General features: G+C 45.5%; 4 protein-coding genes and 2 pseudogenes across 6 annotated transcripts in view; 2 read left to right on the top strand and 4 right to left on the bottom strand.

Moving 5' to 3' along the window:
• The window catches only part of Ankh (ANKH inorganic pyrophosphate transport regulator), a 139,323-nt gene extending 92,736 nt beyond the window's left edge, over positions 1-46,587 (top strand). Inside the window, 10 exon segments of the mRNA XM_059276191.1 lie at positions 3,282-3,400; positions 6,739-6,822; positions 14,107-14,277; positions 16,313-16,447; positions 18,724-18,816; positions 22,396-22,491; positions 38,906-39,035; positions 42,075-42,198; positions 42,741-42,840; positions 44,645-46,587. Of these exon segments, the coding sequence (XP_059132174.1) occupies positions 3,282-3,400; positions 6,739-6,822; positions 14,107-14,277; positions 16,313-16,447; positions 18,724-18,816; positions 22,396-22,491; positions 38,906-39,035; positions 42,075-42,198; positions 42,741-42,840; positions 44,645-44,758 (1,166 nt within the window). The 3' untranslated portion in view covers positions 44,759-46,587.
• A 12,710-nt stretch (positions 46,588-59,297) lies between these two features.
• Positions 59,298-85,976, bottom strand: Otulin (OTU deubiquitinase with linear linkage specificity). 2 transcript variants are annotated; one of them, XM_059276196.1, is made up of 7 exons: positions 85,765-85,976; positions 77,764-77,840; positions 74,009-74,103; positions 70,540-70,683; positions 66,126-66,251; positions 63,509-63,778; positions 59,298-61,159 (listed from the first exon to the last, which is right to left on the bottom strand). In XM_059276196.1, the coding sequence occupies exons 1-7, from the start codon at positions 85,914-85,916 to the stop codon at positions 60,965-60,967; spliced, it is 1,059 nt and encodes a 352-aa protein (XP_059132179.1). In that variant the 5' UTR covers positions 85,917-85,976; the 3' UTR covers positions 59,298-60,964. The 2 variants fall into 2 exon arrangements, with proteins under 2 accessions (XP_059132179.1, XP_059132181.1); XM_059276198.1 differs by lacking the exon at positions 77,764-77,840 and having other exon boundaries at positions 85,765-85,869.
• Positions 85,977-116,582: 30,606 nt separating this feature from the next.
• On the bottom strand, positions 116,583-136,586 carry Otulinl (OTU deubiquitinase with linear linkage specificity like). The gene is made up of 11 exons (XM_059276733.1): positions 136,534-136,586; positions 134,947-135,086; positions 128,882-129,000; positions 125,730-125,850; positions 124,961-125,120; positions 124,837-124,868; positions 124,639-124,730; positions 122,860-123,009; positions 120,351-120,479; positions 118,787-119,056; positions 116,583-117,864 (listed from the first exon to the last, which is right to left on the bottom strand). The coding sequence occupies exons 1-11, from the start codon at positions 136,584-136,586 to the stop codon at positions 117,691-117,693; spliced, it is 1,440 nt and encodes a 479-aa protein (XP_059132716.1). The 3' UTR covers positions 116,583-117,690.
• Positions 136,587-189,592: 53,006 nt separating this feature from the next.
• Positions 189,593-189,663, top strand: LOC131922082 (U6 spliceosomal RNA; annotated as a pseudogene).
• Positions 189,664-194,438: 4,775 nt separating this feature from the next.
• Trio (trio Rho guanine nucleotide exchange factor) lies at positions 194,439-504,876 on the bottom strand. 2 transcript variants are annotated; one of them, XM_059276653.1, is made up of 57 exons: positions 504,720-504,876; positions 396,028-396,102; positions 391,738-391,852; positions 381,766-381,958; positions 379,208-379,720; positions 377,879-378,001; positions 373,569-373,760; positions 364,339-364,470; positions 356,648-356,878; positions 350,467-350,589; positions 340,577-340,768; positions 326,219-326,388; positions 325,164-325,338; positions 321,423-321,618; positions 320,528-320,694; positions 318,063-318,182; positions 316,347-316,538; positions 315,794-315,943; positions 313,713-313,827; positions 309,704-309,819; positions 305,712-305,834; positions 299,710-299,904; positions 299,499-299,614; positions 298,772-298,838; positions 298,121-298,230; positions 297,462-297,531; positions 296,846-296,935; positions 294,913-295,005; positions 292,440-292,551; positions 290,845-291,035; positions 288,792-288,893; positions 285,942-286,084; positions 285,137-285,236; positions 272,550-272,793; positions 238,493-238,785; positions 237,611-237,781; positions 235,043-235,138; positions 233,292-233,440; positions 230,957-231,023; positions 229,159-229,262; positions 223,325-223,394; positions 221,211-221,300; positions 219,914-220,006; positions 219,008-219,058; positions 218,762-218,839; positions 217,715-217,906; positions 214,986-215,163; positions 213,180-213,988; positions 209,099-209,346; positions 207,730-207,868; positions 207,242-207,269; positions 206,894-207,056; positions 206,550-206,671; positions 201,250-201,328; positions 199,095-199,295; positions 197,243-197,381; positions 194,439-196,773 (listed from the first exon to the last, which is right to left on the bottom strand). In XM_059276653.1, exons 1-57 carry the CDS (start codon positions 504,874-504,876, stop codon positions 196,225-196,227), a joined length of 9,312 nt encoding a protein of 3,103 aa, XP_059132636.1. In that variant the 3' UTR covers positions 194,439-196,224. The 2 variants fall into 2 exon arrangements, with proteins under 2 accessions (XP_059132636.1, XP_059132637.1); XM_059276654.1 differs by lacking the exons at positions 194,439-196,773; positions 197,243-197,381; positions 199,095-199,295; ... (3 more) ...; positions 207,242-207,269; positions 207,730-207,868 and having other exon boundaries at positions 209,251-209,346; positions 213,719-213,988; positions 504,720-504,794.
• LOC131921899 (large ribosomal subunit protein eL30-like) lies at positions 497,327-497,674 on the bottom strand (annotated as a pseudogene).
• Positions 504,877-576,716: the final 71,840 nt, after the last annotated feature.

Below are 576,716 nucleotides of genomic sequence, written 5' to 3'. Positions count from 1 at the left end.
TGCAAAGCGTTTTATACAAATCATCCCGGCCACCCTCTTTGGCCATCTGGAAACAGCTCAAAGGCTGGCTGGCACAGGAGGGTGGAGTTGGGGGACAGAAAAGATGAGGTGGAAATAGTTCCTGGCATTTTATGCACTCAATGTCCAGGGTGGAAACAGCCACTTAGTTACAATCAGATTCTTCTCCCACAGAAAGAGTAAGTAAGAAAATAGTAAGAGAGAAAAACTGTCTTTGGCTTCCAGGTTTCCCCTCCAGTAGCTGAAAGAGGAAGGGTCTAAAGTAGAAAAAAGCAAAAGTAGCCCTGATGCCCATGAGTCCAGATGCTCTAAAGCTGGGTACATGGAGCCGGGCAGGCGCTGGGAGCAGGAAGAACAAGGGCGGTACTTACGTCCAGAGACAGATCTGGGAGAAAGGCTCGAGAACCACACTGTGCTTAAGCCGCCATTAACCTTTTTGTTTGTCCTCTTACAAAAAGTTCCCATCTTGATGCCATAGTTAAAATCTATCACTGCAAGAGTAATTGGTTTCCCCTCTCCCGGGCAACAGGTGCAGATCATGTGCCCTGCTGTCAACTGCACACATTCCCGGCCCCATCTCTCCTCCTGCCACACCCTCCTCGGAACCTACGGGGGAGTCATTGGTAGGGCTGCTGTATCAAAATCCTACAGGCTGTGTAGCTTAAACGACAGAAATTTACAGTTCTGTGGGCAACAAGTCTGAGGCCTGATTCCTTCTGAGCACTTTGAGGGACAGCCACCCTTTGCCTGTCCCTTGGTTTTGAGACTTTCCTGGCAGCCTTTGGCATGAAACTGAATCACCCAGTCTCTACCCTCACAAGGGTTTTTTCCTGTCTTTGCATCTAATCTCTCCCTTTTCACAAGTTAACTAGTCATATTGGGCTGGACACCCACTCCAGTATGAACTCATCTTATTATATCTGCAATCGTCCAGTAGCTACATAAGGGCAGAGGTCCAGGGTTTCAGACTTTGATGTTTGAACTTTAGGGAGACATGGTTTGCCCATGTCACTACCATTTTGGCCCTCAGCCCTTCCCTATCCCACGGTCCCTGGGGTCAACCTTGTAGTCAGGTCTTGTCAGCTGGCATGCTCCATGGACGGTAACCTTTACCGGGGGATTTTCACTCACCCGCTATTCATAGCAGCCCCATGCTCTTGCAGGTGGTGCCACTGACCTTTCCATCCCAGTGGTTTCTGCCAGAGTAGGGGCGCTTGTGTGGGTGGGTCAAGACTGTCTCCTTGCAAGACCCTGCACAAGCGAACGTTTGTCGATCTCATAAAAACACACACATAAGTAAATAGTGGCAAAGATAAAGAGAAAATGTCCATGGCTCTGCCCCCAAAGTAGGCTGTGTGTGAGATGCAGCACTCTTCCATTCGGGCTTTGTGTTTCCATCCGCTGAATGCCCGGCTGAGTGTATCTCACTGCAGACTCAGACAAAAGCGCTCACCCTGCCTTCCAGGGTCAGCTCGGGCCACCTGTCTGCTTCTGATCTCAGTCAGAGCTTCTGATCCAAATGGCAGATCCAAGCACAGCTGTCTCCTCCCCCCCCCCCGCCCCTCTATAACAAGTCTCATCTTCCCAGAGCTGCTCTTTTCTTCAGGATGTCCTCTCCTGGGGCTTCTCTTCTTGCTCCTCAGTGGCCTTGACAGGCCTGCCACTCTGCTCACCCAACACCGTGGCTCCCTCTGCAGCCATCATCTCAACCCCACCTTGTTCTCTGGATCTTGGAACTATCTTAGCTCCTTCAGCTACTTGCCCACTCTGACCTCTGCAATTCCCAATGATCCATTTTAGGTTCCTAAAAGTCATGTTCAAGGTCAAATTACTACAAAATCCCTGTGACTCAAGACCAGTGCTGACAAAGGAGCATTAGTATCTCCGTTGACTGGCTTGTGTGGTGATAAGTCCCTGCCCTCTGAACTCTGACATGGGGGTCCTGTTTTTCACCTTAGCTCCATTATGATGTCAGAGTTGTGTCTAGGTGTCACGTGTACACGTCCATAGTTATGAGAGAGGGACATATGTGGTGGAGCGCTTGTAAAGCCTTGAAGAGCATCAATTCATTTTTGTCTTAATCTGCATCCATGAGGTCAAACTAGCAGACTGTCCTTTTGTCTTTGTTAATAGCATCCCTCAGGATCCTCAAGGCCTACATCTTTCCTCTTACCTGTTGGGCTTGGATATACCCTGAGTATATATTGGATTCCCTCTGTGCATCAGTCCCACACCATGACAAGTCTTGACACAGGAGTGCTGTGGGATGTTCTGTATGGCAAATGTGTTGCTAATTAGTCAATAAATAAAATGCTGATTGGCCATTGGCTAGGCAGGAAGTGTAGTCAGGACAAGGAGGAGAATAAAGCTGGGAAGTGGAAGGCTGAGTCAGAGAGACACTGCCAGCCACCACGATGAGAAACAGCTTATGAAGATGCCGGTAAGCCACGAGCCATGTGGCAAGGTATAGATTAAAGGAAATGGATTAATTTAAGCTGTAAGAACAGTTAGCAAGAAGCCTGCCACGGCCATACAGTTTGTAACCAATATAAGTCTCTGTGTTTACTTGATTGGGTCTGAGGCTGTGGGACTGGCAGGTGAGAGAGATTTGCCCTGACCGTGGGCCAGGCAAGAAAACTCCAGCTACACAGGAGCACTCCCAAAACACCCTCTGGATATCACTTTCTGCTTCATAGGACAATTTCCAGTAGTGACCACCCTCCTCCCAAGAAGTGGCATTGGCACTGGCAAGTGTCAAAAGCTTGGTTTAAACCTTGTGCTGAAAACTCATGCTAAACTCTGGAAATTTTCTCTTAGGAAATACCTAATAATATTTAAATATTTAGCTTCAACTGTCTCCACCAAGCATTCTGTTATAATGTCAGATAATACCACGAATGTACACTAGGAAATTAGGCAAATCAATACTTAGCAAATACAGAGGAAAATCAACCCATTGGGAGTCATCCGGTGAGTGAGAAGAGATCATTCAGAGATAGTTGTGGCTTAGAAAGGAGGATATGGTCTGGCCTCCTTAGGTAAGCATGTTGGAACTCATATGCATACCTAACACACCAATAAAAGTACTTGGTAACTGGAAGCCCCACCTACCCCACCAGTAAAAGAATGTGATTATACATGAGTCTCCTGCAGTTTTGTTTTTTTTTTACTTTTCTACAATAAGCAGATATTACAATTAAAATTTTTTTAAATGTCTTAGACAAAAATCATGTAAACACCATGTCTGTTTCGGTCCCTTATAGCCTACAGTGATTTAGGGTACTACATCATCAACAAGCTACATCATGTGGATGAGTCTGTGGGGAGCAAAACTCGAAGGGCCTTCCTATATCTCGCTGCCTTCCCTTTTATGGATGCTATGGTAAGTAGAGGAAACCGTGGGCAAAATATATTTATCATAGAATTCACTATTTTAAGCATTTTTATGTGTCTGGTTCAATGTAGGAGAGCATTCATGTTTCTGTGCCATCAGTTTAGAGTGCCTTTTATGTTGCAAATTAAAACTGTTGCCATTAAACAGCAATGCCACCTCACCATGCCCTATTCCAGAAACCATTCTCTACTTTCTGTGTCTAGGAATGTGACTCTATGAAGATACCACACAAGGGGATTCAAACTGTGTGTATTCTCTTGTGACTGGCTGATTTTATTATAGATTGCATCAATGTTCTCTCTGTGCTATAGAATGTGCCAGAATTTCATCCCTTTATAAAGAGAATAATATTTCCTTGTATAGATAAAATATATTTTTACCTATCTACTTATTTATATTACTTCTCCATTTGGGCTACTGCAAATAAAGTTACGAACTTGAGTGTACACATATCCTTTTGAGTCCCTGCTTTCAGTTCTTTGGGGTACACATCCAGAAATGGGATTGCTAGATTGTCTGGTACTTATCTATATATTTTTTTAATTTTTCAAGGAACCGTCAAGCTCATTTCCACAGCAGCTCACCTACAGTGTAGGGAGTTCCAGCTGACCCTTGAACTTGAGCCGTGTCCATCAATTTGTGATGGTTTTTACATATGTCTTTGCCACAAGTTCTAACAGACAGCAAGAAAGCGCAATCGGACACTTTGATTCATTTATTTTGTCTGATAGGTTCAGTAACAGAAGATGAGGCTAGCTCTCTCATACACTGGCTGCTTGTGTGATGCAGACACGCAGATTCCACAATATTGCTTCTCCTGAACAGTCGGAGGGGCTGTGGCATCACTTAGTTACCAGGCTTATGATATAAAGAAAGAGCTGTCGTGAATCCTGTGTCAATAGTCCGTGAAGGGAAGGCTTTATTCTTTTCATTTAGGTATAGCTAGAAAGAGACAATACAAAACTAATATTTAACACCTAGTAATAAAATCTTCCATTGACCTCTTTGTAAATTACCGTAGGCGGGAGAGCTGGGTCACCTGTGGCCACCTGTGCCTGGATTTCCCTTTCATTGCTTTGGCCAGTTGTGTTGCCTCTGGCAGCTGATGCAGGTGAAGCCAAGGACAGTTCAAAGGGGCTGTGCAGTCCCCGTACCCCACACTTTTACACAAGGAACCTGGTGCATATAGGCAGCTTCATCAGAGACCAGAGTCAAGCCTTGGTGCTGAAAGAGTTAAGGTTGAACTAGATAGACTGAACCTATGATGTCACTCTGTCCACCCTGTAAACTGGAAGTGGGGATCTAAACAGAGAGCTGTAATTAGACAGTGAATTCTGGGAACTCATGACTTCTCATGGAAGGGAATTGCAGACTCCTAGATGCTCTGCCTTCTATCCCTGCCAGCTGTTTTCTTTGCCACAACAGCATTTTTAAAGCTCAGTACACACTGAGTATCCCTCATCCCAAATCCCAGACCCTAACTTCTCAAAGACCTAAAGCGTCCTGAATGGTACCACATCTGGGAAACCATACAGTCGATTTCATGTGTGAGATTCTAATTCACACTCAGAAATCCCTTAAATACTATGTAAACTTACCTTCAGACTCTTTGTATAAGAATACAAATTTTGTGTTTAGACCTTGGTCCCAACCTCTGGTTATCTATCTGTCTGTCTGTCTGTCTCTATCAATCTATAACATAGATGCATAGATAGATAGATAGATAAATAGATAGATAGATCGATAGATAGATAGATAGATAGATAGATAGATAGATAGATAGATAGATAGATAGATAGGGATTATTTTGCTTAATGCAGTTGTGGTGGTTTGAAAGAAAATGATGCCCAGATTTTGTTACAGATTTTGAATTCTTCCAGGCTTTGTTATCTAATAATTCTAGTCCCAAGTATTTTTGGATAGTTACCCAGCACAACACTAGAGTGTGTGTGTTGAGGGCCCTTTCCTTCATGTTTTATTCATAAATTCTTCTGAAGACCCCAATTTTAGAACAGTAAGACGCTGCTAATAAAAGCCAAAATAATAAACATTTATAAAAAGCAATCATCTTCCCTATGCATATGCAGGCATGCACATGTACATACCTGCAGCACCATCCTTATAACTTGGTTGAGGAGATAATTTTTAGAAGTCATGAAGCTTTTCATCCATGGCATTAAGACAAGGCCACCCACAAGGTGCTATTCGCAAATGTTATCTACATTTTTTTTTAGACATTTGACACCTTGGGACTCCAGAGCCAGGGAAGGAAGTAGATGCAGCCACTGTTACGCAAACTCTTGACCCAAACCCAATGATTTGCTCATTGTGTTCAACTCAGATGTCATGTTAGTCCTCTGTGTTCTAGATTGCTTTCGATTGCTGTGATAAAGACCATTGAAGCTTGGGGAGGAAAGGAGTCATTTCTTCTTACAACTCCCATGTGCAGTCCACCGCTGAGGAAGCCAGGCAGGAACTGGAGGCAGAGACCATGCGGGAACACTGCTCACTGAGCCACTTCCTATGGCTTGTTCAGCCCGCTTTCTTGTACAACCTAGGCCTACTGGCTTAGGAGTGACTCTGTCCATAGTGGCTAAGCCTTTTCCATATCAACTGTCAATCAAAAAATTGCCCCCAGATTTGCCTACAGACCATTCTGTTAAAGGCATTTTCTCAGGTGAGGTTTCCTCTTCCATGATGACCCTAGCTTGTGTCAAGTTGACAACAACTAACCAGTACAGTCTTTTGGTCTAAATCAACCATTAAGGTAAGATGTGAAGTTTACGCATCCTGTTGTGAACATCAACCTCCACACCCGCTACCTGCTGAGCTTTGCCTTGCCCGCTCCTATTTTAGGATTTTCTCCAGCCTCCCTTCAACCCACAAAGCCAAGCTCAGATCCTGGAGACAGCATCATCACAGAGTCCTGATCTGTTCATGAGCTGATGACTTCAGTCCCAACCACCTTAGAACTCTTGCTCTAATGTCCTTTTGGGGATCAAGACTGCTCCAGGAGAGACCTTGTGTCTCCACTCTTGGGGGTCATTCAGCTTCCAGCCATGGAGACCAACCCAATCAGCTGGCTTATCTCCTTATCGGTGATACTGAATAAATTCGTGCACTCACTCCTCATTCCACTGAAAATCCAGTGTGGCGCTAGCCAGCCACCGGATGAAGTTACTTTTACCAGTGAAAGACTTCTCAGACCCGCTGCTCTGACTTTTGGAGGCACAGAGTGTATTTTAGGAATACCTACTAAGTCGTAATGTAAGGAGCCCCATAATCCCAGCTACGTCTCTCATTGAAAATTCTATTCTTTCTGGCAGGCATGGACCCATGCTGGCATTCTCTTAAAACACAAATACAGTTTCCTGGTGGGATGTGCCTCAATCTCAGATGTCATAGCTCAGGTAACTATGGTCTATGTATCTGTCACAGCTCCTCAGAGTGGCTGTCTGATGAATGATTGATGGAACCGAGATGTTGAAATTGTATTTACAGTTGTGTGGGGGTGGTACTCCCCAGTATTTGGCTCACAGCAGATATGGATTGTGATGGTTGTTTGATGAGTGAGGCAAGGCAATATCCTGTAATTGGAGTAGTGTCTTACACAATCTTGCTAGGATGAGGTTGTACAGGTTTAAATGAAGTGCCTAGGATTTGAACCATTGTTTTTAAAGCGTGTGAATGTGAAGTGGTTAGTAAGGATACGGGCAACGTGGCACAGTGGATAAAGTGCCTGCTTTGCAAGCTTGAGGACGAGAGGACAGAACCCCAGCACCGGGGGAAATGTGTAAGAGTGTCTGTCTGTAACCCCAGCACCGGGGAGGCGGAGACAGGAGAATCCGGGGGTGTGCGGCCAGCCAGTCTATGAAGCAGCCAGCTCCAGGTTCAGTGAGAGACCTTGTCTCAAAACAGAAGATGGAGGGTGAGGGAAGACATACACAGAAACCTCTGACCTCCACATGTGCATACACAAGTGAGGGTGCTCATGCACATGTGTACACAGGCACACACACATACATACACACGCTCACTCACATACTCATGCACACACACACACACACGCACACACACACACACACACACACACACTCTCACACACACAATGATAACAGAGTATTACCAGATACATTTGGGTCCAGTCATATGTGGTCCCTTGGCTCTTGCCCTTGTCCACATAGTCCCTACAGGGCCTGACAGAACAATCTATCACTTGGTTTCTGAATGAGCTCTTGGGACTCATGGAATTATTCTTTTTTCCCTCTTTTTTAAAGCTTTATGTCTTGTTATGGGTGGGGCACACAAACTGTGCACACATGCAGGGCATTACAGGACAGCTCTGTCCAATCAGTCCTCTCCTTCCTCCTTTGCCTGGATCTGGGAATTGAACTCAGGTCCCCAGGCTTGAGCAGCAAGCTCTTTATCTCCTGAGCCATCTGACCGACCTGGGTTTTCTGTTATTGTTGTTTCGGCTTTGGTTTGGGTTTCAGTTTATTTATTTGTTACAAGATCTCTCTGTCTCTCTCTTTATAGCCTAGGCTGACTTTGGACACTCCAATCCTCCTGCCTCAAACTCCAGAGCACTGGGATTATTTTCAAACATGGTTTCTGGTGTGGATGCCGTGAAGTTCTGTCACTCACACATCATTAACCACTGTCTTCCTTAGGGTGACTGTTGCTGTGATGAAACACCTTGACCAAAGCGAACTGGGGAGGGAACGGTTTGTTTGACTTCAACTTTCACATCTTAGTCCATCATTAAAGGAAGTCAAGACAGGATCTCAAACAGGGCAGGAACCTAGAGGCAGGAGCTGATGCAGAGGCCATGGAGGAGTGCTGCTCACTGTCTTGCTCAGCCTGCTCTCTTATAGAACCCAGGGCCACCAACCCAGAGTGGTACCACCCACCATGGGCTGGGCCCTCATCCATCAATCACTGATTAAGAAAATGCCTTACAGGCTTGCATATAGCCCTGATCTTAAGGAGATGTTTTCATAACAGAGGTTCCTTCCTCTCAGTTGACTTTAGCTTATGTCAAGTTGACATAAAACTAGCCAGCACACCCACATTTCAAAACAAACAGGAAGTCGGTTCCACTGCCTGACCACATTGTCTGAGAAGAGGGCTTTCGTTCCCCTTCAATCTCAGGGCTGGCTCTAGCCCTGGCCCGCCTTTCATCTTTTTTTTTTTTCTTCCCTCTAAGGATAAGACAGGAAAAGTTTCTGGGAAAGAAGATGCATGCAGTCCCTATCAGTCTGAGCAGGACTTAGCCATGCAGGGGTGGGGTGGGGCTTGAGCATAACATTTTTCTGAAGAAGGGTTGGACCATCATTTCAGCTCACACGTCCCAATTCTCAGTTCCGCCTACAGTCAGCTCCTGCATTTGTCTTAACTGTACAACTTCATCTATAAACCACAGCTTGGAAATAATCTACAGTTAAACTGTTAGGTTTAACCTCCCTAAAGACCAAGAATTAAATCTCCAAATTAATTGCATTTATTCCGTGGGAAAGTAATTGAAAATAATTCTTGCGAACATGTATGCGTGTGCCTGAATACCAGCTCGCATCATCCTTTGATCTATCTTGTTAATTTTCCTGTACCGCTATTAGAGTTTTGTCCCAGAGTTACGTTCAGCATCCTCTGAGAGCTGGATTAAGCTGCCTTGTTCACTTGCCATTTAATTTGAAGTGAAAGAAACATCTCGCCTTCCAAACAGAAGCAGCAATTCAGTGGGAATTTGCAGATGTGTGTTATTACAAAGGCGGAAAGACAAAAGGAAGCAGAAAGGAAGAAGAAGGAGTTTAGCTCTGCCTAAGATAAATGGAGTCAGCATCTAGGGACAGGAAAAAAAAAAAAAACATGCTTATGGAAAATACTTTGTCATACGCCCACAGCCATTTTCCTCCCTGCTTTCCAACCTGATCCTGACCCCTGCTTATTGGAATCAACAGATCTGGTTGGGGGAAGCAAGCGAGGCTGAGTGCAGATGCCTTCTGGCTGTTCCTGGTAGAGCAGTTATTTTAAACCTTGTTTTCTGAGTTCCTGTCACAGTGTGGTTGGGGGAATAAATATCATTTTCCTTTGTAAGTCTTCTCTCCTGTCCCCCCCCCCAATCTTCCACCCCACTTCATTCTACTCATTACCTGAAAGCCGTCGGGGGGGACCGTTTGTAAATAGGTCCTATGCAAAGCACTTTAAACTATCTACCTTGTCAATGCAAAAACATAACCATCAGCTCCAAAGGGATAAGAGTTTATTCTGAAGCTAAATATGGGCAACCATGGTCCTAAGAGTACAGATTTAGGTTACCCCAAATTCCATGTCTGGGGTGGTAATAGTTTGAAGACATTTTTATTTTAACAGTACAAAGAAAATCATTAGTCAAGACACTTAAAATACATCAGCGGCAACAGTATGTAGGCAGGTCACAGCCCAGCAAAGTGGAGAAGACTCATCTTCAAGCTGTAGACGCCTCAGCTGGTGGAAATTGGGGTTCTCGTTAATACATTCCAGAAGGTTTTATCTGTTAGTCTTGGGATGTCAGTTCAGACCAAGGCAGACAAGGAATGGCTGTTTATAAGGCTCAAGATAGCCCGGAATAAATTGTAAACAGGGCTGTGGACCTGCAACATTCCAACCTCTCCAGGGCCACTACGGCTCTAGTCATCCAGTCAGCCTTGCAGAAGGTTCCATGGAGGGTGCGGCTTTTTTCAGGAACTTCCATGGTGTGAAGATAAATCGGTGAGAAAAGTGGTTAGTAATACTCAGAGTTCTAGCAGTAACTCCCACTTTAAAAAACTGCCCCAAAGTGTATTGGTTTCACACAACAGTACAAGGTGAGGCACGTGACCTGCTCTCCACCTCCGTATTGAATTGTAGTCCCAGGTGTCCCCGTCGGTGACATCGCCGTGGACTTTGTCTTGTTTTAGTCTGTGTTCATCCAGACTTTTTTTGCTTGTTCGGCATCAGAGTGAGAATTCTCCTGATGCTGTTTGTCCTTCCTGGTGCCTCCCAGACTCTGCCCTCTGCTGAACCCCCGCTCCACCCCTGCCTTCAGAGGTCAACTGGGAACCCTCTCTGCTCATGGTCTTTTCACCTCAGCCTTTGACAAGACCCTGCCCTGGACTGACCCTTGTGCCTGCCTCACCTGTCTCCAGCAGCAAATGCTTCTGCAGGAACTCTAAGTCACCTCAACTGACCCTGGGGAGCTGCTGCAGAAGGTCACTCCCCCGTCACACTTCCCAGGAGGTGACCTCGGTTCCCACGTCTCAGAGAAAACTGAAGCAAGCACATTCTTACCTTGTGGCCCTTGTCCTGCAAGCTTAACTTGCAGCCTTCACACTCCCACATTTGAAGAGGTGCTCTCTCTCTCTTTCAGGGCCACCTCCTCTACCTGTCCCTTGGGTCCTGATCTGGCCTGCTTTCTGGGGAGCCTTATTAATTAGTTTTCAGTGACCCTCCTGTGTCCATGGATGAGTGTCTGGGCATGCACGCATGCTCACATAGATAGAAAACCCAAGGGCAGTGAGCAGCTTGCTCTTGATCCCCACGTATCTTGTTAGCTAACTACAGTCCTGTCCTTCTCTGTATTACTTCACAGCCACAGTTCTTAGAAGGACGGTTTCTACTCACTGCCTCCTTTTTTTTCCCCACTTCCTTTTCAGTGTGTTCCCTACAGAGGTCTGGTTTTACTTCTGTCATTTCTTCCAGAAGGTTCTTACTAAGAACCTTGTGCCCTTCGACCCAGGAGGCGGTTTCCATTGTCTCATAAACAGCTCAATGGCTCTTCACTCTAGACTCCTCTTTCCCTAGGAAACACTGGCCTCATGCTATCCATGAGGGCTCTTAACTCCTGCCCATGTTGGTGTGGGTGCCGTTTGCCCACCCTCCCATCCCCCAGTTTCACATCCATCCAGCAGGGTTGATCTCTTTAAGAGGTGGAGCCTTAGATCATTGAGCGCTGCCCCCTGGAAGGGTTGTAGGATTCCAGCCCCTCTGGTGTCATGTGTTCAAGTGATCTTTTCCTGTCACACACACTCTCACTGTTGCCATCAGCCATGAAGCAATGCAGCCAAGGTAGGTAGAGGGGTCCCCCCAGGGCCTGTCCCATGCTGTCTAGGATGCCCAGCCTCTAAATCTGCATTAAATAGGCCCTCTTATAATAACAAGAAAACCAAATCGTGTTGTCTCCTAGGATTATAGCATCTACAACATGACTGTGATTCCTCCGTTAAATATCCATAGGCTCCCCCTCTTAGAGATCCAGACAGAGCTGCTAACGGGCCCCTGATTTGAAGATCTTCTGTAACAAGAATCTGGCTGAGTAAATTGGCAAGTGCGATCATCGGGTTAGAAACTCCAGAGCCACCCTGGGAGCACTTCCCTTATCGTGGAGGGTTATGTTCTAGTCCCTAGCATCACTTCCTTTGCTGTGGCCCCCCCCCCTGCTACTGTCACTCATTCTAATCAAAAGTCACCCCTTCCCACCCACAGTGCTGAGCAGCCTCCTCACGCACCCCCACCCTGCAGCCCTGGCTTCTACTGTTCCTAGTGCGGCCACAGTTATCTTATCCATCGAAATCCTGGCCACCTCGGGGATCCTTGAAACTCTCAATCCTCATGCTGACCCAGGAGGGGCTGAAGCCCACAAACCCTACTTACTGCCTGTCCAGCCCCAGCATGGTCCTCGTACCACCTTGTTCTCTGGTCCACCGTCCACCTACCACAGCTCCAACCTGGAAGAAATACTCTGCCTCAGTTTCCCTCTCCTCCTTTCTGCTCCTCCCACCTCTGCTCAGTCTAAGGGTCTCAGCTCAGGCAGAGCCCCGCAGAGATGCTCCCCCCCACCCCCGACCCCACCCTCCACAGCGACTCTGTCATAACAGGCAGTGGGTGCTCACTGGCCCATTGTTGGATTAGTGTGTCTGTCCTCTCTGCTGGATTGTCGCCCCAAGAGGTCAGTCCAGGACTGTCTCTACCACTGAGTACCAGGGTCTGGCCTGGGGCCCGTACATGCTTTCACGGGGAAACATCCTCACCACTGACGCAGCAGGTCCCTTTCTTATATAATCTGACATGCTTTTGGTGGCCCTGACAGATTCACAACTGTGATTCCAGACTAGCAGGCAAAGTGCGCAGGTATAATGTTGAGTTGGGAAGTGATGTGGTCTGCCATAAAGACGTAAGGGCAGTGGCCTGTGACAACTGCTGGGCCACATGCTTCAAGTCAGTTAGAATTTCAGGGGGAGGCTGACAGCATCTCCACCTTGGCCTTGGGGCTCCGCTGCCAAGCCCATCCCCCACCCCCCTTCTGCTGCGTGGGCTTACCTCTCTTTGGTATGTATCCCTCTCCTTGTTCAGGTCCTCCTCCACGGTCCTGCTCCTCGGACTTCTGTCCTGCAGAACTGTCTTGACAGCTTAGGATTTAGAGGATACACTGAGCTTTACGTTTTCCCCTTTCATACAGCCAGGCTTCAGACTCTGCATATCACCACTGTGGTTTCCAGTGCACTTTATGAAGATGGTAATAACGTGAAGCTTGCTATGGATATGCCACTCGAAGCTCTATAAGGGAGCTCTGACTAGTTAGCTGAGTATGGGCGTTGTGTCCACAGCCCCAAATGCCCAAGCTTCGGGCTCAATCCGTGTGTCCTGGCAAGGCTTCTTCCTGCTGGTCTCCACATCTTTTAGTTCACTGCCTTTGGTCCCAGTTAGAAGCAGCATGGGCACAGTCATGGGCATGCTTGCTTCTGTCACTCCCCAGCATGTCCTCCTGGCGTGGGCCAGTATGTGTGAGACTGAGTGAGCGACAGTAAGAGTGGACACCTCCCCAGCTTGTGCCTGCTCAGGTCGCCCGTGTTCTCGGCTGCCTGCTCATAGCCACACATCCATGTAGCACCTCTGTCCCCATGCTCTGAGGACCCAGTGGTGAGGTTGGCCACCTGCAGGCAGCTGCAGGATGAGGAGGTTAATACATCACAAACTCGGCTTTTGAGACCGACACATCCAAGAGAGATTAACACTTCATCACGACTTGAGTCTCTGCCGACTGTGGTCACTTCTACCATCCACACAACCCGTTTGCAGCCTCTAAGTATCACCGCTGTGGTTCGGAGCATTAAGTTTTGTCGATGGTGAATATGCAACCCGCTCCTTCCAAGTACAAGACGTCTAGGTCTCTCACTCCGTAAAGAAATGGGCATTGTAGTCACATAATAGTTAATATTTTAATACCTTTCCAAGCTGAGAATTTTATATTTCTCTAAGTTGGGTTGTTCCATCATCATTGTCAGTGGTGTTTGGAACAGCATTTCTGGTGAGTTCTGTCCTGTAAATGTTCCAGCCGTATGTCCCTGTACATCACTGACGGCCACAGCTTTTTCCTCTGCTGTGGAAAAAGCCTCCAGTAGCCACGAGTGAGGCAGCTAAGAAGCCCAAGTTTCTAGGTAGTTCTTAGTTGTTACTAGAGATACAAATTGCCTTAAAAGAGTCCCTGTGGTGGGGCTCACAAAGTCATGGTTGTGCTCCTCCAGTGAACCCCAGGCATCTGCATCTGGGTCACAGGAGGTCAGGATAGAGTCAGAGCCCCTGGTGAGCTCTCCCTGTCAGCTGCTGGGTTCAGGAGGGTGGCCTAGCCTCTTGGACCAGCTCCCTCTTTCTGCTGACCTGCCCTGTCTTCCGTCCCACAGGTTGTTTTCGTAGCCATCTTGCTTCACAGTCACCTGGAATGCCGAGAGCCACTGCTCATCCCCATCCTGTCTTTGTACATGGGTGCGCTTGTGCGTTGTACCACACTGTGCCTGGGCTACTACAAGAACATCCACGACATCATCCCTGACAGGAGCGGCCCAGAGCTGGGGGTGCGTGCCCCTTTTGACGTTTTAAAGTATTGGCACATACTAGTTGTACAAAAAGTAACAGGACGCACTGTGCAATTTTCATACTTGCATGTGTCACGTGTTGGTCATACTCAATCCACCTTGATTCTCCTCTCTCTCCAGTCCCCTATCCCTCTCTCCCTAACCCCCAGGGCAGTCGTTACCTGCTCAACCACAATTTGCCCAAGACCCAAAGAATGTGAAGTAAGAACTCAGTGTAATAAGGTTCAAGTGCTAGGGAAGGCAGTCAGAGAACCATGAACTCTACAGATAAAAATGATCTTAGAAGTGACCATCCAGCCTCCTTCTCACCAAATGAGGAGACAGGGTGTCATGTCAAGTCATGGGTAACACAGCACTCATACCTCCTTGTACTCCTTGGTAACCTCCTTTATGGTCCAGAAAGTTTTAGGATCCATGGAACCTTTGTATTCATGTTATATTGTTTTTAACATCATAGCACAGGCCCAGGCTCTGTTTATGTTCTCCGCACCAGCCAGTGTGGCACCTCCTAGGGACTCGGCAGAGCTCTAGGTACCATAGTGTGATGGGAAATCTTGAGATATGGCCTCTAGTTTCAACAAGTTTTATAACTCACTAGGCAGGGAAGACCAACACAGAAGCAACAATTAGAAAACAAACAAAAACTAGATGAGTCCAAAACAGCATCTGCACTGCAAAGAGCTCAAAGGCCTCCAGTTTGGGTCATGTGGTCTAGGAAGCCTCCATGGAGAAGTTCGGGTGTGTCCCGGGCCTTTAAAGTCAATTAAGAATCAAATCAGCGCAGGCGGTGGTGGCGCACGCCTTTAATCCCAGCACTCAGGAGGCAGAGCCAGGCTGATCTCTGTGAGCTCGAGGAGGCCAGCCTGGTCTACAGAGTGAGATCCAGGACAGGCACCAAAACTACACAGAGAAACCCTGTCTTGAAAAACCACAAAAAAAAAAAAAAAAAAAAAAAAAAAAAGAATCAAGTCTAGAGTAGAACAGCCAACCTTTCACAAGAGGCCAAGCATGAACATTATTGGGTTTATGTGCATGCTGGCTTCTACTCACGTACGTTAGGCATCACTTCTCTCCATCTAGCTATAAGGCAAGCAGGAATGATCATGTCTAACCCTGACCACCCTCCACCCCCAGTCCCCAGCTTAACCATACAATGCTTTCATCATGTCACAACAGTAATTGTGTTGATCACGTACCTCATCCTAGGTCAAGCTATCCTTGACATCCTACCTAGTTATTTCCACCACTTGGCTGCCACAATTATCTTTGATAGGACCAATCTCTCTCCCCTCTCTCTCTCAATGTTCAGCCTCCTGCAGAGGGGAAGAAATCAAAATGCCTGAGATGGTTCCATGATGTAACACTTACCCTCTTAAGAAACAAAACCAGAATTGCATAACAGAAGCCACGCCTGAAAGATAGCACACACCTTGGCCATAGATGTCTTAAGATACGGCTGGTCCTTTACTGTGCTTTTGTTTCACTTATGGCTCTGCACAGTGTGTGTGACTCCTATGAAGGCTTTGAAGGCGGGAGTCTCTGCAGCTGAGCTAAATAGTCCTGCATTCATTAGACACATTTATATATATTGACTGATTCCAAAGTAGATTATAATAGCTTTCTATTTCTCAGAGTTACCTCCTACTGACATGGCTTCTTGCCAGTCACTGTGATGACATAAACAGAGACTCATTTCAAACCTGCTCCTCAGGTCCTGGAGCTGGGCTCCACCTTGTATGGTTCCGCATATGGAAAACAGTGGTTGGGATGCATCAAGCTCCAGTGTGTGCTTTGATTTCTCAGTAGCTTGCCAGCTGTCTGAATTAATTTCTAATAAGACTGTACACTTCATTTTAATTCAACTTGGCATGTCTACAGAGGCTTTTCTGTAGGTTATTGTTAAGCATAATGAAGTAGCTGTTGATTGGCGTAAGAAGGCCAAGCTTTGATTTGAAGCTCTTCTCTGTTCTGCTTCTGGAACCGAATGAGCTTTGACCTCCGTTTCTCCACACAGGGCGATGCCACCATAAGAAAGATGCTGAGCTTCTGGTGGCCTCTGGCTCTGATCCTGGCCACACAGCGAATCAGTCGGCCCATCGTCAATCTCTTCGTGTCCCGGGACCTGGGCGGCAGCTCTGCTGCCACAGAGGTAGGGCACTTGGTGGGCACGTGGGCACACGTTGAGGGATAGAAATGGTTCAGATCTATTTCCACTTCACCTCCAGAGCTCAAGCAATTCTAAAATATTAAATCATGTGACACAGTGACAAAGGAAGCCATGATTGGGTGACCTGTGAAATTTTACGTTTCTATGACTATGGACGAAAACATCGACTTCATCCTTCTCGCTTACCACTTGAGGAGCTGAGGCATCGGAGAGAAAGACACGGACAGAACCTGCTGGAAGCTGGGATAGTGAGACCGTTCTAGCTTTCTGATCTCCTTCCCACGGCCCTTCCGTTTCTCTGTGGTGTCATCGTGCGGCTTCTTCACTGTTGTTGCAAAGGATGATGGGACATGCCTTGTAGGAGCTCTAGCAGTGCCCGGAGGCCTGTGGTGACCCAGCCTGGCCTCACCTACTCTGTCCCAGTGTCACACACAGGACACCTATGGGCGCTTTGGTAATCAGCCCTCCTCCCGATGGGGTCTCCTGTGTGTGTTCACTCAAAGCTCCAGAAGTGGATCTGGAAACTGGATGCCATGCCACAGCAGGGGTTGACTCATCCGTTCCTTCTTTCGAGCTGGGGATGAACAAACAGAGTGACTTCATTTGTTTCCTCCTCCATTGCCTTCTGGAGAATTAATTCTGTTGCTGGCACCGCTGGTCCTTTAGGAAGGCTGGTGACTTCTCATTAAGGCCTCCTGTTTATACCTGGCCTTGACTGCGCCGTCAGCAGCTCCCCAGCCCAGAGCACCCTGCCAGTTTCCATGGCCTGGGAAGAGCTCCTGTTGGCCCGGAGAAGATGCCTATAAATCAAAAGCAGAGTGCTTTCTCTGGCCCCCACTTGTTCCTGGATTTTGGTATCTGAGGCCCAGATGTCATCTTGGGTGGCTGTTGTAGCACTGTATCCTTCTCAGTCAAATACTGATTTTCCAAGTGCAGTGTATGAAACCCCCCTCGCTTAGGTGCTAGAATTCCACCTTCCCATAAATAAAACCAAAGAGGACAGATTTTGTATTAGGCATTTCCAAATTGCCAGCTCCAGCACAGAGGCTCAACCCAAGGGAAACAGAGCCAATGGTTATTACATATTGTGTGCTCGTGTCTCGAACATTCGTGTGCACTTCAGTCATTCCCCACCAGGCCTGCGTGATTAATATTACCAGTGCCATTCCTGTGGAGAAACAGAAATGGGAGTCCAACAGAGAGAGGGTTCCCACCTCACACAGGAGTGTGACAGGGAGGTTTGGATCTGGGTGTGCCTAATCACGATGTACTTTTAGGTTATGCCACGCCACAGCACACCACACCAAGTTTCCTCCCATAGCTGTGGACTGCATCATGTCTTTGTGTGCTGGGCACAGTTGCTCGGTCTGTTAAAGCCAATGAAGTCTGACTTCCTCTCTCACCGGTGAGTTAAGACACTGACCGCCAGAGTGTGGCCATAGATGCCAAATTTTCGTTTTTCTCCTTTTCATTCATGCAAGAAACGAAAAGTCTTTTCATGGAAACCTGTCCGTAGCCTTTCCTGGATGGAATATTTATTGATTGTACTGAATTAAAATTCTGAGTTGGGCCACAAGGACGGAGCAGCCTGACACGTGTTGAGTTTGAAAGACAGTGGCTTGAAGTCGCTGACAAACACTCGGAAGGACAGCATGGAGGAGGAGAAGGGGAGCCAACCCAAGACTCTGCTCCTGGTGTAGGGAATAGTGTGGACCAGAGTCCAGATCACCAGCATCTGCCTGTGATCCAGAGCACGGGAAGCAGAGGTGTGGGATCCTCTGAGCAAGTTGGCAAGCCAGATGAATGAGCTTTAGGTTCAAGTGAGAAACCCTCCCTCAATATGTAAGGTGGAGAGCAGCTGAAGAAGACACCCAGTGTCAACCTGGCCTACACGCGCACACGCCACACATATACCACACATGTGTGAACACACACTTGCATACGATGCACACATGCAAAACACCACATGAGATTGTGATTGGCTCAGGAGCTTGGTTAGGCCCCAGTGGAAAGAGCCAAGAATCTGGAGTCTGAGGAAACTGGATTGAAATGTTGGCGTTTTAAGCAGGGGATCTGGCCTGATCTTCATTCAGTTCATGTGAAACACTTCCCTGGTATCATCTCTACTCTGTTTCAAACCATCTTGTGGCTAGTGAGTACCTGGGCAGATGTGCCACTTGCCTCGTCACCTGGCCTGGCAAACCCTGGAGGACTTCCTGCTGATGCCCACACTAACACTGTCCATTCCTCTCTTGCAGGCAGTGGCAATTCTGACAGCTACCTACCCGGTGGGTCACATGCCATATGGCTGGTTGACAGAAATCCGTGCTGTCTATCCTGCTTTTGACAAGGTGAGACCTCAATGGCCTGGTGTCAGACACACACTTCATAACATTGCCACTTGATGGACAGGGGTCTCCGAGGACAAACGCTGGACGTTTTCCTCTGAGAACAGCAGAGGAAAGTGAGGCTTATCTTGCTGCAGATTCTGTAATGTTTTTCCAGTTGGTATTCCTGTGGTCACATTATTCCTCTTGAGTATTTTCAAGGAGGAAGTAAATAATCCCCACCCCAATCAAGTTCTTCGGGCTTTGTTCCTGTGGCTTATTGTTGATTAGTCCATGTCATACCTTGTGGATCCTGTACTAGATGTCCAAGCTGTGGGCGTATGAGGCTGGGGCTTGAGCTCCTAGGCTCATGGCTGTCTTTCTGTGGCAGGGGGATAGGCACAGACAGTGTCCATGTAGCAAGACTTGTTTCCTGATTGTTTGGGGTTTTCTCTTAAGGTATATTTATTTGTGTATATGTATGTGCCGTATGAGTTTATGTGCACCAGATGCAGGCAGGTGACCTCAGAGGCTAGAGGACATCGGATCCCCTGGAGTTGGGAGTTACAGGTGATTGTGAGCCACCCAGTGTGGGTGCTGGAAGCCATCTTTCCAGCTCCATACCTCACCTTTCTAACTAAACCAAAAACCTCAGTGGCTAGCAGCTCTACCCTCCGCAATTGCTGGCCCCTCCAAGGGAGGCATCTAACCCTTTTGACCTCATCTTTGACTTGGTAGGAACTGTCCTGCTTGTCATTTAGTAAATGTCTTTCTCACTATACTTCTCTTGTTTAAACTTACAGCCTTTTGCTCTGAAGCAAATAGCTAGCAAGGCGTACTATTTATATATAATGGTGTGTAACGTTCTAAGAGAAAAAATGGAAGAGGAACAAATAGCCTGCCACTTGTTATGTGTTTTGCCTTGATGTTTCCTAGCAGTAGCTGAGAGTCATTGCTACCTCTATTTTCTGTTATCCAAGTAAGAGCCCAGTGAGTACAGGGAGAAAAATCCAGGGCCAATGTCTTCAGCAGGTCAAAATGGTCCACTGAGCTCTGGTTCTTAACTATACTTCACCTGCTTCCTCATCTTCCCCTAGCCCTCACTCCAACTTCCTGTGGGCACAAAAGGCCCATGAAGTCATGCAAACAAGGCCAGGCAGAGGTTTTGAAACTTTTCCATTTTACTCACAATACCAGCTCTGAAAGGTCTCCTTTGATTGTCTTGTAGGAAGGCCAGACTTGTAGAATATAGGTTCTAAGAAAGGTACCCAACTCCTTCCACCCCACATCACACTCTAAGCCCAGGGCATTCCCCAAGTCTAGACAAAGACCACCATCAGTCTACCACCCTACACACACACACACACACACACACACACACGCACACACACTGTTCTCACCTCCCATGACAGCATTCTCCCATACTGCCCAGCCTCCTACTGTTCCTCCATTTCTGTTCCCCTTCTTTTCTTGGGTACACACACTCATCATAAAGCCTGACTCTCCTCTCAACTGCAGGGGTCCTTCCGGGGATCCTCGCATGAGACAGGCTAGTGGTCTTATGCAGGCCGGTGATGCTGTAGCCCTCCCTTAGTAATCTGTTGGTTCCCGCCCACCACCCGGTACAAACATCTGGATGCAGCAGCAGCATGAAGAGTTTCTCCTAGGTAGTATTTTTAGTTGATTCCTATAGACACCTGAGCCTGTGCAAGGTCTGGGTCGCTTTAAGAGAGGGACCTTCTGTTTAGTGAGTTAATGCAACCTATAGATAGAATCACTGCTTTCATTTCAAGGAACGTGTGTAGTAAGTCCTAGAAAACAAACACAGATGTCAGTCTTTGCTAAATTCCAATTCTCCCTTTGGTTAATGAGATTATATAATGCAACTTAAAGACAAGGGCAGGCACTGAGACGGGTGAGCTCTTGCCTGGGACTGTCCCGTCTGAAACCGGTGTCGGCTGCCTTATAATAATAAAACTTCAACAATACCCCACTCTCTGTCTTCAGCAGGAGCACCCAAGGAAAACATTGTTTTACTCTTAATCACAGAGGTTAGAAGCTTTGAAAACTTTCCTTTAATGAGCCTCCCTCTGGCCAGAATCTGGAGTTATTGGGATCCTTTTCAAACCTCACCCATTGTTTCCACACATTCCAGTGAGTAATCCCAAGCCGTGTTTGGGAATGCCGTCTGGCCACCAGTATCTAGACCCCTCTATCTGAGTGGGCTCCCAGGGTCCCCGGTCTGGTTGTTGTAGTCTTCGACCTCTCTGTGGGTTCTAGAAGAGCTTGAAAACGGTAGTGCTTCTAACTAATAGAAACCACGGGTGCCAATTCTCTGGTTTTTTGGTTGGTGTCTATCAAAGAGTTCACCAGGCAAGTAAAATGGAACTGTTTCTCTAATGCGGGTGTGCCAGCTCATTTCAACCACATCTGCAGAGATAAGTATGTGCTTTCTTACAACGCCCTGCCGGAGTCCTCACACCGGCCATCAGCATGGGCTAAGTGTGTTTGGGTGAGGTTGCCTGGTTCCTACCGTGTACCTCCCTCCCCAGCCCCCTTAAGACGATGTGGAGCCAGGTGTCATGGATAGCTTTTGTCCGTCAGCTCTGGAGCTAAGGTGATCTAGAATGGAGCAGGGTTCTTCCCTGATTTCCTTGGAGGGAGGCCAGATCCTCACGTTCGTTGAGAGCATGCTTGGCAGTGGGCTGGGACACCCTCAGCAGGCCTCCTCCCTCTGTACTTCCTGGTGACCTGTGAGAGGATTCATGAACTACCTGCTTACAGGATTTGCTTACAATTCAGGGTAGCCAATGCTCTTTGAGATCCTGTTCTGTTTAAGGAAGAGTACAAACTGCTTCTGGGCCAGAGAGTGGGCAAGATATGCAGTATTTAATCTCAGAGGTGCACAGGGGTCTGAAAATGTGCAGACACATTGTCTACCCAAACAGCTCCATTGTCGTCAGGAGTGAGGCCAAGAAATTGTCTCTAAGTCAAAGGTTACAGAGGCTTCCCCCAGCAGATGGTCTGGGAAGGGGATGGGCCTTCAGGAGAGGGGTATTTTGAAAACCAGGAGATCCAGCAAAGGGAGGAAAGATAGATGTGTGGATGTAGGAGGAGAGCGAGGAGCCCTGTTTGGAATGCAGGGGGAGAAATAACGGTGGGAAGGTGCGCCTGGGGTCCTGGGCAGGCCTTTAAGTGCTCAGTGAAAGTTTTATCCCTTTGGTAGGGAGGAGGGGACCCCAGAGGTCAGGGAGCTATGGCATTTAAGGAGACACCAACCCAGGTGGCCAGGCACAAGATCTGCTGAAGCCAAAAGGGGACGCATGAGTCAGGAAGCAGGCTTCAGAGCCAAGGCCCTTCGGGGTGAGCTGGCAGCCCGGTGCCAAGGGCAGAGGACTGAATGAGCCCAGAGTTGCCTCTGGTTAATGTTTCTGGGCAGGAACCTGACAGCTGTTTCAGAGACCCGATGTGACAGCCATCTTCCAAGCTGTCACTTGAAATCCGTCCTGGAGGCCCGTCAAATAGAAGAAGGTGCTCTCTGTGACCTGGGGGCCCAGGCAAGGATAAGCCCGCCTTGTCCTCACTGCCGTTCTCTCTTCCCAGAATAACCCCAGCAATAAACTGGCGAACACAAGCAACACGGTCACCTCGGCCCACATCAAAAAGTTCACCTTTGTCTGCATGGCGCTGTCGCTGACGGTAAGGGGAGAGTGGGGATGTGGGGACAGTGCATGCTCTCCCTCTTTCTCAGTGTGAGCGGCTCTGTTCACAGGGGGGGGAACTGCCATCTTCGAAGAAAGAATCGTGTATCCCATGCTGTGATACTTGGCCATCTTAGTCAATGACGGATTGTTGCTCAAGACCATGGGCTCTAGGAATAAAAGTATTTCCATTGCTTCCCAGGCCCACAGACATGATCAAGAAAGGCAGCTTTAAGTTGAATAATAATACTCTTGTCTATTTTTTGTGTGTATATGTGTATATGAATATCCTCTTCCTGGACCTCTTTCTATCTTACTTACTTATTTCTCATTTAGCCTCAACATGATGATTCAACTAGTGTGGCTAACCAGCTTGCCCCAAGGGATCCTCTGCATCCATCTCCCAAGTGCCGGGATTACAGACAGCTGTCATAGCCATCCATTTAGTTTGCAGGCATTGCCTGTTTCTAGGAATTGAATGTAGGGCACTGCGTATGCTAGGTGAGCTCCCTGTCTTGGAGCTATACCCCTAGCCCAGTATTCTTCTCTTGCTACATAATTTCCAATTCATCTTTTAAACTTCCAGTCAACTTTGTAAACACCACTGCCCTTTCCCAAACTTAACTAGTAGTATTTTATTTTCCCTAGTAGAAATTCCTTTCCTAATTACGTTGTACCAATATAGCTGACTAACTTGGCCATATTCTGGGGGCCTCTCCTGAGTTCCAAAACCTCTGCATGAATTCAGAAGACAGGGCTGTGAATAAGAGAGAACACCAGTGAGCCATTGGTGTCTGGGTACACTTTCTTTTTTTAAGTGGAGTCTCACTCTGTAACCGTGACTGGCCTGGAACTCACTATGTAGACCAGGCTGGCCTAGAATTCACTGTGATTTGCCTGCCTCTGCTTCCCAGGAGCTGGGTGCAGGTTCTTAAGCAAACAACACATCCCAGCTTTAACAAGTTGCCATGTGGAAAATAATATTCAGAAAATATGAGGGAAAGGGCTCAGGCTGTAAAAGCCAAAAGACATACTATACAATTTAAGATTGATAGTTTAAACATTTACTAAAGGCAGGGAAAAGCAAACCAATTTACATGGTAGCTGTGCCATGTGATTGCTAAGGGATTAAAGAATATGGCTCCTTTGAACTTAGTTCGGTTTTCCTTTATTGCTGGGGCTATGCTACTCCTAAAATCCTACAGAACTTCATTTCGATCTGTACATACTATATAATGACTGCGCAGTCATCATTAACCACCAGTACAGAGGGCAAAGGGCTGGAGTATCTTCCTGAGACGGGGAAGACAATAACGGCCACCTTCACCATAGGCCTAAGAACCATTTAGCTTGATGAGGAGTGTTGATCACCCTTGAAAAGCAAGCCCTGAATGTGTTTCAAGCCCTGAATGTGTTTCAAGCCTCCAGCGGCCACTCAAAACCTACAGCTCTCTATCTGGTCCAGCACCTGGATAGTGTGTGACAGCGACAAGCCAAGGCATATGCTCACAAAGCCTCTGGGATCACTGAGTCATACTGTCATGTCCTCAGCACCCAGCACCACGAACCCTCCCCCTCCAGCCACCTGTCCCCGTGAGATGGGTGACACACACTGACCCCAAGGCTCCTAGCTAGGAGGGAATTTCTGATCACATCTGTGCTTGGAGTTGACCAGTGACCCCAGGCGACCTGTTCCCCTGTTGGCATTTTTTTTTTCTTTCTTCCTATGGTGTGCCAGTTTTTCCATAGTTCCCTAAAATGTTAGCAAAACACTGAACAACTTTGAAACTGCTCAAAGGGGTATTTTAGGAAAAAAACCAGAGAAGTTTCTGTTCCAGGAACAGGCCTCAGCTTTTGGAGACTGTTAAATGACTTGGAGTCCAAAGCTGACTTGAAGCCAGGTCCTGGGACAGCCTCATCTGCTTGGAGAGCTGACGGTTGGGTTCGGGGCTGTCGTTGGGGGTGGCGGGGGAGGGCTGTCATTGGCTCAGCTGCCAGAGTTCCCAGCCTGTCTTCTCTCACGTGGACATACCTTCTTGCAGCTGGAGTTGAGTGAAGGAGAACATGGCCACCCTGGGTGTGAGGACGGCCTTTCCCACTGTGATTTGTAGCCAATAATTTGAACCTCTGCAAATTTGATCTTCAGCAAGTTTAAAATAATGACAGGATTTGGAAAAATATTTATTCTCCCAGGCAAATGTTGGTTTCTTATTTTAATGCCAGATCAAGAAAATGTGCAGGAAGAACTGGCTTAGTACGAGTCTACCTTAGAAATGGCCATGGAAGCCCTTGTTAGAAGATTTGGAGATGAACAGTTAAAACCTTTAATTTTCAGAAAAAGAAACAACTTAGGATAGTGATCCGTCCACATGCCCAGCAATAGGACCTGCCAGAGCTCAGCCACCTGGAACTCTGTCCCATTAACCTCCCCAAGTCTCCAGATGAAATTGTTTCTTCAACCTGAAAAGCTACAGTATTTGAATTTGTAGCTCAGCTGTCCGTATAATAGTTCAGCCTGTTGATCCAACATCTTGGCCAGCTAAAAAGACATAGAAAATGTAAAATTGGGTTTTTCTATACTGAATCTTTAGCTCTGTGTGTGTGTGTGTGTGTGTGTGTGTGTGTGTGTGTGTGTGTACCTTTTGATATCACATGACACATTAATTCTTGCACATCTACTGGTACCCTTAAGTCTCTGACATACACAAGGCAGGTCTGTGATGTGGTTGTTCCCTAGGCCACATAACCCATCCATGATAACCCGTGAGTCAACCAAGCAGTTGTCACACCTTATCTCTGGCTCCTGCTCTCTATGAAGATGTTATTCAGGGGGAATGTAAATCAGAAAAGCAACATTTGCTGTGGCAGCTCATTAGCGTCTTGCTGCTCACCCTTCGGATCACAGTTTCCAGAACGGTCTGGTCTGGAAACCGCCAGATCCAGTGAGACAAGGGAAAGGTTCGGGATCTTTAGTGGAGCTAAAGGATCCCGTTCCAATGAGTAGGGTGTCGGATAAGTAAGTCCTTAAGAGCAAGAGGGGAGCAGACTGGGGCTAGCTATCTACAATCTAAGGGAAAGAGGACAAAAATATACTTGAACAGCGTCAAAGGATGGCTTGCCTTCTGGGAATGCTGTATTGTAGCCACACAGGAGAGGCTGTGATCCGGACGAGAAGCCAGCCTCAAAAACAGGTGACCGTCCACGTGGTGGCCACTCTGCCACCAGAGCCTTTCTATAGAGCCACGGCTGCTTTTACTTTTGTGTCTATTAGGTCCTGTGACAGCTAGCATGTCCTAGGAGTCTGTTTGTCTGGATAGATGATGTTATGAGGATGAGGAGAGGAAGGTGCGGAGTAGGCGATAAGGAGACTTCCCTTGCTGAGGGAGGAAATGGCCACCTGAGCTGGAAATCCCTGCCACGTGCACGACCACAAAGTGCATCGTAGTTCCTGCTGGACTCTAGATTTGGGGCTGCAGTAAAAACTGACCAGAGTGGCACATGTCTCCCCAATAGTAGTGTTGGTAGGGAATAAGTATCCCCAGAAGGTGACAGACCACAGGTATCTAGGACCCAGGTCAGCTCCATGAAAGCCAAGAAATCAGGCTGCGAAATTTACTGCATTTACTCGTGAACCCAAAACTTGTTTGGAGGATCCCTTTTCCTGTGAACTCTTCCTGACACTTGTAACAGTTTGTGGTAAACAGGGGAGCCCTAACAGCTTCGGCGGCTCACAGTTGACTGGCTTCCGGCTGACTTCACAAATGGCCTTTGAAGAGCACTGGTATTTCTTCTCTCGGATTCCCCAGTGCTTTAGCTCTGGGGAGCAGGTGCCAAGAACGGGGCCCCTCTGTCCCAGGAGAAGTGGAAAGGAATCCATGCAAAACACTGGCTTGGCTGCCTTGGAGGCCTTCCCAAGCCCCTTTGTACACAGTAGGAGCAGGCACTGGTCCAGATGGACCTTGGCAAGTGGAGCCAGGGGGGCACTTTTGTGCACTGAACAACTTACCCGGCCATCCCAACACCCCCTGAATGCTAGATCCCACGAAAGTCAGAGAAGCAAAAAGCAAGGCTCATAGAGAGGAAATAAACCATCAGACAGATGGAGAGGGTGTGGCAGGCAGAGGGGGAGGAGTCAGCTAGTCAGAAAAAAGACAGGAGGTTGCCACAGAGAGATGGGCAGAATGGAGCCAGGCGGTGGTGGCGCACGCCTTTAATCCCAACACTTGGGAGGCAGAGCCAGGCGGATGTCTGTGAGTTCGAGGCCAGCCTGGGCTACAGAGTGAGTTCCAGGAAAGGCACAAAGCTACACAGAGAAACCCTGTCTCAAAAAAACAAAAAAAAAAAACAAAAAAAAATGCAATTAAAGATTTCATTCTTTTCATGGCTGAGTAACACCCCCTCTTCTCTCTCTCTCTCTCTCTCTCTCTCTCTCTCTCTCTCTCTCTCTCTCTCTCTCTCTCTCTCTTCAAGCCAGCCTGTTCTACATAGAAACTTACCTCAAAATACAGGGCTAGAGGTGTGGCTACTTGATAAGATGCTTGCCTAGCCACACAAAGCTCTGGCTTTGACCTCCAGCACTGGGCACAGTGACATATGCCTATAATCCAGCACTCCACAGGTGGAAACAGAGAGGGTCAGAAGTTCAGGTCATCATCCTTGGTTATATAATGAGTTCAAGGCCAGCCCGGATTACATGAGACTTCAAAAACATTAAAAAAAAAAAATTATCTCAAAAATCTACCAAATAAGCTTAGGATAAAACCAGCCCAATAAAGACCCAGAGTGCCTGGTTTAAATGCTAAGTTGCTGCTGGAAACCTTTGCTGAAGTGAGAGATGATTTGGTTCAGGAACAATCTGGAAGAATCAGCCCCCTCTTGGGTCAGCAGAGGGGTGCTGGCTTGCTCTGCCAGGGCCTCAGCATGACCGAGTGCGGCCACTCTTGGAATCCAGGCTGGAGAGGGGCGCTCCCCCGGGCTTTGTTCCATGCATTCTGTTCTAAGGGCTCTGGATCAGATGGGCCACTAGTCCAGACCCAATAAAGAGCTCTGAATAGTGCCATGAAATTGTTCTTGGGGATCTTGTCATCCCTTCTGAGCCCCCAAAGAACCACCGCACTAAAAAATAGCATATGTGATAAGTGACAAGGAAATCTGCTTGCCAGTCACTGAAAGCTGCCAGAGCCCCTCTCTGTGTAGAAGGGGATCTTAACTGATAGCTCTGAAGAATGCATGGACCCTCAGCAAGACATTGAAGCATGTAGGATCCACCAGTATGATCTCATTTCAAAATCCTTCATTTAATCACACCTGTTACCAGAGAAAGTATATTTAGTAGTTGTGGGGATTAGGGGCTATATATTACCTCTGGGTGGTCCGTATACCTCCAACTACAGGTACTAATGGGTACTTTAGAGAAAAATAAAATACAGTCATCTCTCCTTACCCACAGATTTTCCTTCTGCGGTTTCAGCTACCTGTGGTCAACCACAGCCCCAAAATATGATATGGAAAGTTCCAGAGAGTTTATAACTACGATTCTGAGTAGCATAACGAAATCCCATGCCGTCTTGTTCATTCCTGCCTAGGACGTGAATCTACCCTTTGTCCGGTGTTACCACTCTGCATGCGTTACAGGCATGTTAGTCACTGCCAAGGTTAACCATGTCAGCTTCAGTAGCTTGAGAGACACCTGGGTGATTATTACAACACACCTCTGGGTGTGTCTGAGAGCGTTTCTCCAGAGGGGAAGGGAGGGAGGAAGACCTGTCCTGGGTCTAGGCAGCACCGTGACATGGGCTGGGACCCCAGGTGGAATGAAAGGGGGAAATCTCCAGTGCATATGGGTCTTCTCTCGGCTTCCTGGCCCCTGTGATGGGAGTTGCTCTTCCTGCCACACCTCCCCAGCTGTGATAGACTGAAACCTCTGGAGCGGCGTCCAAAATAAGCCTTTCCTCCCTTTGAGTGTGATCTCTCTAGCATTTGATTGTAGCAATGCGTGGCCATGCTAGACGATCGCTTAGTAGTGGTCTTGTCACGTGTGAGGTTGAATGCTCTTGGCAGATCACATCACAGTGATTTCGTACATGCCATATTCTTGAATTATTGTAGTTCTGTGTCACAGGCCTGTGTCGTTCCCCTCCACTGATCTTACCACACTGGTACTATCCCACAGCATCACAGGAGGGGTGAGCACAGTACAGTGAGGTATTTTGAGAGAGGCCACCCTGACCTAAGTATCGTCAGGACACCATGACACAACAGTTAGTGTTATTGCAATAGGCCAGACTATCCTGTTTATTAGTTGTTAATCGCCTGCTTTTTTATTTATAAGTTGAACTCTACGTGAGGTATATAGGCACAGGAAAAATCGGTGTATGTAGGGTTTGGTACTAAGTATGGTTTTACACATCCCCCAAGGTTCCTGGGGTGTGTCCCTGGAGGATAAAAAGGAGCTCATATGAAAGGAAAGAAGGTAACAGACGTGGTATTGTTGTAAATAAGCTCAGGGTCGCAAAGAAAGAGATGACCACTCCAATTGCAGAGTCTGGACGAGGCAAACTCGATCTTGATCAAGACAGTGAGCTGGGGAAGAGCAAACACACACCAGGGCAGGAAGTGCGCCTGGTTTCTGTTCTAACTCAGGTGCTGGCTGAGCCTTTTCCTCCATTGGCTGGGGGGGGGGGGGGGGGGTAGAGTGGGGGGAGGAACTCACACAATCGTATTCACTTGGCTGGTTTGGAAAGAATTGGTGCACAGGAAGTGAAGGAGGAACAGGAAATAGGTCACTGCTCCAAGTCATCAGCTTCCTAGAGTGAAGCAGGGGGATTACTGGGTGAGGAGGGTCAGACATTTGCGTAAAAGTCTTACAGCATGGGGTTTAAAAGTAACTGAATTCGCCGGGCGTTGGTGGCGTACGCCTTTAATCCCAGCACTCAGGAGGCAGAGCCAGGTGAATCTCTGTGAGTTCGAGGCCAGCCTGGGCTACCAAGTGAGTTCCAGGAAAGGTGCAAAGCTACACAGAGAAACCCTGTCTTGAAAAACAAAAACAAAACAAAACAAAAAAACAACAACAAAAAAAAAAAAAGATGTAGGAGCTCTGCCTCTGCACCCCCAATTGGCCTCCACCTTTGAAAGGTAGCAAGGTCATCTCCATGTTGATATCCACAGTATCTGATTCCCTAGGAGAACTAGGCAGCCACCTGCTCCTGAGGTCTGCCTGTGCGCCTGAGTCACACACCACGGGTAGATAGAGAGGCACTAGGACCAAAATGCCCAGGTTAGGAGTCAGAAGCTGGGATCAGGGTCTGCACAGCATCTCATGTCTTCAGCGTCCCCGTCTCAGAGCAATTGACCATAATTCAATGACTCCCCATTTTGTCTTCTGTCTTTGGCTCAGTAGGTAGCGTCCTCTATATGCTGGTCACATCAGGACCACCTCCTGTCTGGTAGCATCCCATTGTTCCCGACTAGACAATGGCAACACCCAGGCTGTGAAAGATTCGAAACCATTCCCTTCCCGTGGTTGTGTTTTTGGTGGAGCTCCTAGGCATGACCCGGTCTTACCCCTTGGTTGCTAAACTGCCCCACTGTGCAGCTGTCACTCAGCTGTCCCCGGGCGATGCTGGGGCCTGTCCCAGCCTTGGTACCATGCTGACCCTTTGTCTAGAACAAAGGCTGCCTGTGTCAGCCTTTGTTTCTGCTGTCCGCCCCTCCCCCGCACCGTGAGGCGGAGACCGCTGCCTCATTGTTCCCATTATCCCCGCTGAAGAAAATGACTCCCTTGTGCACAGGGGCAGGAATGATGGGGCAGAAGGTAAAGGAACAGAGGTTGCAGCTCTCTCATACCAAGGCACCGGACGGGGTTCTTTCCAGTGCCTTAGGGCATCCTGGAAAGGGGCGGGATGGGGGGCTGATTCCCCCGTCACAGGGTGTGATAGCGGCGCCGGTCCAGCATTGGATGGGGACTATGTGAGATCACATGGAAAGCTCTCGGCCTGAGGTAACTGAGCAGAGTTTGTTCCCACAGAACTGTTTCCCTCCCCTCCACGCTTTTTAATTCCGCACCCCTTGCAGGTTTGGGAGATTGATTTGTGGGAGAGATTCAGAAAATGTTAAATAATTAAAATGCGTCCCCAAGCCCTCTTCATAATAGACGGTGAATATCCACATGTGCTATATGAAAAAACAGACGTCAAGATTGCTATGCTGTTACGAAACAGTTTCAATTTTTTGAACTTTTTTTTTCCTTTCTCTCTAAATTTGATGGCATTTACGTATATGTACTCTGTGTGTGTGTATGTGTGGGGGCACAGGTATATGCAGATACATGTGTGTGTGTGTGTTCACGTGGAGTTGATGTCAAATGTCTTGCTCGATTGCTCTCCACTTTATAGTTTTTAGATAATTTTTATTTTAATATTATCCTCTGAAAGGGGAGCTGGTGCGTTAACCATTGAGCCAACTCTCCAACTCCAAAGGTTTTGTGTTTCTTTCTTTCTTTGTTGTTTTTGAGATTAGGTTTCATTATGTAGCCCTGGTTGTCCTGGAACTTACTTTGTAGTGCAGGCTGGCCTCAAACTCACAAAGATCCACCCACGGCCTCTGCCTCCTGAGTGCTAGGATTAGTCATGTGCCACCACCACGGGCTACTTTATTTTTTGAGGCAGTATCTCCTGCTGGGCTGGAGCTGGCCATTTCCAGCCAGTCTAGTCAGGCAGCTTTTACCAGAGATCCCCTGTCTTTGCCTCCCAAGTGTTGAGATTCCAGGTAGCCAACAGGCATCCCCATCTATAGGTGGGTGCCGTTATCTAACTCTGGTCCCCAGGCTCACACAGCAGGAGCTCTACCCACTGATCCATTTCCCTAGCCCCTAAGAAAACATCTTAAGTGTAGTAAACGACACATAATCTAAAGTTACCATCTTGTCCACTGTGCTGCTACAGAGAGGTACATTCCCAAGGTTGCACCACACCCCCAATGATAGAACTCTTGTTTGGCTGAACTGAGTCTGTGTGCACTCTGCCCCTCCCCCAAGCCTCAAATTCTGAGTTGATTCTTAAGTCAGCAAGAAAAAGCTACACTGAAGCTAAGGTGTGGAACTTTCTGGACATCCTTCAGCTCTGGTAAGAACTGGAATCAAACGTGCTGTAGATAACAGCCCGTGGAGCAGGCAGGTGTGTGGCACCCAGTACCCTCTCTGTGCTTGGTGCATGGCGCCCCCTGCTGTTAGACATGTTAGACATTAGTCTTTCCTCCATGTAGTACTGTGTGACGACCCAAGGATGTCTCCAAGAACGTGCTTTTGACTGTCTCATCAAACCTCAGTCAGAGGAATGGTTTTCGTCTTCTTACTCTATAGAAAAACAGGGATTATAAAACTCCATCCGAAGATGCTTATTTTTATTTTATTATTATTATTATTTTTTTTACCATGAATACGCTTGAAAAGGAAATGGTAGCATCCACGTCTTCACCAGTTATTCACGACAGATGTGGAATACCTGTGATGGCCAGCAGGCCGGACGGAGACTATCAGGTGCAACGTCAGCATCTTATCCTATGCTTTTTCCAGCTCTCCAGCACAGAAACCCAAGGTGTTTCCGGGATGCGTATGACCGGCTGCTGTATTCAGCGGGCCGACACTTGGCCAGCCTGACCTTACAGGGTTCCCCACCTGTGTCCTTCTCCTTCCCCGTGGAGTGCCTGTCCCAAAGCCGCCACCTCCCTCTGTCCTTTTCAGGTGCTGTCTCTTGTGGTTTTTCATGAAGTCGCCCTTCAGCAGGTGCTTAGCAGTTCCCTGGGATGTGGTAGTCACTCCAGCCTTGCCCCGTCCTTCCATGGTGCTCATCCCCATGAGGCAGTCCTACCCATTACTACATGCTACTGTTACTAGACATTTCCACGCTGGCAAGACATCATGACTTTCTCCTTCAGAACTGAGATGTGCACACGAGACATTGGCTGCTGAAGCTGAGCCCTCGGCTTCCTTTGGACGTCTCCTCCCTCCCAAACATGACTTCTCGTGTCCCTGACAAAATATGCACGAAGACCCATTTTTCTGCAAAGATATAAACAGGGATCTGTTTTATTTAAAACTGTTTCTGGTTGGCGGGGAAGTGGGGGATGATACCAGGGTGTCTTTGAACTAGAGGGAGCATCTCTTAGCTTCTGTTGTGTATAGTTTGAGGGGTGAGGATCCCGGAAGCTCAGTGGCCACCAGAGCCACCCTGGCTTCTTGTCTTGTGAATCTGAGCAATGAAATTTTGCAGGCCACAGGGGGTAATTTCAGGAAGAATTACTTTACTTGAGGGGGCTTAAGAGAGGAAGAAGACAGCTGTACCGGAGGGTCCGAGGGAGGGGCGGGCCCTTAGCCACACAGCTGTGGAGTCATAATGCTTCACTGATGGAGGGGAAGGGAAGGGAAGCGTTGTCAGTCCAGTTCCTTGCAGCCGCGGCTGTGGCCTGAGTGTGTCTTCCTGGCAAGAGTGCTCCTTCAGGGAAAAAGCTAAGGAAACAGCCGACCCCTTACTGGCTTCTCAAAGCCTCAAGGCCACGACAGAACCAAGGACGGTTTTTGGCTTTGACCTTCCTTTTCTGGCATCTCTGGGCTCCAGCTAGGAGGCTAAGAAAGAAAGTGGCCACTTTTCTTTGGGGGTCTTTTTACTCTTAACTGCCTAGCCAAATTCTACCACCCTTTCTCATCAATATTCTTTGGGGAAACTGTGGGCAAATACAAGCAGGGAAATGAAGTCAATCCTGACCCCAACATATCTAAATGAGTAGGATCCACTAGTGATGTTTGTTGGAGTCCCAGGAAGCCACTTGGATCAGTAGAAGCAGACAGGGATGACCTAAGGGTATCCAGCCACACGGAAGCACTGCGTCCACAGCCGGACTTTCTCACTGAAGGAAGCCAGCGTTGACTGCCTTTCTGGGTTAAACCTTTATGTCAGTATGAACCAATCCCAACTCAGCACACAGGCCCTCTAAGGAGGGTGGTGTTCACAGCAGTCCTGTAAAGGCGGGTACCATCCCATCTAGAAAATGAAGGAGCTGAGGCATTTTCACCTGGAAGCAAAATACTAAGAAAGAGTGGTTGGAATTCACCCCGGGCGGCTGGGACTCGGTACTAGTTACTGCTAACACCTCATTACCGAGCTGAACTCCTGATCCGTGTCTTTAAGCACTGGCCTCCCAGTGGGGGAGTTCAACCCAGTTGCACATCTGTTCTTTCTAGTAAATGCTCTAAATAACAATGATGCCCTGGACCAGGCATTTTAATTCAGGACAGCTGTATGCATTTTACTTCTTTCTAACTTCAGGAAATCAGAATTTCTCCTTGACTGCTAATTCTAGTTATTAGGCCATGGAGAAAACTTTGTGAATTTCTCAAATGCAGAACCATCAGTTTAAGGAAATTCAAAAGCCAGATCACTGTGCAACACTGTCTGTGGAGCAGAGGGCTCAGGACACCCAACAATGGATGCACCTCTCTCTTACCCACAGAAGCTTTGTGTGTTCCGAATTGAAATGCCAATGGAAAACAGCTGGCTTCTCAAATCCTGTTAATGAAACTTCACCATTGTTGACCTTGACTTTGATCACGTGACCCAGTAATGCTGTGTGGCGGTTCTCTCCCTTTCTGTGTGCTTTGACAGGATTTGTTCTTGGTCAGCCGGAAAGTGTGCTCTCTCCCCTATTTGTCTGTTTCTCTCAGCATGGGCTTTGGGATGCTCAGTGTATGCTTGGGGTTGTATCAAGGCTGTTTGATTGTGTTGCTCATATTCCCTGTCTTGGCTGTGGGGAAATCCAGTGGCTCTAATGTCCACTTGACATGTCCACTTGACATGTCCCACTATTGTTTTGCTTTCTGGGCACTTCCTTACTTCCTAGCACTATAGACCTTCCTGGATGGTGATAGTCTTGCATATTCCTAGCTCTGGTTCTCGACTGGGTTATTTCCCTAAGGAGCTCTGGGTCCTTTGGTTGGACAATAAATAGAAAACTCAAGATCTGGGCACCAGTTGGGCTGCTCTATTTTGAAGGCTCCTTCCTAATGAGATGATATGGACAGCAAATTCTGCAGCAGAAAATCCACCCCGCAGCTGCTCCAGGGCACAAATCATGCCCATTGTCAGTAGTTTGTTAGGTTTTCATTCTGGTTTGGAAAAGTCAATGTCACTGGCCTCTGCAAATATTTGAAGAACACAGCATGTCGTGGTCAACCAGGAGGACATGTTCTGAGTTAAGACTACACTAGGTGAACTCAGTAGTATTCCTAAAATACCCCCTGCAGAGGCAGCTCCCAAGTCTTGTTTTCTCAAACACTGGCTCTAATTATCATGCTAGGACATGGCCTCCATGTAGGCATCGTAGCTTTTAGCAAATGTCCTTCTGCTCCTACGTGGTTTGCATGTCCTTTTCTGGAGACTGCAGCAAATGTTCTCTTGTGGAAGACTGAAAGGCAACATACCGTTTTTCTTTACTAGAAGCCTAAAGTTTCTGCCTTCAGAGACTTCATGGAAAGGGAGAAAGAGGCCTCCCAAATGTAGGGCTCCTGCCCTTTGATGGCTTCTGCTGGGTGGAGCAGTAGCTTTTGATTTCAATCTTCCTAAAAGACAAAGAGCTAGACCCTGCATGTGTGTGTGTGTGTGGTTGACAACACCAGGGGCATGCTCCCTATCTGCCCCCTTCTTAACTGCCCTCCCCCTAGAGAGCAGATCGCTTCCTACAAGACAGGAAAGACTTCAAGGGAGCATCATCCACGTGGGAAGGCCAGAGGGAGGAATTAGCCACTTGGGGCATAAGCGTGCTCCCACCACACTTCTGACATGCAATAACACCCTCCTTTGCTTTGCTGTGTTGTGACTTAGAAGCTACTTTACAATGATTTTGCAAAACCCACAGAGATTGCAACTTGTGTCTGAGGCACTATCTCCTGTTCAGATCATCTCTCGCTACAGAACAAAGCGCACTAATGATTCTCTGGGAAGCCTGAGTTTTGAGCAGAATATGGCCTGTGTGTCACATTCTACCCGCTAAGGAAACAGAATGGCTCATTTAGGAAAAATCCAATGCACAGATCCATGGCAGACTGGAGGGGTGGTTTATAGCTTTACTGCTGTGGAAAATATTTAGGGCCCACCATAAAACAGCCCTGAAAGAGGGATCTTTCATCTGTTTGTGGGATGTGATATAGATCGGGAGATAAATTGTCTCCAGCACCATACTCCGTGCTGTTCGCACGTTGTTACTTGAAATTGCTGCTGTGCCTGGGCTGTAGGCATGAGTGATGTCACACTATTTGAGCCAGCACTGGGGAAAGGTGGCAGGCCACTTTCCATGGTACTCAGGTAATAAAGTCCCCAAGCTCCAAGTTGCTCTATCTGAGGGAGTGGGAATGGGTGTGAATCCTTCCCTCTGATTAAGGGTAGCACACCTGCTGCTGTAAACCAATTGAATATGCTCCCAGATGCTGATGAACGGAGTTGGGGGGGGGGGACCCATCACATGTAAGGAAAACATTTACAGATAATTTACACTTAATGTGTCACTGTGGCCAGCCTAATTCCATGAGACTTAAGTTACCCAAGTGTAAATGATGATGTCCTGTTCTGAGATTTCCATGTTCTGTTTTCACATGACTGCAACTCATTTTCTAATGTATTCAGTTTTATTTTAGACAAGACTTGCTTGTATTTTAGGGAAAGGAAATAAATATTTGATGGAAATGGCATGGTTTGAACATTATCCTCCCAAGTTCTATCATTACATTTCTAAATTAAATCAGCATAAAATGTAAAGTTGATTCTATTAGGCTTAGCCCGCTGCCTATTCATTCTCTTTCCATCCCTGTCCCCTCCCCTGCTCCTAAAGGCATGCCCCCCAAACCAACCCCACGTATCCTTCGGGTGGATTGCAACTGTATTGACCTATACTACGGGAAATTCTTTTGATGAATTATAATAGCCAACTCCTAAATCTTAAACAGTTAATAATTGTCTTATCATTTTTATTAGCTGTGTTCTTAACCTTTGTTTAGTTCCACATTCTCTCTCTGTATATATATCTCTTATAGTGCATTCTGACTCCGCAGGTTTCTTAGGTCTCACTGGTAGTATAACTGGATGACCTGTCCACCTGGCAGTTTCCCCGATCTTCTCTGTTTTTCCTCTTTCTTTCCCTGACTCCCCTGATTTAACAGACAATTCCCTAAGAACATGCTGGGGATGTGTGTCTGAAAGGTGTGATGGTTAACACTGTCAACCTAGCAGAATCTAGAATCATCCCTGAAGACAAACCTCCGCACCTGCCTGTGAGGGATTTTCCACATCATTAGTTGAGGCGACAAGACCCACCCTAAATGTGTGTGGTGCCATCCCATGGGCTGAGGGGTCCCTGGATGAACTGCAAAGGAGAAAGCAAGCTGAGCATGAACATTCATCTCTCTCTACTTCCTGCCATGCGATCAGCTGCCTCCCACTTCTACCCTCATGCCTCCCCCACAGTAATGGTCTACCTCTCCAACAGAACTAAGATAAGGCTGCCCTGAAGGTGCTCTTAAGGTGTTTGGCCGGAGCTAAGACAAGTAGCTAATACAGAAGGTGACTGTTGTGAGGTCTTGAGTAGGGAAGTGGTCTTTCTTTCAAGGCTCACTCAGTCACAGTTTGGTTGGGAGTTCTAGGAGAGAAATCACCTTCCCTTGAAACCTGTCCCCGCAGGTCTTATGGCTCCCGGCGCTGTGAGCTTTGTCTGCTCTGTGCCCAGCACTGATGCTGATGTGCCCAGCACTGATACTGAAGTGCCCAGCGCTGATGCTGATGTGCCCAGCGCTGATGCTGATGTGCCCAGCACTGATGCTGAAGTGCCCAGCACTGATGCTGATGTGCCCAGCGCTGATGCTGATGTGCCCAGCACTGATGCTGATGTGCCCTGCTGGCTCTCTGCCTCCCAAAGGTAGTTTCTCTCCATCCTGAAATCCCTCTCCCAGCTCTGAAAGGTTCGCTCTGCCCTCTCTCTGGAGCTTCTGGTATCAGAATACTAGACTTGTTTTAACACACACACACACACACAATCTAGTCTCACTCTCCCTTTATTCTTCAGCTCTGTCTTTGTGGCTAACTTCTGACTCCGTGTTCAGCTAATACCCTTTTCATTTCTATGCTTATCCTCCTAATCCTTGGCTCTTTCTTGTTGCATGATTGTCTTCTAGATCATTTCCATTCTGTTCTTGATCCATGGGTACCATCTCTTCCCCCAGCTCTCTGAGAATGTCAGTGAGATAGAAAGGGTTTTTGTTGTTTTATTTTTTTTCTTCTTCCTACATTGTCTTAATTTTCTTTTTGTTTTGACTTTGAGGCCATTACCAAAGTCTAGGGACCCCTGGTTGTGTGTTCATGTGTCTAAGTAGGGTACTGACAGCTGCCTGGAAGCTGTGACTGTGAACACAGGGCTAAGATGTCACCTGTGTGAGTCTCATTGCTGAGACTGCTTCTTAGGGAGTCTGAAACCTTCAGAACGCCAGGTCTTTCTTAGGCCAATGAGAAGCTGCTCTGGTTTCCTATCTGTGGGTCTCAACTGCTTTCTGTGAGCTGAAGAAAAGGCAGGTCCCCTGCCTGGAGTCCCCAGAACTGTGCCCTCAGCCACATGAGGCACCATTTCTTCTTACCCAGAGACTAATCTGCTCTGATAACTTAAGGGAAACAATCCCAAGCCATCCAGAAGGACAGTGTATGAACTGCTCACAGCTGATTTCAGCCAGCCTCCCATGGCCATGCTTCCCCACTTCCTAATCTGAGGGGAAGGGAAGTGGAAAGTGAGTTCTGCATTTCTGTTAGATTGGGTTCCATTTTCTGGAGTTAGCTAAATTTTCATACCTGCCCATTTGCTTTCCCAGCATTCCAGAGTCTGTGGTTGCTGTTCCTTCCTTTACCCTTGTAACATGAAAAATTAGCAGGTTTCAGATGACTCTGCATGTCTGTGTGGCAGATACCATCCGAACACTTTCAGATCACAGTCTAGTATTTTGCTAAGGCTGTAAATGTTGTTTTAATGGACATGTCCTCCCAGAACTGACTGAGTGAGCCATGGAAGACCCTGGCTAAGCCTCAGTGAAAGCAAGGTGGTCTCCTTTCCTAGTCCAGTTACCCATTCAGATGTCACCTACAGTGGATGTGCCACACAGGCTATCCCTATGGGGTACATGCAGCAAATGGACCAGTGCCCCCCACTGGCAGGTGACAGCAAGGCAGGAATGTGTAGCTGCAAGCCTGGAATACCAGCTAGATGCCCAATGAGCATGTTCACCATCTTGTGGAACACTTAGGGACCGTGTCAGACCTGACCTTTTCACTTCACTTGTGTATGCCTTCTCCTCACAACTGTGTTCAATGCTGTCCTGCTCCACCCTCCAGCTCTGCTTTGTAATGTTCTGGACCCCCAACGTCTCTGAGAAGATTTTGATAGACATCATTGGAGTAGACTTCGCCTTCGCAGAACTCTGCGTCATTCCTCTGCGCATCTTCTCCTTCTTTCCAGTACCAGGTAAGGAGCAGGGGATGAACGTTTCCACTTTATCCTCCTGCCCAGTGGAATCACGTCACTAGCGAAAGTATAATTACTTCGCTCTGCGCTAGGAGGGATGCAAAGACACCAGCCAGCAGGCTAACCACCCTACAAATGACCCAAACAGCACAGCTTACTTTTTCTAAGCTCCAAACACAATTAAAGGAAGTAGAACCATAAGGGCAGTGGGTGGAATTTGTGAGGAACAGTTGACCTGTCCTCTGTCTTGATTATTGGGGTTCCTCAAATCTGTGCGTGAATTACAGCCCATAGAGCATACACCAGAGAACCAGTTTTACAGTAGGATAATCTTCAGAGTTAAAAGAAAAGTAAAATGAATGAGCTTACTGCTAAAAACCTGAAGATGAGCTGAGAAAGAAAAAGACACTCAGAAAAGAAGACAAGGTCCAAATGGCTCTTGGCCAACAGTGACGTCAAACTTAGAGCAGAGGAAAGCTGACTCAGTGTTGTGAGGGTGCCTGAGCTGATGCGCGGGAAAAGCAGGCTGTGGGCCGAGTGATCAGGAAGCAGCTATTGCTATCGCAATTGTTTATCTGCGCTCCATAAGTATATTCTGTCTCTAAAGGTCATCTGCTGACCCAGCAACCTGTGAGAAGCAAGGACAAAGCCTCAGCAATCAGTTACTGAGAGGGAGACCTTTGTACATTTGCTTCTGCTCTTTGAAACGCTATACTGAATGCATGGCAACTAGTCAAAAAATATACAAAGCTGGGAGTGGAGCCGCATGCTAGGTTTAATCCACAGCAAAAGGCAGGCACACGGGACAGGAGGGAGGGAGGAGATAAAGGACTCCTCTGAACTGTTAAGGTGGAAGCCAGAGTAAAAAGTCCACACTTAAGAAAAACCAGGCGGTGGTGGCGCACGCCTTTAATCCCAGCACTTGGGAGGCAGAGCCAGGCGAATCTCTGTGAGTTCGAGGCCAGCCTGGGCTACCAAGTGAGTCCCAGGAAAGGCGCAAAGCTACACAGAGAAACCCTGTCTCGAAAAACCAAAACCAAAAAAAAAAAAAAAAGAAAAACTGTCATCTTTTTTTTTCCCTTTTTTTTCTTTTCTTGTGTGTGTGTGTGTGTGTGTGTGTGTGTGTGTGTGTGTGTGTGTGTGTTTTAGTCTGTTTTGTCCTATTCTAGTTTGCTCGTTTTCATTTTCTTATTTCATTTATTATTATTATTTTTTAGAGAAAGAAAGGTTTTGGGAGGGTGGAGAAGATCCAGGAGGAGTTTGGAGAGTAGAAACCACAATCAGAAGTATGGGGGGGGGGGGGGGCGGAAATCCATTTAAAAACAAAAAAAGATATGAGCAGGGCCAAGGGCATGCCATCTAGCCCCATGTTGGGCAACAAGCAGCCCGTGCCGAGGCCCCGGAACCTCTGGAGGCCAGTTCTTCAGGCTGCCGCCTTCTGAGCTGGGACAGGAGTGAAGGGATTGACACAAGACAGCTTGGGGCTGCGTTGTATGGACTGGCTGAGCAAGCTTTAGGAAGCTGATGGCAGCTGGAGAAGGCTACAGTGGGGGATCCAGACACGTGCAGTCCACTTTCCCTCATGGTGACCCAAACAAGCACAGCGGGGACCAGGCGGTCTCCTGGGTCGGGGTGAGCCCTTCTTGGTGGCCTTCGGTCTCAACTCTGCTGCCTTCTTGTAAGATGAAAAGCTCAACAGCTATCAGGCCCCAATGGTTCTTAGCAGTGTGAGGTTGGGCACCAGATCCGCACCCATTATGACCCTTGCCCTCTCCCTTGGCCAAACTGAAGCGGAGCTATCTTTCCCTTAAGAGAAGAAAATGAGCCTCATCCATTTTTCGTTGTTTACCCTGTGGAAGGCAGAATGCACTGTTAGACCAGGAAGACCGAAAAGTTGTGAATGATGCTCAGTGGTAGAGTACTTTCCTAGCATGTTGAGACCCTGGGTTCAACCCTCAGCGCTACAAGAAGGAGAAAAGAAAAAAACGGCAGGTTCTTCATCACACAGACCAGTCCTGGAGTTAGAGTTACCCGAGAGTAAGCGTATCTTCTCCAGGAGACTTTGCTGGCGTTGCCTAGAGGGGGTCAGGGCTCTTCTTCCCAACCAGCGCCAAGGTCTGTGTTCTACACAGCTGCGCCTTTCAGCTGTGCACGCACTGTCCACCTGGGCCTTCCTTCACAGTCAGTCTGGATGCCCAAGAGTGGGTGTGGGAAATAATACGTGCGGTGCCATTGTGCAGTGCCATTGTGCGGTGCCATTGTGCGGTGCCAGCCATTGTGCGGTGCCAGCCATTGTGCGGTGCCATTGTGCAGTGCCATTGTGCGGTGCCATTGTGCAGTGCCATTGTGCGGTGCCATTGTGCGGTGCCATTGTGCGGTGCCATTGTGCAGTGCCATTGTGCGGTGCCATTGTGCGGTGCCATTGTGCAGTGCCATTGTGCGGTGCCATTGTGCGGTAGCAACAGAATGAGTGAGCAGTGGCACTATGACAGGAGGCAGAAAGGAAAACGGCCAAGGGTGGGGTAGTCCGGCCCAAGAAGGCATAGTGGGAGATGGGGACAAGGTCATTCTCCTCTCTCCACTGTTCCTGTCCCCTCTGTCCTCTCGGACAATAGTGACAGCTTCTGCTCCCAGCTTTTCTGCTCACCCAGCATCAGCGTTGCCTCTTTTCTAGAATCTATCCCCCTACAGGGGGTGGTCAGAACTAGACTGGGGGAAGAGGAGCAGGACTGGGCTAGGCCATCCTGGGAATAGCCAGGCCTGCCAGAACAACAGTGATGCCGGCGGAGCAAGGCAGCTGCCTACAGCTGGTCACCTAGACGCGGGACCGAGGAGGCAGGAAGCTGGGTAGGAAAGGGGCCTGACCCCAGCTAGGCTCCAAAGTAGGAAGACGAGTGACCAGGCCTGAGTCACAGCAGCGTGGCTGGGAGTTCCTGCCAGCCATCAGCTTTTAGAGTTGCTCTCCTGGGCCCGCAGCAGAGGGTGGGATGAAGCGGGGTGGTAGCAAGCCCCACAGCTGACAAGTCCTCTCCTCGGCAGTGACTGTGAGGGCCCATCTCACTGGATGGTTGATGACACTGAAGAAAACCTTCGTCCTGGCACCCAGCTCAGTACTGCGGATCATCGTCCTCATCACCAGCCTCGTGGTCCTGCCTTACCTGGGGTATGTGTTTGCGGCGTTTGGCATAGCTATGTGACTGCGGGTCCTCTGCCACTGAAGTCTTCTGTCTAGAGGATTAAAGCCTGCATAACCAACTGAAATCCCCAATCATATTAGAGCGAGTAGTTCAGGGTGCTCTGTCTGCCTGCACCAGAGTGCCTTGAGATCTACACTAGCCTGGACACAGGTGATGCTCAAGGCTCACTTCCTGTGGTGAGGAATGTGCAAACCCATGGGAGGGAGGGAGGCCCCGCCCTCAGAACTCTTTTTCTCTAGTGATGGGGACACAGACTGGTCTCTAGGCCTGAGATGATACCAATGGACTAGGAGCTGACAGCTCCGCCCTGAGTCACAGGGGTCCACCACGAAGGTGGGTGACTGTTAGGTACTGTCCTGAACCCAGTGGATGGAGGATACCATTGCTCTGCCCCTCACTGCTCTGTGAGAGTCCTGGTTTTAAGCAGTAGCAGTTGAGTTTGTCATCAACTTGATCATGTCATGACTTGGTTTTAACAGACAAAATGTCTCTGTGTTCTCATTTCCAGGGTACATGGAGCCACACTAGGTGTGGGCTCCCTTCTAGCGGGGTTTGTAGGAGAATCTACCATGGTTGCCATCGCTGCGTGCTATGTCTATAGGAAACAGGTGAGAACCTATGGTCACAGCTTTGGGGACAATGAGGACCTCTCTGCCTTCACAGATAATTTCCCTTATCAGCTCTCTCTCAGGAAATCCATTCTAATCCTGCTGGGCTACCTCACCCCTTCTATACCACACCCACTCTGTTATAGAGATGCTCAACCTGAAAACACAGAGCTAGTCCATCCTATAGGCAGGTTATTCAAACTGTATGGGGTATATTTATCTGAGGAAAGAAATAGATGTACCCCATGAAGTTTGAATACCCTGCCTTCAGCTTTCCTCAGATCTCTTATGAAGTTCTCTGGGATCTGAAGCCCCATGTTATTCACCTAGATGAGATTAACCAGGGAGTGGATATAGACAGAGATGGAAGGAGCCCAGGGCAGATCTTGGCATGTCGATGCTTTCAGGCTGGGGGTTACAAAGGATCAAAGCTGGTAAGAAGAGCCCAGGGAAGCAATCAGGAGAGCCCAGGGATGGATGATGGAATTCATTGTGAAGGGTAGACTTCAGGGGATAAGGGGTCATGTGCTTCATGGCCGTGGGGGTCAGAAGGAAAGTGTTGAAGACTGTTAAGTATAGACAACTCTTTTGAGTTGTTTTGCTCTGAAGAGGAGAGGGCTATAAATGTGATTTCAGAAAGCCAGTTAAGATGGAGTGAAGTTCAGTGAAGTGTTTGCTTTGGGGACGTACCCAATGAATGGGATACTAGAGGACAGCCAAGCCAGTTGGCCAAGTGCATACCAAGGGGGTTGGGCAGCTGATAGGAATCCCCATTCAATTTGGGAGACAGTCATGGGAACTCTTCTGGCTGCTTTTGCTTGGGTCAGTTAAGTAAAAAGCCAAGTTGCCCCTGACAAAGGGCCATGATGAAGGCCAGAAGACAGAGAAGGGCGTGTGAAAGCCTGAGCTAGCCTGAGCTAGCCAAGAGAGTAAAGAGTGAAGGGCTGGGAGAGCAGGCTGGGAAGGCCCTGCCACAGAGGACAGCCCCCTGAAGTGGGCATTGCAGCACAGGACTTCTTGTGGGCCCCCAGCCACATTGGCATTTCCTGCTGAGATTGGAGATTTGAGCCTGAGGTCAGAGTTCTGTCTGGCGAATAGGACTCAAGAAAAGCAAGGAAGAATGCAGTTGTAATTGCTGAGCATTCCATTTAAATCACAAGGGGGGGGTGAGAGGATACAGACGGCTGAAGGCCAGGACTAGCATGGGCAGAGCAGTGATGGGATCCAGGTTCTGAGGAGAAAGTCCTGGGAGAGGCGGAAGTAGAAGTCCTCTCACTTGGATCTGTTGCTCAGAGCTTTGCGAACACAAGGTCTGCATGGGCCCAGGAATGACTGAGTGACGACTGACTGCCAAGAAGGCCCTTTCTGCAAGGACAAAGCAGCATGGCAGTGAGGCCACCAGGAATTAGGACGTGCAGTGAGCAGGACAGAGTGAAGCCAGAGCTGTCACAGGGGACACCAGCCAATGACAGATGGAAGGACTAGTCTAGAACGTAAGAGTCAAGGTTGGGGCTTTAGCAGGACACGGGAGAAGCAAAGCCTCCATTTGAAAGGGCTGTAGGGAGCTGGCATCCAAGGCTACATTCCAAAGAGTGACAGCAAGGATATGAAGGACAGGGTCCCCCAAAGTACCTAGCACTGTGTGCCAGATACACAGCAGGTCCATAAATAACCACAGTGAAAGGAATACATTGAACTAGATTCATCCTGGGTCAGGAGGCCTCACCCCCTAGATCCCCGCTCACGGTACTGCTATGGTGTGTCCTGTCCACACACCCACTCTGACGTGTCTTCTTTTATCTAGAAAAAGAAGATGGAGAATGAGTCAGCCACCGAGGGGGAAGACTCAGCCATGACCGACATGCCTCCAGCAGAGGAGGTGACGGACATCGTGGAGATGAGGGAGGAAAATGAGTAAGCACAGGCCGCCAGGGGCCGTGCAGGGACGCTCAAGACAACAGCTCCATCTCTTTCCTCCTCCTCTTCCTCCTCCTCCCCGCAAGTTGTCTTCTGAGTTTTAATTTTTATTTTTGGTTATGAAAGAGGCCTTGATTTAAAGGTTTCGTATAAATTCTCTAGCATACTGGGTATGCTCACAGATGTGGGGACCTAAAGAAAGGTCTTTACTGTCACTTTGTAAACACAGAACCGCTGACTTCATGCCCCTGCTTCATAAAAACCCAAAAGATAGAGCCACCTCTCGGTCGACGTTTCTACTCCCTTGGACAATCTCCACTTTGGAACCAAAGGACTTGGGCTGTGCCGTTGCCTCTCGGGTCAGACTCTTTCCTGTCCGTGTTTGCCTCGTAAGAATCAACAGGTTGAATGAAACTCAGCCTCTTCTGACTTGCTCCCCAAGACTGTGGCTGTAACAGTGATGTGACCTGGTGCCCATCACACCCTTCCCACTTTGGAGTCATGAACTATCTACCACACACACCAGTGAGCCACAGGCTGCAGCCCAGAGTCTCCCTGCTCCCAGACGAAGAGCTGGGGGTCACACTGGGCCGGCGGAAAGGAAATTTAATCTCCTGTAGAAATCGGATCAGAGTCGCAGATGGACTTGATCATCAGCATCTCGCGTTGTTTTCCTGGTTTCCCTGAGTTGCCGCCCCCCCACTCCCCACAGTGTATATACATGAGCTGACTTTCCAGGGGTGTCACGGAAGTGCCCCTCCAAATGTCAGCGTCCTTCCGCATGACTTTCCCCGAAGGCTTGCTTTTCACTCGCCTTCCCTGAAGATGGCACTAGATCGAGAGAAGTGGAGCGTTCTAACTGTCCATTTCGTTCTTTACAGTGAGCAGAGCTTTAAGTCGTAATCTAGCAGTCTAATGCCAGGTTCCTGTCTCGTAACTTCTGATGTAGATGTGTTGCTTGTTCCTGCCGTTTGTCGTCACGGCCCTGCAGGACAGGCAACTGAGTGTGCTATGGTACGCCCCTCCACACCATAAAGCAAGACATTTTATAAACAAGTATCAAAGTCACTATGTGATACCCCTGAAATAGTGCATTGGAAATCCATTTAGTGCAGTATATTTTTCTAAGTTTTGGAAAGCGGGTTTTTTCCTTTAAAAAAAAAATTATGGATACAGTTCACTAAATTCCTGATTTAGTCAAAATAACTAGACTGAAAGAACCTAAACAAAACAAATATTTTAAAGATATAAATATATGCTGTATATGTTATGTAATTTATTTTAGGCTATAATACATTTCCTATTTTCGCATTTTCAATAAAATGTCTCTAATACAATTCAGTGATTGCCTACGTGCTCCACATACCTACAGCTCACTCTGTATGTTGTACCAGTGACCGTTGTATGTCACAACCATCTTACAAAGCCCTTTGTCTATGAATGGATGGGCCTGTAGATGCCAAGGGAACCCTTTTTCATGATGGGCAACCTACGGAGAAAATAAGCCCCTTGTGCAGACAAGTAAAGGTTGGAAGGGCAAAGGAAAATGGAAAGAGAAGGCAGATCTCTTGTGTTTATTTTTTCAGTGTTGTGTAATCCTCATGTTAGGACTGGCAGGGCAAAGGTTGACTGTCAGCTACACAGGCTTGCATTCCCATCTCTGGATACCCCATGTCCTTCATCCGTGCCCACCATGGAAACAAGTCCTTTGTGCTTCCGTAGTGCTTGTCGGTGATTTCAGGGGCAGATCTGAAAAGGTAACTTCAAAGTCTTAATTGTATTGGCTTTTTAAAGTACATGACTAGAAAATTAAACAGCAGTATTTTTTAACACGTGTGCCTATGTTTATGCTTCTGGGGTTGGAGTTTAAGTATCAGATTGCAAAAGCAAAATCCTTTCCCTCTAAATTTGAGAAAGAACAGCTAGTGACTCTCCATTGTGCAGTTCAAACACGTGGCTTTAAGTCCAAAGCCACCTCACTTGATCAAGATGAAAAAAGTCCCTGAAAACCCAGGATGTAGTGCCAGGCCCAGGCCTCGGCAATGGAGCTGCAATTCTGCAGGATTTGTTCAGACTTTCATCTTCTGGTGAGGGCAGGCTTCTCCACACATTACCTTCTCTGGGCCTGTGTGGTCTCCTGACATCCTAAGGCAGCATTCCAAGATGCCATGCTGTTGTGGTCAAATCAAGAATTCCATCATCTGGACTTGGGGTCTGGACTTGGGAAGGGGTCACTTTCTCTGCTTTCCCAAGGCATTAGGGCAGCCTACTTCACCGGCCTGGTGTTGTTTTCAAACACTTTGCTCAGCTGAGAGACAGAAAAGGACCATGCCTGTGAAATCCCCTTGTCGAGGACTGCGGGAAGACCAGGTACGACTTTCTCAAGGTTAAGCAACTGCAGACAATTACAACCTAAAGTTGCAAGGGCCGGAGGCAGGTTTCCATCTGAACACCGAGAAGTCAGCCTTGCTAGAGCAAGGGTTCTCTCGGAAGAAGTAGGGAGGACTGTCTTCCTGAGGGGTGACAAGGGGTCATTCTAAGTGCACACCTGCCATTTGCTTTGCCCTTGTTTACTGGGTCCTGGCACACAGGGCATCCTAAGGCACCCGGGAACTGAGTAAACAGGATTGCTGTGACTCACGGCAGGACAGGCCTGCCACTGCGGGGCCTGGCAGTGTTGAGGCTTGCGGCTGGCAGGAAACTCACCACCGAGGACTCTTTCATTGGAAAGGCCGCTTGTTTGCATGTGGGGGTAACAGCTGGTCAGTCACCCCTTGCTGCCCTGGTGGGCTTCTCTCACACCACAGGTACTCCTCTCCCATTTGAGGCCTTCTGGTTTTTGGCGTTCGCTGATGGCTTTCCTTGGCCATGTCCGTGGAGGGAGGGCCTCAGAAATGAAAACACTTACTGCTGGTTTAAGCTGCGTTAGGAGGCGGAGTGAACTTGGCCTGCAGTGGTTTCAGCACGTCAACTTCCACCGACTCCGGGCACATCCCTGCAATGCAGCCCCTTTCTGCCCCGGCAGGACTGAGTCAATTACACACCTGATCATGGGAAAGGTTACTCCATCTTATCTTTAAAGAAGGAATTAAACCGCTCCCTTAGTGCAGGCCTGAGTGTGGGTGTGTGTATGCCTGCTCTGGAGATAAGTCTCAGGGTTAGTCAGACACGCCCTCCACTGAGCTACACTCCTAGCTCCCAGCTCTCCCACCCTCCTACCTATTCTGTTTGGGGATATTTTCTTCTGAAATGGGCAGAGGGAAAGGAACTCTCTTGTAGCTTCACCACGTTCTCCCCAAACTGAAATGAGAGTGAGATATGTGTTACAAAATAGGAAAGACCAATATTCTTGTAATTATTTATTTTTAGGTTTGGGGGGGGTTGTTTTGTTTTTGTTTTTGTTTTGAGACAGGGTTTCTCTGTGTAGCCCTGGCTGTCCTGGAACTCACTACGTAGACCAGGATGACCTGGAACTCACAGAGATACTCCTCTCTCTGCTTCTTGAATGCTAGGACATTCACATCTGGCCTCTTGTAATTAAATTGTTACCTTGAGAAATGTTTTTTTGATACTGATTTTTTTTTTCCCTGCTTCAGTAAAACTTTCAATAGAGTGTGACCAGAACATTACGTGCTGGTTTGTGATGACCAGCCAGGTGTCAGACCTAGAGTATTGCAAGAGAGCTAACTGCCGAACTTAGAAGGGAACCTCTGGGCACCATCAGGACAGGGGTCTTCTGTGTTCTCAATGCCGCCCCACACTTTCAGAACCAGAAGTACAATGCTGTCTCTGGTAGGACCTGGGAAGGTGAGGCAGGTGACTTCAGGGTTACCTGTGCAAACCCGGTGGTTTCTGTCGGCCTTGCCACACAGCCCCTATACAAGGCTCTTTTTTATAGAAAGCATCTGAAGCATCAAAAAGCATGGTTTTGAGCAATGTATTTGGAAACCATGAGAGAGACTTCTCTGTGTGGTTCTTCTGAGCCTCTATTTTTGTCATTCCAAGTAGCAAAACATCAGGTGACTCATCAGCTGATCTAACCACACATGAAACAGGATGTAGTGGAAATCTGAAGAAAACCGTAAGAAAGCAAGCCTGGGTCGCCTGCTCATTCAAAGGCTAGCCACTAAAATTAACACCCCAAAGCCAAGCAGGAAAGAAAGGGGCCTGTAACCCAAACAACCCCAACTCCACTTAGAGGTCAGGAAACACAACTAACTGCATAGTTTACTGACTGATCTCAAAAGGGAAAATAACGCGAAGACAAAGAGACTTGAAAGTTCATTTTTTTTTCCCCTCGCAAGATGGAAGGTCTGTTGTTAGCTCTGCTAACTGATATGGCCCCCTGCTGAGAAAAGCACCTCCATCAAAGAAAACAAATTCTCGGCCAAGTACAAGTGGTTCCAGAATTGTAACTAGTGCCTTCAAAAATTTTAGTAATAAATTTTTAAGGTTTTTATTTAGTACCTGTCTTTGAGTGTGTATACTTTAGTGTGAGCATTCACACAACTGTGCACACAATACGGAGCCCAGATTCATTGTCTTGCTTCCCTGCAAACAAACGGGGTCACTTTATGAACCTGGGGCTCAAATTCTGTTGCCCAAGTTGGAAACCATCAAGACCCATCAATCTTGTCTCTGACCCCCATCGCTCGTTAAGTGGATGCTGGGGATCTGAACTCTTGTCCTCGTGATTTCAGGGTAAGCCCTCTGAACCGCTAAGCTCTCTCTCCAGTCCACTGATAATTTTTTCTCCTTCATTTGCAATCAATCAACCAGAATCTCTCAAAACCTATTGAGGAGAGATGCACTTTTATAGCTGCCAGATACACATGGATGGATTTAGTGAATGTTTTCAGATAGTACCTCCTTTCAGTAAGGTCATGTAGCTCCAAGTGCACTTTACCAGCAAGAATGGTCATCCACTTCTGCAGAAACAAACGTCAACCAAATACATACAGTGAAACAACATGCAAGAACTGGGAGTCTTTTTACACCCAAAGTAAGAGTTCCTTGATGTACAAGGAGATGAGGACAGACCAGCTAAAACTGGTTCTGACACAGCAGCAGTAAAGTCCCACTGTTTCTTCTGGTCAAGAGGATAAAATCTCTGGCCTGGGCAGAAGCCTAACATCTAAGTTACCCAACACGTTAGAGTGAACACAGTCCAGCAGGTCTACCACCTGGGAGCACACCAGGAAGGTGGGAGCACCCACAAGGCAGACTCACCTTAAGCCAAGCTTAAGAGATAAGGAAAATAAATACCTTCCATGAGATACTTTTACTTCCCAGAATCCCAGCCCCCAGCACAGTCCCTCTAAGCTGCCTTGGGGTTTAGCTGCGTTCTTACTCCAAAAGGTACAACTTCCCCATTGTTCTGTCTCCTTTAAAAGACTGGCAAGAAGCGAAGTATGCTTTCTCCAGTACTTCAGGATTCCATGCTTTTTCTCTAAAGCTCTCTCCCCACCACGTGGCTGCCTGCTGCAGTGTGGCATGGCTTTCTTCCTTCTCTTCTCCTTTCCCCTGGAGGCAACCACTGAGATTTACAGCTTGCCTGCTCTGGGAGTTTTCTTTTTTAAACTTATAAAATTGTCCTCGAGCTTCCATTTGATCCATTTTTAATAAAACTCTCATTAAGGAGACAAAGAACCCCAAGAGGGTACTCCAGGTCCTTTCACTTTGAGTAAACCTTGATTTTGACTTTCAAACTCTCCTGCCTTCTAATTCTTTAATCAGAGGAAAAAATGAACCCATTCCTACACCCTAGACAGTATCTGCTGCTATACAGTATATAACTTCATGGAAATTCAGTGTCATGCACAGTGGTGGTTGCTATAAATGTCAGAAACACGTTTCCAACCATGGGTCCAGGAAAGGCAGCCTTTGGAGCTGCAGAACATTAGGCCAGGGGGACTCTGGTTCCTGTGGTGTAAGGCTGTGAAATTCCAAGACCCCTATTTCATGAACCAACTTCTGAAAGTGAAGGTCATACCACCTTCATGTCGTAGAGCAGATTCAGGGTATACACCACAGGAGCTAGCACTCCACAGTGTCTGTCATGTCACCACGAAGCAGGCTCATTACCCCGGGGGGGGGGGGGGTGCCACATCTATATGGTCTTGGAGGCAAGTACCTTGTTCCAAGTACTCAATGACAGAGTTTGCTTTGCTTTGTGGTCTCTTACTGAAGTGACCATCTAAAGCTGGTATGGTAAGGTGTCAGAGCTCCAGAAACCTGACGGACTCACACATGAGGTTCTGTCCCACATCAGCACACCCTCCCTCGCTCCCTGAAGGGCAGCTTCCAACCTAGAGGCCTGGAGCCCAGAGCAGAGCCTTCCACCCTTCTCTGGCCTCTGATCATCTGCCCACTCACAGTCTAGGCTCCTTCCTGCCTCAACACTTCATGTATGATCCAGTTTTAGAACACAGTATGCAATTTGACAATGGGAAAGCGGCCTCATTCCTAAGGTCGGAACACGACCAGCAATGCACATTTCCCGCTCTAATGAAATCCAGACTGGGAACCACTCCTCACACATGCTGCTTTGCCCGCTTACAGCCTTTCAGCTTCACAGCACACTGCAGACTGAGTGCCAGTGTAGAACTAGGTTCTTCGTAGTTTCTGGATTTTGTTATTCTAATCATTGGTTTGTTCACTCACCGGTCACTTGATTTCATAATCTTAACTACGGTTTCCCCACTTTTCAAATTTACATATTAAGTTTGGCCCTTTGCCTCAGTAGCTAAAATCTCCAAGGAAGAGATTTTTCCCCCCTGAACTTCCTGTCATAGTTAAACATGATCTACTTTACTTCAGATATTTTTTCTGCATTATGCTTTTTATTTCCCACCACTTTAGGCATACTGACAGTCCTTCTCTGAACTCTCCTCCAATTTTTCTCTGCCCTACTCATGATATGGAAGTCCCAAAGTTGCTCAGATCTGAGAAGAAAACCTGCCAACTCCTGCCATCTGAAGTCTGGTCCACAGTCTTTGAGGGGAAAGCCCTTTGACATCATAACCCAAAAGATGACTTTCTCATATTCCTCATGCTGTATTGTTTTACTATTACATATCCATAATCCCTATGGTTATAAACATCCTACTAATTTGCTGCAAGGTTTCTTCTTTATTGTTTATCTTTTAATTATATCTTCTATTCTGCTTATACTGTGAGTTTTCTTTGCTTTATTGTTTTGTTTTGAGATAGTCTCATTAACTTACCTAGGATGGCCTAGAACTCATAACCCTCCTGCTTCAGCTTTCCAAATGCTGATTATAGACAGGTCATCATGCCCATTGCAATTTTGAAGTACTAAGAAGTCATGTTCTTTGCTTCCACCAAGGAAGTGGGACATAATGTGTCTTCCTATCTGGCTAGAGTCAAGGGGAGCTCAGTATCTGGCCACCCTGAAGACAGTTTGGAGATGCACTGGCCCAGGTGGCAGGAGTTTCCCTCCTCGAAGAATGGCACCATAGGGAAAGTCTACACGACTCTCCTATTTCTGTAACATCCCTGTCTAGACGAGTCTCATGCATCACCTACACACACATACACACACACACACACACACACACACACACACACACACACACACACAAAATCAAGGTCCCACTAACCCTGTCCTACCTCCTAATGCCTCTCACTTCATCCCTTCCTGTGTCTTAGCTCAGGACTCCTGGGGAACCAGGTACCCTCTTCTGACTTCTCCTTTCTGACAGTACCAAGGGCAGCACTGGATGGAGGGAGGCAAGCAACTGTGTAGCTAATTCCACTCCTGTTACCCGGCGATTCTTATGTTTTATTTTAAAATGTATTCAGTTTCAGTGGGGGTGTTACCAAAGGACAACTTGCAGGGGTCAGTCCTCTCCCTACACCACATGGGTCATCAGGCTAGGTGCGGGCTAGATGTGGGCCTCTAGAACAGTCTTTTATCCAGGCCCAGGTGTCCTCAGGACCAGGATGTCACCAACTGGTATTTTGTATCCTCCACCCCGCATACCCATTATTGGCATACTCACATACACTGCTTTACCTCATGTACTACAGAGAAAGTTCTGGAATCTGCTAGGATGAGTATGTTGCTTTTCTGGGCTGGCCCTTCTACTCTAGGTGTTGAGTGTCTACAAAGCTTGAACTGACACTTCATGTCCATAAGGGCTCAAAAGCAAAAGAGAATTCACGAGATCGTCCCTTCATGTCGGTGCACTGTCCAGCCTGGCAGACGCCAAGCAGGACAGGGCTAAGCGGCAAACGTCTTCATTTGGCTCAGAGCTGGCCATGTCAGTAACAAGGCTGGCTGGAGACAAAGGGTCATCTTCAGGCTGCTCCGTCATCAGACTGCTGGGTGTCACTGGATTCTGAGGAGCTTACAAGGAGGAAGCATTAGCATACCAAGGCAGCTGTCAATGAAAGGCCCTGGACTGGGGAAAGGGTGAAGGATAGAAGGGTCCCTGACTGGACCCCAATAGGAGAGAATGTGAGCTAAGCCTTGGCCAGGCCCGGGGGTGGGGCTGGCTTGGGGCAGTACTTGTCGTAAGTTAAGATCTTGGCTCTGTCTCTTGCCTCCTTCCTCAGATTCCAACTGTAGAGAGCCAAGTAATGAGTTGGAGTACTCTCTCATTCAAGATACAAAGGGGGTTTTGTTGTTCGTTTGTTTTGTTTCCTGTCAGTAACATGGCACTGCTCTCTAAGAGATGCCTTCTGAGGACTACAGCACCTATTGGTCCCTTGCTTGACTAATTGAGATCTCTGTTCCCTGGTTTCCAGTGCCTTTTTTCTGTGACAGTGCCACACAAGTTCATGCTATCCCACTTCCAGATGCATTCCCAGCAACTAGGACGGTCAGCACAGACCAAAGATATTCTGTGCACAGCAGTCTTTCCTCAGCAACACGTGACAAGGACTATTATTGGAGGCCTGTTTTGCAGGCTGAGGGCATCTTTCTCCACATCTGTGGCATGCCAGCAGCTTGAAGACCTCACTACTACCTGAGACTGAAGAAAAAGAGAGAGAGAGAGAGAGACAGAGACAGACAGAGACAGAGACAGAGAGAGAGGAAGGAAGGAAGGAAGGAAGGAAGGAAGGAAGGAAGGAAGGAAGGAAGGAAGGAAGAAAGGAAGGAAGGAAGGAAGAAAGAAAGAAAAGGTTTCTGGGCTACAGGCTGCTGGATGGAGGCATCGATCCACTGCCTCCCAGAGTCAGAGAGCATGGCTCCCAGCGCTGGTGGTGAATTACCTCCGCCATGTTGGGAGGCTGAGATGGGCGGAGTCAGCAGCCAAAGCTGCTGTTTCAGTCCTAGCCACGCTACAGTTTAAAGCAAGAGATTCACAATAAGACTATTTATAGTATGTGTAAAAATGTACATAGGCTTGGAAGAGAAAGAAAAAGGAATATATACATTTATATAAATAAATTGTTTTAAAAAATAAAGTTTTTAAAGAGACAGTAAAAATAATATAAAAAATAAGCCACGTAAAGATGGATATTACACAGAAAATCTGGATTATGTTGTCTTTGGGATTTTTAACCACAGAAAGACATTTGATTGAAAAGGCTGCTAAGTTAAACCAATATATATATATTAAAGGTATCTTGACTTCAAAATTTATGTCTAAGGATACATTGCTTTGGATAAGAGATTCTGCTTTTGTTTCCACAGAAGATGAGAACCTATGGATTGCTTCCAGGCTAATATGGTTTGATCAAGGAAGACCCCGAGAGGTCTCCAGATGATTCAACATCCAAAACAGGTTCAAGGCAACTGGCTCGGAGAATACAGCATCACAGACTACTCCAGTCAGGACTTGACCATAATTCTTAATTTTCTCAGGATCCCCATAAGATTGCTAGCACCCTCAACTAGCAGGAAGTAGTATGAGAAGCTATGCCCAAATTCCCAAAATATTGTTTATAAATGTTTATTTTTATTTAAAGGGGGTTGACTATAATTGCAATCTCTTTCTAAAAGAAGAAATGAGGATATGACATAGAAATGTAGGATATAGATATTATAGGAAAAAAGGGTAGATTATTGAATCTACTTTTAAAGAGCAACAACTTGTTTAAAATATTTTACATTGCTATGGATTTTAGTTTATTGCAACAAATTTAAAGTTAATTTTGTTATACTGTATGTATATTTCTACTCTTGTTTAAGGTATTATGTTTGTGCAGCTCATTTGAAACTGCGATATATAATTAAGAAATGCAGATAATTAGCTATGACAATCAAATTTATAGTCATGTTAGTTAAGTTCTTAGGTAAAGATATATTTCAATTAGGGAGGTAATCTTCAAACACTTCAAAGGTCTACAGAATATGGCATTTAAAATGTTTTAAAAATTTAGACTTTCCTGGACAATGAGACACATCTGCTCCTGGAAGCACCGATTTACTTCAAAGAGGATGATGGACACTGAAGACACTCCATATGGAGTTTATCTTCTTCTTGGCAGAACTGGCCATTTAGGTAAGAAACTGTTCTTGCCTGGACTGACAAAATGTTGTATAGACTGGACATGCAGTACCCATTGAAAAATGACCACTACATTTTGCCAAACCAAGACAAGATGGTTCTTCGGGTTCCTGCTTCGCAGAGGAGACTGCCAAATATTCTACAGGATACAGGGAGAAGTGGCTAAAAAAATTCTATGTCTATAGGCTGAAGATGGATGCCCCAATGTTGCAGAGGAACTTTAGGTGACTGTCCAGGCAGCCAGCTGTCTCTTTCATTCTAGATTTTTGGACGTTGCTTACAATGCTCTCCCTGTTTACTTATATCCTTCTGGGGTCTTTGATGTAGTTGAAGACTAGATAGTTATAATTGTCCTTGGTCATGATAAAAGATAAATTAGATATGAAACTTTAGACTCACAAATATAGGATAGATAGAACATTTTCTTTAATTTTGCTAAATACAAATAGACTAGATATTGTAACTATAATTCTTGCTTGATAACTGTTTTGTTATATGTAATTTTACTATGTTAAAGTTAAAACCTTCCTTCTGATTAGACAGAAAAGGGGAAGTGCTGTGGGATGTCTTTCTGTATGCTGTTACTATGTATTGTTGTGATTGGTTAATAAAGAAGCTGCTCTGGCCTATGGCAAGTCAGGTTATAGCAGGAAATCCAAGAAAGAGACAGGAAGGAGAAAGGCAGAGGAGAGATGAGAGCCAGCCACCCAAGGAGCAACACATAATGGGATGCAGGCAAATCCACAGAACATGTGGCAATAGATAGATTAATAGTTTGGGTTAATTTAAGATATAAGAGCTAGCTAGCAAGAGGCTTGCCATAGACCATGCAATTAGTAATTAATACAAGCCTCTGAGTAATTATTTTGTAAGCGGCTGTGGAAACACAGGACCTGGGCAGGACTGGAAAAACTTCTGACTACATGAGACAGACTACATATGGTCAAGACAAAGAAAGATTTAGGGAGGATCAGTTATTTACCTAAGCCAAACTCATCTTGCTTAGAGTAGGCAGTGAAACTGTTTTTTCAACCCAGATCCATGGCTAAAACTCTGGACCTCTAGGCACTATGCTGATCACATCATGTCTTCTAACTTCAGCACTGTCCAGTAACACTACATCAAATCTTAACCCCTCTGACCCAAAAGCAGTGACATGTCTGAGTTGACTTCAGCACGAGCTAGGCCTTCAACAGGATGTTAGGAAGTTCAAGCGCAGGTCCCAGGCTGCCACAATCCTTAAAAGCAGATGCTTAACCACAGCAACAAAGCAGGCTTTGGAGTTTTCTAACTTTATTTTTAGTTGTTTTCACCATCCTTGGCATCTGTGTGTATTAAAGGGATCAAAAGCAAAGATCCAGAGTAGGCTTAGCCTCGAACAGTGAAGACAAGGGGCAAATGACAGGAAACTTTCACCCCCATGTGCCCGGCATCTGAGATAAGTTCACAAGTAGGAAATAAGAGAGCAAGAGCCCAAACTGCCCACAGCTTAGGGGGGGCATGGTTTTCAGGGCAGTGAACATCTAACCAACATTGCCATGACAGTGTGCAAAGAGCAGACTTGGCTATCAAGTAGACAAGAGCACAGCAAAGTTCATAAGAGCAATCTCCTGTCATGATGATCCCCATGGAAGAAAAACACCCTCCCCACAGGTAGAATCTAAGACTAGGCTACCAACTTCCTCGAGCTGCTAAAATGCAGGTAACCAAGCCAGTGTCCTTTCATAGACAAATGGAAATGAAAGGGAGTTCCTTACATAAGTTCATCTTGGCTACTCTGAAGTCACAGCAATACAGTGGCTGCTGTGTTCTCATAAGGACTACCATATTTTTAGCACCATTGATTTTTGTTGCAGATAAGGCAATTCCCAGTAGCTAAATGAAAGCTAATCACAAAATTTATTTTGAGGTTCCAAATTAAGGCTCAAACACCCATGGTTACTAGGAAAATAATGACCAAGACTAGATATTTTGAGCTCAAAATCCTTTTCTTGTACTGACTTACGTGTTACTGACTTGTGAAAACCAGCAGAGGGCATAGAACTAAATCCTAAACCATTGACTCTGAAGATTTCACGGCTCATGAATGTCTTCACTCACATCCATTCAACTGCTGCTTGGCTAAGTGCCAGATCCCCCTATCTCTCTGAGAGATAAAATAAAAGGTTTCCTAAAATAGTTAAGTGTTAAATATTATACTTACTTTAAAAGAAAAGGCTTAAATTTTGGGGGCAGGAGTTGATAGAATATATCGTTATTATTCATTAACTCTTCTATTCTCTTATAATTTAATCACCGGTCTGTTGGGCATCTGCTGCTTTTGTTTTTATATAGTGTGGCAGCTAGGGTTAACTGACAACTTAACAGAATCTAGACGCCCATGGGACATGAACCTCTTGGGCTTGCCTACAGATGGCCTTGATTGCTTTCGCTGAGGTAAGAGAATCCATTCACCATGGTGGCACCTTGTCCTGGCTAGGAACCTGGACTGTATAAATGGAGAAAGGAGTAGGCAGCAGCATGCTTTGCGTTTCTGCCTGTAGATGTCAAGGTCCTGCCACCTGACTTCTCTGCCATGATGGATCCTTGAACAGTGAGCTAAAATAAAACCTTTTCCTCCTAAGTTGCTTGTCACAGTTTTTTATTACAGCAACAAGAAAAGAAACTAAGACATACATCATTTTAAAGTGCATTCTAAAGCCAGTTCATCCTTCAGCTCACCTCTCACAGTTCCCTAGACTTTCTTAAAACTGTAAATTGACATTGTGCTCCGCCTCTACCAAACTGGGGATCTGGTGTTTCTTTCAGATGAAAAGTACACAGTGGAGGCTTTCTATTTCTACTGCGGTTATTGCTTTTTTAAGAAACAACAGATCTTACAGCAAAGCTATCTATTTTATGTACACCTACAAGCAAGATTCCTCAGTGGTTTATGCTCCTAAAAATATCCTCCAGCCTTCAACAGGGAATACCTGCAAAGTAATGCTTAAGAAAAAAAGATAGGAAACTGATAAAACTAAACTTTTACATCAAAAGAAGACACAGCAGGAAGTGTATGTCAGTCCTGCACATGTATTCACCATTAGAGGTTCATCATTGGTGCTACATCACCTCAAAAACACCTAGAAGACCTTCACAAAAACAAGACGGCTGGTTCTCAGGTAGAGAGCACATGTGGGTGAGTGGAAGGGACAGGAAGAACAGCACAGAGCCACTTCGGAAATCAAAAGGAAAAAGCTTCAACACATAAAAACTCACAAATGCACCTAGCATGGTGGCAATACCTAGAATCACAGCTCTCAAGAGGTGAAAGCTGGGGGATGACTATGTCTCAAAAAGTCAAAATCAATCAACTAAATTAACAACAAAACAAAATGAAAAACAAAGATGTTCTTCCAACAGAAGTTTTATCAATCTATATGGTATGAGATTTTACTTAGTAAGTCCTAAAACTGGAAGGAAAAAAATACACAAAACGACATGCAATGTCGTTTTCTTTCAAGAAAAAGCTCATCAGACATTCCTGAATATTCTGTAGTATAATCAAAGTGTCAGCGGCTAGACAGGAAAACAGGATGGCTTTTTCTCTGTGCAGGTAGAGAATTTCCTTACACGTTCAGGAGGAAATGCAACTATCTCAGATCAAACTCTAAGTTAGAGGCACTAATGCTGCCATCATGACACATACATGTGTCAACCAACAGGTGTTACACACCCACAACCAGTGCAGGTGAGTGAGAAAATGTGAAAATATTCTGAAAAGGCAACATTAACTTTATGGGACATAATACAGGGAAACTGTATCTAACAATGTCACACACAAGAACAAGAAAGTACTATTACATATAAAGATGTTCCTAGAAGTCCAGTTCAAGTTCACTAAGATTAGAATTGTCTTTAAAATGTAGATAAGCATGAGTATTACCAAGAACATTACTAAAATTCTATAGTGATGTCAGCTCAATGGACAGCTTAAAGGTACCCAAAGGGCACAGATCACTCACACTGGGAATTATCTAAACATTTCAAGTTCTGCTTTCAAAATTGTTCAAACATGAATGCCAGGCATTTCCTACTATTTAATTACAAACAATAAAATAAAGTGTCAAAGTCAACAGTAAGCCATTATTATTTTAACTTGGCTGCTAGGTGCCTCTTCACCCAAGGGTACCATAGCATTTCACAGTGAAAACACAGAGTCTTCCTAACATAGTCACATACATTCAGAATGGTATTTGATGCTAGCATTCTAATCAATAAACAGTTAACAAAATGTGGTGATTTTACTCATGAGGCAATGGAAGAAATACTACATCAAGGGTCTGATTGGTTTGTATATCCTGAGTTTTCTTACCTAAGACAGTATTTTTTTAAGACTTGATTTTTAATGAAATGACAATTTATATTTTAAAGGGTTGTCCTGCCTCCCAAAACAAGTTGCTTATTATCTATATGAAACTGGATCAAATTAAGGGTCTTAACTATCATAAAATAAGTTCAACACACCCTGATAACACCACCAACAAATGCTGAGCCAATTTGGGTGCTACAGATGGAATCCTAAAGAGGGATGTGCCTAGTCCCCATGAACAAAGACCAAGGGCTATGGCCCTCGAGGGAAACAAAGGCCCCAAGGAAACCCATGCTGAGCACCTCTCCCAATCACCCGTGCCCAAGTCAGGACCACGACTTGTGGCACGCACACAGATCTATCGTAGCCAGCACAGCTGCCTCCTCCTGGCTGCCCAAGCAGCTCCAATGTACTTTTGCATTGCTTACCACATGCTTCTGCTTTGACTTGCCTATCTGATATCCCAAAGAGTTGGCTCTCTCTCATCTTGTCACAGGATGAGTTACATGGGTTTGGCAGTTCGTGAGATCTTCATGAAAGGGGCAAAGTAGGACCAGCAGCCAGCTCAGCCCCACATCAACTTAAGTGACAGTTTTGATATCCACCTCTATAAACAGGTGGACATAAATGCAGTTCTGACTGTAGAATCATAATCATTGGAACTTATAATAATCCACACCTCAACACTACAGCACATGTACCAACAGGATATCTCAATGCCAGGGCACCAAGCCTCAGAAACCAATGTCTAGACTTCTCCCCATTCTTTCCTGTATTTCTTCCAGGCTTCAAAAAATCCACTCTGGGACCCAATTCTTAATCTTCTAAGAGACTATCTACTTAAAAAAGTATTAACTGGCATATAAACTCACTGCCCATCCCTCCAAAAGCAGGCAAAGCTGTCAAAAGATACTGTAACTATCTGTTCCAGGATATTATCCCTTAAGTATATCTCATAGGAAGACCACTAATGAGACCCATCACCACCACCCCCTAAAAAGAATAAAAATCAAAAACAAAACTACCGTCTTAAAAAGTACAACCAGTTTACCGTCAGAACTTTCATTGGACATATTCCTTTCCAAACAGTTTCCTCTGACACAAAAGCATCTGCCTTATGGAGACACAGTTTGTACTTCCAAAGGCACGTGCTGAAGCCCCCAGTGAATCACACTGTGTAACAGAGAGAACAGTGAGTGAAGACTTGGCTAGTTCTCATTACAAGCTAGTCTTCAGAACATCACAGTCCAACTTGGCTCCAGGGGCCCAAGAGTTCTCCCAGATGGTTCTTGGAGAGCTGCAGACCTGAGGCCCTCAGAGGAGGAGCTGCGTGTGCACCTGCGCTGCATCCCATGGCTGTCCACCTGTGGGTCTCTCATAGACTTGTCTCCTCACACACTCTGACAGGGATGTTATAGTGCCGATCGTCCTCAGCTATGAGGGTCACCATTGGCCAGTCCTTGGGGGGGTCAGTAGGATAGACTGTGATGAACTCCTCGGTGTTATACTTGGACAGCCGGTACACCTGGATGGTGTGGCGAACAGCATAGGCAAGAAGGAACATTTCAACCTGGGAAGGAAAAGCAAATGAGTGTTCTGAGCGGAGCCACAGGGAAAGATGGGGCCGAACACCAAGCTGCATCCATTATCCCAGACAATGAGCGGCAGTGGCTTAGCTGCAACCTATCTCCTCCCCTTTGAACCTAATCAAGGGGAGGGGTAATAAAGAATGGAGTGCATATCTGATAGGAAACTTATACTCAGAAATATAAAGAATGCTCCCAAATCAATGATTAATAAAACACCAGTTTAAAATTGAATGAAGGACTTGGAAGACATTTCTCCAAAGAAGACACATGAATGATCAATAACCATATTAAATCATAAGCCCTTAGAGAAAAGCAAACCAAAGCCATAATGGGATAGTACTGCATTCCCATGAGAATGTATATAAGTATATACTCATACTCATGAGGACCCATGAATACAGCGTTTTCTTTGGGAGTGATAAAAACATGGGGACTGAAAATGTGCTAACTGTCGATTCATCAGACCTGAAATGGTTAATTTACACTCTATGAACTTCATCACTTTAAAAGGCAGTGAAAGCAGAAGGAAGACAAGGAAGATGGGGCACTGATAAACTGCTGCTGGAATGTAAAATACAGCAGGTGCTTCTCTTTTTCTTCATTTGGCGATGCTAGGGATCAAAGTCAGGGAGAGCCTCATGCATGCTATGCAAGTGTTCTGGCACTGAGCTACATTCCAGACCTGTACAGCAGTTCCTCAAAATGTCACAACATTACCATATGCCCACAACAATTCTGCTCTTGACATATACCCGAGAGAAATACATGAACACACACACACACACACACACACACACACACAGTCAATAAATATTCACAGCAATTAGAAGAAACTACCCAACTACACATCAAACTGATGAGTAAAATACAATATTCCCATACAATGTCAAATTACCTGCTAATAAAAAGGAATGAAGTATCAATACATTCTAAAACACAATGGATCTTAAGACATGCTAAGTTAAAAAGCCAGTCCCAAAATACCACATTACTAAGAATGTCCAGAATAGGCAGATCTATAGCCAGAAAGTAGACTATGACTACTAAGGTTTGAGTAAAGGAAGCCTGATTGCTAATGGGCTTTGTTTCTTTATGGAGTTCCAACATGGTCTAGAACTAGACTGCACTGGTGATCACAATGCTTCAATAGGAAGAGTTAATGTGCTTAAGTTATAGTTCAAAAAGAGCAATTTTGAAAGAGGATTCACCATAGCAGCAGAGCTTCCTGGGTCCCTGAGAGACTAACTTCAGCCTAGCATGAAGACCAAGTCCTACTAGACTCTGCTACAGTTCAGGAGACATAAGCAGCCTACATTCTGAGTACAAACAGTTATTTCAAGTAATCATAAATATTTCTGGTCTGGCAGTAATCACCAGTCTTTTGCTCTTTCTTAGTCCTTAAGCAAAACAACTGAATAGATTTCATAGATTTCTATCAGGCAGAAAGACTAAGAGAAACCCAACCTGGCTCTATATTCCTTGAAGTATCTTTCCTGGCACGTCGGCCTTTTCCCAAAAAGCTAGTCACAGGAGTCCAAGTAGAGAGGGAGCAGGTTAGATTCAGAGTCTTCATGTTACTTTAGTGATTAGCTCATCACATGCACACAGAGTATTAATTATTTTAAAGAAATGATACAAAAAGTGAAACCCAGTAGGGTAACTTGACCTTTGGCTTAGGGGTCACTACTGCACGAGGTGTCTGCACAATACTCTGAACTTAGCTTCCATGAAAGCAGACCTGACAGAGGCTGGGCTCTACTGGCTCCAGCAGCCAAGAGGAAGCAAACACCTCAAACGGGTCTACCCAGTGCTTTATAAAATATCTTAGCCTCCCAGGGAGTCAAGAGAACTAACGGTATCCACCACTTCACACAAGCAATCCTGGGACTACGTGAGGGTCGGGACTAACAAATATGTCCACAAGTCTTTGGCATGCCTCCCTAAAAAAGGGAGACCTTCACTTCCCTCCCCTGAGTAAGGGATATATTTAGTGACTAGCTTCTACCAAACAGAATGTGGGGTAAGTGGGAGTGTGTATCTTCCTCCACACCAAGAGCAGCCCTATAGAGAAGGGCTTGTGCCGTGAGGAACTGAATACTCCTTCTGGTTACCAATGAAGAACTGAGATTTTCTGCCAAAAGTCACACATGTAAGACATGCAAGTAAACCCTCCAGCCCCAATCAAGACTGAAACCGTAAAGGACATAACGGAAGCTCACAAGAAGCTGGACCGGAAGCACTTAGAAAAGCTGCTCCTGAACTGGCCTACAAAGTGTGAGATCCCATGTGATGGCTAACAGAGATACAATACTCTCAAATGCACAACTCACCTGTTCAAGGCCACCAGTGTGTCCCACCTGGTTTAGGTGGTTCCTTAGCAGCTGTCCAGGGTCATTTGATGTGTCTCGAGCAAATAAGAGCACAGAAAAAAACGGGACTTCCTTTCCCTTCTCTTTATCATCATAGAGTTCGATGGCTCTGTTTAACATTAGAAATTTGACGGCTTCATAGAGGCTGTACTCCTCCTCTTCATTTGTGAACAGTTCATCACACGCCAGCTGCCTGGCTTCAGCAGTCTTCATTTCAGCCAGGCTCGCCCACTACAGTAAGGAAAGTTGTCACAATTAGAATTACTCTTCTGAAAATCCCTGGCATACTTCTATACCATGAGTACAAGGTGATTTCCAAAAGTAGGGGGCCATAAGACACATGCCAATGTGAAAAGCTTCAAGTTCTCACCCCACACAGTGGTATTCTTCAGACTACATGAAGCCCTTTTTGAGCGTCTCCCCTTGTTAATGTGAAAAAGAAGTACCACACAGTAAGGGAAGCAGGGGATGTGAGGTGGAAACGCTGACTCTGAAACTTCCCAGGCAGAAAGAACAACATTAACAATCAGAGATACCCAACAGAAAAAGTGTGTGAGAGGGAGCCATGAAGCACAGCTGTGATGGCTACACCTGGAAGAGGTTGTAGACAGTTACCCCAGAAATATGCAGGCAAGCCTCCAAAATGGAAGACTGCCAAGGGAGACTGTGGGATCTCCTGAATACTGGTTTATTAAACTCACCCCTATAATGTCTTAAAAATATACATGAGTGTCTAATGAATAAATCCAATTGGAAAGTCTTGACTCCTAATTAAAAATAACGGTTTCCAAATAATAGGCAAACTCTTTAAATGAACAAGAAAACATTGTAAATATGTGTACTGCTAAGTGGCCATGAAAAAAAGATGTCACCATAAATAAACACCAGTCCTTATGAATAAGCATTAATTAGCATTGCTTTCAAACACCAGTCCAGATTTTAAACCTAAGAGAAATTTTAATGATCATGACTATTCAGAACTCTTCCCAATCTTAACAGCTGGAATATGTTGTCCACATCTCACATTTTCTAGAAGCAGACCATAGTGCTGGGTAGAAGCATGGCTCTAAAGTTAGAAAGTCAAGATGCAATTAAAATTGGCTTTTGCAGGGCTTTAGCCAACCTCCAGGCTGTGGTCCCCTCATCTTCAGAAGAGGATGACCACAGCCATGCTACTTTTTTGGTTGAAAAGGTAGAGCAGCCCAAGTACCTTGTAGTGCCAAGCATGACAAAGAGAAGTCTGACAGCTGCTGGCACAGATTACTAACGAGCAATTTTAATGTTTCTGTAAACTGGCATCACATACACATTCCCCCAAAGGAGCGTCTAGTTACAGTCAACATACATAATAAAACAAAACTAACAGTTTTTCCATACCCTAAAAAACATGAGAAAGAAATTGCAATCTACAGCTAAGCTGATGAATTCACCACGCCCTCCCTCACAGAGCTGCAGCCTGCCCTCACCACTTCACTAGGCCAGCAACTGGGTATATGCAGGCTTCTAGCCCTAAACACTACACACTACACTCCAATAGGCAAGGAGAATAACCGTGTTCTTATAGTGTGCTCTACCACAGAAAGGTAGTTAACTATATACACCAGACCACAGGCTCGGGATAGTTTTAAAAGACAAGTTATTAAATCTACTTACTGAAAAACTGTTTTTAACACAGACTCTTAAAATCTGAGAATAACTGGAAAGAACTTCATAAACACACAGTGGTCAGTGAGAATATGAATGTAGGCTAAAGGGCTGGAGAGAGAGCTCACAGTTAAGAGCACTTGCTGCTCTTGCAGAGGATATCATGTTGACACTCACAGCCACCTCTACCTGCAGCTCCAGGAATCCAACACCCTCCTCTGGTCTCCACTGGTACCCACATGCATGCGTGCGCGTGCACACACACACAAAATAAATTAATAAAGGAATACAGGCTAAATGATAACCCTGAAACTTACAAATATGACTTAGAATGAAAAATATATTTATTAAGGTTTCTTATGAAAAAAAATTAAATGTTATCTGAGATACTTATATATAGTACCACCTCAAAGAATACAGAATGTTGGTGGTGTTTCTTCATTTTACCAAAGACTTTATGTGAAGAATTTATGTTCTTTTAAAGTTTGCTTTTTCAATGTATGAGCATGTATATGTGTGCACATGTGTAAGGGTGTATATGTGTATGCATGCATGTCGAGATGAGGGTCTCTCACTGACCAATTAGGATAGACTAGATGATCAGTGAGCTTCAGGGATCCTCCTGTGCCCTGCTCACCATTACTGGGATTATAATCATGTGCCACCCCATCTGGCATTTATACATGAGTTCTGGAGATCAAACTCAGTTCCTGGTCATGCATGCATTCTACTGACTACACAACCCAGCTCCAAATTATTTTGTCTGAAACCAGCAAATTCTGGCTTCAAAAGAGAACCAAGAGCCACAATAAACCTTCTTTATAAATTTAAGAAATAACTGAATAAACAAACAAGCCTAGCACACTGAACCTGCTGAGGGAACCAAAGAGAAAGGTTTGCACCAATCAGAGACAAAAAATTACACAGGTCAGACCTTCTTCCTCAGCAGGGCAAGAGACTCCTTGATTCTTTCAACCAGGTCCTCATTCTTCCCATCAAACCTCAGTCCGAGTTTCCACTGCTTGATCCAGCTGTGCTTGTTTATCAGCTTCTCTGGTAACTGGAATATCAAGGAGCAGAGACAGACAATGAGGTGTCAACGCTACAAGGTATCTATGACACACAGGGACACCACAAAGCCTTTAGACAAAACCCACCTGAATTTCCAGAATCAATTCCTGCAGTTAGCATATGGGTTCAGGATGGAGAATCGGAACCCGGAAGTCACCAATTCAGAAAGCAGCCACACAGAGGGCTGCTAGGGTGAATTCAGCTTTTGGTTCAGATGCACAGGAGTCCAGCCTGCAGGACACCAACCACAGGGGGGACCTAACAGGCAAATCTGAGGCTAAGCTAAGGAAGTACCACACTGGGTCTTCACAGTAACTAACTTGGCTTCTGGGCACACTGGTAACCTTACCACTCATTAGTACTCAGCGAGGTAACTGTAGGCACGGAAGGCCTGTGATCAAGTCAAAGCCTGCTCCTTCCCTGATAAAAACAACCCACTAAAACACAAGACCTGTCTGTTATGCAATATTAACACACATATTTAATCAACAGCATAAAGTGGAAAAGATGAGCAAGACTCAGTAGCACTGGGAGGGTCAGGGAGCTGTGCCTTCCTTCCTTACTGACAAAAAGACAGTAACTATTATGGTCTTCATTTTTTGTTCTGGTTCCTGGACTGTTTCATTTGTCCCTACATATCAAAGAATCTGGAATAGATGACAACATGAGAAACTACGCCTTCCCAACAGTCTGTCAGGATAAAAACCAGACTTGGGCTAGCTATGGACACGTCACTGCACTGCTAAGACTCCACCTCTGTGGTCCAGTGAGATGGTTCCACAGGAGAGGCAGGCACATACACACAAATGAATTAAAATTTTATAAATAAAAAGACTCACCCCTGAAGTCCAAAAAACAAAACAAAAAAACAAACAAACAAACAAAAAAAACCAAACACATTCCCAATGTCCTATGCTGGATTTGTTTAACAGTACTAAACAGCTTAGAATGAGATACGTTCAGCTGCACTGGGACCTAAGACTCAGAGGCCCTTTCGTGAACAATATTCTGATTGTGCTTTCTTAGTCTGTGACAATCACATGCAGCTAAGATGGTTTTGTCACTATAAAAATCAAGAGCACAGTACTGGCACTGCATCATCACTCAAGGAGGAAAGGCATGTGGTCACTATCATCTTCCCATGACAAATGACCGTTCACTGAAAACTGCAACAGGCCCACTCTGTGCCCACACATTCCTGCACTTCTGAGTCCTGGACAGGCAGTTTCTCAGTTTAGTCTCTATCACCAGAATCTAACATGCCCTCAAGTGGCAACAAAGTGAAATTACAACCTCCCTTCAAGAACTACACTCACGACAAAAAAATACCTGTCCCAGAGATGCGTAGGGTGGGAAGGAGGTAAACGGCAGCCCAGAACAGCGGAGGACTCTGTAACACTGGACAGTTCTCTAACAAGCGAGTGCAACAGCCAATTCAGTTACTGTTGGGAGACACAAGTTAATTTCCTCATCTCATTCACTCACTAGTCACTCACTAGTCAATCTGCTGACAAAGTGATTAACCAGGTCCAGGGTGTACACTTCCAGATGTGGGAATCTTAGAGGAAAGTCCAAAAACATAAAGCATAGAAAAGCACAGGTTAGAGGGCCAACAAGACGGCTCAGTGGGGAAAAAGCACTGGCCATGTAAACCTGCTGTCCTGAGGTCAATCCCAGGAACCCATCTAAGTGTTGAAGGTGAGCAACTCCACAAAACTGTCCTCTGACCTCCATACACTCACTGTGTGTATGGATGCACAGGCGTGCACGCACGCACGCACGCACGCACGCACGCCCCCCCCACACACACATTTTTTTAAGGAACTATTAGGAAAGAACAATGGAGTTGTATTTATTTATTGAGAAGAAGTAGATACAACTTTAAATGCTTTCATGAGTCACAATGGGGTCCCCATAAATACCATTCCTTTCTATTAAGCACACAGGCCGGCCTGCCTTCTGTTGGAGTAAGAGATACAAGAAGCAGACTGGCCAGGTGGTGGCACATGCCTTTAATCCCATCAGAAGCAGGAGGATCTCTGTGAGTTCGAGGCCAGCCTGGTGTACAGAGCGAGTGCCAGGGCAGCCAGGGCTACAGAGAAACTCTGTCTCAAAGAACCAAAAGAAAGAAAGAAACAGACTGAAGCAAAAAATGATTATGGTAAGTGTTTAAGGACCACTGTGACTAACCTGGAGAATAGCCTGTTTTCTCTAACAAATACCTATAGTCTTGATAACACAACAATAGCAAGTATCTAAAGCATCATCCCAAAACGAAACCACAAAGAGCTTTAGTGTCATTCTCTAGTAAATGTTGTCACAGTTCTCACCCATGCAGAGATCTTTAAAAATACAGTACAGTTAACAACTAAAAGGCTCTGGCCAGCCATCTCCAGGTTGGGGCTGGGGTCCGAGAATCTGCCTGCCGTCAAGCAGGTTGGGTTCTGGACAGAATGGGAACAACAAACAGGAGCCTAGGGCTAAGAGAAAAGGGGACAGCTGTATGTCAAGAGGGGCAAGGGAGACAAAGCTCAGCTGCTAGGCAGGAAAGCAGCAAGGTCAGAGAAGCTGAGCAGCAGCAGAACGGAAGGTCCCTTCCACTGAGTCACTTCCAAGAGAGGATTGCTGAGCCTGCCTGTCTTCTTGTGATGGCCTGGCATCGGGCGGAGGGTAACAGTCTGCAAACGGAAGCAGACACCTGCACACCTGCTCACTCAGGGAGTCCCCAGTACAAGCAACATCTGTTGATCTACCCCTCCTCTCCTAGCACCCTCAACAGAGCTCGAGGCCGGTGTTTCACTCAAGTCTTGGGAACAACAAAACAAACTGTCAAGAAAGGTCCAAACACATTAAGTTTCTGAGGGCAGGAGAACAAAAACGTCACTTCTTCATCAGAGATTGAGCAGAACCAAATCAGTCAGCGTGAATACTGACTGCCCAGTGGCCATGCCTTCAGCAAGGCAAACTTGTGATGCTATGGAGAAGAGGAAACCACACAGAGCCACTGGGAATTAAACAGCTGTTTGTTCATTACTCCAATTAAGCCAGGAAAACCACACGACAGCTACATCATTCCTACAAGGAACACATTTTAATACTGATCAATATCAAATGCAGCCTATCTACTCCCCCTTTTGGAAGTGGGGGAGGCAGTTCTTGAGAAAAGGCCATACTATATAGACCAGGCTAGCCTAAAAGTCACAATCCTTTTGCCTCAGCATCAAAAGTGCTGGGATTACAGGCATGTACCACCCCACCTTGCTTACCTGGCCTGTTTCACATGTGGCATTTAGGACATTATGTGCACCAAAAGCTCTTAGAAAGTATAAAAATTTAAGTTCAGTGTCAAATAAGCCCAGAAATCTAAAAAGCCCCTCAAAGGTCAAGGCTCAAAAGGATCAATATGATTTAATAATAATTTTCAAAGTACTCTCTTTTGAAGCCCACGTGTAACAGGGACAAGTTAGTCAGCACACACTCACTCATTCACTATACTTAGCACAGATTAGTGCAACTGGCATTTAACTGTTCCTCCTAGGAAACCCTACTGATAAGTGTTAGACCACACAGAAGTAACATCTTGGCCAGGTTTTTATCAGCCAGGCATGCTGGCTCACACCTGTGACACCAGCACACAGGAGACTGAAGCAGAAGGATGACCACAAGTTTGAAGCCAGCCTGGGTTGGGCTACAGAGTTAAAACTCTGTCCAGCCCACACTCCAGAAAGCCCTTCACCTCACATGTAAACAAGGAACAGCAAAGCCATGTTAACTAGTACCAGGGTTTACAGAACTTCCTTTTGGAGGCACAGATCCCGAGGACTCTACCACACGGTAAATTTAAAGCACTAAAGACAGCCAGGCCCAGGAAACGTCTCTACGTTAACACTAACATTTCACCATGGAAAGAATATCATTTTTGAACTGCACCTAAAACCCTGGCTGGACACCAGTAAAAAATTCTACAACCTACTTCACAGAAATACTAAAATAAAGTCAAGTTGTTTCTATGTGTTTTTTATGAATTCTAAGCATCTGGTCTCTAATTCAGCTTAGCTGTTGGTATTAAGTTTTATCATTTTTCTCTTCTGGAAAATACTGGTCATTTCTAGTCATCTTTTTAATATATAAAGTCATCTTAGACATGCAAAATTGAACAAATCCATACACTGAAATCATGCTGCATATAACACCGTCAGGCAGCATGAGCAGAAAGGAGATATCTTCTTACAAGAACTTCCTGAAACATGGAGACTCAGATCCACGCAGCAACATACCAGCGTGAGCTCCGGGTCCTGCAGCCAGAGGGGCAGCTCCGCCAGCTGGCTCATGGCCTGGAACAGTGTGGCCCTCAGTGCACAGTAATTATCACCACGTACTCGCCTTATAGATGTGAATTTCTGAGAAACTTCCTCATAGCCCTTGGGAGAAAACATCAAAGAGTTCAGATGGTAGTTACTGGCTTCAGAGAGCAAGACAAGTTCCATCCCTACAGAAAAAAATTGCCCTAAATCATTGGGAAGTGGGAAACAAGAACAGCTCAGTCTTTCTCAACTATAATTCCATTTATTTTAAAATAATGATGCTGTATGAGAAATATCAGCATCTATAACAGTGGTTCTCAATCTTCCTAATGCTGCAACCCTTTAGTACAGTTCCTCATGTTGTAGTGACCCACACAACCAAAAAATTATTTTGTTGCTACTTCCTAACTGTAAATTTTGCTACTTTTATGAATCATAATGTAAATATTTGATATTTGCGACCCACAGATTGAGAACCACTGATCTGTAACAAATGCAACAGATCTGACATACAAAATAATTATCCAGCACTAGCTACCCTCAAAGCCCTTTCCTAAGCAACTGAGGGAGCACTCACCGCCACTCACTGGTGACAATCAGAAAGGTTTAATCTGTGGTTAATTAATCTCAAATGCTTTAATAAAGAGAACAGGAAAAGGAGGGGAGACATGCAGTATCTCTATCTCCAGATTTAAAAATGTACAAAATCTCGAGTTTCCCGTGTGTGTGTGTGTGTGTGTGTGTGTGTGTGTGTGTGTGTGTACACACAGGCATATGTCACTTAGCGATGATAGTACATTCTGAGAATAAGTCACTAGGCAATGTCATCACTGTGGACACATCACAGTGTACTTGCACAAATCTAGCTAGTGTGTCCTACTATACACTTGGCTAGATAAGCTCTTACTGGGTATTAGCTGGGGAATTGTGCTAACAAGCCACCGTGAAAAAGAGATTCAATCAAGTGTGAGACAACAACACAGTCAAGAGATACAGCGACCATGAGATGTATAAAGTGGCTGCTGGCATAATATGGCACACTGTTCTCCACAAAAGAATGACTGTAGTAATGACACAACCCGACACACCACAGCTACATCATCGGGTGATCACAGTCTCAGAGCCCTTAGACTCTGACAGGTCTATAGCTATACATGGAGTCTATTATTTCAGAGAGGAATCTAACTCTTTAAAAAGTTAATTTAGATTTATAAACACTTCCAAGAGAATATCCGAAACTAAACACAGGTAATAGGCAAGGAAGGGCTAACATAAAATCAAGAAGTTAACAGGCAGTGACGATGGCCAGCTTCCACTACGGCTCCCAGAGCTGTGCCTCTAAATGGTGCTTTGATCTCATTGCTGACTGATCCCATCTTTCCCTGAAACCAATCCCAGAGAGGAATGATTTTCCCATAATTTCTAAAACATGGCAGACATGGGTAACCTGAGTATCTTCAGTATTGGACTTTAATGTGCCAACTGATAAAACAGAGCTTTGGAAGAGGCTGAGGCAACAGAATAAAATTACTAGTCAGTGAGGCATTTCTGGGGCAGGTGAGAAAATAAGACACATGGTTCCACTCAGCTTTCTGGGTGGAAAGCTGGAAACCCTGGGTAGTTGATAGCACAGTCAGCAGAAGGCCTCTGAAGGGTAAGTCTTTCACCCTTAGCAGACACTAAGATCCAGGGTATTTTGTGACTGAGTTCACATATAAGGGCCTAGGATACAAATTTACAAGAATTAGGGCTGAGGCTGTCATTTTCTCTCAGATTTCCAAGGGGCAAAAGGCATTTGGGGACCTAAGGTGAACCCTATAAGATGAGTAATATTTTCTTAAAGAAAAAAAACCAAAAAACAAACAAAAAACGCACAAGCTATGAGGGAAACTAATTAAATTTTGAAAAATTTAAAACCCTAAGCAAAAAAATTATAGGCTATTTTTCTACCAAATATGATTCTATCAAATATGGGATGGAGAAATAGCTTAGGGGTTAAGAGCACTGGCTGCTCTTCCAGAGGACCTGGGTTCAATTCTAAGCACCCACATGGCAGCCCACAATCATCAATAACTCCAGTCCCAGGAGATCCAATGTACTCTCTGGCCTCAACAGACACTGCACACATGTAGTGTAGACATACATGGTAGCAAAACAGACCATATACATAAAAAATGAATAATAAAAACAAAAATATTGGTCAGTATTTCTAGAACACAAGAAATATATTCAAATTCAAAATGTAAATAATCCAAGAAAAAAAGTACTTAGAACCTTAAGTGCTAGGTGGAAGTCTGACCCTGCCAGTTCTGTAGCTCAAGAGTGGTCCAACAGTTGCACTTTCACATATTTACCCTCTGACTAGGAATATTGGATGGGAATCATTCTGTAAGGAGAGCCCACAGGGCGCTGCAGCTCCACTACCATCCCACAGTCTTGGAGACTATGTTAGTGTTGCCAGTATATGCAACGGAACTAAGTGAAGGGAGCTCCTGGCACACCTTAAATAAGGGAAGTGGTTCAAGATCTCTCTGCATAGAGTACTGTAACATGAATCTTAAAAGGTCTTATTAATAAAAACAAACCCGGAGCCAGGTATTGCGGTGAACGCTGAATGATCAGAGAAACAGAACAAGCCACAGCCACCTCACCTTGCCAGTTCCTCAGCTGATCCTGTTTCCTCAAACTGGAAGCCTCTGTGTCCTCATCCGGAATGAATCTCAGCTGAACTGCTGCTCAAAAGCCTAAAAGCTTAACCAGCTTTTAGTTCCTGGTCCTCACACCTTATATACCTTTCTGCTTCCTGCCATTACTTCCTGAGATTAAAGGCATGTGTCACCATGCCTGGCTGTTTCCAGTGTGGCCTTGAACTCACAGAGATCCAGACAGATCTCTGCCTCTGGAATGCTAGGATTAAAGGTGTGTATGCCACCATTTTCTGGCCTCTATGTCTGTCTAGTGGCTGTTCTGTTCTCTGATCCCAGATAAGTTTATTATGGTGCACAATATATTGGGGAACACAATATCACCACAGAGTATAGGAGAATTTATACCCTAGGATTTAGACAGCATGTGTCCAAACACAGGAGGTGTAGAATCACCCTGACTATCCTTGAGGCTTTTACAACACCAGGTTAAAGAGGGCATTCCCAAATTTCTCAAAGACAGCCATCAATTGCTGACTCAATTCTCAACAACACAGCTATGTGTTCTTCAAAGCAGCTAAGTTACTGAAGAACTGATGTTGCTTCTATATTAATACTGTGACTTCAAATAAGTCCTTATCTTTGCAGTCTGTTTCCTCATCTCTAAAATTAGAACTCCAATATTTACAGCATTGTCTTATTATAGCAGTTGTCTTAACCAATGTCTAAAAACATAATATGATATGTAACTTAGGACAGATGGTTTGAAGACTCAAATAGGTGCACGCTGGCTGTACCTTTTTCATACACGTGGCTTTCTGAGTATTTCCCCTCCATTCTTTTTTGCAGTAGTCCATAATATCCATTTCAGGAGCCACACTTAGCCTGGGTTCTGTTGAAGAATCAAAATGGCAACAATAAACGAAACAAGTCATGAACCAAAGAGTAATGGAAATAAAGGTACTGTTTTACCTGGGGTAGAGGGGAGTCCACTTTTTACTCCTTACTTTCTCTATTTTAAAATTTCCTGAATCCCACTACTGCCCTTGCCTCTAGTTCAGGCCACCTCCAGAGTGGTCTCTCAATGGGTCTCCCTTGTCACCATTTTCCAGATCATTCTCCACACAGCAGTTAGTCAGGTTGCTCATTTAAATCCTGAGTCAGGTGGCAGCCCTTCTTCCCGTGCTCAGACGGCTGCAGGAGCCTCCTAGATCACACTCATCTGACCCACGGGTATCTATGAACACTTTTATAATCAGAAGCAAGCAGATGACCATGAGAAAAACCTCCACCATCTGTGATTTTTCATATCTATTAGGCAGAGATAATACCGAACAAAAATTATATTTGTATTTACCTAAAAGACTACAGTTTGTTAGTAAGTCAAAAAGTAACAGAGCTCTCGCTATTGGCTAATCCACAGACTTCCTTAGATGTCCCCCAAAATTAGTATACCTCAGGATCAAACAAATGTTATCAGGTTTTTTTTTTCCAAATGCCTTTAGATTCTCTTCTCCCCACAACATCCTTCTCGTGTGTGTGTGTGTGTGTGTGTGTGTGTGTGTGTGTGTGTGTGTGTGTGTACTGATGAATAAACCTAGGGCCTTAAGATTTTCTTGATTTAATGGATGAGGTTTGATTTCTTGATATATACCTATGACTATGTGCATGTATGTATATGACAGTTGGTTATTTCAAAAGGAAAATAGGCACATTCTTGGGTTCATCTTGGCTTCTTTTTTAAACTATAATGGATACAGATATTAACAACTGTTTTAGGAGATGAACCTAGAAGTACTTCAGACACAGAGAGCCCACATATCTTGTACGTGAAATAACTGTTTCATTCAACTCAACACACATTCCCTGAAGCTCTGATGTGTCAAGCACTGTGCCATCACTGGGAACGTAAAGACAACGAGGACAAAGCTCCTGCCCTGAATGGACTTCTCCAGGAGGAGCAGAGACCACAAGCACTGACAAGCCAGTGGACAGTGGAAGCCAGAATGATGGAGCAGCAGCAATTTGTTTTCTAAGTATATTATAAAAACTGCCTACTCAAAAAACAAAAACAAACCAAAAATCCTCATTGTTTATCATTTCATAAAGAAAAATCAACCTTTTACAAAAGGGGGAACTAATCCATGCACAGACAACACAGATATATTTCTGCATGGAATACATCAGGGTTCACCTAGAAGTGAAAGAGACCACAGTATCACTGTTGCACAACCCACCCTTAAATAAAGACCTTTCCTCTTTGAAATTCAAGAGATAGTTTTTAAGAGCTGATCAGAATAAGGAAGTACTCCCTATCTGCCTTTCTACTGTCCTCCCCCACAAACAGGAAGAACTGCTAATAGGCAGTCAGGACCCTTTCTAGGCTCTAAGTTCTTTCCAGACAGGCTGTGAGCCTGTGGAGAAAGCACTCTACTAGCAGAGGAAGGGCTTCCAGACAGGAAGGCTCCCTTCCTGTCTTCCTCTCTGCTGTCCTCACTCCTGACCCCTGGGCAGGGCTGGGGAATCCTACCACCTCAGATCACAGGGTAGAGTTGGCCCAGCGGTCTTATAAAGACAGGAAGTCAAGCCAGAAGGCTAGTCCTGTCCTGAATCAGAGGTCTGTATGAGGTGGGAGGCTTGGGGAAATGAAGTACTTGCACAGCCACAGCATAATGTTACCTGAATTCCACTGGGCTACTGTCTCTGGGAGGACACCAGCCATCTCCACATACTGACTAGACTAGGAGATGGAGGCACAGGATGACCTCATCAGCTCACTGAATTACAATAGCCTCCTTCTAACTGTAAATTACACAGGCTCCCACTGCTGCTTCTAGGAAGAAGACCATTTTTATTACCAAAACCAAAAAAAAAAAAAAAAAAAAAAAATTAAATAAGGGAAGTAAAAAAACCAAAGTGGTAAGCAGGCATTCAAATAAGTAAGGTTTGGGCCGGGTGGTGGTGGCGCACGCCTTTAATCCCAGCACTCGGGAGGCAGAGCCAGGTGGATCTCTGTGAGTTCGAGGCCAGCCTGGACTACCAAGTGAGTTCCAGGAAAGGCGCAAAGCTACACAGAGAAACCCTGTCTCGAGAAAAAAAAAAAAAAAAAAATAAGTAAGGTTTGGACCTTATTCATCACATAAGTGATGAACATAATAATCACACCCCAAAAAGTAAGAAACAAAACTGGGGCTCCTCCAGGAAGCTGGGACTCTGAGAAGATAGACTAGGATTGGAATCTCAAAATCCTTCTGCAATAGGTCTGGTGGAAAATAACCTGGGTTTTAGGAGCATACAGCTTCTATCACAACTATTCAGCTTGCATAAAAGCTACCAAAGACAAACGTAAACTTACAAGGTCCAACAGATCTTTATTTACAAGGCTGGATAGGAGGTCAAGGCCTAGGAAGCCTTTATGGAGCTAAGTTAGACGGAATGTCCTTTCACCAACCAAGAGAACCAGAGCCTCTCAGTCTTGCTCCGGGCTCTGTGGTGGAGGAGGTGGTGCTGCTACAGGACACTTAGGAAGAGCAGGAATGCAGCGGGGCTGAGATATCGGGAGCACTGTCAGACTCACTAAAACTTGGACGCCTGTGTGGGAACAATGCTGGACAGAAGAGAATCACAACAAAGCCTAGAAAGTGGAAGAGAAGAACAGGAGGTTCTACAGCATTAGCAAACAATGGGTGAACACAGAAGAGCATGATGCTCGAACAGCATTCTATGTCCCCAGTGATTTGGAACAACAGAGCCATGGAGAATGAGCATCCTGTGAAGTTCTAGGGAGAACCACTATAAAACATCTCTGCTGCATGTTGGAATGAGTTGACCAGCTCTGGAGGAAGACTCAGAAAACATCAAAATCTTATGTATCCTAATTACAAAGCTTTTGTTAGCCGTAAGTGAAATAGAAGCCAGTTCTCAAAAAAAGTAGAACATGTGAATTACACAAGCAGTGAGAAAGATAATAACATTCAAACACACTCTATCAAGATCTCTACTCAGCCTCTGCATAGGCCTATCTGCAATGGAAGGACACATTTCACTTGTACCCCTGCTGGGAAGATCACCACAGGCCAGGGAGCCAGGAGGAGCACCAAGTCCACACCAGGAGCACTGGCGGGAGTGAGAAGAGCAAGCCCAAGAGAGCAGCACAGACTACATACAGTCACAAAATGATGGGGGTGCTGTCAAGCACATGGCCATTTTGCTGTAGTCAACCAGAGCCACATAGCTTTCTTCAGACAAGGATATGTGTATAGCTAACTTCTCAAAACATCTTGCAATTGAAAAGGAAAACTGCGTTCACATCCAAACTGTTCTAAGAATGTAAAGAAATAAACTGAGAGAAGGCAGAGTCAACAGAGGCAAGGAAAAGTCTGCCTTAAATCTACTTCAGCAAAGTGAGTAATTCATAGAGAAAAAACTGTATGCATTAGAGGACTTCCTAGGAAATACATGCCGCATTTCATGAAAGCGGATAGATATACTAATCCAACTGGATTTTCTATAAACAAAAAAAGGTCTACAAACAAAACAATTCCAAACATACCTGATATCCCTCTTTCATGTATTAGCAATTCTTTCTCCTTTTCTATTTCATCTGCAGCACGGTACATGTCCTCCTCGCTGAAATCACACCAAAGTAGATATTTTCAAACTCTTGTTCACTGACATTCCCCAATGTGTGATAATATATAGCTGCTTATGAAATGCTTATGACACAGAAATTTAACTATTTTCATATACAGGATACCACAGTAGTAAAATACGGGTCCTAGGATGCTCATGTGTCTGTCTCAACACTTTCTTCCACTTCAGAACTGCTTCCTTTAAATGAGACCATTCATACATCACATGACTCCAATGCCATTTAAATAAAATTGACTAGCATGCATCTTAATCAGTGACACTCCTGAAATGATTCCATCAAGTTCCAAGAACAGAAACAGTGCTAATAAAAGCATTTATATAGGAATGTCAACTTTTGTAATGTTACAAGCAATTCTGACAGCAGCTACTCTAAAAACATGAAAATAGAGAATCAATTATTCCAAGCTCCCTTAGCTAAAATTCCTCAAGGCTTCACCTGTTCCCTAAACAGCAACCAACCAACCCCCCAGATGCTGCTGTGCTCCCACAAGCTTTAATGGCTACCACTAATGACCAACTTCTTTAAGAATATAATCACTACCAGTGAACTACTAAGTATTAGGAAGGGGGGAAAAATCAGAACAAAGATAATGAACAGGGCTCCCACTCTGAAAATGCCTCCCTTTCCTTGAATATTTAGAGGCTTGGCTAGAGCTACCCAGTATGTTCCAGCTTTATTATTAATCCAGGCACCTCGAAAATACTATTAACCCCCAAATAACAATAAAGGGAACAGAACACAACTACCTTTGCTGAAAGCAAAAGACATGTTGGGAAAGAACAGTAGGAAGCAGAGGGGCAAATGGTGCAGGCAGGAAAGCCCAAGGCTGCTGGAGGGGCAGCTAGGCAAGGCAAGCTAGTAAGCCAGGAGGAAGTCCCAGGCTCGGGAACTAGAAGAAGCAAGTCCATCTGAAGAAATAGCAACGCACTGAGCTTAAAAATCAGGAAATTCCACATAAGGAGTGTGCAGACCTCCAACCCTCAGTATTTCCCATGACAGTGCCCCATGCTCACAGCAAACTGGGGAGAGAGGAGCTTCAAACACAATGGAGTCCAGGAAGGAAGAGGTGCCAGGCGCAAACAGAAGGAGCCAAGTGAATGAGTACAGTACTTCTGCTTCTAATCTCTTTATCTGTGGACATGGCCTGGCAGACAGAGCTGGGAGACAAACAGCGGATCAGGAGAGACAGATGAAGAAGGGTGCTAGAGAGTAGACTGCAGTGAGAATCTAACAAGAACCTTATGAAATCATCCAGTGTTTCCCAACTGTGAGAGAACCAATGCCTAAATCTGCACCATGCAGATGTGGTGGTACATGCTTATAATCTCAGTACTCAAGAAGCTATGGCAGGAGATCTTGATGTCAAGGTGAGCCTGGAGTATGGAAAGACCTTGTCATTCATATAAACGAATACTGATCTATGAATTATATATGTGTAAAATATATACAAAGTACATATCTGCCACTTCCCTCCAGCATGGTTTTGATTATTCCCCTAGGTACTACCCAGAATTCATTCCCAAAACAGCCACAACTGCTCTGCACTTCTACACCTGTGACTTCCTACAGGTGTTCTCTCATCCCAACAGGTTCGGAACCCTGATCTGTCTCTTTTCCTATGACATCCTGACACATTCTGTATGGGCCCACCCTCTACTGAGAGCAACAGTCTCACCCAAGTCAGACTGGCAGAGTTTAGCTACCTTTTACCCCAGCTCTTATTACCTCTAAGTATAGCAGTTACTGGAGTATTTACTTCATAGGACTGTTGTTAAGAAAGACATACTTAAAATAATGAGTATTCAAAAAGTTAGCTACTATTAATTTTCATATATCCACTGATATGGAGAGTCCTAATAAACAACTTGCCCAGTGATGGTTTCTTAGGCTTGTTTTCCCTAGTGTGTATGTATGTATATGTGTTAGCAGTGTGATGGTAAGAGAACAAGGATCATATGCTCCAGTGACATTTCAAGCAAAAGACATGATATCACCCACAGAGCTTGTGCCAAAGTTAAAAGCAAACAGATCAAAGGCCAAAAATAAAATATGACCACATGTTTTCATTCTTCTATCAAATTTAATAACATCTTTCCGTCAAACCCACTATTATACCTATTAGAGAAATTCTGATTCTCTAAAACAGTCATTGAAACAAATCACTTTCTTAATATATTTAAATTCTCAGAAGCTGTCTTTGGACAACACTTCCCCAATCTTGCCCTCAGCTTTCTCAGCTTCAATGAGAAGGCTGGTAAGATCTGTATGGTCTGCGGTTCCTCTTCCAGCTAAGTTCTAATCGCCTATCATATATTTGCATTTCAGGCAAATTCTGTGGCTAGCCTGCATGAACACTTGGCTCCCCTCTGGTCCTCTGTTCTTAACTTACAAAATAACCAAAACCATAATCACAACCCCAGTGCCCAGAGGAGGCAATCCAAATACAAATTCCAAGCTGGGCAGTGGTGGCGCATGCCTTTAATCCCAGCACTCGGGAGGCAGAGGCAGGTGGATCTCTGTGAGTTCGAGGCCAGCCTGGGCTACAGAGCGAGTTCCAGGACAGGCTCCAAAAGCTACACAGAGGAAACCCTGTCTCAAAACAAAACAAAAAACTCCTACGAGGGCCAACAGGAGAAGAACTAAAAGAAACAGAACAGAGCAAACAGGAGCACTGAGTGCAAAGGGAAGGCAGACGGCCGGGAATCGGGGGCAGGGAAAGGCAGGGGTTCAGGACACAGTCCTCACAAGAGGAGCAAAGGAGAAACTGCTGACCAGCCCACAGCATCTACAAACTACTTCAGCAACCCGACAGTTCACCCAGATCCTTGCACCAGCATCTGCTAACTTCCTTGGCCACCAAAAGCAAGCCGTAATGTGGACCTTTAGAAATGATCCCAAAGCTGTGTTTCCTTGGAAACCAGGTAAGTGTCAATTTTAAGGAATGAAGATCGACACAGTCAGAAAGGAAAGCATGTGACAGCCAGGAGGAACTATCCACCCACCTAAGGGTGATCAGGAAGAAACAGCACTTGCCTAGCGTATCCCAGTCTCTGGAGCTCACTCCCTACAACAGTACATAATAAAATAAAATGACTCCATTTTATTATCTGTCTTGGGGCTGGAGCTCAGGGGCTTTTTATCCCCAGCACTAGAACAAAACCAGACCACAGTCTTGATGTTTTAAGAGTCAAAATATTACACTGAAAACAACTACAAAAGGCAATTATATTTAAAGCTGGGAATGTGAAGCAGGTGGAGGTCTGGTTTTGTTTGGTTTTGTTTTTTCTTTTATGGGAAGGGAAGATAATGGAACAATGCCAGGAAAGGGGTATTATTAATTAAGATGAAGTCATCCGTGCTGACAGCTCTGAAAGGATGGCAACTTCTACTGGTAAAGATGTGTCCCCTCTGGCAAAGAACAGAGGCCACAAACCCCACAGGCTCAGACGATCGCCACAGCCACAGCTTCGCTCCTACAAACCATGACAGCTATAAAATAGTAAAGAGAGAAATGACTCAATGTCTAGACATGCTAGTTAACGTTTAAACTGGACAGTTACATTTAAAACCAAAATGATAATAATTCCTAACTAGAAATTCCCTAGTTTAGCACCATGGCATTATTTGAAAGGATCCATTAAATCAAGTTCCATTAAATACTATTTACCCACTTTCTCATGAGCTAAACTATTTTATTCTGAAAGCAACATATCAGATTGAGTAAGCTCCAGTGCACACTAAATTATAACTAGTACCTACTACCCTTAGAGATTGCCATATCAACAGATTTTAAAGGTGTGTGTGTGTGTGTGTGTGTGTGTGTGTGTGTGTGTGATGGGAGGGGGTTGAGACAGGGTCTCAGGCAGATTTGAACCTGGCTTTGAACTCCTAAGCCCCTATACCTCCACCTTCAGAGTACTGACTGGCATTACAGGAATGGACCATTAAATGCAGATAAGACTTGCTTGTAAATGCTCACTAGTACAGACAAAATTATATTATTTCCAAGAAAATAGCAAATTAAAGGCAGAGCTCAGTGAAGCAGATTTCTGTGAAACCATAGTTTCAATGTCTAATTCAAGACATGAAATGAAAAATCAATTCTAATTTATACACACAGCTTACAAGATATTTTTTGTTTTAAAAAGATGTACTATAAAATAAAATAAATGTTTTCCTTTATCAGAAAAAAAGTATTTATTTTGATTTTGCTATTTTATGTGTATGAATGTTTCCCTGAATGCATGTCTGTATGCCATGTGTGTGCCTGGTGCCTGAGGCCAAAAGAGGGTGCTGGATGCCCTGACACTGGAGTTACAGATAGTTGTGAGCCACACTGTGTGGATGGTGGGAACCTAAACCAGGTCCTTTACAAAAGCAGCAAGTACTCTTAACCACTAGCCATTTTTCCAGCCCCCAAAATAGTATCTTCATCAATACGCTGAGTGTTTGACCGAGGCACCCTTAATTATCTAAGAAAAAGAACAGAGTGTGTAATTCTGTTTAGGTCTGAACTGGAGCCCTGCAGCTCACACTTAACTTGGTCTGTCCTAAGACTAACGGCTCAGGCAGTATTGGTGAGACACAGTCAACCAGAGTGACACCACCATGTCTTCCCACACAGACACAGGAAAAGTAAAGACCCTTTTCCACTGTTCAGTGACTGCAGAAAGGGGTAAACAACCAGCAAATGCAGGAAAGTACCAGCACCTAGGCCAAAATTCCACCCGCTTCTGCAAGTGGACTTTCCACGTCCAGCTCATGCTGCTCCATGTGACTTCCAGAAGTGTGTAAGGACAACACAGCGCCTTCAACAGTGAGGTCTGGAGACACCCTAGATGATTCCTGACGTAGGTTCTTCCTCGGGTGGAGAGAGGAGAGGGGTCCACTACTACCCCACCACTCTACCTATTCTTAGCCTGCTCCCTGTGAACTAGACTGGGCAAGGGCAGAAAAGACATACCATAACAGCAGGCTTGGCAATCCCTGAAAACGGCTTAATACTTACAGGGCAGGGAGTGCTCACAGGCCTTTTAAGAATCCATACCTTAGCGTGGAAACTCAAGTTTGCCCTCAATTTCATAGCGCTTCACAGACTACCTGGTACACCTCCACACATAGCCCGCCCACCGTGAATCCCAGATTCAACACCAGTTCCATCCTCAAGTAGAATGAGAGAGTGCGTGGGGCGGTCTGTGAATTCCCTAACCACTTCTGGTTTGGTCACATCCCTGAAAAAGACAGTGTGGTATAACTGTCTAAGGGGTAGTCAACAGATGGAGCAGAAATCAAACACGAAGGGATGGGGGATGAGCAGCAGATAGAGCAAAGGAGAACTGTAATGCGAGCAGCCAGGGCGCTTACAGAAGGTCAGTTAATCTGGTCTTCAAAAAGGAGCCCACGTTTTCCTGTGAGCCATCCTTGGGGCCTGGGCAGCAAGCAGTGTATACGTGTGGTTTATGTGTCCCTCTTCCCCAGCCTCTCCCTTGTGAAATGCTGTGAGCTTACCGGACAGAATCAGAGCGGCCTCTGCCACTACAGCCATCCATCAGACCCTGCAGAGTCACATCCCAAACACACAATTCAGCTGCAGGAGACTGGCTATTATTTGTAGTCATAATTAATTTCCCCTCAAATGTAGTAAAAAATGACTCCATAGAATATCTCAAATCGTATCTAGTCTTACTATGTTCCCTATTTTAAGGTGCAAATATTTTCAATGATTCCAAGTGGAAAGAAAGATCTGACCCGTATGGTCCAAAACAGATTTTTAAAGCACATTCTTAACAATATTAATTTAAATTTACACTCAAACTATTAAGCTGCATATATCACATATGCATCTATTATACTGTGAACTATGTAATGTTTCTATGACGCATGACCCTAAGCCTCACAAAGAAAAATAGCCCAACTACTCATATAATGCTGATTCAGAAAGATAAAATACACTAGTGGTGTGATGTTGAAATAGTAACATGTTTAAGTTATACTAGCCTCATTTCCCCACCTGATAAAGAGTCAAAGAAGAATGGGATAATTTAAGGCAACACAGGCAGTGAGAGAGAAAGAAATTAAGCTAATAAAACCACCAACTACAAACACGGGGGTGGTAAAGTTTGCTGTCTTTATGAATCATGCCTCTGTCCAGTGTTGCCAAGGAGGTCAGGAAGAATTTGGGGGCCGGGGCAGCGTGCTCAACCAAGCATCATGAAACTTGGTCTTGAAATCCCCTACCTGTGTCTCCCTTGACAAGCTGTGTCTGCAGAACCTGCAACTATTTCCTCAGAAAACCTACCAAACGACTCTGTGTACTTCTGGGAATGTGGTTCTGGCCTCAAAACTTCAGGTATCTTTCAAGCCCTGTGAAACTGCTAGGGTAAGGCTGAGCTGCAGGACTTAACAGACCGGGCATGCAGGGAAGGGCTCAGGACAGGAGGAAGGTGAGCAATAGGAGCAGTTAGGAAGCATCTTGGGCCTAGAGGAAGAGCAGAGGCAAGAGACATCCTAGGTTTCTAACCTATGCAGTCTCAATTTGGCAGCCATAGATTAGACCAACTCACACACAGACCTGTCTATGGAATTCAACATAAAGAAAAACCATGGTCCCTATTTAGGAACCAGGACATTTCAAGCAAAAGCCAGAATATTCATCAACTACAGAAGACCCAGCGACTACGCCTGGAGCTTAGAGCATGCTGACCCAAATAAAGAGCTAAAAGCTCTCCAAGTCCCAAAGCTAACTGCCAATGTCATCGACTCTTAAATTTCCAGCCTAGCTCCGGGAGAAAGTTAAGGCCTCCTAGCCTAAATCTTTCCTCAGTAACCATTAGCTCATTACACGAATAATTACCATGGCACAGGGGTGCTCAATAAATAAAAGAATCAAAGCCCACCACAGTGCACTAGGCAAATGAGCTATTATATCACATCTTCATTAACCAGGCTTCAAAAGACCCCTTTTCAGGAGATTAAAAGAGCCCTAAAGGTCCATTTAGACACACCTTATGATTTAAATTTCAGGTCAATAAGAAAATTAGTTTGAGGCTGGAGAGATGGCTCAGTGGTTCGGTTCCCAGCACTTACATACATGGTGGCTGTCAACCATCTGTAACTCCAGTCCCTGGGGTTCAACACTCTCCTCTGACCTCCTCAGGCACCAGGCACAGACACACATGCAGGCAAAACCCTCCTACATATAAATCAATCAATCAAAAAGAAAACAAATTTTTAAAAGAAAAAGAAAATTAAGTCTGGCTGAGCTTTTTAACCATGTCCGAAGGCATACGTGACTGTGCCACCAACTCTGAAGTGTAGACACCTCTAGACCAAGCAAAATGTAAACGCTTCTGACTTAGGCCAGTAAGGAACTGCTCTGAAACCGCACTGATTGTGTGGTGTGTGTGTGTGTGTGTGTGTGTGTGTGTGTGTGTGTGTGTGTGTTTAAAAGCAATGGGCGGAAGGGACACCCCGCCAGGCTCTGACAGGGTAAAACTGAGAGGGCTAGCCTGTGGCCAAAGTCTGTCCAACAGGTGCAACACTCTTCAAGTGGTGACTAGTCTTCCCAGGGCAGAGACGTGGCGAGGGCAGCCCTGCGGCTGTGACAGGGGCGACCTCACTTCCTCCGAGCCGGGTCGGGGGGAGAGAGCTCCAGGGAGTGAGCCGATCACGAAACCAGACTCTCTTCGGCTCCCTTCCCCAAACTCCCCGAGCTTGGGCTCACTTTAGGGATGGACAGCTGTCAAAGCGGGAGCGGGGCGGCCTGGGTGACCCAGCTGGGGACAGGCTCGGGGACTCCGGGCTCCTCCTCCGTCCCGCTCGCCTCCTCGGGCTCGCCCGCAGCCGAGGGTGCCCAAGCCCCACGGCAGCCCCGCGTCCACGCCCGCCCCGCTCACTCACTGCTCGGCCGGGCACCGCATCGCGGCCCGGGGCTGCGCGCCGGTCGTCACCTTCCCGCCCTCCCGCGCCGCGGCCCCCGCCTCGCGCGCCGGCGTCTCGGCGCAGCTCGCTCCGGGCCACGCTCCGGGCTGAGGCATGGTTCCCCGACTCATGGGCGGCCACGCCGCCGGGCCCTGCGCTCCCGCCGTCCCGGGGCCGTGGCGGCCGCTGCACCCGCGCCTCGCGAGGTCCGCAGAGCGCTTCCGTGAGCGTCACTCGGCCCCGCCCCGCGACCTTTGACCCGCGGCGAGGGGGGCGTGGCGGGAGGCGAGGCGTTCCGGAGCGGGGGTACGCCTGCGCAGAGCGGCCCGGGCCGCGGAGCCCGAGACCGCTGGTGCCGGACGTCCACTGCGCATGCTCACATCCTGCGTGCGAGCGCTTCTCTGCACCCCCGGGTACCCGGGCGGGAGGAGTAGGTGTGAGAGGCTGGGCGGGACCCCCGGCGGGGCGGCGTGGAGATGGAAGGCCCTGGTAGTGAAGGGTCCCAGTGAGTTCCGAACTTCACCCTCCGTCCTTGGAAAATTCCGGCTGGCGCAGCCCACGGAGCCCGCGTGGCCTTAGGAGCGGCTGCGAGGTCGCAGTTGAGCAAGGGCAGCACTGTGCTTAACCTTGAATGTATTGCTTCCTCTGGTAGTTTTTATTTAAGAATAAGAGCAAAGTGCTGGTATTAATAGACACTTCCAAGAGCTGACATGAACTGTTTCCTCGCTGAGGCGGTGGAGGTGAGGAGGTGAGCGAGGAGGCTTAGCTTCAGCCTTGAGCATGCAGAACCGAAGTCTGGAGGGATGGCCCGACAGGGACAGTTCGGAAGCCTTGCAAGAGGTTCAGCGGCAGAACAGGCAGGTAGCGGTGGATCCTATGGAAGGATGCGGGAAGTCAGATCATAAAAAAAGCCGGGTTAGAGTGAGGAGCTTGAGCTTGGTCTTCATTGAGTGCTTTTGACGAGATCATTTTGAAAGATCGCTTTTGCCTGCAGTTAAATATTAAACGATAGGGCTAAACTAATAATGTCCAGGGGACGGGGAACACACTAGTGTTAAACATCCTACACGGCTGATTAAAACTTCCTGAATTATGGAGTGCTAGAAAGTTACAGATTAGAAGCAACTAGTGGCTATTAGGTAAACCTTCATGGAATGTATGGACTCTTAACTCTTACCAACCCAAGAGCAGAGAATATCATCAGATAGCACCAGAGACCTATAGCAAACATTTATACCATCTACTTGATTTTTCCTACAAAGTATTTTGTTTGGGGTTTTTTGTTTGTTTTTGGTTTTGTTTTGCTTTTTGGAGACAGGGTTTCTCTGTGTAGCTTTGGTGCCTGTCCTGGATCTCACTCTGTAGACCAGGCTGGCCTCAAACTCACAGAAATCTGCCTGCCTCTGCCTCCTGGGTGCTGAGATTAAAGGCATGCACCACCATTGCCCAGCCCTCCAAAGTATTTTTAAACTACCTTTAACTTACTATTTTACTCATTCTGTTACTATTTAAAAAAAAAAAAACAAAAACAAAAAAAACAAAAACAAAACAAAAAAAAAAAAAAAAAACTATGAAACGGTTACCATGCTGGAACGTATTTGGGATAACCCAAGTCTGTATTCCTGGACCACAGTGCCTCATGTTCATTTGGCTCCAGAATAAACTATCTCTTACTCTCTTCCAGGTGAAAACTGTTCTTTGTATAGACAACTGGGAGATAAACTGAGGGAGGTGGGGACATCAGAGGGTAAACTATACAAAGAATGTCTTTTGAGACAACTCGGAGGCATTCTTTTGTCCTTTTTTTTTTTTTTTCCTTTAAAGGGTAAGAAACACATGTGCAAAAAAAAAAAAAAAAGAAAAAGAAAAAAAAGAAACACATGTGCTAGAAATCCAAAGCATAAAAGAACGAGCAAGCTGGTTGTGGAGTTGAAGGATGTGGGGTTGTTGTAGGCTAAGTAATATATCACCACCCCAGTTCATGTCCGTCTGGCGCCTCACAATGTGTCTACCAGGAGAGAGTCTTTGCAGATGAATTAGGTAAGGTGACATCATGTCGGATTAGGAGGTTCCCTGACGTTCATGCTTGGGGTTCTGAGAGGAGAGGCTACACAGACCTATAAACAGCAGGAGGAGGAAGGCAGAGACCAGAGGGATGCAGCTGGAAGCTAAGGAATGCCAGAAGTTCCCAGAGCTAAGAAAAAGCAGCCAAGGTTATCCAAAGACCCTTCAGAAAGAGCTCGGCCCTGCCAGCCATCTCATTTTACACTTCCTGAAACTTTAAAGGTGGGCTTCTGTTTTATGTCATCTGGTTTGTTGTACCTTGTTATTACCAACCCCAGGAAATTTAATGCAAGGCTCAAATGGAAATAGTTTAAATCCTACCTTGCCAAATACACCTGTAAGGAGCTTAGCAGGTGTGGTGTTTTGAAAGAAAATGGCCCCCAAAGAGAGTGGCACTATTAGGAGGTGTGGCCTTGTTGAAGGAAGTGTGTCACTGTAGAGGTGGGCTTTGAGGTCTCATATATGCTCAAGCCACGCCCAGTGAGATAGACCACTTCCTGTTGCCTGTGAGTCGAGATGTAAGAACTCAGCTCCTGCTCTAGCACCATGTGGGCCTGCATGCTGCCTTACTTCCCATCCTGATGATAATGGACTAAACCTCTAAAACTGTAAGCAAGCTACCACAATTAAAAGTTTTCCCTAAGATAACAGGTAAAGATCTTGGATTCAGTATTTTATCTCAAAGGTTTAAAAAAAAATACCTTCATGGTATATGTTTAAATACAGACTAGATCTTTCTCTGTTACGTTAAACTTGGAAAATATCTACGAGGTGGATTTAGGAATCCACTATGAGAAGGACATAAGTGAAACTCCATTGCTCACTTAACTTCCACCCACCCAGACGTGCCCACGCTAAAGGAGTGGGAGTATGAGAACTACGTGGACATACCATAGGAAGTATCCAAAGGCTTAGCAAAGAGTTGGCAGTTCTGGTCAGGCAAGAAGTAAATCAGAAGCAATACCATTCTTGGAGGGATTGCAAAGATTAGTGTCCTGTCAGAGACTTGAAATTTGCATCGATGGTCATACCTACCATATCCCTTTCCTGCTCACATATTTCATATCTGCAGAACACAAGTGGGGCCTGGGCAATGGCATTGAAGTCTCAAACTCAATTACATGGTAGTTCCACTTATATTTCTATCAATAGTTTGCTAACTGTGGATCTAGCAAATGCTTTTTTTCTTCTATGCCTGTTGAAAAGAAAAGAAAACCAGAAGGGTTTTACTTTCAACCGGCAAGACTAGAAATAAGCTTTGCTGCCCCAATGGAGCTACACTCACTCCTGGGCTCTGTGTTGTAATTGAGTCCATAGCAGCCTCCATGTTCACTTTTCCCTCCTGCAGAATCTCATACTTATCCTTGACACTGATGATAACATGCAGGAAGTAGTGGAATGGGAAGAAATCGAGGGAGATCTTTGAGGTCAACAGAAGCTGTTTCATCTCAAGGGTTCATCACCGGGGCTAAAATCCTGGAAAACCAACAGCCACCAAGGCCACCCCAAGCCAGTAGTTTCCAGAAAACTCAAAGAATGAATTTCACAGACAACTTAAGGGTGAGGATTAGAAAGGAGTTTTTTTTTAATAGAAGAGAGCTCAAGACAAAGGAAGCAAGCAGTATTCCTTTATAGCAAGAGGGGAATCCCAAGAAAGGTTGCCACCAAGGTCTTTGTTAGTAAGGCTTTACAGGGTTGAGGCATGGTGAGATCAGCTGATCAGGGCAATTGGCCTACCCATGAGTTGTTCATAAGTTTCTCCATTCTGGTGGGTGGACTGGAGTTTTGGGCACACCTTCAGGACCAATAGCTTCCAGGCAGCTCAGATCCTTAGGTTGCTATTTGTCTTAGTTTTATTCCCTATTGCTCTGATAAAACACCCTGCCAAAAGAAACTGGTGGGGGAAAGTTTATTTTGGCCCAAGATTCTGAGTTACATACAGTCTATCATTGCAGGATGGTCAAGGCAACAGGAACTCGAAGCAACTGGTTACATCCAGTTAAGAGGGGAGAGAGAATAAATGTGTACTTTCCTGTGCTCAGCTCACTTTCTCCCATTTTATATCATTAATTCATGACCCAAAATTAGGGGATGGTATTGCACACATTTAGGCTGTGTCTTTTCCCATGATTTAGCCTAATAAAGACAATCCCTTCCATGCATCTTATGGCCGGCCACCTGACCTAGACAGGCCCCTCACTGAGACTCTTCTCCTGGTGATTTAAAAGTGTGTCAACCTGACAAAATGGACAGTCACATTAGATAAAGGAGAAGAAAGGTAAGAAACCAGAGTGAACCAAGACCCCTGAAATGCTCTTGACACTCCCGGCCCGCAGCCAGGACAGAACTACTGACAGAGCAGTCCCAGCCTCTGGCCAAGACTGAGCTGCTTGCCAAGAACAGGAAGCAGAGCTACCCTTTTCCAAGTCCCTCTCCAAACTGCCTGGCCCGTTTCTTTCTCCTGTTTTCACCAGTGGCAACCACTCTGGACCTGTTGGCAATGCTTCAATGTCACAGGTAGGTGGGACATCTCCCCAAAATTCTACTTCAGTGAAGATTTAGGATGTCAGGAAGTCACTTCTAAGATGAAAGGTGAATTGTTGTATCTCACCCTTCCTACAGAAAGTGGAGCATGGGGCTGGCAGGCGCTGTGCCCAGTGGGAGAAGAGAAAACTCTGCAGCAGGTCTCGACTAGTCGCAGTGCCACTTGGGCCATATGAGCTTGCAGATCCAGTTGTGCTTGACGTGGTACTGGCAGATGTAGATGCCACTTCATCTTTGGCAGGCACATAGAAGTGAATCACAGAACAAACTCAGCATTTAGAAGAAAGCCCTGCTCTCTCTGTGGAAACTACTCTGTGTTTAGTTGGATGTTGGATTTTGGTCAGAACTGAACCCTTAGATATCACTTTACTATGTGGTCTGAACTCGGTGGCAAATCACGTTGGTAGTAAATAATGTTGATAGGATCTGACTGCACATCTGTGGTTTTCTTCGTCACGCCCACAGTTCCAGAATAATGGGGGAGAGGGCATTCAGAGAACAGTTAGAAGAAGGGCATCCTGTAAATTATCTGACCAGGCTGGAGTGATGGCTCAGCTGTTAAAAGCACTCGGTGTTCTTGCAGAAGCCATGGGTTGGATTCGCAGCACCCACCATGGTGACTCACAACCACCTTGACTCCAATTCCAAAGGATCCAAAGCCCTCTTCTGACTTCCTCGGGCACTGCACCCATAGAATACACATACACACATACAGACAAACACTCATACACATAAAAGAGAAATGAAGCCAGGTGGTGGTGGCACACACCTTTAATCCCAGCACTTGGGAGGCACAGCCAGGCAGATCTCTGTGAGTTCGAGGCCAGCCTGGTCTACAACGCGAGATCCAGGACAGGCACCAAAACTACACAGAGAAACCCTGTCGAGAAAGAGAGAGAGAGAGGGAGAGAGAGAGAGAGAGAGAAACAAGTCTTAAGAAAAGAGCACTCTTCAGAACTGTCAAGATCTTCGAAAGGAAGCAATTGGAGAAATCATTATAGCCAGAGGCAGTCTAGGGGCACAGCAACTAAATATGCAATGGTATCCTTGTAACACAAAACAATTTTTCGGTTATACAAGGGAAGTCTGAATAAACAGTGAATTTTATGTGTAAATATTTGTTCATTAAGAATAGCAAATATGCCGGGCGGTGGTGGCTCATGCCTTTAATCCCAGCACTCGGGAGGCAGAGGCAGGTGGATCTCTGTGAGTTCGAGGCCAGCCTGGGCTACCAAGTGAGTCCTAGGAAAGGCGCAAAGCTACACAGAGAAACCTTGTCTTGAAAAACCAAAAGAATAGCAAACATACCATGTTAACATGAACATTTTAGTATTCGAACAAACTCTGGATGGGAAGCATATGATAACTCTATATGAAATATATTTTTGTAAATAAAAACTGCTCTAAAATCTATTGTATTTTTAAATTTTAAACTTTTAATTATTGTGTGTGTGTGCATACATAGTATGTATAGAGACACACATGCATGTAGGAATGAAAGGGCAACTTAATGGAGTCCATTCTCTCAACATCTATGTGGATCCCAAAGGACCAAACTCAGGTCTCCAGGCTTATGTGGCAGGCATCTTTATTAACCACTGAGTCATCTTGCTGGCCCAAGTCTGTTGTGTTTTCAAAACTCAAACTCAAGTCGCCATGTCATAAAATGTTAAAACCAAAATTTTCTGAAACAGTGAAGCATATCATACTTGTCTATGTCATTTAAATTTCTTACTTATTTTTGGCTGTTTGAGATAGGACTTTTTGGAGCCCAGTCTGGACTCAAACTCACGGTGTAGCTCAAGGGTGACCTGGAGCTGAATGTCCTGCCTCCACCTCCCAAGCGCTAGAATTACAGGTGTTCGGCAAGACACCCCACTCAGAACTTAAATGCTAATTATTTCATCTGCATCTCACCTTTCAAATTTTCTATTTGTGTGTGTTCTGTATCACTACTCATACATATGTGTAGAAGTGTGTATGTGATTCTTCAGCATGATTGTTGAGGACATGTTTATTTTTAACCAATGTTATAAAACTTAGTTGTATATGTATTTGACTGAAGAACTAAATTAATTTTTTAGAGCTCATCATGAGAAGGCCAGCACCAGCAAGGTGGCTCAGCAGGTAAGGGTACTTGCCATCAAACTGATGACCTGAGTTCAGCCCCTGGACCCACATAATGGAAGAAGAGAACCAGCTCTCACAAGATGTCCTCTGACCGCCACATACACTCCCACGTGCTTATTTTCACACACATATTATAAATGCAATTTTTAAAGTATTTCAAAATTCCATAAACTGTGATAACAAGGCTACTCTTTTGCCAAAGTGAATAAATGAATAATAATATAAAAATACTGTGATCTTAAGTAAAAGCCCATATAGCAACACTGTTAGAGTTGACCCCAATTGCATTAACTGCTATGTAATATGATTATATAATTTGAAAGTGCTCGGTAGCTGATACTGACACCACCTTCAGTTAATGCAGCTACTTGGGTGGGGGCTTGCTTAGAATAGCTAATGTGTAAAAGAACTTAAAGTTTTTTTTTTCATTGAGGTTTTCAACCCTTAGTTATAATTACTGTTCACACAGTACACTGCTAGGCCATTATACTGTTCTCATTGTTGGCTTTTAATTCTCTTTAACTAACTTAGTAAAAGTTGGGTACATACATACCCTCCTCCCGCCTTCTCCACATCATAAACTCTTACAGCAAAGTTAAAGCTCTATTCTAGTCTATGGACTTCCCCAAAGCCACAGCAATGAAAAAATAGATCTGAAGTGTATTCTGTACATCAACATCTAAAGTTTTGAGCAGAAAGGTACTTTTTAGTTTATTCTTGTTTCACAGATTGGTGTACAATACTCAGCCTCAACAGGAAGCATTGTTAGTTTCAGTTAGAAATTAACCACTGTAGGAATACCCACTCATTAATTCAAAAGACCCCCTCCATTTTCAACATTATGGAATGTTCATGTAAAAAGTAATTTAAAAAAAAAAAACAGGATTAGATGATGACCAACCAAAAACTTGTGCCTTTGCAGTTCTGAGACTGATATAAATCATACAGGAAAAGAAAAAAAGAAGAAGAAATTGTCCAGTTAAAAAAAATACCTTGCAATAGTACTAGTTCACCTGGAAACCCCAAAACGTCCCCGAGAGTCTTTACTGGGAGAAGTATGGGTCATAATGAAGTTTATTTTATTGTGAAAATGAAACTTTCATCGATGAAGAGATAAGAGAAAATGATACCATTATAATCCATGGCCTTGGGTTTCTAGAAAGATTAAACCAGTCTACTTCAACAGAAATTGTCCTAGAAATTATCCAGGCAGAAGACAGTCTTGATTTCTGTGCCATGGACTGAATTGTGTCTCCCCAAATTCCTATGCTGAAGTCCTGACCCTTGGTGTGACTGCTGAGGGGCAGGGCTGTGTGAGGAGGTGATGGAGTTTAGCAGAGGGTTTAAGGTATGGGAGTGCAGGGACTCTATATGACAAGGCTGGTGCTCTTCCAGGAGACAAGGACACCAGAGTTTAGTCTGTCTGCCGAGGGAGGACACAGCAAAGTGGCAGCCATTTGAAAGCCAAGAAAAAAGCCCCTGCTGTCTGCTTGGTCTCAGTTCCAGGCCACAGAACCGAGGGCTGTTCTTACAGCAACTCAAGCCAGTTCAAATTGTATCATGATGTTGTTCCTCGCACTTACCTCTTCAGACAAGACACATTTTTTCTGTGGCAAGGAAATTCATGACTCATACCATGCACTAGAACTCTGAAGAAGCTAGAAGTGCAAATTTTAGACATTTCCCAAGAAAATATGGGTAAGGAGATTTGTGATGCTTACAGGAACCTTAACCTTCTCAAGAAGTTTAGGATTAGGTCAGATGTTCTCATGTGACCCAATCCCACCTCCTACTGTTCCAACATCTCCACTGATAATAAGGTAAGTTGTCAGTCTTAGCTCTTAAAAATCATACCAAGGTATTTCTAAGAATGTAACACAAACATTGTGGATCTTACACTAATTTGTCCATGTATTTACTCATTCCTTGGTCCAGAACCTTGGAATGATATCTGATTGAATTTTTTTTTCAGAAAAAAAGAATATACAGTTGTATCATCATTTGCATCTCATAGCTTTATTTTCAAAGCCTCCGGCAGCTAGAATCTAACAGGTACCAAAGCCTAGCCTTGAGACTTTGTCTTAGATGTGAGTATTTTGATGTTTACATGAAATATCTTGGCTAATAGGTCTATTAAATGTACTTTAGAATGGGACAGTAAACATAATGTGTAGCAGAAATAGACTTTGGGGAAGCATTTTAACCTCTCAGCTTCCAATTTTCAGCCTTTAATTTCACTCATACATGGCTTGCTTTTGAGATTGTCTGTGGAACAAATCACAGTGTGAAGTAAGACATGCTGGTGGCATCTTAATCACCTGGGTGACAGACTCATGACAAGGCTGTGTCTCTTCCTAGCACTGAAGATTGATATTGAATTTAAATAAATAATAAATCTTATGACACTTCCAAGAAATGGGCATGATTGATTCTAAAACTGAACTTTGTAAGGATGGCTTCTAATTCATTGCTTTCAATGAATTTGAAGAATCTAAAACTGTTAAAATCGTATAATGATAAATTCCTCTGACATTGTGTGGAAATGTGTGTATATGTGTGTATACATATGAGCAGTGTGCATCCCTATGTGTATCTGTAGAAGCCAGAAGTTGAAATCAAAAGTCTTCCTTTAACATGGCTCACCTGATTTTTTGATGATAGGACCTTTCACTGAACCCGGGGCTCACTAATTGGCTTGTGTGGTGGTTCAAATGATAATGGCCCCATAGGCTCAGATATGTGAATGCTTGGTTCCCAGTTAGGTTGAACTGTTTGGGAAGGATTAGGAGGTGTGGCTTTATTGGAGTAACTGTGTCACTGGGGGTGGGCTTTGAGGCTTCAAAAGCCATTCAGTTCCTAGGTAGCTCTCTCTGCCTCATACTCACAAATCGGCAGGTAAGTTTTCAGCTACTGCTCCAGTGCCATTCCCACCTGCTGCCATGCTGCTGTCCATGGTGGCCATGTACTCTAACCCTCTGAACCATCAGCCTCAAATTAAACCCCCTCTTTTATAAGCTGTCTTGATCGTGGTGTTTTGTCATAGCAATAGAAAAGTAACTAACTATGACAGCTAGACTGGCTGGCCAGTGAGCCCCTGGGATCCTCCTGTCTCTGCCTCCCAGAACTGGGATTACAGGTGCACAACACCATGCTTGGTCACACAATTTTTTTAATGTTTGTTCATTTTTGCCTGCATTTGGATCTGTACCACATCTGTGTCTGGTGCCATCTGGAGGCCAGAAGAGAGTATTGGATTCCCCTGGAACTGGGGTTACAAATGGTCTTGAACCTCCATGTTGGCTCTAGGAATCAGCTTGGGTTCTATGTGAGAGCAGCGGGTGCTCTGAACCACTGAGCTACCTCTCCAGTCCCTGCCTAGCTTTTTACCTGGGTGCTGAAGATGGGAGCCCAGGTCTTCATGACTGTACAGTCAGCACTTTACCCACGGAACCATCTTCCTGCCCCCAACTGTTGTATTTTTGGCATGGAATTCAGAAATTCAAAGAATTGATTTTTTAAAACAAGCCTCCATTTGCAACTGTTTGTACTATTTCTTAGTACTTATGTCTCTCAACCTCCCAAATAGGGATAGAATTGTCATTAAATCCCATCTGTTTTCAACAATAACTAGCATTCATCAGCAAATTTTCAGAGAGATGTATTCAATAAAATGTTATTACATGTATATAACAATTTTCAAAATTTGCAATGTGTTGTTTTGGTTAAGTTTCCACTATTAATTGTTATAATAAATAAAAATTTCAAGTAATTTTAAGTAATAAGAGAGTTCCAAACAAAGATACCAACATTTACTTATAATACCATATAAATTACATGTCTTAAAATTAAGCATCTAGGGATATCCATAGAATTTTTAGCAGACAATCAATGATTATACTTACGATATCCTAAGGTTAGCAGTAGGTCTATGTTCTTACTCATTTGCAAATGACCAGAAATTTACGAAGTTCATTCTGTGTGTCAGAAACTACTGGCAACCCAGTTTGTATACACACGGAGTGAACATGAGCCTCTCTCCTGCTGTTGTGTGTTGCAGAGGGGTTATTATTAATAAAGTATGGTTCCATTGCCTTGTCAGTAGTTGAATATATATATTCCCTCAAAGAGAATAAGAGACAGCTTATTCTGAGTGAAATATGAGTGACTATGTCCTGAAAACCAAGTTCATGTGCCCCAAATTACATGTTACCAACCTGTTACAGTTTGGTCTGGATATGGGATATTCCAACTCTGCACAATCATGAAATTCTAATCAGTCAATCAGACTTATAGAAACTTTAACGAAGGCATGGCTCCCTTTATTAGACAAGCGTTACATCTTTGCTTGGGAAAGCCAAATGTTGCTCTGTGTCCCACAGCACTGGGAATGCTCAGTCCTAGGATGTGATAAAGGTGAGTAGCCAGGAAAGCAGTCCCCAGGGGAAGGAAATCACTGTTAGCCATTAAGAAGTCCTTGAGCTGGCAGTGGTGGTGCACACCTTTAATCCCAGCAACCAGGAGGCAGAGGCAGGCAGATCTCGGTGAGTCCTAGGCCAGCCAGAGATACCCAGTGATCATAGTCACATTATAACCATCATGACCTGGGGGCTTTTTCCTTCCTTCCCTCCTTTTTTTCTGCTTGCTGCATCTGGCATAAGTTTTTCATGGATTTGGGGACGTCATACCTAAAGCTAAAATGTTGAAAATGTAGAATGGCCTACAAGGCGAAGGAAGACATGGGAAATGGATATGCTAATCACCATCCTCCAAAGGTCATAAAGTGGCGATCACTTTCTCCCATGTCTATAGTGGTGTATATTCTGTGAAATATTTTATGGATGCTTAGAGTATTTGAAATAATTTATTATAATTTTAGGTTTTCTTCTGGGCAGTTTGATTTTATAGCCTGAAGCTCGTGCAGAGTGTCTGCTTGTAATTTTAGTGAAGCTTGATCTTAATGTCCAAATTACTGTAACTGTTATTTGTGACTAATAGTTTCATTTTTTTCCTATTATTTTGGTACTACACCAAATTCCAATTTTTTAGGTAAATGCATATTCACATTACAAAAAAAATCAGATAATAATACACTGTCATTTTAAATTCCTTCTAACGAAAATTTCCTTTCCTACCTACCAATTATTAGTGATAGACTAGACTTGTGGGGTGCCAGGATTCTATCGGTTTTGTGAGCATAACAAAATCTTATTTCTTGTTTTAAAATCACAAAGGGAAATAAGAATCTAACAGGGATATTTTTGTAATATCGCCCACCTATCTATTGGCAAAATATGACCATTACTTTGTATGAAGGTTTGCGTGAGAAATGACCCAGGCATTTGACCCCTTGGTCCCCAGGTGGCGGTGCTGTTTGGGGAGGTGCAGGTGCAGCAGGTGGAGCAGCCTTGCTGGAGGAGGTGGGGGAAGTCTGCCAGTGGAAGCAGGCTTTGAGATGAAAGTCCTCCTTCCTCTTCTAGTTCTTTCTGCCCATTTTTGAAAAGGTGAGTTTCCTTCCCTGGCCACTAGGCCTGCTTCCTGTCAGTCAGATCATAAACCCGAACAAACGCATCTGTAAGTTGTCTTCACTGTGGTGCTTTCCAATCTCAGCAGCTCAGAAGGAACCAATGTGCGCATTATTTTCCAAGCCCAGCTACCTGTACTGTGGGCCACTTTTGTAACGAGTCTTTTTCTGTCCCACCTGCTAGCTACCAAATAACGATACGGGGACTTTTCATTAATTATGAAAGCTTGGCCAATAGCTTAGGCTTGTTCCTAACTAGCTCTTACAACTTAAATTAGCCTATTTATATTAATCTACATTTTGTCACGTGGCATTACCTCTCTTCCATCTTGTACCTCCTGTTTCCTCTCCGTTGTCTCCTGGCATCTCCTATGTGCCTAGATTCTTCCTCCGCTTCCTCTCTCTCCCCAGAAATCCCACCTATACCTCCTGCCTAACTATTGGCTGCTCAGCTCTTTATTACACCAATCACAGCAAATACATCTTCACACAGTGTACAAATATCCCACAACACACTTTGAAGGTTCATTTAATTGGCAAACATGGGCTCTTGAGTTATATAGTTGTTTGGATTACAATTTTTCTCCTTTTTTTTGAAATAGCATGTTCTCTATACCTCCTATTTTTGAACATGAGTCCCTTTCTAAGCCATGGTCTTCTTTATTATATTCAGCAGATTCAGTCTGCCCTGAAATCCCTAGCCCACTGCCTGTATCTCCAAAGAGGTCTTTCTGGCTCTGACAACTGGCCAGTTGTGGAGGTTTGAGTGAGAACGTCCCTCAGGTGTTTGAACTCTTGGCCCCCAGCTGGTAGTGCTGTCTGGGGACATTTAGGGGGTGTGTCCTTGATGGAGGAAGTGTGTCACTGGGGATGGGCTTTGAAAGATTAAGGACTCACACAATTTGTAATCAACTTTCTCTGTGCTTGTGGTTCAAGATGTGAGCTGTTGACTTCCTGCTCTAGCCTCCGTGTCTCTACTCTGCCATCATGGACTCTTACCCTTTGGAATGGTAAATCAAAGTAAACCCATCCTTCTGTAAGTTGCTTGGTCATGGTGTTCTATCACAAAAACAGAAAAGTAACTAATAAACCAATTTTGATTAAAAAATAAATTTATATTGTCATTGGAGGTTTTTTTTAATTATTTGAGTAAATGTTTGGGTATCTCAAATAAGAAATAATAGAGTCAAAGTAGGGTAGGCAGAAATATGAACACACCACAGGATTTCCCAGTACCTCTATTTTGTTGTATCTTAACCTTTTAGTCACCAACTCTAGCATGGTAATCCAATTGGTTGAACCTATTTAATATTCTTCCCTTTTTCTTAGCAAGAAAGAGTGTTATTGTTTTGGGCACTGAGTTTAGATTTAAAGTCCAGTTAACCCCAAGTGGAAATCCTTTTGGAAGATTTAAAGTAGTTCTCTGCCCATGTAAAAGCTGGCTTTTTTTCCCCCAAAATTGTACTTAATGAGAATTTTGTAATGGTAGTGAAAAGAATGAGTCTTTTTATGATGTGAAGATGAGCTAGGTGTGGTACATCTTTAATCCCAGCACCAGAGAAACCCTGCCCCTAAAAAATAAAAATAAAAAGAACTAGAACATGAAGTCATGTTCAGTTCAGTCCAGACTAAATGAAGGCCAGGGACACACTAAAAGTTCTACATAGGACAGATGTTAGCAAATAGATTTAAATATCTATCTACTAAAATAGTCTACTATTACTGTGGAATTTATCATGAATGCCCCAAGGAGGCATAGTTCTTTCTAATAGAAATTTTTCTACTGCTAAGAATTGGCTTTGAGGGCTGGAGAGATGGCTCAGAGGATAAGAGCACTGACTGCTATTCCATTGCTCTTCCAGAGGTCCTGAGTTCAATTCCCAGCAATCACATGGTGGCTCACAACCATCTGTAATGAGATCTGGTGCCCTCTTCTGACCTGCAGTCATACATGCTGTATACATAATAAATAAATAAATCTTAAAAAAAAAAAGAATTGGCTTTGATAAGGGAAGACTTCAACCCAATGGGAAGATATAAAAAAAAATGTAGCATTTGAATAAAATCTAATCATCAAATCAAGCAGACCATTCAGTACAAGGATAAAACAGAATTCCTGTTCCCTAAGCCAGTTTCTATTGTTATTGTTGTTGAAATGTAAGCACTTAGTGTTGTGAGTAGGAAGTGTGCTGGCTTCTTTTAGTCAACTTGACACAAGCTAGACTTATCAGAGAGGAGGGAACCTCAGTTGAGAAAACACCTCCTCATAACATCTGACCGTAGGCAAGCCTGATGGGCATTTTCTTAATTAGTGATTGACGTGGGAGGACCCAGCCCATTGTGGGTGGTACCACCCCTGGGAAAAGTGCAGGCTGCATAAGAAAGACTGAGCAAGCCTGTATGCAGCTCTCTTCCATGGCTTCTGCATCAGCATCTTCTGCATCAGCATCTTCTGCATCCAGGATCCTGCCCTCCTTGGGTTCCTGTTCTGACTTCCTCCAATGATGGACTATGATCTGGAAGTGTAAGCCAAATAAACCCTTTCCTCCCCAACTTGCTTTTGATCATGGTGTGTCATCACAGCAATAGTAACCCTAAGACAGGAAGTTAGATTTTAGTGTGATGTTAATGTTTAATTTTGATCTAAGGAATTTCTAATAACTTTCATATATATATATATATACATATACATATATATACACACATACATACACACACACATACACACACACACACACACACACACACACACACACACACACACACGAGACACTGAGATAAAGTCTCACTATGTAGCCCTGGCTGTCCTGGACCTGGCTATGTAAATCAGGTTAGCTTTAAACTCACAGAGTTCTGCCTGTGACATCTTCCAAGGTGCCAGGATCAGAGGTGTGTGTAACATGAATCTTAAAAGGTCTTATTAATAGAATCAAACCTGGAGCCAGTTATTAGGGTGAACGCTGGAAGATCAGAGAAGCAGAACAAGCCACAGCTTCCACAAATTGCCAATTCCTCAGCTGATCCTGTTTCCTCAGACTGGAAGCCTCTGAGTCCTCATATCTGAATGGATCTCAGCTGAACCATTGCTCAAAAGCCTAAAAGTTTAACCAGCTCTAGTTCCTGGTCCTCACACCTTATATACCTTTCTGCTTTCTGCCATCACTTCCTGGGATTAAAGGTGTGAGTCACCATGCCTGGCTATTTCCAATGTGGCCTTGAACTCACAGAGATCCATGCCTCCAGAAGGCTAGGATTAAAGGTGTGAGTGCCACCATTTTCTAGCCCCTGTATCTAGTGGCTGTTCTGTTCTCTGACCTAGATAAGTTTATGAGGGTGCACAATTTTGGGGGGCCACAGTATCACCACAGGTGTGCACCTCCACAAATAGCTAAGTATACACTCTGTTTAAGTTTTATCTTCCGCCGGGCAATAGTGGCGCATGCCTTTAATCCCAGCACTCAGGAGGCAGAGGTAGGTGGATCTCTGTGAGTTCGAGGCCAGCCTGGGCTACAGAGTGAGTTCCAGGACAGGTTCCAAAGCTACACAGAGAAACCCTGTCTCAGAAAAAAAAAATTTAGCTTCCACAAACCTTATGAAATACTTTTGCCCTCACATTTCATTTTCCATTTGTAAAACTCCTTTGTTTTAGAACAAAATCTCATTTTACCATACAAAATTCCTTCTCACACAGAAGCATTTTCCTTTAAGCTCTTTCACCAAAAACATATTTAGCACTGACAACTTTCGTCTCTGCTTTATGCTTCATGTGCCCCTTCTGCCTTCAGTTTTTTTTGTTTGTTTGTTTTGTTTTGTTTTTTGTTTTGTTTTTTTTACAAAATTTATGACTTAACAAGGTGAAATAACTATGTTTCAGTGAAACCCCAGGAACCTGTGTCTGAAAACACAGGCAGAATGCTGACAGTCCTGAACATTTTCTCTTACCAGCACATTGAGATGAACTATTCGTTAAAGGTTTAAATCTCATTACCATGAGCAGTTGGGAGCAAAGTAACCAAAACCTGGCATCTCTGCCTTCATTCTGTGCCGGGGCCCTTGTGCTGGGTCAGGTGACACTTGTATTGGAGTGTCGGTCGTTCAGTGTCTGTCCATCCGGCCCATTTAATCCCAGTTCAGAGATGAAGGCTCACATCTTTGGACCCAAACCTGAAGTCACCTTGGATTCTTGGGACAGCAGAGTTTCCCAACACAGACCAGCCCCCATATACGGCCAATTATCCACAAGGGCAAAGCTGCGCCCATCATCAATGTTCTCTCAAGAACCAGTTTTATCCCCTCAAACAAATAAAGACTTTTTAAGATAGCCTTGCGACACCAGAACTAAGAGTCATCAAGGGGACTACACCTAGCTTAATTATGTGTGTCTCTTGTCCCTCCTCTCAATCCCTTTTCTGTTAAAGTTCAAAGCTCCTGTCAGTACCTGAAGACAGACAGGTGATAAGACCCTCCCATATGTCCCCTCACCCCATGGTCACATTGACCAAACTCTCCCTTGGCCACTCAGCATGCCTCGTCTCTTGAATGTGCGTATCAGGAAGGGTGGCTGAGCCCATTCTGTTGGAGCTGGCACAGCCAGGACTCTGGCCCACCTTAAATATGGACAGAACAGAAAGGAGAAAGGAGCAGAAATGTCAGATGAGCGCCCGCCGTTAACCACCTTCCTCTGCTGTCCGATCCACCCACATGTGAGGGGTCACAGCTGCATACCCCTGCTGATAATTAAGCAGTTCTGGTGAAGTTGTGCTTGGCTGACTGCAGTCTCATCCCGTTTTCTAAGGTGGTCTGAGAATTCCTGGTCACTTCACTGTCAGCACTTGGGAAGTTGAATCCGGTTCTCAGGAGATGACTGCTTCCGCTCCAGCGTGCAGCCTCACCCTCAGAAATCATTGCCTTCATCCATGTAAGGCTCCCTTGTGTGGGCTTTCACAGGTCCTGTAATCCAAGGCCACCGTGGAGGAAGGGGTAAGGACGCCGACGGCATACCTGTGGCTTCAGCCAAAGTGAAGCAGACAGGCATAAAATAAAGCCAAAGCTGTGACTCTCATCCCACTTCCAGTGAGCTGTGGGTCCAAGAGGGGGACGGGTGCTTTTTAGTAGAAGAGGCTCCTGCATGCCAGTTCTGTCCCCTCCCCAAGATGAAAGAAATGGCAAACAGTTGCCTTTTGTGAACTGCACATGCGAGGTTGGGACTTCCTTCCTCTTATGTCAGTGACACAGCACACTGCATCAGAGGTCTGGACCAGTATTTGTAAAATAACAACTGTACCTAACATTTGCCTAGAATTTTCTAGTCCACGAAGCGTCTTTAATACACTGTCCCATTGTGTTCAGACCTGAACTTGTCAGACTCTCTGGAGGTAGGCCTACTTATCTTTCTTATTTATCTACAAGGTTGTGCGCAGTTTTACAGAATGTGCTGGGCTTATCATAACCTTCGACTTCACTGGTCACTGCAATTTCCTCGAATAAATTATTCTTTGTGAGTCCAGTCATGGACGCTAGGTGGCATCCTAAGTCCCTCTCCTGGGCTGGTCTCTAAAAACCCAGCAGTTCTCCATGTACAGCCTGGAGCTTTAGCAGAGTCCAGGGTAAAGAAACAGGGACAAAACTTCTCTTTCTGTATAGAAAGAACCTAGAAGTTCGTTTTTCTAGTTTCCTCTACCTTGAAACAAGTGCTGGAGGAATAAAAATCCTTCACAAAAACTGCCAGCGCTAATCAAGTGAAGAGGCCCAATCCGAACCCCCGAGCTGTCATTTAGCAGTTGGTTTTCTTGAAGAAAGTCTATTTGCTGCCCTGTGTGAACCTCACCAGATTGCTGGGCTGACCAAGTGAAGACACTTGCAAGGGTGAAACTAAAACTCCAAATTCCCTGGTGATAAAAATACCCCGACAAAGCAACTTAAGGAAGGGTTTATGCTGGCTTTCAGTTCCAGGGTACAGTTCATCATGGCAGGGAAGTCACAGCCACCGGAGGCAGCTGGTTACATGGTATCCACAAACAGAAGGAGAGAGTAATGGATACAGGCACTCGGCTACTCTCTTCACCCCTTTGTACAGCCAAGTATCCCAGCCCAGAGATGGTGCTACCCACAATGGGCAAATCTTCCTACCTCAACTAAGCCAGTCAAGATAGTTCCTCACCCGCATGCCTAGAGGCACATCTCCCAGGTGATCCTAGGTCCCTTCAAGTTTACAATTGAGGCTAACCACCGTCTTAGTTAGGGTTTCTATTGCTGGGATGAAACACCATGACCAAAAAGCAAGTTGGGGAGTGTGGTAGTTCAATATTATGTAATTGGCTCCCATAAGCTCATAGGGAGTCGCACTATTAGGAGGTGTAGCTTTGTTGGAGTAGGTGTGGCCTTGTTGGAGGAAGTGTGTCACTGTCGGGGCAAGCTTTGAGGTCTCCTATGCTCAAGATACCACCCAGTGTCGCAGTCAACTTCCTGTTCCCCTGCTGATCAAGATGTAGCCAGCACCATGTCTGCCTGCATACCACCATGCTCCCAGCCATGATGATAATGGACTGAACTCTGAACTGTAAGCTACTACCTCAATTAAACGTTTTCCTTAATAAGAGTTGCCTTGGTCATGGTGTCTCTTTACAACAATGGAAACTCTAAGACAGGGAGGAAAGGGTTTATTCAGCTTATACTTCCACATTGTAGTTCATCATTAAAGGAAGTCAGAACAGGAACTCAAACAGGGCAAGATCCTGGAGGCAGGAGCTGATACAGAGGCCACAAAGGGAAGCTGCTTACTGCCTTGCTTCCCATGGCTTGCTCAGTCTGCTTTCTTACATGACCCAGGACCACCAGCCCAGGGATGGCACCACCCACCATGGGCTGGGCCCACCCCCATTGACCACTAACTGAGAAAATGCCTTACAGCTGAATCTCATGGAGGCTTTTCCTCAACTGAGACTCCTTCCTCTCTGATGACTCTAGCTTATGTCAAGTTGACACAGAAAACCAGCCAGTACAACCACTAAGGTCTCCTGCCTCTGCTGTTTCTCCTCTAATTCTATGTCCCATGCTTCCATCTGTCAGCCTTCAAAAGTCAAATGACCATGATGCTTTCGTCATTACTGACGTGACATTCTGTGCTCTACATTTTAAGCTACAACTTATACCACTCTCCATTGCCTGTGAAAAATAATTTCTACGTATTGATTTTAAATACAGACCAATAAAACTGCTTGTCATTATTGGCTTTCCATTGGTCTCTCTGCTAACATGGGGTACCCTGATAAGGACTGGATCATTCAATTGGCATACCCAGCCTTGTTCCCATGGTAACAATATGTTTCTTCATTTGATATTAATTAAAGCTATTGAATTTTTTCTTCTAATAGCAGTTCATTCTGGCAGAGTATCTTATGACAGTTACCCTACCAGACATCCAGAACCACCAGGGCTACAGCCCTCAGATATCATCATAATTGTGGTTAATCCCTTCCCAAAGCTTTGGAAACTCTGGGTGAACATGTTTCTGTGCCTGAGCTGAACATTTTGCAAATGAAAGATGTTTTTAGTAAGAGAGAGAACAGTCTCTGGTACATAGTGGGAACTGCAAGTAGGGAAATATATTTTCAGCACAGGACTGTGAGAATTGGAAGATACTTTCTCAACTTGATATAAGTGTTGGATAAATACACTTGGAACTTTCAAGGGAAGAATACTAATCTTGGCTCACTCATTAGATACTTTTACTTATCCTGCCATGCACGAAGGGGAACACAACTCTCTTTTATTCTTCTGTCATACAAGGCATTCTGATAGCTTCCCTTCCCTCCATTCCTCCCAGTTCCCCATCCACCTCCCCTCTCCCCCAGATTCACTCCCCCCAGTATTTCCCTTGCCCAGGAAAGAGCAGGCTTCCCAAGGACATCAACAGAACATGGCACAACAAGATACAATAAAACCAGGCACAAACCTTCACATCAAGGCGGGGTGAGGCAAACAGGTAGGAGGAAAGAGGCCTCAAGAGCAGGCAAAAGAGTCAGAGACACCCCTATTCCCACTGTCAGGAGTCCCACAAAAGTACCAAGCCAGCAACCATAACATATATGCAGAGGATCTAGTGCAGACCATGGAGGCTCCAGGACTGCTGCTTCAGTCTCTGAGAGCCCCATGAGCCCTGCTTAGCTACTTCCTTAGACCATGATCTGGTATCCATAAATCCTCTGGCTTCCACAATTCCTCCTCTCTCTCCTCTACAGGGTTCCCTGAGCTTTGAGGGAGGGACCTGATGGAGATCTCCAACCTGGTCTCTCTTTCTGCCTAATGTTTGGCTGTGGGTCTCTGCATCTGCTGCCATCAGCTGCCTGAGGAAGCCTCTTTGATGATGAATGGACAAGGCACCCATCTATGAGTATGGTAGAACATTATTGGGAATCATTTCATTGATTTATTTTTTTATTTATATTTATTTTTTGGCATGTCGTGCTTGGTTCTACCCTAGGTCCCTAGGCTAGCAGCCTCTGGTTCCTGGTCATCCAGGCAGTGTTGGGTATGGGCTCCTTCTTGTGGCACAGGCCTCAAATCAGACCAGTTATTGGTTGGCCACTCCCACCAGTTCTGTGCCATCCTTAAGGAAGCACATCTTGCAGGCAGGATAGGTTGTATGTCCAAGGTTTTGTGTTAGGATTGGTGTCCCAGTGCCACCACAGGAAGCCTTGTCTGGTTACAGAAGATGGGCCACTGAGGCTTTGTGTCCCCCATTACTCCAAGTCCTCACCAGGGTCACCCTTGTAGATTCCAGGGAGTTTCCACTGCACTAGGCTTCCATATCACCCCACAAATAGCTTCCAAATCTAGTCATCCCTCCCTTACAACCTGATCCCTCCTGTTCCTATCCCCACCTGCCCTCAGTCAACCCACAGAATTTATTCTACTTCCCCTTCCCAGGGAGTCCTTGCATCCCCCCTTAGAGCTCTCCTTGTTACTTAGCTGTTGTGGAATATTATTTTAAGATGTATTACATTACACTTGTTTATGCTGTGGAATATTTGTTTAATGATGCAAAGATGTGTTACATTCTTTTCTTGTTTCATTTGTTTAATTCTGTGAAGCTGTGTTATTTTGCCTGTCTAAAGCACCTGGTTGGTCTAATAAAGAGCTGAATAGGCAATAGCTAGGCAGGGCTGGCAGGCAGAGAAAATAAATAGGAGGAGAAATCTGGGAAGAGAAGATTGAGGAGAGGCAAAAGAAGGAGAAGGAGAGGAGGATTTCATGGACCAGCCACCCAGCTATACAGCAAACCACAGAGTAAGAAGTAAAGAAAGGTTTATAGAATAGAGAAAGATAAAAGCCCAAAGGCAAAAGGTAGATGGGATAATTTAAGAAAAGCTGGCTAGAAACAAGCCAATTTAAGGCCAGACATTCATAAGTAAGAATACATCACCGTGTATTTATTTGGGAGCTGGGTAGTGGGCCCCCCCAAAAGTAATGAGTTAAAAACAACAACACTTAGCCTCTCTGGGTCTGTGGATTATATAGCATAATTATCCTTTCCTTAACAGCTAATATCCACCTGCAAGTGAGTACATACCATGTTTGTCTTTCTAGGTCTGGGTTACCTCTCTTAGTATGATTCCTTTAGTTTCATCCATTTGCCTGCAAATTTCATGGCATCTTTTTTTAAACAGCTGAGTAATACTCCAATGTGTAAATGTGCCACATTTTCTTTATCCATTTCTTCAACCATTCCTTGGTTGAGATCTATCTGTATCCAGTTTCTGGCTATTATAAATAAAGCTGCTATGAACATAGTTGAGCAAGTATCCTGGTGGTAGGCTGGAGCGTTCTTTGGGTATATGCCTAAGAGTAGTATTGCTGGGTCTTGAGATAGATTGATTCCCATGTTGATTTCCATAGTGGCTGTACAACTTTCCATTCTCATCAGCAATGGAGGGATGTGTTTCCTTTGCTCTACATCCTTGCTAGCATGAGCTGACACTTGTGTTTTTGATCTTAGCCATTCTTACAGATCTAAGATGGAATATCAATGTTGTTTTGATTTTAATTTCCCTGATGGTTAAGGATGTTGAACATTTCTTTAGGTGTTTCTCAGCCATTTAAGATTCTTCAACTGTGAATTCTCTGTTCAGATATGTCCCCCATATTTAATTGGATTAAATTTTTTCTTCATTTTTTGATATCTAGTTTCTAGATTTCTTTATATATTTTGGATATGAGACCTTTACTGGACATGGAGTTGGTAAAAATCTTTTCCCATTCTGTAAGTTGCTGCTTTGTCCAAATGATGGTATCCTGTTGTGGATAATCACATGTGTCTCTGCCTAAGACACCTTCTGATTGGTTTGATAAAGAGCTGAATGGCCAATAGCTAGGCAGGAGAGAATAGGTAGGATTTCTGGGGAGAGAAACTGTGGAAACAAGAGAGGAGGAGAGACACAGCAAAACACAGGACAAGTCAGACATACAGAATGGGGGTGAAGTACAAGCCATGTGGCAGAACACAGATTAATAAAAACAGGTTAATTTAAGTTACATGAGCTAGTTGGGAACAAGCCTAAGCTAAAGGTTTCTTAATTAATAATAAGTCTCCATGTCATTATTTGTGGTCTGGCAGCCCCAAGGAGAAACTACTACTACAGTATCCTTTGCTGTGCAGAAGCTTTTCAGTTTCATGAGGTTTCATTTAGTAATTGCTGATCTTCAGTGCCTGTGCTACCAGTGTTCTGTCCAGGGAGTTGTTCCCTGTGCTAATGCATTCACGGCTATTCTCCACTTTCTTTTCTATCAGGCTTAGTGTATTTTGGTTTTGTGTTGAGGTCTTTGATCCACTTGGACTTGAGTTTTGCGCAGGATTATAAATATGGATCTATTTGCATTCTTCTATATGCAGACATCCATGTTAGACCAGGGGCAATATCTTCCTCATTGAAGTGTGTGTGTGTGTGTGTGTGTGTGTGTGTGTGTGTGTGTGTGTAAAATGAATACATATTGAATAAATTGTGAGAATATGAACTTAAATTTTAGAATATTGTGGTAGTTTGAATGCAATTAGCCTCCATAAGTTCATAGGGAGTAGCACTATTAAGAGGTGTAGCTTCGCCGGGCGGTGGTGGCGCACGCCTTTAATCCCAGCACTCGGGAGGTAGAGCCAGGCGGATCTCTGTGAGTTCGAGGCCAGCCTGGGCTACCAAGTGAGTTCTAGGAGAGGCGCAAAGCTACACAGAGAAACCCTGTCTTGAAAAACCAAAAAAAAAAAAAAAAAAAAAAAAAAAAAAAAGAGGTGTAGCTTCATTGGAGTAGTTATGGCCTTCTTGGAGGAAATATGTCACTATGGGGGTAGGCTTTGAGGTCTCATCTATGTTCAAGCCATGCCCAGTGTCTCAATCTACTTCCTGTTGCCTTCTGATCAAAATGTAGCCAGCACCATGTCTGCCTGCATGTCGCCATGCTCCCCACCATGATGATAATGGACTGAACTCTGAACTGCCAACTGTAAGCTGCCACCTCAATTAAATGTTTTCCTTTATAGGAGTTGTCATGGTCATGGTGTCTCTTCACAGCAATAGAAACCCTAACTAAGACAAATATGAAACAGCCTCAAGCTTTCATTTTTGTTTGTTCCTCACTTTCATTTTAAATGTTTTGTGTGTGTGTGTGTGTGTGTGTGTGTGTGTGTGTGTGTGTGTGAAGACACAAGCAGGCTCAGTATAATCAAAAGACAAAGGACAGAGGCATGCCTCTTCTGCAGAATACAAATGTATCTTAGCCTCAAATACACACATTTTACCATGTCTACAAAGAACTTTCATTCATTTAGTATTCATCAATTATGTAATGAAATGAGTTCACTGCTTTGTAACAACCTATTCAAAGCAATGATATTGGAATTATTATGTGCATGCATGTTTATGTGTGTGTTTGTACATTTTCATGTGTGTGCAGGTGCATGTGGAGAGCAGAAGTCAATGTCAGGTATCTTTCTGAAGCACACTTTACCCTGTCTTTCTAGAAAGGATCTTGAATTAAACGTGGAGTTTACCGATTCATTTAATCTGGATATCCAACAAGTTCCAGGGATTTCCCTGTCACTGCACCCCAGTATTAAAATTACAGGTGTGAGCAGCTGTGCATGGCTCTTTTCAATGTGGCTGCTGAGGATTGAGTTTGGATCCTCATGCTTTCAGAGCAAGCGCCATACTGAGTGAACCACCTCCTCAGCCCTGACATTATTCCTCCATTCTATTAATGAACTCTTGAACAGTTGCCAAGGGAGTAGACATTTGGAAAAAGTCAAGAAGGATCCTAAAAAGTATCTTTCATGCCACAAAAGAGTAGAAAGACAGCCTATAAAATGGTAGAAGATCTGTATCTGATAAGGAAAACTATGTTAATAATGTTTTCACTTCAACAATGAAAAAACAAATGTGTAAAAAAATGAGTAAAGGGGAAGAACAGACATTTCACCAGAAAAATAACAAATGGCCAATAAATACAAGAAAAAGTGTTCAGAATCATAGTCATTAGGGAAATGCAAGTAAAATCAGAACCAAGATGAGATATACCTTTACATTTGTTAGGATGTCTAAAGGAGACAGTCACAAACGCTGGTGTGTGTTAGTTTCCTTTCTGCTGCTGTAATTAAAAACACCCAAATCAAAAGCAACATAGGGAGGATAGAGTTTATTTGGCTTATAATTACAGCCTATCACTGCAGGGAAATTCAGAGGTAGGAGCTTGAGACAGATGAGACAGCAGGTCCCATCACTTCCACAGTCAAGAGTAGAAAGAAATAAATGCACCCCTGCAGTCTGCTCTATCTGCCTGCTGGCTTTATTCTCACTTATACATGTATTTCAGGGCCTGACCTGGGGGAAATGCAGCCCATGGTGGACTGGGGCTTCATACATCAAATGGCAGTCAAGACAATCCCCCATAGACATGCCTAGAACAAGCTGTTCTAGATGACTCACCAATTGTCTCTTTCTAGGTAATGACAGGTTGTGCCAGGCTGACAGAACTAACCAGCACAGTAAGGATGTGGAAAAATGGAAGCCCTCATACACTGATACTGTAAAGCTAAAACGACACAATTTTGTTTTGGAAAGGTATTTGGAAGTTCCTCTAGATGTTAAAAGCATCATACAACCCAACAATTCTACTCCTAAGCATAGACTTTAAAATATTGAAAACAATGTACACGAGAAGTTACATATGGATGTTCATGGAAACACTTGAAATAATAACCAAATAGTGGAAGCTGCTCAACTGCCCACCAACTGCTGAACAGATCAATAAAATGTGGTATGTTCACACAAGAGATCTGTCCATTAAAAGTAGTAAAGCACTGATTCATGTCAATGCAAACACAATCCCTGAAACTTGATTTGTAAAAGAAATCAGTTATGTAAAGCCATACTGAATGATCCTCCCTACATGAAATATCCAGAATAGACAGATCTATATAGATAGGAGGTAGATCTATGCTTGCCAGAGGATCAGGGATAGATCAGGGATAGAAATATTGAGTTATCACTCATGGATATAAGATTACTTTTTGTGGTAGTAAACATGTTCTAAAATTAGATAGCAATGGCAGTTCTAAAGCTTTATGAATTCACTAAAACCCACTGGATTATATACTTCACAAAAATGAATTTATCAGCATGCGAACTAACACTACAGCTATTATTCTTAAATCCCTTCAAATTTTTTAAGTAGAAAACAATATCTAGCAAATAATAATTTTTATCTGTACTGTTGGCACCCCAAACAGAAGCCTAGAAGAAAACGTGTACCACAGTTTTAGAGCATCCTTGAACATCTGTGGCATACCCTTTTCAGCACCACGGACAGATCCCCAACAGCTGCCATACTTTGTAGTAGACCAAGGTCTACTACAGTTTTCTACAAGTGATACTTCTTTAGCACTTCTATATGTTATGGTATTCATGATTGACTCATGTACATTTTGTGAGCACCTGCATAGGAAACACAGTATCTGCTATACTACCTGGTTCGTGTATTTATTTAACAAACATATGTACGGGCTGGAGAGATGGCTCAGAGGTTAAGAGCACTGCTTGTTCTTCCAAAGGTCCTGAGTTCAATTCCCAGCAACCACATGGTGGCTCACAACCATCTGTAATGAGATCTGGTGCCCTCTTCTGGCTTGCAGGGATATGTGCAGACAGAATACTGACAACAAACATATGTAACTGACTCATTACTTCTATTAGGGTCATTTTCTCATCCAAAACATGGTGAATGATAAAAATAGACAAGTTATGAAATAACTCATATTACTTATGATCAATAAAGTGTTTTTATTACTGAATTCTTGAACAAGTCATTAAGGCAATTTATTTTCTTTAGGAAATCATCTATGACACTAGAAGCCCAGACATGTATCCTGGATGTACTCAAGGATTAAGATTGATTCAAGTGAAACCCTTTATGGCCAGAATGAGGTTCTTGAGCATGTTTCAGATTGATGCAAATTCCCAAGAAATGGACTAGTTTCTAGAGGACATGAAGAAAATTGCCAGCTGCACATCTAATCGTTTATCCTCTGGAATTTGGACCCATGATGAACTTTAGCAGCCAATCTGCAGATTCCACTCCCTTACACATAATTCTATGTGGTAATTCCTGTCAACAAAGTTTAAGAGGTATGCTGATTCTACCCCCATAAAATGTTGTTTATAATTCTTCAAGATTTATCACTTCAAAATGAGAAACTGGATATAAGGGAGATAGGTACCTCAGCAGTTAAGTGTGTTCTCTGAGCTTGCTACTCTTACATAGGACCTAAGATACTTTCTCACCACCTAAAATGGGGCAGTGCACAATAGCCTATAACACTTGCTCCAGGGTATCTAATGCCCTTTTCTGGTTGCCATGGGCACCTTGTATGCATGTACACACACACATACACACACACACACACACACACACACACATGCACACACAAAGTGTATCTTAAGAAAGGAAGAAATTGTATATTAAAGTTCTATAAATAAAGAGAAAAAACTGTGTAAATTTATGTAATGTCTCTGACCTTCACAATTCCATCCATGCAGTTAGGTAGAGAAATGGACAAGACGGTCTTCAGAGAGCTAACTAAATGGTTATGATCTCCCCACCCCAGTGGTGGTTCGACAGGTATGGCCCCTGTAGACTCATGTGTTTGAATGCTTGGCCCATAGGGAGTGGCACTATTAGGAGGTGTGACCTTGTTGGAGTAGGTGTGGCCTTGCTGGGGGAAGCGTGTCTCTATGGGGGTAGGCTTTGAAATCTCAGCCACTCTCTTCCTGCTGCCTGCGTATCAAGATGTAGAACTCCCAGCTCTTTCTCCAGTACCATGTCTGTGTGAATGCCACCATGTTTCCTGCCATGATGATAATGGACTAAACCTCTGAAACTATAAGCCAGCCCCAATTAAATGTTTCCTTTCTAAGAGTTGCTATGGTTATGGTGTCTCTTCACAGCAATAAAATCTAAAGACAGAGACTGAGGTATTGCTGTGATAGGCCTGACCATGCTTTTGTTTGGAGGAAAGTGGACTTGGAAGTTTGGATTTGAAAAGCAATTCAACCCTTTAAGTGGGGCTTAATGGGCCATCCTAGTAGGAACATGGAAGACAGTGGTGCTGAGGTGATTTGAACTGTGGGTGCCTGAATCAAGAGGCTTCAGAGGAGAAGAATGTTAGTATGTGGCTTAGAGACTATTCTTGTGATATTTTGTTGAAGAATGTGGCTGCTTTATGCCCCTGTGTGAAAAAAATCTGCCTGAGCCTAAATTGAAGAGTTTTGTATTAATTCAGTTGGCAGAGGAAATCTCAAAACAGTATATTGACTCTGTCATGTGGTTATTAGTGTTCATGCTTATCCAGATTGATAAGGAAAAGGAGCAAGCTGAGCTAGGAGAACACCTCAAACTGTACATTTGTATTTCTCCTAGCTAACTTGTTCCTTTTCCTTATAAATCTATATAAGCAACAAAATATATAGTTCAAGGAGAAAAGTGGCACTAGGAAGTGGAATGGAGATAAATCCTGTGTTCTCAGAGATAAAAAAAATTAAAGAAAAGTCTGATGTTATAAGGAATAAAGGAAGTGGTGACCTCAGGGCAAGATCCAACTCGTGAAAGGGAATTAAAGAAAAGCACAAAGCCAGGTGTGGCTGTAATTCCGGCACTTCAGAGGCAGAGGCAGGCTGATCTGTGAGTTCAAGGCTAACCTGGTCTACAGAGAGAGTTCTAAGATAGCTAAGCTTAGGCAGTGAAGGAAACCATCTAAAACAGAAAGCTAATGAAGGTGTAACTGAATGAGGGGGCCATGCTCCAGCCCCAGCAATCAGCAGAACTTGGCAGCTTCGGCCACATGGTTCTGGCTTTAGAGTCTAGGATAAAAGAAAGGGATTATGAAATCTCCCTCTACAACTAAGGAAAGCTGCTAAGACCAGACATGTATTAGGGGTGTTCCTGCATGGAGGCCTAGAAAGGCCATTGTGTGAAGCTGTGAAGGTGAAGCCTAGATTGCCTTGGGTAATCCAAAGTTTCGGAGATGCCAGAGCTGCTGGGGAGAGCTAAGGGAGTGGAACCAGCCTAAGAGAAAGAAGTGTGTTGCAGTCAACAAAGATGAATGGAGTTGGCGATCTGAAGAGCATTTTGACATCAGACATGGAGATACAGTTTCAAGTTTGTCTAGCTGGTTTTTAGTCTTGCTTTGGTCCAGTATTTCCTCACTATGCCCCCTTTTGGAATGGTAATGTATGTTCTGTGCCACCGTATGTTAGAACTATGTGATCTGCTTTTTCCTTTTGATTTTACAGGGGATTACAGTGAAGAGATTGCATGAATCTCAGAAGAGACTTTGAATTTTGGACTTTTAAAAAAATTGAGACTGTGACGGATTATGGGGACTTGAAGTTGGACTGAATGCATTTCTGCATTATGTTATGGCTACAAACCTAGGGCGGCCTATAGTTGTTATTTACTCTTTACTCTTTTGGCTCTTTTGGGGGGCCCACCACCCAGCTCCCAAATAATTCACAAGGAGGCGTATTCTTTCTTATGAATGCCCAGCCTTAGCTTGGCCTGTTGCTAGCCAGCTTTTAACTTAGATTATCCCATCTGGGATAAAAGCCTCTGGGCTTTTTCCTTTTCTTACTTCTGTATATCTTGCTGTGGCTGGCTGTGTGGCTGTGTGGTGGCCCCTAGCATCCTCCTCTGCTTTTCATGCTCCTTCTATTTATCCTTCCTACCTGATAGCCCTGCCTATCCTTTCTCCTGCCTTGCTATCAGCTGTTCAGTTCTTTATTAGACCAATTAGGTGTTTTAGACAGGCAAAGTAACACAGCTTCACAGAGTTAAACAAATGCAACATAAAAGAATGCAATACATCTTTGCACTATTAAACAAATGTTCCACAGCATAAACAAATGTAACACATGTTAAAATAATATTCCACAACAGTGGCCAGGGTGTGAAATGTGGTAGTTTGAATAGGAATGGTCCCCATTGACTCATGTATTTGAATACTTGGCCTATAAGGAGTTGCACTATTAGGGGTATGGCCTTGTTAGAGTAGATGAGGCCTTGTTGGAGGAAGTGTGTCATTGTGGGGGCAAGCTTTGAGGTCTCATATGCTCAAGCTACACCCAATGTGGCACACAGTCTCCTGCTGATGCCTGTGGATCAAGATGTAGATCTCTCAGCTCCTCCAGCACCATGTCTGCCTGAAGTCCTGCCATGATGATAACGGACTGAACCTCTGAACTGTAAGACAGCCCCGATCAAATGTTATCCTTTATAAGAGATGCCATAGTCATGCTAACTCTTCATAGCAATAGAAACCCTAACTAGGACAGGTGTAGTGTGGTGTCACACACATCTAATCCCAGGAGGCAGGAGCAGGCAGATCTCTGTGAGTTTGAGGCTAGCCTGGTCTATATAGTGAGTTCCAAATCAACCTGAGCTACATTGAGAGACCTGTCTCTCTCTCCCCAAACAAAACAAAAATAGGCTTAAATTCAAATCCATTATCCTACAGGGTTAGAGGTTAGAGGTCTGACTGAGACATCAGCAGGCCAAAAGCAAGGTGTTGGCACAGTCATGTTCTTTCTGGGGCTGGGGTGGGGAGTATGTTTCTGCTCTTTTCTAGTTCTTAGAGATCCCAGCACCCTTTACCTCTTCCTCTATCTTCAAAGCTAGTGATGCTTCCATAGCTCATAGTATCCACTGACGCAGGAACTCTTGTTCCCGCTTCCACCTTTATGGGCCTTCCCATCACACCAGGCCACCTGGAGAGGCGTGATGAATGGACTTCCTTCAAGGTCAGAGTACTGACCCATCAGTCCTACCTGCACTTGAATTCTCTTTTGCCATTTAACCAAAGTCTTCAGGGATTCTGGGATGACACAGACCCCTCTGTACCTGGAATGTTACTCAGCCAATCACAGGATTCCACTCATTCTACTATATTTACACGGAAATGTAAATACAGATTAAAGCATAGCTTCATGTTTTTAATGACAGTTCAAAAATTATCGTACAGTTGTCCAAATCCATAGACTTTATCTTCTTTTATTTAAATAAACAGACATAAGCTTGCCAGACTGAACAGTTCCCCCCCAAAAAATAGAAATATAAAGAAACTGTACAATATTACAAACCAGTGGTTGTTTGTGTATATATAAATACATTTGTGTGTATATATAAACACACACATGATACTTACTTTATTTTGTTTTTATATCCTGACCAAAGTTTCCCCTCCCTCCTCTCCTCTCAGTCCCCCCTCCACACACTTCCCCTTTTCCCCTCCATCCACTCCTGCTCTGTTTCTCTTCAGACAGGGACAGGCCTCCCATGGATATCAGCCAGCCATGGTATATCAAGTTGCAGTGAGACTAGGCACCTCCTCTTCTATTAAGACTGGATGAGACAATCCAGTAGGAGGAAAGGGTCCCAGAGGCAGGTAACAGAGTCAGAGACAGCCCCTGCTCCCACTGTTAGGAGTCTCACAAGAAGACAAAGTTATACATCTGGAACATCTGTACACATCTGTAGCAGAGGGTCTAGGTCAGTCCCATGCAGGCTCCCTGGTTGTCGGTTCAGTCTCTGTGAGCCCCTATGAGGCCAGGTTAGTTGGTTCTGTGGGTTTTCTTGCACACACAATATTTTAACATTAATCAGGTGGTTCTAGAAAATTAGTAAACAACAAAGAATCCCAGGAAGGTAATGCTTATAAAACATGGCCCTGTTTATTTATGATTGTCCCAAATCCCAGGAGAGAGGCTTAGTAAAGAATACAAAGGTCAGAGATAAAAAGTTCCTGCTGCTGAGGTCAGCCATTTCCCTTCCAATTTTTGTCCATATTAAGTTTCTCTAGGTCTTAAAGGCACATCATGACGTGAACCCAGCAGACCCTTACGACAAAGTCAACCCAAACCCCAGGTGTGTGCTGCTGTGGAGAAATCTCTGAAGGAGAAAGGCAAACCACCCTGGCTACTCCACCCAGTGTTCCCGCAGGTCTTGGTGCCCTCCTTGGCTAAAACACTACCATGGGTTTTTCAGAAATACTTTTTTGGCAAGTTTGACCACTGTCGCCGAGAAAAGCCGACGATGTTCAGTCCACCACAGACTTAAAAGACAGGGATGTAGTATTGGCGGTCATTCTCGGTCAGCAGGGAGATCTCTGGCCACTCCCTGAGAGGCTCCTCAGGATAGCAGACTGCAAAGTCTCTGGAGTTAAACTTGAACAGTCGGAACACTTTTATCTTTACTTGAAGGGAATACCCGAGTATAAACATGTCAATCTGGGGACGAGATGAAAGCGAGGTCACAGACTGAATTTATACACTCCCACCACGACAGGGCCTGCTACGGTTTATGAGATGACCCACTTTGTAACAGAGTAACCCATAGAGCAAGTGGGAATGACTTGGGGACAAATGCCCACGGTGTGGAAGGAGGGTAGGACCATGTCTAGGGAGACAGGAGAAACTGTTCAGAAACAGGAAGGAATGCTCAAGCCGGGGCAGTGGCTCACAGCTTCAATCCCAGCACTGTGGAGGCTGAGGCAAGAGGACTTCCATGAGCTGAAGGCCAGTCTAGACTGCATCGTGAGTTCCAGACCAGCCTGGGCTACAGAATGAGACCCTACCTCACAGGGAAAGGAAGGGAAGGGAGGGGAAGGGGAAAGGAAGTGAATACGAAATGGGGGATGGAAAGGAGAGGACAAAAGAGGGGGAGGGGAGGAGGAAGAGAGGGGGAGGGGAGAGGGGAGGGTGCTTGCTACTAAGAACTGCATTGCTTTCTAACCAATTTGATGTCAGTGAGATGTCATCTGATTGATTGACCATTTCTTTTGGACAGGAAACAAGTAAACAGACGACCTTTGTCATGGAGAGGGGCTTTCTCTGACCTTACAGCTGGTTGATACTAACTTTTGTCTGTGACACTGATCTGGCTTTCAGAGTGACCTCTTCCCAGTTAGTGTCTGTGTGGTCACAAGACTCTATGAACCAGCCCTCCCTGGTCCAAGGGTCCTCGGACTCACAGGACGTAACACCAGCAATGAGGCCCTGTTACTCTCCTTTCACACCCATGGGGCCAGCGATCTCAGCCAGCTGCCTCTGTGCAGTTGGTTTCGTCGAGTGCTGAACAGAAACCCTAAAGACCCACGGGTTCAAGGACTGCCGGGTCATCCCTGGATCACACACCGTGAGTCCCACTCACCTGCTCCAATCCACAGGTGTCACCTATGGAGTTCAGGTGGTTCATCATGAAGCTCAAGGGATCTGAGGAGGACTCCCTGGAGAACAGGAGTCTGAAGAGGCTGGGGATAATCTTGTTCGTCTTCATTTGTTCGTACACTTCCGTGACCTGGTAGAGCATGATGAACTTCAAAGCTTCGTACAGTTTATACTCCAGGATGGCGTCGGAGAAGAGGATGTTACACATGCTCCCTCTCTTGTGATAGTCTCTCATCCCACAAAACTCGGTCCACTACAAATACAGGACTAGGTGTGAGCTGAGAAGGGCAAATAGGAACATACAAACCATTGTACAACTTGTAAAGTACTAATAAAATAAGCCGAAGAGGATGGCAGGAGGGCAGTGGAGGAGGGCAGAATTTTACATTTTCACATCTACCTTTTAGGACTCTTGGAGTCTTTTTAACCATAAGTGTACCATAATGGGCTGAATGTTCAGCTGCCTCCCCAAACTTATGTGTTGAATGTCTTAGTCTAGGGAGACAGCCTTAGGAAGTGAGGTCTTTAGGTGGTGATTGGCCTCTGTGGGTTAGAGTCCTCATGAATGGGACTGATGTGCCTCCAAGGGGAAGCCAAGCAATTTCTGGCTCTCCTTCTGCTGTGTGATAACAAAACAAACAAACAAAAAAACTGTCCACCTGTCGATAAACTAGAAAGAGGGCTGTCACCAAATGTCACTTCCTGCTAGCCTCCTGGCCTCAGACTTCCAACCTTCATAATTGCAAGAAATAATCATTGGTTGTGTGTAAGCCCTCAGTTTATGGCATAAGAGAAGCCTGAGCTACCAGAGTAACACACCAACACCCTAGTTTTAGAATAAGAAACAAAATAAAAAACATACCACTGCTAGGCAGACTATCAACCACGTCTGTTCTCTAAAAGTGTCTGGGGTCTGGGGTCTGGGGTCTGGGGTCTTCCTGAGGCTGTGCCAGTGAAGAGCAGTGTAAGAGTGCTGGCTGGCTAAGCTCACTCTGCAAAGCACTTAGGTGGATTAACTCACACCCTCCCGATAACCACGCAGGGTATATACTCTTCACAGTTCTTCAGAGGGAAGAGAGCTATGCCTCAGAAAGCCATGTCCCCGAGATAAGCCAGCAAGAGGTAAGCTCCACACACTTTCCATCGCCCCAAGTCTGTGCTGTTATTAAGTCGGGCAGAGCTTTTGGTCTTACTTATTGCGTCTGCTCCATCCCTGTATGAGCAGGATGCTTGCAGAGGGGCACTGCTGAAGGCTGGACTTTGTACCACATTGGAAACAAGGTCCCCCCGTGTGTCTGGTCTCCAGTGCAGCCCCTGAAGCTTCTACCCCACAACAGACCAAGTCACCATCACACAGAACACTAACTCTGACTTACTACTTGGTAGGAGAAAGCAAGCCACGGCTGCCAGCAGGAGGCCTTCTGCGCTCAGTTTCATTTCCCTACGACACAGGATCCAGCCCACATGACAGGGAGCCGGCTGCGTTTGAGATGGATGCTTTTTATCCTCCGTCTTTATTTTTTTTTTAATTTTCCCTAAACACTCACCTGCATTTTCAATAACTCCACACATTTCCGTAACTTTCCAAACACATTGGAACCTGTATACTTCTCAGGTCCAAAACTGTACTGCTGGATCCAGTTACAGCCTTGAGAAAAGAGCAGTTTTTCAGGAAGCTTGAAAAGGAAGTAGATGCCAACAATGATTAGTGTCGCAGCGCTTAGCACGCACGATCTGGAATGCAGCAGTGCACAATCTTATCTCAGGCGGCAACCCTCCGAAAGACTACCATGTCAGTTACGTAAAAAGCAACAGTCATCTTTGCTTTAGATTCGTGGATTAAGTGATTTTGAGATTATATTCTAAACAAAAATCTAAATCTAAGATGATGTCCAAAGAAACAGTATTTTTGTATAAAACACCACATGCCCCTGATGTAACCCTTTAGAAACCATCCGTAATGAAATGACATAGAAAAGCAGGGCACACCAAGCAGCGGGTGGGCCACACCATGGTGCGGTATGCTTCCCAACCTGGCTGTCCCTCATCAGCTGAGAACGGACTCAGCCAGCACTTCCTTTTTTTTTTTTTTTTAATCCTTTTGCCTCAACTTCCACTATAAAGGCATAACAATGTTACTCATTTCACAGAGCCCCCAATTAAATTCTGGGAGATGCATAGATTAGACTATGGTGTCTATAAGAACCTATTCCACTGTGAGTAGTGAAACCATATCCCACAAACTTGGGGGATGAACACAGGACTTCTGTCACATTCTTTATGCCAGTTAACTAGAAGCAGGGTTAGCATACAACACTTATTCGACAAGTATCTGCTATGAAACAGAACTACAGAAAATAAATTTAAAGAAAAGACACCAAGGAGACAGAGCACATGGGACCATATATGTATACTTCATACTTCTTGCTCCACCATCTTAAATTGAGCATACTGCATGCAAAATAAGAAGTCACATTGCTCATCAAAAATATATGTCTGGAGCTGGAAAGATGTCTCAGCAGTTAAGGGTACCTGCTGTTCTTCCAGAGGTCCTGGCTTCAGTTCCCAGCACCCACACAGTGGCTCCTAACTGTCTGTTACTCCAGTTCCAGAGGACCCATTGCCCTCTCCTGGCCTGCTCCAGCCCTGCATGCACACGGTGCATGGGCATACATGCAGGCAAAATACCCATCTACATAAGATAATGAAAAAGAGAATATACTGCCGTAAACTATGAAGAAAATGATCAAACAAACAAGACTGGAAGAAAACCTCTGCAAATCACATATCCAAGAAAGCCCTCATATTCAAAATACATAAAGGATTTCCAAAACAATAGGAAAACAAACAATCCAATAAAAACGAACCAAAGATTTAAGTAGACAATTTTCCAAGGAGATGCTATGGACTGCAAACAGGTACATGAAAAGATGCTCAACAGGTATTCATTAAAGCGAATGAGGGCTGGCAGGATGGCTCAGTGGGGAACGGAGCTTGTTGTGCAAGTTTGATGATCAGAGTTCAGTCTCTGGACCCCATGTAGAGGTGGAGGAGAGAACTGGCTCCACAGGACTGTCCTCTGACTTCCACATGGACTATGGCATGTGCCCTTCCCCTCACATAACGCGCGCGCGCACGCACACACACACACACACACACATGAATAAGAAGAAACAAAATATACCTAGTAGAATGGCTAAAACCAACCAAACCCAACAATACTGAGTGCTGGAGACCATGTGGGACAGCCACAACTCTTACACTATGCTGGTGGGAATGCAAAAAACCCACGCAGGCTTGGGGAGCCATGTGGCAGTCTCTCGGAAAGTTAAGCACATACCTCACTCCTACAGCACACATCTAACTCCTGGGCATTTGCCTAAAAGAAACAGATATTATACCTACAAAATCCCATATAAGACTATTCCTAATGGCCAAATTCATAGTTGCTAAGCACTGGAAACCATCCGAATGCCCTTGAACTGTGAGTAAAGTGTGTTCTGTTCATATGAAGGACTATCACATCGGAGCAAAACGATGACTTCTGAATCCGTGGAACAGCGTGGAGGAAATGCAGATGCACGTTGCTATGGGAAGGCAGTCTCAGAGTCTAAGGCTAAGAGGATTCCATTCATATGACACTGGAAGCAGCAAACCATAGGGACAGAAAGCGGATTAGGAATAGTGCAGACCAGAGGTCTGGGGACAACTGACTACAGAGGTATAGGAGAGAGCCTTGGGGTGGTGACCACATTCTGTATGCCTTTGTTAACAAACATTTATGTTATAGTAGAAAGGTTCATGTTATCAGACCTCCTTACTTAGGAGGATGCCTCTCGAGGACAGAGGCCTCTCGAGAAAAGCTGAGAGCATTAAGATGAACAAGACTGGGAACACCAGCATGCTGAGATGGCTTATCTGCAAAATGACAGAGGGAACTAGCTAGACAACCTGTCAACGCTCAACGCTCCTTTAACATGAGAATCCTGAGCACAAAGCTACCCAGCCAGGGCCGGTAGCCCCCAACATGGCCATGTTCCCGGTGGGGAGCCGTACCTTCACGATGTCTTTTTCTTTCATCCATGGTGGAAAAGAGAGACCTTGGCTGAAGATCTGGAACAACACGGACCGGAGAGCATCGTAGTTATCTCTTTTCACTGGCCGGACACATTTAATATGGTACCTCCAGAATAGTTCCTCATAAGCCTGTCAGTATGCAAGGATGGTTTCGATGAACTCCACTGCACCAGAGGCTGGTGAAAGTGAGCTCAGTGGACACAGAGTTTCAGTGTTCACACGAAAGTGAAGTTTCAGTGAACACACTGAGTGAGCGTGTTTCCAGAGCATGTTTCCCAAATAATTCGAGTAAGTGGAATAGTGATAAATGATGACTATACATGTAATTTTATTTTTTTAAGGTTTTTTTTTGTTTTAAAACCATTTTTTGAAGATTTTTTTAAATGATGTGTATTTGGGGGGGGGAGTTGTTTTTCACATGAGTACAGGTACCCATGGAGGCCCAAAGAAGGTGTTGGACTCCCAAGAACTGGAGTTACAGGTAGGTAGGTAGTTGACGTAGATGCTGGGAATTAACTCAGGTCCTATGCACAAATTGCAAGTACTCTTACACAGCTGAGCTACATCTCTAGTCTCTTTTAAATTTCATTGCTATAATCATCATTACCACTACAGTATCATCATTACTATTGTGTGTGTGATGTGTGATGTGTGTGTGTGTGTGTGTGTGTGTGCACGCGCGCGTGCGTGTGTGCAGATCGCACAAGCCAGTGCATATCTGGAAGTCAGAGAATGGTTCTCCTGAACCCAGATCAGCAGACTGACAGCGAGTGCTTTTCCTCAGAGCCACTTCAGTGACCCTATGCACGGGATTTTTAAAGTGACTCTCACATGTATGGAGTCTGCCTCATGCTGTTTTAGATGATTAATCTTGGAAGACCAGGACAGGTTGTTTGGGGCTGATAATGAGTCCAACTTAACCACAGAGAAGAAGTGTATAGTTTTAAGACCGCACCAGAGGACTTTGGACCTCTCCCTCCTCTCTTTTGCCCAAGCCAGGAGTGGGCAGTGCTGTTGGGGATTTTTACCAAGATCAGTCCAGTGGAATATTCTAAAACTCCTCCAGGTACTTATGCCCGGGTGTCTGATCCCTCCAGGGAGGAGTCTGCATAGCACATGCAGAAGTTAAAAGGCCTGAGATCCGAAGACAGTGCAGTACTCATATTCTCTCAAGTTACAGACATACTGATTTCTAGCCTCAGCACCACACACTCTGGGTTGAAAGCCTGACCTTGTTAGCTCACCTCTCAGCTTCGTTCAACAGCCAGGGCCATCTGGGGAGAGGGAACCTACTTGAGGGGATTGACAGTATTAGACTGACTTATGATGTCTGAGATAGTCCTGATTGACATCTGATCTGGAAGGGCCTAGCCTACTGTGGGCGGCACCATCCCCAAGCAGGTAAGCTTGGGTCAAATGCTGAGAGCAAGCCAGTAAGTGGGTTCCTCCATTGTTTCTGCTTCAGCTCCTGCCCCGACTTCCCTCAATGATGGACTGTGACCTGGAAGTATAAGCCAAATAAATCCTCTGCTCCCCAAAGCTGCCTTTGGTCAGAATGTTTTATCACAGCAACAGAAAAGCAAACTAGAACAAGGCCTAAAGCCAGTATCTAGCAGCCACTTGGCTTCTGACTTGGGCTGCAACTTTACGTGACACCCCATTTGGTGCTGGTTGACCTTTGGGTTTGGAGCAGAGCTGAGTGCACCCAGATTCCGACAGACACTGCCTGCCTTCCTTAACCCCCCCAAGCAGACGTACCTTCCGCATCAGTTTGGCACGGGGTGTTTCCCCTTTCCACTCTCTTGCACAATAACTGAGTAGATCTACTTCTGCCTCCACGCTGAGGTTTCCTGGACAAGACAGAAAAAAAGGGCAGCTACATTTCCCATTCTTCTCCTTTCTTTAGCCCTCTTTGCCCTTAAAAAAATAAGGAAACATAGGCACAAAAGCATTTACTTTTGAATTTTCTCTGCAGATATCCAATCCACCTGAAAGATAAAGGAAACAGTTTTATATATATATATAAACGTTTTTCAGGGCAAGGGTGTTTTTGAAAAGGAAAGACAAAAGGATGGCCCACCATTTCAGCCGATGCCCTAAATACAAATGCAGCCTTCTGAAGTAGCAGAGGGACGTGGACAGAAGGGACACTGCCAGCGTCACAGAGGCCCTTGCTATTCTCCAGGCAGTGCTGACGACTTGGCTTGTAACCAGTACCCAGGAGTGAACCTGGTCACTTCCTACAAAACAGACAGACATGCAAATCACAGTTATACATCTGCTTGAAGAGACATATGACACACTGGGTAACTTTGTCCCCAAGTGTCTATCATTGATTTAGACACACATTTTTGTGTATGCACGTATATGTGCATGTTTGTGCATAGATGCATGTGTATATGAGGTACGTGTGTGTGTGTGTGTGTGTGTGTGTGTGTGTGTATGGACAATCCCTAGCACCTTTCCTCATGTACCATCGACCTTCTTTGAGACATGGCCTCTAACTGGCCTTGTAACCCCCTAGGCCTACACACATGTTTTTAGAGTATTCAAACACTCAATCCAAAATTAAAGAATCAAGTCATTTCTCTCATGATCAATGTCACATATAAAACAGCTTTTTCTACAGAATTAATAATCCACCATGTACAGAAGGAGTCTGGGCTTCCGAATCCTGAATTCAGATCCTGTCTCCACCATGGAGCCTGTGTGACTATGACAGCCAACTGCCCTGATCTGAGTTCTCCGGACTGTAAAATGCAGGTGACCCCGCAGGGAAGGGGCAAAATGAAGTTGTGAAGCACCAGCACCATGCAGGCACAGGCACACCCTCATTCCTCACTGAGTACCTCTTGGATCCATGCCAGGTAGGCTCTGGTGACCTGTCACCCTTGAGTCACACGGGAGTGAGCCAATGGGCAGAAGCATGGGTACCGCTTTGTCTGCTACGTCAGACGCCCACCCTGATTCCTGGTCCAACAAGGCAAAAAAGTAAGGAGCAAGCAAGGGACAAGAGGGTAGGCTTGCAGGTTTTTTAAAATTATTTATTTTTATTTTATGGACAGTGGCGTTTTTGCCTGCATGTACGTCTGTACGAGGGTGTCGGATCCCCTAGAACAGGAGTTAATGGACAGTTGTGAGCTGCCATGTGGGTGCTGAGAATTGAACCTGGGCCCTCTGGAAGAGCAGCCAGTGCTCCTAACCTCTGAGCCCATCTCTCCAGCCCTGGCTTGCAGTATTTTGCTGTGTCTGGGAGATTCCCGACCACGCTGTGCTTGAGCATGTGACAAGCTGACGTACAAACGTGGAAGAGGACTTCTGAACGGTGGCCTAACCTCCTGGGGTTTGTTTTGAAATAATTTCCTCCACAGCAGATCACTGAGTAAAATTCCAGTGACTAACTGCAATAAAACCCTCATCAGCATGGAACCTATGATTTCATCATTTTTTTGGTCTTCTGGATATTTCATGTGTATTTATATTCCCAATAAAGAAAGAATTTACTAGCAAATCAAGAAAAAAAATACTAGCAGCAAATTCTAAAATATACTTCTCATTACTTAAAAGAACATTTTAAAAATGATTATCTAGAGTAGTTATTTGATTGCTAAAATCATTATATTACCTATTCCCCAGATTTAGCAAACTATATGTTTAAAAACCCAAAGCTGGAGCTAGAGGGATGGATGGCTCAGTGGTTAAGCATGTGCTACTCTCCCAGAGGACCCCAGTTCTGAGCATCCCTGAAATTCTAGGCCCAGGGGATCCAACACTCTCTTTTGGCCTCTACTGACACTTGTACGCACATGACACACACTCACACTCACACATACACATAAATATATATATGGGCTGGAGAGGTGGCTTAGTGGTTGGGGGTTGCTGCTCTTCCAAGAGCCCTGCATTTGAGTCTCGACACTCACAGTGAGTGGCTCACAACCCCCTGTGACTTCATCTCCAGGGAATCAGATACCTTCTTCTGGCCCGTGCAGACACCTGCACATACATGGCATTTTCTCACACAGACACACATACATATACCTAAGCAAAAGTAAGAAAAATAAATCTTAACAATTTAAAAAAAACCCTAAAAAAGTCTTTTTAGTAGAAAGCTATCCTATGTCTATAACATCTCTAATTTTAGATTTTTTTACTAATTTAGATGGTTTTCTCCACTGATAATTCTGACACACACAATTACCTTTAGTAAATTCTTAAATTCACAGGACAGGATTATCTATGAATATATCACTTATGGTAGCAGTAAAAATACTTTAGAAAAATGGGACAATGCACATGATTTGCATGTGTAGACTGACTCCTTCCTTCCTTTCTGCCAATGTTAGGGGTTGAACCCAGTGTCTTGGGAATGCTTCCTAGCCTTGACAGCATTCTATGCAATGAACGCCCAGTTCCTCCGCATAGCTGGTCCTGTGTACATTGCCTACTGACGAACATCTGGACAGTTCCACACTCTCTACAAACTATGCATTGGCAAGCATTCATTACTAACATCCCCTAAGGGGTCCTGGCAGCTTGTCTTTAAGGATAATTCAAAGAAGAGGAAACGCTGGCTCAAAGGATTTGCACACTGTCAGTTCTGGCAGGTGCTGGCTTCCAAAAGAGGTCAGTGAGCACCCCTCCTGCCACTCTGAGAGGACCCAACGCTGGGAGGACTCATTGCTGGGAGGACTCAACACTGGGAGGACCCAACGCTGGGAGGACCCAACGCTGGGAGGACCCAACACTGGGAGGACTCAACGCTGGGAGGACCCAATGCTGGGAGGACCCAACGCTGGGAGGACTCTTCAATGTAGGGTGTATTTCTGAATTAATCCAGAGAAGGAGTTTCTTCAGTATGCACAGGCCAGTCACATTGCTTTTCAATGGTGGAACTTGGTACAGTATCTGACATTATTCACAGACTGGTGCTCGTGTGTATGTGTTAGGGGCCAATAGAGGGCTTGCAGTCACTGCAGTGGGGACTGGGTACTTCCCTTAACACTCCTCATTGGTCAGATGCCATCTGATGTGCAGCAGCATCTGAGGGACCACCCAGCCCCTTAGGGGATCTCTCCTCAGAATAAGGCCTTTCCTGACAACCCTTGGAAGACAACGGCCCCGTGTTTGTTCACACCTTTTCTCTGTCTCAGTCTCTCTCCCCCACTTCCCCATCTCCTCCTCCCTGTGTCTCTTCCTCTCTCCTGTCTCTTTCTCTTCCTTGCCCTGTCCCAGCCTTCTGCCCTTATCCTCAAAATGAACCCACCCAGAAGTCAGCTTTATGAGCACCTTACCAGGAGACAACCTGGACACAGGCCTGCACTCATCTCCCTCAACTCAGTGCAGCCACTGCTCACACTGGGGGCTTCCCATAACAGTTCCACACATGCACACATTGTGCTCTGGTAGTTATCTATTTTCTCCTGTCTTCCCTCTCTCCTCCCCATCCCTCATCCTCCCCTGGCAGTCCTCTCTTTCAGATCTTTTTCTTTTAAAACTTTTTACATATGAGAGAAAACACACAATACTTTTCTGCTTCTGACTAATTTCACTTAGCATGATGAACTCTAGTTTCATCTATTTCCCTGAAAATAACATGGATCCATTCTTATCATTCTAATATATATATTATATATCCTAACATATATAATATATATTAACATTCTAACATATACAATATATATTAACATTCTAATATATATATAATATATATATTATTCATTTATAGGCTGAGGGACAATTAGCTGACCCCATATCTCATGTGCTTACATTTTTTAGTTAAGTAACTCAGGCCAAGAAGGGTGAAAGACCATAATCTTGGGAGTTCTGGTGTGGGTACAAGGGAGTCATCCAGAGGTGGGTAGAATGGGACTCTGCAGGATGGCACGTATGAGGCAGACATAGCTGTACCGCCATGTAAGGATCTGCACAAGCTGTTCTCGGACAATGTTACTAGGAGCCTGGCTTCTAAGTCAGAAGAGTAGGAAGAGCTCTGTCTCACTGCCACAAAGTAGCTGTATGTGTTCTGCATGGCCACCTCCTTCTTGCCTGTGAGCCCCACAGTGTCACAGAGGAGTCCCAAGTGCTCACAGGAACCTCCCGCTACCTCCATCTCTAAATCTAGGAGAAAAGACACTATAGAACGGGTCCTGGTATACAACAAGTGCTTCGTACATGCTTGTGCATTTTACTGTCACAAGGCAGAAGGCACAGAACTGCTGCAGGGCTTTAGGGAAATATCAGAAGGGCTGGGCACAGTATCTTTCTCACGAAGCACACAACAAACACTAGCTGCTATTTTCATTGTGGTTACCATAATCACCTTGGCTTTGTAGATTAGGCATCTGTTAGGGGCAAAAAGATTAAGCAGCCTCCTAATGGGAGTTGCCCAATAAATGGCAGAGCCATTACTCAAAGACAGAGGCCATGCAGTTCTGGAAGCCGCCAGCCTGAGCGAGCACTTACCTGCCTGTCCTTCTATCTGAATGCATTTTCAAATCAGCACTGCTAGTAAGTAGAATTATGACTAAAAGGGGGAAAACAAAATCCTTCTCTCAGAGCTGGAGGGATGGCTCGGTGGGTAGGAGCACTTGCTACGCAAGCATGAAAACCAGAGTTTGAATTCCCAGAACCCACCTAAAGGCTGGGCACCGTCATGTGTGCCTGTAACCCCAGCACTGGCAAAGCCAGGCAGACACCAGTAGCTTACTTGCTAGCCAGCCTAGCCAAAACAGTGAGCTTCAGATTCAGCGAGGGAACTTACCTCAAGAGAATAAAGCAGAGATCTACGGAAGAAGACACCTGACATCCTGCTTAGACTTATACACCTCACACCCACACCCACACCCACACCCACCCCCCCACCCCCCCCACACACACCTTTTTCTCATTCTTGGGCCAATAAATAGATTAAACTCAAAAAACACAGAAGGAAATACCACAACAAGACTGCAAATCAGTATGAGGACAAGTTTGATGAACTGCTACTGAGTCAAACGCCATTTCTCCAAACACAGCTGAGCGAGGGTAACATATTGGATACAGGAAGTTTCAGAGGGTCCCCTTTCCCACGAAAGACAATTCTGCAATCACCACCAACTTCCATTCTCTACCCCAGAAGGGGGTCCTGCTGGGTCATGAGTGGGACTCAGGAAAGCAAAGGAGAGAGAATTCTCTACCTCCACAGACACAATCATCCCACACACTGTAAGAACAAAGGGAGCGTGGGCAGCTCACGTTCATCAAAGACGACCCTGGGAAGTGTGGGACGTGAGAGTAGGCTGGTAAGAAAGACATTGTCAGGAATTAGGGATCTGATTTTCTTTCACATCTGTCAAGAGACAAAGAGCAAAATTCCCTTTGCCTACTTTTGTACTGAACCGCTGGGCTATACAATGCATTTCTTTTCTTGTCTCTTTTTTAAAAAACATATATATCTCAAGCCGGGCGGTGGTGGCGCACGCCTTTAATCCCAGCACTCGGGAGGCAGAGCCAGGCGGATCTCTGTGAGTTCGAGGCCAGCCTGGACTACCAAGTGAGTTCCAGGAAAGGCGCAAAGCTACACAGAGAAACCCTGTCTCGAAAAAAACCAAAAAAAAAAAAAAAAAAAAAAAACATATATATCTCGTGTATTCCCCAACCACCAGGATTAAAGCGTCTCCCCGACAATCAGAGAAACAGGCCTTAGGCCCCTTGAGGAAATACAGCAGGTACCAACATCTGACCCTACAGCCTGATCTGGGATCATGTTCCATGACAGGCGAGACAACTGGCTGCAGCTACAAGAAGGCACTGGGTTTGGGTAGGGTTTTTTTTCTTTTCTTTTCTTTTTTTATTCTTTTTGGTGTACGTGTGTGTGTGTGGTAAAATTCTTACTTTCTTTCTCCTTTCTCTACAACATATCAAAGCTGAAGTAACTCAAACACTCAAACAGGAAACCCAAAGGGGGGCGGAAAACACCCTGTCCTGAAAACAGAACTAAAAGACACTGAAAAGCCCAAACCAAGGGAAGAGCCAGCCCAGGGGCCTTGGGCAGGTCTCCTGGGCAAGTTCTGCAGCAACACTGGCTCATCTCCACACTTTCCAGAGCTGTTCTAGAGAATTCTTTGCTTCTACCTCCCCATGGGCTACCACGGTCTTCAGTCTCAACTACTTTCCAGTGCCAGGGACTGAACCATGTTTCAGGCACACTAACTAACCAAATGCACTCCACTAATGAGCTACGTCTTCAGCCGTCTCCCAGTCTTACGCAGGCCAGTATCAGTGCCGTGGCTCTTTCTCTCTACACACCAACACCTCATCCGCATCCAGTCCCACAACCTCCGAAGCAGTGGTGATATATCAAGGGCTGCTATCTAGGCCAGGAAGAAGTTAGACAATTTGAGCTAGAAGGATGGAAAAGGCAATGGTGTTTTCATGTGTGAGGGAGCAGAAGGAACATTGAAACAGATCAGGGTAAAACCTCCCTTTTAAAAAACTGTGGCATGTTATAACACTACACTTAAATTCACAAGCACAGATATTCTCCACAGCGTTGTGTTACGGTTGGGAGAAAGCTGTCACTCACAGACAGGGTGAGGTCAAGAGATTTTCTACTTTGTATTGCAGGTGTTAATTCTGCTCAATTAAGAAAGGCCGGCCCTTCCCCTAAGAGAAGCAGTAAAGCCAGCTACAGGGCCAGGTCATTATCTCCAAGGAAGAGAACCACTAAGTGGAAGGTTTTTATCTTGAAAGTCATGAGCAGTGAAACATGCAGCCTACTCACGCTGGCAACACAATCTCCTCAGAGCCAGACTCTTACCCTGGACTCCCAGTAAACTGAAAGTACCCATAATACACCTGGAAATCACTTCCTGCCTGATATGGGGAGGGCTACGTGTTTGCTTTAAGAACAGCGTAGGTTGGAGCTGTCTCATTTGACCCTGGGTATCTTATAGGACTGTCAAAAGTGACTTGTCATCTTAAAGATAAGTTTAATTTTCTCACTGTGGTAGGGTTTTGACAGCCCATCAGTGATGAAAACACAAAAGTTGTAGGTACAGACAGGCTAACATCAAAAAAGCAAGTAATCATTCCTTTTCTGTGAAACTGTGGAAGTGCAGCCCAGCCTGGGAGAGACAACTGATTGTAGAAAGAGGTGTGGGGGCGGGGAGGGGGGAGTAGGGGTGGAATCTTGTCTTCATGCTGTCATTTCTTAGATCCAAGACTTTGACCAAATCCCACAGCCTAGATGGCCCTAAACCATGACCCAACCATTAGCACATGGTGATGAATCAAGGTTGGGTCAAAATGAAATGAAACCGAACTATCCCACCAGGAATTGCTCAGCAAAGTTTTCGCTTACAATCTTCCCAGCACCCATCATGGAACCAGGGCTTGGCTACCTCTCAGCTGGGAACACACTCCCTTTTGTAGACATCGACTTCCCTTTTCTGATCATTTCCCTATCGATAAGTCTATCTTCATTCAATCAACACAGACTAGGCTGTTCCTACAGATCAGTCACTGTCCCAACAGCTGGACTGCACTGGCAGAGACTCCCAGACGGACCTCAGACAGACGGAGCCCACTGAGGCAACCTCCAGGGGGAAGGAACGGGGCTGAAAAGCAGCAAAGCATAGGACCGAGGTCAGGCTGGGGAAGGCTTCCCTGGGCTGTGAGTGTGACCTAAGGTCAAAGGATGGAGGAGCTAGCAAGGCAAGAAAAGCAAAGAAGGTCAGCCGGGCGGTGGTGGCGCACGCCTTTAATCCCAGCACTCGGGAGGCAGAGCCAGGTGGATCTCTGTGAGTTCAAGGCCAGCCTGGACTACCAAGTGAGTTCCAGGAAAAGCGCAAAACTACACAGAGAAACCCTGTCTTGAAAAAAAAAAAAAAAAAAGAAAAGCAAAGAAGGTCAACGCAGTTGGCCAAGGTCTAACTATTACTGTGGTTCTCAGTTGGTATGCTATGTTCAAAGGAAAGGCCCTGGCAGGTCTAAATCAAGAGGCTGACACTGGATCAGCTCTGTGACCACAGACTGTAACGCTCTCACTTGGAGTCATAAAGAGAAGGTGATTCCTTTCCTGGGATAGCTTTCTCCGTCTTCCACAGAAGTACAGACCCAAGGGCGAGAGTTCCACTGCACATCCAAGGCCTGAGTCCAGCCAGTGCATTAGGAGAAGAGGTCTCCCAGGCCTCAGAGCACCCTCGGTCCTCTTCCCGTGCTGTAGGCCTGCTCCGTGCACACTGCAGGTCTAGCCTGTCCGTGATGAGGGTCTCTTCTGTCACACTGCTGGCCTTATCCACACTGCAGGCCTGTTCTGTGTACCTATGATGGCTTTGTCTACTAGCCTGGAAACTCCTCTAAGGCTAGCGCTGAATCTTTCAATATTTCTTTTGTATTTTATAGAGAAAATAACTTTACCATGACTTCTAAGATTCAAGAGCTAGAGCGCTTGCCTACCATGCATGGGGGCCCAGGTTCAAACCCCAGCACTGGAAAATAAAAAAAAATTTAAAAAAGAAACAACAACAACAACAACAAAAAAAAACAGAGACAAAGAGCACCCCACTGAGCCCATACCTCTGCCTGTCCAGTCAGGGCATCAATCAATATTCCTGAAATGACTAATTGATGATTCAAGGGCAAGGCTCGGCACTAGCTTGCTGTGGAGGCTCTCCTATCCAAGGACAGAGAGTGTATACGAGGGAAAGATCACACTGTGAACAAGAAGCAGAGAGAAAGCTCGGGGTCCTCATTCACAGTAGATCAGGTCATTGAAGGAGCTGTATCATACTTGCTTCATTTCTGAGGTGGACACACCGAAGCCCTGAGAAGATGAATATTAGTCGGAACTCGAAGCCTATGTTCTGACTTGGGTGGGGGCAGGTGCCCTTAACCCTAATTACATCCCTGTCTTCCCCTGAGCTCTCCTCTTGCCAAACCCTGCTCTTGATGACATCTGAATTACCGCATCCTGAGACTGGATCATATGTTGCACAGATGCAAACCAATGAAAGCCCAAGAGGCCATAGATTCCCATTCCAAACTCTGCTGTCAACTTAAAGTCCTCTGGATCTGAGCTGGGGCTTCATCTTCTGAGGGGAGAGAAGGGCCACAGCCTGTAGCCAACAGTCCTCGAGATCCCAGGTGGAGAGACTTCCTAGAGGACAGGCCTGGCTCCTATCACCTTCTCTCCCTTCACTCTTTCCGGAGAGATTCTCTTGGGTTGCTCAGCCCTGGCCCTCCTCTCTGGGCAGAACTGAACAATCTGTAGAGAGGGAGTATAGGCCCACTGTCTTTCTACGAACGCCTGGCATTTAGGAAGTGAGTCCCCCTAAGGGATAGTGAGAAAGCCCATCTAACCACACAGACACATGGATGCTATCTGCCTCTGAACGGAATTAACACCTTCCTCACTCTCTGACATTGGTGCCCAGCTTTCCAGTCAGCACATGGGATGGGTTGTCTGCATCACGTGTGCAGGTTCCGTGCTTATAGAGCTGGGAAGAGCCCACTGTTTATCCGTTAGGTCTGGTATCACTGGTCTGCGCAGGTCCACTCTCAGGCCTTAGTATCACACTGCTATCTTCTAATGTAATCACTTGTGAGCATGGCTACTGAAGTTACCCTCTGCTGGTGGCACTCTTCCCAGTGATCAGAATCATTGGGTATTGTTGCTAACAGCTACTAATCTTTCTAATTGGCTTTCCTTTCTCAAATCTGCTTTTTATTCTGGAGTTAGTGTAGGTTGACATTTTTAAAAAATTGATAGATGTATCATCTATTTTGGAAATATGTTCATGACTTATCTTATTGGTAGGAAATACCTGCATCCTAACAGCCACTGAGTGAGAAATAAAGACCCATGGACACGGAGTTGGAAATAAAAGGAAGGGTGTGTCCACTATGGAACATTCCTAACCAGAGGCCTCAGGAACAGGTTCAGTAACCAAGAATACGTGTGCCAGTCAGTGTGGCAGCTCTCTGGAACACCCAGCCACACCCTAGGACTAACTGAGAAGTCAAGATCTGTCCCGAGTGGGGTTCAATGTGATCCTGTTGATGGGCTACAAGCCGAAGACCCACAGGCCATCTCTTCCATCTCTATCTCTTCTTCACCCAGGGACTCATCTACCTTACAGACATCCATGTTGCTGCTCTCCATAAAGAAGCCTAAAGCTTCAAAGGCAAATTCACCAAACCCCAGTAGAGCATTACCATTCTGCCTACAGAGCAGCAACATCAGTACCACCTCAGGGCTTTTAGAAATGGACTCTCGGGTGCCCCTGAAGCTGAATCTGTGTCCTATCAGGACAACGGGGGCAGGCATGCACACTGATGTCTCAGGGCACTGTTGTGGAACAGTCGGGCTGGCTTCCCCTGGGGCTGATTTACTGGGTTGTGCCCGTCCCTCCCTTGACATTCATTCCCAGGCGATTTCAATGTACTGCCAGTGTTGAAAAAGAGCACAAGGGTTCCCTCCATCCCTGGACATTCCTGTCCCTTCAAACATACCAGATGCCACTTAAATGCCAAAGGAGAAACAAACCCAGACAACGAAGACTAACACTGCCCAAGCACTCTAACTGCAGCTGAGTGCGCTTCTGCCTTGTGCTCCTTCCCTTCTGCCTTCCATTGTTCTTTATGGGAGGAGCTATTCCTAACTGACAAGGAACTCTTCTGAAATAGTAAAGAGGGAAGATGCACCATGGTTGGTGAGGCCCCGTGGCAGGGGCCAGCTCACCCCAATTTTCCTGGGACTCACCCAGTGTTAGCCCTGAAAATCCCATATCTGAGACATACCTGAGTTCCAGGCATATCAGGATGGCTGGTCACCTAGGGCCCCCCTCAGTCTACATTGGCTCCCTCTCCCTTGCACCCCTCTCCCCTGCACAGCTTTTCATGCCTCCCAGCACGCCCCTACCCTACTTTGCTTGCATTCTTCCCTCTGTCTGGAACATTCTTCCATGGTCTAGGTCACCCTTTCTTCCAGCTCTCAGTTCAAATGTCACTTGTCTGGCCCACTGCCAACCCCGGGCTTAGCAAACCCACTCTCTTCTGCAAGGCACATGGTGTCCTTTCCAAGCACTTGTCAGTTTACAGACGTGTTTGTATTTGATGGACCAGTTCCCTCCACTGTGAACATCTTAAGGACTCAGACTGTCTGTTCTCTTCATGCTGTAGGCCCAGAGGAGATGGTTAATAAACGCTGACTGAATGAGCCAGTGCATCTGTGAGCTCAGGATCCAGCACTTAGGTCTCCACGGCACAGTCGAACCAGCCTGCCCTGAGTCTGTTCTCTCCCTTCACAGAGACAGAACACTGAACCTCAGTGGGGTCCATGGTTCCTCAGGGGAAAGGCTCATTCCATCCTCTCTGGATGCTGGCACAGCTGTGCTGAGTGGACTCTGCATGGACTACAATGCTCAACTTTCAAACAGAGAGTCATCAGCCAGGCAGAGTGGAGAGCACCTGTAATCTCAGCACTTGAGGGGCTGAGGCAGGAGGATCAGAAGTTCAAGGCTGTCCTCAGTCACATAAAGAGATCAACATTAGTCTCAATTACATGAAGCCTCATCCCAAAATGAAGAGAGAGAGAGAGAGAGAGAGAGAGAGAGAGAGAGAGAGAGACCGAGACCAGAAAGGACTCATCAAGAGCAGCTGATCCCTTACCCTTTTTCCTCCCTGATAACCGGAATGTAAGTGCGATGACGGATGTTCCACATTTTGGTTCAGAAAGAGGCCATGAGCATGGAAACCATGTTCAGTGTAGAAACACAGTAGAAAGAATAGATGAAAAACAGAAACAAATTGAAAAGAAAAGGCCCTGGACTCCAGACACCACGGAACCCATCCCAGCCCTGGGGAGCTAGCCACCTCTGAGCTCCAACATCGAAAAAGATATGTCTTCACTCATTTGGTTACCCCGCTGTACCTAAACCTAGCTTGGTGGTCCCTTCCAGCTTTGAATGTGCACGTCAGAAGCGTGAGCCACCAATGTGTTTCTCTTCCTTTAATAACACACCCCATGTAAATCCAAAGCAGGAAGTGAGAATGTGAAGTGGTCACCGAGCAGGAAGGTTTTAATGGAGTGGAATGAGGAGGGAACACAGAGTCTGGCCCGAGAAAGTCAAGTGCCCTGCACCTCAGCTTCCTCCCCTGTGAACAGGTCTCAGGAGGCCAGCCTATTATCCCCCACCTCCCCTCTTCCGAGACCTCTTCCTTTCAGCGTGTTGTGTATTGTGTCAGAGGGACAATCACACTGGCACGTGGGCATGGGATTTTAAATAGCTGTGAACTAAGCGACTTCCAATTAAGCTCAAAATATCATTCAAAGCTAGTACCACAAGGATGCCCCGGGTGTGGACAGAAGACCCATCCAATAAGCAGTTGTCTTGAATGCATTAGTTCTGATAAAGAACCCTGCGCACATGGACAGAAGAAGAACTAAGATGGTGGGGGGTGGGGAAGAGGAACTGCTGTCAGTGAGGTCTGTCTGGGAGAAGACACTGGAATCTTAAAGAAAGCATGAATAGCAGGACAAGGTAGGCAACAGTCTTCTATTGTAGAGACCAGCTAAGTGACCAAACTTGAGTTGAACAAATACTTAAAACACAAAATAGATGAATACACCACGGATAAATTATGACATAAACTCTTTCAGTCGAAGTGACTTTTACCTTCATACTTTGAGGAAAAGATTCCCACGCTGGAGTCCTACACAGTCTCAGGTACAAGGCTAAGGGACTCGGCGTTTGTATTACCAAGTCCACTCACTGTATTTCCATTGCAAGGTGAGCAGCCCACCTACTCTTCAGCCACATCTGCAGACACCAAGCAAAGCAACGCCAAGCCGACACCGCTGCCGCCATGCGCATGTCACTCCCCACTTCATAGGGAGCTGGTGGCCGCCTGCATCTGGCTCGCCATCTCGTCCACTTCCTCTTTCCTATCAGCCATTCTGCTCACTGCAGAACTGAACCTCTCCAAGTGGCCAATTCAGGGCCACTACTTTCCTATAATTTCACATAGCCCAGCCGTCAGCCGAGGTTTTCTTGTTACAGATCATAAAAACATTCTCTCGGTGTACCGGGTGCTCTCCTAAGACCGAGGGACGGATTCTCTCAGCACCAGGCAAGAAAGGATTTGGTTCATTTCCGTTAAACTTGGGAGAAGGCACGACATGGGATGCACTCTAGTGCGAGCCTAGACAGCAAGCCTAGCGAGCTTCCACCAGCAGCTCTAGGGCCACCCACAGTCCAGTGCCATTCAGAAACTGGCATGTATCCAAGAAGGTTGTCCCACCTCCACAGAGGAGAGGGAGCTCATCTCCATAAGGATGGGACGTTAGTACACCCCCACTTGTCTCTCTCTGCTTCCCCACCCTGTGTGCGTGCGTGTGCGTGTGTGCATGTGTGTGTGTGTGTGCGTGTGCGTGTGTGTGTGTGTGTGTGTGTGTGTGTGTGTGTGTGTGTGTGTTCAGCCCATAAGCTGACACCAAGTGCCTTTCTTAATGAAGCTCAGGGACTCACCTAGCCTACATGCCCAGCAGGCCTCAGGGATCTTCCTATCTCTGCCTCCTCAGCACCAGGATTACAGAAGCACACCACTGCTCCTGGCTTGGTAGTGTTGATCCCAGGAGCATAAAGACAGGTCCTCTTGCTTTCATGGCAATACCTATTAACTGAGTTTCCTCCCAGCTCCCTCAGCCCTTGGCTTTCAACGCTATGCCTCTTCTGTCAGCTGGGGAGAGCTTTCTAGAGAAAACGCTGCGGTCACATGGTTAAGGTAACAAAAGATTTACTAGGAAATTCATAATTTAGAAATATATCAGTCATAATATTTTATGTCCTGCACTTCCTGGAATTTTTATTTCCTAGGAATCCTGGCAACAGTAGTGACAGATGGTGCTCCTTCATCTCTTGAGATAAACAAACTTTTTAGCATCTTTTTAATTTAAACACGATGCCACCTGTCTGTTCTGCCTCCAATTAAACAGGAAAGTTGTTTGTTGTTTTTTTTTTTAATAGACTATGTCTAGAACAAAAGGGTACTGGAAAAACAAGAACACAAACAAAAACTTTCTTGCTAATTTGTTATGAAGAAGTATCAGTCTTCCATGAAATTAACCACAACCAAATAAATGGACGCTCAAACTCAATTCTTTTTGAGACAGGGTCTCCCTGTGTAACCCTGGCTAGCCTGGAACTTGCTATGTAGAGCAGGCTGGCCTTGATCTCATGAAGATCCACTTGCCTCTGACTCCAAGTGCTGGGGTTAAAGATGTGTGGCACCATGCTGGTCAAAACCTCAATTTTTGAAGACAGATTATCTAAGTAACTGTACATTCATCAGATGAGTCATGTGGACAGGAGAGAAGGAGCGCCTCGGGGTGAACACACTGCTCCAATAACCCCTGGAAGTTGGTGGCTTTCAGTAGCCATACAGAAAGAACCATAGAGGCATGGGAGGCTTGGAAGAACAAAGTGTTCCAGTCCCCCTTCTCCTGTACACCCTGCCTGTAAGTCACCTCAATCAACACAGTGGTGTAAAAACGGCAGCCCGGCCTTGTGTCTGAGAACAGGTTCAGTGTGCCTAAGAGGCCCTGGGACCTGCAAGGCCTGCTTAGGTAGACGCCAAGACTGTTTCAGAAAGGACCAGGCAGATGATGGTTAAGAATCTGTCATAAGTAGAGACCTGGGCCAGTGTTTGCCTCCTGGAGCTCCTGGGAACTGGAAGCCCTCTATACATCCTACAATGGCTCTAAGTGTCACAGAACGATGGCTGGGAGACCTACACGTGAGCCCATTGCCTCTATGACCGTTGTCTCTCTGTTTAGCATCTAAAGAACACAGTACCCACCACCACCGTGAAGAGACCAGCACTATGCTGAGTAACAAGCCCATCAGGTGCTTCCCCCCCCCCCCCCAGAGCCAGAGAAGTTGATCTTGCCATCCAAGGCAGATAAAGGACATTTTCCCATTAACAACTACATCAGTCAAGGATCTCTACCAGATAAAACACAGGCTTAAAAAATGACACATATCATTGGCTAATCATCCCAATACATAAGAGAAGTATGAAAGTGGGACAAGGAGAAAAAATAACAACTATAGATCCTTAGTTTTTGAAGCATTCGAGAGAGAGAGAGAGAGAGAGAGAGAGAGAGAGAGAGAGAGAATAATGCAGTGGGGCTTCTTTTTCCCCTAAGTCCTTAAACTATTTTTTCAAAGATGGAAACTACTTCCTCCTCTGCTATAACCAGGGCTGGGGACACCCCCAGCTACTTATTCTTCTCAGGACAGTTACCAACAGCCAGAGCACCCCACTCACCCAGCAGCTCCTCGAGACCAGAGGCTTTGCAGGCACTAGTTCCAGAATAGGCACCCAGCCTCAGGAGTCCCCACGGGTGTGAGGTGCATGTACATGGGCATCACTCCTCACTCGGTTGACAACTCTTCCAGTCTGCCTTTCTCCATGAACACAGACAAGCTGACCGTCTGAACTCACTCACCTGCCCCATGACTACCTGTGATCACCCATGGAAGCAGGCTGTCTCGGGTGGGCATGAGACACCCGCTCCACAAACAGGGCCAGGGACTGGTGAAGGGCTTGGGCATAAGGGAACCCAGAATATTTGGACTGCACCTTTTCGTTGTCAGAAGAGTCTAGGTATGAGGTGGGGGATCTTGGCGGTTCCTTAAACCAGGGATAAACAATAAGCAACTAAGTAACAGGAGGCAAGGGTGATAGTAATAACAGCAGTACTGGGCATTTTTACCATGAGCCTCAAACAGCCAGAACAACTTTACATGTAATAAGTGGCTCTAACACACAAGGAGTACTGAAACAGTGCTAGTCGTTATTTTTTTCCAAATTTTGATTTAGCTTTAGAACACTTTCCCTAAACAACATCTTACCTACAACAGCAATATAATACAAACAATAGAAAGCAAAGCTGTTCCCAACGTGGCTGGAATGTGAGACCTGGCTCATGGGACTCCCCCATTACACACTGGGCACTCTGTCTCTCAAGCCCAACCCCTAGGGCCCATCAAGGACCCGAGTCGCTCCTCAGAACACAACCGAGGATGTGTACATTGCCAGGAAACTCAGGGACAGTGGTGGATGACGCCACAGCAGCGCCTCAACCCCTCCAACAGTTACGGACCAGGAAGCAAGAGAGTTGGAGGCGAACGTAGGGAAAACACAGGTCGTCCTCAAACACAGAGGTTGCGAAGGTGCCGAAAGGTGAGCTTATTTCACAGGGCCATCGTAACCTCCTGATAGGTGATGGTGCCTTCTCTGGGCTCTGGAGGACTGGATGAAGTGACCTTCAAGATGCCTCATCCTTGTCCAACATCTACAGTGTCTTTCTGGTAAAACTGTACGAAGATGTGTGTCCTGTGATTTTTTCAATACTAAAATACATTTAACAATAATTTATAAAAAAAAAAAAAAAAAAAAAAAAGACTACCCCAAGTCCCTTTTCAATCCCTAACAGTTCTGTGGGTTTTCTTCTGTTGCCTCTGGTTTCTGTCAAGGGTGACTTATTATCTTAAAGGTGAATCTATGTCTCTCCTTCAACAAGTAGTTAAGAGGTCGACTAAAAGGCTGTCTCCATCTCAGCTTGAGCAAGTGACTTGAAAACCACTGGGTCTTTATTTTTTTCTTCCCCAAATAGAAACTGAAAAGGTGAGCATCTATGCTCCCAAGTCCTTAGCAGTTATATTTTGAAGGGAAACGTTTTTCACAACCTGATCCTTGAATCTCACCTTTTCCCGCAAAGACACTGCAGACCCTGCAGACTGGAGCACATGAGAGGACTCTCTCCCCGGGCTCACAGCTCTGACACACCTTACACTCGGCGCAGAGGAAGGAAAAATTCTTGGTGGTTATGTGAAGCCAAAGCAGGCATTTTGCAGTCTCACCAGCTCTTTCCAGCTGCGCCCTCACCTCTGTTTCCAACTTCCCTTTCTCTGACAAACGAAGGCAGGGAGAAGGGAAGAAAGGAACAAAGTAAAATGTTCAACTGGATACACCCACAGGAAATATGTGGCTAATTCTATAATAACCCAAGGTGCACAAAGGTTAAAAAAAATGAGTTCATTCTTCAAACTTTTGAGGGAAGAGGTCAGTCAGTCGCAGACTGCTAACCCGAGAGAGGCCGTAGGTATTAACTTGTCAAGCACACTCATTTCACAAACGACTGAGTGTCCTGAATTGTTGTTAACTCCCACCCAGATATTCTAGGGTGGACTGATGTCCCTTGTGTCTTGACTCCTAGAACAGTGTTGTCTCCACTACGCTCAACACGTTGCTGAGCCAGTTAGAAACTCCTGCTGGGACCTAGAACAGCAATTAAGACGCGTTCCTGGTGTCTAACTACCCCACAAAAGCACCAAAGTGAGAACACATGCTGCTCAGCTTCACTACTAGGCTCACACTCCTGGTGTGGTAGAGAGAAATACAGGATCCGGCATGTGGCTCATCAAAACCTCATTTCCCTTGACAATTAGAACTCAAATCACCAACACAGCTGATGGATAGAAAGGAAAACCACCCTTCAACTCTAAGGTCTTTGGAGCGGAGAGACCACAGCCACCCAGTGGCGTAGGAGCCAGAGCAGCTAAGGGCGACCTACTGCCATACTTGTCCCCTTGGTGCGTTTTTTTTTTAAGTCAAGAGTGTTCTCTGCGGTTTATGAGTCTGGTTGCTGTAAAGGTGTGGGCCACATCCTCTGCAAGGCGCGAACCCCGGTAGCTTAGTTGACAACAAAGTCAGTCCCCAGCCGGCGGGTCCACGCGCCCGGGACGCTCGCCAACGGACCCCGCCTCTCTCGGGGTCCCGGGAGGCTCAGATACAACCCACACCGCCACGCGCGACGTGCAGCCGCCCCTCTGCTCCATCAGCAAGCACCCCGGGTACCCTCCGCCCTCCCCCGCCGCCGCGACACCCTCCGGGAGACCCTGCCCACCCCGGCGCCCACCTGCCGTGGTCCGCGCGCGCTCGCGCTCCCGCTCCCGCGGCGCGCTCCTCGGCGCCTCCATGCGGGCCGCGCGCCTGCACCCGCGCGCACCCTCCGCCCGGCTGCAGCCCCGCGGCCCCGCTCGCTTCCCCGCAGCCGCAATCGCGAGCTCAGCGGCCGGGACAGCCGTCCGTGCTCCCGCCCTGGAGCGCAGACTGACGCGCACCGCCGCCAGTCAGAAGCTGGGGCGGGCCCTGGGGGGGCGGGGCCTCCGTGCGAGGTCGGAGTGGAGGTCGCGGGGGCGTAGGGGAGTGGAGAGCTCCGAAGCCCCAGCCGAGCGCTGCCGAGGTCCCTCCGGGCACACCCGGGCACCTCCGGGCATACCCGGGCACCTCCGAGGCGTTCCACCTGCTCGGATCCCGCTCCCTCTCCCGAGCTCTGCGCCCAAGCCCGCGAACTTGGAGGCTGATGGGCAGAGGGACCGATGGCCCTCCCCCGCCCGGGACACCGTGGTGCCTCGATTCCCTCTTCGCCAAGGAACAAACCTGTTCCTGTCTGCGCCGGAGAGCGAGAGACTGGTATCCAGAGACATCTGCCTGCCCCGGGACCTACTCCTCGCCTTTCTCCATGGGTCAGCAATACCGGCTAGAGCGTACTTGGAACGGTTTAGGGACGGAACAAGTGCATTCTTGACGGAAAGTGGTTCTATAAAATAATTTCTTAAAAGTTAAAAAAAAAATACAAACAGCTAACAGTAGGGAAGTAAATGACCCCCCCCAAAAAAGACACGTGATTCTTTTGCCCCCTCATTTCCTAATTTGATGGACCCCTCGTTCTGTTGTTGTTGTTTTTTCCCCCCAGAAGAAAAAGGGAAGAAAATTAAAATCCCGATGAGCACTTCCTTTTTCTCGAGCGTAGATGGATGCCAGATACAAACAGATTTGCATGTGGAATATTCTGGCAGCCTCTGGGAAAACAAGCGCCATAACTAAAGAAAGATGTGGAAACAGTCTGGAATTTTATTTGAGTTCAATAGCCTTGGGGCAATGTCAACAAGCTATTGAAACATCGCAAGCCTTTCTGAGCCTCAGAACAAAGGATCAGAGGATCAGAGGTCCTTAGCTTTAGTCACGCCTCCTGTGAAGTCCCTGTCAGACCAGCAGCCAAGGACACAACGCCAGGCAATTAGGAGAGCTGGCCCGGGACATGTGCTCTGGGTGTGTGTGCATTTTGCCTCTTAATGTATTTCACTAATCCTCACTCTTGCTCATGAGATTGCTAGTGTTATTCCGGTTTACTGAGGTCCATCAAGTGCTGGTGCAGAATTCAAAATAAGGTCTGACCTCAGTCACTCAAACATTTTTTCAGCACAGGATTCACAGAAGGCAATAAAAATGTCCCCAAGTTTGCTGTGTGTTTAGAAAAGGAAAAAGAAAGAAAGACTCTCTTCTCCAACACAGGTATTTAACATTGAGGAGGTTATTTCTGCAGTCCTAAACTATCCCTTGGGGCACACTACTCACACAAAATGCATGACTGTTTAACCTAAACAAGGTTTTGAGCAGTGACCAGAACAAATTGCTTGTTCTAGAAACTGAAAGAACCGAGTCTAATTTCTTGTGGTATAATAAAATTTACTGGAGTCCCTCAACTACAAAACAAATTAGCCACCCAGTCTCCCTCCCCTCCTCCCACAAAATAATATTTATGGACACTCCTGTTTAGACTGGCCTAAAATCCCTTTAGTTAATCCACATTTAAGATTTCATGGTTGCCTCTAAAGTTCCTTTGTGTTCCCCAAGCTGAGTGGGAGGTCTCATAGGGCAGTGCTTACAGACCTGAACCCTGAGCCAGACCACCAGGCTTGCCAGAACACCAACTGTATGGTTTACCATACATTAACTTGTTTTGTACATCAGTTTCCTTGCCTATAAAATGGGGCTCATAAGACTGTTTTACAGGGTTTTCTTTTTCATGGGAATTGAATGTGTGCAAGCCCCTTAGCATGATGCTTCACATATAAACACCGTATTAACACTCATTAAAACTAATGCACATATAGATGTCTGATTGGCTTTCTGGTCTACCCTGTGTGATTTACCATGCCTTAACAACAATGAGGTTGGCTGCTTTTTGGGTTGTTTGTTTGTTTGTTTGTTTTAAAAGAGATGGTGCACTCTTGTAGGACAGAACATTGGTCAAGAATTCCTAGCGCTGAGCTCAGAACTTGAGTATTTAGGAATGTGCATGCTGAAGCTAAAGATTTAGCTCAGCAAAAACGTCACATCAACAGCCTCTACTCAGATCCTCTTACACATCCAGTCATCAAAATGTCCACCGGAGAATGCCCACAAGCAGAGACAGTACCGAGAACTATGCTGAGGGGCCCTAGCCATGACCCTGGAGGGGTCAGAAGGAATGACCAGAGAGAGGCTGTGCAGGTCAGCTGCATGATAGATTGGGCCCAAATAAGAAGTGGGAGGAGCCAGGTGGCTCTGTGGGCCACAGCACTCAGGAGGCAAAGCCAGGTGGATCTCTGTGAGTTCAAGACTAGCCTGGTCTACAGAGCGAGATCCAGGACAGGCACCAAAACTACACAGAGAAACCCTCTCTGGGGGGCAGGGGGGGGGGGAGGAGAGGAGAGAGCAAGAATGAGAACCTTGACTGTTGAAGTTCCCAACAACTATCTCACTGGAATTTTTGTCTTCATGACCATTTGAACTCTGAAAATGGAATGTGAATGTCCAGAACCATTGAAGACGTTACCAAATGTACTTTCCATTGCTATGTGAAACTGTGCATTATCCTTAGGGTTACTTATTCATATATGGGCTAGCATCAGGCTAGACCAAGGTGACATTGATCATGCGAGCAGTGAAACCTCGTTCCTGGAATCATTACAGATCATTTCTACTGAAAGTTTCCTTGATAGACTTATTAGCCACTAAGTGAGACAGGTACCTTTAAGAACCAACTCCTACGTTAGCACACCTTCCAAGCGCCCTTTCTTTTATTTTTAGTTAAACTTTATAAGGTAAGTTGTCAATACACAGAGGCATCCCTGACCATTTAGCCTTTCAGTCATGTGGTGTTCCTTCGCCTTGAATCAGGCATGCCCCTGAATATGGCTGTTATCATTTCTTAAGTAGTGAACTTAAAAGGAACATGTTCACATAGGTATTCCGAACTACTGAAATAAAAAGCCCCGCACCTGCTTTGTTGGAGGAGGGCATTACTTGGGAAATGGCTTCCACGCTCCCCGGACTTGTTCCAGTGGTAAGTCATTCTCTACTCTTCCTGGCTATGCTTTCATCTTTGAACTCACCAACATGTGAACTCATTGTATTTGGTTACAGACTGGCTTCCACTTAAACATCTTCCTCCAATAGGAGATTTGCAAAGGGAGATGCTGGGTCCATTGTTCAAATTTGCGTACTGAGAATGGAACATGCAATGGACTTCCTCAGTATTCAGGGGAAAAAAAATTCCTTGAGTGAATGGAGGGGTGAAGGCACTATCAGGTTTCCAACCAAGAAACAGTGGACATCTTCACTTCCCACTGTCTCAGCCCTAATCATGGTCTTTGTGGGCATGGCTAAACATGCAGACATAAAATGTATTACTTTAATGGGCTGGCAAGATGGCTCAGCAGCTGAACACGTTTGCTGCCACGCCTATGATCTAAGCTCCATCCCTGGGACCCAAGTGGTGGGAGAGAACCTACTCCTGCAAGCTGTCCTCTGACTTCCACACAGTGTTCTACGGTACACCTGTGCACAAATGTGCATGTGCAAGAATACACTCAAAATAAGCAAACACATGTAATAAGAGACTGAAAAAGTATTTGTTTGACTGCCTGTAGGTATACAGTTCACTGGCATTCAGAACATTCACTTAGCCAAGGGTGGTGCAAACCTTCATCCCAGCCTTCAGGAGGGAGAGGCAGCCAGATTTCTGAGTTCAAAGCCAGCCTGGTCGACACAGCAAGTTCCAGGCCAGCCAAGGCTACAGAGTGAGACCCTGTCTCAGAAAATAAAACATAACATTCACACTGAGATGCAACCATCACCAATCATCTCCTTCCAGAATTTTTTTCATCTTCTCACATTGGAAAATTGACACCCACTGAACACCCCCCCGCCCCCGTTCCAGCTCCTAGCAATCACCACTGTATTTTCTGTCTTGAAGAATTTGACTGTTGTAGATCCCTCATGGAGGTAGAATCACACAGAATCTACCAAATCACACAGAATAACTACCAAACCTTCTATACCAAAGTCAGTGACTGGATTCTCCTTTTTAGCTTATCTCCTAACTCCATCCACATGGTGGTATATCTGAGCACTTCCCTTTTAGAGATGGATTATATTCTGTGCAAATGCCACATCTTGTTCATTCATAATCCATCATCGATAGACACTCTTTGGCCGTTGTACAGAACACTCCTCTGAACAGGGGTGAAAACACACTTCTCTGAGGCTAGCCCCAGAATGAGGTTACTAGAAAATATGATATTTCTATGCAGAAATTCTTAAGAAATCACCATATAATGTTCCATAGTGGAAAATACTTGCACCAGCGTTAGATAAAGGCTCTAATTGCTGTTTATCCTTTCCTACACTTATCATCATCGTCGTCATCATCATTTCAGTATGGAGCCACCCCAGGGGCCTTGAGCTTAATAGGCAAATGTGCTTCTGAGCTGTACCCTCCCCTTGCATTTACTATTATTTTCTTAATGATAGTCAGCCTATCAAATGTGAAGTGATACTTCCTTGTGTTTGGAACTGCGGTTTCTCTAATCATGTATTGAGCATGTGCTTATTGAGTGTGTGTGTGTGTGTGTGTGTGTGTGTGTGTGTGTGTGAGATTTCTTTGGAGAGTGTCAGTGCAGGCCTTTGGCTTTGGACAATTCACTGACTTTACAAAGTGCCTTCACTGTTGACATTCCTGCTTTTGAGAATTTGAGAAACTCTTCTTTTTCTCCTCACATTCTGCGCTGTCTCATCATGGTATTTCTTATTTACATGAAGTTCCTTAATAACTACCAAACCTTCTATACCAAAGTCAGTTAGGGTCAGTGTGTTTACACTAAACACCAGTGTGTAAGTCGAGAGGTAATGATGCTCCCAGAAAGTAACCTGGCTCTTGTACGAGCCAGCCTCTAGGAGTGTTACCTCTTTAATCGTACAACCTCCGTTTAGATGGGCACTACCACTATTCCCACTAACAGAGAACAGACGGACAGAGGAGTCACTGTATTATGCCCTAGGGCATCCAGCTAGCAAGAACAGTCTAGGACTTGAACCCTGCTTCCAAGGCCACATGGAAAGCATTCCCAAAAAGTGTAAATCCCTTTCAGGAACTTGACAATCTCCAAAAGCCACACGTGGTTTGTTTTCTTTCTTTCTTTCTTTCTTTCTTTCTTTCTTTCTTTCTTTCTTCCTTCCTTCCTTCCTTCCTTCCTTCCTTTCTTTCTTTCTTTCTTTCTTTCTTCCTTTCTTTCTTTTTTAAATGAGCATTAACTAGGAGAAGCCTGGAGCATCCAGCAATATGCCAATCCATGTCCAGATGACACCTTAAGCCCAATGTCACAGCTTAGAGGTAAACAAATGCTGTGAAGCCAAGAGCCAGTGGGAAGAGGCAGAAACAGCAAAGTCAAGGCATGAAGCCTATGGAGGCTGAAAAAGCAGGAGAGCCCTGGAGACAGGGGATGAGAGGGCAGGAACAGCAGCAAGGCAGAGCTGCCCAGCAGGTGATGGGTAGCTACTGCGATAGGGGCCTTTCTCCTGTCCCAGTAGGGCTCTCACGCCACAATTCAAAATTGTTTGGAATTTAAAACGGATAGTATTGGCTAACAGCATGATAATTGTAAAATGTGTTTTGAGTCAGATAAGTTACAACACCGCCATTTTAGTCATTTACACCTTAGCACCAATAAGCCTTGGTTCTTAGTGCAGATGTTGCTAGCAGGGAGAGCTTAAGAGCTGGCTAGTGGGGGGTGGGGAGTCTGCTTGGATCTCCAAGAGGAATTGGAAAATGTGGGGGTGGTGGGTGGAGCACTTTGTGACTTTAAGGCAGTCCAGAACAGAACATAGGATTTCCTTTTTTTTTTTCAGTTGCTGTTTTTATGAAATTAGATTTCTCTGTTCTTCCTCAAATTCCTAACACCTGCTGACTTGCTGTCTCTGAACTTTGGTCCTGGTGTTGGCCGCCCCGACTGTGTACCTTCCCAGTGGACTCCCTTTGTCTCTCCAGTCTCAGATGTCCTTTCTGGACCAAAGATTCTCCACCCTGTCTCCACCTCCCCTCAGGTCATCCTATGACCTAGTCACACTTAGTATCTTCCCAGGTACATGTCCAAATTCTGCTCCAGAGAGCGGGAACAGAGAAGCGTTAACATGATGGCTGGTGGCCCCCCGCCATGAGCACTTCTTCCCATGAAGTTCTGTGTTCACTGTCTTCCTTACTAAACACCCAGACTGTGGATGTGGATGTGTCCCTTCCCTCCCTCTGCCAGCAGGCTCAGTCTTCAGACATCCCTGTCAGCAATGTCACCTCCCAGTGGATGACACTTCCTCTTTCGTGCCTGGGAACTACATGAAGATGGCAGGGATAACAGGCGTCTGACCGCGCGAAACATCCAAATGAAAAGAGAGTCCAGCTAAATGCTCCGACAAATAAAACCATTCGGAGAGCCACACGCTTCAGCGTCCTGAAGAAACTGTATTGTACTCAAGCACTGATGAAACCCAAACCATAGTTCTAGTATCTAGTCAAAGGGGAACAGGCGAGCACAGCTGTTGTGGTTGTCCGCCCACCCCACCCATTTCCAAAGCAGATCTAGGAGCTGGAAAGAGACTAGACTTCTTTTGCGCTTATTTGGGGAGACCCCTTGGGTTGACACACTCTATTCATTGACTGCCTTGCTGGCAGGACAAAGAAGTTCTAGGGTTGATGTTTAAGAGACAGACGGTGGACAGTGGTGGTAGGAGATCGCAGCCTAGAATCTTGTTCAACCAGCTACTTGATGACAATTGAAAAATCGTTATCCTTCCTGAACCTTGGTTTTTTGATAGACAGATGATAGATGATTGATTGATAGATAGATAGATAGATAGATAGATAGATAGATAGATAGATAGATAGACAGGTGATAGATAGATAGATAGACAGATAGATAATAGATAGATAGTTAGATAGACAGATAGATGGTAGATAGACAGATAGATAGATAGATAGATAGATAGATAGATAGATAGATAGATAGATAGATAGATAGATATAAATGTCCTTGTCTACTTTGTCCTATCGTAATAGCCTCAACAGACTAAGATGCACTGGAGAGACTCATTTTCTTTGTTTCTATTGAGGAAGACACATCTTTTTCTCTCTAGGGTTCTTCTGTTTAGTTCAATGTGCAATGGGCACTCTGCAATGGGAACTTACTGCAGCCTTTGGGCACTTATAGGAAAGCGTCTTCCTGATAATGGAATGAGTGTGGAGAATCAAATCTAAGAGATGGAGAAAGACCCAGATATACTGAGCTCCTGAATTCAGCCACAGCTGAAGCAGCAGTCCTATTGTGTCTGCAGATATATGAAGTCCCCAAATCCTTCTCCTCCCTGGTTCCTTCAGTATAAACTGTGTTTACAACACATTTTCTTTCAGTTGCAACTAAAACAGCAGTGGCATCTGTAGAGAACACTGGTTTGTTTTCCATCGCTATAGCAAATACCTTGGGCCTCTTCACACTATAAAGAAATAGATGTATTTGGTTTGTGGGGTTTGGAGACAGAAAGTTTATAGTGTATATTAACTGCAGCAGGAGATTTGTAGAAGATGGCATAATGGCAAGGACGTGTGTAAGAGAACACGAGACAACATGGAAAGTTGAAGAAAGGAAGTCAACATGCCATGTGGGGTGTGCATGTGTGTGTGGTTATTGCTGTTGAAGATGGAACCCAGAATGTCCCATATGCTAAGTGAGCTCTCTCCCACTGTACTCCACTGCACACCATCACTCTTTTGTAATGACTAGCTTGAGGTAACCCTTATGGATGTGTTCAAGCCCTACTCCAATTGTAGCACATTTCATAGAAAAAAAATACAGAAAAATCTTGAAAGAATAAATCCCCACATTACTTAGTGTGTAGTATGTGTGAGTAAAAGAATTAAAGGCTATTTTTATTTTCCTTTGCACATCTTTGAGCATTTTTCCCAAACTTTATAAAATTTCTATGACTAGTCTAATTTTTAATTGTTGTTTCAGCACAGTGTCTTCTAAGGAACTTGCTGTATCCTAGAAACTCCTTCAATAGTTTGACCTTTGAACCCAATAGTAGCTGGGATTTGATGCATTATTGACATAGCTTGTGAAATGGGCTATCATTCATGCTTTCAGTTCTAGAATGTGGCAGTGCACTTTCTTTAAAGGGCCAGGTAGTCAGTATCTGAGGCTTTGCAGGCCACACTCTCTCTGTGTCAGTCACTGATCTCTGGGGCTGTGGCACCAACATAAGTGGAGATGATTTATAAATAAGTGAGCACGGCTGTGTGCAAACAATACTTCATTTAGGGGTGCTGGAATTCAAATTGTAAAACTGTCTTACTCCACACCAATGCAATGGGACATTTGTAGAAAGAGCCTTCCACTGTCTTAATCACAGAGGTGCTTCACCTCTTCAAACATTACAGTCATTAATAAATAAGTACTTGCAGAATCAGTGAGTAGATGAATGAATGAGCCAATGGCAGGTGCTCCTAGGAGCTCACTTTTGGAAGTTAGCAGATCATTGTATGGTGTAGTTGTAACACATCAAAAGAATCCTTCGATTTATTCACCTTTGTGCTGCCTTCAGCCATGGCTTAGTGTTGTACCATGTAACTGGAAGCCTTCTACACAGCCCTGTTGTTTGTTGTTTTCACTTTTGGGGGGGGGGCTGCCACCCAGCTCTCAAATAAATCACACACAGAGGCTTATAGCTTGGCTTGTTTCTTGCCAGCTTTTCTTAACTTTAAATTATCGGGTCACCCTTATGCCTCTGGGTGTTTACCATTCTCTTACTTCTGTAAATCTTACTCTTACTCTGAGGCTCGGTGGCTGGCCCCTAGCATTCTTCTCTCTCTCTCTTTGTCTCTCTCTCTCTCTCTCTCTCTCTCTCTCTCTCTCTCTCTCTCTCCTTCTCTCTCTCTCTCTCCTTGATCTCTCCCCTCCCCCAGATTTCTCCTCCTATTTATTGTCTCTGCCTGCCAACCCTGCCTATCTATCCTTTCTCCTGCCTTGCTATTGGCCGTTCAGTTCTTTATTAGACCATCAGGTGTCTTACACAGGCACTATAACACAGCTTCACAGAGTTAAACAAATGCAACATAAACAAAAGTAACACACCTTGAAATAATATTCCCCAACCCAGCCCAGCTGCCTACCTCTGCCCAAAAGCTGCCATAGTGGGTTTATACTTGTTGCCCCATGTCTTTCTTTGCATGCGAGGAGAGATGCACTGCTTCTCACACCTTAACCAATTCAAACGAAGCCTCAGGGGACAGAAACCATGAGATGCACTAAGTAAGATAAAGAAGATGGAAGGAATACCACAAATGGCCATTCGGTCTTTCCTGTGTTCTAGTTTCCATGTCAAATATTTTACATATGACTATTAATTCTTTACTGGCAATGAGGAGAAAGATCACACAGTTCATCATGAGCTGTCTAGAAAAGACAGGAATCACACAAAATAATGAGGAAAGAAAAAAATCATTACTAAAAGCTAAAACCTGGTAGATAATGGTTAACAGTGGAAGATTGCCTGAGTACATTTGTTACCTTTTTATAACCTAAAGAGCAACTTAAAAAGAAAGAATCCAAGTAGCCATAAAAAAAATGACAATCCATTTTTTGATTGAGTGGTATGGCTTGAATCTGAAGTGATCTCTTCAGGCTCACATGTTTGAACACTGTCGCCAGATGATGACATTGTTCTGGAAGGTTGGAAAACCCAAGTCCCAAAGGGACTGTGACCTCACTGGTGGAGTTGGATCACTGTGGTGGGCCTTTGAATGGTACAGCCCATTCCTCCTTCTGGTCTAGCCTCTATTTTCTGCTTGGCTGCCAGGCTATAACCAACTACTTCACACTCTTGGTGACACTAACTGAGCTTGCTTCCATCCCTTCCTGTCACAATGGATTGAAATCTCTCAAAACCACAGGTCAAACCAAATCCTTCCTCCCCTAACATTGACCTGTCAGGGTGTTTGTTTGTTTGTTTGTTTGTTTGTTTGTGTTTTGTTTGTTTGAGTAATGAAGAGAGTGACTCACACAGGGGGATGGCAGGTGCAGAGGGGACACTGAGCAGAGGGAACGCTCTTCCTCTTGAAGCTCCTACTGTGGAGAAAACCAAGAAGGGCAACAAATAACGATCTTGATCAAGTTTGCTGGGTGTCAATTGTATTTCTTGCACGCTTCCACACTTCCCAAGGACCACCTCATTTAATCTTCGCTCAGCAGGGAGGTTTACAAGCCCGTGTTCAGATGAAACCGAGGTACGTGGATGAAGTGGATCATCCAGAGAACATGAGAGAGTTCCTGGAAACTGAAGATATGATCATCTAAATAAGCATTCAACAATGCCTGATGCATCCGTAGTAAAAGCTTAACTAATGGAACTATTGCTTTGGACTGCTGACTTTTGAGTTATAACACATTTATTTTCTTTTATTATTTGGTAAACTATGTCCAAATCAGATCATCCTTTATAATTACAGCTTTTTAAAAATATCCACTTTTATTATTTTTAATTATGTGGAGGTATGTGCTCTGAGTGTGAGTATGCACACATGAGCGCAGGAGCTCTTGGAGGCCAGAAGCACTGGCTCCTCTGGAGCTAAAGTTACAGATGCTTGTAAGCCACCTAACGTAGGTTCTGGGAACCGAAGTCTGGTCCTCTAGAAGAGCAAGCAGCAAGCACTCTTAACCACTGAGCCATTCCTAGCCTTTAAGCCAAGATTTTGTCAGAATAGGGAAAACTGTGAAATCCAATTTAGTTCTTAGCATTGAAAGGAATGGACACCAAAGTAAAGTAATACCAATCAATTTTCCTAAGTAAGGAAACTACTTCCTAGAAAGAACCCTGATCTTCTGGCTCCCAAGGTTCTGCTACTCCACCTTTCTTTTCTTGGTTCAGCCTTGCAGTAGAAATGTACGGTTAGCCTGTCTGGTCCCTCTTAGAGAACAGTGATGCCTCCCTGGATATATGTCTTCCCAAATAAAATGCCAAATACATGGGACCATCTCTTTGGTCAATAAAAGACCAATGAGCCACATCAATTGGGATCCACCATGGAGATGGAACATGGACATTTATTTACAGTGAGAACATGCCTTTTGCTAGAGTTGATAGTTAGCAAGGCTCTTTGGCTATCTCACTATATGAAGACTGATGCCAGGCAGACCTAGGTGATGGAAAGAAAGACACAGGAACTTATAATGCCACAGCCAGACTCCTGCTATGCACATGCTGTAAAAGCCATCAACCCGGACTGAGACAGGGAACCTGATACTTCTAAAAAGGGGGCGCCCAGAGAGAAACACAGAGTTGGTTACTTATTATTACAAATTTGCGTGTGAGTACTTGGAAAATAATATTCTGGGCACTTGCTAGAGCAACTGTCATATCTGTGGGGGGGGGAGCTATATGTGGGTACAGAGAAAACCTAGCCAGGGAACACAATGAGACAGTGACACCCCCCGCCCCATGTCCCCAGCCTCAGGAAGAACAAACAGCTGTCTGAGGAGGGAAACATTCCATTACACTCCTCGAGTCAGTGGTGAGCGATACTGACATCAGTCAGAAGAAGGTTAAAAACCTTGTGACATGTTATCTTGGCAGGATGAGTGAAGATAAAAACACAGGAGGGGAAGAGAAGCAGGGACACAGGCTCATCTTCTGTAACAGGAAGTCAGGAGATAATGTCTAACACGATAAAGAGTAGAAAGAGCACATCGCTTAGATATAAGAAAGGAAGCTGGGTGGGGCGGTGAATGCCTGTAGTCCCAGCTACTTGGGGCGCTGAGGCAGGAAGATCCGTTGAGTCCAGGAGTTCTGGATTGCATGCAGATGAGGTGGCATAATAAGGTGATCTCCTGGAAGCAGGGGGTTACCACGTCACCTAAAAGGATGAGTAAACCTATCAGGTCAGAAACAGATTAGAAATATGAGTAGAAATACCTTAATAATTCAGTTAAGATGGTGAAAATTATAGAGATGAAAAGTTCAAGAGTTATGGTTTTATGAGTTTTTAGAACAAAATGCTTTAAGAGTCATAGGTATTGTTATTTCACATTAAATGATTAAACATCATGTATAAATATACAGCAGTCTTTAAATTTTTAAAGTACATTTAAGCGTGTGTATCGGGTAATTGTCTCAAAGAAGCCATTGATGATGACTTATATCCACAGCCTCAGCAGTAAAATCGAATAATTATCTTAAATTAAAATAAGCCAGCAAATAAATACAAGAGACAAAATGCACATGCCTCCCTCAGAGATAAGTGTCTTCAAATATAATGAAAGGTAATAATTCACAGGGAAGACAGGGAAGGCAGAATTCTGGAAAGCAATCTACACGGCAAAATGGCCCAGAAATTCTGAGACATGTCTTCATCAGAATGGCAAGCCTGGAATACACAGCTGATGGATAGGCATCCTGCAAGCTGGGAGGAGCCAAGTTCCAGCTCACCCCCTGGACATCGTGTTCAAGTGCAAGGGTGAGGTCTCAGAACACCAAAGCTTAAACATATGAAAACCAGTAGCTATGAGTATGAGACCATGAGTCCACTGGGGATAAAATCGAAGTTTCCATTTTTAGGGACCCTTGTATTCTCAGGTCTTTCCCGGCCATCTCTAACCCTTGCTCTATGGTTCCAGCACCCCAACATCTTGCTAGTAATGGGAAGAATTTGCCAATGTCACTTCATCCCTGGAGGCCGAGTGTAAACTCCCGAGTTACATAAATCCTAGCAGCTTGCTATTGTCCTTTCTTCCCAGGCTAAACTCCAGAACATGGATGGGGCTCTCCAAGCCTGGACCACCATCTCTATGAGCACTTCTGCCCAGGAGATGAGACAAAAGCAGCATTGTGGTGTGTTGCTCACATAATAATAACATGTAGTCAGGACCTCAGAGTCACAAGTGACAAAATCCTACTTGGAATCATAGTTCAAAAGTAGAATTCATTGATTCAACGAACTGAGAAATTCAAGGGGTGGCCTAGCTCCAAACGTATCTGTTCCCTGTAATTCACATGATGCTCTGCCGTCTATCTCAGTCCCTGTTTCTTTCTGTCAGTGTCTGTCTGTTTGACTACCAGTTCCCCCTCAATCATGTGATCCTTATCAACACAATCTTAGACTAAAAGGGACTTTCTTTCAGCATAATCAAACAACACACATACATATGTGTGCATTTGCCATGATCATCATACTCACTGTGCACACACACACACACACACACACACACACACCAGTCAGGACCAATCACTGCATACATTATTGTATAAAGCCAGTCTAGATCTCGACTCTAGAGCCAGAGTATCATCAGTCCTGTGTTTAACAGCCCTGGATAAGAGATCAAGAGTTCTAAAAGTAGACAGGCCAGTCTGTTACCAAAAGAAAGAGGGAGGAGGTGTGCGCAGGCGAAATGACAGAAATCCATGTCTTCCTAACAAACACGACGTAAGCAGAGCACGTGTTCAGCAGAATGTGATTCTTATGATAACCACTCCGTGCCAGGAAGTCAAAGCCGTTCACGGCAGCCTCTGTCCTGAGCCTGCTCAGATCATCCCGCCCTGTCCTTCTCACCCTGTCACATCTGCTAATTCTCTCTTCATTCTCATCCTCACAGAGTCACACACCCAGCCCCTAAAGAGCTCTCGTGTACTGACAGCACAGCTGGAGATGTGAGCCTCTCTGTCTGCACTTGACAGGCACACGCACTGTAGGTCAACACCAACAGAACCTCTGTGGCTCTTGCTCTGCCTCCTCCACGGAGCTTGCACGAAGAACCCTACGAAGGGGCTGGAGAGCCTGCTCAGTAGTTTAGAGGACTTACTGCTCTGCGTAGCAGCTTACAGCCATCTGAAATTCCAGCTCTATGGCATCTGGCACCCTCTCTGGTTTTTGGCTGGCACCAGGCATGCATGTGATGTATGTAAATACATGCAGCCAAACATTTATCATACATAGGTAGACAAATGCTTGTACATATCGAATACATTTTTTAAAAAGGAACCCTGTGAAGGCTAGAATGCTGGACAGTTAGCTTTCCTTCAAAGATTTTAGTGAATTCTATTGCCCTCTCTCATCCTTCTCCCTCTTCTGATGGAATCTTCTTAAGAAATCTCCATCCAACTTTCAAGTCCTTTTTGGATGTATGTGCAACCCATTGATATTAAGGCTAATCGAGCGTATGATTTCCAATCTACTCCCTTTGTTTCACTCACATGGCAGATTTTCAGGGATGGCCACAACACAGCTCTCACACCAGTGCTGTCCTGTGGTGCTGCTTTTCTGTCTTCCATGGCTTCAAGGCGGTTTGTCCCTAAAGGTTCATATACTGGGTGTGTGTACCTCAGTGTGGCAGTAATGAGGTAGTAGAATCCTGACAAAAAGGGCTAGCAGGTAGTGATTAGGTAACTTGGCCATTGCCCTCAGAAAGATTGATGTAGATCATGCAAATCCATGGTTGCCGTGAAGGTATGTTACAAAAGGAGCTTTCTATCACACCAAGTGATTGCTCTCACATAGGCTTCTGATGCTGTGATGTCATCCATCATGAAGCCTTCACTTGAGGCTTGAGAGAAGAAGCCACCCTACTTTGGACATTTGGAGTCCCAAACTGAGATAAATAAGTCTCTTTTCTTTATAAATTGCTCAGCCACAGGCATGTTGTAACAGCCATGGAAATGGACAAATATACCTTCTCATCAAAAAAAGCAGCTCATTTTTTCCCTCATATCTGGGCAGACTTGAGGTTATGGTGAAAATACACACGTTATTGAGAAAGCGATGCAGTGTGACTTCCAGGATGGTTATAAAAGGCGATGCAGCTTTCACCACGTGCTCTGAGATACTGTAAGAAGGCCAATCAGTTCGCAGCTCTGCCTCGCTGGGAGGAGGATGCTAGGCTGCCTTGGGAGACTCCTGTGAAGGTCTGGAGACCTTAGTTATTGGGTCCACCCAGCCCACACCATGGACCGGGCAAGAGATTGTCCCTCCCAAGTTCCTATGTTGATGCTGAATTCCCACAGCTGTAATGTGAAGAAGTGAGGCCTTTGGGAGCTGACTAGTCATGGAGGACCAAGCTCTCACTAACGGGGTTAGTTTCCTTATCAAAGAGGCCGCCAGAGCTTTTGCTGTTTGTTTCTGTTTTCCTTCCACCATTGACAACACAACAACAAATTACCATCTTTGGAACAGAATGAGTCCTTACCAGAGCCAGATAAGTTGGTTCCTTGATCTTAGATTTCCTGAGTATACAAGACTACGAGCAACAAGCTTCTTTTGCTTGTCATTACCAGCCTGGGGATTGGAGAGATGAGACGGCGGAGTGGTTATGGGGGCTTATCTGAGTTCCATTCTCAGTGCCCATGTGGATGGCTCAAAACCACCTGTAATTCCAGTCCCAGGGGATCTGACACCATCTTCTGGCCTCTCCAGGCATGCATGCATATGGCGCATGCACACACACATACACACAAAAATAAACAAACAAACAAATAAATTAATTAATTAAATAAAAATAAAAGCAACTCTTCAAAAACTTGCCTAGCCTAAGGTGTTTTGTTAGGGTAGGACAAACAGGTAAGACATACTTTGAGGTAACGTCAGCCTCTAGCTACCTGTAAACGTAGTGTTCCCACAGGAAGCTTTGGACTTCTCATGTGGGACAAAGAAGGACTCCGGCTCTGCTCTTTTCAAATTCCTGGCCCACGACGACGACATCCTTGTTATCCATATTGATTGACAGCAAGCACGTAACTGTGAACACTGTGTGAACAAACCCTCTAAAAGGCAGAGCAAGAATCACAGCACCATACAACTTTGTCCAAGGCTGTACTGTAGCTAGAAGCATTGATGCAGAACTGGGCACACACATTCATGGGGGCACAAGGGACTGAGTGAGGGGGCTTTAGAATTGGTCTCATTTACACACGGACTAGAGACCACAAAGTAAGTCAAACAAAAATAGACCTTCACTTTAGGGAGCAAGGTTATGGGCTAGTGAAGTAAATAAAACATCAATCCAGGATGGCTGGGATAGTGTAGCTGCCTTCAGCAAGGACAACTAGGATGTTTATGAACATAGACATGACCCAAGTCCTTGACTTAAGACCCTTCGGGTCATGAGTTCTGCATGACACCTACCTGGGCCAAAGTGATGAGCTTTGCCCTCACATAGACCAGTGGGATTTTGTCAAGCCCAACACAAGAAATGTAATCTATGTGCTCCAAGCTGACTGGAGATACACACCAATCCAAGCAAAGACAGAACAGGTAGGCCTCAGTGTATCAGTGTGAGGTGAGTGATGGCATGAGGGACTGGGCCTCCGAGGTCAGACTCTGATGTCCACTCTGCGGTCAGCACTAACTTGCTCTGCAGCTTTGGACAAACCACTCCGTCTCCTTGAGTCTCTGAGGTCTCACCCTGTAGCATCTCTCTGTCTGTGTGCTAACAGGATCAAATGAAGCCATACAAATACATGTGGAGTCAAGTGACAGCCTGAGACCCAGCAAACATCCAGTAAGATGGTCTCTGATGACAGATAGGCAGGGTACGATGGCATTTCCATATTGCTTATTTTCTCTTCTGGAGGGCAAGAACACTGTGGTCAGCAGAGGCAGGCTTTACGCTGAGCAACTGGGCTCCCACTGAATAGCCAGAGGACCTTGTCCAAGTCCCTTACATCATCACCACTGCTTCAGTTTCTGAGTGGACGCTCATGGTATTGGGAGTTACCACATGTAAAACTGGGAGCCTGTGGCTGGCTTGTGGTGGTAATCTCAATGAATGAGTCTTAATGACTTGTGTTATAAATGAGTCCTGTGCTTTACATTTTAAAGCCTTCTTTGCTTTCAGTTCCCCCCAAATTTACCGCCAGAGCTACAGGAGTTGGCTTATTAAAGGCCAGAGGTGAGGCTGTGCTGCTGTCTTCCCGCTTAAGGGTTAAAGCCCCGGCACTTCAGAAGCATCTCCTCGCCTGGAGATGACTCAACTGGGAAAGTGCTTGCCATACACATGTGAGGACCTGAGTTCAGATCCCCAGAACCTATGTGTGTCTGGACATAGCAGTGTTGGCTCATCACTCCAGTGACCCTACAAGACGAATCGATGGAAAGTGGCAGGCTGGCTAGCCTGGAGTACACAGTGGCAACAAAGAGATGATGCTGTCTCAGACAGTGGAGGACTCACTCAGAGACTGTCCTCTGACAACCACATGACAGTTGTGCTCTCTCTCTCTCTCTCTTTCACACACACACACACACACACACACACACACACACACACACACACGTTGTTGTTTGTTTTTGCTCTTTATCTCTTTGGGGGGCCCACCACCCAGCTCCCAAATCACATGGAGGCTTATTCTTAATTATGAATGTCTGGCCTTAGCTTGGCTTGTTTCTTGCCAGCTTTCTTTAGCTTAACTTATCCCATCTACCTTTTGCCTCTGGGCTTTTCCCATTCTCTTACTTCTGTAAATCTTACTCTTACTCCGTGGCTTGCTGTGTAGCTGGGTGGCTGGCCCCTGGAGTCCTCCTCCTTCTCTAGCTCCTTCTTCTTTCCTCCCAGATTTCTCTTTCCATTTCTTCTCTCTGCCTGCCAATCCAGCCTATTTCTCTCTCCTGCCTTCCTATTGGCCATTCAGTTCTGTATTAGACCATTGGATCTTTTAGACAGGCAAAGTAATACAGCTTCACAGAGTTAAACAAATGCAACATAAACAAAAGTAACACACCTTAAAATAATATTCTACAACACACAAACTTACACACACACACTCACACACTATTTTAACAATTAAATACTATATCCCCCATCTATGTCACAACAGTTGCACACCTATTATCTTCATATTTGGCTCCTTTGTGATCACTGGAGTTGATTAAAGTTATAGTCTCCTGCACAATAATCTCAAAAGTATTGTACATAAAACGACCTTGATATTTCAATTAAAGTCACATGATGTGAATCAGGGCTTAAGGAAATCCAGGCTTTTGACTCTCCAGGGAGATGAAATCACACAGTTTATGCACACACATTCCCATCTCCCATCCAAGTCCACACCATTGATTAACACCCTTACTCCTACCCACTTTCCCACATTTCTTATTCATCTCTGCAGGAGAGTGGAAGATATGATAAGTTAAGACCCTCCTTTCCTGGGTCCTTTAAAGGGCCAGTGTCTTTAACCTACTCAGACACCTGTGATCACAGTCTCTGCCAGGTGGAGACACAGAGGGTGAGGACTAGCCTCCCTCCATGACATAGGCATTCTCAAACCCGGATGAGGAGAGTGTTGTGACAAAGTGTCACATGATTTTTCCCTCTCAAGTGGGCAGCATGAACTTGCTGGAATATGTGTCCCCACCGGCTCAGATTCCACTCTGCAGAGCAAACTTAGAGCATTCTCTGCAAGTGGGACCACTACTGCTCTGGTCTGGATCATCTGTCCTCGCGAGGAGAGGAGCTTGGACTGACAGCCCTAGTCCCATAGGGGAGGGGAGAGCCTGATTACCCCAACTAGCACACGTACAGCAAGGATGAAGAAGCACAAGCTGGCTCGTCAAGGGGGCTGGTGGGCCAGTGCAGAGGAGAACGTCATCCTGCAAGGCCAACAGGAAACCGGGGAGGAACTGCCCTAACCACACGGCGCACTGGGCTCCAACTGGTTTGCTTTGAAGCAGTCTTATAAAACATTTCAACAGCAGCTAGAAGGATGAATCAAACTGTGGAATAAACACTAGGATGGCCTCTTCTCTATCATCCTTATAACCTGAAGGTGCAATTTTCTTTTTCTTTTTCTTGTCTTCTTTCTCCTAGAACGTCAGCTTGGTGCTTGGGACTGCTTTGATGCTTTCATTGGCAAATGGCAATGCTTGCTAGTCCCTCCTCAACCCACCCACTGCAGTGACTCCTACAGCCACCAAGCCTTCGCAGAGAGGAACCCCCGGCCTCAGCAGCAGAGGAAGCACATTCAGACGCAGCCTTCCTGTTTGAGATCCTTCCTCCCAGAGCCTGTAAGCCACAGGGTTCCCACAGAGACTCACGCGACTGGGCTCAGCTTGAAAACTGCAGTGGGTGGATCTGGGGGTGGGGGGGGAGTCCACTTGCGTGCAGCTTATCGGAGGTAAACGGACAACTTCTGTAATTTACTGTTTGCAGTGTTAGGGCAGCTGGAGAAGCACAAATCTCTGTGTCTAGAACTTCTGGATGTGTCACAGGGACCTTCCACTCGCCCAGGCAAACAGAGAGGGAAAGGGAAGAAGAGACTCGAGGTGCCCCCCACTCCCACCTCAATTTCTCCTCCTCCTCCTCCTCTGTCCCGTCCTTGCCCCTCCCCCTCCCCCTCCTGTCTCCTCATTGCTAAGGTCTTCCAGTAACAACGTCTGCTTGCATGGTTCTACAACCCACAGACTGGAAGAGCAAACGCACTTCCCAGTGCTCTGGAAGGAAGCTGGCAGGTCTAAGGTGCCAGCAGAGCGTGGTGGAGCGCTGCTTCCTGGTTCACAGACCGGTGTGTTAGCCGTCCTCCCTTACTGAAAAGGGCGAGGAAATCCTTTGGGGGCCCATTTTCTCTGCATGTGGCTCTACTTTTACATCCTAATTACCTCTCCAAAGTTCACTGACACCATCCCACGGTGGCTAGGGCTCAACATATGGATTTGGGGAACAGTGCATTCAAGAAACAGCAGGTCTCAATACTCTCTTTAGCTCCTTTCCCCTCTGAGCTCCAGGTCAGCACTCCCAACAACCCCAAGACCCCCCACCCCCTGAGATAATTGTTGGTTAAAGGGGGCAGGGAGTGGCAGATGCTGGTAGTTGCCCTTAGCTCTGTGTGTGTGTGTGTGTGTGTGTGTGTGTGTGTGTGTGTGTGTGTGTGTTATACACATGTGTGTTTACTTCCCGGTACATGCATGAAGAGGCCAGAAGAGAACATTGGGTGTCTTCCTGTATTTTACTCCACCTCCTTCCCTTCTGTTAGAGTCTCTCACGGAAAGCTCACTGTTTCAGCTGGGCTGGCTGGACACAAGCTCCTGGGATCTGTCTGCCTCTAACTCCAGCACTGGGCTACAGGCACATGCAGCCATACCCAGGTTTTTACGTGGGTGCTGGGGATTCACACCTGGGTCTTTATACTTGCATAGCAAACACTCTTACCCACTGAGCCATTCCCGGAGCTAGTGGTTACCCATTTCCATCACATGGGTGCAGCTTCCATCCAGGCTTAGTCCGCCCAGCAGCACACCTCAGCTTCTTCGGTGGCCTGACAGCAGTGACAGCCTCTACTTCTAAGTGTTCTTGTGACAGCACGGTGAGGTGACATGGGTGAAGATGTTTCCCAGAAGTGCCTAATTTATGTTAGACTATGAGCAGACTACTAGTTACTATTAGTAGCATGCTCAATATTATAAATTCGGTGACCTACTGGGATTCACAGTCATAACCATCATTTAGCACTGCTAGTCATTCTTCATATTATTATACAAATGATGTGGTGGTTAGTTTTAGTTGTAAACTTGACAGAATCTGGAATTGTTTGGGAGATGGGCATGCCTGTTGGGCTATCTTGACTACACTAATTGATTGGCAGGCCCACCCCCTGCAGGTGGCACACTGCCTGTCTGAGGTCCTGGATAGAGAGGTGAAGAAAGATGGTTGAGCAGCAGCATGAATTCACCACTCTCTGCTTCCTGATTGGGAACACAATGTGGCCAGCCACTTCAAGATCCTGCCTTGGATTTCTTGCAGTGATGGACCCTACTCATGAATAATGAGTCCAAATGAAACCTTTCTCTCTTAAGTTGCTTTTGTCAGTATATTTTATCATAGGAACCAGTATATTAAAACATATGTACCTGTACATACGCATGTCAGGAACTACAAAGGGTCTGAGGCCTCCAAGCCAACAAGTTGCCATGGTTTCGTACATGCTGGTAGGAGACACGATAGGGCTTTGTTACTCACTTCAGGAGAGTTAAGTGTCATGTTCACGTCAGTTCCTCTCAGTCTTGTGGGATGGTGTTGTGCTGGACAGCGTACCCATCATCACAGCTATGGCACAGCCAAGAAGCCTACAGTTTAGGAACTTCCACTTTTAATTTTTTTTTTTAGATTTATTTATTTTATCTTAGGTGTCTGAGTGCTTTGCCTACACTTATGAACACTACCTATGAGCATGGTGCTCTCAAAGGAAGGTTGTGGGCCACCAAGTGGGTGCTTGGAACCAAACCCAGGTCACCTACAAGAGCAACTTTTAAACACTGAGCCATCTCTTCAGCCTCAGGAACCTTTATTTTTATGTACTGTAGACACATCTGCCTAACTTTTGTCAAGAGGGAGATGTAGTTTCCTCCGTCCTTAAGAACAATTTAATTAAAAGGTTTTTATAGGAAGTAATGAGTTTCATTATGGCATTTTCATAATGCTTCACTTTTGTTGATCGCTTTCTCCTGTTCCTCTGGCTCCCCCATGGGTCTCCTTCCTCCACAGTGGTACCCCCTTTTGCTTCATTTTGCCTGTATCCTGTTACCTTCTATTTTCTCTCTCTCCTCCTTCAAGATCTTTCCCCCTCCTCTCACCTCTCATGGTCTCCTTTCTAGTTTCATGACCCCTCCATATATGTGTGTGTGTGTGTGTATGTATGTATATGTATATGCATATGCATATGTATATATACATACATATATAATATATGTTAAAAATCTAAATGTGGCACATACACACATGGAATTTTACTTAGCCACAAAACAAAATTAAACCATAACACTGTCAGGAAAATGGATGGAAATGGAAATTATTATGCTAAGTGTAATCTATGTAATTATTACGTTAAGAAGTAACCTAACCTAAGGAAGACAAATACTACATGTTGAAAGTAAGAGTTGAGGGAGATAGCTACTCTTCCCAGAGTCTGGAAAAGGATAACCCCAAACTCAGTGCTGCTTCCATGACCCCCTCAGGCCTCTGTTCAGGCTGAGTACCTAAAGACATTTCAGACCAGAAGTAATTTCAGATTCCCTTTCATTTTGCTGTGGTTGCACACATACAATGAGCTCTCTGAAGATGAAACTCAACAGGAAATGTGTTTATACCTTGTACTCATGAGCTGAAAGCAAGTTTATACAAAAATTTGAATACGTTTACACACAAACTGGTCCATGGTGCGTTAACTACTTCTCAACACAGCAGCAGCAGCGTATGCAAGGGTTTGTTTTGGTTCACGGTTTCAGGGTCCAGTCAATCACAGTGGCAGGGCAGGGGAAGGGGGGAGAGGAAGAGGGATGAGGGGAAAGGATGAAGAGGAGAAACAGGAGGAAGGACAGGAGGAAGGTGGGGGAGAAGATGAGGAAGTGGAGGAAGGAAGAAGAGGAAGCGGAAGAGAAAGATGGAGAAAGGAGGAGCATCCATTTCTGATGAACTGAAGGAAAATTCATGAGTAGGCATTTCAAAACCCTTATTTGTTATGCCACAAGAACAGAAACTGTCCTACTTGGTAGGAGAATTGGCCAGTGCGACTGGGACCCTGAACCATCATGTCTCTGCTCCCTGCCTTGTGGTAACAGGACAGCTTGGTGTGACGTTCAGACTGGCGGATCAGATACAAGCAGCCCTTCTGACCCTTCCTTTGGCCAGAATCCAGGTAACTGCAGAGTACTCATTCTCTGCAAGGATCGACCACAAGTGCCACATGGCCCTCTGTCACCAGACTTCTCCCGACAAAGAGTGGAATTCCAACACGTATCACGCACGCTCAAGCGAGGAGAGGCAGTCAGTGGATCCAGCTCTTTCCCTTTCAGCCAGCCGTCACCATACTGACTCAGCCCGCTCTGGACTTCTGCCCCACCAGAGGTTCAACCAAAGCAATATGTTCTACAGACTTTCCAGAATATTCCCCAACCCCTCAGCCTTCTGGAAAGCGGCAGGAAACTGAGCAACGATCACTTAAGGTTGTCTGCTGGGTTTCCTCTCTGAGAGGCTAAGTGGGAAGCTCCTCGGTGCTTTCTACACCTCCCTAAGTGTCCTGGCTTAACTTCTAGCACAGAGAACAACTGCCATGGATCACAGGCTTGTCCTGTCAGATGGACATCGATATCATGATCTGAAGATGTCTGCAAATGGGGACATCCAGTTCCTGGCTATGAAAGGGCAGCCAGACATTCATGAACACTTTAGCAGTTTGCAAGTTACGGGAGAGACACACATGTGGTTTCCCATGCTATTGTAGCCCCTGCAGAATACAGTCACGAAGCAAAGACAACTGACATCCGAGGTCGTGCCCTTTGTCCCCGCTGTTGAGCAAGTGCTTAAGGATGTTACTCAGAATATGATGTGAAACAGACCAGCGGTGGGTTCACTTTCTGTACAAATGTTAGGGAGGCGGTGGTCCAGCACTGATCTGGGGTCCATAAAGGAGAGTCCTGATAGGATGAGAACGTAGTTGGCCTTTCTCACACTGTCATTAGAACTCTAGTCTAATCTATCACAGAACCCTTTAAATCACCCCATAGGTTGTCATCTGTGGGGTGGGGGATGAGTGAGTGGATGGGCGGATGGATGAACTCTTCATATTCGTGCACTGGTGAGTGACAGGGAGAGAAAGATGTAACGCAGATTGCCATAAATGGAAAAAGGATTCATTGGCTCATGTAACATCTCTGGCTGGTTCATGCCTCTGGATATGGCTTGATCTAGAGTTTAAACCACCACGGTCCATCTCTGTTTCTCTCTCTCCTTCCCACCCTCCCCTCTGTCTGTCTGTCTGTCTCTGTCTCCCCTCACCCTCACCCATCCCCTGCTGTGATGAAAGGAGGATTCCCAGGGACACACTGAGGCTGAAGATGCTTTGCCTGCTTCCATGTTCGTGGGGAAATTATTATTAAACAAAACAACAACGGGGGAAAAAAAACGAAACAAAACAAAGCCAGTCCTTCTATCCCGTTAGTCTGACAATGGGAATGTGGACAAGGCCGCACGTTACAGGTTATGAAGACGGAAGTTTCAGCTGAATGAGAAGGGACGGGGACTTCGTTCACATTCCCCGCTGCTATTCCTCTTTTCAGTGCAGGCAACCTCAGGAGACTGAGGTTGGAGTGTCAGGAATGAGCAGACAGAAGTGTGTAGCCAAGAGGAAGGCACCGTCATGTAGAGGAAAAGAAAACATCACTTTTGTGGGGTGGACAGAGAAGGGCTCCTGGAAGTACAGACACGGGGGAGCCTCACAACCAAGGTCATCTCCAGGTCTTGATGCTGAGACTCTGAGGTTCCAAGAGGTTTTAGTGCCGGTGTCTGCAGGTTGCCGAGGCTCTTTGCAGGAAGTCCCCATTGCCTTTCCCCTCATCTGAGAGCTAGTGACTCACCCACTCAGGGTGGCCTTTGCTGAGACTGGGAGGGACCACAGGCCGGTGGCTGAAGAAGCGGGCCATGAGCTCACGCCATTCCTTAGTAAACGGCCCGTGACCTAAATTGATGAGTACCACCTGCAGGGTACATGTGAAGCATGTTTGGGGTTTCCTTTCAGTGCTAATGATATAAGAGGAGAAAAGGACACAATGTCAGCTAATGATGGCATGCACGTATTCCACTGAACGCTTGCAGCAAAACCAGGAAATACTTCCAAGGATGTTTTCATGAAAACTTCTTCCAAAGAAGAACAGGCTTTCAAAAACCACCATTGTTAATGCAGAGCTTCTGTCAGTACTAGGGGCCTGTATTTTGGAGGTAACTGCTCACCCACTGCCCCTTTCTTCTTCCAGGGTGTCCTTCAGACAGTGCTGGCTAAGCACAGCTGACCTGCAGATACAGGAACTGGGGGTGCAGCTCAGTGCTGTCGGGCATGCCTGCCACTCATTTCTCCAGCACAGATTAAGAGGACATGGGGTTGTCTAGGCTTACCCTGTAGGGAAGGCTTTCCCAGGACATTAAAAGCTGGGAAGGTTTGGGCTGGGGAGATGGTTCAGCCAGGAAAAGTGTTTGCTGTGCAAGTATCAGAACCTGAGCCAGATCCCTGGTATCAAAACCCGAGTCCCAGATCCCAAGTATCAGAACCTGAGTGAGATCCCTGGTATCGGAACCCAAGCCAGATCCCCAGTGTTAGAACCTGATTCAGACTCCTGTTATAAGAACCCAAGTCAGATCCCAGGTATCAGAACCTGAGTCAGATCTCTGGTATCAGAATCCGAGTCAGGTCCCCAGGACCCATGTAAAAGCTGGGCCCAGTGGCATATGTCTGTGTTCCTAGTGCTAGGACTGCAGAAATAGGGAGATCCCTGGAGCCCACTGGCCTAGCTGAATTAGTGAGCTCCAGGTTCATCGAAGGACCCTGTCTCAAAAAACAAGGTGGGGAACAGTAGAGGAAGACAACACTGACCTCGGGCATCCACACTCAAACACACACATGCACATGCTCACATGAATATGAACACACACACACACACACACACACACACACACACACACACACACACACACAAGGTTACTGAACCAAACCAAAGCTAGAAAGGTCTCAGACAAACAGGAATGAAATGGTTATCTTGATATGAAGCCCAAACAGATGGCATTTGCTCTTCTCTGCCCCTTCCCTTGAAACTACCTGTTGACACTAACAAGCACCCAGATGCTGCCCACCCCAACCCCAACCCCAACCCCTTCAGTCATGCTGTGAACATCATGTACGCTGGGCCTGTCCTCTACCGCAGAGCTGCAGCCCTGATTCCCCTTCGACATCCTGGTCCCTCGATTCGGATTCCCTGTGTGTCTTAACTCTTAACTTCCTGCCAACATCCCTCACCAAATTACACCCTCTACTGGTAGAAGTTCTCACTAAATAAGAACGTGAAGCTCAAATTCTAGTTCTGTCCTACTTTAAAAGAGGGATTAACTCAGCAAATACAAATTATGAGTTTCTTAGTACTGACTATTAGTAGTTAAATATTAAGGTCTTGATTTGATTATGCACTGGGGCTTTTACAGTAGTTTTTATCATCAATTCAATCAAGAAAGGATGCAGCTGTGTCTGGGGCATGGAAGCCTGCAGGCCGGCATCTTATTTATCCCCACCAAGGCCTTGGCTGGCTGTACACTCAAGAGATGGATTTCCCAAGAGTCTTAACCCTAGCCAAAGGCCTCAGTTTGCTTCCAAGTTGCTGCTGTAATCTGTGGATTAAAAATGCTTTCCTCTTGGAGAACATTGTTTGATGTACTATGCACAAGAGTTCTGCTGTGTTTATCGCTGAAAACTAACAAAGCATGGCATGTTTACCTCCTGTGAAGAGACAGGGCTTCTAGGGACATGACAAAGGGAAAGTAGCTGCAGGCCCTTGTGGTTCTGACGCACGGCTGCTCCCTCGGAACTCGGACCTTACTCCTAACCCGTTTCGGAAATCCCCGGTAGCAATCTCAGGATGTGCATTCTGGGGTTTGCTTGCTGTCCACAGTTAACTGTCCCCTCTTGTCTTTGTTACTGTAAAACTCACCACTGTGAAGTTAAAAGATTTTATATTCGTGTCTGTGATTTTGATGACAATGACTTGACCCTTGGAGCTTGTGAATGGGACTAAGAATGACAGAGCAATATAAACATGAATGACTTTGCCTTCCGCCCACTCTGTCTTTCTCAGACTTTAATGAGCGTACACACTGCCTGGGGATCTTGTTAAAGTTCAGATTCTAAGCCAGTGGGTCTGAGATGCAGCCTGGCACTCTGAATCTTGGTCTTTTTGTTTCAGGTTGAAATGTTTTTTTATTGAGGCCAGGGAGATAGCTCAGGCAGTAGAGCGTTTGTCCCGTAAGCATGAAGACCCAAGTTCTGTATTAAAAACCCATGTAAAAATGTTGGGTGTGGTGGCAAGTGCTTCTAATCCCAGCACTGACCCCCTTGGAAGCAGAGAAAAGAGATCACTGGGGCTCCTTGGATAATCAGCCTGGCCTAATCAGTGAGCCCCAGACCAATAAGAGGCCCTGTGTGAAAGGAGATGGACCAAGTTCCTGAGGATGACACTTCAGGTTGTCTTCCAGCGTCCATGGTGCATGTGACCCTTCACAGATGTAACAAAGAAATGTGTTTTATTTCTTTATCCACCGTGGCTGTGCATGAACAGAAATACTAGGCCACAAATGAAATAAGTCGTTAGAAGACCTAATGATGATGGCTTCCCTTTGAGGACGGCTCCCTTACTGTCTCCTCTCTCCACTGGTGTACGTGCCTTTGTGCAGCCCATTGTAGGTCTTATGCAGTTCTCTAAACTCTTTCTCACTGTTTTGGTTTTCCCACTGACTACTGAGCTTCTGCAAGACTCCCCTGGGCTAAAGACAACACATTGGTCTCGACTCTGCCTGAAAGGAGAAAATGGCAAGAACTGAATAGGAAACAACCAGATCCCCGGGGAGGTGGACTGCATGGGCTGGGGGTTGTGTTTTAAGCAGTGAAAGGGTGGACAGAGGAGGTGGCGAGGGTACTGGGATGGGCATGAAGGGGACAGGCAGCTTTGCTGTAAGACCCCACGGGATGAAATACATGTTATCATTCCTTGGGGAACAGATGCCACAACTCCATGAGCTTGTTTGTGCCCCGGCTAGTCAGATGGATTGCTTTCCAATTTTAAAAGTAACATCCTGTATCCCAGGTCCATACGTACTGTCTTGAGCTCTGTTTTCATAAATATATGTGTGTGTATACATACATGTATGTGTATTTCCTAAAGATTTATATATATGTAAGTATATGTAAGATATATATGTGTGTGTGTGTGTGTGTGTGTGTGTGTGTGTGTGTGTGTGTAATGTATATCCTAAAGATTTGTCTAAGTCTATGCAGAGGGCTTTACAGTCTGATCCATGGTGTAGTATTCTGAACCTACAGCTGTAGCTGGAGTTTTCCTGCCTTGCCCACAGTCAGGACAAATCTTTGTCACCCACCAGTCCCACAGCCGCTCAGACCCAACCAAGTAAACAAAGTGACTTATATTGCTTACAAACTGTATGGCTGTGGCAGGCTTCTTGCTAACTGTTCTTATAGCTTAAATTAATTCATTTCCATAAATCTATACCTTGCCACGTGGCTTGTGGCTTACTGGCAACTTCACACGCTGCTTGTCATGGTGTCGTCTGGCAGTGTCTCTTTCTGCCTTCCTGTTCTTTCTTTTCTCCTCTCTGTTAGCCCCGCCTATACTTCCTGCCTAGCCACTGGCCAATCAGTGTTTTATTTATTGACCAATCAGAGTAATTTGATATACAGACCATCCCACAGCATACAGCCATATTCCTTCAGTTTTAGAGTTACCCTTGCTAGATGTCAGAGTGTATTGAACATCAGGACTGCCACTGCCCTATCAGTGGCCTTATGTGAGCCACAGAAGAGAAGAGAACTGGCCTAATTCCGACAGTCACACAAACCGTCACCAAAGTGGCAGCTGGAGCAGTCCATACAGTTTCTGGAAGAAAAACTTTGCAGTGACATCACTTCTACCTCCCTTCGGAGGCTGTTTTATTGTTTCTGGGCATTTATCCTCCTCCTCCTCCTCCTCCTCCTCCTCCTCCTCCTCCTCCTCCTCCTCCTCCTCCTCCTCTTCTTCTTCTTCTTCTTCTTCTTCTTCTTCTTCTTCTTCTTCTTCTTCTTCTGTGCTACAGATTAGCTGGTTTTCTTTTATCAAGTACATTGGCGACTACTGTGGCAGACCAGCCACCACTTTTACAACCCAGGGTACGTTTGAGTAGGGAGAAGTGAGAAATATTAGCTAGAAAGAGATACCTAGATGACAAGAGGAAAGACAGAAACACAGAATAGCCTCGGGAGGGCCTGGATCCTCATCCATCAGCCCAGAACTTTATTCCAAAGGGCTTTTTTTTTTTTATGACAATACCAAGGGGAGGAGCAAAGGACCTTCCCAATGCTAGATACAGTCAAGTGCAGACCCTTCCAAACACCTGGTACTCATGCCCGTGGTCCAATCATACTCTTATGCAGTCCTGCTGGGTAAAGCCATGAGGAAACCCAGATGGGCTCCAACAGACTACTTACCCAAGTGTTACCTCCATAACTGTTATTTCTATTGGCTTAAAAAATCCTAGTTAATGTGAGCCATGTGTTCCTTCTCTTGAGCTTAGCATCCTCTTTGAAATGTGAGTGTATCGGGAATATGGAACTATGGGCAGTGATGGCAGCATGCTACAGTAACTCCCCATACAGATGATTACGTATCCTGAGAAATCAAGGACCCCAGGAGGCAAAGGACACAGAACTTCGGAAGAGAATCTGTTTTTGGAAAGGAAAGTAAAAGCTGAGAAGAACTCATGAAGGTGCACAAGCCTTGGCCCTCTCAGCTTCTGAAATCCTTCTTAGAACTCACTCTAAGGTTCTGAGGTTAGTCTGGTATCCAAACGCAGGAGTACCTTAGGAAAGGCAGATACATACAGGAGAGACCACTGATTCAGACTGACCTCCCTTAGTAGGCAGTGGAGAAAACCAAAATGGAGGCCCCCCAGACAAAGGTTGCATCACCAATGTGAAGGATATTGATCTGATCTAAGAAATGAGAAAGCAGCGGAGAGAGCAAAAACAAATGAATCACACACCCCAGGCCAATTTCTATGGCTCAAAAAGTCCCCTTACTTTTAATTCTTACAAGAAAGTGAGCTGGAGTGACCTGGTGCTAGCCCATCTGCTTTTTATTCTGTCCCTGCCTCCTTAGCCTTTGCTGCTTATGGAGCCAGAATCCTCAGCTAATCAGAACATCAGTTCTCAATTTCAGAGCAGATCCTGCCACTGAGCTCACTGAACTTCAGTTTCTGTGATTTTTGTCATTTGACAGATGTGAAGAGTGAATGGGTAACCGGTGCTGTTGAGCTGGACAGTCTTGCTCAGAGGTAGGAGTTAAGACCACATTGTTATACAGCAATTGGGGAATCTGCTCAGTCCAGCCACGGGGCAAAGCTGACCATATTCACTGCCGGGTGAAGGGAATCAGGGCTTCCCTGGTCGTGATGAAACACAAGCTAAGAGATGGGCAGGTGCCACCAGACTTCTCACAGATGGAAGTGAGTTCTAGGTCTCTCATCCGAGACCAAATCTGTTGTAGACGCTCCTTTTCTTCTGAGGGCCTTGCTTATTTTTGAGGTACTGTCTTCATCCCTGGCTTGGCCAGTGATGGCCATTCAGCTTAAATGACAGCCAGCTTCCCTGGTAAATGGCCAGCTACCAGCTAGACTCAATCCCAGGGCAGCTTCATGTTCCTGAATGCCACTGGAAAACAAAGGGTAGTGGTAGGTGTATCAAAATACACGTGGAACCTACCACAAGAGGATAGACTTTTCCATTTAAAATTATGAATCCTCTTTGTTGTGAATAAACCCATTCTTTCATTGTTTCCTGGTACCTTCAAAGTCACCACTGGCTCTATAGAAAATCATTTTGCAGACGTATAATTTTTAAGCAAACGCTTAGAAATGTTAATCACAGTAGCAAGTAATAAACACAATGCAAACACATGCTACAGAGTTTGATGTTAGTAGTAGCCTTATTTAAAATACCTGCATGCAGATAGCTAATTTTCATAGTACCCAAAGGTGCTATGCAGGACACCAGTGGGGAAAATGTCATCAATGGACATACTCAGCAGTGGACCCTGCATGCTACGATATTGACCTGCTGGGCAAGATGGGTCCATGGGTGTAATAGTGGCATGATTGTTTTGGAGTTAACCAATGGCTTTCCAATTGGATTTGAGGCCCTCATCACAGGAAGAAATTCATGCCTGGCACTATAAACTAGCTAAAAGCACATAGTGAGGTCATAGGCTTTACAAGGGAACTTACTATTATTGTTTGGCTAAACAGTCATGTTGTCAAACTGCCCTGTAAATATTTGTATCTGTAGATCAGTGCTACTGTCAACCTTGGCCAGAGAAACTTCCTTTGGCAGTGGGCAGCAGTCAAGGCAGAGGCTTGCTGCTGGCCACAGTGATAAGAATGAGTGATCATTAAGTGCTCATGCCTACATGGGATATCTATGTCTTACCACTCCCAAGGCTCGGGGTACATTACAGAAGAGGGAAAGGAAGTAACGCAAATGCTGGGAAACAGAGAGGAATGCTGGGAGATAGAGAGGAATGCTGGGAGATAGAGAGGAATGCTGGGAGATAGAGAGGAATGCTGGGAGATAGAGAGGAATGCTGGGAGATAGAGAGGAATGCTGGGCAGCGCTGTGTGGCTCTTGTACTCACAAACTCAAAGCAGCTGTGGCTACCTGCACAAGAACTGATCAGATTCATATCCGTCAACATTACAACGTGGATAGGGATGGGTCTCATGAGGCTCTACCCTGACAGAGGACCTCTTGGCAATTGATGGCTTCTGGGAAAGAGGGAGTCATGTTTTGTCAGGGGATGTGGCCGTTGGTAGGTTGCCCATGTTCATGAGGCAGTGCTAATTGAACTCAATGGGTTATTTTTTAAAAAATAAAGAGAGAGGGGGGAGTCATAAAGGTGGGAGGTGGCTAGGTCCCACAGAGCATATGCAGCTCTTTCCTGGCCACCATGGGGAAGGCAGTGAATGTTCATATGCCTCTCCAGGGAGGTCCATTCAGCATGGCTTTGCTGGAGTTGGACCCAGAGAATCTAGGCGGTGTGAAGTACAAGGAGCCAAGGAGCTGCAGCAGAAAGGGACCTGGTCCTGCTGTCGACCTTGTCGTGTACTTGTACTGCAAAGGAAGACGCTGGGAGGAGAGGGATTGCTGGGAGTTTTACAAGAAGTCCCTAGGGAGGAGTGCTCAGCTGCAGGATTGCGAGAGAAAGGCATTGTTTGGACCCTGGCCCTTGCAGCTGTTTGTCCATGGGTTATTTGACAATCTGGGGATCAGGTGTTACTCTCAGAATCAGGGGGTGCATGGTTAAGAACTGACCCCAGGTGAGAACTGCCGGCCAGGAGGGTCTTTCTATTATAGATGTGTCTGTGAATCTCAGGATTCTTGCTGGAGTTCCAGGCTCTTGGGTCCCAATTCAAATAGTTGGACCAGGGACACATGGTTAGAAACAGAAATAGGGACAGTTTACTAAGAAGAAAGCACTCCTGACATTGGAGTGGGCTAGTGAGCTGAGAAGGAAGTATGAGCCCCTGAGACCCTGAGTCACTGGCTGCATGATCCGTATAAGACGTTGACACAGCACCTATGAGCGTGGGCTTTTCTCACGTATGCTCTGTTCACTGTATGTGGCCCAGGTTTCCAGCTTCTCTCTACTGACTGACTGCTTTCATACATTAATAATTAATATTTTAAAAATACCTTTGTATTTGTTTTTTTGTTTTTGTTTTTTTTTTTTTGTTTTTTGTTTTTTGTGGGTTTTTTTGTACTTGTTTTTTAATTAAAAACTATCATACAATACATGTTGGGCATATTCTTCCCCCTCTCCCAGCTCCTCCCCACCTCCCTTTCTTCAGCTCAACTCCCTTGCCACTCCATTGACTGTCCTGAGCTTGAGTGACACACAGGGCTTTGGCTTTGGATTACAGTCCATTTCTACTTTTACCTGCCATTTCAGGGACCTGATGTTCATGCTGCCATTCCTTATGGTAGACTTAAAATAGTAAAAATGAGCCAGAAGTGCTACTGAGCATTACCAACACTGCCTGCTACATGCACAGCCTCCCCCACCGACAACCTCCTGTCCCAGAGCCTTCCATTTGTTAGAGTCTGTGAGCCTACACTGACATGCCATCATTACTCATAGTCATAATTAACTTCAGCATTTACTGTTAATGGTGTCCATTCAATGTTTGTTGATAAATGTACAATCTATAATGTATCTGTTATTATAGTATCATATATCATACGGAATAACTTCCTAGCCCTCAAAATCCTGCAATCTGCCTATGTGCCCCTCCCTCCCCTGATCCCTGAAACACTGATCCTTGTTACTGGGTCTATAACTTTTCCTTTTCCAGTATCATATAGTATTTATCAATTTTAGATTGTCTCCCTTCTTTTTTTTTTTTTTTGTGGCTGAGAGACAGCCATTGGTGCTGGGAACTGAACTCTTATATTTTTGGTTGTGAGCCTAACCTTTAACGGCTGAGCCATCTCTCCAGCCCTAGATTGGCTCCTTTCTGTTAGGAATATGGATCTAAATTTCTTCCATGTCATTTATGGAAGATAGCTTGAGAGCTTGCTTATTTAATATTTCTTTTTCATGCAGTGATATTCTATTTGGATATTTTTCAGTTTGTTCATTTGTCATCAATTAGTTGGTCATTTTGCTCTACCCAGATAGAAATCATGGACAGGGAAGTTCTTCAAGAGCTTGTCTTTGATGCCATGAAAGATGGGTCCCTTCTTCTGTCACACATTTACCTGTTGGAACTTGGGCAATTATGAAAAAGGCTGTTACAGATGTTCATGTGGATTAGAGCTGCTGCTCACATCATATGGATCCTTTCCAGTTCTCTGGGCAGGGGTTGAGGAGAGGGCTTGCTGGGTTCTTACTTAGTTTTGTAGGCAGCAGTCAGACTGCGTTCCACGTTCCACGGAAGCTAAATCACTTTGCATTCCCATCTGAAATGAGACTTCCTGCTGCTCCTCCACACCCATGCCAGCGCCTGCTGCTGTCTGTGTTCTGGATTCTGGCCACTCAAACAAGTGGTATGTTTGCACCTATTTGTTCTTACCTCTTTCTCGGGTGCCCCGTAGGTGGTCTCTCAGCCCTCTCTATGTCCTAGAGGTTCAAATCCAGGGACTTTTATCAAGGGGCTCTCTTGCCTTCTGGCTAAGTTTGCCAATGGCCCATAACAAGAAGGCCAAGAGAGGGAAGCCTTTGCAATGGATTTCCTTAGCTCCCTCCCTTCCTCCAACGGACTTGCTTCAGTGTCTCTGCCTCCCTTCAATAGGAGTCTTGTACAAGGGGCTGGAACACATTAGGGACTCAGTCCTGATGTCCTCACCTACACATCAACAACCCATTGTTAAACTCTCAACATCTACAATTTGAGTGAGTCCTATTTGTCCAACACTGATACACTGCACACAGCCAACTACCTTCCCCTGAAAGGATCTGATCAGTCCTAGGCTTTGGTGCTTGACAGGCTCATATTAAAACCTCATTTCTAGCCGGGCGGTGGTGGCGCACGCCTTTAATCCCAGCACTCGGGAGGCAGAGCCAGGCGGATCTCTGTGAGTTCGAGGCCAGCCTGGGCTACCAAGTGAGTTCCAGAAAAAGGCGCAAAGCTACACAGAGAAACCCTGTCTTGAAAAACCAAAAAAAAAAAAAAAAAAACAAAACAAAAAAAAAAAACAAAAAAAAAAAAACCTCATTTCTAATTGTGAGGCTCAATCATTCACCCCTAAACAGAATAAAATGCATTTTCCCTAGGCAGAGCTGGGTCTATTCAGGTGTGTCTGTTAGGGACTGACCATCCTGGGCAGAGCAGCAAATATTGTTTATGGGGTGTCAGAGGATTTCTTCTGTCCCTGATGGGTTCACTACATGCCTTTGCTGTTGTGTCCCCCAAATGCTGTGCTGGCTGAGCAACCCTGATCACCAGGACTTTCTTTATGCCTGTACCTTGCCCTTCTGTCTTCCCTGGGGAGATTTCCTGGAAGCTCCCTTGCCTTCTGGACTCTTGCAGCCCTGTTCTTGAGTCCCACCCAGGGAAGAACCCCTTTGTCTCCTGCACCTCAGCAGGTTTCTCTTTGCTTAGGGAAAGCTCCATTTGCATGGATCACACCCTAGGTGAAGACAGCCAGACCACAGGCCTCTCCCTTAGGTTCCAAGGCCACTGAAGAATGTGAGGCAGATTAAGGAAGATCAGTGTCCCTCCAGAGAAAACATTATTATACATTATAAACACTGAAACAAATACACTACATTCCTGTAAGGGACTGGCCAGGACTGAAGTACTGCATAGAAGCTACTTGGAGAGGATAATATTTTAGGGTCAGACCTTGGTTATAAATGCTTCTTACTCTTTAATATTCTGAAGCTGTCAGGGCATGAGAGTGAGCTTCTTAGTTGCTTGATTGACTGTCATACCCAGTTACCACAGAAACCGCCTCGAAGCTCCAACAGGTGACCAACCTCAATTAGGCAGTGGCAGAGACCAGACTCCTTCTGGTCTGTTCTCACAGAGCCTGGCTGTGACAGGTACAGCCTTAGCTCTGGAAGTTCCATCAGACACAGCGGCAACTTCACCTTCAGCTGGCTGTCAATCAACCAGCCATTTTCCCACAGTCCTCACACTGTCAATCAACCAGACACTTCTCCCATAGTCCAGCAGGCTGTCATCATGACAGTGTGGCTGCTTTCGAACATCCAGGAGACCTTGCTTCAGCTGTGGCTGCCCCAGGAGACCCTGAGCTCTGAACATCCCTGGAAACTTCCACAGAAACTGCAGTAGCTGTCACGATGGCTGCAGAACCAACCCCCTGCTTTGGTTCCAGAGGCCACTCAACTGACGGCTTCCGAGGACCCCGCTGCACAGCCGTTCTGGATGTCTCACTTTGCAAGTGTCCCCACCCTAGTCAGGGAGGGGCACCTGTCCCCTCATGACAGCCAGGACAGGTAGGCCCAGGGTCCCTCCTCAGACTGTGTGACTAAGCTGGTGGACGGGAGACTGTGTACAGATGTGGTCCCCCTTTCTCTGGCTACAGAAGCGGCTCTCCTTTCGCTCTTACAGGGAGATTCCGAGAGACCCCCCCCATCTGCCATGGTGCAGCACCCCAGTGAAATCTGTTTGGGGGTTGTTCGACTACCCAGTGATCCTCGTCGTGGTGGTCGGCTGACGCGGCTACACAGACAGCAGATGTTATCAAGGAGTGCCGGCCTTAAGGACACCTAAGAGCTACCAAATGGGTGAAGAGTTTCTGAGAGGGGCCAAGAGTGACGTGCAGAGGTGGAGGGTGGCAGGGAGCCGAGGACTGTAGAACTGTAAAGCTGAGGAAGTCTGAGGAGGGTGAAGGGCTGTGGGAAGCTGAAGGAGTATAGGAGGGCTAGAGGGAGCAACTGACTTGGGCCCCTGGGAGAGTTCCAGAGGGCTGCTGTAAGCCACCAACGCTAGCTGCTGCTGAGGAGCCACCAAGCGTGGCTGACACAGCTGTTGACACCAGCTGCCAAGGTCTCTGGTTCTCAGGGCCCAGGACAGCACTAAGGAACTGTGACATTAAAAGCCGAGGGCCGCTGATGCCCAGAGGTCAGAGATGTAACACTGAGGAAGCTGTGCCCAGCCTGTTTGCAGTTTTACCTAAATAGAGTAAAAGGGCCTTCCCTTGCTTAGTGGCATGGGGAGGCACAGTGCTCCCTCAAGAGACCTCTGGAGGTTTACCTGTGACAGGTAAGGAGGCTCCAGCTATGCCGTCTAACGTAGGAAGTATTTACGTTTAAAATAAGCCATGTGAAATAAAAGCCACTTCCTTAGTTACTGTCTTATTTATTTTTCTGTTGCTGTGCTAAAACACCATGACCAAAATAACTTATAGAAGGAAGTGTGTAATTGGGCTTAGGATTTCAGAGGCTTAGAACCCAGGATTGCAGAGTGAAGAAATGGTTGAGAGCTCACATCTTGATCCACAACAGTGTGGGGGGGGGGAGGGAAGGAGGGAGAGAGGGAGGGATGGAGAGAGAGAGAGAGAGAGAGAGAGAGAGAGAGAGAGAGAGAGAGAGAGAGAGAACACACCAAGACTCCCAGGAGTCTTCTGAAACCCCGAAACCCATCCCCAGTGACATATCTCTTCCAACAAGGCCACATCCCCTAGTCCTTCCCAGCCTCACCAACTGGGGACCAAATGTTGAAATATCTGAGCCTATGGGGGCCGTTCTCATTCAAACCGCCACACAACAGTTGCATTTTGAGCCGTCAATAGTCACTTATTGCTGGCGGCTGCTGTAGTTGACAGCACATGTCCAAGCCATGCCCATGATGACAGAAAGCTCTTTTGTGTAGCCCCGACTGAGGCCAAACTTGTTTAAGGATGCATCGAACCTACCAGATTTGGGGAGTGGGGGAAGGGGGGTGGGAGGGCATACATGCCGATCCTTCTGCTCAGGCTTCCTGGGGTTATTCATGAGGCACCTCTGAACATATAGGGTTGAAATCCAGCAGGGCTGGCTGACTGTGGCTCTTGCCATTGGCTAACAGTGACCGTGTGTCAGTATCACAGGCATGGAATTCTTGGCTCCTGTTTAGCTGAAGGGAATTAAAAAGAAGAAAAAGGAAAAAAACTTTTTTAGTGGTATTTGCTCCGCTCATGACCTTGGGCTATAGGGCCCAACGGAGGAGGTGCTTCTTGCCATTGTATGTGACCTCTTATAAGGAAAGGGAGAAGAGTCACATGCCCCTTCTCCATACTCCTGTGCGCGAGGTGGATGCTCTGATGGGAGCATCAGATCAGAGGATGACTTCAGCTGTCTACTTCTTTCTGTATTCGTGAGTGTATTTCCTCAATTTATATCTTAATAAATTCCTATTACCCACTAAATAGACTCACGTGGATTGATCTTAATAAACTTTGTTGTTATTTTGTAGTGGTACTTGGTTAGACTTATTTATATTATTTTATGTGTATGTATGAGTATTTTGCCTACATTTATGAGGGTGTGCCACACTCATGACTGGTGCCCGAGGAGGTGGTGAGCCTCCATGAGAATGCTGGGAATTAATCCCAGTGCTTTGCAACAAGTGCTCTTGACCACTGAGCCAACTCTTTAGCCCCCAAGAAAAGAATCTTAAGAAAATCCCCCAAACAGTGAAGACTTCTGAATGATGTTCCTCAGTTTTTCATCTCACCTTGGTTTTCAAATGCAACAGCCACTGTGGGAAGCGTAGGATCCAGGAAGGATTGACACTTGAAATTGTGAGGGCGTATGTATAGCAGAGAAATGTCTAGGGTAGAGTGCTCCCTGCCCTGGAGGAACTTATAACCTTGAAGGAGAGACAATCCTGAAACAAGGAAACTGGAGCCAGGAGAGATGGCTTAGCTGTAAAGACCACTCGTTGCTTTTGCAGAGGACCCAGGTTTGGTTCACCCCTCAAGTGGTGGCTCTTGGCCTCTGTGACTCCAGTTTCAGGGGTTCCAATGTCCTACTCTTGCCTCCAAAGGCATCAGCCCTGTACGTGGTGCACATACATACACTCAGGGAAAACACTCATACACATAACATAAAATATATAAGTCTATAAACAAAACCCAGCCCCCAAACCAGGACATCACACATGCACAGTTAAGGTTTAGAAGGGAACGCCTACAAACTTGAATGTGACTCATGAGAGATGGAAGGGTGAACAGTGTTGTTTGCACGGGGCCCAGCACAGGCCACAGGCCTGAGGCTTGAGGTCACTGCTGTCCCAACCACATCCATGAAGACGGTAAGACAGATGAAAGGAGACAACCTTTCTCAAGGGATGAAGTAAGGCACTTCTGGGAAGTCCAAAGTCCTTTGCTTCAAGGACATCTAGGTGGAGGATTGAGAGAAACTTGAGTCCAAGATAGACTCCGGATAGAGAGGGGACAGGTGCAAAGCTCCCAGGTAAGATGGCATTCTGTCTGAGGCCTAAGGAAAGCCAAGTGGTCAGAGTGGAGGGAGTAAGAATGTGGGGCAGACACGGGATTGATGTGTCCTACAGGATCCAGTTCAGGGGACTGGGCATTATGCACACAGCTGCCGGAACACGCCCACCCCTGTCGGGAGGTTTGGCAGGAGGCATGTGATCTGGTTTCTATGTTCAGTGATGACTCTGCAAACAAGTGGGTAATAGATTAAAAATACACAAATGTGAGAGTAGATGGTCCAGTTAAGAGGCCTGGGTGGGAGCCTAAGCAGTGTGTCTGTCTTTCTGTATCAATGGATTTCCATCTCTCTCTCTCTTTTGAAAAAGAGTCTCACTGTGTAGCTCTGACCACCTTGGAACTTCCTATGTAGATGTAGACCAGATTGGCCTTGAACTCACAGCCTGCCTCTACTTCCCAAATGCCGGGATTAAAGGCACATTTGGCTCCACCTTATTTTTTGAGACAGGATCTCTCTTTGAACCTGAAGGGTATTGATTTTGGTGACTGGCCAGCCAGTGAGCTTCCAGCGGCCTGCCTGTCTCCCTCTCCTCAGAATTGAGATTACAGGTGTGCCCTGTCACACCTGGCTCGTTCTGTTTTGTTTGTTTGTTTGATTCAAGGGTCTCACTATATATAGCCTTGGTTGGCCTGAAACTCACTATGTAGAGCAGGCTGGCCTTGAACTCATGGAGATCCACCTGTCTCTGCCTCCCAAGTGGTGCAATTTAAATGTGTATTCAAGCAGTATCAGGTGGGTATGGGTTCCATCTCACGGCTTTAAGTCAGATCAGTTATTGATTGGTTACTCCCACAAGTATTGTGCCACTATTGCCCTAGCCTGTCCTGAAGGTAGTACACCGTTGTGGAAAAGGGTTCTGTGGCTGCCTTAGTTTTATTGGTGAACTAACTGGGACTCACAGGCGCTAAATGGAGATCGCCCCTATTCAATAGTCTACATCATGCCACACACTACTGCAGCTGACTCCTCTGCTAAGGTACAGTCTTTCCTTACAATTCGTCTGTAGAGATAAGCTTAGGGTGGATATTAAATTGATATAACATGAGGTAAAACTTCCTGAGGAGCTTATCCAATATCCTGCTTCATGCAGTCACTGGAAGTAGATATAAAAAAACTGCGAAAATAGAGCAAGATCTAGTAATTCTGAAGAAAAATGTCCAGATAAACATTTAAGACACGTTTCTCATTTGATGGCGTGCAGAGTACTTTCCTGTGCCAAAGATGCTGGAACAGAGGGGTCATGATTCTACACAGGCACCAGCTCAACATCTCCACGTTCAATGAGTTGTGTAGATGTTATCTCAGCAATGGGACCTTGTTGTCAGTTTTTGGAGAGCGACCTACAGTCTTGGCAAGAGCCTGGGTTGTTTGGGATTCCCATGGGGCCCCTTTGGCCAACAACTCAATTAGATGTAGCCCCATCCTGGTAATGGAAGCTTCCTTTGGTGACAAGAGATGATGGGACTCTTTCTCTCCCATTATTTGGAGGTTTCATTTAGATCACCTTCATATATATATGTATATATATGGAAGTTTACACTGTATTAGGTTTCCATACTACCCTTCAAATGCCCCTTAATTTTAGGTGTCTCTCCCTGTACTCTTCACTGAAACCCCCTCTCCTCTCCCCCTCCCCATTTGATTCTCCCATTTCAGCCCCTCCCTTCCATCCATAACTATCTATTCTATTTGCCTTTCCTAATGAGATTTATCTGTTCCCTCTAGTCCTTTATACCTACCCTCTGTGGTAATATGTCATGTAAATGTATATGACACTACTTGGGCGGCCAAGAACCTGAGACTAGACAGCCCAGAGACCTAGGGGAAATAAATCCAAATATACTAGTTTTAAAATGTAGTGATAAAATGACTCCTAATGATATTCTGCTACACTCATAGATCAGTGTCTTAATTCAGCCATAACCAGAGAAGCTTCCTTCTGCAGCAGATAGGAACAAATATAGAGACTCACAACCAAACATTATCAGAGCATGAGAAAACTTCGAACACTCAGTCTTAAATGGGATGTCTCTGTCCAAACCCTTCCCTCAGAGTTCAGGGAACCCATAGAAGAGGAGACAGAAAAAGTGTAAGAGCCAGAGGGGATGGAAGATGCCAAGCAAACAAGGCCCTCTAAATAAACATGAGCAAAACTCATATGAAATCACAGAGACTGATGCCGCATGCACAGGACCTGCACTGGTCTGCACCAGGTCCTTTATGCTTATGTTATGGTGTTTTATAATATTATTTTAAGGTGTGTTACTTTTGTTTATGTTACATTCGTTTACCTCTGTGAAGCTGTGTTACTGTGCTTGTCTAAAACACCTGATGGTCTAATAAAGAACTAAACGGCCAATAGTGAGGCAGGGGAGAGAAATAGATGGGGTTGGCAGATAGAGAGAATATATAGAAGAAATCAGGGAGGAGAGAAGAAGGAGCCAGAGAAGGAGGAGGACTCCATGGGCCAGCCACTCAGCTATATAACCAGAATGGAATAAGAAAGAAAGGTATACAGAAAGAGAAAACAGGAAAAGCCCAGAGGCAAAAGGTAGATGGGATAATTTAAAGTTAAGGAAAATTGGCAAGAAACAAGTCAAGCTAAGACCAGACATTTATAATTAAGAATAAGCCTCTGTGTGTGATTTATTTGGGAGCTGGGTGGCAGCCCCCCCACCAAAAGAGCAAAAACAAACAACAACATTAAAGCTTCAAGTTTAGTGTTTTTATGGGACTCCTGAGTGTGTGAAGGAGTGAGTCCCTGATTCTTGTGCTTTCTCATGGGCTCTTTTACTTCTGTTGGTTTGTCTTATCCAACTTTGATGTTACAGTTTTGTTTTATCTTATTATATTTTATTTTGTTATATTAAAAAAAAAAAGAACGAACGAGTGAGTGAAAACCTAGCCACTAGGTTTAGGGTAAAGGTTAACAACTGAACTATCATTTGTATTTCCTGGGAGAGGGAAAATCAGTTTTCTCCAATAGAGTGACACTGGGTGTATCAACCATCCCAGGCAGGCCTCATGCTTATAAAAGACTCCACAGATTTTTTTTGTCTGCTTTTATTTAGTTACAATTTGGTGGTGTTTTTTTTTGGGGGGGGGAAGGTGTTTTGTTTTCTTGGTTTGGGGGGTATTGAATTTTAGTTATTTTTTTGAGAAAGAATTTAAAGTTGGATGGGTAGGGAAGGGGAACGATCTAGAAAGACTTGGGGAGGGGAGGAATATGACCAAAGTATATTTAAACTTACAAATTGTTTTAAATATGCTAATATAAAAGAAAAAATAAAAATAAAACATTCAACACATTGCCTGGCCACACCTGGTTTTTTTAGGCAGGCACTGGGAATGCAAACTTGGGTTTTCATGCTTGCATGGCAAGAACGTTATCCACTAAGCCATCTTCTTTTTCTCAAGAGGGTTGTTTTGAAGATGGACCTAGAGATGGGTGGAGTAGAGAGCAGTGTTCACTGGACAGGACAAACAACAGTGCTGAGATTTCTGGCTGAGGGGTTAGATGAGAGCTGTGTTTTGGAAATACATGTCGACTGTTACCCAGAACACAGGGGACCATGCTGGGGTCAAAGCTAGGAGTTGTCAATGTGGAGATGTTGTGACTGATTGAACATGGCCTCTTAGGAGTTATTAGCATTCTAATCTTTAGAACCAATGAACTCTACTGCTTCTGCCCAGAAGGACTATTTGTAGAAGTCATTAAGGATCTTGAGATGGAGGGATTTTCTGGACTATCCTGATGTCCCCAAAGACTATCACAGCTGTCCCTAAAAAAGGGAGACAAGGGTAGATTTGACACAGATGTAAGCAATGAGCAGATGGGACAAATGGAGACGTGAAGGTGCTGGCCCCTAGACTGAATGTGACCATAAGCCAAAGCATGTCTGCATGAAGAATGCAGAAGAATCAGGAGTGGGTTCTCCTGTTGGACCGAGAGAGAGAGAGAGAGAGAGAGAGAGAGAGAGAGAGAGAGAGAGAGAGAGAGAGAAGGAGAAAGAGAAGGAGGAGAAGAAGAAGAAAAAGAAGAGAGAGAGAGGAGAAGAAGAAGAAGAAGAAGAAGAAGAAGAAGAAGAAGAAGAAGAAGAAGAAGAAGAAAAGAGAGAGAGAGAGAGAGAGAGAGAGAGAGAGAGAGAGAGAGAGAGGTTCTCAGTAACCTTTCCTGCCTCATATCTTGAATACTGGCCCCTACAACTGTGAGGTTTGAAGTGTCCCATACAAAGGAATAAATGAACTAAGGGGGCTCTAGGGGAGCGTGTGGTAAGAAGAGGTACCACTGACTTCCTGTCTCCCACAGAAGAAGTCTCAAAGAACTGCAGGCCAGGCCAGAGCTTAGGCAAGTGAAGGCGGGGCCTGTCCCACTGGTGCTGCTTTCAGTCACGAGTCCTATTCCGCCTGTTCAGCTGTAAAACTGAAACAGGAAATCAAGGCCCTGTGACTTCCTTTTACCTTCGGAAAGCTCTGATGACAATCCATTGTTTAGGAGGTGATTTTCATGTTTGAAAAAAATTTAGACACTCTGCATCTTTTCTCTTTTGGCGTAAGCAATTAAAAATCATTATGCGCCGGGCGGTGGTGGCGCCCGCCTTTAATCCCAGCACTCGGGAGGCAGAGCCAGGCGGATCTCTGTGAGTTCGAGGCCAGCCTGGGCTACCAAGTGAGTTCCAGGAAAGGCGCAAAGCTACACAGAGAAACCCTGTCTCGAAAAACCAAAAAAAAAAAAAAAAAAAAAAAAATCATTATGGAAAGCAGACCATCACCCCGGCATCCAGGTGAGTCTCTCACCCTGCTTTACAGCACGCGCCCCGGCAGTCTTTTCTATTTGAGCTCATTCGCAGGAGTAAACGGAGTCATAAAGAACCGGTGGGTAAAACCGAGGAAGAGGTTCTCGCCCTTAAAGAGCAGAGCAGAGTGTGTTTTCTCTATTGTTGGCGCTGACAGAAGTCTGCTATAGTCGATACTTTCCTTGAACTTTCACAAGAGCCTTTGAGTTACAAACCTTTATCCTTCACCACAGGGTGGACTGTGAGGCAGCCCTGTACGGGGCTGCCAGCAGAGGATTGACGGGATAGAAGAAAACTGCTGTGACATTCCTGTAATGGAAATGAGAAATGGCCGATGGGAGAAAGAGATAGCTGAGGATGCAAACACTGTCGTCCATCTCCCAGAGAGCTCTGTCCTCTGCACCCAACCACGCTGGAACAGCTTGATACCTGACTCCACCTTGAAGTCACCCTCTGGAGACGACTGATTCCCGTTCAAGGCCCTGCTCAACTGTTGCTCAGACCTCTGTGAAACAATCCTTTGTGCTCTGCTCTAGCAATCCTTTGAAGTCCATTCTCTTCTTCTCCCTCCGGATCCTTCTCAACAGCAGAGGCACAGAGCCTCCCTAGACCCATGTCCTCACTGCACTGTGCACAGCACACCACCAGGCCATGGTGCTCAGTAGTCTGGCCAGCTTCTCACTTCCTGTCTCTCATTGATATGCTTTGGAGCACCTGCTCTGGGTATTGTATTGGTGAAATTATTAAGGCCACTCCATGTAGTTAAAAGGGAGGTTTATTTTGTGGGGTAACTTACAAATGAAGGGATAGGTAGGTCGCAGGGTCTGGGAAAGGTGTAGCGCAGTCCAGCGGTGTTCTCTGGAGAACTCTGCTGGGTCTACCTCCAGCGTCCAGGGTCCGGGAACCAAGAGAGGGCAGCGCATCCGGATCTCGGGTCTTCAGGGCCCTCCCTTGACCCCGCCTTGTAGGCATGACAGTTACGGAAGCCTCAATGGGGGTTGGAACTTCCAGACCAAAGCTGGAATGGCTACCCACTACAGTATTGTGAGACGGTAGTCGTTGCTATGTGCTAATGGTTAAGTAAGAGTTCTACACGAAATAAGTCGCTGGAAGGTTCCAGAGAGTAAATGTGCAAAGAGCTTAACTGACACTCACCAGTGTGGTTCCTGTTTTGGAAAAGAAAACCAAGCAGGGTTTCTGTACATGTCTTAGGAGGTTAATGTTACATTAAAGCTACCAGGCTTCAAGAGAAAGGCTGATCCCAGACTTCAGCTTCTGGAAGGACACAGTCTGCTCTCTCTCTCCCTCTCAGGCTGACTCCATCAGCCCTGGACCTTGTATGTCCAAGAGCACAGGAAGTCTGCACGGTGGAGAGAAGACAGCAGAGTGCCCAGAGACCTCAGGTCGTTGAGATTTCTTTTTGCCTCATCTGCTCATACTTAGAGCTGAAGCAGCCAGCAACCTGAAGTGCCAACAGGTGGAGATGGAAAGACCCAACAAAGCCTGTGCCTGCACATAGCATGAGGAAGGTACAGGCTAGCAAGGCAGCGACCTTTCAGGCAGCCACTGAGTGGCTGCCTGTCTCTAGCCACACACCACAGCAGAAAGTGCGGTCCCAACACAACCAGTGAAGAAAATGCCAAGCCACAACTTTACCCCTGCCCAGCTGTAACGGGGCATGCAATCCCATGCCAAGATTGTGTTTGAGGAAATGAACTAGGGGCCAGTGTAACCAGCCTGAATTCTCAGCTTGACTCAGGAGGGAAACTGGGAAACTAGGCAAAGCATAGCTCTTGTTGACATTACCGGCTCACTTTGGTGTCACCAGCTCTTAGTGTTGTTGTGGCCTTTGAATCCACTGGGAGAAAATCAAAGACTTAGACTCAATTCAAATTACATAAAATGAATGTTTTCTTACTGCTAGCAGAAGGACGGCAGCCTTAGCGCCCATCCAGCATGCCATGCGGAAGGGGAATTAAGGTGAGGTTTTAGGGCGGACAGCAGAAAGGCGTGCATTACATCTATCCACGGAATCCACATGGACAGGAAGTTGTTTCTTACCTTCCATCTCTATACTAATAAGGAGACCACTTCATCCCCTTCCCATAGCAAGAAGCAGGTTTTACAGAAGCAAAGGCAGCTGTTAATATCTCTGTCTTAGAGTTTTTATTGGTGTGAAGAGACACCATGACCTGAAGTGCCAACAGGTGGAGACGGAAAGACCCAACAACTCTTATAAAGGAAACAGTTGATTGGGGAGGCTTGTTTACAGTTTCAGAGGTTTAATCCATTATCATCATGACAGGGAGCATGGTGGTGTGCAGGCAGACATGGTGCTGGATTAGTAGCTGAGCATCCTAATCTTGCAGGCAACAGGAAGTCGACTGAAACACTGGACGGTATCCTGAGCACAGGAAACCTCAATGCCTGCCCCTACAGTGACATACTTCCTCCAACAAGGCCATGCCCACTGCAACAAAGCCATACCTTCTAATAGTGCCACTCCCTATGAGATTATGGGGGCCAGTGACATTCAAACCACCACACCCTCACAGCCCATTATCCTACTCTTCTCTCACCTACAGGCCACTAGGCTCTCCTAGGCATTCCAGAGCAAGAGGTCAACAGCCCTTAAGGGATGCCTGGCCCCATGTTGTTTCTTTAGTCATCACAGGGGGCCTGAGTAAATAATTACTCAGGACTGAGCACTCTAATGACTGGGATAGGGCAGTAGCTCATGGGTAGGCAAGAGCATAGTGCGTGCATCAGGTTAGGGCTGGCTGTCACAGCCTCACAGTGTTAACAGGTTCAAGCACTTAGGCTAATCAGTTCTTTGGCTCAATTCCAGATGAAGAGAGAAGCAGTAACATCCAAATGAGGCTTTTTGGGGGGTTGTATTTAAGTGTTGTGCCTGCATCGCAAGACCCCCAAGAAAGACCACCACAGAGCCAATATCCAATGCAAGCACACATAGGTTTTTTTTTTTTTTTTTTTAATATTTATTCATTTATTATGTATACAGTGTTCTGCCTGCATGTATGCCTGCAAGTCAGATCTCATTACAGATGGTTGGGAGCCACCATGTGGTTGCTGGGAATTGAACTCAGGACCTCTGGAAGAACAGCCAGTGCTCTTAACCTCTGAGCCATCTCTCCAGCAGCACATATACTAAAATTGGAACGATACAGAGAAGATTAGCATGGCCCCTGCACACATAGGTTTTTTAATAACAAAGCAAGCCCCGGGGCTTGGTCCATATTCCAAACACTCAACATAGCAGGTAGACGAGGATGCCCAGAGCACTCACTTTAAGGGGTTTATAGAGTTACATATCTTGGGATTGGATGAGGGGGCTAGGGGTGAGGTAGTTCTTTGAAATTACTGGCATGAACTATAAGGATTCAGGGTATCTACAGAGACATAAATTTTTTTGCTCCCTATGTCCTGCTTTTGCTGAACCCAGGATATATACATTCAGATTTATTGTTCCAGTCCTATTTTCCCATAAGTTCAATTTCTGGTCTGTTGAGTCCATTACTCCCCATATCCTGTTTTACCAAGTCCAGTATATATAGATTTATTGTTTCAGCTTTATCTTCCCATGAGTTCAACTTCTGGTCAGTTCTAAAACTGCTGGTCAGCAAATACCTTTCGAGGAGGGTGGGGAGCGTCTCTCAAGAGGGCTACTCATTTTTCCCTTTCACAAGCACAAAGGAGACAGTGCAGGGGGCAGGGCTCCCCGATGGGCTCCCGCAGGTTGTGAAGTGACACAGACAGGAAACGCACGCTGGCACAGGGGTGAGGCCAGCTGTTGCAGAAACCCCAGGGGTCTCCTCAATTCTGTGCTTTTAGCACTGAGTTTTGCAGTTGACAGGGTGATGTGCTTGCACCTGAGGGTTCTCCGTGGTTGGCTCATGAAAGATGGTGCAAGTGCCACTCGAGGAAGACGTTCACAGGCATACTGTGCTCATGATTGCAGAGAAGCTTGAGGGAGGGGTCAGCGACTCCTGAGCCTCGTAATTGGTAGAAACAATTCTTTGGAACCAGTTTGCTTTTGGTTGGAAATTCTGGATGGAGAATTAGGATTTTTTTTTTTTTTTTTACCGTATCTCTTCCCGGCAGAGTATCTCCTCTTATTGGCATCCGCGAAGATTATCAGGGAGCTAGTAATTTCAGTCTCACCTATCAACAACTGACTCTCCGCCCTCTGTAATTATAGAGCACCACCAGAGGAGACCTGGTACACCTATCACTTGCACCATCACTTGGGGTCCTATAACACTTCCCCTCCTCGGCACCAGGAGCCTAGCAAGAGTCACACTTCTGTCCTTTGCCCTTTCCTGGAGAAGTGGTGTCTGAAAAAGCAATTAAATCAGAAGGATTATGTAGGAATCTTACAGTCTAACCCCCCAAACCTTCCCACTTAAAATTAAAACAATTCAACCAGGAGACTCTCAACTGGAATAAAAAAGTTGAATAATCAATATCAACACTGAAATTATAGGCAACCTAGATTTTTTTGACAAGATATTTAAGGCAGCCATAATAAAAATCCTTCAATGAAAAATTATGCCGGGCGGTGGTGGCGGCGCATGCCTTTAATCCCAGCACTCGGGAGGCAGAGGCAGGTGGATCTCTGTGAGTTCGAGACCAGCCTGGTCTACAAAGTGAGTTCCAGGACAGGCGCAAAGCTGCACAGAGAAACCCTGTCTCGAAAAACCAAAAAAAAAAAAAAAAAAAAAAAAAAAAGAAAAGAAAAGAAAAGAAAAATTATGAGCGTGGCTGGGAGAGATGAATAGAAAGCCTCAGCAAGCAAATGAAGGTAAAGGAAAATCAAATACAATTTTAGAACTTGGAATGTAACAAACTCAATGGATGTACTTAACAGAAAATTGTAGGAGACAGAAAAACCAAAACAAAGGAACCAAAAAAAAACCCTAAAACAAACAAACAAACAAAAAAAGATTGACAGCAGAGTTCCTACCATACACCACAGAGCCCTGGAGGAAGTGGTGTGGTATTATTTAAGTGCTAAAAGTAAAAAATTGTCAACCTAGAGTTCTATACTAAGCCAAAATGCTGTAAGGCTGGAGGGATGGTAAGGGTATTCTTTCAGGAGGGAAAACTGAGAATTATTGTCATCAGAGGGACCCTAAATGACAGATAACATGCATTCTCTAAGTAGAAAGGCTACAGGAAGAAACTTCGGTGTCAAATAGGAAGTAAGGACAAGGAAAGAATAAAAACACCTATAGTTACATTTTCCTGTTCCTCTTTAGTTTTTAAACCATGTTTGGTGGTTGAAACGGACAAGTGAAAAAGACTTCAATTCAAAGCAACCACTCCTGTGAGAGGCATCACCGCGGAGCAGCAGTGTTGCTATCAGTCTTCACTGTCACCTGCACTGGGTTTGGAACCACCCAGGAGACACACCTCTGACTATGCTTGTGTTTCCAGAGAGGACTAACTGGGAAGGCATGACCCACCCCCAATGTGGGTGGCACCATCCCACAGGCTGGGGGCCCACACTTAAGATGAAACAGGAGAAAGTGAGTTAGCCCTAGCACTCATCTCTGTGCCTCTGTGCCACTGAGGTGACACACGAGCTGGCTCATGCTCCCGGCACCATTCTGTCCCCCATAATACACAGTAATCTTAACCCACAGTACAAACCTTTCCTTCCTCATGCTGCTTCTTGTCAGGTGTTTTCTTCACAGAAATGAGAAAAGAAACCATGGTATAAAGAGTTGGGTCATTGCTGTAAGAAACCGGAACGTACGCTACCTGGGCCTTCTGAACTGGTTTGTGGGAGGCTAATCCTCAGGAAGGTTGGCAAAAACGAAAAATGGGGATCAGAAAGACAAGTAGGCCAAAATATAAAATGGTAAATTTAAGTGCTAGCCTGTCATCAAGAATTACATTAAATATAAATGATCTAAATAACATCAATTTAAAAAGCTAAGTCAAAGGGGCTGGAGGAATTGCTCAGTGGTTAAGAGCACTGGTGCTCTTCCAGGGCAGCTGGGTTCAATGCCCAGCCCCTACACAGTGGCTCACAACCATCTGTAACCTTGAGGATTCAACGTCCTCTTCTGGCTTCCGGGGTTACTGCATGCACATGGTGCATAGACTATATGCAAGCAAAACATCCATACACACAAAATAATAGAATAAAAAGATGAGTGGGGGAGATTGCAAAACATGACCCAATTAAACGCTGTCCATAAGGAACTTCTCTATAGTAAGATAGGCATACTGACAGTGTGGATGAAGAGGAAGATGGAAAAAGATGTGGCACAAAAACATAAAATAGACAAAAAAATAAAGAAAGATGGATTACATTAATACCCAATGGTACACACCAAAGTGAAGAAAATCACTAGAGACAGAATGGAATATTGCCAAGTGATTAAAAAAAATTGATCAAGAAAACCTAAGTCCTGAGTATGTAGGTATTAAAACAACAAGCCTGCAGGTTATGTGGAACAAGAAGCTGGGAGAAATGAAAGAGAAACAGACAAATGGGTAATTATAGTGGGAAGTATTAGCATTCTTCTCTCAGTGGATTGAGTAACTGGACACAGCATGGTCAATTCTTCCTTAAACAATACAAGTTGATTGCAATTCAGTGAATAAGAAACAAGTAATTTGAATACCGTTACGCTGATGAAAGAATTTGTTACTGTAATTGAAAACCACACACACAATTCTCTAGGCCCATGTGGACTTGCTGAAAATTCTGCTAAACAAACACTTAATGAAGCACTGCTATACTTTTTTTTTTGGAGAGAGCGACAGGGTTTCTCTGTGTACCTCTGGCTTTCCTGGGGTTGTGGAGACTCTCAGAGAGGAATAGGTAAGCCTCTTGCCTTATTAATGAGAATCCCATGAGCTCGCCAGGAGGACAGACGTGGCCATCCAAGGTCAACAGGAGGGACCATCTGATGATGGACAGGCTGTGTCAATACTAAGATCCTAAGGTGAAACTGTGTTAGCACTCAAGATATGGCCTCTGGAGTAAGGGTGCATAACATCACTGCACATAAAGCCAGAATGACCTAGAACTAAAAACTTTATTTTTGAAAACCCTGAAATTCCAAGGCAAATTCATCTAGGGGAGATGGAACTCAGAACACAGATCTGCTGGCAGGGAGGGATTATTTTCCAGAGGATAGTGTTTTGTGTAAAGATTTCATATGTAAATATATAATTGATAAATAGCCTAGGGTAATTACATATTATGTAATATATACTTAATATTTATATAATATATATCTATTTATATAGATAAATCTGGGAAAGATTTCACTAGTTTCAAAACTTGTTCTCACCTCCCTTATGAGGTCTCAAATATATGTACACCCAAGTAGCATCCTTGCTTCTTGTGTTCAAAGATGGCACAATCCCTTTTAAAGGAACAGTTGCTACAAGATGATATCATAACTTATTCTGCCCACCACAAGAGAGTACCTGTGGGTTTAACAGGTTAATAAACTGTAACATGAAGAATGGCAAGCCTTTTGATATTCAGAGAAGGGAAAAAATATCTTGAGAGCATGACAAACCAATCTTCTCAAGACCCTTTCACTGTGCCCCCCACTCATGGCGTGGGCACAAACTGCTGTCTCAGAAGAAAACATAAAAAGAACCAAGGGAGGTCATATCAGTGACAGGGAAAGGGACCTGCTGCCAGCAAGGGGGGAAAAAGCCAGGATGAAGCAACTCCCTTCATTCGGAAAACAGGGTACCAGGAAAATGAGGGTGCATCAGGATGAGCTAAGGCTGTTACCCAAAGGCAGCTGGTCATGCTGGTTACACACCAGCAGTGTGTGTGTGTGTGTCTGACCACCTTGCATTGTACATCTGAACCTGCTCACTCTCAGTCCATGACAATCTGCCCCGCACCCCAAAAGGATCCTCCCATGTCTCTCTCAGGGACCTCTCTGATTTAGCAGTAATTAATTTAAATAAAAAGCCTAACACCAAGATCAGGCAAATATGTTTAATTTTTTAAAATAACCGATGGCAAAATAAAATATTTACATCACATCATAATGTGTAAACATGTAAGGTCTCTGTACAAAGAAATATACATGCAAAAAAATAATGTAAAAATTTAACTGAAATAATAAAGGAAACAGTACACAAATAAAAGTTATGAGGTTACGGATACACATCCAGTTTTTGAATCCAATTTCTCTTAAAAAGTTTCTGTACAATTTTACAAGAAACAAACAAACGAAAACCCAACAAAAGAATAAATAAAATACATCGGAAACTGCGAAGCTTAATTATGCCAGTTTATGGCTCAAGACCCAGATGTCTGGCTGGCTGGGGAAGCAAGCTGGTCTCCTGTTTAGTGTATTTCACACAATAAAGATAAAAAGACATCCAGAAAAAATTCAAGCGTGCCAGAAACGCAACTTCTTGTGTTGAAGGACTTCCCACGCCAGCGCCAGCTCTACCACAGTGACTCGGGCACTGGGTACCAGCCTCAGGGCGGCCAGTACTTAATTGGCTTTCTTACCAAAAGCTGAAAATCCAGCCAATTTTTTTATACAGAAAGTTGAATGTCAAAAAGTCTAAAAAGTAGTAAATGTTCAGACTGATTTTGGGAAAAAAATAATACTTTGGCATTCTGAATAATAGCATAATAAAATTTAAAACATTACCCTATTATCCAGTTTTATATTCAGAGTATGAAATCACTTTTTTTACAGTCCTCAAAACTGACAAATTTCACGAAGAGTTAAGTGTCCTCGAACTGATGGCACAGGGGCTACGACCCACCCCCAACACACACGGAACCATAAAGCTCACTTGCCAAGTATGTGCTTTTTCTATATATTTATTACAGGTACAACAGAAGTCTTCATAAATAGTTGCAGAAAATGTTAAAGCCACAACATTGCACATGATATGAAATAAAACCAAAAAAACCCCCAATGAGTGCATTTACAGTATTTTCATCTGACTGTATACCGCTCAACAATCTGATTGACGGTTTGGGGCGGGGTTGGGGAGGGGTGGGGGCAGTGGGGCTGGACCCAGCCCAAAGTCTTCATTGGATGGGCAGACCCTCACAGACCCCTCACAGGAAGGCCCAGGCGGTGGGTGGGAGGAACGGAGGGGGAGGGGATGCCAGACGGAAGGCAGGAAAAGTCTTATATACAAGTAAGGCCTACATTTCATCAGAGCAAAACCATTCATTCTATTTTATGCAAAAGATTGAGGTTGAATGCACGCTTCAGAAGCCAAGTCTGCTGCTTGGCAAGACGTACGCAGATGAGGCAACTGGCGAAGCTCCGTGCCAGGTGGACGCCAAGCACTGGCTGAGGCCACGGGAGTGGCTGCCACCTGGCGAGTCTTTCCCAGAAATGCACAGTACCTTTGTTTTGTGTTAACACCAGTGGTTTGAACATAGGCATGTGTTTCCTTGAATAAATCTTGAAAACGTTAAATTTGCAAAATTCTATCCATGTTCATTTAAAAAAGTATCTTTTTATTTTTTATTTTTTTGCAGAAACCTGAATAAAATACTGTGATACAGCAATGCGATCTCTGCCCTTGCAGAGTGTAACTGAAGGTCCTCCACCCCAGCGCAGCTTGCAGCTCTGAGCCCAAGCGCTGCTGAGCACAGCTCACTTGGAATGCAATTTCACACGATGAACAGCAGGCAGCCGGTCACTTAGTTTGGTTTGGTTTTCCTCTTCAAAATTCAAATTAACAGCTGATTGGCAGGTGAAAGAGAATGAGAAAGAACTTCAAGACAGGTCAAACTCTAGGCAGAAGCCGGCTCTGTAAGAAGTTTTTAATGCTACGAATAGGTCGAACATCATTCTGGTGTTTGCGCCGCTCAATGAAGGAGGTCAGTCTGGACGTGTCGAGGACGCCCGTGCCTTTGCCGCTGCCGTTACCTGCCTGCAGCCACTGCTCCTGCAGGGCCAGTGCAGCCGAGGGACGCTTGGCCGGGTCCTCCTGTAGGAGGAAGCACACGAACTCCTTGGCCTTCTGGCTAACTCCTTTAAAGTAGTCCTCCGGGAAGCTGAAGTCCAGCCGGCAAATGTTCAGGCAGGTCTCCTCCACGCTGTCATCCAGGAAGGGAGACACGCCGCTGAGCAGCACATAGGTGAGCACTCCAACACTCCACGTGTCCGAGGTCAGGGAGACAGGGTTCCCAAGAATGATTTCTGGGGCTGCAAACTCGGGGTTCCCCAGCAACTGGTGGATGTAGTAGGTGGTGTTGAGCTGGACAGCATCTCCAAAGTCTGTCAGTTTAATGGTTGGTTTGGCCAAACTCTGATCCACCAAGATGTTCTCAGGCTGCAACACAGGAGGAGACACGGTCACTGGCGGACATCCCTAGTCATGCTTAGTCTGACCACTGTCAGGATCCTACGGTGAGTCAGGCAGGCCGTGCCACCCGAGGAAGCTCTCCGGGCCAGCGAGGGAACAGGCTGGGGAGGAATAGGCCCCTCTGCTCAGCTGGGAGCAGCTCTTGGCTCTCGGGTCCAAATGGCCTTACTGAACACAGTCCTGTCTTTTCTCCCCAAGGCACCCTTCACTGGGTAGATCCCACGCCAACTCAGCAGCGCTGACAGGAACTTCCAAATGTCTCCTGACCCAACAGGCTTAACTACTGGGGCCTCGCAGCTGTGAACAGTACTGAAGGGAACTCAGGGAAAGACAAGGAGTCTGCTCTAGTGTTCTCTCCCCATTTCCTCAAGACTCAGGCAGGGAGCGGGGTGCTTGCATCCCAGACCTGCCCTTGCCCAGCCCTGGGCCTGCCAACCTTTAGGTCCAGGTGTGCTATCCTGCAGTTGTGAAGGTATCGGACGGCTTCCAGAACTTCCCCCAGGTGCGCTCTGACCTTCCCTTCGGTGAGGCTTCCCCATCGTACCACACAGTCCAGGAGGCGACCCTGGTCAGCCCTACAGGGAAGAAGGACATTTGTCACCTTTCAACTCACAGACTGTTTTAGGGTGAAATCAACTCACACTCTCAGGACTGTACCTCCACTGGACGGCATGGTACAGGGAGGGGTTCTGGCCCCCTCACTGAGAAGACCCAAGTGGGTAACGGCTGGGGAGAGCTGCAGTCAGGGGCTGTGACCTTGCTGTGTATTGTTACAGCAGGCTGCTGGGCAGTGCCTATGGATGTAAATTACTGCTGCAGGAAGGAAGGGGTCACCCGCCTCCCTTGGCCAAACTTCCTTACATATAAACATGCATGTGAAGATAGGATGAGATCATGTTGTAAAAAGCTACATGCTAGGGCAATGTATACATGCTTAGTCAAAAGCTACCCTAATCTGAACTAATGTTTAATAATACAAAGTTCTGAACTAAAAGCTTAGTAGAATCTATTCACTCAACCTTCAATACCCTGGGAAGGGTGCTTCATTGCTCCATTTTAGAGATGAGGAAACAGAGGCAGGGAAGGTATACAACTTTCCTGAGGTTCCATGGCTAGTGAACAGCCACTATTGGATGGAGGCTGCTCTGAACATTGTTTTCAAAACAGAAGTTTATAAGAAGACCAACCACCTGTCTAGCAAGGAGCAGTCATTAGTGGGAAATTATGGTACTCTTATGCAAATCAATTCTGTTAATAGTCTGTTGAGGCTACACTGTGGTGGTTATATGAGAATGGCCTCCATATGCTCATATATTTGAATGCCGGGTTTCCAGTAGGTGGAACTGTTTGGGAAGGATTAGGAGGTGTGGCCTTGTTGGAGGTGTGTCACTGAGGGTGGGCTTTGAGGTTTCAAAAGCTCACACCATTCCCAGTTAGCCCTCTTCCTCTTCCTTGTGCTTGTGGATCAGATATAAGCTCTCAGCTACTGCTTTAGCAGCATGCCTGCCTGCCTGCCTGCCTGCCTGCTGCCGTGCTTCCGGCCATGCTGGTCATGGACTCTAACCTATGGAACAATGAATTCCCAACTCAATGTTTGCTTTGTAAGTTCCCTTGGTCATGGTATTTTGTCATGGCAATAGAAAAGTAGCCAAGTAATACACCATGCAACTTTCTAGTGAAAAGATGTAAGAGCCAGAGGGGTGGGGGTGTAGGTCAGTGACCTAGTCCTTGCCAGGCACATGTGATACCCTGGGTCCAACTTTGCACTGCGAAACAAACACACTCAACATCCCCGCCCCGTCCACAGCAAATCTACAGCCAAAAGAGCTGCAACTTCAGACCAAGGCTGCGGGGATTTCTCACAAAGACCCGAGTGACTGTTCTTGTTCGGAATCCCCGTCCAAGGTGGGCAGTCACTACCGGTCATCAGGTTTACCAGAGAGCCTCCCAGGCATGGGGGCTTCCAGGGCAGCACCGGGCTTGGAAGTGGCTTTCCACACACCCTGCACCGTTTTAGCTCATGACAGCTCTCCAGTAGCTGTGCTTTTAAAGACACCAAGGATGAGGTGGCTGGCGAGATAGTCCAGCAGTTGAGAGCACTGCTTATCCTTACAGAGGACCCGGGTTCAATTCCAGCACTCAAATGATTTTGCCATGAGCAGAGGCTCCCACACCGTAGTCTCTGATAATAAATCTATCTCTGTAGGAGTTCTATGAATTCCAGAACACACAGGAGCAGCAAAAGTGCTGGGAGCTGAAGTATGGGGGTGGTGGGGGGAGGTACGCACATTTCCAAAACCAGGACGTAACTGGTGGGGGTCTCGAAGGTGTCAATAAGACCCACAAGGAGGGGGTGCTGGAGGTTCTGCAGGATGCCAAGCTCATGGGTGACCTGGTCACGCTTCATCAACTTCTTGTTCACAAACTTGGTGGCCACTGCTCGCTTGGTTCCCTTCTGATCACATTTCTTGACCACAGCAAATCTGCCCCTATAAAATTATCAAGGAGAAAGGACGTAGGACCATCTCTGTGGGACGGTGACTTGATACCTACGCACAGACCTTACTTTGCTGGGCCATGTGTGGACGGGATGTGGTGCCAAATCAGCTATGGGACGGCCATTCCGCCCTCCATTTCTCACGCTGGGACGGGGCAGGCCTTGGGCTTCCTGACCACTGACTGTGGTGACAGTAACAGCTCAGGGAGCCTTGGCCTCACCATGCACTTTCTGCCTTTGCCCTGCAGAACTTCACCATTTGGAGGCTAATGTAAGTGCCCACAGTTGCCAGCCAGCGTCCCACCCACTCCTGAGGAAAGGATCTTGTTCTGTTGCTTTAGGCTTACTTGCAGTGTAGACAAGTTGTCCCTTCAAGTGAAGGTCAGGACTCTGGTTCTGTGGCCCACATGCACACCCAGAACTCAGCTGCCCCTTGACAGTCTATGGATAAGAGGACCTGGCTCTCAGGGTGAGCACATTCTGCACCCCAGGGACAATGAGTAAAGTGTGGCAGAGGCAGAGTAGGCTATGGGGTAAGTTACACCTCTTTGACACTTCTCCCACGGGAAGGTGAGGGTCAGTGGGTACCCTGCCCAATGACTCTTAACTGTAGAATGTGGAGAGAGTACAGTTGCTAGTTCTGACCCTGGGAAAGCTCTGCTTCTGCTCTTCTGGAATGTCTCCTCCATCATGTGAGGAAGTCTAGGGTGAATGTCTATGTAGAAAGAGTCCTACATCCATTTAAAGACTCAGACATGAGGGAGGTGTGGATGTGCCAATAGGATGAGCCTGGGAAAGATGGCCAAAAATGCCTACCCAGTCAATCTGCAGTGTTGTGAGGACGGGCACCACATCATTAAGACCAAGTGGGAGTGAGACTTGGTATTCAGCAATGTGTAAATACACCACAGGAGCCACGTGACCCAGCGTGGTCACTAGAATGTAGAAGGCTGCTGATAGACTTCATGGGAAAGCTCTCTCAAAATGTCAAATCAGCAGTCTACTTTGACCCTCTCACTGTGGGTGAGTGTCGTGTAGTTGGGAAGGCAGCCCGAAGTTAGAAGGGGGCTGTCAGTCTGCAGCATTGCTGAGCCCACCCTGGCCTTGGCAGCCTCAGCTGGAAAGAAGAAGCCTCCTTATTTGAAGCTTCTTTGTTTAGTCAAGAGGAGCCTGATAGTCCATGAGGTCATGGTGTAAAGAGGAGCCTGATAGTCCATGAGGTCATGGTGTAATTCCTTCAGATCTCCACGGACGACTGAGGCCAGAGTGCACAGTCAGCCATTCTCAACTGGCATTCTGAGAGAAGGAAGTCTACAAGGCCAGTGTGTGCCTCTTCTCTGAACTCTTCAAGGGCGGCACCTAGCTAGGGCTCTTCTAGATGCCCAGTGGGAAACTAGCTCCTTCCATCCATGGACAGCCCACGCTATTAGGTCTTCATTCTGGGAATCCTTCCTAAAATCTGTTTTGATTCCTTCCCGGGACTTAACATCTAAAGCCCATTTAACCTGCCACTGTTTCCCACAGGGTCAAGTTCTCAGTGTTTGTTGTTCAGCTGGAGGGAGCATTCTGGGGAGGCTGTGGAACCATGAGGAGGGGGGCCTAGCTGGAGGGGGTTACAGGCACGGCCCTTAGACATTTACATATGACCCTGGGTGCTGTTTCTTTCTGCTCCTGTTCAGCCTCGATGTGAACAGCTTCTTCCACACATTCCCCATGAACTCAGAGATGGCATGACAGAGCATGCCATCTTTCCTGTCAGGACAGACTGAAACCCTCTAAAATCATGAGCCAGCTGTTTCTGTCAGTACTGTCAGAACAGAAGCCACGAGCACCAGACACAAGGCAGTCACTTCTACTGATGGCAACACTTATAACCTCTGCTTATCAGTTTTGGGATAACGAGCAATCTTACTTCTGTGGAAAGGGCTTTGGGCTTCACATCATACCTGCCGAGCTCAGCCACTTCACTATAGAAGGAGTCAAAGTTGTCCTTCCAGGTCACCATGATCCCATCACTCCCTGGACCTGCAAGAAGAACACCATTTCCCCTGAGCGCATTTGTTTTTTCTTTTAACAATAGTGTCACTCTCTGTCAACAGCCTTAAACTGGTGGTCCTCCTGCCTCTGCTTCCCAAGTGCTGGCATTACAGGAATGAGTCGCCATGCTCAGCTCCATCCTCAGCCTCTTCCTGAAGCAGAGCTTCTTGGTAAGAAATCACAAACCTGTATTTTCCAATATGGCCGCCACACATGGCCACCTAGCATCTCTGAGAGGTAGCACTCTCATGCCACAGTAAGACAGATGCACGGGACACTGGATAAAAGATTGGAAATATCCCAGGAACAATTTATAGGTATTAGTTTCACATTAGAATCAAATACTGTTGATCTATTAGATTAAGTTAAATGATAGTGAAATCAATTTGCCTTTGTTTAAAAATGTAAAACTGTACTTGAGTCTTATTTCCAGTGGCTAGCACTGCTTGGAGTGGAGGACACTGGGTGTCCCTCTCTGTCACTATCTGCCTATTCCCTACAGACGTTCTCTCACTGAGCCTGAAGCTAGGCTGGCAAACCCCGGACACCTGCTTGCCTTTGCCCCTCACAGGCATCTTTATAACCATGCCTGGCTTTTATGTAGGTTCTGGGCATCTGGAGTCAGATCACCATGACTGTAGAGCAAGTTGCTTTTACCCTTGGGCCTCTCCCCAGGCCCACAGAGCTGGTTTATAGTAAGTCCCCCCTGTTCACCCAGACTCACAGCTTGCAGACTACACTTGTTCTCACAGCCTGCAGAAGTCGAGGGTTCACTAGGTTTTCTTAATGTTCACAGTCTTTTAGAGTATGTACACTATAAATAGGTTGCAAACATGGACAGTTTTATCATACATGTAGTCACTTGTTAACAGTGAATGTGGTATTATATAAGCCCAAAGGAAACAAGAGATTTTTCTCTAAGCTCTTCTGTCCTAGTGATATTGCTATACCCATAGATTAGTGCGTCTTTCAGTGTTCATTGGAGAAGCTTATTGCAGCACATGGGAGTCAGTACAGACTCCCAAATGGACAATATACAGAGTGGGAGACTGCAACAGTCAGTCCTAAATGGGGGTCTATGTGGAAGACGGGCTGGAAAGGCTGTAAGAGCCAGAGATGGTGGACAATTGTGAGGAAATAATGTTTTCCAGACACAACAGGGTGGAAACTCACCAAGACCGTGACAGCACATATAATACCTGAACAAGCTCAAGCCAGACAGAACCCCAGCATGGAGGAGGAGGGGCGGGCACAAAGCTCTACTCCTCTCCAAGAAGCTACTAAAAATGGTGCCTGCTTGGAGAGAAACTCCAAAGCAAACAACAGCAAGAACACGGAATTGTTAAGCACATGATTTCCTTCCCCTTCCCCCACCTCCTTGGGATAGGTTGCTCTATTAACTCTGGCAGGTCTTGAACTTGCTGCAATCCTCCTGCCTCTGCCTCCTGAGTGCTGGGATTACAGGTGTGCAGTGACAGCCTGACAAGCCTGTGATTTCCCCTCTAGTAACGCAGCTACCAGACAGCCCATCAGGCCTTCCACAGCGGCCAGCATTACAGACCCTACTAACCCGCTCTTCTTTCTCCACCGTCTGCTCTAGTCCAGTTCGGCCAGAACTGGCTCACTGCTCCTCTCCCTTTGCTTTCCAAGTCATCACCAAGCACACATTCCTCAAATCACACCCAATGATTGGTCTTTCAAGGCTTTATGGGCTGTAGTGTCTTCCTATGTGCCTGCCCCGGGTCACTAACGAGTGGACAGCATGTCCCCCATGGCAAGCAAACCCCTCCCAGCACCAGGAGCTCCTCAGCCAAGGTGGCCACTGCTGGAGCCCTTGTGTAGGTGCGGCTGTCTAGAACCTTCTTCTAAGCTTTGCATTTCACCGACACCAGAGTACTCCAAATAGAGAACCTTAATTTCTCACCAAAGGGCACTCCGAGGAAGTGAGGACTCCACCTCAGGTACCGACACTGGAGTGCACACTGTGCACTGGTCTTTTCTGATGCCTGTGCTTTCCCATCATCCAAGTGCTTGCCTGCCTCTTTCTTCTTTGAGACAGCGTCTTACTCTGTGGCTTAATTTGGCCTGGACCTCATTCTATGAGCCATGCCGGCCTTGAACTCATAGTGGTCCTCCAGTCTAAGTTTCTCAAGTACTTTGATTATAAGCATGAGCCACCAAGGCCTAGTTTTCAGTGCTTTTTTTTTTTTTTTTTTTTTTTTTTAATGGTGAAACAGGACTTCTAGCTATGCCACTAAAGTAATGGTTTTCAACCTGCGGGTTGTGGCCCCTTTAGGGGTCAAAGGACGTTTTCACAGGGGTCACGTAAGATCACCAGAAAACAGATACTTACGTTACAATTCATAACAGTAGCAAAATTACAGTTATGAAGTAACAATGAAAATAATTTCATGGTGGAAATTATTTTAAATTTATTAATACAGCATGAGAAACTGTATTACAGGGTCACAGCATTGGGAAGGTTGAGAACCACTGCACGAAAGCATGTCACCTACAGACTGACACTTAGTCACAGCTCCTACGACCTAGAAGACTTCCTGGTAGTCTTCTGAGGAAAGCGAGGTCAGTGTACCACCAATTCTGAAGCACCTACCTAACCCCATTAATAAACACTGAAGACTAGCTCTCATAGGATCTAAGTGTGCCATGCAATCTGCTAAGGGAGAAAACCAATCAACAATCCCACCCAGCTGTAAAGTCTATGAACCACAACAATGGTCAGCACAGCAAAATGTCCATAAGGGCTCACCAGCAGTACTTGTATCTTGGAGTAAGCAACACCATCTGATTTGATCTAAGGCCTGCTCAACAGGAAGGAATTCATGCCTGGTACTGTAAACCCAGCCAACCACCTGTGGCTGGTGAGGTCACGGACTCTGAAGGAGATCCTACTAGTCCTTCTGCTTTTCTGAACCAGCACAATGCCTAACTGCATTGTATAAGTACTGCATAAGTACTTCTCCTTAGACCAACAGATAGGTGCAGCTCTCATTCCCATCGGACAAGCTTCTTGTAGCTCTTACAGAAACCTGCAACTGGTCAAAATATAGAGAACTACTGGCCATGGGGTGTCCAACACCAACTGAGACATCTCCAACACAATGTTCACACCTCAGGGAACATCACGGAAGAGGGGGTAAAGACTCGAAGACCTGAGGACCAGGATATCCACTGCCACACAGTTTCTATACAGGACAGGGAACCTGCTGATGGAATCTTAACGACAGGCTGCCTAAACAAGATCTGGACAGTGACAACACTGTCCAGAGAGCAGATGGGCTGATGGACATACAGGGCATTTCACAAGGGCCTACCCCTACACAAAGAGCTATAGGTCATTAATGACCCAGAGAGGGAGACCCAGTGTTCTCCAGGGATGAGCCTCTGATGGGTTATCCAATCCCAGGTGGTCATCTCTAGGCACATAAACATATGAGCAACACTAGATGGGTACAGCAGGCTGGTGCACACACAGATGTGTATGCATATAACGATAATAATGAAGAGCTCATGAGTTTGAGAGGGAGTGTGGGCATGGAAGAAGTTGGAGTGGAGAGAGGGAGGGTGAAAATGATGTAAATATGGTACTTATGCACAAAATTTGAAAGGCTTTTAATTAAAAAAAAAAAGAAATACTGGATTTTCCCACACAAAATCAATCATTTTCCCTTTAATTTTCACTAAACAAGCTTTAAAAAATGCCTTAAATAAATGTCTTCAAAATATTGCATAACACAGAAGAGCACGTGAAACACAAATGGCCAGTCATGGATCCCCAAGCAGTTCAAGAAACGCCCTCACAATGACGCAAGGCCCCGTGGCTCCTCCTGGTCACAGCTCTTCTTTCTCACTGCAGGGCCCTTGCCTGACCTGCCCCATCAGTGGGAGCTTGCATGTATTTCTGAGGTGGCAGAACTGACTTTAGCTTCAAGATGCAAGCATCGCTCCCCTAGTAACTCTCTTGTCCTGAGCCAGCCACAGCCGGACATGTCCAAAAGGGTTGGGGCTCAAGGTCAGCGGCCAGAAAGAACTGGGGTAACACTCTGGAGAGCACAAAGCAAAGAATGGCGTCTACACAGGACAGCTGGGGGGAGGAGACACACGACTGACTAGCAAACATTAAAACCACACACCACCCCGAGGCCTGTAAGCCTAGAGGCTTCCCACAGGGTGCACTTTGGAAACTGTAAGAAAATCTAGTGGCCTGTCTGACGAGATTGCATTTTTCTAAAGACCTTGAAGATTTTGTGACAGAAACAGCTATCCATTTTCTTTTGTTATTTTCCCGCTCAGATCCCTAAGGGATGAACAGCTCTGAAACCCTGAGCAGAACCAACTCTATAATTTGTATAATTTTTTTTAAGTGAGAAAAATCAATGATTATTGTAACTTCAAAATCTTGCTCTTTTTTAGGTCACAAGCCCATAACCATAACATGCTCTTTCTATGATTTAATAAAGCAGTTTCCCAAACCCGAAGCAGCTGAAGACAGGTGGGCACTCGTAGTTGCCTGGTGTAGTACGGTTGGCCTCAGTGGGCATTGCTGCAAACCAGTCCACACATGTCCTGCTCTGAACACCTACCCATGTCAAATGCAGGGTCAGGAACTCACAGGGTCAGGAAGGAGTCTGCCCACAGGGCTGAGGGGCTAACTGCACAGAACACAACATCCTGCTGGGCTGTGGGGGTGCCAAGGCCTCCAACAAGCAGGTCCCTGGGAACACTGTCCTAGTTGGATATTTGGGGATGTCACTGAGCTGTCATAGCCCACGCCTCACTGAAGTGCTCGCTGTACAGGGTCTAAGACAGATCTAGAATATACCATTTCTTTCCCCACTTTTCACTCACATGCTTTATGAACCAATCTAAGAAGACTGGATCAAAGGACATGATTGTAAGCACTGAGGGCACAAAAGCCCCACAACCCAGCTCAGACCAGTCACCAGTGACCCCAATGCACAATGGCACGGTCCCAGGCCTTTATACACACCCTCACTTGAGAGTCTTGCCCTGAACTCCTTTAAGGTGCCAAATGACACTTTTCTTGTGACACTGACGGCTATTTGAGCCTCTTCTGGACATTTAGGCAGGTGACCTTCTGTTCTGAACTTCATGCCACACCAAGTGTGGCGGATACACTGGACTTCAGGAGACCGCTGGCAGAGGTGGCCTGCCCCAGGAGGCTTACCTAGAACCCTCAGACTGGCCGAAGACGAGGCTGAACCCATGTCGTTCACAGCAATGCACGTGTAGATGCCATCGTCTTCTGTGGTCACACCGATGATCTTCAGAGTGGCTTCCCCAACGTCACTGTCGCACACGTGAGAAGACACTAGGTGTCAGGAATGTTCAGCAACTTTAGGCACCAGCTTTACCCACCTCCGCTCAAGTATGAAATGTTCCCCCCAGACTACGTGCTCAAGGTGACAAAGGAAAGAGATGATTCCAACGGTGAACAGTGCATTTCCAGTTACCGAGTAACCAGATCAACCACGCCCCTGGCCAGTGAACTGCTCCAGAGTGCTCCCTCACCTGTAGGAGATGCTGTAGTGATCGTCGTTGTTCAGAGTGTTGTGTTCAGGGCCCTTCCAGGTGATTGAGGCCTTGGGGCGGCCACAGACACGACATCTAAAAACAATGGTCTCCCCTGTCTCACATGTGACCTCACTCAATGGGATAACGAATTCTGGGGGAACTGCAAGGCAAGGGAGTTTGGTCAATGCCAGCCATCCTCAGCATCTCTCTACACCTCTCTCACGGGGTTTTACACCAGTGGAAACCCAGACCACCGCAGAATACCCCAGTGCAGAGCCTCGGTGCTCTGACAGAGATCCTGCAGGTCTGTGACCCCTCAGCCTGGAGGAAAACAACAGAACTCACCGTCATAGATGTAGCTGGGGTTGAGAAGCTGAAATGGAAAAGGCAAACAGACATTAATAAAAACAGGATATTTTTGGGTAGGCTGCCTGATTCCAGGGCTATAGTCACTGGAGGAGCTTGGCTTATCCGGACCCAAGCAGAACCAATCACCTATGGCTGCTACGTGCAGTTGAACATGCCATGTCCTATCAATTAGCTGAGTTTATCTTCTTATTCACATATATGCTACTTAAGCTGCCCAGGGTTCAGACAAAGGCCGACTCACTGAACCACATCCTCTGAAGCCACACGTGGACCAGGTGCCATGTGCAGGTGTAAGTTATGTGCCTGCATGGTTCCCAACGAATGCACAGAGAGCCAGTGTAACGCTGCCCCTGCTAGAGGGAGAGTGTCCCCAAGCAAGCCCCACCTTGAGGGCCTGCAGCAGCTCACCCTCCCCACCCCCGTCTTGGAGGTGACACCAGGCCCGCCCAGCCTCTCCCACGCACCTTCACAGATACCTTGTGGCTGAGCCCTTCACGTGGCTTCCTGTACCCGTTCTCCAACTTGCCTTCCCTTTTGCCGTCTTTCTCTTTCTTCTCAGATTTCTTCCTTAAACGGAGTGCTGTGTGCCAAGATGTCGACTTCCTAGGGAAGAAAAAAACACACTGCTCGTATCTCTCCTCCCCCGTGGTCAGCAGATGGCACCGGGAAGCATCAGAGAAAGGCTTCGCAGAGGAAGTGAGGGTCTCTAGGAATAGAGATCCCATGACAACTAACTTCACAGTGATACTCAGGAAGCAGGGGACAGAGCCAGCAATCCCTCCCTTATGCAGATTCTGAAGATTAAAATACAAAAGTGATAGTTAAATCATGTGTTAACTTGACTGGGCCACACTGCGCTGAGACAGTCAAACATTCCCAGTGTTTCTTTGCAGGGACTTTTGGTTGGCAGGAACATCTGGATGGATAAAGCTATTTGCCCTTTCTTATCCGGTCAGTTGAAGGCATACTCAGGGAACTTGAGGGCACCAGCAGTCTGGATTTGCCTGTCTCTACAACTATGTGAGCCAGTCCCTTGCAAGTCTACCCTCTGACCTGCTTACCCACAGTCTACCCCAGGGGGGCTGTCTCCCTGAGCAATCTAATGAGAGGCTCACAGATGTATGTGGAAGGAACAAAGTGTAACATGGGACGTCCATCTCTTAGACTTCTTTAAAGCCAAGGATGGCATAGAAAGCTGCAGAGCTGGGGTCCTGAACAATACACTCCCTTCTCTCTGCCCATCAGGGAGACAGGCCGAGGGGAAGGAGAGATGGCCTGATGCACAGCCCTCTGGTGCCAGTACCCTCCGGGTACCTGTGCAGCCAGGCAGCACTGCCCCTGCCAGTGACAAGACTGCTCTATTCTGGGAAAGACGTGGCTAATCCCTCCCATTTCAGGGAGGTTCCAGGAAGAGAGAGAGAGTTTCAGAAACCAGTATAGACTCGGTTTTCTTTAATATAACACTTAATGCAGCAAAGCTGGCTTCGGGTTTAAGTCACCAAGCCTCCGAGTATTAAAGGGCTGAGGGCAAAGCCATCACATAGGTCTTTCCCTGCAACCTGTGAATGACGATCCTGTGTTCCTAGAGGTCCAACTAAGACCTTTGGAGGTGTATTTAGTGACTTGAATCAAGGAGGTATTAAAGAGAATCTGTTAGGACAAAGACAGCCCACTTTCACTCAGGTTCGCACACTTTGTTTAGAGGCAAACATGCATGAACCAACATGGCTTTTCCTTTCTGGCTTCTTCCCTTCCGGGCCTTCAAGCACTCCCTGTAACGGCTCTCAGCCCCTCAGCTGCCCATGCTCGGGCTGCCTCACTGCTGGTACTCACTTGAGAGTCCCGTCGGGGTTCTCCATGATAACTGCACTGGTATGGCCCAGGACAAAGCCCGGAATCCAGCCCTCGGCTGCGGGGCACTGGTCAGTGGCGGCTCGGAACACCAGAAACATGTTCTGCTGGTTACTGGCCAGAATTTGAACGACCTCTCCTTGATAGACGTTTATCTCATCCTCCTTCACTGCCGTGTACTCGTGTGTCACCAGCATGGTGGAGATGTTGCTACTGCTGCTACTTTCACTCTGGAGGGAAAGATGAAGAAAACAAGGTGGACAGGGACTGAGACGAGATCTGATAGCAACAGCCATTGGCTACCATGTGCCATGGCACTGGCCCACAGAGGGCTCAGCAGACAGACAGGGAGATGTTAAACTCTTCCTTCACACTCTCTTCAGCTTAATGGCCCCCTTAGCAACAACTTGGTCAGCCATCGAGAAACAATTCCAACAGATCCACCTCGGTGCTGATGCCCTGGAAGCCTGACGGAGTTGGATCTTCATCATGCCCTGCTCAAAGCCGGCTCAGTCCTCATGTCGACATCACGTTGGGTCTTTCAGATTCAAACAAGTATTAACGTTGAAGGCTGTAGAGTGGCCACTCGGCTCACTGACAGATTGTAACTGAGATGTCCCCAAGTCTTCCTAATAAGACATTCACCGGCAATGTGCATTCCAGGTTACAGGTGTTGTCTGTCTAGCCTATGCTTTCCCACCGCTCCCCACCAAAAGAATGTGGAACATCTGAAAGGCCAATCAACTAACACTCTGCTCTTACGGACGGCTGCTCCTCCTCCTTTATGTCCCTCAGTGGATGCTCCTTTGACCAAGCTTGCCTCAGGGGTCTTCACGTTGCTCTTGTCAGGGGGACATATGGCACAGCATCAGAGCTACCTCCAAGCTTTGGGGAAGACCTCTAAGTGGCTATGGGCTATCTCCCACTGCCCTCATCCCGAGGCCTCGGCAGCATCCTGTTTCTTTGGTCAGTGGCTGACATAGATTGTAGCTGGCCTGCAACACCTGTTCATTAACTCAGTCAATGAAACAAGACCGCAAAAGTAAAACCAAGTTGGTTTCTTAAGGCCGCCAGCCTGGGCATGCAAACTGAAAAGAACAAGACACAAACGGCAATCACCTGTCCCATGCTCTCATCCCACTACGGATTTATCCAGGAATGGAGAAAGGTGGTATCATTGCTAATTCCTGAGCGTTATCTTGTTCCTCTATCCAATTAGGATACAGGAAATGGCCTCTGGGCCCTGGTTTCTGTGAGCTTGCTCGCCAAGGCTTTTACGCTCCTGCTGCAGGGTATTTATGGAGGTCAGGATTTCAGAGTCTATGCTGTACCCGGGGACACTCTGAGGGGGAGAGGCCCTGGCCCTGCTACCCTTCTCAGTCCTGGTCTTCTGAGCATGTCAGAGTGTGCTAGAGCAGAATGCCGACTGCTGCTCAGAGACGGCTGAGAGGACATCGGGCCCACCTGCTCTTCTCTGTGAGGCCACACGGTGAGCAGCCAACAAGCAGGTACTGGGAGCTGCATGGATGGGCTGTGCATGGGAGCTGTGTGGACACAGAAGAGCTGCCTGCGTGTGTTCATGATGGGCTGGACTGCTCCTGTCCCCACAGGACCCACTTCCTGCCTGGGACCTTCAGCTCAAAGGGTGCCACGAGCGCTCACTTTGTACTTTCAGTATGCACCTAAGTATTTTGATTCACACGGCCGGCAGTTTTGGGATGGCAGAGGTAAATGTGCTAGAAATGTGACCTAAACCTGTCTGTGCTCCAGCTGCCCCATCAGGGCATCACAGCAGCCTGCATCTCCTAATTGGAGGAGTCTGCGGCAATCGTGGCTCCTGTCACTTCCCAACACACCTGTGGCCAGAATATGCACCAGGCATTCCCAATCAGCCTTCCTCGATTTCCACAACCTCCTTGCCACAGAGCATGACCACCTCCCCTCTGAGTAGGGTGACGAGTGTGCACAGGCTAGCCAGTGGCAGCGAGGCCGGGCTGGGGCTGACTCTGATGTGTACTCCTCTGCTGCTCACATGGTGGTGGAAGGGCAGGTCGGCTACGGGCACAGAAGACAGGCTAGCGCAGTCAGTTTGGGGTCACGTATTTGCACCCCACCCACCTGGATCTCGGCAGAATTTAGCAGAAGGTGCCATCTGGAGCGGGAGGAAGGGCACTGCTAGAGGTCAGGCGGAGCAGTCTGTCTACAATTCTAGACAGCTCCTCAGAGGTGGTCATAGGAAAGGAGGCCTTGCTCACTGGGCAGCCGCTAAGAGCTCCGATGCTCCTTTTTAGCCAGAGCCAGAAGAGGGCAAGAGGGCATTTCACATCCCCATTCTGATGTGAGGCCTTCTGATTTACGACTCAGCCTTCAGTCTCTCTCTCCAAGCTGCCCTCCCCAAAAGCAGCGGTAAGAGTCAGACATCAAAGACCACTTCCCCATGGAACAGCCACTGGCCACATGTGATGGACTGTGCCTTCCCTCAGGGTGGAGCTGTGTCTCCAGCCACGCCCTTGAAGGGGCATCCAGAGATGAGGGCATGCCTCCTGTCCTAGGGTAGTCGCTCACTTACAGACACACACCTGAAAGCTCTTCTCTACTTTCTGGGAATGTGTACAGGTTAGGGGGTGCAGGAGACGTCAGCAGACCCGTTCTGTATGGGTCACAGTGCTGAGACCTGGCCCGGTATCTGAGTAGACAACTAGGTCTGGGGTTGTGACTTGTCAGTGGGCTGTCTGCCCTAGAGCTTCCAGTCTAGCTGAAAGCCCTCTCGCTCTATACAGAATGGAGAATCCACAGCGAGGACATGGGGAATGTCCTCCCTCAGACACCTGCTTAACCACTTAGTGGTTAACTCAAGAGTGAATAAAAGCATCAAGACTCACTTCTTAATTTCTTCCACAAATAAAGACGAAGGCCAAGTTAATTACAATATCTAAGGAAAAAGAAGGTAAGATCCAGAGTACAAATGAGGGATTAATAGAAGTCCAGAGGAAAGAGACATGCAAAAGCCAGATTTTATATATAAATATATATACAATGAGAGACACAGACCCTTTTAGGGAAATGTATTTAAAAATTTATAAAGCGATCGTACATACACTCGTTAGAACAGTTCTGTGCACTCACGCATGCCTTCGGAAGAGTGTTATGGGCCAGGTCACCTGCCCTGTAGGAAACAGCTGGAGGACAGTGAGGAGGCCACAGAGTGGGGAACCCAGCAGAGACACCCTTCAGCTTGAGAACACAATGCAAGTGACCACAAAGTGAGCTGAGTCCCCTGCAGAGGCACTTAAATTGCCCCTGGCATCCTCGCTGGAGGCATGTGGCCCAGCCATCTCTGGAGAAGCCCAGTGTCTCTCCAGGAGACTTAGGGTGGAGGAAACTTTCCCACTGGGTAGATTCCTGCCCCCTTATGCCATTTTATTTTGCTTTGAGTTGTTGTTGAACGTTTTCTTGAGGCAAAAAATTTTTTTCATCAGATGACTCAAAAAAGTTGCAATGATAACTTACGGCATGAAAGAGCAAAACTAAGCGGTGAGCCAAAAGCTTAAAGGTGTACATATTTCATTGTAAGTAATAGAGAACAGAAAAAAAAAGACCTCTCCAAAAAAAGAAAAAGAAAAAAAGTGTGAGGAAGGCAGGGCCGAAAAAAGCAAGTCCCAAGATACTTTGCTGGTCAGAAACTGAAGAGACCGAAAGCAGCTGAGCGGAGGAGGAGGAGGTTAATGGTGCACTTTCTCTTAATAAGGAGACGGCAGGAATAAAGCAAGAAGCGAGTTAGTAGAGAGGAGAGCAGGCACTGTCCGTGGTCCCGCAGCGGGTTAGAGGTGGCTGCATTCACTGGGTGGCTGGGTGCCAGTGCAACGCCACGGGGCACACACACGAGTGCACACACAGAGGCCACAGACGTGTCACTCAGACAGTGCACAGGAGAACTGGAGAAGGCCATTACTGCCGCACAGTGCTGGAGAGCTGGAGTTAGTACGGAGGTTTAGAAGAGCTGGCGGGACAGAGGCGGCGGCGGCGGCGGGGTGGATGGGCGCAGGCTCCCTGGCGCTCTTACCCCATTGCTCTGAGTGGACTGCACGGACTGCTCGCTGGCTGAGGAGCACGTGCTCATGCGGTCTGTGTCCTTGCTGGGGGCTGCAGGGCGGTGCGTCTGCCGCTGGAGGGAGTCACTGTCCCCCGGGAAGGTGAAGGAGCTTGGCCGGCTGGCAGGGGAAGCGGGAACGGAGCTCCAGAAGGAGCCCCCCTTCTGCAGGGGGCTGCTGGGAGGAAAGGCCTCCTTGCCAAAAGGAGAAGGGACCGTAGTGGAGAGAGGAGAGTTCAGCGGCGAGATGGCCCCTGGCCTAGTCTTGCCCAGAGGCAATGGGCCCAGGGTCCCCCGGGCATCCTTGCTGTTTCCGTCTTGGCTTGTACCAGAAGCATTCCCAGGGGCTTTTCGGGGGCTCTCCATCACCTTCATCTTGGGAATGGGCTCTGTTTCTCGTTCAAGACCTTCGGAGTCTCCACTCAGGGGGAGCCTGCTGGGTTGGCCAAGGCTGGCCTCAAGGGCCAGGCTGTTGCTGGGGGGAGGCAGTGAGGGGCTGGGAGCAGACATACCTGACATTTTGTCTGCCTCTGCCTGGCTTGAGGCTGCAGAGGAGACCAGCATGGGGGGGTGGTGTCTGACAGGCTGCGGGATCCTGGAGGGCCTGCTCCTGCTTGAGCTGGGGCCGCTGCTACAGCTGCTGGGGCCGCTGCCATGGCTGCCGCCGCCACCACTGGAGGCCCCGCTGCCGCCGCTGCCCCCGCCCCCGCCGCTGCTGCCCCCGCTGCCACTGCCGCCGCCCCCACTGTGGTTCCTCTGGTACTCGATGGGTGATGTCAAGGCTGTAACCAAGCAATTCAACAGAAGAAAGTCAGTCAGGGTACCGAGAAAAATACTGCAGAACGTAGGAGAAAAAAAAAAAAAGTCACATACAAACAGAAGGAAGTACTGGGCTTGAGAGTCAGTGAGCTAATTCAGGCAAATTCTTATGGCCACAGGAGCCTATGCTGGTCACAGGGGTCAATATAATGGTCAGCAGCCTGGGGTAAATACCAGGCAGATTATGACCAGGTCAACAGTGCCACCCATTGACTGTTTCTGTTCCTGACTTTGGAATGTCCTGCAGAGGATTTTCTTGAGACAGGAGCATTGCAACATCTCCCTGAACTGGCTTAGGCACAGAACGTGGACATGCAGAAAAGGTCACAGCGAGGACTGATTCAATAAGCATTTAGCTCCCAACTGTGTTCTCCAAGTCTTTGTTATCCACCAAGCTAAAATGAGAGTGGGAGCCGGCAGTCACAGGGACTACTGCAGATAGGAAGGGCAGGAAGTTGGCAGCTAACAGCTACTGGCTTCTGTAGAATCACAGGAGTTACAGACACTGCGGAGGTAAGTCCTGGTCTATCTATCAAGCCCAGCCTTGGATTTGCAATGCATTTGCTTTGGCCTTCCTGAGCGCTAAGGTTCTAGGTATGCACTATCACGTGCACCCATGACTTGCTCTTTAATTGGGTGTGCAATGCACTTGCCAGTGTTTCCAGCATCTCTGATCAGTTTCACATTCTCATGACCACCTCAGGCTTCCTTTTCTTAGGATGCCACTGGAGTATATAATCTATGCACAGTAGAACGGAACAGTACACTCTGAGGAGCACACACTGAAAGCTCAGTGGCTGCTCCGAATCCTGACAGCCACCAAAAACACGTGACATCCTACACAAATTATCAGACCACTAGTGGACAGTAAGTTCTGCTGCATCAATATGTAATGAGGGCTGAGAAACAGAAACTTGTACGTCAGGGAAAGAAGACACAGCCGGTAAGAGGATACGTCACCATTTAAAAAGTTGCGCTGGTTTTCTAAAATTTGGTTGATTTCATGGATCCATGTTTGCCGGACACTTGGACTAGATGAATGTAAAATGAAGGTCTCCACCATGTCACCCGTCCTTGATGTCAGAGCAAATTTACAGGGATCATTTTCCACATTTTCCTCCAGGCAAAGGCAACTCACCTTCAAAACAGTGAATTATTACACAACAGTTAAGACACGGGAGCATCCTGAATATTCGCCAACTGAAGGATGGCTAACAAAATGTATGGCTGCTGTGGAGTATGAGCCAGCCTTAACATGAGAGGATGCTCTGATACACGCTGCAACATGGTCAGACTTTCAAAAAACCATGTCAACTTTAGGAAGCCACACACACAGGGATAAATATTCCAGACTCCACATACACAATCTCCTGGAAGTAGCCAAACTCTCAGAGACAGAAAGAGGCATGGAGGTTGCCAAGGGTTACAAGGAGGGGGACAATGGGATGTCATCTTTAATGGGTGGAGAGTTTAAGTTTTGCAAAAGACTCCCATGGTTTGAACAGTGCCACAGCATAAATGTACTTAAATAACATTGATCTGTTCCTCAAAAATAGTCAAAACACAGTAAATACTATGTTATATACTTTTTACCACAAAAATGGAAAGCATGAAGTGAATTTCACCCTGCGCGGACATGGCAACAGCCACTTTTTAGTTGAACTTCTGTTCGTTGAACAGCTCCAGGGATCATTCAGGAATGAAACACTCCTAAACTGAACATCTAGAACCAATACAACACTGCAAGGTCCTTGAGTGACAGCCTGCAGGGACGACGTGGGCTCATGGGAACTGCACAAACACAGCGACCACGACACACAAATGCACTGTGTTTAGAAGTGGGTCCCCTCCTGGGGGCTGCCGAGATGGCTCTGTGGGTAAAGGGCCTGCCGACCAAGCCTGGCAACCTGACTTCATCCCTGGAGTCCATACATGTGAAAGGAGAGAACCTGTAACTCCACAGAACTTGCATCTAGTCTCCACATGTGCAGTGTGGCACATGTGCCCAGCCACACACACCACATACACACATACACAGACCCCCTAAGAAAAAGAACTGGGGACCATTGCTAAGCTGCCATTATGTATATAATAAATATTCTAAAACAGAAAAAAAAAAAAAGCCTGGAACCAGGAAGACTTTCTGCCTGCAGCACTTCAGAAGAGGAGTATTTAATCTGCATCACGAAGCTCTGCAATGCCTTTGAAAACCTTAGGGCAAGGCTATGATCACGAGTTTAATGGCTTAACTAATAACTCAGACAACTAACTAACTAGCTATGTGAGCTGGGATGATCAGTTTCCAAACTCCCTCTCCAGCCCTCACTCTTAACTTCTCTAAAAATAAAAACACATATCAAGGGGCTGGCGAGGCAGCTGAGCAGGGAAAGATGCTTGCCACCAGACGTGGTGATGTGAATTGGACCCCAGGACCCACAGGGTGGAAGATAACTGATTCCCACACCTGGTTCTGACCTTCTTCCACATGCTGTGCTGCACAAGAACATGCAAACACATAAAAATAAACAAATGCACTAAGGAAACTTTAAAATTTCAAATATCAAAAAGGATGTGCAAGTGTAGGTGATATCTGGACTAGAACACAGAAAACGACTTCACAGAAGCCACAGATACACAATGTAATGCAACACTGGACCATCCGAGGTGCTGTGGACTTTCTGTCCACAGATCTGTAAAAAGAATGCACAGGAATTTTAAGGGGTGGGTCGGTGTACGGGCATGGCTTCAGAGGGAGGGCCTGCAGTAGCTGGCACTGGGGTGGCATGAGACACAGAGGATTTGCATCTCAGCTTCAGGCCACAGCAGCTCTTCTCTTGCTGTCTGGCTCTGAAGCCTTTGTAGGTCCTTGTGAGTCAAGGCCCAAAGGCTGTGCCCACAGACCAGCCTGCCCTGGGTTCAGGTACTGGAAACCTGGCTCTAGAGACTGGAGTCTACAACAGCCCAGACAGCTTCCTAGAAGGGAACGCCACGTCTCACCTGCACACCATGAAGCCTATGGACCCAAAGGCTAAAGGTTCCCTGGCACCTCTGACGAAGACCCCAGTGTTAGTGTGGGAGGATCTCACAGAGGAGCACGTCTCCCTTGTGAACTCAAGCCTGCATGCACAGCTGCAGACATGGCAGGAACTCGGGGCGGCATGTGTATGCATCTTCCAGGGACCATCTGCTAGGGCTTCAGGTCCCCTTCTTCTGTCACTCTGTCATTGATTTGACCTCTTTACACAGTAGGATCATTTACAATTGTTTTCTGTTACCTTCCTCTGCCACCAGAGGGCAAAGTTACCCCAGGACAGAGGCCCCCTATCTGGAGCCCTGCACTGGAAGAACCTTCAGGATCTCTCTGTTGAGTGCAGAATGAGACATGAGCTGCTCGCTGTGGTCTTTGGCCCCAGGCCAATTCTCTAAAGCTGCAGCTTTGTGTGTAAGTTTTACATGGTCTTGCAGAGGGCAGCACTGTACACTGGCTAATGGCTACAGCCACACAAGTATTCCAGACAGCAACGCCAGAGCACACAGCAGAAGGAGGCAGTTTTAAAGATTCACCAGTGTACTAGAAGGTTTTATAAATATTGAATAAAATAAGCGTTGGGGAAGTGTCACCCTAACCAGAAAGTTACTAGCATGACAGGTACACGCGCTGGCCCATGAAGCTCGCACGCAGGTATTACCTTGATACTGTTCTTGAACAGAAATCCTGGCATGGAAAAGCCCTTTTTCTTATCAAGTGGTTCGCTGAATATGACGATCTGTTCAAAGAGGAAAACCCGCCTCTCTTTGCATCGAGGCAGAAGTCCTGCGTCTTGGTCTGTGACCAAGAATGTGTCCTGCAAGAGCAGTTTACCCTGGGCAACAATTTTACCCTAAAAAAAGAAGAGGGGAGGGAAGGAGGGGAGAAAACATTGCATTCTCAGTGACCAATGATCTGTTTTCTTTGGTTTCCTCCCTCAGAATGACGTGTCCTTCTAGGAGCTTATGAGCTTATTCTTTTACTGTAATGAATTCTTAGCTCCAAGCAGAATAATTCTTTGCAACAAGTTAAAACTCTTGCCAACCCTGTATAACCAACGGCTTCAGAATCAGAGAGTAAGAAAGGGCTTCTTTAGGGGGGTTCTGACAAAAGGCAGCCGTCCCTTTCCCCTGGGTGTGTCAGTAGCAGAAGCCCTCCAGGGACAGACTGTGAGCTTCAGTCTGAGAAACACAAACCCGGGACATTAAACCCCAATCCTCCAGTGAGCAGGTATCAAGAAACACCAAAGCATCTCCTGGCTCCTTACTCAACCAGAAGACGGATTCTGGTCTGAATTCACTTTTTTATACACAGTAAGCAGTATGTAAGAGTTGGCGTGTGCAACCTGTACAAGTTGGGTAGACTCAAGAACCCAGTGGTCCTGGAGTCAGTCTCCCAGGGATAAGAGAAGGGCAGGAACCTCCATCCCTAGCTCTCATGGCTTTAGCTGCCCAGAGAGGATGCAGATGCTGTCAGAGACAAAGCATAGCCCTGCTTGCCTCTACTCTAACAGCCTCAGGCAGAAGAAGGTTCCTCAAAGTAAACCAAAGGCTCTGAAGAGAGGCTGGAAGTCAGTCACACTGAAGGACAGGGAGAGAAGACAAAGAAACCCGAAACAGAGGGACCAGCTTTCCAGATGTGCGGAGAAACATCAGGACAAAGGAAAGGGACGGGAGGCAGAGGAGCCCTCAAACAACAACTGCATTACGTCAAATCCTTGCAGCCTGCCAACGTTCATCATGTCGTTACAGCGCTTCGGGACTATGCACATGACTTCTACGGCTTTCTGCGGGTGGGGAGAAAGCAGAGCAAAAGGTCAGGCTCCTCTCGGTCCTCCATCCCATTCCAGTTTCTCTCTAGAGAGGGCACAGAGATCCCATCCCCCTGATGTGACCCCTCCCAAGACCCCATGCTGGTAGGCGGTTTGCATGGGTAGAGCAGGACCCCAAAATACCTCTAATTCTGACGTATCCAGGCTAGCTTTCTTTGAGTACTTGAGGAAGTCCTGTAGGGAAGTGAAGAAAGAGAGGGCTGTGGTGAGTGGTGGACAGTGGCAGCTGGCCCTCTGACTGCCCTCCTCTTTCAACAGGCTCTTGGTTCAGAACATTCTTTCCTCTGAATCCTCATTCCCTCCTCTCAGAACCACAGCACAAAGGTATCCTGACGGTGAAGCCAGCCTTGGCTCCTACTCTATTCCAAGACTAGCTAGCTGTGGCCTCTCTTCACACCCACACCCTAAGTTTCAGATGATGTCATCTCTGGTGGAGCTTAGTAACGTAAAGCAATTCACAGCTATTGCTAGGCCAACAGAAACAGATATACAGGGACTCAAAACTTAGTTTTATCAAGAATCCAAGACGAGCTGGAGAAATGGCTGAGTAGTTAAGAGCACTAGTTGCTCTTGGAGAGGACCTAGGTTTAATTCCCAGCACCCACATGATGGCTGAAAACTGTTTGTATGTGGTTCCCAGGGATTCCCATGCCATCTGGTCTCCATGGGTACCTGGCACACACATGATGCACAGTCATGCATCTAGTTAGAATACTCATACACATAAAAATATATATTTTTAAAATAAGGTTGACAGAGCTAAAGAAAAACCACTACCATTCCAAGGCATAGGGCAGAAACACAAGTTTGTTTTAATTGACCCTTTGATTCAGAACTTGAGAGGAATGAAATATTAAAAAAGCTGCGTAAAGGTGTCTTACTAATGTCAAGAATTACTCGGAAACATTTGAAAGCAGAAGTAAAAGGCAACTTTTTAAGAAGGCAGGGAGACCTTCTTCCACACCTGTGGAGGAAGTCCCGCCCCTTCGGCGGAGTTGACTGTGACCCTGCACTTGCTCCCACCCTCACCTTCAGGAGCAGCTGGTACTTCATGATTCTCTGCACAGGTTTGATCAACAGATCCGTGAGCTGCAGGCGGTGGCCAAGGCGCTGCTTTAAGTCCTGCAGATTTGAAGGAGAAAAACAAAACGAATCACTTCAAGTGTTGTTTTTTAAAGGGCAACATTTTATTCCTTATAATTAACTATAACACCCCAATTGGTAAGGTAATAAAAAAAAGAAAGAAAGAAAGGAAGAAGGGAGAGAAGAAGGGAGGGAGGGAGGGAAGAAGGAAGGAAGGAAGGAAGGAAGGAAGGAAGGAAGGAAGGAAGGCAGGCAGGCAACAAGAGCTTCTGATCTCTCAGGATGCAAACATTTGGCTTGAATCTTTCTGAGTGCGTTTTCAGAGATAGCTATTCATTTCAAGGCTTCTTTCTGCCCTGCCCGCCCCAGGAGAGAAGGTATGTAATATAGACTGGCCTGTGGCAGCCTTTGGAGTCTTGGATTATTAAGGCATTCTTCAGCTGTTTTCTTTTTCATGACATACGTCATGCTAAGGGAAGAGGTCGAGATCTGAATGACTGAGTTTGTAATGAACTTTACATTTACAACGATTAAAACCCCTCTCTCCCCAGGGCTGGAGGGATGGCTCAGTGGTTGAGAGTGCTGGTTGTTCTTTAAGAGGACCCAGGTTTGATCCCCAGAGTCCACTGGGCACTCCTCACTGTCCAAGTGCCAAACTCCAGTTCCGGGGGATCCAATGCTCTCCCTGGCTTCCACAGGATCAGGCATGAAGCAACAACAACACAAGCAAAGCAAACCAAATTCCCCAGCCCTTCCCACCCATCCCAGGGGACTGGACTGGGCCGCAGGCATGGCAGGAGGTTTTCTACCTCTGAGCTCTGTTCCCAGCCATTAAATATTCCTCTAATTCATTTATTTTGAGGTAGGGTTTTGTTAAGTTATCCAGTGAACTTTATCTTGCTATGTAGCCCAAGTGAGTCTTAAACGTGTGATCTTTCCACCCTGTAGCTGGGATCTTGGGGATGAGCTACCACACACTGCTCAAACCCTTTATTTTTAACCACACTGGCCTTCTGAATGGCAGGCTCTGACTACAGACTGAGTCCACATGCATTTCTTTGATTTATATGAGTCCACATGCATTTCTTTAATTTATAGACGATAAAGCAAGCTTTATGGCACAAATCTCTCAGGCCAGTTCTTAAGGATTCCTTTGTCCTGGGAAATCAGTAACACTTTAGCTTCTAGTAATCACAATGCAGTAAAAGATTCAGAATCCATCTGTTCCCACGTTGCATCTTACCTCAAAAAAGGTGTCAATGTACTCGGAGACAATATGCTCAGACTTGGGCTTATTTTGACAGTAAACTATGTACATGTGCAACCTTCTCTCCTAGGAGGAAAAAGGCAAACAGACAGTTACACCTCTGAGAGTTCGGGGAGGCTATCAGCACATACAGAAAAGGATCTTAGAACAAAGCCGCCGTCGCCCTTGGGAGCTCACGCCAGATTCAGGGCATTAGCCTCCCCTGGCTCTGGCCTCTGAAACAGCCCTCTGTTCTCATTCCTGGTACAGACCCGATCCTTCACTTTACCGTACCAGCAACACCACTGGCAGCGTGAGAACACACTTCCATTACTCCAAGGCTGCCAGCAGTCCTGGTGACCAGTCTGTTTTTAATAAGTCTTTCTTTTTTCTTTTTTCTTTTAGTTTTTCAAGACAGGGTTTCTCTGTGTAGCTTTGCGTCTTTCCTGGAACTCACTCTGTAGCCCAGGCTGGCCTCGAACTCACAGAGATCCACCTACGACTCCCGAGTGCTGGGATCAAAGGCGTGCACCCCCACCGCCCAGCTTTAGTAAGTCTTTAATCTCAAATCCCATAGCAGGGAAAAGAGGGACAGCAGGCCTCCTGTTAATTCGATGGCTTTTGAAGCTATGTATGCAGACCCCTCAGGCTCCATGGAGCCTATCTGTGCTTCCCTCAGGTCAAAAATCACTTTCAAAACACCAGTAGGATATCGTTGGCCTTTTGTGGTGCTGATATCTGTACTGAGGCACCACAAGTCCATGGTGGGGTAAATCACTGGCATCACAGCAAGTTCTGACACCACTGCCAACCTGCCATGGAAAATGCCAGCTTCACTTCAGAATGCCACCGATGAAGTCATAAACATCCTTCATCTTACTAAAACTCCAACATGGCACACACATGCTTTCAGTGTTCCCGTGTCAGGATGGAGGTCTGTTTAACTCCTCTGCCTGTTCAGTAACTGCCTTAAGGAAAAGTACTCGTGACTGATGTAAGTTCAACAATTGCTTTTGTTATGAACCACCAATTGAACCTGACAGAATGGTGGGCACACACTGTAATTATTTTCACTCTGGAATCTGGTGCAAATTTTCTTGAGCACTGATGAAGTAAGCCTGTCATCTCACGGCAAGACACACAGCTGGCAGTGCGGAAGAACAGTGAAAATCCCAGAGTTCAAGAGGGAAAAAAAGAATTCTGGAAAACATGTGCCTTGGCTTGACAATACTTGAGACTCTCCCGAAGGACCAGCGATGACGTTAACAGTCTTGATTTGGGGTAAGGTGTGATGACCCATACCGACACCTGAAGAACTTGCCAAGTCAGCAGCTAGCTTCCAACTCGTGTTCATGATACGTAAGACTACCTGGGGCAAAAGGCTCTGAAGGCAAGTCAGCTAAACAGATAGTAAACAGGGAGGGAGAAGACCACACACAGTCTTTTCAGAGCCTGTGGTGTGCCAGCCTTTAAGAAATTATCCTTTACCAAACTCTGGTATATGCCAAAAATAACTATCTACAATTACTTAGAAAAGATATTTGAGGTATTTATCCGTCTCTTAACTACTATCTGTGTGAAGATGGACTTTTTTTAAAAAGTGTTTTACAGTAGCAACAATAAAGTCCTACAATATATGGAGTGCAGAAGCAGATACAAAAATCTACCTTCCATTAAGCTTGATATTAAGGATAATGCAAAAATGCAAAAGCCTTATTCTCGAAAATATAGTGGTTTTTTTCCTTAAAACAACTTGCATACGTATCATTTATTTTGGATACTCACATGTATTTGGCTAGTGTATCAAGCCCACTGCAGGTCTGGGCAGGTACATATTACCAAACACCTGTCTGCTTTCAGACACCTTCACGGTTACTGTGTCAAGCCTGTCTGGCTCTGGAGCCCTCCGACCAACCTGCATTGTTGCAGTCCAAGTATCCAGACAGGGTCAGGAGTGGGAAAGCAGGTAACTCAGGGGCAGACAAGCCACAGCGGATTAAAACTACAAATGCTGGACAGCGTTCACTCCTATAAATGTCAAGTGGCCTCATCTTCAAGTCACTAAAGACGCCAGTAACAGAAGAGGACATAAACAGTGCCTCTGTACTCACGTGCTTTACAAAAAGAGATCCCAGTTTTTCTGGATCTTCAAGGCACTTCTCCAACTCTCCTAAAAAAAAGCTGGAGACAGAAAAATATCAGAACTCTTTCCAACTTGTCTTCTTAGCTGCAGACTCAGTCTATGCAGAGGTGGACAACTTGGAAGACTACATACTTCACAAATCTAAGTCAGGCAGAAAACCCTTAGTTAGAATAAATTGTAAAAACAATGTAAAAAGCCAAGACAGAGGAGAAACTTCCCCCTCAACTCCTCGGGACAGTTAATGTTTCTTATGTTAGTTTCTTTCAAGGACACATGCACTAACATCTGGCCAGATACTGAGTGAGAACAAATGTTCCAAAGCATTGGTCCTTTCCATTTCTGAAAATTTGGTCTTACCCACGAACTTCAAGTCCATTCTATGATCATTTTTAGAGGCTCAAACTGGGCGACAGACAAAAAATGATTTCACCTGTGCCAGCTTTCTGAAATTTTCTCAGACATCACTGAAATCAAGTTTAGTTAGACATTTTAGCTTCATACAGGACCATAGGATACTGACGGCATAGCTGTGGCCTGCTCTTCTTTAAGATACGCCTTGCCTTACTACTTACATATGCTAATATTTTGCAAGTTATGCTGAGCTTTGTAGCACTTGGGGTTTTAAAGTCTCCCTGGCTACAAACACTATGACGCATAGTATCTCTGAATCCAATGTCACTGGCCATCACAGGAATTTGCCATTACTCCCTTCTCTGTCACAGCATTAAGAACCAGCCTTGGGAACTGAAATTAAAGTACCAAATATCTTCCCCTTTTACTTTTTACATTTGTATGTTTGTGTGCACACTCATGTGCAATGGTATACCTGTGGAGGACAGCTTCCTGCGGTGGGTTCTGGGATCAAACTCAGGTCCTCAGGCTTGGTGGCAACTGCCTTTGCCTGCTGAGCTAGTTCCCTTCCCCACGTGTCCCTTTCTGAACTAGATGCACCACACTTATGTTATACCCATCGTCTGTAGAGCGTATATGCTGAGGTGTGTTTAAGGTTGCCTATCATTTATCTATGCGTTCTAGTGAATCAGATGCTACTGAGCTCGTGTGAATGAAAAGCTTTTCATGAGTGCAAAGGTTTTAGGCTTTATACTCCCTTTAGAGAGATAAGAACAAGACACAAAGCATGACTTGAAATGCCCTATTGTAACACCTCCCTACACCTCTATGGTATTTCACGGCTTAATGGGCACAAACATATCTGCTGCCTGGGGAAACAGAATCCAACCAGAGCAGTCAGGCCTAATGACTAAGTAAGTGGGTCTGTGGCCTCAGAATTTTTTAAAATCATTTTGTTTGTGTGTGTATGCATGTGGGGGTGCAAGTGCATGTTTGTGCACATGCGTGTGGAGCCCAAAGCCGACGGCAGGTTCTCTATTTTGATCCTGCCCCACCTTGACTACTGAGGCAAGGCCTCTCATTTGAAGCCAGAGCCCACTGATCTGGCTAGTCTTGCTGGCCAGCTTGCCCGCCCCTGGGATCCTGTCTCCACCTCCTGCGTCCTGGTACCATAGGGAGGTTTCTGTGCCCACCCGGCATTTACATGGTGTTGGGGATGGAAACTCCAGCCCTCACATGTATACAGCACATACTTTCCCCCTGGCCCCCAGCCTCAGCTTTAATGAGGGCTGGGCTTGGCAGAGGAGGAGAGCATGCTGCAGCTGGGGAGTAGCTGTGTTGACAAAGCAAGGCAGCAGGAGCCTGTCCAGGTCCTGGAGATGGAGGGCTGCAGCTGGAACCCCATGACAGTATCAGTGGCCAGTGTGAAGCAGTCCTAGACAATGAAGGGTTTTCAAATTATAAACAAAAGGGCAGGTGTATAGTGGTAAGTTCCCGAAGGCCAAGGCAAGCTCCCACACACTGGCTGCCATACACCTCGCCTGCCTAGGATAGGTGTGAGCAAAACACGGTGACCAAAGTTTATTTTCCTGGGACATCCTGTCGACTTCTCCATTGACACTAAGTTGGGCAAGTGAATTCTAAAAGCTCTGACAGTAACGTGGACTCAAAAGGCAGCTGCAGCTCGAATAGAAACAGAGTCTCACTGTATGCAGATGCTGCTGAGTGGGATGCAGATATTAACGCAGTCACTGGGTATGCAGATGCTGCTGTGTACGGTGTGGACGAAGAATGGAGGCACAGAGAGGGTGACAGGCTCTGCTTTGAATGCTTCATGCTCAGCTGGGCTGTGCTATTTGGGAGGCCACAGGAACCCAGGGAACTAGGCCACAGCTGGAAGACCCGCTGCATCTCCTGCTGCTCTCTACTTCCTGTCAAAAGGGGGTGAAGAATCTCCTAAACTCCACGTTCCTGCTGCCACAATGTCTTTCCTGAGCGTATGGCGACAAGTGAATATGGACCTGAAGCAGGGCAGAAAGACAGGGAAGCCAAGGGACAACTGGAGAAAAAAGTGCTTTTCATTTCCTGGGGTCTGGTTTGTATTTCTTGCTGGCTCAGGCACAAGAATTTTAACATAACTAGCAAAACCACAGCGAGGGCTGCTTACATAGAGCAACCTTCTCCTTCCTGAGACAGATCTCCAACAAGGCTGGCTGAGCACGGCTGCTGGGGGGAGGGAGAGCTAGCTTTCCTGGGGGTGTGGCCTCTCCTAGGTTTCCCATGCTCCAGTGGACGGTCTTCCACCCACGCACATATGGACAGCGTTAACTGGACTTGGTGAGCTATAAAGAGGGAGAGAAAAATGAGAGGCTACGAAGTCGGAGGGGATGTACGGGGGCTGTCTAAGAGAAGTTATGGGGGGAGGGGGTGGAGGTGATCAAGAGAGTGCATACACGTATGAAATTCTCAAAGCACGGATACATGAGAGAAGAGAAAAATTAATCTAACTGGTGTGTGTGTGTGTGTGTGTGTGTGTGTGTGTGTGTGTGTGAAACAGCTAAGGATCTATGCAAAGGTGAGTCTAACTTCATCTGAAGGACTATCAGCACATCTTCCCATCCACACCTCATCTTAGCCCAAGGGCCAGGAAGCACTTCTTTCTCATGTATAAACCTGCATGTTTCCGAGAAAAATCATACAGGTGGGATGAGCCATATTCACAATGAAGACATACATCTTACTGTCCTTGTGACCTATGGATAGCAAGAGTTCCTTCGGCCCTTAGCTTTGTTATCCCATCAGCATATCCTGAAATTGTTTACGGCAGTCTACGTCAAGATCCCTACTACACTCGAGAGGACAGTTCCTGGAGCAAAAACGTAGGCAGTATGACAGGCAGCACTGGGCTACACCTTCCACACTGCTGCCAGAGCAAGCCCTCTGAAACTGTGAGTGAAAACAAGCCTTCCACCCTGTGTAGAGGGCACCAGCCCTCCATCCCTTATGTACATGAGGTATTAACCCTCCATCTGCTGTGGGATGTCTTTCTGTACACTGTGAATATGTTTGATTATCACTGGTTAATTAAGAAACTACTCTGGCCTATATAGAAAGGCAGAGTAGAGGCAGGTGGGTAATCCAAGCAGAGATACAGGGGGAAGAAGAGTGGAGTCAGGAGAAGAAGGGTGGAGTTGGGAGAAGATACCAGCCAGTTGCTGGAGGAGCAAGATGTATTAGAACACAGGTAAAGCCACGAGACACATGGCAAAACATAGGGTACTAGAAATTGGTTAATTTGTTATAAGAGCTAGTTAGTAATAAGCCTGAGCAATAGGCCAAACAGTTTATAATTAATATTAAGCCTCTGAATGATTATTTAAAATCAGCTGCAGGACTGGGTGAGAGAGAAAAGCCTCTGTTTAGGTATTAATGCTCCATCCCTTGTGTATGTAAGGCATTTTGGTCACAGAAAGGAAAATCTGATTCAGAGAACCAGACCTAACAGACCTGAGCTGCTGCTCTGAATAAGCCTCACCACGTAGCTCTTAGTTGTTCAGAACTGGTTTGTAGGCAGAATTGGAAATGTCTGGAGATGGTGGGCTACAGGAGCCTCAGAATGCTACACACAGAACTTAATGTGTGCTTCTGGTGGGGGAGCAGAGGAGCAGATGTTGATAGACATGTGGACAGGAAAGAATGCACCAGGAGGTTTCAGATGGTGCAAGAACTGGACGGGGACTGGCTTGGAGGCCCTGGACGTCACACTCTGACAGCAGTGGTGGCCACGTGCAGATGTCCAGGTCAGGACACCTGGATGGTGGGGAATTTGTTCTCCTTTGGTGGTTCTGGGGATTGAACCAGGAAGCTACATCACCGTCCAAGGCTGACTGCAAAAGTAATGAACAAATAAATTTGGTGGAGAAGATCTCAAGAGAGCACAGCACTCAGGCTGTGGCACAGTTAATGCAGGCTGCTTTCAGCCAGGTTTTCTAGAATGGGGAACAGGAAGAGCAGAGAGATGTAAACACATGCAGTTTGGCTAAAAAAAAAGATAGCTTGTTTAAGGTACAGACATGGTCTTTAAGGGGAATGCCACTACAAAGTCTTTCTGCACCGGGTGAATATGGAAAGAGGCTCTAAAGGTGTCTCAGCAATTAGCCAGGTTCCAGCAATGGCAGCCTTTTAAAAGAGAGCTTCTGGGTGCTTTGCTCTTACATGGCCACCTAGAAAAGTGTTTTCCTTGGGTCAGCTAACCAAGGATGTCTCGACTACCACAGTCATGCTCCAAGCGGGGCAAGACATTGCTCAAGTTGGCAGCTGACCCTGCAAGAATTACTGGTCAGAGAGGTTTTTACTGAGACTCCCAAATGGGAGGCCAGAGATGTGTCTTAGGGTCAGATTCCCAACAAGGAGCCTGCAGGGACCACGCTGTGAGAATAAAGACACGTTACAAGGAAGAGCTCGGGTTTTTTGAGATGTCAGAAATCTGGACCCTCCACCAAGAAAAGCTGCAGCAGTAAGTGAGCCCAAGGGCGTAGCTTCATGGGCTGCAAATGCGAGGTCCACACTATGGTGCGCTCCTCTGCTCCATATGCGATTACAGGACGTAAAGGGTTTCCTGCTTTGGTCTAATTCTTCCTTGATATTTCCTTCTTCCTCTTTCTGGAATGGGCTGTTAAACCTGTATCCCCAAGTGTTACAAATATGAAACTTCCTGATTACTTTTCTGACAAACAGGTCAATTCGCTCTGAGTCCAGAAGAGAACATGAGATCCCTCTGAGTTTGACTTAATGAGATGACCATGGACCTTCGGGCCCCGTGGTCTGTCTGAATATGAAACGTCCTCCACAGGCTTGCCTTTCCAGGGCTAGGTCTCCAGCTGGTGGCACCATTTGGAGATGCTGTGGAACTTGAGGAGCTAGGGACCTTCTGTAGGAAGTACGTCACTGGGACTGGTTCTTAGGGGAATATTATCCCAGCCCCTTTCCCAGCTCATTCTCTGTTTCCTGTCTAAGATAAAGAGAAGAATTTCCTCAGCCAGGCTTTCCTGCCACTGTATCATGCCCAGAGCTCATGGTGCCGAGCCATCTCAGAAAATCCTCTGAAAATCTGAGCCAAACTCAATCCTTTCTTCCACAAAGTCGCTTCTGTTGGGTATTCTGGTTACAATGATAAAGAGCTAATTAGTACAGAAAGGAAGAAAATGCTTAGTGGTAGGTCATGACCGCAAGTGGATGGCCTCTGTCCAGGGACCGGGCATCTTGGCACAGAATAGCATGGCAAACATGACTCTTTCCCTGCCGTGAAACGCCACAACAGCACAGCACTCTGTCCTTCACACAGACTCTCCACAAAGCTACGCAGGTTACAGGACAAAAATGAATGTAAACATTTCCTCTAGCCCTGCCCAGGCCCGAGACAGCATCGTGTACGAGAGGTGTCTGACGTACTCTCTGTGCCAGTCGTAAATCTGATGGATGTTGCCGAACACGATCTTGTCTTTTCCCTTCATGTCGTCCGGAACACCGTCTTCTTTCATAAGCGCCATGTAGCCCTACAAAGCAATGTGTGGAAATGAGCGCACACATGAAACGTCTGCATCACATACTGGAGTAACAGTCACGTCACACGCCACAGACACACACCGCCTTGTTTAAGAACAAACCAAAAATGTCCATGAAAAGTGCCCTTATCTACTGCTTCAAATACACTGCTACAGTCACTGCTGTGATTGCCCTCCTTGACCATGTAACATTTATAAATAGTGAAAGTTCTCCTAAGGCACTTAGATAGCTGGAAAGATGTAAGTGGTTTCACAAAGCGAGCAATCCTGTCCGCTACTAAACAGTAGACAGCTGCCCAGCCAGAAGTCATCCCTGTTTTTAGGATCTACATCATAAACAAAGGAACGGACTTCTGAGATTGTTACACAACACACTAAAGGGAATTTAACAATATTCCTTCTATAAATTGTGTGTTAACACAGGTGGATTAACCATACAGCTAAAGTGTGCTTTACACTCCATCTGGCTGGATATGGTGTATACAGCTTGGGTAGCCAAGGCGGGAAGAGTGAGTGTGAGGCCATTCCAGACTACACAGCAAGACCCTGTTTTGAAGCATAAAATAAAACTTTTATTCGATTCTAATGAGATGTAGTTTACACTGGAAACCTTATTGCTACCAATGACTGCAGGAAAACCAAGCATCCTGAATGTTTATGTCAGGGATCTGCAGTGACTATTATTACTATTGCACTTCTGCAGTGCTGAGGGTGGAACCCAGGCTGTGTGCACACTAAGCAAAGGCTGGACCACTGAGCTAATACTACAGCACAACAGCTGCCACTTTTAATGAGATGTACCCAAAAGGTATGGTTCTTCACACACCTGCAAAGCTGAAAGAAAACAACATTTTATACAATATAAACTCCTCTGCTTTAGAGGCTGGGGTGGTGGCACAATCCGTAAAAACAGCACTTGGGAAGTATAGGCATGAGGATTATGAGTTCATGACCAGCCTTAGCTAAACATCGAGGCTAGGTCTAAAAAAACAGATCCAGGGGTGGCTGGTCATATCTATTACAACACTCAATAGGCTGAGGCAGGAGGACTGCCACAAGTTTGAGAAAATCCTGGGCTACACTATGAGTTCTAAGTTAGCTGAGGCTGCAGAACATAGTATGAAACCACCTACCCACCCACCCACCCACCCCAAAGAGGCCTTTGGATGAACTGAGCTGATGGTGATGCTCTTGCCTGTAACTGACCAGTACAGATGGCATTGGCTTTGCTGTAGCTACAAAGAGCCCAGCAAATGCTAGTGACTGGAATTTGTGGGCCAGCTATTCTACACACAGCTAAAAGTCAATGCCCCAGTAGAGGCACAGGCCAGTGGCAGGAGTATGTGGATTCAGACTGGACTGAATCTGTAGCTCAGCCGTGCTGACTTTTCAACTAATATTACTATTGTTTCTGTGGGGACATCTAATCTTACAAAATAATGAAAGGTAGAAATTTCAATATAATAATCACAAAACTGCTGGCCATAATAATCTAAAAAGTAATGACATACAAAATATATATATATCAGGATGTACTATGTAGAAAACATTCTTTACAATTGGATACCGATTACTAAGACAGCTAGCTACATTTCTTAAGGCTTTTGAGACAGTATCACCATTCTGCCGTCTTAAAACGGTACCTCTCTGATGATTCAGGTTATGAAGCTTCTGAAGATACATACCTCAACCACACAGCCAAGGTCCCGCACATAGTCACGCTCCGTTTCCACTAATTCTTGCAAAACATAGCTAGAAAAAGAGAAATACAGAATCTGTTTTCCTGAATGAATTACCATATACAAATTTGCTTTTGTGAGAATGGATTCTTTTAGGACTGTACAATAATGTATTAAATTTATACAAGTGAGTCTGACAGGGTAAGAGGATGACCATGAGCACTCTTAGGCCATGCACTCAGCTGCACACACAGGTAGAAAGATGGCATAAAACCATGAGCACTCTATCGGCCATGCACTCAGCTGCACACACAGGTAGAAAGATGGCATAAAATGAAAATAACAAGAAGCCCAGGCACAACTTTGTTATGAAGCTATGACTTAGGGGTGCAGTTTTTTTTTTTAATTAAGTCATTTTAGGCTTCAGTGAACATACAGAAAAAATGTTCTATTTCAGATATTTGAAGTACGTACATCACACTGAAGTATATCTATCTGTAATGACCAAAGGTGCTTTAGATAAAAGAGAACAGTCCCCAGGCCAGCTGGCTGTCTCCAGATGTTAAAGGCAAGTCTCTATTGCTGAAGCCACCATTCACTTGGGACACAGGACTTGGAGGATTTTGAGGACTAGATTTCACAGTACCAAATGACACTACGGAAGAAGCTGTCAAGGGAGAGACACAAGCAATAACCCTCCCGATGCTTACTAACAACAACAACGATGTTCAACACGGCAAGGTATCTCTAGAGGCACAAGAATGACACATGGTAACCGACAACTGTATACTTGGACTTAAGGACCACACAGCAGAAGGAAGCCATGCCTGGCACTGGAGAGCTAGCCAATGGTCTGGGGCTTGGGAGGTTATGGGTCTCAGGGTCTCACTGCCCCTTTACTAAACCAGTATAACCCCTAACTGCATTCTAAACACTTAGTCTTAGGCCTACAGACAAATCTAACTCACTCCTCATCAAAGAAGTTCCTTGTTGCAGCAGATGGAGACCCTTATAGAAAGCCACAGCTGGTCATAATGCAGAGAACATGACAGCTGTTGACAGTGCCCAGCCACAACAGATACATCTACGATACAGCCCCCATTTCCAATGCTCAGGGAACACTGTAGAGGAGGGACAGGAAGGTTATAAGAGCCAGAGGACAAGGAAGTCTGCTACCAAGTGTGTCTCCTAGAAATGTGAGGGAAGCTTCACTCCTGATACTTCAACAATAAGACCTCAACAATGATAACACCAATGAACATGCTAGTATGGGACGGGAAGACTCACGGGGCCCAATCCTAGTCGAAGGATTACAGGAAGCTAAGGAGAGCTGAGAAAGGGAAACGTAGCCCTTCTGAGGAACGCGGCTCCTTCAGCTGGTTAACCAATATCAAGTGGTCAACCCTGACATCATATACACAGAAGCAACACCAGCTGGACTCAGCAGGTTGTGTTTATATACTTATGTGCATATGTATGTAATAATAATAATTAAGGACAAGAGGCCATGAATTTTGGGGGGAGTATGGGAAGGTTGATGAAATTATACTTTAAGAATTATAAAACAATTATTTGGATGCGGGAAAGAAGCAACACTACAGGAGGAAAAACCATACAAATCCCAAATTTCTCATTCATTCTCTCAGCCAACATCACCCCGGCACTTCCCATGTGCCAGTACCATTCAAGTCACTGGGACTGCCTGACTCACACCAGGCTGCTACCCCCCCACAGCATCCAGTCTCCTCTCATCCAGACTAAGTTTAAGCCTTTGGTGTGAACTCTCGGGATGTTCGTCACCATAACTGGCTTTACAAGACTTGAGAAACACTGCTACCAAATTGCATTTTGAAATATTCACATTTTGATTAATTTCATGTTAGTGTAATTTTATGTCGCTTTCTTTTTTCTTCATAGCTACATAAACAATAGCAAGTACAAGAGTTTCTCACCACAAACTACAGACAATATTCTTTTCATGAAGTGTTCTTATTTATAACATAACAATAGAAACTGTAGCTATGGATTACCAAATCCTTATACACACACACACACACACACACACAAATGCAAATATACATGTATATATAAACACATATACATGCACACACATAAACATACACACACACATACAAATGCAAACACACGTGTATACACACACACACACACACACACACACACACACACACGTGCAAACCCCCCCCCCCCCATGTATGTACACACACACTTCCACATGCACACTCTCTCAGCAGGCCCCGGATCTCCTCTGGCTAACTCAGAGGTGACTCCCACTCTTGGCTGGGAGGGAAGTGGGGATGGTGAGGATGCCGACGCTGCTTACTGCCTTCTCTTTAGAGAGCTGGATTTTCTTTCTTCCATTTCATCGATGGGTGAGGAGGACGAGAGGAGGGAATTGTCTGAGGGATTGAAGGAGGGGCTGCTACTGTCTCCCTGGTCGACAAGCAGTGAGCTGGGACGATCCTCCAGCGCCTGGAAGAAATTCAGGGCTGGTCTTAGGGTAAGACAATCTACATCATAAGATACAAAGGTTGTGACTGGAAAATGACAGAATTTCTAGCAACAGATCAAATTGCATTACTAAAGAAACACTGAGGGGCTGGAGAGACGCTCAACAGTTGACAGCATTCGCTGCTCTTGCAGAAGACAGTTTCTAGGCCCAGAACCCCCATGACAGCTCCAGACAACCTCTTCTGGCCTCTGCAGGTACTGCATGCATGTGGTGCACACACATACGTGCAGGTAAAAAATGCTCATACACATAAAATAAAAACATAAATCTTCAAAACAGCAGAACCAACAACACCTCTATTGAGTCAGAGGAGCTGGGTAAGCAGGAAAATTAGAATAAAAATATTAATCAATTTGTGTGCATGCGTGTGTGTGTGTGTGTGTGTGTGTGTGTGTGTGTGTGTGTGTGTATGTGTGTGTGTGTGTAACATTCCTCTCAGTTGCTTCAGGAGACTGGTCATGTGCTGTTACCACTGTAGAACCTCATGCCGAGTCTGAGGTATTTAAAGGATCTTTGAGTTGAACACGGGTGATTAATGTGACATTGGTTACCCACTGGTGACCTTTTAACTGGTGTTTACCAACTCTTTCTCCACCTGGTTCACTGAGTGCACCTAGGGATTCCAGCCATTTTAAAACCTCCCAAGCTTCCAGCTAGATCTGCAGAACAGTTTAGCTGGAAAATAGATGGATTTGGAGAAACAGGACCAAAGTGCAGGAGCATGTGGCATCACTGCCTTAGCTTGCTATTAGGAAAGTGATTTTGCTAGTCTGTGTCCTGCTTTCTCCCTTAATGGGAACAGACTCTTCATCGTCACAGAGCTGTGAGGACTCGGGTCTGTACGTGCAACCTTGTTAAAGGAAGCCCACAGAGCTGGAAAATCACATTAGCTGTGGCTCTTACTTGTGAAAATCAGGACACCAAGTTAGTTAACAAATGGAACCCAATTCAAAAATTGCACTCTGATAAATAAATAGCAGTTGACCTTTATTGGCAGAACATGCTCTTCTGTGAGTGTCAGGGCTGGCGTCATACTCATGGATCAGGTGGGTGAGGACAGGAAGCCAAGACTGGGGGTGAGGGAGGACATTCTGCCCTATGCTGGTTAGACAGCTGGGGCTCATTAGACCGAACTCCGTTCATTTGAATAATGAGGAAAAAGAGAAAAGAGAAATATAGGCAAGAGCAAAAAGGAGCAGTCACTGGGTTCACATGTGTCCACAGGGACAGGCCCTTGTAACTGTACCAGCTGCCCGGGCCTAAAACAACTGAGTCTCAGGCTGCTTCTGGCAGCCTGTCCTCAGGTGTGATCTGCCTGAGATGGCACCAGGGAGACTGCCAACATTCTGACACAGACACAGGATGATCACGTGCTTCTGTGACAGCTTGGATGGTCACCCTGGCTGTGGTGCCCACTGGTCCCTTACATAAATGTGTGTGTAACAAGGAAGCCCCCAGCAGGGAAGCCACAGTTACACCCGAGAGCAATCCACAGCAACGGCAAACCTCTGCACAGGCAGCAGTGACTTACAGACCTAAGCTTGACGGGGAGCCTTACTTACCATTTTGCTCTTCACAAGTTCCTCGATTGCACTAACAAGCTCAGCTGCACTGGGAGTCTCGGAGCTGCTGGGGCGGACGAGTAACCTCGAAGAGGCCTATGGGAGAAGTTAAGACAAAGAACGGGGAGGAGAGGTCTCCCGTTAGTGACAGGACAGAGAGGAAATTCCCTCCAAACTCCAGCTTTTTTTTTTTTAAAGTAAGTTCAGACAAAAAGACCACAAGTTTGTCTTTGTTTGCATTTATTTAGAGTCATCCTCTTATATTTACAATATTCTGACATGAAACATTAAATAAAACCTGTCTAGGATACATGTGGGAAGCAGACAATGTCTGTTTTTAATCCACAGTCATGGAACATTGTAATGTTTTTCAGAATGGTGACTGGGCACAGGGGCATCCTAACTAACTCTCCAAGTGCTGGCTTAGGTTCTAGGCTATGAAGAGAGAAACAGAACCCGGTCAACGGAAGAGAAAGAGGCTCAAGGTTTAATGGGTGAATCCCCAAATAATCAAGAAACGGGATGGGGCTGCTAACAAAGGCTTGACTGTGTTACAGGATTATGGAAGGGAGGGAGCCAGGGTGCAGTGACCAGATGGGGGAGGGGGGACAAGCTCACCATTTCCTGTGCCATCCATTTCCCCAATGATTACTGCAGAGGACAGAAGAGCTGAAGCCTCACAAGCTACCAGATGCCACTTATGGCTAGATCGAGGGCGTCACGGGGTGACAGTGAGGGAATCTGAGGGAGGGGCTACTGAGCTGAGATTCAGTAATTAGCAAACACTGTTTGCAGATTACTTCTGCTGTGGAGTAGCTGGGGTTTGTGGGGCATAGGTAATATGAACCTTGCTTCATATTAAGGACAGCAGAGATGCATGCGACATGTGGCTGGCTGTCCAGAGATGCAGTTCTCACAGCGGACAGATACAGAGTTTTACAACAGGCTTTTACATGTGTGGACCAAAATATGCACTTTACAAAACAAACACTGGTTTGCTCTCATGAAATCTGGAATATGAGATGAACAAAACAAAGGAAAAATAAACTCAAATGGAAAGGTAAGGAAACTGAGCCAAAACAGACACAGAACACAAATCAACATAATGCTGCAGTGAAAGTTTACAGAAAGAGAAAACAGAACAAAACAAAAAATTAGTGCAAGATCGTACACTGTCTGGGAGCATCACTAGACTTTTGTAAAAGAAGACTTGCTACCGATAATACCCAACCAGTTGCATGGTAAGCAATAAATGATTCCAATAAACAAGCTTCCATCAACTCCGTCTTTTAAGGGAGGAAAAATATGCCAGTAAAGCCTGCTCCCCAGTGCTTGGATAACCACCCAGATTTAAGGAGTTTTATTTTTCTGCTTTGAAAGAACTATTAGTTTAGACGGTTACAAAGCGGCTTACGTGTTGTCATGACAACCACATAGCTGGTTCCCTGGCCAGTCCCTACGCAAGGGGCTTGAGAGCCTTCACTTCCTCTCTCAGACCGGCCTGCACATACGACGACACTAAACTCTAAGGAGACAGCCTGAAGCTTGGTTCTGCAGCTCACAACCAGTGTCCTCAGAACCGACACACCCTGGCCGTGGTTGTGGGGTGGATGGGCTGTGGAGACATGTGCTGTGACTAAGCTCTGAGCGTGGTGGCCTCCCTGTTGCCCATCCCTGACTGTCGTACCTCCCTGGCTGTCAATCAAAGGCTGACTGACAAATCGATAAGGGGGTGAGGAAAGGAAAAGGGGAAAATGTGAAGAAAAAAATGTTGAATGCACATCTACTTTATTTGGAAAACTTAGTTATTGCCAAACAAAACAAAACAAAAGAATAACAATAAAAAACCAGCAATGACTTCCTAGCTCAATTTTTAGCACCTAAGAAATGGTGAGGGCCACGATGGAGCCAGGGTGCAGAAAGGGTGTGTAAGCTTCATTTATTAGGTTTCCCTTTTTGATACTGTATTTTTGAGATTTTACAATCGGAATGGATAAAATGTAATCTAAAGTGATGTAAGAATTGAAGGGAAACCTAGACTGGCATGGCTGGAGGTCCTCATACAACCTAGGAGGAGTCTCAGGTGACTCCTACATTTTATAACAACAGAGTTGCTGGGGTTCTGATCCTACAAGCACACGTGGAATGCTGGGAAAAGTAACCGGAGAGCAACACAGCCTTATTTTAACTAGAAAGCCATGTGCAAAAACACGTTATGGAGGAAACATGATTCCTACCGTGTGCTGAAAGGCAGGAGACTTCTTGCTCTCTTGAGGACTCTAACTAGTATGTTAAAAATTACTTTAACAGCAGCAATTACTGAAGCATCATTAAAATACACTGAACATATTTACATGGCCACGTGACATGGGAGCAGCATATACTGGCCTAGCGCTTGTTCTAAATGGGCTTATTATTCATCCTTGTGAGATACAAACAGGCTGACTGCTGGGAAAACAGCAGTCTTCCAGTGCCTGCTCCCACATCCCTGCCCCTCCTGCCTTTGAAATGCGCTGGCACGAAAGCGAGGCTCTGCCTCTGGGCCGGCTGAGTGTGGCCCTCCTGTACCTTGTCGTCCTGCGAGTCCGGCTGCAGCAGGCTGTGCTGTTGGATGGCCATGGGTGGGGGCAGCGGCACAGCATCAGCACCCTCCTCTCCTTCTTCTTCTCCGCAGCTCTGCATGCCCGAGGAGGAGGATTTGGACAGCGTGCCGCTGCTGAGGCCCTCGTTCCGTCCTCTCTGAAATCAAACCAACGATTGTTCCTTCACGTTGGGCCATGACAACCAAGCCCGGTTTACAGGTTAGACTCTGGGCCCTCAAGAGTTAATCAGAAGAGCATATCAAGGCCACAATTAAGCACACATTCATTTCCTCTGTTCCTACTTACACAAAAATTTGAGTTTTAGCTTTAATGACAGAACACAGACTTATAGAAAAAAGAAGAAAACACATGAAGCAGTGAAATGAAACAAAGTGACACTGTCTGTCACTGACTCCCTCCCCCCTTTTTGAGCTGGTGCAGAACTTGAGGCCAAGTTAAAATCCCCACTGGCCCTGTCAGGGCCGAGGTCATCTTGGGGACATGAAGGATGATTTCTTAAAGGATAACTCAGAGTGTCCTTGGACAAAAGGGGAAGGAAAAAAATATCCTCGATGTCCTCTGCCCACTTTGGTGACACAGGAGTAGTGTGGAGAGTCCCACATGGTGGGGAAAAGCAGTTCACTGGCATTTCTAACAACGTCTTTCAGCCCGTCCGTGCACTAACAGTCCGAAAACCAGAAACCTAAATGGGGCAATCCCACACTGGTGCTTCCAACAAACCAAATCTATTACTTCCCACGACAGCAACTACTCTTAACACGAAAGAAAGAAAACACTGGAAGGGCTCCAGCCTTTGGACTCCAACGACACAAATGACAATAGTCACAAGTCTGTCACACAGCCCCACCTCTTCGATGGTCTCATCCTGCGGGGTGGCCGCGCTGTCGTCAGAGTCCTTCTGTGAGCCTGCGTCCGCACTCTTGCGGACCTCCCGACTCTTCTTGTGCTTGTGGGCCAGCTTCTTCGCGTGCCCGTCGGCCTTGCCGCTGCTGAGCCGGCGCACGGGGCTTGTGAGCCACTTGCGCAGGGTGTTGCCCGGCCGCTTGGGACCTGGTGAGCTCTGGGCTCCGATCATGTGGGGCTGAAGGGAAGCCACAGAGGCCGGTGGACTGGCGTCATTACTGGAGACAGAGAGTGAGTCTGACGGGATGAGAAGAAAAAAGAAGGCATTCACTGAACATGACGAAGTTCCCCAGCACTGGGGTCAAGTCTGGGCCACGTGAGCCACCACGGTTACTCCCCAGCTCGACAGAATCTCAGGTGAGCTGCTGGGGACGTGGATGTGTCTTTACCTCCACGTAGAAACAGAGGAGAGGGCTGACACCGCTCTCTTCTAGGATGGTTATCAAGCTGGATTTCTGTATCGTGTTACAGATTTCTGCTACAGACCATCTTTCCCAAGATGCACTGCCCCTTTGCAAAAGTAACTCATGTCACCAAGCCCAGTGTGGCCACTCTACAGACCCAATCATGTTAATTTGTTTTTGTCTCTGAGATGGAGTCTCACGTAGATCAGGCTGGCCTCGAGCCCGCAGATAAGCTGAGGATGACTTTGCATTCCTGACTCTCCCCCTCTGCCTCCCAAGTGCCAGGATCACAAAACTATGTGCTACCACAACTCAAATGCTTAGACTTAAAATGTCATAAAGGAGGCTGGAGAGATGGCTCAGCAGTTGAGAGTACCAGATGCTCTTCTAGAGGACTAGAGTTTGGTTCCCAGCACTCATGGCAGCTCACAACCAACTCCGTTCCCAAGGGATCTGACACCCTCCTCTGGCCTCCACAAGTACCAGGAATAACCAGGGGGCACAGATATACAAGCAGGCAAACCACCCACATACATACATTAAAATAAAGTCATTAACTACTTAAATTATAAGACACAGGAAGATATAATTTATAATTATTTCTAACCATTTGCTGGATTAATAAAATCAGGAAATAATTTAGAGAAAAAATTTTAGAGCATTAGTTATATAAATTATCATGAACTAGACAAAGAAATATTTAGTTTGACAGTAATATATTTGGCAGATATATATTTAGTTTGACAGATATTACCAGAAAATATTGACCTATCTGTCTGTCTATTTTCCTTCCATCCATTTCTCACCCACGGAATGAAAGAGGTTAGATTCTCTGACACTAGCACCCATCTGTAAAGGCTGTCTGTCATCCAGGACCAATCTGATCAGAAAAGAGCATGGCTAGTGGGGAGTCTGGAAGGCCAGCAGTCATGTGCTCATAGATAATACAGACAAAGAAAGACAAATTTCTTTGTTGGCAACTTAACAACGTTATCTCATACGCTCGAGTAAATACTAGCAATCACACCAAAGACAATACATTTTTTAAATCTAAGGGGAACAGAAAGCCTTTTCAGTTAACCAAAATGCTCTACAGAAAAGGTGTCTATGGCAAGCTTCTCACTGGGTTTCAAAACGAAACAGTTAAGTCAGGGCTGACAGACTTTCAAGAGGACAATGACTCAAGAATCCAGAGTCAGGTGGAATGTCTCTGTAACCTGAAAGCCAGCAACCAGGAGCTGAGTGGCCACTTTGCAAGCACCTGATACGAGAGCTCCGTCAAAATGACACAGAATTGAAGGACTTCTTTTAGGAGACACAATCATAAAGATGACCACTGGCCATGTGTTTATTTTCTTAGACCCTTTGAAATCTTACAAATGTATGACAATTAATCTTTGAAAGCACTCTTTTCCACACATACCTGTCTGTACAGGCTCTTTGCCTTACGGCACCAGAGACCACTGTGTGCAGGAGATACACAGCTGGAATGTTAAGCCCAGAGGCCTGTGGCTACATGTAGCACCACCAGCAACTCCCATGAGGGCTGGAGACACAACTTGAGACAGCTGATGCTCATCTAATTGCTAACTCAGTGTTTCTTTGCCCAAGACACAGGCTGGAGGAGGATATGACCATGCATCATTCATGTTTAAAAATCTGCACTTTTCTTCCAGAGGCAAACTGGTTAAAAACTAATCAATGCTTGCTAAGAAATAGCTCTTTTGTCCGTGCAGGTAACAGACAGTATGTATATGCATACCTGTGCATGCGTTCACTATTTTATTTATTTTTGTTTATTTTTTTATTTTATTTTATTTTTAATTTTTTTTTTTAAGATGGGGTTTCTCTGTGTAACAGCCCTGGCTGTCCTGAGACTCAGTAAACCAGGCTGGCCTTGAACTCACAGAGATCTGCCTGTCTCTGCCTCCCAATTTGCTGGGATAAAAGGCGTGCACCATCACTACCCGACCATTTATTTTGTTTTTAGTGAGAGTTATTGTGCTGTGTTCATACCAGGCCATTGTCAGGCACAACCCAGAAGAGTCAGGAGAAGATGAAAGCTCCAGGTCAACCTCCTTCCCTGCATCCAGGAGCTCAGACGCCAGCATCCTTAGCTCAGGCCTCTTGGTACAGTGACCATGTAAAGGACAGAGAGGTGGAGGGTTTGGTAACCCATATTTTTTTTCCCTGACAAGGTCTTGCTTACGGTTCAGACTGGCCTCAGCCTCTCATGTGTACTGGTATTGCAAGTACACGCCACGCCACTATGCCTGACTCAACAGCGTGAGGTCAGCAGGTGGACACAAGGGTTTGACACGGTGACTGTAAAGGGACAGCCCTTTTCCTGAGCTCTGCTGCACCACGGCACTAGGTGACTGTACTTTACTTCACTGGGGCAAACAACATCACCAGTGCTAGCAGCCATTATGGATTTAGAAGGAAACTGGGCTGAACTTTTCATTTTACTTTGAAAAGTGTTTTCGTTTCAGAAGTCTGAAGATGCAGAGGGGAAATATTCCCATCTGTCTTTAAGATTAGCAGATGTCTATTATAGTTAATGCAAATCTGGCAAGTCAGTCAGAATTTGGGTTATTAGCAATAGGAAAAATAAACAGATAAACAGAAAAATAATTCTTCCTTCCAGTTCATAAGCATAAAGTCAAATTCCTCGCATTTTTGATTTTTTGCAACAACACACTGTGTGTATATATATATATGTTTTAAACTACCAAAATTCTCGTCTGAGTCTGTAGATCATTAACAGCCCACATACCTGCTCTGTGCTAGGGTGTGACACAATGCATAAATCAGAAGTTTAAAAAGCTTCAGAATTACCTGAACCCAGCAGGATCAGTAACAGAACGTGGTAAAGTATCTGCTGCTGTTCTAGTTACCTGGTGAACTGGTTCTGTCCAGAAGCCCAGCCACACTGGTATACATTTTTGATGCCATCGCAGCCCTGCTGCATCCCTCTAGTGGATGTGTGGCCTCCAGTGTCCCTGGGCACAGAGTGGGCAACAGTTCCACACCCAGCACAGAGCTCACAGTGCAGCCCCTTTGGAAGGACCCACTTACTGGTCAGCACACATGCGTCTTTCTCGGAAGGCTCTGGTGGCCACTGCAGCCGGTGGACTGCCAGGAGCCAACCAAACCTGGACCCTGAGTGCCAGCTGCCCGAGAGTAGCACAGAAGCCACTGTGCGGCCCACGTGTTCCTTTCCTGGGTACCCCGACCTGACTGTGCAGGATCTGTGTGGACTGCCAGGCTCAGAAAGAGTCCTCAGGAGGAGAGTCCCTTGGTGGACAACCAACACTGTGGGCAGGAGCCTAACTGCCCACAGGCTGCTCGGTATATCCTGGGGCTTAGTAAGTAGATATGGAGTAAAGACAACTAGGTGAGCAAATGAACTGGATACAGGCCAGCCTAGTGTTTGTTGCCCATCCCAAGGACACTGATTGCTAACTTAAGCCTATCACTGCAGACAGTGATAGCCTGAGTGTGGCAGATCGTAGTCAGTTCTGTGATAAATAGAGGTGCTCTCTCCCTTTGGTGAAGCACACACAGTTGTGAATTTCCACTTATATGGACACCAGATCAAGCAGACACCTCTCTTGTGGTCCCTGTCTCTTCCTCTGATGTCACACACGGCTTTTTCTTAGGACAGAGTCCAGGCTTGGTGCATGTGAACAGCACTGACCAAGGCAAACACCGCACAGGGCAGAGGGACAGCACAGGACTCAGATGGCCCCGCAGCTCTGACAGATACGTCTCCTTCACATTTTCACATCCTCCTGTGCTCTCAGCTCTGCTCCTCACCCCAACGCCACCTTTCCTAGACTGTAGGAAAGCCGTTAGGTTCTGCGTGGTTTGGAGGTAGGCTTTCCTTTCAACTGAAAAGAATCCTGTTCCTCCGGACACAGAAGGAGGACCTAAGATGGGTGTCGCAGAACGCCTGTGTTTGGGCTAAGTCCTCTCAGAGGTGATCTAGGCAGATTCATGTACCCAGGTTGCCACACCTTACAGGGTAGCAATGGGACTTGAAGAAACAATAGGAGTGAAATGAAGCAGCTTTACAAACCGTAGTAAGCCGCAGCATCTGGACTCCCTGGTGCTACAGAAATGAATACATTGTGTTTATACAAACAGCAAGTGTCCCGACAATACCCAGAACTCATGGGTACTATGAGTTAACAGCAATATGAGCTTAGCACAGTGTCTAGGAAATACTAAAAACGCATGGCTGAAACGACCTAGATTGTGACTTCATTCTACTTCTATTTAGAAAGAAATCTGTCCTTCATTAAAAAGGATAAACTTCAGGATAAAGGGATTCTAGCAAGCTTAAAAATCCATGCAGATGTATACACAGGAAAGACACCATTATCTGCTGGGGCCCATTTGGGGAGGAATTCTCAGGTATGGGGCGTCTTTGCCGAGGTTGAGGTCACACGATGGTTATTAGTGAATTCCTTTTAAAATGGAAACAGAAAAAAAAAAAAAAAAAAGCCAAAGAGGAAAGATCTTCACATGTGCACACAGGGCCAGACCCAAGGGGAGGAGAAATCTTTCTACTCTCAGTCTGTAAATCTGGACATCTGTGATTAATAAAAGCACTTAAAAATGTAAGGAAAAAAGGGATCATATCCTGCTAGCTGCAGACTAAGGAAGCTGGAGGGTTTTTTGTTTGTTTGCTTTTTCTAGCTTTCTCCCTGCTTTCATAAAGGGAGAAAGTCTCAGAGAGTCTGCTAGTGCTCTGCAGCAAGGCTTGGATTGCTGAGGAGTTTTAGCAAACTTTTAGAATTAAATACTGCATGCTCTGAGCTTGAAAATGACTCACCCAAACATGCATTTCTTTGGTTTCAAATGTCTCCACAGGGGAGGGATGTGCCCCTGAGTACAGGCAGAGGACCTGGGGGCTGGGGCCTGATTGGCACACGCAGGGGTCCTGCAACTCTTTGCTGAGGGGGCTGCTTGCAGACCACGGGAGGCAGGCTGTGAGGTTGGAGTTGTGACCTTGCCTGTCACCTGCACGGTGTAAGTAAAGCCCATGGCCTTCCTCTGCGTTAGTCTCTTGAGGTGTAAAATGGTTATGATTTTCCTTCTGCTGGGTGGGGACATTATAAAAAAGGCTATTTTAAATATAACCTAGCAGATAGTAGGCAATATTCAAGTTTTTGCATAGAAAAAAAAAAGAAATTTCAAACATCAAGGATGCAGGGATGCAGGGAAATGAAACAAGATGATCTACTTCAAGGCTTGCAGTGGGAAGAGCAGCTGGGACTGCACGGGCCTTGTCCCCTCGATCCTCTGCCTCTGCTGTTCAGGCTTCCCTCACCCATATCACATCACCCAAGCACACACGGGACAATTGCTGACAGCCGAGACATGGATGAGAAGGCATGGCCACCCCAATATCCATGTATTCAACACTGGGAGACTTTCCAGTAAACATCTGTCTCACATTTCAAATTCTCTTGCAGTATCCCCAAATGAGAGAGAGAGAGAGAGAGAGAGAGAGAGAGAGAGAGAGAGAGAGAGAGAGAGAGAGAGAGAGAGAGAGAGAGAGAGAAGGGAGGGAGGGAGGGAGAGAGAGGGAGAGAGAGAGAGAGAGAGAGAGAGAGAGAGAGAGAGAGAGAGAGAGAGAGAGAGCTCGAAAGCAAGTGAGTATGCGTGCTGGGGCAGATACCCAAGTCTCACATTCCTAGACTGACACTGTATCACTGAATGAAAGCTGCAGTTCCTGGTTAATGGTCATTATTCTATCTTGGTGTCCACTGTGGGTGTGTTGAAGAACATGCGTCAAACAAACTATGCCATGATGTCTTTAATCTTTAGTCAGGATAAGCATAACTCAAAGAGAAATTTCTAAAACAAAGGACTCATTTCCAGTTCATGTAGGCGAGTTTATAATGGGAGGCATCACTACTATTTAAGAAAGACAACCCTGGGGCTGTGCTTCTAAAGCTTGAGACCAGCTGGGCAGGCTTTAATGTTCTGTACCAAACTTATCAAGAGTTGAATGCATATGAGCTTTTGTTCAGAAAGCCATGCTACAGAGCCAGCACTGGACACACTGAACCAGAGATGCACACTATTCAGTAAGCAAAGAACAAACAGGCTGCTAGCTTGATAGGGACTGAACTGTCTAGAACATTCCACAGCATCTCTACATTCTTCAAATGCGATTTAAAGTCTCTGTTTTTAGAATCAAGATATCATTTTTTTTTTCTTATTTGAAAAGAGAGAGAGAGAGAGAGATGCTACAGTGCCCTAGAGATTCTCAAGATGACATAAAAAGTAAGCCCATCTGTAAGCTACTCTTCCGGATGCGTCATTCAGGGACCATGCCTTGTCTTACACGACGATTACAATGGTCTGAAGTCCACAAATACTGGAGACGATGGTGGGTAATTCATCTGGGGAGTCAGCTGAGGGACTCAGGAAGAGACACCGGCCTGCTTTGTGACATGGCACAGCACTGGCGACTAAGGACAGACGTGTTTTCACAGTCATTTTCCAAGTCAGAACCCAGCTTCTGATTGTGAGTGAGATCTGAAATCTTTCCTTGCCTGGCTTCTATTTCCTATTCCAGTTTCCTTGCTCTGACACAGGTTCAGTCTCTTCTGTCCAGCGGCCCCACTGAGTCCTAATTTGTCCCCTGGCACTGAGACTCCATCAGTGTGGTAGTGATGACCGGCCACTGGGTGCCAGAATTCTATGCCTTTCCCACACACTGCCAGGCTGTGACTGTCACACTGATGCCACGCTAGCACAGGAAGTAATCCTTCTAGAGGCAGAAGCCATGGAGAAGCACTGAGTCTGGAGAAGGACGATGAATTAAAATGTGGAAAAAGAACACAAAGTTCATCTTACACACTTTATAGTGTGGTGCCGAGAGGGTCCTTGGTGCAAAAAATGCAAACTTTGTGTCTGCATCAAATATAAAGTGAGTACAGAAGACACAAGGGAAAAAAGATAAATTTCCTTGCCTTTAAAAAAAATAAATAAAAACCCAGATTGCACTAGAGGCCCCAGCACAGCATTGCCATGGATCATGTTGTAATGAGGAACACATGTCTCTGCAGCCTGAGAAAACGCACATCAACGACCAACAGATGCAGCTCTCCAGCGGCACCCTCCCACACACTCACCGGGGAGCGCTCACAGCAGTGCCCCCTCCCCAGCTCTCACGACCCCTGAGTCCCAAAACACAAAATAGTCATGGGCATCAATTAAAACTGCTACGGCCTGTTCTTTGTGAAGGCCGAGAGCCAGAACCATGCATAGGGACTTGAGCATGTCCGCACACAGGCATGGGAACACACAAGCATTCGAGCATGTATGTACCTGGCTTGTGCTCTAGTCTCAGTTTTACCAGGTCATGCAGTGTGTGGCCCCCTTAATACCCAAGCCAAGCAGGGTGATCTGGGGTCTGTGGACCTCCAGAGAACTCTCAATAGGACTAAGTTTTCTTCCTCACACACTTGAACATTACACGAACATCAGGAAGCATGGCTCTCAGGTTTATCCTGTAAGAGGGAGGCTAGATGTCAGAATTTCTAGTCTGGAAGCCATTTCATTTCAAAGGTCCTTTTAAATGTCGTCACTAAAGTCTCAGATAAAGAGACACAAAGAACAAATGGCACAATCCTTTAGTTGGCTAGTCAGACACACAGGATCTCATTCACGTCTTAAACGTCGCCGAAACAGACATTCAAAAATACACCAGAGGCAACGCAGAGGCATCATGGAAGGACAGGTTGAGCTGGCCTGGGTGTCAGGAACTCTATCCAATCAAGGGATGGTGGAGCCGGACTCTCCAAGTATGAGGATCTGCAGCAGGTGAATGGCTGATGGCCAGGCTGTCAGCTTCCAGGCAAAAGGAAACTTATAAATCAGGGCTCTGAAGAGGGTAACCATGGCGACAAGAGAACAAGATGAACACAGGAACAACCAGCTCCTCCCTGGCACTTTCTGGGCTCCTTGTGTACACCCCACTTAGGAGAGGCAGAGAGAGGAGGTGACACCTTCTTCCTAGAGGCCTCTTGAGAGGTCCTGCCCACCTTTCTTGTTTCCATCCAGCGGCGGCACAGAAGAGCCAGGCATCCCGGAGCCTACTGCTCAGCGGATGGACACACAGCTGCCTCCTAACAATCACACGTGTGAAAGGGCGCCATGCTGTAAAAGATGGCGTTTCCCCACTCCCCTTCCTCTGCTGACCCCCCCCCCCACCCCCGTCAAGTTAGAGCTCACTTCTAAAGGCAATCTTTCTCCGCTCTGGATGAACACTGACTTGGAGGAATTTTCTAGTTCTCGTTTCTGGCATCTAGAATGACCAGGCTGTTTCCAGTGCTTTTCATGTGTGTCAGGCTCATGTATTTTGGCGGGAGATGAGCAGCAGGATTTTCTGCAGACAAACATCTGAACTGTCAGAGAGGAGAAAAGGTCCCTGCTGAACTATTTTGCCAATGATGAATGGTAGGGTCTTAAGATTCAAGGTCAAAAGCAGAATGTTTCAGATAGCAGTGCTGCATGCAAACACACACACACACACACACACACACACACACACACACACAATTTCTTAGAAATAAAAACAAACAAAAACCGAGACCAGAAAGACATGTATGAACCCCACGAACTAGCAGCTTTCTGTCACCCTCCAACCCAGCCCGTCTTCCTTCATGATGTGAGTAGGGCTGGAAGGAGGCCCAACGTCTCTGCAGGAGCCCTCACGGATGCTCTCTGGTCAGCACGCAGCCTGGTGATGTCCACACTGAGCTGTGTGCGACACTGCTCCTGGGAACCGTGAGGAGGAGAGAGATCTACAGTAGCCCCGGGAGGTCGGGGACTGAGCTCTTACTGAGGCTCCAGGCTGGAGGAGACCCCATCTTCACCCAGGTACCACCACAGAGGCAGAGTGACACCCTACAGGATGAGGATGTCATCTGGTCTATGCGGCTCCAAAGCAGGGGCCCTTCTGAGTGCTCTGTGGTGCATCAAGCTTTTCTGTTAGGTCGAGATCCTCTCTGGCACCCCAAACTCAAACTGTGTCCCTTAAAGAAGAGTTACTAAAAACAAACAGAAACCCAGGGGCCAGAGGGATAAGGAGCCTCTCTATTTTATGAAGTAACAGTGCCTCAATTCTTCATTTCTGTTTGTGGAGTCATTTCCAGAGCACTGCAGTGTTTACTGTTGCCTGAACAGACACACAGCTCATTTACAGGAACACACAGTTAATTTGGGGGGTAACAGGCAGTCACATGACGCCCACACACCATTCTGCTCTCACAGCCTCTAACTCTGTTAGGAATCCTGGATACTTAACTCATGGTCAAAATGGTCTCTGAAACTCAACACAAAGTGATAGGCACAGAAATATCTAATCTTATCTACAGAACATCTATATCTGGAACACTTTCCACAAAGAACATTTATACTTTCGGTTACTGTCGTCTTCTTACATGTTAAAAAAATGAAGTCACTTGGCTTGCCGTGTTAAAAGGGAAATCTACAATTTGGGTGGAAGGTAGATGCTTTTAAAAGCTAAAACCTGTCTTCCCGTGAAGCAGGGGACACATAAAGACCTTGCAATACAACACGGTTTAAAAGAACATTCTACAGTTAAACTATGTGGTTTAGTTGAAATGGTGATAAGACTATGCTTTGTTCATGTATAAATTTATTATTATTCTTTTAAAATTAAAACCAGATCCAGAATGTCAACAGAGGGAAGTGTTTCACTGCCTCAAAAACGTCTGAATTGCATTAGCAAACACATAATTGAGCCAGCTATGACCCGTGCAAACTTATAAAAGTTGTCATGGAGCCCACACCAATATGCTCATTTTTATACAGCATTACGGGGCAGTGGGGAGGCCCTGGAATGTTCGGCCGTGAGTCTGCCAAGTGTTATCGCACTCCACATCCTCCACGGGGTGGGTTAGCTACGGCTGCACTCTCCAGGGATGGAATATTAGTTTAGAAGAGTTAGAGCTGTGTAGAGGGAGGAAGCAGATCACACTCTCCCAAACCACAAAGCAAAGATCCAGCACATATTCTGGAGTTCCTGGTTTAGTTCAAAAACAAAGAAACAAGAGAGTCCTGACCCAGTAGGAATTCCTTCCAGACTGTATTTTAGTAACACTAACAAAAGCAAAATGGTGCTGCAGCTGAAGCTTAGAGCATGTGACCAAACGCGAATACAACTGATGCCCACAGACGCCTGTGGACACGCACATACCACAGTCCACCCCTTACTGCCCATCACCTTGCTTCCCACCTCCCTCATAGGCCCAAATGACATGCTTCTCTTTGGTCATCATTTAGTGGCTTTTAAAGTATTGTTCCCTCTTTTTTGGGGTGATCACACACTAAAACAACACAAACCAAAGAGTGAGAAGAAGGCTGGGGTGCCTGTCTTTGGAGGGGGCTGACACTTCTGTCTGTCCCCGTCAGGAAGAGGCCGGCAGCTTCCTAAGGGTCGACTCTTGTTAACGGAGTCCTGCTATAAGAACTCTACCCTCTGTGTTATTCAAGCCACTGACTGGTAACTGTGAGGAGGATGGAGGGAGAGGGGCCTGGAGTTATTCCAGGAAGAAACAAAGCCGGCTTGGAGACAAAGGGGATGAAAAGAGCCACCGCCTCTGCAAGGAACACCAATTAAAGCAGGATCCTGTCCTTGGCTTTAATCCGTGTCCCTGTGATAAAGTGGCGCTGCCACCTCCAGGGAGCAAGCAACCACAGGAAGCAATCAAACAGTTTCTGCGTGGGGCCGGGCGGAACACGGCTGGGGCCAGCGCTGTGTGCTGCTTTCCTTTTCAGCTGAAGAGAGACAAAGGGAAACACTCAAGTTTCAGTTCCTATGTTACAGAGCACAGCACATTGCCTCTCGCCATGTCGGAGCCTAAGATTCACATTCCGTGCCACTGGGCCCCATCAGCTTAGAGGGAAAAGAGAAAGGAGGGGAGGCTGCCTTAGAACTCCGACACTTGCATCTCAAGCCTGACCCCCTGCCCTTCCTCTTCCAGATGACAGTCATGAGTTCATTTTCACCCCAGGACTGAGAGTTAACCGTAAGAGCTAACACGGAAGCTTTTTCAGTTGTGCGTCTGTGAAAAAAAGGACGGTCAACTATTAAAAGTGTCAACAAGAGAGACATTGGTTTGCACACAGAAAGACAAGGGGAGACACATCCAAACATTCTCAGTGGTGGCCCATGGGGACTCCTCCCTGCTGCTCCCAGTTTTCTGGTTGTTACAGTTAAGGATCCTGATCTGGTCCCTCAGATTTTCATGGTCTTAGGAGAGAACTGTAAAAAAAAAAAAAAATGAAGCGGAGCATCTGGTCTGTGGCTGCCCAGCCCCCAGCCCCATTCCTGCAGGCGGGAAGAGGAAATCGAGGCTCCCTGGACAAATTCCAAGGCTCATTACTCCAACCTCCCTGTGTTTATGGACTTGCTCACTCACCCCAGAGGCCAACTGGGAGCACCTGGAGGAAATTCTTCAGAATGAAAAGCCATAAATCTGTGTTCTCCCTGCAGCCTAGCTGCTGCGGCATACTTAGAAAGATAGACCAGCAAAGACAGAGACTGCAGCTCACCAGCAAGATGCCTGCCCCATCTAGCAAAGTCAATTCCGGACCAGGAGAAGTCATTTTTGCCCAACAGCCGGACTTCGGCATGGCGAAGGCTACTTGCAAGGAAGGGAGCTCCATTGTTATTACTAGTATCTACTTGTATCTCAAAATTCCACATTGACTATAAAATCAGCTGTAACATGAGCCAAAATTTCACATTTTCCCCTGGATTATTATCCATGCAGCATGTAAAACCTTTCCTATAAAAGTGAGAACAAAATTATTTTATAAATGAACTTTGCTTTAAAAAAATACAATAAACAAATGTGAATGAGGATTCTGAAGCACACAATAACCAACAGCACGGGTGGGTGTATGGGATGGGGGTGCGATGACGTCACTGCAGACCCGTGCACTAACACACTTACCCAAGTTACCTGGGTGGAGTGAGAGGGACGAAGTACTGGTTCCGGTTTCTGCAGTATTGTACTATCCCCTGGTGTCCCTGTGCAATACATACACCATCCTGTACACTTTGAATGACTTATTGTTTTTGTTTTGTTTTGTTTTGAAGGCTTTTCGAGACAGGAGTTTTCTGTGTACTACTGGCTGTTCTGGAACTCATTCTGTAGACCAAGCTGGCCTTGAACTCACAGAGATCCACCTGTATGGATAATAATACCTTCCCAAGTGCTGGGATTAAAGGCGTGCACCCCCCACCTCCATTGAGTTAGTGGTGTTCAAGTGGGGGTGCGGTGGAGATAGAATTTAGACTGTTCCATGGTTTATGTGAAACAGCCAGTCTTCACAGCCAAAACAATCCTCTGAGGAGGCTATTATCTTTGTTTATTCACACTGAGGTGAACAGTCTATGTGCTCCTATCCTCCAGGAAAGGTTAGGAAAGACTTGAATCGAACTCGGAATTCCAAACCACACAGTGCTTTGTATGTGAATCTGTTCACTGTTATGGAGGATTTTTCCAGAGTCTAATGCAGGAGATATGCACAGTGCTGGACTGGATCCTGCATGGGTGTGGCTACTTCAGAATGAACTACTCAACAGCTCCACCATCTCATTATACAACTGGGTGCTCTCACTGGAGTCACCTAAAAGACAATTTACAGGCTCTTAAAATTTTATTTATTTATTTATTTATTTATTTATTTATTTATTTAAGACAGTGCCTAGCAAAACCCCAGCACAAAGGAGGGGAAGTGGGAACTAAGTCTCACTCCTAGCCAAGAAGCTACTCCCAACTGATGGCTACAGGTACAGTTTTCTTCAATGGAGTGATACTGGGCATATCAATCACACACATGCATTTTTATTCTGTTTTATTTGTGAGAGAAAGAACATGAAATTGGGTGAATAGGGAGGTCTGGGAGAAGCCAGGGGAGGGAGAGAAATATGACCAAAATATACTGTATGAAATTCTCAAAGAAAAAAAAGACAGTATAAAAGCTACATAGCCCAGGCTGGCCTGGGACTCAAGACTCCCTGGTCTTAGCCTCTTGAATGCTGGGATTCCAGGTGTGCCAGCAGCACACTGACAGTCCTGAACTGTACCTTCCCTATTTTCATTTCCTAACAATTGTTTAAATCTTCTGCCTAAGGCTATCTAAGGTACCACACTGCAACATCAACAAGTGAACTAAGCTTCCAGGTAGAAACTCCAAGCAGAACAGACTCCCTTGCAGCAGGCACCACCCCACTCACTGTACTGGAAGCAGATGCAGGCCTTTCCCCAGGGGTCAATGCCCACATCATTTACAAGTGCACAACATGGCCTATGACCACTCTGGAAATCTTGACAAGCATAAAGAAATCTGCTTTGGAATTTATTTCCTGGCTATGAGTCAGAATCTTTTTTTCTGTTCAAGTCTGATGGACATCTAACCTCCCATAATCAATGTAGAAACAGGATCACTGAATATTTAAAATATGACTCTGATGCAATGTTGGGGAAGGTGCCTTAAATTACTGTAAAATTTTGAAAATGATGACCAGCCAGCCATCTTCCCAAGAGTAGTGGAAGGGATGCACTGGACTTTCATTTCCCTCTCTCCATCCTTTAGTGTGAAACAGCATTTTCTCTTCCTTTTAAATGTGGGTCAACATAAAAAAAAAAATCTGTGGTGCCAACTTTAAGAATATCTCTTAAGACTTTCTTAATAATTTAATAATTATCAGAACAAAAATATGTATAGGAAATACCATAGCATAATCATCCTCCATTATGAAAAAGTCTAATAATATCCTATAGTAAGAAATCCTAAAGTATTAAATACTTCTAGGACTCAAAGGCCCCTCTACAGAAAGGAAGATGCTATGTCTCAAGAGCCATTAAATGCCTGGGGCACTCAATGACCCCCAGGAGGGATGCTCTATCTGGAGTCTCGCTTTTCGGTGAGAGATGATAAAGTTCATGCAGATGAGGTAATCTGCACATGCGCCAGAGCTCCCTAGTGGTCCAGACTCTGCATCAGACGTTGACATTACCAATTGTTTTTTCTGCATCAGTTATTTTTAATCAAGTGAGCTCATGCCTCATCTACTTTCATCTTCCCACCGCAGGAATGCCTACTGGCCAGCATCCCTAACTGGGTAAATCCAGGTCACGAACCTTCACATAGTGAGGGCATCACTTCTCAAGGAAAAACCACTCTGGGACAGTGTAATTAACACAAATATGATAAAAACCATCCTCACCACCTGCCAGTGACTGAAAATACTGATAGCTTTGTGAATGAAACCTATGAAGAAATATCATAGAAAACCATGTTTCCAGAAGCAAATTGAACACTCACAGGGTCGATACTTACTTCCTTAAGGGTCTATAAATCAAACACAAATCTGTTGTTTCCCTCTGTCCTCCCAAGGACACCCAGAGGTAAGCAGTACCACTTCCTCGCAAGTGCTGAATGCCTATTCAGTGCCCCCCTTTACCCATGATATGCCTCCTTTACTGGGGACCCTTCACTCCAACTAATCCTTATTCAGTCAAGTTAATAGTGAATGAGAAGTGCCCAGAGAGTCTCAGCAGCTCCCTCTGGCTCTACATCATGCTGCCCATGTATGAAGTATGTATGTGGACAGTGGCTAGAAGCATGTAAAAGCAGATACTGAAAGAGAACCAGGCCAGGATTAGAGTTCTGGCAGAAACCACCCCTGGGAAGTAGGTGGTAGCTCCCAAGAAATCATTTTTCTGGTTGCATGTGGTGCCAGATGCCAGAGGTGATGGACAGAAAGCTGGCCAACCCTGGGATGTAGAAGGCGAGTGCCATAGGCATTGGGCAGATCTAATTCTTCCCTCACTTGAACTTTCTGTATCCTTTATCTTCCTCAAACTGGAGCGTCTCTCAAGAGACATTTGTAGGGGTCACATTTTCTTTATTTCTTTATCTGATGGATAAAGCCAGGCCCTAGCACCCACACTCCCTTAATGCAGACTGCAGAGGCTGGAGAGTCCATCTCTCCCATCTGACTTTGTTTTACATGCTGCAATTCTTAAGAGAAACACAGAATCTAGACAGCAGTGCTACAACACTGTTATTCTTTCAACTAGTCTGAAAACTCCCAGAATACATTAAATCGGAGAGAGCTGAAGTCACGAGAAGGCACGCTGGAGCACAGATCACACTAGGCTGTTCATATGCCATTTCAGAGAAAAGAGAGCATCCGCTGCAGTGCCCAGGCTTTAGAGATGCCCCACAGCACCAATGCCTGAGCACAGCCCTGGTCTCGGTTCCTGGCCACATTTCCAGGGTCCCCCACAAGCCATTCCCACCCAGCCCTTTACAAGGCAGCGAGCATCAGTACATGAAACATTTATGTGTTTCCAAATACACATCAAGAGCTGAAGCCGCTGGCGGGAAGGAAGCAGGGGAGAAAGAAGTGCAGAATGAGCACCCGGAGAAGCGCATACCTAGGTCGAGGATCCAGTACTTGCAGGTGCCTGGCTGTCTGCCGCTGCAGTAGGCTGAGCCGACTGAAGAGAGCGGGTCCAACGTGTCAGCTGGCTTAATTCCGTTAGGCATGGTGAGTGGGGATCTAACGGTCCAGAGCCCCCGACCCTACCTCTCCTCACGACAGCCAGAGCCCTCACTCAGCAGCGGAGATGGAGGCTCTGCAGCTCTGAGAGCAGCAGCCCATGGCCTGGGCTGAGTGTCGCTCTCCTCTTTTCTGGGCTGGCTTCTGAGCACTGCTTAGCAGTTGGGGCTCACATGTGGGAATAGCCAGGCACAGACTGCATTCTACCACACTGACTCTAATTGGAGCTCAAGGAAATTCTTCAGGCACCCTGGGAACCAGATGTCTCTCTTCTCCTGCACTGTCCAGCCCTGGATTTCCTTACTCGGTGAGATGTAAAGTGACAGATGTCCTCCCAGCCCTGGCCTTCTGGACAGCTTCACTGACTTGGGCTTTGTGCACATCTGGAGGGAGATCCTCTCAGAGACCTCTAACAAACAGGGCCTCCTGATGAGACTTGATAAAAAGAGACGTAATGCGGTCTGAGAGCCAACTGGTTACATCACTGGGCAGTGCTACACTCCACAGTTCAGGAAGCAGCCAGACAAGAGAAAATAAATACCCTTATATGTGCTGTGTAAAGGCGTGTTTATGAAAGCACATCTTAGGCTCTCATTTCTGTCTCCCGGGGAACTAGGTATTTTCCCTAGCCTGTACAGCTGCCACCGACAGTCCCCATGTGTCCTCGCCCCTGTCTCTCACACACAATGGTTCAAAGGGGACTGTCCCCTTTGAATCATATTGGACCTTGCTCCTCATGGCAAGTGTGGGCCCTCCAGACTATGAGGGCCTGCTCTGGCTTTGGAAACACCTGGAATATTCTCTATGTTCACGTCTGGTGTGCAGGACTTGTTAATGTTGTTTTGTCTTCCTAAGATTTTGCTGCATTTGTTGCAAAATAAACTTGTAAAAATTCTCCAAGAAAGAAAACATGGGAACAGCACAGACTTCTGTAAAGAATTACATGACACATGCATAGTTTGCAAAGAAAATGGTTTCAGAGGCCAGTGTCTGAACACAAGCTGCCACAAAATGGAGCCTTTTGTATGTTTTTCACATTTTAGTTTTATGGCTAGGATTTGGCATTTATAGCCTCTCAATGAGCCTCATATTCTTACAGGGCAAAAGCAAGGCGTGAGGCTTGTTCTCCCCATAACGGTCCTGTGTGTGATGGATCCAGATGGAATGCTTATTGCAGAACCAAGGAAGAGGTGTAACCCACACAGAGCACTTTTTATACAAGGAAAGGAAACTTTATTACCAAATAAATAACCCTGTTTGTTGGCAAAATAAGCACTAAAAATTGCAATCTACAGAAATCAAGTTATTTGACATTCTAAAGTTTCACCTATCAACTTTATTACATGGTTTACCTTTTCCCTGTCTAAAAATATCGCCTGCCAAAGACAGGCTATTAATTAAAAACTAGAGAACGAGTTGTCAGGGCAATGAATGACCTCGTGTGCAATACAAGTTTTCTGTGAAGGAAGAAGGGGCTGAGGCTTGAAAGTGAGTATAGTAATTTTGGCTGCAGATGTATGGGAAATTTCCCCAGAGACCAATCTCTCCAAATCTCTAGCTCACATATGCCAGGAAGTTACAGTCCAGCAAGAGAAAGGGGTACCAGGAGCAGGGAGCTCCTCCTCCATTTTCCTGCTCTTCATGGAAGCTTGGGGCCATGTACACTGTTCCATGTGTACATGGGCCCTTTACCTGGTTAAGTGAGCAGAAGGTGTACCGGGCAGAGGTTCCACTGACCTGGAATCCACTGTATGGGGAAGTGGGCCAGCAGAAGTGTGGAGGTCAGCAAACAGAAGGCATAGAGAACTAAGTGAGGGTTAAGTTCTAACCAACAGCCCAAACACCTAGAAACAATACCCGAACTCTTATTTCTTCCTATTTCAGGGTCATGAAGGGAGGACCACACTTCTGTTGTTATAACTGGAATATATAGGACTCGGGCTTGTTAGCAGGGAGAGAGAGAGGGAGAGGGATTGAAAGAAGGAGAGGGACAGAGAGAACGTGTACGCAGATTGGGTGACTTGAGAAACCAGAATTAAGTTTCAGAGGTGGCAATGTGGGGTGAAGAGAAAGGAAACTGGAGGACATTAAGACCTGGGAGTGGGCAGGAACTACAGTGTTGAGTCCATTCTCACTGTGTGATTGCGTGTATTCTGTCTGCAGTGGGCCATTTTCCAGCCGCAGAGTAAGGACAACGGGTTGGATTTTGGATGAGCTGGGGCTACTGAAGGGTTGGGATGCAGAATCACTTTAGAACTGATGGAAGGGGGTCTGCAAAGAAATAAAGCTAACTGAGTTGTTTTAGTCTTATTTCTTTGCAGAAATAAGTGAGTTGGGTCAGACAAAGATTTCAGGCACTGGGCAGAGAAACAGGTATGTTATGTAGAAATAAAAGGGGAAGTTTCAAAGGAAGAAAATGTTTTGGGGGTATTTTTCATGTTTTTGACATTTTAATTTTATGGCTAGGCATATAATTTAGTATGTCACAAAGAAAACAGAAGATCAGTCTAAGATAGTGTTATAAAGACATACTGTTTGTTCATGAGTTCCAAATGCAAGGCATGCTGGGGAGATACAAATGATGGATACAAATACAAAGGGTCCCTGACTTAGAACATTATGTAAGTTGGGATTTGGGGACTGAATTTACGATGGTCTGAAAACACACGTGGTAACACTTGTGCTTTTCCTTACAGCTCAGCATTCAGTGAATTACATAAGACATAAAACAGCTACATGATTAGGCTAACTGCAGACCAATGGAAGCATTCTGAGTGTGTTTAAGGCAGGCTGTGGTAAATGAGATGTTCAGGAGGCTAGGTATACTAAATGCACTTTCAACTTCCAGTATTTTCAACTTGCATTGAGTTTACTGGGACATGATAGTCATACATTTACTAGTTATTGGGTCATAAATGTCATAATATGAGTAGCACAGTTAAGAAAATCGAGTTTCAGCTCTTGGAATCATGGTTATATTTCACATATACCCCAAATAAATATTTATAAACTACAAGGACTGAGAAAGTTATAGGCTAACCTGTGTCCCTCTAAATTTACACAATGGAGTCTTGACCTCCAGTGCCCTTGAATAGGACTGTGTTTTTAGACTGAGTTCAAAAAGGCAATTGAGTTAAGATGGAGGATCTGCACATGATGGCTCATGCCTATAGTCCTGCACTTGGGAGGCTGAGATAGAAAGACTGCCAGGAAGTCAAGGCCAGCCTGGAGTGTGGTACTTTGTCACAGTCCTAACAAACTAACAAGGAAGTGGGGTGTGTGGGCCTATGTGCTCAGAGTGGTCCCGAGACGTGATACATGAACCAGCATACGGAAGCAGAAGGGGACGGATGGAACTAAGCAAACCAGCTCTGTAAACATCCTATCTGCACACTGCAAACCCAGACCAAGGAGAGTGCGAGGGAGGCCTGCTTCTCATAGGAAGATGGGTTAGTCTATGACTGGTGAGGTGCAGGGTGAGTACTCTAGGTAGGGAAATATTCTACCAGGAGACAACACAGGTTTAACTATGGTTGAACAAATGTGGATAATGGTACCCAGGCATTTTACTGTCAAAGAGAGAAGTCACGCACAGGGAAAGGGAGAGGTCCGGCGGTGACTTTAATATGGTACGGACACAAACGCAGAGAGAAAGGAGAGGGAAGGAAACAATCAAGGGAGAAAATTAGCCTTCCCTTCACCTCTGCTGAGAGGGCCTCACATAAATGGCCCCATCTTGCTGGTCGTGGTGTCTAAGCCCTTATGCAGGAGAAGGGACCAGGCCGGCTCCTTGTGGAAATGGGTGATTTCAAGATGGTAGCCTCACAAACACAGACTTCTCACCAGCAGGTGAAGCCACGCCCATGACATGACAGGAACTGGGAGCAGCTCCCAGGAGGGGCTCCTAATGACCAATGCTAGAACTCTGTTGGGAAGCAGCGGGAGAGTGCTGACTGAGTGTAGGATACCAGACAATGGCATAATAGATGACTAAATAAATAAAGGAATGTCACAAGCGGGTAGCTGAGCCTTACAGAATAACCCCATTTCATAAATTTACAAGGAACGAGAAAAACAGATACTACTACTGGCTGGCAGTACATGAATGATGGCTGCAAAAAACCCAGCAGAAACGCAGGAGAGAAAGAATATTTGCATAGTTCATAAAACTACATCATCACGTGGCATTGACTAATCACCATCAGAAAACCAGGAAGCAGAGTGGGGAGGCGTCACAGCTGTGATGAAGGCCGGCGCCCAAGGCACAGCAGGCCTCTCCCATGGTCCTGGCACAACTGTTTCAGGGCCATTCCTGCCAAAGTGACCCAGATACATGAACTCTGAAAAAAACAGCAAATGAATTCAAAGCGGGGGCATCCTAAACATAGAGAGCCAGTAAGCCTCGGTGGCCACTTCTGAGGGAGGATGCGGGTTATGTTTTGTGTTGCACACTGTTACGAGTGATGCTAATTTGAGGGGAGGGACACCCAGAAAACAGAATTCTATTTCTGCAGCTTTCCTGAAAGACCCACACTATTTCAAGGAAACGTTAAAAACAAGTACATTATGTTATTGCAAATAGCTAGAGATAGAAACATGGAAAACCTACCAAAAGAGGCAGGCGAGGTCATAGTCTGGCTATCTCCAGGGGTCCTAGAGCCCTACTAACCAGGAGCACATGGTGCTGAGACTGAGCGTGCTGGGTCTCTGGAATGACACCCTTCATTTCCCTGTGCCGTCTCTATGGCCCTGTTCTCTCCCTGTGTTTCCGCTCTGCACAATATGCCCCAGTGCTGCCCTCAAGCACAGCTGTGCCTCGCCTCCTCGATGCTGTCTCTCAGGTTCCACACACAAAGATACTCCTGTCCTGAGGAGCCTGCTCCAGTTTCTTTACCCCAGGATAATGCCTCCTGCCCTGGGGGTTGGGGGAATGACAGAACCCCTGCTTCTTAGGGCCCCATTCACATGCGAGTTCCCACTGCTTCTGTGCAGTGTTAGCCCACAAAAGCACCTTTATGGAGCATTCAAACCTACAACAGAGAGCCAAAAACTGGACAGGCTCCTTTTCATTGCTTTATTTACTATCTTTTCAGAAGCGATTTAAGTTTTCCTTTCTTCAACAAAATATTCAGACGCTTCTTTTTATGTTAAGCCATTCTCCGATGCCTCAGCATGGTATGTTATTTACAGAACTTCAAGATGACAGGTAGACTCTCAAAAAAAAAAAAAAAAAAAAAAAAAAAAAGCGACCCCACCACCAAAAAAAATTCAGAGCAATGCAGCTAGCCCTGGACAGCCAACTGGTGCTGCTGATGCCTCCATTCTGCGACATTTCAGAATTCAAGGTGTAAGTCACACATTCACAGGGACGGGACCGGAAACTGAATTCTCTAGCTCTTTCCAGAGGAAGGGAGACCATGTGGTAAGGTTTCAGAACAGGGCAGGCCCTCTAACTCCTGCTAGAAGGCTGCAGACACATAAGGAAAGCAATCTTCACACACTTGAAGTGGCCTGTGAGTAGATTCTGTGACTGACTAGGGTAGGACAGGAAAGACAAGGCACAAGAGACTCATTCCCTACAAGGGGCTTCTTTAGGAAGTGTCCGGCTTTTAGAATGGTCATGTCATAATTCAAGTAACTGATCATTCTGGGAGGCTGTGGCAGGGCCTAACCTTTTAAGAGTGCAAAGCCAATGGGGGGGGGGTACTGTGGGATGTCCTTCTGTACGCTGTGAATATGTGTTGCTCTGATTGGTTGATAAATAAAGCAGCATTGGCCTATGGCAGGGCAGGATGGATCCAGATGGGAAAATTCAAGAGAGAGTGAGAGAAAAAAGGAGAGTCGGGGGAGACATGAGCTCGCCATCCAAGATGCCAGCAGACCGGTAACACCACGGCCACATGGCAACATATAGATTAGTAGGAATATGTTGAGTTAAGTTATAACAGCTAGCTAACAAGAAGCCTGAGGTATCAGGCCATATAATTTGCAATTATATTATTATTAAGCCTCTGAGTGATTATTTTATAAGAGGCTGCAGCCCAGGCAGGACTGGAGAAACTCTGGGCTACAGTAGGGGAGCAGTCTTGGGTATAGTGGACCTTACAAGCCAGCTTTGAAATCAGCTTTGGGCAACTGACTTTGCCTCTGAAAGCTTCAGCTGCCTCCTTGGATTAAAGCTTCACCATCTCTCCTTCATTAAAGCTCCATCAGAGAGATGTCTCCTGCTTCTAAAAACCCATTTTCTTGTTTACATTAGTTAATTTCTCTGTGCTTCCATTTCATACATCTCACACACATCTCACTCTCTTTCATACTCATATACCACACACACATACACAAACCCTCTTAAATCAAGGACTAAGCTTGTTTACCTTAGTTAACTTCTCTATGCTCTCTCTCTCTCTCTCTCTCTCTCTCTCTCTCTCTCTCTCTCTCTCTCTCACACACACACACACACACACACACACACACACACAGACGTACGTCCATGCACACCCTCTCGAGCCACAGGTTATTCTTGAGGATGGAATGTATAAAAAGCTGTGCAATGCCTGGTCCTCTCTATCTGCTTTTTCTGTTAATTTTCTAAGGCTCCATCAGCTCACCTGTTGCAGACTGAAATGTGTCTCTCAAATTCTTCTGTTCAAGTTATAAACACCGTATCTCAGAATGAGACACAGTCTCCAAGGTGATCAAAACAAGGCCTGTAGGATGGCTCACATCTAGTCTGATAGCATTCTAACACAAACATTTAGACACAGACATGGCAGGTGTGTGCATGAGGCTGTGAAGGGAGGTCGTGTGAAGCATCAAAGGGCTGACCCCTTATCTGAGACTCTGGCCTCTAGAGCTGGCTTTCTAGGGAAGAGACTTCTGTTAGAGCCACTGGCCTGGGGCTCTGCAATAGCAGCTTAATGGATGAACACATTTTTTTTTTCTCCTGACATATGTGTGCTCTGTAACAGACATGTTCTGCTCCTTCTGGAGCAGATCTGGTGGAGGCGCAGGCGTCTACCTAGTCTCAGAAAAACTTTTCATACAGTTTCAGTGACTGCCCCCCCCAACACATACATTTTCTAGAGAGAATAAAGAACATTGTAAGATATTAACTATTTAGATATTAAACATTTCAGAAATAAAACACAACAAAGTATAAACTCAGTCAATTTCTACAGTACTACTTGTTACATGTAGATAAACCTCCTTTTTCTTTTAATTTACACTCCTAGTGCTTTTCAGCAAATAAAAATGGATTTGTATCTATCCCCCGCCCCCACTACCCTGCAGCTTGACTCTATGTTGCTGTCATACAGAAACTTGCTCCTGTCTTTTCTGCATGTGTAATGCTCCAAGTGCATAAGAAGCCAAGTTTAACGAATACTATGGCACACAGGGACCTTGAAGCATGGGTAACTCAACATGTGGACCACCGGACTCATGGGATATAAATATATGTATATTTATAGAATTATAGAAATAGAATTGATGGACTAAAGGGAAAAATAAAATTCTGGAGAAAGGCAAAATATGTGAGCAAGTCGTAAGTTAATCAGACAAGTAAAAATCTCAGTGAAACTTGCCATGCAGTGATGTTTGCTTAAGTATAATTTTTATTTCCATAAAATCCATAAGATTTGATATGTACTAAGCCTTTTGAATTCTCTTAATTCCATTTTACCCACCTGATGTGTGGGGGAATAATTCCTTAAACTCATTTATATAGATTGATTCATGAGTCTGTCCCCGTGTTTGCCTATCAGGTGGGCTTTTGATAGATTACCCTATAGACATCTGTACGGAAATATTTCTTAATCTCTCCAAAATGTTTACATCTTCATTACAGATGTAATGGAAGAGCTGCAGATTAGGAGTCTCCCATGCAGATTAAGTGTCAGTAGTTCTCAAAGCATGCAGAAAGGCAGCTTCTTGGCTCTCCTCCTCTAAACTGTACAAAGTTATGAATCTTCCTAAGGGATGAAGCCTATGAATCAAACCACCTTTCACACACAAGGAACTTGTCAGACGGCTCTTCTGTGGCCACGATAGTCTCATCTCTCCTCCAGAGTCTCAGCTTTCTTAGGATTCCGTTTCTCACACCTAACACTGCACAATGAATTTTGAAGTGACAATGTAACCCCCTGCCCCATGTACACCTTTTGTTTCTACTGATGGATTCTGGAGGGAACATAAGAGGTATGGAAGGACGGCTTCAAGGTACAGATCTTTGCCCTCGGCTCCTCCTGAGTTCTGTATGGACTCCAGCGGAACTGCATGGGAATCTACTGAGGTCTTTTCTGAGCATAGCATCACACTGGGGGCAGACCAGTCATGCCGTGTGCTGAGAGGCCAGTGTGGGCCGATCAACAGATTTGGGAACACTCCAGGATGATCATTCCACACTGCTACTCAAGGTCATGATTTCCCCCAAACTCCCAAACGAAGCATGGGACAAGGACAGGGGGTGGTTGTTATTTGAAGGGCTTTTCAGACAGGCTCCTTTCCCCCACCTGCACTGTGAGGCAGCTTTGGCATTCTTTATTCCGAGTTGTCTGGAAAGTAGACCTGTGCTTGCTCACTCCTGTGCTTTTCCATGAATGCAGAACTTTGAATTTACTAGGAACAGATATGGTTTTGTTCTCAGATGTAGGTTTGTTTTCTAACAGTTCAAAAACTGTTGGATGGTTTCAGCTGCCTTGTCCCGTCTCTGTATACTCTGGCTCAGAAGTGTGCGTCTACAGCCAAAGATACTGGAATTCTGTTTGTAGGGGAGCTGCTCTAGGACCCAGACCAACGTGTCCCCTCACACCTCCCTGAACACAGGGACGCACAGTCTAGTCTGCCAGACCGACCCCTAAAGCCTGAGTGTAGTCTATCAGGTACCCTCAGAGCCACGGGCGTTAAGCTGCACCAGGAACCAGGGCCAAGCTCAAGGACACAGACGGTGGGTGCGCTGCATGCAGCTGCACATCTGCTGCAACCTGAAGACAAAGCTGAGTGTGGAAGTTCTCATCAATTGCATCCTCTGAGTTCTGACAGCTTTAAGTGCTAGGATGCACACATTTAAGAGGAATCTCTCATTTGACTAGTTAACTGTGCTCTGACGTTTATGCAATGTCAGAAACGAAGGATTGTTGTTGTTTTTTTTAAAGTCTATCTTCCAGAAATTGAGAGGTGGGAGTAGGTCCCAAAGGCCCAGTACCTGCCATATCCCTGATGGCCTGTTTCACATTCCCTGCCACACCTGACCACCACAGTTTCTATTTGTTTTCATAATTTCAGCACCACAGCTTATTTTATTTTATTTTATTTTTAAGACACGGTATTGTTAGGTAGACCAGGCTGGCCTTGAACTCATAATCCTATCTCTGCCTCCTGAGTGCTGGGATTACAGGTGTGCATCTTTGTGCCCAGCAAGCCATGGCCATTTAAAGCAGGTGTGGGAAGATGGTTTCTTACTGTTTATGCCCTGGCAATATCTATAATTTTGTGGTGACCTCATATGGATACTGTCAATGCCTGCTCATGTATTGTTCCTGTTTTGAGAAGAACTTAAATGTAAAGTTGGAATGGGAAAATGCTCCCAGTATGAAGCACTCTGCAGAATAATAGCCGCTTGTGTGGCTCCGTAATTATACGCTCTGCAGCAAGCACTCCTTAATCACAGGTCTGGGATTGATTACTCAGTCTTGGATATGCAGTGCTCAGGGACAATGTTTTTAATTCTGAGTGCGGCTCCATGTTCTTCAGTTTTTCTTCCCACAGGGATTTACATTAGCAGCTGTTCAAACAGAACAAAATGGCTCTTTCCAAGTGAATTAAAAACCTGCACACAGATCTCCCATTACATGTATTTTTAAGAACATGTGGGCAGGTATGGGTTTGAAATGCCTATGTATTAGTGAACCTGGGGTGTTCGCTGATGGCAGTGATCACGTGGTATGACGCAAATGCATGAACACACCAGAATCACTTGTTAATGTCACTAAAAACTTTGATACCCTACACTTTTTGGAACCATTTTAGGTCATTTAAGAGTCACGAGTTATTTCAGTCTCATCTGAGATAGAAAGCTTACAAGTCACCTTCTGGGCAAGTGAATGGAAGCAAATCATGGAGATGCCTGTGAGGAACTGCCTGAGGATCAGGCTTGGGGGTGTTGATGGCCACATGGACCCATCCTCGCTTGAGGGGCTGCTCCCAGGATGAAGAAGTTTAGATTTGGGGCTGTGTCATCCTTAGGCCAGAGGAGGTGCCAGAAATGGATCTGAGTTTGGTGTCCATGGTGCAGCCTGGACTGGCCATGTGCTAGAGGTCCTTGGTGCTGGACATGCACATGTTAAATCTACTGTCCAGGGGAGAGGAGAGAGGAGAGAGCAAGGCCTGAGCTCTGGGGCAGGGGTGGGGGAGGGGCAGGTGTTCCTCTGCCATCTATGCTGTGACCAGAAGGTTTGAGGCAGTCCTGAGGACTGGGAATGTGGTTTGGATTGGGTTCAGAAGTCTTTGCTACTGTTTGTTCTCCAAGGGAAAAACACTGTGGCGTGTCCTCTGTTTTAGGGTCAGCTGGGAATGCAGATGGCCTGGGTGTGGCTTCCTGAGTGTAGACATACCTGGTGACCTTATGAAGTTCCCATCCCCCAATGGTCTTGTCCCTTGGTCTCATCTCTACAACACGGGGTGAGGGTAGGGCATGGGAATGAAGGGGAGACTTGGCCTCATCCTAAATCCACAAGTCCTTAAGCACAGTATGACCTCACCTGCCCAGACATTAGGGAGGCCGTGGACAGGGGTGACTTGAGGGAAGTAGCTATGGAAGGAGGAATGGCCCTCAGACACACTGTAATTTGCACCTCGTGGAAACACACCCTTATTTCATACTGACATAGTGGTTATACATGTGGTCATGATCAAAATCAGTTGTGGAGCTCACAGGCCCAGCATCAAGCCTCAGTCATCCACCTCAAGGAATTATAAGTTGTTTCAGGAGTAGCCGTGGTCAAACAGCATCTAGTTCTTTGAATTTCAAATGATGGCCTTAGTAAACAATAAATCTATAAAGTGTATAATGTTAAAGTTAAAAAAGAAAGAACAGAACTCAACAAGTGGAATTAAAAAGAAGTTACTTGTCTGTCTCCTTACCATCCTGTTGAGTGTGTACCCAGTTGGGAAATCCCTGGAGCAGAGGCCTCTGTGACTCGCCTTACAATGTGTCCATTTTCTTTGTTTATGGCTACCTTTCAGCGCTGGATGCACAGTGAGCTTTTCTGCTAATGATCACACCACTGTTTATTTGTAGTTCTGTCTGCTATAATGTTTATAAGCTTAGCTTGATACCCACAGCCATCACTCACTAAAATCTGTTTAAAGATCTTCCAAAGACTTTTAACAGTTTCTCTGTCTTTGGTTGTCATCAGAGCTGTGTAAACTAGAGTCATTCCTTCCAAGTTGCCCCAAGGTGGTGAAACTCTTGTGATTTAGATCAAGATTAATTCTGTCTGGCCTCCCTCCCACATCTTCGCTGGATGAATGGCTTTCTCCTTTAGGCTTTCCCAGAGGATTTTTTGATTGGTGAAATGAGACAGGAAGTGACGTTTGAGGCGGAGACAGCAGGGGACGGCTCTCTTCGCTCATCCGATACACTGCATCAAGGGGACAGGGTCTGTGGGTGAACACATTGATGTTGGAAATAAAAGGTTTTGGGGGATATGTTAGGGGATTGGAAAAACGGGATTTTATTCTAGGTCAACAGAAAGCTACTGATATTTCAACAAGAGCTGTGCCATGGGATTTGTGTACAAGGTGCAAGAGGAGTGGGCAAGAAGCAAGGCTGGGGTGGCAGGTGGCAGGGGGTAATGGCAGAAATGGGGAAGAGACGGAATTTGAAATATATTGTTGACACAAAACCAGTAAGACAGAGATGACATTCTCAAAAGGTTAAATGTGGGATTAATGTATCTCTTTAATTATACCTGCAGCTGCAACCAAGTATCTTAAAATAGGGGTACTTAAAGACAGCACAAGTCCATGATCAAGGTGCTGGAAGACTCAGTATTTGGTGAGTCTGTTCCTCAGATGATGCCTGTGTTCTCATTTGATGGAAGGGCAAAAGGGCTCCTTCATAAGGACACTGATTCTGCTCACAAGAGCCCTGCCCTGGTACCCCACCTGTTGAGACCAATACACTGGGAATTAGACTTCAACATGTGCCTTGCGGAAAGACCCTGTTCAGCAGCATGTGGTCCAGTAATTCCACCTCTTGCTGCACACCCACAATCCCCACAGCAGGGACTCAAGCGGGTATCTAGATGCCCTTGTGGACAGCAAGTGCCCATCAAAGTGATGCATGCAGGCAGAGTAGAAGATCAGCTGTAAGGAAGGATATAGAAGCGTGATGCAACAGGACAAACCTTGAAGGCATTATACTAAATAAAGTAAGCTGGTCTCCAAAGGATAGAAAGTAACAGGTGGTTGCCCTGACCTGGGAGAAGGAAATATGGTTGGGGGTGCTAGAGGGGTACAAAGAATCAGATTTGTAAGATGAACGGTGTGTGTGTGTGTGTGTGTGTGTGTGTGTGTGTGTGTGTGTGTGTGTGTGTAATGGATGGACGCTGGCAAAGGCACAGGGCTATGAAGGCACTTATGCACAGAATTGTAAACTCGAAAATGACTGCAGGATAAAATCAACATTACATGCTGTTATAACAGATCATGCAGGACATGATGAAGATAGCTGCAGCTTTGTCGCCAGGTGACTAGCTGGCAAACATAGTTTAGATCTGAACAGACTGGTAGGACAAACAACAAAGAAGTGAAATTATCAGTGAAGACGGGGTGCACAAGAAAACCTCAGCTAGACTTGGAGAGAGGAAAGAATGTGGACCAGGTTGAGCCCAGAGGAAAAACTACATTTCAGGTAACTTCAAATAAAAGGAGACTTCCTGACTTTCAATCTGATTAAAGAAAAGGCTGCCTGATACTGATGGCCGTCACATGTCACTGTATTTAGATGAGGATCCTGTGCTTTCTCGCCAATGTGGACCCACGCACGTCTCCACAGGTTCTGTGGTTAAGCCAAAAGCCACAGACAGTTGCTTTTGATACCTGATTTGCTGTGGTAAAGGGTAGATACTGAGTTACGGCCGCTAGTTTAGAGCCTCAGACACCAGACAAGGGCGTTGGTTTCTCGTTCGTGTTCCTTATTTTTCTCAGCCAAAGGAGAAAAAAAATGTTATAATTATAAACACCTTAAGAGATGTAGCTGATTTTTCTAAGTAGATGTTTTGTTTGTTTTTCTCTAGACACATCAAAGCGCTAGCAGAAAGCCCACATTTCATCTCATTATGGGTTGGCATAAGGAGAAGATATAGGCTTTGAACTGGCTTTATTCAGAAAAACTTTCTAAGAAACATAAATTTCTGATGGCAGAGGGGGCAAGAATGGTAAGACCGAGTCTACGGATGCAAAATCGGCAGAGAGGTGTCAGAATCCAGGGCGCCGAAGGCAGGAGGCACCTGTGAGCACTCCCCACCAAAGCTAGAACCACAGGGCCACTCAGTGCCAAGGGGTCTTCTCCCAAAGCCCCACTTTTGGTGACACAGTTGTGTGGGGGCTGAGAGGGAACTTCCACGTTTAGCTTACTCTAACACACGTTGTGTGGCAGTGGGCTGTGGGGGAAAGCAGGCTATAAGGGTTCATGGCGGGACGCAGGCTGTCTAGGTGGTGTTCCAGATGAAGAGAACCTGTGAGCACCATGAAAGGATTTCCCCAGAGGATTCTGACACAAATTCACATTTTATCAGGATACAACCATAAAACTAACAATAGTAACAGACTTACACTCTGTACTGCAGATATGCAGCCTATAGGAAGTCAGTGACAATAACTTGTCTTACTGAGGGACACAGACAACACCATGTTTTCCTGAACATCCTCAATTTTCTGACCCTCACCCTGGGGTACTGCGGCCACTGGGTGGTCCTCCCACAGTGGTGGAATGCACCAGAACCTTCTTGGTTACGAAAAAACAAAAGTGCTTCTGTGGGTTAGGGTTCAGGCCTGTAATACCTGGTACTCTATAGGCTGAGGCAGGAGGATGGCCTGCCTGGGTTACAGAGTAAAGCTGAGTAACTTGAGAGACCAAGGGGTGAGGAGATAGAGAAAGGACCTATTCCCTGTCTCAAAATAAAAAGTCAAACAGTAGACTGGGGTACAGCCCTGAATTCAATTCTAATGCCACATGGAATGAATGAATGAGTGAATGAATGAGTGAGTGAATACGAGAACAGCTCAGGTGGAGCTATCACAAGGCAAAGAGGACATTCTGAAATGGTCTCCTAGGAAATACAGACATTTCTGATGTTCCTGTTTACTCCTGTAACCACTAATAGAAGCTTCACAAGTTGAGACCCTGGGAAGGAAAGATCACTCGGCTTTCTTTACTGGAGTTTACCAGAGTTAGCTGACTCTTTACTGGAGTTTGCCAGAGTTAGCTGACTCTTTACTGGAGTTTACCAGAGTTAGCTGACTCTTTACTGGAGTTTACCAGAGTTAGCTGACTCTTTACTGGAGTTTACCAGAGTTAGCTGACTCTTTACTGGAGTTTGCCAGAGTTAGCTGACTCTTTACTGGAGTTTGCCAGAGTTAGCAGACACCTACTGCCAGCTAGTCAAAGCCTGTTCCCAAGGGAATAGTCACTGGTGGTTCTCAGTGTGAGGTGTACTATGTGCACGCTGGGAGCAAAGGCAGGACCCTCTGCACAAGGCCAGCCCCAGATTCTGAAGTCACAGCAGACGGCACAGACCACAGACAGATAAGACTGGCCAAGCATAGATTTGCTGAAGCCACATTCTATTTTAGTACATGCACTGTCTGCTGAGTTGGTGACTAAGATGCTGTGAGGAAGAACGGCAGCCAGACCAGGGCAATGTCAACACCCCAGGCCATCTGTCTGTCTGCAGAGGATAGCAGAAATGCAATTTTCCAAAATAATCTTCCCACATTCAGGGGAAAGCTCTCTCCATGGAGTAATGCTCACAGTTGGGTCTAATTTCAGACTCAAAAACATTTTCTTGAAACGTAAACTGTGTGACTCAGTTTCTTTTTAAGTTGGTTTTATGCAAGCTGCATCTTTATCCTCCTGAAATCACTACATAGATATACAATGTCTTGAGACAGGACACCTGGCTCTCATGAATCCCAAGCCTTCTCGCTGTCCAACACAGTTCCAGGGCTAGCCAAACTTCAGGGCCACCAAGAGAGCCCCAGCTCCACTCACAGTGAGCGGGGAGACCTCCCAGATGATATGGGCACTCACAGGGAACCTTTAAGCAGCTTATTCTTCACAAGCAACCGGACAGCTAACTTCAATGGTCATAGATTTACACTCGTAAAGTGTATGGAAATTTAAGCTGTTTCAACATGGAGTTATGAAATAAAAAGCTGCTAAGATCAGGACTAGAGAGCAACGTACTTCATTCTGCCTGGAAGGGCAGAGTGCTAAGACTCAGACTACTAAAAACTATCTTTAGGGATTACTGAAAGGGATATAGATACGTGATAGTGGTGTCTTCAAGCTGAGGAGTTCAGTGGAGTGGAACACGCAAACCAGCTTGCTTATGTGATATCCCCAAAGGGGTCTGATACAGCCACAGAATGATGCCATTGAGTCTTGTGAGAAGCCCTGGCTCTCGGCTTCCCTCCCTCACTGCGGCATCCTCCCAGCCCAGAGTTCTTACGGTGAACCAGGCTCCACACCAGGCACCAGGGGGACTAGCACAGCCCGCATCCACACCCAGCACACACCAACATTTAACCACCTACAATGGCACGTACCACACAGCAGACAGGAGGGTGGGCTGTCGGCTGGGCAGAGGCAAGTCAAGGTCCTGTGCTTCCCAAGATGGCAGAGGCCTCTGAAGACTATGTCTCCTTTCTGGGTTACAGTCTCACTTCCTACTCCTTTCTTGCCTGGACTTCAGGACAATGGCCTCCGGTCTGCTAGACAAAGGCTCTGGTCAAGGCTACCCTTCCTGGTCCCGACCCCCACAAGATTCTCTGTCACAGGCTCGCGGAAGCTGGAGGAGAGTTTTCCTCCCCTGACCTACTGCACTGTTGCTGCCCAAGTCCTGATCCCGAGGGAGCAGCCAGCCTTCAGTTTCCTTCTGAGAAAATTAAAACAAACCAGGACGAGGAGAAAACTGAAGACCTGAGCCCTTAACCACCCACTGTGCTCACAACAGCAGGTACAGCTGTAAGAATGGGGTGCTAGAGGCCTGTGAGTGGAGGGGTGATGTTTCAGAGGCTGGACATCACAGAAGGCACTCAGGCAGAAAAACAAAATGGCCACTAAGAACAAGCAAGACTCCACATTCACTGCAGGTTTTCAAGACACAGTCACATGTGCTGAGGACGCAGGAGTTCTTTGCCTCAGCTAAGCTGCAGGTGTGGACACCAGGAAGTCAAGAGCACACGCAGGAAGAGGCACAGGAAATGCAGCCTTTTAGTACAAGAGCTCTATGTGGTATGTTCAGGTTCACCAGGGCTCCTCAGGAGGATACACAATCTTTATTTCCAGTCCAAACTCAAGGACTAACATGGATCAGGTAACCTTGAGTCAGCCGTGGGCTAGGAAGAGTGCAGTTTAGTGCTGGAGGACTTCTCCCTGAATTCCAGCTCCAAGTCACAGAAAGGTCTACACTACTCTAAACCTGCAGAGTTCTCAGAGATGAAAAATGATACTCGGCTTTTTCTGAGTCTCATTCATCCTGTTTCTCACTATGTGACAGTGAGTTCACAGGCAGGGCCCTGGGGACCCAGAGCCTGGCTATGATGAATGAGCTGCGCTAACTGGAGGCTGTGTCCTGGGCAGCTTCATTCAGCTCAAAGGAACTAAACCATGGCAGATCGAGGACAGCACCCGGACTGTCAGGATGAGTGTGAGGGTGGAGGGAAGTGGAGAAAGCTGCTAGAAAATTCTATAATTAGTGGAAAAGAAGGTGAATATGTCAGAGTAGAGCGACGTTCGCTCAGATAAAGCCAGCTGTGCTCCCCAAAGCCAGAAGGTCCACCCACTTTCCAGTACTGTACAGCAGGCTGAAAGGGCCGCGCTGCCCACTGCACCCTTAGACCAGCTGAGAACACCATTTCCTCCAGGGCAGAAACTTCTCACCAAGATGCATGAGTAAGCCAGGCCCACTCAACAGGCACACAGCACAAGCTGTGTCTGTCCACCCAACTTTCTAGTAGCCATATGGAAAAAAATAGAAACGCTAATTTCAACAACACCTCTATGGAATGTCATTTCAACATGTAAAGAGTCTTTTCCAGAAGACTCTGCATGACCACTCAAGCAGTTCAGCTCTGACAAGGTAATCTGGAGGAGCTGCCGGGAATGCTACACGCTTTGCAAATGTTAAAGCAGGTCTCCAAAAGCCACGTCTTTGCAGGCACACAGAAGGCCTTCACCTCTCAGAGTCAGCTCCATTCTCCCCATGCACGCTCCTGTGGAGCTTGGGATAGCCCCAGACTCTTCATCTACACAGCTATAAAATGGAGTGGCTAAATAAATCTCAGGCCCAAATTTGGTCTCCAGGAATTTAATGATAGCACAGAAAGGTGATGTGATAATCTGTTTCAAAAGAGGCGGGGTTCAGTCCCACTTACCTTACCTGTTGCTTCCCCTGCCAACTTCAAGCAAACTGGAAGAAAAATTATGAATGGCACTGGCCCCCAGCAGAGCCAGCACCCCTTCCGCCCAGTGCCCTTTTGAAGCTGATGTCCTGTGTTACTCCACCTCGCGAAAGGAGACCGCAGTTTGAGAAAAGGCAGGATCCCATTTCCATCACAGAGACTTGTAGACAGTGATAAGGCATTGTCCTGAAGGGGTACTGACAGGAGGGTCCTGTGTGCTGACCTGCCGCGCAGACAAGGCTTCACTGGGCATTCCTCAGGCCTCCCTGGGGGCTTACCTTTGTGGTTGAAGATTCCCTCCATCTCCATGCTGCTTCGGGAGTGGGCGATGCACAGTGAGCCACAGGGTACGAGGCCTTCTGCTGCAGGGGACCGGTCAGTGGTGCGTACCAGACACCAGTCAGGCTTATCGTGAGGCCGCTCCAGAACCTCCACGGTCTGGCCACGCCGAATGGTCAGCTCGTTGCTGTTGCAAGCCGTGAAGTCATGGATCACAACGGTCAGCTCACAGCCGCCAGAGAGCTGAGAGGGACAAAGAGGGACTGGTCAGCAAGCAAAAGCACTGGACCCGACAGGGCTGCCAACGTGTCCAGGAATGCCACCTTCTGCCTGAAATTCCGCAGCAGGGTTAAAGGCACCCCTGGAACGGGGCTAAGGGATGTTCCGCCACTGCCCTTTGGAGTCATCAACCATCACGCTCTCTCTCCTTCTCTACGCAGGGAGTTTTCTGATGAGTTCACCGTCAGTCCACTGTGATTTCTCATGCACTTCCCAATCTCTTTGTACCTAAGACACTCTAGCTCCCTCTTTAAAAATGCTATGTACTCATTGTTAAACTTAGAACAAAGTAATAAAAACTGCTTAAAGATTGTTGAGGGACTAATCATGAAATAGACTGTAAAGTGAGATGAAGTTCTCCAGACTTTCACAGTGGTGAGGGAGCACTCCCCACTGTAAAGCACACAGGCTCTCCGAGCATCCCTTGGATCAGGAAGGGAACAGTGCCAGAGGGACACTGAAAGGCCGCCAGGCACTGGCCCTGGACCACTTCTCCTCAGGACCCTCTGAGGACTTGGCTCCCTTCCTGTTCCTAGGTTTCATCCCACTTATCCCTAAGGAATCTTTATGTAGTTTTTATTAGTCTTCGGTAAATTCAACTGTGAGCACGCAGCACTTTTTGAAGATGGGGAATAAATGTCTTGGGTGGATATCTAGAACTCATGAAAACCTCCGCAGATTCTTACAGTGCCTTCTCGATGTGCCCTCTTGGTCCTCTGCCCTTGACTCCAACCTCAGATCTGGCCTTTCCACACCAGCTTGTGCTCATCCTTCAACCCCTAGTTCCCTTCTCTCTGCTCACTATGCTCACTCCCACCCCACCCCCTGACTCATGAAGACACACACATGACCTGTGTCTGGAAAACATGAATACAATCCTCCCACTACTGCTGGCCCTTGAATGGCTTGTTTCCTGGTGGGTCGACCCTTTGGACCCTTAGCTCCTTGGGGACAGGGGTGATCAGCTCTTATATAAGAATCCTGTGACTGGCTTTCCCTTCTCAGGATATCCCCAGGTTCCATCTTTCCTGTTCTTCCCCAAGCCCATTGGGATTCTCTAGCCTCACCCTCATGCTGGCATTCCTAAAGACCCAGCAGCTGATGACCCCACGCTGCCGATTTTTCATCCCATCAGGGAAGCCGGGACATGATTCATAATGTCCCCACTTGTGTTTCTCTTCCGGTGTTCCTTTCCGGAAGATGCCATCACCAGCAAATCACCCAACTTAAATAAATCTCCCTCTTCCTCCAGGAGTTGTCAAGAGGACTCCAGGGTGGCTTTCCAATGACTTCCTTCCCCTGCAAACCCACACTGGTTACTTCACTTGAGTTTCTGCAGTGATCCTAGTGCTCGCCCTGTGTATTCCCAGTTCCCTGTTCTGTCCCATTGAATAATGCTGTCAGGATGACCTTTTAAAGGCATGGATGCTCCTCTTCAAAACCTTAGGCACTTTTCTTTTCTCTTCTCTTCTTCTTCTTCTTCTTCTTCTTCTTCTTCTTCTTCTTCTTCTTCTTCTTCTTCTTCTTCTTCTCTCTCTCTCTCTCTCTCTCTCTCTCTCTCTCTCTCTCTCTCTCTCTCTCTCTCTTTGATATGGGGCTTGACCCTCCATCTGCCTTGCCAGGCTTATGTGTTGACAGCCACCTCTAAGATGGGCCCTGTGCATCCTGGGTCAAGACCACCATCCCTGTGGTCAGAGCTTCTGGCATCCATTTGCTCTCTTCCCCATCCATTATTTCTGGGAAGCTGTTCCCATGTCTGCCATCCTTAGGGCCTTTTCCTAAAACAACTTATACTTCAGTTTTGAAATGAATGGGGTGTGTGTGTGTGTGTGTGTGTGTGTGTGTGTCCGTACGTGCGCACATGCACATTTGTCTACCCTCCTCCACAGGAAGCAGGTGTGTGCCACTCTGCTGTGAATCTCTGTGTCAGGACTGAGGGCAGAGACAGGGCTGGACACTGCTGCCAGAGCAGGGCCTGCAGATTACTGCAAGATTTGTGTACCCATGGGGTGCAGAGGCCACAGAGAATGTAGGAAGAGCTCTCCTACACACTGCTCCACCCTCTTCCCAAGCAGCCTGTCTTAGGAGAAAGTCTGGGGATTCAGAGTTAAAGTCATGTCTGCCACACGAAGGACAGAAACAACACAGCTCTTCCCACCATGAAGCACCAATCCAGACACAATGAGCAACTTTACCAGGTCTCAAGGGAAATTCACGATTGTTTAAGCCCCCTTCAAAATTTTTACAAACTCCTTTGTGGGAAAGCCACGATAAAATTTACATTAGTCCCTGAACAGATAAAAAAACGCCAATAAAATGCCAAATGTAGAGACCCAGCCTGGGAAAGAATTTCCCTCACAGAACCCCACGATATGGAAGTAGTTAACTCCTCAACAAAGAAGAGGAATGCTTCCTTTCCAGTGAAAACAGAGCCAGCCAATGATGCTGGACAATGAAGAGTCTGACTTGCCGGAGCCGGAGCCGGAGCCGGAGCCGGAGCCGGAGGCCTGCCCTCTGCCGGCCTTGGTGGCCCAGCCCTCCTGCCCCTATGACTGCTGGCAGCCAGCCCCGTTAGTGAACTCTCCAGTCAGAGCTCCAGGCTTTCCCCAGAGGCCCCTGTTGCTGCTCTGGGAAGGACAAGCTGCACCCCAGCCTGAGCTGGCCACTTCCTCTTGCAGAGTCTCATTAACTTGTCAGGCTACTCAGGCAAGGGTGGTGATGGAGAGGAAGGCAGCCCAGGAAGGGGAGTGAAGCTAGACTATATTTTTGGCACTTGCTTTTTTTTTTTTTTTTTTTTTTTAAAGACCCTTCCAGAGTAACCAAAAAGGATTAGAAACATCTGTGTACTTGACAGAGCATAAGAAATAAAAATCAACCCTGTCCTGAGAAAGAATCATAAACCATGTTAAAGACATGCAAAGGCTTTCCAGAACTTAAGAAAACAGAGTGCCAGAATAGTATTTCAAAAAAGTGCTAAAATTATCACCCCCACATTTTCACATCCCTCAGTCAGTTGGCTTTGCCCATCAGAAGAGATAAGAACCTACAATTAAGGTTAGGAATTAAATAAATGTTTCCCTGAAAAGAAGTGTCCTGTAGACTTCTGCTTCAAGCTTTCCAATTAAGAATTTAAATTTTAGTCCAATGAGACAGCTGCTGGTTACCCCACAAGAAAACACCACAGGGCACCATTGGAGAGATCCTGCTGGGCCGGTCACTGTCGTGGTCACTGTCGTGGTCACTGTCGTGGTCACTGTCGTGGTTCGCAGACTTTACCACCGGGTAGGACTACCAACAGCTCTTTCCCTTGGCAGTTTGCGTAGCCCCTCCCTACACTATGAGAGCCAGTCCTAGGGGAAGAGGCTTCCAGGTCAGTTCCAGATCAATTCCTCCAAGTCCTGTGTCCAAAGTACACGATGTCTTCAGCAACAGGGCCTTCCTTAGCTTCAAGTTCTGGGGTATGACAAAGGGCAATGGCAATGTCCTATATTGTTTATTTGAGGGGGTCTCTTGGACCCACAAAAAGAGGTTTCTCATGCCTGACACTGGGGTTGTGTTATATGGCCTGTTCTTGGGAGGAGCATTATCATCCCATGTGGTGTGACTCCACATAAACTATATGCACACACACACATTTTATACCTGTATTTTTATTTTATGTGTATGAGTGTTTTGCTTTTAGGTATTGTCTGTACCAGGTGCATGCTGTGGCCACACAGGCCAGAACAGGGCATTGGGTCCCCTTAGGACTGGAATTGCGTTTGTGAGCCACCATGTGGGTGTCAAGAATCAAACCCAGGTCTCCCAGAAGAGCAGCCAGTGCTCTTAACTGCTCAGCCACCTCTCCAGCCTCTGATTTATGTATTTTTAAGTAACTTATAAAATGATGTTTCCCTGTGGCTTCTTCAAATATCCACAGCATTATCCATCTCTCTTTCCTTCCTTAAACTTTGAATTGCAAAACATCTCTTTAAAACAAAACTTGTTAAGTTTTCCGAAAGACATGCTTTTGTTGTTGCAGACATTTGTGATGATTTCTTGATTGATATTCAGACTTAAATTCCTAACTAGGAGTTTAGGTAACTATATGAAGTCTGTAGGGCTCTTACCCACTCCTGAGACCTGACCTGAGGATGTTGAATATGACGACAGTGTCATCATTCCCATCTCATCCACCTGGCTTCACAACGGTCTCTTCTTTGCCAGTCACTTTCTGTGGAAGTCTCCACAGCATTCTCTTCACTTTGCACATTTTATAGACTTCTAGCATGGAGTCCCTGGCATATTTGCTTAGTTCAGGAATGCAACTTATCCCATGACTCACATTAGCCCTTGTGAACGTCACTTTGAAAGACAGAAAGAAACGTTTTAAAAGCCTCTTCAATTTTTCACTACTGTGGTAACCAGTAAGTGTGGAGAAAACAGTTGACTTTCAATGGACCACAGCCACAGAAGTCACCAAGAATATTCCGACCTCCTAAAGCCACTGGTCTCTGAGAGGGCCACCAGACAAGCCCTGATGACCTAGGCCAAGGACATGAGCAACTCAAAGCAGGCATCCTCTCCCTGAACTCTCTCCAGCACAATGGAAAGTAAACATTGTGGTGTTTCCACCTTTCATCTTTTGGGCAAAGCCTTGTGAAGCTTCAACAATCTTTGTAGAATTGTTATCTTTTATGCCATGTTGCTGCCTTGTCTCAACCCATGGCTGAGACGCTCATACAGTGAATTTGGTCATGGGCTCCTTTGTATCCTCACACCCCACTCTGTACACTCTAACAAGGCAGTTACATGTTATAAGAACACACAGTTTAAAAAAAGACAAAGGCCAACAGACCTGGTTTGAATCACCAAGCTTGGCATTCTGAGCAAGTTGTGCTGAACAGGGCTAGAGAGAAATGGTGTGGGGGATGATGCTGTCCTCTCACAAGCGATTCTGTTTCCAGAACCCAGGGCCCAATGTGTTGGAGATCAATAGCAGTGAATATCTGGCCAATTTTGCAGGAGCAATTCAAAAGGAAAGGCGGGGGTGGGGGGTGGGGGGTGGGAGGGTGTGGTGTAATAAAGACCGTTCCTCCTAGAGAACAAAGTGTATCAAGTGTTGTTCCCCCACAGTCCCCTACAGTCAGTAGTTCAGAAACTCTATAAAGAGTCCTGTGGCTTCATGTAGGCTTCACACAGAGCAAACCAAACAAGGATTGCTTGGTTTCAGGGGATTAACAGAGTACAGCTCCACTGCAGGCCATGGACACAAAGCAAAGGCAGCCACAGGCAGCCAGAACATACCCGGAATAAATGCCATCGTGCCGCAGGTTCTCACTGCTGCTGGGCTGCTTTATGGAGGCTGGCAGATCCGCCCCCACCTTAACAGTATGAAGGACAGCCTCCCAGGCTCACCCTAACTTGGAAGCCAACTTCCTTAAGGTCAAGGTCAAGGAGATGTGTTCCTGAAAGCCCTCTGCTTAGGGTTTAAAAACAGGATCTGCTATGGAGGGTACTCACGGACACATGTGAAAGACCACAAATGGTTAAAATACCAGATTCTGGGGTGTAGCTTTTTAACCACAGTTCTTTAAAAGCAAGAAAGTAAATCAATAATACACATCTTCAAGACCAGCAGCCACTGCTCTCCATATTTATCCTTCCTTTGTTCTTTACTTGCGTGATCACACAGGGCTTCTCTGCTGTGACTAGAAATTGTGGAAGGCTTCCTTGAGTGAGCTGAGTGTATGGACTGCAATGGAATATTAGTTGTAAAAGGATGAATTTAGAAGCTACAGCTAAAAAAGCAAACTGACTATAAAACAAAACAAACAAACGAAAACCACCAGAGGGGAGGCAGCTGTGAGGTGGGCTTCCAGACTCTGCCAACAGGACCTGGTCAAGGCTGCCTTTCCTGTGCGTCTCATGCATCAGGAGATATGGGAGCATGCTGAACAGGCCTGAGAAGCCACAGCAGCATGCAAGTCAAAGCTCTGTGTGTGGGGGTGGGGGTGGGTGCAGGGTGTGTGTGTGTGTGTGTGTGTGTGTGTGTGTGTGTGTGTGGTGGGTGCGGGGGAGGGGAGGATGAGGGCAGGGGAGCCCAGGAAACCTCCCAGTGACAATTCTATCTGAAGACAACTCTCTGCTGGATTTCCTCTCTTCATCGTTAAGGAGAGGCACCAATCTAATTAACAGATTTGAATCCAAGAAGCTTTTTCACTCAACTGCGCCCCTCTACGAATGGAAGAGCCTCTAGTCTGAATTTAAGGCTTACTAGCATGGTCGACAGTAACTATGGCCATGCCATATAAAATTTACACGAAAACATACTTTTTGGTCATCTCTTTTATCTCTAATCAAATGTATGTCACACCTCCCTCCTCGATAAACACTTGACAAACTGGACATAAGGAGGAAAGGGTTAATCCTGGCTCACACTGGGAGGTGATATAGCCCATCCTGCTGGGGAGGGTGTGGCATCACAGCTCAACCTGGCTTGGTCACACTGTGCCCAGTCAATAGGCAAAGAAATGAGCACTTGTGCTGTGGCTTCCTCTGCTTCTCCTTTAAGTCTGGGATGCCAGGCTACAGGGTGGCACCACCTACACCCAGGGTTGATCTACCCTACTCAGTTAAAGCTCTCTGGAGCATCTCACGGCAATGTTCAGAACTGTGCCTTCTAGGTGATTCCAAACAAGTTGACCATGCAGACCAACAGCACACTAAATTTGATTTAAAAAACAGACAAACCCCTGCCTTTTCTTAGAACTCAGGCTTTCGAGTACAGGAGTTTTTATTTTATTTCATTTTATGAGAGCCTTTAAAAGGTCATCTGAAAAATACATCTGGAAAGTACTACAAAAATGGCAGTCACTTAGCAAGTAGAAGAACCATCAGGAGAAGGAAACACATTGCACAAGGAAGCCCACAACAGGTGATCACGAGTACCTTGAGTGCATGGATGTACCTTGTGAACATTGTATGTTTAGTGTATGTGCACATTGCCACAATGCAACTAATTCAGGAAGATGGGAGAATGCTAGCTAGGAAACCATACTGAACAAGAGATTCTCTCTTCTGCAGTAGCTGTGCCCATTCAATACGTATTATGCTGCAGGAGGGCCACCGAAGTGCATAAGCCAGGCACTGAAGCTGATTAACTCAACTGCAGGACTGACTATAGCTCCTAAAGAACAGTTCTTGTCTTCATCCACTGTGCCTGGTGTCCAGCCAGGAGAGTGAAGTTGACGGACAGCTGACCTGCGCTGGCAGTGATGGAAGCCAATGGTACCACTGGCAGGGAGCAGGAGGCCCCTCTTATCGCAGAGACAGAGAGCACTAATATTCACGCAGGGCCCCTTAAACACTGGGTGTGGTGTAAAGGCAGGCTGCAGTTCCAAGGCTCACGTACTATGAGGGGGGCAGCACTAGCCCCATGAACACAGGCGGACACTGGGTAGAGAGCAGTTACGGAACATGCCCAAGTTTGGTGAGGAGGAAAAGGCTAAGGATGAGCACGCCCTCATCCTTAAGGGTTTGCACTTGGACGTGCACCATGCTCTGAGTAGAGGTCCCAGAGCTCCCCCTGAGGATCCTGTGGAAGACTTTGAAGCTCAATGACCCAATTCTATTATGTGTGGAAAATCTAGCCCCGCTCCAGGAAATGTGACATTCTGAGCAGGTTGGGTGGGCATGTGCCTTCTCTGAGTAGGGCTGGAGAGCCCTGAGAGCAGGCTGCTATGCAGGCACATACCGAGTACAGTCCTTCCTCAGCAACCAGACGCAGCTCCTCTTGTAAGATTGTCAGGGAAGTCATATTTTAAACTGTTCTGGCTTTAGCTACTTTTCAGACTACCTTGACAATAACTACAGAAGTCCAAAAAAGTTTTTGTACTGTAGGGTCATGTGACAGAAAACCCAGCTTTAAAACTGCACAGAAAGTAATATCCTTGACACGGGGCTTCAACTTCATTAAGAGAACTGTCACTACATACTTTTTAAAATATATGCATCCGCCAGGTGGCCGAGTCGGATGTCTTTATCCCAGCACTCGGGAGGCAGAGCCAGGAGGATCTCTGTGAGTTCGAGGCCAGCCTGATCTACAGAGCGAGATCCAGGACAGGCACCAAAACTACACAAAGAAACCCTGTCTTGAAAAACCAAAGAAAAAAAGTGCATCCATAAAAATAAGATATGTGGATTCATAATTCCTGTTATAAGCTTAAGTTCCTGCAAAGAACCCATTTCAGCTGAATCATGCACTCCTTATAAAGAACTGCATACTGAGGGTCTCGGGACAGTCTACAAGCTGGCCTGGGTGGGTTCTTCCAGATACCTCATTCTTACTTTGGCCATTTTGTTTGATACCCACACTTCTCTCTCCCTGTCTCACGATGCAGATTTTGTTTAAATGCTAAGAATCGCAGACTAATGTGGTGGGAGTGAGGAGATAATCCAAGAGGCTTCTTTAGTGCCCTCTAAACACTCAGCTCCACAGTCAGCCCTGCTGTAAAAGAATAAGGTCTGGAAGACACCAGATGATTAAATCCACATTCCGTTTCTGGCTCTGCTGCTTCATCTGGCCTCATCTCCTTGGGGTCCAGGGCTGGATCAGCACCCCCTCCCTAGCTCAGGAGATGGCTCTGCTGCTTCATCTGGCCTCATCTCCTTGGGGTCCAGGGCTGGATCAGCACCCCCTCCCTAGCTCAGGAGATGGCTCTGCTGCTTCATCTGGCCTCATCTCCTCAGCGTCCAGGGCTGGGTCAGCACCAGGTCAGCATCCCCTCCCTACCTCAGGAGATGCGCCCAGGGCAGTGAGGTAAGATTCTGGAAAGCATTTGGTTGGTTTTGGAACTCAAATTGCATTTTCATAAGATCATTTTATCAGCCTAAGTACCATGAATATCAGCAAGAATTGGTGTTAAACTCACATCTGGACATATTTGAAAAGTGATGTTCTCTGAATAGGAGGTGGGCTTGTGGGACAGGGTTTGTGTCCTGATCAGCCTAATGGAGTTGTGCCCTGGAGAGAGGGTGTCTCCGGAGCCCCTCCTCAGCTGACTGCTGTCCTAAACCTCTGGTGCCTTGTCTGAGGATTACTAACAGCTCTGGCAGACAACTTCCCTTCAGAATTCTCTAAGAAGCTAAGCACAAAACATACCCCCACCCCATTTCTGAACTGGAACCAAATTCCATGACAGCAACTAACTCAAAACAGACATGATAAATTGAGTCAAATAGGCAGAATATCTGAAGTTATTTCCTTGCCAGGAGCACTGGTCTGCATCATCAGAGGCTGCTTACATATGCAGTATGTAGGGTGGGGAGAACCTTGAGAGCCATAAGAAGCTGTTCTCCCTAGAGACCAGGAGGTGCTGGAGAAGCAGAGCTTACACCTTCTGCCTCAGGAGATGCGGCTCCTCACCTTCAAAATGCGTTCTTTTGAATCATCTACAGATGCTGACATCTGTGACTAGAGAGCCCAAGTGGAATGACTGAAAGACAGAGCAGAGAACCCTCAAACACAAGCACAGTGGGGTGCAAACACTCCTGCCTTCTTATTGACTAGTGAGTGTGTCCGCTCTGAATGACCTGTGCTATGTGGCCATTCTAACCCCAGCACAGGACCAGAAGTGAAGACTACTCAGTTCTAACAGCAGAGGTACACAGCTCTTTTTGTCCTTCACAGCTATGAAGGACGCTGGCCTCACCCAAAGGCACTAACGGAAAATGTGTCACCTTTGTAAGGAAGGACTCGGCGTGCCACCACTTCAGGATGGTGAGGGTTACGGGGCTGAGAACTGGTGCTGTGAGTCCCACTAAATTCAACCACTTCTCAAAGTGGGGAGGGGCGGCCCTGTGGAGCAATCCTTCCCAGACTGCGGAGCTCTGGAACAAACTTTAGTGATAAAGTGATGGCTTTAGTGACGTCACCACTGGATGAAGAAAATGGAAATTGGTTCACTATCCTCATTGATAAAATATGTAAAGGGGAGTTCCTGTAAATTCCAGTGTCCCGGCAGACCCTCAAGGCAAAACAAGCAATTACATTAAACCTACACTTCAGTAATAACTATTCTTCCTCACATACCGAGTAAAAACAGAATCTTCTTTACTCCCAGTTCACATAATCCCTATCACATTATAGCAGACGTGCCTCAGGGGACCAGGGCTGTGCTAGGGGAGGGGCAGTGTGCAAATGTATCACTGAATGAAGAGCCTGTTCCGGGATGGGGAAGGCATTTCTATATTCACAACCCCCCATTTACCTGTTAAGTACCTAAAAACACAACTGATCTTGCTTCCTGGGCCAACCTCCAGAAAAGCCTTTACCAGCCCTCCAGAAGGAAACGTTACATTCATCTCTTTGGCAATTTCATTCCAAAGATTTATTTCTTGTGAACATTAAAGCTGGTATCTACAGGAAATCTAGAGTTGATCCATGAGAGTACATCTTGGAAGAATGTAAACTTGGCGCTTGGGGGCAAGTCTCGAAGGGCCAGTAAGGTTGTCTGGATGAAAATGGCTATCCTGTCATACTTGGCAACTGTTCGGTCTGTCTCTTCTTCTAGGTGACAGTCCCATAAACACTGACAAGCTAACTCCTTCAGTTATCAAAAAGCTAAAAGCAAAATTCTCAAACAATGGTATTTTCTAATAGATTGTTTCCAAATGCAAACTGTAGTTTTCTAAACAAAATTTCTAAACAAAGTTCTTCATCACCAAATGGCTGACCATGCCACCCATCTTATTTCCTACTGCTGCCACAGTGGCTAAATGTCTGCCGACGTGACTAACATGCCAGCCCTGAACACAACAAAAGGCCCGTTTCTGTCCTCTAGTCCTGCCATGTGAGGTACTTAAGTGTTAGGACTTGCCATTCGGTAGATTCAAAATGTAGAATGAACAAAGTCCAATGGCTCACACTGGAAGGGCTTTGGAAATGGGTCACTCAGCAGAGAAGTATTTTAAATCTATTTCCTTCTGTTCTGGAAACTACAATGTGACGCCTCAATTCCAAGTAAGACATACCCAACGTCTGTTTACTGCACTCTCAGAAACAATCACCCAGCATCGGCCTTCTGAAGACAGTGAGGCTTGGACAGGGCAGCCTCTGAATACAAGGGGCCTTCGAGAATCCAAGTCTCACGGTCACCACATAGCAATGAACCAGCTTGCACTGGGGAGGGAGAAACTGTGAATTCTGAACTGACACAGCTGAAAGGAAAATGCTTATGTATTCATTGCCTTCTTTTTTAAGAATCTGGTCTAGCATTTTAGAGCTAGAACAGATGCCCATCTCGGTAGGAACAGAACATTCATCAGACACATGTCTACTGGAGTTGACGCAGAACTTTCTTATCTTCTGTCTACCACATGAACCCAGACTCCCAAGTTGTACTGACTGTCAGTTTATTCTGCAGGTCTTTGGATTCTACAAGAAATATCCTGTGGTGGTTTGAAAGAAAATGGTCCCCACAGGAAGTGGCACTATTAGATGTGGCTTTGTTGGAGCAGGTGTGGCCTTGTTGGAGGAAGGGTGTCATTCTGGGGGTGGGCTTTCAGGTCTCCCATGCTCAAGCTACACACCCAATGTAGCACACAGTTGCTTCTGCTGCCTTACAGATCGAGATGTAGAACTCTCAGCTCTTTCTCTACCACCATGTCTGCCTGTAGACTGCCTTGCCTCCTGCCATGACAATAATGAACTAAACCTCTGAACTGTAAGCAAGCCCCAATTAAACGCTTTCTTGTATAAGTGTCGCCTTGGTCCTGGTTTCTCTTCATAGCATAGAAACCCTAGGACCAACCCTGAGACATTTGAGGACCTTTTTTTAAAGAGGCACACCTGCATAAATGCCTTAGACAAAAGCCAGATCTCTCCTTTCAGTGGTCATGACTGTCAAAGGCCCAATCTAGTGTTCTAGAACTTTCTGTGTTCTGTGTACCCCAAATCTAAGGGGAAACCTCAGGGTCCCATGGAGGATGTTAACGCTCATGCCTCAGACAAAGCTCTACATTTACAAATGGGATTCTGGGTAGAATTTTATTTTAAATAATAGATTCGTTGGCTTACAAATAAAATGTAAAGGCTAAAATAAGGCAAACTGTCTTCAAAGACTCTGACATCAAATCATGTGATTGGCTGAGGGGTGGATAGGAAGAGTGGAAACATTTCTTCCGAGTCCTCAGCATTAGTCTCACTTTAACCTCTAAGTCTCTGCCCTCCGTGGAAACCTGACCCCACTCCTAGAGTCCAGCTCGTCTTTAAAAACGCTAAAGCACCATACCGTGACCAAAAGGGGCGATGCTGGCGGCCGCTCACCTTATCACTGTCCAGTGTGTTCTGAGAGGTCCGGGAGGCGATGGAAATGGTATCAGGTTGGCTGCTGCCATCCCCTTGGCTGTCCAGGTCCTCTCCATCCCTAGTGGAACACAGAAACACTCAGTTCCCAACACTGAGCTGGAGCTGGAAAGGGCCATCTCCCAGCTGAAAGAAAGCCACGTTAGACTACAACCTTCCCTACAAACTACAACCCTTCCTACAACCAGCTCCTACAGATGATGGCGAGCCATTCTTCTGGCTTTGTTTCAGAGTCGTCTATTCTGAGTAGGAGTGCTGTGCCTGCATGTACATATGTACACCATGTGCATGCCTGGTGCTTGCAGAGATCAGAAGGTTGGGAGCCACCATGTGAATACCTGGGAACAGAAACCAGGTCCTCGGCAAGAGCAATAAGTGCTCTTAACCACCTCTGTGGCCTCCTGCCATCCTGTGTTGAGTGCAACTTTTGGCTTGGCGATATGGTAAGTGCCTAACATGTCTTCTCACTGAATTCTCAACATAGTGAGCTCCCTCAACCCAGGTTCATTTCCATTTGAGAAATGAAAAAAAAAAAAAAAAACAACAACAAAAAAAAACAACTGTTTCGATGCCTTGGGTAGGATGAGGAAAGGAAGAAGGATTTGTACGTGGCCTTTTGTTTGCTTCCAGCCAGTGGGGCCTCTTGTCTTGACAAAGCAGTTCATCTGCACCACACGCACTCCAAGTGTTCAAGAAAAAATGGTGGTGATGGACCTTGTTCCCTCCCCAGCAGGTAAGCACTCTCATGAGAGAGCCGCACACTCACCTCCTCCCCTTCTGCCTCGCTGCTGGTGCGGTTTTGGGGATGTGGATGGGTTCCTTCAGGGCTCCTCTCAGGTGCACAGTCCGCTCCTGTATCACCTCCCGGATGTGCTTTATCCAGTCCTGCTTGTTCTCGATACTGGATGCCTGTGCGGGGGGAGAGCCGTCAGGAGACAGTGTCCTTCCCCAGCCTGAGCCCACCACATGCAGCTTTCCCTGCTCCCCAACTTTCCAAAGACCTTCTCACAGAAGAGCAAACACAACTCAGTTTAACTTACTATCAAGCAAATGACTCTAATTTTACATATTTTCATTAAAATCATTTTTTCTTTTATAAATGAATACGATTACAGATATCTCACTGTTCTAGTAACCCATCATCATTCTTCAGTCCCAAGACATGTTCGAGGCCCTGGGGGACTATAAAAACAGATCCACTTCTAATCTGAAACCTCAACGAAGCCACTGCAGCATAACTTTGTTCTGGTCAGTGTCCAGGAACCATCAGCAGGGATGTGACTGAGCCCCTGATCCTGCTGCTTGTTCCTGGACTGCGGGGGTGACTTGCACTGGCCTCCTCCATGGCCAGCTGAGGCACCCCAGAATATATAACCTACTCACCCCACTGGACCTCTACAAAAAAGCTGTGCAGGGGTGGGCACACTGGCAACGTGCCCGAGGCCACAAAGTCACACACGGCCAGTCACTTGTGGGCCCACCACAGCCCCGTAACAATTTCACAAAGGTATTTCCTGGAAATGGCGTAGACAGATGAGTGCTCAGACAGCAGCAGCCCTATGAATGCACGGAGCAGCCCTCTGTTGGCATTATATCGGTTTTCTAATTTCTGTCTGAAAAACATTCACCTCCTCTGACATAAACATAACTGTCCCGAGTGATCACAGCACCTGCCAGTGCGGCACAGATAAGATCATGAGGGAAGGCAGTGCTGGACTTCCCACCCAGAAGCTTGCTTTTGGAAACACAAAACTAAAGTCCACACTGAGGAGAAACTGAGCCTGGCCACTCTCTTTCTACATAAACTGTGTTTACTGTCCTTCAGTCACTTAGAGTACTAATTAAAAAAAAAATGGAGGGGGACTTTGAAAACTCCAGATCTAGTGGAATGTCCATGGCTGACACAATTGTGGAGACTGAACAAAACAGGATTGGAGAAGAACGTTCGGTACAGTTTGGAGACAGTTGAGGAAAGCTGTAACTGTGTTTCAGAAATAAAGAAAACACCCCTGAAAGTGGATTATTACATCAAGGGAGAGTAACTAAAATTTTACGGGAATAGTGTCAAACAAGTGGGACCTTTCAGTTAAGAAAAGGGGTAACTCACATCATACTTAGAACAACCTCCAACTGTGTAAGGACCTAGGGGTACCGATTTCTCTCTTGACTATGCAAATAAAGACTGTCATTCTGCGTTAGAACCCCTAGGTCTAACACGTGATAACCACCATTGTTATCACCTCCATGGCCATCACCATTAAGTACCTTATGAACTGGCGTCTATAACCTCAGCATCTACACTACCGCCAAGACCCTCACTGAAATTGACACCTCTGTCTCCATCTTTATTGTCACTGGCATCATCGTCATCTCCATCCTCACCTCTTCACCACCTACACCATCATCTTTACTTCAACATCATCATCATTGTCATCCTCACCCCTTCACCACCTACACCATCATCTTTACTATCAACATCATCATCATCATTGTCATCCTCACCCCTTCACCACCTACACCATCATCTTTACCATCAACATCATCATCATCATTGTCATCCTCACCCCTTCACCACCTACACCATCATCTTTACCATCAACATTATCATCATCATCTACATCCTCACCCCTTCACCACCTACACCATCATCTTTACTATCAACGGCATCATCGTCATCGTCATCCTCACCCCTTCACCACCTACACCATCATCTTTACTATCAACAGCATCATCACCGAGATCAACACCATCCCTTCATCTCCATCCTCACTGTGATACCACTTCTAATCCGAAATCAAAGCACACACCACTTCTGTTTGGCCCTCCTAGGAAGGCAAAAGGTATTATCCAAACTTCTCTAAAAATCTTGGAAAATTTTAGCCTTGAATATATTTTAACAAGTTTAAACTACAGAAAAAATAGTTATCTAAAATTTATTTGTTGGTGCACTTTATATTTTATGGGGCTTTATGTCAGCACTAACTAAAAACAGTCCACCAGGCGGGTCACATACAGCCACTGAAAACAACCCACTGTGAACATGTAAATAAAGGTCTTAGAAATATAGTAGTTTCCACAGTGGTCAATAGATTCAGCTGAGGAGGAGTGGATGAACAACTCAGCTTCTAGAAATACCAAATCCAGATTTTAAAACATGCAAGAGATGTAATAACTTAAGAGCCAGATATACACCAGTATCTCATCACACTCTAGCTCCTCTCAACAGCCTCAAAATTGTGAGCTACATTCCCCAAAGCATCCCAAAATCACTTATGGTATTTCCAGACAGATCAAGATGGTAATTACATCTGTATTTTCTAAAACATAGATGGGGTTAGCACATGAGATAGCTTTAGAGTTCTTTGCAACTCCTAGGAAAAGTTAGTATACTCAAAACAGAGTTTAAGTCAAAGCTTAAACACACAAAGTGAGTATGTGTATGTATGCATGCACGCAGTGTGTGTGTATGTGTGTGTATTTGTGTTTCACCAATCCCATCAGAGTGCAAAAAAGTCAAATAAAATGACACAGAATCTGTACATTTCCACAAGAAAACAGCACATATCACTACAAGAAACATACACATAGCAAGCCCCCCAGCTCTAAGTTAACATACCTTGAGGACAATTTTATTGTCTGACGTCGGTGTCCTCCCCACCCACAGTGCAAATTTGCAAGGGTCTCCTTCAACGTGTTCTGTGACACCCAACTCTGAGGTCTGGAGAAAAAGACAATTAGATCATCAGACAACAGTACAATTCTGGTAGGATTAGAACACAGAAAACGAACAGCCTTTGGTTGCTCAAGGCCATGATAACCCCTTAGTTCAGTGGTTCTCAACTTGTGGGTTGTGACCCCCCCACCCCTTGTGGGTCGAATGTCCCTTTCACAGAGGTCACCAAAGATCACTGGAAAACATATACTTACATTATGATTTATAACAGTAGCAAAAATACAGTTATGAAGTAGCAACGAAAATCATTTTACGGTTGGGAGTCACCACAGCATGTGGAACTGTACTAAAGGGCCATTGCCTTAGTTGGTAGGAGGAAAGCTGACTGTTTTTGCCTTTGACTGCCTTTGAGCGCTTCTGGAGACTGCAATGGAGCTTAATAAGCTTAATAAGCAGAACGTGCTGAAGAAACAGGCATGAAACAAGCTTAGAAACAAGCAAGGGCTTTTCCTAGCCCAAAGGGTCGTCCATGATCCCCTATGACCAGTGTCACAGCTTGACAGACAGCAAAAAGGGCTAAAATTTTCAGATTTCATCTGCAACGTTAACTTTTAGTATTTCATCATGCACTGTAACACCAGGAGACAATCTCCTGTCTGGGGACATATGCATAACACAGCATCCTCCCCCATGATCGAATCCACCCAATCTCTCCCTCCAGCAAGGGAAGTGACTCATGGGCTGGCGCTCCAAAGGTGGCCTCTCCAGGCATCTTAATTTTTAAAATATAAATTAGGCTAAGATGTATCAATTTCTAAAACACACAAGTTTGCCTCCAAGGGCAGATTCAAGCCAGCAGTAAAATTACTATCCAGCAAGAATGCACTTTTTAATTTCCAGCTGGAATGTGACCTAACTGATGTAAGGCCACAGTGAGATCCAAATGATAATCAGGGTACCAGCCAAAGACAGTGGAATGAAACCCATTAGTAGGAATTTGCAGATTCCAAATTATTATTAAGAACATTTCCACACTCGGAGTTCTATTCTTCTGGGAGTTTGCCGGATCTACAGATAGCACCAAAATTTGTAACATCAGGTCATTCAAATGTTCGATGTCTGTAAACATTTGAAAGAGCTCTGACATGAAGACAAATGGATGGCACTCTGGTTCCTTTCTAGATGGTAAGCTCACCTTTACTTCATCTCATTCCCTGTCTAGCAATTCTGTGCTGGCAGCCTTCTGAGCAGTTGCCTTGAGAAAGCTCAAAGTGCAGGGAACCAGAGTCTGTCCTGGCTTGAGCCTTCCACGGAGCAGGCATTCAGTTGTACACAGCCATGGGGTGGCTAGTGTGGAACAGTAATACAATGGTTCCATGCTCCCTTCCCCAGAAACACAATGACATCGGATAAGAACCAAAATGAATTATGGGAACTCTATAGGTGTCCGCATGGGTAGGGCTGGGGAATCTTTCAAACATCATTTTTGATCACATATTTTTTTCTCTAATAATGATATTTGCTATTATAAAAATTTCAAATTTATTCATACATTTACTCTTCATAAATTAATTTCTATTGGAACAAGAAATCAAATCTTCATTATTATGCATTTGTAGTGAGCCCACCCAGCAAGGCTGCCTGCATACATTTTGATGTTTATGGATTTAAAACAATAATTAAAATGATATGAGCGCTTGCTTAGGGCACCCAGACAACACAAGACTTCATCTACTCCTACAGTGTTTCTTCGTCCTGCAGTTAGAAGCTATGGGCCTCAGGAAGAGAACCCTCAAGTCCACAGAATACCAGTGTGCCCTCTAGTGGACTCAGGTTGCAGAGAACACAACTGGAGAAGATAAAAACTTCACAATTCAGATTCACATTTTGGAGTAGTTTGGGAGGTAGCTAAAGGCAGCAAACAGGAATTCTCTCTCCCCACAAGAAGGATGCGGTCACCTTACTTGCACAGCGAACTCTGGACGCCTATACTTACAAACAACTTGCTTTTGTAGAGGTACTTGCTTCTCCCACTGGAGTCTTTCACTTCTTTACTAAACACTAAGGACATTTCAAAAAGGAAGAGATGCCGTTCTCGACCCTTTCGAATTAAGGTTTTGGGGTCCCACACTTGGAAGGATTCCTGCAGGATGAGCTCTCCCTGAGACTCAATGTTTTCATCAAACCCTACAACATGAAACAAAGGCAGGTAGATCAGTTCACAGGGAAAGGACGCATGACTCAGAAGGGAGCATCTCTATTTCATCTGTAAAACGCCTTCACTTAGTTTTCAATCTTGCTCCCTGACTCCAGGACAAAGGACAGTTCTTCCTAAAATATACTGCTTTGTCTGTATTTTCCCAAGTTCAGAAACCTTCAGGAGATCCTCATAGCTGTATTCTTTCCACTCGTTTCTGTTGGCTTACATCACCTGAGGGGCTGGTCTAACTCCCAGCTCCTTGTCCCTCACTCACAGACTCATTACTGCCCACAATCCAGCCTGATTCTTTGCCTCTTCGGCCCGAATGCCCCTCTGAGACCCTCTGCTCGGGTCCTAATCTGGTGGAGACAAAGTCACTAACTCATCTTCTGTGAGTCTGGAATATGTTGCACACCAATCAGCCTGGACCTGGCCACACGGCAGCCTCCCTGGCGACTCTTCAGTCACAAATGTGGTCACGAGGACTTAGCAAAGCAGCCCCTGGGACAGAAGCTGTTCACGACCTCCATTTCTGTGTTTTCTTTAGAGCAGACACTCCCACTCAGGCGAGTTCTTTACTCGCCAGTCCCTTTACAGTTAGGAAGAGCTAAGCATCCCAACTCTGGGCAAGTGAGAAAAAAAATGTATACTGCTGGTAGGGGTTCCCTATACATATGCTTCTCCACTTCCTGTGAGGTGGAATGTTTATGTGGTCCTGCAGCTTACTGGGGCAACTACAGAATACATAGGATGGAGAGAAATGGGCCAGAACACAATCCTTACCTTTGATGACATTATGAAGAACAGCTTTTCCATCATATATTTTATATCAGAGGGAGAAATATCAGTGTTGCTTGATCAATGAGTTTCTACTACAAAGTGGCATTTGTGTTCTAATTAATAAATTTCTTATTAATTATAATTAATAATAAATTTATGCCAATGTAATGGCATAAACTTAGCACAAGCATTTGGGACAGGCCCTTTGCAATGCTAACCTTGACAATGCAGCTTTATTAAACAGAAGCATCCATGCAAATTGGAATTGCTATGATACCTGTTGGACACATTTGTCTAATTTCTGTTCACCATGTCACACACTAAATTCAATCACTTCACCAGACATCTGCTTTGTGTAAACATCTAGCAGAGGATATGGAAACGGGGAAGTAACAAGATCTTCTATAACCTTGGGTCTCAATGTCTCTGCTCATCATTTACACCTCCATTAGCAGGAAAGCCAGGTAGCACTAGATAAGAGGTGGGTGATACAAAGCTGGAGTGCAGAATGGTATGGCTGTTACCACATCAAGAATAAAGACAATTCATTTACACACAGTATCAGTGGAAATGATGCAGTCATACGTTAGGGATGTGATGTATCCTGTTACCTTCCAGCATGCTGAGGTGCATGGCATCATTGGCTCGCTTTGGCACACTGAGCATCACCTCGAGGCCGTCTTTAATCTCCCCCTTTCCTTCCTCACAGCATGTGAGCAGCTCCTGAGGAAGATCAACACTGTGAACTAGCAAAGGACTGCAAAAATGCTCTGCCAGCAACATTTAGCAGATACCAGAAATCCATGAAAACTCAGAGTGCTCAAGAAATAAACAAACTGGCCAACTGGGAGTTTTTCTTATAAAAAAGTGAATTACTCAACAGGCAACAGGCTTTGTTCTACTTGAATGCGGACAATGGAGGAAGACGGATCTAGTCACCGTGAGTCAGGACAAAGCTGGTGAAGCGGTCAATCACCACATCTTCAAAACGAGAAAATCAAATGTTACCGGTGTGTAAGGACTAAGCAGCTGCCAGGGACAACTGAGAGCCATGCTGGAGTCCAGCTGCCCTGCTGACCGCACAACCCCACGATGTCAATGTCTAGCTGGACCCTGCATCAGAACAGCAGCACCCCACGGACTTCCTTTCCTCCGTGCAGGGTGCTAGGGAGGCTCCAGTGACAAGCCACACCTCTTGGAGGGACCTATGTGTATAATTCCGCTTCCTGACTATCTGGAAGATCATCCGTCACCATGTGAGCAGGACAGTGGGAAAGCAAACTTAGATCCTGACAGGTCTGAGGTATTTCTTTGTGGGGTGTCAGGACGATCACTGGTCACAGTGACAACAATCTTGTGTATGCTATGCACAAGACTGACATAGCAGTGTGGTCAGTAGTAAGCTCGGAGGGGCTAGAGCAGTGGTCTCAACCTCTGGGTCGAGACCCCTTTGGTAAACCTATCTCCAAAAATATTTACATTATGATTCATAACAGTAGCAGAATTACAGTTAAGAAGTAGCAATGAAATAACTTTGTGGTTGGGGGGTCACCACAACATGGGGAGCTGTATTAAAAGGTTGTAGCATTAGGAAGGTTGAGAACCACTGAGCTGGAGGAACTGCCAGCTGCCTTCATTTGTGGTCAGATAGTTATGCTTCTGAGGAGCTGGACAGAAACTTCCTTAGAGCACAATGGGCCTCAACTCCTGCCTGTGCGGACAGCCTTCCCCACTTGGGAGGTCGGATGGAGTTTACTACTGTTCCCCAGTAGAACTTCTTGGGAAAATGAGGAAAGACTTAGAAATAGCACAATCTTAGTGGAAGCCCAGGCTAAGAACAAAGCCTTTAATTCTCAGTGTAACAAGAGCTAAACTTACAGACAAGGCACTTTTAGAGCCTTAGGATGCAAAGGGGAAATTACCCGGATGTAAACAAACTAAACTTAGCCTTCTGGCGTACTTCATGCTCACAGCAGCTACAGACTTCTGTAGTGATGGTCATCCAGTCACTTAGTAAGACTGCACGTACAGAAGTACACAGGAGAGGGGGTGGGGTGTGGCTTGGTGGGCAGAGCCCTCACCTCTCATGTGTGAGGCCCTGGGTTTGGTCCCTGGCACTGTATTGTATGTGTTGGGGGTTGATGGTCGGGTGTACAGAGGAGTTTTTCCAATAGAAATGTCCCACAATAGTGTTACTTGTATAAAGGAACACAGCCACTTTTACAGTTTCTAGTTTTCTGACTGAGAGAACTTGAGGCGTCCTTAGCTTCAGTCTCCTCTGTGGCAGCCAGGACAGCAGCTGACACAGTTAGGATTAGTGGACAGTCTACGTGCTGAAGTGTCATACACTCCACCAGCAAAGGAGACATAATACCTCTGCCGGACAAAAGCAGTCAAAGAACTTTTAATGCGGCAAGAAAACACGCATTTAATGACATAATGCATCTATGATGTTTGTTCGACTTTATATTGTTGAAACTAATCATAATCAAAACTTTGTAAGGGCGATTTGGGGTATACTTATTTATAACAAACAGCCGAGGCCAGTCTGACAGAGCCCTTGGGATCGGCATAAGCATGTTCTGTAAAATGTGTGACGAACACCTAACAGTTACAGCAAGAGGGCAGCAAGTGGGCGGGGTGCTGTGGACTCAATGGAAAACCCGGCATGAGCCGGATCTGGGCTCAAAGCTGGCAGATATCAGCAATGGCTTCAGGCGTTTTCCTGACTGTGGGCAGCTAGTCTTCACATATGCAGGTCAGCACTGCTGTGAGTTAAACACCTATAGGATGTGGTGTACGGTGCCTGGCCCACAGTCAGCAATGGAGTCTACGGATGCGCAAGGACTGAGAGCTGGCAGCTCATTTCTCAGTCAAAGGCCATTGTACGTAACAGGCAGATGCCAACCATACCATTGGGGGCAACGAGGGAGTATGATCTTATGTAACTGCTTCAGTAAGAAACCAGTTAGGTCGAGAAATGGCTGTAAAGAAAACCACACACACATATACACACAGAACAGACGTCAAAACAGTGACGTGTAACTTAGGAGACACTGTAAACTGAAGAGGCTTCATACTTACTTTTAAAAGGAGCTGATACTTTGTTATTCGCTGAACAGGTTTAATCAGGTAGGAAGAGATGGAATTGGCTAAGCCATGCCGCTGCTGTATCTCCTGTATTTAAATAAAGTGAAAGAGGGAAAAGCTTCATCATAGGGTCGTACTATTAAAAATGACTGTAATACCACACCAGTGACAAGAGCTTGATCTACATCCATGACAAGTGTCTGATCTTGCTGACATGATAAGCTTCTTTTGCTTAAAAGGCTGTCAAAATACCAGCACAGAGTTCTCCAGGTCTACAGCTTTCCTCTGCGTGGGAGGATGGCAGACCACCAAGCAGGAAGGAGACGCAGAGTATTGATTCCCAGGATGTCTACGTGCCCCTTTCTACCGTGCATCTTGTAATCAAGGTGCTTACAAATCTGAGGCTACTGTGCTGGCTTCTTCCCAGGAAGGCAGGAATGCTGTTCAGCACTCCATACGCTCATTAGTTAACTGGTAAAGCATATGATGGGTATTCTGCAATGCTTGTTGCTGGGGAAAAGAATAAGTGAAGGGTGTGTGATGCCCAGAGAATGGAGGCCTATAACCAAAACCCTCCTTTAAAGTCAAAAGTAAGCTTGCAATGGACACCAAAGGTGTCTATCTGTCAGGCCGGTATAACTGCCTTTATTTTTTAAAGCTTAAGCACACAGGGGGTTCAAAAGTTATACTTTATCTATTTGGGGGCAAACACATGCCATGGCACCTGTGCGGAGGCCAGAGAACAACTCATGGGGACTTGTTTTCTCCCTTCACCATATGGCCAGGTGGCAAGTGCCTTTACCTGTGAGCCATCTTGTTAGCCCAACAGTGTTGGTTTGTTTGTTCTGTTTTAAAGCTTTGGCTATGCACACGCTCCTGCTGCTTAGGCTTTTTACACTGTGGTCTGCATGGAGCTCTGGTACTGAGTGTCATCTAATCATGAAGCTGCAGGGGCATGTGGAATACTACAGAGAAAAGAGCGTTCGGCTGGGCGAGGCATCACTGCACACTTAGTCCTCCCTGAGCACACAGCTCTAACAGGGCATTCATAGCAGGCCGTCAAGACACAAAAGCTAAGGTTCAGACTTTCCAGTGAGAGATTCCCCCGCTACTCCCTGGCCTTGCGCACCAAGGGTGCTCAGCACCCAGCAGCACCTTCTGCCGGGCACCATCCGTCACACATCTGACTAGTTCTGAAACCCCATACATTTGGCAATATTGTGTCCCTCCCCTTTTACACAAACAACTCCCTGCAGGATTTTTGAAAAGGAGAGGACCCATACTAAGCCTATCAAGCATACAGCTGAGGGGCATCTCCTTGACCTGGTAGTCAGATGGTTAGGACTCTACTGGTAGGTCACTTTGGGAACTGCATGAAATTAGTAAGTTTCTATCTTTTATGTATAATCTTGTGTATAAGGCTAATGACTACTATAAGGAATAGTTACAAGTGTATCTATATTAAAGACCTAAGTGTCTTCTACGTATATGACTTCTAATACTTACAGTAGAAGCATTCTAAGAGGCACATATAAGAATATCCCAAAATAGGGGCTGGTGAGATGGCACCTGCTACAGGACCTGACAATCCAAACACATGCAAACTCATGCACTCGCGCATACACACACACACGTACACACACACATATACACATGTACACACACACATATACACACATGTACACACACACGTATACACACATACACACACGTAAACATACACGTACACACACAAACATACATACACACACACACACACACACACACACACACACACACACAGTAATAAAACCATGAAATTCCGCACTATAAATAGGAGAGAAGGAAATAAAATATTATCCTGGCAGTGTGGTAAAGTGTGAGTGTGGCTGCATGTTCTTTGTACTAAATTTGGTCTGGATGCTCTCGTTAGGGCTCTGTCACTTACATCAAAATACGACCCTGCGTGCTCTAGTATCAGCTGGGTGGAATCAGGCTTGTTTTTGCAGTATGTGACATACATCTGGAACTTGTCTGCCTATAGCAAAAAAATAAAAAAATAAAAAAAATAAAATTAAAAAAGAGAGAAAACAAGAACATTTTATTTAGATACCTTCTTCCAAGCACAAGTCACCATCTGAAAACCTTTGATGTGGGAAGTAAGTTCTCTAGACTAAGGAAATGTGAGCCTCAATAAGAGAAACTGTGTCTTAAGAGTAAAGCTACGGCACCAAGAGGCATGGCCTGGGGAAGAGCCTCTTCCTTGAGCGGGACTGGGCCCCCATCCAGGACAAACCCAGCCTCAAGCAGAGGCTCAGCTTGCTGAATGTTCTAGAAAGCCATCAGTACAATCCATAAGAATGCAATGGCATGTCCCAGTGGGCCCCAAGGGAGTGTCACTCTTTGAGGTAAGGTGCGTTTTTCCAGGTGCAGAGGAATCAGAAGATAGTAACTGAGAAGAAACGTGTGGCGCCCTCCCTGCTTCCTTCTGCCATGGAAGAGAGAACAGGTAGCTCATTGCGGGGGGCAAGGGGAACGGGGAGGGGGGTGGCGGCGCTCTTTACCCAAGTGACAAAGCAGTGTCCCACATCCTCTGGCAGCTGCTCGTATTTCTCCAGCTCCTTTAGGAAGATGCTGTAGAGGAGAAAAAGACTATTGTTACGAACGTGCTGAGAACATTTTACTAGTAAGATATGCCAGCAAGGGAAAATGTCTCTGTCCTCTACATTTTAAGGTGTAACAAAATCTGTAGCTCTTGAGTAGGCCAAGTCACTGTCACTTTCAAGCAGGCAGTTTGATCTTCAAGTCCCTTCTAACAGAAACTTCACACTAGCTGCCTCCTCGGGGAAGATACCAGTGTGGGGTAGCTGGAAAGAAAATACTCATGATCTCACTTATAAGCAGAACACAGGAATCTAGAGTAAACGGTGGTTACCAGGGGCTGGGAGAGTCAGGAGGGGGCGTGGGGAGAGGCCGGCCAACAGACATGTGCTTCTGCTCCACAGAGTACCTTCTGCTGTACACTTCAGAGATGTGAAACAATGAACACCACCACATGCAGTATTTCAAAGTAGAAGAGGAAATTTAAATATGCACAGCTGACTGGCTCTAGCCAAATTTCAACAAAACCACTGACTCCGCTAAATTCAGCTGTACATCTTTTCTCATATCATCACAGTACCTAGATTTTAACAAGCCACTCCCCAGAGTTAAAAGCACTCACTTGTTGTGAAACTCATAGATTTCCTGCATGTTCCCAAAGATGATGAGCTCTTTGTTGACAATACCTGGTGGGATCTCCTCCACCCCGCTGGTCATCTCCCACAGGTAGGTCTGGCCAGGAAGGAAGCAAAGTGATTAAAAAAAAAAAATCAACCCAAACTTTCAAGCAGCAGCCACTCTGAAGGCCTCTAAACAGGGACTCAGAGCTTATAAATAAATGCAGAGTGTATGTAAGAGTGGGCCCTTTTAGTAAACATAAAAAAATGTGTCTTTTAAAAAACCTTAGTTGCTGCTAACACTTGGGAAGATTTACTATAGCTTTTAGCTTATTTCCAGCTCCAAATTTGGAATGGATCTCTGTCACAAGGTACAACAAACGTTCAGGGTGGGACCACGCACCAGGCGCCATAACTGTTGGGCACATTTCTCTCAGGCTGCTGCTCTCTACAAAGAGAGTGCCAGCCAGGCTATCCTGTGACAATTAAATGAGAGCATTAGTGCTGTGTCATCTCTGCAGTGAGCCAGCGCACCCTGGAACACCACGGAACACGGGGAACATGGGCCCTCTCCTGGCACTGTTCCAATAACCAGCACAGAGAGCAATAAAACAGCAAGTTCAAACTCAGTCGGAATGGACCAGCAGAACACTTACATCCATGCACTCCCGCAGGTCTCTTACATAAGCCTTTTCAGTCTGAATTAGTTCGGCCATTATGAACCTTGAAATAAACAGAGAATTGTCCAGTTAAGTTGTATGCTTATTACTCTTTATTATAATCTATTTGTATGGAGATTTATAAAATAAAGTGGAGAGTCCAGAAGTATTATACCTAAAGTAATGGCGTGAGGGAGGTAAATCAAGAACAGACAGAGTGGCACCCATCTACTAACTTCCACCAGAGCTCCTACGGGGACATCCAGGCTGCTCAGCTCAACTGTGGGCTATGGGTTGGCTCAGCAGTGCCTGAGTCCATACCCACTGGATTCCAAACACACTTTCCCTCCCTGTTCCCACTGAATGATAACCAAATCTCTCCTCACACTGCCAAATGTCCCTAGGCAACAAAAATACCAGAGTGGGAACTGGGTGGGGGGAGGGGAGATCTTTAGTTAGTAAGCATAGTTTACAAAGCTTTTCAATACCTACATTTGAGTTGTTAGTTTCCTCTACTACTGTTGGCAAGCAATTTGTCAAGCTAGGAAATGAAGGCACAGAGAAAACAGGACAAGACTGAACCATGTGATAGGAGCTCAGCATGCAGAGAAGTCGGCTGAAAAAGCCAAGTGAGGTCTCAGACACTTGACTGCAAAGCTCGCCCAGCAGCGTGTCTGCAGGCTGGCTGACACTCCCTTCACCATCGCAGGGAATGCTAGCTTACTCTTTCCTGCGGGCAGACTTCCGTTTTTCTTCGTTGAGCTCATGAGCAGCATCCCGAAGCTTCACCTCTGACCCAGGGATACTGGCAGGGATGATATCCAACTGAAGGCTTTTGCTCTGTGGAACGAGAGTCAATGAGGCCAGTTAATAGAGCGGCTGAGACGGCACGGGCCTGAAATCACCACTGGTCCAGTGTGTACAAAGCAATTCACCGATTTGTTGGAATCTGAAGAAATCCCCAGCGCTTTCTCCAAAGAGGTCCGGTACTTCTCCATGCGCAGAGAGAAATCTCTGTACCTCTTATCCACTGCGGTCACGCATTTTTTAATTTCTGCTGCATGGGCATGCCCTTTTTCACAAAAGCCATCGGCCAGCTGTATCAATAGCTTCACTCTCTCTTTGGTTTGCTGCAAAAACAACAGGAAAGTACTATGAAGCACATGGACCTGACTGCCAGAAACCCGAAGCACAGGGGAAATGGCATCATCTGCACTGAGGCCCCAAATCTGTCCAGTCTGCCTCCCAGAGACTGTACTGCCCATCTTTCCTCCGCTCTTCCACAGTAAGTGATGTTCCTATGAGCTCAAAGTTAGAACTGAGCCTATCTGTCAAGGGTCTCCTCTGGTCAGTGAGTCTGCAGAATAGTGAGTGAGTGAATGCATGAATGCATGAATGCATGAATGCATGAATGCATGAATGCATGAATGAATGAATGAATGAATGAATGAATGAGGAGGTTCATGGAGGAGATTCTTTAGTCTTTCTTCTTTAAGCATCAGACGTGTGTTGCGTCAGCAGCTCTTTGCTGCATACATGCTTTTTTCTGTGCAACCACTTAGCCCTCCAGATCTTCAGGGACAACCAGGCAACGAGAACAGCCCAGAGGAGCTATGGAGCAGCACACCTCTGGAGACCAAAAGGAAAACTCACCAACAGCACACTCTCTTCAGAGAAGCAGCTCCATTTTTATAGCAAAGGCTATTTCAGTTTATGCATACACAGGAAAGTATAAAGTCAATCAAAACTAAAAACTTTCCTTAAAGTTAGGGCTTACTATACAGCAAAGGTTATACGTATGCAGTATTAACTTCACCCAGCCCTGACTTCTCAACACACCTTCCACATCACGAATGTTTCCCTGATTGTGACTTACTAGACTTTCTTTGAGATTTGACATTTGCAAGGAAGCAAGTTATTATTTCAAGAAACCTGCTTTTCTCAGTTAAACTTTAAAAATAAAACAAGATTTATCTATTTTTATTTTATGGGCATGGATGTCTTGTCTGCATGTATATTTATGTACCACCTGTGTGCCTGGGCATCACCTTGTCTGGAACTGGAGTTACAGATAGCTGGGGGCCATCATATGGGTGCTGGGAATAGAACCTGGGTCCTAGAGAAGAGGCTCTTAGCCTCTGAGCCATCTCTCCAGCCCTGCTCATAAATGTTATCTGGAAAACCTTTATAGCAAATATTCAGACCAACTGAAAACTACTGAAGACAAAGTCAGATTTCAAGCCCATCCTAAACCATCTTAGTTTGTAAAATGAAAGTTTTGAGCCAGAATCTCTGGGCAACCTCCCTCGCTGGAAAGGTCAGCTGTGACCTCACAGCAAGACCTGGGGTTGAGCACTTCGTTCCCGTTACCTGGCCAGGTCCTCTTCTGGCTCTGTGTACAGGTGCTTCTGCCTAGAAGACTAATTCCCTAGACATCCTCAGAGGATGTCCTTCACATCTCTTCTCCAATAGAGACCGCCTTCCTAACAGTCCCGTGGACACCTTCAAAGCACAGTTGTTCCAAGTCAACCACTCTCCTGTCTTCTTCCCACGGTATAAATAATTTGTATCTTTTGTGTGACTGTTGTTAGTTCCTCTGGTGAGAATGTTACCTCCAGAAGCAGGGGATGTTATGTACTAGTATCTCTTCCACTGTAGTAAAGGTCACCCGAGAAAATAATGCTAACTCTGCACAGATAAACCTTTAAGGGTTTAGTATCTTAAGAGCTGGGAATAAATAAGTAAAAATGAAAATAGAGGCATATAGCTTGCCGACATTGATACAGGAAACGAAAGCACAAGGAGGTAAAGGAATACTTGTTTGTATGTAGTGAACATATCACAGACACATAGCAGTAACACAACAGCTCGTCTTAATTCCATTAGACTAGTTACAATAGGAAAGACGTGCTAAATGTGAAGACTGGCAAGACAAGACTTCTAAGTCTTCACTGCACAACTTCATTTCAACAGACAGAAGGAAATGCCAATCGGAGTCCAAGGCTTCTCAAAGCAGCTTTCCTTTGCCGCCCTTGCTACAAACCCCACCGCTTCCTTTCCTCACGGTTAGCATGTTCGCATCTTATTGAACACGTACACTAGATATACTTTACCCATTTAGTGTCACTGGTCTGCTCCTCTAACTGCCATGTGCTAGCCATGAGCCCCGCACAGGCACCTATCCCAGAGCACCAAGTAGGGCCCAGCAGAAACAGAGAGAGCAAGCAAACGGTGTGATTAAAAACGAGGCACCATCTAACTGTCCCTGGAACAGTTCCTTTCTCCAAACAGTTTAATTGCTATTGGCACTTTAAAAATACATCCAGGAGGGGGCTGGAGAGACGGCTCAGTGGTTAAGAGCACTGGCTGCTCTTCCAGAGGACCTGGGTTCAATTCCCAGCACCCACATGGCAGTCCACAATTCTCTGTAACTCTTGCTCCAGGGGATCTGACACTCTCACACAGACATATATGCAGGCAAAACACCAATGCTCATAAAACACAAATAAATAACTCTTTAAAAAAATACACCCAGGAGGTTCAAAATCCTAACAATAAAATGGATATAAAAATGAAAACTTGCCATGTGTTTTCAGCCTTAAGACTTTGCTCATGGTAAAGGACTGTTTGGACATGTTTATTTTAGTGTGTATGAATTTATCAATCTTTTTGTACTGAGTCAGATTTCGTATCATTCAGACAAACCACCCCACACAAGGAAAGAGTTTAGAAATCTGGTTGTTTCTAGCAGTAAAAACCTGGAAGTTGTAGAAATAACCAGATTTCTAAAATACTCCTAACATTTAAGTTTCTTCTGGTGCCAAGGAGAGAGAGGAGACATGAACCCAATAAACTGCTTTCTAGAAGGCTACCCAGCACCACTGAAAAACAAGCAAACACTGGTTCTGATGTGAAGTATTTCGGTGATAGAGGAAATATTAGGAATATTATGGTAGATAATATTCACCCTCATTCTATTTGCTGACTCCAGTCACTAGCATAGTAGGTAGTCATAATGCCACGGAGCACAGAAGCATCGTGACGGATCAGCCTGCTACACGGGCATCAAGGAGCGGGAGAGCTAAATTCCTGCAGTGGCTCTGCTCACTCATCCTGTTCATGGCGATGAGTCTCAGGAGGAACGCACAGCCTGTGCTCACACATGCTCTCTCAGAGCACAGCATCTGGCACTAGGGACGTTACTGATGAGGACCAGGGAGACACGGGAGGTGACTGCAAGATTATAAGTAGTTCAGCGAGGTGGTGGTTTTCAAACCTCACTGTGTGCAAAGACCGTGTAGCGGGCTGTTCTGAATGTCCCCTCAGACCTCACCCTTGCAGAGCCCAATCTCCGTCGCCTGGCATGAGCATAGAAATCCACCTCAGAACGAAGCCTGGGAACTGGACACAGACGGTGCCTGCACAGCACTTGGAGAAATGGCTGGACTAAGCATGACAGAGGGATCAAGTCAAGAAGTCTTAGTAAGACAGAGAGGTGGACATTTTCCCTGGCTTTATGGCTTTAACATCGAAAGTGCTCTAATTGTCACTATTCTAAGAGATGGGAGACTGTCCTGTTAGAGGATTCGATATGGGATGTGAGACACGTGATTTCTTAGGGGACGTGAAGACGGGGTGATGGGTGTAAGCAATGACAAACCTCACTTCCTCCTGACAAACCAAGGAGCTCTCTGACTCAGACCTCACCCATACCAAAAACCACACATGGCTAACAAGACAACAAGGAGCACGCTTTGCAACCTCCCATTCCCACCTAGCCTAATGTTTAACAAAAGCAATAGTTCTACAGACTTGGGAACCAGCATGGTCAGATGGTACCTACAATTTTAGATCTTACAACACACAAGAATTAAAGACATGCATACTACTGCCTTCTACTTCCAACAGCCCCACTCAAACTCAATAGAAAGAATGTTTAGGAATGATGGGAACGTCCCAACGGGTTCTCCCAGTGAACAAGGTGGACCCGTCGCTGGAAGCAACAGCAGTGCAGTCCCGGGGCTGTGAACCGGCTCTGGAGACAAGCACACGACCGGAAGCGGAGCAGTGGTGGGAAAGAGCTGGGTTTTTTTTTTTTTTTTAAATCTACCTCTGGGTGCAACCTTAGGCACTTCCTTAACACCCTTCCAATCACAGGATCGTCAGCGAATTGTAACAATACAGAATTGTAACACTCACAGTACTGAAGATTTTGTTATCTGTACTAACAAAATTAGAACTATATGGCTGAATGTGCTATATCCAGAGGAAGGGAAAGCCACGGTCTGCACCTTAGATGCAGGACCAGTCTGCTCTCTGGGTGTTCTTGGTATCTCCAGGAGTGGGCATTTTCCACCTTGGTGAGCCCCACCCTCCCCAGCATCCACCCAATGCCCTGGAGAACCAGCCCTCTGTAGCCCCAGTGCATGATGAACAGGACCAGGGCTACCCAAGGCCGCACACTCAGAAACTGCTGGGAAACAGGGAGGAGAGGCCGGGAGGAGGGGCCCGGAATGTCACAGAAGGAAAAACACAACCCGCGAAATACCAAGTAGCTGTTGTGACACCAGCTGATTGACAAAGTCCTCTTTATGTTTCCAAAGCTGCTTAAGGGCCACACAAGACAGTTATTCTAGATGGTTTTGGTTTTTGGAGACAGGTGTTCTCTATTTAGACCTGGCTGGCCTGGAACTCATTGTGTAGACCAGGCTAGCCTCGAACTCACAGAGCTCCATCTGTCTCTGCCTCCCAGATTCTGGGATTAAAGGTGTGTGCCATCATACCCAGCTCCTTCCTTCCTTCCTCTCTCTTAGCCTCTCTTTCTCTTTTTTTTAAAGATAATTATTCTTGTTCCTTTATAGGAACACGTTTGTTTTTTAAACAAAAATGTTATTCAGGTTGGTCATTTATTTTTCACTCTTAAATCTGAAATAATTGTCAGCATCTTCTAAAAACTCAAATCTATTAAAAATATATTTTTAAAGATATTCAGAGCACATGCATACACACATACACCCCAAAACCAACCAACGCCTGAGATCCAGCAAGGGGGCTCGGTGAGTGAGGGCACTTGCTGTGATCCCCATGATTCACACTGTCGAAGAAGAACCAATCCCTATAAGTTGTCCTCAACCTCTACATGTATGCTGTACCATGCATAGCCCAACACAAACAAATGTAATTTAATAACAAACTCTGAAAAAAAAACATAGCAAAATCATAGAGAAGGGAACTAATACTAAGCAATTCAAAACCACCCTGAAATGAAGGCCAGAACCGCTCCTGGCACGCATGCTTTTGGGAACGATTTGTGTCAGGGTGAGTATTCTTACAAATTTGTATTTATTTATAGTGCATGTGACACAAAGATATAATCCGTCTGAAGTAAGTATCCAATTCTCTTTTAAAGAGAAAAGTGCCAGCGCCTCTAGTGTCACAGACACATGAACAACCAGTAACCGCGACTCGGACATTAGCTTTGTCGGCTGTAAACACAGACAGTGTCAGAATGGACCAGTGAGCGATGCCACTGTGCCGCTTTCCAGGAACTGGTGATAAGGAAGGGCAAGGCACAGAATACAGAAGAATACACACACACACACACACACACACACACACACACACACACACACACACACCGTGTTTCAGAAAAACAGCAAGACTTGGTAAAATAACTCCAAAAGCAAATGAGAGCAAGACAGCCAGGAAATAACGAAAGGACAAAGCAAAAGCCAGGAGTGACAGAGCCTGTCATGGAAATCAGGTGAACGCAGCAAGACAGCTAAAGGCTCCCACCTGAGAAGAACATCATCACCTCAGCTGACGGCCACCGACCTGGCAGCCCCTGCAGTTCTAGGTTAGGCTGGGACAGCCCGGAAGACTAACAGAGCAGAGCCCCGTCCCCACCCCGTCCCCACCCCATCCCACGCAGGTTTACCTTGGCAGTTATCTGAAACTCCTCATGCTCTTTCAGCAGCTCCTGGGTGTGCTGAATGCTGGACCCTGTGGAGGTATGTGTGGAAAGGTAGAACTCCCCACTGTCATGGATCCACTCCAGTGCCTAGAGGAGAGGAAGGCAAACACATTAAAGGGAAGACACTTCTGCATGCCCTGCCGTGAAGGCCAGCCCCTCATACAGACACACCGCTGAGAGCAGCGTCATGGCTCCAGGGCTAAAGAGCAGCGCAGGGGAAAAGAATTCCGTCACTGACGCAGCAATGGTTCAAGGGTTTCTTGTGATCATGAACCTACAGGCCTAACAACAGGACAGTCAGAGGACCTATAACCAACGTCTCTTTTCAAGAACACAGAGGCGGGTGAAGAATGGTCTGAAAACCTTGTGATACAAAGGTCTGAACACACACGGAACCACAGCTTTCTGATGCTACGGTGTTTCAAGTCAGAACAGAAGCAGGTGTGCCTTTCCAGGCCTTTGGTTTCCTTCCCAGACTACGATGTCCACCTGAACACCCAGACTGGTGCCTATTTCACTTGTGTTTTGGGGGTGTCCTGCAGAGGACCCATTCCACATTGTGCGTAAGCTCCCTACTGGGGAGAAGCCAGGAGAGGATGTGACTTCACCTTTTTAGTCTAATGATAACTCCTGAAGAAAGATGCCAGCGAGGTTCGGGTGCCGGAGATTAAAATGGAATTAGACTTATTTAAACACACACACACACACACACACACACACACACACACACACACACACACACATCTAAACAGGCCGAGCTAAGGAAAGCCAGCAATTTAAAGAGTGGGAGTGTCTGTGTGTCCTAGAATCCTGAAACCATCCATTCTAACATGTTGCTATTGGAACACCCACTTTGCCGTCTCTTTCAGATACACTACTGCGTCCGGGGCAGTGCGTATGTGCATGTAAACTTTCCAGCATGTGTGGCTGAACCTGTATGAAGGTCAGAGGTTAATTTAGGCTGTCATCACTCAGGAGGCATCCACTTTTTTTTTGGAGACAGTTTCTCTCACTGGCTTGGGACGAATCAAGTAGGCTAGGCTGGCCACACAGCCTCAAGATCTGCCTTTCTGTCTCCCTCAGTGCTGTGATTGTTAAGTGTACACCACCATAGCTCCATTTCTTTTATAAATGTTGGTTCTGGGGCTCAATTTAGTCCCAAGAACTTTACCTCCTAAGCCACTCCCCCACCCCCCACCCCCGTCCCATTTGTGGAATTTTTGCAGCAAAAAGAGAAAAGGAAATCAAGCCACAGGGTACTTCAGCTATCAGCTGGACATTCACTTCCTCAAGCTTACAGATGGTCACTCCATCTCTGAAACAATGTTAACACTGATATAAATGAAGGTCGCGTCAGTCAATCTGTTCAGCGTCCCTGACTTCTCCACACCACTGAAAGCATTTCCAAGTACATACTGTGGAGGCAGATGCCCTCAGTCATAAGAGTGGCCCGAACCCCAGCCAGCAGCCAGATTCCATGAGGAACCGGGGAACCACATACCTGCCCCGCTACCTAACAGACGGAAAAGTGGACAGAAAAGCAAGTCACAGACTGCAGCCGTGATAAGAGAAGGAAGACCTTGTCAGAAGGAGGCCACGAGAGGTGGAGTTTCGGGTGGGACCTGGGGACTAGGGAGCAGCATGGGGTAGCACATGTGTGATCGGAGGCCACTCGGCCTGCCTCAGGTGGAGAAAGCAGAAGCAGCCAGAGCAGAGGCTGGGTGGGCAGGTGGGCCCATGGAGTCACAGGCAGAGCTTGGAGTTCTTTGCAGAAGCAAATATGCTCCTGTATAGAAAAGGATGGAATGGAGAATAGAGACCAGGTAGAAATGGCAGAGGCTCTGCTGGGATGGGAAGGGTAGAGTGGGGTGCACAGGAGGTCAGCACCCTAGATTAAGAAACGGGTGGGGAGCAAGGACAACAAAGGAGAGGCAGGGATCAAAGACACACCTTGTCACTCCTAACTGAACACGATGAGTGAGGCGCGGGTGGGCACGGGGACTCGGGAGTGCAGCTGAGCTAGCTTCTGAGGCCAAAGTGGAGAGACACTGAGAGGTACCAGAAACTTAGACATCTGGGAGCCGAAAATAGAGGTCAGGGCTGGGAGACACCCAGGGACAGATAAGAGGAGAGGAAGAAGCAAGAACAGCGTGAACTTGGTCCTGAGAGGCAGCTTCAGTGGTGGAGATAAGAGAGGGAGGCCCGGGAGGTGGAACCAGGAAGGGCCGAGGGAATGACGAGCCCAGAGCGGCACCACGGAGGCCACATCAGCTCTCCACACGGCCATTAGGAACAGTGGTATCCACTTCGTAGTCTTAGTGTGTCACACTGAGACTGCAGAATCTGAGGGATTACGACCTGCACTGAGCAGTGCATGTCCACCAGAGTGCTACGGCTGCATGTGGAGCAGAGCTTAGGAGGACAGCTGGACTGACAGGTCCCCACCAGCAATGCCAGGAGAAGGGTGCGCAGCTGTGCCTCTCCGCAGCTGAACTGTACCTTGTCTTTAACCTGAGAGGTAAGACATAGGAAAGGATGCGTAACACTGCCTAGTTAGGAACCAAAGCCACCTCCATGACATGAAGCATGGTGGAATACTCTCAAAAGTATGTTAGGAAAATGCAATGGAATGTATTAAACACCACAGCCCTCCAGATCCCACCGTGCGGATCTGATCACAGACGAGAGAAAGGTCAACAGAGAACCAGATCGGAGGTCCAAGGTCTGTAGGTAACTGAGCAGTTCTGGACACAGTTGTCCTCTGTAACTAACGAGTTGACCTGGAACAAAATCTGTCCCCTATGTGAGAAACCTAAGCTAAAGTTTCATTTCTCCTTGGCTAGCAAGACGTGGCTGAATGTTGTATGTCAGGAATGTGCTGCTGCACATGGGTTTAACAGCCCACACTGGAGCTGCAGTCAGGACAGGGGTCAACACTGACTGACCACAGGGAGCAGCCCTGGCTGGCAGTCACTTCATTTACACAGAGGATGTCCAGCCCAAGCCTAGGCACACTCAGGTTTTGAGGGAATGAAATTGATCCTGTGTTTCTCTGACTGTACTGAAGCCGAAGAGAACTGAAATGGATTTTGGTGCTTAAGACAAGTAAACAGATTTACTTTGAGATGATCTTCTATGATGACAGTCTCCTTAGAAGCACTCTGTCCCACAGTGCCCTCGGGAGAAAACGGACCCCTTCATGTCTCTGCCTCAGCCAAACTCACAAACCCTTTCTGATTATTTTGAATTATTAGAAATTCTGTCATGATTCTCACCTAGTTTTAGCTCAGTGTCCCTGAAAATTAACTTTTTCTTCAATATATAAATACGGCAATATAAAGAAAGCACCTGCCATGTTTCCGTAAGCACTTAACCAGGACGCAACCACGCTTTTTACACGATAATGGCTTCGATGACTTGCACTTGGCAGCTCTAAGTGTGAAGTAAAGGCAGCTCGGGAAAACCAAATGGCACTCTGGTAGAGTGTGAAACAAACAGGTTGTCACACTGTCCTCAGGCTTTGGGGTTTTAGTTTATAACAAACGTAGTTAAAAGGCATGACTTTCTGACATCAGAACGTAGTGTTAAAAGAGGGCTTTTGTAACAAAAATCTGCCAGTCTAGGAAAGGAGGTGTGAGCATGGCTGGAGCACTGACCTGCTGATCACTCCTGTGTGAGCATGAATGGAGCACTAACCTGTTGAACATCCCTGTGTGAGCATGGGTGGAGTACTGACCTGCTGAACACCCCTATGTGAGCATGGCTGGAGCACTGACCTGCTGAGCACTCCTGTGTGAGCATGGGTGGAGCACTGACCTGTTGATCACTCCTGTGTGAGCATGGGTGGAGTACTGACCTGTTGAACACCCCTATGTGAGCATGGGTGGACCACTGACCTGTTGAATACCCTTGTGTGAACATGGGTGGAGGGCTTGGGGAGCCCTAGATGCACTGACCTGTTTGGCACTCCTTTCAAAGACCACGTACTGCTGGCACTGGTCTAGCCGCCTTTTTCTCATGGTCCAATAATGCAATACCCTGTTTTCCCGCTGGAAGAGTTCATTCAAGATATCTGAGATGGAAAAGGAAAAGGTGTTGGTGCTTGCTCTCCATTAACACCTAGAGACTCCTACTTGTTTTCATTTAGATGTTTAGGCTCTTGTCACAGCATGGCAGACTGTGCTAAGAATGACGGCATTCCTGTCCAGATGGCAGTTAGCACCTGAAGCAGATTCGGCATTCTCTGACCCTTGAATTTGAAACCAATGTGGGATACAAACACAATTCTGTCTTAAAATAAAAGGAACAATCACACAATAGACCAGGAAATAAAAAATAAGTTTTTTTTGTTTACTCATACTTTTAAAACATAAAGCCTTAGGAGGTGAAGGAGGGAACTAGAGAAGCAGATGACCATGGAACTGTGAAGGCAAAGGTGTCTTATTATATAAAAACTAAAACTGATATACAATAGCTACTGTCAAAATGTTGTGCTCATAAAAAAACCAGGAAAAACTGTGGTGGTATTGTGTTCCCCAATATATTGTGCATTCTAATAAACTTATCTGGGATCAGAGAACAGAACATCCACTAGACATAGAGGCCAGAAAATGGTGGCACACACACCTTCCTAGCATTCCAAAGGCAGAGATCTGTCTGGATCTCTGTGAGTTCAAAGCCACACTGGAAACAGCCAGGCATAGTGACACACGCCTTTAATCCCAGGAAGTGAGCTTTAATCCCAGGAAGTGATGGCAGAAGCAGAAAGTTATTTAAGGCGTGAGGACCAGGAACCAGAGCTGGTTAAGCTTTTAGGCTTTTAGCAGCAGTTCAGCTGAGATCCATTCGGATGAGAACACAGAGGCTTCCAGTTTGAGGAAACAGGATCAGCTGAGAAGTTGGCCAGGTGAGGTGGCTGTGGCCTGTTCTGTCTCTCTGATCTTCCAGCATTTACCCTAATACCTGGCTCTGGGTTTGTTTTTATTAATAAGACCTTTTAAGATTTATGCTACAAAAAAACTACTGGGGACATATAAGCCACAGACCCAACTTCCTAAACTGATATCCCAGTCTGGCTTGGAACTCCAGAGTTAGCTGAGACAACCTATTGTAACTTCTGACCCCTGCTGCCACCTCCAGGGCTGGACTCACAGCTCTACACCATCACGCCTCATTTATGTGCTGGGGACTGAACCCAGCACTTCCTATAGGCCAGGCAAGCATGCTGTGAATTGATCTATAACCCCACAGTTCACTTTCCATTTTGACTTTTGTTTATTTGGTGCTGAGGATGGAAAACAAAGCCTTATGTGGGTAAAACACACTGCCTACCACTGAGTTACACCCTTCGTTGTGAAGTAAGGCAATTCTGAACACTAAAGCATGAGCAGTAAACATATGGACACACGCTTAACCTCACACAAGCAACTAGAGCACTGTTTGCTGTTTTATTGGCCAAGATTGACGCTACTCAGGCTTGGTGAGAGAGGGCAAGGCCCAGGTGCATAGGAGCCTGTGTTATGCAGTGCAACCCTAGCACGAGGCATTCTGGCACTAGTAATGACACTGAAATGTGGACACCCTGGACTAGAGTTTATCTTTCAGACAAATGGTGCTGCACAAATAATCAAAACTATTGGTACTGAGATGAATAACTGGGAAGTGCAGATATGAACAATGAAACTGAAAGCAAGGTATGGCCCCTTACCACACCAGGGACACCTGAAGTCAGTTACTGAAATGCATTCAAAAGGCAGCAGTCCAGTCTCTAAAACAGTGGCTTACAAAGCTAAGATGTGTAACACAAAGTGAAATGTGCTTTTCATAGGGAGAACAGTTCCTTCTATTTTTTTTTTTTTTTTGTAAAAAAGAATGTATAGACAGGACACACAAAATATCCTTATAATGACTGTAAGTAGCAAGCATAACTATGCAATTTATGTACATTCGGGCATCTGTGGTGGTTTGAATTGAAAATGGCCCCTCTAGGCTCAGAGGGAGTGACATCGTTTGGAAGGGTTAGGACATGTGGCCTTGTTGAGAAAGTGTGTCCCTTCACTGGGGGTGGACTTTGAGGTCTCAGAAGCTCAAGCCAGGCCCAGTGGCTCACTCTCTTTCTCTGCTGCCTGGGGATCCAGATGTAGAACTCTCGGCTCCTTCTCCAGCACATGCCTGCCTGCATGCTGCCATGCTTCCTGCCATGATGAGAATGGACTAAACCTCTGAACTGTAAGGCAGCCATCTCTAAATGTTTTCCTTCATGAGAGCTGTAGTGGTCATGGTGTCTCTTCACAGCAACAGAAACCCTCACTAAGACAGCACCTTTACTTTTTTTTACAGTATGACAAATTCACTCTAGAAGTTAGTAAAAGAAAGAAAAAGCTTTCGAAAAGAAGTACCAAGACAGAGACCCCACGATAGCTGCCATATACTGTTGTTGTGTTAGGGAATCTTAGCACGTCTGTCACAAACACGGAGTTCCGAGCAGGCTGTGCACCTCGTGAGGAAGCACTATGGCGTCTCACACGTCAGCTTAGCAGCCCCACTGCCATGCTCCACTGTACCAAAAATTCAACAAGTTTAGCAAAGTCAGTTAAGATTTTGATTTATTTAGTGACTTGCTGAGTTCAGCCGGGACCGTCATGTGACCACAGGTTTGGAGCTCTCCACTGGGGCCTGTGAGTTCATCAGTGGGCACGTTAATAAAGGCAATGACTGTCCTTCTCCCAGATCTATCCGTAGCCAATAGCTCAGCAAAGGAGCGGGGCCCCATGGGCTTTACTGCCAGTTACTGAAAACACAGGAAACAAATTCATTTCAATTTTTGAATTTTTGTTTGTTTTTGTTTTTTTGAGACAGGATTTCTTTGTGTAGCTCTGTCTGTCCTGGAACTCACTCTATAGATCAGGCTGGCCTCGAACTCAGAGAGAGAGAGAGAGATCCACCTGCATCTGCCTCCTGAGTGCTGGGATTAAAGGTGTGTGCCACCACGTCCAGCTATTTTTAAATTTTTAAGTCTACCAAAGTACTAAGCTACCACTTCTACACAAGCACTGCATGTGAACAGAGATTCATGCATGAAGAAATCCCTCTGCTCTCATTTCCGGCTCTGACTGAGTAGTAATAATTTTTCCAAGAAGCAGCTAAGCAGTGTGAACTGCCCTCAGGGATTCAGGGGTGGCTCCAGTTCCTGAGAGATGCTGAGACCATTTGTCTGACTCCCTGGATTGATCTTGTCGTTATACTGGCAGCCTGCCTGTAAGTCACAGGGAGCCGGATCTTCTTGCCCTCACTATAAGAGGTGCATAAACCTTTGCCACCAAATAGACTACAAGAGAAACAAAATATTTCCAGCAATCCACAGCCTCCGTACTATAAGACACGAGAGTCAATGCTACAACTTTTGCCTATGACACTGTTTCAGCTGTGTGAAATTGGTTTAGGTAGCTCCTTACCCTGTACACCTCACGCTTCTTCTATTTAACGTTCCATGTATACCAACTCTGTTAATTACACTTCGGTATAAATTTACCCAGACCTTTTTCTATCCATTTACAAGTAAATTAATGAAAAAAAACCTGTATTATACTCAAGAGGTATTAAACTATGTAACAGTTTGCAATTTGCTTTCCTTAATTAACCATGTCTTAGGTATACAACCTTAAAAGTAGCTTATAGCCACAATACCGGTACGTGATTTCTGACTTAGCTTTTAAAACTACTTTGCATATAGATAACTGCAGTTTTCATTTTGACCATGTGTTCACTCACATCTATCAACAGGCAAGGACAGTAACTATCAAGCTAAATGCCATGCTGTCTGTTTTATACTTAGCTTACTCAGTGTATTAGTGGCCTACAGATTTCTTCCTACTTCGTTAGTGAACTGACAGCTAATGCGGCTGTCTGAGCATGAACTGGACACTTAGTGCTAGCCACAGGGAAGCAGAGTGGCAGCATGCTCACTTTTTACTTGCTGCTCCGGGGCCTTGATGTGCGTCACCATTCCTGGCATGCTCACGCTGTTTCTGTGCAGGTATTTCAGGAAGACGTCTGCATTCCTTCTGGCCAGTGTGCAAGCCTAAGAAACAACGGGGACAACAGATCAGTAATGTGACTCACGCAGATATGTATTTGTGGGACAATGTATAGGTAATGTGACTCATGCAGATATGTATTTTGAGTTACATATTTTGAGTATATGGAGACAACAATATCATAGGCTATATCAGAAGTCTTTTACTTAACAGCCATTTGGCCAACTTGAGGTTTACAAAATGCAGAGATTAAATTCTATTTAAAATTCAAAACAAAAAGTAAAAAAACCTCTTTCAGACTCCTTGGTCTTGCAAGGTCAGACCATATTACAGACCACTCAGTGCACAGGCTGTGAAGGCAGTCACTGATATATAGTCAAAGAGGAAGTGGAGCCCTTTCCAGTTTAGTCTTGAGGTCACTGGATCCCCAGTACATCCTGACTGCAGACTAATGGGGAAGTGGTAGCACAGGGCCCAGCTATACTGGGCCCAGATTTCTGTAAAGGCCAGACGGATAGTAAACACCTCCAGGCTCTCTGCCCCGATCTTGTAGCTGAGACGGTCATAAACAATATGTAAAGGAACCCGAGTGGCCAGACTCATCCCTCGGTTTTTAGTGTGAAACCCTCAAATCCCACTGAGGCTGATTATTTCGCATTGCTGTGGTTGTGGGTGATTGGTAACTGCTGATGTACTAGGTAACCCCTCAGTGACGTCATCAATGGTACATCTTCAGTGTGCGGGCTGATGGGCAGGAAATCTCAGATATAGAGGCATTTTCTATAAACTCACTCAAATGGCTTTTCCTTTGTGGTTTTTGCTAAAATATGTTAATTAAGTGGTGTTCAATTCCTACTATGTGGATTCTGGAGCAAGAGTGGCAAATCTCCAAAGTAAATCATCTAATGGCCGTTGGTATTAGTCAACCAACAACAGAGGCCAGCCGGCAGTAGACTCCAAAGTCTTGCTTGATGCAGTTAAAATCAATGCTTGGAAGCTCTGATGATGGCTCCTCCCAACTTACTCAACAACAAAAGCCCCGTGCTCTCTGTAAGGTCTCTAATGCAGAGTCACAGCTCAGTTTTCCAGACTACACAATAATTCCGTCAGTAGATGACACAGAACAGATCATTAAAGACAACAGGAAATGGTGTCTCGGGGCAGGGGCGTCAGAATGCAGAGAAAAACTAACCTGTGTAAAGACAAGCAAACAGCCATGTTTCTGATGGACCCAGCTGCCAGTGATAAGATGCACTCAGAACTTGTTTAAAAGTGTGGACGCATCCACGGGGCCAGTCTTTCTGAACATATAACCACTTTAAAAACTGTAACTGTTTCAAGGCACGGTTGTGACTTTGGTGTGAGGCAATAGGATGTACACAAAAACATGATGAACCACTCCTCAGAACATTTAACCTTGAAGAAAACACGGCCTGTCTGAAGAGGACTAACTTGCTCAGAGGTTGTGTCCTGAGGCTAGCACCCACTCTCAGCCAAGGTGCTGGAGTCCACCCCACTTGGTTGTCTGTGTTGTCTGAGAGGCAGTCTACAGGCCTAAAGCAGCTGAATGTCCAAACGGACTCATTAAGCTAGAGGTATTGTGCTTCACCATATCAACCAGCCAATCACTTCCTGTCTGCAAAATTCATGGGTTTTCCAGTTAGCCATAATTTTGCCTCAGAGAAATCTCATCACTATAATACTGTTACATGGCATTGTAACTTCCAGCCAATAGTTATTTGTAGATTTCTAGTTCATTCCCCATGAAACTAGTAAGACAGTGTGAGTTTCATGAAAAGGATCAGTCTATCATTGATGTCATCACCCCAATCACTTTCCACACAAGGCAAGAGTCAGTGTATGTGGGGCCTCACTCTGAAAGTTCAGACCATACAACTATGTATGTACTGGTAACCTACAAGAATCACTTCTAAATGACAGTCAGGAGACCCTGTGGCCCTCAACAGCCAATCAGTGTGACATCAATATCCAAGAGACCCAGCCTTATACCTTCAAGAAGGCCTCCTTTTGTTCAAGGTGCTTGCTAATCATGGGGGTGACGTGGTCAGTTTCAGAGTTGGGGCCTAGCTTGTCGGCTCCACCACACCAGTCCTCTTCTCTTTTGTACTCCTGCTCCAGGCTCTCCAGGACACTGCAGACCTGAGGGGATAAAGTTCCAGGCTCAGAAATGACAGTGCGCTCAGCTGCACTCTGGGGAAGGCAAAGAATGAGGAAAGACCAAGAACACTACAGGCGGCCATGAGCTTTGCCTGACTCAAGGCCGGTGGGGAGGGATTTTAGAATACAAACAAAGCCAGAGCTGAGTTTCCCATTGCCCCGATGTTTTTCCACAACCAAGAAAGGTTATGTTTTCTCAGCTACTTGTCAACTTGCTATTCTTCGAGAGCCGAAGCAGCAAGGTAATTGTAACTTCAGAACATGTCTTCCCTGTTTAACTTGGACCTGAGGGATTCGCTACTGATGGTTATGTCAACGGTGGTGACGCTGTCCCTAAAGCCCAGATCAGTCAGTCACCGGGAGCCTAGGAGCCCTCTCTCCTGACCTGCTCTGAAGTCTTGTAGAAGGCGACCGAGGCATTGACAAGTTTGAGGCGGTCTTCCATCTTGAGCATGAGCTGCTGCCAGTGTGAGGCAACCTTCTCTGCGCAGTCGCGGATCATGTCCATGTCGTAGTGGTTGGCCTGCAGCATGGCCTCGGCCTTCTGCTGGACCTGCAGTGCGCTCTGGTGTGTTTTCTAGACACAGGCAAGATGGGAAGGCACATTCAGCAGGGCATTGCACACTAAGGCAGGAACTGGGATGCTTTCCATGGCGAACAGAATCGACCCTAACTCCTACTCGTTAGGATGCTTTGCAAATATTGGAGGGTAGTTCAGTCAAGTAGTTCTAGGCCTGGCACCCACCACACTGATATTTAATTTCTCTAATGAAGGATGAAATGCATTAAGACTTCCCAGAATGGCACTCAGCTGTGGGGTTTTCCATTTGAGAAGCAACAGGAACAACTCTTAGCAATTGACAGTCTAAAGCTCTGTTCAATCGTGCCAAGTTTATTATCCTGACTGGCTTTCGCGTATCAGCCACTTCAGGCAAAGCAACAAGTGGAAAAAGGAGGCCAGGGCAAATGCCTTTTATTTTCATTTTCAGCTGAAGCACTAGACTCCAGTGAAAAGAGTTTAAGAACTAGTGATTTTTTTAAAAAAGAAAAGAAAAAAAAAATAGAGAAAAGGCTGAGAATGTCCCATGCCACACACAAAGAAAACCACATGGTAAACCCTGATGCCTGGTGTCAGGGGCTCTCCAGATAAGATCTAGAACATGAGATACCAGCAGCTAGGGCACACAGTGCCTCAGAGAAAAGAAAATCTTTCATTTCCCCCGATACAGTGGAAATGATCTTGTAAACACCGACCATGGTATAGATTCCCGAATGATTGACACTTGACCGTGAATACCAAAAACCCCTTGGCACTGTAGCTACTCAGGTTTGCAAAGCTGCCTGGAGTTGGAGCCTCAGGAAGAGGCTGCCACTGACCTGAGCAGCTGACAATCCACTGACCTCGGGGGTAAATCAGTGCTGGCTTCTGTGGCTTTTTTTCCGGCTAACACCAAGGTTTCTATTATCAAACACCCCTTGTGAAGCCCTGCCTATACTTTGAGATCACTCATCACAACTACTACCCGCGCCTAAGGAAACCCATTCTAAAGCAATTAGTGCCCCACTAACAGCAAGGGGGAGCTGCCCGGCCCGGCCAAGGCTACACTGTCTAGTGTGGCACTGCCCCTCAGCCCATCAAGGTGAATCCTGTGGCCACTAAGCAAGCACGGAGAGTTTTGTCATCATCATTACTTGTGCCTGGTCATCGTGAGAGACCCTTCACACTCCTAGCACTCTGCTTTGTCCAAACTGGTTACATATAAGACTGTAGCTGTAAGATCAGCAAGATATTAAAACACCTCAGCTCAGGCCCCAATTTGAGCTCCCTGATTTAAGACACTTCTAATCAAAGTCCAAGGTACCCTGCTAAAGTCCTTTCACGGGAGAGAAGGGGGCCCTGGCCGCTGGGACACTTGCTACAAGGCTGTCCTCAATCCACTGCAGCTGTGGGCTGTTTCCTTCTCCCACGATCAGTGAGGAACTGGTGAGCATGTCATTTCTTTTCCATCGATCCATGGCTGGCTCCAGTGCTTGGTGGAATATCAAGGGTTATCAGGCTGGGCTCCATGCCATTAAGGCCCACCCTCAGACACCGCCTTACCTCAATTGCGTGCTGGAACTGCTCGTGTTCCCTCTGTAGCTGCTCGGCTTCCTGCAGTGAGCTGGCAGTGATGAGGCCGGCGTTTAACATGGACTCTCCATTTCGGATCCAGCCCAGCACCTGAAACAGGACACTGGGTAACTCTAAGCAGTGGGCCTTCCAGGGCACCCTACAAAACACCTGGGATGGGGGATGGGTCTGCAAGGTGGTATGGAGCAGTGGTTCTCAACCTTTTGGGTTGTGACCCCTTTGGAGGTTGAACAACCCTTTCCTGGGGGTCACCTAAGACCATGGAAAACACAGATACTTGCATTACAATTCCTAACAGTAGCAAAATTCCAGTTATGAAGTAGCAACAAAAAGAATTTGATGGTTGGGGGTCACCTCAGCCTGAGGAAGTGCATTAAAGGGTCGCAGCATTGGGAGGCTGAGAACTCGCAGGGAGGCAGCACTGACACCCTTACTAGCCTTCAGACACCGCCTGCAATCCTGAAGGGCTCCCATCAGAAGCACGGCCTCCAGAACGCCGCAAGTCTGCTGTTTTAGAAGACAGTGCAGGGCAGCGGGCTATGCAGACACAGGCGAGAACAGCTCAGGCTCCATGCTATAAGCAAACTTGCTCACTGAGAGAGTTCTCTGCCACTGGAGGGAAGCCCTGCTACTTCCTGTTCAGACTGTCACTCCTAATCCACAGCAAGACTGGTCACCTGCTCAGTAAGGCCAGCTTGCTTCGATGACTTTCTGTGGAGTGTCGGTGTTACATGACGCGATAGCCCAGGCGTGACAGGTTGCACTACAGTGCTCAGGGCCAAACCACGAGACTCTCAAGTTCACACACAGAAAGAAATCAATTTTGACAGCAGAAGCCAACAACACTGTGGAAGTTCATTCTGAATTGTGGTTGAGACCTCAAGATACGTGCATAATGCTTTCCTTTTGAAATCTGCTTAAAAATCAAGACAATTCCCAGCTTTGGTGAGAGCTTTCAGAACACCAAGTCTAGCCCGTGATTCGGAACAGAAGTTTCTGGATCAGCTGAAAACTGCTTTTCTGACACATGTGTTGCTCTCACCTTCAGGTTCCTGATGTCTGGGAATGCTGAGGTGGTGGCCGGAGATGACTGCCATCTGGTAATCATGAGGGAAAGGCTACCTGTACTAGGTAGTTTTCTGTCAAGTTGACACAAACTGGAGTAACCAGAGACAGGGGAGTCTCAATTGAGAAAGTCTATAGGGCTGCAGGCGAGCCTATCAGGCATTCTCTTAATCAGTGATTGATGGGGGAGAGCGCAATCCATTGGGGGTAGGGCCATCCCTGGGCTGATAGTCCTGGGTTCTATAAGAAAGCAGGCTGAGCAAGTCATGAGGAGCAAGCCAGTAAGCAGCACCCCTCCCTAGCCTCTGCATCAGCTCCTGCCTCCAGGTTCCCGTCAAGTTCCTGCCCTCACTGCTTTTGATGATGAACTGTTATATGGAGCTGAGACTGAAATAAACCCTTTCCTCCCCAAGTTGCTTTTGGTCATGGTGTTTCATCGCAGCAACGATAACCCTAACTAAGACACTACCCATTAGCAAACTCGGAGCCCACTGCATCAAAGGGACACTTAACAGGTAGACAACTCTGCTGACCCATTACATGGGTAAAACGGTCCTCTAAAGCCACCTTCAGAGTCTAAGCCAAGACAGTTTGTAAAGAGTGGAACTACTTCATTTCTTAAATAGGCTGTTCTTCTTGAGGCAAAAAGAAACATCTATAGGTCACAATGCTGTATTTCCTTAAATGTACACACACCAGTGGCACTAACAGGGCAAAGAAGACAGCCGGCGCCCCCTGACCACCTCTGGTGCCAGGAGCACGCACTCTCCTGTGAGCACGACCCGCGTCTGCACCACACCAGGCTGTGTCTCAGGCTCCCAGCGCTTCCTTCAACAAGGCCAACAAAGGCTTTCTGTGCCATGGACAGAATATAACAGCCCCACTTCTCCATCAAGACCCTTTACCGGGGAACTCTACTTTACCCCCACCACAGGTTCAAGTGCAGTATCTACGTATGACTCCTATGGGCGTTCAGCTCATTTTTGTTTTAGCCTCAGCCCCAAATGTATAGTGTGCAGATAACACAGGAAAAGCCCAGCCTTTCAGCCTGCGGCCGTGTCCAGACTAACGAAAGTTAAGGGGAAAAACCACGCAGTCCTTCAGCCTAGGAAGTAATGTGCTTTACGCAAGGACCATCAGAGAGTAGAACAAATGCAAGGATGACATCCTCAAGGGCTGTGGCTGCTGAGCTGGGAGCTCTCCCGTTATTCAGCCAGCCATCAAGGAAGGCATGGACTCCACTTTCACCATGAGATGCTGTCTTGGGGCATGCACAACGTCACCTATCAGGACAGCTACACAGAGATCATGGGAAATTCTCCCTGAGGCTGACTTGCCAGAATCCCCCATCACTCCTCAGTGTCACGCACCTGCTTCACTTCCGCCTGCAGGTGGCGCAGTTGCACACACTGCTCCAAATGTTTCCGGTGTTGTTCAGCGGCTAAATCCAGCTCCTGTTGCTTTTCATGAAGAAATTCCAGGAGGTCCTGGACCCGAGTGGCCATGTCCACATCTCTGTCGCAAAGCAGCTCCACACCTGTGAATAGTGGTGGGAGACCCTGGAAGTCAACTCATACCGGTCACCTTCTCCTCTCACCTCGTATGGCTCTACCCATGTAGAATTACTTGTGAATTACTTGTCCACTACCTATACCAGCCAGCAGGTTCAGAAAGGCCCAGGCCGGCAGTGATGCATGCACACATACATCCAGCACACCAGGGTGTGAGAAGCTTCACAGATGAGCCAAGCAACTGCACCTCCTACCTCATGGACTCATCGACAGAATAGCATCTGTTAGAAATGAGTGAGTGGTCACTCTTCAGGAAGTATGTAATAAGCTGTGTAAGGTGAGTAATGCATGCAGGATGTTGCTGTGTAAGCGCCTGTACTACAGTTACATGCTGGGCTTACAGCGACATCTGCTGGACACAGAAACTAAAAAATAAAGAATGAAAAAACAAAACAAAACCCCAACTGTTCCTTGGGTTTTTACATTTCACTCACAAATACAACAAATCACTCTGCAAAATTAAAGTTCTTATTACTTGAAACAATTCTTGAAAAATTTAAGAGTAAGTTTTCTAAGCATAAAGTTAAATGTGAAGTGTAAATGTATTATGTGAAACAAAGTGCAAAACAGGTCCTTTTAAAGAACTGGTCTTGGCAGGTAATGGCTCAGTACAGAAGTCCCAGCATTAAGCTACCCTAGTTCCGTGGTAATGAGAGGAACCCCCAACTAGCATAGGATGGAGGACCTTTCTTACCAGAGGCCTGGACTTCATTGACGTACTGCAAAAGATCCTGTCCTTGGTGGATGACGTCGAAAGTCAAGTTATTCATGGTCAGGGCTTTGTCTGCGTGGTGCTGCAGGCGCTGCTCGGCGATTGTCAGGTCCTCCGTGTCAAAGTCATTCATTTGCTGGGAGAGCTCATCATTCCAAGACTCAAGGTCTGAGATGATCTAGAGAGGAAAGCATCTATGCAAATCACACCTTAAAACCAACGCTGCCACATCTTACTGTGTGTGAGCCAGTGGTCTCAAAAGGACACGGAAACCACACGTGCTAGTTTTGTGGTCCACAGATCAGGCTTCAAGGAAACCAGTTTAGAAGTTTTTAAGGAAATAAGTGGACACAGAGTGGGTTGAAGGGGCTCCTACACTCATCAGATACTTTTGGGAAAGAAACCAGGGCCTGGTGTATAGTAGGCAAGTGTTACGTCACTAATCACATCTGCAGCCCCCTGAAAGGAGAAAGCAGAAAGCAACTATTTCAGTACTTCAAGGTGGAACATGTATAAATACATCTACCTGTAAAATGGAGGAAAAAGAAAAATTACTTGTTTTATGGCAAAATAGCTGGGCAGTGGTGGTGCACATCTTTAATCCCAGTATTTTGGGAGGCAGAGGCAGGCGGATCTGTGAGTTTGAGGCCAGCCTGGGCTACAGAGTGAGTTCCAGGAAAGGCTCCAAAGATACACAGAGGAAACTCTGTCTCGAAAAAACAAAAAACAAAAAAAATTTTTTTTGACAAAACAGTTGTCTGAGGCAATCATCATTAAGGCCTGGTGAGCCACCATGGCAAAGGCTGAGAGGGAATTCAACAGCCAGCCATAAGAATGCCACCACTTGAATGCACTGCATCTCAGATGCCCTACAGATGCTGGACAGCGGGGCATGGCTGCTCATGAGTGATGCCATAAAGAGCCTACCTCTGGCTCATTCCTGCACAAACCCAGAGTCTGGTCTAAGCAGGTTTTCCAAAATCTGAGTTCTGGGTTGACAGGAAGTACCAAAGAAAAACAAGCGGTAACCCACAAGCCAAGTGAGAAAGCATATCATGTGGGAACCTGGCTACCTTGACAAGTGAACCCATGATGGTCAAGACGTCATGGAATGCACAAAGTGGGAGGACAGAGCGAGAGTCGAACCTAAACTAAGAGGCTAGCCACCAAACACAGCAACTGGCCTGTGTGCCTCCCAATGGAGGCGTCGGTGAAAACCTGAACACGTGCTGTACACTGGGAGATAAAATGGGTGAGGTGTCTGGTGCTGTGTGTGTATAAAGAAGCAGCCTTATGATGCAGAGATCTTTAGGAATGCAAGGATGGACAGGCAGAGTCTCTCTCAAATACTCTGGCACAACATTCAATGAGGAAAGCGAGCAAAGAAACAATGTCTTGCTGACTTAGGGGACTGGGGTAGGGAAGCTTCATTGTGCTACTCTCTTGGCTTTTGTATAGGTTTGAAAGCTTGCACAACATGATTTTTTAAGTCACAAAATCCAGAAGCAAGGAAGAACTCCTTGAGAAAGAACAGAACATATACTGTCTGCTTCAATGGACGAGCATTTCCCGAGGGTCCTCACTTATTTATGCATGTGAGCAGGAACTAAGTTGGGATGAAAATCTGAGCATGTGACAATGTGTACATAATCTAGGTAGAGAGGGTTTTCAGAACTCCTACAGTACATACCTTCCCAATTTACTCTTTTATTAACAGAATTTGCATGCCATGCATATTTACAGTGCTAATTTGTACTTCTTCATGAAATTAGTAACATTAAATTACATTAACAAATCATATATAAGTCATGGAATAAACGAGGAAAGAGATTACATTTTTGAGGTTCTTGGGATCATGCGTAGAGCCCTGTATATCCTTTCAATTGCCCCAGGAACAGGCCACACCCACAGCCTAGGAAACAGCTTTCAGGAGGTGGGGAAAGGACGGACTTCCACCTCACTGTCCACTCTACGGGAACTGTCTTTCACATACATGTTTTCAGAGCCCAGGGAGGAACAGTAGATGTGATGATGAAACAGATCAGCAGCGATGACAGACATAGACTTTTGATAAGTAGACCCTATGTGCTTATCTTTTCTATTGTAAAGACTTCAAGGCTCAAGGACCCTAAAAAGGCCGGCCATTTTCTTCCATGCAGATAAAGTGCACCAACTCCACACGTAACTGCCTGTTTCTGTAACACGCTGGCCAGCATAGGGGCTTTGCCTAGGATGCTCGCTCTACAGTTTCCACCCAGGGACAGCATGCTTGTGGTTCTTCATGAGGTTTTGATGATGGTTAAGTTACAACTAAGAAGCATCAATACAAATGAAGTAGGAAGTATTTTCAACTATCTCAAGGTTCTAGAAGAGAATCTTCAGCTAATGCTTTGGCTGCTCTCTCTCTATCTTGGAACTGGAAATATACAACAGGCAACTAAGTTTCAGAACAGCAAGTCACTTGACTCCAGCAGAAAACAGGTCTGTTCTGTTTGCTGCCAACCTGAGCCCTAGGCAGGCCAAGGCCAGTGGGTCTCCACTGGGGGGATTCTAGCATGCCTTCTCAGTGTCTCAATAAGGAGCTGCAGACCAAGCCTTGGAGAGCACCAGAGCAAGCTGACAGAGAGCCACTGTGACCAGGGGGGTTTGACACATTTCTTGTTAGGAACTGAGCAAGATAGAGCTGCTTTTATGAGAAACAGTGCTGGAGTTTAGACAGGCAGCCAGAGCTGCTGTGCAAGCTGAGGCTGATGGAGCTGCCCACAGAGGATCTTCTTGGAGTTGAGAGAACCATAAGCAGTCTCTGCGGGCCTTTCCTGCCTCCTCTGTACCAACCCCAAGCCTCTGTGGCCCCTCAAGCCTCTGTGGCCCCTCAGAGCCCAGCCAGTCTGAATACCCCACAAGCAGTATGAATGAGCGCTATCCCGGGAGAGGCAGTGAGATGCACGATAGTGTGCTTTCAGACCCCTGCAGTCACAGGCTAGACCTGAGTGGTCCAGTGAGGACCGATTCGGACCACCAGCTGTGGAAGCAGCCAGGCGCCAGGACACAGGCCTCACACAGGCTGGGAGGTGTTTGGTTTTTCTGCCAGTGTCCTCCAGACAGTTTGGTCTCATCCATTCAGACTTACTCTGCTCCACTACATCAAGCATAAAAGAGCCTTCCCTAGAGAGCACAGAGTCACCCCCTTTCCGCTGAATAAAGATAAATAAGTGTGCGTTTCTTTCTTCTCTGCACATATCAAATGTAAAAATCCATTTTTAGGTGGAAATTATGGAAAACCAGAGGGCATTTTTACGGGCTACAATCAGTCCCTTTATTAAGAGAGAAAACAGAAAATAGAGAGATGTGTAAGGGGCAGACAGAAGGGGGAGAGAGGAAGAGGGAGGTCCCCACATTAAAGGCTGCTCTCTTTCTAGGAGAGGGGAGTGTGGTGTGGTCCTACACTGCTCAACCAGGGCTGACCTGGCCCTGGAGAGGCGGAGGCCATGCTTCTAGCACATTCCCTCCACTCCAGGAGCACAGTCTGCTGCCGCTGCCTGCACTGTCCTCCTGGTCTTCTGCCTGCCCCAGACTGCAGAGCTGACCACCCGGCCTCCCCAGCAGCCCCAGGAGCTTCCTTCTGTCTCCACCCGGCTCTCTGCTCGCAGAGGCTCAGGGAGTGGAGAGGGCACGGGACAAGAGGCAGGGGCAGGGCTCCAGGGCAGGGGTCTGAGCACTCACATCGATTGCGTCCCTCTCAAATATACGCAGCTGCAGGAAGAGTTCCAGCTTGATCTTGCGTTCCTGGAAGAGCTCCTCCATCTGCGACTGAGCCTCGTCCAGCTGCTGCAGCACTGTCTCGATGTGGTTGATGGAGCTGTTGTGTGGGGTCTTGTTACTGGAGATGGCGGAGTCCCTACGCGAGTGGAGAAGGAGACGGGACTTCAATGAGACAAACAGGAATTGAATGAGGTCTCACATTGTTAGACACCAGATCCGGCAACGCAAATCTTCAGGGGAAGAAGGCTGGCAGGAAACTGGACTTTGTTTCAGCAAAGGGAAGGTGCTGTCCCCTAGCAAAACACTACCAGCCCCCTTCCTCTGAAGCCTGGTCCACTAAGCCTGAGGCACAGCTGCGCTCTTCATAGCCCTCCCCTGAGAAGTCAGCTATTACAGAAAACCAGTGGGAGAGTTTTAGGTAGCGAGGACAGCTGGTACCTGGTCCCTGCACTGAGTCCTCCTACCTCGAGGTTAGCTTCTAATGCACTCAGTGAAACCCTTACTAAGGGGACATCGTGTAAGGCTATTTAGTCAGTGACTACGTCAACTGTCCTGGGTGATGCATAAGTTAGGGGTAAGAGGCTACCTTCATGACCCAATCAAAGGAATTTCCAGAGGAAACAAAGCTGGCCCTGCCACCTCCAGACACCTAGCGTTTGAGCTGAGAGATGGGCAGGCTGACACACTCTAGACAGGCAGGTCCTCTGGGGCTAGAGGACATGGTCTTAAGAGAGTCAAATGCATCCATTTATAAAAAAAATTTCAGTAAGAGTAATGAGGACATAGTAGCAAAAGTTAAATTCTGATGGTTGTTAGTCAGTGTTAAGGTGAACAATTACATAGTTTTTCAACTGAGGGGGGACGGGGATGGGATGAGAGGAAAACTGTCCCTGGCCTTCTGGAGAGCACATTGGAGCTATTTGTTAAAAGACTGATAGAGGCAGGAACTCACTGGGCAGCTTGGGATCTGTGTGGGGCCAGGCAGGGGTAGGGGTGGGGGATGGGGTGAGGCCCACCTCAGCTGCTGGATGAGGTCTTCCCCTTCCTTGATCACGTTGACTGTCACCTGCAGCGTGGTCTGCTGCTGCTGGCCGAAGCGCTTGATGAGATCCTGGACAGCCTCCACCGACTCGGCGTACACGTCGTCCAGCAGCTCCTTCTGCAGCTCCTCCAGCCATGTCCACAGCTGCGGACCAGAGAGGGCACAGTGAGTGTGCTGGAGAGACTGGGACACTCACATGGGGAAGACGCCTGTGGCAGCCTGCTCCCCGAGACAGGGAAGGAAGGAAGGAGGGGGAGGAAAGAGAGGAAGGAGTGTCCCGGAGAGTCCGGCAACCAGTGGAACCTAGGCACAGAAAGAGCAACATGTCGCTGCAGTGTGGAGCAAAAATAAACAGGCAGCGAAGCGGAAGAGGCTGTCACCGGGGAGAAAAAGGAAAGGGAAGAGAAGCCACTCTCCTCTTTTGAGAGGCTCAATCTGGAGGCCAGGGGAAATGCCAAGAGTCTCTCAGACAACAGGACCATCCACTGGGCACAGTGGCATTCTTAGACACGTCTCCTGCCTCCGTTTCAGCCAAGGTATCTCGTTCCATTATTAAACCCGCACTCAGACACGAGTGCTTTAGCTCCCTGGGAGCACAGGAGAGCACACTGAGGGTAAATTATTCTCCGCCACAACTGTGGGTTGGAGATGTGCTCCTGCGATGCCACTTCTAGTTCAGGTACCCAGGGCCAGCCTGCCACACAGTGTGCTCATCCTACCGTGGGAAGAGCTGTCTGTGTCAACAGGAGGTCTTGCTTCCTCTCAAGTGGGAATTAGAACCTGAACTCCATTTCTATATTTTCCAACATAGAGAAGCTTAAAACATCAATTCTGTGCTACCACCTGCTCACTGGATGGAAAGTACCACAGACATAAAATATGTTCCTCCTGCTACTTGCAAAGCAATAGACATTTTGAACTTGGCCAATTTAAAATAAGAAAAGTATTGGTAAAGGACTTATTTCTCAGTCAAGCTACCCACAATCCTAAAAGTTAATTTTACTAAAGATACTAAATATGTGTTACCTTTTCTTGCATTGTTTATTCGGTTTTGTGCACATTACATACAAGTTTCATACAACAAGAATTTTACTTAGAGCAATCTCAGATGAGGGCTGCTCAGCTCACCTTGTAGAGCAACCTGCAGCCTGCCAGACCCCTCCTGATGCCCTGCACCACCCTTGGAGGGCTGCTGTCAATAAGGGCCTCACACACACGTTCCTGTGTTTCTGCATTCTCTACTAGACTGTCAATGCAGTGGCCGTACTTACAAATGACGGGAAGGACAGCAGCAGCATGGCACTGATGATGTTCCTGTCTGCCTTAGGATTCCCTATGGAAAACACACTTAGCTGCTGTCGGCTGTACTGTGTTAGTTAGTTAGTTAGTTAGTTAGTTAGTTAGTTAGTTAGTTAGTTCTAGGTAACGATGAACAGCACTCTAGTGGGGTGGCACATTAGCACTATCGTGGAACTGACAACAGTTCCACAGTGGTACTACTGTACACTAGTACTCCAGTGCACAGTAGTGCTCAGTGGTACTTACTGTGCAGTAGGAATACTGTCTTGAGGTTTGAAGGAAGGCCGTCTGGGCTTCACAGCCTCTTTAGCAAAGCATAGCTCTGTGGTCCACACAAATCAGCTAAGTTCTCTAAGACCTAGCGTGGTGGGACACGGGTCCAAAGAATCTCAGTGTTCACAGAGGAGTTACTAAGACAGCAGGAGGATGCAATGCATCCTGTGCAGACAGGAGTGCTCCATGAGTTAAGTACTCCGTAATTAGCTGTAGGATGGATTCAAGTGAACTAAACAGACAGGAGTGCTCCATGAGTTAAGTACTCCGTAATTAGCTGTAGGATGGATTCAAGTGAACTAAATAGACAGGATTTTCTCACAGAAACAGAGCATATGTTGCTACAAGCAATAACCAACCACTTAGCAAAATAGATTGCACTATTTTACTGAAGAGTCAAAATACTTAACCTAACAGCTGTGATGATCAAGTCAGTGGACTTCTTAAGCTAGCAACCTGCCTTCCACAAGCCAGGTGGCAGTGGAGAGGGCGGGTGACTAACCACGCACAGACCTCACTTACTTGCTTCCAATGACAACCCACTTGACCATGTGGCTACTACAGCCCTCCACCCTCCTGAGATGGCTATTTATAATGACGGATCTCTTTCCATCTGTACTGATTCTGTTGAAAAGCAATGGGGAAAAAAAAATCACTGACTTCACGTGTTGTAAAATCCTAGCAGTGTCTTCTGCTTGAGCTCATGGGCTTCGCTCACTGACGTTGCCCCAGCAATGTCAATGCATAAATGAATGGACGCGCCCACCCGGCTGGCAATCCTGCTCCTTTACACTGTGTACTCGGCTGTATGAGCCTGGGGCCTCTGGTCCTATCTAAGGTATAGATACTCTATGAGCTTGAAGCACGTGCTCTGCCCTGGAGAGGGGTCGGTAGCTCTCCTCCATTCACTGTAGCTTAAATCTAGAGTTCCACTTGTGGGATGAGGAAGAAGTGGGGTGCCCATGTGGGTGGGGACATTTGCCACATTACTCTTGTCCAAATGCTACCAAAGGTAGCTGTTGAGTTACGAAAGACTTAAACAATCTTTTATGCATTGATAAAAGAGTGATCAGAAACAGCCCTTGGAGTTGCACTGATGTGCAGCACACAGGTATACGTGCATGCAACCCCATAGTGACAGGAGCTGATGTTCCTGTCACAAATGATTGCTGTAGTCTATGAGGACAGCCTGCCTGAGCTCAAAACCAAGTGGGACATTACAGGGCAGAAACACTGGTGCTTTTCTTACCTGGCCTTATGACTCAGTTTTCCCTATAGAATGTGGGCTTGATATGAATGCCTGCTCGGGGCAGTGTGGCCGACTGGATGAGATTATATATACAGAGGGAATAATCAGTAAATGTTAGCCACTGTTGCTGGCTGTCTCCTAAGAAAAACCTCATAATAAGAAAATTCATCAAATTTTCCATCTTTTGCAAGTATTTCTTAAACTCTATCTATTCTAATGTATTCTCTCATTTGTTCAAAATTAGTCCCTTAGTCTGGTAAACTTAACATGTAAATCCTTTTACCCCTAAAATAGAATGCAGTACTATAGTACAAGGAAAGGCTGTAAGAAAAATCTGTTGGATTCTATAGAAATTGCTTCCTCTGAATTCTAGGGGGAAGTGCCAGGAATATTTAGGGGTCAAGTTTTGGCCTTCCACCTGGCAGAGCTATACACACACACACACACACACACACACACACACACACACACACACACACACGCTGGCATTTCCCCTCCACTTCCTGGACATTCTGACTCCAGTCACTGGGACAGTGTGCTCCCCCACCTGGCCCGCCAGTGAAGTCCACAGATTAAGCTCCACAGAAGACTGCAGGAAGTGATTCTGGGATGGCGTCGATGAGGAGGAAACAGGGAGTTAGGTAGTGGATCGAGGCTATATATAAAAAGCATGATGTCAAAAGTCTGAAAGGTCTTGGCCCCCTCAGAAGTTTTCAGGAAATATTCTCACTCAATTTGAAGAAGAAAGGTCTTGGAGAAAGGCCCTTGTGATGCCAGCTGAGGACGGAGTGGTGCATATCTTACTGCAGCCTGAGGTAAGCAAAGTCTGTTTTTAAGATTTTGAAATGATGTCATACATGATACCTAGAGGGTCTCTGAACAAAGAAATATACGTCTCTAGGAAGCTTGTGAAAGTCTTAAGTCCAAGTTTTCCAAGGACGAAAACAAAATGCACTTCTGTGCAAACTGATAATCTATAGTAAAAACCTATATTTTTACCCAACAGTGAGAGGACATGTGTTCTATGCGCTATCACTGCAACCTGGGTTCTGTTTTAGACGAACCATGGACTTGTCAAGACACAGGTGTAGGACACATTGCCCCCTAGAGGCCATAAAAGACAAGGCTGGGCCTTCAGTCTAGAACTGAGAGCCTCCTGGGGATGTGTACACAGGCCTGGGTGGAAGTTCTGGAGAAAACTCTGCCCACAACTGAGCTGCATATATACAGAGGCATGGCCACAGACCAAGATGTAAAGGGAAAGATGCCTTGAGCTATAAAACAATGTGAAGAGAGGCTCTAGGACACAGATGTGGGAGGATCCTGTCCCATCCCTGACATCAGGAACAACCCTTACACCTCAGCCCTTTACCCACAGGCCTTGGGCAGTACACGCTTCTGGGAGAAAGATGAGAAAGCTCGCCTCGAGAGTAGAGGTCCTTTCTTCATCACTTGGGGAGGGAATTTCTGTAGGAGCTGAAGGTTCTGGGGAAGGACTGGGCTCTAGGTGGCTAAGGGAGTCCTCAGACTTGGGAAGAGCCACAGCAGCAGTGTCTACACTCCCTGGACATCATACAGGCTGTAGTCATGGCAACATGGAGCCTGGTACCCAAGGAGGTACAGCAGAGCAGCTGAGGGGCCTTGCCCTTGACGAGTCTTGTGTCTTCGCCTGCAGTCCTTCCTATGAACTGAGGTAACTTCACTGACCTGCAAAGCCAGTACGAGAGAGAGATGAGCACGAGGGTGGACGTGCTTGCTTACTGCGAGGGCCCTCTATGCAGAGGCTACTGCATTGAGACCTGTCTCCCTGCTCTCCGCTGACAGGCAATCGCTTGGTAGAGTGGAGCTGTGCAAACTGCAGTGCGGGGTCAGAAGTATCACACTCATAGCGCCCTAGAGCTGCTGCTGCTGAGTTCAGAGCAGAAGTGAGTGGTTTCCAGGGCAACCTGCAGGTGCAGATGCAGTACGGCAACCACTTCGCACAGAACATGGGTTCCAGTGCAGCAAGAACAGGCTGAAAAGGGAACTGCTCCTACCACCTACCGGAAACTCCTTTGCCGGAAATGACAAACGCGCGCCTGCCTGACTGTATGTTGACTACACATGCGTAGTGTCTTGATGTAAGAACTGTAGTATGTTTTTCCTCTCTGTGTATATTGTGTGTGGGTAAGCATGTCCCTGTGTGTGGGCAAAAGCAGGAGGCCTTCAGATGTCCTACCCCACCACTGTCCACTTTACTCACCTGGAGCAGGGTTCCTCCATAAGCCTGGAATCACACCCTCCTATGTCTGCCCACGGCACTGGGCTACTGACTTGAGTGCTGGGGGTCTGAAGTGGGCTTCTCATGCTGGAGCAGCCCAGCCTGAGTGTAAGGGTTGAGAAGTACCTTCTGTGTTGTGTGACGGATTAAAGATGCCCGAGGATGCAGAGAGAATGTCATAAGGCATGTACGGGGTAGAGGAAGAACCGAGGGGACCAAGGTTGGCATCTGAGATCATGACTGCACGTGCCAGGTGCTGGTGTCAGGAAGAAAGGACACCCAAGAGGCCTCTGCATGGCAGCCGCACGTGTGAGAAAGAGCCACAATGGGCATTCCAGCCCGAGGTGTGGACCCTTGGAGACAGGTGGGATGGGGCTGCACAGCAATGCTGACCAGCCAGGGACCAGGGATGAAACCTGCTGACACAGCTAAGGAGCTGTGTGATCAACTGGGACTCTAATGACCTAGATATTGTGCATGTTCTGTTATCCTAAGAAAGAGCTTGGCACTTGGAATTTTTCACCTTTCTTTCTATTCTGCAATACCCTTGAACAAATCAAGCATTCTACTCAGCAACAGTTGGCATCTACAAACATTGGGGAAGACCTCTCCTCCTTCCCAGATCATTTTCAAAAGGGCTCTTGCCATCCTAAAATAGTTTTGAGTTGTGTCAAACTGGAATTCCTCCTTGTCAGAACAAACCCTCAAGCCTCGAAGCTGCGGTCCCACGTCTACAGCCTGACTACTACTTCCCTAGGCCACTGTTGGTCCCTCCAGCTCTCCTGGCAGGCAGAAGACCTGGAGGTCCTGTGACACCTGAACATGCTGGCCTTCCTGAGGTGGGCTGGGGAACTGAATGACATGCCTGTGTGACTCAAACAGTAGCCCAAGGGCAGCCAGATGTCTGTTTCCTTCACAGTCCTATTCTTTCTTTAACTAAAGCTAAATGAGTTACTCTCGGCATGGCACTGTGGACAGCCAGAAACACGGGTCACTTCTTTATTAAACACACAGCACCACGGCGTCCCTTCTGACACTCCTCTGTTCTCATCGGAAACAGACCTAGACAGTAAAACCATGAATGCAGCTATTTCTGTTGTGACACTAAGTTTGTCCCCAAAGAAAACTAAACAGAGTAAGTTAAAGCATGCCTGAGTTCATCTGAGCAATCAAGATGTCACATACGGACATAAAAGTTCATAACAGATTAAATCATAGTTCAAAGATCTGACTGGAAAATCTCTCCTACAGAAGTCGACACCAAGTGATTAGCCAGGCTGTTGCCTGGCCTCAGACCATTTGAGATGAGTGGTCATCCACTTCTATCAGCACACCTGTCACAGAGTCTGATCCAGCAAGGCCAGCTTGGGACTTCCTTCTTCCTGACATCTTCCACTTGAGACCAGCGTGGAGGATAAAGACAGTCTTGACTTTGTACTAAAACCTTGGGTTGATTTTTGTAGCCTGCAAGTCGTTCTTCTGGTCCTTTATTCCTCCTTTAATATCTAGCTTTCCTGCCTAGGACTAACCTCATCCTGAGAAAATGCACCAAATTTATCTTCTTAAAAATATTCCAGCCTTATCAAGGCACAGTGACCCGCACAGCTGTGTCTTAGCATTCAGGAAACTGAGGCAGAAGGATGAGGCAAGAAGACTGCTCGGGGATACTTGGTGAATACCAGACCTGCCAGGGCTACACAGAGAGACTTTATTTCTTTATTTAGCAACAAGAACAAGTCGGGTGTCTTGCAGCCCCTGGTGTCCACCCACAGGTCACCACAGAACCAACGTGGTGAGCTAGTAACCTCATTTGGCCAGTACTGGGGAGTCCAACATGTCTGGGAACTGAGTCTTCGAGTCACATACAAGACCTGTCTTTTCATAAAACCCTCCCTCATTTTTGTCTTCTGCATGTTCCAGCCACAGGGAAGGAAAAGCCCAGCTCAAAGCAGACGCCAAGAGCATCACACAGTGAGATTTCTGCTGCCAGCATCAGGGGCCCCAGCCAGAAAGCCTGACCCTTCCCCAATCTGCTTCTAAGTGTTGTGTTTCAAAACAAGAAGAGAAACGAGTGAACAATAGCAAAACCAGACAACAAGCCTAACTTGTGTGGTGCTGCCACTGTCCCGGGAAAACCCCTGCTAATGCACTGCTGCTGATCACTCCTTCTACCTCTCTGTTGATCTGAAGAGCAGTCAGCAAAGCGACAACGTACATGTCAGAAACACACACAGAACATATCGTTCCTCTGTCAGTGAGCCAAAGAACTGCACAATGCTTTGATAATATTTAGCTCATAATACTAATAAGAGACCAACAGCATTGGGATCCCTTTTAAGATGAAGTTTAGTAAGATTACATATTCATATTCCCTCTCAGCTGCACACTGGAAGACCTGCCCTTCCTGATCATGCCGCGAAGTCCCTCACCTTCCACATTAACCAAGTGGTAATGTAAACAATTGAGGAAAGAGTTAGAGGCAACTCTCCATTTAAAGGTGAGCCTTCAATAGGACTCTGTTTCCCACAATAATTTCTCATCTCCATTAGCCTACAATTTGCTGGGATTTTTTTTAACATTTATTTGTTTATTTTGTGCACACGTGTGCCATTGTCTCCTTGTACTACCCAAGTGCTAGGGATAAGACTGGTTGGCAGACTTGGCAGCCAGCACCCTTACACACTGTGCGAACTCTCTGGCCCCCACAATCCTTCGTTATTTGAAAATGTTGGTGCAAATTTTCAAAATTACGAGTTTCGTAATTTTAAGTCATAGTTTTAAATCACTCTTCAGGGGAAAAATGTTTAGGCGCTGGAGAGATACCTCAGAGGTTAAAAGCATATACCATTCTCCCAAGGTACCTAAATTCAGTTCCCAGCACACATGTGGGTGACTCAGAACTCTAACTCCAGCTCCAGGGGATACAGCACCTTCTGTTCCCCATGGGCAACTATACTCAAGTGTACATTCTTGTGTGTGCACATTCTATCTTGGGTGCTTGAGAGCTCTCTCTCTCTCTCTCTCTCTCTCTCTCTCACACACACACACACACACACACACACACACACACACACGCACACACACCTTTAAAAAAATAAACCTTTCAAAGAAAGCTGCTCGACATGAATTGCTCTGGACAGTTCTTTCCTCCTGGACGGCACCACACTATCCTCTTTACTCTCGCCAACACAAATGTTTTGTTCATGCTGATTAAGTGAGAAAAAAATAAAATAAATAAATACATTTGTTTTACTGGGATCAGAAATGTTTTGTGATGTATGCAAATGATTCATAAAATATGAATGGGACCATGAAGGACTGTCTCCAGCAAAACGGGATCTGATGCTGGGGATGGTGGAGTCACTAGTTTCCTAGAGGGCTCCGCTCCCCCAGGATCTGCAGAACAGGTCAGGGAGAGGGGGTTGTTAAGGAGGGGCAGGGCAGAAACATAATAAGCAGTTACTGTTGATCAGAGGTTAGTGAGGCTCAGAGCAGTTTAAACCTACTTAGATAAATCGCTGCATCTTCCTTTAAACTTTTTATCACTTTGTACCTATCGAGTAAGTTAAGCTGGGGGCCAGGAAGAGACAGAGAACATTGGTAGCAACTATAAGGAAATGCTGTCTGGAGCTTGTATATGTGAGTTCACTAACTGTCTCCACACTGGAGCCGTGGCTCGGGCAGCAAAATAGCCTGTCCTGTCCAGGTCACTCAGGCTGTGTCACTTTACCACAGTTGTAAATTATTTTAATACGGATGACATTTTCACAGAAATTGTACAACCTTTTTAATACCTAGAGAAGACAACGTTCTTTTTTTCATGAGGATGCCAAACCAGATATGAAAATCACAGGCTTGACAACTGATGCTTCAAGTCCAACCGAATGCTAACCACCAAAGGCATCTCTTTTCCTTGAGATACATTATTTAATTGCTCAGCTGTTCTTGTGTCAAGTAAGTAAATAAAGCGCTCCAGAGTACAGATACATAAAACAGAAATCGCTGACTGCTGAGCACATCAAGTCAAATTTCTCTGATGAGCTTCACCACCAAGGAAATTAGGAAGGGAGCTAGGAAGCTGGAGGCTGGACATTTGTTTCCTGGAAGTGTAATGGGGCAGGTTTGTTCTGGAAAACAGTTCTAGATTCTTTCCACCTGTACTGCACTTAGCAAAGGACCCTCACCTATCCCAGAGAAATGAAAACTTACATTATTGCAAAACCTTGCACGACTGTTCACAGCTTCCCTTTTTAAACAGCCCCAAACTGCAAACTACTCCAATGTTCTTTATGAGTAAGTGGTAAATAAAGTGTAATATATTTGTACTGTGAAATGCTACTCAGCAATAAATGGGAAAGTGGTGTTGATAAACGTAAGGAAGTGAATGGGTCTCTAGCATTAATTGGGTTGAAAAGACAACCACAAAAATATTCATGACTCCACTTATCTGTCATTTCTGAAAGCCCCCCAATAGTAGAGATGTGAGATATTGGTTCTTGCTGAGGCTGGAGACAGCTCTAATGAGGAAGCTGAGCCAGAAAGTCTCCGGCAGTCAGACCTGCAGCTTCTGCAGGAACAGGAAGCAGCATGCACAAGAACGGTTCTGATGACAGAAGGAGTCTGTGTCACTGCAGTTTGGGTGTTGTGGTGGTTATACAAACCTACACACGATGAAGCTGCAACAAACACATGCACGTGGGTGTGTGCACTGGTGTGGTTCCCCGGCGCTGAGGACACCTGGTCAGGGCTGAGGGTGGCAGCTCCGAGTGCGGCTGCACACCATGGAGCCTGTAACTCCCCCCCCCCCTCCAGTGCGCTGTGCTCCTCCCCCGCTGCTTCCCTTGGAGAGCTGAGGCCTGGCTCCAGCAAGCACAGAAAAGGAAGTTGTCCTGTGTGTTTGCTAGGAATGAAAATGAAGTCAGACTGGCACTGAGATAAAGTCTCCAGGTGGGTGGTGGGCCTTTACTTCTGACTTCTGAATGACATGAGATGTTCTCTTTCCCCAGGCAGTGCTCAAAACAAAAAAGTGTCCAGTTCAGCACCAAGTCTGCAGAAGCCCAGCCAGATGTCTTTACTTAACCTACCCAGGATGGCGGGAGCAGCCTGGTTCAGTGGGAGTGATCCTTCCTGGCGACCAGGGATTCTGAGGACAGAAGTCAGTGCTGGGTCACTGAATCAGCCCAGAAACAAACTGGCAGCAAGCTTGCTGTTACCACCCAGTTGCCAAGTTGCCAAGTGTCAAAGGTAGTTAGTAATTAAGTCACGAAGTAATTCTGAGAATGAAGTTGATGAGTAGAAATGGGTGAAAGTAGTAATGCTTTTTATTGGATACGAAAATAAAAATATCATTCAAGGCACTAAAGCTAAGATCAGATGGTAGACTAAAATTATCATTTCACAGACTTGTATTAAGTGTCTAAGTCTTGGAAGAGGCTGCGTCGTGAGAACCCAAAGGAGCCAGAGCTCAAACTATCAAGAGACCAATGTCTGAAGCGTGAGGGCAGCTGTGGCTCCCACTGAGGTGTCCCTTCCTCACATATCACAGCAGGTTCAGGTCACAACCACAGAGCACAAAGAATGAGTTACAGGAAAGGAGGTCCCAATTACAGTCAGCACCGATGGGCATAAATGTCACAAATGGTACCGAAAGGTAACACGACTCACAGGAAAGGACTGTATGCAGGAGGCTCAGAGTCCTCCCAAACAAAGTCCACACTCACATTAGGCCAATAAACATCCCATGAACTACTTGAAAACATTCAGGAAAAGACAACGTGGGTTGAGAGAAAGATTAGCAAGGATGTGTGAGTCCTGCAGCATCCCATGATGACTTTTGGAGGAAGTGTCCTGGAATGCTTCTAAATCTGGCTTTAAGGGGGAAACAGAGGCTGCTAAATCTAGCATGAAGATATAAAACAGTTGCCTTCTGTGAAAATAAGTCCTTTTTCTCTATTCCAGGAACAAGAAGAAAACTGGTACCCTTCTCCAGGGGTAGGACTGTCTAAGACCACAGACCACTTCAATGCTCTTGCTCCTTTCAGCTCATGCACAGACACCGTAAGCTATAGAGAAGGAACATTCCAACACTAACAGAGAAGGGGACGGCACAGAAGCCCAAGGTACAGTGACCATCATCTGGAGGTCTGGGGCCAAATCTTATGTTGATGTTCAGGGAGCTAGCCACCAACCCTCTTCCAGGTGGGACTCCCACAGACACCTCAACTAGCTCGCCAGGAGTAGTCACCTTGACCGCGGACCTTCCAGACTGACCTGCTATGGGACCGCCTCATTAGCCAGAAACTAACCACACAGTGAAGAGTGGCACCCACACTGTAGAGAATCAAGGAATAATCACTGTGCATGCATGCAAAGGACACCCTCTGGGTCTGGAGAGCCTTATCAGGAAACTTACAAAGTTGGATGAATTTGCCTATGACAGACAGACAGACAGACAAGGTTCTCTGTTGTAACCTCTCTCAAGGTAAATGTCTGAGAACGCTTTGCACCACACATCTGTTAGCAGCCTGTCATTTATCTGATGATGTCATGGAAACACCTATCAACGCAATCGATGCGTTTCCCTCCTCTTGCTTTGTCTTAACTGTTACTTCCACTTTACATGAATTAAAGTTCATCTAAACTTCAGTGAGATTGTCAGAAGTTGTTGGAAAAGGACAACTGAAAGCAACCTTTCTCCTTGTATAGATCTAGTGTCCCTTCCTGGGGAGGAGCACGTGCAGTACCGAGGGAGGACACTGGGCACTTGGGCTACCCAGCAGGAGATAAATCCTCTGAGCAGGAGTCTGGGGCTGACATGAAGCCCAAGCACTTGGAGGAGAAGACCCTGGCTAGTGCCAGCCCATAGGATAATGTCCCTGGCTACACTGTAAGCACCTCGCACATGTGTGTCCGCTATGTGTTCCTCACTAGCCACCAGTTATCCCCTTATCCTGGGTCACCTTAGGGATGTGAATCTGAGAGGAAGCGGTTGAGATAAATATGCCTACCAGGGTGGTCTCACCTATGAAAAGGAAAGAATGGACCACTGAACCTTCTCCAGGAGAAAACGCATCACCCAGAAGACAGACTGGGGCCATCTTAGCCTGCAGACACATGGACACTAGAGGTCACAGAGTGCAGACCTATAAAAATTGAAGATGTTTTCATTTCAAAATAGTTTGCAAGCCTAGTGACAACACAGACTCCAGTGTCAGAACACTTTTATAATATTGTTTTTCCTTGAAGATGATACCGTTATTAAAAAAAACAACAAACCTTATCCTCTGCAAAATGCTTTCCTCTCAGCTGTCCTGATATGTCTGCTTGGTGAAAACCATGACACAGTAGACAAGGTATCTGTACCCCAAGCTGACTTATACAAAGACTTCCGTTCCTAGGATTGCTAAGCCACTGGAGAATAGTTCCAGGCATGCAGTTCAGGCAAGTACCACACACCATGTACTTACTGTACAAAGAAGGTGCCTACTCTCTCAATGTGCTGACAATTCCCTCTGTGGCTATCACCCTTCCCACCTGTCCTGCAGCATCTAAGACATTCAGAGCACCAGTGCCCTGTGTGATCGGTCATAGGGAAAGGGCTGGGTGCATGCCATCCAGCATGTTTACTGCTCCTGGCTGGCTGTCATTCCTCATCAACTCTATTCCTTTCTCAGCTTGGATGTTAAATGTGTAGTAAAAAAAAGGAGAAACTAACACAAATCAGGTAACAGAAGAACACAGAATCCTACATGGTCAGTGCCGCCACAGGTATGTAGAGAACTCTAGAAAAATGTCAACAATAGCAGCTAACTGTGGACAGGGCAGGGGAGGCAGAAAGACCCAGCCTGGGAGGAAAGTGCCATAGACCTGGGGACATTGGATGGTGGGGCTGGAACCTTGGAGAAGGAGGAGTAAACAGAGCAATATCAGCAGGAGAGAGAAGACAGCCCCATTGTGAGGACCTACACGTGATGGATGGGACACGTGAGTCCAGAGCAGGAGACAATCTCAATCAAGCTACAAGGGGGCCGGGGTGTGGAGCAGGCTGAGCTGGGGGAGCAGGAGGTGGCTCCTGCTCAGAACCAGATGATCAAGGAACTCAGTGCAGTGACCACGCAGCCAAACTAGAAACTGTCAGAAGACTATCCATTGAACACATTCCTGGGAAAAACAGACTGTAAATATTTCCAAGTCTGTCTTAGGTGTGGTATAATCAGGAGTGGAGGGAGATTTCTATCTCAGAACCAAGAAGTATCATAGTATGTCACAGCATTTTGTAAAGGTCCTTCGCGGAGCATTTTTTCCCTAGTCACCTAAAAGAAAACTTGAGTTTATTATAAAAACCCTTCAAACAAAATAAACGCAACATATAATATTGTCATATAATCCAAGCACTCATGAGACTGAGGCAGGAGGATTGCTGCAAATTCACAGCCAGCCTGCATTACATAGTGAATTCAGGGCCAGCATAGGTTACATAGCAAAAATATTTCCAAGAACAGACAAAAAGTAACATACTAGTTTCTCTAATGTAATTTTATATCTACCAAGTACTTTGTATATATGCATATGGTCTGTATCTATTTGTGCTGTATGTGTACAATGTGTAATATATATATATATATATATAGTATGCTTGCTATCTACCTATTTTTCACATTACAAATAACATTATCTCTTGAGGTAAGTATGTTGCCAAAGGCACACACAAGGACTTTAGAACTGATATCAGTGCCATGTTGACTATGGTAATATTTAAACTCAATACAAGGTAATATAACTTTTAAGAGTGTGTGAGAGTAGTCTGTTAAGATCAGAAGGCTATCACAACTTTCACCCCATGACCAGGCAATACACAGAGACTGGACACCCAGCAGCGATGCCTACAGCAAGCAGGACCTCATAATGTTCTGTGCCTGGAGCACCGTTCCTCTCTACAGGAATCTCATTCTGTTTCTTGTTTTCCCTGCTCATTTCCTGACCCACAAGTCTCCCCTCCACCCCCACCCCCACCCCCACCCCCACCTCCCGGCAACTACAGATAACCCCAACAAAGGCAGGTGTGCATTCCTGTGAAACGGCCAGCTGCAGAAGTCCATTGCTTCCTGTCTGCCCCAATGCATTTGGTACTAACATCTACCTGCCATCTTGCATCCAATGTCTCTCATTATGACAAAATTAAGATTCCTTCCCACAAATTCAAAGACCCCATCAGCCAGATTATATTTTGTCATCACAAGATGATGCGTTACCTCTTTTACATGGGTGTGGAACGACACAGACATGTCCAGTAGGATCTTCCGCTGTTCAACTCGCCGAACAAAGTCTTGTATCCGGTCTTCAAGCTGATGAGCAGCCTGATAAATCTCTTCAGGGTCACATTCCCCAGTCTGAGCCAGCTGTTCTGCTGCTTCTAACAACTTATCCGCATTTGTGTATGTGTTCTGCACAAGAGAATACCCAGAGGAACAGAAGGTGAGCACTCAGCACACGAGCCAGCGTGGACGCCATGACACACAGCAACAAAGAACCGATTAGCAGCGTTTCTGATCATTTACTTAAGTTAGACAGAAAAAAAAATATGATAAGGAGCAATGGTTCCAGGAGGCCCACACATCCCTATCAGTAGCCTTTTCTAATGCCAAGCAGATATTACGCACTGGCCAGAACAGCTCGTGACTCAGAAAGGGCTTTTAGATTTTTGCTAAGGTGGAGTCAGGAAATGCCCCATGACCACAAATGCCTATTTCACTTTTTCCCTCTTGTTTTTATGGCAGAGTAACTGTGCTTTCTCTTCCCTGCTTCACAGCAGACAGTTTCAGAAGGAAAGGAGAGTTCTAGTGGCTATAAATGTCAGTGTAGAAATGCTGATGTGCAGTGTAAACACCTATGTAATGTGCTCTGAAGACTGTTCTACTTCAAGTCTTGATAAACTCGTGGCTGTGGCTGCATTTCTCACATGAGCAGATAAGCTACAGCGGGACTGTTCCTGGAAACTGCTCAAGGGGGCATTACCAATGAGAGGAGGCGCTGAGACTAGCTGGGGGCCCTCAGTGCAGTCAGAGCAGCCTGCCCTCCAGGGAGGACCAGAAAGCCAGCCTGTGGCTCTGCTGAGGTATCGGTTAGCTCATTCATCCTATCCTCAACTCAAGAGCTGAGCAAGGTAGGTGTCTCCGCACAGGGTGGAAGGTGGCTCAAAGAATGGGAAGGGTGTTCCCGGAGGGCGAAGCAGGCTCAGTCAGGTGATGAGGGCTTGAAATAGCATGGGAAGCTAGGCTCCAACTAGACAGAGAGGATATCTCTATCAGTCTTTTCTGTTGCCAACAACACAGTCTGACAGACACAAGAAGGTTTACTGCAGCCCATGGTTCTGAAGGCCAGGATCAAAGGGCTACATCTGATGGCCTTCTTGGTGGTAGTCCCAAGGTGCTGTAGAGCATTATATGAGACAAGCATGCTTGTGTGTCTCTCTTGGTCCTTCTTTTCTTTAAAAAGTCACTAGGATTCAATCATGGGGGATCTGCCCTGATAGGTGCATCTAACCCTAAGCCCCACCTCTGGACACCAGCCCAACTCATCTCCTCTCCTCCTGCATCACTCTGGGAATTATTTCAACACATAAACCTCTGGGGAGGGCACACCACACTATACCAAACAAAAGCACTGTTTCTGATACCTAAGGCTCCTGTGCATCTTGCAAAGCAAAATCGGATCAGTTGATGACTTTGAGGTAAACTCCTTATAATCATAAGCATGTAAAAATTGAAGGGAGATGACCTCCTTCTTTGATAGGAATAGCATGGACAGTCACATTCCAAAAGAAGACTAACAAAAGAAGGAGTTGGCAGCCACAGCATGACGAAGCCCAGTGGGTCAGGTACTAAACCTCCAAGAGACAGGTCTAGCACCCAGGTGCAGACTATGAGAAATCAGGCCCCTCATGTTTGGGTCCTACTGCTTTGCTTGTCATTACCAAGGTAGCTGCTTTCCAGGGCTGCACGCCGATACCAGCAAGTGTCTGGGGATGTATGGCAGACAGTCCCATTCCTATAGGGCAACACTCCGGGCCTCTGACGCCATAAAAAACTTGTCTTTGAACTCTGGGCTTTGTCTGATGTATCTGCTGAAGCTGCCTGGACCTTGTAACTCCTGTATCCTACATGCTTGCAAAACCAGCTTCCACCTGGGACCAAAATCACTCACCGGATCCTAGGCTTTTTCCAGTTTATTCCTCCAAACACTTTCAACCTCTGGGTGTAACTGAATTGCAAAGTAGTATTCATTATTAGGAACAGCACCAATTTTCTGAATCTATTTTTCATTATGGTAACAAAATACCAGAGAGGGACTAGCTTTCCATACGGATTTATTTAGCCTACAGTTTTGGAGGTCAACAGTTCAAGATCAGGTGGTCTCACTGGTTTGGCCTCTAGTATCATAAGGAAGAGAGATCACATCTTAAACCAGTAAGCCAGGCAGAGACTGGGATCTAAAACTCTCTCAAAGAGTGTGCCTCTGACTAAACCAGGGACCTCACTGGAGGCTGCAAGGGCAACTCTTAGAGGCTCCACTTTAAACTTGTCAGTATGAGATACAAACTCCCAGTACATGGTCCTTTGGGTGACAACATCCAACATCTGTTTGAGGAAGGAGTGCCCTCCGAGTTGGGAGACTAGTTAAATTTAGCCGTATCAATCAACTGCTTCAGGTCCAATGGGGGTTGGGAGGCTGAGTGCAGTCACCAGCTCGGTCTGCCCCTTGGAAAACAGAGCCCTGCAAATGTGTTTCTGAAGAAAGGAATTCTGTTTTCTCGCTGATTGTCACCACAGCTTTGAAGTAATTTACCTCTCCAGTTTGATAACTGAATCTTCAGTTGACAGTGCTTCCCGACAGGAAAGCATTACTGAATTGTTGAGGGCCTCTCTAGGACTTCGTCAGCAGTAATAACGTTGAAAAAGTATTTATGTAAAGGAACAAGTGTGTTTTGAGTGACATTAAACCACAACCATTCATTGCCTGTCTCATCTTACAGCTGAAGAAAATGATGGTTGTACAAAGGAGGTAAGGGCTTTCCTCAGAAGAGAACCACCTGGGGGAGGGGAACAGGATGGAGACAGGAACATCACGTTGGCATCGGAAACCCTAGCTAGGTCTTCCTAGCAACAAATCCTTGCCGAGTCCTTCTGGACTGGCCTGGCCTGTCAGTGGTTTCAAAGGCTGATTGCTAAGCCATCCATATTGTCAACCCTGGCTTTTGAGCAGCCTCTCTAAACCCTACAGAAGCCCTGTGACAGGGACAGCTCACTTCCACCTCCCTCCAACAAAACTTAGCTTTGCTCAAGTCAGTCAATAGAGCTGCGGCAGTTCAAAGCCCCAAGACCTGGCAATCGAAAGCTGGCGGGCTTCAGGGGAGTTGAAGGGACTGGCCGCCTCCCTTCTTCAGCCTGAGAGACCCCTCTTTGGGCCATTCCCTTTACCCCCATCAGAGAATTAAAAGACATAATTCTAGGAGCAGGCCATGGAGCCCAAAGCATTTCCTCTTTCTTGAGAAACAGCCTATATTGTGTAACTAGCAGACTTTGGGACACGAACAGCTGCAGTGCAGACGAGTGGTCCTCCTCCTCCTGCTCTCAGCCACGAGGGCCCAGTTCTCACCAAACATGGCACAGACTGTTTACAGTACACGGGAGTGTAAATTTCTAAATAATAGAAAATGAGTATTGAAAGGCATCTTCTTAATGTAGTGATTGATGGGGGAGGGCCCAGGCCACTGTGGGTGGTGCTATCCCTTGGCTGGTGGTCCTGGGATCTACAAGAAAGCTGAGCAAGCCCTAGGATGCAAACCAGTAAGCAGCTCCCCTCCATGACTTCTGCATCAGCTCCTGCCTCCAGGTTCCAGCCCTGCTTGAGTTCCTGTCCTGACTTCCTTTAGTGATGACTACAACGTGGAAGTGTAAGCCGAATAAACCTCCCCAAGATGATTTTGGCCATGGTGTTTCGTCTCAGCAATATAACTCTAAGACACCAACTACTATCTACATCTGTTAGCATCTGACCAGAACACCCATTATTTTCCCAGGGTGAGTGGAGGTTCAATAAAGTAAGATGCTCAGAGAATAAACACTGGCAATAAACATCATCTACGTTAGGTCCTGATGTAGCTGGCCAGTATCCAAGTGCTGTCACAGTCATCACATGAAAACTTGGTATTTTCAATCATCTACATGTTCTAGGTAAAGGAACTGGAATTCTGAGCATGCTCAGTCATTGATGTCTTCCCTCCCTCCCTCCCTGCCTCCCTTCCTCCGTCCCTCCCTTCTTTCCTAATGTATTCTTACAGCAACCTGGTAAAGGGAGATATTAATACTATTTTAAAGTTAGGGGAAAAAGACTCAGAAAGACTAAGTAATTTGCTGAAGGCTTGTGGCTGCACAATCAGAAAGGAACAGTCCATCATTAAGTTCTAGGAAATGTGATGGGAAAAGCAGCCTCACAAACCTACCTCTTCTTTTCTTTTCTTCTCTGTGGTGTGAGGCTCTGACTAATGCTGGGCAGTTGCTACGGCACTGATAACAACTGCAGCCACGAGCGAAATGCTTTATTAAAAATAATCTGCCCTGAATTCTCCATTGTTAACTTTAAAACACTAAACTACAAGACACCTTATATTAAAAGCTGAATGTATTTAACATTGAAAGCTTATTATACATGTGGTGAAGTTCAGGCCATACTACACATGTGGATGCATTGTATGTGCACGTGGCCACAGTATCCTCCTACCAGAGCAATGAACACAGTAGGGTCACCCGCTAGTCCTCTGAAAGTCTAGGAAGAACCTGGCTACGTGACAACTTCTTAGACCCTCGTCCAGGAAGACACAGTAATTTCATGGCACACACCAAGCTATCCACAGACCTGCTCTGAGGAGAATGCCTTAGGGCAGGTTGAGACTCTGCAAGGTGAAATGCAGAACAGTGTAAACACTCACAGAATGTGGCTCCACCAGAGTTGCTAGGGACAGCCAGGAGGAACCAACAGCTGCTCTACGAACCAGCCGTAGAAACCAGGTTTCTTGGGGTTTACTTGCCTGTTGTAATTATAGTTTTTTCAATTTAAAAACACCGCCTCAGAAAACTACTTAGAAAGTAAGAGATCGCTGTTCAAGGAGTGGCTTCCTTTCCATCAGTCACATGTAAAAATTTTCACGTGAAACACGTTTTTAACTTTTACGGTAGTACGAGAAAATGCTCTGTAGCTGTGCATGCCACACAGTACACAGCAGCCAGTGTGGGCTCACTCCACAGCAAAGACGTACTCACAACCAGTGCACAAACAAAGAAGAGCTTCACATTCATCACATGGAAGTTCCTGCTCTGCAGGATTGTAAGCAACAGGGACCTGTGCTTCCTGAGGAGGCCACAGCAGCATCTGAATCAAACACTGGCACCCAGGGCACCTACATCAAGGATGGGCACCTGAGCAAGTCAGGCAGGGCTGAGGGCTTGCTTCCACCAAGGTTCTTTCAGGGTTCCTCCTTCCTAGAACATTGCTCTACAGAATAAACCTATATTTAGCACATTTTCAGAGAACTGAATCATACACTTTCACTGCTTCCTTTTTTAATCTGCTTGGGCTACTTCATCAAGCCACAACTCACTGAGTTCCCAAGAAACGGCTGCATTAAGCAGTTTGCTACTTTAAGATCTCTGGGGGCTGGAGTGATGGCATGGCAGTTAGGCACAGTGGACTAGAGTTTGATTCCCAGCACCCATGTGGCTGCTCACAATCACCTGTAACTCCAGGTCCAGGTGTCAAATGCCCTCTTCTGGCCTCCACAGGCACCAGACATGCATGTGGTGCAGAGATATACATGCAGACAAAATACACACACATATAAAATCAATAAATCTTCTAATAAAAAAGAGCTCTGAACAAAAATCAACTTAGAAGAATCAAATGTATCACAGGGATCTCCGAGACAAAACCCATCTTAACGACAAGAGGAAATTTCTTGTCTAACTCTCAGACTTTGTTTTCCCTTTGGGAATATATTTTATACTAGGAGCTCCTATCTCCATTTTAAAGTATTTCAACAGCCCACTGGCCCCTAAAATACCAGAGTCCAAATATGGATGTGGATGCCATAGTGCCACTGCAATTTGTTTTTACAGGAAGGATGAGGGGCTGAGACAAAGCTGCCTCACCCCTTACCCTCCCCCAGAGCTAAAGCAAGAGAAGCTACTCTGTTCTTGAGGAAAAGGTAGGTTTTGATGAATGGAGCTTTAAACCCAAAGTATGCATCCTTGAGAGAGAGAAAGACCCTGTCTGTCTAAACTCCATCTGCCATACATAGTCGTAGGAAAGCCAAGCTGGAGTCACCAACACTCATGACTTTTTCCACTGGAAAGAGCTGCTTCGAGCAGGGCTAGCCAGCTCATCTGACAGGTTCAAGCTGTGACTCTGTGGCTCCCTTGCCTCCTGTCCTGTGGAGAAGCCCCTCTCTCTGCTCCAACCCTTGATGGCGTGCTTCTGAGATAGCACAAGCTCCTCCTGGAATAGCCTGTGGCTTTGGTCTTCTGGGCTTTGGTAGGGATGCATGCATAGGTGTGAACAGGGAACCTAGTAATACTGACCACCCATGCCTGCTACACAGAGATTGAAGCGCACAGACTGAGTAGGTAGGATACTGTCACTCAAAAGTGAGAGGAGGGGACAGTGTAAGCCGCTGGGTACCCAGTTCATGGGTGTAGAATGTCTACTCTGAGAAAAGTAAACTGCTAAGGGTCTGCTGTTTGCAAGTCTGGAAGTGGGTGGCCAGGAGGGAGAGTAGAAGCACTGGAGTGCCCTCTGCATCGACCGTCTACGGAGCAAATGATGCTTTTCAAGAAGAGTCACGGACAAGTACTGAGAGGTGGCTGCTGAAGATGCTGGCAACAGAGGATGTCACTGAAGGGCCCAGGCTCCAGAGAGGGGCTGGAGCATGGGAGGAGAGACAAAGATAGGATCTGGGCGACAGGAATACAAACAAAGAAAACCCCAGCTGCAGCCATGCACTAAGGTACTGAGTCCGAGCTATGTGGAGGACAAGCTGGCTGCGTACAGCAGCTCTCTTGCCCCAGAAGGCTGGGTTCACACAAGCCTGGCAGGCCGTGTGGTTCTACTACCTAGCTCCCCATAACTCTTGACCAGGTGCCAGCCTCCAAAACCCTTCCTTTCGATGCCACCACAGTAAGTTCTATTAACTTCCGTGCCTTGGCTTATCAGGTATCAGGTACTGTGTCACACCAAGCCCTTCTGCCACAAGCCATGCCTGCCGAAGAGGCTGAACCTATGGCTGCTCGTACCCTTGTCCCCTCCCGTGTGCCTGGCAGAAGAGCTGACGTGTGGTCAGTGGTTATTTGGAAGGCAGGAGGAAGAAAGTGGCCATCTGCAACATGAGCAAGCGCATCCCTATCTAGTACTTTCCTGCATGCGTCTGATTCTGACTGCAGCACTTTCACTTTGGGGAAGAGGGCTGGTTGTCCTTGGAGTCCCAGGGACAAGGAGTAAGAAATGAGCAAGTCCTGGGACTCAAGGGGACAGCAGAAGGAACCAGCAAGAGCTGGCCTTTTGGCTGAGCGGGGGTCGAAAGCTGTTTACAGCACACACTCCTGTGACCCTTGCTTCCTGGGAAACCTTCAGGCTGATTTCTGCAGGCCGCTCTGATGACTGCCTTGGACCTGAAGCCACAGTTTACAGGGCTAGGTTAGCCACAGGTGGCATCTCCTTAATGAACCTTGGGGATACAGAGGAGGTAAAAGGCAGGGACAGATCTCTGATCCTTCCTATTAGAAGGTGCTCAAGTGAGGCAGAGGGTACCCCAATCTGAAAGCATGAGAAAACAAGCACTCTGGGCAACAGTCTTGCCGTCTAGAGCTTGGGTGTTAGTCCTTGTGCTCTGGGATTCTTTGATGCCTGAATTTTTTTTTCTCATGTAATTCAAATTTATGCTCAACCCCAAGTAATTCTGGAAGTAGTTTATCATACGGAAAAAAAAAAAAAAGGCAAGATAAGAACACATTGTCTCTATTTCTTCTGCTATAATAAAGTGGCACAGCATTTTCCAGGAAATGAAAGCAGGGAGACCACATGGAATGTGGGCATGAGAAATCCAAGCGACATCACAGGGTTGCAGATACAGAGCGCAGAATCACCACCACTTTTCCTCTGTACAGGAAACCAGATTGAGAAGGTGAGGTTTAAGGTATTCCTGTGGCGGGACGGGACTTAGGTACCGTTTGTCAGGCAGCAACTCCATTCCTGGGTCCAATTCTCTGGTCTTTTATTTGCCATGAGCAAAGCATCGACACAGCCACAGTCTGGTTATTTCCCATGACCACACTGCTCTGAGCACACTCTGTTTTTCCTTTAGTCACTGAGGGCTTTAGCGATAACAGTTATGTTCCAAGTCCACATTGTCTCAGTGCTGCTCTTACACTGTTAGTTACGATTTTCCTGGTAGATCTTTTGCCGATACCTTGTATACGTCTCTCAAACTTTTGGTATTTATATTTTAGGTATGTGGATTAAAATAAACACACGGCTAATCCACTTATAAGATACTCAATAAATGTAATTAATTTTTCCATTCAGTGTAATTACTGGTATATTGGAATAAATTACTAAATCACATTTTGTAATATTTTTTTCATGAATTTTGTTCTCACTTCTTTTGATCCATTTTTTTTTTTTTTTTTTGAGTTTTGATTTACTTGGTTTTCTATACCCCTCCCCAAAGCTGTAAACTTATTTGGAAGTGATATATATTTTTTTGTCTTTACATTTTCTGTGGTCATTCAAAAATGCCAACAAGCCTGCATAAGGCCTCTTGCTGTCCTCAGGCCTCATCCAGCATCTTCAGCATATTTCTGCCCTTTGTGTCCAGGGGGCCTGGCTGGCTCTTCAGCTTTGTCTTACCCTTGACTACCTCCTAGATTTATCTTTTGCTCAGACAGTAATCCTCTAATCTACAAATGTATTTACTGATCCCTTTGCTGACTGCTGATATCATTCTCTTCTAGATACTTCTTTTCCTCACTTAGTTCATTCAAGCAAGCAGCTGCTGAGCATGGACACATGCTAGATGATGCTGTGGGTGCTCATTAAAGGGAAGTGAACAGAACAGTATCTGTTCTCATGGGCTTCGGTTCCAGGGGCACTTAACATAATTACTCTTACTGAAGTTAATGCTTTCGGTTTTCTGATAAGCACTTGAGTGGGAAATCCCAATCTCAGTGCTCACTTCGTCCCAAGGAACAGCAATTCAGGCGGGTGCAGAATCCAGCACCTTCGCATCAGGACAGCATTCCCCAGACACCAGCATCTGTGACTGCTGAAGAGACCACTGTCTTCCCAACAGTTCTCACAGATGCCATTTTCCACTTCTTGCCTGTAGGATTTGGTGATGTTCTACAATTACCATAATCTGTCTGAATTTAGATTTGGATCACTTAGATGACTTCTTTGGCCTAGGCGTGGGGTTATTTGTTTGAGACAGGGGCTCTGTGCAGTCCTGGCTGTCCTGGAACTCATATACATGAGGCTGGCCCCAAGCTCACAGAGATCTCCTTGCCTAAAGGTGTGTACCCCCCACTCCTGGATAAGACGATGTCTTGAAAGCAGCTTTCCTCCACTTCCTTGCATCTGTGATGCTTCTGTGTGACTGTTCAGATCAGAGGCATACTGCCTGGTAACATCACAGCCAACACTCACACTCCACAAATCCTGTGCTCTGAGCACCCTCCACTCCTGGCTCTGGCTTCCCAATTAACAAAACGAGAAAAGGACAAGCTGAATGCCAGACTCATCACTGCAGAAACCTCAGAAGGACTGTTGTTCTCCAACTGTGAAGTGAAAGCCACAAACTAGCCTAATAAATATGACAAAATCATCAAAGATAAACTTGTTTCCAAACGACTACAATTTACAGAGAGAGGGTTAACTGACCAGATCTCATTTCTACCTAGATAATGGCTGCCTCATTCTGAAATGAATTTAACCCCTCAAAACAACCTTGAACACCTAGCAAAGGCTAGGTCACCTCAGGTTTGTTAAAACAGTGACTTCCAACCCAGCCACTGGGGTATTCAGAGCCCTGCTGTACCTGGGCAACTTCCTCGAAGTCCTCATGGCGTTTCTGCAGAGCTCTGGCCCGGTGAAGGGATTTGCCCACGCCTGTGTGTTTACTTAAAAATGCTTCTCCGTGGTTCTCGATCCAATCCAGCACCTGCAAAGAAAACAGCCATATCAGCTATAAACACGGTGTCCACCTTGCTCACTGGCTGGGCCTATCTAGGAAAGGCTCATTCCTTTGTCAAAATTCTGCAGCAAACATGAAGCAAAACAAAATAAATTTGGAGGAAATGCCTGAATACAGATTTAATTCACTTCATAATTACAAAACATTATTTCAGCTTCTCCACCAGGACTGTAAATAGCTTTTATATTAAAAGTGCAAATTGTCCTATGTATAAAGATTGCATATAATGGGGATTAAATTAAATCTCACCTTCTCAGAGGCATGACAGAGCCGCCAAACCCACTGGGTTTTGTGTGAGAGGGTAGATATGGTGCTATGCTGCACCAGTCCACATTTTAAATGGTTCAAAGCCTCATAGCTCAGGTGATTCAAGCTTAACTATGCAGCTATGTGTTTTGTTTATCTCTTTTTTAGAAGTCTCCAAACACAGAAGAAAACACAACACTAATATGCCTCAGTCCTGCATTTGGGGTATAATTTACCGTATCAACGGGGAGCTGTTGCAGCAGCTAGACTTCCCATGAACTTAATCAGAGCGCAAGCTGGTGTTTTCTCCTCACGGCTGGGACTCAGCAGCACAGCTCACTGCTTCCTACACTTGAGAGATCACACAACACTAACACTATCTAACAGAATATTTACACCAAATGTACATAGTCTTTGGTGGAGAGTAGAGGAAAAACAAGTAGGTGATCTCTTCTAAAATGTTCAGCTAAAACATTACATCACGTTTGTTAGTGTGCTGTTAAAAATGGGTCATATATGTTGTACATGTTTGTGAATATGAAACTGTCATGTGACGCACTCCGTGCACTTTAGTAAGGTAACAGCAGATGGGTATGGAGTCCTACTAAAGTTCCTGAGTCTCTCACAAGACTGCTGCCTCTTTAGTAAGGCTGGGTGGCTTTTCTTTCTTGACAAAGGGATCCTGGATTACTATATTTGTGGAAGCAATATCATCTTAAAGACATGCACACGAACCCTTCAATGTAAGTACAAAAAGACTAGCAAGTCAGGGAACTTGATCACCTCAGTCCAGATATCCATCTCTGGTCACAGTTGTAGCCAATGGTTGTCAACTCTGGGCTGTGATTCCAGTCCCACAAACAAAGCTGGTTCGGGTCTGCCCTCGCCCCAGTTGAAGAACAAGTCAAAAAGTGTTTTGTTTTGTTTTGTTTAACTTTTTCCTCAGCTACCTGGCTCAGAAGCAGAACAAAAATCTAGGAGGCTAATCCCGTTTTCCTCTGTGCAGAAGGCAGGCTGTGAGCATCTTTCCTGTCCACTGGTGCCCTCTATTGGACACAAACAACAACTCCAAGGTCAAGGCACTAAAAATATGAAGGCATCACTTAGACACTCAAGCTAAATGTGCAGAAAACCACTAACGGTTTAACCTGACTCTTCGTAATGAAAGGAAATCACTGAATAATGACAAGCTTGGCCGTGATGACGGCGAGTGTGCTTCTGTGAATTAACGGTCACCTTGCCGTCTGAGCACGTGCTGCCAAAGCAGGCCTGGCATACTGCTGTACAGACAGTGAGTGCTGGCTCTTCCAGTGAACTCCAAGGAGGGACCATTGTCATGCTCATTAACAGAGGCAGGAGGGGCTTGGTTACTTTGTGGGGATGGACCCAGGAAGTCAGCGGCCAGCATTTTTCTTAAGCTTTGGTTATGGCCTCTTCTTGTCTGGCACAGCTGAGGACGGCCAAGTGCTGTAACAGGCAGGAAGAACTGAACTCCTGCACTGGAATAGTTCAGACTATTGGGGAGAAATAGCGCAGCCAAAGGAGCCCCCCGAACTGGGTTAAGGCCAATTCCTGAGCACTCAGGACATGCCCCTGACACTTATCTCTTCTGCTCGGAGGACAGGGTTCCAGCCATCCTAAAAAGCATATCCAATCTGTAAACCAGTTTTCTATAAGAAGGTTCCACTAACAGATACCTACCAGGTTTTGTGGATTCATATCTCTCAGTGATTATTACTTTAGGAACTTGTGAACAAATATTGAAACCTTGTCAGAGAGACAAACCCTCACAGCCTCTTCAGTGTGTGCATGGTTTTAGAAATACTTGGGCATTGGTTTATTGGAAGTGCCCAGACTCCACTGCGAGTGTTACATATCACATGCTCTATTCTTCCTAAACTTGGAAAAATTGTGGGCCCTAAATCTGTATCTACTCCCCAAGGTGCTGTAGGTGTAGACTTTCATTACTGCCACCTTTAAACTAGAAACAAGGCTTGAAGAGGTTAGTTACCTCAAGAGAAAGACTTGCAGGCTTGACATTGTATATGGTCTTGGACATCACCAAATCATAGGACAGGGTGCAAAGTCTGTCTGGAAGCTGTGGCAGTATTTTTTAACTGGATTTCCATCTCTAGAAATGATGCTTGTACACACTAAGCAAGAAATCTGATATTGCTTGAGAAAACGCACACCAAGCTACAGGGCTACATTTAAGGTAACCCTGAACTCAAAGAACATCCAGATAAAACACATAAACACTAACCCACCTCAGCAATGTGTGTGTGAGCGTGCATGTGCAAGTGTATGCATGTGTATTGTTGGGGATGGAGCCCAGAGCCTTCCCTATGCTGGGTAGAGAACACTACCAGCGGGCTATACTCTTACCCTTCAGCAACTGTTTTAAAGACACCATGCATAGTTAGCACATAATGATGTTTTCTTTTTTGAGAAAGGTTTTCGCTATGTAGTTCAAATTGTTTTTGAACTCACTGTGTATCTTCAGGTTTGCCTTAAACTAACTGGTGATGACCCTCTACCTCAGCATGCCAAGCTAGCAGTGTTTTCTGTCCTATTAATGGAACCTCCTTGTAAGTCACGTTATGGACATAAAGACAGTATGTAGTTTTGCCCTAACTGCACATGGTCTTGTGGCCTTGGGAGGTGCTGGAATATACAGACTGTGGAAGGCTGCTATGGGAAAGTCGTATTCCATGCATGGCGCGGTGAGAGTCTCTGGCGATGCGGTTGCTTTGGGGTCACCCATGCTCTTTAAGTAGTACAATAACCTCTGGTTCCCCAAGGTGGGCTTCGGAGCAATCGCTTTTGGGTTGTCACTGGTGCCCTATCTTGACAGGAGCCCGTATGTGTCTCTATCTCCCCGGGGAAAGGGCTCACACAATAAACACACTACCTCTGTACCTCTCAGAGCACAGACCAGGAGGGAGGAGGAGGTACAGATGAGAAGAATCTGGAATGGACTGGATTTGTTCAATCATTTAAAAAGGGTTTTCTGGGGTGTTTGTTTGTTTTTTTGTTATTTTGGGTTTTTTTTGTTGTTGTTTGTTTTTTGTTTGTTTGTTTGTTTTGACAGGGTTTCACTATGCTGCCTAGGCTAACCTTTAACTCCTGGGCTCAAGTGTTCTTCTTATCCCAGACTCAAGTAGCTGGGACCATCAGTTACACCTGAGCCTGACTTCCTGGTTATGACCATCTATGATAGTACAGCATATACTTGGAAGGAGTTCTTCCAAGAGGTAATTCTAGAAGGATGCTCACTCAGGAGGCTGCCAGGAGCATGATGAAGATCTAATGGTGTGGCCTTCTTCATGAAAGTAGATATGCACAGCCATGTACCTCATTGTGATGGATAACTCAATTCCGACAATCTGACAGCTGGGCAAACTGGACGGGTGAGGCAGAAAAGGGGTCTGAGAACATCCTGCTCTGAACAACTTCCATGGCTGTGAATTACCCTATTTGAACAAGCATGGGGCAGCAAACACCATTAGCTTTCCATAAAAACGAAAGTGTAGGGTTAAAAGAGAACACTGCCAAGAAGTAAGACAGTTATCCATATTTAATGCAAATAACTGTTCCATGAGGGCTACTTGACAGGAAACAGAGGAAATGGAGATGTGTAGTACGCGATTGTCAGCAAAGATGGCAAAGGTATCATTCAAGCTAACAATGCCAAAGGTCAGGGCAGCAGTAGCTAACACCTGTGTGCTGGGTAAGCCTGCAACAACGAATCCCACTCCCCATCCCGTCCTTTGAATGGGATCTATGGCCCAGACCAGCTCTCCTTGACCACATCCTTTCCTACCATTCCAAACTGCTTCTGTACAGAAACGATGGGAAATTAACCACTAAGCCACTCCCCAGCCATTCCCCTGTGACCCAATTCCCTGGGTGTCTGCAACAGTCTGGCCAATGTTCTTGCAAGGAGTCTCTTCCAGGAGGGCTGCCGGCAGGAACCATAGTCATTCTGTGTCTCCATTGGGAAAGTTCGGTACTTCTTTTTCACACAATAATCACTAAGGCTTTTCCCTTACCCAGGACAAAATTGATGGGATGGCTAACTGGCTCGTTATATTCTTACAGATTATTTTCAACTGCACAAATCTGTCTTCAGTTACTATCTTTCTAAAATGCTGTTCTGGTTTGTTTCGCTCATTGTGTCTCAGCTTACCACCCTGCTTAACATGACAAAAACTTGTTACCGATCTCTTGAGTTCTAGAGAAGCATTTTCGGTTTTGCTACCCTACTGTCAACACGTTTGTTTTGATTAATCTTTCTGGGTTTTAGCTTTGGTGTCTCAAGTGAAACCTACACAGAGATTTCCTGTTTTCATTAACAGGTCCAAACCAGTACAAGTCAACAAGAAATATTTCACCTTAGTGGCAATATCTGTTTTTGTGGAATATTAATAGGAGTATTGGTGTGTGACTGGGAAACATGTTCTCCTCCTGATATTCAACCTAATATTCTGAAAATGATGGCTTAAACAGGAGAGCTCAGAATTATGGATACTTCCCACATAATATGTGCTGCTTTCAAATGCAGGTACATTATGTACTTGGTGCCAGACCAGATAGATGGACCCGGAAGCTCTTCAGAAGGGCTTCCTTCTTGGTACCTTCCCCTAGCCTACACAGTTCCAGCCATTACTCTCACACAAAGGTCTCAAACAGCCAGGGAAAGAGACCACCCTGCTGCTGTTTCCTCTGGGGAGAAGAGGGGCCTCTGTTAGAAAATGCGTTGGAGAAGAACTTGTACTTTCACCTTGTGGTACTCATTCCCTCATAAGGCCTCTAAGGAGAGCTCAAACCTCTTCTCCCCGATTTAAAGAAAAAAAAAAGTAGTAAAAATATCAGAATGCTCACTGCTGAGGCATTTTATTACATGATCTCCAGAGGCCTCAAAAATACAGTCAGAAACAGTAGAGTAGGTGAAAAGTACAAATCACAGAACTGCTGCAAGTATTGTGAACTCACCAGACCTGTACTAAATGATGTCCACAGGGAGAATATTCGGTCTGTGAGAACACAGTCTGCAGTACGACTCTCCAAACTGCCAGTCCACCACAGACAACCCACTTAACTCAGGTGACTCCTGAGAGATGGAAATCTGAACCTGCCTGAACCATGCACAGAGACTGGGACTAACGTCAAAGAAGAAAAGAGGGAGGTCTGACCCCAGGACAACCACAGGGGTTGACTGTAGGCCACCTTCAGGATGCTCGTGCACTAATTATACACAGGTACCTTCATCCCCAGGACTCACACATTGCTATCCTAATTTCCACTGGTTTCAGGGCAAGGGCATGTGTTAATTATTGTCCTAGGTATATCACACTCTGCATGCTCCCCAGTTTGAGTCCTCTTCAGCTGCGGACAGAACAGGCTGAGGGCCCCAACTTACCCTATTTTCTACCACCAAAGTCACAAAAAGATGCTGATTACTCAGAAATGAACAGCCATAAAAGTCCACCTGACACATTGCTAAGCACCTACTATATACCATCGGAGGCATCACCTACCTTAGAGGAACAATAGCCACATTGAAAACAGAATCAGTATTATTCTCACAGGTCAACAAAAGTGAGAGGGAGTGGAGAGGACAGCAACGCTCACTCCAAGTGTCAGCACAGCAGAGTGAGTGGCCGAGAGCTCCACTGAGAGCATCAGGTCACAGTCAGAAGCCAGAGCGCCGCCGCGCCCCCACCCCCACCCCGGGGGGAACCAGGGCCAGCACTCCGCAAAGGGCATGGGCACCCACCTGCTGCACATCCTGCTGGAAGACACAGAGCTGCAGCCTCTGGTGCAGCCGCACCTTGCGGTGCTGCCAGATGTTCTCGAGCTGACGCTGGTGGTGCAGCACCTCGTGGATGACATCCAGGACATGGTGCACAGCCTTGGAGTAGTTGGCGGAGGCTGTGAGGGAATCTGAGCTGCCGGGAGTCAGGGGACGCTGGAGCTTGTCAAGGAGAGACTTCCCGTCCTGGCTCACCTGTTGGCAGCACATGGGAGAGATTATTCAGCATGCACGCTTTGCCCAGACTGCATGCAGACCCTGTGATCAGGTGCACGTGTGCATACACACAGCCACATGCAATCACAGGTAGACAGAATAAAATGCAAAACCATCCATCAATTATCCCATGACATCATAGAACCAAACATGATAAAATACCAAGTTAAAATAAAGTAAACCTGCAATAGCATAAAGACAAACAACGCTCTCAATCTGCCCATGAAACAGGAATCAACAGACCCACTTGCTTTGGAGGGTAACTGTGAACTCAAGCTCAAAGTAAGAACCTCCTCTTGAGTTATTATGAGCAAATACAACAGGTCATCACAATTCTGGTGCTGGATCTAAAACCTCAGTCAGAACCAGTGATTGATTAACACCAGGTAAAAAGTAACCTTTTTGATGGACCCAAAGAGCAACTTTATTTTACAAAATTAAAACAAAACTAAAAATGCCATTCTACTTAGTATATTAACTTTAAAAAAGTAATTCTGATTGGAACACCACTACGGTGTTATACTGCGGCAGTTAATTATCAAATTGCAATTAAATGAAAGCATTTAGACTATCCACAGAAATAAGAAAAGGGGCAGTGGATGTGGAAAATAAGCAATATGTGTTTTTCCAATTTGGGATTCTTCAGATTACGAATAATTATGCCAGAGGCAGCAGGAAAAGAAATGCCACCTGATGAGAAAACATGGTGGATTAAGTATGGACGACAGGGTGCCTGAAGGAACCCTCTCAAGACCTTCCTTCCTGCTCAACACTCTGAAACCTGAAACCACTTGGAGTTCTGTTAAGGGAACTGACAACAGCCTAGTGCCAACTGACACGGGATACAGCAGACCTTGAAGAGACCGCTCACCCAGGACCAGCACAGCACAGTGCTGCACCAGAAAGCTCTGGAACCGGCTCTCCTCTGACCTGTCCCGAACTGTAGCCGTGCAACATCGTAACAAAACACAGTGGTTTTCCTGGCCGGCATTGAGGCCTCTGTGGGGACTGTGGACTGTTCTTATAAAGGCTTGGGAGTCTGCAACTCATCTGACACAAGCTGATGGCACAACTTCACTGACAGTGACTGGGTCAGAAAGAACCCTGTTAACCACAGATAGTGCCAGCTGAAACAAAACAGGGTAAGACCAGCCAGGAGACCTGCTGCCCCGGAAGCCACCCTGTGCCAGTCTGTGTGCCGGCTCTGTAGTGACTCGGGGGAGACCTGGATTTCCTAAGCTAGACGGGAGGAGGCTGGGCACTCACTCGTCTAAGGATGGATCGGCACACAGTGAGGAACTGCCCCTTCCCCTTTCTGGTCCATTTGCAGACTACTGATCTTTCCAGGAACACGATGACCACGCTCTCAGAGCAGAAGACACTATATTTTGAGACACAACTAACTCAAGAACACCACATCCCCCTGTCAATTCCTCCTCAGGATGTACTTCCCTGATGGAAGGCATCTCTAGTGCCGTCTTTAGTGGCTGTATTCACAACAGGTTTACATGTGTGGCCAGTCTGAATGTCTAATCTCTTCTAGGGTAGATGCAGAAACTGGGATGTTTATAAACTGAAATATGTTTGATCATCAATCACCTTTCTAGTGTGTCTAACCGACTCCAGCATACACACTGCTTCTGTGCATGTAAACTCTACAGAGAAGATTAAATTACCTACACACTTTATCTCGGGTGAGTCAGGAGCACTGATTCCGCTGCACCCTCGGGTGCTTCATCTCTTGGGACTCAATAGTTGCTCCAAATGACTGACTTCTCACTGAACTGGCCCTAGAAAGAATTCCTAAGCTCCAGCTTGTCACTTAGTACAATGTAGCGGTGACCTGATCTCAGCAGCAGTAGCTTCAGCAGGAACTCTGAGACTGAGTCCCTCCCTCCCTGCTGGAAAGGATAGCACAAACCGAGTTCCTGAAGCAAGTCCACCCACGTCGATTCCACAGACCTTTACAGGAACAATTCTACTCCAGTTAGCTGGCACAGATTTGCTACTCAAAAAGTGGTATTTAAGCATATTAAGCAACATCACATCATGTATATTTATATAACTTTGAGCAAAATTTTTGTATTTTTTGGAAATACAGTAACAAAGGAAAAAGTACATTACAATTTTTATAAATACTGCAGCTGTCCCATATTGAAAGATTTTAAATGATACACAATAACCAGAAGAAAATTAATGACAGAAGGTGGTCACATGTGCAGGAGCAGACAGACAAACAAAACAAAAACAAGACATTTTAAATATTCAAAGAGGTAACATGAAGCTGGTGTTGTTCAGTGAGTGGTGTACTCTGAATATCCTCAACTACAGAAGCAAGCGATGTTTATGCTGCTTCTAGGAGCCACCCAGGACCTTTCTAGCAGCCACCCTGCTGCCCAAGGCAGAGCACCTGCGAGAAGAAAGTCAGACTTCCTTATCAAAGGGCAAGAGTTTCCACGATCGGAACATGGGGCTATGGGACTTGATAGGCAATCAAATCACATTTTATAAAGATTAACATTCTATTAATATATGCATGAACAAATACGTTTTAATATCTACATGAACTGGGAAAATGCAAGAACTGACAAATGCAAACTATAACTAAAGACAAATTTAAGTTTACTATATCAAAGGTGTGTTTGTTCCTAACATTCAGGAGGAAATTTGTATAAACTCTCTACTAGTATGCTTCCTTAGTAGCTCCCAACGACTGAGACAGCACACTCTATTATGTGGATCCTGGTGAGCTGCCCTAAAACCACGCCCCAGGAACCTCCTGGGGCTGGCCTAGCCTAGTTCTAACACTTGGTTCTCTGCATTTCTCAGCAAGTCAGATTCTGAAGATGCTTCACTTGCTCAAAGAGACACATCTGGACTTCACTGCTGAAGGCTGTAAGACCAACGGTGAACCAAAGAGCAAACAGACACTACCCTGAGAAGAGTCAGAGAGGCCTGGAGGGATGGTGTCCATCCACAAGTGTTAGGAAACGACAGGCCAGAGACATAAGAAAAAAGGGGCAAAATACCCAAAACCACTCAACCTAACCTCAAACATCGGCACTCTTCATAGCTTTGTGAAATGAAAGTACCATCTGCAGGGACACGAGGCCACCGATATATTCTCTGACTCTTTCAAAAGTCTGCCAAGGGCATGACTTCACTGATATCTCTGTCTGACTACGATGTGCACAGGAGGAACACAGGCATGATATGAATAAGACAAAGTAAAGCAGGTGCCTGAGCTTTGAGAAAGCATCAGAAGGCTTCCCACAGTGAAGAGACAAATGAAGATGTTGTCCTTGAATGAAAAAGTAAAGTGGAGACAGCAAAGGAGACAGTGAGGCCGAGAAGGAAGCACCCATGAGAGGCAGCAGCTTACGGACATTGCAGCCTACAGTACCCTGGAGCTGCAGACCCAAGGCTCTTGAGAAAGGACAAAGGAGACAGGCGGTGGTGACACATGCCTTTAATCCCAGCACTCAGGAGGCAGAGCCAGGCAGATCACTGTGAGTTCAAGGCCAGCCTGATCTACAGAGAGATCCAGGACAGGCACCAAAGCTACACAGAGAAACCTTGTCTCAGAAACCAAAACCAAAAACAAACAAACAAAAAAAGACAAAGAACTGTTTCTCAACCAGTGGCTTCTAAATCAAGTGCACGGCAATCCCTCCGCCACAGAAGAAATCCCAGAGTGGAGGTCTGCTACCTCTTGAGGTGTAGCACAAGAAGCTACTCCTTGCTTGCTAAACCAAGTTTGCAAACTCTGGTTGGGGGTGGGGTAGAGGGGATAAGCACTTTAAAAAAAAAAATCAGAGCAGTCCAGTCTTCCTCATTTTCTGTCTGGGAGAAAATGCAGAGCAAAGGTAGTGAGGGGTGGTAGCCCTTGGCTTCCTAAAGAGTGGCTAGCCGAGAAGTAGGAAACAGAGACGTCACACTACCCATTTGGGAGACAGCAGGGACACAAAGTGAACACATCGGTTGACAAACAAAACACAAGGAAAGTAGGTTTCTTGCTGCCTAGTGAGGGATTTATGAGCGCTGAGGAGAAATGGTGCCAAGGCCCCTGGTGGAACTGGAGTGGAGAAACAGGTCAGCATTTGTATTTGTAAAATACAGGTAGAAACAGACACAGGGAGAATTTTATATGTACATGTCCAAGTGTGCATATGGAGGGGTGGGTGGATGGGTGGATGGATGGGTGTGGGGGGGTTGGATGGATGGATGGATGAATAAACGTATGAGTAGATGAATGCATAGGGTGTGTATGTTTGTATGTGTGTATGTGAATGGTGGGTGAGTGGTGTGCAGACAGATACATGCACCTCCACATACATGTGTGTTATACTCTTAACTGTGCTTACAGAGCATAGAAGCATTGACACCTCATAAGCAAACAAGCATTCTGGCCTTACTTTCTAAATCGTACATAACAATACAAGGGTCTACTTTGCTAGTTGAGATGGCTGACCCCAGGAGCAAGCAGGGATGGTACAAGAAGATCTTGGAGCATCTTGTGATGCTAGTGCTCAAAGGACAAGGGCATAGCTAATGGCCAGAGGCCAAATCTGGACAGTGGAGGCATCAAAACAGAGAAACAGGTATAACCCACTGAGTACAGCTTCTATAGGAGAAAGAGGGAGAGTGCCTCTTCCTCAAGATGGAAAAACCACTCACAAGCACAGAAAAAACAATGGAAAGCGAGGACTGTTACTGAACCACACAAATGTGGCAGCAGTACTCTGTGGATGCTGGGATTTGGGACAAAGTATGATGAGGACAGAGACTGGTATGCTGCATCACCATCACCCTGTGGTGTTACAGGGCAACTGTGTGGGCTCCTGAAAGTGACATCACCATGGAAACCCACCAGGAGGGCATGCCATAAGAAGAGAGAAGTGGGGGATTGCCTGGGCCTGGCAACAGAGTCTGGCTAAGAATGAAAATTTTGTACTTTTAAAGACCATCCAAGACATAAAAGGCAGGAAAAGAGATGGCCAAGACATATTAATGTGATATTTGACAGTGTCTAGGACCAGAAAAGTAGGAGACCATGAATAGGTCTACGGAAAGGGTGTCTGTACTGAGAGAGGGGCAGTGGAGAGAGCAGATTGTGTTACGTGTTAAACATGGGCAGGTCTGGGTCCAGGAACGTGGGAGGGAGGTGCCATTCTACTACTTTTCAATTGGTCGTACACGATTTTATAATTCACAGGCAAAAGAATTGTCATGTTTTCTGAAAATCTTTTCAGTTGAGTTCAAACTGCTGTCTTCTTGAGTTTATAGTTCTGTTGTTAACATATTCTTAGGCTAAAAATACAGTTTAAGACCTCAGCTTGGGAGGCTCTTTCTACCCATCAAATTATTTTGAATTATTAGTGCCAATTTACATTGCAACAAAACTACACCATAGGTAACGTGTGCTCCAAGTCAAGATGCCCATTTTAGAGGATGTGGAAAATAATTAGAGATTCTGTATGTAGCTAGGAGTGCCAACATCTGTCAGGTCCAAGTGAGTCTGGTGTACGCCATGCCTTTTCTCAGCTGGTCCCATAAGCAGAGCTTCACCAGCTGGCTGAGAAAAAAGGCTGCTTGATACCTTCTCAGTCTGGGAAGGGCGGGGTGTACAGCTGCCTGGGGCAGGTCCACCATGGCCATCAGAGAGCAGTGTGGGAGAAAGACTCATGTCAGAGTAGGTGACTGAAGGCTTCCTCGTGAGTATTAGGGTCATCACTTTCTTCATTACACATCAGGACTAGCTGCTGCGCAGAAACAGCACACTAGGGAAGGAACCTGATGACTTTTGACAATCACATAATCCTCATGAGTCAGTGTGACTTAAAGATGAAAACTTCTTCCAGGTTTCAGTTGGACTGTACTAGACTAGCACTCGTGTAAGCAGCTCCTAGTACACTGAACAACTAACTAGCTGTGCATGCTCAACTAAGAAATACAGAATCAGCGTTCCAGAGAAAACAGAAAATAGTACTCAAAAAAAAAAAAAAAAATGACACACTTGTTAGGCAAAAGGGTAAGTGTGCCAGAAAGCAGACTGGACTGCACCTGAACTGAGAACAGCAGTGCTCTGCATGTCCGTTTAACCTGCCCACGGACATCAACTTCTGTCCTCAGGTTCCTGCTCTGTTTGAGCTCCTGCTCTGACTTCCTTCAGTGAACAGAGATGAATACAGGAGTGTAGGCCCAATAAACCCTGTCCTCCCCAAGCTGCTTTCGGTTGTGGTGTTTCACGACAGCACTAGTAACCCTAAGACACCACCTATCTTCACGGCCAGGCAAACAAGACACGGGCAAGGACAACACTCTGCAACCCATCTGCGGCTGGGTCCTCCCCGGGCGGGCGTGGCATGATAGAGAGGTGACCGAGCCTGTTAGATGGGAATATGCCGCTATCCCACTCTACCAGCTGACCTGGCAACAAGTCTGTCACCTCGGTATCTCAGGGACAGTGACAGTACACACCTCAGAACTGTGAGCAGCAAATCTGTCTAAAATCTGTACCACAAAGCATGGTACACAAGGCACAGCAGAGGGCTGGGTGTGCTGGTGCACACCTTTAATCCTAGCACTTGGGAGGCAGAGGCAGGTGAGTTCCAGGACAGCCAGGGCAGGCAGAGAAACTCTGTCTCAAAAAAAAAGAAGTTGGCAGCAGAAAATGAGGCAGGGGCGCGACAAGTACATAATGTAGGACCTTAAAACTCACAAAGAAAATGTCACACTTCGTGCCTGGTCCTCCATGGTCTCATGTCTTCAATGTTCCCCAGCTGTTGTACCGTTTGGATGCTCTGGAATCTGGAGGTGGGCTTGGAACGTAGAAGTAGGTCACCAGGACTAGGTGTCTGAAGGTTAACTTGGTCTGATTCCTCTGTCTCCCTGTTTCTTGTGAGGAGCCCTGAGCCCTGAACTCATGAGTCAAAACAGACTTAGGTTGCTTCTGTTGGGTACTGTGGTCACACCTATACGGAAGTAACTAACACACTGGGGTGTCTAGGACAGCAAGCTCGACACTTGGCAAACAGTGAATGTTTTACAATCCAGAGCAGGCGAATGAAGCACGGGTCCCTTCCTCTCTAACAAGTTTCATTCATGAAGATTAAATGGAATTTGACTGGACTATATAGCACACAAATGCAGATTTCCCAAACACACGTAGAAAGAAGGCTGGCACTTTGATTATTTAACAGACAAAAATATAGGCACCCCATTTCCAAAAGTCTCAAGCCATGCGAAAACTGCCTTCCGGCCACCACAGGCTTTCCTCTCCGCCGTCGCCCCTACCTAACGGAATCCAAATGCTGGGTGAATAAACAGTTTAACAGAACACAGAGCTTTGCCTGAGCTTCCCAAACTTCCATTTGCAGCTTGAGAGCCATCATTTAAAACCATCGATGCCTTGCACTCGGAGTAAAACTCACCCTTACCTCAGAATAAGCGAGGGTGATGTGCTCGTAGATCCCCTGGTGATGATGAATGGCGTCTTCCAGGTCCTGCAGCTCGGAGGGAAGGTCGACCTCACCACAGGCCTTACACCACGAGTCCACATTGCTCATGTACTTGGAGGTTAAAAGAAAAAAAGATTATTTCTATCAACCACTAATCATTTAGGTTGAAAGGCAGACATTCTTCAACACGGTTTTGATGGGTGGTGTAGCTGAGGGAGAATGTAAGCAAATAACAACGTAGTTGGAGATCACTGCAAAATGGCTGTTCTGATTCTCCACTGGGATGTGGGTTTGCGCTCCACCCGCAGAGGCTGGGTGAGCGGCTGCTGGTGCAAGCAGCTGCAGTTAACGGGACCCTTGATGTGTGCTGCTCAAGGCCCCAGAGCAACACTGTCTGGCCTTGTCTGTCTGTCCTCTCCTGACTGGCTTTCCCAGTCCACAATGAAATCCTGTCTTCTACCTCCCTTGTACCCCAGCAAGGGTGAACATCAAGCCCACTCTTCCCCACTCTCCTCTCAGGCCCAAGAGGGCTCAGCAGCAGGTGGGCTTCATGGGGGTGGGGGGTGGAGTGCCGGTTTGCAGCTTTACTTTTCCTCTTGCATCCTTACAGGAAAGACCAAGGTTCTTGAACTACTCAGCTCAGGCTGAGAAGACAGCCTGCCTACTCTCCAGGCTTTCAGGAGAAACGTCAGGAGGAGATTGGTGAGGTAGCCTGGAATGTTCAGCTTGGAATGCTGACTGCTGTTCCAAGGCCACCTCACTCCTTCCCCTACCCCCACCATCCACCTCCAGCACTCATCAATAGTGATAAATCACTGTGAAATTTCCTAGGGAGATGCTATCAGAATCCTTCACAGTTAAGTGTCAAAAGAAAGCACAGAAGGCCCAATTAAAGAGGCTAATTCAATTAAGCCAAATAGATGGCAACCCAGATGATGGGTTTAACCTCTGTGAGGCCAGTCCCTCACAGGCCTATGCTCAGCAGGAAAGGCAGAGGGTAGGCGGCTGGGAGAGGGAAGGCAGTGTAACTCTCGGGACAAGGAGAGCAACCTTCAAGTTATTCACAGTATACAGGAGCTTCAGAGAGACAAGTCACCCACGTACTGACTGCTCATGGCATCCTCTGTACATGCAAATCTCAGGGTCTGAAGTCAGGTCGCCCAGCAGTGACACCAGACAGCCTGTGGTTTCTGGTGTCTTCAGGCATCCTTTAACCACCATGAGAACCACTGACTATTGCCATCACCACTTCTATGCAGTCTCCTAACGCTCTCAAGGCAATCGAAGTCATAGTAAGATTACTCCAGACCTCTCCTCCCACACATACAGACACACACAAGCACCACCCTCCCCCGGCGTATTTTAAGTGTTTCTTGGGTAGCGTGTTCTATAAATGCCAATCAGGACAGTCAGGCCGGATGCTGCTGAGTAATCTTCAGCGCTGTTTCACTCTCTTCCTCTGTGCACTTAGTACCAATTAATAAGTCATTGGAAACCCTCTTCCAATATGCATTGGCTGCGTCAGCCACCTTTATTTATAAGTCATCAGGTCCAAGCCAGCAATTAATTAGCTCATAGACAAGAGCCACTGCCAAGCACCCCAAACATAGACTTACAGTGAGACGCTTCTCATGGCACACTGCATTAATTAGATGCTACCCTAGTTCACAGTTTAATGGGGAGCAGTGCCGGAGGCCACCCCATCAAATCTCTGTGCATTCATTCATCTCCAGTTTTTGAAACAACTAAAATCAGTACAGGACTGGATCCACCCAGGAGATTCCTGAAATAACAAAATACTTAAGTTGTTTTTCAAGAAAAACTTCTAGGTTTGACTCAAAGAGAGTTTGCAATGGGCTTTTCAAGAACGGACATGCAGAGGAAGCCAGATCAACTTGAGCAACGGCCTTCTCATGGCACTGGGTCAAAATCCTCCCCACAAGACAGAACTCCTTCAGGGAAGAAACATGATACCGGTGAAGAGGCACACAGACACCCATTCCTGGCAGAGGAACCTAGAAGCTCCCATCCAATCCACAGCAGGCTCTCCCTGGCCCCTCCTCTGTAGAAGTCTCCCAGTAGCCTGCTGGATGGCTATAATAATAATAATAAAAAGTTCTTTCTTTATGCACAACCTGATGCCATGTTTCAGTTTCTATGTACCTCAGGTAGAGGCCACACTCATTAGCGGGATGCATAGGCCTGACCGGGACCCCCAGCACAGGGAAAGGCAGAGCTTGTAACACTGAAGAAACCTCGTTTTTAAGATGTCTTTTTTTCCCCCCAGAATTTATTTATTATGTGCTTTGGTTGTAGTTCCATCTTGTCTAGGTCATTATCCCTTATTCCTCCTGGACAACATTTGATAGTCATTCCTATTGTATATAGTTTTGTATTAGGTTAGAATTTTCTTATTTAGACATAAGTGGGAGACGTACTGGGTAGCTGTTCCAGCTTTGACCTTGAAACACTGCCCCTAGTGTGGCAGCAAGTAACTGCTTATGACCTGCCCCTGGGGCATGGCCTAGATGAGACTCCTTATGCGAACATGCTTGCTCTATTGGCTCTTCGTGGACCTGTAGGCTAGATTACAGACCAAGTCAGAGTTCTCCAGAGAACTATGCTGGACTGCACCTCATCTCTCTCAGATTCTGTACCTGGCCCTTAGTGGCTGTAAGTTGCCCCTGAAATAAACCTCTTTTAATTACCAGATAAATTACGTGGAATTGCCTCGCTAATTGCTGTTGTAGGTGCCAGATCCACTGGAACTGGAGTTATTGACAGTTATGAGCTGTCATATGGGTGCTGGGAATTGAACCCTGGGCCTCTGGAAGAGCAGGTAATGTTCTTAGCTGCTGAGAGCTCTCTTACTTGAGCCAACCCAAGATGTCTCTTTTTCAGTAATCCTGAACAGAAGCTGAAAAGGAGTTACCTCAGATACTCTGCAAAGTTGAGTGTAATGAGTAAGGGGGAAATGGCTGACAGCTTCAGAATGAGGCCTTGAATAATTCCTTAGCAGACTAACTTACTCTAAGCGTGTACCTTGGAGCTAGGGTCCTCCAAGCAATTATTTCCAAACCACCCCTCCCTCAACATCCCCTTCCCCACCTCCTGACGACTCTGCCTCGCACAGGCGGTGGAGGAGACAGAGAGGGACTGAAATGTCCTAGACTGTAAACTATCCGATTATTACTCAGAGGGATTTCTCCTCCTGAGAAAAACCAAGTGGTTGACAATGAGGCAAACACACTTGAGCACAAACCTCAGGGTTCCTTTCTCTGTCTCATCTCACTTTGCTTTCGTTTCTAGATAATAACTGAATTCTATAATAATAGAATACTTTTCTCTCCTCTGGCCATGGAAATCACAGGGCATGTGAGCGCTTCCATGCATGGACCATGAATCTAGCTCACAGGCACCAATACAGAAATCTGGAGAAAACAGTTAGCAAGTTTGACATGAACCAAACATGCCGGTGATCACTCTGCACACCACCAGCCTACTTCTTAATATGCTACTGTTTCCAGACATAGCTTTTACCCTAAATCCTTCCCACTCCATGAGAATATTGTTATTACCACAAACCAAGAATTAAGTCTTGACTCTGAAGAAAAGCATTTGCAAAAAAGATTTACTTAAAAAAATAAAGTTAATATGGGAATATTGCATATTCTTTGTCTGCTTCCAAAGGGATACTTTAGTGGTAGTCTATTCTTTTCAATTATTTAACTCAGACCCATGCCTAAATCACCCAAATGTATATTCCATAAGAGGACAATCATGTATAAATCATTGTCCTTTGTTTTATACATTTGTGTGTGTGTGTTCAGGTGTGTATGTGTGTGTTCAGGTGTGTGTGTGTATTCAGGTGTGTCTGTTCGTTCAGGTGTGTGTTTGTGTGTGACTGCAAGTACCACAGTGTTGTGATATTTTATTTGTGCTCTAATAAATGAAGCTTGCATGGAGATCCGAGGAAAAAGCCAGCCACCATATCAAACATAGAAGTCAGGCAATGGTAGCACACGCCTTTAATCCTAGCATTTGGAATGCAGAGATTCGTCCGGATGTCTATGAGTTTAAGGTCACATTGGGAACAGAGCCAGGTATGGTGGTACACGCCTTTAATTCTCAGTGCTAGTCAACCATAGAGGTCTGGAGGTCTGTACAGACAGACAGGAAGTGATAGAGCTGGACAGAAAGAGGAAGTGATGTAGCTGAGCAGAGAGAGGAAGTGAGATGGCAGAGACAGTAAAGATATAGACCGGAGTATACAGGAAATAACCCTCTCTTTGGCTGAGGATTTCTAGTGGTAAGAACATGACTGGCTTCTTTCTGCTTCCCTGATTTCTCAATTTTTACCCCAATATCTGGCTCGGGTTTTTATGAATAAGACGGTTTAGCACTTCATCTTACACCACAGTGCGGACACTGGTCCTTGCTCTCCGGGGCTCCTGTTGTTCAGCCTTGCACCCATCGGGCTGGCTAGCCTGCAGGCTGCTGAGGACCCCCCCCCCCCGAATCTGCACCTCTGCTCTTACCACAGGAGTTGTGGGATCAAAGAGATGCACTAATGCATAATCAATCCAGCTTTACACGAATGCTGGGGCTTGAACTCAGGTCCTCATGCTTACGTGGCACATGCTTTACCCAATGAACCATCCCCTAGCCTAATAAAAACACACGTCACTTTAAGTGAATGCTGCCTCTTTATATGTTAATGAGAAGTGTAGTTTTATATGAATATTAATGTAAGTGCAGAGCAGCTATTCTGATGAGGACTGACTCAAGCCACAGACCTCCATGCAAGGCCCAGGCTTAGGAGCATGGGCAAATCCTGCTGTGCCAACTGTCTGGACCGTTATGTCTCTGGCCCCATCGATTCCACCAGGCTGACTGAAGGACGAAATGATCTTTAGCCTAATTTCATTTTGTTAAGAGCTGTGCAAACATCCAAAAACTACAAAACCACTGGTGGTTAATTTATTTTTGACTGTTAAAGCACAGAAAGCCATTCAAGCCGTAGACGAGACAAGGCAATCCTGTTCTAGCTCGCTCTACACGTGACGGCTCAGCACTAACAGTGCCGCAGCCGTGGAAACACGTGTCTGTGGTCTAGCCGCACAGTTGCCGGCCACATGTGCACGGCAACACGGACACAGTGAACAATTCAATTTTCCTTTAATTCATACTTATTTTCATTATGATTCTATTACTTAATTTCATTTAACCTTAAGTGGCTTCAAAAGCCACATGTGGTGACAAGCTAGCCATGGGACACGAGCTCTATTCTTAACACTAAAACTCAAGAGATTTTAAAATATAGTAAAAATCAAGTCACTTTAATTTGTTGTTTAAAAATATAATTCCAAAAATACTTGCTATGAAATCTTCCTGAAACAAAGGGTCGGAGGACATGCCACATGACCCAGCTAAGTAAAGGCAGGCCCCTGGACGGTATCTACCATAAAGTCACTAACACTGGAGGCCCATCTTCCTGTCTATTACAAATTGACGCTGACTCCTGACCATCCGTGGAGACCCGGGATGAGAGAACGATGGTGACATCTTTGGAAAACATGACATCTGTGAAGCACGATTCTCGAGGACTTAGAGTCACTGGTAAACACCAATGCAAGAGTTCATGGGGACGAAGGTGGGGTACTAAGCATTCGCTGAGGCACGTAACCCTCACAGAGAAACCGGCTTCCATCAGCAAGGCAGTTAGTGGGCCACGCATTTGAGCACTGTGTCCCCTAATCAGATTTAAGTTCCTCGTGAAAATCCTGGATGGGAGTCAAAGAGGGAACTGAGATGAAAACCTAACTCATAGTGTCCACTTTTCTGGTCCTCTCTGGATGTGCTATGAGACAGCGTAAGCACAAAGAGAAGGCAGAGCCCACCTGCAGAGCCCACCTACCCGACTTAGCCTTATTCGCTGTAGTTTGCCCCGTGTTGTAAGAACTCCTTGGCTGTTTCTGCTGTTGGGTGAGGGGAAGAACATAAGCAAACCCTTGCAGAAGTCCCCTACTGCTCCTCCTGCACATGCCGGGTGTCTGGGCACAGGTCTCACCAAGGGCCAGAACTCAGGCAGTGCCCGTTCTTCTCCAGCCCTTCCTAAGCTAACTGTGCCTCCTCTCTGGTCAGTGCAGAGACCTGGGGCACTGTGAAGCCCAGACAGGATCCCATGAATTTCCCTCCAGGAACACAGTCTTCCGGTTTATAAATTACAATCATTCATTTCACCCAAACAAGAATACCTCTGGCTCTTTCAACTTTGCTGCAAGTCTGAAATGTTTATTAGTAGAACATGGGTGAAGAAATGTCCCCATAGTATGCATATTTCTAGATTATTTTTAAGTAAGTCAGAGCAGCAACTGATCTGGGTTTATTCACAGTTCTGAATCCCTCCATACAGACTCTAGACTGTCTCCCATGACTGCAAGTCAGGTGCCCTGCTCCTTGCTGTGGAATATGATTTTAACTGTGCAAAGATGTGTTACATTTGTTTATGCTGTGGAATATTACTTTAACTGTGCAAAGATGTGTTACATTTGTTTATGCTATGGAATATGATGGTTACATTTGTTTATGCTGCACTTATTTAACGATGTAAGTATGTATTACATTTGTTCATGCTGCATTTGTTTAGTTATGTAAAGATGTGTTGCATTTGTTTCGCCTTGCCTACCTAAGGCACCTGATTGGCCAACAGCTAGGCAGGAGAGGGATGGGTGAGGCTGGTGGGCAGAGAGAATAAATCCTCTCGTTTAGGAGGAGAAATCTGGGCTCCAGAGGAGAAAGAGGAAGATGAGAGGAAGAGAGAACAAGAGACAGGCCCGGAGCGAGAAGCCAGGCAGCCGTCAGCCTGCCAGACATAGAGACAGCAAGAAAGGAAGGAGAGGTGAAAAGCCCAGAGGCAGAAGGTAGATAAACGAAACAGATTAAAAGTTAAAAGAACTAGCCAGAAATGAGCTTAAGCTAGGCTGAGCATTCAGAACTAATAAGTCTCCATGTCATGATTTGGGAGCTGGTTAGTGGCCTAAAAGAAACAGCTTGGTACAGCTCCTAGTGTTCCTATCGTCTCCGTACATTTCTGGAGCCTCCCATCCCCAACAGCAATTCATCACCTCTTGGCTTAGTGAGCTGCTACTGCCACACAGCATGGCTCTTCAAGATGAGGCAGGTAAGACATACATCTGCCTTTCTTCAGCAATGATGTCAGGTGTTCAAGTGCATCTGCTCTGCACCCTAAGGAGCCAAGGTAGCCACAGGGTCACGGAGAGCATGCTAGTTCATGCTGAAGAAGAAGCCTGCTACTTTAAACCACGTTCCATGTGTGGGTTTGTTTACCCTTGGTCATACAAACGGTTAAGTGCTCAGTTAGTAAGACATCCCAACAGTGAAATCTGAAGGCCTCACTCATCGCTTTCATGTGATGCCATTAGGATTTTTTTTCCTGTTTATATTCCACTAGCTTCTTTCCTTGCTTCACACTTTAAAGGTTTCTAGGGTTGAGATCATTGCTAATTACTATCTTGTGCAACACAAGACTGCCTTGCTGAAACCCTGGGCAAGCCGGGGCCTCTGCTTAGTTTTATTGACAACTTCTCTCATCCACAGAGACTGCTTTGAGACAAAAAGAAACTTTGTCCTTCTCAGAACCAGCATGCAAATCCTTACAACGGCAGTCTTCTCCCTTCAAAAGAGAGAAAGCTACACCAACATTACATCTTCCTTTTAAATAAGTCACTACCTACCTCTGCCCCGACAGTCTTCACAGCGAAAGGTCCCTGCACAGTACATCAGGGACCTTTGCAAAGTTCTTTCATTGATGGCACGCTCCCTGCAATACCGTCAGAGTCACAAAGCAATCTCTCACTTTTTGCTGCCTTCCCAGAGTCTATTCAGACAGGTGTGCCTGAGCTGAGGTGTGAGGCACTGGATCCGCAAACCCTCTCTTAAACAAGATTCTGTCAAACAGCACCTCAGCCCGTGAAGCCAATGTGAAGTCAGGATCTACAACCCTTAGTAATGGCGGCAAACCGCCGGCCCAAAAGCCATTCCCACTCAGCCCTGGCTGGTGCGGCCTCCCTGTGGCTGCAGAAGGCCAAAAGGCTGGACCAGTCTTTCGCCATCTTTGCAGCGGGGTACCAGTAAGCTTACCAATCCTGGACAGAGAAAGTGAATGGGCAGGGCGCTGGTGGGGAGGGCCCCCTTGAAGTACTCTTTCCCTGACAAGAAACACAAGGACACCCACTGCCACCTCTGCCAAGATGGGACACTGCCAATTGAGAGACTAGGCTTGAAGCCAGGTGGACCTCTTCGAACCATCGTGGAAGGCTCAGCCAGCTGCAGAGATGCACAGCTGGCGGGGCTACCAAGAACTGGGAGCCCCTCCACAGCACCCTGATGGAGAAGCTTGTGAGAGGCATTCTACGGCCTGCAGCATTCCGATGAAGGGAATAAAGGGTGATAAGGATGGGGGGAGGGAGTAATAGAGAGAGGATGGGGTGAGAACAGCAGCTACTGCTCACTATTACAGGAGAAACACTGTTAGTGAGAAAATCTGAAATCGGAAACTTCTGAGCTACACAAAAACAACCTTTGAAAACAAAACAGTTTTCCGAGTAAGGGTGTTTAAGCATACAGTCTTTAGCAGAACCCTGACCCCTTTCCCACATACTTCAGGTCAGAGAGACACAACTTGTGTTATCATACACCAGACACACACAGGGCACGGGGACAGTGGCCGTTTTCATGCTCTGAAACAATCCTCCCAAGCAAGTTTGTGGGGACTTTTTGTTATTTTACAAAGGGAAAGGGAAAAAACACCACCACCCTGAAAAACAAAAAACGAAGTCGGGCATGGTGGACACCTCTGTAACCCCAGCATTGGCGGTATGGGCGCGGGGTCTCGCCAGCATGAAGCAGGCTGTGCGACACAGCCAGCCCCAGGCCAGCCTGAACCACACACAGAGCCCCTATCTCAGATGCAAAATGAATAAGCAAGCCAACAAACGCAAAGAGCTGAAATGTGCAACTACCTAAGCGTGCACAGCGACAGACAGACAGCACGGATTTCACCTTGAGGCTGAGAGACGGCAGAGCTCACAGTAAACCTTGTATGAAGACCCCTAAGTTACACAAGACGACTAGGGGGAGGCATGTTCCGGCTCTTGCCTTGTGGGCTGGGGTTTACAGGTACTGACCTTTTCAGCCTTCTGGTGAAAGATGGAGGACATGTCCAACAAGGTGCTGCGCTCGTCCAAGGCTGCGGCAAATGCCTTCCACTCCTGCTCCAACTGATTTGCAATCTGCTTAATCTGCTGAGAGGCGTAGTGGCCTGACTCCACCAAGCGATTGGCCACTGACATTATGCGGTTTATATTTACATACACGTTCTGCAGAGGAGGCAGAGAGAGAGGCTCACTGGAGGATGCAGACAGGAGAGTCCTTCCTAAGAAGCCCAGAGAGCCTTTGTGGTCAGCCTACTAACAGTTCCCTAGTTCTAAAAGCAGAATCACCTGGCGTCCTACGTCAAGTATCTCACTCTCTGGATTTCCATACGCCCTGAGTTGGATTCCAAATTCTGCTTTTAAAACTGTAATACTATCAATCAACTCACTAAAAGGCATAATTGTTAGGCACAAAGCAACCAAACACACAAGGGGGTCCACACAAATAGCCTATTACTCACTCCTTGGCTTCCAACCCTGGCAAGGATCCAGATGGCAGGGCCGCTCACAAATAATCCCAAAAAAATTGAAGGAACCAGACTAGAACCCAGGGATTGACAAATAGATACTGAGCAACCGAGGCTGTTTGTGTGAGGACAAGCTCTCCTTTCTGCACAAACCCAAGCCATCTTTTGTGCCCACAGAAAACCTCCCTCAAATGGGCCCACTCTCCCCCAGGAGCGTGAATCAAGGTATAGGAGGAATGGTGCTGCGCTGAGACTCAGTCACGCTCCTCTGCTCTGTTGAGCTGGAGTCTGTCAGTTGACAGAAAGCAATCAGCATACGGGACTTTAAAAACGAAACCGAACCTGCTTTTTCCTTTTTGCACGATCTTACGTGGTTGTGGCTTTCTAAATTCCACTCTGTTTTTAGTTCATCGTCACAATCAAGGGGGGAGGAGGGAGGACATGGAAGTGGAGGCCCACAGTCAACAAATTCCAGATTATTCATGTATTTTTATTTTTGTGACCTTGTCATGTTCTGGTCTGGCTTCTGCTATTCACTCTTAATTTAGTCTGCCCAGTCCCTTCTTTGGCGCTCTTCTCTGCCTTCCCACCCCTGTGAGCCACATCCCCTCCTGCGGTGCAGCAGCCTCCTCCCTGGCGCAGGTCACCTGAGTCCTAGCCCTAACCTACAGCGCTCTCTCCTTTGGTCTTTCCCTGCACCCTCTTCTGTTGATCCTTCCTACTACCACCCAACCAGAACCTGGTGGAGCTGCTTCCACACGGGGTTGAGAGGCCAGACAAGTCCACCCCACATTCCTTTACAGAGGCTCACAGACCTTGCAGGTCCAAAGCAGCAGCAGAGGCAGAGGGTACTTCGGAGGCTGTGACGGCAGGTGAGAAGATGCTTCCTGGTTTGTGTGGGTCTATTTAATGCTGAACTAGCTTCCTTCAAATGAAAAGCAAGGTGCTGGGGATCTGGGGTGTCTCCCGAAGACTCACACACGGAGCATTTGCTAAGCTTTGGCCCCACCCAGCTGATGGCACTACCAGGCGATGGGTCTAGCTACAGGAAGTGGGTGTGCCTCCGCAGGGTCTACTGGGACCCCGGCTCCCTTCGCTTTGTCTGCTCCCTGGTTCCCTTGAGGCAACCCTGACTCTCACACTTCCTGCCTTAGAATTATCAGTGTCAGAAGTAAGAGCCAAGCAAGTGTGGGCTGAAAGCTCTGAAACGGAGGCTTGTTTCTTCTCTGCTCTGGCTGTGGGTATCAGATACTCTGTCACATGGGGAAACTGAGGCTTGTATCTTCTCTGCTCTGGCTGTGGGTCTCACATACTCGTCTCCATGGGGAGAGACTCAGGAGTGACACCTTCCACATCCATCTACATTCCCCCTCCTGTCCTTTATCTCTCTCCCTTATCTCCTAAAATGGCTGGATTTGTGTGGCGGCCCAAATTACTCAGGGTCCAAGAATCTGTGCTTGCTTTACCCAGCAGGGCTGCATAAGGGGATGGTTTGACCAGAGGCGTGGTTACCAGGTATTTGGAAGGGTCTGCACTTGGCTGTATCTAGCAAGGGGGAGGTCTTTGCCTCACCCCTGGGCATTGCTATAAAAGGTCCTTTTGAATAAAGTTCTGGGCTGTTGGGTATTGACCCAGGTCCTCCCAAAGCTATCCTGTGTTTCTGTCTCTCTTCTATCATTCTACCTGACATTTTCTTAACCCTCTCTCCTCAAGAGTACCCTGGAAAAAGTGGGGGAAGGTCCCGCACAGATTTGCTAATGCTGTTTTCTCTGAATCCTTAAGATGTCTTTCAGGAGAGTACATGCCGAGGCTCTTGGTTAGAACTGTTAGAATGAGAGAAGAGCAGGGCCACTGAAATGGTCCTCCTGGGGGACCACGGACAGAGATCATCCACAGACTCGATTCCATAGTCAGCATTTTCCTGTCCACTGAAACAGTCCTCCTGGGGGACCACGGACAGAGATCATCCACAGACTCGATTCCATAGTCAGCTTTTTCCTGTCCACTGAAACAGTCCTCCTGGGGGACCACGGACAGAGATCATCCACAGACTCGATTCCATAGTCAGCATTTTCCTGTCCACTGAAACAGTCCTCCTGGGGGACCACGGACAGAGATCATCCACAGACTCGATTCCATAGTCAGCTTTTTCCTGTCCACTGAAACAGTCCTCCTGGGGGACCACGGACAGAGATCATCCACAGACTCGATTCCATAGTCAGCATTTTCCTGTCCACTGAAACAGTCCTCCTGGGGGACCACGGACAGAGATCATCCACAGACTCGATTCCATAGTCAGCTTTTTCCTGTCCACTGAAACAGTCCTCCTGGGGGACCACGGACAGAGATCATCCACAGACTCGATTCCATAGTCAGCATTTTCCTGTCCACTGAAACAGTCCTCCTGGGGGACCACGGACGGAGATCATCCACAGACTCGATTCCATAGTCAGCATTTTCCTGTCCACTGAAACAGTCCTCCTGGGGGACCAAGGATGGAGATCATCCACAGACTCGATTCCATAGTCAGCATTTTCCTGTCCACTGAAACAGTCCTCCTGGGGGACTATGGATAAAGATCATCCACAGACTTGATTCCATAGTCAGCATTTTCCTGTCCACTGAAACAGTCCTCCTGGGGGACTATGGATAAAGATCATCCACAGACTTGATTCCATAGTCAGCATTTTCCTGTCCACTGAAACAGTCCTCCTGGGGGACCAAGGATGGAGATCACCCACAGACTTGATTCCATAGTCAGCTTTTTCCTGTCCACTGAAACAGTCCTCCTGGGGGACCAAGGATGGAGATCACCCACAGACTTGATTCCATAGTCAGCTTTTTCCTGTCCACTGAAATGGTCCTCTTGAGGGACCAAGGATGGAGATCATCCACAGACTCAATTACATAGTCCTTCATCATTTTCATTTCCTGAGCAGACTATACCAGTCTTTGTGTTTCTCATTCCCCATGACTCCATCATTTTTCAGCACAACCAGGGCATGGTGATCCACAAAGGCCCACAGAGCCTGTACCGTCTGGCCATGTGCCATCCCTACTACAAGTACTCATGCCTTGACTTTATCCTCAAGCTTGTATGTTATGCTTGCCTGAGCGTCATTCTTGGTATTCCCTAATAGGGTTCCTTTAGAGACTGACGACTTATGTACTTGTATTTAGTCTTTCATTCTTTAAGGTTCCTCAAAACACTTCAGGCAGTAGGAGTAAGGACTGAAAGCCAGTGGGCCTCGTCTGGCATGCATGATGGCTGATGACGCGTGGAGGTGTCAGAAGGAGGGACAGGAAAGGTCCAGAAAGCTCCCAAACTGCTGTCCACAGCACAACAGTGATCATATCCTAACTGAAGTTTAATTGAGAAAAGTAACACAAATGTACTGTAGAAAATAAGAAAAACGCTTACATCTAAAGGAAGATAGGAAATGAGGTGGGGGAAGGAGAGAAGGGACATCACCCATACCTTTAGGAGTTCCTTACCTACTTTAATTAGGTAACATTAAAGGTGTCCATTATGATTGCTTGGGCACTAACTACATCTTGAAAGCCATGCCAAAGTGTTTTATATATACAGAGTAAATAACACAGTATATCAAAGAAAGACAATGTACTCACTTCAGAGATTAGGCAACTCAGGGTCAAAGAGGCCAAACAGATTGTCCAAAATCACACAAGAAATAAAAGTGACAATTATCACCTTTATACCCCGTCACTCTGAAGGCCCCACACAGCCTGGGTGAGGTGTGAGGCCTCCAGCCACTAACTGGCTCCCATTTTCCCCAGGTTCTGACAACAGCTTACCATACAGTTCATAGCAAAATGATTGTGCTGCGTCTGAAGCTCCATTGCATGAGGGTGGCTGGTCCCAATCTCCGTGTAGCTGTTTAGAAACAGGCCTTTGTTGTGTGTAATCCAGTCAAACATCTACCAGAAGAGAAAAGACAACTTGGAGTCACTGCAGAAAGAGAAAGGGCTATGGCGGTGGGGCGGGGTGGGGTGGGGAGGCTTGCTTCTCTGAGATCTCCCTGAACTTGCAGGAGTTTAAGCCTCTGAGAGCAAGCAAGAGCTTCTTAGGCAGCCGATCCCCAAGAAAGTCTTGTCTCATGGGGAGGAACTCGGCCGGCTCCCTCAACCTAACAGAAGCACCTGTCTTCTGTGCTCAGGCCCCTTCTTCTAGAAAGCAGCCTGTGTGTCATGTTGCTCTCCCTAAAGACACAGGCTGAAACCAGGGTGTTGGGGTCTCTCTGCATTCGGATCTGTGCAGATTACTAACAGCTGAAACAGTACACTCTCTCATGCAAGACAGACACAGAAACCTGACAACACTAACCAAAATATTTCCGAGGACTTGAGAGTTTTAAGACTAGGCATCATGTAAGCCAGTGATACCGATTGTCACCCAGTATCTAAAAGTCCTTTTAGCATCCTGGATCAAAAACTTCTAATGTAGTTTTTTACTTTACAGTATGTTTACCAGTCCATGGTAAAACCAAACTCAATGACCCCAAGTTAAGAGTGATTGCTTCACCAGCGTCCATGGTTTGCAAGCCACTCCTGTTTGCAAGTGTCCTTTTCTTTCACATTGCAAAGAACACGTTATCAGGTAATGAACCAGCATTCACTGTGACCAGTTGGGGTCTCTAGCACACAAGAATGAAACATGAGAACATCGAACGTTATTGCCCGCATCACCTAGTAACTCATCTTTAATGGCATCACTCACCTTTTGTTATAAAGGACACGGGATAGGTCTGAATAGGCTTTGCTGGCTTTGTTGGAGAAGAGGGCAGCTATCAGAAAATCTATACATAATCACTGCTTTTAAGAACACAATCATGCAATGTGTCCTTTTAAAAAAAAATCATTCTTGCCTGCTTTTCAGGCGCTCCTCATCAGACCATTGGCCGTTTCCACTCCGACTTTCTAAAATAGCACTGTATTTCTCTGTGAATAAAACTAGACTTAAGGATGGCCTCCAAATGGCCTTTGCTGTGGGATGAACACTGGAACTACAGACCTATCCCTTTCCTCCTCCTCTGTTCCTCACGTTACCACATCAGTCTTAGCTGGGAGACCCCGTGACCCAGCAGCTCCCCTCTGTCAGGCTGGCATGCCCCTCCCGGCTTTTACCTTCTCAGCGTCCTGTTCAAACAGCCGCAGCTGGAAGCACTGGTCCAGCTTCAGCTTCCGCACGTGCCACATCTGATGCAGATGCTGCCGGGTGGAGTGCAGCCTGTCCAGCATGGTGGACACCTTGGGCAAGAGGTTCTGCAGGTCCGCATTGCCCGAGCCCGAGTTCTTTTTGGGAAAACTGTCACTGCTCTGAATCCGCTGAAGCAGCTTCTGCCCTTCTAAGTCCAGGTCCTCTATGGGAGCCTTAATCACCTTCTTCTTCAGCTGCGAGTGCTCCTCGATCATGTTCCGAGCCCCCTCGAGGTCCTGAGGCAACTCCTTCTTTGCAAGGATATCCTGAAGTTCCTCTAGCCGGGACAGCATATGGGCTGCGTTGCTAATGTAGTCCTCAAAAGCTACTCTGATTTCAATCCATTCTTCGTGGTTGTATTCCAGGCAGCCATCAAACTCGGGAGTTAGCTGGGAAGGATCAACTACTTTGGTAAGGCCTTCTAAAGAGACCATATTTGTCTTAAGGGAAAAAAAATTATGTATGAGAAGCTGAACCAATTTTATGAGGTCATATCATCCTGTAACTTACAGTGGTCACACACAGGTTTTCAAAGTTAAAAAGCAACCTGCTCATGGAAAACCCAGCCTGTGTCTGGTTCTGTCTCCCCAGAACAAATATAGAGGTGAAGGGGCGCCATCAGCATGATGGAAAACTCTATGAAAGTGACACTCTAGTGGGAATGCCTAGCGGCACAGAATTGTGAATTTCACAAGCCCCAAATCAACCAGATTCCACTTACGAATGAGAAGAGGAACTAAATCTTAAGCTCAATAAGACCTCAGGCTTCACAAGAGAGCTGGTGAAAGTGATTTCATAGAGTAAAGACACGGGGAATACCGCCTTCCCTGTGACAGCTTGCTACAGTCAGTCCTGTGCAGTCCAAATGCTGTACACAGTCTGCCCTGCACCCCACTTTAACACCAATGAAACTTGGGTTTATTACAGTCTAGTCAAGAACTCTCGACTTCACCTGATGTATCGGAAGGGGAAGCAGACCGATGCTGATAAGATGCCTCAAGAAAAACATGAGGTTGAGGTGATAAGATGCAAAGGAGAAGGAGCTGGCCTAGAACTGAAGGATAAACAGTCTGGCTAACGCCCCCATCACCAGCCAGAAGCCTAGAACTGACATCTCTGTGCTGGCTGGTATAAGAAATAGCACAAGGCAACCAGGCTGGAGAGAGCAGTTCGAGCCTGAGCTGCCTTTGGCCTGCAGTGGTACAGGAGGCTTGTGCCTATCATCTGCTGGACCATCAGTAACCTCCATGCAGGCAGCCACACAGAGAGGCTGATAACCATGCAGAGACAACCAGGTCAGGAAGAAAACAGGCAGGCACCTTCAGGAGCCCAGAGTAAGAGACTAGTAACCGAGATTAGTAAACCCTTCTATGTGTGCAAACTACTACTTTACTTAGAACATGTATAATTAAAATACACCACACTTTGAATTTTCCACTAAGCAAATATCTAAGACCTAATAAATTGTCTTTCAAAATTATTACTTACTATAAATGAGGATAAAAGTGTACTTTATGCTTCACTTAAACCACTTCAAAGTAGTTTCAAATTTAAATTAAAATCAAATTCCAGTTCCAGATAGGAAAATCAGCACAATAGAAAGACATTTTAAAATCAAGTAGTGCACACAAGGAGATATTTTACGAAGTGCAGCAACTGACATCTCTTCACTATGTAACATTATTTACCTTAAAACATGACTCCTGTACACTGAAACCTAATACTCGGGCAGACATGGCAGAAACAGCAAGCTCTTCCACCAGGAACGGTTATAAGTTATTACAAGAAACCATTCCAGTCCTGTTACAGAAGAGAACCCGAGCCAAGCTTCAAGCCATCTGGAATCCTCTCCTCCTGTAATCATCTCATTACACTGACCACATCAAAAGCCTTGTCAGAACTGCAGTGGCCTAAGGAGTGGAGGCTCGCAGCAGGAAAGAAAATAAATCAGCAGGCTTTGGTTTACTTTTTATAACCACCTGACAGCCATCGCCCAGGCCTAGCTGAATGCAGAACTGTACAATTCCAAAAAGACGACCTCCACTTTGACAAACGAAAGACTCCACATGTAAAGTGGCCAGCGATTCTCCCCACTATCAATGAAGGGATAAACCCAATCCCTCTGCCGGTCCCTCATCTCCAGGATGGAGGACCACCACACATCTTCAGCCACACAGCCCTGTGCTGACAGGGGGAGCTGTTCAAGTGAGGTGCCAGGAACAGGCTTCTTCCAGAGGCCCCACACCCTAATCCCAGAGGAAGGAAATATGAACCCCTGTGTCAAAAGCTACCACACTGGGATAAGGAACGAAGTCTTTGACTTAATGCAATAATTAATTCTACTTAGTATACGTATATAAGACATCTAGGTCCTGCTCAATAAGTCACGGCTGTAAAGACCTGTCATCAGCCCATCATGGTGAGGATATATCAGCTTATTAACCATGCCTTTAAGTTTAAGATCTGGCTACCCAGAGAATGTTACCTCAAATTCGAATTTAGAACTGCCAAAATTCGTCCTCTGTTTCTGCCAGAAGTTGTCAGGCTTGATTATCAGAGCGATGTGGATACAGCAAGGGAAGGATTCCTGCAAGATCTTCAGCAGCGGCTTGATGGAGTCCCACTTGGAGCCACGCATGTCCACAATCACCGTAAAACCTCGCTTGCAGACCTCTTCACTACAGAGAAAGAAAGAGGCTGAGGAGTTAGAGAGATAGCTCAATTAGTAAGAACACTAGCTGCACAAGTATGTATGAGGACCAGAGTTCAAATCCCCAGCACCCACATTAAAAAACTGGGGTGTGTTAAGATGAAGACCATTGGCTGTTCCTCCAGAGGACCAAAGTTCCCTTTCCAGCACTCACATGGTAGCGCATAGCCATATCTAACTCCAGTCCCAGGGGATCTGAGGCCCTCTTCTGGCCTTCATGGTTACTGCATGGTGTGTGTGTATGGTGTGTGTGTGTGTGTGTGTGTGTGTGTGTGTGTGTGTGTGTGTGTATGGTGTGTGTGTGTGTGTGTGTGTGTGTGTGTGTGTGTGTGTAGGCGGTGCACAGATAAGACAGGCAGGCAAAACACTTAAACAAACAAAATAAGTGGGAAATGGTGTGGCCATGCATGCCTGTAACCCCAGCACTGTGGAGGATAGAAAGAGCAGCATCCTGGGGCTTGCTGGCTGCCAGCCTAGCTCCAGCTTCAGAGACACTCCAGGGTAAGGCCAGAAACATTAGAGCAGGACTTCTAATTCCCTCTTCTGACCTTCCAAGACCACACCCACACAAGTATATCTACCTACACACAAACATGCATACACCCCCCAGCAGGCATGCTTGTGTTGGGTCCCCCCACACACACACAGAGCTGCAGCTCCTACAGCTTGGATGTTAGAGAAAGCTACCTGGGGTAGAACCCACATGAAGTACCCACCTCAAGAACCAGAGTGCATTGCCCTTTTACCTGGGCAGCTCAACAATGCCTGCCCGCCTCCCTCGGTCAGAGAACAGAACCAGACCACAAAGGAAAGATTCAAACAGGGTTCGGCTTCACAAGCCTTTAAGATTTTAATTCTTCAGCGATATGGTGTTGCATTCTGTCAAAAGCAACCACTTACTTCACTGGCCTTTTGTGTATTGTTAACTGATGAGACATACTAGTTTAGTAACTACAACAGACGAAGGCCCCTGGGCAGCAAGCACTACGGGCTTACAAACTCACAGTGTGGTGTGGAGGGCCCAGGTTAGGGACAGCAGCTACTTCAGGAATCCTAAGACCACAAGCAAAGTCAACAACCCACTGGCCTGGGTGGCGATGCTGGGAGCTTTGCAAAGTCCGGCTGTGGTTTCTTTGCCCTGTCTAACCCTGTCCCACTAAGGGGGTTAGTGACATCATTTTGGCAAGCTCTGTGAGGAAAATCTAGGTTTGTGCGTGCAGTACTTCTGCTTGCAGAGAAGGTATGAATGTGGTAGTGGGTAACAATGCTAGCTCCCGGCACAAATCAAGACTGTGTTAGGAGCACCATGTTCTTCCTCTCTGGGCTCCTGGCAGTTAAACAAACAAAACAGTCAGCAGCAGCCAGACATGGTGTTCAGTGCCTGCAGCTCGGGCACAAGGATGCTGAGGAAGGAGGTCACTGGAGCCAAGCGTGAGACTGGCAGAGGCAGCAAGCAGGACCCACCTCAGAGCCGGGCAGTGGTGGCACAAGCCTCTGAACTCAGCATTCGGAGGCAGAGGCAGGCGGATCTCTGTGAGTTTGAGGCCAGCCTGGTCTACAGAGGTAGTTCTAAGACAGCTAGGGCTGTTACACAGAGAAACCTGTCTCCAAAAACAAACAAACAAACAAACAAACAAACAAACAAAACAAAACAACAACAAAAAAAACAAAAACAGAGACCCATCTCAGAAAGAAAGGGGGCAGTTGCTAATTTCATTAAATCTCAACACTGGAGAAGATAGAAAGTCTATATGATGTACATCTGCAATAAATATTAAATATATGTGGAGGGCTAGGGACGTATCTCAGTGGGCGGGGTGTCTGTCTCACAGGAAGGAAGCCCTGGGTTCAACTGCCAGACTCAATAAAGTAGATGTGGGGGTACACATCTGTATTCTCCATACCTCGCAGGTGGAGACAGGAAGATAAGTTCAAAGCCATCCTCAACTATATATTGCATCGCTGGGATAGCCTGGACTTCATGAGACTTGGTCTCAAAAACAAAAACATAACCAGTAAGACAAAAAAGCAAACAAAAAATGAGAGTCAACACCCTTGAAGAAGAAGAAGAAGAAGAAAAGCATGTTTCTTGCTACGATGTAATATCAAGGGTATTTACAAAAATTCGGCGCTGGCTTCTAAATAACCCCAGAGCTAAGACACCACTATAACCCATCATTACAAGGTAGACTCCAATGGTCCACTCTGGGTAGGCGACAGCAACAGACTACAGCCAGGTAAAGACCAGCCTAGGGGTCTGGGAAACATACCTGAGACCTGATGGATCTCAGTGAGGCTGTGAGGAGGTCTGCACCTAACATAAATACTCCACCTTTACGATTTCTGCCTTGTGCAATCACCTTCCAAAACCACTTTCAACTGAAAGTCCAGAAGATTGTTATTGCTAGATATTGCTAAAACGCAAAGAAAGCAAATGTCAACTACAGCTAACTTCATTCTCTCTTCCATAGGCGTGGCCCCCCTCCCTCTGCCCTTCCCCCTCCAGTGCCTCCAGGCACCTCACTTCCTTCCCGGTGCTGCTTCGACCATCACAGTAACTAGTTTTCAAAGTTTCACAAATGCAAAGTTCAACAGGACACCCACATGGTTCTAGAAGGTGTGTTACATAAATATCCCAGAAGTGTCTGTTGTGGAACTCAAAGGAGCCCTGGTTTGCAGGCACAAGAGCAGAGTGGTTAAAGCCGGGGAGAGGAAACAGATGTCCCAACAGCCTTGCTTCTCACCTGTCCTAATTAGCTTTAGCTGTCTATTTGCCATAGCCTAAGGTCATCTGAGGAGGCTCAATTGAGGATTTCCCAGCTCCAACTGGCCCAAGGGCATGTCTGTGAGGACCCTGCTTGATTGGTGTGAAAGGGCCCAGCACTCTGTGGGAGGGTGAGTCTGAGCTGTATACTAAAGCTAGATGAGCATGACCCAGAGAGCAAGCCAGTGAGCAGCGTTCCTCCATGGTTCCTGCTCCAGACCTCTGCCCTGAGTTCCTGTCCTGACTGCCAATGCTGGATTATGACCAGGAAGTGTAAGCCAAAGAAACTCTTTCCTTCCCAAGTTGCTTGTGGTCAGGGTGTTCCACCACAGCGACAGAAAGGAAGCGACAACCCAAAGCAAACAGTAATGAAGTTTTAAAATGCTATGAATAACCTGTTAGTACCCTGTGCTGGTTAACCTTGTCCACTTAACTGAACTAATGGGATTAGTAGAGTATACCTTTTGCAGTATCTGATAGGATTTCCAGACGAGAACATGAGAGTTTTGCCCTAATGGACAGATTCATCCCTTGATGAATTCATCATGACGATATTATTCCAAGAAGCAGTTTACTAACACAATCCTTGCTGTATCTTGCCCTGACCCTTTCCTCTATCCCTTCCCTCCCCTCCTGCCACTATGATGTGAAATGCTCTGCTCCGGCAACCCTCTCCACTCTGACAGACTGACACCAGTTGAAACCATGAGTTAAAATCAATCCTGGGGCTTAAAAAATGGCTCAGTGGTCAAGAGCACATACTGCTCATGCAGTGGGGGCCCGGCAGTTCCCAGCACCCAGCACCCACAGCCAACAACTCACCACCACCTTAACTCCAGCTCCAGGGACCCACTACCATGAGTCTCTATAGGTACCTGCTCTTGCTTGCACACCCCATAATACAGATAATCAAAAAAAAAAAAAAACCCTTAAAAAAAAACCCTTAAAACAATCGTCTCCTGTTGGGTATTTGGCTACGGCAATAAGAAAGTGACCAATACACTCCCCGTATACGTATCAGCTGATGGAGGCTGAAAAGTGGCTCCAACTCTCACACTATTGTTCTCACTGCTCCCCATCCCAGGCAGGGCCAGGGCCACAACGCTGCTAATATCACAGGCACAGGCATCGCTGTTTCCTGGCCCCACTCCTCAAGCCTAATGTCCCCAGATCACGGACATTAAGCATCCTGGGGTCTCCATGGGTTCTAACTGGGTTTGTGATCCTCCAAGGTTCCGTGTATAGACAGTGCAAAGATCCAGAAGGAGCTAGGGTAGCCATGGCCTAGGAGGAGGCATGCCTAGCTGCTACATCTCAAAAGAAGTATATACCCTGCTGAAGCAGCCCACTCCAGGACCACCGAAAACAGACGCCATCTATCTTGTTTGTTTCACCACAGGCTGTTTGGTAGACTACATTTCATGTATCACTCCTCACTAAACCACGGTATTATTAAAATTACCTTCCGACTGTCTTTCTCCTAGCATGGTCCTAGGCAGTATACACGTAAACTGTAAAGCCCCTCTACTTGAAAGGAGCTTAAAAGGGATCCTTTATAACCCCAGGCTTAACAACAGGCGAGAGCGGAGAACAAACTAGAAGGTACCATGCTTGCCTGGTATGGCTTACAGAAGGATTAACTCTTCCGATTCCACCATCAAACTGTCCCCACCCAGTAGCTTTCCCAGTGGCTTCTGTGAGTGGTAATCGCAGAACTTGAGCTGAGCTGGGCACAAAGAGTCTTTTGTGGTGTGATTTTTTTTTTCACGTTGAAATCCATGTATCCCAGGGAAAGCAGTGACTTGCAAACACCCCTGAGTCTAACTGCTGTACCCCATGATCAAAGGGACACATGCAGCCTGGCCTCCTGGCCCCGTCTCCTGAAGACAGGAACTGATCTTGGGAAAATGTGACTTTAACTAGTTCCTCTAGTAGTTTTACCTAAGAGACTCATATCATCTATAAAACAAAAAACTTACATAAAACTTAGGCCCCTTCTGACATGGGTCTTTGAAAAAGCAAGCCCAGTTTCCTGTGTTCTGAGATGAAGAAAGCCTTCCTGAGTGTTCTCAAATCAGTGCGTTAACGGTCTTCATACTACTTGTGAGCAACTAGAGTCAGAGAGTCAGGAGGGCTCATCAGTTTAGCTTCTAGAAAACGTCCTAAATGAGGTAAACCACTCTAGAACTCTTAGGAGCACAGGATAAAGTTCAAGCAGCAATAGCAAAAGCCACAGAGAAGGCTATTTTCACACCTGTAGAACCCGGGATGCTATGCAGACTTCCGCTGCCAGTGCCCCTCCAGGCATGGGTGGGGAAAGCCACCTCAAACTGGTCCTGTGGACCCACCCTGTGGTTTCAAACTGTTGGCTTTTTCTCCTTTCCTACTTCTGTGTCTGTATGTGCATGTTTGTATGCATGTGGTCACTATATGTACACATGTACACATATGTGTATGTGGAGGGCCAAGGTTGATCCAGGAACCATCCTGGATCTCACTTCTATCTTTACTCACTGAGGCAGGCTTTCCCAATCAAACCCAGAGTTCACTGATACAGCTAGTCTCACTAGTCAGCTTGCTCTGAGAATCCCCAGCTCAGCCTTCCAAGGCTGGAATCACAAGTAGGCCACCACACCAAACTGACACTTGTGCACGCTGGGAGTACAAATTTTGGTTATCACACTTGCATGGCAAGTCTCTAACTGCTGATGTTTTTTAAGGGGATAGCAGCGGTAACCCAAACACCACAGGAGCACAGGTCACATTCATGTTCACTGGTGGGACTTGCAGCCAAAGACTGCAGTCTAGTTTACCTAGAATACCATGCAGAAGGAGAAACAGAGGAGCGAGTACGGAGGGAAGAAATTCTTGCACTATTTCTGAGACAGCTACTACATACCAACCCCTGTGAGAGGTGCACATGAACAACCTTACTCAACACTCACAGTGACCGAAGACAGACTGGTTATCACCATCTTTCCCGTATCAGAAAGCCAACAGCAGTCACTGAGGAATGGTCCCAGGTCATCAGCCTAGGCCTCCATCACCACACTTCACATATGGCCATGAGCCCTACCTACACTACCTGGCCAAGAGCTAAGCTGAGGGTTATCTTCGAATTTCAGAAGAGTATTGCTGGAATAGACAGAGGTCACAAAGGCCCTCAGAACCTAGACAAAGGGAAAGCCAGGTTTGTGCCTCTCACAACCTTTCACAAATGATCACGCAAATTGTATTACAAGCAAACCTCTAGGTCCAAGAAAATGGCCACACTATTAATTTGCTGATGACATTTATTGATCCTATTTATCTATAAAGAAACAGATGTCTGTACTGGAATGCTCCCAGGAGGCATTGAGCTTGAAGGACTTCAGAGAGGGGACTCAGGCTGTATCCACCTCTCTCCAATAGGACCACCACAGAGCTTTCTCCATCATCGCTCAGCAAATACATCAGTTACTTGTTAATTTACTCTTTAAACAAAGCCAAACAAAATGCTATTTCTTGTCACTTGGGATTGTAAATACAAAAGTAATCAAGGTAATGAAATAAAGTGACTTCATTCAGTACATGAAGCATCATCAAACATACTCAAGTGTTTATGAGAGAAACTACATGATGTTTGGGGTGTTATAAAATACTCCAGGGGCAAATTATGGAGAAAAACAAGATTGGTAAAATCTGAAAAATGGTGAAACTCAGTTATAAGTGCATGGGTGCTTGTTGCACTGGTCTACTTCTGTATGTATGCTCAAAATTTTACACACACACACACACACACACACACACACACACACACACACGCAAATATTGTTTGAAGGGTCTGTCACCCAGATGAGCCACAATGTACATGAACTGGTTGTACAATAATATCAATGAAAAGTAAACCTTTTCCACTTACACCAATGCAGACTTTGTAACCAGATAACCAATTATTAGTTGCATGTACTTTTCCAATTGCTCAATTATTTTTGAGTCGCCTGAATGAATATTAAATTCAATTTCAGGTACCAGGCATGGAACCCATGACCCTGCACATGCTAAGCATGTACTCCACGCTTGTGAGACAGCCACAGCCCACCCTTGCAGGCTCTGTTACCTGGTCACTGCAGACACATAGTGACTGTATTCCAATGAATATTTTAATGGAAAAAGTCAAGAATATCCTCAGCAGGTTGTACCATCAAGGGCAAAGCTGACTTTTGTTGTCTATTGCAAGGCTTGGTATCAGAGGGCACAACTACCTACTCTGGCATCGAACTAAGCAGGGAAGGATAGTAATACATCACATATTTTAGTACTTCAACTTAAAAAATTTTTTCTTAATTTTTTTAACATTTAGTTGTATGTGTAGGTGTGTGTTCAGGGAGACCAGAAGAAAACTGTATAAAGTTCCCTCCTTCCACTATGTAAGTATTAGGAGTTCAAGTCAGGCTGTTCGACCTGATGACAATCAGCTCTACCTGCAGGACTCTGTTTACCTCAAACCCACGGCACTGACATCAACGGCAGTAGTCACTTTTCTCAAACCTAACGAAAGCAACTGAAGCAAGGAGAGTTCTTATCTTGGCTGACGGCAGCAGGATCAAGAGGAGGCTGGGTGCACTGCGGGCCATGTGGAAGCAGAGAGGGATGAGGGCTGCTGTGGAGTTGTCTTTCTCCATGGTCTCTCTGCCAGGGGCCGTCTTCCTGCCTTACCCTGACACTTGTCTCACTGTCTTCCTCAGCTAACTGCACGTTCTCACTTCTTGCTCCTCTTCTTCCTCACCAAGAAATGAAGGGACTCAGGAAGCGGCGGCCACGTCACATCCTGGAGGTTACACTGTCCTGAAATTTCCTCTGGCAAATAACTTAAGACTGTCTCACTGGAGTTCAGCGTCAAGTTTTCAGGATGCAGGCAGAGCACAGCCAGATTCTTGGTCACAATATGTCACAAATGACCTCTATCCCAGTTCATACTAGAATCCTTATTCCATCATGAAACCCCATGATCGTCTTTACATTGGTCATTCTGGTCTCCTGGAGCCCCACTACTATGTCCAATTGAGTGCTGCTTATGGGATTCTAGGGTCCTCTACCTGCTGTCCTACACTTCTGCAGTCCTACAAATTTCAACAGTCTGACCACTCAGTCAGGCAGCCACAGCAGAGGCGCCTCTGCTATCCCAAGCTTCTGTATTGGCTACTTTCCTCACTGTTGTGACAAAATCCTGAAAAAGCAATGTATGGAAGGCAGGATTTGTCCTGACTTGTGGTCTGCAGGAGTCAACAACAGAAGAGGGCAGTGACAGGAGTGACTCCACCTGTCAGCAGCCAGACACACCGTACTTATCAGGAGACAGAGACGGATCTCACTGGGGTGGGTCTCTTGGTTCCTCTTCCCTTTGTTTGCTCTAGGTACCCAAGATGGTGCCTCCTGCTGTGGGATGGTCTGTATGTCAAATGTGTTGCTGATTGGTCAATAAATAAATCACTGATTGGCCAGTGGCCAGGCAGAAAGTATAGGCGGGACTAACAGAGAGGAGAATTGAGAGAACAAGAAGCTGGGTGAGAGAGATACTGCCAGCCGCTGTCAGGACAAGGAAGATGTAAAGTACCGGTAAGCCACAAGCCACGTGGCAAGGTATAGATTTATAGAAATGGATTAATTTAAGCTGTAAGAACAGTTAGCAAGAAGCCTGCCACGGCCATACAGTTTGTAACCAACATAAGTCTCTGTGTTTACTTGGTCGGGTCTGAGCGGCTGTGGGTCTGGCAGGTGAGAGAGATTTGTCCTGAGGTGGGCCAGGCAGGAAAACTCTAGCTACAGCCTCCCATGTACAGGGAGGGTCTTGCTTCCTCAACTAAACCTCTCCTGAAACTTTCTCCTAAATACATCTGAAGGTGTGTCTCCTAGGTGATTCAAAATCCAGCCACGCTGAGAAGGCCAACCATCACACTGACATGTTATACTCTTCTGTTGCAGGACAGGTCTCTGAAAGTTACTATCCATCCCAGGTCCTACTACTTTTGCGCACCCTAATTTGGGCTCCTTGAAAACGCCTCCTCACTCTACCATCAATGCAGTTCATACTTCCCTATAACATGTGCCTTTCAGGATGTAAACACCTAAGGATTTACCTTCTTCAAAGGGAGGCAAACATGCAACCTTCCACAAACACCCCTCTCTTATATCCAACATGGCTCTCCCCTTAGATTATATCTAAATTCACTCTACTTTCTAAAAGCGAACTGGAATAATGAAGTCGAGATTTTCATACAAGAACAAACTACTTCTACCCATTGTATCGTCAGTTGTACAAGCGAGACAGACACCCCCGGGTTGGGGCAGAATCAGAGCTTGCACTTTCCATGGGTATAGATGCAGGCCCGTTTCTCCTAACTCACTGCTCCTCGCTCAGACTCCCTGGGAAACAGAGCAGTGCTTGTCCTCAGTGGTGGTCAACATCCACACCAAAACACTCCCTATCACCAGTGTCTCTGATTTAATGGTGTTTCCAAACTGGTAAGCCAGTATACTAGCTGATAAGGATTTTTAATGCCTCACAAACTTCACGATCAAGTCAAAAGAGTATCTGTAATGCACAGAAGCTTAGCATAAGAAAGCAGGTTGTCAAAAATAACAAGTTTCTAATGATCCAGGCAATTGGACCTTCCTTGGTATTGGACTCACTAAAGACCACCACCTGGTTTCTAAATTTCTAAAAATCCAGCAGTGTGGGATCCTAGAATCCCAGCTAAGTGAGCATGCAAAACCCACCATGAACACTCAGTGCCCTGCACTGATAAAAGCCTGCCGAATGGTTCCTCATCCAGAGTGTTTTGAGTAAAATGGTTATAAAATGGCAATAAAAATAAAGGTGATAACTTAATTTTACGTTTGATCTCCTTGGAATTAGACCTGCTCTTTATAGAGGTTTTCTCGAGAGCAGGCCACACCTCCTGTAACTGCAGAAGTTGACAAGGCAGTCTCCCAGAACTTACCTAGGAATGCAGGCTAGGTATGAAATAAGTCTCCTGAGATCCTCCTGCCGTATTCTGTCATGATTGCTGCGGGCTGGAAATGTTAAAATGGGACCTCCACGCTTATCTCTACCACCTACAAAATAAACATTGGGAACATGCTTAGGTGAGGTGAGATCAGACAGAACTTTCTACATGCCCTCACAAGTCCTGCAACCTCAGCCATCCACTGGGAACTGCAGCTAAACCCACCGCACAGTCAGAAAGGGTTTTACAGACTCCATCGTCTGTGCTGTCTTTGCCCACCTGTGTTCTCACGAGACTCAGAAAAGTCCTGGGTTCTAAGGGTAATTGGCAGATATCACAGACGACCTTGTCTTTTTCTTCTAATATATAGGAAGAACCCCTTTCTTTAAGTTTGAAGAGGTGGGGACTCTGGTACCCAATACAACTGCTTTATTTACCTTAACCTCTTCTCTCTTTCTTCTCTCTCTCTAGCTCCGCCCTCTCTAGCTCCGCCCTCTCTAGCTCCTCTCTCTCTAGCTCCTCCTTCTCTAGCTCCTCCCTCTCTAGCTCCGCCCTCTCTAGCTCCGCCCTCTCTCTAGCTCTGCCCTCTCTCTCTCTCTTTCTCACTCACTCTCCTCTCTCTCTAGCTCCCCCCTCTCTCTCTAGCTCCCCCTCTCTCCTCTCTCTCTCCTCTCTCTCTAGCTCCCTTACACTTTTCTTCTGTCTCCTGCATTCTAAATTTTCTTTTTTCCACTAAGGGAAATCTTACTCTCTCAGCCTTAAAAAGTAAAGAAGAATGTTCTTCAAACATCACACCAATGACTGGCCTTATACAAACTGGGACCTGTGGCATCTCACTGCTCTGGCCAGGATGTTTCCATTAAACCCTTCCCCTCAGGGCTCAGGAAGCAATACAGAAAAGGAGGCAGAGGTCTAAGAGCCAGAGGTGGTGGGCGACTTCAAGAAAACAGCATCTTTCCTACAGGTCTGAGGCACACATAAACTCAGAGACTACAGCAGCACATTTAAGACCTGCACAGGTTAGAGCCAGATAGGGTCCCAGCACTAAGAGGGGAAGTGGACGTGGGGTCGCACCCCTAACCAAGAAGTTATCTGCAATCCATACCTTTGGCAAATAAAAAAATTAGTTTTTTCCAATGGAGTCTCACTGGGTATATCAACCATAACCAGGGCAGACTCAGTCTCCCTGTTTGTGCACTCACAGAATGCCACAGACTCGGTGGCTTATAGAGATCAGAAATTTATTTGCTTCTGCTTCTGTACGCTGGGAAGTCCAAGGTCAAGGTGCTGTCAGACTGAACGCTCTGGGGAAGGATACATCCACCATCAGGATGGAACTCTGTAAGCCCCTTCACCAGGGCCTTCATCTCATTCATGAGGAGGAGCCCTCTCATGGCCTAATTAACTCTGAAAACCACCACACTGCTAACTCCTGGCCTTTGGAGGGCATCTTTCAACCCACCATCCCTGACGTTAAACATCATGGAGATGTACCAATTAATCTCACTTAACCCATGTAAAGTAGTCATATGTTGCTGTCTTAAGAGCAATGTGTATTTTGAGGTCATGTTCAAGTTCAAGAAATCCTAACTGGCTTTTAGAGATATCAACCAATAAGTGTATCTCAATATCTCAGAATAACTCATCAAAATTTGGCCAACCTTTATTAAAGCCCTTCTAGCTCTAACTAGGTTTAACTAATAAGGGCTGTTCTGTTCCCATGGGAAACCTTTTGCTTGGAAACAGGGTCTCACTATGTAGCCCAGGCTACCCTCAAATTTGTAATCTCTCTGTATGCACCCACCTCCTGCCCTTCCAGGAGGAGCAGAGTGGTACAACAAAGGTCTCGGTGCCCAAGAGCAGAAGGGCAGAGGGCTGTCTTCTCACATCTACACTCGGTGTTCCAGACAGATGGAGCTGCAGAACTTCCTGGTGATGCCTCTTGGAGTCACAAGTACAATCTTTTAGTTACTCCAACTTCAAGTGAAAACCAGTGGTTTACAAACTGGTACAAGCCATTACAGTATCGGGTTTGGGCCCAGACAAGGCACTGTAATGAAGAGCACTTCTTTTTTTGTTATAATTGTTTTACAATTCTAGGGATTGGCCATCCTGCCTAACAAATTACAAGGTCCACAACATAACGCCAATTCATGGAGCACTTTGCAGGAGTGCCACAGTATTCCCTAATATGACACAAACTGAAGTCACAGGATAAAGTAGATGAGTGATTTCTAGGGTGGAGGAAAGGGAGTAAGTTGGAGTTGTTTGAGAAAGATAAAGATGTTCTAGAAGTAGGCCATGGTAATGGTTGCACAGCCTGTGGCCACACGGAATCTACTCTTAAAAGCACTGTAACAGTATGCAAAATTATACCATAATTTTAAAAAAAGGTAACTGAAGTTAGAAGTAAAAATTGTTTCTGAGAATCCATTCGTTCTTTGGGACGTTTCCTAAAATTACAGTGTACGTAATCAATTTACTTTTACAACTTCTCCCTCCTCCTTTCATATTCAAGGTAACAAGAGCCTCAAAGTGTCACGTGAGCTCACGTGACCCAGTGAATTCCGGTCAGAAGCTGGGAAGTACTACGAGTGTGGTAACACCTCCTCACTATACTTGGCTTGCACAGTTGGTTAATGCTCTGCTGTCCTTAATCATTTCCAATGTTCTGTCCTCGTTTGCGGTCACTGCGAACCATCTCTCTCCACCAGAGCTCTACCTTTGTAGAATTAAACTTTCACTGAAGATTTATGAGAAATTCCTAAGCCCGGTGGTTTTATTTTTTGATTTGTTAAAAGGCAAGAAGGTTTGGGTTTGACAGTAAGTTAAATAAAAATGCCATGGTAATAAATTCTGAATTAACTGCCTAATAAGGGAATGGAGGCAAATAAAACCCAGCAGTCATATCCATCCACCTGTCTGTACGCGCCCACCCCCTGCCCTTCCAGGAAGAGCAGGGTGGTACAAGAGAGGTCTCGGTGCCCAGGAGCAGAGGGCAGAGGGCTTTCTTCTCAGACCCAGGCTCTGCGTTCCAGACAGATGGACCTATGGAACTTCCTCATGATGCCTCTTGGATTCACAAGTACAATCTTTTAGTTACTCCAACTTTAAGTACAAAACCAGTAGTTTACAAACTGGTATAAGCCATTATACAAACTATCAGGAATGACTTGGAAAGAGTAAATAAACATGACTTTCAAAACTCAGTGGATTGTAATCCATGAGTCATCAGTCAGTCTGTCTGTCTATCTGACTGCCTGTCTGTCTATCTATATCTAAGAACTTCCAACAACTCAAAGCCCCTTCTTTCTGTGCACTTTTACACTCTTTACTAATCATGCAGATTTATTATAAATTAGATTCACTTCTCTAAAATCAACAGACAGTCTTAAGGCTAAAAGAGTGAGCAGAGACAAGACTAGCCAAAACACCACAGAAGCGTCATCTTAAAAACATACAGAAGCACATGCCCCCAGGACACCCAGAACAAAGTGGTTACGGTGCTGCACATTAAACCTGAGAGGCCACCGGAGGCCACATGGGCTGGCACAGCAAGCTTGTTTTAGACAGTGGAAGGAGGACCGAGGCAACAGCACCCAGGGACACGGGAGTCTCACTCATGTTCACTGTTACAATCTTGTAAACTTGCACATAGACTCCAGGCAGGAAGCGAAGGGCCAGCAGCACAGACATCCTTGTGCAGAGGAGAGAGTGGACACAGGCAAGGGGGCTGGGCTGTCCACCTCCACACTGTGCGGGGAGGGCTAGGAATGAAAGGCAAGTGTCTTCTTACGGGGGGTGGGGGTGGGGGGATCAGCTGGTGGAAACTGCCAGGACTTCAGAGCCAGCTGAAGATATGGCTTCTAACAACTCCGGGAATGGGTATCCATCTGGGAGACAGGAGGCTTTCCTCCCAGATGAGGGAATCAAGAGCCATACAGGACAAGACAGAGGTTAAAAACTCCTGAGTATGTCTACACGGTCACACTCCCAACTGCTGACACTAAGGTGTTTAGTTTTAACAAGCAGCTGTTCCACGTCACAGCTCCGGCAGAGCAGCCCAATATCTGCAGAGTGACAGCCAGAACACAGTGTCATCAGCAGGGTTCGCTGGCTTATGATGTGCACATGGCCTCAGAAATGCCTTGGGCATTCATTTTCAAGAATAAAAGAGTTTTTAAAGTCCACGAAATGCTGATGCTTTTATATGCTGCGGCAAGTGAGCTACTTTACTCAAACTCTGAGCAGTCAAGTAAAGCAGACTGGAAAGTCAGATTTTACCTGAGAGATAGGCGACTTTTTCCTTCAGAATTGGCAAAACATCCATAGCTTTCATTTCATCATTTTTCCGAAACCCTGAAAGACACAGAGAGAAAACAGTCACTGGGCTGCCTGACTGACGTGTAGTGCCCATTCTACCCAGTGCCAACACCTCAACGTTCACCATAACCAATAAATCAATTAAGAAACATGACCGTGTGTGAACACATGAGACTCTGACCCCACCATTTCCTTCTATTTTAATGATGAATCACAGTCTTTACATATGTCCACAGACAGTATTCCAAAAGACTCTCAGCCATGCTAGCAATAACAATTTGTTCCCAGATGACATAATATGCAATCAGCCCCAATCATTTGCCAAATCTTCATTCTAACCTTGTAAAACTTAGATAACTGCCAAAGAAAACTGCAACATTAGCAGCTTGCTGTGAAGCCTGCTAGCCGTAGCCCAGTAAAGCCTCTAGGGGGAGCTCAAAGTCTCCTCCTCTTAGTCTTCCAAGTCTGGTTGCCCAGCAAACAGAGGGGGTCATGCATAACCCACACTGGCCAATGTTCCCTCCTGGCTCTCTCTCCTTCTATGCTTTTTGGGTTGTACCCTGCAAAGGAACATCAACGGCTACGGCAAGCCGTTGCTACTCCAACTTCTGAGGTGGCTAAGGTCACTCACTAAAAACTAACTCTTCTTCACCCTAGAAAATCTCAGGAAAAAAAAAAACAAAAAACAAAAACAAAAAAACATGTAACAATTTTTATGTTACATAAAATCAGAACGCAGCCTGCAACTTAAGACAAGCTAACATCTAAGTAGAATGAACTGTGGCTAAAACATGCCCAGCTTGCTCACCTAGGAATGGGGATACAATTTTTTCTTACTCATGGTCAGGCCTTAGGATACTGTCTTGGACTCTATCAGAGGTAACCAGTCTAAGGCCAGATGCCCATTACAACTAATACTACAGCTGCCACCACTAACAGATACTCTCCGGGAAAAAATAAGATAGCTTTCCCATCCCCATTTTCCTGGCTTTGTCAAAGAGCACAAGAAAAAGATCCAAAATGTTATCTTGGTCACCCAACCGGTAATAGATGTAGACCAAGAATTTAAAAGTATTAAATGAATGGATTTCTAGTGTGCATTGACCTAGCCTTGATATGTCCATATACACATGGACGCTAACCAGGCATGCTGTTGTTAACCATGCATGCTGTTAACCAGGCATGCTGTTAACCAGGCATGCTGCCACACCCCTGTGATTCCAGGAGGATCCCTAGGACAAGGCCATCCTGGGCTACATGTCAATTCTCTCTCAAGGCATTGGAGTATGCACTTGGAAAAAGGGAATGGTGTTGAGTTTACTTTTCTTTATTCTGCCTGTTTGTGAGGACAAGGCCCAGTGTAAGCCCAAGGAGCTGTTAAAACAAGAACTAGGTTATACTCAGGGTTGTACTGTAGTAGTTGAATTGAAACAGAGAGGGAAAATCGGGGAAAAAGAAGACTCAACTTCAGTGTATCAACTTCAGTGGCCCAAGCTCCTAGCTTTTTCCTGAGCCTTGCATATGAAGAGCAAGTTTTGGGTGGTTCTTCTGAAAAATCAAACATTTGAGCCAGACAGTGGTGGTGCATGTCTTTAATCCCAGCACTCAGGAGGCAGAGGCAGGGGACAAGGACCAAGGCTCTGAGAGAACTTTCTGGCATGACCCATCCAGGTACTGATAAACTTGTCTCAGAGCTCAGGTCTCCAGGTCACCAGGCCACTTTACTTTCCAAACACACCATTGCTATGTGCTGGCAACCCCCTAGAGGGGAAAACACCTGAGCCAAGAGTTCTGTAATTTCATTCTGGGTTCCTACAAAACTCTGGAATGAATGCAATCTAGTCTCCACAGCTCTGTCTGTCACCGTGACTCACTGCGAGGACTTGAGTGCACTGGTGGGTAAAGATGGCAGTGTGGGAGATGCAAAAGTGTCAGTCTGACGACAGCCTTCCAGGAGACAGTCCACACAGACTGTTGACAAGGCAGGTTAGGAGAAGTTTTCTAAGCTGCAGGGCCCCATGAGAACGAGGAGATCTGCAGCAGCTGTAGATCAAACCTAAAGGTGACTGACAAGAGAAGTCCCTTCCCACTGTTCAGGAAGAGGACGTACACTTCCCATGTTCTCACAGTCTTACAAGCCAATGCTCACTCAGACCCATCCACCGGACAAAACCCTCAAAGAAGTGAGTACCACTGCCTGCTGTCCTCAGTTCTGCCCTGTAGAACCTGAGCAGTCACAAAATCCCCAACGGAAGTCTGCCCTCCACCCAGTGTTGAGGATACATCAGGAAAGGGCTATGTGACTTGGGCCATAATTCCAAAGCTTTCTTGACCATGACTGATGACCTTCTGAACGACATCCGTTTATTGATGGCCATGATGGAGTGGATAACGCAAGTTACAGTTGCTGTATTTCAGGCCACCACACAGGAAGAAAAACATACTGGTTTGCGCTCAATATGCAGAAAGAAAAACGTACTAGAAAAACCTCAGCTTCCTATGCTCCACTGTGAGCGACAGACTCGCTCCCCGACGACCTCATCTTTAGTCTCCCAGAGCTGCAGTCAGTGACTTTTATCAGTCCCCCAATTTCCCCATCCAATTAACAGAAATCTTCCTGAGAGGAAAGGCAAGGGGGTGAGTGATGAACTGTAAAGCGTGTTACATTTTCACTGTTACATATCAGTATGTCCAAACACTGACAGATAGATCATCAATCCCCACCAGCTTGTGATGTCTGGTTGATTATTCCACAGTAAAGGGACACAGGGAAGAAATAAAAAAGAGAAGAAATATAAAAGTAACCACACAAAGAAACTGAGTGTATGGCTAATATGATGATGGTCACCAAGTACTATTCTAAATTTCATGTCCAGGTTCTAAAAAACCACCCGCTAAGGATAAGACTCAGAAGCATGGATAAGTTCTGAAACTGCAGCAACTAGATCATCTAACTCAATAAAAAGCAGAAAAGGCTAAAAACCTAACCACAAAGGCACCTCTGATCAAAAAGGCAGGTTCTGGCCCATTCCCTGGAGAGAGAGCTATTTATGAAAACAAAAGTGTGCGGCTGTTTAAAAATAAATTTTTTTTAAAAGTAAAAATAAATGGCTTTTACTTGCCCCACAGGTTCTAGACCACACCACAGAAGGGCCCAATTCCTAAAACTTTTTTGATTCATGAATTAGAAGGGTTTCGCTGCTGAACTCAATGACCTTCACTTGGAAGCATTTCCTCTTCCTAGGGCCACAGTGAGGTTATACAGCTGCAAACACCATTTGAAGAGGTCCTTCTGAGAACCCATACCACATTTCTGTGCCAGAGACCAGGAGGCAGCAACATTTTTACTTCTATGACCAAGAGGGTCTGCTTGCTGATGGACAAGAGGACCACACAGAGGAGAATGGAGAGAAAGGGTGGGCAGGAGGCAAGGATGGTCAACGGCCCAAATCAGGGGTGTTTAGTTGGTCCATTTTTAAGTTACATAAAACCTGCGATAAAGCGCAGAGAACGACAGGGAAGCCACTGTGGAATTCAATGAAACGCTAGCCGGGGACAGTGATGCTTCCCAGATTCGGACTAAATGACAAGCGACAAGTACTTTTGGAGTCAAGCCTACAGTGTGTATGTTCAGAATGCTCACAACAGCCTCTGCAATCCGGAGTTGATTATCAACAGAAATCATTGTGTAAGCGGGGCTCAGTGAATTTCTCTCTAGGTTCAAGTTCATTCTCTCCTCCCTCCTTCTTCAATGTGAATATTTAAATATTTTAATATATTCATTTTAAGACAGCTGCACCCTGAAGTTAAACACTATAGTATCTGTCCAAATGGATTCTGTTAGGTATTTACAATGCTATCTGACCAGAAGCATGTCAATCTGGGATAAACACTAAGCCCATGCTCCCGGGTCTCTCCTGTTTCTTAAAGTGACAAATACAATGTCTGGCAAATGGATATTCTTTGTCTTTCTAATTTCAGCCAACTTGCTTTGGACAAAACTAGGTGCAAAGTATTCAAAACCTCTAGGTGCTGGAAATGAACAAAGAGACTAACTCCCTCCTGGTACTCTACCAATGTCCCACAGGACTTTCTACTTTCAGTTTGTAAAAGATAAGTTCTGTGCATTTAGCCTTCAATCATACTATGATTGCAACTGTAAGAGGGAAAATTACCCTCTTCACCCTGGGAGGAAATATCCCACAGTCATTGTCCAGCAATGGGAAATCTTTTAGATGAAGCAGTGCGCTGGAACATCAACAGCCTAACAGCCCAGTGGTCACATCAACCGCCCACTTCGGGTCCTCGGACCCTGTGACTAGTGCTGCAGCGTCAATTTTCAACATCAACCAACAGAGAAGGAACGACAGTCCTCCATCTTGTTCACTCGCAGGAGCACAGGTGCCATGGAAGTGTGAGGGCTTGTGCAGCTCATATCCCAGTAGCTCTTTCCAGGTCTGGACACAGATCTAAGCTACAACTAATCCAGTCAGTTAAAGAGAAAGTCAACTTTTAAACTAAAACAGCATCTCTTGGTAATCCACTCAGTACTTTAGTATCCACTCAGTCTTTTAGTAATCCACTCAAGACCTGTAGCCGACTTTAGTCATTTTTAATTTTACATAATCATTTCTCTAGTTAAATGATTTTTTTTCTTTTAGTAAAACGTGGTATTTAAAGCCCCAATTACTCCTCCACAGACGGAGCTTCTGATGAAGCTGCATCAGTGCCTTGCTCCGAATTCTGCCATGTCGCCCACAAACTGCTTCCCAGGCACCTCAGGGTCTCACTAGCCTGCCGGCTACCCCGCGTCACATTCATGAAACTGAAAAATTGCCTGTAGTAAAGACTGAAGCAAATCTTACGGAAACACAGGTTGTACCATAAATAAGACTAATAAATAAGCAGTATTCTAAAGCAACTACAAGAAAAATGTTAAATAGGAAGCTGGTAGTTTCTTGCTTGCTGAGGAGCCTCGGTGGTAATTACCGAATTTTACTCATTAGTTAATTGGCAGACACTTGGCGAGTGTACAGAGCTCCTGAGCACAAAGGGCAGGGTGATAAGTCTCCACATCTGCGAGATGGCCCCGCCCTCGCTCCACTTGCAGAAAAGGGTGACGTCACCCTCTCTGAGCAAGCCACCTCACTGCAGAGCCTGCAGGATCCTGCTCTAGTGCAGGAAGGCAGTGTAAGCACTGTGAGGGGTTTAACTGTGCACACCTCTAGATCGGTGTCTCACAGGAAGGAAGCATTTAACCAGCCCGACTCTTCTGTGAACGTATTTAATTATGAAAGAATATTAGGAACCAAAGGTTAAACTTTCACTCTTACTCATACATAAAAAATCCAAACACAATCAATTGGTGCTTGTGCCATTTTTACAAAAATATATGACCACAACCCCCACTCACAAATTGTACCTGAAAATGAATCACACACATCAGGAATGTGGGTATGTTCACTGACTACCACATTATAATCACATGGACTACCACTTTAATAACCACCTGATTGGCTAATTCATCCTGGCTTAGAAGAGACAGCCTAGAAAATCATACCGTTAAGGGCTAAAGAAGAACGTACGTTTTACTGATTCAAGGAAATGTCAACTTATAATAGCTCTGGCTTTTAATTTCTTACCCACAAAATACAGGTAATACAGGACAAGCTGAATTACCAAAAAAGACCAAAGGCTTGTTAGGGTATTATAAATGCCTTAAAATAAAAGAAACAATCAGTAGACTTTGTTGATGTTTTAACCATGCATTAATGGTGCACTGGAAGTTAATTTATAAATATATAATGGGCCAGTAGTCCAAAGGCATTATAAAGGGGGCTCTAACCTCTTTCAGTTTCACAAATTAAAAAGGAACTGCCTGTCTGGGAGCCCCTTCATCTTCTGATCGCCAGACTAGCGCAGGGGCATACAGAGAAAATGTATTCCTGTGGCTATCTAATGCAAAATAAAGAGCACAGACAGCTGCCTCTCCCCGCCACACCCTGTGTGTGTGTGTGTGTGTGTGTGTGTGTGTGTGTGTGTGTGTGTGCGCAGCCTGACAGCAGATACCACCCTAGTTACACATGTGTATCTCAGTCATGTACACATAAAGAACCTGAAGGAATGAACCAGAGTGATAAAACGTGATCCCTGAGCTATGTGAATGGATACCAGTCCAAGCAAGATTGATTGCTAAAAGAAATCCTGTTCAATTATTACATCAAACACTTCATTCCTTTTAATAGTCATGCCTGGGCTTCCCTGGCCCTCCAGCCTCCCCTCACCTTCCTGGCCAGTGTTTCTGCCCTCCCCTGTCTTTCTGGCCAGTGTCCCCACAGGTGGCCTTTCTGTATCTGTGATCAGTGTCCAACAGCCCCTAAGATCCCACCACTCTCCCCAAAATGAGGTTTCTAGCACACACCTGCTTTTGCTATTCCCCCTAACAGTTTTCCACGGTGCTCTTCAGTGGCTTCTTGGTGCCCTGACGTAAAATACCGGCTCCCTGACATGACATAGAATCAGTCCTTCAGATGGGAGATCTGGGCACCTGTGCAGCCTCACTCACTTGCCCATGGTTAATCTCTCCCAAGGTGAAAATAAAAAGAACACCAACCACCTGACCAGCCCCTGGCCCTCTGAGCTCCTACAGCCACCACTAGAACCCCACTCTCCATCACTCCTGCTCCCAGGGCACACTTCACCCACCAGAACCCTGTTGCCGTGTTCTAACCCCCTGTATTCCCTTAACACCCAAGCCTCTGTCCCAACATGGAAAAGATCTAATAATGGTCAGTACTCCCTTCTGGACAGAGGGTCACAAGGCACTACATCCCACTGCGTGGGGAACACAGTGAACGCTGGAAAAAAGTAAAAAACAAACCAACCAAAGGGCCACTGAGCCCTAGGTAAACAACACCTTTTGTAGCTGGCAATTTTCAGTGCCAGTCCACAAATGGGGTCCTGAGTAGAGTCCAACAAGTCACAAAACTAACCATATCCTGAAGCCACCAACCAGCTCACAATGGCCGGGCACTTAAAGTGACTCATTCTCTCCGTGTCTCATGTGTTTAATGACTAGTACATAACAGTATGCTTACAATTCCTTCCTTTATATTTTAAGGTTGGAAAGAGTTTTACTTTGAAACTTTCACAATGTAATTAAGAAATTATTTTCTACCCTAATCACTCTACCCCCAACTCTCTGATGGGAAGGGTAGACCATGCTAAGGGAGAAGAATTCGGAGGCTGCTCCCTTCAGCACTTCCACAAGCAAAGAGGGTGCAGGGTTGTAGGGACACAGGGGGCACATGGCCCTCAGAGACCTGCTTCTCTGCAGTGAGGGTTTTCACCCGAGGAAATGCTTTAGTCATGAGGCTGTGTAACCAGCCCAGGCATGAGGGAATGAGCAAGCCACATCAACTCCACACAACTCAAAACAGAACTTCTTTGTTTTACATGTCAGCACATACGTGTCCCAAGTCCCTGGGCACCGGAAGGCACAAGTAGGGCAGCTTACAGAATCCACAGGTGGCTGCCATGTTTCGGCTACAGGAACTGAACACAAGTTAAGCTTCCGTGACTGCTGGGCATCACACCAGCAACATTACAGAGCATTGGCTCGGCCTCAGTCAGGTTCTCCTGCCTGCCAGTGACCATTAATAGGACAGACAGACAACAACTAAGCAGAGCCAAGGATTTCAGGACTTTCGGATTTTCACAAGATCAAGAACTTGATCCCCAGCCATGAACCCAGATTTGGATTTAAACTCAGATTATTGCAGCTGATCTTCACACCAGGGTCCCCAACCCACACCTTAGCTCTTGCCCACTTTGAAACAATAAGACGTCTTTTTTGTTTGTTTGTTTGTTTGTTTGTTGAGACAGGGTCTTTCTATGTAGCCCTAGCTGTACTGGAATTCACAGAGATCCACCTTCCTCTGCCTCCCCAGAGTTCTGGGATTAAAGGTGCAAGTCATCACGATCTGCCAACAATGAAATGTCTAACTTTACTAACACTAGAATTCTCAATTTGGCCTCAGACTTGGGTTATGAACAGGGACTGCCTCCCAGGCTCCAGGGACCCGCTGACAAGTGCCCACCAATCCCTCTGCCTTTAAGACACTATGCACAAGAATTTCCCATCTCTGAGGAAATGTAATCAAGGCTAAGAGTCTTAATAAGTAATCAATTAATTTGATTGGCCATTAGTTACAGCTAAACAGCACTTAGATCATTATCCTGTTCATACATAATCCAAAGTTTCTAAATATTCAGCAAAATTAAGATATTATAGGTCTGCTACCACTACAAAACACACCAGTAAGTCTTTGACCCTTAAAATATATCAATAAGGTAAATACCATAAGTAATCAAATGTTTAGTTGAATATTAAAAACTATTTCCACTTCAAAAGCCATGAAATTAATTCCAACATGAAACTCACTAGAAAGATGTATCTTTAACAACGTCCAAGAATATGGCAAAACTGTCTATGAACAGCTCATCCCCCACAGAGCTTTGAACAATTTTGGTTCACTTGCCAATCATGTTCAGACAGAATATTTACATACACTGCTCCGCTAAGCCTGGGGGATTCCCCCAAACGGCACAGTCACAGCCTGAAGAAGTTTATCATCTAATACAAATAAAAACATGCATGAGAGCCACAAGAGCCTTGACTGTACACGCGTGGGTCAGTCTGACAGCTATGTATCGAGATACACATTGCTGTTACTGATCTGAGGTGGAGATGCTGTGGATTAGCCAGACACACCCAACCACAGACATCACTGTCTCCACTGGAGCACTGTGTCAACCCAACCACAGACATCACTGTCTCCACTGGAGCACTCTGTCAACCCAACCACAGACATCACTGTCTCCACTGGAGCACTATGTCAACCCAACCACAGACATCACTGTCTCCACTGGAGCACTGTGACAACCCAACTGCAGACATCACTGTCTCCACTGGAGCACTCTGTCAACCCAACTGCAGACATCACTGTCTCCACTGAAGCATTGTATCAAACCCAACTGCAGACACCACTGTCTCCACTGGAGCACTGTGACAACCCAACTGCAGACATCACTGTCTCCACTGGAGCACTCTGTCAACCCAACTGCAGACATCACTGTCTCCACTGAAGCATTGTATCAAACCCAACTGCAGACACCACTGTCTCCACTGGAGCACTGTGACAACCCAACTGCAGACATCACTGTCTCCACTGGAGCACTGTGACAACCCAACTGCAGACACCACTGTCTCCACTGGAGCACTGTGACAACCCAACTGCAGACATCACTGTCTCCACTGGAGCACTGTGACAACCCAACTGCAGACACCACTGTCTCCACTGGAGCACTGTGACAACCCAACTGCAGACATCACTGTCTCCACTGGAGCACTGTGTCAAACCCAACTGCAGACATCACTGTCTCCACTGGAGCACTGTGTCAAGCCCAACTGCAGACATCACTGTTTCTCCACTGGAGCACTGTGTCATCACTGGCATAAAATAGACCCAGACAAGGACATAAACTCTGAACATGGGGGCCCAAGATGAAACTTTAAGTGGTCAGAAACTGACACCATTGCTTCCATCAACCTAATCACCTTGACAATTCTGATTCTGTCTTCTTAGTGTGGGTTGTAGTTCATCTGTGCTGTGAGGAACCAATCGAAACTGAGGCAGATCATCCAGAGAATGTGGAAGCATGTAAGAAACCCACTGAGGGCAATTCTGCAGCCCTTAAAAGAGAACTCAAAAACAACTCATGCTTGCCACTTGTCTGATTTTAGGCTGAATTCTAAATGTAAAGTCTGAGGTTTTTTTCCAGGTCTTTCTATGTGGTGGGCAATGTGACTGATGAAGAAATATTAGCACTGAAGGAATTCTGGCTTCCTGTCCAAGCAACAAGACCAGCCTAACTTTGTTCATGGGTAATGAACCTGTCCAGCTGCCTCTAGATTATAGCTTTAGACCAATGTGGGCGACATGCAGCCTTGCAAGTTAAAGTCATTAATTTACTTGCATTCACTCAGGCTTAGTGCCCTGCCCTACCCCATTTCAAAGCAGGGAAATTACATTGGCTAGGCCTGGGTGACTTACTTTCCTGCTGAATCCTGGGAGAGGGCTAAGACACTGCAAAAAAGGTTGAGAAAAGCAATGCATCTGCTAATACTAACACACAGGAGCATATCATTTCCATCCCCTAACCACCACCGTCAATCCACTATTGTCTCAATCTCCTACCATTTCAAATCCTCTCCACATATGGAGAAAAGCCAGGGCTTTTTAAAGTCAGAATAAAAGAGAATTGTTAAGTGAAAAAAAAAAAAATCTAGTAACATTCATGGAGAAATAACCGTACGTTTGTGAGGTATACATGCCCACCTGCATGGGTGTCTACGTGTGTGTGGGTGCACACATGTGTTCGTGCATATGGAGGCCAGCAGTTGATGGCAGCTACCTTCCTGGATTGCTCTCTACCTAATACACTGAGGCAGGGTCTCACTGAACCCAGTGCTCCTAGTTAGCCTAGTCTGGTTCTCAGCTTGCTTCAGGGATTCCTTCCATGTCTGTTAGCATTCATTGGGTACCAGGTATCTTAATGCTCGTCCTCATGCCCAGGGGCAAGAGTTTATCCACTGATCTACCTCCCTAAACTAGTAAATAAGAATGGACCAATGTGGAATGACTGGCCTCCCTCTTGGGATCATTATGTACCTTCACTGGTCCAGAGAAAGATGAATGCTGGGTACAAAGGCTAGCAGTGTCTGAGAAGGGGGAGAAGAGGAGGGATGTTACTCTAAGAATCCTCTGCTTGAGGACTCAGGTCAACTTGGGGACATGGCTACCTTGCCTATAATGCATCTCCTTCTTTGATTTTCTCTGGAGATGCTGGAACTTGGAAAATGAAAGCCAGTACAGGCTCCGCACATCTCGCCCATGGTTTTCTGCAGCTCACTTAGAACAGGGCTGTGGACTCTGGGCAGCTGGAGTAATCCTCATCTGCTCTGACCATCTTGACATGACAGGGTATGGCTGAGTTACCACAGAAGAGCTCTAATGGTGTAATACTCACTTACTATTCCACCTGGACACTGGGGAAGAGCAGAGGCCTCAGGTATATGTTTAATGCTGGCGCCACACAGCCTCCTCCTTTTCTCTTGTCCTAAGTCTCTTTCAATAAATTGTGATGTGGGGAGGGAGCGGGAGAGAGATTCAGACTTTTGCAACTCCACAGAGCAGCATGATGTGTGGTGGCGATTCTGCTTTCCTTGTTCATTCTCCTAAATATTGTCACTCACGGGAAACATGTCACATCAGTATCTACCAAAAACACAGGGAATCCTTTTGCAAACCAAATCTGGTATGAGTGATGGAACTGGGAATGCCAAAGGGCATTGAAGTAGGTGTGGCCCGGCCACCCCCTCACTCGCTAGCTCTCTCCGTACACAGCCCTATATAGTGCCCTACACTGAGACCTCGGCCCTGCACACTTTAAGTGTGTCACCTGAAAGCAACACCACAGTCAGAGGAGGCCTATCGGGCTCCAAGCCAGAGCTCAGGAACCAAGCTGTCTGAGCCAGCCGCCGCCCGCTGTGAGTGCCACTGACGAGGCTAAGTCTCCCATGCCTTCCATGCTTATCTGTGAAATGGGGAGCCTAGGATAGCTTCACCTCCCACAAGGCTGGGTCTAATTAAAAAAAAAAAAAAGAGGTACTACTGAGGCGGATGAAAGGAGAATCAAAGGCAGAAGGGAAGGGAAAGGAACGTCTCGCTCCACTGTCCAGTTGAGGCTTCTCAACAACTGAGAGTCAAGAATTCTAGCTGTAAGAATTAATAAATCTGCTATAAAATTTGCCAATATAAAGACAGTATTACTTTTGTACAGAGATATGTTCCACAGGAATGGTAGAACAGAATGAACATGGTTAAGGCTGAACTGTGTATGACCCTAAGTGTGGCCTTAACTCCTTCCCGAGCTGGAAACCTGCAATTTTCTGGGAATCTCACAAACAAGACCAGAAACTTCATTCGCAGAAGGGAAAATAAAGTCTTAACTCTTTGTTTAGCCTGGGAACTATGGTTTTATCAGTCTGTACACCAACTTGATGAACCTCAGGAAATACTATTACAGCTTTATTTACCAAAAACTAAAAAGAAAAAAGATCAAAGTTCTTAGCAACATTTCCAGATGAAACTTTAGAAGTCACCAAATAGCTGTTCTTGAGATGCTGGTCTGCAACTCTCCTGTGAAGCCCACACACACTTCCAGGTACATACACACACACACACACACACACACACACACACACACACACACACACACACTGAGCATGCAACGCTCATGCTTAATCTATGTCCAAATTCCTTACTAACTCCAGCTCTGCTTCACACTGACTGCTCCTGAAATTCTTTTTAGGGGCAAAGTCAAGAATCCTGATTTCACCTCCATGAGGGTCTCCGACAAGCACTCCTCCAGCTGCTACAGGGGGCGTGGAGGAGCTGTGAACAGCTCCTGCTCCCAAGACTGCAGCTAACAAGTCCCCTCCCTCCCACCTGCAGCAGCATGTATGAAGAAGGGCTCACCCTTGGATGCCTGTGCTGCATGAAAAAGCTGGTCTGGGAACCTGTCACTCATTCAACTCAGGTTAGTGTTCTCTAGGGTGAGGGACCATTACTTGCAAAGGAAAGACCAGGTCTGAGACACAGTCACTGTCTAAGGCCACACCCCCACCCCAACAAAGGCATATTTTACAAATCAACACAGTCATGGTACACTAATCTTGGAAATTTCCTTCTGAGACCAACTAAAAATAATCAATAAATAAGCTGTGAGGTAATCCCAATAGTAGAGTACTCTTCAGAGTTCTCCTTCTAAGCAATCATTCCCCACCCGACCTGTACCAGCATTCCAGGTCCCTGCCTTGCCATGGCAAGAGCATGCCAGATACAACTGGAAATAAAAGGAGGGGAGCCTACCTCACTCACTGCCTGAAGGGAACGAAAACCAACAACTCGCCTCTGCTCTCGCTTCCTTTGCCTCTTACAGGAGCCTGCGCATTAGTATGAGCAACCCCATTCCTCCTTGACGATGGAGGGGAGCAGGACTGTCAAACCGCCGTGACCTCCGGGAAGTGGGGAGGCCACGGTGGGCTTGTGGGACTCAGCTTCCCTTTATGCCCCATTTTTAATAGATAACCAAACACAAACAAGATCTTGCCCACCCTTGGCTTCACCCTGTAGTGAGCCGATGAGCAAAAGTGCTGCCCTCAGCCCACTCTACAGACAGGAGTCATTGGAAAACAACTCTGTAAAGTGATGAGAAAATACACTAGGTTTTTCTTGAAAGTCAAACCAGGTGGTTTTCTGGAAGCTGATGGCATGACATCAGTCAACTCTGCAACTAAAACACTGTACAACCTTCAAAACCTTCCGATGGGAAGGACAAGGAGTTGCTATTATAGTTTAAAAGAAAAACAAAAACAAAAAAACCTCAGAGCCCTGGTGCTCTAAATACTCAATATATTCAGTGAGCAGTAAAACAGATGGGCTTTCAAGTCAATTGTTCTATTCCAGTTATTCCAACACACTAGACCACAGACGTGAAAAAGAACCCCAGAGTGACCTTCATACATGAAGGTATAGGTACGTGTATATGCTTTGTGTAAATGTCTGAAGCCACCACCTTGTTTAAGAACTCTAGTAGTGCCAATACCTCAGAGGCCCTCATCCATCCACTGGCTCTAGACTAAGGCTGTATCGACTTCTTAGGGTATTCACTCATTCTTTGCTTTTCTTTGTCATTCTGCTTCGTTTACCTGTCTTTGGACTTTACATGTGCGCAATTGCACCGTGTCCATTCACCTGCAGCTCACCTTGACCCACGTGCATGCTGACCTTCATGTAACATGATTACATGTGGAGTGTTTCCTATGCTTCACTATAAATAGCAGCAGTGAACGGTCCTAAATATGTAACTGGTACTCGTCGCCAGGGCACCTCTGGGCACAAGGTGAAATTCATATTCCTAGTCGAGTTCCTCAACTTAAATTCCTCAAGTTGCTCTCTACTTCCTCTCCAAAACCTGCATTATCTGTAAGACAAGTCATTTTTCATGGATGCAACCATTTGTTGCCTTTTACCAAAATAACTTTTTAAAAAGAAACAAAAATAAAAGAAATAGGTTAGTGTCCAAGAGACTGATCTGAAACCACTTCTGGTTTGCAAATTCTAAAATGGGTGTTTGTACTTCACCATCCACATCTGACTGAAAGAACAGGATATCCCAGATGTTTCCCTTTCTATTTCTATCCTAATTGAATTCCCTTAATAGTTCCTCCTACTTGAGATCCTGAACAAGAGCTGCCAAGAAGGAACTAACTGTCAGGGACCTGCAGGTCTCTGTCCCTGACTTCCAATGGCCATGGACTTTACAAACTGTTGGGGAAAGCATGTTGTTTCTCAATTTCAGGAATAAATTTTCTCAGATTAATAATGCTATAAATTGGCATTATGGTCCCAGGGAGCTCATAAATTCCTCTTTAATGCACAATAACCACTGTTGTGAGCTGGAGCAGAAACAGAAGACCAAGCTAAACAGCTTCCTGCCCTTCTCCAATGGAACAGTCTTCCACACGCCTCCCACTCTCAGAGTGTCCTTCTACCAGAGGAGCCTCACCTGACTCTGCTGGAGTGACACCTTCATCTCCTACCCAATGAAGACTTCTTTATACCCCGTAAAGTCTTGAGAATCCCACACTAGTTTGTGTGGACTCTGGCTATTAACCACTATTCTATCCATATCACAGCCACATATTTCATGGATATTTATCATATCACAAATTCAATCTGAGAAAATTTTCAAATAACTTGTTTAACGACTGGAGAGATGACTTAGCCACTAAGAGTACACAGTGTTCTTGCAGAGGACCCAAATTTGGTTCTCAGGAATCACACTGGGTGGCTTACAACCGCCTGTAACTCCAGCTCCTGGTAGAACTGAGTGCCCTCTTCTGGTCTTCACAGGCACTGCACACACATGCACAAACCCACACATATACACAAAATTAAAAATAAAATATTTCAGAAACAATTACTTCAAATACAATAATGGAACCATTATATCTTAACATAGGTATTTTGAATAAAAATATCTCTTGTCATCTCCTCTCACCCCAACAAAAAGAACTCTAGCACTAGAGAAGTCTAGAGGTCGCTCCCCTTTGGATCCAGATGTAAAACTCAGCTACCATGTCTACCTGCATGCTGCCATGCTCCCTGCCATGATGACAATGGACTAAACCTCTGAAAGTCCCAATTAAATGCTTTTCTTTTTAACAGTTGCCATGATGCTGGGCAGTGGTGGTACACACCTTTAATCCCAGCACTCAGGAGGCAGAGACAGGCAGATCTCTGTGAGTTTGAGACCAGTCTGGTCTACAGAGTGAGTTCCAGGACAGCCAAGACCACACAATGAAACCCTGTCTTGAAAAAAAACAAACAAACAAACAAAAAAAGAGTTGCATGATCATGGTGCCTTTTCATAGCAATAGAACACAGGGTGGAATCACATTTGGGAAAGTTGAGTATAAAGGAGATGCCCAAGAAATGGTGTTAAGGGATAGGGAGATGGGTCAGTAGTTAAGAGCACATACTGCTCTCATGGAGGACCTGATTTGATTCCCAGCACACACACATGAGGATACTCCCATCTGCCTGTAATTCAGACACTTACACTCACATGCTCACACATCCACAATTGTTTTTTAATTTTTGTTTTTTGTTGTTGTTATTGTTAGTTGTTTAGCCAGGAGTGGTAGTGTAGGTCTTTCATCCCAGCACACAGGAGACAGAAGCACACAAGTGTCTGTGAGTCTGAGGACCCCAGACTGGTCTGCAATGGGTGAGTTCCAGAATAGCAAGTTCTACATAATGAGACCTAGTTTCAAAAACAAGGTTTTAATAGCTTCTAAAACTGGAAGCTTTGCTCTGTCTATGAGAAGCAGAAGTAGAAAGTTCACTGTGCTAGCTGAAACATCCACAAGATTGACCTTAGAACTGGTACCTCATCAAGGGCATTGTTGGAACCCCATACTGAAAAATCTAAGTTCAGCCTTCCTGGCACTTAGGCACTCTATGCCAATGAGTTACATGGTCTGGCTCGCAGTAGGTATGTATGGAGCAGCAAATCTGAGCAATGTCCTGAAAATCAACCAAACGCGGCCAGGCACTTGGCTAGGTGTGGCTGAACCGACACAGAAGGGAAGTGCTGGTGAAGAGCTGCCATGAAGGACAAAGGATTGCCACACCTGCCAGGTGAGCACACCCAGCATGCTGAAATGCCATGTGCACAAAGACGCTCAGTTTTTAATTATGCAGCAATGTGAACAGGATGCAGATTTACAAGAGTTTAGAGCCAAGAAAGTGGTCCTTTGATTTTATAAACATGTTTGTTTATAAACAAAGGCAAGCAGATGGTTTTTATTTCGACATCTCATTTTACAGGATCAGTAGCTTGCTTGGGAAAGGCCTCCTCTTAAGACGTCACTGTCACCTTCCAGACAGGACCAATGCAGTCACCTGAATGACCATTCCTATGAGCAGACCATACAGCTGGCAAAAAGACAAGCACAGGACACAGGGACACAGTCACAACGCCACCTGCCCGGCATCTCTCAACCCTCGGCCTCACCAGTCAGCCATCATGGAACTCCACCTAGGAAGGGAAGGCTAGCAAGGGTTTGATAACCCTCCTTCCCATCCAACACCTCTGCGGCTGACCTCCCCTCTAGTTTCAGAGAGACAGGTGCTGTTTTCTCAAATAACGTCCCTGTGACCCCAGCTGTCTGCTGGCACAGCTGCATCTATTCCTCAGGCCACCGAAACCCTCAGGCACTCTCCTGGAGGTAAAATCAGCACTTTGGATGACCCCTCCCACCCCCCTAGCCCCAGACAACAGAGAGGTAATGTGAGTAAAACACCAAAACCTAATGGGCAGTGGCCAGGGCTTCAGAAAGCGGGAAGTCACCAAATCCTTCCTCCTCCTAGACATGGTCCCAAGCCTCCACCATCCACAAGAAGAGGGACCTTTCAGAGAAACAATCCAGCTTGACACACCCTTGAGAAGGAGACGCAGCACAAGGGCCAGGTAGGAACACTGCTGTGCTACAAACCTTCCTCACCACATCCAATCCTTCCATCTCCAGGTTCTCTAAAGAGGAGAGCATTCCAGGGACCTGGGGGCAATCTAGTTTTATAGGCGTTATCTCAGTCGCTCTGTGTATAGCCCATAAGTACTAATCACAATCAGTCCCAACACCACTTATCAGGAAGATCCCTGGAGACTCGGGGCCAACTGGGCTGTTTCGATGTGTTTCTAGAAGCTGCTTTGTTAACATGACCCAGATGTTTTCACTTCAAAAACTGTCACCATGTGATCAATGAAGCCTTATCATTCCTTAAAGATTTATTTTTATCTTGTTTGTGTGTATGTGTGCGCACGTGTGTGTGTGTGTGTGTGTGTGTGTGTGTGTGTGCATGCATGTGCATTGGTTAGTTTTTGTCAAGTTGACACAAACTAGGGAAAATCTGGGAAGAAGGAACTTTCCTGTAGGCAAGTCTACAGGGGCATTTTCTTGATGAACGACTGATGTGGGAGTGCTCCCCCTGGACACACAGTTCTGAATTATGTGAGAAAGCAAGATGATCAAGCCAAGGACAATAAGGCAATGAGCAATGTTATGTATTCCATGGTCTCTGCTTCAGCTCCTGCCCTGGAATCCCTCAATATAACCTCTAAATCAAATAAACCACTATCCTCCCCAAACTGCTTTTGATCGGTGTTTTATCACAGAAACAGAAAACAAACTAAAACAGTGAGCCTGAGTGTATGTATGTGCACTACATGTATGTGTGCAGATGCCCACAGAGGCGAGAAGAGGGCATCAGAGCCGCCGGAACTAGAATTACAGGTGGTGGTAAGCCACCTGATGTGGGTGGGTGGTTGGAACTGACCTGGGTCCTCAGAGCTGCAGGGCTCCTACTGCAGTGAACCGTTCTCCAGCTCCACCTTGAATTCCCTAAGTTCTATGCTAGTATCACCTAATCATTAAACTAACACACTACCGAGAAAACTTAACCTTTGCAGATAGAGCAATCTTGCACAATTAAGCCTCAGTGGTCAGGAGTTCATGAACATTAACTGACTTTTTGAGAAAGAAGACACCAAACCTAAATAAATGCATCAAATTCAGTGTCCTCCTGGTCCTTCTCTGGATCTTTTTTGGTCAGAAGGGCCAGAGCAAATCATTTCATCTCTCCTGACTGCAGTTTCCTCCTGGGTGAGTTCTGCATTTCAGAGCCTCGTGGGGAGAATTCAAAGAGAAATGCATGAAAGCATCTACATGGAGCAGGGCAAACTGCGGCATATCAAAGCAGCTGCCGTGTGGCTATGACCGCCGCAGTCACGACAGCAGAGATGGGCCAGAGGCAGCACCCATGGCGGGGTTCAGGTGTTGGAAAGGATGGGCTTGGATGTACACCCAGCTGAACACAGCACAGCTGTCTCCTCCCCCCCAGAACACACGTTTCTGCTGGCTACTCTCAGCGGTCACAGCAAAGCAGGGGAAGAGAGAGAAAGGCTGGACATCCAGAGTTTCTCTCTTCTGATAATGAAGCAAGTGGTTGCTATTGGCAACCCAGCATCCCTGCCCCCAGTGTTAATTCATGGGCACTCACAAAGGCTCCACAGTTTTGCACACTCTAGTCCTTTTCACCAGAGCCATCTCTCCTGAAAGCAGGGTACTCTTTTTCATATTCCTGTGACCCCAGGTGAAGGACAGCCTTGACAAAGGAAACGCAATTTAATTACAAATGCATGGTTTAGAGAAGCCGATATAGCACTGGCAGCACAGAGGTATCCGTGTGAAGGCAGTGACGGCATGCTGGCCACGTGGCCAGAGCTAAAGGGATTACATCATCCTTTGTGCAAAGATGAGCTGCAGGAGGGGCTGCCTGGTCCCTGAAGCACCACACAGAGCTGCAGCAGAGAGCTGCACTTCTGCTGAAAATCGCCCCTATTTGTCTTCCGTGTCAAAAACAAAAGCATGTCCCCAGAGAGGACAGGGTTTTTCTAACGAGCTCATATTCATCGCTTCCCTAAGCCATGTCAAGCGCACTGTTTTGATACTGGAGCAGTCTTGAGGAGAAGGTAAGGAAAGGCTGTTCTCACTTTGCACAGACTCAAGCGCTCCACTCTGTGAGCGACCTATGCTCTGTCTTAGTGTTCACTCCCAACAGAAACTGAAGAGCTGGTGTCAGGGAGCCGGGCATGTCCTCCTGCAGGGCTACCACTGGGTCCACCATGCTTCTCCACTCATTTACAGTGACTCTATTTAAAAAAAAAAAAAAAAAAAAAAAAGGGGGTGGAGAGGGAGGGGGAGGAGCTAGCTCAGAATGATGTTGTTACCAAGAAGCCTGCTCACAAAGTATGTCCTGTAAGCAAACACACCTGCCCTTTACAGTCATTCAAAACCTTCTTGTCCAGCCGCAGCAGCACAGTATTTGTGCCCACGGATCTGCTCAGCTGTGTGACCTCAACAAATGCAAATTAAGGAATAAATGAAGCCTGAACCCACAGGCACATACTCCACTGGTGATTCCTTCCTCCACGCCCAGTCAGTTCAGCTGTCTTCCAGTCTGAAATGTCGTCTACCCCACTCCACTCTCTTAATTTACTGACACTTGGCTGGAGTGCTGGGTCATCAGTAAATGAGGTCGCCCAGCAGCTGGTTAGCATCAGGTTTATAAAACCACCTCCATCACCTCAGGAGCTTAGGGTGGCTCAAGAACCAGAAATAATTTGCAGGCATTCTATTCCCTGGTCTGGTTTTCCAAGCTGTCCTGAGAATGCTGTCTCCCAGTATCCCTCTTTGGGAAGAAGAGAGCAGGAAGCCTGCAGCCCGAAGCCAGAAAAGGGCAGTTTCTGAAGGCTGTCTGCCCCAGCCTGCAAACATCTGAAGACAAAACTGCATCCCCCTCACCAGGGCCCCTGTGCTCCACCCATGCAGTTCTCAGCTCAGACGACTGAAGAGGAAGCTCAGTCTCATGAGGGAGAACATCATCTTCCGGAAGTCAGGCAGGCTTGGAACCACACTCGAGAGGTACCACCTGCACATTAATAAACTCCGCAGAGTTTCCAAGCAGGTCTGCTCTAAGCACTAACGGGCAAGCCTTAAAACTCTGAGCACTGTGCCTGGCACACCGCACCACAACAGTGCCAGCAAACGTCAGCTCTACTGATGACCATCTGCTCCAAAGCAGAGCCCAGCTCAGGATAGGTGAGAAGTACCTAGAAGCCAGGCTCCATCCTGCACGATGCAAAGAAAACAAGGTGCTCGTACCCCAGAACTAGTGCCCAGGACACAGCTGCCTCTGTTCCAGACTAGACTTGGGACCCTCTGTCCAGTCCCTGGGGCCCTGTGTGTATTTAATCTACACAGTCAACACAGAATTAACTATTTGAGTAATGAATGGCTTGAATCAATTCATCTTACCCTACTAATCTATCCAATGTCACTTTGAATTGGCAGCGGATACTTCTAAAATATGTCCAGCACACTTCTCAGCAGCAACTCTGGACAAAGGGGTGTGCAGAGAGGATGCTCTTTAGCAGATGCTCAGTTTTTGCATCAATGTCTAAATATTTTAAAAATACAAACGGGGGAAGGCTACAGATGTACATACATGATTTCTTCAAAACTCTCTTTGCTCATTTACCTTGGTATTTTGCCAGTTTCTAATGCTATGATTTCCTAAGTACAAATACAAGATCCATTAATATTCCCTAGTCTCAGAGGCCAAAGCAGAATACCCAACCTTTTTAGTAATGACTCACTGTCTAACTTGTAAACTCTGCTGACAAAACAGCAAGCATTTTAATTTACTTAATAATGAGAAATAGATGTGTGTATGGAGAGGGGTAGAGAGAGGGAGATCAAGTACGTAATTTGTAAGAAATCTACTATAAAATTTCATGGATTTTCAAAAAAGAAAAGAATCAAGCTTTTCTTCCCTGTAAACTCAACTCTGAAGCAAAATGTGAACCTGTTACCATAACAGGATTTGAGCACTAATGAAGCTTTATGTGAAGCTGTGCTTTGCCACCTTTCACCATAATGGAATGCCATGTCATTAAGATTTTTCCTAATTCAGACTGATGATCTCCAGAATTCTGAGGTTCACATTCACACATCAAAGTAACAGACAATGACAGCAGCAGCAGCATCTAACTCCCCATTTGTGAGCTGAACAAGAAATTTCAGTGTCTTAGCTTGGCTCAGGACTCCAAGCCAAGAGCAGAAAGGGAAGATACCACACATCCTAAATCCTGGTGCCAGGCACATGAACAGGCCTTGCTGACAGGCAACTAAGCACAACCCTGAGGCTCAGGGGGCTGAGGGATTGGAGGTGGCGGCAGAGACAGTGGTGACACTGTTTGCCATCTTCAGAGGACACATACTGCTGGTGTGGGGAGACGACAGAGGGCCCAGGCCAGGAGAGATGCTTAGAGTGGCCAGGGCTTCAGGAGATGGAAGAAAAGGTCACTCATCTTGTGTGTGTGTGTGTGTGTGTGTGTGTGTGTGTGTGTGTGTGTGTGCGTGTGTGTCTGTGTGTATGTGTGTCTGTGTGTGTGTGTCTGTGTGTGTGTCTGTGTGTTGGGGGTGAGGAGACTCTGAATGATGGATGCAGGAATAAAAACAGAGCAAAGACATACAGAAGAATAGCAGGGGAACAACAGCCTTACCCAGGGATGCCACCCTTTTCCTTTTCTGGTACCCAGTCCCCATCCGAAGGAACCAAATGAACCAGAGTGGTGGAAGATGAAAAGGAGAGAGCGAAGCTAAGAATAAATAAACTATTATAATGCCCCCTCACTTCAACAGGGGACAGAGATGGGCAGTAGGCATCAGCAGAGGACAGAGGGGGATTCTGAGTGAGAAGCAGGAGAGGTTTTTGACAGAGAATGGTTTTGGACCCTTGATTACCTAAAGCACAACTTTGGTAACAGCCAGAGAGAACCGCCAGGTACACGTCTATATGGTCTTCCTGGGGAGTCACCTGGAGTAGAACTTCCTGGCCATACTCTGCCATGACACTAGTTCAAAACAGTGGTCTTGTGGCTTTACCAAAGGCTTGCTACTTTAAAACAGAACATGGAGTAAGTTCTAGGAAGGCATGCACTTCCAGTCCAAACTGGCCATCCACCACCATTCCAATTCATAGCAGGTCAAGTTTTAAAGCTAAAAGTATACAATGTCAGAATCGGAATACCACAGATCTTGAAATTATTTTGTCTTTCCAAAGGGCCTTCCTGTTTCAGAGTTAACTTTCACTTTCTAATTTGAATTGTTTCAAAAGGATACAGCAAAGGGGCTTTGTTACTTACTGCTCATGAGATCAAAAAGATGGGTCAAGAGAGAACCATCTTTTCATTAAGCAAGAGTTACTTTCCACAATAATCAAGAAATATCCAATACACCTTCTAACACCTTCTAGGTAGCTCCAATCTTGTTCTGTTTGGAATAGCTACTAAAAACATTCAACACTCAAAGCAGGTGTTCCCTCCCATCACCTGAATCAACTCCTTGGAAGGCCGATCATTTGGAAAACAGGGCTTAGGGAAAGTCAAATCTCCAAGTGGGCAGCTGTGACATGTGTCAGGTCACCAGTCATGGGTCCCCTAAGCCCATCAAACCTGAAGCATGAGGCCAGACTATCACGCCCTGTGTATCTTTCACCTCTGGTCTTCTCGGGGATACAGGTCAGAGATATAGAAGGACAGGAAGTCAACCCAGTGCATAGAGTCAGTCTGAGTGTGTCCTCCACAGGACTACTGACTGGAATACAGAAAACTGCATGTGGAGGCATCTCCTATTCATCACAGCAGAAATGTCCCAGGCTTGTTCTCTTACTTGTCATTGAGCAATGCAAGCACAGCTCTTAAGAAAATAAGACTGTTGTTAACAGCTGCATCAAAAATAACATAAGCCTTTCTCTTCTAACTGAAGCACAGGGCAGGGGCGAAGGGAACTGCAATTACTCTCCTGAATAGGAAACTCTGTGGTACCGAAGAGAGACTGGGCCATTAGAAAACCGTACACTGATCCTATCACACACATTCAGAAAGAGTCTTCTACTTGACATAAGAAACTCCAGTGAAAGAAGGGCTCAGATTCCTGGGGTTTACTCATGGAGAATCTGCGCCAGCATTGCAACAGGTGAGAGGAGTCTCACAATCGCCCTATTTAAATGTGGGGACAAATGTGGACAGCGCAGAGTAGGAGCGGACATCCACAGGCACATGGGAGACAGCCCTACATGACAGGGAAGCTGACCACGGCAAATGGTGCCTCCTCTCTGACTCCAAAGACACACTAGCTTTTTCAGGCTCGATGCCAAAAATATGTTAGTGTTTGCTCAGATCTGACTCACAATTCCAGTGGTAAAGTATTCAACTGCAGCCACCTGCTCTCAGCCCACCTTAGCCTCCCTGCCTGGCTGAAACTGCCACCCCCACTAAGCTCTGTCTTTCTCTGGAGGTGCCCACCTTGGATTCTGCCTTCCTCTGAACCTCCCCTGCCTGCCCTAATATAGCCCCACCTGCCTCTGACCTGTCCTACACCTCATTTCCCCTGTGCTCACAGTTCCAGCAATGGTAGCCTCCCTCGAGAAATCTGTCCTCTCTCCTCACTGCTGCTCCAACCAGGGGTCAGCTGCTCTTTCAACTGAGAGCAGAGAGCAGAGCACGGAGCGCCTGGCCAGGATGATGGGTAAAAGACTCAAACTCTGCCATGAGGGATGCGACCAGGATAAACCCAGGGGAGTTTCCTATTTATTCAGTGGTTGACACTTACTTCTCCGATAGCCCTACTACTAGAGAGTGCTGCTACAGTACGGGACAGGATAGTGAGTAGAAGATACTGAGTCTTGTGACCACTGAGAAACAGTCTACACATTTATAATTCAGAAAACAGGTCATAAGATGTTTACTTTTAGGTATCCTATATAGGTCTCACAAAAACCAACACCTCTCTGCCAGCCTTAAAAGAAAGTGTGTGGAACCCACATCATCTGCCCCATTGCAGGTGGGGCAGACTTCTCCGTGATTGCCAACCATACACAGAAGAAAGCCCTGTACATTTTATGCTGTGTATCATAAATTAAGAAGCAATCACGATTTCAAAGTGCATTTCTGAGACTGGTTGCTTCAACTATCAAATCTCTATCATCCAATCCTCTAAGTGTCTTGTTAAAAATTAGCAATCTCCCCCCAGGTATTAAGGCCTGTAAAGTCTAATGAAATGGTGAGACCTCTGGGTTAATGTGTTCTACCCAAAGACCTCATTTCTCCATAATGGGTCCTGGCCTTATTTTACATGAATAATAGGCCCAAAGCAGTATACATTCAAATGCCTTGCCACCGCCAACCACACCTGAGCAGTGCAGCCAAACTGGCCTGGCTTTGGGCTCTGAGTCTCTCCTCCCTGAGAGCAGTCCTTCTGTCCATCATGGCCCCACAGATGGCATTGTTGTTGCACGGATGAGTCTACTGAACGGCAAGAAGGCTCGGATGAGGCCTTTGCGGGCTTTCTCACAAGTACCTCTCGAGGAGTTGGGGGCTCCAGGCTGCTGGCATGCCTGTAGCAGAACCATTCCCAACAGAAGGGGTGGGGCGATAGACAACGGAAACTGTACAGAACTAAGGGGTGTAAACTGCCGACTCATAAAAGCCAGCATGGTCTCCTAATAAACCTAGTTACGTCCAAGGCGCGTTTCTAACTTACAGCAAATGCTGGGAGAGAATCCTCCTTCTGAAATGTCTTGTCTGTGTCTCTATGTGACATACACCTTTCCAGAAGTCACTTTCTAGTAAGTTCCAAATAGTCTTACAATAGAAGGGACCAATGCAGCAGACCTGTGGGAACTCCTTCTAATAAAGAGCCAGAGACATGAAGAAGGATCAACCAAAGCCTCCTAAACTGACTCTGAATAGTTTGTTATCATCACCATTATTTAAAGCACTATTGGAATAGAGTTATATAATTTAAGTTTACTAAAAATGAAAACCATAGCACTCAAATGTATTGAACTGGTATAAGAAATGTTCCAAGCTGCCAATGACCTGACACTCATCTCACACCTGTGGCACCAACAGGCTGCTCTGCTAATGTACCTGGCATATCGAAGCTTATAAACCTAGAAGTAAATCTAACTATGGAGTGTCTGGGAAGAGGAAACCAAGAAACCAAAGTGAGCAAGTCAGTATTTGCCTGGCTACTCCTCAAAGCTGTCCACGGCAGAGTTTTAGGACAGAAACACAACACCATATCTACAAAAGAGCAGTTTTAGTCCAGTGTAGCAAGCATGCTTCAATCAAACGAAAGGTTCTAGGGACTCCTCAGGGAGCATAGTTTAGTTCCAAGGAGGAGCAAAGGCAGACACTATCTGCTTGCTCTCACATAGCTCCCAGCACATCTGGGAAGAGAGCCTAATTCAGCAAGTTGTTTTACTGAGCAGAAAGTCTGTGAATACACTACAAAATGACAGAAAGCTTCCAGAAGCTCTGCCTACCCCATCATTTCTATCATGTTTCTTTACATCAGTGCCATTTAATTCCTGATGACAGATTCAAGTTTATGATGCTCAAAGGACACATTATGAATTGGAGTATATACACTAGTCTTCATGAGAAAGGTATTTCAGTTAGTAGGGAAGAAAGAATATTCTCTGACAAAAGACCATCATTTGTTTGTTTTGTTTTGACGATCTGCATGAAAAGAAAAACATGGAAGGGGACAGACAACAGAGCCTTGTTAGAATACTATCAAATCTCTCTCCTCTCACAGAGGAGAGAGAGAGAAGGGGGGGGGAGAGAATAGAGGGGGGGGCATTCTTCTTTCAGTGTTGATCACCACTTTAATTACTTTTTCTAGAGACCCAAGAACTCTTAAAAACTTGCCTCACAATTCATAACAGTGTAAACTTCTACCATATCACATTCCAATATGAGGTCTGTCAGCGTCTTTTTCACCTGTAAATGGAAGGGAAAAGAAGTAGAGAAGACATCCAAATTCAGCACCCTTTCAAATACAAGCCAACAAGCACATGTGCAGATGTGTCACTTTTGGTGGCGTGTAAGTGGGCTTTTCCTCTTGGCTTAGAGTCCATGGCAGGTGGGAAACCGATCCAGAGAATGTACATGAGCCCACCAGCATGTCGGACTAAGTCCTGGATGGAATGACACCCACTCCGTGCGGCTCCACATCTTAGAAACTGCCTGGCTGACAGAAGCTGGCCTTGGGTTTGCTTCCAAAGGTTTTTAATGCTGATAATGCTACAACTGTTCATAGAAAGGGAACGCGTGAGAAGAATGGGGGTCTGGCTTCATGAGGGGAAGAGGGGAGGGCCTCAGAACAGCCTAGGTCCAGGTCATGGTGATCCCCACAGGCAGACATGCCTCAGTCTTGCCCAAGATTATTTCTCTTCATTTAACCCTACTAAGGTGCACTGGACAGAAAAAAACTGGCCTCATTTTTATAAATCACTTACACACTAGGATAAATCAATTTAAACAATGTAACAATGGCTACATAAACTTCGTATCTCACTTAGTTTCTAAAATCTTACTCCAAAGTCATACATCCCTATTAACTTCAATATTATTTGAAAACTTCCTAGGTCAAAGACTAAAGACAAAATCTTGAAAGACAAAATTTGGGTTAGAAGAAAGGAAAGCCAGGCTGAACTTGTAAGAAAGAAGTAAGGGACACTGAAAAACCTAGGGGACATTCTAATGAGGAAAGTGTGACTTGTTCAAATCTTAGATGTTTTGTTTTGTTTTTGTAAACAGAGCCAGATAGCAGAGTGAAAGCTGAAAGATCAGAGAAGCAGAACAGTCAGCCGCTAGCTCTAACCTCTTCAAAATCCTCAGCCTAAGGAGAGTGAGTTCCTGTTTCCTCACACCTTATATACCTTTCTCTGCCCTGCCATACATATTACTTCCTGGGATTAAAGGCGAGTGTCCTTCCCATACAAAGGCATATGATCTCAAGTGCTGGGATTAAAGGTGTGTGCTACCACTGCCTGACCTCTATGTCTAATCTAGTGGCTGGCTCTGTCCTCTGGTCATCAGCCAAGTTTATTAGCATACACAATATATTACCACAGGATCACTCAAACAGTAACTTGTGTGTGAATGCACAAAATCAAGGAAATGTTCCTAGAGTGTCCATCACTGTCCCCATCGCCCAAAAGCATACTTTTACGTCATCTCAAATTTCACAAGGCCTCTTCCTCATGATTAAAAATAAACCTCTCCTCCTCAGTCCATACTTCTTTGCTGAATGGAGTTTGTCACCTCAACTCTGCTCCTGCACCCTCCTCCCCTCCAGCAATGGCAGAAGGAGCATGGGTCTCAGAGCTGGTCTAAACTGAACAGAGCATCCAGGTGACTGTGGTGGGTGACCTGATACCACCTCCTTCTGAAGAAAAGACGACAGTGCCCAACAAGGCAGGGAGGATTAAATAATGAGTTCAGGCTCTAATCAAGTAAGTACCCAATTGTAAGTCAAACTGAGCGCAGAGGCCCCGGAGCTCGGGGATGCCACTCCTCCTGTGCATCCCTGCTTGCAGTAAGAGACCATGGACTAACACTCTGGACACAGCAGTCCAACTGATGCACTGTGTCCTACACACAGGTCTAGAAGGAGGGCAAAGTCACTGTGTTTTTAAAGAACACTTACATAAGCACTGAGAAGGCGGGGGGGGGCCCCGCGGGGGGAGTACAGTCCTCCTGTAGGGCTACCAGAAGTCAGAATCAGAGAACAGCAGCTCTACTCTCTATTAGGCCACTAGTCAGGATATCGTTCGTATTTTCTAGAATTATTCCTGTTACTTTAATAGTTGAAATCTTCAGTATTTTGAACTTTAAGGACTATTCTGAACACCCTGGGCACGCTGTTCTATATCTCAATGGACGATGATTTCACCTTTCTTTTAACATCTAATGAAAAGTAGGTCCAACAGCAAATACCTAATTCTAGGACTCAGCATCATCAGCATCCACTGTGATGGTACCAGGACACGGTAACTCCCCTATTCTCTTGAAAATGAATGTTGGGAGGGGTTATGATGAACTCGCACAAGTAGCAAGGTGCCCAGGTACCAAAGAAATGGGATGTAAAACTAGGGAAGCTGTGTGGAGAATCAAGACCTAACAGAAGCGCTGCAGCTGCACTCTCATCCATCCTGTGCAGAACCGTTTTCTGCCTCTATAGAGACTATCCGTTAGAATCCTACATTATAAGATTTTAACTAAAAGAACTACACAAAAGTTATTTTTAAATGGGATATAAAAGGTTACATTCAACTCAGAGGATGAACAAGATGAAACGCACAGGAACAAAAAAGACTCCTCTGACCTGCCTTCTCTGTACCTCCCCGTGTCTCCAGGGCAGCCTCCAGGAATCCCAGCGGGCAGGACATGCCAGTGGAGTCTGAAGGCTGAGGATGCTCTGACACCAGAGGGCATGTGGCTTGGGTCTACTCACCCCTACAGCATCTGGCGGAGAAGACAACCTCCCTGATATTGCAGGTGTTTTAAAGCAATGAGCACAAGAATGCACAAGGTTAAACTAGTAGCACAGAAAAGGCAGAGCTATTTAACGACTAAACTACTTTCCCAACTGCAGAGAATCCTTCCCAGAGCTTGGCTACAAAGCTCAACTCCAGCACCCTCCTCCTTGGAAATAAAATGACTACATTTTTCTATCTTTTTGTTTTTACTGAAATCGACTACATGCCCACTATCTCAAGACACAAGCTCTAGATTTGCAGGGGGTAATTTACACTGTAGCTTCTTTACATCACTATAAAATCATTAGACATAAAGAGAAAACTGTATCTTAGCATTTCTCACTTGTGCAGGATTCCAATCAAAGAAGATTGGGGTTGGTTAACTCGTCAGAGTGACACTTTTAAGATAAATGAATAGATGAAATAGTAATGCTGTTAGAGAGAGAGTAACAAGTCAGAGATTGTATGGCACGAAGCAGCGATCTCAAATTCAAAGCAAGCAAGCAGATTTGGCTTATTTTGTAACCTAATTCTCTTCCATACCTACCAACCACGTTCTTATCATTTAACCAGCCACAGACTATGTATCAGTGGAATGATCTATGAACATGAGGAGGCAAAGTCTGGGCCATGAGTCCAGTGACTGCTTACTGTGTCTGTGTTCACTCCCATGTGGGTCGAGGCCACAACTGTTGATTTCCATCCAACAACTGTGGTAACAGCAGGTGTGTGTGCCACATGTGCACAAACATCTCCAGAGTGCCCAAGCAACCGAGGCACAAGCACCTGTGCCAGCTAAGCCTGCTTCACTAATCTGGACTCTCTGAGGCTCAGGGGCATATGTAAGAAATCTCTTAACCCTGTCACATCGACGCTACCGCAATCCACGACATCAGTCCCCAATATCTCTTCACCTCCACACTGCAACCACATTAGTGCCAAAGGAAAGCACCTCTTGGCTACTCTTGAAGGAACAGAGTAATTGTGTGAGGTCGATGGGCAGGCAGTTCACCGGGAAACAGAAGAGATAGAGAAATTTCCCTGTAGATATTTTTCACAAGTTATGATAACAGGTTGCTTCACAAGCAAAATCTATAGATAGAGAGTTGCTTTGTACCTGCCTACACCAGGATGAGAGGTAGGGAATAGAGCTCGGGGTTACCTTTTCTGTGCTGACATCTTGTAAATGGACTATGACAACATCTGTGTCACCCTGAGGATGCACACACTGGAAAGCACTGTGGGCATACTGTACTCGTGTGGACTACATCTCAAAGTGGACGGTCAAAAGCAAAGTATTGGAATTGTTACTAAGACATTCAACATAAAACATTATCCTGTAATTAAATGCTAGCACCACTAGAGATGGGCAGGAGTCATTTTGAGTAGATATAGTAGATATGTTATTTCATCTTTCCTGAGAGCACACAGTGTTCAGATGTATAGATGTACAATAATACTATCTAAAATAGGCCTAATGTTTAATGCCTTGGGCAGGAACTCCTATAGAGAATTAAGTATATGTATCCCAAGCAACAACCACACTGCGTGGCTAATGTTCTGAACACAGAGATGGCCATCCCAGCATTCACTGCTACTTTTCAGTTGCTAATTAAATACAAGGCTGAGCCCTGAAGAGCAAATATGTAACATTTCATAATCACAGTTGTTATAGACTGTTTGGGTCTCTGTATAAAAAATACATAAGATTTTTAAAAATACATTTAAGGCAAACTATGTCCATGCATTTGTGTGTGTGCATGTCTATTTCTTCATTTATCTGCCATACCAGGCATTGAATACGGGTCTTCACATATGCTAGGCGCGTGTTCTACTACTGAGCCAGACCCTAAACTCAGAAAGTACTTTTTATCAAACTGCCTCCTTAGCAGTCCAACAACCATGATTATACATCCTTATGATTTTCACCCTAAAAAATAAACCATTTTATAAATAGCTTGGTTTCCTACCACATGAGTACTGTTTTCTAGGTGATCTACCTAACTCCTACAAACACTGGCTGAATCTGCCCGTCTTAATTTGTCCTTTTATCAGTAAAACCAGAAAAAGCACACCTTCACCCCAAAACTTTAGACAACTTTCCCACGGTTTCATTCCACAAACACATGCTTATAGATTGGAATGGTGACCTAACCCAGGGCCCACTGAGCTAAATCCGCAACCCCAGTTGACTTTCTATGCTGACTTTCACATTTCTAGAGTGTTTCCATTTCGTGCAGCCACCTTTGATCCCAGAAGAAGAGCCACTAGCATATTCCCAATGAAAAGCTAGAAGTGGTCACCACAATCTCCAACCTCATTTATGTAATCCTGTTTGGTAATGGAAATCCTGGAAAAGACCTAACGATCTACTGGGAGGACCCAGTGGGGAGTACCAGACTCCAGCTTCCAACTGTTCTGCCACTGGACCAAACTGGGGCCTGAATTTGTTCAAGAGCTGATCAATTTTACTTTTAGAATTTGCTAGTTTGTGTAAAAGTTTAGAAAGTACCCAGAATACTTGAAATTGTCTTTTAAAGTATCAAAGTTCCCTGAAGAGCCTTAGCATGATGGTACATGGCTGTAATACCAATTCTGGGAATGCTGAGGCAGAAGAATTGAATGTTTAAGGCCAGTCTGGTTACAGAGACGCTGTCTCAAAAACAGTATTTAAATGTTTTACTAACAACAAAATGTACTTCCCATATTCTCTTATGGTTTAATATGATCCTGGAGAAAGGATGATGCCCCTTATGACTTGATTTTGTTTTATATGGATGTCATTTTTCTCTCTTAATTCCTTACTAGGCCATTGTTTTTTCTCAAAATGAACAAATGCTCTTACTTATAGCCTTCATTATGGCCTTAAATCAAAATTTCCAAACTTCCGAGATTTGTCTTAAAATATTTTGTCTTAAACAAATTTGTCTTACTATTAAGGCAAAGCAGAATGAATACCATATATCCTAGGAATGGGGAAGAACTGTCATTGTTTGAAGTAGTGTATAAACTAAATTAGAATCTTCATGTACTTTATCTTTTAACAAACAACAGCCTGTACCACTGAGAAGTGCTTGGCTCTAAGTCCACTTGTTGACAGTTTCTATGAAATGAGCTAAGTATATTTTGTAGCAAAGTCCGCAACCATTAAAACATTGGATGCTTCACTTTAAGTCCAAAACCTGTTACACTCGAACCTGAAACAAGTTTTGTTTTGGTTAGTTTGTTTTTAAGCAGGATCTTTCTGTTCTGTAACTCTGACTGTCCTGGAAACTTCCCCCATGTAGACCAAACTGGCCTTGAATTCATAGGAATCCTCCTGCCTCTGCCTCCCAAGTGTTGGAATTAAAGGCGTGGACTACTACACCCAGCTCTGAAAAGTTTTCATAGTATTTTCCCCCTTTACTAAAAATACTTTTTAACTCAGAGCAGAGATTATCTCCCCACCTCTGCAAACCTCTGGCCAGGCTTAGTCAGTTATGGCCTCTTCTTAAAGTTGGCCCCTGTCAGTGTAGTTGACTCCCTATTTACCTTTGACATATTTTTTAAAAATAAACAAAAACTCCATGTTTAAAAATTTTCATTCTTTAAAACTTTTAATACTGTGAATCTTTTACAATCTATATCATTTATTAGATGTTTATATTAACTAAACCAACAGATATATTAAAAATTTTTTTAATTGTTTTCCCCCATGGCTGGGAGGATAAACACTTCTCTTAGAGTACCTGTGTGTACCTATCTGTAACATAAAACATGTTAGGCAGAAGTGTGAACATCCAATTGTTCACTTAGTAACCATTTCTTCTATACCCCACTGTGGTAGTTTGAATGTAACTGGCCCCCATAATTGTATAGGGAGTGGCACTATCAGGAGACATGGCCTTGTTGGAGGAAGTGTGTCACCATGGGGGTGGTGGGCTTTGAGGTTTCCTATGCTCAGAATATCACGAGTGTGTTAGCTGACTTTCTGTTGCCTGCGAGATGTGGGACTCTCAGCTATTCCTCCAGCACCGTGTCTGCATGCCATGCTCCCTGCCATGATGACAACGGACTAAACCTCTGAAACTGTAAGTGAGCCACCTCAATTAATTATGTTTTTCTTCTAAGAGGTGCCGTGGTCATGGTGTCTCTTCACAGCAATGAAAACTCTAAGACACCCATATACTGTATTTTATGCCAGTCAACAGGGATAGACAGTTCCTGCCTCATAAAGGTTGGCTGGCATTCAGGAGAGCAGAAACACCTGAAATAATAAATACCCAAAACACATCCCAATGTGGAGCTGAGCGCATAGAAGGACACAGGACAGGCGTCAGAGGGTCAGCACAGGGAGGGGCCAGGGAGGTCCTCTCTGCACAAGAACACCTAACACGAAAGCAAGTGATGCTCACCAAGGAGGTGGGGATGGTGCGGTGAGCATGCTCACTACAGCAAACGGAACGCAGGCAAAGGCAGGGTTCGCAGCTCCCTCGGGAGTCCAGAATGGAAGACAGCAGTGAAACCCAAGCTCTGCCACGTCTTACACCTGACACAATCACCGCCTCCTTCCTCCAGCCTCCATCACAGCGCTCTAACATCGCACATGAGGATAGCAAGATCGGACCTCGAAGGACTGCTACAACCACCAACTGAGAAGACAAAAGTGTGTGTTTATCACTGGGGCTGTTGGGGACCAGGGCTGTTACAATGAAGTCCTTATCTTTGCCACCAGACTCTAACACCTGTAAGGCCAGAATCCTTACAAGAATAATCATGTACACGGAGATTCTCAATGAGTATTTGCACTTCTGCAAACTACCTATAAGTCTATACTAACATATCTAATCATATGTAATTAAATTTTGAAAGAAGTGTCATGGTGACATTTATTCTTACATATTTTCTGTTTTAGTCACTTACGAAATGCAGAGAGCTGGTAAATGAGCAAAGTTGGTAAATGTTTCTCTTGTGCAAAGAGGCTCCTAACAACAGACATGCCCGGCAAGCCCAGAAGCAGGTGCTCGCAACAGACTGTAAACCTAATCCCAAAGAGAGCCTTTCTCTCCACAGACAGTCCGGAAGGTCCAAGCACAGATGCATCTGCCCTCTGGCCTGGGAAAACAGGGGTCATGACTCAACACTGAAATTCATAATGGCAACTGGCAGCATCTGTTGGGAACAGCCGAGGTTCCTCTTGTTTACAGTATGCAGCAATATTATGCTACTGCTCTAACCCCAGCTTCAACAGTCTTATCCCAAGACAATCGGCGTCTGGGCGAATTAGACCCACTGTTAAAAAGTGACTTCTTAGCAATGCTGTGTACAAGTCACAGACTGGGCAAGAGCTGCTGAGGCTAAGCCCAAACTGGCTTGATGAGATCAAGCCACTGAAACCAAACTTCCTTTTCTTTTCCGTTTTCTTTGTGACATCTGCTGTTTGAGTAAATGGACGTATATACTAGCCTTGAAAAATGACTCCTCAAGGGACTTATGCAGGGAGAGGCAGCAGTAGCCACATTCTGAGAATTATGGCGTGCAACAAGCTGTACCCACCACTTTCTTCCTACGTGAAAGAAGAACGTATTAGTAGGTGAGTAGGCTGGAAGAGAACAGACACACTGAAGGTGCTGGTGCCTCGGTTTCAACTGTCCTACCTTCTTCTGAACACACCTCACACACGATTAACACTTATGGTAACTTGGAACATGAAGACGAGAAAGTTGACCCTAGAAAAGGTTTTTGAAGGAGAAACCACCAAATAAAGTGGGGCAGTGGGGAGACAGAGAAGGAGAATAGGAAAATAAAAATGACCCCAGGACAGCAACTCGAAGTTCTGAGCGACACAGGATTGTCACCTGTGGGTCGCGTGCACTGATAGCCTGAGTGCTCACCCAACATGACCCCTGTGGTCAAACATCCCCCCAGCCATCAGCTCCTCGCTCCTTGGCTCTATTTTATATTTGGTAATCTGTGGGGGCATCTTTCATTGTCACAAAGATGGGGGTACAATCCACCACACACCTACTCCCCACACTCAGTGACATCCTGCCCGACTCCACAGGATTTTCTCAGGCATCCTCAAGCAGGAGAAAACCCTAAGCTCTGCACCTGACTCCACTCTATTTTCGAAGAGGAACCATTTCCAGCACTGTACATTGCTCCTTCCAGAACAGTACCTCGCACATGGATAGAAGAAAGCTCCGCTCTGAAAGTGTAGCAAGTACTGCTCACCACTCGAGAAAATCATGGCATTGGGGGCCACACGGCTCACACTATGTGAGTCACGAGTGGGAAACATTTGCAGCTCTCTGGATCCAGAAGTCTCACGGCAATGGGTATCAATGTAGTTGAGGACAGCATCCCACGTTCCGAAGAGAGAACTGATATCAAGATGTACTCTGCTGACTGGCCACAGAGCCCCAAATCTTCAGTGCCGCTCGAGGCAGCCTTCTGCTCCTGAGCGGAGCTGGTTGTCCCCGCTCAAGCCTCCAGCAATGAAGGCTGGTTGGGTTCCCACAGCATGCCAGCACTTTCAGAGGCTCTCAGCTGTGTAGAGTCACAGCTAAACATTCACACAACTAAATAAATGCTCGCAAATGCCAACTTCTTCCACTTGTTCTTTGCTAGCAAGAATACAGTGCTGATGTTTTGGGAAGGTACCAGTCTTATTTCAGTCAGTACACTGGATATCACATACTCCATAAGCAGAGAGGTGGGTATGACCATGCTATCACCAGTCCAAACATATCTTGGCATGTTCCAGTTTTACCTTAATTGCATTTTTAACACTGAAATACATACCACAATTAATTATAAATTTAAATATAAAGGCAGGATAGTATGAGTCCCTTTAAACGGACCTGAATTTCTGCCTTTCACTTCGTGAGCACATACCTAAAATTCTGACTAATTTTGGTTCGTCCCAACCTATAATTAGAATGATTCAACACCATCAATTACAATACATGTTCAAACCACCTAAATAAGAAAGCAAGCTTTTCCCTACCAAGTAAATCTTTATAAAGCCAAAACTATCCTAAAATTGTAAAGGTTTTGGTCATCATAAGATGTGATCTGTACCTGTTCAAGTCCACATGTGGCCTCATGATACAACTCACCACGTCAGGGACCCCCAGAAGGGCACAAAAGGAGGTGGGCAAGGGAGGGCTCTTGCCAGTCCTTCCTGTTCCTGAGCACCTTCGAGGCAGCTGCAGCTCTGCTGTGTGCCTTCCTCTCTGACATTCCCCGGCCACTTGTCCTCTGACACGTCTGACATACTTTTGTCAATCACAGGCTCACGTGGTCGTGGCTGCGGACCATTTTGTGTGCTTCAAAAATAGCTTATGCTCAGCACTCCAGCTGAAACGTCAGGAAGGGCAGCAGGCAAAGGTCTCAACGTGTGGGTGGCTCTCCTCTTATGATAGCCATCAAAGGCTCTGTCCTGACACCCCACAAAACAGACCAGAAGCAGAGCGCTCGGAGCAGACAGCGCACTGTGACATACAAGCACAACTCCCCTCGCCAGAAACTCAACAGGCACTAACAAGAAAGCACATATACACCTTTTTTCTCCTTTTCCCTTATTGGGGGTTCGGCTTCCTCCATTGGGAACCCTGCCTGGGCCTGCTTGATGGCATTGTTCCAACAGAGGAGAGCCAGGACACAGATGTTCAGGGACCTCCACAAGGGAATACAGGCTAACGGTTAGCGACAGTTGTACTCATTGTGAACTTCAGATGTAACAGGTGTGCTAGGAGCAAAGCTGGACTCTGGACTCTGCTTCATCCTTGTTCTCCAGCCCCTCACGGCTGAAAGGAAGTGACTGCTGCTTCTTCAAATTTCCTATTTCTATTACTAACCCACTTTGGAGCAGGAATCTCCGCCAAGTGACTTAAACCCGGTAATGTGATTCCATCCGACTGATACAGTGTAACTCCTGGCTGAGGCTCAGGGCAATCACTCTCGGCTCTAAGGGAATCTGTTACACAAGTCTTCCTTCCCCACAGAGCCAGCCATCTTCATCTGCCATTTCCTGTACAGCTTAGAGGAACTTGGTCCCGAGAACACAAGATACACTGAGTCTCTCCTCAGCTGATGGCACTAAAGATACAACCAGCCCAGGTCCTTGGCAAAATCTCCAAGCCACACTCCATATAAGGCAGCCCATTGGTGAAGGTCTCTTTAACATCAATGTGCTGGTCCTCCACTTTCTCCTCTTGCTGCAAGTGACAGACAATATCCTCACTTTAACCCTCCAAATGATGACGTCAGAGCCAGTGCCCTAATCTCTGTGACACAGTGTGAGCTGCTGGCATTGATATGCTTCCTGAAGGCTTTAAAGATAGAATCACCAAAGTCCCTGAAAAACCTCATGGACTGGGGGGCGGGGTGTGGAACAAAACAACCTGGCTGGCAAACTGGGCTCTTAAAATAGCACAGTGTTTTCCTATTTCTGCATGTTTTCCCCAAAGCTGTCCCATGAGCCTCAGCTCTTCATATCACGAAGCCCTGAGAGGACTCTCCTCTGTCTGGCGACAGTAGCTTTGCCACTGGGGATGCTGCTCACACCTATCCTCTACCCTGAGTCTGGAGGAAAGCTTCAGCCAGCCCTTCCCTCCTCCCTTCTGCCATCAAGAAGCTCTGTCCACAGGTTCCTAGTGTGAGGTAAGTACTGAGGGATGCTGGGCTACCAAAGCCACTTTCAAACAGATTGGTCAAGGCAGACACCATGCTCCACCAAGTTTCAGGGACATCGTGAATAAGCACACAATTTAAAATAAAGCAATGCCTGGCAAAAGTAAAGTACTTTGATGAACCCTCCCCCTGACTGACCTGAACGACGGCATTCAGATTTTTGGATTACTAACTCGAGACTCCGTAAGTAAAGTTATTCTGCTTGCCCATCAGTTCTCTAGGTGAATCCTATTGGTGACAGGAAGCTGCATCTAACAGCTCTACCCGGTCTCCAGCTTCTAGGATCATTCATGAGGGCCAGCCGGCGAGCCTCTTCCACACTTACTCTGTAGCCTTCGGAAGCGCTGAGAGTGCGCACATTGCGGCTGTCGCCTGCTGCGGTGTAACTTTAGCGCCTCTTTCTTCGCTTCATTCTGACTGCAGCAAAGGACCTGAGGCTCAGTGTGCCGAGGCACCTCTCATTACGCTCTGAGCAACCTAAAATCCTAAAATAGCTCGCAGCTTTCCCTGCATCGTAAAAAATCACAGAAAGGACAAATAATGGAATCTCTGTTTAAAAGGAACAGTGTCCAGTCGGCCTGAAGATGATACAGGATTCTGGCTGTGTGTACTTTCTAAAAACAAAATAAATGCATTCTTCTAGTACAAAAATAATCAACAAGTGGAAAGGGGGCAAACAGATTATTAATCAGAATTAAACATGTAAATTCTCAAAGATAGGATCTAGCAGTATATAAAAAAATATGTGTTGGTCATGGTGCAAAAGCTTCAATCCCAGGACTCAGAAGGCTGCCGCAGGATTGTGAGTTTGAGGCCTGTTTGAACTATGTAACAAGACCGTGTACAAATAAGTAAGTAAATAAACAAAGTTGCAAGCTATGCTTCAAGAACGCTGATCTTTATTAGTATTGTTTTCATCGAGGGCATGGGACATACCTCACCGGCGGAGTGCTTGCTGATCTTTATTAGTATTGTTTTCATCGGGGGCATGGGACGTATCTCACCGGCCGAGTGCTTGCCCACCATACACAAGGCTCTGACTTCAACCCCTAGCGTCTCAAAAAGGTGAAAAATACATACATTTTCACGACAAATACGGGTCACTTGTGAGTCCCAGTCAAGGGATTGAGAATATTAAACACTGAATGTTTATAAAATACATTAAGAAGATGTATATAAACTGACAGATAAAGACTAGAGTTAGAGAATTCAAGCATAAAATGTTGCACATTTAGAGAGAAGGGGTTACATATACACCAATGAGATGCCAGCCTTCAAATCGAAGATCTTGAGAGCTATGCAGTCCAACACTAGCCCAGCTTCCAGGAAGCTCGCACACACCGCTAGCCGTGGCTTCCTACTTATGTACTCTCAGGGGAGCCTGATTCGAAGAGAGCATCTTCTCCCTCTGTAGTGGGGAGCTGTTCCAGCTTTGAGGCAGGAGCCCTTAAGACCCGAGATCCCGATGCGCCAAACATCTTGGTTCCCGGTGATCCTGGATGCTAGAAGACAGACCGAGTCAGAGTTCTCCAGAGAACCCTGCTGGACTGCACCTCACCTCTCCTGGATCCTGTAACCAATCCCTTTACTGGCTGTAAGTTACCCCAAAATAAACTACATGGAGTTGCCCTGGTACACCCCCACACACACACATTGCCCCTTCCTTTACCTAACAAGACAGGCAATGCTGGCAGGTCAAGGGGGCCAGTCGCTGTGCACCTTTCTATCACAAGCCTCCCCAATGAACAGGAGACGGGAAAGAAGTTGCAATGCAAATAACACCAACCTCCTAGCATGAAGCCTAGCGTGTTCCAGGAGGAGCTCCCAAAGAGCACCATGGGACCTGGCACACTCCATAAAGCCTGACCTGAACAGCAGGGGGCCTAGCACGTGACTCTGTTTAGCCCATCTTCTGAGAGGAACTCAAAAGATCTCATTCATTTCGTTGCATCCTTCTCCATCTCTTTCTAGATAAGAGACCACAAGTGTTACTTTGCACAAGACAAAAGAATTTGAGATCTGGGACTCTTAGGGAAAGATTCTCAGGTTATACAGAAGCAGCTGGGACCCCATAAGCAAAGCCACTGACTATAAACCCAAAGCTTGGGTGAACCTAGGACTGAGATTCACACATGGTAGAGACGGATCACCGACCCTTCTTCCCTCAGTTCCAGGCACACTGGCAGAAGACAGAGGTTTCAAAGGCAGTCACAGAGGCGGCAGTTCAAACCTCTTCCTGAGACAACTGGCTTCAAGCCCAGGACGCTCTCTGTCACTTTTAACAATCCCGTTCTTGTGTGCAGGGAGATGCTTCAATCAGAAGGGTATCTTCCACATCCCACGCCACCCAAGGAGGAAGGGATAGGGAGGCGCCATATGCTGAGCTGGCTTCCACATGCCTTCTCCCCTTAACAGCTCTTAGGAACTCACCAGACTTAATCAGCAGGGAATTCAGAGGCATAAAATTGGGTAAGGGGTGACCTCACAGCAATGCTGCAAGACTTACAGTTAATGCATGAAGACCTGTACTAGGTGGATGAGCCAATGTCTCTTAAATGGTGGCTCTATAAACAACTCCATCAGAATCACAGAAAGCAATCAATGTAAACCATCGAAATGCAAATTCCTAAGCTCCACCCACCACAGACACCTACAAAGGGCATCTGGAGCAAGCCTGGGAGATTCTAAGGCACACTACCCTCGGGCTGGAGCGGCCTGCGAAGGCCAGGCCAGTGGGATGTTCAGATTCCAAACAACAGAAGCTGTGAAGGACCAAGTGGTAGCTTGAACGAGATGTTCTCATAGACTTGGGCACTTGAACACTTGGTCCCCAGTTGGTGGTGCTGTTTGGGGAGATTTAGGGTGCAGTCCCGCTGTGGGAAGTCCGTGGCCGGAAGCAGGCTTGAGTGTACAGCCTCACCCCATTGCAGTTTCCTCTATGCTTTGTGCTTATGACTGAGATGGGATTTTCTCAGCTTCCTGTTCCTGATGCTGCCAGGCCTCCCTCCAGGATGGACTCTTATCCCTCTGTAAACCCAAATAACCTCTCCCTTCCGTAAGTTACCTTGGCCATGGTGTTTTATCAAAGCAAAGCAAAGTAAATATTACAGGAAGAAACTTAGAGGCAGCATCTGTCCTACTGACTTCCACACTTGAACCTCGGTCCCAATGGGAAACACTTCCCATGATGTACCTCAGAATGTGAACATATGCACAGCTCCCTCAGGCTTCAGAGTTTAATAAAAATAACTCCAGGAATGTTCGGTGAACTCTGGTATTCTCTGTGTTCTTCCTATCATGGCTATTAAAAAGAATCACTGGTCTCAAGTCACTGCCTGAAAAACAGATCAGTTTTACCCACCCACCTCCTTCCAGAGGCAGTTCCTAAGGTCAGTCCCTGTGGGAAGACACTAAGGCTCTGCCTTCTGAGTCTACAGCTGTCCCTGGGGATGCTGGCAAGGGGGAAGCACCATCACAGCAGAACATTCAGCCCATGTCCACCAGGAAACTCTGCAGGGACAAGTCTGTGCTATGGATGATTGATTGATAAATGAGTAGCCAAGCAGAACGTATAGGTGGGACTAACAGAAAGAAGAATTGAGAGAACAGGAAGAGGTAAGGGGGTGCCAGCCTGCCATCAAGGGAGCATCATGTAAAGGCAGCAGGTAAAGCCATGGAACACGTGGTGACATATAGATTAACAGAAATGGGCTGAGTATAAGAGTAAGAGCTAGACAATGGTAGGCCTGAGCTGATGGCCGAGCAGTTTAAATAATAAAAGTGTCTGTATGTTTATTTTATAAGTGGGCTACGGGACTACCAGGGCTTGGCGGGACCTGGAGAGAAAAACTCTAGCTACAAGTCTGCCCTGTACCAGATAGGAAAAGTATCCATCACTGAATGGGAATCACAATCATGAAGTGTCCCCTCAGAAACCAGAAACAGTCACAAGCTTCTCAAGAACTGTTCGAGCACACCAAACACACAAGACAACGTTCCCATGGTGTTAGTAGAACAGTTATCCCAGGTCTTATTTTTGCACTGAAGTGGGATTATCATTCTGAATATAAGAATGGTTCCAGAGACAGAGCTCTAAAGTGGCTTCCCTACTCCACAGGCAAATTAAAACAAATGAAGAGTAATTAGAGCAAAAATCAACATTCTTCATCTCTCCACCTCACATAGATACTCAAAGCACTTGGCCCTACATCCAGTTCCCCCTCCTTGTGGCTCAGGTCAAATTCCATAAGTACTTTCCATCTCACACAGGCAAAGCCACATCACAAAAGTGGCCTCATGCTACATCTGCAGCCTGAGGTCCCTGATTCATCTTGGACCTTATACTTATCTCTTCACCTATAACCACATCTGAGGCTGCGACTTCTGATAAACCCTGCAAACTATGATGCAGAACCACAGCTTCCGTGGGCAGAGCAGCTACCCAGCCACCCTGAAGAATTCAGGATGCTGACAGCCCTACAGTCCTGTAAGGATCCTTTTCAGCATCTGTGGACATCACAATTGCCCATGTCTCCCCAGTCACCACGCTGACAGTGACGCAGGGACAGACGGGACTGTGGAGCCCACGGGGAGTGGAACCCTGGCTGCACTAGCCTAGGGCAGTGAGGCATGCTGGAGCAGGCACCAAGTCAGCACAGGCAGAGCCAGGCACTGCCCTACCATCCTCCCAGCCTTCCAAACTTTGCTAACTTATTTATTTATTATTTTGATAACAACTTTGTGGTCAGATGTGGGGGGAGGGGGACATGGGACGGGGGGACGGGCAGTTGGCTCACATCTTCAAATACTATCACTGGAAAACTAAGAATTTTTTTTCCAATTAAATGACACTAGATCATTAAAACAGTATTTCTTCTGTGCTCTTGCTATCAGCCTTCTATGTGCATCATTATGCTTTCATAATAAAATTATGAAAACCACTTTAATGCTCATTAGACACTCACTACGTGCCAGGCACCATCCTAAGCGTTTTAACAGACTTCTCCATTGAGTCATCTTGACAGCCTGCAAGGTGAATAATTTACCTTTGGAAACACAGAGAGGGCAGGAATTTGCCAGAGTTTACACAGCAGAAAGCTGGGGTGGACACTCAACTCCGACAGCCTGAATCCATGTATCTACACTCTGCACACTGAACGGTGTGAGCCCTTTCCTTTCAGTGTTAACTCTTCCGTTCGTTTTTTAAAGACTTGTTTGAATTGTATAACCTTAGGTTAAAAATACCAAGTGGGTCAGAGCGAGGGCTAGACAGTTAAAAGCACTGACTGCTCTTCCAGAGGACCAAGTTCAATTCCTAGCACCCACTGGGGTTAACAATCAGCTGTAACTCTGGTCCCAAAGGATCCCATGCCCTCTTTGGTCTCCTTAGGTACTGTACACTTATGGTACACAGATACATATGCAGGCAAAACATCCACACACAAAAAATAATAAAGGAATTTTAAAAACCTACTTTGAGAAAAGTACATGAGCCTCCTGTTTGTAGCAAACTGCATTTACATCAAGGTTAATGCATAAAAAGCACCTTGGTTCGCCGGGCGGTGGTGGCGCACGCCTTTAATCCTAGCACTCAGGAGGCAGAGGCAGGCGGATCTCTGTGACTTCGAGGCCAGCCTGGTCTACAAAGCGAGTTCCAGGAAAGGCACCAAAACTACACAGAGAAACCCTGTCTCGAAAAAACAAAAAAAAAACAAAAAAAAAAAACAAAAAACAAAAAAAAAAAACACCTTGGTTCTTCAACAAGAGAGCAACTTCTTTACAAATTACCAGTTTACATGCTTAATTTCAAACATGTAGGTCACGTTTTTAATATTTTCCAAAGCCTGGGGGAACTAACTCTATTAGCAAAATAACATAAAAGACAATTCAATCTCATACTACCTTCTGCAAACCTCTGGTGATGGTGTGCCATGCTGGGACCGGGGACTGAGCTCCATAAGGGTCTGCAGGGGCCTCCTATGAGTGCTACCCACTGACTGGGGGTGCCCACACCCATACAGCTGCTCCTGGTCTACCACTGCCATCTCTTCACTGATGTAGCCAAGTGTGCCCTTTCCATCACTAAGGAAAGACAGTTTTCCTGTAACTGAGAAATCTCATTTCAGCAGCTGTATATGCCTGTGCCTGAGCAAACTGCACTTAAGGCTGGCTATCAGGAGAAGGTTCCAGAACCCCTAACCCCAGTGGGTCAGGATAAAAGGCTGTGTGACACTCGGATGGAGCAGGTCCCACTGCCCACTCCTGAGCATCCAGAGCTGAGAACTGAGGATAAGAAAGGGGCTACAGACGTGGGAAGATCTCCTTTCTGTAAGCTCTGGTTCACTCCAGACACTGGAGAGAGGCTCCAGATGGCCTGGAACTGAGCATACCACATAGCAAACAGATCTTGGGACACTGTGGGTTCTGCTTCTACCTTTTTGTTTATGTTGCTGCTGATGAATTTCTGAGTCCAGGTAGCCTTAATATTGACTATCTTTAAGAAGTGTGTACAGGAATCCCTGCATCTCTAGACCTTTTGACACTGGCATGTAAGGCTAGAGGAGCAGGTTACACCTAGTTGTCTGCCAACATGCCTGCACACTTGCCCTGAACTTATTCATCCCACTGAAGGCTCACATTTGCTGCCTAATTCTTGGAAGGGGTAAAAGCAGATCAGACCCTAGCCCTGGGCCAGGCTGATGATGTTCATGCTCTCCTTAGATGTGGGCCCAGGCTGGCAATCCACTATTCACGGTTATTACAGTAGCCCAACTAGACAAGATGAACAGGCTGGTAATAAGAGAAGGGGAAAAAAAGAAAAAACAAATGCACTGACCAAGTTTAGGACCCAGTGAGGTAGTTTACCATAAACCACTGGGCCCTGCTACAAGAGAAGAATATGTTTGCAGTGCTGTTCCCATGCTAGCATAGACCACATGAATTACACAGTGATAACACAACGCACGGAGTCTTTCAGAACTAAGAGACACGAGTTAAGTCCATGTAGATGTGTTCTATTTGCCTTTTGTTGCTTTGACAAAACAATGACCAAAACCAACTTGGAGGAAAGGTTCATTTCAGCTTACAGGTGAGAGTCTGTCTGGGAGGCAGCCAGGGCAGGAGCTCAAGGCAGCAACCTAAGCAGAGACCACAGAAGTCTGCTCCCAGCTGCTCTTGTCCTCTGGTTTGCTCAGCTACCTTCCTTATACAGCCCAGGCCCACCTGCCTAGGACAATACCATCCACAGTGGGCTGAGGCCTTCGATAGCAATTAGCAGTTAAGAAAGTGTCTCAAAGACATGTCCACAGACCAATCTGATCCAGGCACTCCCTCAACTGATCCCCTCTACCCAGCTTGTTGCCAAGCTGACAACCAAGATTAGCCACCACAAGATGCACTGGGATAAGACACATCCGTGTCCGCAGTATTAGAATAGACCAGCAACGCTACTGTCAAGAAGCAATCGATCCTCCAGTGAACACTCATTTCTCTGTAGGCGGATGAATACGCCAACACCAACTCCAACAGCTCAAAGGTGAAACAAGTACAAAGTGGAAGATAAAATCCATCTTATTTTTTAAGTACACACGTAAGTAAACAAGCAGGAAAAACTAACGACGGCTAACAAATTAGTTACACCACCGGTTCAGGACCTAGGCAACTCCAGTAGCACAAAACTTGTTTGCAGATTCTGCAGGAACAGACAGAGCCAGCAGCCTGCAGGGATGGGTGCTAGAGGCAGGTTCAAGAACTCTGACAATGAGAGAGATTTGTGCTGGCTTGCTGCAATCTGGGAAGGAAGTGCCAAACAAAACCAATCAACGGACATCGTTCAAACTAGACCACATTCCCCGCTTTGTACAGAACATCTTAGTGAATCCCCGCAGTAACACCAAGAGCTACAAATTTCACTGTTGCTACAAACTTGCAGATGAGAACAGCAGGGCACAGAAAGTGAGTGGCATGGCCAAGAACCAAAAAAAAAAAAAAAAGCCACAGAGTGAGATTCAAACTTGCCTCAAGAACACAAGCACTTACTCAGTAAAGTGTACATACAATAATCCACTTGTCAACAAGAGTCAATGCTAGCATCTATGATCAAAACTAAAGTCTTTAGATAGAAGTAAAACCAGTGACTTAGTTTCTTGATTGCCACATGCATTTTTAGGAAGCGGAACCTGTACCATTGGTGAAGCGAAAAACAGATTTGTACACATTAGGTCACATGCTTTTTGAGATGGTAGGGACTGCTTAGTATGAAGCAGTGTTTAGAATGGGCAGGAACTGAAAAGTACTCTCAGGTTACATAAAAAACAAAAACAAAATAGGCTTAAATAAAAGGAGGTAAAAAAAAAAAATCAAGGTTTTATTAGTAGCATTTTCACTAGCAGCATACAAAATTCCTACCACAATGTGATGTGCCTTCAGATCTCAGCCAAGGTACGTCACTGGATCCCAAGAAGCATTAGCCATATGGAATAGCCAACAGCAGTAACAAGCAGCCCCCAGAGTAAAGTCACAGAAAGAAACCGTTAGACAGCAGGAACCTTCACCATCGCATTCCAATCAGCAGTGTGGGGAGACGCATGCTACCACTAGATGTACCGCCATCATTCTTTTTTAACTTAAAAGAATTAGGCAGGAAATTTGGGGTTGCAAAAGTAAAAGGCAACATGAGAAACCTCAAAGCACCTCTTCTAGAGCAGAAGTGCAGCATGTCTTGGCCGTTCATCTGCATTCCCTTCTCTGATCTGTACTGAGTGGGGTCTTCTAGGTGCCTTTTCTATGACGAGGAGGAAGAAACAAATACCATAACCACTGATCCATCTCTCCAGCAGAGGAACAGACACTATAAAAGAGTATTCAGTTCACTTTCTTCCAGCACGCTACGTTTTCTAGGTACTATGTTTAACATGATAATTTTTAAAACTATAAAGGGAAAGGAAAATCACTCTATTTGCTGATTGAAGATCAATGAGTGAGGAGAAATGATTTAAGACAGGATGTGTTTCATTACCTAAGCTGTCTCCTTCATGTTGGTCAGAAATGAAGACATAAAACACCGCATATTGACTGGTGTCACAGACAAATCAATGAAGTCTTATATCATCAACCTGAAATATAACACTCAGTTTAATTTCTCCATTAAAAAATAATTAGGTGAAACAAAGTGACAAAGGGATCAACTTCTGGTCTGGATTACAAAAAGCTTGTCGTTGCTTCTACTGTGCTCCCTCAGACTTTCTGGGGAGCTATAGTAAGGAAGCGTTTTCAACAGAGTACTTTCCCCTAAGCTTTCCAGGACTCTGTGGGGTAGATTAACCCGTGCTTCCATGCTCAGACTACCCCATGATCTTCTAGAAAACAAGGGCTGGGGGAGTGACAGGAGCCAGTGTCAAATCAACCAGCCACAGTGGCCACTGCCATTGATAGCCTGGACACAGAAATTCAATTTCTAAAGCACTGAGCAATATGTTCCCTAGGTCATAGACAGTGTCACCTTTGGGGTATAGGCAATTTGTCTATTATCCTGAATGCCATGATTTACTGGCCTGTCAAAAACAAGCTATTTCCAGCCTATAAAACGCCCAGTCCACCTGAACCACGTGGGACTCAAAGGGAAATCCCCGATAGCTGCCATCAGCAGCCCACAGTGGGCTTCCGCCCAGCCGTGCTGGGGAGCCTGCTACGGCTCCTCCTCCGGCTGGCCGCACAGACCCACCTTACCTTCTCAGCGCCAGGTCTACTCGTTTGGTCGGATAAAAACACAGCCACTAGATTTTGTGTCTTTTTCTTCTCTTTCTTTTATCAAGCACAGTCTGTGCTTCCTGTACCCTCTCGGACGTGTGGCCTTCAAAAGAGGATACAAAGTCGGGTGGGTAGGGAAGAGGGATAAGATCTGGGAGGAAGTGGGGCAAGAATGAATTGCACAGAATTCTCAAAGAACTAGTAAATAATTGGGGGGGGGGGGGGTCACCAGAGAGGCACATTAAGCACTGTCTGCTTTCTGCTCCACGAGGGTTTAAGGCCAAACTGCACTTCAGCAGCCCTGCCTCCGACGGTCAGTCCTGACTTGCGCTCCAGGGCCTTGCGGTCCTGGCCAGCAGCTTCATCAGGCAGGAATCCAGAGGTAAAGTTCACAGTCTTTCTTGCGGACACAAACATTAGTAAGGTGATCAGATACCCTCCCCCAAAGGAGCCGGAGAGAAACACACTGGGAAGAGGCTGCGGGAGACTGCAGACAGATGTTTACCAGCCCTCCCCCCTGCACCCTCCCCTACTTATTTTAACAGTACAGCCTTTATCAAACCTCTCCAAATCAATTGATTTTCCAGACACGGTTCTACTCATACTCCTAGCTGAAAACATTCAGACAACACACTGGTAATAAAAGTACAGTTGGTATAAACATAAGGGAAACAAACAGCTAACTCCCACATCAGCTCAGCCAGAGAGACAGCCAGGCCAGGGAGGAGCTGATCTCTGCTATCAGCCAGAGTCATCCAGAGACTTAACTGGGTTTGTGTTTGTGTGTGTGTGTGTGTGTGTGTGTGTGTGTGTGTGTGTGTGCGCGCGCGCGCGGTGCGCGCACACACGTGCGCATGGGTGCATATGGGTGCACGTGGGTGCATGTGTGTGTTTAAGAGCCATGGGCAGGAATGGAAGAAATTAAGAGACTGATGAGAGGGAGATGGGGCGGGATTTCTCCCTTTTCTTTTCATCTAAGAAATGCTTCTGTAAATACTTGTTTCACGACCTGCTCACAGGGAGCACACAAGTATCCAGGAGGAAGACTAGCTGAGGCTGCTCCCAATTCCACCTCACCATACAACAATCTTTTCTCAGGTCACAGCAAGCAATCGTCAATCTGCACTTTGGGCCACAAATCAAGAGTCACACATTTCGCTGCGCACTTTCCCTCAACTAGACACCAGGTCCACATCTTGTCCTGTTCTGGATTTTGATGGTCAGAAGTGGGACAAACATCATACAAACACATTAGCAGGAATGCTTTTTCTAAAGTGACCCAAAACTAAATCCAAATATAATATGTAAATTAAAAATTAAACCCCTGATGTAACAAGCCCATTTCCTGGCTATCATCAGACTTGCACCCTGGCCAGGACAGGGTTCAGTGTCCTGTTTCTTCCAGTTCTTCCTGGGGTACAGAGTGAGTAGCTCTTTCTTCAGTAACTCCGGCAATTCTTACCCACCTCTCACTCAGCTCTTCCTCAGGAACCCCGGCTGTTTTTATTGGCCTGGGCTAGAATTTAAACTTGGGGCAGGTATGGCAAACCACCCCGCACACCTGAGACACACAGGCATGTCTGAGCACATGTCTACATTTGCTAGGAAGAGGAAAACACTCCCTTGGAGGCCATGCTGTGCATAGTGGCAGCCTGCTCAACCTTGGGCTCTCTCGGATCTGCAGCCCAAGCTCCAGAAGGAACAGCAGTTTCCTTTTAAGGTGAAGCTAGGAGGAGGCAAAGCCAAGGGCAAGAACAGCAATTTCAAAATAATTTTAAGAGACATCATCTCCCCCAAAGTGATATTTATTGCAAGTATATTAAAAACATCTATCTTGGCATGCAAAACAAAACTACTCAAATCAGCAATTCATAACTTTTTACTTTTTAAGATTCCAATATTCTACTTTTATATCATTCTTTTATCCAGAAAAATCAGTTTACTCTTTCTATATACAAAATTGATCTCTGTGCACTGTGGTTCAAATCCCGATCCTGTCAGGGGACTACATTTCAAAGAGTAAAAGTGGTATCCCGTTAGAAAAAAAGGGGCTAACTCCATTTTGTAATTAAGGATTATAAAGGCATTTGGTTGGGTTTTACAGAAATAATATTACTAATAATTTACTTGACAGTAAAGATAATGATCTCAAAAACACAGCTGGACCAGGCAATGGTGGTGCATGCCTTTAATCTCAGCACTTGGGAGGCAGAGGCAGGCAGATCTCTGTGAGTTCGAAGCCAGCCTGGTCTACAGAGTGAGTTCCAGGACAGTCAGGGCTGTTACACAGAGAACCCTTGTCTCAAAAAATAAATAAATAAATAAAAAACAACAAAAAAAAGAACCACAGCTCTATAGTTCCAAATACCATATATTATACTTCTTTGTACTCACCCACACACACATACAGGCACTAAACCTGTATCATTCAATGAGTACTTTACTGATCAAAACTTCCCATTGAAAGGGCCCCCAGAATAAAACTAGTACAATTCTGATCTCTTAAAATGTGGTCCAAAGCACCAACACTCTGTGTGTGTGTGTGTGTGTGTGTGTGTGTGTGTGTGTGTGTGTGTGTGTGTGTTGGTGGATATTAGGAATCTTCAAAAGCTCTGACTACTCCTTCAGTGTCATGGCTATATGTAGCCATTTGTAAACTTGAGCAATTCCCAAAAACATAGAGAGCCAAATTCTCAGGCCTACAAGAGTAGTAGTGAAGAGAAGGAGATCACAGGAGAGAGGAAAGGGGCCAAGGAAGGGAGCCCAGAAGGGCAAAATGCAATGGGACTTCTCAGTAAGTGTGTGTGTCATTTTTTTAATTTAAAAAATTCTACTTTTTTTTTTTTTTATTTAGACATCAAACAGAGAAGTTGAACTGGTGCTTAACTAAGAGCTTGACCCCAATGACTAGCATTCATGGTGCTGAAATACAACTTTCCAAACTACTGAAGAGAAAGGCGATCGCCAATATCAACCAACTACAAACCTTGCAACCTACAACAGTGACCTGCCTCCAAAATATACTGATGTAACAGTGGTACAGATGTTATAGGAGTAATTATTCACCTTTTTATTGGATGTAAGGTCCGCTCTCTGAGGTGGAACCCATACCTGACACTACTAAAGTAACCAAGAACCTGAGTCTAGAAATGTCATGGGCCTAGGGGAAATCTACTACTACTATTCTGCTAAAGCAGTGGTTCTCAACCTTCTTAATGCTGCGGCCCTTTAATACAGTTCCCCATTTGTGGTGACCCCAACCATAAAGTTATTTCATTGCTACTTCATAACTGTAATTTTGCTACTGTTATGAATTGTAATGTAAATATCTGATATGCAGGATATCTGATATGCAACCCCTGTGAAAGAGTCATTTGACCTCCAAAGAAGTGGCAACTCGCAGGTTGAGAACTGCTGTGCTACAAACACAGCGATAAAAAGGAGACTAATGACATTCTGCTATATTCTGATTAATGCCTCACTCAACCCTCATCAGAGAAATTTCTTCCGGCAGTAGATGGGAGCGAACAGAGATCCACAAATGGCAAAGAGCAGAGACTAAGAAACATTAGAACATTTAGTCCTAGATGGAATGTTTCCATCAAATCTGTCCCATAGAGGCGCAGGGATCTAGGCAGAAGAGGAGGCAGAAAGATTCTAAGAGCCAGAGGTGAGAAATGACTCCAGGGAAACAGCATCTTCCAGATACAACAGGACAGCGAAACCTGAGTGGGCTGATAAAAGCCTGGACACCATGGTCAGGTGACTCACGTGGGTCACTGTAAAGCTTGCACACATGGGAAGGCTCTTTACTAGGGAAAGCTGGACATCCCAGGCTGGCTGACTTCACTCAACAATCTCCTCAGTAGCCTCAGGGGGATCTCAACCTCCCCAAATTCATAAGCTATCAAACTTTGCTTTCAGCAGATGGGGTACAGTGGTCAGAACATGGGAATGCAACCACCTGCTTTAATTTCCTCTGCTGAAAGTAGGTGTGCAAGACACATCTTAGAACCGGACGAAGCAATGAATGGCGCCGAGTTTTGTAAACTACCGTCCATCTAATACATTTGGTTTTTCATTTAAATGTGTTCACCCACATTAAGTGGATTGTTAAGCTTCAGTAAATTTATGGTTGTGCAACTAACACTGCCGTCCAGATTTTTGAATGCCTGTGTTACGAAAAAAAACAACTTTATAGACAAATTAGATCCAGCAGTGTTTAACTAAGCATGGATGATTTACAAATCATCAAAGATTGAGACAGCTCTACTCCCCAACTATGAATAGACTGCATTTATAGAGCAGAGGTTACAGATAAGGGACTGTCTTAATTGAACTGGGTCTGGCCAACCACCTCTGATTGGCTGAAACTTGGCTGCTATAATTGGATGAGACCCCCTCCTTGTTGGAAGTCTACTCAATTAGGTTCGTTATTTATGGAGGCCAGTATGGGGTGTCCTCACAGAAGATCAGTATGGAGGCATTGTCATATAAGACCATTATAGAGGCATCCGCATATCAAAGCTGGTTTAACAGACACCACTCCAACATCTCCCTTAGTGACTCTTTACAGCCAAACCCCTCCCCCACTCCTAGCCCTAAGTTATCAATGATCTGCTTGTTCCCCCCGTTTTGTCTGCCACATACACAGGATCATACAGTACACAGTATTCTGGTCTGGCTTCTGTCCCTGGGCATAATGCTGAGGTTCACTATGACCGGCACATGCATGAAGCTCCTTCCTTATTGCTGAATAGTTTTTAATGCTATCGCTCCAATATACCACATTGAGCTTCTCCCCTTTATCTGATGGCCATTTCGGTGGGTTTTGTTCTGGCTGTTAAGAGCTGTGCTACTGCATGTCTTTGCACTTCCATCAAAGCAGATCTAGGAGAGGTACTACTGCTTATGTGTGAACTGTTTTCCAAAGTGACTACAATTCCATGTTCTCAGCAATAAGTACCTGGTCCTTTCTCTACATCTTCTGCCAACACTTGACACTGGAACTTTGTTCTATATCCATTCTGTGAACACCAGAAGTGGAAGAACAGGAGGCCAGGACTACAGAGGCCTTGGAGAGGTTCATAGGAAGAAACTTCTGAGGCTAAGAAAAATCTGTGGACTCTGACTGTAGGTTGAGTTTGCAAAATGCAAAGTCATTGAGGCTTATAGCCAAAATACGGATCCATTAAGCTACATGTATGTTTGTTGTGCAGTCATCTGGATGTGGGGGCTTAAGACAGGATGCTTACAAGGTTAAACAACAGGTCTAAGGGGAGGTGGAAGACTGCAAAGAAGCTCTTTATGACAGGAAGTAAATGAGTCAGCTTCAGGAAGTCCCTGAAACTGACCAGATTCACTAGATCCCACGGTCCCTAAGAGTATGTAAACAGTAAAGTCAGCTGGGAATCATTCCAGACAAGACAAGCTGAAAAGAAGACTCCATGACAAGCCGAGCTGTCTGGAAGAGGCTCAGACCAACAGAGCCACCTGGAAAGGAGACTCTACAACCTGTCAAGCTGCCTGCTGGCTGTGCAGTATGCTCCAGGTTTCCAGCTTTGCTGGGTGGTCACCCATGCTGGGGTGAGCTTTGGTGATGCAGCTGTCCGAGTCACCGTTTTTCCTGTAAATGACCCTCACTTACATTCCTTTAAGTAACTCCAATAAAGCTTAATAGTTTACCAAGTCAGACTTTGATGCTATTTGTACTCTGGCCTGCCTCAGTTCCCCATCTTGGGTGAGTAGAGGTGTTTGTTTTTTGTCCCCTCAAGAAAAGTCTGTCACACAACAATTTTTTTGGTTTAGTGAAGGTTTTTCTATTTGTTTATTTTACATTTCTTTTTCTATAAAGATAACTTGTAGAATACTAATCTATGCTAGGTTTTTAACAACATGGTATCCAAATAATATAAACCACTAAGATATTATATGGAGGATACTATACAGTTTTTCATTAATTATAGATGCTCACTATAGCTGCAAGGTTCCTCTAACCACCACCCCCTTCCTTTTTGAGGCAAGGTCTCACTGTGTAATCTTGGCTCTCCTCAAATTCACAGATCCACCTGCCGCTGCTTCCCAACTGCTGGGAGAGTCCCAACTTTTTCAGGGGCTTGTGCCTCTGCCTTCAGCCAGTGTCCACTCCAGATACAAGAGCAATCTCGACTCTGAACCAGTGCAGTGAAGACACATTTGCCTCCTACAACTGCTGAGAGGCAGTTGGCTGGGTAGTTGCTTTGGAATCAAACAGTGAGCTGCTTCATTTCACTGATGAATTCTCAATTCCTGTTCCTGTCTATCACGTATTGTCTTCCAAAGACTCTCCAGTCCACCAAAGGCAGCCAAGGACAGAGTGAGGAGACACTCTGTCATTTTGTCAACACCCCCAGCGCTCTCAGGCTAAAGGCACACTTCCTGCAGCTGCAGTGACACAAGGAGGTCCTTTGGGTTTTTCTGGCAGTGGTTGATGACTTGGGACAACACACCTCTGCACCTTCTTCCCTGGATACTTCCTTTTGTGGCATAAACATCGACACCTATCTCTACTCCAGCCACAGTAAACACCAAGAACAGGAAAAGAAGCTTAAAAGTGAGTATGAGAATGAGGGGGCAACACCTCAGCTCCCAGATAACTATCAAGCCTGACAAATTCCCCCCAACAAAGCATTTCTTTTTATATAATTTATTTATTTTTATTACGTGCATTGGTGTTTTGAGGATGTCAGAACTTGACGTTACAGACAGTGAGCTGCCATGTAGGCACTGGGAATTGAACCTGGGTCCTCTAGGAAGAGCAGTCATTAACTACTTAGTCATTTCTCCAGCCTCAACAAGCATTTTTAACACACAATACATACATGGCAGCAGAGCACAGAATCACCAGAATAACCCTGTGTTCTTACAATCTCCACTGTACGGCACTGGGGTAGAGAGGCGAAGTGCTTTGCCTTGGGGTTTGGGGGTGACACTACACTACCTTTAGGCTCCCTGTGACTTTGTAGCCATTATCTTGTTTTTGTGCCTGAAAATCTGGATGGTGTGTCACTAGGGACAGCACTGAGCACCTGACAGCATAGAACCCACAACCTTCTTTTAGGAATGACTTTTGTTAGAACCACTCTAGCATTTACGTTTTAATTATTGGAGTAAATAGATATTTCACTGTACTCAAGCAAGCACTTCCCATACCCCGAGCTGCTTTACACTGCCCATCAAAGTCTATCTGCTCACAGTAACTGGTACTCTTATGGCTAAGCTGCCACTCATCATGAAGACCTAGACAACTTGCAGAAGAGAAGGATCACCTTCCTGCTTCATGCCCTACCACAGAAGAGGAAGTACCCTGCTCCCTCTGATGGACCCCAATCAGCTGGCAACTGAGAACCTGCCTTTCAAACCAACTGTGCAGTGTAAAGACAGGCTGATACCTTCAAAGTCTATATTTTCAAGGAGAAATGTGGTGGTGCGTAGATAACATCTGTTTGGCTTTAAGTAAGACAAGAAATTCTAAACAAGGACCTCCCAAAAAGAAAAGGCCTGGGTGGCCTTTTAGAGTCTATCACTACTGACAAGTTCGAGCACTTTTACCAAGGTATGCTGACATCCACAGTACCCATAACAGTCCTGAAAAGAGACTACAGGTCTCCCTACATGTACTGATGGTTTTAATTCAAGTTCCGGATAGTTCTGAGATGTCACGTAATAGCAAAACAGGAAAAAGGGAAAGTCTCCCTGTGGTAGTCTGAATGAGAATGGTCCCGATAGGCTCATATATTGAATGTTTGGTTGGTGGGACTGTTTAGGAAGGATTAGAGGGTGTGGCGTTGTTGGAGGAGGTGTGTCGCTAGGAGATTTGAGGTTTCAAAAGCTATGCCCAGCCCTGTCTCTCTCCTCCCCCCATCTCTGGTTGTTGTCTCAACATGTAAGTTTTTAGCAACTACTCCAGCACCATGCTTCCCACCATGATGGTCATGGACTCATCCTCTGAAACTGCAAGCAAGTCCTCAATTAAATGCTTTTTTTTATACATTGCCTCGGCCATGGTGTCTCTTCACAGCAACAGAAAAGTAACTACAACACTCCCCTATCAGCATGGAGTTGAAAAAAGCTTACTCCCCAACACTCCTCGAATCCTGGATGCCACCGTTTCTGTTCATGTTTTTCCAATAGACCACTAGCCCACACTTCCCAGCTCACTGAGAAAAAGGACCAAGCCTCAGACAGCTGTGATTCCCAGTCAAGTAGGCAACTGCCCTGGCATACCCTTTCTGCAGATGACAGGGAAGTGCCCCTCCCAGGCTTGGTCACTGAGGCCCACGGACTCATGTTACATGCAGAGGGCACTGATCATTGTCTCAGATGACAGTTTTTAAAGATCATTTGTAGAACTTACTTTTTATTCTAAGACTATAAAAAGGAAATTTAATAATGCTTACAGATACACAAGAGAGCTGGCCCTAATGTTTACTCCATTAAGTATCAATGCAGAAAAACGACCACCTCCACGTGTGCTTACGAGGACTAGTGTGAGAGCCAAGCATCTGCAGGGCTTCTTCACTGTGTCCAGGAGGGAGAGTGTTTCTGCAAACATGAACGGAGCTTTGTTCTTGTTTTCCACTTGTAGCCTGCTTACCAGAGGCCTTCCAGGTAACCATGGAGGAAGCCAAACTTCCTCCAACACACCCACAGGAGGAGCACTGCCAGGGTGAAGGCTCTGAAATCTCTTTCCAAACAGCCTAGAGTAGCCTAAGGCACAGTGTCTGGAAAACCACTCAGTGACCCATTGTTCTTGAAGACATTAAAATTTGGTAAATAAATGATCCCATGTCAATAGAAGAGACAAAACCGTCAGATTTGTTTACAGCCTTTAACAAGATGCTAAGAGTGTGGTTCACACATGCGATCCAGGCAACTGGGGAAGCTGAGGTAGGAGGACTGCTGTGAGTTTGAAGCGAGCCTGGGCTAGGCAGTTTCATAACAACCTAGACTATAACCCTAGATTCTGTCTTTGAAAACAAACAACAGCAAAAACAGGAATGTGCGGTGGTTTGAATGAGAAATGTCCCCTCCTAGTCTCATCTGCAGAGAAATACACCAAGAACGCTGGCCACCATGACCCTAAGACACAGCTGTTCATTCTGGGCCTTCCACAGCTCCCCACACTAGCTGCATTCCCTCCTTCAAATCTGTTTGAACTCGTTCTAACAGACCTCTTCTCGTCTCTCCTTCTCCTTCAAGTTGGCACAGGGGCAGCATTCTACATCAAGGCTACTGTGGTAGCTTGAATGTCACTGGCCCCCATAATCTCATAGGGAGTGGTACTATTAGGAGGTGTGGCTTTGTTGGAGTGGGCATGGCCTTGTTGGAGAAAGTGTGTCACTGGGGGAGGGCTTTGAGGTCTTCTATGCTCAAGACACTACCCAGTGTTTCAGTCCATTTCCTATGCCTTCTGATCAAGAAGTAGTCAGTCAGCATCATGTCTGCCTAAACACTGCCCTGCTCCCTGCCTGCCAGGATGATAATGGACTGAACCTCTGAAACTGTATGCAAACCAGCTCAATATGTTTTCCTTTATGAGTCTCTGTGGTCATGGTGTCTCCTCAGAGCAACAGAAACCCTGACCAAGACAGCCACTCTTAGGGAATGGTCTGGCCCAAGGTGAAGTGTACCTCAGAAACCAACTGGAACCCCTGTCACAAGGGCAGCGGAGCTTTAGTAAATTCACTCTGGGCAAAGAAAACAAACGACAAATGGCCATGGGGACACAAAATGCCAACGGCCCAGGAAGCTGCTCTGGTGTCAGCTGACTAAGCTCAGAGCGATGCCTCTGGGAGTGGAAATGGTCCTCCACAGTGGTGTCTTAGTTCCTGAGGTGGGAGCTGCTTCTACTATTTAAAAGCAGCTCATCCTTGAAGTTTTCAAACAATAAGCTTATTAAATCATTCAAAAAGAATAATATTTTATTTGAAGCAAGACAAGACACCTAGTGCCTTTCAAAAGCCAGGTGCCAGTCAAGAGATTGCTTAGCAATTCTTTCTTAATAATTCAAAATCTAAAGATACTGATTTTTTCCCCCAAAGCAAAGGCAAATTCTATCATTATAAATAGCTCTCCACTGCCTTCTGTGGAACATGAACATGAAACACTTGACCTGAGGTGCCTTTCAAGATAAGATGTCTGGAAATGAGCGACACTACTGTGATTCAAATGGAGTTTAGTTCTCATCAGAAGAAAGACTAAAATCCAGCTATGTTGGGCAGATATTTCCAGAGGCTTCCTGCCATTAGTCCAAAGATGAAGGGCAGGATGCCAGGAGAGAGTGATCAGGTTACAGGTACCAGTGAAAGTGGCCCTTGGGAGTTCAGTCCCCTACAGTCAATAGTGGGCTTGACTGAAGGACATGAAGGAGCTCAAGATTCCCACAGTCAAGTCACAGTATGACGAAAAGGTCCTCACACTAATGTGCAACATTAGGACTACAGTCGCCCCGCAATGCACCTAGCACACCAACTTCCTCAGAACCCCAGTTCCCACTGCTCCAGCTCCGTGTGTGTGTTGCTGCTTTCCTATGGCTGAGGTAAAATGGTATCGCCATAAATGAAGTAACCAATTAAATGAAAGGCTGCAAAGATTATCTGACATCTCTGTTCCTTCACCTCTCAAATCACCAAGTTTCAAAAATTCCAATTCTACAATTAGCACAACTAAGTACTAGGCAGAGAAAGTAGAACCCAAAGAGCAAGACTGTGGGATCGTGGCACCAGGGAGGAAATACAATGTGCTAGGTTGTAAAACATCGTGTTAGGAGGCTGGAAAGATGGCTCAGTGGTTAAGGGCACTGGCTGCTCTTCCAGAGGACCTGGGTTCAATTCCTAGCAGGCACATGGGAGCTCACAAGTGCCCCTAACTCCAGATCCAGGAGATTTGACACTGTCACACAGGCATACATGCAGGCAAAACAATGCACATAAAATAAAAGTTAATATTTTTTTAAAATCATGTTAGAAGGCAAAAGACAGCATTATCTAATTTTAAGATACTCTATATACAAACATTCATACTTACAGAAATAGCTTTAAAAGTATATGTTTCAAAATTTGAAGATTGTCGGATTGCAGTGTCTTTTCTTATTTTGTCTATGTTTCCATGCTACCTCTTGGAAGACAATTCTCCACAGCTCTCTCATGTCTGTACATTGTTCAGAGACACTATCTGTTTAGGCTGCCATTACCAGCTACTAGTGAGGAGACATAGAGACAGTGTTCTCCTCCAGATCACAGAGTTTGCTTATAGCCTTAGGACACAGGCCATCTTTGAAAACAAAAGCAAGCAGGTGTAGTTCAGCATGAAGAAAGCAGATTCACTAGGTCTAGGATTCCTTACTACAGCACAACACAGCGCATGCAAATGTCAACTGGGCTTCCATACCACCCTGTGGGAAATGGGGTTTAGAGAATTGTGGGGAAATGTTACCATAACTACTGTTACTCCCATGAGTAGTAAAGTCTTGTGTCTCTAACCCAGGAGTCTCTGGTCTGATTCCAGCAAATGTAAGCGGACTGTCATCTCAAGAGGGAGGAGGAAGGGAGGAAAAGCTCAAAACCATAATAGTTTTTGACATCTGAGATGCTTATCACTGGCCAAAGACAGGCTCCAGGGCATGTACCAAAGCCCTGATTGCTAGAACTGCTTAAGAATGACTGCAAGTTCTCTTTAAAGACAAGGGAGAAAAGAGAAGGAACTAAGGACCTAGGGGACTCTCGGTGCTACAGGACAGTCTGAAACAGGCAAAGAATGTTCTAATTTTCCTTGTGGCCCTGCTTTGAGCAGACTGCTGGACTGAAAGCTGAGAGCTGAGATGGAGTCAGGACAGACAGGAAGCACCTGGATGTACATCATAATTACCCAGCAAGCTCGACAAGCCAGCACCAGGTGCTCTGAGGGCAGAAAAGGGATGCAAAGCACGTCAGCGAGTCAAGGAAAGCTTCCTGGCTTTCTATATACGTCAGGTAGCCACGTACAAGACAATGTCTTCCTCCTCACAAGCCCAGCTTCATGAAGAGAAGTCTTGAAGTTCAAACACTCAGCACAAGCTGGCTGCATCTCCATTCAGCCAATATAAGAGTTCTCACAATTACAGGCAACAGAGAACTTACACAGAGACACTAGGCATTTCATAACTGTGATCGGTCCCCCGAGAAACCAACGCTATCACCTCAAATTGTAACCATCAACCACAGCCAAGGAGACTCCGTGAGTTCTGGAAATCAAGCCTTGCAGTGTGCACTAATGGAAAAGAGATGCTAAGTCAGTCTTCAGGCTCCTTAGCATTTCACATAGAACTCCAACACTGGAAAACAGTTAACAAACAAAAACATATTTGGAGTTTTCTGAGAACCTCTGGACTCATGGTTAGAACGTGAGTCTCATGCACTCTATGACCTTGGGAAACTCACCTATCCTCCCAGATAGCAGACAACTCAAGGGGGGGTCAGAGAGGGTGGAGCCAGGGTATGATGGCTGCCTAACTTTTAAATACAGACTAATTCATTAGATATGCAATTTACATGTTAGCATTCTGAAATGAAATTCACATGAAAAACATAAATGTTCCCAACTGACAGGCACTAATGTGTGTGGCAACTCCAGTTAGGTTGAGAGGCACAACAAATCTCTACTATGTTTTCAGGAGGTATCTATTCTTTAATGTAAGTAACATACATAATAAATGGCCAACATTAAAAAGAAGGGGGGGAAACCTAGTAGTACCCCAACCTAAACATTTCCATAATATTTACTTGCTTTGGGTTTTTAAGTCTTAAATGGACACAAATGGATAGCTACATTTGGGTAGAATCTAGTGGAATGCCACCCCAATCCTCCTATCTCCAACTCAAACCATGTTGGCCCAAAAGTACAAGTGATCAGCAGAAGACAGAAATGAGCAGGACACGTGAAAACCAGGCCTATACAGCAATTTCATCAATCTTACTATATAGTAATTGATACAGTAAATTGATACAAGGGTCTATGCCTATTCTGCAATGAGTCAATCAAAAAGAAGCTGTTTCTTAAGTGCAAAGTAACAAGAAGGAGCATAATGAAGGAATTTTTAAAAAGCATTTGGCCCGTGAGAACAATTGTTACAGGCAAGAATCATCAGTGTGCATAAAGTTATTGGGTGAAAGTCTGAAAAGACACTTGTACATTTTCCAGGAAAACCCCATAGGAAATGATATTGAGGGAAATTAAATTTTTCCAGTAGTGTTGGCAGCTGCCATTTAACTACTGACCAAGGCTAATGTGATCAGTCTCAGTATCTAAGAAAAAGATTTACATGACATAAAATAAAAGTATATAAAACTTAGGGGCATGACTAATGTAAAAACTGACATGAGTGATGTAACAAATGTGGTAAAATATAAACATTTGGAAAAGCTAGGTAGAGTTATAAAGGTTGTTTTTTGGTTTGGTTTGGTTTTTGTAAAAATTTTGCCACATTTTTGCAAGCCTGACATAATCTCAAAATAAAAAGTTAAAAACGTTTAATGTGTGTGTGACTATGTATTCAATATGGTGGAAAACTTCCTGTAAGGACACATCTAAAACAGTGTAAAACTATACAGGTTGAAGCCGGGCGGTGGTGGCGCACGCCTTTAATCCCAGCACTCGGGAGGCAGAGCCAGGCGGATCTCTGTGAGTTCGAGGCCAGCCTGGGCTACCAAGTGAGTTCCAGGAAAGGCACAAAGCTACACAGAGAAACCCTGTCTCGAAAAACCAAAAAAAAAAAAACTATACAGGTTGAATCCAAAAATGCTTGGGATGAGAATGTGTCATATTCTATTTTTTCCAGATTTTGGAACACTGATACGTCCACAATGACATTTCTTAGAGTGAAGAGTCAGGTCTAAATGTGAATAAAGTTCATTCACAATGAAAGAAATATTATATCGTATCCTTGTACTTCAGTTTTGACTGTGAGCTGGCACATGACAAGACAAGAGACGTAGAACTGTTTATGTATACGTTTTGTAGATCATCATAGAGCATCACATCGACACTCAAAAGCATTTCACAGTCAAGATTTCTGGGTTAGGGTGTTCAGTCTGTACAGAATGCATTGTATGTTATTTATTACTGCTAACTCTGCCACCTCAATCCTAAATGCTCAAGCACATGCCTATTTCTTTCAGTAGAATCCCAAGAAAAACATTATCCCTCTATTAAAATACTCCTTTCACTCAAATATCAAAAACTAAGTTCCTAACTAGACATCATCATAGCAACCTAATACTGAGTTTGAAAATGTATCATTTCTTGAGCTCACCCCGCTCTACCTCTCCCCAATGAGACACCTGCACAGCAGTGGAGAAACAAAATGATCATTATACTGCCTTCTATATTGCCAACCGAAGACTGTTGTTACTTATTCTGCCTTATTACTTCCACCTAAGCTTCTAAAAAATAAAACCATAAACACAAAGGAAAAATAAGCCACCCACATACTCCTACACATTTAGAGACCTGTAGCTCCATGCAGGAACACCATGGAGCAGGACAATGTGCCAAAAAGTAGAAAGGCAGCTCAAGTTTTTAGGGAACGCCGCCGGTAAGTAGAGAGGTACTGGGCAATGTTACTTGCGGTTTTACACCACAGGGATGCTTAACAACTAAGCAAACAAAGCAATGCTTACCTCCCTGGACCTAGAGGCTCACTAAGCGTAGGTCTAAGACAATACAAAAAATGTTAAGACTGGCTAAACAGTAAAGAGGTTTGACTAGTGGGGTTAGAGTCTGTACCCAGGGTCTTGCGATAAGCACTCACAGGACACAGTCAATGTTATATTCAGAAAGGCTTGCATCCTTAGTGCCATCACTACCAGTGATAAATTTGCCAAAGCTCTAAGAAGTGTTAGCACACACTTTCACACAGACTGATCACAAAATCACGGGAATAATTAAAAGATGTCCTTCCAACATGGCATACTCTACAGATGAGGACGTAAAGCTCATATGGTAATAAGAGATCATCTTCTGGACTACTCAACTGCATGAGCAGATTACTAAGCATTTTCTGCATACCATACAGTGACTGGCCTCTTGTTTTGGACCATAAGAAGGGGATGATAGCAAACAATATTCTATTTGAAAATACTGTCTAGACATGAAGAGTCGACCAATTTTAGGATGCAGCTTACTATTTTTATAAAGAGACACACATGATTTTAATATCATAATTTATACATAAACAGAATATAGGCCAATTATGATCAATTAGAAAAAAATGTAAATGCCAGGGCTAGGGATGTAGCTCAGTGATAGGTACTTGCTTAGAGTTCACAAAGGCCCTGAGCTCACTGCAAAAATAAGTAAACAAACCCCTCAAATAAGAAGTTAAACTTAGCCGGGCATGGAGGCAGCACTGGGAAGGCAGAAGCAAGTGGACTTCTTTGAACTGGAGGCCAGCCTGGTCTACAAGGAGAGTTTCAAACAGCCAGGGTTGTTATACATAGAAACCCTCCCTGTCTTGAAAAAACAAAACCAAATAAACAAAGAAAGTTAAAACAGTCCTTTCTGCATCTATGTACCTATAGGTAAATTTTCCCTCAATCAGAAAATAGAAGTAAAGCACATTTGTACTATAAGCTGCTTGTTTGTCTTTCTACAGTGAGCATCCCTCTGTGTCACAGTGTATGGTTATGTACATCCCCAGCAGATACAGTGAGCATCCCTCTGGGTCACCGTGTATGGTCATGTACATCCCCAGCAGATACAGTGAGCATCCCTCTGGGTCACAGTGTATGCTCATGTACATCCCCAGCAGATACAGTGAGCATCCCTCTGGGTCACAGTGTATGGTTACATACATTTCCAGCAAATACAGTGAGCATCCCTCTGGGTCACAGTGTATGGTCATGTATATCTCCAGCAGATACAGTGAGCATCCCTCTGGGTCACAGTGTATGGTTACATACATCTCCAGCAGATACAGTGAGCATCCCTCTGGGTCACAGTGTATGGTCATGTACATCTCCAGCAGATACAGTGAGCATCCCTCTGGGTCACAGTGTATGGTCATGTACATCTCCAGCAGATACAGTGAGTATCCCTCTGTGTCACAGTGTATGGTTATGTACATCTCCAGCAGGTACAGTGAGCATCCTCTGGGTCACAGTGTATGGTTACATACATCTCTAGCAGATACAGTGAGTATCCCTCTGGGTCACAGTGTATGGTCATGTACATCTCCAGCAGGTACAGCGAGCATCCCTCTGGGTCACAGTGTATGGTTACATACATCTCCAGCAGATAAATCACCTGAAGGCTGCAGCCAAGTATTCAACTTAGAGATGCATCACAATACAAGCTCAAAGCTTCCACCTAGAAAAGCTGCACAGGAAGATGGTTTTCAGAAACTTTTCCCTCATAATTAGCAGGTACTGACAGGTATGTTTTTCAGGTACCTGCCAGTAGGCTCCATTTCACCCTAGCAACCAGCAGAAAAGCTAGGAAGATTTCTAGAAAGAATCACAGTTCTCCAAAAGACTCACAAGCTGTTGAGAAGCACAATGATGTACTTAGCATTTCCTCCTTGGTGATAATCAATACTTTGGCTTTAGAGTAAACTGAGCTTTACAAAAAGATTGCTTTTAACTTGTACATGATCACGAAAGTCAATCAAGCCGGGATGGGACACAAGCCTAACCCTAACACTCGGAGGTTGAAGCTGCAGGTTTGAGCTGGGCTGGGCTATATAGTGGGCTTGAGACCAGCTTGAACTGTACAGCAAGAATCTGTTTAAAAACAAAACAAAACAAGTTTAAAAACAAAACAATAATAATGATGATGACAAACCAATCAATGAATGTATCAATAAATCAACCACACTATAGATGCATTTTTTTTTCCCAAGACAGGGTTTCTCTGTGTAGCTTTGCGCCTTTCCAGAAACTCACTCTGTAGCCCAGGCTGGCCTCTAACTCCCAGAGATCCGCCTGCCTCTGCCTCCCGGGTGCTGGGATTAAAGGTGTGCGTCACCACTACCCAGCTATAGATGCATTTTTAAAAAGGGTGGTCCAAGTTTAGCCCTGAGGATGGGTGACGACCTCACAGAACTCAGTTAACAGAACCTCCACAAAGTGGCTTTCACTAATTTGGTTGTTTTGGAGATGCTGCAGATCAAGCCTGAGGCCATGTGCCTGCTGTGAGCTGCAAAGCCAGTCTTGTGTGCTCCTTCCACTAAGAGGCCGTCAGCTCTTCTGTCTTATTTAAGCATTCAGGGATTTCTGGTTAGTGATCTGAGCAAGCACAGGTTATACACTTTTACCACATGCCTTAAGGGCAGTTCCATCTGTTGTCCCAGCATAATAAACAATAACACTATCTCATTCATAAATAATTTGTACAACAAATTATTTGGAAGCCTACTTCAGATTTCCAAGAAGTCACTGACAGAACATCTCTTCTATCTAAAATAAGGTATAAAATAACACTTTCCTTTTCCCCAGGGACATGGGACAAAATTCCCAGATCATGCCTGAAGCCAAAAATGGCATGGAACACTATACACATGCACTGTGCTATGCTAACAGTCAATCTTACACCCAGGATGGCCACTGAGTGGGGAAACAGGCAGCTAATATATACAGCACAGATACTCAGGAAGAAAAGCTGATTCACACCCTGGGCAGAGCAGGGGCAGCACGAGCTCTCATCACACTACCCAGAGAAACAAACAATTGAAAATACAAATTATAGCTGGGCTCAAGCCTTTAATCCCAGCACGAGGAGGCAGAGGCAGGTGAATCTCTGTGAGTTCCAGGACATCCTGGTCTACATAGTGAGTTCCAGGACAGTCAGGGCTACATAGTAAGACCCTGTCTCAGAGCAAACAAACAAACAAATAAATAAAAAAGAAAAAGATGAATTATTTGTTTTGTTTTTGGAATTCCAAGTTAATGTTTTCAGAGCACGGATGACCTCAGGGAAAGGACACCAGAGAAAGCAAAGAACAGCTAACCTCCTGCTGCAGGGGAAGAAGTACTGTGCGCAGCTAACCTCCTGCTGCAGGGGAAGAAGTACTGTGAACAGCTAACCTCCTGCTGCAGGGGAAGAAGTACTGTGAGCAGCTAACCTCCCAGTGCAGGGGGAAGAAGTACTGTGAGCAGCTAACCTCCTGCTGCAGGGGAAGAAGGACTATGTGCAGCTAACCTCCTGCTGCAGGGGAAGCACTCTCTTTTACAGTCACCATCTACCTCCTCTATAGATCAGATGCCTCACTCTACCTGAATGCCTACTTTTTCAGATTTTAGATGTGGTCGTATCCCCAATATGTTAGAGGACAATATTAGTGCAAGCTACAAATAAGCTCCTTAAAGTTGAATCAAAAAGCTAGTCGAATACAATCAGGGCTTCTAGAACAGCAAACCATTAGGTTCAGAAATCAAGCTTTCCTGGCTGGGGCTTGCTTCCGACATCCTGATGGCCATTTACTGCATAGTCAGAATGAGGGGATTTCGATAATCTAAGAAAACATTATAAATTACATTCTAAGTATTAACAATATTAAGATGCATCGACAGGCTGCTATGCCCATTCTAAAAACAGTGGTAAAAGAATATTCATTGTATACATAGTATAGGATCATCAAGATATTTGTGGATATTCATTGTTATCAATTCCTAAAAAAATAATAATAATTTAAATGCTTGTCAATGTAAAATGTAACACACACACACACACACACACACACACACACACACACACACACGGGACTGGTCAGACTCCAGCCATGCAATTGGTGGATTTGTTGGTCAACACTCTGGAAGTACTTTGCTCCTGCTGAGGACTATAATGAGACAGGTTACTGCAGAAGCTATGGTATTCTTCCAGCCAGTGCCCCCTTCAGAGAGCATGCTGTGCTAGTTATTAATTATATATGTCCAATCTCAGGGGACAGGTATCCTTACTTAGTGTGAGGGAATCCTAGAAGCACGTCTGTGGATATCATCTAATTGAACAACTATGGAACAACGCTACCCACTTCCTTTTTAAAGCCACAGGTATCTAGTGACTGCATGTGTTAAGTCTGTCCCCAGATACATCTCCACATACATTAGCAGTCGCTCCCTTGCTCTAAGAAATCTTTAAGATTTGGTGAATTCTGCTAGAATGCAGGCAGATGTTTGCACAGGATTAGAAGACCAGAAGTCACTGCCCTGAACATCTGAGCAAGTCTTCACATGAATGAAAAGGAGGCAGAGATAGCAAGATAACAAAGTATTTATCCTAAGGCTTCATGCACCCAAATCATTTAACTGACAAGAACTGATTAGCCGCAAACCCCAGTGAACAAAGGTGCATGTGTCGGAGCGGGACATGGTGGTGCAAGCCTGTAATCCCAGCATGGGAGAGGCTTAGTGTTCATGGGTTTCTATTGCTGGGATAAAACGCCGTGAGCAAAAGCAAGCTGGGGAGGGAAAGAGATTTTTCAGTTTATAATTCTACATCACAGTCCATCACTGAGGGAAGTCAGGGCAGGCACTAGGACTCGGGAGCTGATAAAGAGCTGCTTACTGTCTTGCTCCTCACAGTATGCTCAGCCTGAATTTTACAGCACCTAGGACCACCATCCAAGGATGCTGACCAACACACTGAGGCAGAGGATTCCTTGCACTCAGAAATTCAAGACCAGCATAGACAACACGGCAAGGGAGGCCCCCCAGACTGTCTTAACACGAAACAAGTGACAAATACCAAAAGAGCATTAGACTGCGGGGATGGTGAGAAGAGTGACTTCACAGCGCCAGCCCCACTGCCTCCACACTGAGCTGACTCAGACTGCTCCCAGAAGCACACTTCTCATACCCACTCATGTTTTGTAAATGATCCCTCTTGATCATTTAACAAAGGAAGGGGTGTACCCAAACTGGTTCTTCAAATATTTGTGTAAATAGTTGTTCTGGTTAGTTTGGGGTTGTTTTTGTTTTTTGTCAATATGACACAAGCTAGAGTCACCTGGGAAGAGGGGACCTCAGTTGAGAAAACGCCTCCTTCAGACTGGCCTGTGGGCAAGTCTGTAGATTTCCTTTACTGATCATGGGTGCGGAAGGGCCCAGCCCACTGTGGACAGTACCACCCCTGGAAATATATACAAAAGGCAAGCTGAGCAAGCCATGAAGATCAAGCCAGTAAGCAGCACCTCTCCATGCTCTGCTTCAGTTCCTGCCTCCAGGTTCCTGCCCTGAAGCTCCTGTCCTGAAGATCCTTAATGGCACACTATAAGCTGTAAAATGAAATAAACCATTTCCTTCCCAAGTTGTTACTGGTCAGTGTTTCATCCCAGCAACAGAAACCAAACTAGAGAATACTTGATTTTATATAGGACAGCATTTTTCCTTTGCTTTTCGGAGTGTCTGAATTAGATTATCTCTGTTGTTAGCCAGGCCACCTGGTCCCAGCCAGCCTTAGCCCTGGCTCAGAACCCCAGGAGGGCTGTGAATTAGCAATGGCCAGTGGGGGGTGGGTGAGGAAGTACCCCCTTCGGAACAGATTCTCATACTTCTATTCCAAATCTGCATCTGCACAAACCTGACATCTTCTCTCTCTATACAGAGCTCTGCCGTATAAACTGGCTTGTTTATAACCATGTTCACAGCAGTAACTACTCACTGCCAACAATCCCAAAGGAGGTATGGGCCTCTCAGAGCTTAAACTGGCCAGGGGGGAAACCACACACACACACACACACACACACACACACACACACACACACACACACCATCCACAGGAGCACAAAAATGAGTTCACTATGGTCATATGTGAACTTAAATGTAATCAATGACTTGGTCACGTGTGCAATCTCAGACGAGGACTAGCCAGCATCATCCCCATGCGCATGCTCACTGTGTGAAAGAAGAACTGCTATTCGGTGTTTTCAGGGTCATGTCCCCTGCCCCCAACCTAACTCTATAGATACACCTGCTCCCTTGGAAGCTCTGCCTCAGCCCCTCCTCCCTCTCTAAAGCCGCCCCTCAGAAAGCCAGCTAAGCAGCAGCTTCTCCCCCAGAGATGCTCAGGACCTCACCTACAGGGTATTTAAGCTCCACATCATAGACCTGTCATGTGATTTCTCCTCCTCCCTCCCCCACCTCACTTATGGGGGGCTTGAGAGTCACCCAAGAGTACTTTGCTCATTAAAACCTGGACTTTAAATTCAGCTTGATCTGGCTTATTGTGTTGTCAGAGAAACTTACTACTGGGGATCCAAAAATACTTATCAATACTGTACTTGCCTGAGGTGAAGAAAAGTTTTTAAATAACCCCTTTTAGCCAGGGAAGTGCTATTATTGCGTGTGAATTCAATAAACATAGCTTTGGAGGTATCATACCCGGTACCTTGTCAACCACAGCACCTGGGTGCTCCAAAGCAGGCACACCCCAACATCCTCACAAGGCTCGGACTTCAGATGCACTAATTTAACATTAGACACATTTTACAATACTACTACAACATACTTAAAACTAAAAATAGAATTAAATGTAATGCAAAAGTAATGTGCCTTTGTAAGCCTTGCCGAACCAGCAAATTGTGAGTATTTCAAAGGAAAACCATGGCCAAACTGCAGATATATAGTAAAACCCCAAGACCAACATTAGAGGACTATTCATGGAAAAGCATTTTCACTACAAAGAGCTAAAGCTCAACTGCTAAGTAGGTATTCAATGGGCACAGCAGCACTCAGACCTATGAAAGTGTTCATTTCGCAGCATTTCAGCTTGAACTACATCACCAGTCTCTCCAGACCCAAACCTGCCCGGGACAAAAAGACAAACTCCATAGACCACCATGGGATTTGGTCCATAAACCTGGAAACTGTTGAGGAATGAAAACACAAGAGAACCAAAAGCTACAGCATCAACTGTTTCTCCTTCCTGCATTTATTTGTAGGTTATCAATAATGGGACATGTAGAAAAGAGAAAATTAAGAAAGAATGTTAAACTAGGTGGTGGTGGCACTCGCCTTTAATCCCAGCATTCAGAGGCAGAGGCAGGCAGGTCTAAGAAGTCTAGGCCAACCTGGTACAGAGAAAGTTCCAGGACAGGCAAAGCTATACTGAGAAATTCTGTCTCAAAAAAAAAAAAAAAACCAACCAACAAACAAAACCAGAAAGAAAGAACATTAAACACTAGAACTGATGATTTTCACATTATCATGGAAAATAATGGAGTGGGTCTGATTTCATGATCACACAAAAGCCAAATTATGTATTTACACTCATGTCTGCCACTCTAAAAACTAGTGAGTCAAGCTAAGTGATTCAAAGCAAGACGGAGAACTAGGTTCGCACCATCCCATTCCATAAGCAAGTCTGTGGGCTCCTCAGTGAGGCCCTCTGTACCTGCTTCCTTGAGTGTAAAATGGGGATGAACATGTGACGGAAGCAGCAGGGTCAGCAGCATCCTGGTTACCGTAAGATCACTTGGCATCACACACCACTTACAGAACCCCATCGTGTGGGGCCTGTCCTTTCACAAAATGCTCTTTAGAATTGGGGTGTGTGTGTGTGTGTGTGAACTCACACTTAGAGCATGCACAGGGAATTTTACAAAGTTTGCATTTGTAAGTCAAAGGTTTCAGGTTCCAGCCTCAGCTAGCAAAAGAACAGAGGTATAAGGGGCAAGAGGCAAAGGCAGATTCCAGCTAGCAGAGGGGAGTATGTAGCAGCTCAGCCACAGATGAAAACTCCAGTGATAAAACACACTGATCCTGTAAGAGGGATAAGCCTTCCTGTTATTACTTCAGTAATTCCTTCCTCCTTCCCGAAGTCTCTTCTTTCCATGGTTTCTCCAGCAAATGTATCCCATTAGGAGTCAGACACCCCCAAAGTTAACATCTGTCTAACAAACAACCCCTCAGAACACTTCACGCGGCACAGCATTGGCATCAGCTCTTCCACAGCTGGAGTTCTATGGAGAACTCACCGAAGACACAGCTGTAAACGCCGAAGCCCATTACAAATGCTCACTATGTTACCAACCTTAAAACGCCAAATAGGCTGAGCTGCCCAAGCTGGTGGAGGTCACTGTGCACACTTCTTGGTGCAAACATCTTCAAAACACTGATTCACAGGCGCACTCTGTGAGCCAACTATGACAGGCGTCATACCACACCATGGGGAGTGAGCTGGATTAAGCAGGCCCACCTCAGACTTTCAGGATAACACATGGGAAGCACCAGTGCCTCAGAGCTCCAACCACCAACAAAACAAAACCAGCTCCAGCTTGCTTCCTGGGAGTCTTTACTCCCTTGTTAGGTGGGGGCTGGGATTAGATTTGGAGTCCCAGATGACAGTATGAGAGATCTGTAACAGACAGACCAAAACTGTCACTCCTCCAAGCTCCCCATTCATCACCATGGGCTGCTCTGGCCAAGAATCTTTACCTCATGATTTTCCTGTACTTACATTTCTCGGTGTTACTAAGCAGTTGTGTTCAGTCCATCATACCTGAGTATTACCAAACATTAATATAAAACTTCAAATAAACACGAAGTTACCCACCATGAAAACGGGGTATGACAAAGCCACGAGACACAGCACACAACACCTGTTGTTAGGAATCAGGGGCTGTTTTATCCAGAACTGAATGTAAACAACCCAATGGCTGTCTAGGTGGAGCTCAGCCTGTTTGTTCCCCAGCCATCCCTGGCCAGGCCACTCAAAGAAGGCATCAACCAGAATGTTCCCATGGGTACCAAGGATCCAGCCTTCCACCCCATTTCAATTGAGTCCAAATTTAGACCGTGCTCTGGAACAAAGTGAAAAACTATCTTGAAGCATGTTTTTATAGTTCTTTAATATCCACGGGATGACTCATAGTTATGTATCACAGAGGCCAGGTACTTTTATTTCTAAAAAAGGAGTGTGTTTGAGCGTCGGGAGGCCAGTGTGGAGGTCGAAGGCCTGACGACAAGGCAAGAAAAACACGGGCGAAGCCGGCCGGCTCTTCCAGCTCGGGCCAAGTGGTGCTAAGAACCAAGGGCTAGTTAAAAATGTCACACTTGGTTGAGGTTGCAGTTTCCTTTCCAATGGTCTCAGGAATCTTGTCAACATTTAAACACTACTCAATAGTGCTAATGAGGCCTGCCTCTTGAAACTCTATTTTACAAGTTTTTCCGAACACCCTGGCACCAAGCTGCCTAGAAAAATATTTTGAAACTATTTACTACGGCACAACCAAGAGTCAGCTGCAGCAGCTCTTCCCAGACTGAGGACTCAAGACACAGAGTCTTCTGTGATTACAGGTTGAGACCTTCAAGCACACACGTGCACACGCGCGCACACACACACAAACAGCCTCCTATTTACCTCCAATCTTCAGTCTGTCCAGTCAGTGTTCAAAGACCACCATGCAAGTTGGCTATTCCACTTTACCAGGAGAGAAAGCAACCCATTTGTAAGAGAGGCAATCAGATCTGAGTTTACAGCTAGGCTGTCTACAGAGGCATTGTTTCCTAACTCCACAGTCTGGCTTAGTCTGTCAGAACATCCTAAGTACACTATGCCAAATATAAATATAACACCAGTAGACAGCAGTTTACAGAATTACAGACAGGCCTTATACACTGTCAAACAAACCGAGCACACTTCTATCCCTGACTAAAGGTCCTAGCACAGCCACAACTATTTAATATGCACTCATGTTTTAAGCAAGACAACATGATGATTCTGATGATCAATGGGAAGCTAAGCTGAGGTGGGACACAGTTCAGGTGCAGGGCACTCAGTGGTAGAGACCCTCACCCCGTTTGTCTTTCCCAATAGCGTGCACCAATCTTTTGATCCTTCCGCACCCTTTGCTTTTGGGTTGGCATGGGATGGGCAATATCCCCCCAATCTGTCCCAGGTTTTCAGTCACGAGGCATCTCTACAGGCGAGAAGGTGGCAAGTGAGCAGAGGACCGCACCAGGCCCACGTGGCCCAGGAGCCCACTGACTGCCACACCTGCTATCAGTGGCCGACTGAAGAGAGATGCTGGCTGAGTCAGGGCAGGTCCACTGGGAACAGGATATCACCGACTCAAGCACAGGCAGGCAGGTGCAGTCAGTGTCTTCTCAGGTTTGTTTTTCAGTCCTCACCAATAGCCTTTGGGAGTCAAACTGGGTAAACAGAACAGGAGCAAGTTCCCCTGTAAACCTCCACAGTGTTAGCTGTGCTGGCATCCTGCATCACCTCGAAAAAGTGGGAGAGAAGAGGAGGGGCTTAATATGGGTCAGGGTCATCCTGCCTAGATGCTCAGAATTCAGGGGCCCTGCAAAGGAGGAAAGTGCCTTTGAGGTCTTTGTGCTACAGCAGAGTTCAAGTATGTTTTACAGAAGGACAAACATCCCAACCAGCCCTGGGCTGCATTCTTCTCACCCCTACCCTGCTTTGCCAGGACCCCACTGTTCATCTACCTCAGAATCATTTCCAAAGATTTTCTTTTAATTACTCAATTTTTTTTTCTTTCTCAAGCACTTTAGCCAGTATTTTTTTTTTTTTTTTGAGTCGGGGTAGGGTCAAGACAGAGTTTCTCAGTGTAGCCCTGGCTGTCCTGGAACTAGCTCTGTCAACCAGGATGGCCTCAAACTCACAGAAATCTGCCTGCCTCTGCCCCCCAAGTGCTGGGATTAAAAGTGTGTACCACCACTGCCCAGCCCTTTAGCCACTCAGGATGCTACAAATTGCAAACCATACCATACTTACTAACAGCTTTTCCCTGGAGGATGGAGAAATGTGAACACATCAAAAAAGTCTCACAGGGCGGTTGTGGCGGCGGTGCACGCCTTTAATCCCAGCACTCGGGAGGCAGAGGCAGGCGGATCTTTGTGAGTTCAAGGCCAGCCTGGTCTCCAAAGCGAGTTCCAGGAAAGGCACAAAGCTACACAGAGAAACCCTGTCTTGAAAAAAAAAAAGTCTCTTTTGAAGGATGAAAAAAGATTTCAGGTTCCGAGCTACCAGGCACCTCCGTTACAGACAAGGACATATACACTCAGGAAAGTTCTGATGACTAAGTTTCACAGCCATCTACTACAGAAATCAAGGAGTTGAAATCCCTGTGTGCGGAGCCACAGAAAGTCTTCAGTATGGAGACCAGAGGGCCCACGAAGCAGAAGCTCGACACTGAAAACACAACACAAAAGTACACCAAGTTCACTCCAAGTCACTTCAGGTAAGACCAGCCAGCTGACGGCTCTAAATTCCAAACATCTCTATTTCTCATTTAACCAGACTTCGTCCTGTTGGTGCGTATCATCTAGTCAAGACCTCCCAGGAGTTTTCTGCAATTACACAGAGAGAAAAATAACAGTGCCCAACAGTCCACAGAAAAATGTGACTATTTTCAATTATGAACAAGCTTTATCCCTGGAAACTGTTGGCCAATCAGAGGCCACCAGGGTCCCTTGCACAAAGACTGCGGAATGTGAATTACACACTACCAGTGTCTGTGGCACCAAGGGCTGGAGCCGGGTTGGAGGGAAAGTGGCAGTCTCGGGGCCACTCATGCCTGCCCCACACGAAGACTGCACAGCAGAACAGGGCTCTTCCAGGGGGAGTAACAGGTCTGCGATCACACTGAAAAGCTCAGCACTATGTGAACGAGCCCCAAAGGGGTTACCCTTCACTCCCACAGACAAAATTTACAGCTTCTTTGCTAAGGCACCAACAGCCTTGCACACATGGTATGTCATGAGAAGACACAAGAAAGAACACACACCAAGAGTTTTGCACATGTGGCACATAATGAAAAGACACAGGAAAGAACATAGCTTTGCAGGGAGACTTTAACTTGGGATCATTTGGAAGAGACTAAGAAGTGCACCTTCCTCTAAATGCATCCATGTATTGTATTGAGAAACAAATGGCCAGCAAGGGAAATAGGACTATCCCACATCAGCACGGCCCTGAGTTATAAAAGAACTAACAGACGGCAAATGCCAGCATGTTTCTGCATGCTGGATGGACCCTGATAGTTTTCTCAGTTTAAAAACAAGAAAACAAAACACCTGTTCAAAGCCTAAGGCACAGCAGAACTGAAGGCCTCGGGCCTGACAGCTGGACAACCGAGGACAGCATGCCCGTGCAGTCTCAGGACAGTCCTTTGTCTCTCTGAGCACAGGAAGTACTCCCTCCAACTCTCCACCCTCACCTGCTGTTGCTAAGGTGAGCAGCAAAGCTGTTCACAAAAACATTTCCTTCCAGTCCCCCGGGATAAATCCTGCATGGCGCTCAGTCACTGCAGGCTGGGGGTTCAGTAGACAGGGAAGCCACTGTGTGAACAGGCGGGATTCTCTGGCCAGCTGTTCACTTCAGATCCATCCACAGCCCTTAGTAAACTCTTATGCTTCAACAGCACAGTTGCAACAAGAAGTGTGAAGGTTTTCAAGTCTGGAATCGATCTCGATCTCGATCTCGATCTCTCTCTCTCTTAAAAACCTTGCCTTTCAGATCAAGTTTTTTTAAAAAAGTGTTTAGTGTGAAAATAAACTCAAACAGTGATTGTTAAACATTAGTGGGTGGCAGGTTCCCTCAGGTCACAGAACACCCCACCCCTAGGGAGTCTGAAAGGTGAGGCATGGTGGCTGGCAACTCTGTGTTCCCAAATGCCCCTTGGCAAATGAAGGAGGGGCAGCTGAGGTCAATCCAGAACAAGTTTAAAATTAAGCCTATTGTATGAAGGGAGAAAATGAAAATCTCACAGTTAAGAAGCACTGTTGAATACTGTCCTCTGACCCATCTCATCTCCATAGATATCTGGCCAGAAAGCCTTATTTTCTTTTGAGGTCAGAGAAAGATCTAACAAGTAATAGTTTGTATGTGTGCTGAGGGGATGACTTCTCACCTGCTGGCTAAGATCACATGTAAAGACTTAGGGGATGTATTGATTATTCTGAATTTCTCTAATCTACAAATAGATACCCCCTGGAGCTAGGAAGATAGCCCAGCAGGGAAAGCTGCCCACAGCCTGACAAGCTGGGTTGAATCTCCAGGCCTCACGTGAAGGGAAGGAACTGACTCTCCAAGGTCCTCTTCTGACCTCCACACTTCCTGGCACATGTGTGCCCAAACAATAGAGACAGTATTTTTAAAGAATTAATTGATACATTTTGAACGATCTTTCTCTAAGAGTCTCTTAGCGACCCTCCATTATTTGTATTTACTGGGCACTGCTGTTAAAGAGAGGATACTGAGTCACAATCTCGCAGGGTCACGGAGCACTACAGCCCATCTTATCCAATGTGTCTAAAGCTCAGAACCTTCTGCTTTCCGTGGCACCTTGCCAGGCTGGAGCCTGCAGACTTGTACCTGCATCATGGGTCTCCAGGCACCAGCCATGCCCCGGGGCTCAGCCATCACAAACAGTAAACCTTCAGGAAGACAATACATCTGCAGAAAAAAATGTGATAAACTTCTGAGTTGGGGCCCAGCCTAGCGCCCATAGCAACTACACTTACTGGCCTTATGGCCCTTAGCAACAGAGTAAGCGAGTATCTTTGATTCTATTTCTTCGTCTCTAAAAGGGAGGGAGCAGTGGCCACACATTAGAGGAACAGAGGCAGGGTCACAGAAAGGTGAAATCCTTTCTTCCCGTACATAGACAGCACATACCCGGTAAACCACCGTCGGTGTTAAGGGTTCCTGTGATGCCTACTTGACAGACCGAGCACTCTGCTTCCCTCCTGCCTCTCGTGCTGTCCACTCCACTCAGGATCTGGCTGCAGCCCGTCACATGCCCGATACTGGTAGACTAAGTAAAGGGAGAAGCTGGAGGATTCGGAAGGCGCTGAATGTCCCACTGTAAGAATTTCTGCATTGCAGGCGCCCTGCAGCCACTGCGGGCATTCCAGGTAAGGTGCCCTGCTGAAACATGCCACTCCCATCGCAGCCATCCGTGACCTGGTTTGAGGGCCACCATAGTTCTCTAGATGCAGAACCTACAGAATGATGGTTCTGGCATCCCCTGAAGAGCAGGTGCCAGAGAATGAGGGGGGACACGAGAATCTGGTGTAGTCTGTGATCAGGTGAGGCGGCACACTCTAACTTCAGTCCTCTAAAAGCCAAACCCTCAGGAAGGTACTGATGCAACTTCAACTATGCCAACTCCTGGAAGGACTTTTCCTTCACAATGTTCTCAGACACATTTCCAGGCACCTAAGGATAATCTGGTATCTGTAGAAAATAAACGTTCATCCTGTCCTCTTCAAATAAACTGTCTTGTGAAAAAATATATATATATATGAAATATGTGTGTGTGTGTGTGTGTGTGTGTGTGTGTAATGGTATATGTGTGTCTGTTTGTATGTGCACATGCATGTGACTATCCACAGAGGCCATAGAAGTGTGTTTCAGATCTCCTTCAGTTGGAGTTACAAGAGGTTGTGAATGGTCATGTGGGTGCTGAGAACTGAACTCTGGTCCTCTGCAAGAACAGTGAGTGTTCTTGACCACTAAGCCATCTCTCCAGCCTCATCTTTTATTACTGGGGGAAAGCTGAGGCTGAGGGTGGGGTCCACAGGAGAGCAGCTGTGTACGATGCACAATGATGCACAATGCACTGGGCCTGGCCCTAGCACGGGCTGTGTCGGCTGGGTACCCTGCAGACAGGTAAGAGGCCGAGGGATGGAGCTGGGGAGATGGCTCAGTGGCAAACATCTATAAACACTAAAAAGGAGGTTCTTCAAAAGCACATCTGTGGGCGTGTTTACTTAGGTAGGAACATGCCCAAGTGTCATCTGCGGCAATACGATCATCGCGGTCACAAAAGGGAAGGCACTAAGGTCAGCCATCCCCTTTTGCCCCATTCCTTCAAAGCAGCCTTTTTGTTCATCCAATGAGGACGGAGCCTCCAACCAGAAAGAAATGGTAAGTCTGCAAATTCAGGCCACACAGGCTCAAAATACCCGCATAGAACCACCTTCTTATCTGGGTTATTGCAAGTCCGTGCCAGAAACCTAGGGAATGTAACTCACAGACCTTTCTACATCTACGTAAGAGCTAGCTGGAGATGTGCTAGCACACACCTTTGCCACTCAAGGGAACCTAAATAAGCATAAAATATATACATAATCCAGACTGGGACAAAAAAGATGTCTTAGCACACAAGACTTTGATGAGCTTGTATGAATGCTTAACTAATATAAGAATTCTCAGGATTAAAAAATATTTTTTATTATTATGTTTAATTTTTCAAACGGTTAAGTATGGAATAAATTCTCTAACACCCAGTAAAGAAGTTGTCGGGGTTTTATTTGGGGACTCTAACTACTGTCAGGACTTTCTGTCATTCTGGGGCACCAAGCCTACTGGGGAAATCCAGGCGGGGATGTTGACAGGCTGCCCAGGAGCAGTCAGGGACAGTGGCCAAAATAACTCTCTCCTCCAACTCTCCCGGCCCGCAGTGAAAAGCCCTTTCTGCCCTGCTCCCCCTGTGGTCCTGTGGGGGCGGAGGGAGCACAAAGACCCCTTGGCTCTGCTCTCATGAAGGAGCTTAGGAAGCAGGCCAGGTCTCAAGTGCTGACAAATCCTGATTCAGGGCTCAAGTCACACTTAGCTCACACACAAAACAACCAATCCAACCACTCCAGGAGCTGGGCAAAGAGGGCGTGCAATGTACTGGAGGTCCGGTTTCAGACAGTATGCTCCTGGCTGAGTCTCTGACTCAGCATCATGTCTCTGACCCACTCCTGGTCAGCTGTCCACACCATCATGTATCCAGGACTGAACCAGCCTCACTTGGCCAAGAGAGAGTATAACTCATAGAAACTGTCACTGAGTCATAAATATCTTAGTGTGACTCTCCATTTCTACCCACTCGGTCATTAAGGAGTCACCATCCACCCAGACTTGACAAATCCAGTTTAAACCTACTGTTCTAGAATAATTAGCAACACCCTGCTTCATTCTCAGAAGCATCTCTGTTTGGACAATACATCACATGATGAGCTTAGTAATCAGGGCTGAACATCAGCACTAGACAGTAACATCTGTCACCTTTCCACCACCCAGGAGCATGGAGCTTTCTAAGTACTGTGCACTTTAGGCTGGGTGCATATGGCCAGCACACAGGACTAACCCCGACTCAAACACCGAACCTCAGCAAACATCAGCAGGTCAGCAGACCAGAACATCATTCATTTTCTTCTCCCTTTCAAGTCCCCACTGCAAGTCACCTACGAACGACCTCCCGTTTGACCTGAGCCCTTGTGCGGTCCCAGCATCACATATCCAACTCCATGGCTTCTGTTTGGCAAATCTAAAAGCAATAAGGCCAAATGGAATCTCTGCCTGAGGTGAGACATTGTGAAGGATATTTTATTTTTTTAACTGGGAAAAGAATTATTCCATGAGCTTGGAAAATCATTTGGTAGAATAACTATCAAACAACTAAAAAGAGTCTAAAGAGATGGCTCAATCTTAGGTAAAGCATGAGGCCCTTAGTTCATGTATATCAAGTATTCGCAAACAGCCACATATAACAGCCATACACACGAACATGCAATGAACACACACCCAAACACAATAAACACATGAACACACACATGCAGACAATCACGGTGGTCTAGATTACTAAATAGAATAAAATAGGAAATTCAGACTATATTGACAAAAGCAGACTAGAACCTGGGACAAATTGTTAACAGCAGAACTTATATTTGTTTCTGTAATCATGGGCCTGCAGGAATTTAAGACAAGTCTCAGATTTGCATAAGGATGCTCTGCAAGCCCTCCTTCGTGCGGACAAGCTCTCAGTAACCAACCGGAAGAAGCCATCCTCAAGGGGCAGCCCTGGAGAAACAGGCTCTCGACGCCCAGCAGGAGACAGGAGTGAGTGGCCCAGAGCTCAGACCGCCTGGGGCGCAAAGCAATTAGGCCCACCAGGTTTCCACAGCCTGCCCTTCCTCCACCTCTCACCTGCTTTTACTTTTCTATTTCCTTCTTCAGTTTTCCCGCCTGGTGATCTCCCAGATTATAGGGCAGAGGCTCCAAGCAAGGACCGCTCAGACCTCAAGTGGAACGTTGCAGGACGGATGTCAGCATAAGCACAGAAACGCCAGGCCCTAAAATCTGTGTGAGATACTGTCCCTAACGAAGGGACTTCCTCTTGGCACAGCGGCACACACCTTTAGTCTCCGCACTCAGGAGGCAGAGGCAGGTGGAGAGATCTGTGTGTTTAAAGCCAGCCATCCTGTTTACAAAGCAAATTCCACACCAGCCAGCGCTACAGAGTGAGACCCTCTCAAAAACAAACAAGGGATTTCCAATACTACCTGCTCAACTTCCTGTCATTACAAAAAAAAAAAAAAAATTAATGTGTCCTTTGAACTTTGAAAGCACCAAGCTTGCAAAATGTAAGTTGAAAGCAATACTTAATTGTGGCAGATTATTGACAAATATTCTTTTTTTTCAAACATGAAATGCAAACATTAATTTATTTTCAACACAAGTAAACACATTTCAGAATGGCCTGAACACAAGGCTGACCTGGCTGTCCATGCTGATCTGAAACTATCCTTGCAAATACTAAATCTAAGGTCTGCCGCCTCCTTTCCAGTCCTGCGGGTGTGTAAACTGTCCGATGGCAGGGACAGGGAGACTTGCCTCTGGTCAAAGCACCTGCTGTGCAAGCCTGTCGAACCTGAGTTTGAAACACACCCCCTGTCCACAAACAAAACAGACAGACAGACACACAGGTCTACTGGGTTAGTCAGCCTGCAGCAGGACACAGAACAGCAGAAACAAGACAGGTCCTGCCTCAGTATCAGTAACTGCCAACAGTTATCTGACCTCAACATCCAGGTCACGACACACGTGTCCACACACCGACAGACACACACACACACACACACACACACACACACACACACACCGACTATTTAATGCTTCATAAAGAAAGAAGTTGAACGCAAGTTTTCAAATGGCTGTGTCTTATAAATAAGAATTAAATATGTGATTCTCATTTGCTTGGAAATATGAAAGAGTTAGTTCTGAAAAGTTGAATATTTCTAAATTTTAAACTCTATGAAGCATAAACTGGAATTTTTAAGTCCCATTTTATAAGGAATTAGCTTAAGCTGTTTTGGGTTTAGTTTGGTTTTGGTTGGGGGTGAGTGTTTATCTGCACTGCTGGGAGTTGAATCCAGGGCTTCCAGCATGCTAAGTACATGTCTACCACTAAGCTATAGCCTTAGCCCACAAGGTATTTGTAAATGAAAACCATGCTTGATTCTTGTTCCCAAATCTATTGCTCTGACCTTTAGAAGTCAATACTTCTGATACAAGGACACTGACTATGATGTGGCAGCTGTGAGCTGTAGCACAATGTTTTTCCACCATAAGGGATGTCTCTTCAACCCAGACTGTGGTCTACACATCCTATCCATTTTTATGATGCCAGTAAATTTTGCTGAGTCATAATAAGTGGATTTTCAATATCCTACATCAGAGGTGGGTTACATTATTACATATGTGCATATCCAAACAGTCATGTAACTAGCAACATGATAAAACGGGCTGTTTAAAATGCCCAGGTGGTCAGGTGACGGTGGCGCACGCCTTTAATCCCAGCACTTGGAAGGCAGAGACAGGCGGATCTCTCTGAGATCAAGGCCAGCCTGGTCTACAGTTAGTTCTAAGATAGCCAAGGCTACACACACACACACACACACACACACACACACACACACACACACACTAAATAAATAAATAAATAAATAAATAGCCTAGATAGAGTACAGTGGCCATGCATCTGGGTTCTGCTACTCCCCAGCTTCAGAAGCACAGGTGTGTAAACATACCACACTTGCACAGCTGAACTTTTACACCGAGATGTACAAATATACTAGAATATTCTAACATATCACAGTCTAGAATCAGAGCCTCCAAATATAGAATTTATACAAAAGACAGAGAAGGGATCTACTACTCTAAGATGTTGAAAGACAAAGTATGAAGCATAGAAAAGGGCAGAGTCCTAAGTAAGAAGTAGGAAAAAATAGAAACAAAACTGAAAACTTCTAGAAAATACTTGACTCCTAACAACCATAGAGATAACACTGTGAACTCCACCCCAAAGAGCACTCTGCCAGGAGTTCTGTATCTAGGTAGTATCAGTCTAGCAAAATAGAGATCACTTCTCAGAATACTGAGCCAGCACCAAACAGAAACTTAAAGAAAAGCCCAATTAGATCTTTAAAAATAGTCAAAAGGTTTTATGGTAGTGTACATTTCGTTAGTGCGTGAACTACAAAGATCTGTCAGTTTAGTGAGTGCTAAATTTCTGAAGTGGCAAATGAGCTTACATTCTGAGACGTGCAATAGCTGGCATCATCTGAAAAATACCACAACATCCACGGAGGGCAAGCCAGAGATACCACTGAAAGCACTGCGTTAGATCTGCAGTTGCAAGAAACGCTCGATTCCGTTAGAAACCGTAAAACACAGGTTTGCTTCATTTCTCTCCTGTCCGCGCGTCTTGGATCTTGACTCCAGACACAGACACCTACTCTCCATACTCCATCTGTCTTCATGCTTGGGAGCTGTGCTGTCACTGCTCTGGCACCAGGTCTCACTTACTATCCAAACCAGACATAAGGCCCGGGCTCATGTCCTTCTCCCTCTTCTGCCTCTCAAGCACCTGCAGTTACAGGTATGCATGCAGCTTGCACGCAGCTTCCTTCTGAATGCACCGAAGCTCTGCGGCAGCCAGTGTGCTGTGCTTCCTCCTAACCAAAGAGTCGACAGTCTGACAGTGTTCAGAGCTGTGGGTCCATCCTTCCTGACCACAAAGTGTGCTAAAGTTAACTAGTGCAAAGTACACCGTCACAGAGCAACAGGAAACAGAAACAAGGTTAAGCAGCTATTTAAGGGCCTGCCGGCCCCTCCCTCACAGCCTTCCTCCAGGCCAGAGGCAAAGCTGCCAGCTCCCTCCCTCAGATTACCTCAATTCCAGTTCCACTGCAGTAACCAAGAATCTACTGAGTCAGTGCCAAGAGTTGTGGAACTACATGTACATCTTCTCAACTTGGGAACTAATAACCCACCGCTTCCAGTAACCCATCCACAGGGTCTGATGGAGGCCACCGCTGGCTTATCCACAAGTCAGCAATGTTCGTTATAAAGTGGATCTTTCTTAAAAGTACAGGGGAAAAAAAATCTATCCTTTGGCAATGCTACAGCATCTGTAACCGTTCCTTTGTTTCACTTCCCTAGAACAACCCTTCCAGAACCGTCCAGTGTCCCTGGTGTTTGGTGCTCAGCAATGTAATGTATTTTAATAGCACAACCAGGGCACAGAGATGATAGGCGGCCTCTACTTAAACTGACCAGCACTGGGGGACCAGTCAGACGCAGAGAAAATCCTGATTGACACGTGGGAACCAAACAAAGCCTCCAAATATTTAGTTCAGTACTGACATTCTCAGTTTCCAACAAGCAAACAAGAAACCAGAGTATCAGTATTAGTGGATGATGTTGGTGTACTGGCTGTCACACAATGATGTTCTTAGTGAAATGCAGAGCTCCTCTAATACGCAATGATTTTCAACTGATTCTCCTAACATCCTTCAAATGACCTGATTTCTCCTTCTAATGGTGATGGCTGAAAACATCACTAAGGTAAACATCTAAGGTGACTGCGGGGAGGGGGGTTGGTAGAGGGGGGATGGCTTGTCACTTGCAAAGACTTAAAAGCCATTCAAAAGGCTAGCTGCACTCCACAATGCAGGTGGCAGTGACCCTGCATCCCACCTACATCTCCACAAATCCCATCAAGGCCTGTTCTCCCGGAACCCATTCTGGGTCGGTCCAACAGCATCACAGATACAACGCCTGCCTCGATGCTGTTCACTGCCATGATCTGTCGACCTATACTTTGACTTACAAGCTGTAGGATGAAACCTCACTGCTCACACTGCCCTACTCTGAAACCCAGCCGTCTAGCTGAACCCAAGGCTCTCCGAGGGTCCTTTGCTGCAAGGACACAATGCTGCACTTCACTGTGCAGTCACCACACTGACACTGTCACTCCTCTAACCGCCTGGCTGTGTTGTGGCTTAATCAGCCATTGTTAAGGGCCCCACTCCATTAATCCGGTTCTGCAATAGAAAGGGCTTCATTTTGCATGCTGGTCAACCCTGACTGCCACTTGAGGGTGACTGTCACCCAGAAAACAGGAGCCATTGTGTCCAAGACAACAGGGTTCCTGTCACTGGCTACGACAGTGAATTTGGTGACTTTGTAATTTAGCTCAGTTGAAATCAAGATGCTAGGTTTGTCCAGGCATTGCTACTTCTGAGTGTATTTCATTTCCCACTTCTTAATCCTTTAAAAAATGTTTGAATACTACTTGGTTATACATTTATTCAAAACCTAATTATGGTCATCTTGTTTTCCCTCTCCTACACCCTCCTCTTCTCACTTCCTAATCTTTTAATCAGAGAAGCTCAAGTCTAAAAAAAATACCCAAGCAACAGCAGCAACAAAACCCAGGAACCCTTTCCAACAGTCCTGTTTGAAACAACTATTTAGTAGCCTACTAAAACACATACTGCAGCAGCATGCCTGCAACTGTGGGGTAATTCCAGCTGGGTCACCCCCAGTCAGCTATCCTGCCTGTGCCTCATGACCCCACACAGTTTAGAGCTGGCTGACTTGTGTAGCTCGCCTTACCTAAAATGTGTAATTTTAGAGTCTTTCAAACACCACAGTCCTGTAAGTTTTGCTAAAAAGCAGAGATTTCTTATGGTCATCATGAGAGGCAGCATCAACAGGCTTTCCTTGTAATGGTGCTGTTAATCAAACTACCATAAAATATTTTGTTTCTTTTACAACAATACAGTAATTTGCTACGTATGAAATTTTTGCTAAATAAAAAATGGTTCTTTCTTTATGGTCATGCACACTGAAGTAGTATGTAGTCAGATGTTTTCCTGTGTCTTGCCCGGTTCCTCAGCTGCTCAGAGCCAAGTAAACACACAGAGGCTTATATTATTTACAAACTGTATAGTCTATGGCAGGCCTCTTGCTAGATCGCTCTTATGTCTTAAATTAACCCATAACTATTAATCTATGTATCGCCATATGTTCTGTGGCTTTACCTGTGTCCCATTACATGTTGCTCCTTGGGCAGCTGGCTTGTGTCTCTTCCCTTCTGCCTTTTCTCTTCCTGTCTATCTGCTTCGATTTCTGCCTACCTCTAAGCTGCCTTGCCATAGGCCAATACAGCTTTATTTAATCAACCAATCAGAGCAACACATTCACAGCATACAAAAAGACATCCACAGCACTTACTCTTTTCTGTCTAATCAAAAAGGAAAGTTTTAACTTTAACATAGTAAAATTACATATAATAGAACAGTTATCAAGCAAGAATTATAGTTACAATATCTAGTCTATTTGTGTTTGGCAAAAAATAAAGAAAATATTCTATTATCTATCCTATATTTGTGAGTCTAAAGTTTTATATCTAATTTATCTTTTATCATAACCAAGGAAAATTAATTACAACTATCTAGTCTTCAATTACATCAAAGACCTCAGAAGGATATGCTATTACCTAAAAAAACAGGAAGAGCATTGTAAGCAACTTCCAAAAATCTAGAATGACAGAGTCAAAATCAAATGTTTGAGTTTTTGTTTTCTTGGGCAATACTGGCTTGGTTGTACCTTCAGAATATTCTTAGTATCACTAATACCATAGGTTTCTAAGACTTTCCAATCCTCTCCCCAAAGTAACTTCATGGTATCTGAGTGTAGGAAACGCTGGATACCATTTAAGAACTGGGATGCTGACACCAAGTTCCACCAGTCCTCACCAGTGACAGTCACTGCCATCTCATCTTCAACAGTATCACCTACCACTGAGATTATGTGTTACCTTGTAGATGGCCTGTACCTAATTTCATTTTAATATTTTCATGCAGTTAGTTGAAGGTAATAAAACACTTCTCTGGGGGCTGGAGAGGCGGCTCAGAGCTTAAGAACACTGACTACTCTTCTAGAGGACCCAAGTTCGATTCCTAGCATCCATATAACAGCTCTCAATTGTCCACAGGTACTAGGCATGAATGTGATATAGACATATATGGAGACAAAACACTCATACACAAAAACAAATAAACTTGGAAATATAATTTTCTACCTACACACACAATATATGGTATTTCCTTTCAAGGGCCACGAATCCACTTTCTTAGATGTCTTAGTTTTACTGACTACTTAGCCATACTTTGTCTTATCAAATGCCTTGAGTGAATGAGCAGTAAAGACTGTTTAATTAGTAACTAAATCAAAGGATAATGGTACAAAGTTAAAGATGAAAAACAAAATACCTGCAAACTTGCAAACAAAACCAAAAATTCCTCATCACAATTTACCCAAACTACTATGCTTTCTCTCCTGCAAAAGAAAAAAAAGAAAGAAAGAAAAAAGCTAAATATTATTTAGCTTATAAACTTATCACAAAGAGTTGGTGTTCTCAACTTTTCCATGACTAATATGAGACAAAACAAAAAGCCTCCCAGGACAAGTTACAAAGACAGAAAGTCCATCTGTCTGGCATATGTGGAAAATCCGTCTGTCTGACATATGGAATACTCACCCTAGACTATGAATGAGCTCCAGAGATGATTTCCTAAGTGCCCACAAAGTGCCCGATGCCCGCCTGCCTCGCTCTGCTCTTGGTAACTTCATCTACTTTGTTACATCAGCTGAGCCCTGAGTCTTGAATCAGCTTTCTGCTTTGTGAAAATGGCCCACCTTTAGGTTTGAATAATAAACCCTTTCTTAAATGCTTTAATTACCCAAATCTACTCTTCAGCTCAGCATGATTATATTATGCAAATATTATCAACTTACAGATATTTTCAAGTTAGTTCTAAAAAATGCCATTACTTTCAAATTTCCAAAGATAGATTTGAATCTACTGGTGGGTGGTCCTTTTTAAAAAAAGAAAAAACAAAAAAACAACAACAACACCAACAAAAAAAAACACCTCAGGATAAACCCAATAAAAGAAATTACAATTACACTTGGAAACATTTTTCTTACCACTGCGCTTGGAATGACAACAAACCAGTCACGCTGCATTCCACCATGTGTTTTATGAGAATACAGCAAACACTCCAGTGTAATAAAAGGAACGTCGGAGGCTTGATAACTGCCCACAAGGGAAGCCAGTGTACAAGAATTTATAAAACAGGCCAACTTCCTCTCTGAGACTCCGCGGCAAACTCACAACACAACCCAGGTTTCCCGCCTTTCTACACACCACTCATCTTAGCCCTGTTAACGGAATCTGGACCCAGTGGGGAAAAGACTCACATAAACCCAATGAAGAGGAAAGAGGTCTTAAAATGCAACTCTTGAACTGTGAAAAAATAAATCTGCAGGAAGAAGGACACAGTATAGGTACCAGCCAGTTTGATACATGCTAGTCACTGGGGTGGGGGAACTTCAATTGAGAAAATGGAGGGGGGGCATTTTCTTGACTGATTACAGATGTGGGAGGGCTGACGATGGGCTGTTGGTCTCGGGTGCTTTAAGAAGCAGGAGGAGTAAGCCCTGGGGAGCAAGCCAGTAAAGTCAGCAGCACTCCTCCATGGCCTCTGCATCAGCACCCCCTTCAGATTCATGCTTTGGAGTTCCTACCCTGACTTCCTTTCATGATGGACTGCAATCAAGATGTGGTAAGCTGAGATGAACCCTTTCCTCCCCAAGGTGCATTTGGTTGGGGTGTTTGATCACAGTAACAGAAAACTAAGGCAGGATAAAAATGAAAATGGGAGAGTTTCCATCGAAAATGGAGAAACAAACAAAAAAGGCGGCCACGATGCCCCTGAAATTATAACAGAGGTGGTGAACACAAGCAGGTCAGGCCAGCTCTCTCCAATTCTGCCCAAAACAAAGGCCAGGAAACTGAAAACCATGCACCCACCTCAAATAACACAACTAAAAAGCAAAACTCGACCAGCAGTGGTGACCAAGACTACCTTCTGAGTCGATTCTCTGGGGACACTAGCTGCAAGGACACTGGCCGGCCTTCAGAGCTGGCCATCAGCCAAGGCTTGGGAAGGAAGTTGTGGAGACCTCCCTCTAGAACGGTTCCTCCCAAACCCACTGTCAAAGCCCGCCCTAGGAGGACTTCCAGACAGACTTGGGTTTCTTGGTGACACTTTGAGCAACACATCTGTATTTCAATACATTATCCCTGGAGTAAAAGATCGATACTCATACACAGTGACACGAATTTAGTGTTTCAAACCGCAAACACAGCAAAACCATGGCTCCCACAATCCAAGTGACCAGCAGCTGAAAGAGTGGGAGAACATGATATGCAGACATATGCACAGCACTAGAAAGCAATGCCCCAATAATACAAAGTCGGCTGGCAACTCTACACAATCAACAGAGCCCTCCTGAAATCAACCATAAGGGGAAAATGAATAGTTCTATACCAAACTATATAATTGCTACTATGTGGCCAATCCATGGACATGGATCAGGAGATGGCTCAGCAGTTAAGAATGGCTGTGGTGGTGCACGCCTTTAATCCCAGCACTCGGAGGCAGATCTGTGGATCACTGGTGGATCTCTGTGAGTTCGAGGCCAGCCTGGTCTACAAAGCAAGATCCAGGATAGGTACCAAAACTACACAGAGAAACCCTGTCACCAAAAAAAAACAAAAAGAAAGAAAGAACACAGACTGCTACTGCAGAGGACCCAAGTTCAGTTCCCAGGACCCACATTAGGGCACTCACAACTACTAATAACTCAAGTGGTTTACTCTTCTGGACCACCTCTTCTGGACTCCTCAGGCTTCTGCACACATTCGAGACACACACACAAACACACACACACACACACACACACACACACACACATTCACACAATTAAAAACAAAATACATTTTTAAAAATACTCAAATCCATTGGAGAATGGCCACCTTTTAAAAGATGGTATGTGTGGGGTGTGGTGGTGCACACCTTAAATCCCAGCACTTGGGCAGGTAGATCTTCGAGAGTTTGAGACCACCTTAGTCTACACAACGAGTTCCAGGACAGCTAGAATTACATAGTGGGACCATGTCTCAAAAAGACAAAAATCAAAAAATAATAATTAATTAATTAACTAAATTAAAAGATGGTATGGGTTAAGAACCTCTCAGGGACTCACCTGTGTGAGAAGCACCTACTGGGAGACCATATAAACTTTCCTAAAGCATATCTCTTGCATTCTGCTCCATACATAAAGTTCACTTACAAAGCAGACACACGACACCAGCCCTCGAACCAATGGTAAAGCACTTTGCTAATCTGAGTTATGAATATTACCCCTGTGAACACAACCGCTTTCCATAGCTAGTCAGGCTTCCTAGCAATTTTTAAAAATATTAGAACCCTAAAAACTTTTCCAAGGATTCTTTAGGGGACTGGCCAACAAATCCTATTGTAAGTTCTTCCTGATTCACGAGGGCTTAAATACACTAGTACCAGATGATTGGCATTGCAGATAAAAGGCTTACTCAGGAAGACTTGCAAGACCTAAGTTGTTCTCTAGTCACCAGGAAAAGCAAGAGTTCATAGTTCAGGGAGCGAGAGGCCCACAACACACTCCTTGGAGACAGTGCTGATTAAACAGGACCTTGCTGTGCAGGTTCGAAGTCACCTACTTCCAGGGACCAGGTACTCATTCCAGGCCCACCACCTGGCCTACTGGTGTGGACACAGGAGGCCCTGGTAGTCCTGTGGCTGTTCCTGCTCACCCAGGCATTCCCAGAAACCACCATGTTCCTGGCAAATCCCATAAACAAGGTTGAGAGTAGATGCTGGTCACTCCTCCTTAAAATACTTTTTCTTTAAGGAGTTTTTGAAATCCTACTTAGTAGAAACAACATGACCTACTTATGAGAAAAACTGGGTTGGCCTCATATCTACGTGCATCTTTAAAGGGCCCTGTGGCCTGTTCTCGGACTGACATAAATAAAGCCTCAAGGGAGACAGGAGGAGTGAGGCAAAGTCCCAGAAATGGAACTAAAGTGCAAAGAAGAAGACAGAGAAGGGCCTCAAATGTTCTTGACTGACTTATAGAACATACTTCCATAAAAATATTCTCCAAGAGCTCAGACATCTTCCTAGCGCTACTGTCCCCCTAAGATTACCTGTCCACTACATGATCACTAAGACATGGTCACCCAAAACACAGCCATAGGCAATGAGAGCTCAAATCTTAAAGGAAACCTGGTAATAGAGGCTTCTCCACGATCTACTCACTGACTGATCCACCCTGAGGATCAATCAGCAAAGACCAATCGGGTCCACAGTGTACCTGCCAATCAAGAGTCGGAAGCCCTGACACAGAGCAGGACTGTAACTCATTAGCAGCAGTGAACAGCACTAAGGGTCACCAGCAGCAACAAGAACAAGCAAGCAGGGGACATTCTTCCACCAACCTTCCATTAAGCCTCCCCCTGAACTCCTCATCTACAAGAACATGCTCGCTCGCTCACTCTCTTCCTCTCTTCCTGCTCCCACAAAATTTTTTATCAGTGAGGACAGACATCATATCATAAAACGTCTGGGACTTTTGCCCAAGTCTGCTGATTCAATAGTTAACCACTGAACACCTGACTCCCAAGACAGGAAGGGAACTGGCCCCTCAGATCGGGGATACAACATCCCTTGCTCATTCCCGAGCACCAGGGGCACAAATAGGAGGAGATTCACGCTCAACAGCAAGTACAGTTTGGACATAGAATATCAAGGAAAAAATATGTGTGCTAGGGCAGAGGTGAGCCAAAATCATTTTCAAGAAATAATGCAGTTTAACAAAAGGGACTAAATTACTCCAAAAAAAATGACGGCCATCAGGTTTCTGTGCTAAACCAAGTTCACCAGGATCATAACAAATGCAAATTGTAATCCCGATAACACTGGTTAAAGAGGTAAGTTCAAGCAGAAGGAGAGTGAGTCCAATGACTGCCAGGCGATGAGGCACAGTAGAGACAGGAGGAGGGGAGAGTGGTACAGACTCTGAGGAGAGGAAGTGTGCAGCCCCTCAGAAGGCACAGCTCTCCTCCCGGCTGATGACTGTGCTGAGGGGCTGACACAGAATCCAGCAGACTCCAGCAGGGGCTCTCAACCTCCCCAGTGCTTCGACCCCTTAATACAGTTCCTCATGTTGTGGTGACCGCCAACCATAACATTATTCCGTTGCTACTTCGAAACTGTAATTTTGCTCTTGTTACGAATCGAAATGTAAGTATGTAATATTCAGGAAATCTGATATTTGTCCCCTGTGGTGGTCGCGACCCACAGGTTGAGAATCACTGTTTTTCAGTAATCTCTCTCCAAATTCCTGGGGGGTAGGCGACGACACAACATACACCTCCTTGTTCTGCCTCCCTGCTCTGTGACTGGCCATGCATGATTGGATCAGGTGACCTATCAGGTCAAAGAGAGAAGATAAACACAGGAGAAAGGAAACACTAAGAGAAAATAAAAATAAAGTGTTCATCCTGGGAAGAAAAGCATTCAGCAAGCTAGTGTAAGTGGGTGTGCCCAGCAGCCCCTGGCCACTCTGCTCTGCTGCCTTGTCGCCTCTGGAGGCCAGAATGCCCAGGCACAGGCCTAAGAATGACACCACCAGGCAGAGTCAACACAGCTCTCAAGGAGGGGTTCCTGACAGCTTTTTACAGGGCCTGGGGCCTCTTGGGAAAGCTTACTTCCCAGCAGAGAAGGCATTTAAGAAGGGCAGGGGCAGGGAGTGACCTGTGGGTGAATCACTCTCCTGAATGAGGAAAGTCCCTTGGAAAAGTAGATGAAACCCTGAGCCTGAGAAAGAATGGTGGATAGACAACTGTAAAATACAGTGAAAACATGGCTATAGGGAGGCTAAGCTAAAGAGGGCAGTGTGGGGTCGTAGAGACCAATGGAATTCACCCACTTTTCTTCCCAGTCCTTTGTTTACTGGGAACCAGAGTCCTCACCATTGCATATCCACAGACCACCATGAAAAGGCCGTCCATCCTGCCTGAGCCTATGCCTGATGCACAGTTCTCCGGGGCCCTACATGCTGTTGATATTTTGTAAGTCACTCGACATGTAAACATACCTTTACTTCAGGATATGGAGCCATGTGTAAAAAGGTGCATTTGACTTACACACACGGCGGAAGTCTTTCCTGTCGAGGAGCTGACAAACAGGGAACGACCGAGTGGAAAGGCGAGTCCTATCAACACCAGTGGGGCAAGAGGTTGAGCAAAGGTTAACAGTGGTCTGGTTGCTGAGAGGCCACTGTTTGGATCTTCCTGAAGTACTCTGCGGAAAGGCAGACACAACAAAGCCACCAACTTTTACACCACCAATGACCTCTCAAGTCAGACATGCCAACATCTGGACAACTTCCCTCTAACTCACTCGGACGGGCACTGGCCCCTTCTGCCGCAGCCCCGTCAGCAGACAACCCAGCCAACTTCGCCCAGGGCTGTGGCATGTTCACCCAAGAAACCGTGGCGTACTCCCACACGTCCCTCACCCTAACGGCTGAGCCTTTCGGTTACAACTGTTCTCCAGACGTTTTGGTGACGGGAAGCAGTGGTTTCTTTTGTTTCATTTAGCCAAGGCTAGTCCCAAGTCGTGATTTTATATAGTGCTGGGATTCAAACTCAGGGCTTCCTACATGCCAGCTAGTCAAGGGCTCCCAGAGGCATTCTGATAAGCTTTTTTTTTTTTTTTTTTTTTTTTAAGTTTTTTTCGAGACAGGGTTTCCCTGTGTAGCTTTGGAGCCTTTCCTGGAACTCACTCTTGGCCTCGAACTCACTCTTGAGATCCGCCTGCCTCTGCATCCCGAGTGCTTTAAAACAATGTTTCTATCGTTGGCAGGAAAGTGTCCAAAGACAGAATCACCTGAATGAGTCACTGTAGAGAAGAATTACTACATCCAACAGAGGCAAGCTACGGATCTCTGCTGATAAGATGGGAATTCAGTAGCAGAAAAACAGAACAGAGAAGCAAAAGGCCCTTCCATGGGCAGAGGAGCAATGAACAGGAACTCAGAGCCAGACATCAGCAGTGTAGAAAGGTCTGGAGATTGCAAAAATTACTTGTTCATTCCTTTAGCAAATAATTATTGATGGATGACACACAGTAAAACTCATGAGAATGAATGCAGGAAAGCCTATAAGATTTCTAAATATGCCAGGCAGTGGTGGCGCATGCCTTTAATCCCAGCACTAGGGAAGCAGAGGCAGGCGGATCTCTGTGAGTTCGAGGCCAGCCTGGACTACAGAGTGAATTTCAGGAAAAGATGTAAAGCTACACAGAGAAACCCTGTCTCGGGGGAAAAAAAAAATTCTAAATATGTTCAGCACATAAGAATCTACAACTATATTAATAATGACCAGTGCTTCAAACGAAGTTTTTGTTTCTGTTTTTTTAAGTGACATTAACAGAATTATCATTTCCTTAGTGTGGAGTGTTTTCAGCACCTATCCACTCTCTGTAGTCAGGGTAAAAACGAGAAACAACGGGCTCCACAGAGTGAGTGTCTGTGTTATCTGCCAACTCTGTCAAGCTCCCTCAGAAAGAGCGTTTTTATTTATTTATTTGTATTTTATGTGCATGGGTGGTTTTCCTGCATGTATGTCTGTGTGAGGGTGTCAGATCCCCTGGAACAGGTGGTATAGACAGTCATGAGCTACCATGTGGTTGCTGGGAATTGAACCTGGGTCCTCTGGAAGAGCAGCCAGTGCTCTTAACCACTGAACCATCTCTCCAGCTTCCAAGACCACTGTTTTTAAGGGGAGGCACAATCATCAAGAGGTTATGTCATTCCAGGATAGAACAAAAAAAGGTTAAAAAACCTCAGAAAGACCACCTTACAAAAATCCCCTTTACTTGGCTGATCATATACGACAACATCTTGGAAATAAATGTATTGTCTAAACCTAAAATGGTCCTACAATATTCTTTTGCCAACAAACCTCTGCCACCACATCTCAGTTTCTATCAAGCCAGGAGATAAAATGATCCCTGACTAGCAGGCGCTGGTGGTGCTCTTCTAGAATCGCAGCACTTAGGAGGACGAGACAGAAGTATGGTTTCAAGGCCGGCAACCACGGCTGCACACAGACCTCCACATCAAAAAATCCGCACACACACACATTTCACTTACCAGACACATATACATGTCAATGTACGTATGTGGTGTGTGTGTGTGTGTGTGTGTGTGTGTGTGTGTGTGTGTCACACCTCCCTGACTAGTGCTATCAAAATAATAAGTGAAGGATCTGAGAATGTAGCTCATTGCTGGGATGCTTGCACAAGATCCTATGTTTGATTCTCCAGCATCAAAAATAGTAATAACAAGAGACAGAGTGAAATTTATTTTTAAAAAAGCATAAACTGAAAACAAAATACAAATTGTATGTGTGTTCTAAGGGCAGAGTTAGAGGCCACTCCAAGATGCCTCAAATACTCCCCCACCCTACGTCACCCCCACTTGGAACTGCGTCTACGGCATATATTGCCCATTTCAGACCTTCCCGTATGAACTCTGTCATCTCCACAGTAAAAGAACAAAGAGCTGGCATTTGTGGTGCTGAGTATCAGTATAACGAATCTGGGCTGGGAGAACGTAGATGACAAGCCATCTGTTCTGATAATTTACGAGGTGACGGCTCCAATCTCCTTCAGAACTGTGCAGCATCTCTATGGCAACTATCACTTCTTAGTTTGGGGGCCCAACTGTGTCTTCTCCTTCACAAAGCAGGTGTGCCTCATAGATGGCTGCGCTCAGGCTCTTCACTTGCTCCAGGTACACTGACGGAAGGGGTCTACAGTGCACTCATCACACCTTACTCAGTATCGGCTGTGCCCTGCTAGTGTGTAAACGTCCTGTTCCTAAAGGATATGGATATATACAGCATCTAGAGCCCTGGTCCTCAGTGTGGTCATATTGATAAGGGATAGATCTTTAAGAGGTGGAGCCTAACAAAAAATCCCCAGGTCACTGGGAGCACTGCCCTCAGAAGGGATTCAGGTAGTTCTCCTGAGACCCTGAGTTAGTTCTCATGAGAGAAGTAGCTATGGAGAGTGAGCCTGAACTCTGAATCACTTTGTCTTCCTGTCTTGCAGTGGGATTTCCAACTGCCTGCATGGGCTCTCATCATCTGCTAGCTGCCAAGATGTGAAGCAGTCAGGGGCCCTCTCCAGAGACTGAGGTTGGAACTTTCAGCTTCCAAAACTGTGAGGTAAATAGACACATTTTCCTGATGAGTACTGGCCTCAGATGTTTCTTTGTTATAACATAACTGGACAGATATATCCCAGCGCCCACAACTATCTAAGTTATACTTTAGCATAGCCTAGAGGACCTGTCTACATGTGCATCTGGATTACAGATTCCAGGGCACTATCCTAGAACTAGATGGAGAGTGCCTGTGTCTTAAGTCCAGGTATGCACTTAAAGGGAACATGGTATAAATCAGGAAGGAGTTGCTCGCTAGCTTCTCCTGGGAGCTACAGTGGGATCAGAGGTCCCAGCAGCTCGCACTCACAAGTCAAGGAATAACTACAACACAGAGGAACCAGGGCTGAAGTCAGCTGTACACAGGTGCCATGCCAAGACCAATGGACCACAGGAAACGCGCACAGGACAGACACGTGCAGCTTCCCAAAGGCAACAGAGCTTGTAGCAAGCCACAAAGAGGAGGGACCAGCAAACACAAGCAAGAAGTACTGGGTACAGTGCAGGGCATGCTGACAGGGCAACAAGGTCGAGTCTCCCTGGAGCCTGGCTCTGCCGAGGCTGGGGAGAGCGGACCAGGTCTGCGGCTCAGACATCCACTGGCCCTCACAGGCATCTCCATTGCAATGCAGCATTCAACACAGCGCAAATAAAAGCAGGCGCTGGGGATGAGCGGGGCAAGAGAACGGAGACTGGTCCTGCCTGGTCTACACTGTCGCCTTAGCCTAGAGCAGAGGAAGACACCACTTCTACCAAGCAACGTGTGAGAAATGAGACCTAACACGCCATGTCTTTTTAAGAGCATCTCAAAATTCATTTTCACCTTGAGGGCAATTTCAATTACATAGCCTGTGCTCGCCGATCATCTCTTTAATTTTAACTTTTACATTATTCCCCAGCACATTTTAAAAGGAGGCCAAAACAGAACCTGCCTAATCATCTTGCCTCGCTGGACTATAAACTCCCACTGGACAGAACATTTTTTTTGTCTTCTCCAGCTGTATGGCACCCGGCATACTGACGCTGCTCAGGGGATAAACAGCTCATTCATTACAGTGTCATGTATATTAAATAATGCCCATAAAGTCCTTTGAAGATGAAAACCACTTCAAGTGCTAACGAATGCTAAGCTAGGCATTTGGAACCAAGAAACACCAATGACAGAACATGCATCTCAGGAAGGTCACCGCCCAACAGGAGGCACTGTGCTAAGAGGCTCTGTCCCTAAGCCTCTGGCCCCTTTGCAGGTACTCTGCACAGCGGATGCCCTCCAGCCTGCTTTATGTGCAGTTAATGTATACATTAGAACAGAGAATGTCAGAGCGCTGCAAAGAACAAACGTCTTGGAGCTTCACTTCTTTCAGGAACCATGCCCAAAAGCAATTTCAAAGCCTCACAAAATCCTGTCTTCCTCCTGAGATGCCTGCTTTCAAGTGAGGTTAAAATACACTGTAAAGAGTGTCAACTGTACGGAGTGTCACCTGAACTCCACAGCACGTACAATGAAAATTCTTGCCACTGAGTATATGCCTGTCTGCAAATTAATGGTTTCTGTTTGGGAATCTAAGCCGATACGCCATATCATGGTCCCCATGCTGAGTGAGCAAAAGTGACTCCAATGTGCGGTACATAAGCAGCGCTCGGGAGGCATGGCTGTGATATTACATCATGCTGACGTCACTCGCAGCAGGAAGGAACACAGCAAAAAGCTGCTTGTGTCAACTTCCCCACAACTTTGTAGGAAACCCAACTATGGCCAGTTTCACCCTACTCAGCCATGCCCTTCCCTTCCCAAAAAAAACAATTCACTGCGTCTGAGACCATCAGTAGGAAGGAAATTCTCTTCATTTGACACTTACTAAAAAATGAATCCAAGGTCTACAAAAGTCTAAATATGCCACCACATTGCAAGCAGAGGTCAGATCAGGTCCATAATCTCCTGTCAAATAGAGTGATTTCCCCCCATTCCAGGGAACAAAGAGGGACCAGGACAGAGCTCCCTAGCTGGGATCAAGTCACAAGACAAAGTCAGAGAGGGAGTCACCACCAGGAAAATGCTGCTTTCCCTGAGGACTCTGGTCCACCTTTCCTAGGAGACGCTGTTCACTCAGTAACCTTAAGCCTGTCCCAAAAGGCTTCAAAAAGAGCCCTGAGAGCTCTCTTTCCACCTGCATTTGCCTGCATTATCATCACCTTCCTCGAAGGGGATCACAGAAAATACCGCAAAACTGAAGATACCTGAGCATCTACCATCCGGGCTCCTTTCTTTCACTGGTTTGTATTTAAGTATTATAAAACTCACCTCATTTAAAGAATACAATTCAGTGGTTTTCATATATTCACTGCTGTGAAATGAGGACCATTCTCTAATGTGGAAACATTTCTACCACCTCCCAAGAGCCCTCCCCAAGAAGGCCTGGCCTGTTAGCAATCATCCCACCCTCAGTCATGACCTTCTACTCTCCAACTTGACTAACATCAAAAACCTCTTTCTTAAAGTGTTAAGAAACCACTATCCTTTTCTGACAAAATGTTTGGTCATATGAAGGACTTCAGGAGGTACAGCAGCCATATTTCCCAGAATGCAATATAACAAGAATGGGAATATTTATAGAAAGACCAGAACACAATAAATGAAATTAAGCCTATCTCCCCAAACCAAAGACCAAAATTCCACATTATGATTTAATGCAAAAATAATAATCATTAAATAAGTAAACAGTACCAGAAGAACAAATACTCTGCCCATAACACACAAACCTCACCCATCGTTTTATGATTTCTAGAACTGAGTGCATATACGTGCACACACATGTACACACTCACGTCCTTCCCAGAAAGCACACACTGAGCCAGGAGAACACTGCATCACATTTACCACAGGTGGTCTCTGGGAAAGGTCAAGTGAAGGCCGCCAGCACCGCACCTTCAAGCCATGACGCCTGACTTCAAGTGGCAGAGTGCACTGGAGTCCTGAGACAATATGGGCCCAATCCAACCTCATCCAGTTCACAACATTCTCCCTCCAGCTCCTACACATACACCTCATAGGTATTCTTACTGATCTAACACTTTCCTTCATAGTTCTTCTCTCCAGCAATTAGTGTACAATGAGAGGAAGATGATCAACTTTCCACCATAATAGGTGTCATTTTTTTAATAGAGGTTTTTTTGGTATTTTGAGACAGGGTTTCTCTGTGTAGCTTTGGAGCCTATCCTGGAAATCACTCTGTAGCCCAGGCTGGCCTCGAACTCACAGAGATCCACCTGCCTCTGCATCCCTCATGCTGGGATTAAAGGTGTGCACCACCACCGCCTGGCATAGGTGTCATTTTAATAAACTGTATCTATCTGAAATTAATCTCTTTCCTTCTCGGCCACTCCTGATTTCCACCTCTGCACTTCAGCATCCTGGGAAAGCACGCTGCAGACGGAGCTGAAGATCACGGCTTCCTCTGTTTGTTTGGATGACTACCTGACAAAGCTCTATGTGGAACGAAGGCTGACCAGGACTGCTGAGCACCATTTTCAACGTGAAGATAGACGTGTGTGTATTGCCTTGTAGAAGCAAGCATTCTGCAACTGCTTCCTGCATGTGAGGTAAGAGAGCCAGACACCTCACCGTCCAAGTGGAGTCACAAACATGGAACCAGCAAGACAAAGCACCCTGTCAGCCAGATGCCTGATTCTAACACAGAGTTTTCTTATGGTTAGGTGCAGAAAGAGACCTTAGTATGAATGCAACTGTGTAATTATGTTAAGTGTGTGTTTGGTTATGCTTATTTATATACACACTCATGAGCTCAGTCCACTGAGAGGCTGTACAGGCAAAGAGCATACTTAGTGCCCACTCTGTTAAATGAATCAGTAATATCAGGGCTGGGGCGAAGAAAAAAACAAGATGATCCTTGAACTATTTATTGTGCCATGAAGTGAGAAAGAGCTAAAAATAAAATAAAATGATGGAGACAGGTCACAAAAGATAAAGGAGCCAGCCTGAAGCCACTGCCCAAATTGCAGACAATTTGAGCATCAAAGAGATAACAACAGCAGGGCTATAACTAACACAATGCACAGAAAGCAGCTCAGGAGGCCGTGCTTCCCACCACACACTAAGTTAAGCAGAAGGAAAGCCTCTTCTTTATGGTGGGAAAACAGTAACAAAGAACGACACAGTCAGAAAAAGCACAATTCGGCAAACCATGGAGTAACAAGTAATTCAGACAAACCGACAAGAGTCGCCACAACTAACCAACGGAAAAAAGGAAAGAAAGGGGGTTTTGCACAACCTCCAATTATCTCCCCACAAAATGCTAAGGAATTACAGAGGGACCTGGAGTCACCACCTGAACCAAGCGATGAAAGTGACACACCACACTGGAACAGCTGGATGCAGTGGTAGCTGGAGGGCAGGGAGGCAGCTGGATACAGAGGAGAAGCTGGGTGCGGTGAAGTGGCTGGAGGGCAGGGAGGCAGCTGGATACAGAGGAGAAGCTGGGTGTAGTAAAGCAGCTGGAGGGCAGGGAGGCAGCTGGAGGGCAGGGAGAGGCAGCTGGATGCAGAGGAAAAGCGAGATGCAGTGAACCAGCTGGATGGCAAGGGGAAGCTGGATACAGGGGAAAAGCTGGATTTGGCAGTGAGGCAGCTGATGTGGGGGCAGCTGGATGACAGTGAGGCAGCTGGATGCAGGGGGCAGCTAGGTGCAGTGGGAATGCTCCTAGATATGTGTTATGGGAAGCCCTCCTGACAAAAAGCCCTTGGCCTGAATCTAATGAGTATATCTCAACTGACAGACGGTCATCAGTACAAACATTCAATAACTTCAAGGTAACAGAAGACGAACTAAGGAGACGGTCTCATTAACGGCATCCATGGAGCTATTAAAAACTAAATGTAATATGTGGCCCTAAAATGATCATGGACCATCATTTTTTTCTTAATTGTTAAAAGGGCATTTCTGGAACAAACAGAATTTTATTTAAGTTGGTAGATTTATGTGATGTTATTGTACTCACAAAATACAGTGCTACAGACCCATAACCCCAGCACCAAGGAGGGCAAATCAAGAAGATCACAAGTTCAAAGCCTTGCCAGGTTACTTAATGAAATACTGTCTCAAACAAAGTAGTAACAATAATTTCCTGATCTTCATCATTATATCAGGACATTTTCTTGTTCTTAGAAACACATACAGAACCATTTAGAGCAGTGGTTCTCAACATTTCTAAAGCTGCGACCCTTTAATACAGCTTCTCATGGTTTTTTGTTTTTTGTTTGTTTTATTTTTTGTTTTTTTAAGACAGGGTTTCTCTGTAGCTTTGGAGCCTGTCCTGGAACTCGCTTTGTAGACCAGGCTGGCCTCGAACTCACAGAGATCCGCCTGCCTCTGCCTCCTGAGTGCTGGAATTAAAGGCATGTGCCACCACTGCCCAGCTTTACAGCTTCTCATGTTGTGGTGACCCCCAACCACAAAATTATTTCATTGCTACTCATAACTGTAATTTTGCTACTGTTATGAACTGTAATGTAAATATCTGATATGTGAACTAGGTGCTACCCCACAGGTTGAGAACCACTGATTCAGAGGCAATGGGTATCATTACCACATTTGCCACTTACTCTCGAATGGTTCACCACATTTGCCACTTACTCTCGAATGGTTCAGAATCAAAATAGTACATAAAGGATGTATCTAAATCCACACAGAGACAGACAAGGCAAACAGTGAAATGGTAACAAGCAGGAAATCAGAGGAAAGCTCTTCTTTGCCAAGTATGAGTTCTGACTTCTCAAAATGGTTTCTTCCCCTTCCAAGTAACTGTAACTTTAAATGTAATTAACACTGAAGACACAGCCAACTAAACATCCTGAATAGGCAAAAGTAACAATGAAGCTACAATTCAATTAAGCTGATGTGGATCTGCCCTTTGTATTACCTTTGTTACTTTGAAATAAAAAACTTACTGTAATAATGGGTCAAAAGTAACCCACAATTTCACACTAACCAGCAGCTCAATTCTGTTCTCTTAATTCTGGAAATTGTTAAATGCTAAGAAGTAAAACTGAAAATTTTTGAAAATCCCGTAAGGATCATGCTGTCTATCAACTATGAGGAGACCAGAAAAAGTGAGGCTGATGAACACCAACCTCACAAACAGTAGAGCCCAAAACAAATGCCCAAGAATTGCCTCACTAAAGAGATGGGAGAAATGAGCCTCCTCCCTGCCACCGTATCTCAAGAGAGTCTGCTCATACATGAAAAACGGCAAAGGAAGAGTGGAGACAACACAATAGCTCTACACAGACAAGCCAGGACGCCCACAGTCACTTAGGAAAACGGCCCCTCCAAAGGAAGCTCCCAGGCCTCTGTCCGCCTCATGCCCGCGTGTTCTCTTCCTAAGTTAGACAGGAAGCCCGAGGGCTCGTTATAATGTATAACATGGTGATGGCCTAAGGAACATCCCTGGTGGGTTTGCCCTGCCCTTCCCACCCGGCCAGCACTGCCTTTAAAGCCACAGACATTTCCCAGCACTTAGATCCAAGTCCAGACAGCCAAAGACATGGGAACCACACTTCAATCAAGACTTCCCTGTAGTCTGCAACAGATATGAGTTGAATAAAACAATGGGGCCATCACACCTCACTTGGATATCTGCGGCTACTTGTGTTATCTGTATAAAAGCAGCATCTCTTGGAATTAGGTAAGAAAAGAGAAAGAGAAACTAAATTACAGAGCCCAAACAAACACAGGGAAATGCTTGCTATATACTGAAATCTTTCACTCAACTTTATTTGGTACTGCATTGCTAAATTATAGCTTTGACCATCAACACCCAAGGATCTATGATTAATTATTTTAAAGGAGCTCTGATAAAGTTTTATTAAAGGAAAACTTTCCTGGTTTACTTTTCACCAGTCTGTTCTGGCATGCTTCTAATAATATCAGAATCACCTGGGTCAATGACAGCCAGTGTGCATACTTTGTAGTATTTTCCATATGCTGTGCCCAATTCAATGTTATTGCTACTGTAGTGATGGACAGCAGTTTTAGCCAACAAGGCATAGTATTCTATTTCAGATTTCCTCAAAGCTGGGCAGTTGTTGGCGAGGATAACCAATTTCGCTTTGCCCTGTCCGATCATCTTCAGAGTCTGTTTGTACCCCAGCATCTACTTTCCACTTTTCGTAACAAGTTGAAGCCTAGAGTTGATCAACTCCAGAGACTTTTTCGTTTTCTTTGTGGCCACCATCTTGCTGCCTTAGGTGCGGGACAGCCCCCAACCAAGACCAGCCACCAAGATGGCTGGGGAGTGAGAAAGCCTACATATTAAATTTTAAAATGATAATCCAGACTCTGCAGGATGCTATATACAGTGGTCATTTTACTCTCTCCCTCTGTTGGGAAAATAAAGAGAACAGGTGTCTTTATAGAGGGAAATGGGGCAGGCCATTCACTCTCAGAAGCTGACAGGCTCACCTGTAACCCAAAACCACACCAACCAAATGCTGAAGAAGAGATTTTAGTCAAAAAAAAAAAAGAGCATCTTACACAGGACCTGCCAAATCACAGCACTGAGTGGCCAGTGGAAGAGAGAATACTAACAGACGACCAGCTTTTCCTGGAGGGCTGGGCTGGAGTTAAACCGCTCTTGTGTGGTAGATTCAGAGTAACAGGTATGCTTTTGAGTCAAATTCTCTCTCTCTCTCTCTCTCTCTCTCTCTCTCTCTCTCTCTCTCTCTCACACACACACACACACACACACACACACACACACAGAGAGAGAGAGAGAGAGAGACAGAGAGACAGAGACAGAGACAGAAAAATGAATAAACTGAAAGGTATTATGGGGTCAGTGTAAGAAGAGGAAGCGGAACAAAATAAAGATGGAAACCAACAAAGAAAAAAGTACCCAAAACTCTTTCTAAAAATATCGGAGACTGTCCTTTACAGGTGAATTCCACATGTGAATTATACTTCCAAGTTCAGGAACAGCTGTTTACTCTATGGTTACAGGTCTTCTGTGGGGGAGATATGGACACATTAACAATTCACTCACTCCTCAGAATGAGAAATGGGTAGCTGCAAAGTTAGAAAACACAGGGATGCTCTATGGCAGTGGGGCAGGACAGCCTGTCTCTGAAAGCACCATTCATCCCTAGAAAGCCTTCTTCCATGCCAGGAGTGCTGGGGCTCTGCAGACCCTGCTGCTTGCGCTGCTCTGCCTGTACTGTCCAGCAGCCAAGACCACCCGAGAGGGAACACTTAGAGCATCGGAAATGGTAACTGTCAGTACTGAAAGCCAAGTGACCTGTGCTTTAAGTACCAGACCTTACTTGTTACTAACATGCCAGACAGTTCTCCCAAGCCACCCTTCTCGTGCAAGCCCAGGAAGGGATTTTTATTTCCCCAGGAAAAACCCAAATGGGGTGACGGACTCAATACATCACACTTGTCTATAGGTGACTCTGCAATCCCCTCCCAACAGAATCACAGCCATGTGGCTAGTGATCTAAAAGTCAAGTACATTTATCAACAACAGATCTTTGTCCCCCACAGCACATGTGCCATCGAACTAACCACTCCACAGGGGGCAAAGTCTCGGGAGAGAGACAGTTCAAGAGGCCATCCTCTTCCTGCAGCTCCACCCCAAGTGAGTCTCTCTCACCAGCTCCTCAACCCTGTGACATGCATACAAGCTTTCCCAAGAGGGCAGGGGGCACCTTATCTGGATCTTAAGGGGCTTCCTTACATGGACAGGGAATAGAAAGAGGAAATTATGGTCAAAACACAACTATGAGGGAAATTAAATGTTTCTACTATTGACTAAGAATTAAAACTGAATATTTACACACTAACCATAAATGTTAAGAGCGAGATTTCCTATAAACAAGAAGGTCTGCCCGTGACCCCTAATACATCACAACCTTGGGAGAGCCGTGTTGGAGATACTGGTCTCTATAAGCTGGCAGGGAGCTAAGGTAAAGTAAGGTTTGCTGGGGTTTGGTGGAGTGTTGGTTAAGACCAGATTTCTCTGGGGGAAGGAGAAATCTAACGCCAGAGATCAGGAAGACACAGGGACAGAAGGCAGAGGAGACAGCCACACACCCAGGCCGGCACAGCCTTCCCCCACTGCCTTGGGCTGCTTTTATCAATTCAGAGACACAGGCATGGACTATCCCAGAACCGCTCCAGCTGCAAAGCAAAGCAGCAGTGAGCTCCCCAGTGGTCACTGCGACGTTCCCATCAATGCGTTCATTCCTGGCCTACTGTTCTGGCGAACAGCTCCTCAGAGGACCTTACTCCAGCTGTGGGGCCCTCCTGGCCGCTGCACCCCATCAGATTAAATAAAGCGTGCGAAGACACGAGGCACACCTGTGCTCCAGGCAGATCCCTCAATCACCGGTCAGTTCACCACGTGTCGGGGGCAGAGAACAGAGAAGCAGAAATAAGGGATAGAACACCCAAGCAGAAAACCCCTTCCACTGGTGTGGAGCTGCTACCCAAACGCTTTCTTCACTGGCCACCGAGGACCTGTCTGCCTGCTACTGTCAAGACAATGCACTCAGGGTAATAAAGACCACTCCACGGTAGAACTGATGACGGATGACGAAGGTCACCGTTGCTGTTTTCAATAGTATAACAGAGCTCACTTCTATCAACGTAAGTGATTTTTTTTTTCTAGGTAAGTGTGGCTATTGATTAAGAATCTGACTTTTCTCTGGAATTCTGCCAAGAATACGAGATTAAAATTTTATCTTCTCAGTGCAGGAGTAAAGCAAGTTAGCAAAATAAATATCAGCTATAGTTTATTTAAGTTGATAACGTCAAACATTACCTCTTACTTTCAATTAAGAACAAATTCCAAATTCATCATAACATTCAAAAAGTCTTTTTAAAGCTGGGCGGTGGTGGCACATGCCTTTAATCCCAGCAATCAGGAGACAGAGGTAGGCGGATCTCTATGAGTTTGAGACCTACCTGTTCTACAGAGCAAGTTCCAGGATAGTCAAGGCTACACAGAGGAAACCCTGTCTTGGGGGGGGGGGGGGAGCTTTTAAAAAAGTATCTTAGTTGCATTTTTCAACCATACTTTTAAAAAATCATAATTAAGCCACATTTCACTTTATCACCACTGACTTCATTTAAAAATCTTGGTGAAAAGTTTAAAGGGTTAAAATAGCTTCAGCTAAATCTTCACTTGAATCTTAGTTAAATTACAAATGGGAAAAAAAATACAATATCCCACATCAATAAGCCAGTTTGGGATGTCTCAGTGGAAAGCTGTTCTCCGTGATAATTTTACTGCTCATGTTATTTCTCGAAAGTCACTTCTGGATTGATTTATTTATTCATTTTGGAATCCTTAAATCCCTCTAAAGCAGGAGGTACACCACCTCAGAAGGAGAGGCCAACATTCACTAACATGGAACACTTTTTTCAGCTTTCCTTTTCAAAATGTCGAGGATCCCAGGGACCTACTTCAGAACACAATCACTGTTTTAGAACTTCAATGGCCAGAGCTTCCAAGCTTCAGAACGCAACTCAAGTCTGCAGCCTGCAACTTAACTGGTACTAAGAGCATAAATATGAAGAAAAGCTTGCTCGTACTCCATAAGGAACCCATCATATCAAAGCATAAAAAAAAAAAAAAGTACGCTGCTCCCTCGCAAAGTGACACACTCAATTCTCTTCACAGAATCCTAGGAAAGCAGAGAGGCATCCAGAATAAGACTTCATAAGAAAGAAACCCAGCGTGATGGCTTCAGAATAACCAGAAACCTTTGTTCTCCACACATTCATTTAACGCCAACCAAAGCATGCCAGGCAGGTTAAAAATAATGCATTTATGTAAGTGCCCCCCCCCCCATACACACACTCTAGCAAGGTTAAATGTGGAGCTCTGAAAGAATGATTTATTACCACAAGGACAGGGACCCAAAATAGATTGGCAATAAAAGTGATTGGTCCCAGGGGCACTGAGAACTAATGTAAGCAACATCCTGGCCATGATAGGCATCCGGGAAAGAGCACCGGAGTCCTTTCAGGGTTCTCAGGCCTGGTCCCACCTCTACCCAGTTCCACTCCGGGAGAAAGTCACACAACCGCCCTGTAAGTCTGACTCCTCATCTGTCAAATTCGGAAGCTGGTCCAGCTCAATTCTGTGGGATCTCTGTGTTTTGGTTTGGTTTTGAAGAAGTTTTCCTTGTCTTTTTCAATGGTCCACTCTGAACAAAGAAAGGTGAAGTCCAAATTCCACTGACATATGCAAAAAACAAAACAAAACAAAAACCTGCTAGCCACCCACTCAACCCACTTTAGCACCAACTGGCCTGCCAGGATATGCCAAGCCGAAGAGTGGCCGATCAGGATTACCTAAGTGAGTAGGGAATTGTCTTTAATAAAACATTTAGAGGAGAATGAAATAGCAGCATAGGAAGCAAGACCTTAAGTGGGATGGATGCTGGGGGACTCCTGCCCTGAAATTCAGAGAAAACTACAAAACAATGTGGAGGTACTAACAGCTGTGAAGGGACTACAGCATTCCCAGGAAAGGGGAACAGTCCTCAAGGGCTATCTCCCCCACTCTCTGGGGTAGACACCCAGTTCCCAGCCCCCACCTCCAAATCTTGGCAGGTGGCAGCATCTATACTCAAACACCTCCACGGAGGGAAAGAAAGTGACACAGTAGCTCATTCTATTTTGAGCTGCTCCATTAAAAAGTTCTGTTCATCCAACCGCAGGTACCAGTCTCAGTCTACGGCTACAAAAATAAAGCTCAATAAAGAAGCAAGAAGGTACAAACAGAAAAGGGGAGGCGGACAACTACAGCTGCAGGGCTGAGGAGGTAAAGGTGAGCAAGAGAGAGAAAGCCTTAGTCTCCTCCGGCATGCTGGCAATCTCAGGGCCAGGCTCAGATACCGTGGAGAATGTTCACACTCTACCTGCCCTCCCCAGTCAATGGGAACACATTTTCCCTGTATGCACATCTTAAACACAATACAGATGGACCTGGCAACTCATTCTCCTCAGCATTCACCTTCAATCAACTCTGTCCTGGGGCTTCCTACCTTAACTGCCCTAGTCCATGAAGTCCCCAGCCAAGACCATCCTTACAACCATGGTGCCCATGCCAAACTTACCAGCCCCTTTGCATCCTGTACTAGACACCATTGGCCTAGATGCCAACCACTAAGATCTACAGCAGCCAGCAGCGATTCTGAGCTGTGCAGAGTGGAGAAAGAACTTCTAAAAGGGGTGCACACTGCTCCTGGGATGGGATAGTTCTTCTGAGGCCAACTCAAAAATCTACCCTGGCTCCTGACTATGAGTCAGTAACTAAATGAGAAGTTCGTCTAGTCACTTTGGAGGGTGAAATAAAGGAATAATGAAGTGGCATTACCTGGACAGGAACTCTAAACTGAACAGGCAACCCAGGACTAGGAAAAAAAATAAGAGCAAGAACAGAGTGAGGAGAGGCAATCAATGCCAGCATGTCTTGGGAATCTTGGAAATAAGCCATTCCTCAACTGTTCATAGGACATTAAAAAAGTCTAGTATCATCAGCACCAAAATAAATAAATTAATTAATTAATTAAAAATCCATCTCTATGGTACAAGAACCTTTCTAACATCAAGAAGCTGAATTCTACACAAAATCTATTATTCTGTGACAGATGATAGAAAAAGAAAAAGAAAAAAACCGAAAACCCGATAGCTTCTGGGCATGGAGGAAGCATGGCTCAGTTCTGCTCTACCCAGCCAGTCACACACCAAAAATAAAACCTAGATTCAAAAACTGTTAAAGCTTTCATTTGAAGGAGTTGGTGTTTTTCTAAACCTCTGCTTTCTCCAAGGACCTCACGGGAGATGGAGTGCTGGGGAGTGTATTAAACCCAAGCTGACACCACGGAGACGAAATGTGTCACGTCTAGTCATAACCAATCGGTTAAGATGAATCAAAAATAACCCAGCCAGACAAAGATCAAGAAGACAGAACTACACCAGATATCTAACGGCCCTACTAACTTCTGCCTCGCCCAAGGCTGGTTGCTTCAATTGCTAGCTCCCAGTGACCCGGATTGCCGCCCTGATCTCACCCAATTTGGGAACTGACTTTGAAAGAGGCCACCGAGAGCCTGAGCCGTCAACCTCCCGCGCTCACCCCGGTGCAGGCCGCTCACCAGGCCCCGAGGCTCTCCTAGCAGTCCTCCGGGAGACCAGCGAACAGCCGCCCGCGCCCTCCCCGGCCCTCCTGCCTCTCCGGGACCCGACCTGGACCTCCGTCTCCAGCTCTCCAGCGCGGAGTCTGCATCCTCACTCCCGAGCCTAGCCCGCCAGGGACTGCTCTCCGAGCTGCGGTCCCCCGGCCGCCTCCGGGACGCACCAACAGACCGGACTGCACGCGGGGACACGGGACGCGCGGACGCCAGCCCGGCTCGCGCGGGATCTGGGCCGGGCCGGGCCGGGCCGGGCCGGGCCAGGAGGAGGCGCCGTCACCGGGGTCCCCGGGACGCCCCGTCACGCCCCCTGAGCCGCACACCCGCGCCCCTCCCGCGCTAGCCTCCACCTCCTCGGCCAACCCCGGCTCGCCAGAGCGGACCCCGAGCCACCCGGCACTGCCTCCAGGTCCACGCCACCCACGCCATGCCCGCGAGCCCCAGCCCTGCACCTCTCCCCAGGGCCACCGCGGTCCCAGATGTCCTTCCCGGGCCTCCCCCGGAGACAATGGCTCGACCCGCCGATCCGACCGCCACCTCAGCTCGGCCACCGTCCTCGGTCCCTGCGCTGAAGTGCGATGGCTGCCCCGTGTCACAGAACCACACGCCAAGACGAGATGACAGGCTAGAACCCCGAGCCAAGACACTCGCTGATAATGCGGTCGGGGGTCCAGCTACCAGCGGCCCAAAGGCCAGCCCAGGGCAGAGCCCCGCTGTTCCCGGCCCCGGTGAGCTCGTCCTCCGGGACACCGGCCTCCGCCCACGCCGTCCCCGCCGCCGCCTCCTCGGCCCTCCAGCGAGAGACAAAGAGCCGGCGCCCCAACCCGCGGGGCCGTGGCCACTGCAGCGGGAGGGCGAGGGGTGTCCACCCCGGCACGAGGGGCGAGTGCCGGGAATGGCGAGTGAAGGCGCCCGGGACAAGCCGCAGCACACGGGCGGCGTGGGCAACCTGACACGCTGCCGTGGATCGCTCAGCCCCGCTGCGGCGACGGGGAACGAGAGCGCGCAGGGCTGTACCGGGCCGGAGAGCGGGGCGCGCCGGGCCGGCCGAGCGCGCGGGGCAGCCGCGGGACTCACCGGATCGGAAGAAGGCCGCGATGTCGGCCAGGTCCTTGGCGGCCTCCTCGGCGCCCTCGCCGGCGCCGCCCCCGCAGCCGGAGCCCGCCGCGCTGGCCGCCGCCGCGGGGCCGGAGGACGCGGCCGGGGCGGTGGCACCGCCGCTGCTGCCGCTCATGGCTTCGGCGGCGGCCGCGCCCGCCTCGGGCCCCGCGCCCCTAGCTCCGCGCACCCAGCGGCTGCCCGCGCCTGGCCTGGCGGCACCGAGCACCCAGCTGCCCGCGCCCGGCGCGCGGACGCACAGCCCCGGGGCGGCGGGCGGCGGCGGCGGCGGCGGCTCGGCCCGAGGAGCGCGCCCACATAGACGGGGACACCGCCCGGGAGCCGCGAGCCTGGCGCGGGGCGGGCGCGCGGAGCCACGGCCTCGGCGTGGCCGGCCGGGGCGCGGGCAGCGGCGCGGACACGCGAGGGCGGGGGCCGGGGCCGGCGGAGCGTCCGCGATCACGGGCGCCGGCGGCAGCAGCGGGCCTCCATCTTGCTTTCCAATGGGGAAGGAAGGAGGGGGAGGGAGAAATCACGGCCGAGGGAGCCCCGGTGAAAGGAAAGGGAGAGCAGGGAAAGGAGAGGAAGGAAAAAGAGGGGCTTCGGCAATTTCCGGAGAGCTTCGTTAGGGGCCGGAGCGTGGGCTCGGCGGGTGGGCGGGGCCTGATGTGGGAGGGACCACGGAGGGGCGGGGCCGCGCCTGGGAGCCCGGAGGGCGGAATGGAGTGGCTGCTGGAACGTGGAAGAGGGCTTGGTCTCCTCCTCCTCCAGGGCAGTTCCAAGGCTGGGAGGAGCAGGAACAAGTGTGACCGACCCACACTGGCCTTCCAGGCCGGCCACTGCGCCCCCTGCCAGGACTCTCACGCCTACACTGCAAGCGGTCCTAGCACTGGAGCGGTTTCATGATTATTTATGTCACCCGCGGGGCCGGGTGACCAGGGCACAGAGCTGGTGTGTCCCTCGCAGGCGCAGCGCTGACACGGGCTGTAGAAAGGGCTCGGTAATTGTTGAATGAGCAGAGAGGCGATGAAAACAGATTATCTGCTCTCGTCTACCGTCTCCTTGTATACAAAAAAAAGAAAGAAAAAAGAAAGAATGAATGAATGAAAAATGAGGCTTGCGGAAGAATCCCCATCTCCCAAGTGTCCTGCGTCCTCAAGCTACCCAGAATTATGGGAAAGATGATGAAGGCAGGGGAGACCAGAAGAGGAAAGGGGCCTTTAAAAAGATGCATGTCAAGTCAGCTGTGTGGAATAGTCAAATTCTGCTTTATGTCAAGGCTGCAAGATGAGTGCCATGAAGGAATGGGTGCCAGATAATTAAAGAACAAATACTGGAGAAAACAGATCAACAAATTTCATCAAACTACACCACTACCTATGTTTAACAGGACAGCGATGATTAAATGAATAACTAGTGGATAGTGGCCACCAGGTCTTTCTCGCTTGGGAGTTTTGGACAAGCAAGGGGAGTAGGCTCGAGTACTTAGTTTCCTTCAGAATAAGGGTTGAAGACATAAATAAGAACTCCTGTTCAACTTACTGTAGATGTGTGTAAAGACCTACAGATGTGTGTATACATTCAAGATAGTACATATGCCTTCATCCTCTTGCCTGTCAATTGACTGGGCCTGGAGACATTTTCATAACTACCCACACACCTAGCATTTAGATCATTTAGATTGATTCTCTCTCTCTCTCTCTCTCTCTCTCTCTCTCTCTCTCTCTCTCGTGTGTGTGTGTGTGTGTGTGTGTGTGTGTGTGTGTGTGTGTGTGTTCATATCTGTTGGGACATATGTCTGTGTTCATGTGAATGCAAGAGTTTCATACCGAGTGTATAACCCAAACACTCCTCACCTTATTTTTTTGAGACAGAGTCTGTCACTGAATCTGGAACTCCTTGATTAGTTAGACTGTTGACTAGCAATACCCAAGGATCTTCTCATCTCTGCCTCCCCAGTGCTGAGATTATAGGCCCAAACTACCACATCCAGCTTTTTACTTGGGATATTGAAGGTCTGAATTCAGGTCCCTATGCTTCAAAGAAAGCACTTTACTATAGATGCAACCATTTCCACAGCCCAAAGATCTTGTTTTTAATACTTTTCTCCAATTAAAAAAAAAAAACCTAGGGCCCATGGGGAAATTGGCTGATTCTGGTGGTGGGACAGGAAATATTTAACATGATCCTGAAGCATCCTGTTGTGCCAGAAGGTAAGAAAGTGGCTTCCCAAGAAAAAAGTTAGCAGGGGTAAAGATTGTCCAAGAGATAAAGGAAACAACTGAAAGAGTTCCTAGTGGCCAGAGCTGGAACAATTTGAGTAAGAAAACATAGCACTTGTTGATTATAAGCACGAAATGAATATGTCTGAGTCCATATGGGTATGGGGTAGCAGAAACAAATTCCCAATGTAGAAGAATTACAAGTAATTTGTGTGGAGACTGTCCTGAATGAGGTGGAGCAGAACTCCTCTCCCCTGAAATACAAGCTGCACACAGTACTTTCCTTCCAAAGACAACAAAACTGGTGAGCCTCTTCCAACAGAGAAACCGCAACCTTGCCCTAGCCCGGTGACCAAGGTGAACATAAGAAGCAGTAAGGGGCCCTGGCCATGTATACCAGATATAATAAGGCCGCTATGATCTTCCCATCCGAAGCACCTACCTCAACGTGAATATAACAACATCATATGAATGAGGCACTTCCTATAAACTACCTTACCAGCACTCTCTTAAACTTTCAAGGTCATCAAAAATCAGAGAAGGTTAACCAACAGTCACAGCTGTGAGAATCCTAAGGCCGCGTTAGAACTCAATGCAATGTAGCTGTTTGCTAGTGTTGCTGTTTGGTTTGGTGACGAGTTTTCACTCTGTAGCCCAAGCTAGCCTTGAACTCTCCATTCTCCTGCCTCAGCCTCCCAAATGCTAGGAGCATAACTCCTGAGAGTACAGTTGGGTGTCACCATATTCGGCTCAGTGTGGTGGGTCTTGATGGGTCTTGATAAATTTCTATGGTTAAAACTAAGTAAATCCGAATAACATGTGGACGTTAGTCAATAACAGTGAACCCACGGTGCATGAGAAACTGGGTCTGGGGTGCCTGGGGACTCTCTCCACAACTTTTTAGTAAATGTCAACCTTGTTTAAGATTTTTTTTAAAGTATGTTTAAAGCTTATTTTTAATCAGATGAGCAGTCTCTTAGAACAAAACAAGCCAGCGGGTCCACATCTCATGAGCCTTCAGCTCAGATGCGTTTAGAGTGTTTCTCTGTTTTTTTTCACTTGGTTAATTCCTATCTGTATCATCATTCCCTCCCTTCCATAGCCAAGCTCCCAGAGGCTTTCAGAGTGACAATGGAGAGATTGTCCCCAGTCCCTGGACATCACAAACCATGCTGGGATGTCTATTCCTCTACCTGGACATCCTGCCCAGATTTTGAGCATTGCATTGCTGAGGTCAGTTATGTTACACCCATCCATGGGAACTCAGATCAGCTGGCAGCCGTCAGGAAAATACTCAGCTGCTCACTGTGGTGCTCAGTCCCAGCCCAACCCCAGAAAAAGGCAGCCACAATCCTCACTCTTAGATCGTCAAGGCTTCCTGAGCACAGGCTTTCTCTGAGACCCACTTTAAGATGTAATGCTACCCATCTCTACCCACCAAACCCAATGGAAGACTATTTCCTCTTCTTGAATCCCAGTCTCATCATTCTTCCTTCCTTCTCTGTTTGCTTCGGTGTAACCTTTCTATTCTTCAAGAGACTTGGCTTTCAGTAGCCAACCAACTTCCCCCTTCAATTCTCTCTACCAGGGATTCCAAAAGTGTCTCTTAAAATTCAAAGACAAGGGCTGGAGAGATGGCTCAGAAGTTAAGAGCACTGGCTGTTCTTCCAGAGGTCCTGAGTTCAATTCCCAGCAACCACATGGTGGCTCACAACCATCCGTAATGAGATCTGGTGCCCTCTTCTGGCCTGCAGGTGTATATGCAGACAGAACACTGTATACATAATAAATAAATAAATCTTTAAAAAAAAAAAAAATTCAAAGACAAGGGCCAACGTTTTTCTTTGCATTCCTCCCATAGTAATCCCACTTTTGGCTAGTAAGCACAATGTCACTTCTCTTCTGACAAAATAAAATAGTAGGGAAAAGTTTAAAATGTGAGAAAATGACAATTGTTTGGATGAGAAGAGGGACAGAGTAGATGACATCATGTGGCCACAGGCAGATTGGCAGCATGTCTGTGGTGAACCTAGGAAGTGACAGCTGAAAAAGGCAACTAGTGTTGGAAAGTTCCTGACTGGGGCAAACTCAGGGTGCTGGGAGATGGGCTTAAGGAGAATGTGACTGAGTAGTAATTGCTACTCAGGGCATTGGGGTTTGGAATGGACAGGGAATGACTGGTGTGTATTTGGCAAGAAAAGATCTCTACTCAAGGGACAGAAATTCTGGCCAATTCTATCTCAGGTACTCAGTCCAAGAAAGGAATGAGAGAAAATTTTTGTATGAGTATGGGACACATGCAGGCTCTCCCTGACATCTGAGCATGTGCAGGGAGATCTAAACAGGGTTTCACGACAGCTGCTGTTGATCCTACCCAACCTTCAAAAATCCGGCTCCAGTTTCATCCTCTTTCATGAAGGTCCTACATAACTCAAGTTGATCTCTCCCTTCTCTGAATTGCACACTAGTCATTTGGGCATTTAATCGTGTGCCACATTCTATTATTTACAAGTTTTGTGTTCAGTGTCTTGCCTAGGAGACGAAGCAATCCTTTGTGATTAGCATGCAGGTGCCGAGTGCTTCTTGTGTACCTGGAGCTCCACGAGGCCCAAAGACATGAAACAAAACACAAACCACCAGCTATGGTAGAGAGTGCAAACTATCTACTCAATGCCACTCTCCTAGGGAGACATAAAGCCCAGCTAAAAATCTGCATCTCCCAACCCTGGTGTCCGTGTGACTGGGTACTGACCCCCATGAGATACAAGCAAAAGGGCAGGATTTAGCATCCATGTGCTCTCTGTCTTTTGCATTTGACTTCAGAAACACCAGCATCCTGATGCGGATAAAGAGGCCATAGTGTGACTGTGAAACAGACTCCATGGTGCAGGTGGATGAGCAGGCCATCTCTGGATGGCTTATAACATAAGAAAATGAAGACCCTGGGGCTTGAGAGATGGCTCAGTGATTGAGAGCACTGGCTGCTCTTCCAGAGGACTTGGGTTCAATTCCCAGCACCCACATGGCAGCTCCCACCCATCTGTGACACCAGTTCCAGGGTTTCTGACACCTTCACACAGATATGCATGCAGGTAAAAACCCAATACACATAAAATAATAAGTAAGTAAATTATATTAAAAATGAAATGAAGGCCCTGACTTGGTTAAGTGGCTTGTATGTCAGGTGTTGAAGTGTACGCCTTTCCTTTGTATGTGTGTGTTTGTGTGTGTCTGTGTGTGTGTGTGTGTATCTGTGTGTTTGTGTGTGTGTGTGTGTGTGTGTGTGTGTGTGTGTGTGCATGTATGGTGGGGTATGCACACGTGTGTAGGAAGTCCAGATGTCAATGTTGGCTGTCTTCATCTGTCTATCTACCATTCTCCACTTCACGTTTGAAACCTGGTCTCTCACTGAACCTGGAGACCGCTGCTGCCCTAGGAACCCTCTCGTGTCCAGTTCCCCAGTACTGGGATCAGATGGTGGCTTTTTTTAGGCAGCTGCTGAAGATAGGAACTCAGGTTCCCATGCTTGTGCAGCAAGCAGTATTGACTAAGCCATCTCTGATCCCCAGACACAGTCCTTCATTGATGTTTCTTTATCGATGTTTGTCACATTTTCTTTTTCAGCAAAGCAACCCTTAAAATAAAGATAAGTGAAGAAGCAGGATGTAGTTATTTTGTTGAGAGTCTGGGAGGGGACCCCAAGGAGCCACCACATGGCAAACATGTCTTTGAAGTTGGTGGGGTTTTTCTCCAAAACAACGTGAATTGTTTTCTTCTTTTCATTCATCTGTATTTACTTTACTATAAATATTATATCTTAACTTGTTTCCTAGTTGATAGGGGTAGAACTGTATATCCCCCACTCCCAAAAGATATACTGAACTCATAATACCTTAAAATGTAACTTGACTTGGGAATAAGGACATGGCAGATAAAATTATTCAAGACTGGGGGCATACTGAAGCAGTGGTCTTATAAGAAGATGGCCTGGTGAGGACAAGATTGGAGAATGCCACCCGAAGATAAGTTGAAATGATGCATCTAAGCCAAAGACTTGGCAAATCACCAAATCAGTGATGAGGCTAGGAAGGGTTTTCCTGCTGGTTTCAGGAGGATTGTGTGTGGTTCTACCCTGAGTGTGATTCAGACTTGTGGACTGAAGTCTGAGGTTCCCAGAAACCTGGGGTGATAAACTTCTATTGTTAAAGTCTCCGGGTTGTTAGTACTTAATAGTCATGGTATCCCCAGAAAATTAGTACAAAAGCCAATACACTTGTCTAGTATTTGGGGGGGAGTGACTCTGTAATTCTAGGAATAGAGTCATCTTGTGGATGCCTTAAAAAAAAAAAAAAAGAATCCAGAGGAATGTGGGGAATAGATGAGTGAAAATTTATTCTGAAAATGTCTAGTTGGTGACTTGACCTCTGGCCACAGTTTGGAACCTGTATTCTGTTCTCTGTTACTGTAAGCAAAGACCTATGGTTGGCTACTTTGTAAGGAAAAGAGGTTTGCTTTGCTCACAGTTTTCAAGGCCTAAAATCTGAATTGGATAGTTCCATTAGTTTGGCCTCTGGTGAGGGAACTCAGGTACATCATATCAAAGTAGATGGTACCATGACCTCTCACACATAAGCCTGTGCGAGAGGAAGATAGAGAGATCAGGGAGGTAACTCCCTCAGTCTCTTATGACAACCGTCTCTGAAGATCTAACCAGGGTTCCATGAGAACTACACTAATTTACACATCTCAATTCTATCCAAATTGTAGAACCGTAGCTACAAATTTTAACGCGGAGGTACAGACACCAGGGGTCTCTAGATTTGCCTAGTTCATCAAAGGCATGAGCCTAGAAAGTACCACGTTAGGTCACGTTCTACTGACCGACAGTTTTGCCCCATGATGTGCAGGCCTGGGTGGATTGGTGGCTGTCCAATTGGTGCTGAACCAGATTAAGAAACATATGGGAGAAGAAGTGCCCACCCCCAGGGCCATGGCCTCTCCATCTGCTAGGGTCATGCCAGGTCAGCCCAGCAACATTTCCACATACACCTGGGCTTTTAGACCTCTTTGAGAGTGGCCATGGAACCACAAAGCTGGAAAGGCCCAAACTAGAGCCCAGCCTGCACTGCTCTGCAGCTCTTTTCATAAATTTGGAGCCCACAGAATCGCTGATTGGCATGCAAGATTGATTGATAAGCACTTTTCATACCAGTGTTCTTTGCAGTATTTGAAATATCTCTAAATATACAAATCCAGCAGAGAGGTCTAAAAGAGAGAGTTAGGAAGAACGAACCTGGAGAGGGAAGATAGATAGGGGAAAACAGGAGGTAGATGAGGAAGTTGATGATAAGGTATACAGAAAGATGGGTGGGTGTGTAATATTATGAATCTCAGTTGTCTACTAGATACACTCTAGAATAATCTGAGAGGTGGGCTTCTGGACCCACGTCCATGGGAGGTTTGGGCACATTTATTCATCACTCTGTTGCTGGGCTGTGGATGCAATGTGACCCTCTGCCTACAGTTCCTGTTGCTCTGACTTTCCTACCTTGGTGGACTATTGCTTCCAACTGTGACCCAAAATGATGGTTAACGTACATGAAGTTGCTTTTGTCGGAGTGTTTTGTCACAACAACAGGGAAAGTCACTAAGACAGCAATGTGTATGTGTGTGCATGCGTGTACCTATGCCCCTGCCTGTCTGCATTTGGGCTGGCCACTTATGGAAGGCTTGGTCTAGTAGCAGGGAAAGGCAACAATACCAGAACTAAAAGATGAAGGTAGATTTGCCTCTGAAATGAGCTCAGCCTTAGAGGTGGCTAAGTTTTGTTATGACCATTATATAAACGAGACAGGGATTAGAAAGGACATTATTTGTATTTATCACCTCATCTTAGAACTGATCAATGTTCAAGCAGTTAAGAACTGGTGACTTCTACTTCCCTGCCAGTAATTTAAAGAATTCCAAATTGGTACTTTTTTTTTTCCATCTGCATTTGAAGAATCTGACATTCTATCTAGCAAGATCCATTCACTCCTGACCAACATTTGGTTTTCAAGAATTCTCAGCAGGGGCTAAATACTCCCAGGAGTGCTTACACCTTAAACCTTTATCCCGCAGTGCATCCTAGAGAAGATTGCTGGGGTAGCAGAGCATCAGCTCAGCCTAATGGGAGATACAGGAAGTGAAAGAGCAATGAAAATCTCCAACCAGAAAAGCATCTGCTTCCCTTTTATGCAGGGCAGGCCTTGCTACTTCTGTCCAGAGTAGAACCTGAGAAATATCCACTCTGGGTCATCTGTAAGATTGATGATGTGTCTGTGTTAGGCCACTGACTACCCACTGAATCATCACAGTACCTGTTACACTTATGTAAGGGGAAGCTTATGTAAAGGCATTTTGTCAGGTTGGGGTATTCCAGAAGACTTGACTTGCTCACATAACAAACAATCACTCAGTCCCTACTGTATAGTCTGCCAGAGTGAACAAAATAAGCCAGACCTCTTGCCTCACAGACTCACTTTACACTGGAGGTCGAGGTGTGTACCAGATACTAAACAAATAAACGTCATTATGGAAGAGTGACACATGCAACAAAGGGAAAAGGTAGAAGTCTGGGGATAGGGCAGTGAGCAACATCAAATATAACAGTACAACATGGATCAGAAAGCAAGAAAATGAAAAGAGCATAGGTCCAGGGAAAGAGAACCTGAGGAGAACTGAAAAGGCTCAAAAGCAGAAGCCCCAAAGGAGAACTGGCAGGGTCTCTGTGGCTGGGTAGGGCACAAATGGGGAATGTAGTCAGTGGGACACAAAAATTTTATCATTTCAGATCTCCTGGGTGTTTGCTAAAGTCTGCCTTTACTGGGAGTGAGATGATAGATGTGGATTCTTGTAGGAGAAGATTCAAGTGATTTTAGGTGGAAAGAAGAATTGGATGGACTCATCAGAATTATTAAGAAATGCCTCTAAAAAGGATGTTGCTAAGAATTTTGGACATCTCAGAGCATGCAAAACCATGTTAACTTTCCATTTCTGAGAAATTAAAAATTTGTAATGAACTTCAGAAAAGGTCAACAGTCTGAAGTCCATCTGGTTCCTAAAGTTCTAGATAGGGAATTATGGACCTAAAGACTGTATTCAAACTAAATTTGGTGCTACATGCCCACGCCTGCAGCACAAAGGAGGTTCTGGTAGTAGGATCCTGAGTTCAAAGCCAACCTGGGCAATGAGATCCTATTTCAAAGAGAAAGAAAAAGAAGAGGAAGAGATCTGGGAGACTTATGCAACTGGTCAGTAAGTACATGAAAAGACGTTGAATGATACGAGCCACGAGGGAAACGCAAACCAAACCACAGTGATCTACCATTCTATGCCCACTAGAGTGGTGAAAATAAGAAGACAGTAATAAGTAATAAGGATATAGAGGAAGTAGAACCCTGTTCGTTACTGGCAGAAATGTAAAACAGTGCAGCCACTTCAGAAAATGTTTTGGAAGTTCATCCAACAGTTAAACATAGAGTTGCCATATGAGCTGGCAATGATGGATATGCACCCAAGAGAAAGGAAGCATATGTCCACACAAAAGCCTGTATGCAGATATCCACAGCCATGTGATTCACAGTGGCCAAAAAGTGGAAATGCTCCAAATGCCATCAGAGGAGTGTATAAAGAGCTGTCATTCCATATGATGGGAGATTATCCCTCCATAAAAAGGAAATACCAATACTTTCTGTACAGGGGCAAGCCAAGACAACATTCTACTAAGTGAAAGAAGCCAGAAACAAAGGACGAAGACTGCATGATTCCGTTTATAGGAAATGTTCAGAAAAGGCAAATCAGGGACATCCTGATGAGAAATGAACAGTGCTGTATCTGCCATGCAAGGTTCCTCCCCATAGACAGCAAACACCAAGTGCCATGAGACTTGGGAGTGTGAACGTGAGCTTCCCCATCCTCAAGTGCAGTCCTCATAGGGCCAGCTGGCATCTGCTATGGCAGGTGCTGTCTTTGACTGGCTGTGATATATGGTGCCACCCCCCTCAACAGCCAGCCATGGAGTAGAGATCGTTCACCCTCTTTCCTACAGGAGAGGCACGTGCCAACGGTTTCCACCAAGCTCTACAGTTTTAGGCAGAGAATGCAGCTGGTGATGACAGTCTCTCTTCAGTCAAGTCCTGAAGAAGTTGCAAAATAACAAGAGAAGAATCGTAAGACCGGAGCAATAGAAAATTCCCAGGGATTGTGGAGCGCGAGGTTGACAATGTAGCTTCTAAAACCGCTCTTGCTACAATTACTGGAGACGATAACTTGGAAGTAATCACCAACCTTACAAAAGAGGGAACCAGGAGAGTCAATGGCCCACCTTCCCTGCTCATGCTGTGCATTGGCTACACCCACCCAGGAGCCAAGGGGAAAAGGAGACTGTGGATGTCCCTGTAGGCCAGTTTCATGAGAACAGAGCAGAAAACAGAGAGCAGATCTGCTGGGCCAAAGCAGAACATCTAGTTCTGCCATGTACTGCTCCAGCCTTTAGAAGTCATGAACTGGTCAAGGGCAACCAACAGCTCTGTAAGCCTGACGTTGTACACGGAACACTAAGTGAGCAGACCCAGCTGGAAAGAGAAGTCCAGCCTCTTAAGAAGACAGTTATGATTGTGAAAGGGGAGTATATGTTCAAGTAAGCAGCAAGGGCCAAGGGATTCAGAGAACAGAGAAACCCTTTCCTCTGTGGGTAATGAGGGAAGAATTCCTAGATCAGAATTTCATTTGCTGCTGGTCAAAAGCCAAGGCTTGAAATACAAGGAGTAAATACAATATGATCTTTTCAATAGACAAAGGAGATGAACTCTGTGCTCTGAATAAATGGAAACTGGCCTTATGTGCATTGACATCCAGTGACATCCTTTTCTTGCTGGCCTGGTTCTTACTATACAGACTCAGCTGGCCTTGAACTCACAGAGATCTACCTGCCTCTGCTTCCTAAATGCTGGAATAATGCCATGTTCTGAATTTGACTATTTAAGTCTTACATTTCATTGACTCTTGAGAGTCTGGAAGGGACTTGGGAAATGCTAGGACTGACCATAAGGTTGGAGAGAAGGTTTTAAATACTCGTTATCACTGAAAGACCAGACAACTGGGCAGCACCATGAAGGGGGCATAGTGTCTTAGGGTTTCTATTGTTGTGAAGAGACACCATGACCACGGCAACTCTTATAAAGGAAAATATTTAATTGAGGTGGCTTACGGTTTTAGAGGTTTAGTCCATTATCATCATGGTGGAGAGTATTGTGGCATGCAAGCAGACATAGTGCTAGAGAAGGAGCTGCTACATGTTGATAGGCATCAACAGGAAATAGACTGTCTCACTGGGCATGACTTGAGCATGTATGAGTTCTCAAAGCCCACCTCCACAGTGACATACTTCCTCCAAGAGGATCACACCTATGCCAACAGGACCATACCTCATAATAGTGCCACTTCCTGTGAGATTATGGAGGCCAATTACATTCAAACTACCACACATGGTTGGTTAGTTAAAAATCTTTTTGTTTGTTTTTTATTTCTGTTTTTCAAGATAGGGTTTCTCTGTATAGCCCTGGCTGTCCTGGAACTTCCTCTGTAGATCATGCTGACCACAAACTGAGAGATCCACCTGCTTCTGTCTCCTGAGTGCTGGGATTAAAGGTGTATGCCTTCATGCCCAGGAAAAACCAATCAAAAATCTGGAAAAGTAGGTGGGATTGAGAAGAACTGAGAGTAGATGAGTCAAGAAGCTTCTACGACAAAGGCAGAGGCAAATGTGCCAGAGAAGAAATGCATTCAGAGCTGTGTCAGACAATCTTAAGAAAGACAAACCAGGGCAAAGTTGCAGGAGGTCTTGACTGCCAGGTCAACAACTCTAAACAATCATCCTGAAAGCGACCTTCTGCTTGAGAGTGCAGCGGTGCATCAACATATCAGAAATTTGAACAGGACATTAAGCTAGCTTATGTGTGCAGGGTGGACTGAAGAAGGAACTGATGTTCCAGGATAAAATTAAGGAGTATCTTGGCATTCTAGATCAGAGCTTGCAAGTGATGCCCAGATTGGGTTGTGAGAAAGTCTGCTTGTTGGTTCTTGAGTACATTAGTGCAGTCCAGTGGGGATGGAGACAGGCCCAGAGCCATTTTTCTCCAGTCTTGACCTGTCCAGTGTGCTGACTAAATAATGCCGTTTTTTGTAAGTGCTACCATATGACAGTTGTGAAGCACTGTTATGAAGGAATGCTTAGGCCAAAGGCAGTAGCAACATGAGGAAAGAGTTGACACATTCACAGTAAGAAATAAAAGCCAGCCCTTGACGGTTCCAACAGGAGACAATAGCCATCCACATGGTCACCTAATGACTAGAAGAAAGATTTGAAGCTCGGAGACACCAGGGGGAGTAGTAGGATGATAGCCAGAAACCTACAACATTTTATAAGGAGGAATCCTTGAAGACCATGGAGCAAGCCAACTTTTAGAGTTCAGGAGGAGCTCCTAACATCTCTGATGACTCAGGACACTGGGAAGGAGTCAGATGTAGCTGGATCTAAAACTTCTTTTTGACATCTTTCAGATTGCAATACACTTCACGCACGCATCGCAGTCCACGGACGTAGGAGATGTCACCTCCGCCTCCTTTGCCTTTTGTTCCGAGACACAAATTCCTCCCTGAGAGGAGACTCAGGTAGTTACCTCCCACGTGCAGAATGAAGCTCCACTTGTGTCTTCTAGAGCAAGACTGTTCTCTAATCAGCTCTTCCCAACCATGCAGACACGAGAAAAGCAGCCGCCATCTAGTACCTGAAATACATCGTGGTGATTTTTGCCCATGTGGTGAGACTGACATTTGAGACCATTTAAAATCCTCTCTCTAATTCATTCACTATCTTCATCCTAAACCTCACCTTGGTAGCATCTCTTGAGCGCTGTTGCTTTTTGTCTTTCTTCCTCTCCCCCTTCCTCAGGTGTCATGGAATTGGTATCCCTCTAGTTCTCCTCTTCTAGGAAGGGTGGAGAAGCCGGTGCTAAGGCTACAGTGCTAGTAACATGAGTCTGTATTAAATAAACTGCAAGAGAAGGCTCAATCTGGAATACTAAAAACTACTCTAGACAGAACAGTCCAAACCATGTTGCCCTGGAATCCTACAGAAATAATGCAGATTTTTATATTATGCACAAGCTGCGTTTGAAGATACTGGCCTTATGTTACTTAATTTCCCTATAATAAATAAAAACCCATGTGTTCACTGTTTTAGACTTTGGTAGTAGGAAAGTTTATCTCTGCTGACAGATGGCTGTGCTTCCTCTCCTGAGCTAATGCAAACTGTGTAGCTCACGGTGTTTCTTTTTATACCTTGGAAGTCAACACGCTCAGAATTAAGTGGTGTGCTTATTTGCATCGGTTTTACAATAAATTCCCCTTTGTGTTGTGGCTTTCATTCTTTTAAATTTGTTCTTTTAAGTTTTTACTTCTCTCTTTACCCTAAGTTTGTTTGAGTTCTTCTTCAAAAACGTTGGGGACAAGGGGATGGATGGAGGGGTGGATTGTATGATAGATGGATCGTGATAGATGTAGATGATGGATGGATGGATGGATGGATGGATAAATGGATGGATGGATAAATGGATGGATGGATGGTGGGATGGTTAATCCTCATTGTCAGTTTGACTGGATTTAGAATCATCTAGCTGACACACTGTAGGTGTGTCTATGAAAATATTTCCAGAGAAGTTTCATTGATAAGAGAAGACCTACCCTAAATGTAGGCAGCAGTACCTCATGGGGCAGCACCATCCCATGGGGCAGTGCCACCCCATGGGTTTAGGTCCCAGACTGAATAAAAGGGAGGGGAAAAAAGAGGAGAAAGCATGAACATCAACATTCACCTCTCCTTGCCACACAAGCAGCCGGATCACATTCCTGCTGGCTTTTCTTCCCTGCCATGACAGGCTCTCCCCCACTCCCCCCACCCCCCACCCCCACCTTGCCGCCCGCCAAACTGTGAATCAAAATAAACCTTCCTCAAGTTGTCACAGCAATAATAAAAGTAGCAAATCCAGATGGCTATATGAGAGACAGATGAACAGGTATATACACCAGTTTGCCTCAATCGTTAGCAAGAGAGAAAGATTGACTCCAGCAAAATTCATATTCTTTCTGGTCTTCCTTTATGCTATAACAACAACTTAGCTAGTGTATTTGTATAGATATAGGAAGTTTAGTGGGGCATGGTGTCACACATCTTTTGTGCCAGCACTCAGGAGTCAAAGGCAGTAGGATTTCTATGACTTAGAGACTAGCTTGGTCTACATAGCAAGTTCCACACTAGCCAAGGCTATAGTGAGACCTTGTCTCAACAAAATAAAACAAAATATATTTGCGAAGTTCACCTTTAGTTTACTTATTTTTCAAATGAGAATAGCTTCATTTCCAACATCATACAGTTTTTCTGAGGTTTAATTTGATAATACAGGTGAGTGTTGAATATGGTCAAGCTAGGACAGGGAAAGCTCAATGAATGTTGGCTATTACTACTACTCAATGGTATAACCCTCCTTTCATCTACTCTAATAGCTTCTTCTCCAATACTCATTATTTTATGCAATGACCTATGAATCTGTCTTAGAATGAAGAATCTTAGAGTTGAAAACATTGGCTAATTAGCTAGAGTGCTTCTGATAATCAGGAAGTGGGGGTCATGGTCTGTTGGTAGAGGCTTCTTCAAGCACCTCTGGAACAAGAACTTACCACAGGGGATATGAGCTTCCACTAGGACTAAAACTAGTCAGAATTGAGAGTAGAGAATAAGCTTCCTGCAGTCCAGTGTCCTGGATGCAAAGGCAGACACAGCCGTAAATGAAAACACAAGCTGCTGGTCACTAAATCTGCTACCCATTAGGAGTCAAATACGTAACTGTGAAATCCCTTTGTGCAGGAGGAACCAGCACCCTCATTCTTTTGCAGCCCACAGCTAGCATTAGCCTTCTAAGGGCTTGGACGAGTCACTCCAGGTAAGCTTCTGGAGAGAGCAGAGGAGCTGGTGGGTATGCTGGGCAGAAAAAGGGCATGCTGATCAGCAGGAGAGACACACACCTGGGAGTCCCCTGGAATTTCTCCAAGCACTTTGGGGCCAAGGGCTAATTTGCAAGGATTTAGAATTCTGCGTTGTAGTAGTGAGTTAGCTAGCCAGTAAACATTGAATATTCATGATCATGCAATGTCATTTGTCTCTGTGGGTGCCTGGGGATTGGGGAAATATGAGAAAGGACCCGAGGTAAATAGAATGCAGGCTTCTGTCTTGCAGACAAGGGCTATTCCTCTGCACCTATTCCCAGTTGAAATCCCTCCTTTCTCTGCAAGTCTGATGAGCCTCCTGAAGGGCTCCAAAAACGTTAACTCACCCCTCACCCTTAAACATGACCTTCCGATTCCTTAGTGTGACATTAAGGATCTGCACTGGCTGGTTTTGTGTGTCAACTTGACATAAGCTAGAGTCATCAGAGAGGAAGGAGCCTCAGTTGAGAAAATGCCGCCATGAGATCCAGCCATAAAGCATTTTCTCAATTAGTGATCAATGGGGGAGGGCCCAGCCCATAGTGGGTGGTGTCATCCTTGGGCTAGTGGTCCTGGATTCTATAAGAAAGCAGGCTGAGCAAGCCATGAGAAGCAAGCCAGGAAGCAGCACCCCTTCATGGCCTCTGCATCGGCTACTGCTTCCAAGTCCCTGCCCTGTTTGAGTTTCTGCCCTGACTTCCTTTAGTAATGAACAGCAATATGGAAGTCTTTCCTTCCTAGCTTGCCTTTTGGTCAGAGTGTTTTGTCATAGCAATGAACCCTAAGACAAAATCCATTTGCTAATGTCTCAAACCTCAGAATCTTCTTGGAGACTTCATTTTAGAGCAATTGATTGAAGAAATGTGGTGTTGGGAGTGAATCCAGAGCCACGTGCCTTCTAGACATTAAAATTTTGGGTGTGAAATGGTCCTCACAGGCTCCTGTATTTGAACACTTTGTCTTGAATTGGTGGCACTATTTACAAAAGGGGGAAGTTGTAGACCTATCTTAGTTGCTTTTCTATTTCCATTTTAAAAAAAAAATGCCAGGACCAAGACAACTTATAGAAGAAAGTGTTTAATGGGGACTTACAGTTTCCGAGGTTCATTCATGACCATCCCTTTGGGGAACAGGGCACCAAGAAGGCAGACACGGCTTTGGAGCAGCAGCTAAGAGCTATGTCTGAACCACACCCATGAGGCAGAGAAAGACAATTAGCTGAGAATGGTGTAGATTTTTGAAACATCAAAGCCTACTTTTAGTGACACACATTCTCCAACAAGGCTATACCCCCAAGTCCTTCCCAAATGTTTCTACCAACTGGGGAACAAGCATTCCAATATAAGTGCCTATGGGGATGTTCTCATTCAAACCACCAGAAGAACCTTGAGGAGGTAGTGCTTATCCTGGGGAGGTAGGTCACTGGGCTGGGTCTTTAGGGGCCATAATATTCCTGGCTTTTTCTTGCCGTATTTTATGCTTTCTGATCCATTGACATGTGAATAAGTCACTGTTGCAAAGCTCCCATTCCCCAGGATGGAGTAGCCTGAGTCACCATGGCCCCCCTCCCCTCTGTGACAAGCTGTGACCTTGACAATTGGGAACTAAAACGAACCTCTCCTCCTCTGAGTGGCTCCTGTCAGCTATTTCGACACGACGACAGGAAAGCAACCCCCAAGTTGTAGCCTCAACCCAGGGCCCCTATTTTAGATCCGCACTGTGGAAGCTGCCCCAAGCAGAATGCCAGAGGATGTTCCTGAAGCTTGACAGTTCCACTCTTGGTGTCACATCTGGAAGCGGTGCTATGGGAACACCGTGTAGGCCAGGATCTCAGCCTCATGCATACAGGGCTGGTGGAGATCAGCGGGAGAACACCCATTGTCATCCCACAGTCTTCTTTCAAACCCATGTCCTCTACGGGGCCTCTGCACATGATGTCTGGGATAGAGGGCCTCTTCTTTCCCAGTTCCAGGCTGACTTTTCTTATCATTCTTTTCAGTCATTTTCTCTTATGACTGCTTGAGGTGTTTAAATGACTATTCCCCACGAACACCCAGGGATCTGGTCTACCTCAGTCATGCTTTGTCTCTGATGCAGCAGCTGCTACGACGCCCTGCAGACTTAGTCAATACTCAATATTAGCCTGCGTAGACCCTGGATGACAGAATCTGATTTCCATCTTTTATTTTGGGCAGTGACGTTAGTCAGGTTGTTGCCTCTCATGAGATGATTTTTAAACCCTTTCTTCAGTTCACCTTGTTCTGGTTTGGCAGCAGAAGGTTTTCAAGGGCTTTCCCACACATGTCAGCCCTAAGGTAGGTCTTTGAAACCCTTTCCAGTCTGTAGTGAAACGCACCAGTGTGGCTGAAAATTTCTTTCCTCGTGTTTTCCTTTGCAAAGAAAAAACAAAGTCATAGACTTCCAAACCAAGACATTTTAGGGGCCAGTTTCAGTCTGGATGATCCACTCTGTTTTTCTAAGCACCCCTCTTTTTCTTATCTCTGATTATGACCTGCAAACCAGCAGCCAAAACCATAGGGTGTGGGGAAACAGGAGGAAGAGAGTGAAACTAGGACCTTTGATGGAAATAGCCTTTTATTGCTTATTCTCTCTGCTAAAGGTCAAGACTCATCCGCATTAATAGAATAGCCAATAGATATTGGTCAGCCTTATGTCCTAGACACTGTGTTGCTAATGAGGTAGAATATAATAACCATTCCAAGCTGTTTATTCCCTTTAACATTTGTGCCTTAAAAAGAAAAAGTTACCACAGGGCCAGTAAGGAATTACTTTATTTAGGTGAGATTTTCATTCTTTGGTGGTATATTAGTCAGCTTTCTATTACTGTGACAAAATGCCTAAGATAATGTAGGAAAGTTTATTTTGGCTTAGGAGTCTAGAAGTTTCACTGTGTGGTCATCTGGTTCTGTTACACTTGGCCTGTAACAGCACAGCAGTTCACAGAAGGGTGTATGGCAGAGAGGCCTGATTTCATGGCATCGGGGAGAAAGAGGAGCAGGGGAAGGTTGCAAGCTCAATAATCCCCTTCAAGAGCACACCCCCGTGACCTAACATTTCCTTCTAGGTCCCACCAGTTACATGTTCCACCATCTCCTACAGTACCACTAGGGACCAGTCTGTCAACACGGACTTTCGACAGGCGTGCTGATGCTCCCTGGGGTCAGTTTTCTCCTCTCTCTGGGCTCACAGACCACAGTTTCCATTCTGTATACTATGAGCCGTATACCCTCTGTTCTCTCTTTCCTCTCCATATCAGCCTTGTGGACTACATGTCCTGACGTGAGTAAGATGTGCTTTTCTAAGTCACTGAAATGGAAGGCTCCGTTGGTTAGCACAGGCCTTTGGCTAATAAGTCTTCTTTCTCCAGTTGAGAGTTTTCTCTCTTGATTGTTTCTTTTTATCCTTAATTTATTTATTTTTATTTTATGTGCATTGATGTTTTGCTGTGGGGGTCGGGTCCCCTGGGACTGGAATTACAGACAGTTGCTGCCATGTGGGTGCTAGGAATTGAACCCAGGTCCTCTGGAAGAGCAGAGCTCTTAACCACTGAGCCATCTCTCCAGCCCCTTTTGATTGTTTCTTTAGTTGGTCTACATTCTTTCAAGTGCCTTGATTGTTTCTTTAGTTGGTCTACATTCTTTCAAGTGCCTAGCATCTTTTTTGTCTGAGTCATGAACCTGTTACAATGAATACCCTTGAAAAGAAACACTTATGTCTTAGATGCTAAGTGCTGATTTTATTTCCTGACTTTTAAAACCGCAATATTTTTATTAATTCATGGAGAATTTTGAGAATTTCAGGCTATGTGTTTTGATCTTATTTGCACTCACTTTTCCCCTAACTCCTCCCAGACCTACCCTTTACATTCCTACTCTTCCCAACTTTGTATTCTCTCTCTCTCTCTCTCTCTCTCTCTCTCTCTCTCTCTCTCTCTCTCTCTCATTTAAATTAAACATCAAATCCAATTTATGCTGCCCATATATATGGAGCCATCCAATGGAACATGGTCAGTCTACCAGGGGCCACACTCCTAAAAAAAATTGACTCTCCCTCCCCCAGACGCCATCGGCAGTCAAGAGCTCCTCAGTTAGTTAGTTAGGACTAACCAAGGAGTTATTGACCTTCCATGATCTGACCCAGGTAAGATTCCTCATTGGTTTACTAAAACCAGATTCCACAGAGTACATTTTCAGGGCTCTATTTCTGTATTTTAGTGTACAGAACCTAGGATGTTCATCGGGACATTTCAGCTCCACAGACCTAGATTATTTTAGCAAATGCTAATGAAGTTAAATTCAACTCTGCAGACCCTTGCTCTACATTCTGGAGTAGCTGTCATAACAAAACTCTTTGAGAGTTTCAAACAGCCTGGTTGTCTCCCATCCCTCCCACCCCCTGCTCCCATTCTCTCTCGGCTTGCTGCATCTGGTTTTCTTCAACATCAGCATCAACCAGTGGGCCCTCTCTGGTCCTTGTTGTCTGTGTATGAATGGGAGGGTTTGAGATGGTTGTGCCTCAGTCTTGATGTTTTTGTCCATGTGGACTGATACACCTAACTGGTGATTTCAGAAGGCAGGTAGGACTGTTGTCTTATCCCTCCCTTTTTTTTTAATGTCTGGTATCTGGCATTCTCCCTTGTACATCCTTTATGTCACTGAGAAGAGACCTGTGCTCAGCCATCACTATCTGTTCCAGGAATCCAGGTTTCAGGCCATTGCATTTTCTGCTGCCACACACCCACACCTCACCTTCCACTGCCATTCCTATAAAGAATGAAGGCAGTAGTCAGTTCTCCAGACACTGATTCCCTTGTTATCTCTTAGTCACTGCAGAATACAATTAGAGACAGTAGGAAATGTTTATTAAGCTCCTACAAACCCAAGGGTGCTTTACCAACTTTCCTAACTTACTGTACTCTTGGCTTGTGTTATCCTAAATGTTCTTGGGTTTCCTCCCAGTTCTCACATGTCTTGCTTCTCTCCTCCCCCTACAACCATCAATCATCAATGATCTTGATAATTTCAATAATTCTGAACTTTCATCTCTTTTCACTGTTTACATAAATCTATAGATGTCTTTTCCCAAAGGGATGCTGGTGGTGTTTCAGCTTTCATCTCAACACAGGAACTGCTCCTGATCTTCAAATTCATATTACAGCTGTCTAATGGACAGACAGAGGGACTACAGCACACCCAAAAGCTGCCATCTTTTTGTACTCCTTTCCTTGAAATGTGAATGTCACGAACAAGCATCAGGCTATCATCCCAGCTCCTCCTGCCATCGGTCCCTCTTACATCCAGTGAAGCTTCCAATTCACTTTTCACACCAGATAATCTTTTTGATCTGTCTCCATGTTTCCATTCTCACAGGTTGCCCTCCCTCTGACCTGAGTTATTCCAACACGCAGACTTGTTATTTACCATATTGCCACTCTTAACACTCTTTTTGAGGTTCACATCTGTTCGTGTCACTGCTTAGAAGATGGATTCCTACTTACGATTCTTCCATGGCTGCCTGTCTTGCTCTTCATCACATCAGACAATGTCCAGCCCATGTTCTCTCTTCAGCCTCACCTTTCTCAACATCCACCATCATGCCAAGCTACTTATATTCTGGCCCATGACAGATGTCATCACTGCAGTCCATTGTCCCATTCCCTTATATTTCAGTTGCGCCAACTCTGGAGAAGTTTCTCTTAGCCCCTAAACTGTGCTTGGTAAATCTCTTGGACGTTGTCGTGGAGCCCTATGTTCGATTCTGTCTTCTTCCCTCTTCATTGTACAATAATGCCCTTTGTCCTTGCGTGTCTTTCCTAACAGGACCGTGTGTTTACGGTAGACCCTGTGTTGCACAATCCAGACCTCCCTTCAGTGAAAGACTTATTGCTTGAGCTGCTGGGAACATGGTCGGCGGACAGCCCTCAGCTGTCACCTTCTTGAGGAACTCCTTCCTCCTGCCCAAGGTCTCACCCACAAAGAAGCCCATATATAGAATGCTTTGGAGTATGATCGTGGTGCTTAGCCAGACCTGACGGGCTATTCCAACTCTTGGAGGTTGTTCGGGATAGTTATAGGCATGCCTTGAGCTGACGATTATATGATGGTCTCTCATGTCACAAGTGAAGAGACTAAGCCATTCACTCATGTTAACTCGGTTGAGTTGTAAGGCATAAAGGTAAAAACGAAGAAACTTGTTGCATTGAAACAGGCATCATAGGACATTTACATTATAAAAAATATTATAATTGCCCCCCAAAATAACAAAATTGTCCCCAAAATAGCACCCTATGAGACAATAGAAGCTGGTTTTCCCATCTTGTACAAATCTAGTTTCAGGATAAGCAAGGAAAGACTTTCTTTCTTACTCAAAATATTATATTTAGTTTGTGTTTGTGACTGGCCCAGGGATAGCTTAAACACATAACTGACTGGTAAAAAGACCCACTTTGTTCTTGAGAGTATGTGTAGGTAATGATTACACTCAGGACACCATAATTCAATGAAATGGCGGGTGTTGATATATTAAGAACAATAATTTGATTTGGATTCAGGTTTTTTATTTTTTTAAAAACAACAAGATTTTGTCAAATAGAAAATAAGGAGTGACTCTGAAAACTGAAAACAAGGGAAGGCTGAGGACAGGAACGGGTTCAGCACTTTTGGAGTTGTATCATTAAAGATACAGTGGAAGGGGTTTGTTGTCACAGCAACAAGACAATACATGTGATTACTGGTAAAATTTAAAACACGTGGTAGAGGTGCAAGTCTGTCATGAAAAAATAATTATAATTGATAGGACGTGGTAGAAGCTGTGTTACCCCTTAGAGATTGCACTGGTTTGAATGAAAATGGCCCCCGTAGGTTTATAGAGAGTGACACTATTAGGAGGTGTGGCTTTCTTGGGGTAGGTGTGGCCTTGTTAGAGGAAGTATGTCACTGGGAGTAGACTCTGAGGTCTCAAGTGCTCAAGCCAAGTCCAGTGTCACTCTTTCTTCCTGCTTCCTGCAGATTCAGATGTAGAACTCTCAGCTACGTCTCCAGCACCATGTCTGCCTGCACACTGCCACCGCGCTTCTCGCCATGAGAACTTCTAAATTGTAAGCCAGCCCCAGTTAAATGCTTTCCTTTATTAGAGTGCCATGGTCATGCTGTCTCTTCACAGCAATAGGACACTAAGACAGATTTCTATCTCTTGGCCATATTATTGCAGACGTAAGAAAACTTAGCCACTTGTAGTGAATGGATACCACACTTATCACTGAGCTTGAACATGGTTAAGAAAATTTATACAAATAGCAGGTAGCCCAAACAGAGGAAATGTTCCCCTAAGGCCTCCACTGTATGGTGTGGTTTCCAGTGGGTCTGAAGGTTGCGAGTATCTTGCCTTCACCTCAGCTAATGTTTAATCTACTGTTTACATGCTATTTAAATGTCCTCTGCCTGAGACGTCTGTTTACAGAGCCACAGCATACTGCAGCTACTCACATTTTACTAATATTAAGGGCCAAGAAAGTCTTAAACATGATGTTTGGTCTGGCCATTAAGCACACATGTAAAGGTAGGGTTGAGATTCAGAAATTACTGTGTGGCATCCAAGAGGGATGAATGTCCTGAATCACTGGAAGATGCTGCAGCATTTCCCCGTGCTGTTGTCTAGGCCATCCATAGTTGGGGGCTGTGGTAGGAGGAGGCTCAGGTATGGTGAATAAGTGAACTGTCTAGTACCCCAAAAACTTACAAGGGGGCCCCAAAATGCCCATTCTTGACTTCCAGTGCTGGGAGGGGGGAAAGGAGAGATCAAACTAGGTGGTTTGGGACAGTAGTCTTTGCTAGCCAGCAGGATGTGTGCCATCATTCTAAAACCAGATGATCCATCATAAGTGCCTCTTTTCTAGATGCCAGCCATCTATGAACATACCTTCTTAGTCTCTGCCATGCTAAGTGTCTGTTATGGTTTTGCTATTTTCTCCATTCTGGAAGGCCACCTCTGATCCCTGCTCTTTATGGTTGCTGCCAGGCTAGAGCCGCGGAGCTTTAGTTCATGTGCTTTCCCTTAAGAGGGTCTTTGCTTACAGATGAGGCTGTGTCGTCACAAGATCCTCACCATGCTCTGACAGGAAAGGGTTGTGTGTTCCTGTTGGTGACATCCTAGTTTCTCCCGTGTTTTTAGAAGGTAGCTTGAATGAACAGCTGCTCCCTCAACCCCGAGTGAAAATAAAAGTCACTGGGCTGAGCCCAGGAAAAGCGTTACCAATGTGAATCTTGGGGAACCCTCACGGGACCCTCCTCCATGTTAGCATCCAGGTGACCCTGTGTGTCGGGGGCCCCTTCATAGGCGGTATCATTATCATGTTCTGATACGTTGTAGAAAAATCAGGTTGAGCTGTAAGAGTACTCCTTTCTAACCAGACTTTCCCTGCAGAAAAATCTTGTTCTTGTCATCCACAGTGCTGTATTGCAGGGATGCCAAGTATGTGCCAAAGAAAAAGATGCTGTATCCAGCCACGAAAGTGCAGTTCCTGTATTTTAAAAGTCTTCTTTTGCTAGCCTTATAAGGAGGAAGAGAAAAGATTCTGTTGGGTCATCCAGCCAGGGGTGCATGCAGGTGGCCCCTGGAAAGTTCCTGCTGAAACTTAACTACAGTTTCCAGGGATTTCTAGGCCTGTAACTGTAGAACACACAGGAAGTGCCAAAGTTGGCCAGGCAGAAGCTGCAGAAAGCTAATGTACCATTGTTGGTGCTTATGGCCTGGTCTCCTGGGGGCTACGGCCTCTCTAGGGAGCCCAGGCTCTTGGCAGCAGCTCAGCTGGGGCCTCATCAGCTGCTGGCAGCCATGCTGGGGGACACAGGCCTTTCTGTGTCCCTTCCCACCCCACAGGGCCAAGATACTGACCTCCAAGTCATGGAATCAGCAGCAGCTTTCAACTTGGGCCCTTTGTCTCTGAACAATAGTTAACCGTGGCTTTCAAAGGCTCTGGCCTCAGCGTCTTTCACAGGGCAGTTTCCTTCCCTGTGGGTTTTCCCAGCTGTCTTTGTCTTACTCCTTGTCTAATGGACCTCTCTGTCTTTGGAGGGGCTTCCGGAAGAGCCGATGACAAGGAGCCCTTCCTGGAAAACCATGGTGACTGACCCTCAGGGTCAGCTGAGGTTGCAGTAAGGGTGACACTTGGTGAATGGATGGCCATCCTTGTCACTCTCTCCAGCAGGACACACTTAATAGGGGTTTAGTTAGGAGTCAGCTCGTTAATGGTGCCAGGTAGAGATAAATATCTAAAAATTCTAAGAGTTCTTTTGGGGGCCTCCCGATAAATATGTAAAAACTTGAACTTGTGAGATATGAAACTGCCCCCAAAGGGTGCTAGTTTTTTTGAGGCACTGAGATGAACCTGTGGGTCCAGATTGGAATTATCCTTTACAGGAATCCCCAGGAGCTAGTGTTCCACCACCCCAAGGTAGTTGGTACACCTTACAGAGGCTGCAGTACTGTGCTTATGGAAAGTATAAAAAATAAAGAGAGAAAGAAACCATGAATATATTTAAATGATTTTTAATTTAGGGGAAAAGTCAGACATAAAGAAAAGACTAGAAAAATGTCCCAAATATTATCAGTTATTCTAGAATTATAAGTGATTGTTTTTCCATTTTAGAGGTGTTCTTGCCTATGTCATTTTGTCTTTGTGTGTGTGTGTGTGTGTGTGTGTGTGTGTGTGTGTGTGTAGAGGCAGAGGTTGTAGAGGCAGGGGTTGATGTCCAGTGTCTTCTTCAATTGCAGTTTTACCTTATTTATTGAGATACAGTCTCTCATTCAGCCTGGGAGTTTGCTATTTCTGCTACCCTGACTGGCAAGTGAGCCTCTAAGATTTGTTCCCCCAAGTCTGTTTCCCCACTGCTGGGGTTACAGGCCCATGCTTCCATGCCCAGCTTTTATGTGGGTGCTAGGAATCTGGACTCAGGTCCTTATGCTTGCAGGGGAAGTACTTTCCTCACTAGCCATCCCTCCGTCCCTCTATCCTTCTATCTCACATATATATATGACAGATTTTTTTAAAAGAAGTCCTATGATAATTATTAGCCAGGAAAGATTAGTCTATTAGGCTTAGGGGGAAACTCAAACAGTCTCATTAACTTACAATTTCAATGTACTTAGGGTAAAAATTGCTATTGTGGAATTAATTACATCTTCTCTGACTTTTGGCTATCTCTGAAAAACAGTCTCCACTTAAAAAGTGGTCTGAGTTGCTCCCTGCTATCAGTTTCCACGAAAGCATAGCTTTTCCTAATTTGTTCATCAATGTATTCCATGTCCTAGCATAGTGTTCAGCACATAGTAAGGCTCAGTAAATATTTGCTGGACTGGCAGAAAGGAGAAGCCAAAGAAGCTAGACTATAAAACCAGGGGGAAGGGCAAAAGAGAGAGAAGGCCAGATACCAGGAAACTCTCTGGAAATGCTTTGCAGGCGACAGTCGTAAGGCCTGTGGCTGGTCTTGCTCGCCTTGCTTGGAGTAACTCCAATCCTGCTTCATCCTCATCAGCTCCAGGGTGCTTTTGCTTCTCAAGGTTCATACCTGCCACTCTATTCTGAGGACTTCTCCTGGGCCCCTGGAGCTGACCCTGTCAAAGACAGAGATCAGGCAGTGCCAAGGGCTTCTGTGCCCAGGGGAGCCTTGCACTCCTGACTTCCCATGACAGCTTGAGTTGAAGTTGCTCTCCCTGGGACCGTATCTGAAATCATGCCTTCACTTGTCTCAAACTCCGCTTCCCAGAAGCTTGACCTGTCAAGAGACAAAAGTAGGAAATTCCACTTTAAAGATCTTAATTGGCTTCATTTGTGATTATAGAATCAGGTAACATTTCATTCTATAATATTGAATAATTGTTCATAAAGCCCACAGAAGATTTGCTTTTATAGATGGAGAAGAGATGCACGAAGCAGAAACAAAGAACAAAAAGATAACCATCCAGTAGCTTGTGTTATTTTGTAGACCTCAGGGCCTCCCTGACCTCATAGGGAGGGACCCACGCCTTGCACCAAGATGTTTGTTTAATACCCACGTCTTCTTGGAGCAGCACTCTCCACTTACAAAGGATACTGCTGTTCATGCTCCCTTTTAAAAAGTTATATTTCTGGCACACACCTTTAATCCCAGCATGTGGGAAGCAGAGGCAGGAAGATCTCTATGAGTTCGAGGCCAGCCTGGTCAACAAAGTGAGTTCCAGGACAGCCAGGGCTATCTAGAGAAACCTCATCTCGAAAAAACAAAACAAGCCAGCAAACAAATTATATTTTAAAATTAGCTTACATATTAATGGGTTTCCATAAGCCCTTTTCATATATCCTTAGTTTCCGTAAACCCACCTCTTCTATCTCCTCTCCCCCACCTAACCCCGCCCTCTGCATCCTGCTTAACCCTCTAAGGCCCAGTCTCCCTTCCTTCATCTCATGTGTCCCCCTATCATCTCAAATAATAGTTTTTAAATTTCATTTCAAGACAGGAGGTTTCCATAAGGCTTTTTCGTGCACTCTTCCATTTGGTTAACCCTCCCCCAACCTTCTGACTGCCTATACCTCTCCCTGCTTAAGCCTTTTCACCCCAGTACTCTACCTCTCTACTTTCATTTTACCTATACCCTATCACTCCCCTTTCTACAAAACCTGTACAATGGCTCCTTTCTAGCTTCCTGCTTCTTATGTGTGCTCCAAGTTAAGCATATAAAATTAGAGATTTGAAGCTAGGATCAGCATAGGTGAGTTTAGAACACTCTTAGCATTTGTCTTTCCGGGCCTGAGTTACCTTACTCGGTATAATTTTCCCACACCTATCCATTTACTAGTAAATATCATGATTTTATTTGTCTTTATTGATGAATAAGATTCAATTGTGCATACATACAACATTTTCATTATCTACTGATGGACATTAAGGTTGATTCCATTTACTAGCAATTGCTACTAGAGTAGCAATAAACGCCGATATGCAAGAATCTCTGTAGTTGGATATAAAGTCTCTCTCTATATATAAGGATATGTACATGTACATATATATGTATGGCCCAGGAGACAGCCAGTGTTTGATTGCAAAACACAGAGAAGTCAGCCTCAAACTGACCTGGTAACTTCCTCCCTCCTGACTAGCTTTCATGGCACCAGAAGGTCCTATGCATCGGGACCTTCCAGGCAAGATATTCCCGCTAGTGCAACCGTGGCATGATCATTATTGGGTAGCCAACCAGTTTTGATTGAATTTGAGGACTGCTTTACAGGAAAGAATTTGTGCCTGGTATTGCAAACCTGGTCAAAAGCCCATAGATCTAGAAGACACAGGCTCTAGAGTAGAACTCACTATGACTATTTTACTAAAGAGTCACATTCTCAAACTGCCTTCTAAATATGTTTATGTCCATGTTTGGGATGTTCTCAACATTGGTCAGAGAAGTGTCTTTTTGCAGTGGTTAATGCAGAGACTTATAACTGGTCAAAATGCTGAGAGTAAGTTTCTGTGTGTGCTCAGCTTTAAAGAGGATGTCTCTATCAATGAATCTAGCTCACCCTTACCCAAGGTTCAAGGAACATTACTGAAGAGGAGACGAAAAAACAAGACCTACAGAATGAGGAAGAGTACCTTGAAATGCTATTCTCAGGACATGATGTGCCTAGTGGACTCAGGAACTCACAGCAGCTGTGGCTACCTGTGCATTACCAAGTCAATAAATTCTGAGATGAGAGGCTACTGATGGCCTGATAGTTGCTGGGGAGTGATAGTCAGTTTTCTTTGAGTGTGTTGTCAACTGGTTGTAGCCAATGCTCCTGTTGACGGTTCACACCCATGTGTATACAGGCCATACTAAGTGGACACAGTAGAATATATATAACATGAGGTTGGAAGGAGGACATGTTGGGCACTGAGGAAGGAAAACAGGGGTGGATATGATCATAGTACGTTGTATACATATATGAAATTCTCAAAGAACAAGTTGAATTTTTTTTTTTTTCACAGAAGAAACAGAAAGATGACTGATCCTTTCAAAATAATTTTCCTTGCAGTGCGGGAGAGGTTGATAGAACAAGAGGAAAATAAGTGATTGCTAACATCAGGTTACTCCATGTCTGTTTTGTTGTTGTTTGTAAGGACTAAGGAAGAGTGAACTCCATTACCATGCCAACTAAAACTGGCCTGTTTGGGAAATTTTGCTGTTATCTCTCTAATCCTGATTTCTCAAAAGGTCAGCTAAACCGCTTAGTTTCAGTTCAGTGACCTGGAACTTAGGCATGGATGACCTCATTTTTACTTCTAGTCTGGTCTCTTGGGCCCAGAGCAGGATCTCAGTACACAGCAGTGGCTGCCGGTGCTTTTTATGTCACAGACTGAAGACAGCAGCTTAGCCACAGAAAGAGAGTGGTTATTTACAACTGCCTGTGCATGAAGCATAGCTGTGCATTGCTGGTGAATTAACTCACCGAGTACTCGGAGATCTCTGAAACAAGGGCCATGATTAGCCCCACCCTTGACTGAGGAAACAGTGACATGGAGTGAGTAATCTTCCTTTATGCGTGCGAACACTTATCCCACTTTGAAATGGGTGCTTCTGGCTGTCTTCCATTGTAATTTCAATTTTGCATGTCAGTTTCACTACATTAAGGGATAGCCACTTAGCTGGCTGACAGAATGTGTGTCTATGTGTGTGTGTGTGTGTGTGTGTGTGTGTGTATGTGTGTGTGTGTGTGTTTTCAAGGGCCTAGCATTTGAGCTAGTAGATCCTAATAAAGAAGATTGTCCTCACCAAAGTAGATGGCATCATTTGATCCATTGATGTCCCAGATTAGGAAAAAAGGGTGATTAATTTTCTTTTTTTTCTGGTTTATTTATTTAATTTTTTCTTTTTTCTATTCTTCTGGAGTTGGGACATCGATATTCTTCTGTCTTCAGGCCTGGAAGCTTAAGGTTTTTGGTTCTTTAGTCTCATATTATATCTTACAACTGGCCTTCCTACCTTACCATCTTGGATAGGACAACTCATGGGGCTTCTGTGTTTCCTGTGATGTGAACCAATTAATCCCCTTTAAGCAGCTCTACTTATCCTTTCTATTTCTCTGAAGAACCCTAACTGATGTGGCCACAGAAGAACTTCTTTTCCTCTATTTTCTATATGAAGGACTGGCCAGTAAAAATGTAGGGAAGATGAGCCCCAGAGTGATCAGTGAAAAGCTTAGGTGAGTCACTACAACTCAGTGTAGCTGGAACAAAATCAGATTCAGGATCAGCTCAAACATCCCCATGTTTGTGGAGACAATCAGAAAAAGCAACATTTCAGAGGCAGTTCAGTCTGGCCTGCCAATGACATGTTGTGCAGAAAGATGGGGGCACTGGATTTGATCGTTAGCAAGAGGAAGAAGATGAAAAGAAAGAAGAGAAAATATGGACCTTTCTTGTGAAATCTACATTCAAGTCTTTGCAAAACAGCCTTGGTTAGATTCAAGGGCCAGTTCTTTGGGTCTTCAAGGAGACAAAATAATCATATAAATGTAACATGTGAGATATTTTCTTTGGTAGGATAACTTAACCCATAGAGATGAAATGAATCCAAGTGTGTCTTAGTTAAGGTTTCTATTGCTGTGAAGAGACACCATGACCACGGCAACTCTTATAAAGGAAAACATTTAATTGGGATGGCTTACAGTTCAGCAGTTTAGTCCATTATCATCATGGCAGGACATGGCGGCGTACAAGTGGACATGGTGCTAAAGAAGGAACTGAGAGTTCCTACATCTCAATCCACAGGCAACAGGAAGTGAATTGAGTAAATGTAGTTTGAGCAAAGGAGACCTCAAAGTCCACCCCACAGTAACACACTTCTTCCAACAATGCCATGCCTCATAGTACCACTTCCTATGAGCTTATGGGGGCCAATGACATGCAAACCACCACAATATTCAAAGATACTTTTGGCTTAGCACATGGACTGGGCCAGCCAGAATTTGTTGACTTGAAGAACGTGAAGAAAGAAAGTCTCTGAGGAAGAGTGGGCTTTTTAAGAGACATAGATCATTAGAGGAAATGATAGCAATGAGGATAATGGCTTTCCTGGATGCTCAGTCCAACTGCATATCTATCCATGGAACACCTGTCATGTGGGAGGTGTTGGACCCAGTTACTCAGGGAAGAGAAGCAAAGGTATGGGGAGGGAGTTGAACAAGCCCAAGCAGGACTCCAAGAAAACAAAGAGTCTAAAAGGAGGCAGCATATGTTACAGATGTTCAAAGAGAGACCTGGATGTGTGGGAGGAATCTGCACTAGGATAGTGGAGCAGACACTAAGAAAGAACAGACCAGGCCAGGAGAGGGAAATGTGTGTGTGTGTGTGTGTGTGTGTGTGTGTGTGTGTGTGTGTGTGTGTGTGTGTGTGTGTGTTAGTGGTGGTGGTGTTTGTTTTTGGAGACAGGGTTTCTCTGTGTAGCGCTGGCTGTCCTGGAACTCACTCTGTAGACCAGGCTGGCCTCAAAATCACTACCACACCCAGCGACAAGTCCAGTTTTATTGGAACATGGGTGCTGAGAAGGAGCTGTCAGAATGTATGTTTGGAAAGAGAGGTCTCCTTACTTGTGATTTTTCATTTAGTGAAGTGTTTGGACTGATGTGTTTGAGGGTTCTGGTGTGGCCTTATTTGAGAGGATATAAACAACTTCACACATGCCCCAGACCCTATGAGCTGTTTTGTCATGCCTGTTTGAAGGAGATAGCTTTGGAAAGTTATTAAATGGTTTGAACTAAGCCAAGTATGGAGGCTCATGCCTTTAATCCCAGCACTTGGGAGGCAGAGGCAGGGGCATCTGTCAGTTTGAGGCCAGTCTGGTCTACAAATTGAGTTCCAAGACAGCCAGGGCTACACAGAGAAACTCTGCCTTAAAAAAAATAAAATAAAATAAAATAAATTAAATAAAAGGCTATTAACTAATAATAACAGTTAAGACCTAAAATGTAAACTGGGCAACAGTTAATAAAATAAACCGAACATCATTCAGTGCCCAGTTAAACTCCCAATGGTGTAAAAATGGAAACTAACAGCAGCTGGATTGCTGTAGGTTAGTGCTAAGGCAGAGTGTGATGGGTCATAGTTTCCAAAGATGGCTGCAACCACATCACCCATCCCACATTCTTGTCAGCAATTTGGTCTTTCCATTCCTCCCATAGTGGGTTGGCAGAATGTATTTCCCTACCTCCTGGAATCTGGGTGGGCCAATGGGATACAGTGGAAATAGCCTTGTGACAGCCCTAAGTCAGACCCTTCACTGGTCTGGCAGCTTCATCTCCTGCCTTGTGAAACACTTACTGCTGAGATGCCCCCCTGGATACCAAGACGCAAAGCATGAGAAGTCCAAGCCTCAGGGGAGAGTCTCGTAGATCATCAGTCCAGTTGTCCTCACATGTCCTCTGGGCATGATGTCACCCTTGTCATCTTGAACTCGAAGTTGTGATTATCCTGGTGAGACTTGCACAATACCAGGACCATTAACACGCTTATGGAAGCATGAGGAGGAGCTTGTGTTATTCTGACATGTCCCTCCCTGTTAACTGTGGCAGGATTACACACACACACACACACACACACAGAGAGAGAGAGAGAGAGAGAGAGAGAGAGAGAGAGAGAGAGAGAGAGAGAGAGAGAGAGAGAGATTTTTCTCCAATGGTGTAGTCATTGATAAGTTTTCCATGCTCCTGCAAGTAATTCCAGTTAAACTCATTAGTTCACCAAGCTAGACGTGGGTGGAACAATTTCTTCGTTTGTCTCCCTTAGTTGCCCTGTTTGGGGAGAATAGAGCTTGCTTGTTTCTTCAGGAAAAGTTCACACAACCCCAGTAAAGGGAAGCATGTGGGTGACTAAAGTTCTTGGTGATGTGAAGTCAGGCTGCAACATGCTGAGATGGTCTGAACAAGAAGTATGGTGTGGAGCCTGGTCTAGTCACAGAGCGAGGGCTAATGATAGCTATGCAAGGTGTAGAGTTGGATTGTTGTTGTGGTTTCCTTCTTCCCAATGGGAACACTAGACATGTATGTCAGAGTCTGGAAGGAGAGAGCTGTGCCTGGAAGGTGAATGGAGTAAGAGTGACTGCGTCTGGGGCCACTCCAGGGCAAACATCTGTGGTGCAAGGGTGAGTAATAACATCTCGATTCTGGCTGTCACTAGAGCCTCAGTTTTCTCATTCATAAAGTGGGTGGGAATGGATCCTTACAGAGTGGTTTTGAAGACTGACTTCAGTGTTATAGGGGAAAAGACTTCACCATTATAATAAAGAACGGAATTTAAGTCCCAACTCAGAAAGGTTTTGCTCTTTTTTTTCTATCTCTTTCTTTTGGATCCTGGGCAGAGCCAAGGTATGTCTTTTTCGGTTAGTCTGGGCTACCTTACTCTTTTTTTTTTAATTAGTTTTTATTTTATGTGTATGGGTAATTTGCCTGCATGTTTTTATGGGCAACGCATGTGTATTAGTTAGGTTTCTCTTGTTGGGAAGAACCATCATGACCATGGCAACTCTTATAAAGAAAACTATTTCACTGGGGCTGGCTTACAGTTTCAGAGGTTTAGCCTGTTATTGTCATGGCAAGGAGCATGGCAGACATGGTGCTGGAGAAGGAGCTGAGAGTTCTACATCTTGATCCTCAGGAAACAGGAAGTAAACTGTCCCACACTGGGCTTAGCTTGAGCACATGTGAGACCTCAAAGCCTGCCCCCACAGTGACACACTTCCTCCAACAAGGTCACACCTACTCCAATAAGGCAACACCTGCTAATAGTACCACTCCCTATAGGCTAATCATTCAAATACATGAGTCTATTAGGGTCATTCTTATTCAAACAACCACAACCTAGTGCCTGTGGAGGCCAGAAGAGGGCATCATGTCACTAATGGGTCCACTAGAACTGGAGTTACAGATGGTTGTTAGCTGCCATAAGGGTGCTAGGAATTATTCCTGGTCTTCTGCAAAAGCAGCCAGTGCTCGTAACCCCTGAATTGTCTCACCAGCCTCTTCCCCTTACTCTTTCTTTAGCTCTGCTCCCCGCCATATGGATGCTTGTCCACTTTGTGAATGACCTCCATGCTGGCTCAACTCCAGCAGCACAAACTTTTCCCTTTCTCTTCTCCATTCTTCTCTTCTGGGCAGTCGCTGAGATATGCAGCTTGTCTGCCCTGGGATTTTTCATTTAAACCTCAACAAACTTGTCCTCAAACTTCCTATTTGAGTCTGTTCCTAAATTCTTTTGTTCATGAGACTAAAACCCTAAGAGTGGAACCCAATTTTCTTGGTATCACCTGGATACTCAGACAGGACTCCCCAACACCATAATGCCATCAGGATTTCTATGGATGGCTATTAGTTTTTGAAATCCTACATCCCATACAGACTTATAATGAGTGTTTCTGCTTGGATTAGTCTCTCATGGTGTCTTCATTTTCTATTGCTGATAAGACAGAATAACCAAGGCGTCCTATAGAATGAAGAGTATATTTGGATCTTAGAGTTTCAGAAGACTACAGTCAATGGCTATCATAGCAGAAAGCAGGGCAATAGGCGGGCAGGCATGGCGCTGGAACAGTAGCTATGAGCTTAAGTCTTGAGACACAATCACAAGGCAGAAAGAGTTGGCTGGGAATGACAGGGATCTTTGAAACCTCAAAGCCTGCCCCCAGTGACACACCTCCTTCAACAAGGTCACACCTCCTAATCCTTCCCAAATAGTTCCACCAACTGGGGACCAAGTATTCAAACATCTGAGCCCATGGTGGGGGGTGGGGGGTCATTCTCATTCAAACCACTTCAACATGGCAACCCCAAAAGCAATTTTTCAGCCATCATCATAAGTGCCCTTCTTGGGCTCCTCAGCCCTCTTTTATGTTCATTGATGGCCACATTCTTTCCTTCAGCCACTCAATAATTACTTCATGCCAGTCACATGCCAAATAGTATTGTAAGCGCTGGGCTTCTGGGGGCACTAAAAAAACCACAAGTATCCTGCCTCCAAGGAGTTTGTCACCTTAGTGTGAGTAGTGTGGCATTGCCTTTTTTTGAACTGGGTGGGGCAATATGCTGGTGCAGTTAACTGTGAACATTTGTGGGCCCAGGGGTGAGATAAAACCTGGTTTCACATCCTGTCTTAACCAACTGTGAAATACTAGGCAAGTCACCCAAGCTTTCTGTGCCTCAATTTCTTTATCGGAAAAACACTAAGACTACTGCCATGTACTTCAGAGGCTCCTGAAGAGTCATTATATGTAGAAGGATTGCCGCAGAGGATCAGCACACAGTAAGCCATGTTGTAAAAGGTGCTAGTCATTATTTTTTTTTTACCATTATCCAGCTTTGTTTTTATTTTTTTCTGACAGGAAATACGTTTCTTTATGCTTTATGATCAGTAGCAAGATCTCCACTTCATTCAACAAAGAAAGAGCCAAGAAGTTGTTTCTCGTCATCACCTAAGCAAGGGGTGAACACAGGCTACTATATATGCATGGTGTCTTTTGAAGTTATATGGTATGGAGATATTGAGGGTCCTATGCTAAGAAATCAAGGAGCATAATACTGACTGTGCTTCCTCTGTGCTAAGGCAGATTATTTTTTAAAAGGGTAAGAGTGAGATAGATGATAGATGATAGACAGATAGAGGGAATTAGCATCGAATGGCCATTGAGTTAGCTGTGTCAGTGAATAAACAGTAAAAACCCAAGTGAGAATCTGTTATGTAAAACACATTCCAAGTTAGGTAGTAGTTCAGATGGGCATGACAACACAGTCATCAGGGTGCAGGTACCCTTTGATCTTTAACACCCTCAAGGCATGGCTTCCTTTCTCAAGTTCTACCTGGAGATACAAGGTGACTATGGGAGCTCCATTGTCTCTATTTCAGAGAGGAAAAGGGAAATGTGAGTGGAATAGCCAAAGAGACCCCAAGCTCCACCACCCATAGTTGAGAGCCCTATCCAGAAACTTTCCAGGGCCCTATCCAGGTGATGCCTGCATCTCATTGTCCACTCTATAGTTGAAATAATATACCCACCAGTCAGAGTTCCCTCCAGAAGGACTGGACTGAAGTCAGACTGATACTTTGGGGCTGCAGCCAAGCTCCGCATTGGCTGATGCTTTGCCTGGCACCCTCCTTTGAAGTCAAAACCCATCTGACTTACTAGAAAGTATCGGAAGTATTAATTACCCTGGCACTCTGAGTCTTGACAGTAGAGATTTTTTTTCTCATTTCAAATAAAAAATCATAAATATTTAAACCATCTTTGTCTGGTATGCCTTGCTTTCTGATTCCCCCCCCATCCTCCTACCTCATTCCAAACCTTAATTCTTAGATTAATTTTTAATAGAGAGAGTTGAGGAAAGAACAGCTGTGTTTCTGTGAAGGTGCACTCTCTCTGCCGTGAGCTGCCCCATCCACCTCACCCCTGGGATCTCAGATGATAGATACTTCCTGTGTCTTTCTGGATGAACCCAGGACTTAGAAGTTCTATTCCTGACTAAATCAGCCACTTAGTTAAGATCTAATTTGAATTTATACAAACTTGTTCCCAAGAGGAGTCCTAGAGATAATTTATAAAATTTGGCACAATTACAAATAAATAGGTTAAGTTAGGGCTAAAAACTAAACTTGCTGGACAGATTTTTTTAAATTATCTCCCCCCCCCCTTCGGTGACTAGAAGAGAGTAATCACAGTAGAATGCCCCTTCAGAATAATATTGTGTTGAAATGTAATGAGTATCTGTTAGGTAGGTTGAGATCCACTGCCAGGAGAGCCATAAACCTTGAGTACCATTGTGATCAGGTACTGCCATGGTATTTATTTATTTGTTTGTTAGTTATTTGATGTTTTTAGAGCACAGGAAATGGAACCCAGGGGCTCACCCATGCTAGGCAAGGGCTCCATCACAGTACTTCACCTCCATCCCCAGCGTGGTAATGGTAATCTTCCTTGTTGAGATAGAGTCTCACTTTGTAACCCAGGCTAGCCTAGAACGCATTATCCTTCTGTCTCAGCCTGCAATTACAGGTGTATCATACCTGGTTCCTGCTGTAGCACTATTTTTAATACACTTTCTGACATTTCTATACTGCTTCTGATATAATGTGAGCGGTACACTTATATTGGAGATTCAAGGGAAGCAGAATTGCCTAGTACAATAAAATTCCTTGGCTGTTTCCTCAACTGTCCAAACAAATACCACTAAGGTAATGAATAGGATCTGTACTAACTGGTGCAATGCCCATTGTGGATAGATTTTGCTTTTTTCCTCAATAGGTTTGGTCAAAAGTTCTTTTTAAATATGTTTAGTGAGCTAGGCGTTACAAGTTCAAAGTCAGCCTAGGCTATACAGAAGTTTAAAGCCATCAGGCTATATAGAAGGTCTATATTCTAAAACAGACAATATGTGCCTATGAGGCAATCATAAGAATAAAAAATCTAGTCTCTCTAGAGATTTATGAAGACTCAATATTTGCATTGCCTTCTTAGTGTGTTTGTAGGGGACCTAGGCACAAAAACAATCTGGTTAGGACACCATTCCTAGCAACAAATACCATATAGACAAAGAGCCTCATATACAGCACAGGTCCCACTTGCTGGGTCCTAGGCTCTGACTCATCATCACTAACAGTTCTGGCCTCTGACTTTACCTCCCCCAATCTTTTCCCCACCTGTGAGAAAGACAGATCCCTTCCCACTGCATTAGGACTTTGAAGACTAAACTCCACGAAATCCCACATGAGCTATCTTTCCTTTCCTGGTGATATCACACAATTGACGTCTTTCCAGATGACTTCACTTCTGGTGTGATCATGTGAACCAATGATTACCATTCAAGTCAGGCGGGGTCCTATGGTATCTTAAGCCTGGATAGAGTTATAGAGACAACTACTGGGTAGTAAACTGTACCAAACACAGTTCTAAAATCTAAGCAGAGAGAAGTTGATGTGGTAAAAAAAAATAACGAAGGCAGCATGGATTTTATTTTTCTTTGAAGCTAACTTCTGCTTATGAGAGGTAAGTTTTCAGTGTTTTTTTGTTTGTTTTGTTTTTAATGAATGAATTTGGTTTTTCAAGACAGGGTTTCTCTGTGTATTTTTGGTGCCTGTCTGGGATCTTGCTCTGTAGACCAGGCTGGCCTCGAACTCACAGAGATCCACCTGGCTCTGCCCTTCCTAGTGCTGGGATTAAAGGTGTGCGCTGCCACCACCCGGCTGTTATTTTATTGTTAATGGGGAGGCAGAATATGCTCCTTCCAGATTAAAATCAAGTGTCTTTGTGATTTGGGCTGATACAGTTGCATTTTGGCTCGTAGTACAACTACTAGCATCCCAGTTTGTGGATGCGTAGAGGACAGGGTAGTTGAAGTGTGGTCCATGTATATACTCTGTAAGAGGGTCCGTAAATGCAGCTCTGGAAATCTCTGCCGCTATAGAAGAGCCTTACTTTCAGTGGGAGATTACGGGCACACCTCCCCGTCCTGGGCACGATCTACAGCTGTAGTTTGTAGTTGGTCGGTGTTGACCAAGGTAGATAGTAGAAGGGTCTTCCAGGAGTCCAAACCTTGAGATTCTTATTCCTTTTTCCCCCTTTACGATTTAATTATTTATGTGTGTATATAGGGGGCACATGTAGAGATCAGAGGACAACTTTTGATAGTTAGTTCTCTCCTTCCACCATATGGGTCCCAGAGGTCCAGCTCAGGTCTTCAGGCTTGCTGGCATCTTCACCTCCTGAGCTAAATTCACTGGCCCAAAGTTCTAATTCTTGTTCAGGAAGTTGAGAGAGTAGAGACTCCGTGTGTGTGTGTGTGTGTGTGTGTGTGTGTGTGTGTGTGTGTGTGTGTTTACTAGGCAGGGACTCGATTAAAGGTAAGGCATGGAAGCCTGCACAAAGATTAACAGGAGAAGAGGAATTACAGATGAAAATTCATGGGATGCTTGTGAAAAGCTTACTTGTACACGATTTTGAGTGATAAGCTGCAAAATGGGGAGCCATGGAAGCTACTATTGTGAGAAACATTGGCTTATTTGTTCATTTATGTAGTAGACACTTACTGGTTCTTATAGGCCAGCTGTTTGCTAAGTACTATACACCAGACAAACCTAAATATGATTTGGATCCTGACTTGAAGCAAAGTCTAGTAACTGAAAACACATAAATATATAAAGTATATAGTCATAACACAAAGTAGAAATGTAACAGGGCCTAGACCTTAGTAGGCCCCGAGACCTTAGCACAACTGACTCCATGGTAGAAGTGTCATTCAGGCTGTAAAACCCAACATGTGGACAGCACCACCTTTGAAAACAAAAAACAAAGACCTAACCCATCAAAGTCCATAGTTCTGGAAAAGTCTATAAATGTACTAACCTGTATTTTTGGCTTCTGTAGTTCTGCTTCTGACTCACCGCTCTTGTTAACGGAAGTGTGTCAACCTAGGACACGGTTTTTGTGCTTAAAAGTTTGCCCTGAGAAAGGTTCAAGGCTACAATGGGATCCTGAACACCCAGTGTAGTGGCTGGCTAGCTAGTAAAGACTTTCTATTAGCTTAAGCCCAAGTCTGAGCAGCCTTCTCTAGTGGATACCCCACAAAAGAAAGTGCTGTTTTGTATGAAGTAAAAACTGGAAAGCCAGAGAGATTGTTCCCTAAAGTGAACTAGTGCCAAGTACAACAGAAGCCAGTAAGAGAAAGGCAAGTGAATTGGACAGGAATGATGTGTTAGAGATAGATGCAACAAAGGCGACTCAGAGGCTACCAACATTTTTTGTATATGTCGTATCGTATATTGAATACATGCAGTCTTACTATATGACTATATATAGGTGTATGTATATATATCCACGCAATATGGATGGAATGAATGTAGATAAACAAGTTGTATGTTAATAGATATATTAATACAATGAGATACTAATTAGATATCAAAGAAATAAACTATTGATTCATGCAACATGGATAAATCATCCCCATATGATTCTGAGCAAAAGACACTGTAGTCAGAAGATTCGTGTTACAAGACACTGGGAATATAAAAGGAGAGAATAGCTGGGCTTGGTAGTATATGACTTTAATCGGGGTGAGTCTCTGAGTTCAAGGCCAGTCTGGTCTACAGAGCGACTTCCAGGATAGCCAGGATGTGGTTGGTGGTTCATCAAAAACAGAAAACTATAACTTGGAGTGTTGCCTGCCTGGATGAATACATTTGTCAGAATTTATTCATGTCCACTGAAATTTGTGAAAAACCAAAAACATTTTGGTATAAATTATACCATAAATTAAATTTACTCTAATTATTAATTTTTTATTGGTGGTGGTGCTTGAGACAAGTTCTTGCTTTGTAGCTCAGGTTGGCTTTGTAGCCCAGGTTGGCTTCAAACTCCAGCTTTCCTGAATATACCTCCTAAATGCTTAGATTACAGCTGTGTGCTACCACACCTAGCTTAAATTTTTTTATAAAAGTTAATAAATAAGAAAGTATATGAATCTAACATGGCCAGTAAAATACTTAATTTGAAATTGGTTATTTATAAATTATGTCAATGATTAAAATATTGTTTACAAAGCAAATGAATATCATTAAAAATGTCTTTCCATCACAAACAAAACAAAAGGCCAACTGTGGTCCCCATGTTTTTAATCCTGATGCTTGGGATGCAGAGGCAGGCAGATCTCCATGAGTTCAGGGCCAGCCTGGTTTATTTAGTGAGTTCTAGGCTAGCCAGGGCTACACACTGAGAGTGTGTCTTAAAACAAACAAAGCCAAAACAAATCCAACAGAAAAACAAAAAGACATGGTTGATGAGGTAAATTACTCCCACATATTTCTTGGAGAGAAGGTAAATGAAATAATCAAAAGATGAAACTATATCAAATCATTTTATTATTGTGTTACTTCATATGTGAAGTGTATTGTTATAATCTACCACAGAAAAATAAAGAACACAAAATGGAACTAATTAGTAAGAAAGGAAACTGACCAGAACTAGAGAAATCAGGGGAACTGAGTGACTAAACCCACAAAGATGGATGAATTTTTCCAATTAAACTTTTTTTTGTGTGTGTGCCTCTTGAAATGTATCTATATGTTCATTATTTTTGATACTTTTTTTTTTTCCAGACAGGGTTTCTCTGTGTGACCCTGGCTGTCCTGGAACTCGTTCTGTAGACTAAGCTGGCCTCAAACTCAGGAATCCACTTGCCTCTGCTGGCATTAAAGCTTGAGCTGCCCCCTCCCAGCTATTTTTCATACTTCTAACTTGAAAACAAGAGTATGGTTTTCTCTGGTTTTCAAATAAAAGTTACATTCTCAAATGAAGCTTCAGTGAGACTGTGAAAAAAAAAAAGAACAGCATTTTATTGTATTAGTACACTACAACTTGTTAATCCACATATATCCCAGTAGGCCTGACACATTTTGTTTTCATGAAATTGCTCATCAAATCCTGCTAGAGAACTAGATACAGGGGGAAACTGTCTTTCCCTTCTGTGTAGGAAACAAAAAGAAGGTCAGATCTTTATAAACTTGGAAAAATGTTTAATAAAAGATGAAATTCAGTTAAAAAAAAAAAAAGCCAGTACATTTGAAGCTGTTTAAAGATAGATAAGGACAGTTGGGCAGTGGTGGCACTTGCCTTTAATTCCAGCTCTCCAGAGGCAGAAGCAGGAGGATCTCTGAGTTTGAGGTCAGCCTGGTCTACAAAGAGAGTTTAAAAAGAAAGAAAAGAAAAAAGATCGACAGGAGCCTGTGGGTTGGTGATGGGGGAGTCCAATTTACTTTGGGCTTTCTGTTCAATATAGGCAGGTGGCCCTGAGACCACAGATTGGAAAAATAAATGAAATGTTCACCACTGACCTCAAGCAGGGATTTGGGTCGTGTTTTATCCGGAAGTGTGGTAATTTCCGTCCACTAGTTTAAAAGCTGCGCTGAGGTTAGAGTCCCTGGTAAGGTCTTCCGCATTCCCAAAGAACCATTAGCGTCCTTCCCTCTAAAACAATTAGAGCCCCGGGGAATCATCTGCCTTTGAATGGGTCAAAATCTGCATAAAAGTGAATGGGGTTAATTTCACTCGCTGGAGAGCTCAGCGGGTATCCACTCAGCCCAGCACCAAGAGGAAGCTCTATGTCTTGTCTGAAGAAGTCTCTGCTCTTTCCTCCCACTGCAGATGTGTTTTTGTTTTTTGTTTGGGGGAGGGGTTTTTCAGATGTTCTTTTCCTTCATTTTTTTTAATGTTAACTTGTTTTTATTTAAAATATAACAGCTTTTATAGCAGACAAAGTAAATATTTTATTTCCAAGTCCTCACAATTAGATAATAGATTTTCCTAAATTCTTACACTTTTTACCTATCAGTTTCTGCTCGTTTATGTTGTTACTATTGACTTTAATCAGTAGACAAGGTTCTATTTTTAAATTTATTTTTATTTGATTTTTTTTTTTTACTTTTGAGGCTATAATTACATCATTTCCCCCTTCCTTTTCCTCTCTCCAAACCCTCCCTTACAGTCCTTATTGCTCTCTTTCAAATTCATGGCTTCTTTTGACGTGAATTGTTGTTACATGCATATATGTTTATACACACACACACACACACACACACACACACACACACACACACACACACACGCATTCCTAAATATAACCTGTTTAATGTTACCTGTATGTATGTTTTCAAGGCTGATTATTTGGTATTAGATAACCAGTTGGTGAATTCTTCCTTAGCGAAGATTCCCACTTTCAGCATTTGTTAATGGCCTGAAGTTCTTTGTGTAGGGTTGAAGTCTTCTGCCTCACCTTCCCATCCACTTTGACCTGTCTGATGTTGTCCTGTTCAGCTCATGTTTAGGCATCATGTTGGTGAGACTTTATTCGAGTAGCTTCTGATATTACTATGAGACACAGTCTTACAGCAAAGTCCCTGACTCTCTGCCCACCCTCCCTCCTACTCCCCCAACTTTAGGTGCAGGAGTTGTTTTATAGCCCATTGGGATTGGACGCTACAACTCTGCGTTTTGATTGGTTATAGTTTTCTCTAATGGTCTCTATCTGTTGCAAAGTTTTCTTGATGGTGGGTGAGGATCATACTTATCTGTGGGTATAAGGACAAACATATTTAGAGCACAATATTGAAAAGGAGTTGGGATAACGGGCATCCCTGTCTTGTTCCTGATTCCAGTGGGATTGCTTTAAGCTTTCCTCCATTTCTGATGATGCTGGCTGTGGGTTTCTCACCTATATCTTTTATTGTGTTCTTCTAGTCCTACATTTTCTAGGACTTTTATCATGAAGGTATGTTGAATTTTGTCAAAGTCTCTTTTTGCATCTATTGAGATGATCAGGTAATTTTTGTCTTTAATCTATTTATGTTTATTATTATTTATTATTATATTATTATTATTGACTTGCATATGTTTAGCTATCCCTTCATTTCAGCAATAAAGTCAACTTGGTCATGGTGGATAATCTTTTTGATGTACATCTGTATTCTGTTTGCAAGTATTTTACTGAGCATTTTTGACTCAATGTTCATTAGGCATATTTTTTTTTTTCTGTTTTTGCCTGTTTTTGGTTTAAAGTGATACTGGCTTCATAGGCATTTGAGAGTAATTCTATTTCTTTTCTTTATTTTTTAGTAGTGTAAGGATTGGCTTTAGAGCTTCTCTGAACATCTGATAGAATTCTGCTGTGAATGCATCCGGCCCTAGATTTTTTTTTTTTTTTTTAATAAAAAAGGCTTTTTATTACTATTTCAAATCTCCTCATTTGTTATGGTTCTATTTAGGCTGTTTGTTAACTTCTTGGTTTAAATCTCATGGTTTGGCTGAATCTAGACATTCATCTATTTCTTCTAGTTTTTCTAGCTTAATGGAGCACAGGTTTTAAAAAACCTTCTCTTAACATTCTGGACTTCTTTGGTGTCTGTTGTAACGTTTCTCCGTTCTTTTCTGATCTTGTTAGTTTGGCTCCTCTTTCTCGGTTTTTTTTTTTTTTTTTTTTGGGTTACTTGGGCAAAGGTCTGCCAATCTTATCTTCTCAAAGAAGCAGCTTTGAGATTTGCTGATTCTTGGTATTGTTTTCTTTGTCTCTATTTCATTGATTTCTGCTCTGGTTTTTACTATTTCTTGCCATTGACTGTGCATGGCTTTGGTTTGTTTTTGTTTTTCCAATTATTTTTAAGCTACGTCATTAAGACATGTATTTCTGTTTTTTTCCTCATTAAAACTGTTTTATATTATTTTATTTTACATGAATGAGTGTTTTTTTCTCTGCATGTATGTTTGTGTACACCTCTGGGCTTTGCACCTGGTGCCTATGGAGGCCAGAAGAGAGCACTGGAACCCCTGGAACTGGGGTTACCAATGGTTGTGAGCAACTGTGGGTGCTGAGAATTGAACATGGGCTCTCTGCAAGAACAGCCAGTGCTCTTAGCTCTGACCCACCTCTCCAGCCCCCTTTTTTTCCTGATTTTTAACATAGGCACTTAGAGCTATAAATTTCGTTTGCAGTACTACTTTCATTGTGTCCCAGGGGCTTCGCTGTGTCGTGTTTTTATTTTCATTTCTTTCTTTCTTGATTTCTTCTTTGACCCACTCATCATCATTCCGTAATAAATTCTTTAAGCCCCGTGAATTTGAGCACTCGCTGGAGATTGGTTTGCTGTCACTGCCAAGTTTTATTGCATCGTGGTCAGAGAGGATACAAGAAACGCTCTCAATCTTTTTTAATTTGTAAAAATTTGTGTTATGTCCCAGGACATGGTCTGTTTTAGAAAAGCTTCCATGTGCTACTGAGTAGAATGTAGACTCTTTGATATTAAGGTGGAACATTCTGTAGATACCTGTTAAGTCCATTTGACGTATGATGCTGGTTAATTCTGATGTTCTCTGTTTATTTTTCGTCCAGATGGCCTGTCTATTGGAGAAAATGGGATATTAAAATCACCTCTGATGAACAGATTGATGTTAATCTGTGTCTTTAAATCCAGTGGTAGATTTTTTTTGACGCTATTGGGCACTGCAGAATTTAGTGTATGTTTAGGATAGTAATGTCTCCTTGGCTGACTTTCTCCTTGATTAGAATGCAAAGCCCCCTTTTGTCTCTTCTGATTAGATTTAGCGGTCCAGGAATGTTCTGTGCTGTGGTTGACTGTTCTGGAGACCAGGCTCATCAGAAGAGCTCTGTTTCCTGGTTCTTGATCTCTCTTCTTCTAATAAGCACCTCTGCCTGGAGGCTGGAATGAGGACGTGGTCCGACCTGAAAAGTGCCTGGACACCTGCTGACTGGGTCAAACAGACTGACCGGCTTGCCCTTTCCCCATGCCTCAACATACCCCAATTTCTACCCCAGACTGTCAGCTGATGGTACTCCATTTTCTGGGACCTGATCCTGTTAACTAGGAGCTCTGCCTTCTTTCTCTCTCCTCAGCTCCCTATCATAAAACTTCTTTCTAAAATGCAGCCTCTGTGGTCCATGAATTTCAATCTTCAAATTCATGAGACAAGATCCAGAGCCACTGACTCAGTGGAAGTTTTGCATGACTGTGAGCTTCAGGCACCCTAAATCCCAAGGAAAAGCCCACCTGAGGGAGAGAGTCAGCCTCTGTTGAATATGAAGACTTGTTTCTGTCCACCTCAATGCTTCTGTGTTGGCAACTTGTATTTTTAAACTGTGTTAATTTTTTTCCACTCTCTTTTCTTCAGAATGTATACTTTCTAGAGATTTATTCTTGAACTTAGTGGTTAGTTTTTTTTTTTTTTTTTTTTTTTTTTTTTTTGCTAAATTGAGTATTGAGTCTCTGTCACAGGTTTGTACTTTTTGCTCTTGTGGGTACAAGTTGTTACCTGGGTTTATTGTGTTTAGACTTGGTATATTTCCTTTAAAATTTTTTTTCATGTATTTGAGTATTCACCTACATTATGAATGTACACTTTTTATGTCCCTGGTCTCCAGTGAGGCCAGAAGAAGCCATTAGACACCTTGGGACTGGACTGGACTTATGGATTGTTGCGAGCCATTATGTGGGTGCTGGGAACAGAATCCTGGTCCCGTGCAAGAGCAGCAAGTGCTCATAACTGTTGAGCCATCTGTCTGTCCAGCCATGTTTCCTTTTTTACCTGCTCTTGGCTGGCATTCTGTGTTTGGTGACATAGTGTCATTCTAACCTCCCTACATATTTAAGAATAGTTTCTTTTAAAATCTCTGAACACTATTTGTGATGTTTTTAAAATCATTGTCTCTTGTGTGTGACATCTGGTTCCTGTCACAGGTAGACTCTGTGGCGTGCTGTTTTACTCTGCACAGCACTGCTTTTGTTTTTGGAGAAATACAGGGATAAGGCTAAGAGAAAGCACAAGAAGAGGACAGGAGACAAAATTAAAACAAAACAACAAGCCCTGAAGTCATATTTTCTAATTTCTTTGTTCATCATTTTATACCTTGTAGGAATTTTGGAAGATGATTCTTTTGACCTCAGGGCTTATAGTTATTTCCTAGTTTATTTCTTTTGCATCTTGGCTGGATATGTTATAACAAGGTCTCTTTCCTTGTAGTGAAATTCCTCTGGTATAAAAGGCTACATCCTTGGGTGTGTGCACAGCCACCTTGATATAACAGGTGTCATTCACCCAAACTATTTCCCTCTGTCAACATGACACCCAACCGTTAGACTTGACTAAGTGCCAGCTGCTCTCATTTTTTGACAATTATTTTAGGCATCGATTGTTCTGGTCTGATCCAATTATGTGTATGCCTCTTTTGAGGAATACTTTTAAAAAATATTTATTAATTTTATGTGTGTGTACTTGTGTGAGTTCATGTACACCACATGCATGCAGAAAGCCCATGGAGGCCAGAGAGAGTATCAGATCCCCTGAACCTGGAGTGACAGGTGGTTGTACACCACCAGGTGGGTGAGAGGAACCAGATCTGGGTCCTCTGCAGGAGCAGTCAATGTTCTTACACACTGAGCCATCTCAACAGATCTTTCAGATCTATAAATCTATAAAGATTTATTGATTTTTAATGTGTATGAGTATTTGCCTTTGTGTATGTATGTGCACTGTATGTGCTCTTGGTGCCCTCAGAGGCCAGACGGGGGCTTTAGATCCACTGGAACTAGAGTTACAGACAATTCTGAGCTGCTCTGTGGGTGCTGGTAACCCAAACTGGATCTTCTGCAAGAGAAACAAGTGCTCTTACCCAGTGAGCCATCTCTCTAGCTCCAAGGAGAACTTTTTAAGGCCAACTTTTAAAATTTGTTCTTGATCCCAAGAGTGCTTTAAAAAAAAAAAAAGAATTATTTATTTATTTATTTATTTATTTATTTATTTATTTATTTATTTATTTATTTATTTATTTATTTATTTATTTATTAATTATGTATACAATGTTCTGTCTGCATGTATATCTGCAGGCCAGAGGAGGGCACCAGATCTCATTACAGATGGTTGTGAGCCACCATGTGGTTGAATTGAATTCAGGACCTCTGGAAGAGCAGCCAGTGCTCTTAACCTCTGAGTTTAAATAACATCAATTCTCTTGGATAATTATCCAAAGTTTCTGAATCAGTGTCTACCTGTCCTCCTTGGGAAACCCTGGAGCCACTGTTCTGGGTGTGTTTTACTCTGAGTGATACCAGATTCTGGCTGGGGCACTAGTTTTTATTGATGTGGGCTTCTGGCCAGTGAGTCAGCTAGGGAGGGTGCCAAGAGAATGGCCCCATTTTCAGTCCGTGCTTAAGAGAGATTCTCTGCCCTCTGAGTGGAGGCCTGGTAGGAGGAAGGAGCCCCTGACTTCCTGGCACGCTCACTTGGAATTCATCCTTGACAACACAGACCTGGGGATGAGGATGAAGAATTTTGGCAGCCTCGCTCTGCCGGGGAGAAACTGGAGCCCCTGCCTGGGAGCTGAGGTGACAGCAAGCTCCGTTTCCTTGGCCATGTCCGTCTGAAACAGAACTCCCTCCATGCTGAGCTGGGAAGAGGGAACAGATGGTGAAGTAGGAACCACACACATCCTTCCTGTGTTCACCAGGATTCATTTGATACATTGGGCATGTATTTCTTCATTTGCGAAGGACGCTGTCCTGAAATAAAATAATAAATATTATTACTAACTATTATTGGTGCTGAGGATCAAACTCATAACCTCACAGGGACTAGGCGAGTGGCCTGCCTTTGAACAACTCGCCAAACTCATTCTTAAGATTTGAAATGAGCCGGGCGGTGGTGGCGCACGCCTTTAATCCCAGCACTCGGGAGGCAGAGCCAGGCGGATCTCTGTGAGTTCAAGGCCAGCCTGGGCTACCAAGTGAGTTCCAGGAGAGGCGCAAAGCTACACAGAGAAACCCTGTCTCGGAAAAAAAAAAAAAAAAAAAAAAAAAAGATTTGAAATGAGTTTTTGAAAAATGAATCTTACCAGCTGTGTCTGCGCCGGCAAGCGACTACACTGAACTTTTATTATTACTCTACCAGTGGATTATCCGGCGTCTTCAGCGAGGGATATAAACACTAAATGACGGTAAGCCTACCTCTGTGATGTTCATTCTATCGCTACATAACCCCTGAGTGGCCTTATTATTTCACAGTTAAATCTTGCGTTGATTTAAGGCAAATCACGTGTAGTGCTTCCCAGCCTCTCCAAAGGCATGAGGTGCAAAATGAGGAAGTGGCAGATCTGCACCACCACCTCCGCCACTGTCCTTTCCTTCAATTCCAGGCACCGAGTGAGCTCTTCATAGTGCAGCATCTTAACTCACTTATGCCTTTATAGTAGAACATCACTGCCTGAGTAACATGCAAATATAAACATACTGCTGGCCGCTCTGGAGACTTTAGAGCCTCAGGGGGAGGCCCCAACCGTTTCAGTGTTTGGTAAAACTGTCCTCTTTTTGCAATATGGTACCTCGTAATTTGCCTGAACCCTTACGTGGCAAAAGGCAGGCGGGTAAGAGACAAGAGGGGACTAAACTGAACCTTTTATAATGGTATTATTCCCACCCATTGTAGTGAAGCCCTCATGGTTGAATTGTCTTTTGAATGTCACACTTCCGGATTCTGTTACAAATGCAATTAAATTTCAACATGGGTTTTGGAGACGAAAACATTGAAATCACTGCATAAGGATAAAAGACTTCAAGGTCACTGTCAGCTAGAGCCAGTGAGTGTCAGACATGAAGTGAAGAAAGCTCTGAAATCACAGACGTGGTTTTCATGAGGGAGTAATAGGCTGTGGAATGAGACTGCTCGGTTCAAATCCCGAGTCACTGCGTGGCATGGAATAAGAGGTCAGAAAACAACACTACTCTGAGACATGTGAGTAGACGGTCCTGACACTTCACATCAATGGAGTGCAGTGTCTTGTCACTGTCAAACTCTAATTCAGAAAGGGAAAAGAACCTTGAAAGTGTTAGAGATAACTAACTAACCTATAAACACCAGTAGTAATAGGCCAATGTAATAGGCAATATTTATTGAAATGCTGACATATCTACAAACTCATGTCAGATATGTTCATTTTCAGGTCAATATGGTTTAGCAAAGCCAAACTCCTATTAGGGAGATTTGTTTGTTTGTTTGTTTGTTTTTTTGAGACAGGGTTTCTCTTTGTAGCCCTGGCTATCTTGGATCTCACTCTGTAGACCAGGCTGGCCTCAGACTCACAGAAATCTGCCTGCCTCTGCCTCTCGAGTGCTGGGATTAAAGGTGTGCACAACCATTGTCCGGCTGAGATATTGTTGGGGACCGATTCCGGACAGCAGTGTCCTTACTTTATCAAACCTTACAAAGACAGGAAGTTCCTGGCCTAACCCGCGGGCTGTACAGCTTCCTGGAGTACCTGCTAATCAGCCAGCTGCAGGGGCCTGGGACCAAAGTGACCTCACCCTCCCTTAGGAATTTTCCATTCTTCTCTCCGTGCTTCCCCTGTTCCCCCTCCCTGCCTGAAGCCCTGTTTATAAGCCTCAACACCCAGTCAATAAAGGAGACCTCGACGCAACTCAGAATGTCTCTGTCTTTCTTTACGCGCCTGGTCTCCTTTCTCTCTCGCCCCCATTGATCTTTCAGGAGGTGCCTCCTCGGGTCTCATCAAATAACCTGGCCCTCGGGACCGGGCAAGTGGCGCCCAACGTGGGGCTCGAGGAACGGTGACCTGCCGGACGACGGACAACGGAAGGGGCCCCGGAGAGGATCAGGGTAGAGACGCCCGGACTGCATCACTCGTGCAACGCGGGAGAGTCTTGAGGTAAGTATGTCGTCCCATTGATCATGGGCAAAAATTTATCTAAAGAGGCTGTTTTTCTAAAGGAGATGAAAAGGTAATCTTAGGGAGAGAGGAATAAGAGTTAAGAAAAAGGATTTGATAAAATTCTTCCAATATGCGGAGGAGAAATGTCCCTGGTTAGTGATTAATAGACCAGGAATTCACCCTCTGACTTGGAACAAGGTTGGAAAAGATATTAACAAATTAATCAGAGATGGGGAAAATGTCCCCGATGCCTTTTTTAGTTTTTATGGTGTGATTAGAGATGTTCTAAAGGAAACAGAGGGAGATGGGTGTGTTTCACATTTACTAGCCCTTGCAGAGGATTTTCTCTCAAACTCCCCTGCCTGACACCCAAGGGTCCAGAGGTTTATTGACATCTACCGGTAAGAGCGCTCTCTGTCCTGTCTGTGTCTCTGTCATGTTACTTTTGTTTTGTACCGGTCGACCGATTTGTACTTTGCAGGCTCTCACTGGGGCAGACGTGTCCGGACAGTGAACCTGGCGGCGAAGGGAGACGTCCCAGAGCCCTAAGGCCACCTCAGAGGTGACGATTTGGTTTAGGAGCATCTTTGGGTATCTTCCCCCAAGGTGGGAGGAAGTGCCACTTTGTATTTTGTCCCGGGAATTTGTCAGAGCCATTTTGTGGGGTTTTTTGTATGTTTTGTTGTGATCATTGTTACTTTACTGTCTCTCCTTCTCTTCCAAGAAAAAAATTTTTTTAACTAAATGAAAAAAGGGGAACTGCTGCAGGCCGTAGGAATATATCATAAAAACTCAGCTGGTTATGGCAAAGTCACTACCTGGAGGAATCAGGGAATTCCTCCAGAGGAAGCCAAATCCTAAGGAGTTTTTGGTGTTACTTGGCTTGTTATATATCAGCTGTATTCTGTTATAAAAATCATGTGTGCCTTCATAGTTTTCCCAATTGATTTTTTCCTAAGAAGGGCTAACAATATGCACTGATCACTCTCTAGACATACACATTCCAGGCATTTGGAGAACAGCCCCAGGAAAGGCTTTCTCTGGAATCAGATATCTCCCCTAGCCATTTTCAAGAACTAAAGGAGACACCACCCAGGTGGTCACCCAACTTCCGAGGACTAACAGTGATAACCACCCACAGGCGAGTCTCCTGACTTAAGGTAAATTCCACAAGGAGACACCGCCCAGGTGGTCGCCCAATTTCCGAGGACTAACAGTGATAAGAGCCCACATACAAGTCTCCTGACTTAAGGTAAATTCCACAAGGAGACACCACCTAGGAGAGGTGGATGTTAAGTAATAGCTTTACACAGTTTAGCTCGGACCCTCCCTTTTATATACCGGGACTTCCAGGGCACAGAAAGGAAAAGAAAAAAGAGAATGGAAGAACTAGATGGGTAAGAACTTGAGAGGAACAAACTGAGATGGGGAAGAACTAGATCGAAGGGCTAAAAGAGAGGACTAGAGGAACGAGATGGAAGATGAGGAAGAGCAAGATGGGCAAGAACAAGATGAGAAAGAGCCAGATGAGAGAGAAGGAGATGGGAGAGGAGCTGATAGGGGAAAGAACTAGATAGATGAGAACCCAGAAGGGTCAGAATTATATGAAGGAATTAAGATAGAACCTAGAGGTAGATAAATATAGAGAAATCAGTCAAGAAAGGAGCTAGACATGAGAGCAGAATAGAAGCTATGTAGAGAGAGAACTGTCACAGAATAATAAAGTGTATGAACAAAACAAAACAAAACAAAACAAAAAAGATGCATGTCTGACTGACAGGGATGTGGAAGCCCCTGATGTCTGTTTGATCAAGGACAGAGATCCTCCAGTCTGGATTGTTTTTGATGTGATTGAGCCTGGAGGGTTACCCCCCCCCCCCCAGAGCACATCAGGCTGTCATTGTTCTTAGAGCTTTGTTGGTTGTTTTGTTGGGGCAAAGTTTTTTTTTTTTTTTTTTTTTTTTTTTTTTTTTTTCGAGACAGGGTTTCTCTGTGTAGCTTTGCGCCTTTCCTGGGACTCACTTGGTAGCCCAGGCTGGCCTCGAACTCACAGAGATCCGCCTGGCTCTGCCTCCCGAGTGCTGGGATTAAAGGTGTGCGCCACCACCGCCCAGCTAGGGGCAAAGTTTTTTTGTGTGCCCTTGGTCTTGTGTGTAATGTATTAACTGTTCTCTGTTGACTTGACTGTGACGGACGCTATGGGACAGTTCCCTTCTTCTCTACTAGACTTTTGCCTAGCCCACTGGAAGGATGTGTGAGCCACAATAGAAGGAACTGAGTTCCCCACCCCCACTCCCCGATTGAACTGAGATAAACAGGTAGCTCCTGCCAGATGGGGCTTGCATACTGCAAGAGGGGCTCGCTGGCTGTGAATGAGGCCGTCGTCTCAGTGCTGATGTTCCAGTTCTTGGATTGTCTATGTAAATGTTATTTGTTTCTGTCTGCTAACCTCCCTTATTTTCCTAGAGGAAGAGGAGGAGAGAGAGGCATAGCAAAGGCCACCTCCCTCCCTCCGTAGCTCTCTTGCTATCAGGACTGCAGCCAGCTGGCTGCTCTCATGAGGGTGGGGGTGCATGCTCTCGGTACAGGCGGGCAAAGATGGGAGCTTTGGACAGGGCAATGGGGACTGCCTGCAATTGACAAAAACTGTGTGAACACTAAAGAGAGAATCTGACCCTCCCTTCCTTTACTGTGATAACTTCAAGGTCTCTTCTGCCAGCCAGCCACTTCTCTTGTTAACCCTTCTCTGTCCTGGTATTGCTTAAAAAGAAATGTTAAATTACCAGTTCAAGATACTGGGAAAATTATGCTTTTGTTTCCACAGGACCTCAATAATCCCCCCTCCTTTATATAATATGAAAAATTACTGATGTGAACCAGAAGGAAGGCGGACTGTGAGAGATGAATTATGTGGTCTTTGTCTTTAAGAACTAGCCTCACAAAGAAAGGGCGCGCTCCTTCCAATCTCCCTGCTGTGCGTGAGAGATTTGGAACGAGCCCCCTGCCGCCGGCTTGTAAACTTTGACTTCGTCTGAATAAACCTTGCTTTTTGCATTCTGTAACAATGGGTTTTGGTCATTTGAGTTCAGTGGGTTACAAATACTTGCCATCATTTAAGAGAATTGGTTTCAAATTATTGTTGGTTAAGATAAAATATAATGTTTTTATAAAAAATGACTTGAGATATATATATATATATATATATATATATATATATATATATATATATAAATGAAACATGTTTCAGATTTCTTTGTCTTGCTATTCTGCTGTTACATTGAGACTCCAAAGGGTCATAGTTGTAAAAATATCTGTCTACTCTACAGGTATGAATGAAAAATGTGGCCACATGTATGTTTGGTTTTGAATGTCTGAGTTTGCATGTCCTTTGTGTTAAGAAATACAAGTTAATACTAGTCATCTGGCTATTCAGATACTAGTTTAAAACATAAACTGTTCTATGTAAATAAAAAACTGAGAGGTATATTTGACTAATATATCTATAGGAGAACAAATTGGCCTGGTTATTGTTACCAAACTTAGAGATATTTTCAAGATTAGGCCTAGATTTGTTTGGCTCAGATACATTTAATAGATAATAGTCCTCAAACCTGTCAAAGATCTGATGAATATGGCATTTACATTATTTGATAAAAAGCTTACTATAGCAAACAGAGACTCCGAGCTCCCCAGCTCCTAGCAATGACTCCCAAGGTCTCCAAAGAAGATATGAAACAACGACAAGAAGATGCCACCTGAATTGTGGACAATGCTGTCCTGACACCTGTCCTGCCAACACTATGAAGACTATAGGAGCCTGGGATGATGGCAGTCTGGGTAATGGATAATCTATGTTGTTTTTTTAAAAATAGACTTAAAAGTCTGGACTCAGGTAAAGTTTATCCTTCTCAGATCTTTGATGACATTTATGACTGGACTAGCTATAGCTTTCTCAGCTTAGTAATTGATTGATCAATGGATTAATTAATTAAAGCTAATAAGTCTCTTTAAAAAAGATAAACAGGTTCTAAATATAGACTTACAGATGCTTTTCATTGGGCCAAGGAAATTTCAGTCCAATCTATACTTGGTTCTCTAGATAGAAAAGACACTATGGATTTCAGGGCAAATTGATAATACTACAATTACTAAGACTATGGGTCTAAAAGTTCCAAATAAGTTCGTAAGTTTTAACTCCTGTTCCTAGTTTATATCTATCTCAACAGGTTTCCACTTGGCTGACAGATACATCCAAGCATCATTTGCTGGTGACAACCTACTGCAAATGACTATGAGCCCTGAACTTGCTGAAAGCTGATATGGACCAATTCAGCCGATATGCATACCATCTCTTCAGCTGGTCAATAAAACGTTCCCTCTTGTCTTTGACTAACATTCTGGCTTTCCAGGGCCTTGATAACAACGTCCCAATGTCAGCAGGAAGTAATTATAGAAGAGAGAAAACATCGCCCCTGTTTCCCCCCCACCCTGGAATGTTAGCTCAAAAGGGAATTTCTTGTCATAGGGAACCTGAGATAAAGTTCCAAGTTCCTTGAGAATAAGGAACTCTGTCAGCCATCATAAGGCTTTTGGCCCTTGTGCTTCTGCTAATTACTGTTGGCTCTTATATCACTGATGTCTTAACTAAATGATGATTCATGTCTGGGTACCACTAAACTGAGGATGCTAGAATTCCAATATCCACCTCGGAACCCATGACACACTTGCAGATGGCAAAAACTAAATAAGGGGAAGCTCGCTTTGCCATTGATAATGGGAAAACTCTTATGTTCTGGTCCAATTAGTCTCCGATATGGAATTCTTTGAGCAGAGAGGCAGATACACTCGAGAACCTGTGTCTATGACTATTGCCCTCTTGTTAGGTATTGGGGCATCACTGCAGGAATTGGTGCAGGAACTACTGCTCTCGTGCAGAGCAACCACCTTATGCAGTCACAAATGGCTATGACTACTGACCTAGAGGCCATAGAAAGATCCATTTCTGCTCTGGAGAAATCTTTAACCTCGCTCTCTGAGGTTGTGTTACAAAACAAAAGAGGTCTGGATTTACTATTTTTAAAGGAGGGGGGATTATGTGCAGCCTTGAAGGGAGAATGCTGCTTTTATGCCGACCATACTGGTATTTTCAGGGAATCGATGGAAAAATTAAGGGAAAGGCTGGCTCAAAGAAAAAGGGAGTTTGAAAATCAGCACGGGTGGTTTGACCTTTGGTCCCTGGGCCTTTCAGCGGTTGACTCGGTTTATCAAAAATCAGATTGATTCGGCCTTACCACAACACGTCTCGATTCATTATCACAGAATAGATTCCGAGGAGGCCGGCCAGGAGCCCCATCAAGGACTCAGATTCAGTGTCCTAAGGCCCTAACGTCCCCACGGTCCTGCTAGAGGGTACTCAGTGACGGGAATAGTACAGGGCCCACGCTGGAGACAACAGCATACAGAGGTCTCCCGAGACCGGCTCAACACGGCATGCTGCCGAGCGTGGGAAGCCCCCTGTGTAGCCTAAGACAGGGACTCTCTCGGACCACCCCGGTCACATGGATTTAGTCCATTTTTGAGAAAAGAGGGGGAACTGTTGGGGACCGATTCCGGACAGCAGTGTCCTTACTTTATCAAACCTTACAAAGACAGGAAGTTCCTGGCCTAACCCGCGGGCTGTACAACTTCCTGGAGTACCTGCTAATCAGCCAGCTGCAGGGGCCTGGGACCAAAGTGACCTCACCCTCCCTTAGGAATTTTCCATTCTTCTCTCCGTGCTTCCCCTGTTCCCCCTCCCTGCCTGAAGCCCTGTTTATAAGCCTCAACACCCAGTCAATAAAGGAGACCTCGACGCAACTCAGACTGACTTTGTCTTCCTTTACGTGCCTGGTCTCCTTTCTCTCTCGCCCCCATTGATCTTTCAGGAGGTGCCTCCTCGGGTCTCATCAAATAACCTGGCCCGCGGGACCGGGCAAGATATGTTTTCTATATTTTGTTTATAACCACTATTTCATGGTTTTAAAAATATTTTGTTTCTAAAAATTATGTGTGTATGTGTGTGTGTGTGTGTGTGTGTGTGTGTGTGTGTGTGTGTGTGTGTGTGCATGCATGGGCACACATCATTAGAGTGCTCATCTAGGCCAGAAGAAGGTGTCTGATGTGGCTGTTGAGAACTGAACTTGGGTCCTCTGTAAGCGCACTTTACATTATGTACCACAAAGCCATCTCTCCTGCCCACTATTTCACAGTTTATTAGTTACTCATGCCGCCAGGTGTCACCACTAAAAAGTTTAATTTGTAATACCCATTAATTTGTAGTTGTGAATCTGAATTACAGAGAGCATAATGGACTCTCCCTCATAGATGTGTTTGTATGGCTCCTTTGATGTCAAGGACTTTGAAAGTAGTCAGTATAGGGGCTAGAGAGATAACTTAGATGTTAAGAGCACTATCTGCTCTTCCAGAGGACTAGGGTTCAAGTCCCAGCTCCCATATGGCAGCTCACAATTGTCTGTAACTCCAGTTCCAGAGGATCTGACACCCTCACACAGATATACATGCCAACAAAACACCACTGCACATAAAATAAAAATAAATCGTTAAAAAAATTAAAAATGAAAGTAATCAGGATAATACTGTGGTCATTGGTGTGTTGATACATTTTTAAGAATTTGTTTTAGATTTATGGAGCACACGTGTGCCTGGTGCCTGCAAAGGTCAGAAGAGGACATTGGATGCTCTGGGACTAGAATTTCAGATGGTTGTGAGCCACCATGTGAGTGCTGGGAAAAAACAAAAACAAAAACAGGTCCTCTGTAAGAATAACAAATGCTCTTAACTGCTGAGTCAACTCTCCAGCTCTGTTTTTTGTTTTGTTTTGTTTTTGTTTGTTTGTTTTTGAGACAGAGTTTCTCTGTGTAGCCCTGGCTGTCCTGGAACTCACTATGCAGAGCAGGCTGGTCTTGAACTCACAGAAATCCACCTGACTCTGCCTTCTGAGTGCTGGGATTAAAGGCTTATGCCACCACCGCCCGGCCTGTCGATGGGTTTTGATTCCAACAGTTCTTGCACCACTGTGGATAACTTGTAAATTCCCTGAGTTTTTAATGAGACACTTCCCTTGCCTCACAGGGTAGTCTGTAGGTGTGCACATTTGGTGCTTTGCCACTTCTGATACTGTTAGAGTTTAGGTGTAAGAATGTCCCCCGGAGGCTTGAGTTTGAATATTGGATCCTCTTCTTCGAACAGTGTTTTGAGAGGTTATAGAACCTTTGGGAGGTGGGGCCTGGCTGGAGGAGATAGATATTTTGGGGTTGGGGGTGTGGGCTTAGGGGCTTACAGCCTGGCCCTGCTTCCTGTCTGGTATGTTTTCTTATCCACACAGACGTGAGCAAGCAGTTTTATGCTCCCACCACTGCCGTGTGCCTGTCCTGCTGCCGGGCCTTTCTTGGCCTGATGGCTACGGTCAATGAAATCGTCCATCTTTCAGTTGCTTCTTCTCAGGTGTTTGCCCACAGCAACGAGACAATTCACTAACACAGGTACAGTTTACATCTAAGGCTTCAACCTTTGTTGAACGTGGCTCTTCTACAGTGGTAATAAAGTCAAGTACTAATTTCCTTTGTTAAAAAAATGATCTTGCCGGGCGGTGGTGGCACACGCCTTTAATCCCAGCATTCGGGAGGCAGAGGCAGGTGGATCTTTGTGAGTTCGAGGCCAGCCTGGTCTACAGAGCGAGAGCCAGGAAAGGCGCAAAGCTACACAGAGAAACCCTGTCTTGAAAAAAAAACAAAAAACAAAAACAAAACAAAAAAAATCTTGTCTTTTACAATTGCTTATTGGAGGCCACATAATAGGAGCTAAACTTTTCCACACAAAGTGGTTGCCATTATTTATTTATTTTTGTTGCTTAAAAACAAAATCTGGATGCGTTTCTCTTTTTAAATTTAATTTTATTTTTGAGATTAAGATATAATTATGACATCTCTCTCTTCCCTTTCATCCCTCCAAGCTCTCCCACATATCTCTCGCTGTTCTCCTTCACATTTGCAGCCTCTTTTTTTTCCTTGATGGTTTATTGCATGCGTGTGTGTGTGTGTGTGTGTGTGTGTGTGTGTGTGTGTGTGTGTGTAGACATAGTATTCCTAAATTTAACCTCTTCAGGCCACGTTATTTGTATACATGTTTTGAGGGTGACCACTTGGCACTGAACAACCAATAGGCGTGCTCGCTCTTCCCTGGGGAAATCGTCCCCAGATCACCTCTCCCGCTCCCAGCTTTCCTGTCTTGTCCACAGTTCTTCCTGTGGAGTTGAGGCCTCGGGGGCTTTTCCCCATCCACTGTGACATGTCCATTGGTGTCAGCCTTGTTCAGCTCACATTTGGGCGGTCGTGTTGGTGAGACTTCATGGATATAGATAGCTGCCGACGTTCCCAGGGGACACAGTCTCACAGCAAACTCCCTGATTCTCCGGCTCTTACACTCTTTCCGCCCACTCTTCTGCAATGTCCCCTCAGCCTTTGGCTGTGCTTCTTGCTTGCACATAATGCACACACACCAGGATGGGAAGGCCTGGGGTGTCTTCCTTTGGGAAGGCCAGCTGCTTTTAATCTCTGCAGCAGAGAGTCCCTTTCATCCAATTAAGGTGGCAGAAGACTATTTTTCATGACAGCATAAAAGGAGACTCTGCCATTTACCTTGTAAAAATTAATTATATCTCTCCAGCCATTTACCAGAAGCTGTGTTATTATGGAATTAGTTCAAATATATGCTTCATGTATTTTTTTTCGTAAGTCAGTGGGAGAACTTCAGTGTTCTATTCTTTTAGGAGAGTGTTTTCTCACCATTTACTTCACACTCCTTTTTTTCCCTTTCTCTTTAATGCAAATATGAAACACAAAAAGAACATTTTCAGCTTTGTAAACAGTATCAGCAGAGCTATTTTAAACTTCTGTGTCAGTAAATGATCTCCTACTCATACATAGGAGGAAAACCCCACCTAGTCTTTAGACACTGAGACTATGTTTTAGGAAGTTCATCATTATATATGTTTGCAAGTTATTTCCTTTTTTTTTTTTTTTTTTTCTTTTTCTTTTTTTTCGAGACAGGGTTTCTCTGTGTAGCTTTGCACCTTTCCTGGGACCCACTTGGTAGTCCAGGCTGGCCTCGAACTCACAGAGATCCGCCTGGCTCTGCCTCCCGAGTGCTGGGATTAAAGGTGTGCGCCACCACCGCCCGGCTGCAAGTTATTTCAAAGGAGCTAAAAAACCATTTGGCAGGATTTAGTGGCACACTTCTTTAATGCCAGCACTTCAGAGGCTGGCAGATCTCTGAGAGGCAGAGGCCAGCCTGGTGTACATTAGCAAGTTCTAAGTCAGCCAATCAAGGTTGTATAGTGAGGCCCTTTCTTAAAAACAAACAACAAACAAACAAACAACAAACAATCAACCAACCAAAACAGGAAAACACACAAATTCTTCTAGTCTAGAATTTTCTGTACTTGTATATACAAGAAACAGCATGTTTTTGACTGGGTATTAACTTTGCATTTCTGTCTTTCAACCTCTATCTATCTCCTCCTCCTCTCTCTGCCACTTCTCTCTCCTTTCTTCCTCCACCTTTTGTTTTGAGATACCTCATCTGAAGAGAATTAACAATGGTCGTGTGTGTGTGCGTGTGTGTGTGTGTGTGTGTGTGTGTGTGTGTGTATTTCTCTCTGTGTGTTTCTGTGCGCGTGTGTGTGTGTGTGTGTGTATTTCTGTGTGTGTGTATTTCTCTCTGTGTGTTTCTCTGTGTGTGTGTGTGTATTTCTGTGTGTGTGTATTTCTCTCTGTGTGTTTCTGTGTGTGTGTGTGTGTGTGTGTCCGTGTCATGTGTATTTGTGTCTGATTGTTTGTGTGAGTGCAGTCCTCACGTACAGTGCCTGTGTCAGGGATAGATGACCTTAAGTCTTTGCCTGCAAACTTTTTTGAGGCTGACTCTCTTGCTGTTCACTGCTGCTTAAGTTGGGCTAGCTGTCCCACAAGCTTCAGGGGCCGCCCTTGTCTTTGTCTTATGACTTGCCTTACGGGCTCTCAGAAAACAGATGCACACTACCATATCCAGTTGACATAGGTTGGGGGGGTCTGAAGTCTGGTTTATCCACGGAGCCATCTTTCCAGCCCATCCATGTTTATTTCTTTGACTAGATTTTGCTTATCTCAAACTACACCAGGCACTATTGCATAACCAAAAGGAGAGTTACAAACCAAGGATTAACCATTGTGTTATAATTGAGATGCCAAGATGCTTTTTGTAATAGGATTTAATTTTCAGGGAGATAATCCTAAATAAAAGCTAAAAGATTTCTTTATTATTGTAGGAGAAACAGTCTTCGATGTTATAGCAAAAATATCAGATTATTTTCAGTAATTGGGGAAATTAACTTACTCTTAGAATTAAATTGGAAACTTGCTTTAGATCTAAAATTTGAGAACAGGTATATTTTTTTATTTTGAGTTCAGAGAATCAAATAAAAAAAAAGAAAATCCATTCTCTTGTATCTTAGGACACAGGCGAGTAAAAGCCCATGCTGGAAAATTCACTCCAATTTTAAAAGAATTGATTTTTCTCCCATCTGACATTAGATACTAGTGACTGTTCAAGCAATGCCTCTACTTATAACACTGAAAATCCATGTATATTGAATATTTCTTATGATTGTTGAAGTTGACAAATTGTAGTGTTGCTTGACTAATCTAGTAAACAGAAAGAGTTAATTAAATATGCCATGATTGCCAATGACTAAAAAATGAGAATAAAAACACAGTTGCCTTTTATGCCCTAATCACATTTGTTCTATGATTAAGAAAATACACAAGGAGTATTCAGGGTCATGAGCCATCATGGTGACTCACAAGGCTGTACATATTTGGAAATATTCTTTGGTGCAGAAGTGGTATGAGGAACCACAGAAACACACCTGATTGAACTTCCTTGCCTCACATCATTATCTGTGGGGTTTCAGAAATGTTAGTTCTATCTGCTATCTATTTTTCTCTGTAATATCGTTTAACACATCACTGTAAAACCCTGGATTGGTTCAGTGTTGGCTGACCTAGGCTGGATTCAGATGACCTTGGCTCTAAGATGGGAGTTAGCTGAAGACTTATTCGGGGTGTCTCTCATCATCCTTGAACCAGCAACACTTTACTGAAGATATCTTTTCTTCATAATGATGGCAGAAGTTCTAAAGAGCGAGCATGGCTAAAAAGACAATCATATTTCAGGTTTCGACTCATACTTTCTTCACTATCATCCTAGTTTCCAAATTTATTCCATGGCCCAAGAACCACGAACGTGGAGGAGGAAAAAGCACCTCTGGCAGAGAGCAGGGGTCTGGGTGCATGTTGACAGGACAGCCCTGTCACTTAACATATTCGTCAGCCCCTCTACAATGACTTTTTTTGTGGTGTGGTGAAGACGAACAAGACATTGTAGTGCAAGTCTATGGTACAGCGGTGACACTCAGCCAGAGAGCCTGAAATGACAGTGGCCATCTTTGCTCATCAAAAATGATATTGTAGACTCGGGGCACTACATGTGACTGAAGGGAATGTTAAGGATCCACTTAATAAGTTACAGAAACGATGCAGAGAACTTTTGAATTCACTTTGCCCAGATCCATTAATTGTTCATGTTTACACATATTGCTTTTTTTGAACCATTTGAGTTTGTTGAAAATATCATGCTCTTTACCCATGAATGCTGTTGGGTATATTGGCCCCAAATAAGGATCTTCTGTTAAATAGCAACAGTAGAGATACCAAATCCAGAGACTTTATCATTGAGACAACGTGGTTGATTTTGTCTAAATAACTAATAAAATATCAATTGATAAAGATATCAATTATTTAGTTCCTGTTCAGACCTCATTACTTGTCTAATAATTGTGTGATGATTCCTGTCTGCTTTCCCCATTTTAGTCCTGAACTTGGTCTCAACTCCTACCTTTGTTTAACTGATGGAGTTTTTTTCTCAGCTTTAAATGAGAATAGTTCTTCAGTTTACATTATACTTCATGTTATAGATTTTGAGAAATTACAAGCCAAACGTGCTGGTGCATTTCTGCAACCCTCATAATTAGGAGGCTGAGGAAGAAAAAGCATGAGTTTTTACTTAAATTCCCTTAAAAAGCCAGTTAAAATCTCCCTTATTTTGATTTAGTATGACATTTACAAATGAATGTACACAAGCTATCCATCTGGGACAAACTACGGCATGGGAAATATATGTTCTCCCCAGTATGACCCTGGGAGGCATGTTATATTCGTCTGTCCCGTTATTGGTGATATTGACTTTGATCTTGACTAAGATAGGGTCTGTAAGGTTTCTTTACAATTTTAAAAGTTTAATTTATTGTGATTTTGTGTGAGAGTGTGTGTGTGTGGTGGGGCGGTACTAGAAGGGGGAGGTGAATATACACTGCAGAGTGCCTATGGAGGTCAGAGGGCAACTTTGGAGAGTCAGCTCTCTCCTTCACTTTTACACGAGTTTGGGGGATTGAACTCAGGTCGCCAGGCTTGCAAGGTAAGTGCTTTTGCCTGCTGAACTGTCTCAGCAGTCGAAGACCTCTTGACTAAAAACCATTTCTCCTTATACTTTGTAAGTCAACTGCTAGAAAACTCACTCTATGTTGCCGTTGATACTGGCCTGAAACTATGGCAGTTCACCCTCCATCTCTATGGATGTCATATCCTAGATTTGCTTGGTCACAGATAGAAACTGCATCTCCCTTGAGCCTGGATGTGGTTCCTTGGTGTCATTTTCTGAATAATCAAGTGCAGCTGTATGAGGCGAATAATCTGATACAGTGATGACGTAGCGTTTCTGTGATGTCACACATTGTGAGTTACCTAGAAAGGCTTTAAAGTGCAAAGATGTATACAGGTCTGTACAAATGCTACGTAACTACAAATCCGGGTCTTGAACATCTGGGGATTTTGTTTCCCACTAAAGGCCTGGAACCAGTCTTCCAGGGATAACCAAAGACAAGTGTATTATTAGATTCCCTACAAAAGGGTAATTTTATGCTTCTGTTGTTTCTCTGTGTGTAATGGATAGCATCCTACTGTGAGTAAGTACCTCTCTTTCTCCACTCACTTCTTTAATAGGTGTGGACATTCAATTTTTCTTTTTACTCAGTGGATTATAGGATATACAGCATTATTAATAGTGCATGCTGGTGCACTATTTGTCCCGTATTAGGGAAAGTCAGGAAACCCCGAAAACTAGCTCCTGGGTCCTTGGATCATATTTTTACTTTCTATAGCTTTTGGCATATCAAGTTGTCCCAGGCTCATGCTGTACTTTCTTCTTCTGCTCCTGGAATTTGCTATTTCTCAAAGGAGCCTTAGTTAATATGTTCTCTTTCCTTCAGGCTGAATCATATTAATTTAGATGAAAATGTTGCCCACAAGCTCAATAACTCAGGTTTAATAACATTATCATGAGCACTCCAAGGGACACTCTGCTCAAACACGTTTTACTGACTCTTATATAAAAATTCCAAGTTGATGATATTGTAAATGATCATACTTTGGAAAACTAGCACACAAAACACACATTATTTATCAACTGATCACATCAAGCCATTAATACAACATAAAACATGTGACTAGTAGATTTTACTCTAAACAAGACAGGGACATCCTATCAAATAATAGGTTTACCCTTGGAAGATCTTTGCCCCCAGAGAACAAAAATGCAAAAACAAAACACAGCAAAATGAAACAATTCCTGTGTTGGATAACAATTCAAATCGATAGAAGATAGAGATTCAAACCCTTTCTTCTCTTTCAGAGGGCGTCATCTATCTGAATGTAGTTTGGAGGCTTCAGTGACTTTATAAATGTTATAATTCATGGACAGCATCAGTCAGGGTCAGATGTGATGTCTTGAATCTACCACTAGCATAAAAGCCCTTTCCTTTTGAGTCTGTGTAGGAAGTGGGCTGGTCATTAATAGATCAATTTATTTCTTAACTTCTTGTCCACACTCTGTACTAGTATTCTTATTTACAAAATTCTCTCTCCCTCCCCATCCTTAGTTTCATATTCCAGAAGTGCTGGCTTCTCTAATAAGAAGCAGTTTTCCTGGGTGTCTATGAGAACCTCATACTTCTGGTAGCAATCCATACCCCCTTGTGACTTCAGAGTGCCTCAGAAGTGATTGCCTAGAGCCAGAAAAAGCAGAAAAACCCTACTGATGATCCACCAGCCCCATTTGCCACTCAAGCTCAGTCTGGGCAAGTAAAAGGCAGAGAGGGAGTCAGGTCAACCCTGTCTCCCATGCTAGTCCTTCCCATGCTAGTCCTTCCCATGCTCGTAAAGTTCCTAAAACACAATCGTTTAGTCCCTATCTCTTTCTCGTTGGTTTCTAGACTGTTTGGTTTTTATTTCTTTCAGAGGCAGAGTCTCATGTAGCCACAGCTGTTGAACAGGATGATTCTGAACTCTTGACTCTCCTGGCTCTGCCTCCTAGGTTCTGGAATGATAGGCTCTTACCACCATGCTGGGTATATGTGGTCCTGGAGAGGGTGCAGAGCTTCCTTCAAGGCAGGCAAGCTCTGCCAGCTGAGTCACATCTCCTAGTCACAGTCTGTATGAGACATCTCTCTCCGGTGTTTCATGGATCAACACTGTAACTCCTACATTTTTACAACTGTCGTGACATGAATCATCTAGTATTGTCCTTTCTATGCACATTTACCCCGCTTTCCAGACGGAGCAGCTTGGGTTCACAGGTATCCTTAGTGGATCTTTCTAGGTCTCTCCAGTCACTGCTTGAAGAAAGTGCTCAATAAACACCTGTTCTCTGAGAATTTGATTAGCTCCTTTATCCCCAACATGTGGTGATGCAATGTGTTCTATAGTTTAAAAATAATTTATTTTTTTAAAAAATAAATTTATTTATTTATTTTTATATCTCAGCTGCAGTTTCCCCTCCCTCCTCTCCTCCCAGTCCCCCCCCCCCATTACCCTCTGTTCCCACCCCCAATCCACTCCTCACCATTTCTGTTTAGGAAAGGGCAGCTCTCCCATAAGTATCAAAACATGGCATATCGAGTTTCACGACTAAGTGCCTCCCCATGCATTAAGGCTGGGCAAGGTGACCCAATATGAGAAGTAGGGTCCCAAAAAGCCAGCAAAAGAGTCAGAGACAGTCCTTGCTTCCACTGTTAAGAGTTCCACAAAAGGACCAAGCTACACAACTGTGACATTTATGCAGAGGGCCTAAGTCAGTCCCATGCAGGCTCCCTGGTTGTAGGTTCAGTCTCTGTGAGCCCCAGTGAGCCCAGGTTAGTTGATTCTGTGAGTTTTCTTGTGGTATCCTTGACACTCTGGCTCCTACAATCCTTCTTCTCCTCTTCTGTAGGATTCCCAAACTCTACTTAAAGTTTGACTGTGGGTCTGCCTCTATTTCCATCAGTTGCTGGATGGCACCTTTCTGATGACCATCATTGGGCTAGGCACCAAACTGGCCACAGGAGATGTCCAGTTCAGGCTACGTATGTGCTATTGCTAGGAGTCTTAGCTGGGGTCATCCTTGTAGATTCCTGGGATATTCTCTTGTGCTAGATTTATACCTGACCCTGAAATGCCCCCCACTTCCAGTAGTCTTTTTCAGTACTCTCCTACTCTATCCCCCCTAACCTGATCACTAATGTTCCCATCACCACCGCCCTCAGTCCACTCACAACATCTCTTCTATTTCTACTTCCCAGGGAGATCCGGGTGTTTACCCCCTGCCCCCACCCTGTCATGAACCCTCCTTGTTACCTAGCCTCTCTGGGTCTGTGGATTGTGGTATAGTCATCCTTTATTTATTTATATAGAAATCATCCCTCAGTTGGTTGTGGGGTTGGTGAAGATCTTTTCCCATTCTGTAGGCTGTCATTTTGTCCTAGGACTATGTCCTTTGTCTTACAGAAACTTTTCAATTTCATGAGGTCCCATTTACAATATTTACTTATAAGTAAGTACATAACATATTTTTCTTTCTCAGGCTAAGTTACTTCACTCAGGATGATTTTTTTTTCTAGTTCCATTCATTTGTCTGCAAATTTCATGATGTCCTTGCTTTTAACAGCTAAATAATGCTCCATTATGTAAATGTACCACATTTCATTTATCCATTCCTCGATTGAGGGACATCTAGATTGTTTTCAGGTTCCGGCTATTACAAATAATGCTGCTATGGACATAGTTGAACAAGTTGTCCTTGTGATATGATTTAAAATCCTTTGGGTATATGCCTAAGAGTGGTATAGCTGGGTCTTAAGGTAGATTGATTCCCAGTTTTCTGAGAAACCACCACACTGACTTCCAAAGTGGTTGTACAAGTTTGTGTTTCCACCAACAGTGCAGGAGTGTTCCCCTTTCTCCACATCCTCTCTAGTATGAGCTTGGGCTTGTGTTTTTGATCTTAGCCATTCTGACAGGTATAAGATTACCATCTCAGAGTTGTTTTGATTTGCATTTCCCTAATGGCTAAGGATAGTGAACATCTCCTTAAGTGTTTCTTGGCCATTTGTGATTCTTCTGTTGAGAATTTTGTTTAGATCTGTACTCCATTTTTGAATTGGATTATTTGGTTTATTGATATCTAATTTCTTGAGTTCTTTATATATTTTAGAAATCATCCCTAAGTTGGTTGTGGTATTGGTGAAGATCTTTTCCCATTCTGTAGGCTGCTGTTTTGTCCTAGGACTGTGTCCTTTGTCTTACAGAAACTTCTCAATTTCATGAGGTCCCATTTATTAATTGTTAGTCTTAGTATCTGTGCTATTGGTGTTCTGCTCAGAAAGTTATCTCCTGTGCCAATGCTTTTGACATTGTTTTCCATTTTCTCTTCTGTCAGGTTCAGTATATCTGGATTTATGTTGAGGTCTTTGATTCACTTGGACTTGAGTTTTGTGCAGGGTGATAAATATGGATCTATTTGCATTCTTCTACATGCCAACATCCAGTTAGATCAGCACCATTTGTTGAAGATGCTTTTTTCCCCCAATGTACAATTTTGGCTTCTTTGTTGAAAATCAGGTGTCCATAGGTGTGTGGACTTACATCTGGGTCTTTGATCTGATTCCATTGATCCACCTGTCTGTTTTTATGCCAATACCGTGCAGTTTTTATTATTATAGCTCTGTAGTAGAGCTTGAAATCAGGGGTGGTGATACCTCCAGAAGTTCTTTTATTATACAGAGTTGTTTTAGCTATCCTGGATTTTTGTTTTTCATATGAAGTTGAGTATTGTTCTTTCAAGGTCTGCAAAGAACTGTGTTGGGATTTTAATGGGGATTGCATTGAATCTGTTGATTGATTTTGATAAGATTGCCATTTTGACTATGTTAATCCTCCAGATCCATGAGCATGGGAGATCTTTTCATTTTCTGATATGTTCTTAATTTCTTTCTTCAAGGATTTGAAGTTCTTGTCATACAGGTCTTTTACTTGCTTGGTTAGAGTTACACCAAGATATTTTATATTACTTGAGGCTATTGTAAAGGGTGTTGATTCTCTGATTTCTTTCTCAACCCATTTATCATTTATGTATAAGATGGCTACTGATTATTTTGAGTTAATCTTGTATCCAGCCACTTGACTAAAGGTGTTTATCAGCTATAGGCTTTCCCTGATGGAGTTTTTGAGGTTGCTTACATATACTATCATATCATCTGCAAATGATACACTGAATTCTTCCTTTTCAATTGATTTCCTTTAGTTGTCTTATTACTCTAGCTAGAATTTCAAGTACTATATTGAATAGGTATGGAGAGAGTGGACAACCTTGTCTTGTTCCTGATTTTAGTGGTATTGCTTTAGTTTCTCTTCATTTAATTTGATGTTGGCCATTGGCTTGCTACATGTTGCTTTTATTATGTGTAGGTGTGTTCCTGTATCCCTGATCTCTCCAAGACTTTTATCTTTAAGGGGTGTTGGATTTTGTCAAAGGCTTTTTCAGCAGCTAATGGGATGATCATGTAGTGTTTTTCTTTCCATTTGTTTATATGGTGGATTACATTGACAGATTTTCATATGTTTACCTATCCCTATATCTCTGGGATGAAGCCTACTTGGTCATGGTGGATGATCTTTTTGATGTGTTCTTGGATTAGGTTTGCCAGTATTTTATTGAGTATTTTTGCCTCAATGTTCATGAGCAAAATTGGTCTGTAATTCTCTTTCTTTGTTGAGTCTGTGTGATTTGGATATTAGAATGACTGTGGCCTCATAGAAAGAATTTGGCAATGTTCCTTTTATCTCTATTTGTGGAATAAATCAAAAAGTATTGATATTAGCTCTTCTTTGAAAGTCTGGTAGAATTCTGCATTAAAACCATCTGTCCTTGTTTTTTTTGGGGTGGTGGTGGTGGGGGGGGTTGGGAGATTTTAATGACTTGTCCTATTTCCTTAGGGGCTATCACTCTATTTAAATTGTTTATCTGGTATTGATTCAACTTTGGTAAGTGGTATCTATCAAGAAATTTATCCGTTTCTTTTAGATTTTCCAACTTTGTGGAGTATAATTTTTTGAAATGACTTAACGATTCTCTTTATTTCCTTGGAGTCTGTTATTATGTACTGCTTTTTTCCCCTGATTTTATTGATTTGGAAATTCTCTCTCTCTGCTTTTTAGTTAGTTAATTTAGGTAAAGATTTATCTATTTTGTTGATTTTCTCAAAGAACCAACTCTTTGTTTTACTGATTCTTTGTATTGTTCTCTGTGTTTCTATTTTATTGATTTCAGCACTCAGTTTGATCATTTCCTGGTGTCTATGCCTCCTGGGTGAGTTTGCTTCTTTTTGTTCTAGAGCTTTCAGGTGTGCTGTTAAGTTGCTAGTATGAGATCTCTCCAAATTCTTCATGAAGGCACTTAGTGCTATGAAATTTCCTCTTAGCATCACCTTCATTATGTCCTATAAGTTTGGGATATTGTGCATCCATTTGCATTGAATTCTAGAAAGTCTTTAACTTCTTCCTTTATTTCTTCCTTGACCCAGTGGTAACTCGGTATAGAGTTGTTCAATTTCTATAAATTTGTAGTTTTTTGTTGTTTCTGTTGTTGAAATCCAGCTTTAGTCCATAGTGGTCTGATACAGGAGGTTGTTTCAATTTTTTTTGTATTTGTTGGGACTTGCTTTGTGGCTAAGTATATCAATTTTAGAGAAGGTTCCATGTAGTGCTGAGAAGAAGATATATTCTTTTGTGTTTAGGTGAAATATTCTACAGATATCCATTAGGTCCATTTGAGTCATAACATTTGTTGGTTCCCTTATTTCTCTATTTAGTTTCTGTCTGGATGACCAGTCCATTGATGAGAGTAGGTTGTTAAAGTCTCCCACTACTATTGTGTGGGGTTCTATGTGTCATTGAAGCTTTAATAATGTTTCTTTTACAAATGTGTGTGGGTGCCCTTGCATTTGGGACATAGATGTTCAGAACTGAGACTTCATCTTGGTGGATTTCTCATTTGATGAATATGAAATGCCCTTTTCCATCTCTTTTGATTAATTTTGGTTGGAAATCTATTTTGTTATATATTAGGATAGCTACACCAGTTTGCTTCTTAGGTCCATTTGATTGGAAAATCTTTTTCTAACCCTTTATTATGAGGTAATATCTATCTTTGATGTTGAGTTCTGTTTCTTGTATGCAGCAGAATAACGGATCCTGTTTTTGTATCTAATACATTAACCTGAGTCTTTTTATTAGTGAATTGAGTCCATTTATATTGAGGGATATTAATGACCAGTGACTGTTAAATACTGTTATTTTGTTGTTGTTGTTGGTTGTATGTGTGTATGCATGTGTGCTGTGGGATGGTCTGTATGTCAAGTGTGTTGCTGATTGGTCAGTAAATAAATCACTGATTGGCCAGTGGCTAGGCAGGAAGTATAGGTGGGACAAGGAGGAGAATAAAGCTGGGAAGTGGAAGGCTGAGTCAGAGAGATACTGCCAGCCGCCATGATAAGAAACAGCATGTGAAGATGCCGGTAAGCCACGAGCCATACGGCAAGGTATAGATTTATAGAAATGGATTAATTTAAGCTGTAAGAACAGTTAGCAAGAAGCCTGCCACGGCCATACAGTTTATAACCAATATAAGTCTCTGTGTTTGCTTGGTCAGGTCTGAGCGGCTGTGGGACTGGCAGGTGATAGAGATTTGTCCTGACTGTGGGCCAGGCAGGAAAACTCTAGCTACAAAGAATTGAGTCCATTTATATTGAAGGATATTAATGACCAGTGACTGTTAATTCCTGTTATTTTGTTGTTGTTGGTGGTTGTTGGTTGTATGCGTGTATGCATGTGTGTGTATCTCTCTCTCTCTCTCTCCCTCTCTCTCTCTCTCTCTCTCTGTGTGTGTGTGTGTGTGTGTGTGTGTGTGTGTGTGTGCGTGTGTCTGTTTTTTGTGTGTTTCCTTTCTTTGGGTTTTTCTGGTGTGATATTATCTATTGTCTGTGTTTTTGTGGGGTCAGTTAACTTCCTGGGGTTGGAATTTTTCTTCTAGTACTTATGTAGGGCTGGATTTGTGGATAAATAATGCTTAAATTTGACTTTGTCATGAAATATCTTTTTTTCTACATCTATGGTGATTGACAGCTTTATTGGATATAACAGTCTGAGCCAGCATCTGTGGTCTCTTAGTGTCTGCAAGACATTAGTCCAGGCCTTCTGGATTTTAGGGTCTCCATTGAGATGCTGGGTATGATTCTAATAGATTTGCCTTTAGATGTTACTTGGCCTTTTTCCCTTGCTGTTTTTTGTAACTCGAATTGCTAAATGGTCTTATTAATAAAAAGTCCAGAGCCAGATATTGGGGTGATAGCTGAGAGATCAGAGAAGCAGAACAAGTCACAGCTAACCTCATCTTGACAACTCCTCATCCAATCCTGTTTCCACGAATCCTCAGACTGAAAGCTTCTGAGTCCTCACCCAAATGGATCTCAGCTGAACTGCTGTTAAAAGCCTAAAAGCTTAAAGTCTCTAGTTCCTGGTCCTCATGCCTTACATACCTTTCTGCTTCCTGCCATCACTTCCTGGGATTAAAGACGTGTGTGTTTCCCAAGCAAGGCACAAGATCTCAAGTCCTGGGATTAAAGGTGTGTGCCACCACTGCCTGGCTTTTTTTTTTCCAGTGTGGCCTGGAACTCACAGAGATCTAAATGGATCTCTGCCTCCCGAGTGATGGGATTAAAGGTGTGTCTGTCACCATTTTCTGGCTATGTCTATGTCTATTTCTGGATATTTCTATGTCTAACTTAGTGGTTGTTCTGTTCTCTGACCCCAGATAAGTTTATTAGGGTACACAATATATCAACCACAGCTTTTAATATTTTTTCTTTGTTCTATATGTTCAGAGTTTTGATTGTTATGTGGCAAGGCAATTTCCTTTTCTGATCCAATCTGTTTGGTGTTCTGTAGCTTCTTGTACCTTCATAGGCATACCCTTATTTAGGTTGGAAAATTTTTCTTCTATGATTTTGTTAAATATATTCTCTGGATTTTGAGCTGGGTTTCTTCTTCTTCTTGTAATCCTGTTATTCTTTTCATATGTTTGGTCTTTTCATAGTGTCCCAGATTTTCTGGATGTTTTGTGTTAGGAATTTTTTAGATTTAACATTTTCTTTGACTGATGAATCTATTTCCTCTGTCGTGTCTTCAGTGCCCAAGAGTCTCTCTTTCATTTCTTGTATTCTGTTGGTGATACTTGCGTATCTGTCTGTAATTCCTGTTCACTTATTCAGATTTTCCATTTCAGGGATTCCCACAGTTTGTGTTTTCTTTATTGCTTCTATTTCCATTTTCAGGTCTTGAACAGTTCCCTTTATCTGTTTGTTTGTTTGTTTGTTTGTTTGTTTGTTTGTTTTTCTTGGCTTTATTTTAAGGATTTGTTGGTTTTTTCCGATTTTTTATTTGTCTTTTCTTCAATTTCCTTAAGGGATTTCTTCATATCCTCTTTAAGGACCTCTATCATCTTCATAAAGTCATTTTTGAGGTCATATTCTTGTGCTTCAGCTGAATTGCTCAGGTCTTGCTGTTATAGGATACCTGTGCTCTGGTGGTGCCATATTGCCTTTTCTGTTATTGATTGTGTTCTTACCCTGGCAGTTAGGCATCTGGATTTGGGATGATTATAGCTCTAGGTATTGATTCCTGTGTTTGTCTTTGTTAGATGGGTATTTTGTTCCTTGGTTTCTCTTTCCTCTCTAGTCTTCTAGCCTAAATGGCCAAGAGTTCTGGTGACTAGTGTGTCTTCAGGTCAAGTAGGGTGTCCTCTGTGATTTTGGGGGCTAGGAGTCCCTAGGTATGACCTGGCCTCTGGAAAAGTGGAAGTGTTTTTCTGAAGTTG

Source organism: Peromyscus eremicus, chromosome 11, assembly GCF_949786415.1.
Source record: "Peromyscus eremicus chromosome 11, PerEre_H2_v1, whole genome shotgun sequence".
NCBI classification, from domain to species: domain Eukaryota; kingdom Metazoa; phylum Chordata; class Mammalia; order Rodentia; family Cricetidae; genus Peromyscus; species Peromyscus eremicus.
This window is presented reverse-complemented; position numbering and strand designations above follow the sequence as displayed.

Coding starts and splice junctions, on each gene's coding strand:
- Otulin (XM_059276196.1), bottom strand. CDS start 85,916: ATGAGTCGGGGAACCATGCCTCAGCCCGGAGCGTGGCCCGGAGCGAGC. Junction 66,252..70,539: donor AGGACCCGGAGCTCACGCTG/GTATGTTGCTGC, acceptor TTGATATTCCAG/TTACCAGAGAAGCTGATAAA. Junction 61,160..63,508: donor ACACTGGTGGCCTTGAACAG/GTGAGTTGTGCA, acceptor TTTCCTTCCCAG/GTTGAAATGTTCCTTCTTGC.
- Otulinl (XM_059276733.1), bottom strand. CDS start 136,586: ATGTGGAACATCCGTCATCGCACTTACATTCCGGTTATCAGGGAGGAA. Junction 124,869..124,960: donor TTAGGGCATCGGCTGAAATG/GTGGGCCATCCT, acceptor TTTATCTTTCAG/GTGGATTGGATATCTGCAGA. Junction 120,480..122,859: donor AAGAAAAAGACATCGTGAAG/GTACGGCTCCCC, acceptor TTCCTTTTCAAG/CTTCCTGAAAAACTGCTCTT.
- Trio (XM_059276653.1), bottom strand. CDS start 504,876: ATGAGCGGCAGCAGCGGCGGTGCCACCGCCCCGGCCGCGTCCTCCGGC. Junction 233,441..235,042: donor AACTTGTGAAGAGCAAAATG/GTAAGTAAGGCT, acceptor AATTTCTTCCAG/GCGCTGGAGGATCGTCCCAG. Junction 217,907..218,761: donor GCAGGCTGCAAGGATTTGAC/GTAATGCAGTTG, acceptor TTCTTTTTTTAG/GGTAAAATTGTTGCCCAGGG.